Source organism: Ursus arctos, unplaced genomic scaffold, assembly GCF_023065955.2.
Source record: "Ursus arctos isolate Adak ecotype North America unplaced genomic scaffold, UrsArc2.0 scaffold_13, whole genome shotgun sequence".
NCBI classification, from domain to species: domain Eukaryota; kingdom Metazoa; phylum Chordata; class Mammalia; order Carnivora; family Ursidae; genus Ursus; species Ursus arctos.
In genome coordinates this window covers 26,800,198-27,376,913 of record NW_026622797.1, presented here as the reverse complement: position 1 = coordinate 27,376,913, position 576,716 = coordinate 26,800,198, and the positions used below count along the sequence as shown (strand labels likewise).

At 40.0% G+C, this 576,716-nt stretch overlaps 5 protein-coding genes and 2 long non-coding RNA genes across 26 annotated transcripts; 2 read left to right on the top strand and 5 right to left on the bottom strand.

The window, feature by feature from the left end:
• Positions 1-9,499: 9,499 nt before the first annotated feature.
• On the bottom strand, positions 9,500-28,051 carry MTFR2 (mitochondrial fission regulator 2). Of its 2 annotated transcripts, none has more exons than XM_026504871.4 (7): positions 21,707-28,051; positions 20,920-21,036; positions 16,682-16,786; positions 15,871-15,983; positions 15,030-15,265; positions 13,835-14,192; positions 9,500-9,897 (listed from the first exon to the last, which is right to left on the bottom strand). In XM_026504871.4, exons 2-7 carry the CDS (start codon positions 20,980-20,982, stop codon positions 9,690-9,692), a joined length of 1,083 nt encoding a protein of 360 aa, XP_026360656.1. In that variant the 5' UTR covers positions 20,983-21,036; positions 21,707-28,051; the 3' UTR covers positions 9,500-9,689. The 2 variants fall into 2 exon arrangements, with proteins under 2 accessions (XP_026360656.1, XP_057167007.1); XM_057311024.1 differs by lacking the exon at positions 21,707-28,051 and adding an exon at positions 21,575-21,689.
• Positions 28,052-29,741: 1,690 nt separating this feature from the next.
• BCLAF1 (BCL2 associated transcription factor 1) lies at positions 29,742-59,721 on the bottom strand. 10 transcript variants are annotated; one of them, XM_026504873.4, is made up of 13 exons: positions 58,909-59,721; positions 52,173-52,276; positions 50,514-50,627; positions 48,856-49,767; positions 46,985-47,650; positions 46,663-46,832; positions 44,257-44,362; positions 43,121-43,205; positions 40,517-40,692; positions 39,207-39,387; positions 37,987-38,133; positions 32,487-32,699; positions 29,742-32,341 (listed from the first exon to the last, which is right to left on the bottom strand). In XM_026504873.4, exons 3-13 carry the CDS (start codon positions 50,615-50,617, stop codon positions 32,336-32,338), a joined length of 2,766 nt encoding a protein of 921 aa, XP_026360658.1. In that variant the 5' UTR covers positions 50,618-50,627; positions 52,173-52,276; positions 58,909-59,721; the 3' UTR covers positions 29,742-32,335. The 10 variants fall into 10 exon arrangements, 9 of the variants coding, with proteins under 9 accessions (XP_026360658.1, XP_026360659.1, XP_048082031.1 ...); XM_026504874.4 differs by having other exon boundaries at positions 48,856-49,761; positions 58,909-59,048; XM_048226074.2 differs by having other exon boundaries at positions 48,856-49,761; positions 52,173-52,233; positions 58,909-59,048.
• A 40,833-nt stretch (positions 59,722-100,554) lies between these two features.
• Positions 100,555-264,091, bottom strand: MAP7 (microtubule associated protein 7). 10 transcript variants are annotated; one of them, XM_048226102.2, is made up of 18 exons: positions 263,824-264,091; positions 164,068-164,166; positions 156,761-156,838; positions 142,748-142,911; positions 141,816-141,933; positions 138,056-138,166; positions 132,658-132,771; positions 127,731-127,858; positions 121,689-121,804; positions 121,061-121,344; positions 118,892-119,120; positions 117,542-117,737; positions 117,260-117,361; positions 116,835-116,885; positions 116,681-116,738; positions 113,970-114,072; positions 105,711-105,934; positions 100,555-103,962 (listed from the first exon to the last, which is right to left on the bottom strand). In XM_048226102.2, exons 1-18 carry the CDS (start codon positions 263,888-263,890, stop codon positions 103,952-103,954), a joined length of 2,253 nt encoding a protein of 750 aa, XP_048082059.1. In that variant the 5' UTR covers positions 263,891-264,091; the 3' UTR covers positions 100,555-103,951. The 10 variants fall into 10 exon arrangements, with proteins under 10 accessions (XP_048082059.1, XP_048082053.1, XP_048082056.1 ...); XM_048226096.2 differs by lacking the exon at positions 263,824-264,091 and adding an exon at positions 242,314-250,991; XM_048226099.2 differs by lacking the exon at positions 263,824-264,091 and adding an exon at positions 241,569-241,996.
• LOC123001359 (uncharacterized) lies at positions 263,754-270,649 on the top strand. Its single transcript, XR_006410168.2, has 3 exons — positions 263,754-263,984; positions 269,204-269,293; positions 270,566-270,649. It is a non-coding gene; the product is annotated as an uncharacterized LOC123001359 (long non-coding RNA).
• On the bottom strand, positions 269,866-460,496 carry MAP3K5 (mitogen-activated protein kinase kinase kinase 5). Its single transcript, XM_026504878.4, has 30 exons — positions 459,589-460,496; positions 401,764-401,903; positions 390,449-390,472; positions 384,855-385,048; positions 383,929-384,097; positions 382,651-382,757; positions 379,394-379,564; positions 360,570-360,682; positions 354,590-354,749; positions 351,844-351,997; positions 345,988-346,095; positions 339,794-339,843; positions 337,245-337,340; positions 334,216-334,297; positions 321,532-321,665; positions 315,481-315,608; positions 314,261-314,397; positions 313,203-313,308; positions 308,253-308,410; positions 305,301-305,478; positions 304,531-304,551; positions 297,559-297,736; positions 297,300-297,468; positions 291,689-291,874; positions 288,754-288,859; positions 279,455-279,698; positions 273,999-274,111; positions 273,153-273,265; positions 271,380-271,456; positions 269,866-270,701 (listed from the first exon to the last, which is right to left on the bottom strand). The coding sequence occupies exons 1-30, from the start codon at positions 460,010-460,012 to the stop codon at positions 270,641-270,643; spliced, it is 4,101 nt and encodes a 1,366-aa protein (XP_026360663.1). The 5' UTR covers positions 460,013-460,496; the 3' UTR covers positions 269,866-270,640.
• Positions 460,497-487,296: 26,800 nt separating this feature from the next.
• LOC130543531 (uncharacterized) lies at positions 487,297-491,378 on the bottom strand. The gene is made up of 2 exons (XR_008958935.1): positions 491,009-491,378; positions 487,297-489,364 (listed from the first exon to the last, which is right to left on the bottom strand). It is a non-coding gene; the product is annotated as an uncharacterized LOC130543531 (long non-coding RNA).
• Positions 491,379-491,465: 87 nt separating this feature from the next.
• Positions 491,466-574,789, top strand: PEX7 (peroxisomal biogenesis factor 7). Its single transcript, XM_026504883.4, has 10 exons — positions 491,466-491,595; positions 493,132-493,189; positions 494,623-494,773; positions 508,171-508,248; positions 508,615-508,723; positions 522,329-522,435; positions 524,090-524,203; positions 525,710-525,765; positions 551,297-551,396; positions 574,296-574,789. Exons 1-10 carry the CDS (start codon positions 491,466-491,468, stop codon positions 574,362-574,364), a joined length of 972 nt encoding a protein of 323 aa, XP_026360668.2. The 3' UTR covers positions 574,365-574,789.
• The last annotated feature ends 1,927 nt before the right edge of the window (positions 574,790-576,716 follow it).

Below are 576,716 nucleotides of genomic sequence, written 5' to 3'. Positions count from 1 at the left end.
GCCCAGACTCTTTCTTGTCCCAGCTTCTCCCTGTCACGTCTGGACCAAGGAGAAGGGGATGAACAATTATGACGGAATGCACAGGAGCCTGTTTTAATATGCTTTGCTAAAACTCGAGACCTGAAGTCAGCTTGAAAGTGGCAAAAGCTGGAATTCTTACAAAATAAAGCTTGCACTGAAAACGGTGAAGCCCGGGCTCCACCCAGCATGTCGTAGGTGAAACGCTCAAAGACGGGCAGAACTTAACAAGACGCTGTTTCATTCACTTCCAGCGATCACCAGTGTCAACAATTCATGAGGTTAGGGGTTCCTGGCAGCAGGCACGTGCCACTAAAGGAAAAGAAATTAGCATGTGTGATATTTTACCTTCTGTCTACTTTTTTGTTTTTAAGATTTTATTTATTTGTCAGAGAGAGAGAGAGGAGAGCACAAGCAGGGGGAGCGGCTGGCAGAGGGAGAAGCAGGCTCCCTGCTGAGCAACTAGCCCGATGCGGGACTCGATCCCGGGACTCTGGGATCATGACCTGAGCCGAAGGCAGACGCTTAACAGACTCAGCCACCCAGGCGTCCCAGCCATCTACTTTTTTAATGACTAAATTTGGTCATAATATTCAGTTCGAGTAGAAAATAGCTGACAGGTCTAGAGGTCCCGTGGATATCATAAAGAAATAGAGGAAAACCAGTGTATTTATGATGCAAATACTTCAGTAGTTTTTGTCAAAACTAACCTGCCTTTGACCTAAATAGAAAAGACTATTTTTATCTTCCTCTAAAATTTTACTCTATCATCTGTTAAAACTAAGTCTTAAAACCTTGGACCCAGGCCCCTGACCAGACACCACCAATCATAAAACATATTGATGATTATAAAGTCCTATGACTAATTTACTGACACTTCTACCAGAAATTCTGTTTAAAAAGAGTATTGTCCTTCCGAATGTCGTCCTGAGTAACACCCAGTGTAGCCATTGCTCAAAATACGCTCGGAACCAGCCTTTGGGAAATGTTTTAGAGCCGGTCCACAATCCTGGCAAGAGAAAGGCTCGCATTGCTTGAAAGTCGCACCCCATTTGTGACCCATTGTGATGTCACCCAGCTTGGTCACCCACTCCTTCATCAGATTTGGCACTTGTGTGGCTATTTCCAGAAATCAATTTCATCCTTAAAGGAGAAATAGTTACTCTCGCTGAAGTAGTTTTCCAAAGACTCGGAGCCAAGTCTTGGGCAGGCTGATCCGTGACACACGCTGAGACAGAAGGCACAGGAAGGGAGAAAAATCCGGACTGGGTGGAGAGACCTGCTCACCGGAGCCCGTGGTGCGGCCAGGAGGAGTCAGCAGGCCCCCAAGACGGGTGGTCCTGTGAGAGCCGAAGGCCCCCCGCCATTCCGCGGGTGGTTCGGGCAGTCAGTGGTTTCAGCCCGACCTCTCTGGCCAAGGAGGCCTGGCCTTACAAAAATCTTCCCCTGCAAACATGGGCCACACAGACTGAGAGCAACAGCCCTTGGCTTCAGCAGCCCTGGTGTAAGTCCCAGCTCGGGAACCTCCTAGCTCTGAATTTGAGCTGTTAGCTTGCATGATTTTTCATACTTTGGGATAAAGTCTGTTACTAAATAATAGGTGTAGTTTTAATGAAATAAATTGACATCGAGTCTAAATATAAGTAAATAAATAAATTGACATCAAGCGTAACTTCTCTCATGTTTGTCAGGGGAGGACCCGGAGCGTGAAAGTTACTCCTGCACGCGCTGGGTTCGATCCCGGGCCTTGCACTGGTAGCCGCTGAGCTTAGACAAGCTACTGGGGTTCCATCCGCTCTGCTCTGTTCATCCATAAAATGAAGACAAAAAGATCTCTCTTGAATGCTGTGATTGAATGAGACGGCCTATGTACTTAGCCTCGACGCATCAAAGTGCCCGCTGATTAATGTCACAAAATAACATAACAAAGCGCTATGATCATTGTTTGTATGTAGGAGGAAATGAATAACACCCAGGTTCTACCCTCGAGTTGTTCAAAAGAGCCCAGTGGAGCTGGGAGCAGCAGACCGAGAAGCAATGACAGCTACAATAAAACTAGCAGCAAAGAGAAGTGCCCGGCTCCGTGTGAACCGAAGTGGGACATACTGGAGGGGTCGGGTGGGTGGGGGAAGGAGAGTCAGAAAAGGCTCTTTAAACTGTGTCTTGAAGGGTGAGTACAACTCCCACGTGGTGGAAAGAGAAAATGCCAAGGTACAGAATTATGCCAGCGCAGCGCTCTGGGGACCAGAAGTTGCCTGGTGCTTCTGGAAGTCAGATGAGGTGGTGGTGATATCCGTTGGCAAGGGCTGGCTTAGCAGTCAAAAACTGAGACTCTGTCTGGAAAACAGTGTGGAGGTCCCTTAAAAAGTTAAAAATTGAGCTATCCTATGACCCAGCCATTGCACTACTGGGTATTTACCCCAAAGATACAGACGTAGTGAAGAGAAGGGCCATATGCACCCCAATGTTCATAGCAGCATTGTCCACAATAGCTAAATCGTGGAAGGAACCGAGATGCCCTTCAACAGATGACTGGATTAAGAAGTTGTGGTCCATATATACAATGGAATATTACTCAGCTATCAGAAAGAACGAGTTCTCAACATTTGCTGCAACATGGACGGCACTGGAGGAGATAATGCTAAGTGAAATAAGTCAAGCAGAGAAAGACAATTATCATACGATTTCTCTCATCTATGGAACATAAGAACTAGGAAGATCGGTAGGGGAAGAAAGGGATAAAGAAAGGGGGGGTAATCAGAAGGGGGAATAAAGCATGAGAGACTATGGACTATGAGAAACAAACTGGGCTTCAGAGGGGGAGGGGGTAGGGGAATGGGATGGACCGGTGATGGGTAGTAAGGAGGGCACGTATTGCGTGGTGCACTGGGTGTTATACACAACTAATGAATCATCGAACTTTACATCAGAAACCAGGGATGTACTGTATGGTGACTAAAATAATATAATAAAAAAAAACATTGAAAAAAAAAAAGAACTGAGACTCTGGAACCCCAAGTTTGAATCCCGACTTAGCAGCTTGCTAGCAGTCCGACCTTGGGTAAGGTCCTTTACCTCCCTCCTCTTCGGTTTCCCCATCTGTAAGAAGGGACTATGACTTAATACGTGTAAGATGCCGAGTGCAGCACTAGCACAAATTAAGTTTTCAACGAGTTTAGCTACCGTGATTACCATCATTATTGACCCGAGTCAGGCAGCAGGATGGCGGAAGGCAGAAAACCTGGTCTGGCTTCCCGGGAAGAAGAATTAGCAGGAGCAGACACAGCACAGTCCCCCTAGCCAGCAGCTGGTAGGGCAAGGCTGAAAACCCGCCCTAGCCAGACAGGGCCACCCCACTCCAGAGGGGATCCTCCTGGGCCACACCCTAAACTCCATGCCCTGGTAGCTGGATCTGAAATCACTAATAACCCTCCCAGGATTAGCTTTTGACACAGCTTATCTCAATTGCAAGAGGATGTAGGACTAACCCAGGAGGGAGGGAAAAAGAAGACAGAACCATCTTTTAAACAATTACAATATTTGCACATGGTAGTTATGGCATACCTAATAAAAATTCCACCCCGTTAATATACCAATCTTTACTGGAATAAAAGCCAAAACTGTAATCCTGTTATTTATATAAGCCTTGGGCTTTTCCCTAGTAGTGAAACAAATAACTGAATTCAAACTGGAGAAATGACGAGACTCTCACTGCAATCTTTACCTTTACAATTAAGCAATGTTATCTTCTGCTTTTATCATTGAATTTTATAGAATATTTATTATTTGTTGGAAAAAGTTGAATTAGCCTGATGATATAAGCAATCTCAAATCTATCAAAGACATGGACATTTAGAATTCAGCACATCCTTTAAAGAAATCTGCTTTTGCAAGTAATACTAAATCTAACTTCGTTTTGTCTGTAACTTTAAAATTTTGATATCCAAATGTGGTGATAGCAGTTTTAACGTCAGCCTGCGTGCTCGCCGATGTTATGCTGCTCTCTTGTGGTGAATATGGAGAACTGCAGCCAGAAGGATTTTTCCTCTGAGATTCTGGTGGCATTATCCTGTCTGACTTTACCTATCCTTGTACGAGATGCCTTAAATACTTTCTGGAATAAGGCAAAACCTAAATAAATAACTAAACATATTTATAATACGGGTAGTGTTGCCTAGAGGTTAAAAACATGTGAAAACCATCTGCTTGGGTTCAAACACCCGCTCTGCCACTTACGGGCTGTGCAAACTGTGGAGGGTTACTTAGACTCCACACCTGGTTCCTCATCTGCAAAATGAGGATAACTAGAGTCGCCAGTGCCGTTATGAGGATTCAATGAGTCAATCTATGCAAAGCACCAAGAACAGGCGCTGATCTATGTATGGTAACTGCCACTAAAAATGAGAGCCACTGCCGTCACCGAGAAGGCACATTACAGCCCACTCCCCAGCACAGTGTAACAGAAGATCTCAGGGATCCACAGGCCACCTCCTCACTGTGTCCAACCCAAGACCACATCTCCCAGGGAAGAACATGTAGCACAGAGTACAGAAACTACGCGGCCACCAAGTCGAGCTACGATTACGTCTCTTTCCGCGGGAGCAGGCAAGTCCTAGAATGTTAATATGCACGTTGGACCTCGGGCTCGCTCCATTTAGCCTCCTCATTTTCCAGTTGAGGAGCGTGGGGCCCAGGCAGGTGATAAGACGGTTCTCCTGGCACGTTTCCAGCACTCCTCCCATCGGTGCCCCAAGCAACAAGATGGGATAACCGCCTAATGCTTCTGAGCCCTTGTCAACAGAAGTAATTTCCACGAAAAGGCCAAAGCTGTGACTGGCCAACCACAGGTTAGCCACAGAAAGGCTATCTACCCCTCCTCACCCCCGAATTTTTAAAATGCGACTCTTTCCCTTGGAAGTAAGTGTAAGGACTGGCCTGGTGGAAAGAGTCCTGGGCGAGCAGAGCCACGGGAGCCGACGGCCGTGGCAGGCGGGGCGGGTCCTGCGCCACCCTGGAACCCACGTGTCCTGCGATGGACTCAGGGCACCACTGCCATCTGTCTTAGGACTGACACGCCTCGGCGGAAAGTGCTGAAGACGGCCGCCTGCTCAAGTCCCTGCCCTCTGAGATCCCAGCATGCGGTCCATGTCGAAGTATAAAGATGCTGCCGCCTCGGATCAAGGATCAACGAAGACAACGCCGAAGGGCTCCCCAGAGTCAGCGCTCCCTTTGGGCTCTGCCGGGCGCTGGTGGAGACCCTCGCCCCTGGGCTTCCGCAACTCCTGCCTCCTCCCTCGCGGGGTCTTACCCAGAGACCACCCAGACGGACTTCCTACACAGGAGTCTCCATCCGAGTCGGCTTCCCAGAGAACCCCCCCCTTGCAACCGCAACCCTTTTCTGATACAAAAATCTTACACTTCATGCCCCTGCTCAGTGTTGTTTTTGTTTTCAGTTCGAGTCAAATCCAATTGCATACCCAACCTCTCCAGTCTGAGGGTCTGTGTTATTCATCCAGCAAAACCTGTTTAAAAATCCTTTCCCCGTTGCTATCATATAAATGGCTGCATCTCCCCCAACCTAATTCCTATTCAAATTTCATAATTAAAGCACAAATACAATCTCATTGTAAAATACCCCCTCCCTAGAAATGGTCCCATGCCACTGCTTTTGATTTGGGGCCCCAGACGTTGTGGCACGACCCAGGAAGCCTCTCCCCCTCGCTGCCTCGACACCCACCCCCGTCCTCATAGGCATGACTCAGCTAGTCAAGGTTCTGAGCTGTCACTTCTTGTGGTCTCAATTATAAAACCAACACTCGTTCATTTCCCATATTAGAATCCTTCATCAAATACCCTTGCTCAAACACCTTAGTTTATAGGGATTAACTAGCAGCCAGTTGGGAAGAATGCAACCTGGTTGAAGGCATCTGAGGAAGCCGGAGAGAGAGAATCTTGTAGGGCAAGTGGGAGAACACTGTTTCGGAGTCAGAAAATTAAGCTAGCATTTCCAGAGCTTGTAAGAAGAGAGTTTCAGCATTCATAGCACTTTGATTTTATAAATAACATTTGGTATCAGATCATGCGTGTACAGGCCCATGAAGGCCCACACGGAGTCCCTGAGCCTCAGGAGCTCCACAGTCGCCAGGGGCCTGAGCCTGGGCCCTTCGGGAGGCTTCCTGAAGAACATCAGGGCATGTGGTCACATCTCTCAGGGCACCAGAGGTCATGCTTCTAAACACAGGGGAGCCCAAGGCCAACTCAATCCCCATGCATCGTTGCGCTGAAATGAGCTTTGGGCTAGAAGGAAATTCATTCTAACGTTGAACAGAAAAGCCCCCCATAAAATCGACGTGAAGTCAAGAAACCTACTTTACTTGGCAGAGGATGGCATCTTCCAGAGCTTTCTCCTGGTTGTTAAGGAAGGATTATTCATTATACACCTATGAATAAGGAAACTATCAAACTGAAAATGCAAGACTCCCTTGTAGATTAAAAAGCAGTTATTTCAGATGGAGGAAACCTCTAATTACAAGGACAATGGAGGAGAAAAGGCTGGGGGGGGGATATACAAGTGGGACAACAGCAAGAACAGAGTTGATAAACAGATAAGAAATATCGGAAAACGACACAGAAGGAATAGCAGGCAGGTATCAACGCTAACTCTTAAACGTGCTGTGTCATTATGAATGTTTGGGGCTGCAAGTAGTGGAAAACCCAGAAGGCCTGTGTTTCTTGTTTCTCTCTCTCAAACAACAATTCCGCAGGTAGCTGTAGGGGGTATCAACCCCACAGCTCTGTGACATCAGGGTTCACATCTCTGATCTGAAGCCTGCTCTTCGTGGTCACAAGATGGCTGCTGGATGGCCAGTACTAACTGGAAGGTGGTTGGGGAGAAAAGGGTTGGAAATAAAGGTGAGCCAAGCAACCAACTCTCTAGCACAGCAAGAAAACCGTGGGCTGTTGTGAAAGGGGAAGAGTCTGGCAAAACGGGTGGGTGTTGAGTCCACTAAAATGGAACCTAAGCTCCCCAGCTGTCACCGAGGCTGAAGAATCTAGGGAACACGTAAATTTCCACATGACATTAGTATATGGGCGAAGAGGGACGAAATAACTCTTCTAACCCTATGTGTGTTTCACCTGTATTACCCCAGGTGCTCTCCCTACAGAACTCTCCAAAAAAATAAATGCGTTCAAACTTAGGAAGCAGTAAGGAGAAAACATGAATTTGATTTGCTACAAAAAATAACCAAGTTCAAAAAGCACATTTATTTACAAAAGTACAGAGTATAAATGTAAACAAGAGCAAAGAAAATAAAAGGACAGGCATTCATATTTACATAGAAGTAGGCAAACTTTATCAAGATTCTTTAAGTATTTCTACTTCTAACAATCAAAATCAATTTCTAAGAATAATTCTTGATCACCTTGGGAAGGATTTTTAGGAGACTCAATCTATATGATTCCAACTTTAACCTTTTTTTTTTTTTAAGATTTTATTTATTTGTTAGAGAGACAGAGCGAGCGCACAAGCAGGGGGAGCCGCAGGCAGAGGGAGAAGCAGGCTCCCCGCCGAGCAAGAAGCCCAATGAGGAACTCGATCCCAAGACCCCGGGATCATGACCTGAGCCGAAGGCAGACGCTTAACCAACTGAGTCAACCAGGTGTCCCCAAACTTTAACAATTCTGATAAAAAAATGATACTTTATATTCTTTGAAAATCTCTAAGTCCCTGGAGGCCAAGTAAACCAGATCACTACCAATTTTTAAAAGACTGAAAAAACTTTTTAAATTAAGAAGTCATAATTGTTTTAAGACATTGTTTTTTTAAGGGGCGTCTGGGTGGCTCAGTCGGTTAAGCGTCCGCCTTTGACTCAGGTCATGATCCCAGGGTCCTGGGATGGAGCCCCACAGTAGCCTCTGCTCAGTGGGGAGCCTGCTTCTCCCTCTCCTGCCTGCCACATTGCCTACTTGTGTTCTCTGTCAAATAAATACTTTTTAAAAAATTGTTTTTAAAAATCCAAATACACTATCATTTGCTGAGTACAATACATTGTTTAATTTTTTAATCCATTAAAATGATCCCTGTTACCCTCTATTGAGACCCTACTGCTCCCTAATGAGACACATTAAGTCGTTTACTACTTCTCTTAGGAAAATCAAAGCATGTATTCAGCTTTTAATAACACTAATGTACATGGAAAGAGAAATCCATACACCTATCATCAGTAGCCAGTTAACTAACTGCTGGATCTTCCAAGAACAGAGACAGGTGTTCTTACGTCAAGACTCTTTAGACCCCTGCACTAATATATCCCCGTGCATGTAGGTGGTTGAAGATAAAATGCTGAAGAGTGAGCAGTGTAAGACAATTCCTCATTCGTCCACCATCACTGGGAAGTGGGTCCCACGAGTGACTCTCGTAGTGACTGAAGGTTTTCAGACACCCTACAATGTTAATAAACCAAGCTCCGGTCTCTGCTCTGCCAACTCGATGTGGGGTTACTTTGGTACTCTGAGGCCCACCTCCTGAGGCGTGAGGCAGTAATACTTTTTTTTAAAGATTTTATTTATTTTACAGAGCGAGAGAGCACGAGCAGGAGGAGTGGGAGCGGGAGAAACAGACTCCCCGCTGAGCAGGGAGACCGATGCGGGACTCGATCCCAGGATCCTGGGATCATCACCTGAGCCGAAGTCAGACACTTAACCCCCTGAGCCACCCAAGCACCCCAATACTTATTTTTACATTTATCTATTTTTAGGATATTGCTTTGAAGATCAAATGAGGGAAGCAAAAGAGGACTCAAGTTAGACATTTCTACACAAATGTTAAACGTTTATTTTTAGGTACATTTTTGCTTTGATTGTAATAATTCTAAAGTAAACTATACTTTTTTGCCTTCTCAGAGTTACGAATTTCCAGAGCGGGCACGCTAACATCAGAGAGTGGGACGGCTCCTCCCGCTCTGATCCACCCCGGGAGCCACTCCATCCCGTCCTGCTGCGGCCCGGCTCCTCAGGGCTGTGCGCCTCCCGGGGACACTTCCCTCCCTCTCGCTCCTCCGGCTCCCAAGGCTTATTTACTCATATGTACAACAACCTCAAGGACACCGTGAGATGGGAAAACCACCCCCCAAAGTAATGTCTGAATTAAAGAAAAAAGACTTCCAAAAAGAAGCCATCTCAAGGGTCACGTGTTTGAAAGACAGTTAAGTGTCCTTTTAAACAGCCAAGAAGCATGGTCATTGAAGATAATTATGATCCCAGTTGCTTTTTGAAAAGCACTGTTAACATTCTATTTAACTAGATAACCCAGTCTTTATATTTGAGAAAAATATTGGAGTATTCGTTTAACTCTGGTGAGGTTGAATCTGCCACATTCTTCTCTGGTCTCGCCAAGTTTCAGACACCCCGTTCCAACGGCGGACAGCAACATCAAGTTAGCTCCTGTCAGGAGAAACCCTGACAAACTCATGCACAAGTATTTTTCAAATCAAGTGTTTTATTTCAAAAATCCTCATAGCAAGCTAAACGCTAAAAGGAACATGTGAAAGTGAACAGAAACAACAGAACCATGAGCGGTACCAGCAAACAACGGTGTGGCCCATTCCGTGCAAGTACTTGAAGAGAACCTGCAGGCAAAGATAGATCATGAACAATACACTTTAGAAAAATTAAAACATTAACTTTACGTTATTATAGCTCACTCTTGCAGTTTCTGGACTAGAAAATGGAGAAGATTCCCAAGACCTATTTTCTTTCTCAAAGGAATCATCTTCTTGGAATGCAAACTTCTGCTTAAGTGCATGGGATATTAAAGACACTGGATCCCAATGTGAATCTTGCCTTTTCCTCTTATGGATGGGTCTACCTCCAGGTGACCTATTTAAAAAAAAAAAAAAAATTTAATTAAAGCTTTGTGTAATTTAAGCTCCTAGTTGACAAAGATACCAAAAATATAAGCATAATACATTACAATCTAATTATTCTTCAAGAGATTGAAAATTTTTGCCAAAGAATAAGGAATCTGGAAGACACAGTGAATTAGGAATCAGAAAACCAAGAAACCATGTGGGTGGGGCTCCACCACAACCTTGTTTCGACCTGAGATTATCAAATGCCTTGCTGTACTGAAGATCTTTTTTTCTTAATATTCTAATTTTCCAGTGGAAAATTTAAAGAAATATTTAAGAAATTTTAAGGGGACTATCAAATTCATGAAAAGAAAGCTATTAGGCCAATTGTTCATTCAGTCTTCACTTAATGCCCACTATCATACCGGGCTCCATTTTACACTTTGAGAGTAGAGCTGTATCTTACCCCCGCGGAACATTCTGGTGACAGGAAATCATTAATGAACAAGTGAGATCACTGCAGACAGCAATGCATGTTATGAATAAAATTGAGTAGATAATGTGACAGTGACTGGGACAACAGCACCTTAGATGAGATGACCAGGAAAAGCTTTTTTTTTTTTTAATTTTTTTTTTTAAGATTTTATTTATTTGACAGAGAGGGAGCACAGGCAGGGGGAGCGGAAGGTAGAGGGAGAGGGAGAAGCAGGCTCCCCACAGAGCAGGGGGAGCCTAATGTGGGACTCGATCCCAGGACCCAGGACCATGACCCAAGCTGAAAGCAGTCACTTAACCAACTGAGCCACCCAGGCGCCTGACCAGGGAAAGCTTCTTTAAGGAGATGGCATCCTCTCTACAAATGACTTCGAGTCAGTGTTAGTGTAAACATCCAGTGGATGCATCAGGAAGCAGCTTGGCATGTGTGAGAAAAAGGAAAAATAGGCACCTGGAGCGCAGAGTGACATGGGAAGTAGGTCACGAGGGCAGAGACAGAGCAAGGGCTGGATCCTGGGGGGACTTAAGAGGCCACAGGAAGGTGTCTGGATTATATTCTAAGCACAATGGAAAACCACCAAAGGGTTTTAAGCAGGGAAGGCCAGATCGAACTTTAAGTATTATTTGTCTTTTTTGTTTTCAAAGATTATATTTTTAAGTAATCTCTACACTCAGCATGGGGATCGAACTTACAACCCCAAAATCAAGAGTCACACGCTCCACCAACTGAGCCAGCCAAATGCTGCTGGCCTTCCATTTTTAAAGGGTCACCCTGATTACTATACGGAGAAAAGACAAGGCGAGACCGCAGAGAGAGCAGTCAGGAGGCTACTGCGGAAGCCCAAGCTAGAGATGGTGGCTGAGATCGGGGGAGGCAGCTAGATCATGAGGGTATACACATGTGAGCTGTATGCTGATAGGAAGGAAATGGGAAGGAAAGGAAAAAGATGATTCTAGATGTCTGGACTGAACAGACAACTTGGTGATGAACAACTGAGTGGTGGTGTTGCCATTTACTGAGATGCAAAAGACTTGGGGCAGAACAGGTTTTCAAGGTGGAGGAAGTAGACAGGTAGGAAGGAAGAGTTCTGTTTTGGACATGTGAAGCCTGAGACACCTGTGAGACAGGCAAATGATGTCAGGCAGGCATTTCATCAAGAAGGCATGGGGTGCAGAGGAGCAAGATCAGGGATAGAAAAATAAATGTGAAGGCCATTAGCCTATCACTGGTATAGACAGCCACAGGCCTCAGTGAGAGGACCAAAGGAAACAATGTGGATACAGAGAGAAGGGGACTGAGGTCTGAGCCTTGCACATGCCAACATGTAGACACCAGGGCCAGAAGGAAGAGTAAGCAAAGGAGTAAGGAATAGGTGTGAAGTAAGAGGAAAACAAAGTGTGATTTCCTTGAAGCCCAGGGAAGAAAGTGTTCCAAGGAGGAGGGAACCACAGACCATACAAATACTACCCAAGACATCAGGGAGGAGGAACAATAAGAATTGACCATTATATTTAGCAAGAGAGTCACCAGTGACCTTGATAAAGAGCAGTTTTCAGTGGAATGATGGAAACAAAGACCATATGACAGTGGGTAGAAGGTGGCAGTGAGAAATGCAAACAAACTATTGACAACAAGAATTTATACCAGAAAGAGGAGCAGAGAAACAATAATAGCAGGGATATATGTGTTTTGAAGACAGAAAACACTCAGGTGTGAGGAGAATAAAGTAAAGAAGGAAAATCTGAGGATGTAGAAGACAGAAGGAATAATTTTAAGTAAAATCCTTGAGAAGATGAGAGAGAAGGGGAACCAGTGACCCAGGGGAGAGCCTGGATATGAACAGTGACACTTCATTCACAGTAACAAGAGAGAAGGCAGAGCACATGGATAGTGACTTTGTAAATGTAAAGATGGGGAAGTCTCATCTGATTCTGCAGTAATGTCTAATGCAAAGTTAGTTGTAGAAAAATGAGAGACGGGTGTGGAGGGGAGAGTCTACTGGTCTCCCTGCTGTGTTTCCAGTGATGGTCACAGAGGGAGTAACCATCTGACACTGACTGGGCCCAGTGATAACAGTCAGCCCTCTTGCTGGAAGAAGCGTGCCCATCCAGCCATAACATTTTTCTCTGTACCAGGTGCTACACACAAGGATCAAATCATAACCTCGTTAATAATGAAAGGGTGTAGCTTTCCCAACACTATTACATAGAAAATATACTTATTTTCTCACAAAAAATCCACATTGAGGGATTTCCAGATGAACATGGCAGATCTCTGTGCAATCCTAATAAAATGAGAGTAAAGAAATGAAAAGGATGTAATCCACAAAGACAAAGATACTAGGAGAGAGTGGGTAAGAATCACAACAAAACACTGGAAGCTGTAAAGCTGATGAAAGCAAAGATAGTGGGAGTGAGCTGCCTTCCTGAAAACAGGGACTGAGGAAAAGTCTACATACTGAATGAAACGTAAACTCAAGACTGAGTCCACAAGTGCCCAGCATAAAAATTAAAAAAGGAACTCTCCAGGGCATGGCATCATGAAATTTCTGAACGCCAGGACAAAAGAGAAGATCTTAAGTGCTTCAAGAATAAAGAAACAGGTTTCAGACATGGTGCCAGGAATGAGAATGATGTCAGCTTCTGAACAGGAACACTGGAAGCTAGAAATCAATGGAATGATGTCTACAAAATTCTGCAGAAAAATGATTTCCTGCCACTGTATACCCAGCCGAACTAGCAATGAACTGTAAGAATAAAATAGTAACATTTTCAGATATGCAAAGTCTTAAAATAATCTCCCCTTTTTATAGATCCTTTCTCAGGAAGGTATGGGAAGATAGGACACCCAGGAAATGGGTGAGGCAACACAAGAGAGAGGGTAGAGAATGCCCGTGATGATGGCCAAGGAAATCCTCAGCATGGCCACAGTGCAGCAGACTTGCAGGAACCAGAGACTGGAGCAGGACAGAGGGTGCCTACAGGGGATTTATTTTAAAAAGAAAAAGAGAAAGAAACTCAGACATTAACTGCCATAGAAAATAAAATTATTCAACAAACAAAACGTAATCATAGCATAAGAAATGGCTTACCTGTGAATGTTTACTGTTATAAGGATGTAAATTCTGATTCTGATTTAAGTAAAGACTGGATTTAATTATATTGGGAAGATGGAACAAGAGGTGTGTACGTGTTAAGAGGATAGGATGGCTGGGAGAACACACTCATGAGTTTTCACAAAGGGAAATAAAGTATCAAGAAACAGCAAAAGAAATATGTTGTTTCAAAAATACAGATAAGACATCAGAAGGAAGAGTAAAAAAAATGGAAAATGATTTTTTCTGGGAGAGGTGTTTGGAGTAAAGAGGAATAAGAGAGAAGACTTGTCTGTGTGTACTTTGATAAATATAATAAATTATTAAAACATCATTAATAGAATTTGGTTCATTTCTCAAGTTATGATAACATACCGTTCAATAGCACGAAGCTTAACCTTATTCATGTCCTTTAGAACATCCAACATGTTTGGAACATCTTTATTTTCCTGGTTTTTTGAATGACTGTAATTGGTCTTACTGTCACCTGGGTGCTGTTTTTTCATTCCATTTGCTGAATTATCTGAGTCACGCGTATTAGATTCTGGCTGTGTGAGAGGAGAACACGCAGGCTGTGGAGAAAAAAGCTGAGAGGGCAGTGGAGGAGGTAGAGGAGGGGGAGGAGGGAAAAGCAGTGAACTTGAAAACGGATCTGGCTGGGCACTCGTTTCAGCAGTCCCTGGTGACGTTCTTTGTTCCAAACCGCTAGGCTCATCACTCAAGTCAAAGAAGCCTAAAAACAAAGTAATCTTTTGAAAAATCATGCAAAATTCTCTCCAACATAACACATACCACTAATTAGAACCGAAACAGGAACAATTTCTGTAATGTTACTAAAATAATGATAGGGTGGCCAGGAAGGAGAAGCAATCCCGTCTGCTTAGTAATTTTTTTAACAGTCAAACCAAAGAATAAATTTATTTTTAATCCAATTAGGATTGTCTGTGGTAGGCCTTTAAAGGGAGGAAGGGTGAGAATGCATTTTAAAAAAATAAAAAGTGCTTTTTCAGTAATTAATATATATATTTGTAATATATATATTATAAATATACAATACTATATTCATGTTGTATATGAATTACACATGCGTGTATATAGATGTGTAGAGACACACGTATATATTACGTGTGTGCATTATTTAAAACAAGTCACATCCCTAAACATTTAGAAAGGATCCTCTGGAACACATTATTCAACCTGAATTTGGTGGAAGGACAGCAGCCATAACTTCAAGCTATAAACACATGCTCTTCTTTCAAATTAATACATCCTTCCTCATAAATTTCAATGCTTTTCCGAAGAGGCAGAAAAAGCTTCCTTGGAAAACAGGTTTTTTGATTCAAAAGCACAATCTTCAGCAGTGTAGCTGGAACCAAAGCCATCCCCCTCACCACAAACGTGTCTTCACGTACTCTCAATAAACACCACGCAGAGTAATCGCACAGCCCCGACATCCTACATTTACTGGACATCCTACATTTACAGATCGTCACTCACAGACTGCGCCTGCATCAGACAGTGATTGGGCACCGCCCGGTCGGGCTGAACCGAAACCCGGCGCGTGACTCACCCGCATGCGCACTGGTTCTCGGTTCCCGCCTTCCCACGATTGCAGCAATCTGGGTGCGGAGAAAAGTCAGCTCCTCTTCAAGGGCAGCTATCTTTTTAAATGCAGCTTCACCTACAGGCCCGTCACTTTTCATTCGCTTATTCTGTCGTAGAGCAGGTGACAATGGATTCCAAGCTGGTTGCAAAGAATGGAAAAATTCCATTTTCTCCTCTTCTTCAGGTTTCCACATACTATTTCTGTGGGTAGAAGGAAGAAATGGACAATGACAGTGAGAGAGAGGGAAAGGGAGAAACGGAGGGAAATTTCCCAAGAGCAATAAATTCTTTCAGTCAAAGAGGAATAAAGACACAAAAACAAAAATTAGAGTAGCTCTCTTTATCCCATGATTGTCTCTAGGATGGCTGAGGACAAGCACAACATCTTATGTAACTTTGTATTCTCAGTATTTAGAACACAACCGTTATAGGTAACCGTAAGTGGTAAGTGAATGAAGGAACAAATCTTGCTTTTAGACAGTAAAACAAAAATAATTATCCTGTAACTGTTTTTACCTATTAGGTTTAATATATATATAGTATCTAGTGTCAGAAACAGCTTTCTCCTAAAAATGGACATACTGATTCTGACGTCCTTTTAATATTACTCCTTCCTAAGCCTGCATTAAGAGAAATGGGAAATAAAAATGAGTGACACCCACTCATCCTTAATAGGAAGATATTAGTAAGACGCAGAGCGGTAGAGACAGACAAAAGGCTCAATTAGTATGATCAAATTTTAACACGTGCAAGAATTCAGATTACAGCCCCATTCCCCATTTTCCACAGTAAGTATATAAAATTACCGAAATCTGAGATAACTGGCTTCTTCATCATTTGCCACACACAAAATATCAGCAAAAGATGGAACTACAGATCCACAGTTACCAGAGTCTACAGAGTTCAACAGTGGGATCAACTAAAGGGGAAAAAAGGCAAAAAAAAAAAAAAAAAAAAGTCAGAGCTCTGTAGGGGTAGGGCACATGCATGCCCATGGAAATTACATATATTAAAAATCCAAGAGTGAAAAGGAAAAAGAATATTCAATACTAAACATGCACCTGTTAGCAAGAAACTAAACTGAGGAAAATGTTATTCTAAAGTCTAAACATGTAGCAATATTCTCTACCCTGATTAATGTCATCTATCATAAAACAGAAACTAGAAGAATAAAATAAGCTACTCAGGTGTTGCTTTGTACCTGCCCAACTTTGAATGTAATTACTTAAAGAAGTAAACACAAGGGGTGCCTGGGTGGCTCAGATGGTTAAGTGTCTGCCTTTGCTCAGGTAATGATCCCAGGTTCCTGGGATTGAGTCCCACATCTGGCTCCCTGCTCAGCGGGGAATCTGCTTCTCCCTCTGCCTCTCCCGCTGGTTGTGCACTCTCTCCCTCTCTCTCAAAGGAATAAATAAAATCGAAGGAGGGGGAGGGGGAGGGGGAGGGGGAGGAGGAGGAGAAAACAAACACAAAAACATACAAGAAATGACTTGTGTCCAGGAATAAGCTAAAGGTTTTTAGCTTGCAGGAAACGTTTCTTCTTTTGTTCTACTCTGTCTGTAGTACCTAGGATTATTTTATACATAGTACTTAAACAATGCCTGTTGACTGACTTACCTCAAAATTAGGCCTGGGACAAGGTTCTAGAGGAAGAATTTTCCCAATAATACGAACAATACTCCGAGCTGATCCATAGTCTTTATTTTCTCTAATCTGCAAAACCTATTTATACATAGAGTGTTGTTTAAAAAGTACTCTGTTAAAGCATGTTTATATATCTCTGAAGAAAAGCAGATGTAAATGCACTAACGCTTATTTTGAAAAAGAAAATACAGAATGGCATATTCAAAGTATTTTCTTCAAAGAATTAAACTTTATTCATATTTGTCTTAAAAAAAAAAAGAAAAAAAGGGGAAAAAAAGGATGCAAGTTAACCTATATAATATTCCAGGAAGAAAGGTCTTTTAAGAAAGCACCACAAATTCATGTTTGCTCTATTTCTGATAATGGCAAAATACCTTTGGGAACTTTATTCAGAAAAACTGCCTCCCCTTCTCCCAGCTAAACATATCTTTTGGCCCAATCAAAAATTGACACTTCCAGTTTCTCAAGCATGGGGCAGTACAGAGTAAACTCATCTAATTCCCTTTAAAGGTGAGATCCTCTTTAGAGGAATAAATTAATCCTCTTTAGGGGAATAATCAGGAACTAGACAATTTAAGAATTCTTTACTTATAGTGCAACATATCTGCTAGAAGTCAGTTCTTAAAAAGATGTTAGAAATGAAATGTGCTACTGTAATTCCAATACCACCTTGTCTTTTGGCTTGGGCTTTCCAGACTAGTATAAATTATTCACACAGGAACCTCCCGAGAAACATGACATAACATTTCTGCTCTTGGCAGAGATTTCAACACAAAGAAAGCACTTTCTCTCTTTAAAAAGCATTAGAACTTGGACTTTTCATTTTTCCTCAGATCCCAAAGCAAGGACAAAGTTTATTACAAGCAACAGATACAGGCAGCATCCTGTCAGCATCTTCTTGGAAATATCCAATAAGCAAATGGATATTCAGTTCTAGAACTCAGGAAAAAAAACATCTGGGATTTAGATGGATTTGGGAATCACCAACAGACAGAATACATGATAGGTACAAATCGAAGCCATTTGACTAGTTGAGAGAAACTGGGGCTAGAGAGGAAGATCCAGAAGCCATTGGCGCACAGAATGCCAGTCCTCTGCTTTTTTTAAGTAGTAAGGGTTCTGTATGTATCCGATTACATCCAAACACCTGAGTCTAAGATTAAATAGTGATTCCATCAACTAGCCTCAGAATCTTCCATTATTTCTGCCAATTCAGTCTCCATAACATCCTCCATGAATTCTGTATTCATTCTCCACTCACCCTTAAAGGTCCTCTGCCACTTGGCCCTGTTCTATCTGTCCAACTAAATTACCCACTTGCTATTCATTACCAAGGACACAAGCTCTTTTGGGTTAAGCGATTTTCCTCATCGTCTCAAAAACAAGCCAATATTATCCTAACTGCCAAACACTTACCCATGCGCCCAGAGGACCTGGCTCTAACTCGAGCCCCGTTTTTACCTGTCTTCTAATGCCAGATTCACATTCCTCTACAAATTTGATTCTCTCTGCTCTCAGGAGCTTCCTAGGTTCTGAATTCCTAAACTAGTTCCAAGAAGTACCATACAATAGGACACTTAACTACATATAACTTTGTTTCATTTGCAGTTTTCTGTTTGCTCCATTAGATTATAAAGTCTTTGCAGGTAAAGATTGCTTTTCAATCCTACAGGGTAGTAGTAGTTCTTAATCATAGGTATACTACAATCACCTCGGGAGGTGCTTTCCAAAAGAAATAAAACACAAACCACATATATAAAATAAATTTTCTAGTAGCTACATCTGAAAAGGTAGAAAGAGGTGAAATTAATTTTCTTAATATATTTTATCTAACTCAATATGTATATATTATCATTTCAACATGTAATCAATATTTTTTAAATAATGGCATTATTTTACATTCTTCTTTTCACACTAAGTCTTCAATCCATTGTATATGTCACACCTACGATAGATTTCAATTCAGATATTTCAACTACTTGATGACGACATCTGGCCAGTGGTTACCATATTGACTAGCACAGCCTAGAGTATACAGGACCTATTAACCTAGAATTCCCCCAGCCTGAGCAGTTATATTTAAAGTGTTCTATAGCCCACTCATATGCACACCCTTCCTAAGAACCACAGGGTTGGAGGTTTTGCTACGGTGAGGGCTACTCATTGCACATAAATAGCCACCCAAATGTTGGTTAACTTGGATGGTACCTTCATGTCTTACCCTGCAAGTTCCATCCTGACAAATGTCTGTTCTTCTCTCTCATCCCTTCATTGCCATTGACCATCTTCACCATTCTGATGCTTTCCCTTCCTTCTTCTATTCCTGATCCAACACCCTCATTCTGACTTTACTGATGTGACTTTCCTATCAAGCAGAGAATTTCAACTGTTTCAGTGATATGCTCATTACCAATCAAAAACTCTTCATCCTTTTTATGTGTTCTCAGATTACTAATGGATAAACTACCCCAACTACTCTTAGCTGGAGAAGAGAAATTACAAAACAACAATATTTAGAAAGACTACAAATCCATGCTGACTTCAGCTGGGTATTCTGCACAGGTATTCTGCAACCCCTTCAGAACATGTTTTGTTTTCTACTGTATTGCCCAAAGCAATCACCAATCTCTGAAATCTCCAATGCCACCATTTCTATTACCTGCCAGTGGCCCTGACTTTGCTCTTAACTGAGAAAACTGAGAACTCCAAGGTGACATACCTCAATTTTCATTTCTCTCCATTCAAAACCTCTCCACCATTTCTCACTTTTATCCTACTGGACTGTCCATCTTCTTTCCAAGGCTTATTTATTTATATTCCTTGTCCAACTACCTTCTCTAGGGCACTGCTCACTCACTCACTATTTCACTTGGATCTTAAATATTTTCCTGTCTATGAGGTTCTTCCCCAATGCTTGCAAACATGAAGTTATCTCTAACACTGGAAAGAAAACAAAATTTCAACTTGATGTTCACTCTTGATCTCTTTTCACAAACTTTTCAAAAGAAGGTGCTGATGCCACCTTCATTCCTCGGTCATTCTTCAAAAGACAAGGCAGCTGCCACTCTCCACCTACAGAAATCCCTAAAAGCATCAATAATCTAATGATAAGCAAATCTTCAACTATTACTCAAGTTATCTTTGATCCCACTATTTCTGAAATTCGAAATGCATCAGTAACATCCAGTATCATCTTCCATTATGTCAAAGTCCATGAATTCAAATATCAAAAGAATGCAGATAACCTCTTTTTCCTACATTCTAGAACCATTTATCTGACGATCTGCAGGTTATTTGTATTTATATAATCCAACAGCATCAGGCTCACCTGATCTCCCTACTCAAACTAGTTCTTCATACTGATTTGCCCATTTATAATAATATTTATAATATAATTGCTTTTTTATAATTTATAACCACTCCTCAACTTACTTTTGTTTAAAATCTTGAAAGTATCCTTGACTGTTATTCTCCTCTAATTCACAACAAATAGCAATGATTTTCCCATTCTGTAAACCCAACTATTCTTTCTTATATTCAATCTTGTATTAGTCTGTATGTTTCTTATTCCTTGTATTATATTTTAAGCATCATGAATACAAGAACCATGTATTGCTACTCTGTATCACCTGCAGCACCAAGCATATTGTCTTAGATGTAGTAATGCTCCCTAAGTAGAGAAAATTGGATTTGCTTATAATTCTCAGACTTAAGTCATCCTCTCTCGAGATTTTTGCTGAATTTGTTGAGCTATAACTTGCATTATATATCCAAACACCAAACTTAAATTACCTTAAATAAAACCACTAGCTAATCAAAAATATGCTTTATCTATGAAGGTCATATCCATATTTTGCTGCATTTGCACCTTTTGCTGGCATTTGACCTATCCGGTAAATAGGTTCCTAATAATCTTACCTTCTTTTTTTTTTTTTTTTTTAAAGTAAACTCTACCTCCAACGTGGAGATCAGACTCACAACCCAGAGATCAAAAGTCGCATGCTCTACCAACTGAGCCAGCAGGTGCCCCCAATCTTATCCCCTTTTTAACTCAAAATACCAAAGGTATACTATTGCAAATTCACCTTCGTTACACCTGAAAATAAGTAACAATTTCGCCTTAAATTAAATGTTTGCATAACAACCATTTTCAAAATAAGACCCAACAACAAATACAACATGTTCATTCAAATCCATTTAAAGACATTTACCTGGTCAATGGGAACACCAAAATATTCCAGCATTTCTCTTAAGATATTCAATATGAGTGACATTGATGAAACAAATACATAAGCGAATTCAAGGAAACATTATCAGTTTCTTGATACCTTCAGGAAAAATAATTTAGAAAATATTACTCTTGACAAAAAAAAACACACAAAAACAAACAAACAAAAAAAAACAACAAAAAACAAAAACCGAATGCCCCAAAGTATTAAGTAACCTGGAGGAATCCTTTCGTTTCACATTACACCATCAACTAATTTCTTTTGGCCAGCAGTATTTTGAAGGAAGTCAAAGAGAAAGAGAGGAATGGAGAAGTGGGGATGGGCTGATAAAGGAAACTTCAATTTATCAGTTAAATTGCATTAAAAGTTCATAGGATGTTTAAGACTTCATTAATAAGTATCAACCAACAATGGATTGGACACTTGGCAGGAAAGCCTTTAGGTCAGTTGCGATAGCGAAGTCTCTGCTCTCCTGAAAGCAGTGGGCTGAGGAGATGAATGAGTTCAGCTCACCCTTGAAAGAAAGTAGGTAGAGGGCCGACTCGAGGCTTAAACAAATGAACAGCAGGTCTATCTCACAAACGAACCGGGGTACCATCCATCCTCCCCGCTCATTTCAAAGATAAGGAATACAAACCCCAGATACACGACGTGACTTAGTCACCCAACTAGTGAGTAACAGGCCGAGACTGGCGCCCCGTCGTATCACTCGCTTTGGTCGCAAGCCTCCTCAGAGGCTCTCCTAACCCAGCATGGTCGCCTTGCTCACCCTCCTCTGAAGTCGCGCCTCAGAGCCACCACCGGAACTTCAAGCTGCCTCGAATCCTCAGTCTGCGAAGCTCGTAGTGCACACGTCCTGGTACAGGAGCGCTCGGTTTGCACGCCACAAACAGTAACGACGCCCCCCACCGACCCGGGACTGGGCACTGGAACCCCCTCGCTCAGCCCGGGTACCTCCACAGGAGGCACAACCCCCAACACGCCTCTCCCACCCACCCTGCGGCTCGCCCCCAGGACTGTCGCAACTTCCGCGTTCCTGGACGAAAATCAAACTCCGCGGGCCAAGCCCGTGAACGATCTCATTGGACAAGGCTGAAGACTGCTGCTTGTGATTGGCTGCGGAATGACGTCAGGTTAGTTACGGTTATTTGCACCGGCAACTGGGATTTTTCCTGGGGCTTCTTCTAGAGGGCGGGCCTTCCGCGAGGCAGCCAATAGAAGTCTACAGACAGCTGCCGGGCGGAGCGGGTTCGCGTGGGGATGGTGACGCACGTGCAGGACGTGTCTTTAGGTTCCTCCAGCTAAACTACCGGTGTCTACAGCGGAGCGTTTTGGAGCCATTATGGGTTTTGAGCCAGGCCTGCGATCCAAAGTTCGTGCCAGTTCGCAGAGAAAGTGTGTCGTCCCCTACACCCAAAACTTAAGTGGGGCCGCTCCCCCAAGTACTCATGCCGTGAAATCGCTATTTGTTGTTTAACCATTTCATTCAGCGAACATCTATTAATATGCTTATGGGACTAGCAGAAGCTTAAACACAGTCCTCGAGGGATGTGTAGCTTTGCAGTGCTTTCACTAACCAAACGCTTCTGGTTAGCTAGGCTACCAGATACCGGCCGGATGTTAACCTGGCCTAGCCGAGAATGCTTGAGGACTAAGTCATATCAGGCTATATACCCCAGTTTTTTAAAAATTCTGATCTAGGATTACTGGCTTCATAAGAGACGACAGCTTCCTTTTTTTCGTATTTCAGGGAAGGATGCACTGGAGTGACATGACAAGGTGAATTGTGCCCGCTGCTGACTTACATTTAAAAATAATAATAATAAGGGCATTTTTAAACTAATTTCTTTATGGCCCACATTTATTCAATACTGAAAGTCTGTCAATGTGCCAGGTACTATTCCAAGCATGGGGAACACAATAATGGGCAAGACCGGTAAGGTCTCCCTGCTGGAGACTACGTTCTAGTGGAGTTTTGGGTTTTTTTAATAGCCTCTCTCCCCACTCTTTTCTTTATAGCACTTACCACACCATGTACATTTTTGCTCCCCCTATCGCCAAGCTAGAATGTAAACTCCAGAACAGGTACTTTGTTTTGACCCATGCAGTTTCTGTAGTGCTTTAGAAGAGTGCCTAGTATATGAGGGGCGCGAGTCCGACTCTGTCAGTGGAGTACGCAACTCTTCATCTCATGAGGGGTCATGAGTTCGGGCTCCGCCTTGGGCGTAGAACTTACTTTAAAAAAAATAAAATAAAAAAGCACTTAGCGTGCCTAGTATATACAATAGGCAATCAATACTTGAATAAAATAACTGGATATGGGATGAGAGGAAACTGACAACAGAAATGACTTGTAACTAAGTAACTGGCTATCTCAACAGTCCAAACTAGATACCGATGAAAGTAAAGGCAGGAGAGGGCTGCTGGACAATGTAGAAGGCGGCAAATAGATCAACAACCCTGCATGCGATCAGTAAGTCACAATTTTCTCAAGTTCCTAGTCTTTTCCTTTCGTGGATCTTGTAACCTCTTCCCTTTCCAGTGTGATATCAAACAGCACCTAACAGGGTGAGTACACCACTTCCCTTGAAAACATTAGAATAGTTACCAGCACTAGAGCTGCCTCCACCCTTCACTATTGATAGAGCTTCACATTCAATTCTGATTGAGGTAGCAACATGGGCCCATGTCAAATGCTACACCCTCCATGAATGCTTTGCTGACAACTTAACCCTCACGTTCTTCAGAGATCTTTCTCCATTTTATGTTTACTAAGCATTCATACATACTACATCTTGATAACCTTTAGTGAGATTTGACATTAATATTTTCCACTTGCTCACATTTACATGAAATTATTTCCTTGGCCATTTAAAAGGACACAGGACTCAGGAAAGCTTAAACTTTACAGTTATCTTTTCTGTTGTTTTTGAGTAATGTTCAGAAATATGGTGGTGTGATTTGTAAGATTTTCCTGGTTGAGTTCCCTTCCCCCAGTTTGACCCAAGCCCTCTCTATTGCCTCTACCCTATTCAACGATTCCACTTGAGTACTTTCTCCTCAGTATGGGAGTCCTGTCCTTAAAAGGGGGTTTTGTCTTGACAGGTCTGGTTTGAGAGTTCATTGGGGTAAACCGCTCCAGTCTCTCCAATCCTTACTGTGCATACCTTGCATTCACAAGGGAGAGGACAAAAAGTCCAAGTTTCAGTTGACTAATTTGAGATTCTGCTTTTCTCAAGTCTTTCAGAAGCTACCTCAATTCTTCCTTCTATTCACACAGAAACCAGTACCAGGCAGGTTGGTGGTTTTCCCCATCTGCTATTTGGAGGTTCATTACCTAGTTTAATTGAAAATGCTATTCATAGGTATTTGGTTTTGCCATCCAAATGTATTTTTCCATTTTCCTGACTACTAATACACTATAGTTAATCATCATGCTATGTTCTGGATCCCCAACACCAAGAATTTTTTATTCATCTTTACACCCAATGCCAGGCATACTTTTTCACTGAATAAACGAAAGGAGAGAGGCCAAGGGCTGGTTTGGACCAAGACTAGAAAGATGTGTGTACTCAATCTTGCCAACTGCCTAGCAGAACCCCATTAGCCTGTGTCACAAGTTTAAGTTTCTGGTGATAGGTGAATTCAAATTACTATAATTATCTTAAGTAGTGGGACAGAATACAAGTTAACATTCTATCAAAGGAGGAAATAGCCTCTCCAACCTTAACCATAGGGTCTCATGAAAATGTGATCTCCAGATTGGGATGCACCCACCCAGAAAATTCATTTAAATATCGCATTTCAAAAAGAAAAATACTTAGGCCCTTTTCCCTTCTGTTCTGCCTGTGATTGAAGCCTTTCAGGGGTAGTACCAAAGCAGTACATTTAAACCAACCAGTGCTATTTAAAAGATTACACACCTTTTAAAATTAAACCTTTACATTTATTCAAAAATTTTAAATATTTGAGCAATTAAGACCAAGATTTTCCTTGATATTAAAATATTTCAAATTAAACTCTGCTGAAAATCTCATTTTGTCTTGGACAATTAAAATAGTTAAAACAGTTAAGACCTGCTAACTGTATTTCAACGTCTACTATGTATCAATACTACAGTAATATCTGTACACTATAAATTGCTATTTACTTGTAGTGATATATTAAAATTATAAAATCTAAATATTTATAGTCCTAAAAGCAGGATTTCTTTTTATCTGAACCCTTAAATAATTTCATTAAAAGAAAATCTAAGTTATGCTTAGTACTTGAATCCAAAGGTCTTATGTGTCTACAACTACTGATTCTATTTTGAACAAAAATAGTCTACTACAGCTAGACCTCTCTAAAAGCATAAAGGTGAACTGCTGCTTGATTTTTCTGGTTCCATTTTTTTTAGAAGATTCATAGGACTTCATAGATTCTGTAACCTGTTTCCTGATACAATCATATGTTCTCAAGTAGATATGCCTTGACTCTTGTCAATCACTTAAAAAGAGCTGGTTAAAACCTAGAACACAGGAAAAAATAGTTAAAGGATGCCCTTCCAGTCTTATTCTGCTTCTGGATCACCCAGTCAGTCAGCTATACACCAGTGCAACGGTTTGCATTTAGCCCTTTTCAATTTTTACCAATTATCAACTCATAATTTTCAATACTGTCATGGCCCCAAGTAATAGGAATAAAAATAGTCTACATCATAAAAATTCCAAGTGACTGATTTGGATGATCTTACAGCTAACAAGTTATTTGCCATCCAAAGATTTAACATATATAAAGAGTATGGCGTCAGTCTTAAAAACCAATCTAAGCTCATTCCTATCAGAACACTGAAAAAATGTAGCAACATGCAGTATTTCCTTTTAATTATCACTGGTAACTTCAGCTGATAAGATACAATTTAATAAAGCAAGCACCTGAGAGTAAAAGGGAACTCTTAATCTTGAATTACGTAATCTAGAACACTAGGGAAAAAGTTTAGGTTCAGGCAGCACAGCATTCCTGACAAAGAGATCCAGATTCTCTGTACTTCTTTAAACAGAAAACTGGCTTTTCACAAGCTAGCTGCTCTACTTGTCAGGGCACCTGGGCTGCTCATTTGGTTAAGGTTAAGCATCTAACTCTTGATTTCGGCTCAGGTCATGATCTCAGGGGTCCTGAGATTGAGTCTGGTAAGGGGCTCCATGCTGGGGGGGGGGGCGCGGGGGGGGGGTCCTGCATGAAATTCTCTCTCCCTCTACCCCTCCCCCGCTCATACACACGCACGCACACTCAATCTCTCTCAAATAAAACAAATTAAAAAAAAAAAAAAAACCTAGGGGCGCCTGGGTGGCTCAGTCATTAAGTGTCTGCCTTCGGCTCAGGGAGTGATCCCAGGGTCCTGGGATCAAGCCCCGCATCGGGCTCCCTGCTCCGCTGAGAGCCTACATCTTCCCCTCCCACTCCTCCTGCTTGTGTTCCCTCTCTCACTGGCTGTCTCTCTGTCAAATAAATAAATAAAATCTTAAAAAAAAAAAAAAACCTAGCTGTCAAATATTAGCTCATTGAGTCAATAACAGTCTATGTACCCTATATGGTTCTGGTTCTGTCCTCTAAATATGGAACATGTTAAAATGAGGCAGGACAAAGTAATATAAAATGTCCTTCCTGGTCATACGGAATTTGAATTTGACTCTATTTCCTTTTTTAAGGGAAAACCCTTTAAATACTTGAGGACTGCTATCAAGGACCCACCCCAGTCATCATTACTCTATACTACAGTAAACATACCTTCTCCATCAAGAACCCATCTCAGTTACCATTCCTCTACAGTAAACATTCCTTTTCCAATTTATTCACATGACACTATTTCAAACCTCAAGCTCCTGGTTCCTCTTCCTTTAAACATATTGTTTACTCTTAAAAACATGATACTCCAAAACAATACACAAGAGTGACATGAACCATGTATAAAAAGATTAATGATCTAACTCCTCTATTCACTACAATCTGAAATCTCTTCTATTCAGCACATTTTAAGGCAGCTTAGACTGTATTAGGTTTTAGTGACAGCCATAAAACAAATTGGCTAATACCAGTCAAACCTCTATACATACACAATTATATCATGCTTTCACTATACATTCAAGGAGCATTTATTTCATACCTATACTATGTATGGCATACACAATGCACAATGCTCAAAACGAAACACATATATTCTGGGAAAGGAAGACATTTAAATGGAATGAGTTGCTAGCCTAAAAGAATGTGCTACATTCAATGAGTACAAAAAAAGAATTTGGAATTTTTGCCAGCGTGTAAGATTTTAAGATAGGTAAGTGAACAACAGTGGGTAAGGCACAAAGGCAAAAAACCAGCTCACATTGTTCATCTTGCCTAACAGTTTAGGCAAGGGGAAGACACTGAAGGGTTTCAACTTAAAAATGACATTAATTTTAAAACTGGAAAACATCCCTTTAGATGACAACAGATGAAATTTAAGGGTCAAGAGTCCAAATTAGATGTCTACTGCAGCAGCTGAGCTATCTTTACCACAATATTATACGGGTTAAAAGTAGACAACACTTTGATTTTGAAATATGAGTATTATCACCAAATGTATGCATAGACTATAACCATATACCGACATTAACCAATTAAATTTGGTATTTTATTATAACTTTCTTTTCATGCTTACATTTGGTGATGATATTCAGTTTCTTCCAAAAAATTCAAAGTGTACTTAACATTCCCCTCAAGGCAGCTTTAGATGTACCCTAATAAAAAATTTGTAAGTTTTCCCTTTTTGGTACATTATTATGACCTTCCATAGTCAACGGCCAGATAAGGTAGCAAATAAACAACTATTCTGGAAGATGAGAATAGTATTCTTTTTCTGCGGCTTTACACATTCCATGAAATTCACCAATTACGATGACAGTACCAAGAAGAGAAGTCCTTCCAAGTCACCTAATTTTAAGGTGTACTTAATTATCATCTACTTTTACTAAAAGGAGTGCTCATCGAGAAGTCGAGCAGCCCCAAGACATTACTAAGAAAAATCTGATTCTGATTCTTAGGAGACCAACCCTCTTCTACTTGCAAGAATCAAGATTATCTTCCACATTTTTTTTTTTTAAAGATTTTATTTATTTGACAGAGAGAGAGAGAAACAGTGAGAGAAGGAACACAAGCAGGGGGAGTGGGAGAGGAAGAAGCAGGCTCCCAGCAGAGCAGGGAGCCCAATGCGGGGCTCAATCCCAGGACCCTGAGATTAGGCCCTAAACTGAAGGCAGACGCTTAATGACCGAGCCACCTAGGCGCCCCTATCTCCGCATTTTAAGAGTGCAGGAAATCAGTTCACTGTGGCAAAACAGCTAAAATGTCTGTAGGAAAAATATTTTTCTTATGCAGAGATCATTACAAATAAGGCACATTATTTGAGATTCTTAGTAGTGAAGCACCATCCTAATGCCTGTGTTCTTTTTTTAACCAGTGGGATCCATTTTTAAAGGCTAAAGTTAAGAGGTAACATACCAATATAAAAGAGAACTAGAAGACTTAATTAAATGTACAACTTTGGCTTCATTTGCATAGTTGACACACACTAATCATTACTGAATATCTGAGAAACCTAAGGAGAACAGCTTATCAATCTACACAATCGCTAAGGCTCTTGAGGAAGACAATGGATTACAACTAATTTCCATATATTCCTGGATTCTAAGAAACTGAGTAATCTTGTTGACTTAAAACTCATTAACATGGGCTCCTAATTTTTAGTACCTACATCAATGAACTGAACAATTAGAAATTAGACCCTTGACATTCAGACTTAACAATGGTTTCAATAATATTTGATAACCCTTAATGTATGGTAAATAATATTTTAAAATTTTGTTAAAGGATATATCAAGATCTACTGCTCAGAAACTAAGTCCAGTCAAACACAATCCCATGACAATAAATTTTATTTCTCCAATTGCCTTCCCTACTTAGCAACTTCATAAATTGAAACAGGTCTCTGTACTTCTCTAAATGTGAAATAACATGGTTCCATATGAAACAAATACTCCCAAAGGGATTCCAGTTGAAACCCAAAAAGAAAAAGGAAAAAAACCATGTAAACTTTAGAGCAAAAAGAGTTAAAGGTCCCTAATAAATAAGCATACTTATAATGTAGGAAACAGGTATATAACATTAAAACTACCCAGTATAATACGTTAAGCATCCACACAAAGCTCTTATTTGTCTAACAAAGTTTTAAAGGGATAATTTGTCATTTTATTAGGCAAAATATAACTGCTTTAGGACACAAATTTCTGTGAAATCCTTTTGTTTGAAGTTGACAGAATGGTCCACTTTATATTTCAAATAATTTCTAAGAGGGGCACAGTAAGAATTATACCAGACCCTACTCAAAATGAACAAGCCTAACAAAACAAAATCCAACCTCTTTAATGACTACTACAGTTTTTAAAACGAAGAGAAGTAATGCTGATTCTTTGTAGTATTATGGCTAACAAGTTCCTGTATTACCACAAGAACTAGAAGACTAGACCAGAAATCTGGAATTCCTGAATCCTTAATAATAGAATTATCCACTATAAAATTTCCCCATTTTTCCCAGGGAAAACAAAAAAACAGTAAATGGGGTTTGAGAAGTTTTCTAAAGTATTTATCAGCCCCCCAAAAGCCACAACATACCAGTAATTTTACCAACAGAGGAGGTGGTATTCTAAACTCTATAATAGGCCATAGAAATCAGTTGTATAGAACAGACACAGAAATAGTCTCAAAATCAGGTAAACAAACAACGGCTATTACCACTTATGACATTTTATTGGCATATGACAATTTACAAGGGTCCCTGTTGCAATATACATCACACTGAGTAAGAATCGTTTAGCCATCTACATTCATTCGTATTGGGTAGTATTTTTACTCAAATTATAATTTAATTCCCAACACTTGATTTTAACTGTGACAAAAGGGAACAAATAGTAATTCCTTAAAGTTGGATGCAACTGGAAAAACATATTTTGCTATTTTATATTAAAATTCCTAAGATGTTGAAAGGTATACACACCTAGGACTGAGTCATGGCCTTCTTAAACAGCTTTCTTAATCCTTCCTGGAAATATCCTTTGGTTCACTTTTATTTTCCTTCTCTAGGCAAAGGAAGTCTGTTAATGCAGGTATCAGAGTTATTATTTTTCTGGCATTTGTTAACAAAATTCCTTACCAAGAGGAACCATTCAGCTTTACGATATGTTGTGAAGTGTAGAGTTAAATTGTGGCTTTAAAAAACACAACATAGGCTTTCATATGCTTGGCTCTGAAAAAGGTAACATCCACAATGGCATCCTACTGCAGAGTTCTATCATGCTTCCCACTAAATTCTTGTATAATCCTTTCCTCAATTTTGTTTAATAGAATAAAAGTAACCAAATCATTTATCTATTTGGATTAAAGCAATGCATTTGCACTTAAAGTATAACTTGCTGATAGGACTTAGGGAGCTTTACTCCCACTCCCTATTAAATAATTTCTCAGCAAATTCCCGTTCTCCTATTGTCTTAAGTGGAAAAACAAAACTGCACATTTACAGTCATGCACAGAGATTCAGTATCTAACCAAATAATTGTTAAAATAAAAGCTAAATTATCTGTATAAAATAAAATGGTTGTGAAAATTCTCCTGTGTTGAAGATTAAATCCATGTTGCTTTAGCATATAATTAAGTATCATTCTGACTAGGAGAATATTAGCTGTGTCCTGATTAATGCAATACAAACTTGCTTTGACAGTATTTCCTCTGCTCTGTTAACAATTTCAGAAAAGACAAAATAGGAGAATCATGCAATACTAAAGATCCCAGGGCCATACACATCACATATATTGAGTTTTGTTCTCGTATTTTTCCCTCTTACAATTCTTAGCAAATGCCCCTGGCTGCAATCAAGGTGCTAGGAGCACTGCAAATCATCAAGTGAGGATGAAAGATCCATGTACTTAAGATCTCTGAAAGTTTACACTAACAGAATAAGCATTACTAGTGCAAACATATACAGATAATTTGGTTGCTGAATTAACAAATGAAATTTGACTATCAATGAGCAGACAATACAAACTTAACACTGAAATTTACTATTTCCGATTTTCATCTTAAGAGCGATCAGCATAAACATACAGGTTATTCACATCTGAAAGATTATCTACCTGAAGAATAGAACCCTTGGGAAGAAAAAGAAAAAGCCATTTTATAAACTGCAACTGAAATAGGGAAAAAAGTAAAACCAAGTTAGACCAATGTTGCAACAAACTTCCTGTCAAAACTTTTTATTGAAAAACAAGTTACTTAAAATACTACTAATGAACAAATGTTTTGGTTTGCCTATTTTTCCTTACGGTTAGACTACAAACTAATGTTTCAGCTATCCAGAAGCTCAAATAAATATGTAAGATATGAAATCAGGTACATCCTTCTAATGTATCAAGTTATTCTGCAGGATAATCCTCTTCCATACCAAGACCGGGATTACAGGTTTTGTTCTGTTTTACTTTTTTAAGGTAATACATTTGGTAGGAATGGACTTTTTATTTGTATTGTTACAGACCAGCTCCTCTCTCAAAAAGATTAACTGATACCTAAGACCATGACTCAAACTTTCAAATTAGAAGAGAAAGAGAACATTGAATTTTGAGCCCAGAAAGTAAAGGATCCTAAGAATAGTTTTTATAGGCCACTGCTTGCTTTCAGTTTAAAAAACAAAAAAAATCTCATACTTTTGGATCTTTTAATAGCTTGTACTTTTTAGCTATTGGTAAAGCTTTTTTTTTTTATTTTCTCTTAAACATCTGCTGACATGTTAAACTAACTTAGTTTACCAAAGTAAAAACCTTTTCTGTGGTACACCTCAAAAATTAGTCACCCTACAATGTAGTGTGTTTGAATTAAGGAGAATGTTAAACAGATGTATACAGTTAAAATAATTAGTGTGGTCTCTATAAACAACTTCTGTTCAGGGATTTGTATGTAGAGCTAACGTTTACTTCAGAATAAACATTAACAAACAGGGAAGGAAGAGAATCAGAACTTTCACAGAGCTGTACTTGACCATATCTTATAGACAAAGCGAATTACAATGCATGTAACAAAAACAGTAAAAGTATTTTTTAAAAGTTGATAGTTACAAATATGGTACGTAACAATTTTCTACTTTATTTCAGTACAATTTTCAACATACAGTCTACTATTTTTCAAGATATTTGAAGACTTAAAACAAAATCTCTATTGACTACTTGCAAACAGTAAAATTTAAGTAAAATGCTTACATTCTTATTTGAAAACAAAAATCAGGTAAAAAATGGTGGGTGCAAGTTCTGCTCTCTGTTGCAATCTCACTCCAGATTTACTATTCCTAAAATAAGAGAGAGAGAGAGAGAGAAGATTAGCAAAAATGTGGAGAGTGAAAATGATCCATAATAATCACTGTCCCTCAAAACGAAATAATTAATTAGCCCACCAAACCGTGTCAGAATCACTAACAAGCTGAAATTTTCTACCTTTTCTTCTTTGCGTCTGTCCTTCTTTTCTTCATTATTTTCCATGGTCTCTTCTTCATCTTCAACAATCCCGTCCCCTTGGTATTTGTCATGAGTCCATTTTGGACTGCTACCTGATTTTTTGAAGTTAAAGCGCCCTCTGCCACGTTGAAAAGTACCACGACCTCTTCCTCTTTTGGCCCAATAATCCACACCATCATCTCTGTCATCATGCTACAGAGAGGTTAAAAACAATCATCACTAAAATGTCTTTCTTATAAGGAAAATGATCACATCCCCTATGCTTAAGTCATGGTATAAATCTTCTGAAGACTAGGGTATGTAAGATTGGTAATGTTCTAAAACACATTAAACCAAAGCCAGTAACACTGAAGTTTTCGGCAAAAATATTTTCCATTGTGAAAGCAAATAATTACTGCTTTATAACCCAAGCATTGAGAGCTGTCAGATTTTTTGGAGAATTTCAACTGCTAAATTACTGCCAACTTCCAAAATTTTGACTTTTTTGCATTCCATTATTTCAATCTAAGTCCACTGGCTAACATACTATATGTAAATGAGATAAAATAACCAATAATGTCCCCCAAAAATTACCAGTCATAAAACATTAAAAAGTCATAAAAATATCATTACAACACTATAAAATCTGTTAAATAAAATAAGTGGTATGAATTACACTTTACATATAGGAATAGATTTTAAAATCTTACTGAGATTTAAAACTCGATGTACATTACACATCAATCTTCTAAGCTAGAGAATTTCACATGCCAATTCATGACCACATGGTCCCTAGAATAATACCTCAACTTGAATCTTCTTTACCAACATGAAGTACTATAGCTTTTTATTACTTTTAGCTATTATTTTAACCTTAATTTCTCATTAACTATATCCAAATACAGATATTCCCCAAATTATAAATTATTCCATTAATTTAAACAATCTGCAAACTTGAAAAGCACTTTATTTTGTGGATGAGTATTACAAAATACAAAAACAAAAAGCCGAAGTTCTTCTGTAATGTAATTTAATTAATTGCTGCCCAACTCAAACTCTCAAGTCTGTCACTTTTAAAAAATGGAAAGTAGAGCAAAATAATGCCCCTTAATGAAACAACAGGTATAATGCAAACAATGTGCATAACCTATGGAATACTTGACCAACTGTCCAAAAGTCACGAAAACTTTTTCATAAGTATTATGTGATACAAGCACCTTTTCCAAAACACAATTCATGTAATACAGATCACCCTCACGGCATGAACTGCAAAGCTCAGTTACGTAAATAACACACCACGCAGAAGAGCAGTTACCAATTTCCAATAATCTATCTTTACCAAACCGATGAAAAGTGACTAGCTCGAGACGTGTAGGACTCCATAAAGAATGAATTTAGGAATGTCAGAAGTGTAGATTTCAGAATATCAGGAAGTTCAACAGAAACCTGAAATAAAGTATTTTAAAATACTCTGCCACTCAAAATCATAGCCACACAACTACATAATTTCAGGCTCTCTTTTGGTATTAGCACAAACAACTCTACAGTCTGTTTCTGGTGTTTACACAGTATTCTATCCATTTGTGGGAAGAAGCAAACAGGTTTTGGAGTCAGAGACATGGGTTTAAATCTAAACAGAGGCTGTGTGACTTTACTTCCTCATTTTAAAAATGGGAGACAGCCGTGAAAGAACACAGATGATCTGTAACAAGCGTCCAGCCGAGGGCATGACAAGCAAGCACTCTAACAGTGGTAATAACAATTTTTACTAAGGTAAGACACTGTTCTGAGCACTTTCCATGTATTTACTTATCTAATTCTCAAAGAACCCTATAAAATACTGTTACTAATCCCACTTCAGATATAAAGAAACTGAGGCACTGCGTTACTTGCCCAAGGCCACAAAACTAATCCTTTCCACTACTCCCTAGGCCCATCACCCAGAGAATTCATTTCCTAGGTATCTTGGTGGCAGTAAGTGATTACCATATAAGACAGCTAATAACAACATTCTCATGCTAAGTGAACTCTTAACCCTCAAGTTCTAACTTCCAAGATTTTAGTCCTACTACAATTTTTAAAAATTACTTCACATGATAAAGGGTCAGATAAGTGAGATATTTACAATGCACAAAACACATAAACAAAAAAGGCCATATTAGAACAAGACCTGGGGGCCTCTGGGCAGCTCAGTCTGTTAAGCGTCTAACTCTTGATTTTGGCTCAAGTCATGATCTCAGAGTCCTGAGACAGAGCCCTGCATCTGGCTCTGCGCTCAGCAGGGAAGTCTGATCAAGATTCTCTCTCCTGCTCCCTCTGCCCCTTGCCGCTCGGCGTGCCCTCTCTCTCAAATAATCTTAAAAAAAAAAAAAAAAAAAAAAAAACAAGACCTTCTGAATCCTCTCATCTTTTCTCAACAAAATGATCAAGTTTCAAAAATTGATCAAACCTCCTACCCTGAGGCCCCTTCCACACCAGGGATTTTTCTCTTCCTCAGAAGACAACATCAACACTGAGAGTCTGTCCACTTCCATACTTTCCCTACTTGATCCAACTCTTCACATACTCACCCCCCCTCCATAGAATTTCAGGTTCTAAGATAGACTATCCTTCCTAGAGTACTTATTATTGGAAACATTACCATATCTTTGCATAAATCAGAGATTAGAGATGAGAAAAGAATGCAACAAATGTTACTATTACTCAATATTGGAGAGAGAATGGTAGGGTGCTTTCAGAACCTGGCTCTCAGGCCCAAGGCATGGGTTCAAATCCACAGCCCTGTTCTACTAGGCATGTAACCTTGGTCAAGTGCTCAACCTCTGTACCCCATTGTTTTTCATCTGTAAAAGTGGAATAAAGGACTCATCTCAAAATGATTTTTTATAAGCATGAAATAAGTTTATGTATGTAAGACACTTAGAAAGGCGCCTACCTAGGACAATACATATGCTCAATAAATCTTACGTTGTTATTATTACTACTAAATATTAATGCTTCAGTACCAAAGTTCCATATTTGATTGAAATTATTCTGAAAGAACCTCAGGGAACATCTGTAAGTTTTCAACCTCATCTCTTCTGAATATTTTTGTTTATATTTCTATTCTTAGCAGTAGCAGTGTATAAAATATCTTTGCAAAAGCAAAATCTTTCAAATTTAAATATCCACGTAAAAACCAAAGCTGTTATTTTTCAATGGTTCATTAATTAAGAACCAAAATAATTAACTGTGGGAATAGATTTATAAGAAATATATTAACATTTTAATTTTCACTAGAAGTGAACATTAGTTTCTGTCAAATGCATGTTTTATATAGAAATGCAGGTTTTTAAATATAGCCCAGAACAGCAACATGTAAAATGTTACTGCTACTTGTAAGATGCTAAATTCTTAAAATAACACATTCTTCCTCTCATCAGTAAAACTACCACCTAAATGCCAAACTAAAATGATACATCCTAATTTAAGATAGAAATTACAACACCAGATTCTGAAAGAATGCCAGAGAAAAACAAAGGTCTGGCCTAAATTAAGTATTTGTAAAACATTCAAAGTATTAAATAATTAGCATCCACTTGTTCACCTCTCATTTCCCTCTTAACTTTCTGACCTTTAACATTTGGTTTCCTCTTCTAGCATTTTTTTTTTAAATGAACAGTGTGGCAATTTTACTATCACTCACTCCTCACCCCACCTTTGACAGGGTGGCCTTTTAATCTCTTCCAACTGAGCGATCTGGCTTTGGCTCCTAAATTTTTTTCTCTCTATAGACCCGCCTTAGCAACAACCCATTGCACTCTGCATTTAATTTCTCCCAGGCACTTCGAGAACAGAACTTAATTTTCTCCTCAAACTGGATTCTTTCCCCTGTATTCCCGATCTTAGAGAGATCCCTTCATCTCACTACCAACCCCCAACTACATACAGGGTCCCTGAACAAGTCCTCATAAATGTTACTCAACTTTTCTAATATCTAAGCCTTTAGTTCGACACTCAGTAACTCTCAGATCTGTCTGTACAACCATGGTTTTTCTAAACTCTGGTTAAAATCCAAATTTATTAAGATATTATGGCCTTTCACAACTTGGCTTCTGCTTTTTCTTAATTTTACTAAACTTACACTAACCATCTAGCCATAGAGTTCTATCTCAAAATGTTTCACTCCTGCAATTTGCAGTACACCTGCCTATCTTTTAAACTCAAGATTCAAGCCCACTTCCTCTAAGAAGGCTCTCCTCAGCACTCTCTCCTTGGAAATAATCCTCCATTTCCTGCTTTGGAGGAAATTCACCGCATGTATTTAGAACATTTGTTTCTAAATTTGTTCCAGCCAAGAATTGAAATCATTATTTACTTTTGCATTCATAGTACCTAGTATAAACAGCAGTCTGTGAATATATAAATTCTTAAATCAAAAAGGAGATCAATCTTTTAAGCTTTCCTATAACTAAATATAATGCCTTTCCCTGTCCACATGGTCAACTCACACAATTCAAACAAGCTTAAATTTCCCCTCAGAGGAGCATGTATTGAGTAAATATTATGTATAATAACTCTAAAAATTTTTTCAGACCTTGGTCATTAAAGTACTCAAGAGAGTCAAATAGAAATTAATTTTTGATTGCCATTCTTCAAACAATATAGATCTACTTCAGCATATAGCTCTCTCCTCTCACTTAGCAGACAGGTTATGGGCATTCAGCGGTATTCATAAAAAGCCAAATAAAAGACACGATTCCATTAATCTAATATTATTTTCCTCCTTGCTTCTGCAAAACAACTAATCTTCAGAACTAGTCTCTGAAACAGACTTCTCTGAAAAGCTATGATAAAAGTAAGTATTTCTGCAAAGAGTTTTGGTATTTTCTAAATTATCTATAATGCTGGACCCTTTTCTCCCATGTCAAACTGCAGAAAATTTCCATCATTACCTAGAAACTCTTTCAGGACCCACCACCTCTAGTTCCATCCCTTAGAAAACTACTTCAAGAAGGAATTGTATCACAAGCACATTAGTGTACCTAGCAACTTTTCCACATGTAATTTTATCTTCCTTTTATTCCAATGGAAGTAAACAGCCTCCCTGAGATTCTTAATTATGTGTACTGTGAAAGAATTCTTCTCTTTGTCTTTCATTTAAACAGACAGCTGTGATGATGAAAGGTAAATCTTAATGAGAAGTTTCTATAACAGTCATCGTCTTATAGACAGATATGAAGCATATGTTAATGTTCTTCTCTGAATGTGGCTACTATCAAATCAGGTACATTTTTAATTTACCCTGATCAGACTATAGGTGCTATCAATGAAGTATAAACAGGACCAAAGGGACCCACGTTTTCCAAACTTCAAATCATCTGGGTCATGAATTTTTAAAAGGTTGCCTGCATTATGGTGAAAACTTCTCATAGTAGTGGATATCTGTACTCAAATGTATTCACCCAGTATGCTTTGAAAATTAATGCAAACCAAATAAACACAGATTTCTAACACCCACCAAGAAGTACTTCTTGCTCTTTGGGGTATATTCTGGATCCCATTCCTCTTCCTTCGGTCTCTTTTGAAAAGTAGTATTTGAGTTGTTTGGACCAGTATTTGTCCCAGCAAAAACTCCTCTGGCTCTTCCTCTGCCTCTAATTCGAAACTGATTAACATTAACAAAGTTGTTTAGTAATGCAATCAAAAGGTATTTAGTTACATGCAAACTCTAATTTTACTGCAGTAACAAAAAACATATTCCCTAATTTCCTTCCTAAATCTCAATTTCATAGCCACTGAGGACAGAAAGGGTGGCTATTTTATATTATAGGCAAAAAAAATTCTGCCTACTGACAGTTGAAAAGGTTAAGAAATGCAGTCAATCTAAGTATTAGCATAGTGACTGCACTTTCATGGCCTGAAATATTTTTAAATAAAAAAGTTAGTTCTTTTCCCTTTTACTAGCCAAAAGAGTTGTCTAATTCTTTGAATTATCACAGGAGTCCCAAGTGTTCAACTACACCTATCACAATATAAGCAAAGCTCTTCTCTTTCCTAAATGATCTAATTAATGAACCCTACTAATAATTGACTGGATACTTGCTTACAGTGGCAATCTGAATATAGAACTTGAAGAGTCAAGAAGATGCACTACTATGAAGTCATTAAATTAATAATTACAACAATTTTATGCAAATATGGGGATACCGTGTATGCTATGTAGAATAAAAAGAAAAATTATATGATTTCTATGATTACACGCATACAAGCAAGGACTAGAAGGCAAAATAGGCAAAATAAAAATAGTTGTAATACAGAGATTAGGGTTTTTTTTTAATGTTTTAAGGTATCTTAAGCTAAGTGATTAAAGAACTGGATCTCAAATCAGTAACTTTACTTGACTCTTGGGTCTTTATGCACTATGTACAGATATTCATTCCAAAGTTTAAAAAAGCATCTAGTTTATATATACATATGAATTTTTTTTAAATTAGACAAAAACACTTATTTTTTACTCTGTATGCAAAGAAAGCATCATCCCAGCTCCAGTCCCTCCTCCCAACCTTTAAATGGTGTATCTTAATGAAGATGTATCAAATAGTATTTCACTTTTCAAGACTAATTCTTGACTGTTAAGAGTAATGACTCAGGACAATGTCTAAATCATGTATTTTTAACTTTCCTTATGCACAGTGCTCTAAAGTCCTACCAACAATCAAAGGTATTTCTACTACTTACAAAGGTTCCTCGTGGTCGGCTAACTCCTCCAAAGCTTGAGTATTCTTTCAGTTCATGGTGAGTTTTAAATTCTTCTTCTCTTTCCTTCTTACTCTCCTTTTCTTCTCGAGAACTGGGAGAAGAAGGTGATGCTGAAGAGGATGAAGATCGAGAATGATCTTGCTCTCTACTTTTATGTTTACTGCAAAATAAACAAAGAAAACAAAAAAATATGTGCTACTTTAAAAAAGATAAAAGACCCTGTTGAATCTTATAATAAAAGGGATATTTTTCAAGTCAAAAAAAAAAAAAAAACTATCCCCTATTAAAATTATTACATAACTAAAATGATTGGGTGCTAAACTTTGACACAGTCTGTTTCCATTCTCCTTCAGTTATTTTTTTTTTTTTTACATAACTACTAAAAAACATGCTATGGCCTGCCAGTTAAAAACTAGCAGTCTGAAAACTTCAAGAATAAGGTTCAGTTCTTCAATATTTTTAACTTTTTTGTTGTTATTTTAAGGAAAGGAAAAGAAGAGTAGGAAAAAGTAAGAATGTTCTTAAGGCCAAGTTTCAAAATGACTGCAGTTTGTACACCCTGGGTTAGAACAGTTGGTATGGTCTGGGCCATAACTCCATGATAGAAATTAAAAGCATATGACATACAAATACCAGTCATAAATTAAAAAAACACGAGTAAAATCCACCATTTACCTAATGAATAGCAAGAAAACGATTATCTATGATACTGAGTATTCCTACTATGTATTTGACTCTATGATGATCAATTTTATATGGTTCTAATGCAACACCCGAAAAGGTCATACCTGCGATAACTCTTACCACTGCTAACAGTATCCATGGAAACATTACTTTGAAAGATAAATACACATTGCTATTTTATAAAAACTAGTCCTTCCTCCCCCCATCTCTCCCATGTTAAACCACTAGGTATCAGTTTAAAATTCTTGTACTCTGGGTGTTATGAGTTGAAAAAGTGCGGAATCAAGCATAACGAACCAAAGTTCTTACACAAACTGTTTCTAGAAATGCACTGCATTGAAGTCCAACCTCCTGATGTAGCCTGGATAATAGGACACATTAATTTGTCATTTTTTTTTTCAGTGTTAGCTTGCTATTCCAAAGTTTTTGTCCTCATCCACCATAAGCCGTGTAAAAGACAAATACATTTTTGCTGTAAAACAAATAATTTTAATTGTTTAAATTTAAACATTCGATTACACAGTCAAAATTGAAAGCAATTAAGCTGACAATTATTAAAGGCTAATTAGAAGCTAAAACCTAACTCACACAGTTTTAACAATTACCTGTCATCTTTGTAAGATTTGTATTCCTTGTAATCTTTTGGAGTTTTTTCCTGCTTTCTCGATCCACTGGATTCCCTGGAGCCCTTGGAATCCCCCCGTTCTTTACTTCTTTCTTTTCTCCGACGATCAATGTCATGCCGAAGATCAGCAGAATCACACCTTAATTTTTTATCTCCCTATAAAAAGACAAATGTAAAATACAGATTTCAGGAGAGAGATAAGAAAAAAATAATATATATATATATATATATAGCCAAATTTTATGCCAGTTCCTAAACTGGCATTTTAGTATCAGAACAGAGTGGACCATAACATACTACTTCCACACTTAGTTTTAGTTTTTGTTAAAAAAATATGCTTGGTTGTTTTGACTAAACATTTGTATACACAGTGCAACGGGACTGGGGAAGTTATGAAAAGCTGATTATCTTGAAAATGTCATAGGTTTTAGGTTTTTGTTCAAAGCAATCCATAAAAATCTCTGTACAGTAGAATGACAATTATTTTTCCACTCAGCACATCCTCACTGTCATCACTCATCCTTTTCATAGGGTTTTTTTTTAAATAGTTGAACAATGATAGAGGTTATACTCTATCTGTAGTTGTGCTATATAGCCTTCTACCTACAAAGTTGAGGGATCCTAAAGTAATGGTTCTCATTATTTAAGCCTCATTATCATCAAACTCTTCCCAACAAATTGACCAACCCAATAAAAACCACTTCAAAAGGAAGAATTGTGTAATTTCCATAACATGCAAGTGGAGTATGATTAATAAAACCAAATAAGGTTGAATAAGGGTAGAAACAAAGCCAGAAAGAGATTATTCCCAATCCTGTACTCAGTATTTTGGGCCATATACTGCCCTTTCTCAATTCAGGTATTGCAACGGACATTAGTTTAACTGGGTCACAATTCACCTCCTTCTTGTTCCATTGCTTTTTCAAATACTATATAATTTAGGAAGATGGAAAGAGGCATCTAGGAATGAAGAAAAATTATACATCAGTAAGATGCTAAGCAATGTGGACATCCTTGCTAGTATTCAACAATAAGAAGTACTTACTCTGGGAAATCTAGCTATGATATTCATAAGCATTCATAAAACTGAAAGTATAAATATATCTCCAAATGATTATCAACTACTCACCTATTTGCTCCCTGGGTAACAAAGGAAGTCTAATCAAGAGCAAAAACCTTCCTTATTCACTTAGGTATTCCAAGCCCACAAGTAACAAGATAATTTAAGTAAAACTACTTTATAAACTCCAAAACTATACACACATTAAATAATAACACATATTTATTAATTATTCATTCAGATTAGAAGACGAAGGATAAAAAGCAATGTCATATCCTCTTGTCCATCAATAAGTAATCACTATTTTCTCTCCTCCAGATGAAAATCTGGTGAATAATGAGGAAAGAAACAAGATACTCACTCTGTCAGAGCACAAGGATAGACTAAATTGTTGGCAAAACAAAATTAACCAATATGGAACCCAAGATATTGAAAGTAAAAGCCAAGATTAGTATGCAACTTTCAGAATCAGTTTTTCCAAGATCAGTATGCCCCATACAAAGCGACCACTTTCTTTTGAGCTCTAAATTTCGTATCTGGTAAGTTAATAGGATGCCCTATTAAAATATTTGTATAATACAACTATTAATAACAGCTTCTGGTAATGAAAGCGCCAATGTTTTCATAACAGCTCAACTATTTAACTCTGCAAAGCACATGTAGTCTCTTTTTTCTGATTAGAAAACCAAATGTCCAAGAGGCTAATTATTTTCCAAGTTATCACAGAGATAATACTTGGCTACAGCCAAAATTGGAACCAAGCAGCATTTCCAAGTCCCCAACCTTTCCATTACAATGGACAGTTGCTCCTTTTCTACTTGTTCCTACATTTCTGCTAGACCCGTATGGCCTGCCATATGGACTAGCCTACCTAGAAAACACCAATTTCAAATCATCAGAATGTATCACAGTCCCCCCTTACAAAAACATTCTATTCTCACAGACCTCCCTCCCCCAACATTCACAGGTTCTTCGCTCAAGTTTTAAAAACATTTTTCCCCAACCCACAAAAATTCCAATAGTGACAGTTTTTATTCCAAATGTTCATTTGTAAATCAGTTCTTAGAATGCTTATTTCTTAGTCCAGATCAAAAATGACCAGTAGCATGGGGATTTCTTGTTCTTGCTGTGAAAAACCTAGAAATATTAATTTCAGCATACATAAATCAAGGGATATTTATTCTGGCTCATCTATTTCACCTCAAAACTTCATAGGAAAACCCTGCCATAATTTGTTTTTATAATTTTCCTTTACCTACCACTTGATTCTTCACCCTTTACTTAGAACAAATTTCTTCCTTTCATTACCATTTTTAAAAATTACTTTGGTTTTACTTAGATACATAGTATACTGTCAGCTTAATTTCTTTTAAGGAAGGAACACTATATACACTACCATAAATGCATTTATTTACAAGTTAAAAATAGACGATCTCTGCAAACATTTTGTCTACACAAACTATACTTAATATATATCATTAAGTTAAACTTAACATTAAAAAAAAACGTCCATTCAAAACATACCTTTTGATTTTCTTCTTTAAAAACTCTCTCTTCCCCTGCTAAACGAGTATGCTTCCTCAGGGCACTTGGAGAGATGTCAATTCTCCTTAATGTAAAATAAAATCTATTTGTAGTCACATTAACTTTATGGTTCAAAAGATTCCTCAGAACTGTCCATTTGAATAAAGGAAATAACTAGACAGTTATTTCTCTCCCAGATAAACTTTATCATTATAAGATTATTAATCTAATTCCAAATAAACAATTAATAGACTATAGCCATTGAAAAGTGCTTCAGATATTTTTACACAGAAAAAAGTCTAACCTTTTTAAACAAACTTAACTGTAAAAAAAACCCATGTTTTGATTAAATTGAATATTATCATCCTAAGTGTCAACTATCATACAGTTATACTTCCATATCTTCAATGAACACATGAATAGGGTTATTTGTTCTCAAATATCTCCAATATTTTGACATCATCAGTGATCATTAGTTTTATGCTGTGCCTTTCCTTGCCTTTTTTAAGCTAGCGTCTGTTGCAACTTCTCAGAGCTTCTTCAGCAGTCACCACCAAAACCCTACCTACTATGTACAAAGCACTAGATACTTTATAACCAATACTAACTGTCACCACTACTCTGCAAAAGAGGCATTATTGTCCTTATTTGGTAGATGGAAAAAACGACTGTTCAGAGATTAACTAACTTGTTCATCACAATGCAATGAAGTTATAGAACCAGGATGTGAACATAATTGCCTACTTTAAACATTCATGCTCTTCTTATGAAAAACAGTTCTACCTGTTACCAAGCATTTTTACTTTACAAACTTACTGGAAGTAAATTAAATAAAGGGCTAATCTAGGCATCCAACTTCCTCCCAAAAAACAAATGTGGTATTTATTGAATTCCTTACTGCGGAGTGATTAAGACTATTTTAAGTTCTAAAAACCTGTTTAAACCAAGTGAACTAAAAATTAAAAAGAAACAGTAAATTACAAACTTTTCAAGGCTGGAAATATACTTACTCAAGGTATAAATCAGAAATAAAACCAAAGTTCATTTTATATCATGATTGCATAGTTCCATTATATTGTTTAAACAGTTTGTTTCTATCAAAACATTTTTATATGATCATTCAACACTGCACATACCTGTGTATCTCAGGGCTCTTTTGCCTGGTACTATGTTCTTCGGTGGCTTTCTGATACGAAGTGAACCTCTCGTTTAGGGTCACTGCAGCTGATTTGAAGTACTGCTCTGTTGATTTAGGAGAAATACTGCCCAATTAGTTACCTTTACTTCAAAAGAGATTTTCATTTGTGACAGAAGGGCATTTGGCAGGTGGAAAGAAAATAAAAATACTCAAGAAACCTAGCAGAAGAGAATCAAGTGTTACAAAGAGCTCCTACTCTGTCCCTTTTAACTTTTTGTACCTCAACAGGTAACTGATACAAAGTTCCACAGAGGGCCCTGTCAATACTACATATAATCCAAGAAAAACAGATTAAAACTGAGAATCTCTAACTCAATTTCAATAATGCACTACTTCCTCAAACAGAACAAAAAGGAACAGTAAGTGAATGTCCTTATACCTTGCCAATATGAACCAATGAAGTTACTTCATGTAATCATTTGCAGAAAACAAAATAGTAAAATAACTACACAGTTGGGTTTTAGTACACTAATAAAATTATTTCATCAAGGACTATGTTGACAACAAAAAAAATGGATTTAAGAAAAAACTGAATAGTACAATTTCAATTCAAAAAGTATTCTTCAAATCAATTAACACTAATTATTCCAAAAATCTGGCATCTTGGCAAACCTGACAGCATATTTGCTATTGTTCTCATCCTTCTCTTAAATTTTAAAATTAGTGATTATCAATACCAGTTTTTAAACCATTCAAGAGACGCTGTAAATGTAAAATAGAAAGACGTATAAAGTCATGAAATGTTACATTACGAAGCAAGCTATCTGCTTAACAGGTCAACATACATCTGTGTCAACTTACCGCCCAATATCCAGCACATGTCTCATAACCAATCATTAAAACTTGAAACGGCCACTACAAGGGTAGTGCCTCAATCATAATTCCATGAAACCCAGGAATTTGAGCTAGCAACTCAGTTTTTATGCCATTTTTGCCAGGAAGACAGAAGATTCAACTTTGCCTGTATCTTTCAACAGCTATTTTACTTTGAAACATGGATTTTGCCATTTCAAAACATATTCCAGGACCTAGTTACAATGAAAAAGAAAACATCACTGGGCATTTTCAGCTCTAAATTAAGAAAGAGCTGTTCAGATCGGTTGCACAATACCAATAATGAAACATAACTACAGATCTTTAAAAAAAAAAAAAAAGAAAATGAAAAATAAAAAGAAAAATTTTATCAAAACCTGATCTCAAAATTCAGCAATAAATTGTAAAATGTGGAGACAGGTCAAAAAAAGGTAAAAAAAGAAAAAATGTTAATGTTTCATATTTTATGTACCACCATAATATGGTCATAAACTGGCTCACAAACCTAGTTATAGCCAAATAACGAAACTCTTGTTACCATGTTTAAATACAATCAAAAAGAAATTCATTAACTATTCAGTTTTGAAACAACTGCATGAAGAATTTGCTAGTGACAAGTTTCAGCTATTACAATGAGTTTTCTCACATAAAAAGACAAACGTTTTTTAAAAAATGGCTTTTAAGACCAACAACCATGTAGCTTCCTGGGTTAAGAACCTATTTCACAGTAAGTTGCCTTTTAAACATAGAAAGAAAATAACAAAAACAAAACCACCTAACTGCCCAAAAAGTCATACCCTAAAACCTTTGAAAATTATTAGTAACTTTGAATTATATACTGGTGAAAAGTGAACATCATTACTTTAACTGAAATGAACACCCTTATCACCATCAGGACTTAAAGAAATACAACTATCATCCCAATTAGTGACTATTCATAAAAGCACCACTCATCCAACACATTTTTAAATTTCTTAAACTTTTTTTCCCTTAAAAAATTCCAATAAATTCTTTTCCAGTTTATCATTTAAAAAAGCTAAGTATTACAACAAATTAAGTAACAAAGATATAGACAGAAAATACTGTTTTTCTGCTGGTTTCAGGTTTCTTTAAAAATTGAAAAGGAAGTCTTAATAACATTCAGTAACAATACGGCCTCACTTTATTATAAATCTATGCAAGAGCACATTATAAATCATATGCATGCAATGAAAAATCATCTGTAAGCATTTTGCCCTTCAAGTACAATGACACATTTCAAAAAGACTTCCCATTAAATAAATCTTTATCAGTTTTATCATGATATAGATTTTTTAGAGTGTGTTTCAAGTCTACTTGGTATTTCAATCACTTTTTATTAAATATCTCCATGGGTCTTAATGCTAGCAAGACTGATCGCTCTTCCATGAAACTATTTTTCCAAATTTCTAATGGTGTCCATGTAAACTTGCTAGCCCTAGAGTATATTTATTAAAGCCTAACTGTTCATTTTAATTTGCAGGAAATATTTAATTCATAACAGTAAACATACCTTTAACATGATGAACCAAGGACACAATGTGTTGAATAAAAGACTCTGAAGTGCTTTTGCTGGCCTGTGGCAACTTAATGTGGTCAAAGATGGATCGGAATTCTTGTTCCTTCTTGACAGAATGGACAAGGGTACTAGCAAGTAGCCTGTCTTTAGTCAAGGAAGCAGGTCTGCAGCATATCGGTAACAAACACACACATAACAAACAAAATATACCATTGGTTTGAATACGAAATGGGAGTATGTTCAGAAAATAAGATAATTAATTAGAATATTAAATAAATCACCACAGATTATTTCTTGGGCATCAACGTGGAATTACCTGTTAGAATCATCAAGAGGAACAGGTGCCATTTTGAGTTTGACTTCAGGACGATGAGAATCACTGGCTATCATTTTGATCCTAAGTGGGCTCTCCTCTCTGAAGGTGGACTTTTCTCGTGCATCCAGATTCTTGTGTAGAGGGGGACTGTAATCAAAGAGGTCTTTGAGCTTTTCAGACTTTACCTGCTCAGGTGACTGAGTTTCTTTCTTTACTGTTATTCTCTCAGAACTTTTGTCGTCTTCCTTGTGCTTATCCTTTGCAGTGCTAGGCCTTTCCACTACGTAGCCAGTCTCTTTAAGTTTATAGTTTTTTTCTTCTCTAAATCCATCACTTTCTCTATTGCCTTTCAGTGAAACTTTGGACTTGTACTTGGGTCCTTCCTCCTCAGTATTCCGATGAGATGTAGTAGTAAAATTTTTACCCTGATCTGCAAGGACTGACTTCCTGAACTGTCTATAATCCTCTGTCTCCTCTGTGTCATCCCCTTCTGAATCATTAAACTTTTGTTTTCCAGACTCTTTATCACTAAAGTAATCTAGGGCTTCCTGATCTTCCCATTCTCCCTCTGCCCTCCCTTTCTCTGATCCTTTCTCCTTTGGAGCCTCTTTATCCCTGGTATTACCCCTATCAAGCAGGAATACTCTAGACTCTTCATCTGTGAACCTGTGAATAAGCAGAGAAGAGGATGGTAACTCTGGATTGCATTCACTGTGGATCACTTGCATACTTATATGTGTTGCCCAATACCACAGGACCAGTAATAAAGAGAAAAAAACCTTACTGAAAAGTGCTTTCCTCAGATTCCACTTTTAAAAAACATTTTAAAAGCATTCATACAGCACTTACATACTGAGTTTTTAAATAAATTTACATATTAGACCTCCTAAAGTTTAAAAAGTAAAACCTTTCTCAAAAACCTGTTCTAGTCATAGACCACAATTCTGCACTAGCAAATCCAATTATCCAGAACTTCTGTAACATGCAACAAGGTTTAATATTTGAGGCTAAATACCACTAATAAACAGTATACTTATCAGAATTCTACTTCTAATTATACTCAAAATTTCAGACTATAACACTTATCTACCAAAAGAAATGAGTTCACAAAAGTCAACTTAGTTAGTATTAGTTAATACTCTAATTGAATCACAAAATATCTCAAATATACTTTGCTGCAGAAAATGATTCTTGGCAATACTAAGTAGAAACTGTATCAGTTCAACATGAAATTTAATTCTAGTTTGTACAGCACTATCCCATAAATAGCCTGCCTGTTCTATTTTCTCACTTAGAGTCAATCAAACTACATTAGCAACCAATTTTCATGGAGTCTTTTTAGCTACTCTTTAGCAACGCTTGAAATCAGAATTTAAACAAAGTCTGTTTCAAATGTTACTAGAATAAGAAATACCACCATCTTTTCTATAGTCACATAGTTTTATTAAGAATTGGCAGCTGCATGTATTAATAGCACACAAGAACATGTACTATAACTACATTTATAGAAGTTACATTATAATGAAAAAAAAACAAAATAAGCCTTCAATGCTCAAATAGAATTCATCTCTGTAAGATCTTACACGTTAACCATCAGTTATGCCTTACGCTACTCAGTTTCTTGTTTACATTCTAATTCTGAACTGACTGAAAATGAATAAAATTAAAAAAAGAAATATAAATTAGCTTCTATTAAAATACTTAATTTCCAAAGTTAACCAGATGTAGCATAAACAACTTGGAATTTTAAAGAAGTTGTTGAGTAAAAACAGCTGACTATACATCATGCTGCAATTTTAAGTCTTATATATCCAAACAGAATTCAAAGAACAAAAGTATTAATATTATAATCTAAATACTTTAATGCTTACCTTTTTAAGAATTTTCCTGTCTTTGCAGTTTCCTGATCTCCACCATCAGGATAAAATGAAGAACGTCCCCTAGCCTCATCTCTTGGAGCATTCTGTGGTGTGATTGTCTTTGCAGGGCTTCTTCGTGAAGGGATATGATGAATTGGACTATTCTGAGAAGGACTGTACCGACTAGATCCATTTCCAACAGAACCAGACCCAGACCTTTCAGGACTATGCTGAATGGAATGTGAATGCTGAGAGGGGGTGTTTTTTGCAGAGTGGACTGTACTGAGCATGGGGGCATCAGAGCAAGATGAACTCTGACTAGGTGGTGTAGCAATCGGTGAAGGACTATGAGGTGATCTGGGACTATTATCGTAAGCTGAAAGGCCAGGCCAAATATCACCAGATGTGGCTGATGATTTGTTAAACTCATCAATAGATTCAGATGGGTCATGTTCAAATGTATCTTTCGGCTCCTCCTGTGATTTACTTTTCAAAGGACTCTCTTCTTGGGGCTCCCCTTCAGCTTTTTTGGTTTGTTTTTCCTGAGACCCTCGTCTTTTAGAGACAGGAGATTTGCTATATGGGGATGAAGAACGAGAAGAGGATGATCTTGGAGACCGAGAAGATCTATATGACCGGCGAGATCTGCTTCGGGATCTTTGAGAAGAAACGGATCTTCTTTTTGGACTCCTGGAACGTGAACGACCTCGTCTAGGACTCCTAGAGTGTCTTCTATTCCAGACAGGTCTATAACCACCTCGATGATATCTACCTCCTCCTCCTTGATAATACCCTCTGCCCCTTCCTCTGTACCCATAAGGTCGTCTCATTCCTCTATTATTTCTGTAATCTCGGCGATAATCTCTAGAATAAATACGATCTCTACTACGAGATCTTGAGTATGTCCTGGAACGAGACCTAGAACTAAAAATGAAATAAATATCAATGAAAGAAAAAGAAACTATTCCATTCTACCATTCTAAACACTTATGGTTGAATTTAACATGTCAATAGTCAAAACCAAAGATGTGCATTTGAAAAACAAAACCTCTCATTTATACAAAAGTAAAGCTCAGTTTTTAATGAATAAAGTCTCACTTCTAAGAATAATATTGAGAGAATAAAAGGCCTTAGGAATGAAGCTACAGAAAACAGGAAAATATCCAACAGCAGGACATACTAACAAATTACAATAAAGTTATACAGGCACTTAAAATAATAGAGTAAAAGAATGTTTAATGGCATAGAAGAATATTCATCAATCAAATACTACTAGCTAAATGCATAAAATACTGAGACATCGACTCAGAAACAATGAGAAACTATGAAATAATACACAAAGATGGCTTACAGTCAAATAATTCTCACGTTATCCAATTTAACTCTAAACATTACAAATTCAAAGAAATTCACCATACATGCACAGTGTAAGAATCTGAGATCTGAAGTCACGCTAACTGAAACCAAACCTAAGCACTGCCATTTACTGGCTTGCAATTTGAACAGTTCTCAATCTCTCCAACTCTAAAACAAAGGTAAGAACAGATCCACTTCACAGGGTTGAGAATAAAATATATTAATGAGTTCAGCATTGTGTCTAAACATAGTAAGCACTCCATGAATATTAGCTGATTATCATTATTAAAAGAATTAAAAACACAGTAATTCACCTGTATCTCTTCTTTCTAGAATGTGATCTTGATCTTGATCGAGAACTAGACTGTGATCTAGACTTTGATCTTGAAGAATGTGATCTAGAATTGGAGCGACCCATTTCTTTTCTCCTAGTCAATAAGAGACCAAAAAAGTAAAAACTCATTATTCAATTAAAGAAGTTTCACATTCTTATTTATCTTCAAAGATCAACTAAATTTTACAAGACGTAAGCTTCTTAAAGGATATTACTCATCACCCTTTTCAAATGGATACTAAGACAATTATCCCTATTTATCTTCACCTGCATGACAGGTACTGTATATTGTAGATAGAAGATTTCTATGGACTGCAGAACCACCTATGTGCCTCAATTCAAAAAGGAAGCAGCTGCAGAAGCCAGAAAGAGCAATACAAAACTATAGCAGCATGTTAGATATTACTCCATGCCCATTACAAATGCCTACCTGTCCTGCAAAAGAGATACATAATATCAGAGTAGTAACAGCAGATAAGGAACCCAAAACAAAGAAAATACAAGTGCCATAATACTAAAAAAATAATAAACCTAGCAGACTGTCATCCTAAATGCTTTATGACCTTAAAATGGGACTAACCCCTCCATGTATATAATACTGCATGATTACCGATAAAAATGGACTTATGTGACAATGCTAGTTCACCCTGTAGCCTTCTGGTAAGTAGATGAAAAAGGATAAAAGATAAACTAGAAAGACTGCTGGAAGAAAGATACTGGAAGTAAAAGAAAAAGAAAAGTTGGGCACCAATATTCAAACTTTTCTAAACATTACTAAAATCTAGTGCAATAATTAAAACTTCACTGGGTACAGAAATAACAGGACTAAATAATTTAGAAGATCTACTCTTCCCAAAATTGAACGTATATATATGCCTCCCAAGTTTATTTCTGCTGTAACTATTTCCAAATTTCCACTTATTACCAAAATAATTGTTTCCATAAAAATGGACTCACTAAACTTCTTATAGCCTGCAATTGTCATATGAACAATTTCTCCTACAACCAAATATTTTTGAAGGCATTTATTTTACCTATGTAGGCACTGCTCAGTATTATGAAAATGGTATTTAAAAGCACTAAGATGGAGCTGAATTACAAAAGAAGCAACATAATGTCTGCACATACTTCATCAAAAACCATAAATGACAAATTCAAGGATTCAGATATTTCAAAATAAAACAGAACTATCTTAAAGACAAATATTAGTTCTATCTTCTCATAAATAAGAAATACATAAAAGACAGTATCTTCCTCGGAGTTGTAGTGAAGACGAAATAAGTTGATATATGTAATACGAACTTTAATTACCTTAACACCAATGCAAGGGTGTTAAAAATTAAGTTATAGAATTCTTCTTACATGCATAAGAGAGAAGGACTTACTGGCCTGAGTCTAAGTTGATGTGTTTTTAAGAATGGAAAAAGACACACAACAGAGAAGAAGGAGAGATAAAGAGAATCTTTTTCCTAAAACTTTTAAAATCTGGCTTACTTCATACAAGCCACCAAAATGAAACAAAACCAAACAAAAAAAGCTTCAGACCGCATCATTTTTAATCATTCAGATTCATGAATTAAGTAGTTGCATTTTCTTAAATAAACCAAAACTGAAAACTAGAAAAATGAATGCTATTTACCTTGGGTTTTATGCAGGATTAAACAGTCAAGTGAAGTCTTTGAGATCCTGTAAAGTTCTTCCTGGAGAAAATGATCCGAGAAATTAAACTCTATATTCAAACTCCTAGCAAAGAAAAAAAAATATATGAGTTTGATTTATGGTAAATTAAACACCCACTGTTCACAACAATGAATTATACTGGCACTGAAATAAACTCTTAATAAAATCACTAATGATTTCAGGGAAAAGGAAACTCATTTAAGAAATAATCTTTTACCCATAAAAGCTTAAGGAATTTTTTTTGTTTTAATCAGAATGCAGAACTGCACCATGAAACTGACAGCATTTTTCCTTTTTAATTTAAATTCTTGAATTCTTATTTTAGTAATCTGAGCTTTAGAGAACAGAAGCTATACTGCTATCCTATCAGAAAATTTCAAAGTGGCTAATAATGCCAAATATGGTATTCTTGGAATATCAAAACATGTCATCTATCAGTAGTTAGTATTCATAATGCTAGAATTATAACTTACCTAAAGTATGCGTTTATTTTTAATGCTTTGGTACTTATCTTATTCTTTATTCTCTCTTGGCCACTTCCCTTCTACAATTTAGTTTCATCTGAAACTGGTTTTTAAAATTCTTATTAACAGCTATCACAAAAATTCTAAGCTCTGTGTGCCTAAAAGCATTTTGATACACGTACAGACATTACGATAAAACAGGCGATAAATGAAACAAGTATCTAATGAAAGGCAATACTCTTCCTAAGCTAATTTACCATTACTATGCAAGTAAATTTAAATTTTGTGCAATGTACTAAGCAACTGTCAACACTGAACAGGTCAGCCTTGTAAGTAACATTCAGTGATCGATCACCAATTATGTGCAAAGGATAGTCAAAAACTACTAGGGGAGCAGAAACTAAAGAATAGAAGTTAATACATGCCTAACCTCAAGGAATTCACAGACCAGTTTAAATGAAAAAAATACACATAAATATTAAAATCTGTGACTCTTACCAAAAATCCAATAAAAAATACAATTGGAAATACAAAGGGAAAGAAATGTTAAGATTACATTGGTAAATCAAGAACACTGTCCCCTATATGCCCATGACCCTGCACTTGGGGAGATTAAGAGATCTGAGGTTCAAACGAGGAAAAATAGGAACTAATAATTAAGGGAAAAATACTAAAATAAAAAATAAAAACAAAAGACCATAGATACAGAAACAAAAGGATTTCTAAAGTGCATGCATGTTTAGTTTTAAAAATACCAAATCCCCCCAAGGGGGGCAGAAAGAAACTAATCTTCTAAACTGACGTGTTGTTATGAAACTTTGTTTTGGACCTAGAAGTCCAATACTACTGATTCACTGCCGGAAGTGATACAAGGCTCATTTAAGCTAACACCTCCCCTAAACAATTCTAAAAGGCTAATTTTAATTTCCACATATCTAAAGAAAAACCAACTGCCAAATCCCTCTTTACTCCAAATCACCAAAAAAATATATGCTAGAAATAACAAAGGGAGGAGGGGCTATAGGCTGTTATACTAGCAGATACACATTCTTGTTCACAATCTATAAATATGGCTAAGTATCCATAAAAAGAACTCCCAAGATCATATGTGAAGTATGATACATAATATATTTAACATTATTTAATAATATATAATGTTTAATACAAAATACATTTAACACTTAATAACATTAATATTTAATATAGTTAGCACAAAGACTATAATCAGCTCAGCTAGTATTTTTTAAATGAAAGTCTGTGTAAAAAGCACTATGCTAAGTTTTATGGGAACCAGGACTATGGAAGAGGCGCCTGCTCTCCAAAAGCCAACTAAAGAGGAACAGAAATCAACAATTCATAGCCAAAAACATCTGAATATCAACCATGTGCTAAGAACTGTGCTATGTGACTTTAAATAAAATCATCTCATTTAATCCTCAATCTCATAAACTACAAGTTAACCCATCTCTCAAATGAAGAGAATTCTAAGTTTCCAGAATTCATCTGAATTTAAGAGGTGCCAATTACATACCAGGCACTATTATTCTAGCACTGGAAATACTGTACTTCAAGTGAGAGATTAAGTTTCCTACTCTCCTGGAGCTTATGTTAAAGGGAGGGAAAGAGAGAGGGGGAAAAAAACCCACAAGATGATGTATTAAGACATGGAAGACTACAAAGGTGGGTCCTTGGGCCCTCTTTAAGAAGGTAACATTAAAGCTAAAAACAAGGTACATTGCAAAGTTACACAGGAGGAGGAACATTCTAGGCAGAAGACACAAACTTGGCAAATTCAGGACAGAAGAGACCACTAAGAAAAGTAGAGGCACTCTGATCGTGGAGAGGGTGTGAGATAAGGTGGAAGAGGGAGGAATGGACCAGATCAAATTGTATCTAGAAAGCAGGCCAGACTAAAGAGTTGATTTTATTCTCACTGCAATGGGAAGGCTCTACAATCAGGGGAAGTCACACCATCAGATTTACATTTTAAAATGGCTGCTGTGAACAGCATGGACAGTATGGAGAGGAGAACAGGAGATAAATTAGAAGACTGAAATTCAATGTGATGGTTACCTAGAAAAGGTAGTAGCAATAAAGCTGGATAAAAGAGGCAAAGTCAGAATCTGGTGTGGAAGTGCAGTCAACAGTACTCGTTCATAGGTTGTTAGTGTGGAGCAGAGAGAATGGGGGAAATTCAATGGAGTTCCTAAATTCTCAGTTTGGGGCTCAAGCATCTGGGAGATTTGCAAGTTTGGGAAAGTAAACAAGAGATTTCTTTGCCTTTTTAGGTTGCCCATGGTCACAGAGTGTAAATGGTTAATCCAGAATTTGACCCAGATCTCCTGATTCCAAGTCCTGCACTCTCCAATTCCCTGACAGGTGCTTGATGTGGCCATAACCTATATATAGAATTCAAAATGCCAAATCAATCTTCCCTTTATTACAACCAAGATTACTTACTAACAGACTGTAAGAAGAGAGAGGGAATAAATCGCTTTATGTATTTTTATCCAATTTTATCCAATTGATTCACCAACCAGTGAGAAACCAAGGGAATAAATCAGGCTTTATTTATAAATAAAGTTCTTAAATACCTTAAGAAAATATATCTTTGGCAGCAGCTCTTTCTGCCCACAGGTCCTGTCTCCGTACTTAATAAACCACCAAAAAAAAAAGTCTATCTTTTATGCAGTAATACATTATGATCAGCTAGTACACAAGTGAAAAGAGCAGACAACAGAGTTCAACAAAATACTCAAGCTGAAGCCCCCCAAAATGGGTTCTTTAGATTACCTTATCAAGCATATTTGAGCCAAGTTTTCATTTTAGCAGATTCAGAGAGTTTGGCTTCCAGATTTCTATAAGCAAATTACTATTCACATCTTTAATAATCCTAAAAATAATATCCTAAGACTATTATTACAATAGACTAGGTTCAAAATCCTGACTTGACCATTAACTAGATGCTCAACACTGGAAAAGTTACCTTAATCTCTTTCAGCTTCAATTTCCACAGGTATAAAATAGGGCTACCAATAATGGTACTTACAGGTTTAAAGTTACATGAACATGAATGTAAACAGCGTAACATTTTGCACAAGGTATACATTCAAGCATCAGCTATCATTACTGGTAACCGGTTTGTGACAGTTTTTCCTGCAGGTTATCTAATTTTGCTTCAAATGATTCTTGTAAGAATATTCTTAGTATTTTTGATGTAACATTAATGAACACTATAAATGCATAATAAAATGACTGGAATTTTGCTTTATATACGCCAAGAAGAGGCGCCTGGGTGGCTCAGGCGGTTGAGCATCTGCCTTCTGCTCAGGTCAGGACCCCAGAGTCCTGGGAATGGAGCCCCAAGGCAGGCTCTGCGCTCAGCAGAAAGTCTGCTTTCCCCTCTCCCTTTGCCCCTCCCCCTGCTCAGACTCCCTCTCTCATTCACTCTCTCTCAAATAAATTTTCAAAAAAATCTTTAAAAATAAAAAAAATACTCCCCTCAAAAAGTAAATAAATAATATTAAAATCGGTAAATGCTGACAATTACTAAACATAGATGATGGAGCATGCAAGCTCACCATTTTCTCTACTTTTGTGCTTGAAAATTTCCGTAATTAAAAGCTTTTGAGGGGCGCCTGGGTGGCGCAGTCCTTAAGCGTCAGCCTTCGGCTCAGGGCATGATTCCGCCATTCTGGGATCGAGCCCCACATCAGGCTCCTCCCCTAGGAGCCTGCTTCTTCCTTTCCCGCTCCCCCTGCTTGTGTTCCCTCTCTCACTGGCTGTCTATCAAATAAATAAATAAAATCTTAAATAAAATAAAATAAAATAAAATAAAATAAAATAAAAGCTTCTGAAAAATAACCGGTTTAGTCACAAATTTCTAGTTCTTTGTCCAGCTTCTCGTCATCCTACTTTAAAACAAAACAAAACAAAACCAGCACGGGACTGAGAAAAAAGCCTTGCATTCTAGACCAGGCTGTGCCACTCCCTGGTTCATGTGGCCTTAAGTAAGTCTTCTACCTTTTTGGTCTCTACCTAAGTGGAGAAATACTGGATCAAGTCTGAAAACTCCACAAAATATTACACAAATGTAGACTAGAATTATTACTACCTTAATGTTTGTAGGTTATTACTTTTCAGTCCTGGAGTCAAAACATTAGTGCTTAAGTTTGAGATAACACTAATGACCACTGTCTGTCTAAGAAGCTGGATGTGAAAAAGGAACAAATTCATAACCTAAAAGTATAATGTAAACATTTATACTTACTACCCAGAAATATACTGGGCTTCTTGATTCCCTTATCTATGTCTTTGTTGATTAATAAATCATCGTAAATTACACAGAATTCAGCTAGCGTTCAACTAAAAATTTTGAATGTAGTTTCTGGAAACTCCCAATCCAAAGTTCTACGGAGAACTGAAAAGACTTTCTCCATTTCTACAAGTCTTCTCATCACACAGTTAAATCTAATACAGGTAGTTGAATTCAATAAATATATCTAAACCTGAGTCTATCAAGTGGTTTTTAGAGATCGGTCTCTGAGTCCTAAAATACTACTGTTCTTACAAGAAAATAAAAATCTCATATGCTACCATTTATTTGAATGAAGGGGGATTCCAATGTTTACCACAATGTTACAGTGAAAACATGGTATCCTTAAAACAAGATGGCTATGAGCCATCGGTACACAAACTCTGGGTTGTTCACTATGAGTTATTTTAGACACACAATCCTTCTCACAGAATTACTTATCCTGAATTGGCTAGAATCACATAAAAATGCAAATAAACTTGTAGCGGTTTTTCCTACGTAAAGATCCTCAAAGATTCTCTACTGTCTAAACAGTAGCCCAACCATTCCAACTAGAGTCCAACTGGAATGAGAATTTACATGAGGATTAAGGAATTCTGGTTTCCTTTTTAATATCGAAGATAAAAAGTGCTGCTGCAAAAAGATAGGTCTGAAGTAACTAATCTCTTTATGTCCGTTTTGGTCACATCTGCCTTCAACTTTAGTCTTAATTTTTTCAACCTAAAACGCTAAGAAAGAAAGAACGAAAGAACGAAAGAACGAACGAACGAACGAACGAAAAAGAAAGAAAGAAAGAAAGAAAGAAAGAAAGAAAGAAAGAAGGAAGAAAGAAAGAGATTGACATAGAAGTAGTTGCCAGTACTGCTGCTTGATTCTGATAACGTGAAGAAAGCCAAATTACGGACTTAAAGTGGGGACAAAGTCCCTAACCTTGACTCACCACTCCCACCCAATTACCCCAACTGTCTACCTATCATGGTTGCAACATTTCTGACTCGACATGAAGATCTGAATCACTTGCCAAAAGGATGTGGCTTCGCTTGTACTACTGGAAGACTGGCTTTTGGGCCCGGGGTGAGGGGGCAAGGGCGGGGGGGGACCAACAGGGCCACGCTTCCATCCATCAGCTAAGGCCGGCTCCCCGAGCAAGGAAACAGTAACTAGGCACCAACTCTTAGAGTCGAGTGCACACGTTCGCTTCAAAACAGAGTGGGTTGCCAGGGGGATCCGAGATTAACCTCGGAGAACACTGTCCCACGACACCGAGGGCCGGAGGCGGATACCCGCGTCAGTAACGAGAGACAGCAGAACACGTTCTTAACAGAACAAAAAACGAGGCGTAAACCGATGGATAGCGTAAAGCCGGGAAAAAGGAATTTCAAGCCGACGCAAAAACGGGTCAACCTACCCAACGCACTTTGCTGCAGATCAGTTGTTTTATCAAAGCCCCAAAGCCTGGAAGAAAGGTGGCGCCTCAGCCAATGAGAAGCGAACACAAGCAGCACCTCCAGCGGTCTCAGGAGCCGTAGGCGGAGAAAGGAGGAAGCGCGCGTGCGCCGGGCGAGCTTTCAGTCGGGCGCGCGCAAGGGTCCGGGCCGAGGAAATGGGGGAAGGGTTGAAGAGGGAGATATGCGCACGCGCACGGAAAGGCCGCGCGGTCTCTGGGTTTCGAGCCAGGTTCGTAACCGCGCGCGCGCGCACCGTTCTCGCTACTCACCCCACCCCCCCACCTTTTCGACCTGTAGTGCCCCAAAACCTGAGGGGATCTGACAGAGAAACGCATAAATAACGGCGAAACGTCTCCTGGGTCCTCCTGTAGCCGTCAACCCGTCACTACCCACAAAAGATTCAACAATATTCACTCGTCCTCGGTATTTACTACCCTTTGAGTGATTTGAATGCAGTATGAGGCCTACCTGAAACGCCGAAAGCACCGTTCCCGGGACTTATCTCCGTTGTAACTACACAGCGGCCATTTCCCGACTCAAGAACGGCAGGAAAACCATAGAGGTATCTTCGACGCGCTAGCTCGTCTCCGTCACTTCCGATTTGGGGCGTGGCCGCCAGTGCCGCTAAATATCTGGGCTAGCCCCGCCCACCCTTCCGCCCTAAACCGGCTCCCTAGCTATTAAGATGTTGCCTGAGGCTTTCTGGGAAGTCTCGTGGCTGGTCTCGCGCGACGATGTGGCGGCTCCGCCTTCCGGCCTGGAGCTGCCGCCTTGGCGGTGGTGACGGTAGACGGTGGGCGGGGTGTTTTGTTAGGCCGTGAGGTCTTCTGGCCACACGGTGCAATTCGCGGGAGTCTCTACCTCGCTTTGAAGGTACCCTCTGGACCTCTCTGTCAGCCCCGCTTTTTGCTTGTTCGGTCTAGTCTTTCTGTGGCGCTGACTCAGACCAAAAGCAAAAAGCCAGTCTCACGCCGAGGAAAAGACAGAGAGGCTAGAGGGCTGTTCGCACACCGAGTCTCCCTTTGCCAGCAAGCGCAGAGTTTGTTCTCGGACGCCTTAACTGGAAACTTGGAAGTGTCGCCTTCGCTTTGTTGTAAAATGTGCCAAATGCACTTCGATAGTAGGAAAATGGCCACGAGCTAAGTCCCCTTCCGGAGTGCCGTCAGATAAACTCTGCTACCCCTAACGGAGTTAGCACCCCCGTGGTCTGAGCGGCTTAGGCTGCCCTGGTTTGCATCAGAGGCTGGAGCTTCTGTCCTCCCGACGCTGCTAAAGCGTTACCACTTAGGCACCGCGGAATGTTGGCATAGGTATAAAAATAATGCAGAGCACGAAGCATAACGATCATTTGTGCCGGCCGAGAAACAGCCCAATATAGCTTGGTCTGCCAGAGATGTGAGTCAGATTATAAATAGGCAAGCCGCGTTGATTTGGACAGAATTTCACGTAGAAGCCATAGCGCATTTTCTATTAATACTTGTCTGGGCTGCACTTTCCTCCTTAGGCCCTAAAACCGTTATTACTTTGATGTTTAGGGACATAAACTACCTTAAAGGATTTCAAAGTTATAATTAGCAACCAGTCTTGTGTCAGTTAAATCCAGTGTTGGGCCTTAGTTCTGAATTTAACACTGTGCTTGGGGCATTATGTCCTCACAAGCCGATTTACCAGCTCAACTAGAAAAAAATAACCTCATTTTCATGGGATAAATTCTCATTTTTCTTTCCCTGTAAGGCCTGCCCCTAAACCCCACCACCACCACCATCCAAATGTGGAAAAAGTAATCTTTGGCCCATCTGATGCCTGATAAGTCCCAAGCTTTTAGTAGGTGCTCAGTATTTGTTGAATGGGTGAACTATATTAAAAAAACCTAATCATTGATAGCTCGATATAATTCTATTCTGCATGTATGGGGGGTGGAAAGTTGTTGAAAGATTGATCTAATCAGAGGTATGACATGATCAATTTGAAAAAGATCTTTTAAGTTCCTATGTGAGAAATGGTTGACACTGGGCAAGAGATCAGTTAGGATGTTGTTTTAGTAGTTTAAGTGCAGTAATGATAATCATGGTGAGAAAAGGAAAAATTGTAAATATATTTTAGAAATGGGATTGATAGGGGCGCCTGGGTGGCACAGCGGTTAAGCGTCTGCCTTCGGCTCAGGGCGTGATCCCGGCGTTATGGGATCGAGCCCCACATCAGGCTCCTCTGCTATGAGCCTGCTTCTTCCTCTCCCACTCCCCCTGCTTGTGTTCCCTCTCTCGTTGGCTGTCTCTATCTCTGTCTAATAAATAAATAAAATCTTTAAAAAAAAAAAAAAAAAAAAGAAATGGGATTGATAGGTCTTCCTGATGGATTGCATTAGGAGTTTAGAGAAAAGGAGAAAATAGTGTTGCTACCTACCTTGTGGCCTTGATTAACTGGGTGGATTTTGGTACCGTTATAATAACTGGGAAGATTGGAGACAAGGATAGGAAAGGGAAGAATGAACAGGTTGGGAAATGGCAAGGAAATCATGGATTCCATTTTTTTAAATATTTTCTTTATTTTAGAGATCAGGGTGAGGGGCAGAGGGAGAAGGAAAGGGAGAGAATCTCAAGCAGACTCCAGGCAAAGCCCAACGCAGGGCTGGATCTCACGACCCTGAGAGCATGATCTGAGTGAAACCAAGAAGTCAGACGCTTAACTGACTGAGCCACCCAAGCACCCCATTTTTAATATGTTAGGTTTGAGATGTGTGTGAAACATGGAAGTAGAGAGGCAAGGTATGAAGTTGAACATGTGGGTTTGCAGTTCAAAGGAGTGTTCTGGCTTAGAGATAAAGTATAAAGATGATACTTAAAATCACAGGATAAAAGACATAGAGAGGCAAGAGATGACCTGGGACTGAACCTTAAAGAATTCCAACATTTAGAGATTTGTTAAAAGAGGAGGAGGAGCCAATAAAGGAGACTGAGAAGAAACAGCCAGTGATGGGGCAACTGGATGGTGCAGTCAGTTGAGTGACCAACTCTTGGTTTCAGCTCAGGTCGTGATCTCAGGGTCGTGGAATCGGGCTCTGGGGTTCTCTCTGCCTCTCCCACTTGTTTTCTCTCTCTCTCTCTCTCTCAAATAAATCATTTAAAAATAAAGAATAACTGGTGAAATAAGAAATAAGTGAAATCAAGTGTATTGGTTATCTGTTGCTGCATAACAAATTACCCCAACATTTATTTTTTCACAGTGTCTGTGGGTCAGTAATCTGGGAGGGGTCATCCAGATGGTTCTAGCTTAAGGTCTCTTATGAGGTTGCAGTCAATCGGCCAGCTGAGACTGCAGTCATCTGAAGTCTGTGGATTCACTCCAAGATCATTCAGGGTTGTTGGCAGGAGACCTCAGTTCCTCATCACATGGACTTCTCCATAGGATGCCTGAGTGTCCCCTTACATAGTAGCTGGCTTGTCACAGCCCCACACCCACACCCAGAGTAAATGATCCAAGAAAGCGCAAGCCCAGGACGGAAGCTGCAGTCTTTTATAACCTAATCTCAGAAGTCACACACCATCACTCTGCTGTATTTCACACAGACCAACCCCTGATACAGTGTGGAAGGAGACTACACAAGGGTGTGAATACCAGGAGGTGGAGATCATTGGAGACCATCTTGGAGGCTGACTGCCACACCAAGAGAGACAAGTGTTTCAAGTGTGTGAGGTCAAAAAAGACAAAACGACAAAATATGCTTATGTGCAGTTTTGCCTACAGGAAGCAGTAAGAGAATGCGGTAACTATACCTGCCTGAACTGAGCCTGGTAGGAATACGGACACATACAAGCACCTCAAACACCTACCAGCTACTTCAGTTCACACTCATCTACTTCTCATGTTACAACTGTCCACTTGATTTTAGAAACTCTCCTTCTACCATTTCATAACTAACAACTCACAAGCCTCCTGACATCCATTTCCATAAGTAAACTTAAGGCATTTTTAAGATAAAATACTATATTAATCATAGTGTTTATGTATTTCTTAGCCATCTCTGCTACCATTTTTGTTAGGTTCCTTTTTTTTTTCATGTGTAACGATTAAGTTCTTGAGTATCACACCCTAATCCTATTTTTCCATAAACCCTGTGGTTTTTATTGTGTGATTTTCCATAGCACAGTGATTTTTATGAACACATATATGGCATTAGAACAAAACTGTATAACATTCAGTATATAGTCCTAATTTTAACAGGAAGGAAATTGAAGCTTGGAGAGATAAGAGTATTTTGCCAAAAATCACATGGCTGTTAAGTGAGGAATTCAGATTTTATCAGAGATCCATCTGCCTCCAAAAACCACCTTGCTTCCACGGCAGTATTTACCCACATGAACAGTTAAAATAGGAGAAGGAAAGGAAAAATGAAATAAGATGAAAATAGAGAGGGAGGCAAACCATAAGAGATGCTGAACAAACAGGGTTGCTGGAGGGGAGGAGGAAGGGGGAAGGGATAATTGGGTGATGGGCATAAAGGAGGGCATTTGATGTAATGATCACTGGGTGTTAAATGCAACTGATGAATCCCTAAATTCCATCCCTGAAACTAATAATGCAGTATATGTTAACTAAATGGAATTTAAATAAAGAATTTTAAAAAAATAAAATAGAGATAATATTAGATCAACCTCACCTCAAGTATTGTTTCTATTTTATGCAACTTGATTGATAGTTCCCATGTGTCCTATTCTAGGTAATAGAATACATATTCTAACGTATGTACATATATATGTCTATTTCTTTATCTGAATAGTTCTCTATTACCCATAAATAAACAAATTTAGAAATTTCATAGTCTCCAAGCAGTGATTAAGTGGTCTTATTAGATGAATGATCCATGATATAATTTTACTTGGTATGTATTAAGTATTAATGTATTCTTTCATTTCAAATTTCCTTTTTCATATATTTGATTAAGGCACAAGATAAGTAATAATATTACCAATTCTCCCTGCCTACGTGCTTTCTCAGCAAAGACAGTGTTGGGGATTATCAGTCTAGATCTTACCTGAGCCGCTCATTGCATATACCACAAAACTACTTAAATTATGGAAGGCTAAGTAGTTCCAAGATCTGGGCCACAAACAGTGTGTTGCATAAGGATAAGTGTGCAATGAAAATCTGGCGGAGGGCTTCAGGTCAGTATATTTATTAGTGTTGTAAGAAAAGACATTAGGGGACAGGTAACAAAATGGGCAGATTAAATGGTCTACTCACTGGTCCGAGAGGACCATTTGATATGATATCCTCATTCAAGCCTAGACAGCTCAAGGGTAGATTTAGGTGCACATTAACTGAAAGCTCAATGTTTAAAGGGTTAGAAAAGTAAGGCATTAAGTGTATCTACAATAGCATGAGAGGTATGGGAGAGAAAGGAGAATTAAATAATCTCTCTGAGAGGCTGGCTCAGTTATAAACATATGAATTACCTGCGTGGAAAGCATATGCCTGTCAGCTTTCCAGAGATATACCATTGTGTTAATGTTAAAAAAAAATGATTGAATTTTGAAAAGTAGATAAATTCAGCTGGATGAACTGTGATGTCATATTTCAGTCTGTTAATCAGCACATTTTTCATCAAGATAGGTCATAAATGATTGGTACCACAACTGAACCTTCTGTGCACCCCCAAACATTTGGTTGTGCTGTTTATAGAAATGCCTGACTCTGGCCTCATGAAACTGAAAGGATTTAAAGAACAAATGTATGGGACGAGAATAAATCATAGTCTAGGCTTTAAGGTTACTGGGAGTCCTGAGATAAAGCCAGGTCATGAGCAAAATTCTAGCCATCTTTGCAAATGGCTTGTGCCTTCCAGCATAAGTTATATGATCTTATACAGGATCATACTAATTTTACCTTGAATCTTTTTTTTTTTAAGATTTTATTTATTTATTTGACAGAGAGAGAGACAGTCAGCGAGAGAGGGAACACAAGCAGGGAGAGTGGGAGAGGAAGAAACAGGTTCCCAGCAGAGGAGCCCGATGCAGGGCTTGATCCCAGAATGCTGGGATCACACCCTGAGCCGAAGGCAGACGCTTAAAGACTGAGCCACCCAGGTGCCCCATACCTTGAATCTATTTACCTTGAATATTCTACAAGCATTATTAGAGAAACCCAAGAGTTTTACTTTCCATCCTTCAGCCATTTGTAAAGAAAACTGCATTCGAATTTTCTTTTACAATGAACTAGTGAAAAATTTTGTAATGAAAGTATACATCTACAATCACTTGTAACTGATTTCGATCCAGCATGGAATTTTTCTTTTTCTTTTTTTTCATGGATGAGGCCTTCCCTTAACTACCTTATCTTATTTTTAATATTATAAGTCTCATATTCAGCATGTCTTGTTTACCCTAGAAACAAAATATTATGCTTTGTTCTATAAAAAAATTGTTTATAGCATTTTCATCAAATCTAAAAAGCCAGTTGTAAGATGCACTATTATTTTAGTACCAGTAAGAGAGAAAAAAATCCTGCGCATTAATAGTGTTCATCAATTATTATATACATCTCAGTTTCAGAGTCATTAAAATATGCAAAAATATGCATCATAAAAGTAATGTAATATGGTATTTGATTATATCATAAAGTTAAATTTTTAGTGTCCATACAACTATAGCAATTACCAATAAAACATACTCATAACAAATTTGTCATGAGTTTACTTCAATTATATTATTATATATTTCTTTGATTTAGAACAAATTTTCCATGTAAGTTAAAATATAAAGAACGTTCAAATGAATTCATAATTCTTTATTAAATGATATCTAAAGAAGAAAACATGTGAAAAGAGCCAAGGAAAAACAACATGAACTGTGGAAACAAAGCCATAACTCTATATTAAAATAGAGTAAACAGGGGTGCCTGGGTGGCTCAGTTGGTTAAAGCATCTGCCTTCAGCTCAGGTCATGATCTCAGGGTCCTGGGCTGGAGCCCCACATCAGGCTCCCTGCTCTGCAGGGAGCCTGCTTCTCCCTCTTCCTCTGCCCCTCCCACACACTCATGTGCACGGGCGTGCGCTCGCGCACGCGCGCGCGCGCGCTCTCTCTCTCTCTCTCTCAAGTAAATAAATAAAATCTTAAAAAAGAAAATAGAGTAACCAGAAATCAACTCATTCTATACCCTGGAACTGGTTAAGAAGTAAAACAAACAAACAAAAACCAAAAAAAAAAAAAAACAAACAAACCCCAAACAAACAAAAATCAGAGGGTAAAAAAGCTACAAAATTAAGAAAACTTCTCCTATTGAAATGACTAAAAAGAGGGAGGGACAGATAGGGAGAGGAAGAGAGAGAGGGAGAGAAAAACTCTTAAGCCAAAGATACAATTGGGGGAGTTACTTAAAAATATTTGAAGAAATCTGGCTAGGTAGCTAGCTTTCTTTGCTTCTCTGGAAAAGTGAAAATGGGTCGATTTGAATAGCAAATAGAATTATTCTTGGCATTAAGGATCGGGGAGGGGTTGGGGGAAATGGAAGTATATGGAAATGATTTCTATTAAATATCTACTATGTGCCATATACTGTGGTAATGATTTTGTTGAATATTCACAAACAATGCTCAAAGAAATGTATTAACACTTCATTGTTTTTATGAGGAAAATGATTTTTTTCAGGATTGAAAAATTCACCCAACAGCTAACAAATCAAAGAGCCAGGGTTTTATTTTTGTTGTTTTTAGATTTTATTTTTTTGTCAGAGAGAGAGTGAGCACAAGCGGGGGGAGTGGCAGGCAGACAGAGAAGCAAGCTCCCCGCTGAACAAGGGAGCCCAATGCGGACTTGATCCCCAGACCCTGGGATCATGACCAGAGCCAAAGGCAGACGCCTAACCTACTGAGCCACCCAGGCGTCCCAAGAGCCAGGATTTTACCTTTAAGTTTCACTCAAAGTTTCAATCAAAGTCTATGTCCATTCTACTACTTTTTGGCTGAGAATTTGCAGCCTTGGAGTGGGGGATTATAAACTCCATCATTGTGTATATGTTTGAGATTAGGTCAAAAACACTTTTGGGGAATATTTTGTGAGCAATTATGCTTGGAAGCAGTCCAAATGGATGCCTTCCAAATTACTAAGAAGCGCTAACCTTTCAGAAAACTACCCTGTCAATTCTCCCTATATTTGAGTAGTTTAGGAGAAAGATGGGTTGAGCCCAAAGGCCTGGATTTTTCCCTTGTTAAATATCACTTGATCATTTATCATTTTGTTTGAAAATGGCCTGTCTTTGAAAGGAAGGTCAGTATTTGTGAATATTTTTTTTCTTTTTTTAATTTATTTAACAGAGAGACAGCCAGTGAGAGAGGGAACACAAGCAGGGGGAGTGGGAGAGGAAGAAGCAGGCTCCCAGCAGAGGAGCCTGATGTGGGGCTTGATCCCAGAACACTGGGATCACGCCCTGAGCTGAAGGCAGATGCTTAACGACTGAGCCACCCAGGTGCCCCAGTATTTGTGAATGTTTAGATAGGGGCTTTCATCATGTTTGTTTAGCCCTGTCCTCTACAACATCAACATCCTGACCAATAAACTGGAGCAATGATAGGAGTCTAGTTCTAAAATGGCAAAGGTTTTATGGCTGCTCAGTCCTAGCTTTTCAGGAAAACAATCACTAAATTTCAGAGCAGAAATAACATAGGCTTTGTCCCTGTGAAAATTACAAAGAAAGAAAATACAACAAAAACAAAGCTTCTTTGGAAAACTTTAAGAAGACAAGGTTGCCTCTTTTATCTGTTAATCCTAGTAAGAATTGCTAAAAAAAAAAAAAAATCCTAAAAAAAAAAATCTCATTAAAAAAATTATGTGTATTTGTATGGAAATAGACGAGAAGAATAAACCTCAAAATGATACAGTATTTCCACTTGGATGGCCACATTATAGGCTATTTTTAAATTTTCCCTTTGCTTTTCTGGGTTTAATAAAATTTCTATAATAAGCTTTACTTTTATAATAAAAAAACTTTAAAATTTCGATTACTTAATTTTATTTGAACTGTGGAAGAACTTGAGGAGTTAAGAACTAGGAAAAGTTGTTTTTTGTATGTGGTTCTTATAAATCAGGTGTTACTAAATCATGTTCTTTGATAAACCTAATTCTAAATTACTGTGAGGAGGATATTTGCTTCCAGAAAGAATTTTTTAGTTTGTTTCTTTTTTTCATTTTACCTGGTTGCCCTACAGTCTTCTGTTTTGCTTCATGAAACTTCTCTTGAGCAATGAAGGGAAATACTGCAATTCAGTGAGAAAACAATGTTATGTTAAATTGCTTCCATTTAAAAGGAACTTTTAAGGGCACCTGGGTGGCTCTGTCAGTTAAGCGATTGATTTTTTTTTTTTTTTAAGATTTTATTTATTTATTTGACAGAGAGACAGCCAGTGAGAGAGGGAACACAAGCAGGGGGAGTGGGAGAGGAAGAAGCAGGCTCATAGCAGAAGAGCCTGATGTGGGGCTCGATCCCATAATGCCGGGATCACGCCCTGAGCCGAAGGCAGACGCTTAACCGCTGTGCCACCCAGGCGCCCCTAAGTGATTGATTCTTGATTTTAGCTCAGGTCATAATCTCAGGGTGGTAAGATTGAGCCTTGCACGGAGGACTACACTGGGCTTCCTGCTCAGCGGGGAGTCTGCTCAAGATTCTCTTTCTCCCTCCCCCTCTGCCCCTTCCCCCCAAAAATAAATAAATAAATCTTTGAAAAAGAACTTATGTATTGAATTCCAACCAACCATGACAGATAGGCCTAAAAATGGCTTGATCTTTTGCAAGACAATTATTTTCAAAATACATTTTGTCAGAGTGGAATCTGGCTAGTTAGGTTAAAAGTTAACACCACCAGCTCGTTTTTAAATTCTATTTTAGAAAAGATTGTAAAATCATGGACCTGACTTTGTTTTTCTAGTGTCCGTGCCATTATTTTTTTTATGTCTGTGACAAAAAAAAAAAAAAAAGGAGTTTAATACTGTACTGTAGCTAGGCTAATTTCTGCCAACACAAACCCATCCAGTAGCTTTGCCTAGACACAGAATGTCGAGGGAGATATTTCAGGGAGATTTCAGGGAGATATTTCTGGCAATGGCATATGAGATGATCTGTTGCCCCCACACTGAGATGCTCATTGTTTGAAAACAAGTCCATTAACATGCTTAAAAACCATTCAGGAGCAGGAGCCATACAAATATTTATCATTATTGGTCATTTGCAATTTATTCATAGGGATCCAGCTGGTAACCATCTGGTGTATAAAACAGAAAACTGAAGGGAAAAGATGAAGTAAAAGTCACTGAAAAATATAATTTAGTCTCCATATGTCTTTAATACATATTAAGTTAGTGAGTTAGCGGTTAGTGGAATAAGATGGATGCTCTATGATAGCAGAAATCTGTATGGAATTTCACACAAAGGTAAGTTGAAATTTTTACTCAAAAGTATATGTTAAAGGCCAAAATGAAGAAAGTAACGATAGCATAATTGATAAATGGATTAGGGAGTAGAGGCGAGGCTGTAGGAACAAATGACTCTCAATAGTGGCTCACGTGCAGCAGAAGCTTCTCCCTCAACATTTTAAGGCAATAATGACAGGTTAGTAGACATTTCCTTGAGCAGTGATTCGGGGTCCTAAGCTATGTTGTGGCTCCTTCATTCATTGGGCCCATGGATTGAATTCAAGGGTCCATAACTCTGCAAAGGATCCATGAGTAGAATTCAGAGCTGTCAATATACTTGTCTGGGGAAAATGACATCCCTTTCAACTCTGAACCAGAATTTATCATTTCCTTTAGTTAAGAATGTAGGCAAAACCCACAGAATAGCAGTACTTGTGACTTTGTAGCAAATAGAAATCACAGATACTTTTTTGTTATCAAGCTTCCAAATGATTGCATTCCTGGCTGTCACCTTGAATGTAGCCTTCTGAGACACTCTGAGCCAGCACCACCCAGCTGAGCTGCTTCTGACCCACGGAAACCAGGAGATAATGTATGTTTTAGGAGTTAAGTTTTGGGGTAATTTGTTCCGTAGCAGTAGATCACTAATATACCTGCATGTTATCATATCACTAATTTTATAAATATTCTGATAACTGGATTCAGTATAATTTATTTCCTTTTTAATTCTAGTATTTTGGGGCCCCTGGGTGCCTCGGTCATTAAGCATCCGCCTTCAGCTCAGGTCATGATCCCAGGGTCCTGGGATGGAGCCCCATGTTGGGCTCCCTGCTCAGCGGGGAGCCTGCTTCTCCCTCTCCCACTCCCCTTGCTTGGGTTCCCTCTCTAGCTGTCTCTCTCTCTGTCAAGTAAATAAATAAAATCTTTTTAAAAACCCCAAAAAACAAAAAACAAACCAAAAAAGTGTATATCCTTTCATAATAATAATAATAATTCTAGTATTTTGCTGTATGTATTTTTAAAGTATTCTTGATGCAATGGTGGCTGGGAAATGTAGCTCTTGGTACATTTGCTAGCCATTGTTCCGTATAAGAGGAGGATATATTTTAATAGTGTCAGAGCAAATGGCCAAATATTAAGAAAAGCAATGAAAATGATATCTGCTAGAATGAAATCTTAAAGCTAATTTGAAAAATAAACACAGAAATGAAAGAGGCAGATGGTAATGACATAAACCGTATTCTGTGAATTGATTTTTATTCCAAGTGATAAGACATCTATAGATCTGAAGATGTAGGGACCTAATTTGAGTCCAGCATTTAGATCAGAAAATCAGAAGTGAAATTTTTCTTTAGTTGTCTTTAAGAATAAATTTTGTCAGGTTGTGAACACAGAATCTTAATTTTTCTAAAGTAAAGAATGGAATAGAATCATTGGTGTTCATTTATTCATTCAGTAAGCATTTGCTGGGAGCCTGCTATGTAACAGAGACTGTAGTAAGTACCGGGGGAAATGAGATTGCCAAAAGTAAGACCTCTGCTCCTAGAGCTCATGATGAGGGAAGTGGCTTAGCCAACTAAATCTACAGTGTTCTCTGCTGAGTACTGTGGCATACCTAACCACAGGGTACTAACGGCAGAACAATTCGCAATCACTTTTTTTTTTTTTAATTTCAACATGCCTTGAGCTAAAACATGATATTAAGTTGGAATGTCAGGCTCCAGTTGCTAAATAGGGAAGATTTCTTCGGGCTCATTTATGGAGCCCCTCCCAGGATCCCTGAATCCACAAAGTAAAGCTATCCCTCAGCATTCACAGAAAGGTTTCAAAAAAATTCCAGTCCTCTGCTATGGGGGAAATGGCAAGAAAGAATTCTTAGAAGTCCACCATAAGGTCCCACACATGTAGTATCATGCGAAAAATTAGTTATCCTGTCTATGTTCCCTCCAACATTTCCAAGCCAATCGGTGACTAATGACTCCCGGAGAAAAATCAGGACACGGGAAAACTGGGCTGCCAAGAGCTCGTCAGTTGTCTTATTTAAGATGAGGCAAGCCTCTTTTTTCCTTGAACTGTGTCAGCCCCGTGGCTTGATGAGCAGGGAAACAGTGCAAGCTGCCTCGCAGTCCCATTTGAACCTAAGGCTGCACATTCCAACGCAGACAATAATCTATATGACCATCCATCACAAGCAGAGGCCCTGCTGGAAGTTTCTTTGCAAAACAGCACCTCTCTCCCTGCTACACTCTCCTTCTGAACACCTGTCACTTTGTTATTTCCCCCTCAGCACCTTGGGGTTTCTAGCACCACATCTATTCTCCCTAGTTCGCCAGCAGGATTATGCAAGAATTCGGTTTTATAATGTTGGATATTCATTCATCATTCAACAAATATTTATTGGTAAATTGTTCCTTGGGTGAAATAATGAAGTATACACTTTTCTTTTTTTTTTTTTTTTTAAGATTTTATTTATTTATTTGACAGAGTTAGAGACAGCCAGCGAGAGAGGGAACACAAGCAGGGGGAGTGGGAGAGGAAGAAGCAGACTCCCAGCGGAGGAGCCTGATGTGGGGCTCGATCCCAGAACGCCGGGATCACGCCCTAAACCGAAGGCAGACGCTTAATGACTGAGCCACCCAGGCGCCCCATGAAGTATTCACTTCTAACAAGTAAATGATAGGAAATCAATTGTCTTGTTGAGCACAAGTAACTTCACATCCAGAAACTTCTAAAATCTGTATTTCACTGAAACATCACTCTTTGTCATTGCATGTATCAGAAAAAATAAGGGAGTGAGTGATTATCCCAGTTCTATTTAAAGAAACATTTAATTTTAAAGAGCTCTTCAGAAGGATCTGACTGGCGCTTAGGAAGATACTAATCCTGGCATTTGGCCCGTTGACAGTTTTTTGCCTCTGTGATAGGTAATCCATACCCGTGGCTTGATGCCGTGGTTCTCAAGCCCCGTGTCAACACACTGATGAGTTGCATTCGGTTGTACAGCATTTTGAATGCTACTTTTTTTTTAATTACCCATGTTGTGATATGAGCAGAGATACCCCTTCGTCCTCCTCTACCAGAGAAGTATGTCACCCCATTCATCCCAGGTGACTCTAATAGAGCAAATGGTTCTGGGACCACAAGCAGCAGCCTCACCTTATCTTAGACATGCAAATTCTCAAGTCCCACCACACAACTATGGAATCAGAAACTCTGGGATGAGGCCCAGCAACCCACGGTTTAACAAACCCTCCAGGTGGTTGTAATGTACACTCAAATTTGAGAACCATTGTGATAGACCCATTCCCAGTTGATCAAATGGTCCTTGTCTTGTAAATAAGCTCAGGAAAGAATCAAATGTTCCTTAACACAAAAGGCTAGCATTATTATTTCATGGATAGAATGAAAGTCATGTTAATAGGAGGAACATAATGAGTCTGGACAATGGGGGAAGCAGAGGCAGTTGTATGTGCCCCTAAGTAACTTGAGGCAGGGAGGGAGGATTGGCTGCAGCCCTCACTGGTGTAAAGGTTGGACTGAAATCTGAGCCCGTGCTATCTGCCCCCTGCAACATCTCCATGGGACCACAGCTCTTCCCTCTTTTCTTCAGAGTCAAACAGAAAGAGGGAAGCCACTCTCAGCATCTATCAAGGTTTACAGTCAATGGCATAAGACGAAATCTATTCTAGAAAGTTCTCCAGTAAGGACAGGCAGAGGAAGGGTGTGAGTACACCAGATAGCAGAGAGCAGAGCTTGAGAAGGAGTTATGAGCAAGGGTGGGGTGGGAGTGGGGACAGGCGTTGGCAGTAAAAGGCTTCTGAAGCAAATCAGGAATCCCTCAAAGACCTGAGGGATTTTTAAACTATCTGTATAGTTAAAGTCACAGATCCCAGTTCCTTCTAATTTAATCACTTTAGGAATGATTTTACAGTAGAAACAAGCTGCTTAGAGTGCCTTTATAGTTCATCGTAAGAAGACAGCTGAGATGGTGCTCCATCTGGGAAGACAGCTCCACTCTCTGATCACAGGAAGGGCTCTCTCACTTTCACGCTCCAAGCTGAAAATTCAGCAGCTCATGACCCAAAGGGCCAGTAGACTGTTGCCCCTGACTGACCATTGTGACCAGCAATGTCTCTTTGTTTTCTGTGAAGGAAATTGAATAAATGAGCACTACCCCAATGTCTTTGTGCAGCTGACTACTCACTAGTCCTGTCGTCTCGGGGCTCAGCCTCTCCCTCCACAGAGAGCAGCATGCTTCAAAACCCAGTGACTGCCCAACATGGGCCTGGGTATGTTATTCTTGTCAGATCAGGCTTACTTAGGACTAGAATAAAGTGAAAGATAATGGCAATTCCAGAAAAGATAATATTCATACAGAAGGCCAATTATAGGCTAGATGTTGCCTTAAACCAGAGGTGGGCAAGCTGCGGTTCATAGGCCAAATTGAAACCTCATCCTACAACAGCAGAGTTGAATAGTTGCAATAAAGAATGTATGGCCCACGTTAGGCCTAAAATATCTACTATCTAGCCCTTTCCAGAAAGAATTTGCTGATTGTGCCTTAGACTCAACTCTAACTCTTGGGTCTTGGAAGACACCAAAGGCCTCTAGTCTTGAGGCTACTCTGTCAATTCAAGAACCTTAGTTATGTTTACTGCTGTCACCCACTCGTTGATACCTGCATTTTTACCAAAATAGGATAGCTCCTCTCCTTGCTTATTTTGCTCTTTTCTTTGCTTCTCTTCAAAATTACATTTGATGTTCACTTTCCAAAAGAATGGCTTGTTCTCCTTTGCCTCTTTCCAACGGTGGCTTTGCCTTCTCTTTGGCAGCTTTCCCCCCCATCAATTGCTGGTCTCTTACTATGCATACTAAGGCCTCATCTTGGTGTCCGTCTCTGGATAACTCACTCATTTTCCTCATCCCCAGCCACTGACAATTAAAATATTATTTAAAGCAGTGGTCTATGGCACCCACCAGCCACAGTATAGATCTGAACATCCTCCAGTCCTCGACTGAAATCAAGGCTGTGGATCAGCCTACTTGACAGGCCCATGAGCATGACCGTATACATGTGTGCCCAAACACACATTTACATGTAGTCTGCTTTCTTTTTCTTTGAGACCAAGCTTTTCCAGTCAATGTCTGCCTTATCACTCCACATATTTTAGGGCTTAAATTCTTCCTAGTTAGAAAATGCCAGAAGCTCCAAAAACTTGTCAGAAAATACAGGATTATAGCCATTTATTTCCTCTATTATGGATGTGTGGGCCAGTAGGGTAAGTAAATAGGCTTCATACCTCCTGTGTGTTTCTCATGTACCTTTTTGATGTTCAAACTGTGTATTAGATACTCAAACTATTTGACATAATTTTTAAGAGTGCATGCCTTTTTAGAATGACCCTTTGTAGAGACAACATGGTATGATGATGTTGTAGAAAATTCCAGATCATTGCTTTCCTAGAGGATTTCAGATCCAGGAGAACTATTTCTATACTTTCTTTGGTTTATGCAATAGGCCTCTAGCTATCCACCAAATGTGAAAATACTTTACACTTTACTAAAATTTAGTATGAAGAGATTCTTCAGAGGCCATTTTTGCCTCTAGTCAAATTCTTGCTAAGTAAAGTCATTATGAAATGGCAGATTCATTCATCCTTTCTACATCAAGATCTGTAGTACAAAAAGAAAATCTATATCATATTGATGATATAAGAAAATGTCCATTTGCTTAGGAAATGCATTCTAAAAGACTTAGGGATAAAGAAGGAGGATATCTGCAACACACTCTCATATGGATAGAATAGCAGCAGTGTCCAAGAGAAATATAATTTTAGCATGTAACTAATATTGTAAAAGTATCAATGAAAGATTTTATATTCTTTTTTTCACACTAAGTCTTTGAAATCCAGTATATATTTTACACTTACAGCACATCTCAATTTGGGAGCTAAATTTTTGCTGGAAATACTCAGTCTGTATTTAGATGTCATAAAATTAACATCTTGAAAAAGTAGATTCTCATAACCAAGTTGTTCCTAACATAAAATTTTCTCCGATAACTGAATCAATTAGCACTTTTAAAATTTACATTTAAATCAAAGTAAATTAAAAATTCAGTTCCTCGGTGACACTTGCCATATTTTAAGTGCTCAGTAGTCTGAAGTGGCTAGCACAAAATAAGAAAGAGAAAATGATCAACTCAATGTAACAGTTGTAAAATGTTAAGAGTTGTTGAATCCGGAAGATTTAAAAGTCCTTTGTAGAATCCATTCAACTCTACTGTCACTTAGGACTTATTCCAAAATTAAAAAAAAAAAAAAAATTTTATCCACTATAAAATGATGGATTTGCCCCCAAAACAAAACAAATACGTTCAATCAAGATGTTTGAAAGTAAACTGTATGGGCTATTTTACGAATAGAATTTTAGAAGCAGTTCTTTTCTTTTTGGTCCAAATTATAAAGTCATTCTTAACACCTGAAGTCCTAGGCACCATGCAAAAGGTTTCATGCAGACTCTGTGTATTTATCAAGACACCTTTTATTGCAGGTAACAGAAAAACAATTAAAACTAGCCTAAATAGAAAGGCAATTTGTTGGCTCACATATCTGGGGATACTTGGTTATTTCACAGGACTGAAGAGAAATCTCCAAGAACACATATTCAGTACCACGGGACTTGATCTTTGTCTGTGTACTTTCCATTTCTGTATGTTGTCATTCTGCAGATAGGCTGCCTCTGAGACGTGGGGAAGATGACTGTTGACAACCCCAGATTCATAACTTGGCAGCTTAGCAAAGCAGCTGCTGCTTCTTCCCAAGTTTAGATATTAATCCCAGGGAAAGATTCTGATTGGCCCAAATTAGGTCACATGCCTACTCTATGGACAAATTAATGTGACAACTGTGATTGACCAGGCTGAAGTCACATGCCCACCTCTATGGTTTCTAGGTAAGGAAGATAGTATATTTAGCTAAATTGAAATTGAGATGCTCACAGAGTCATCTTCAGCAGCTCCTATGATCTCATTCCAGAACATGCCTCCGTATTCTGCCCATTCCTATGTCCTCAGTTTAATGGTGTTTGTCTCAGCAGAGAAAGAAAATAGAGCATAATAGTGTATAGTGTTAACTCTACAGCCAGGGTTCTAAGGTTTCAGTTCATGCTCCATCACTTAATCACGGTGTGATCTCGAGCAAGCGACTTAAACTTTTGAAGCTCCCATGTCCTCATCTATAAAATGGGGAACATAACACTACTCTAAAGAGCTAGAAGTACATTAACTCATTCAGTTCTCACAATTAACACAATGAAGAAAAAGAAGAGAGAATTTGAGTAGCCAATTCAAACTAATGTCATTGCTGGGGAAATTCTGACTGTCTAGCCATGGTGACACATCTACCCCCTGGGAAGGGGAACTTAGGACATGACACCTCTGTCAGGTCCACGTGGAATGAGAGAGGAAGTCTACCAAATGAAGAGTGGAGGTGGGAAATCATGCTGGGAAGACAAAAGCCAGACTCCTGTTCTCTGTAACGCTGCCAACAGCTGAGAGAAAAATACTAAGAAGGGGGTTCTGCCTTTATCAGTCAAGTGTGGGCCAAGGAGTTTAGATTAACCATTCCACTAATGACAACTAAAATACAGGACGAATACCTTTTTATTTCCTTTTGTTGAAGGCACTGAAGAAGTAAGATAAAGAAGGACTATTAGGCCAAGATCTGGAGAAGATGATGGGCAAGGAAATTAGCCAGGCATTGTTACCTGAATAATTTTACCTGGGGGCATTTTTGGATTCTGAAGGAGGTGGTTAAGACGCCATGAAGTGCTTTTGACGGCCTCTCAGAGAAAGTGATTCGATTCAAGAGCTCTCGTGGAAGGATGGGCCTTACTTTGGGTTGGGAACACAAAGGGCTTCACCAAGGACTAAGCATAAGTCAGAAGTAGATTGGCCCTGGGTCTGCAGCTCAGCTTCAGGCATGCCATCCTCTTATTTAATGAAGGAACCAGCCATAATGCTAGCTGTCCGAGTATTCCAGGGTCTGGTCCCCCAAGACTCTTGATAGAAGCAAACATAAATCTTCTGGCAAGGAAGATAGCCTCCTAAGTCTCAGATTGTTTTTGCCAACAATTTTATAAATATAGTGTCTGACATTCAATCTCAAACAGCTAGGCACATGAGAAACAAAACAGCAGAAGAAAGCCAGTAAGAGAGAGAGAGAAAGCTTGAAGTGTTCTGGATACGGAAGTTATTGTGCAGATATTTTATATTTCTCTCAGTCAAGGTGATAAAAGGCAAAATTGAAAGTTTGGGCAGAGAATTGGAATCAATTCTAAGAAATGGAAATTCGAGAACTGGAAACACAATCCATTGCTCCCACCATATAAACTACAAAATTATTGTTCTTCATGCCCACCAGAAAGAGAAGGTCCTAAGAAAACCTAATGAGTTCAAACAAAAAAGTGGAAGCCCCTCCTAGAAGAGGGCAGGACAGTTCAGGGGAGGAGGAAGCTTCCACAGACACAGGCAAGGAGAAAACAACTGAACTTACAATGAAAATTTAGACTGCCTGTGGGATGACTTGGTCATGAAAAAGACTGAGGCCCAAATGGGAGAGCTGAGAGGTACCCTGAGGTACAGGTCCATGGATGGGGCCTGTTGAAATCTGAAGGCAAGACAAGAGAATAATAGAAGTCCACAGGAACTCTGGTCCTTGCATTGCACGTCAGGTGTCATTTACAGCTGGGGGGAGAGTAGCAGCTATGAGAGAGACCCCTTCCCACTGAGGTACAAATGTCGGGCCTGTTGAAGAGCAGAGATGAACTCCTCAAGCACACAGATCTCAAATATACTAAAGAAAATGTTTTGGGACACCTGGGTGGCTCAGTTGGTTAAGCGTCTGCCTTTGGCTCAGGTCTTGATCTCAGGGTCCTGGGATCGAGCCCCACGTCTGACTCCTTGCTCAGCAGGGAGCCTGCTTCTCCCTCTGCCGCTCTCCCTGCTTGTGCTCTCTCTCTCTCAAATAAATAAATAAAACCTTTTTTTAAAAAAAGAGAATGTTTTGATTCAACCCTTGAATAATGCGAAGCTTGTGGTGAACCGAATCTATCTAAAATAACAACAAAGCCCAGGCCCAGCTCAACTGCAGACCAGATTGCTTCAACCTCCTATACTAATGTTCTGACAGAGAAGGAGATGTGCCCTTTTCTGGGTATAAAGTTTATTCATTTCAGTCTCTTCAATTTTTATACAGGTTCCATCCTGCTTTTAACCCAAAATTATGAGACATGCAAGAAAGGGGGATGCAAGGTATGGCCAAGATGTTGGAATTATCAGATAGAGACTTTAAAAGAACTGTGGTACACATGTTAATGGATCTAGTGGGATAAATGGACAACATGACTAAACAGGTGGAACATTTTAGCAGACACATGGAAACTATAACAAAGAGTCAAAGGAAGATACTAGAAATGAAAAATACAGGATCCGAGATGAAGAATACTTTGGTGGGCTTATCAGCAGACTGAACAGAGCAGAGGAAGGAATCAGTAAGATTGAAGACAAGTCAATAGAAATTACAGTAAAACACACCAAAAAAAATGAAAGTGAGAAAAAGAACAGAGTACTATTTTTTAATATTTTGAGAACACCCTCCCCCATACTGCTTTCCACAGTGGCTGCACCAGTTTGCATTCCCATCAACAGTGCACGAGGGTTCCTTTTTCTCCACATCCTTGTCAACACTTGCTGTTTTCTTGTGTTTTGATTTTCGCCATTCTGACAGGTGTGAGGGATATCTCATTGTGGTTTAGTTTTGCATTCCCCTGATGATGAGTTATATTGAGCATTTTTTCATATGTCTTTTGGTCATCTGTAAATCCTTTTTGGAGAAATGTCTCTTCATGTCTTCTACCCATTTTTAATTGGATTATTTGTTCTTTTGCTGTTAAGCTATACAAGTTCTTTATATATTTTGGGTTCTAACCCTTTATTAGATATGTCATTTGCAAATATCTTCTCCTATTCAGTAGGCTGTCTTTTGTTGATTGTTTCCTTTGCTGTGTAGAAGATTTTAATTTTGATGTAGTCCCAATAGTTTGTTTTTGCTTTTGTTTCTCTTGCCTCCAGAGACATAGCTAGAAAGATGTTGCTGCAGCCAATGTCGGAGAAATTACTGCCTATGCTCTTTTCTACAATTTTTGTGGTTTCAGCTCTCACATTTAGATTCTTAATCCATTTTGAGTTTATTTTTGTGTATCGTATAAGAAAGTAGTTCTGTTTCATTTTTTTTCATGTAGCTGTCCCGTGTTCCCAACACCATTTATTGAAGAGACTGTCCTTTTCACATTGCATATTCTGGCCTCCTTTGTCAAAGATTAATTGACCACAAAAGCGTGGGTTTATTTCTGGGCTCTCTATTCTATTCTATTGATCTATGTGTCTATTTTTGTGCCAGTACCATACTGTTTGGGTTATTATAGCTTTGTAGTATATCTTGAAATCTGGGATTGTGATACCTCCAGTTTTGTTTTTCAAGGTTGCTTTGGCTATTCAGGGTCTTTTGTGGTTCCATACAAATTTTAGGATTATTTGTTCTAGTTCTCAGAAAAATACTGTTGGTGTTTTGATAGGGATTGGATTAAACCTGTAGATTGCTTTTGGATAGTATGGACATTTTAACAATATTTGTTCTTCCAATCCCTGAGCATGGAATATCTTTCCATTTTTTGTGCCATCTTCAAGTTCTTTCATCAGTGTTCCATAGTTTTAAGATTACAGGTTTTTCAACCTCCTTGGTTAAGTTTATTCCTAGGTGTTTTATTGTTTTTTTTGTGCAATTATAAATGGGATTGTTTTCTTAATTTCTCTTTCTGCTACTTCATTATTAGTATATAGAAATACAGCAGATTTCTATATATTGATTTTGTATCCTGCGACTTTACTGAATTCATTTATCAGGTCTAGTAGTTTTCTAGTGCAGTCTTTAGGGTTTTATATATATAGTATCACATCATCTACAAATAGTGAAGGTTTTGCTTCTTCCTTACCAATCTGGAGCCTTCTATTTCTTTTCCTTACCTGATTGTTGTAGCTAGGACTTCCGGTACTATGTTGAATAAAAGTGGTAAGAGTGCAATCTTTGTTCCTAATCTTAAGGGAGAAGCTTGCAGTTTTTTCGCTATTGAATATGATGTTATCTGTGGGGTTTTTTTATACATAGCCTTTTTTATGTTGAGGTTTGTTCTCTCTAAACCTACTGTTGAGGGTTTTTTTTTTATCATGAATGGATGTTGTACTTTATTAAATGCTTTTTCTGATCTGTCTATTGTTTTTATAGTTTCTATTTCATTTATTTTTGCTCTAATCTTTATTATTGCCTTCCTTCCACTGATTTGGGGTTTTGTTTGTTCTTCTCTTTCCAGCTTCTCTAGGTGTAAGGTTAGGTTGTTTGTTAGAGATTTTTCTTGCTCCTTGCGGTAGTTAATGATCACTATTTTATCTTTTTTTATGAATCTTTTTTTTATCCTAATATCTTTCATTCAAGTCTTTTTCTCCTCACTTAAAGAAATTTTATATTAAGTATATTAGACCTTTAACTATGATATGTATTGCAAATATTTTGTCCCAGCTTACCAGCCTGACTTTGATTATTATTATGGTATTTTTGTCATGAAAATGGTTTTGATTTTTATGTAATCAAATGTGTCAGCTTTTCTTTTGCTGCAATCTGGACTTTCAGTCGTAGTTAGAAAGTCTTTCTTCTCACCCAGGATAAAGATAATTTCACTCAAGTTTTCCTCCAGTACATGTATGCTTTCATTTTTCACATTTAGGTCACTGATCCATTTGGAGTTTATTCCTATATATGGTATGAAGTAAAAATCTAATTTTATTTTCTTCCAAATGGCCAACCAGTTGTCCTAGCACCATTTATTAAAATCCATCTTGGTCCCAGTAACTTGAAATGCCACCTGTATTATATATTAAGGTTTCATTTGAACTTGGATCTATTTCTAGATTTTTTCTACTTCTACTGTTTCTATTCTATTCTATTCTATTCTATTCTATTCTATTCTATTCACAGGTATTCCTGTATATTCATGTACTAGTACTACAGTTTTAATTCTAGAATCTTTATAATATGTTTTTGATATGGAGGGCTAGGGGGCTACTCCCTTCTCATAAATGTTTTTATTTTAGTATTTCTCTGACTGTTCTTATATGGTTTTCCATATGAAGTTAAGTATCAACTTGCTTAGCTTCATGAAAATGCTAGAATTTATTGGCAGAAGGACTGAGTTAAATTTATAAAGAAGTTTAGGGAGAACTGACATCTTTATGATGGTGAGTTATCCTATCCAAATAAGAGAGATGTCCTTTTATAAAAATTAGTTTGGTCTCTTTAAGGAGAGTTTTAAAGTTTTTCTCATATAGATTTGTACACTTATGGTTAAATGTATGCCTATCATTTCATCTTTGTTGTAATTGTAATTAGGATTTTTCTCTGTCATTATATCTCTAGTTGGTTACTGTTTGCATATATAAATGCTATTGATTTCCATAGGCTAACTTTATACCCTACTGGTCTATTTAATCGTCTGAGTTAATTTTATCATTTATTCTCCAGGGTTTTCCAGGTCTACCATTATATCATCTACAAATAGCTAACAAACATTCTTGTGGAAATTGTCAGGTTAATTACAAAATCTATATGAAAATGCAGTAAACTTAGAAAAGCCAAAACCAAAAGGGAAATAAATGTAGTGGACTTACACTACCTGATTTCAGCTGTGTCTGCAAACCCCAGTAAGTATGATATTGTGGCCTCGGTGTGAGGCTAGACAAAGAAATGAAACAAAAGAGACAGCCTAGAAATGGACCCATACAAATATGGTCAAATGATTTGCAACAAAGTTACCAAGATGACTAAATGAAGAAAAGAAAGTCTTTCTGAATAAATACTGCCAAACAAGTGGACACACATTTGGAAAAAAACTTACCTTGATTAGGATTACTTCCTGACCTTTCCTGAACTTGGGCAGTCTTAGTTCTATGATCTGAGGGAAAAAAACGAAACATGCTGTAGGTCCACAACTCCTGATCTGTGGTTCCAAAATCCAAAATCGAAAACCACACGTTTCTTTCCAAACCTTTTGGTGCCAAAATCCAACCCAACCTAATTTACGTGGCCACAAACCGGATCTGAAGGGACCTGAGGCTCCTTACGTAGCCTGTATGGCATTTACCACCGTCACATACTGAGCTGCAGGTGAACGTATTTATTTGATTACAGGTCGTTACCCAGCCTCTGCTGATTGTGCTCCATACTACATAGGATATACGTTACTTTACCAAAATCCAAAATGTTCTGAATTCATACATACCTAGAATGAGATCATCCATATAAAGCGCTTTCTTATCTTGTTTGGCACAGAGTTAAGTTCTCAGTATATGTTCCCCACCCCTCCTCCTCCTCCTGCTGCTGCTACAACCATCACCACTGCCATTATTATTATCGCTGTTATAAATTGTAAGAGTAGCTGAAAAGCTGATTCGACACAAAAAGAATTCATCGAAATAACTAATAAGAACAATAAAGGCTGAAGGGAGTGGTTCGGCGTCCGTAAGTGAGTCCAGTTTCTTTGGCACCCCAGGGGAGTGGCCTTTGGTGCCCGAAAGGAAGACAAGAGCCCTTGAGGAAACACTCCTCCATTTCCCAGCTGGAGATTCTCCCTGCACTGCTCATTTTATTTTTTTATTTTATTTTATTTTATTTTATTTTATTTTATTTTATTTTATTTATTGCACTGCTCATTTTAGAGAATCTGAAGGGATTATAAGAGGTGGCTGGTTCCCTGATAGAGTACAATCAAGAAAAGATTGTTACCATGGAAAAAGCATTTACTTTTCGGGGAAAGAGGGAAAAGGGGGAGAGAAATAAGTACAAGAGAAATAAACACCAGAGAAACAATAGGGAAGGGAAAGAAAAAAGAGAGCACCCCAAAGAACAGTTCTTTTCCAGAAATTGCTTCTTTTTCTTGAGCCAAGGCTAAGAGTGAGTCATGGTCAATGATGATAATTAGGGAACTTTAAGGGCCAATGAAAAACTTTAAGAGAAAATAAACCATAACAAAAGCTGCTCTAATTACTCTCTCAGAACACTAACAAAAGTTGGTGGCTTGTATTTTGCAGAGTTTAGTGAACTAACTAAACCAGTTAGCCATAGTATGATGACAATGGTGTTTTAAAGGGATGTCTGAGAGTAGGTGCGAGGGAGATAAAATCTCTTTGTTCTGAGTAATCAGGGCCCTGATAAAGGAATCCTCCAGGCTCAGGACAGATGGTGTGAGACAGAAATAGGGGAGACACAGGGTGGAGGATCAGAGAAGAAAAGATCCAGACCACCAGGAATGGGTCAGTTGTTTTCTTTAGGGCTCAGAGCTTTCACCAGTTCCTTCTTCTGAGACCCACTGTACAGACTTTGCGCTTGGTCGTTAGGGACTAAAAGTTTGTGTCCTCCCTCTCCCCCCAGATTCACATATTGAAGCTCAAACCCTCAATCTGATAGTATCTGGAGGCGCCTTTGTGAGATAATTAGGGTTAGATGAGGTCATGAGAATGAGGCCTATGATGCAATGAGTAAGGAAGAGAGCTCTCACCAGGAACCAAATTGCTGGCCACCTTGGACTTCTCAGCCTCCGAAACTGTGGGAAGAGAGATTTGCAGCCCTTTAAGCCATCCACCCTACGGGCATCTTGTTATAGCAGCCGGAGCAGACCGAGACAGCGCGTAGCAATGCACTCACGTCTGTTTACTCATTCCAGGATGTGGGACCAGTCTTTTCAAATGAATTCTATTGTCATCAGTCCAACACCAAAGACCCCTCCTGGTATTTTTATACTTACATGGATTGAGGGACCCCTGAGTATTCTAGCCCAGTGAGAGCAAACCAGGGACGCAGCACTCCTTACACGATGCTGCTTTAATGAGGATTATTTCTGCCTGGGAGCACTACAAATTAAACAAGTGAATGAGGATAAAATAGCTACAGATAGGCCGACTTCTCTACAATTCAAATTAGTTATAGGTGTTGGAAGGCCGGAATCCAAGGAGGCTGAAATCTTCTTAGCGGCTCGCTGCCTCCACCTTCTGGAAATTTGGAGACATAGCAGGGCTGTTGGTTGGGTATTTTTTTCCTTAGTTATTCCTTATCATCACTCTTACTACTGAAAATTAATATTGGGACAAAAATAACCAAAATCTTACCATGTCAAGGTCTTGTTGTTTGAAAACTTTAAAAAATTCCACATTCTTTTTATGTCATTTTTTTTTATCTAGGAAAACAGACAATTGGCTATATAGAGTCTTCCTGCTCACACAGCTTGTCCAGTTCAGATTTTTTTCTTATTATTAAGTGAGCTTTATGCCCAACGGGGGCTTGAACTCATGACCCTGAGATCAAGAGTCACATGCTACACCGACTGAGCCAGCCAGGCGCCCCAGAATAGATATTTTATGATCAATAGTCCATTTCTAGCTGAAGATCAAGTCAAAAAGCACCTTCTTTCCTACACTTACACAGGACTTTTGCTATCATAGATCTTTACAATATTTTATCTTCCAGATATTTTAAAATATTTTTATTTTCCTGATATTTTCAAATATTTTCCAGATATTTAAAAAATAATGTACCATCCAATCATGATAAAAGCTTTAGTAGGCAGTAAGAGAGAACTTCCTTTATGTGATAAAGTCTTTTTACAAAAAGCCTACAGCAAACACCATTCTTAAGTGTGACACGTTGAAAGTTTTTGCTTTGAGTCCAGAACCAAGCAGAGGCTGCCTCCTACCACTAATCCCATTCCACCTTGTACTGGAGGTCTTAGCCAATGCGTATGGCGAGAAAAAGGACAGAAAGTCATATGTATTGGGACGGAATAAATAAAAGGTGTTCTTCATAGATGATATGATTATATACATATGACAAAAATTAAGTTACAGATAAATTATTAAACTAGTAATAGAGTTTACTGAGAGTGCTCATACAAAATAAATTTTGAAAAATCAGTTGTATATCTATTTATCAGCAACTAATGGTTGGAAAATAAAATCTTAAAAAAAGAAACCATTTGAAGTATTTCCAGAAGATGAGATAATATAAATAGATTGGTTCTCTCCAAATTTACCTCCAGATTCAATGCAAACTCAAACAAAAATCCTACAGATTTTTGAAATGAAATTGGTTCTGAAGTTTCTATGGAAATGCAAAGGTCTGAGATCCATTTGATGAAGGATAAAGGAGGACTCACTTCACCTGAATATTGTTATATCAAGTGGTTTTGGCTCAAGGACGGACAAACCAGCCACGGGATACAATAGAGAAACAGACATCAAGAGATGAAATGGACATTTGGTTTAGGACGAAAGTGGGCATTGCAGAGGAGTCGCTAGAGGGCAGCTTATCCACGAATAGTCCTGGGGCAGCTGGTTGTCTAGAAGAGAAAATATTAAAGTAGATGGCTAACAAAAAGGAGTTCCCAGTGTAAGGCTGTTGTGGACTGAATGTTTGTGTCCCACTCCAAAATCATATGTTGAAGCCCTAAACCCCCAATGTGATGGTATTTGGGGGGGGGGGTCGGGAGAGGTAATTGGGTATAGATGAAGTCATGAGAGTAGGGTCCCCATGATGGGATTAGTGTGTCCAGAGCTCTTGTGTTCTCTCTGCCATGTGAGGACACAGCAAAAAGATGGCCATTTGCAAGCCAGGAAGAGGGCTCCCATCAAGAATGGAATGCCAGCACCTTGATCTTGGACTTCTCAGCCTTTGGAATTGTGAGAAATCAATATCTGTTGTTTAAGCCATCCCAGTCTTGGTTTCTTGTTGTAGAGGCCTGAGCTGACTCAGACAAAGAACTTCTTGAGAAAGATAAGGAAATAATGATTTTTAAAGACCATGTTGGATATCTTCATGACATCAGTGTTGGGGGAGTTTTTAAAATAGGACATACAAAAGAAAACCCATAAAGGAATAGATTGATAACTCTTAATTAAAATTAAGAACTTTTGTTCATCAAAAGATCCCATGAAGAGGGTGAAAACGCACGTCTAAATTGGGAGAAGGCATTTGCACAAGTGAAAACAAATTGCATGCAGACTATATTAAGAATTCCTACCAATCAATAAGAAAAAGACGAAACCCAAAGGAAAAATGAGCCATCTCCAAATGGACAATAAAAATGGAAAAAGTGCTCAACCTCATTAATAATCCATGGAATGCAATGGGATACCACTGGGCTGGATAACGTTGGAAAGTCTAACAAGACCAATTTGGAGTGGGAATGTGGAGTAATTCAAGCTCTCATCACTGTCGGTTAGAGTGTAAATTGGTACATTTATCTTAGAAAACAACTTGGCATCATCAGCTAAATTTGAACATTTGCATTCCTGCCATCAAGCGACACTATTCCAGATATACACAATGCGCACCCCAAAACATGCGTTCAAGACTGTGTGTAGCGGCAATATTTTAAAAAATCCAAACTGGAAACAACACTAATATCCACCAAGAGCAGAAACAATATGTATAGACTGTGGCATATTCATATAGTGGAATGCAAAAAGAAAGAAAATGTGGAATCTTAAAAATGTAATGTTGGTCAAAGGAAACCAGACATAAAAGAATACACACGTATTATTCCATTTACATTTGCTGTAAAAAGACAGCAAAACACAGTGTAGTGTTTAGGTATGCTTAGGTTAAAAGCAAAAAGAGAGCAAAACAAGTGATTATATTCAAATAAGAATAATAGTGACTTTTGAGGAGGAAGGAATTTGTGTTTTGGAAAGAGCATGCAGAGGTTTTGGGGGTTCTGGTAAGTTTCCCTCTGACCTGGGAGATACATGGGTGTTAGTTTTCAAATAAGTTTTTAAGCTGTAGTTTATATTTTATCTATGTTTCTGCATGTGTGTTATATGTCACGATACAAAAATCCCAGGCAAGACCATCAGGTATGCACGCTTTGCCCACGCTAATGATCTTTGCAAAACACTCCCCCAAATTCAGACACCGTATCTCCAGGCTGGTACAACAGCTTCTGTCTTCCGTTTCTTGCCCTGATACAGTAATAGTGGGGGCAGTAATAATAGCCGCTAACATTTATTCTAAGCCCTATTGTTTGCTCTCCACGTTTTATTTCATGTAGACCTTATTCGCCCTCAGAGGTAGGTACTCCTATTATGCCCATTTTGCGAATGAGGATACAGGGAAAGAGAAGTTAGCAGACAGCTCATGAGGGGCCCAGTCAGAATCCAAATGCAAAGATAGAACTCCAGATCCTGCACTTTTAATTATGACGTGATAGCATCAGCTCTTCTGTTGCGCCAACATCCCACAGGATGCTTAGCCTCGCCAGTATAATTCTAGGTTTGGAGATCTCCTAGACTGGCAGCATTAAGGACAGAGACGGCTCTGAGGTCATGCTGCTGAGCTGCTTCGGCCCCATTCAGATCTGAGCTACTGGTCCAGATGGAGTGATATCTGCTAGTGAGAATTAAAAGCAAGAGGTCTTTTCAGGTCCTAATAAGATTGTTCCCTGGCCAGCACCGAACAAACCATTTAGAGTCTGTAAGCCTTACATTTAAGTCTTTAGTGAACAAAAGCTTGGATTTTCTTTTGCGGTGAAATATACTGTATCTTTATCACTCCATAATGAGGCTCACTCTCTTTGTGGATTTTTTAAAATTGCTTTGCCGTGAATTCTGCAAGTGTTTACAGTTGGGCTAGATGTCATGCCCTTCTATCTCTAAAATAAGATTTAACATCTGCGTTAATTAAAAATACTGTTTTTAGTTAGCCTGCAGAAAATCTTAACCCGATATTCATTTATGAGAAGGTATTTAAATGGAGGGATAAATAGTAGGTAAATGGTACAATGCCAGAAAATCACAATCAATAAATGTTAACTACATGGTATAAAGAAGTTTAATAAAATTTGAGGCAGAAGAGGAAGAAGGAAGAGAAAAAGAAGGAAGAGGAAGGGGAGCAGGAAGGAAGAAAAGAAGAAGAAGAAAAGATGATGGTAGGGTTATAGAGACAAGGGAAGAACACAGATTCTTCATTTGAAATAACCCTCAGAAAGCACGACGTATTCCAAGTGACAAGCCCCCTCACGGAATTGTGAGAAATATTGGACTGCCTTTGGCACTGTGGAGTCTTATTAATGACTAGAATGAAACTGTGCCTATTTAAAAGTCTTGTGGGTCCCCTGAATAGTACAGATCTGGTCTTTGAAAACACCCATTTACATAGCACATAATTGGGAATAGCCAGTATTTACCTGATGTAATTGTGGAGGCTTGGTTCTTTTCATTCAGGCTGTTTCATTCATTCAAATTTCATTCATTAAAGCTTGAATAACACATTTAGCCAATTTCTATTCTTTCTTTTTCATTCTGCCCTTTGTTACGCATTTCCTGAGAGGATAAATCCCAGTGTAGGAGGTGCCATGATGACAAGGGCATACGGTACTTAATAAAGACGATACGCCGTGTTCGGAAAATGCCCAGTGTTGAAGTGAAGGTTAGAAAGGATTTCTTTGCTGGCTCTTTCCTTTAGTCCCATTTTCTGTGGCCTTGAATAGGTAATCCTTGGGCTTGGAGGGAGGTATAGAAGGAGGTATTGGCTAGAGGGGAATGCAGGGCAGGGAACTGGTGGGTGCCAATATTTTCCAGAATTGCTCCGTCAGCCTGCCATGAGGAGACTTACTTGTGGAGCTGCAATGTTAAAGTATCATTAAGTCAGTGGAACTTTCTAGTACAAGTTAGGTTCCTCGCCCTGATGGAAGAGGAGTGAAGTTTTGCTTCATTCGTATTGTGTGTCAGGCACTTTATCATATTAGAAGAAAGCCTTTTCATTCTATTCCCTTTAAACATCCCTGGCTTTAAGGTTTAGAAGAAACGTTTTCCCTCCTTACTTGCCGTGTTTCTTATACTCTGGATGCCTAAGTAGAACAGCTGAGTGACATCATGGAGTAGTGGAAAAAGAGTAATGTTTCAAATGAGACATACCCAGGTTCCAGTCCTGCCTCTGGATTTACCAAATGTGAGACTTGGACAGATTTCCTTAATTTTTTTTTCAAGATTTATTTTTATTTATTTGAGAGAGAGAGTGTGAGCAGGGGGAGGGAGAGAGGGAATCCTCAAGCAGACTCCCTGCTGCACACAGAGCCCAACATGGGGCTCGATCCCAGGACCCTGAGACCATGACCTGAGCTGAAATCAAGAGCCGGATGCTTACCCGAGCCACCCAGGTGCCCCAATAGGTTCCTTAATTTCTGCAGAGTCCGGTTTCTGTATCTGTGAGATGGGAAATGGCTCTTCTATTGCTCGTCTTGCAGGAGTGTTGTGAGGACACAGTGAGAACTGCAAATGAACAGCTCAAGAGTCTGGCTTGTGGTGGGCACAGCATTTAACATGTAGAAGCTATGATTATTTTTTATTTTCCTGCTTAATATATTAATCTATGAGGTGAGGACTAAACTTTGATTCTCACTTCCTTTCCAATGTTAAGGTAATTTATCTCATTGGCAAGGCAAAGAAGGGTAGGTAGGAACCTCAATCGAAGATTCATTCATATCGTCTTTGGGGGCACCTGGGTGGCTCAGTCGGTTTGGCATCCAACTCTTGATTTCGGTTCAGGTCATGACCTCAAGGTTGTGAGATCAAGTCCTGTGTTGGGCTCAGTGCTGAGTGTGGAGCCTGCTTGAGATTCTCTCTCTCTCCTTCCCTCTGCTCCTCGCTGCCCACTCCCCACCCCTGCTCATGTGCGCACGTCTCGCTCTGTCTCAAAAAACGTCTTTGGAGACTTAGGAGGACAAGCGGGAAAAAAAAAAGAAAGACAGAAAAAAGGGGAACTAGAGAGCAGAATGAGGACAGGAATGAGTTCTCCTTAGTTTTTTCTTCTTCTTTTTCTTTTTTTCAAGATAATTCCATTTAACTTTTATTTAACATTTTCATTAGGTTTTGCCTTTGAATACTAATGTTCTTAGCTATTTTCCACTCAATCATTTTTCATACACTGAGTATTGATCCTTTGAAGGACAGCAATTTATTTTTTGACCTAAATCCGCCCCCCCATACCTATCTTGAGAAACAAGGAAGAAACAAGTGCCAGAACGGTCAAATGAGAAACCCCATTTGAAAGAAAACATGAGACAGCATTTGATGGCACATTCAATCACAACATTTTATCTGAAGGTGATTTCTGTTTTCAAGAATCCCTGTTGTTTGCGGGGAATGGAATATATCTCAGAGCTAGAATGGCAGCATCAATGTTTTAATTAGCAAGCGCCCAGACTGAGTGTGGAGTGTCTAATTAGACCCCCTGGGTATCAGTGATGTCTACCGATTGACAGATGGTTCCTAGCCCTGAGAGACAAGCTTTGCTGCTCGCCCACAAACAGTCGGTCGTCACAGAGGTTTCTTTTTCTCCCTGAGAATGTTTGCAAACGGAGAAGTATTTTACTGAGTCCGTATCTCCTTACAAAACCCATCCCACCAAGAGTTTCTAGTGAAAAATGAGAAAGGGAGAGAGAATGGGAAAGAAATGGAGCGAGTCTGCAGGCAGGGCTGGTCTCTCCTTGGGTCCCTCCAAGCGCTCTAGGTCATGTCCCCTGGGCACTTGGAATTCCAGATAAATCAAGGGGCTGTGTCTCCATGGGAACAGCTTGGCAAGAACAAAATGGGGACTAAAGTTCATCTTTATAGCTCAGAACTGTTGATTGTACGTGCTGGCTTTACGCATTAGGTTATCTCAGGGCTGTAGTGAGTACAGGAGTGTGAGTCCCATGGGTGCCCTAGTTTCCAAATCCTTTCTTTCCTTTTCCTTCCCAACCCGTCCCTCAAATATCAAGCACAAATAGCTGGAGTTATTAGCTGTAGAGTTTATTTGTACAACCCTCCCTGGGCTGTGTTTGGTGGATGGAACACAGGCTTTGGAGCCAAGGTGACAGGGATTTGAATCCTGGCTCTGGCACCCACCTCAATTTCTTCATCTCTAAAATGGGAATAATGATTCTTCTGTCAGCCACCGGGAGGGTTCAGAATAATGTACATGAAGTCCCCAGCCTGGCACAGAGTAGGCCCCTCACAAGCGATCACTATTATTTACGTTATTGCTGACCTTCTGCTCACTTAAATGGTTCTTGTCAAATTCTGATTAACAGGAAAAGAAAGTAGGGATAAGGAACAGAAGGAAAAAAGTATACTCTTCAGCGGAGTTCAATGTTATCAGCAGAGCTTGTATCTCAAATTAGAAGAAAATGTTTTATAATTAAACATCTGGATTCTTCATGCCTAAGAAGCATAAGTAAATGGTCCTGTTTTCCAGGGATTACTGCCTCGATGTAGGTTTTAAAAGCATCTTATGTTGCCTGGGTTTCTCTATTATACTGTTCTATCCAGGCTGTCAGACGGGCCGATTTCATCAGCCCCGAGAGCCAAAGACACCGAAGATACACACACCCACATACAAAAGCCTCTGGCAACAAAGCCTATTTGTTTTGTCATGGCAACCCTTGTCACTTCCAGCTGGAGAGTGAGTGATGATGTCATTATCGAGAGAGGACTGGGGAGCAGGCTGGCAACCCCGTCCGAGCTGTAGGATTACAGAGAATTATGCTTCAGAGTCAGCCGATCATGATACAGAGAGAAGCCATCAGCACAAGGCGCTTAGGATTTCCATAAACAGACATACGCCGTCTTTGACAAGGAAAGAACTGAGTTTGAGAATTTGACATTAAGAGCAAAATCCCTATGTCTGTGATTTTAAGAGAGAGTCATGAAGCTCCTTCAGTTTGCCAGCAAGCTGGTGGCTGGTGTTTGGTGAAACTATTAAGTGGCTTTAAACCTTGGGGACTGAACACGACGTGGTCTGGTCAGAGATCTGCTGGCTAGAGAAGGGGACGAAGTGGGGGCGACCTTGTGGACAGATTGCCCATGAGAGGCCCTGACAGCCAGAACCAGGAGGGAGAGCTCCTGCAGCTGATGACAGAATCTGTGTTCTGAGCTCCTTGGAAGAGCAAAAAGGGGTGCTAGGAGGACACATCCCAGTACAGCAGGCATACACAGGGACTGTTGCCAACAACCCAGGATGTGTGGTCCCTGCATGTCAATTGAGGATGCAGGATGCCTGGGTGGCTCAGTTGGTTAAGTATCTGCCTTTGGCTCAGGTCATGATCCCAGGGTCCTGGGATCGAGTTCCGCATTGGGGTCCCTGCTCCGCGGGGAGGCTGCTTCTCCCTTTGCCTCTGCTTCTCTCTCTCTCTGTCTCTCATGAATAAATAAATAAAATCTTTAAAAAATCAATCAATCAATCAATCAATCAATCAAGGATGCAGCCTGGTTCCTTCACACGCAAGCGACTCTGCTGTCTTTGTTCTAGAAGTACTGCCCTCCAGCAAACACGGCTGAGAGGGAGATTGGTGGCCTACACACAAGTCAAGAGAGAATGCCAGGCTGGGGGGCTAGATGTCACATCAAACACACTAGCCCTGGTCGAGGCTTCACATACATGAGCACAGCCAGGGAGAGGTGTTTCCCCACTCGTCTGACAGTCAGCTGGGACCCCACTAGACCAGCGGAATCAGTTTCCAGAAAAAAGACTGGGAATGTGTCTTAACAGAATCTGAGCGCTAAAAAAGGGGCAGTCGTCATCTGGGGCAATTTTGTCTTTTTACAAACTATGTCGCAGACGGGTTGTTAGCCTGAGCTGTGCACGAAGCGGAATTCACAGCCTGCCCCTGGTCCGTAACAGTGGGGAGCCCTTGGGTGAGGTGCCTCGGCCCCCTGAGCTGCGGGGCTTTGCTGAGAGGATGGCGTCATGTATGGAAAGTACGCCTTGGGGGGGGTAGAAGTTCCTGCTACTGTCTGACTTCCTCGAGGTGGGAGCGCTGGTGGTTTACAACACAGCCGTGAGCTGACTCCTTAAACTAGGTCATAATGGTCAGGATACTTTCTGTGCTAATGGCAGGCAGAAGGAAACAGAGACCACGCCAATCTTGTGCACATACAGTTTTTAAACTTTTTATCTTGGAATAGTTTCAAATTTTAGGAAAATTACAGGAATAACACAAAGAACATCACATACACTTGCATACAGATTCCCCAGTTGTTTTTATATTTGCCTCACATTGGCTTGGTCTCTCTCTCTCTCTCTCTTTCTCCACACACGCACACACGCACACACATTATATCTATTATATGTACATTCTGTGTATTTTCCCTCTAAGCTAGGAGCACGGTAACAGTGCCTATTACCCTTTAGTACTTCAGTATCTAGTTCCTAACAAGAGTACCCTCCTACCTAATGAGAGGACAATCTGGAAATTAACATTGATATATTACTTCCAATTACTTCTCAGGTCCCCCACCATTTATTTTGCTTATTGTTCCAATGTTGTCTTCTATAGACAAAGGAGGCAATCCAGGAGTATATGTTGTATTTATTCTGATGTTATCTTTCTAGGCTCCTTCCATCTGGAAATGTTCGTCTTTCCTTATCTTTCACGGCCTTAGCATTTTTGAAGAGTACATGCTTGCTACTTTGTAAAATGCTCTTTATATGGGGATTGTTGGGTGTTTTATCACTGTTAATTTCAGGGGATGCATTTTCGCCAGGAATACAAATATACCAAGTTTTCTCAGTGGAACATCACCTGGATTTATCTCATGACTAGGACTAGTGCTGTTAGTGTTTATCATTTGAGTTAATATATTTGCCAGGTTCCTCTACTTTAAAGTTAGTATTTTATACTTTTTAAATCAAATATTAGGTGCTTTGTGGGAAAATACTTTAAGACTCCATCCATGCTGTACCTCGTCAGTTTTCCCTCATTTGTGGCATTCATTGCTCGTTATTGCCCGAATCAATTGCAAAATGGTGGCTTTAAAATTCCATACTCTTTCTCATTTATTACCTGAAATTCAACTGTAAGTTAGAGCTTAGAGGCAAACTCAAGCAACACGCAGACGAACGCTCAGAGGCAAGGCGCCTCTCTGTTGGTTTCCTTTCATCCCGGCCGGCGTGACGCTCAGATTAAGCGAGCTTTGAAGGAAGGAGGCAGCCGTGTCCGAACGTTCGATCCTCCTGAGGCAAAAGGGGCTGCAGTGGCGTGCGGCTGCCAGAGCCAGCCGAAGACGGACGAGAAAGAGTTTGTAGAAAGTTTCCTAACTGAAATTTGGAGACTGAATGTGGACTGGAAAAAAAAAAAAAAAAAAAAAAGAACGTGGGATGTTTTAAGCCCAGATGACTGGACTGGTGGTAGGATAAAAGATAGGGGTGTCCAAAGGTGGAGCTGGTGTTGGGGAGCACAACAGGGTTAATTTGAGGTCAGTGGAGCGTGAAGTGCCAGCAGGGTGTAGGACTTGTCTCCTCTGACAGTTGGGGGGGCCAATGGCACCAGCTCAGGAGGGAGGTCAAGGCTGGAAATGAAGGTTGTGATTCGTCTTCCCTGGAGTAGGCAATGGATGCGGGTAAGATCGCAGTTGGAGCCAGTTTTGGAGAAAGATGGGTGAGGACAAAATCATCGTGAGTGAGGAGGGGTCCTGGGAAGAGAAGAAAGACCCACCGAAGAGGGAGGGGTTGGGGCTCCGGAGGACCAGGTCCGGGGCAGAGCGCAGAAGCTGGGGAGGATACTGTGCACCGACTTGCTCAACATCAGATCCACCCAGAGTCTAGAATGTCCTTCCATACCGTACCATCTGGAAGGCTGAAAACGACATTCCCCTGATTTCCTTTCAGCTAAGGGTCTGGATGTGATTTGGGTTTTGAGAATCAGGTGCATTTGAATGAGACTTGAAAGCACTTCCGGCTGCTTCCGCTGTTCTGCTGGCAACTGTCACGGAATTGTCCCATTTCCCCCGCGGTGTTCAGCAGCCAGGCGCTAGCTTCATGAGGGGCAAGAGGCCAAGATCTGGGAATCCATGTTCTGCTTGTGGCGCTCCAGCACGAAGTTCCGTTGTGGTGGCTCCTGATCTCTGGATCACAGCTAAGGCAAAAAATAGGTCCCTGAAGTCAGTGGTTCCAGGGACAGCTTCCTGATTGCCCATCTTCCTGATGCAGGGGAGCGAGCATCTCTCCCCGTGGGTCATATCTGCTGTGACTGGGAGTCATTTCTGAAGGCCGAGGCTGGAGCACGCTCTTCCAGTCTTTCCAACAATTTAGAAAGTATTTAAATCCCCCTCAGCTGAAAATACTGTGGTATTTTCTCTTTTCTGAAACTGAAAAGTACAAAATCCAATGGAGAAAGGATATACAAGAAGAAAGGGCGAGGGGCGCCTGGGTGGCTCATTCGGTGAAGCATCTGCCTTTCGCTCAGTTCATGATCCCAGCACCCTGGGATCGAGCCCCACAGCACGTCAACTCCCTGCTCAGCGGGGAACCTGCCTCTCCTTCTACCTGCTGCTCCCCCTGCTTGCTCTCTCTCTGTCAAATAAAAAAATGAAATCTTAAAAAAACGAATAAAGGGCTAATCAGAATCACTATATTGTACCCCTGAAAACTAAGGTAACACTGTATGCTTGTTATACTAGAATTAAAACAATTTTTTAAAAAAAGAATAAAGGGCTAATCAATAATTCAAAAGCTGCCAAAAAGTTAGGATGAGGATTTCATTCATCCATCCATCCATTTCGAGTCATTAGAAACAGTTATCACTGAGTCCGTAATGTGTACTGGGTCCATGCTGGACATTTGGGAATACTGTACAAAGATGAATAAAACATAGTCTCTCCCTTCAAGCGTTCGGTCTAGTAGGGGAGCGAATCGTGAACATCAATGGAATAAATTGCAGCAAGCACACCAATGGAGACAGATTCAGGGAGCCAGCATGAGAAAGAAGGAAGGGCGCTGAACTTGGAATGAGACTCTGGAAAGAAAGTAGGCTTTTTTTTTTTTTTAAGGTTGCAAAATGGGCATTTTTATTTAAATTCAATTAGCTAACATATAGTACACCAGTTTTTGATGTAGTGCTCACTGATTCATGAGTTGCGTATAACACCCATGCTCATCACATCACGTGCCCTCCTTAATGCCCATCACCCAGTTACCCCATCCCCCCACCCACCTCCCCTCATGCAGCCCTCAGTTTGTTTCCCAGAGTCAAGAGTCTCTCATGGTTTGTCTCCTTCTCTGATTTCTTCCCAGTTTTCCCTCCCTTCCCCTATGGTCCTCTGTGCTACTCCTTATGTCCCATATATGATTGAAACCATATGACAATTGTCTTTCTCTGATTGACTTACTTCACGTAGCATAATCCCCTCCAGTTCCCTCCATGTCAATGCAAATGGTAGGTATTCATCCAGAAAGTAGGCTTCTTGAAGGAAGGACACAAGTGGAATATTGAAGGATGAGCCTGTTTTTAGCTAATAAATACCCAGTGCTTACTCTGGGTTGAGCATAGTGCTAAGATCTGTACATTCGAGATCACGTGTAATCCTCCAAACATCTATAGGAGGTACAGGGTATTATCAGCATTTTACAAATAAGGACACTGAAGTTAAGATCTGATTCCAAGTTATCTGAAGGGCATTCTTTCAGGTCATTCCAAGCAGAGGGAACAGCATGAGCAAAGGCAAAGGTGAGAAATTCTAGCCAATACCTGAAAGTAGGGCCCATCTCCCAGCCTCTGTGGCAGGGTAGGCATCCAACTTCAGTAAAAGCTGGTTAATAAACCCAGATGGGTTTCATGTGGACCAACATCCCCCATCCAGTTTTTTGTTAATTTTTCACTTCCCTAACTCTGAACGCCTGCTTAGCCCCCTCCCTATTCCCTCGTTCTCCTTTTTTTTCTCTTCTCTTCTCTTCTCTTCTCTTCTCTTCTCTTCTCTTCTCTCCTCTCCTCTCCTCTCCTCTCCTCTCCTCTCCTCTCCTCTCCTCTCCTCTCCCCTCCCCTCCCCTCCCCTCCCCTCCCCTCCCCTCCCCTCCCCTCCTCTCTCTTCTCTTTTTTCTTTAAAGGAAGGCAGAGTGTCACATGCAGAATTTTGTTTGGATGTGTCTGGAGTCGTGGAAGCTTGACTACCCTACGTTGTCCTACAAATGGACCTTGAGAGCTTGTTTGCAGGTTCTGTCAGGGGACTGCAGTGACTCATATACCCTTGACCAGAGAACGGTCCTCCTTTATTGGGAAGGTCATCCTCTTAGACCAAGTACACAGCTTCGGGAGGGACACACATGGAGCGGTGAGGGAAGAACAGGACACCCACCTAGCCAGCCAGCTCAGCCAAATCAACCCTGGCGATCGATGGGGTGACAGATGTCACAGCCAGATCACCCTCACAAGCCACCTTATTCTCCTTTTAAAATGCCCAGTCACCTCTGCATGAAGTTGGGTGCACTCTACCTGGGTTTCCCCCCCATTACAGCAGTATATTCCTGATGAAAATCTGTCCTTACTACTCTAGTGTCTGGCTTTATCTTTGACATAAGTTCTTGCAGGCCACTTTGGACAGAGTGACCTCTTTGTCTCAGGGTGACTTTTGTAGTTTCTGCGAGGTCTGGGATTTTGAGTCCATTATTGTTGAGAGCCTGCACCAAGTGCCAAAGAAGCCATTATGGGCAACTTGTAGCCTGGCGGATGGCGTCACCACAGAGCGGACACAGCCAGAGCAGAGACCCGCAGGCAGCAGCCACGTAGCCCGACAGCGGGAGCATTCGGAACAGCCCCTTAATTTGGACAGCTGGCTTCCTTCTGTAATTGGGGCTGAGTCAAGAACAGGTGGCTTGGCTACGAGAAGCAGGCTTTCTAGGCTGAGTGAAGTGCAAACGTATCTGGGTACGCTCCTAGCCTAGAAGAGACCTGAAGGAAATATGAATTTTTCTGGACTGATTCAGAGGGTTAAGAGGGTGGCATCACTCATGATTTGCAGGAAACCTGGAAGTCAACATAGCAATGGTGAGGACTTTAGGGTAGAATACCCTTTTCATCTCTAGTACATTTCTATTTTTTAAACCATGCTAGGTTTGCATTTCATTCTTTCCTGTTGACAACAAGAGCAACAGATTATTTTTCCATCAGAAAATGTTTTTGGCCCAGTACTTCCTCTAGCTCCACTCCTAATACATTACCTTAGTATCCAATAGGAGACTCCGTATGGGATACTTTATGTATAAGGCAGACAACTGGGGGGTCATTGTGTTTATAATAGTGCCCCAAATTAAAGTTCTAAAAAATTTGTCGGCTAAAAAAATACTGTTTTGAAACGATCTGCTATGTTCTTTTGTAACTAAAATTTCTTTGAGCGTAAAATAAGCATTTTGATATAAAAATTGCAAAATGCAGAGACCATCTGAACACATTTGATGACTCTTACGTGCATATTTATGTAACATTTTAATAGCTTTCCCATTTCTGTACAAAGCACATGCTTATTTCATTACCTGTTTGTATGTCCTAACCACTTCCACTTGGTTCCTATAAAAGTCTCTGAAAGAAAATCCCTCCCTGACTAGCAATTTGTGTAAGTAGTAGCAGCAAGTTTTAAAAGTACTTGATAATATGGAGTTTTGCATGTTTTAGAGAGGTTGTCTATTAGATTTTTTAAAAGGATTCTTGCAGATCATGCACAAATTCAGTGCTCCAGCTCCCCCAGAACTTGGCAGTCACAGCACAGACCGTGCTGCGGGGCGTGGGAGAGGCTTAGAGGACTGTGAAGAAGACCAGGGTGTTCAGAACATGTCGAGCCAACACTAAAAAGAATCTGGGACCTAAGTGCGAAGGTGAGGAAACAGAATTCAACAGCTGGGAACCACCAGCCTGAACAGAAACAGTCAGGATAATAGAAATGTTTGGGCGATCATGGATGATCAGAGGCCTGGTCCCACCCAGAAATTAAAGCACATTAATTGTTAATTTATATATGGTTAGAACTGAATTATGCCAAGAATATTTTTCACTGACTGGTGTGACAAAATGAGAATGAGAACACGAGTGGGTTTTCCAAGTTGTGTTTATCCATTTGTTTGTGAACAAGAGCTGTGTTTTTACTTTCTAGGAGATAAAATGGTGTTTTTAAAAATCATACTAATAGACCTTAACATAATCTTAGTTTTGGTTTCCCTAGAAGCAGACTCTATAGCACGGAGGGAGAAGATGTAGTTTATCTGGTGGTAAAGGGAACCCCTCGAAGGGAATGGAGGAAGGAGACAAGGAAGGAAAGACAACCAAAGAATGGAGTGTTATCAAGCCGGCTGCCATGTAACAGCTTAATCCAGTCAGGAAAAGGTATCTACCTTTTCCCAGAGAGTTTCCTCAGATGTGTGGCCTCACAGCGTGGGCCACTGAGAAGGGCTTGACAGTGGTTTTCTTTTTACTGTTCTTACCCTGGCAAAATTGATGATGGCAGTCACTGATGTCAGTTCCCCACTTACCTACCTTTTCCAACCCTCCCCCAATTAAACCCAAACATCCAAAAGCCTGGGACACTGACATTCCAGCTGGGGAGCCTATCAGTCGGCAACATCAGTCACAGCACAGGGCAGGTGCAGCTCAGCGTGAAGAGGCAAATTCCTGTGAACCACCCTGAGGAGGAAGGATGACTCCAGCATGAGCCACAGAACACACCAAGGGATGCCCTTTCTGACCTCCAAATTCTTACCTTCCCAAGCCACCTCTTCTCTGACATGTTTTGGCCAGGCAGCCCCACTTGGGGAGGAAGGAGTCGTTAGATAAGGTCTGAACATGAGTTGCTTGGCTCTCAAGCTCCCCGCACGGCTCTACGAACTTCCTGCTGCTCCAGTCTCCGCAAGCAGCTCCTGAGGGTTGTCCAGCGTTGACAGAAGCTTCCGGAGGAACATTAAATCATCCCCCGCTCTGCAGCCAACAAGACCACTGTCACTGTGTCAGAGGATGTCAAGAAGTGCCTCCGTATATACAAGAATATGAAGCAACAATATAATTCGTGTTAGAAAGAAAACATTGTGGGAAGGGCAGAGGGAGGAAGGAAAATTATGAAATTAAATAGTAATTGGCAATAGCTCAGAAAAGATCAGAAACTCTAAACTTGTTATACCGTTCTAGACAGACAAATCCTCATCTATTTAGCTTGCGTGGTATAATACTTAGAACAGGCAAGTTATTAAAAAAACACAGTGGCATTCAAGTCCACTGTAAGAAAAAGTGAAGTTTCCCACCTTCTGGGGCAGGGTCCTGCCTACGAGGATTTCAGACTAAAGCCTGAAAAACTCTTAACATCTACTGGACAATTACTATGTGTCAGAAACTTACATTTACTCTCAATCCAACCTTGATAACTACGAAGACAACCCAATGAGATGGGCACTATTCTCCCACATACGGATGAAGCAATCCAGACCCGGAGCACACAGGGAACTTACCAAGCCTCATGCAGCCCATCAGTGCAGACCTGGTGTTCAGACCTATTCTAACACCAGGCACTGGCTCTTCCCCATTCCTCTATTGCTTCCAACATGAGGTCCCATCTCCTAACCTTCTCCTTTCAGTCTTCCCTAAGGTGTTAGCCAGTAATTCAAAGGTAGTCATCAGTACTACTTCTTTCATGTATATTTTTAAACAGGAATCAAAATGTTTTTCTCTTTTGAATGTTACCAATCTTGGCACTAATTACTAAAAGTACTTTTGACCTCTAAAATTTTACTCAAGCAACATAAAACTCCAAGTGATAGTCACCAAGGAAACAGTTACTAACGAGATGTTTTATTTGTAACAACATACAATTGCACTTTCTGTTCACATGCTGGTTCTTTCCCCTCTCTTCTTGCAAGGTCTTTGGAGCTTCTCCCCCAAACTAATGAGGTGTCAAAGGATGTGACAAAATGACAATCTCGAGTACTTCTGAGCGGGCTTAGGTGTCTGCCAAGTGAAAGCAGGAGTTTGGTGGGGCCATGAAATTTCTTCGAAGGACATCTTTAAAAGTTTTTTAATTGTTTTGTAACTTGATCCAATAGCCGTTTCATCATGCCTTTTCATGTTCTATGCACAGTCGGATGTAGGCCAGTAGTCAAATAAGTTCCATCTGTCAAGAAAATCAAGAGGCACCTGGGTGGCTCAGATGGTGAAGTGGAGGACTTTGGCTCAGATCGTGATCTCAGGGTCCTGGGATCGAGCCCCATGTCTAGCTCTGTGCTTAGCGGGGAGTTTGGCTTGTCCTTCTGCCCCTCCCCCCAACTTGTGATCTAATAAAATCTTTAAAAAATGTAAAAGATGGGAGAATTTATTGGTGTCTGTTATATTTTAATATGCAATAATTTACTCCAAAATGCTTTAGTATCAACTTTGTGATGTCCATGTCCATGTTTAGTTTTACCCTGGGGCTAGGTCAGATAGCATTTGAAGGACTCCAGTTGGTGGCTGGGTGCTTTAAATATTGTCATCTAAATCTATGCCAGTGTTAATCAGCATAAGGGAGGTTAGTAGTTTTTCATTAGTGGATGGAACTTGAAAGGTAAGTGGTTGCCTAGAAAGACATTTAGAGGCAAAATACATGAAACGAGGTATAAGAATATGGCAGACTCTGCAAGTTCAAGACTTGATTAGTACTTCAGATCTAGAGCTGTTTTCTCCTGCGTCATCTTCCCCCACACACTTAAGATTGCATTGCCTGTTTCAATCAGGTTAGTTAATTCTGCCTTCAGAGTATCACTGCTTCCGCTTTACTGTGAATCTTTTGGCTGAGGTGTTCATGGGATTATGAGCAGAGAACTTACCCAAGCCTTCCAAAGGCCCTGCTTGTTAATAAACATTGTTCATGGGAGAGAACTCTGTTTTAGATTTGCTTTTAGGGTAATATGCCACCAGGCAATGAGGTTAGGCAAGAGGAGACATAGGGCCTTACCCCTTCCAGTAAAAGCAGGCCACTCTCTACCAAAGGAACTTGTGATTGGTGACTACATTGGCCTAGACAGTCTACAATGGTCTGAAAAAAACCCTAAACACCCATCCACCCTCAATTCCATGCTGAGGGTCATAGCTGATCCCTGAACACTGCCCTTGATGGAGGGCATCTACTAATGATCGGGGGTGAATACTGACGTTTAAGGGCTGGAGAAAGCAATCAAGCCATTATAAAGGTCCAGGTCATCCTCTGGTAATGCTGTTTTTGAAATATAGTTCATTTCATGGGTGCCTGGGTGGCTCAGTCGGTTAAGCGTCTGCCTTTGGCTCAGGTCACAATCCCAGGGTCCTGGGATCAAGCCCTGCGTCCCGCTCCCTGTGCAGCAGGGAGTCTGCTTCTCCCACTTCCTCTGCCCCTCTCCCTGATTGTGTTCTCTCTTGCTCTCTCAAATAAATAAAATCTTAAAAAAATATAGTTAATTTTATATTACTTTTAATTAAAACTTGATTACTTAGAAGGCTTTCAGTTTGTTAATGATTGCTCAAATTTAAAAATATAAATTTAGAAACCAGGAAAACCTGGCCAAAATAGAACTATTGCTCTAAATTTTAAATAAACCTATATTCCCATTCAGAGGAAGCTGAGGAAATGTCACTGAGATTGAATGAACGGCAATTTGAAAACTCAAGACTCAATCCGAGTAAAGTCGTAACATATGAGAAACCTAAAAGTAAAACTATCAAATACATTTTATTTGGTGTTTCGTGCTAGGTTGACTTAAACAAATAAAACAACTTTATTGAACAGATTTTTTCTTTTTTAATATGACTACGTGTACATGGACAACTGAGAACAGGGAAAATCCCCAAATTAATGTTTTCACAAATTACAGCTGTTACGATAGCTTGGCTTGTAATAAATGAATAGTTTCTCATTCAATATAGATTAACCAATCCCTCTTTAATAAAGCCAACATATTATACTGCTAGAGGTTTACCTTTCCAAACACTCTACACCAAAAAAAAAAAAAAAAAAAGTGGTCCTCCAGAGTCCCCTCTCCTTCAATATTTAGTTATTAGTTTATAAAATGGTCATATAAAATTGAATTATATTAGCAAATGAAAGTGCGAGTTTGCACAGCTAAGCTCAGCAGCAAAAGTGAAGAGTGAAAAGTCAGAGCTGATGGGTGCCACGCAGGAGGAGGAGGTTTGTGAAGGAATCTTGCACAGTGCTCCGTGTGCCAAACAGTCAACATTCCATCAGGTTTTCTTTGCTCTTAAACGAGCAAAACCAAATTCTTTTTTTATTTAAAGAAATAGTAAATCTTTACTCCCCTCCCCCCCACATAATTTGTGATCAGGTAAGGCAATGGTAAGTCCCACCATCACTGGGGACAGCAGCAATGTACAGACATCAGAAATAGCCCTGAATCATCACGAACATTCTCTCATGGAACATAAGGAATGCATCTAATAAATCAAAGTTTGCAATGTTGTCATGTTGTTCTAATTTATTTGATTAGTTTATCTGGAAAAACTTTATAAATACATTATTTAAGAGGAGTCTATTTTCTTGCTCTGAAAAAATAATGTTTCTTTTTCACATTTTAAAACTGTTTAGTATGCTTTTGCAGAAAGAGACGCAAGAATGTGACAGCTGGGTTTGCAGAATGTCCATGTACAAATTGCATTTACAAGAACCTGGTAATCTGCCTATAGTTTGCTTCTACAAATAGAACTCTTTGCAGTAATATTTAAACAGCCTTAATTTAAACAACTCTCCTATTCACTCTACTTGTAGAGCAAAGAGGTACTTATTTTTCAAGTATTATATTGTAAAAGGTAAATTTTTTGTGCCAATTTTATGTTAGCTTTTAAAGACCAAAATATTTATGTGAAAAATCATGCCTAGTCAGCCCATTTTTTTTTTAATAGCCAAATGCTCTCATCTTTTAGAGAATGCAGAAAAATATTGATTTGCTAAGAAGGAGCATACTGGAAAAAGCCGTTTTAAAGTACTGAAGAATAAGGAACATTTTTTTTTCTCTATTGGCAAAAACTATTAGAAATCTATCCAGTCTGTTGTCTTTAGCTGGTTTTAATAAAGTCTTTTCAAAATGATGGTCAAGAAATCTTTAGAAAACTGGAGGAGGGGGATGCTCCTTTTATAGCATGGAAGGAATTCCATTAATTGTAGAAATTCTTTTTAAATTTCTGCTTTGGTTCTTCAGAAGAAATGCTCATATAACTTCTATATCAGGAGACAGAAAAAAGCACAGGTTAATATTTATCTAAAATTTTATTTCAAGAATACTATGGTAATATCTTAACATTTCTAAAACTTTACCATGCTTTTCTATACATTGTCTCATATAATAGGTGATTTCATCAAAATCTTATAAAGAATTCTACCTCCAGCAGGAAAAGACATGTCCTTTTCTTTACTGCAACTTAGGCTGTATCATTTACTTTTCTAAACGACATACATCAGTTGTACTCTCCTTTGATGTTAGAGACTTACGTTCATTGGTCTTGTATCCTCAGCACCTGATGCTTCAGGCTCCAAACATATGGCTAAATAAATGTTTGCTGAAAAACAGTCATGACCCCAAAAGAACTCTTACACCACTTAAGATCACAGACAATTGACTCTGTTCCTACAGAAGTTACAGAAGGATAGGAACAGTGAGACTGGACTGACAGATAAATTCAAAGGTGAGTTAAGGTCTGGTATGTGATGCAGAAGGTCATCTGGGTGTCCCTTGCCCCTGTGAATCTGCGACATGACGAGGTAGGGAACTGCAACAGGAGTGTTTCCACTGACATACAAGTAATCAGATTATTTCCAGAGTCTTAAGAATTAGAATGTCAGACCTGGGACGGGCTGTTTAGCTTCCTTTTATAATCTAGAGAAGTACACTGTAAAGTGGAGTTAGACTCTCAAGGTCAGTATGTTAGAGACGGAAAAAAGGCTAGCTTCATTTGGACAGGTGCTTCAACACTGGCTTTTCCAGCCAGTTAAAGTGGAAAATAGGAGTTACAAGTCCACAGATGGAAATCTGAAAGACAAAACAACTTGACCACAAATAATTCTGCATGAACTCCATTTAAACATGCTGAATTTAGCCAGCTCTGCTCATAATAGTATAAAGAGATGCTGGTCGATACATGAAAGTGATCTGCTGGGAAGAGAAACTTGACAGAATGCAGATGTTTGAGAAGAGCCGGAGCTGGGATTATTCCACCTATTTCTGAGACTGATGAGATTGTGTTGTTGAGCTGCTGTGACCCTTGAGTTGGCAAATTTGGTGCTGCTCCTTATTTCTCTGGGCCACACAAAGCTATGGTTCTTTTTGCACAAAGACTGCATGTCAAGGGTGAGTCCCAGAGACAGTATGAGAGAGTCACTGGTTGTTTCAACAACAGCCAACAGTCACTCAACAAAGGACAGACCACCACTGGGCTCATATGCTCCTAGTTCTGAATACTGGTCCCATTACCTAAATTCTAACTATCTTATTACATTTAAGAAGGATAATAGTGTATCATCTAAGCTGCTAAACCTGAACAAGAGAAAAATGGGAGAACATGATGGCAGTCTTCATATATCTGAAGAGCTGGGAAAGATGGAACAAACACCAGGGGGCAGAACTAGGCCTGAGGGTCCCCACGTTATGGTGAGGCATTAAGTGCTTGTCTTTTGTGAAGCATGTTCTGACAGTGAGTGTTTCTGGGCAGTAAGGACTGCTCTGTGAGAAGAAGGTGATGGACACCCAGTGGGTGATGCAGACTGGATTCGTACACCTAGTTGGGGGAACAGGAGGGGCCCTAGAATTTGCCCAATTCAACTCAAAATTCAGTTTCTAAGATCCTTATACAATCTTTTCCGTGTGGTCCCTAGAAGAACAAAGCTGCCCCAGCCACACTGCACAAGGTTCATTCCCTCATGCAGTGTCACATATTTGTGATGGTTACGTAGGGAGCTTGAGGCAAGCTTACCTGCTGTCTGTTGTGTTTGAACACCATCTACCGGAGGCAGGGGCCCAAGTGTCCCTTCATCATCAAAGGCCAGAATGGGATTCAAAGGAATTTCTGGGCTCTCACTGTTGGCGACATCTAATCTGGATGGTTTAGATCCAATGGGTAAGTTTATAATTTCCTCAAAATTTTCATTCTGAACAGATACTCCATTTTCACTTGGTTGTTTTTCCAAATCGGGAGTACTAAGGAATTTGAAAAATCAAAATTGAAAGGAGTTAGCGCTAAAACTGAAAAAAAAATTTTTTTAAAACCACCAAAAACTATTTTGTAATAAATCATTTTAGAATCAAATGTTAACACTGATTGCATCATTCACAAAAATGGTGAATTTTGACATATTTGCAATTTTACACTTATTTTTTAAAATATGTTTTTGTTATAAAAAATTTATCAAATGGAACAATTAATCAGTTAGAATAGATCATTATTTTCAACACACATTTAACAATTTCTACTGCAAGCATTTTCACACGCCTTTGTTTGATAAACAGTAGCCCTTATTAGGTCCCTTTACTTCAACAAAGATGAGGGGATTGAAATTCGGGGTGTGGAGGATAATCTGTAGAGTCACAGAACGACTGAGACACAGTCCAAACTGAATGCATGATCTCCTGATCTCTGGTCCTGTGTTCTGTTTGTTATGCCATTTTGTACAGTACCTGCCTATTCAAAATGCTAGCCCTTCCTGGGTGCCTCTGGCTTCCTAAAACATGTGCATAATTTTATAGGTATATTGTTTAAGACCAACTTTATCTTTCCCCCTTAAATCTGCCTCTGACCTCACCTTGCTTCTCATTAATTCATGCTCAATATCTTGGATTTATTTTTGAGGTACATTTTATTGGCCACAGATCCTTCATCTTCTACCTACAGTTTCTGTTAGGTTTTTCCCTCTCTTTAGAAGCTCCATAAGCAAATTGAAAGCCTTACATATGTTCATTATTATGCTTTACAATGCAGTAGAAACAATGCCTGTACGAATGAATGCTAGATTGTTCACTTTATCTGTGTGCAGCAGTAAACATGTATTTGCAAACTTCATATTTTGCTCAGTGCTCAGCTCATGTATCAAAAAAAACCCTATTTGACAGAATTCCAGAGTTAAAATTTTCAAACGGAAAAGACTAACCATATGAAGCAAAAACTGTGAAGGTCTTAACTCCTAATACATACTGATCATCAATTGAATGTTTATAGGAAGGTCTATGAAAGAGGCTAGAGATTAGAAAAATCAGGTCTGTAGTAGAATGCCAACTGCTTGAACTTTAGCAAATAATCTTTTTCAGTCTTCTTCCCAAATGGTAACATAAAGCTAATGTACATCCAATTTTTCCATTGCTTTTTATTTTGAGGAATCTGCTTTTTTACGCTGTTGAGAAAATAGTTTACCTAATTCGCAAGAAATAATGATTTTTGGAACACATTCCAAAGCATTTCTGATTTAGATATTTTGGTATATTTTTGTTAATTAAAACTTCTTGGGTGCCTGGGTGGCTCAGTCAGTTAAGCGTCTGCCTTCAGCTCAGGTCATGATCCCAGGGTCCTGGGATTGAGCCCCACTGTCAGGCTCTCTCTGCTCAGCGGGGAGCCTGCTTCTCCTCTCCCTCTGCCTGACACTCTGCCTGCTTCTGCTCTCTCTCTCTCTCTCTCTAACAAATAAATAAAATCTTTAAACTTTTCTTCTAGAAAAAAAAAATCTGTCCTAAGCATCTCACAAGGTATTGCAGAGTACCTTGAAAGTATTATTTGTAAAAGTCCGTGAAAAATAACATAAAAACAGCATACAGACTCAGCATGATGGTTGTTTTTTGCTATTTCACCAAGGAAGCCTGGCATCACAGTAGCGATGCAGGAGCACATGTGTGAGCACGCCTGACACCCACTGTTCTAAGTGCTTGAACCAGCTACCCACCCATCCTCTTTTTTTTTTTTAAAGATTTTATTTGAGAGAGAGAGAGAGAGAGAGATCACGCGCAGTGGAGAGGGGTACAGGGAGAAGCAGACTCCCGGCTGAAAGCAGGGAGCCCGATAAGGGGTTGGAGCAGAAGGCAGGCGCTTAACCGACTGAGCCACCCAGGTGTCCCCCATCCTCCTGGTTCCTTCCCAACCCCGATGGGCCTTCTGCAACCAGGGAAATGGTTTTGGTTCTCATCCCCAAGTGATTTTCAGTAGAAGTTTTGGCAGAAGGTAAAGAATAGGAATGCATCTCCAAGCACCGTTCCTCGGCCATCTCAACTGCCATCACCTTCCAGGCTTGCATGTGCTAACAAGTTTTAATGGCTATACCGACCCAGACTTGAGTCAACAGTTGACTTCATTTTCTCCTCCCACTCCTACCTGACCTCTCCACCCATTCTTACTTGTTAGCAATTAGAGGGATAATTGTGCTGTATGCTTTGGATGGCCAATTATTAAAGGTTCAGAAGACACTGTGACCAGCAGAAACTATAAAACTGAAACTGAACTGGGATTAGGGAATATGCGTCTGTGTGTCCTCTCAGAGTAAGATCATCAGCTTTTGAAGTCCTTTTCTTTGGCTATACTCAGGCGGCTGAAGCTGGATGCAAGTGTCTTGAAAACTGTGTACCTGGCTTGCTAACATCCACCTAGGGGAACACCTGGCTGGCTCAGTGGGAAGAGCATGCGACTCTTGAGCTCAGGATCATGAGTTCGAGCCCCACGTTGAGTGTAGAGATTACTTAAAAAATAAAATGAAAAATCAAATAAAATCTGCCTGGGAAAGGAGCTGGGGCCATGGTGGGAATGCGACAGTCCATACGGCTTACTATAGCCAGGACTTTATTCTTTCTTGATGTTTATTATCATGGTATAGCAAGTACCTTTACTGTTATTTAAATTTTTTTTATTTTTTTTTGCAAGTAACTTTAAAATTAAAAGTGATACATCTCTTTCTGTTTGAATGGTAGGGGCTTGGGAATGTTATTTCTCCTTTAAGGCAAACTAAAAACAATGATAAACTTCTAAGATTTGAAGGAAAACCACTAGATCAAAAACTAGAATTACTACATATCCCTTAACAGTGAGGGATCTTAGCCTGGGGCTAAGAACAGGCATGAAATGTCTTCTGGGTATTAGCAGGGTAGGAAAGTAGCCCATGAGAAGTTTTTAGCTTCTCGAACAGATTCTCTGCTGTGGTGGAAGAATATATCAGAATGACCTGAGAAACTTAAAATAATGTCTTCCCTCCTCCACACCCCATACACACTTGTACTCACACATTCATCTGTTTCCCGTTTCTTTTTTTTTTTTTTTTAAAGTTTTTATTTATTTATTCGACAGAGATAGAGACAGCCAGCGAGAGAGGGAACACAAGCAGGGGGAGTTGGAGAGGAAGAAGCAGGCTCATAGTGGAGGAGCCTGATGTGGGGCTCGATCCCATAACGCCGGGATCACGCCCTGAGCCGAAGGCAGACGCTTAACCGCTGTGCCACCCAGGCGCCCCTCCCTGTTTCATTTCAAAGCAAGTTTTTTATCCACAGATAAACACTTTCCTCCATTCTATGGGCTCCCCACTCTACAAATACTCGTTCTCAAGAACCCAAAATGGTTGCCAGAGTAAGAAATCATCCTGCCCAGGCTCATATATACCTTTGCACCTGTAAAAGCTGGTGAGACTTTTGGTAACTTCAACCCTCTTCAGTCTACCTACTGTCAGTGGGGAGCCTGTTGGGCAAGGACAATTGCTTTCAGGCTTTAAAAGCATTGCACACTGAAGGCTGAGAACACTAGAAACCACAGGGGCCAGAAAGGTCACTCAGGCCCGACAAGGCTGAAGTCAGGTTCAGGGTGTTCCTGCTGTGGGGTTTCTCTGCACCAGGAACTGCTGCTAGTGCTCGCTGCTAGAAAATACTAGGAGGACGCTATCACCCTGGGGTGTTGCCAGGCAGTTTGCTGACATATCCCCCGGGGTGGGTGGGGGGAGAATGTCACCCAGTTCACAGCACTCATTTATTTTTCTTGAAGAGAAGGTAAACCAATGTATTAGGTAGCTGAGGCATTAGGAAAAGCCCACTTCTCCGATTCTGAACTAAAAGTATTCATTCTTTGGAGTGGTATTTTCTAGCGAAAACAAACCCTGCTATGTGCTTACAGCATTCGCTGTGGTGGATTTCCACAGGGGATCACCCATCTCACGTTCTTCAGAAGGGACCCTGGGGATCTCCAATCAGTGACTTAACTCCCAGTGAGCAGGCTGGAGGGATCTATGCTCTACTGTGGGTGAGCAGTAGGGTATTCAATGAACATGTGAACTGATTGAGGATTATGGAATGCTTCATTAACCGTAACACACTGAGGTGAAAAACGATGACTTGGTGATTTCAAGGTTGACCTGAAACTGGGGGTAAAAGAGAACACCCACGGATGCCATTTATTTGTAACTTTAAAAATCTTTAACAGGGTTCCAGAAGTGAAACTGGTTAAAAATGTGAGTCCCCACTGAAGCAAAGGGAATGTGAACAGGAAGCTGTGCTAGGGGAGGGTATGAAAGGTTAGTATGGGCAGGTCTTTCTCCAGGTGGAGAGTATGGGTGGCAGATAGCCTCAGGGCTCCGTGCTAACAGCACTGTTATAATAACCTGGAAGACATGTAGGAGGAAAAATGGAAGTATCCAGATAATGATTAATCTGGAAAATGAAAGTCCTTGAGGATAACAGGAAAAAATCATTAAAATATAAGCAATGTGAAGGGCAGTGGGTTTAGAGAACCACTGTAAGCTGAACCAGCGTCAGAAGATGAAGAGCTATCAGTGACTACGGATGTAAGAGACCCTGCAATCAACGGAAACCGGATCCACGTGACAGGGATTCCTTATGTTTTCATGGTTAAAGAAAAGGTAAAAAAATGCAGGGCAGGAGAAGACGGGATATCAGATACAACATAAAAGCACTTTCCTACAACATTACACTGCAGCTACACCAGCGTGCTTTGTCTTCTGGACACTGTACAAGGATAAAGATAAATAACATCTAACGTTTGCCTAGTACAACACAGTTTTCAGAGCTCCTTCACAGACATATTTCATTGGACCCTCCGGTACCTTGGAGTAAAGACCTCTTCATGTCCAGACGACAAAACTAAATCTTACTTAAGTAGGTTAATCACAGAGTCGCTGAATTTCTCAGAGATAAAACTAGGAATCCAGCCTGCGACTTTTGGTTCTTAAAGCTCTTCTTCCTCAACCCCATGCTCCTGCTGAAGAATCTTTAGAAAATAGGACTAAAATGACAAAGTGCTAGAGAAGGAGCCTTTTTAAAGGTAAGGTAAACCTGTCCGGGTTGGAGGTTGTTTCTTTTTTTTGGCCTCTCAACTACAAATTCATCCTTCAATCTTGCTCTGAAACCGGATGTAGGCCCTTCAGATAATTTCCCTTTGCCCGCTGGCACAATCTTTAAGCTTCGTCATTTAAGGCTGCTGGAGAGACACTGCACAAGGAAGATTCTGCTTCCTGGTCTGGTTGTGCTTGCTCCGCGGGCTCCTGCAGCACACCCTCGTGGCAGTCCCAGTGTCTGGCTCCTGCTGTGCGTGAGGTTGCCTCGGCACCCAGCCCCTGCCACAGGAGGGGCTGCCCCCAGCACCTCTCCAGGGCCAACTTGTGGTAGATAGAGTGCCTCTATCTCTACTGAGACACCTCCCAGCGAACAGCTTTCCTAAGCATTGTAGAGGATAGATATCTGGCAAGTTCCACCAAGTTTCTTTCATAAAAGAACCTCTCCACCATCCAGTGGGTCACAGCCAGACCCTATCCAACAAGGTGTGGATGGAAGCCTGGGGAAGAGCACTTTGGTTGGGTATGGCTCAGGGATGTGGATGCTCCTTAGACCTGCTAATCCTGTATTCTTGAGTTCTCTTTACTTCTTACTAGCCACCTGTTGTTAGTGGCTAGTAATGGTTAATTATTCTCGATGTTAAACTTTCCTATTCAAATTAATTTGCCTGGTTTCTCTTCCCTGACTGAACCCTGACTGACAGACTAAGCACAGAAGGAATACTCGCTTTGTAAGATGAAAGCAAAAAGAGAATAGAAACAAAATCTATAAAATTACAAAAGGTATGGAAATTGTGAGAAAGGATTTATTCCCTAAAACCTAGTTTCTGACAACCACGGGTCCTAACTTTGAAACTGCAAATAGGCAGTTGTAAGAAAAAGAAAAAGCACTTCTTTTTGTTACTAAAGAGATGATGCTAAGTGGAGGTACACACTGTTTCAAGACTGGTGTGGATAAATTCAAGGAAGATAAATTTAGAAATAATTGAGGAGGGTTTTTTAAGCTACATAGCATAAACTGTGTATCATGCAATGGGGAACAAATTTAACAGCACATTATGCATTCCCTAGAGGCCAGGGTCATTCAGAGATGGATTATGTTTCTCAAAATGGGATCCAATTGTCTATATGAACTTTTACAAATTTATGTTTTCAATCTGATAAAAATTAAAAAAAAAACTCCAATAGAATAGTCTGATCATCTACATGGCTGACTATCATAAAGCTGAGCTTTACCACATGACTTAATGCTTCATTATACATTAGTATTTCAGAGCATAGTGTACCAGCTTATGTGGCAAGGGCTGATGACAAATGAACGAGGTTGAACTGGGTATGCAAGTATTGTGTCAGTGCCAAATAAAAGCCAAGTGACCTCACAGTCCACTGTATGAAAAGAGATTTGAGGTTTGAAGGCAGTTTAAACAGAGAAAAGCAATAGGTGAAATAAATGATCAGAAATAGAATTTTACTATCTTATTTTACATAGTAAAATTATGTGTCAGGTAATGATTAATTACTTGATGATTTTACCACTGAAAAAAGTCAGCTAATGTAAACTAATGTTATTGATCAGATAAAATTATCAGTGGCTTAATAAACCTGGTCCTTATAATAACGGAGTTCTCTCTGTGATACTTTTTATTCTTTCATGAAAGTCTCCTTTTTTTGAAGTCAGTGAATTGAACATCATAAATTATAGCAGTTGGGGATAAATATTTTATTTGAAAATCAAACTAACTAAAAGCATAAAATATCACTTAATATATATCTTAGGTAATGATGACAATAAATTTATTTAACATGGCTGAAAGCTTGGTTGACAGCTAATAAGCTCTATCTCAGGAAAATTCTTTTCTTTGGTATTACGGTGGGAAAAATAAAAGATTTTACTGTCCTAGAAAGATATCAATGGATGTCTTATAACATATGCACATCTTAGAAGGACTTATCTTTGCATTGCTGTCAGTATTTTAAAACGTGCAGTATGTGTTTTTAGATTAAGAAAAAAATTAACTTGAGGACCTTTAATTCTCTGATGGCAGCAAACACTGGCATTAGAGACAGGAAAACTCATGAAAGAATTAAGTAAATAAAAAAAAGTCATAGCTGAAATTTTTTAACAGTATTACAAATATTTCTAAAAGTTCTCTATGACTGGATTTTTAGGCACAGGCTAGAATGACCCTGATTTTTTATTTTTGAGAGTATTCTTATGATGCTGTCAAAATAAACACCAAAGAAGAGAAAGGAAATCTTTTTTCAACCCACACTTCTTTCTTCACTGTTGTTAGCAACTGTTTGTTTCTTCAATAAGAAGCCCTACTACCAATATAACAAATACTGGCATCCAAATTATTTTACTGTCGAACAAACCTGTGACACATGAGAATATTATGGTGAAAATATGCCATTAAAGGGTGTGAATATAGTCCAGATCACGTTAAATATATATAAATAAATGCTTCCCTCTAATTTTCTTTAATAGGCACACACAAACCTAACCATCATATTTAAAGACTCAAGAAAATGATATTTTCCCTTTCTCTGACTACAGAATTACTAGCTCTACCAAAAATTAATGAACCCAAATGAAAATAAATCTTATGTTAAAACTTTGAAATTCTGGGATGCCTGGGTGGCTCAGTCGTTAAGCGTCTGCCTTCGGCCCAGGGCATAATTCCAGGGTTCTGGGATTGAGCCCCACATCGGGCTCCCTGCTCTGCTGGGAGGCTGCTTCTTCCTCTCCCACTCCCCCTGCCTGTGTTCCCTCTCTCACTGGCTGTGTCTCTCTCTGCCAAATAAAGAAATAAAATCTTTAAAAAAAAATAAATAAAACTTTGAAATTCTGTCAGGCCTAAGAAGTTCTGGTGGGATTAGTGCTTTGCTCTCATGTGTATCAGTAAAAAGGGCTCAGTTGTTTCACTCACCTCTCCACAGTCACTGTTGATTGGTGTGAGGTAACCGCATGTGGGCTGGCCACTGGTTCTCCATTTCCTGGAGAGTTTGTCATACACGGAAGTGCAGATATCACTGGACACAGCAAAGAAGATGGGACAAACAGTTACTACTACTGTAGTATCAAACCTAAACCCCAGGAGCCAGAATGCCTAGATTTATGTCCTGGCTCTGCTTACTTACCAGCTGTGTGACCTTGGGCAGGCCACCAACTCTCTGTGTCTCAGTTTCCTCATGAATAAGAATACCTACACCTCACAGACTATGGTGAGAATTAAATGTATTAACATATGCAAAGTACTCAGAACAGTGCCCAGCACAATGTAAGCGTGGAAATCAATGTTGCACTAAACTGACTTTGAACAAAAAGTATGTAATGTTGAAACCAAAGCAACTGATGAAGATAGCAGTAAGCTGACTTGATCAGTGAGTATCTTCTAAAGGATTCAGAGCAAATCCTCATGAACTAGCTTAAGTGATAAAAAATAATTTTGAAACTCAGTTTAGTTCTAGTCACACTTAGAATGATAGGGATTTCATGAATGGAAGGCCAGTGAATTGTTCTTTACTAAGCCACCTCTCATTTAATGCTCAATGCTGTAGTCCAGCTGAAGCCAATGATATTGACAACAGAGTCCAAAATATAAGCAAGGGTTACTTAAAGTCTTGTAAACCTTCATATAGGTCAGAGTTTCAGGGAAATTTGTGGCAGTTTACGGTTTCAGCTTGACTTGAGAGAATAACTGAAATAGAATTCCAAGGAAGTGTTATTTCATAGCCTGGCACAAATTCAGTAAAGCTGCCAGAGGTCCAGAAATTCTGATAACTGAAGAAGTGATTAATAACTTTTTTAAAGGGGTCAAAATTCACAAAGCTGGTAACAGGCAGCCTTGGGAGATTTCTGATAGGTCTGTAAGCTCACCTGTCTGCCTGCCCTAGAATTCTCTTTGGAGCACTGGCAGTGCCATTCAGCCCTCAACACACATGGATGGGGATGGGGAAAAGAATATTTGTTAGACAGATAATCCCTCAGGCCTCTTTTTAGCAGCAGTAACTTAAACCAGATTTATTATGAGTGTTGATAAACACAGATATGATGACTGACAAGTTGTATCTTCCCTCGTGCTTCTGCTGATTCTCAGGTTGAGGCACAAAGAATATTGAAGAATTGATAGGGGAACAACCAGGAATGGAAAAGACGGAAAAACCAACCAAAAAACAAGGAATTTGGCCATGCACTAACTACAGCATCAGCCCCTCAAAAAACTCCATCTTGGTGCAATTTACATCCTAAAATGCTCATTCTGAAAACTCATGGGGGGTTGTGCCTACATAAAGTCTCCACAAATTACAACATTTGTGGAGACAACCTGTTAAAAATGCAATGGCTTTAATAGGCAGCCATTATGGTTACTCTCCGAGCAAATATAATTAGGGCATCTTGAAAAAAATATGAAAAGTTCACTAAGAAGGAATCATGACATAGAGAAACTAGGATAGCCTCTGTTGAAATATAACCAAATTCCAAGATACCAACATATTACTTTTGAAAACCTCTAGAGTTTACAGAAATTTTTTTCACATAAATCATTTCATCTTTAGCCTTACAAGAAAAAAACGGCAAAGGAAAGGGAGGTATGTCTGGTGTTTTCTTGTCATAGATGTTGCAGGTGGAGAAAAGAGGAAGAGTGCGTGATGAGCTATCTACCAACCACCTGTATGTACAATCATGAAGACCACATGGGATCACAGAAGAATCATAAGCTTGGACTCCAGCTGTATGAGCTGGGCCTGCCACTCTACTGAAGTACTCCTCGGGGGAAGGGACCTGGCCTGGACTGCTCACAGTGAATCCCAGCACCTGCAACAAGGTCTGGCACATGACAGTCTCTGAAAATGCTTGCTGACTTCAAGATAAAGCACTTCTACCTCATAAGGCTGCAGCAGAAATTAAAGAAGAAAATGTATGCAGGAGGTACCTGACACAAAGAGACCATCTAATAAATATTATTGAATTTGGGTACTAATACACTAAGGTAAATTTTATTTCAATCAAATTTTGTCTAAAATCACCAAGAAATTACTTATCTCTGTCCGAAGTCTATAGGTATCAACAACTTTCTAATGAAATTTCAATTGATTTCTAATTTTAACTCTATTCTGAACTCAGGAGTTAAAAAGGTATAAATTTTTTTGTGAGAACTGCCATAAATACAAGTTATCAAAATGTGTAAGTTTAGAGTCCTTGAGAGCAAATACAAATACACACTACTTTAGTAGACAATAAATGATAAATGAAATTTAATTTTATAACACAAAGAAAAGTCTTCTAATCATGTGTGTATATATATTCCTATGTGTGTCTCTCTCTAGGCATGTATCCGTATACATACAGATATATACAAATATATATCCACATTTATAGACATTTGTAATGTAACATGATTAAAAATACTAAGCACACTACTAGAGAATAAACAAATGTGAAAAAACATCTGCCAGAAATGTAAGACTTTTACATAAGAGGAAAATCTCTGGACTAGACGACACACACCTAAGCTTCTGTAAGTCAATGAGTAGCCCGCCTCCCCTCCCCGCAATCAATCAACGAATATCTTGATCTCTAGAGAGTCAATCCAAAAATCCTATATTTGAACTTATTTGAATTCACTGAAGTAAATACCTGTTCCTCCAGTGAGAGCTCCCTTGGTTATATCTCCATTTCTCTGATCAACAGTTTTCTACAAAAAAGATTTTTTTTTTAAATATTAAAGTTACAACTGAAAGTAGAGAAAAAAACTCCATTAAGAATAGTTTAAAAAGGGCCACCTCAGTACCTTATCTGTAGCTTCTGTTCGCCTGGTTCTTTTCATAATCTCCTCCAGTCGCTACAAGAAAGGGAGAATGGAGCAAAGGGGTCAGACGCGGAAGGAGAGCCTGGCCCATTTCCCCGACTAAGCAGATGGGTCAGGCAAACACGTGTGTTACTGTGGGCAATTGTAACACCCCCTGCCATCTTAATCCGCATTATTCTGCGAAGCCACACGGGTCGGAAGGAACTGTCTGCGGTGACGTCCGCACTATGAAGACGGATTTCTCCGGACGAGGTGATTAACACTGAGAGTCACTTCAGTGTATCTGGAGTGGGCAGAACGCATTCGCTTCCTGCGAGCGGTGAGCTAGTCTCTTGCTCTCGGGGCTTCAAGTCTGGGGAAGAATGGGAACCATGAGCACCGCAGGCTTCTGTTTTAGACAAAATCACCTTTTTTCTTTCCAGGCGCTCCTGCTCTTCTCTCTGGAAATGCTTCTCTCGCTCCTGCCGAACCCTCTCGGCTTCCTCACGAAGGCGAGCTTCTTCTTCCTTCTGGAAACAAGAATGGGGCCTGTGCTTCCGGCCGACAGGGCGCGGAGGCGCAGGCGCGAGGGCCCACGGGGCAGGTGCCGGATGCGAGCGCGCACACGCACGCGCACACACGAGGCGCGGGGACACCTCCCCCGCCCCTGTGCCGGACTCTGGCCCTGGCCCCGGCCGGCGGGCCCCTACCTGCTTCTGTGCGCGCTCCTGGTCCTCGCGCTTGCGCCGCTCCCGCTCCTCGCGCTCGCACCGCTCCCGCTCCTCCGCCTGTCGCCGCAGCTGCTCTTCCCTCTCCCGGGCCTGCTCGGCCTCCAGCCGGCGAGATTCCTCCTCGCGCCGCGCCCGCTCCTCCGCCACCTTCTGCGCCAGCTCCTCTCTCTTTTGTCTGGAAAAAGACACAAAGCAGAGATACACCAGGGGAGCGCTCCTGGAAGAGAGGCTGGAGTTTGTGGTTGCGGCCTGGGCAGTCTGTTCGGAGGCTGCCAGGCGCTCAGCACGGGTTCGGGGACAAAATGAGAAGCCACCTTCTATTCTTGCTCCTCATTTTCCCAGGCTCACGTTGCCTCGTGGTAAACAGAAAGAAAATGCAAACCACTAATATTTTGAGGAGAGCTTGTTTTGTGCAAGGATGTGCAATTTAGCTATCTTTAAAGGCTGAGACTAGTTTTATCCGATAATGGGACATTTTAGTAATGAATTTGAACACCTATCCCCCTCCTCCCCCGGAAATCTTTGTAAATTAATAAAGGTTACAATGTTCTGTTATAGGGCAGGAGGAAGACAGACCCTGCAAGCTCCCTGCTGTGATCAAGTGTAGGGTATGTCCAAGGTTGCTGCCTAGCACTGGGGCTGCGATCCTCCCCCAAGATGTAGTTCTGCTTGTCTGAAGAAAACTGTCCTTGACCTTGGTTTTATTAGCCCCAGGACGAGGCCAACTAAGCCAACAGTCCCTAGCACCCTGCCTAGCAGGCAATGATAGGGCACTTAACTGTCTCACCCAGCTACTCCCCGAGAGTTCTATCTGGAAGAAAACGCAAGGTTTTACCATGCGGCTTTAAAATAATTATTAGAAAGATAATGAGGAAGTATGGAGATTAGAAATATATTCAATAAAAAAAAAATCAGACTGTAAAACTGTATCTCTACTGTGGTTAGAATTATGCAAACAGGCGTGTGTGTGTGTGTGTGTGTGTGTGTGTGTGTATGTGTGTATACATATCTATGTATGTATATAAACCCCTACACTGTTCAGAGACTAGAAAGGATTACCCAAAATCCACTTTTCCAATTACTGAAAACTGTTAAGATTATGGATAGATTTTTTTCTTTCTTTAAACCTTTCTCCATCAATGTTGTTGTACTGTCATTAGAGTAAGAAAATGTGACTTCAGAAAATGACTTAGTGGTCAGAGGCATGATTTTGAAGCAACTAGTTCATTCACTTTCATCACTACTACCACCTCTTGTCTCTCAGACTGGAGACTTAATCCAAGATATCCCTAGGATGTCCCTGCTCATTGAGCAATGTCAGTGCTTTACCTTTCCAGCTCTTCCCTCTCCCTTTTCTCCCTTTCCTCCTTCTCTCTCTGCTCTCGGGCCAGCCGCCTCTTCTCAGCTAGCAGCCTCGTGGCCTCTTCTGGGTCGGTAGTGCCTGCAGAGGTCTTGGGAGAAGCGGCAGCAGTCACAGTGGATGGCGAGGCTGGGGCTGGGGCTGGGATCGGCGATGGAGCGGGGGCCGAAGCTGGGGCTGGGGCTGCGGCTGAAGCAGCTGTACAAACAGGTACAAGGAGAAAACCAACTGGAAACAAAACCCAAAGAACAAAACAAAAACTAGCATTCCCCACACCCCAGGCCTAGAATTCATCATTATAAAAGAAAAGGGAATGTTTATTACTGTGTGTTCTCACGGTTTCACTGTATTCTATTTGTTACCAAGCAACAGATAACAAAAAGGTGCATGTGTAAGTGAGACATCCAACCAAGCTGACACTCTGTCACCAAGTCTTATTTTTATACAAGTTAATCAGTTAACAACATATATCAAATGTGTACTTAGTATAGAGTCTCACGTTAGGTTCTGTGGGAAGTTATACTCTAAGCAAAAAGCAAATGAGATCTTCCATTTGCCTTTTATTACATTAAAAAAATTCCTCCTCTTTGGTGACTATTCATTACTAGCAGACCAGAGCCTTTCCATGACCATCCTCGGCATCCCTGCCATGAGCCCAGATTCAGGCTGGGACGATGACACCGGAAGAAGATGAAATCCCTTTTTGTCTACCCGGAGCTGTCTCTAGGTCTGAGATGGGAGGAGCCAAGGGCCTCTTTAGGAGCCGGCACTCGTGTTACCCCTTTGGACCTCCACTGTCCCTCCTGATGCCAAGATGCAAGATGGCAGTACAAGTCCTCTGACCATATCCACATTCAGGAAATGGCCTAGAGAGCCACTCTATGTAGCCAGGGGTCCCACATAGACACTCCACTGGGAGGTGTGACCACTGGTATTCTAGACCCTCCTTTCAAGATTAATGCATTTTTCTTTGCCCTCAGGATACTTTTTGGCCTTTCTCTTCTCTCTCTTTCCATGCAAACAAATATTGGACCCTTCTACTGTCTAACAACACTGTCCCTACCCCCATCTTCAAATTACGTCTTAAGGAGAAAACTTTTGAATGAAGACAATTTTCAACAAAAAATATTGAATTCCTAGTTCCAGGTGATTCTAAACTTCTAAACAGCATGTGGTTTAGCCTGGCAGAGATGAGATCCACTGGGTCTTTTGAAATGAATTCCGACCTCCATCAAGCACCATATGTTAGCCAGTGGTCCTTAAAATCCCCTATGCCCAGGATAACTGGCCATTCTACATTTCATCTGACAATCCTGCACAGGAATTGAGTGATGAGCTTAGTGTCTTTCACAGTCCCTGGATCCACCACGTACTCGGATTCAGTAGGTCTAAGATAGGGCCAGGGCTGTGTACTTTGAAACATTATAGGAGTGGTGAATTAGAACTATTTCCATAAACGGTTTGAAGATCTTCACTCTAACAGGGCGAGACTACTCCCCTTCATTTGTGTACGAGTTGAACGTAGTCACTTGCTTCTATGAATATGAAGAATTCTAGAATATGAAGAAATTGTGACTTCTGTATGACTCCTGAGACGCGGCATAAAAGCTGTGGATTCCTCGTGAGGCTCTCTCTCAGATCACACTCTCTGGGGAAAGCCAGGAAGCAAGTCCAGCAGATAGACTGGGAGGAGATCAAGCAACCCTATGGAGAGGTTCATGTACCACGAAATGGAGCTCAGCCATGTGTGTGTATCATTTTCCAACAACCCAGCTAAGCCGCTTCCAAACTCCTGACCCAAGAATCTGTGTGATAGAATAACTGTTGTTGTAAGCTGCAAAGTTTTAGGTTGATTTGTTATACGGCAACGGATAACTAGTATAAGCAATCCTGATGCAGGTTCTCTGAACGGCACATTTTGTGAAAAATTAGACTCAGTCAATAAAAGGAATCATAAATCATACCTGAATTAATACGCTGTGTCTCCAACAACAGGCTTTTGATTGGATGTTTCTTTCTTTATACGTAAGAAACTCGCACGTAGGAAAAGTTCCCCAAATTAACCTTGGAGTAAAATTTCCAAGTCCCCCAAGAAGAGCAAGCAACCCACACTTCATCACAAGGCAGCTGAATCTTACCAGGAGCAGCCTCAGGCTCGGCAGGTGTCCCCTGTTCAACTGTGGCTTCTTCTACCTTCACTAAAGGCGTTCTGCCCTTAAGTGATGGCTCATTGGCAGTGTTCTGGGGTTCCCGCTCGGGGTCTTTCCTCTCAGGTTCCACTCTGACTTCTCTCTTGACAGGGCGGATGTTGCCAGGGGATGGGGGCCGGACCTGAGCAGGGGCAGCTTTGCCCGATCCGGGAGGCAAGGAGGAGGTTGGTCTGGGTGTGCCAGGCAGATGAGGGAAGGATTTGGATGGAAGCCTGGGCAACACACAGGGGAAAGAGAACGGGAGCCATCAGAGCAGACTTGCCAGACCCTTCCTTTCCCCACTCCTCTACCATGTCATAGTCCTAGAATGCCAGCACCAGTAAGGAAAAGAAATGAAAATACTGAGCTGGCATATTTGTTTTTTATGTGGCAACCACAGAAATATTCACTTTAGAGACTCATTCCCACTTCCTTTTTCCTTTCCTACAAGGAAAAATGTTATTCCCTAAGTCAATGTCAAACAGAGTGGAGAGAATAAATAGTTTGCTTTCAGAGAACAGAGGCTACAAATTCTTCAACATGGGATAACCCAGCCAACCTCTTAAATTTCACTTACCAAAGTCGGGAGGGAGCTGGTGATCTTGCTTTGGGATGAGATGGAGACAGCGCCCTCCGAATGCCAGATGTGGGGTAGAACGGTAGGTTTTCTCTCTCCCTCTCTCTTTTATAGCCCTAAGTTCGGAGAAACACATTAATTAGATTTTGCTATGAGAGGGACAGTCCCATTCACAGTATTCAATAGCAGAGCTGTAACCCATTGAGTGACTTTTTGGAAAATTTCCAGCCTTTGTCATTTATATCCATTCTACTCCACAAAAAGCCCTTGTTAGCTCAAACCTGAACCTTACAACTGAATTAACACCATCTGACACTGAATAAAGTTCTGGATGTCTGGAGTTACACTTGTTAAAGAAGAGTACACTTATACTCTTTGAAAGCACCTATACTTACTTTGTGTCTATAACCACCTGGGGCAAAATCTCTCATTGTTTTGTTTAATCCACACAAATACCAAAATAAAAGTCACTTCTATTCTCTTCAGCATTTTTTTTTCTACGTTAGAACATACCACACTCAGCGTTTTTTTTTGTTTTTGTTTTTTTAATTTATGTTTCCGGGGCACCTGGGTGGTTCAGTCAGTTGAGCGTCTGCCTTCGGCTCAGGTCATGATCTCAGGGTCCTGGGATCAAGCCCCGTGTCCAGCTCCCTGCTCGGCGGGGAGTCTGCTTCTCCCTCTGCCGCTCCCCCTGCTCGTGCTCTCTCTCTCTCAAATAAATAAAATCTTAAAGAAATAAATTTATGTGTCTGCTGCATCAGACGTTAATTCATTTTTTCCCTTTATACTGACACTGTATAAATAATTCCCTTCTCACCTAATGGCCTCTTGCTCTTGAAGGAAAAGTCAGGTTCAAGGTGAAGAATTTTAGCTATCTTTAATCTTCTTTAAAGATAAAATTGAAATGGCAGAGTGGGTCAAAACATCATTCCTTTTCTAACTGCATACTAGAAATTCCGCCAGAGGCGATACCTTGTCTAAGTCAAAATGAGCAAAGGGAAACCCAGAAGTGTTTGGTAATTTATAGTCAACCAAGACAAAAAGACAGAAACAACAACAACAACAACACGCACAGAGCAAGAAAGACTCATTCTAAGTATCTAAAACTCGCCAACCATGTCCTGGAATGGGACTGGCTACTTGCTGGAAGGACCGTGTGAGCACCTGTCAGGACTTTACTCTGTGCGACCCTTGCAGGAAAGCAGACTGTGACAGTCCAAAGGAAGGGACAGAACATTATGTATTTTACCTAGCCGCAGGGCCAAGAAGCTGGCAGTGTACCCTTTTTCTCTCCTTTCTGCCTGGTGCAAGCATCAACTCCCCTCTTCCTTCCTTTCCCCCTCTTGTTCCCCTTCAGTGTCCCTTCTAATTGCTTCTCTCCACTTTCCTTTGTAGTGTCCTAGTTGATGGACTGGGCTAGGGTGGGGGGAGAACATGAGTATCAAATAATACTCAGTGTCTTCCTGGAATTTCTAAATAAAACAAAGACTGGGGCAGGAAAGAGCTTTACAAGATGTATACCAGCTCTATATCACTTGTGGCTGCATGACCAGCCTTTGCCCCCATTTCTGGTCCCGGAAGGTGGGAGGTGGGGCCTCAGAATGCAGCTGCTGTCCTTGGGTAGCAGAAGTGGCAGCTAGCACAGGGGACCCTTTTAGCTGCTATACTGGGTGGCAGTGATGTCTCTGGCTTACCAGTGCCAGAGCAGAAGGCCCAGGGCTCTTCCCAAGGGAAGCTGGTGTTAAGCACCTCAAGTAGTTTTTTTTCCCCCCTTTCCTCAAAACATTTTAATTTGGCTGAAGTCGAATTAAGGAGAGATCTGGGTGAGAAAATAAATCAGGCAGGGTAATTTGTGATGCCGAGGAAACGGATGAATTTCATCATCTGTGTCTTGATAAGACAGGCACTGAGGGAAAGAACCTACAAAAGAACTGTATCATCCTTCTTTGTGGATTAAAAAAAAAAGTTAAAGTGCCATTGAGCCAATTCTTCCTTTCCTAAAACTGCTCTCCCTTTAATCATCTTAAAGGGGTAGGGAAACAAGCAAAAAGAGAGGTTTAGAAAAATGTTCAGTACTTGAGACGACATCCTCAGGCAGGTAGGTGGTTTAACCCTCTTAGGATCTTTTAGATGCTTTCTCACTAGTCTTGTCACCCCATCACCTACTTGGGTACCACACATGTACAGGCATTCCTCCCCCTCCCCGTGTTAACAGCCAGTGGTCTCTTCAATAATCTCTCCCATTGACATTTCCCACCAGGTTAATGTGGAACATACACAGCAAGGTGCACATGTCAGCGGACATTGTACCACCAGGACAAAGACTTTTGTTTTACAATTAGACTTCGGTTTAGAGTACAAATAACGTTCAAGAGAGACAATATAGACTGATACTCCAAGGCCCTGCTGTCCAAGAGAACATTCTGTGATGATATAAATGTTCTATATCTGTGCTGTCCAATAAGCTAGCCACTAGACACATTTGGCTATCTGAGTTTAGACCTAAATGAATCAAAACTAAATAAAATTGAAAAGAAAGTTATGAAAACATTTCTATTTATAACAGCATCAAAAAGAACTAAATCCTTAGGAATAAACTTAACCAAGAAGGCAGAAGACTTATACACTGAAAACTAAAAGACATTGCTAAAAAAGTACACAAGCGGGAAGACACTGTGTTCACAGACTAAAAGACTTATTGTTGAAATGTCAATACTACCCAAAAGGATCTACAGAGTCAAAGCAACCTCTATCAAAATCCAAGGTCATATTTTGCAGAAATAGAAAAAATCTATCCCAAATTCGTATGGAACTTCAAGGGACCCTGAAGAGACAAAACAATCTTGAAAACAAAGACCAAAGTCGGAGGTCTCCCACTTCTTGATTTCAAAACATATTACAAAGCTACAGTAATCAAAACAGTGTGGTACTGACATAAAGAGAGACATGGAGACCAATGGAGTCAAGAGACTGGAAATAAACCCCCATGTACATGGTCAAAGGATCCTCAATAAGGGTGCCAAGACCACTCAATGGGGAAAAAGTCTCTTCAACAAATGGTGCTGGGAAAACTGGATATCCACCTGCCAAAGAATGTAGCTGGACCTGACACCATATACAAAAACTAACTTGAAATGAATTAAAGACATAAATATAACACTTAAAACTATAAAATTCCTACAAAACACAAGGGAAGCTTCATGACACTGGATCTGGTAATGAAGGATTTTTTTTGGATACGACACCAAAAGCACAGGCAACAAAAGCAAAAACAGACAAATGGGACTGCATCAAACTTAAAAACTCCTGTGCATCAAAGGATACAATCAACAGAATAAGAAAGTAAACTACAGAATAAGAGAAATACTTGCAAATCATATATCTGATAAGAGATTAATATCCAGAATATGTAATATCTAGAATATGGACATATCCTACACTCAACACAAAAATTAAAATTAAAGATTAAATAAATTAAAGAATAAGATTAAAAAATGAGCAAAGGACTTGAATAGATATTTCTCCAAAAGAGATATGTGAATGGCCAACAAACATATAAAAAGATGTTCAACATCACTGATCATTAGAAAAATGCAAATCAAAATCGCAGTGAGACAGCACCTCACACCATTAGGATGGTCACTATAAGACAAACAAACACCCAGAAAATAACAAATGTTGGTGAAGATGTGGAAGAAGTGGAACCCCTCTATACTGTTGGTGGAAATGTAAGTAAAATGGTGCATTTGCTATGGAAAACAGTATGGCAGTTCTTCAAAATATTAGAAATAGAATCAATACAAAATCCAGCAATCCCACTTCTGGGTATATACCCCATAGCACTGAAGGCAGGATATTGAAGAGATATTTGCTACCCACGTATACAGTGTATACAGCAGGGCGATTCACAGTGCTGTTCATATTGAAGAGGCAGAAGCAACTCAAATGTCCACCAGCAGATGAATGGATTAACAAAATGTGGTATACGTGTACATGTGTGTGTTCCTGAGTCTACACACGCATACATACGTACAATGCATTTAGCCTTAAAGAGGACGGAAATCCTGTCACATGCTACAACATGAACAGACAGACCTTAAGGACATTATGCAAAGTGAAATAAACCAGTCGCAAAAGGACAAATGCCGTGTGATTCCATTTATATGACGTGTCTAAAGTAGTTAAATTCAAAGAAATAAAGTAAAATGGTGGGTTGCTAGGGGCTGGGAGAGGAGGAAATGAGGAGTGGTTGTTCAGTGGGGATAGTTTCAGTTTTGCAAGATTTAATATATGTTCTGGGGATAGCCTGTACAACAAACAATGTGAGTGTATGTAACACTACTGAAATGTACACTTAAAAATAGTTAAGTGGTAAATTTTGTTACATTTTCTTTACTATAGTTAAACATTTTTAAAAAGGAAACTAAATTTAAAATTCTGATTGTCATTCTCACTAGCTGCTTTTTCTTTTTTTTTCTTTTTTTTCTACTAGCCACTTTTCAAGTGCTCCATGACCACAGGTCACTGGTGGCTCAACTGAATGCCACAGGGCAGCTTTGGGGTATGAAAGACTTGTAAGTCACTTCCAGAAATAGGTATTTATGTAAATATTTGGTAAAGAGGTGAAAAGATGACCAATAAATCAAATACAGGAAGACAAAGCCCTCAAAAAAAAAAAAATTAAAATGGGTGAGAAAAGTGGAGCTTCTGAATCATGTGATGACAAATCCCTCTCTTTAATCTGTTGGCCAAGGGTCAGCTCTCATCCTTCCCTCCTGGCGTGTTCGGTTGTGTTTTTATTCATAGCAAGATGCTTTTCCTTTGCTAAGTGCTACTCTCTCTCCAGTAAGTCCCCAACCTTTGGGGGCAAAGCTGTTCTGACTAACCACTGCTTTTTATCCACAGCTAGGCTCTCCGAAGCACCAATGTGCTAATGATGAACCTCGACCCAGACATCAAAGGTAGTTTCACCTCCAAGCTTCACTGGCAAGACCTCCCTGCAGGGCTGGAGGTCTGACTCAATCAGGAATTAAACACTGATTCCTGAAAGCCTGGGGCTTGGAAGAAAACTGCTTGTAGGCAAAGCCATCAAGCTCTCACAACCCTCAAATTATTTTCAAACATCTAAGCAAAATCCTTTTAAGTCTCCATCAACTTTATTAATCTCAACCACTCTGGGAAGTTAAGATTAAAAAAAAAATTGTTCGGCCTTTCATTAAACAGGTCATGGTATTCCCATGGGAGAGAGGCAATGCCATCTGGTTGACTGGGGAGTCCTTTAAGAGGAAGTAAAATGACTGAAGACCACAAGACAGTATCTACTTCTTTCAATGGATACTAAATAACACACAGTTTGAGGAAGAATGATTCTTAAAGACACACAAGTTACCTCATTGCATTTACGGCATGAAATTAATTATAGGTGAAAACTCATGTGAGCTCAGCACCTTGCCAGTAATTACAAGTACAAATTATATTCTTCACTTGCAAAATTTGAGTCTATAACACAGCCCAATTGCCTTTCAAGAATTCGTTACCTAGCAAATCACTAGTGTTTTCAAAATACTTTGTTACTGTATTGTAAGATTTGGGCCTTGACAGGGATTAGCTAAGCAGACAAAAATTCTTTATTTTGCTTTTCGGTGAACCACTTTTAGAGTTCAGCCAGCTCCTGGACATGGTTTAACAAAATGCAGAGGCAGCCACTCAGGCCCACACCCCCCTTCTGGGGCTTTCTGACTTGCAAACCTGAAAAAGTGTGCTGGCATAGCCTTTATTCGCACGAGGGCTCCCATATGTTATTTCAGCTACACACACACACACACACACACACACACACACAAACTGAAATGAAGGATGGTTTTCATCCTCAAATTCACATTTTTAGGGGGAGCCCAACTCCCGAGTGGAGAGGAAGTGTGGGGACTCTACTGCCCAGGTGTGGGCACCTCCCACTCTGACATCCACACGGCACCTGGGGCTGGTGTTCACTCTGCAAAGAAACAGCACAGACTCTCCTGGCTGTTCCCAACGGCTACTCACCGCGGGGCAGTGGACTGTCCTCCTTCGCGCGGAGCCCTCCGGCGGTGTTACCAAGAATTTTGGTCGATCCGTCAGATTTCTAGAGTGTGCAGCTTTGTAGGGCATGGTGTTGATGGGGCTGCAAGATGCTGAACGAGGACAAATGGGGATAACTAGGGTGTAGGTGATTGTTTTACACACAAGAGTGCCAGGGGAGCAGTTGAAGGAAAGCCAAAAGTGGGTTCAGGAAAAGGAGCAAAGCAGAGATAGAGAGAAAAGTAGGGAGAAGAAGTTATTACCTAAAGGTGTCCAGAACCATCATATTCAACTCTCCTCACAGTCCTATCAGTTTACAGTGTGTCCAAAAAGAAGCCACGTCCAAGTGAAAAATCTAGACTATTTAAGTTATTTGGCTATTTAAATAGTGATTAAAGATACAGATGTACCCTAATAATTAAGGAAAGCAATGGGCTTGTATTCCTATGAACTGATGGTTCTGGTAAAACACTAGATTAGTGACAGATCATTTTTGTATAAGGACTGTTTATAATCAGATTTTTCCTTTTTAGCTTTAAGCTGGAACAAAAGGTGGAGAGACAGAAAGTAAGCAAGCAGGCAAGATAGACTCCAACTATTTCAGGGGTAAAGTTCAACAGCCAGTGGAAAAAAGCAACGGCAGGTTTACAAGTTAAACAACCAAGTCATACTACGTGTTAAGACTTGTTACAAGGGTAACTAATAATTTCCAGAAACAAATTCTGTAGATGTTTTGTCCATTTAAAGCCAAATCAGATGCATGGCTTCTGGGTTTTCCCAAAAGCCAAGGCATCTGATGGTTTAGAACAAGCAGCAGAAGGTATAGGGATATGGGATGTAATCATTTCAAATGGTGAACAGAACATACATATGTCAGAACTGCCAAAAATAAAGTTGAATTGTGACTTTTACTGTTTTACTCAGGTTGGGATTTTTTTTTTTTTAATCGCAGTTTCTGACTATTCACCTTCACAGGAACTCCGTCATTAATCAGGTGATTCTGAACAAAAAATGGGTTTAAGGAAGTTCACATAACACTACATAGGTGTCAAAAGTGTGCGTACTAAGGTTCCAAGGTTCCTTTTCAGATTTCAGCCCGAAATCTTGTTCTCCAGCAAAAAAAGAAGACAAACATCACTCCTGAGGAGAATACTATGTGATTGGATTATGTTATAAGATGACCTTACCCACCTATAGCCATTGTAGCAAACTTTTTAAAAAGACCATTACTTCAGCTAAGTATAATAGTATTTATTAATAAATTAAAAATTCAAAAGTTCAAAAGACAAATTAGGAATTTTGGAATTAGAGAATTAAAAAATGTTTGTCATTTTGGTTTAATCTACAGACAGAAAGTTGATCAGATTGCTGCTCATTTATTCACATGCTCTCTTATTAAACGATTTGCAGTATTTTCCGGTCATTGCTAAATGGTCAAGGCAATGGGAATGGACTGGAAATTGCATTCTCTTTTCCAGTCCTCTGAAAACAACTCTATTGCTTCAGGAAAAACTAAAACACTTTGCATTCCCCCTTGGTCCTCCTTTAAAGAATACGTGTATCTTAACTTGGGAGTTGACATAAAACTTTGCTTCAGACCTTATTGGTGAAGGAAGATTGCTTTTTTTTGTGAGAAAGGAGAAAGAACCTAACCTAGTCTCATTTGGCTTCTTGTGATCACAGGGGAAACTACTTGAAAATAACCTTTTCCAAGAGCCATAGCAAAGCCTCTGCATTTCCCAGACACGGAAGAGTTCAATAATGCAACACTCTTCCAAGCCAATCAAATGCATTTGAAGAATAACATCCTGGCACAGGGCACTTCTGTGGGATTAATAACCAGGAGAGGTGCAGGCTGCCCAGGGCACAGCCAGAGGCCATTTACCTTGCTCCAGAATCAAGAAACACTAGACCACAAGCCCTGCTTTGAGGCCAGGGTCTGACAGGAAAAAGGAAACACAGAAATAGGAGTTCATCTTCCTCCAGTGAAAAATAATTTTGGGGGTATCTAGGGAACATTTCCTGAGATGATCATGGGTGTACACCAATCTCATCACGCCTCTGGTTCATTCTTTATTACAGTGCTGAGGTAATATTAAGCAAAGGAAAAAATATCCTTAAATCTATCTAGTGTAGTTTGTACAAAAATCCTCAAACTTAATTGTTCAAGGAACATCGTCTGGCTAAAACACACACTGTGAATTCTTTCAAAGGACATTGTTTCATGGAATTGGTGGTTGTTGTTCTGAACAGCAACTACTGAAAAACCTGAAAACTTTAAATCATTTATTGGAATTATCTTGCCCTTCTGAAGAAAAGAGTAAGTGCAGTAATACAGCTATTTTTATTTTCCCAGAGTGCTCTTGGTATCCCAAAGTAGTTTCATTAAACATGAAAACTCTCCTATGGAGTGTCCAGTAGAAAGTCTTCTGTAATATCTCTACTTCCTTCCACTCTTGGTAGCAAGTGGGCATTAATTTAATTTATTCAAGATCTTCTAAATGAACCATGTGAAAAGGTGCAGAGAAAAAATAATGCAGTGCAAGTAGCTGGAGTAGAGCACAGAGAATAAAAAACTTATAAAGTAAAATAATAATATTAATAACATTTATTGAGGGCCTACTATATGTGGGTACTACTCTAAACATTTTATATGTATCAACTCTTTTAACCCTGAGCTGTGATAATCACATATATTTTAGATGTATTTTAAAAAATGGGTGCAGAGAAGTCAACCCAAAGCAGTCGCCACAAATGAGAGGTAGGAGACTCCTGCAAATTTCAAGGGCTCTTTTTGCTCGTTCTAGGAGTTTGCATCACCAAACACCCCAGGGGTAAGGATGGCTGTTTCGATCTGCTCTTGTAATCCTGGCTCTGGATGCAGATCACCCTCTCGCCAATGGCCACCGGATAGAAGATGAACTCAAGAGACAACCGTAAAATGGAAAGACAAGGAAGAATAGTCATGGAGAGCAGATGGAAAAAGGAGAAGTGATGAATACAGTGTTTTTGACAAGATAGACGTAAGGGATGTTTACGTAGATAATTTCAAATGGAAAAAAAATTAAAACAACAGTTTTGGTTCATTAAATAGAAGCTGTATCAATGCAATAATAAGGTAACAATGATCTGAGGAATGTATTAATAAGAGCGGCAACTCAAGTAAAGGTGTACGCACTGCTTCACAGTGAAATAAATTACAGAAATGTATTCATTTGTGAAATGGAGAATGGAAAAGTTGCAAAGTAGAGAACAGCCAGTTAGCAGGTGAAAAGCACCCTGATCGAGTAGAACAGTGAAGAGGGAATGTGGGAAGACGGGCTGGCAGAGTGGGTGGAGAATGAGTGAAAGATGTCGTAAAGGACCAGAGGAGGAGCAAAAAGAATTGACACAAGTTAGCAGTGACAGAAACAGCAAAGACAGACACTTTTTCAGCTGCAAGGCAGTCATTCAGTATGAAACAACATACGGGGTGGAGATGCCAAAGCATGAGGGCCCTAGACTATTTAGCTCCTACGAAACAGGACTGAAAGCAATGTTTCAGTTTCTTCAATTAGCTGGACATATGGAAAACCTTTCATGACTTGTGTAAGAGTATGACATTCCCAGACAGGAAATAAACTCTCTTGAAATAAGTTGTACTTTCTCCCCTGGAAAAATCTCAGAGGCGATGTGACAGCTGATAGGAGAGTTCCTTCACAGGAAACACAGAACACAGTGGTCCAGCTAATTGAATGCACAATTGTCCACAGAGCACGTCACCCCAGGCGCCGAGGATGGGGGGGGGAAGCACGTTTAAGACCCAATCCACCAGTCAGAATTCTAAGTGGCTCTGGGATAAGTCACTCATTATCACCGCACTTGGTTTCCACAAGCAGGTGGGGTAGGAATGTCTGCACTTGCTTTTTCGACTGCCTCCTGGGGGTATTGTGAGAATTAGGGCTGTTATTAGCTCACTGGGCACCAGAGATGAAAAAAAAAATCATAAAACCACCAAGAATTATTTGCAAAGAGGGCTAATGAACATGAAGAGACTTGCAGAGGCCAAGCATTTCTAAAGGGAACTTTACAAAGAGGCTGTGTAATTTCCCAAGTGCCAAAGACAAGGCCTGCTAGCCTGGTTACAGAGATAGACCAATCGTGCCCAGAGATATTTGGGAAAAACCAAATCAACTCACCATGAAAGAGACGTTGCCAAAAGCTGAGTATGTATCTTTCTTTCCAGCTAGATATAGGCTCTCCACTAACTTCTCATTAAACTAATTGGCTCATTCAGGCATGCTTTGCATTTCAAAAATGTAGAGGAGTTATAACTAATTATAATAACTAGTACTTGGCACATGCTCCATATTTTCAAAGTACGTAACAAAGAAGAAGACTGTAATTAGCCTTCTCCACAGCTCTTAGAGATTTGAGAGGGTACTAATTCCTAGATTACATACAAAAGCCTTGCGCAGGCAGAAGTAGCTAGCCCACAGCCACATTGTGAAACTCTTGCTTAAATCGACCTGGGCTTTGATTTTAGTCTCAAGTCCATCTATTAGTATTAAATATTAAATCATGTCTGCCTCTGATGGTCTGCTCAGATGCAGGGGCAGAGAGAAAGGCGGGGCAGGGGCAGGTTTTTCTGGTGACGTTACAAACACGCAGAAGCCTCTGAAGCCGTCTGATCCCAGGGAGGGGTGTCCTTTGTCTGCCTGGCATCTGGTGTCCAGATAAGATGCGAAGAGGAAACAGTACCAGGAGCGTGAAACCAACACCAACAGACATTTCCAAAGCCACTGCACCCAGGGAGAGAGAAGCGAACACACTGGGGAAGCCCGAGACGTGATTAGATGGACCGGGGTGGCTCCGGTGTGCTTCAAAAGGAGGACTTTACCTCGCCAAGAAAGTTGCACCTTGACGGTTTTACCTGTATCTCCAGACAAGGCCGCTGTGCTTTTACTTCTGGCCAGGAACGAATGTGTGGGCGTCAGCAGTCTGTTAACAACGCTGCTCTCCCATGGGCTGAGCTGCAGGCGGCGAGCTAGACGTCACCACATAAGCAAGATGTTAGAGGAATTCTCTCCAGGGGGGCAAGGGGGGGGGCAAGAGCATCATACTGATTGCTTCCATATGCCAGGTCTTCAAGAGACGAGGCTCTCCAGGGAGGACAGCTGGCATAGGGTCTGGGAGACGGGAACTCTGCCCAAAGGAGGAGCTGGTCCGTAATGTTGCCTTTCTTCAAAATGTTAAGTTTGTGATGGGCTCTACGTCAGTTTTATGGATGCAGATTTTGCCTAGCACCCTCCTTTAGGAGTGAACGGGTAACAGAACAGAAATACCAGGTCACCCTCGGGTTTGGCATGTAGGCGTACGTATCTGCCCCCATCAGGATGGGCAGTGGACTAATGGCACACACTTCAGCCAAAGGGCTTCCTAAGTATCTTGAATCATCAACTCCAACACAGGCTTTGGCAGCTTAACGCAAGACTGCATTTCTGTATGAATGAAGGCAGAAAGGGTCTCCATTACATTTTGCTATGTCCATGAACTGCTACTTCGTCAATTGGGGGAAAAGTAGATCTAATAAAAGGAAAGAGGGCTCATGCAAAGCTGTCTGGGATTTCCTTTTGACTTTTCCACTCAGCAAGCCGGGTTCTTTCAGGTCCCTGTTTGGCCACAACATAAACATTTTGGTGGAGGATAAGGATAAAGCTGAAGCAAGATGAAATTAAACGGGAAAACCAAAATCCAATATAAACTTAATGTGACAAATTACTAGTGGGTGTGTGAAGACTCCAAAAATTAATTTAGAATAATGCAATGAATATAGTACCAAACTGTACTGGGGCTTGGTGGCAAGACCACTGTTAGGAAATTCATGCTAATTATAAATTAATGACTTTGCTTATATTATTAGCTTCCAGTTGTGGCCCACGAAAATATAGAAGCTACTTTCCAAAAATATCAGGGAAGAAGCTTGCAAAATCCTACAAATATAAAGTAAGGTAACCATACATCTCTATTTTAGGCACACTCCCAAGTCACTGATAAAAGTCTTTAAAAACTGTCTAAACCTGACAAGGCCAGTTCTGTTCTGTACCATAAACAGCAGGTGCAAATCCTCTTGCCTCTGGAGTGACTGTTCTTTCAATAATTTTTTATATGTTGTATTTTAAAGCAATGACATTTAAATTCTAAAAAATTAGTTTTAGTTAACAGAAGTTATCTGATGTTAAATGTTGGTATAGGAAATATCTGCTTCTATTTGAAAGGAACTACCAACCTCCAGTAAGTACCTTAATTACCTGACTTTATTTTTAAGAAAGTGGTTATTTTGATCAAGGCTGCAGTGAATTTAAGAATTAGTGAATTATTTATTACATTTTCTGTTATTAGGAGAGTCTTCACAGTTAAATCAAATCTTATCTGACAGACAAATGAAAGGATTATACAAATACATATACGTTGTATATTTACAATTATATATATAATAGAGTAACAGTCACACGGTAGAGCACACAATGGAACAAGGGCAGACATGACTATAACATGGCAGTGCATGTGTGAGCAGCAGCAATGGAACTGAATGTAAACTACAAATAGAATATAGTCACACAGGAAAACCAATGAGGAAGAGTGAGGAGGATGAAACGAAAATCTTCAGCAAAACTATATTTTTTCAAGTAGATGAGAAGGGGAAGAAGAGAGGCATGCTTCCTTTCCTTGACAAACTCTGCGGGATGACTGGCTCCCACCTGCAGAGATGGTTTACCATTGAGAAGACATGTGTTTTTTTTCCCCCTGGATTAAGAAGTTCATTAACTTTATTTCTGTGAGTCTTCAAAGCATCAAACAAAGAATTTGCCTCAAATGAAGAGTCAAAACCCTCTTTGACTTGTGTTTAAAGCAAATCCAAAGAGATTGGTTTTATAGATCTGACAGTGCGCATGAAAGATTTTGCCAGAAGGAACACGTTTCCACTTCTGCATTCATTACTGTGCCCTGAACAGACAGAGAGAGAGAGAGAGATCTCTTTCATAAGATAACTTTTTAGTAAAGGTTAGCACAGGAGAGTTAGTTTATTGGTTTTTTTTTCTTTCTCCCAACTAGAGGGGCCTGATTTTAAGATGACAAGCTTCTGAAGGAAGAGACACTAATTCTCGTAGAACAATTTTTAGTATTGATCCTACTTAAGCACTTAAAAATGCGATATCGACAACTCCTGTGACAGACCATCTGGAGCAGGGGAGGCACACGAACATTATAGGTATTTGTACCACCACGTTCTTCCATAAGCAGGAAACCGCTGTTCAGTTTCAGATGGGTGCCACGCAAAAGTCAGGCGAGTGTTGCCAGGTCCTGACAGTTCATGGGAAGTAGGAAACCCAAATGTTATAGGAGCTATTCCATTTTTAGAATGATGGCAGTGAATTCAAATTAAAAAAGAACAAAACCCCTGCTCTGGTCAAACAGGACCTGCCTGTGGGCAGGATGCAGCTCCGGATCTATACTGTGCCCTGTGACCTAGATCCCAGGGGAAATGTATGGACTAAGTTTAAGCAAACAGGAGGCAATTTCATTTCCTGTTTTTGAAACTCCTTATCCTTCCTTGAGAAAAATCTGGTTAAGTAGGTATCTTAAGAATATTAAGAAACACACATTTTTAATGCAAAACTTTCCAGTGGCAAAATTCTATCTCAGCAATTATAAAAATCTTTGGTAATCAGAGGTTTCCTTTAACTCAGGTCATTTTTTCAGTCTATGTGACACGATATTCAAGAGTGATAATCAAAATATTTAAAAACAAGTAGGGCACAGGCACAGGACTAATGGATGTCACGCATCAGCTCTGGAGGACCTGGGGAAGCACAGCTTGGGGAAGTGGATCTTTACCAACTGGTATGGAAATATTTCAGTATTTTTAATAACCAGGAGAGCATTCCAGCTGAATGTCAACCTTGATAGCATCAGAGCCTCAATTTAATATCAGCTTGAGGGCCTGTGCTATAGGGCTGAGAAAGCTCAGACAATCTAGTAAATGGTGTACACCCTTTAATAGATTTGTCTGTAAAAGCCTCTAATTTAATAATTTGGTAAGAATGCTTCCTAATTTAATAAAGCATAACCAACTTTTAAAAATAGCAGAAAAAAAGAGTAGAAAAGAAAATTAACGAAATTACTTAAATTTATAAATTAGAGAAGTTCAAATTCAGAAGAATTTTTATTCTCATTAAAAGGCCTAGCCCCCTCACTGCCCTACTGAAAGTTTTGTCTAACTTAAAAAAAAAAAATGCTTCCTGGACCATATGGGAACTCCTGGATGAACTGAATCTTCTTCCCTGGCCAAACTTGACCTTGCCTATTAGACCCAGGAACTGATGGTTCACAGTTCTTTTGACAATGGGGAGAGAAGCAGAACTCCCAAATTTAGTGCTCTCCCTCTGATCCTATTAGTCCAGCTTAGGATTTGATTTGATAGGCTCCATGATTCAAGGGGTAGTTTACTGGACCTGGCTGTTGAACTTCCCTTGATCCCTAACCTCACTCAAAGGAAGAACGCATACAGTCAGGGTTGATCTAAGGAAGGACATCCATGAAGGCAAGAACTGAAGATGCCATGTAGCAACAACACAGGCGAGGAGCTGGTGATCTCTCTGCTAGATCCTCTTCTCCAACAATTAGTTTGCAGGGTATTAAATTGGGTCTTTCACCTCTGTCCATCATCTCTGGACCTCTGTTACCCCAACTGGAACAGAGGAGCCATCCAATAAAACGTTCCCAGTTCTAAGATTCTATTAAGAATATCCAATCAGATACGATCGTGCAGAATCTGTTAAACAATCCTGTCGCTAGTTGATAAATCATTGTCATCCCATAGAAGGGTGGTAGGCTATTGTTCGGTTTATTGCCCATCTACCCTAATTTCAGCTGTGGAACTGCAGGAGGCAGTAGGTAAGATCTGACTTCAAAGTACCGTAAAATCCCAATTGTAGTTTGTCTTAGACATAGGTTCAACAGAAATATGAAATTAAAGTGCTAAGTGAGCAAATCCAAAGAAAAGATGAGTGGACAACTGTAAGAACCACACTCATATGCTATATTTTATACTAAGGGAAGGGATTTGAAAATAAAGGCTATTTATGAAAGGAATGGTAATTCATAATACTTTTCTCTAACATATAAAAGGCCCCTAATTTGACTACAAGTCTAATTTCGATGATTTAGGCAAATTAGTTAAAAAAAAAAAAAAAGGAATGGTTTAGGTTAAAAGGCAAGAATAGGAAATTGTTCAACATTTACTGCTTTAAGAGATTAGTTATTAGTCATAAAATAACATCAACACGTATAATATTGTACATTACAATGACACAACTTTTACACAATACAAAATATATGAATACACATACACACATACAGAACACACACACGTTGCACTTTTTAAAGACTAGAAACACGGAACGTTTCCCAGTTTCTAACAAAGCATTCAAAATAGCCACAATTTGTTACTTTTAAAGAGTATGTGTTTTTATATTGCACAATAAGTCTTTGGCTTTCTAATTAAAATCATTTTAAGTTCTGTAAAACCGTAGCGTATCTTAAAAACTTGATTTTTCCTTCTATGAAATATAAATACGTAAAGTTAATTTTATAAATAACTCAACATTCATGTACTGTAAATCCATGGGACGAATAAAACTCAAAATTCAAATAAAACATTAATTGGAGGACTATGATTATTAAAAGTCGTAGGAGGCTTCAATGATGATATTCTTGAAGTTAGGCCAAATCCCTTAAGAGCAAAATGAATGGACACCAAAAACCACTCACACACACACACAAGTAATGCAGTAAGCAAGGTTTCGTTAAATGAGAAATCAAAAGAGCAAAATGAAATCTACCAACATGAATCGTTTAAGATTTTTTAGAAAGTCAAAGCTTGGAATTCCCAAAGTACAGATGAAAAGTCAAAGACAACATGATTGAAGTAAAATAAATGTTCATAACAAAGATTAGTTGCATGTTGGTGGATAAGTGGGTGATTTCTGGAGCTGTAAACTCATTTACTAAAAAGTTGAGAAGCACCGCTTTCATCTGCTAAATGCAACCATTCAGCCAAGTTCTAAAATGAGCAAGGTTCTTGTCGCAAGGGAAATGCTGCTCAGCCGTTTATTGCTTTTTTACTCTGAAGTTTTGTTCTTCCTATTTAAGAAACGTAGGGAAAGCAACTTCAGATGCTTATTTTTATAGCTGTAAACATCCAGAAAAAAAAAAAAAGCATTAAGTAAGTAACAGAACACTTTTTTTTGTTTTCCTTTTGACTGTACCTCTATCTGGAGAATTTAGTAAAGTTGCAGATGAAGAGGAGAGCCGCTTGCTAATGACGGGATCAACATGTTTCGAAAGATTCATGGTGGAAACTGACCGCCTGTCTGGATCTAAAACAAATGGAGATAATGCTAATTGACAGCCGGCATGCAGGATTGCAATTTCCTAGTTCACTGACGGAAGGAAAAACTAGGATTGGATGCTTTCAGCTCTATTACTAGATCTTACATAATAGCACAGTTTTCTAAGTGGACATCTTAAAGGTAACTTAAAGGTTAGAAATAAAATTCATTTTTCTTGTAGCATAAAATAAATATTTAGCACACCAGTTTGTCAGCCAGGGAAATTCAAGCATATTAATACAACGGACAGACGAGGACCAAAGGCAGGCCAGTGGAGGGCAACTAAAATAATGGGGCAGACCACACAGCAGAGAGGTGATTGTAAAAGTCGATGCCCTTAGAATTTCCCCAACTAGGAACAAGGGGGTAGTAATGGGGCTGGTGAAATAGAATCCAAACACTAGGAAAAAAGAAAAAAAGAAAAAGAACACTACCTTTTTTTGTAGAGTCATTTTACCCAGGGCACTAAAGTTTATTAGAGAAAAACAGATTAAAAAGAAAGAAGAAATACTCTAGGTGTGGAATGGATGGCCACTGTAGAATTTCCTTTTTAAAAGACTATGAATAACCACACCTCTGTGCCTGTAACATCAAGTTTAGGGTGGTTTACAAATGTAGAATCAGCCCACAAACTTGCCCAACAAAATATAAAGAAAATCAGAATTCTCTAAGTTAATTAATAATACTCTTGATCCTGTAGGTGAGTAACTTCAGAGTAATTCTTAAAGTTCAGCGAGAAGATGAAAGGCAAAAATCAACTCTGCTTTCTTGCTGTCTGTATCATGGAACCAAGCTGTAACCAGGCTCAGTAGAATAGATCATGTTCCCTGAATAAAACGGCATAGAAAAAAAGTCTAAAAACCTCATTATATTTATTTAGGAGGGCAAGTAGATGTGTTGACCTATGACGGTCAAGTTAAAAGGGTCTTGCCATATTTTGTTTCCTATTGTCAGCCTCTTCTAAAACTAAAAACAAAAAATAATCCTTGTGGTAGATGCCGTTAGAACCCAGTTCCCATTGGTCTAAGTGACATTGGTCGTCAAAAATTTTACAGTAAACGTCCCTCCACAGAATAACCATTTTGGCCATTATTTACAGCGTATGGGGGACAGACAAGTCTTCTACCAGCATCCGACATTCCTCTCTCTACCGGGAGGCATTTGTATGGTTGAAGCAACTCAATTATAAAACAAACAAACCCAGACATGAAGTTTGTGACATCAATTAACCCTTAACTGATAGGCTCTTGGGGCAATCCTGAAGATTGAGGATAAAATATCAAAAGGAACATCTTAATGATGAAATGTAAGGTCCAGGGACACAAGGAAGGATAACAAAAGCCATTTCTGGGTGACCGATAGCAATACATTTTCTGGTACTGTTTTTATATGGTAAACTTTAGTCGGGGCACATCGTGTCTCCACGCAGGCCTACTCCGCACGGTGAGAATGATGGAGGTATAACATGTATTGATTTTATTACTTAATATAATAAGACCGTTTTTAATCATTTCTTTTTCTCACCGAACAAAATACAAATTCACGAAAGGATTTAGGAAGGTCCCTTTAAAACATTTACAACCCGGGGCTAGTTGATGTGTGAGTGGTAGGGCGACACACTGATTTAATCTGGATTAAATTTAATTTGTAAGATCTGTTTTTTGATCAGCAAACACTGACTGAGTGCCCATCCTGAGTGAGGCATTGTTATAAAGGAGTAAGACCAGGTCGCTGCTCTTCAGATCACAGCAGATCATTGTGACCTTTGAGAATTTTGGCAAATTCCAGTTATTTTCCAACTTCTCTTTTTTTTTAAAAGATTTTATTTATTTATTCGACAGAGATAGAGACAGCCAGCGAGAGAGGGAACACAAGCAGGGGGAGTGGGAGAGAAAGAAGCAGGCTCATAGCGGAAGAGCCTGATGTGGGGCTCGATCCCATAACGCCGGGATCACGCCCTGAGCCGAAGGCAGATGCTTAACCGCTGTGCCACCCAGGCGCCCCTCAACTTCTCTATGTTTGTATAGCAGCAATTTTCTCTAATTCACAGCCCTTATAAAAATGGATATTATTCCAGAGCTAACAAATACAGCACTAGCTTCTCTTGCTCTGAGTGGCAGAAATAAAGGCCATATACTAAACTCAGAGTGTGGAAGCAAGAAAAGTAAGGTTATAAAAATATATACCATGATAGCTTTTCCTGTATGGAATTATATGTAAAACTGCCCCTAGAGTAAAATAGCACATAAATGAGCCTTATGATTACAGATTTGACATGTGTCCCACCAAGTACCACTGGGTCACTAAGAGGCAAGGGAAAAACAAAAACAGTGCATTCAAATATGGTTTAACATCACAGGAAAGTAAGTTGTGATAATATGCTTTCAGAATTTTTAAAATAAAGGGGTTCTATTGGATACACTGAATGTTAGGAATAAAAGAATAGAGCAAACAAAAATGCATGTTTTTTTAGATTCAAACTAAGAGCAGAAACAGCAGTACTGACAGGGGTGGGGATGGGATGGGGCAGGGGAGCCCAAACTGGAGGTACTTTGATCCCAGGTAACTTATTAACTAAAAAAACACTTTTTAAAGGTTTTATCCAAAACGATCACTTAAAGAGAAAGTGAACACATCACATGTCATTGCATTATTTCAACACCTTCAAGTCACCGGAGCTGTATCATCACACTTAAGAAACACTGTGCCATATCCCAGATCTAGGTCTAGGCAATAGGATATTAAGCATGCATTATGACTAAGGTGGTGATGGTTCAGCTATTGATGGACGGGCCCTAGGTGGGAGGTGCTAGCTACAGGCCAGGCAATCAGCAACCACAGGGATGTCTGTACCAGCTTTTCTAGTACCACCAAGAGTTGTGAGGTGGTGGTCCAGGCCTGCTAAATCGAGAAAGGTGAATGATGATTCAACAAAACCACCTGGGGACAGAATGTAAGACAATGATTTTTCAAAGTAAATAATAATAATAATTACAAAAACGTCATTAGACTCACACAGATGAAAAAGAACTGACACACTATATAAAATTCAAGGCATATTGAATTTACAGTACAAAAATAAAGCCTCTCACTATGTCCAAATTTCAGTAGGATTTCACGTCCATTCGAGAACGAGGGAATGGCTGAGACATTCACTGGCTCTAGTTTCAGAACCTGCGCTTTGTCCTGCGGAGCGTTAATGCTGCACACGCTTTACGGTCTGAATACGCAAGCTCCTAGTATCGATTCTGATCGGTCAATACTGCTATGATTCTTCCAGAAAAGATGATAAAATCGGTTAGCTTATTCCATTATCTGGAAATCCTAATGCAAATGATTACTTAAAATAATGTAGCGTGCAAACTGCACGTTTACTTAGAAACATCGCATAGATTTCTATCTCTCCGAGGAACGGTGTAACAAAAGAGAAAAGCAGCCTGTGTTAAGGGAGAGAACCTTATCTTCTTACCTCCATCACCCTCTTATCCTCAAACAGTAGGAGCATCATTTAATTATAGTTTAATTATTCCAGCATGATTTTCATTTTAGAAACACAGGCTTAGAAAAAAGCAGCAGCTGCCCTTTTGCTGTCCAGGAAGAAAGTAGTGATTTTCAAAAGCGGTCCCTGTTTGTTTACCTGCACTGTGGATGCTGGGGCTCCCATGGAGAGGGCCTCCCCATGACCACCGGTTGTGCTTCTGCTTTGGCTTCTGGCTCCTTTCCATTGTCCGTCGTACAACAGCTTCATGGCGTTCCTTAAATGGAACAGAGGGGCGGGTGATTAGTTTCAACCTGGTTGTTTGAGGCTTCTTCAACTTAAGGCAGAACGGAGTAAAGGCACTACTGAGATTTTTACCACTATTAGTACTCCTACTTCCTAACATTTACACCTTATCTCAGGGTAGGAGTAACATCAGCCTGGAGGGTTACTGAAATCATCAGGTCCCAGTTGATAAAGCCCCTGGCAAACAACGGGTACTTAAATAAGGAACCCTTGTTATTACTACCAGGAGCGTGGTGCTTTTATCAACTCACGTAAGCATGGTGCCGCAGGTCTTAGCTTGAGCAGATGCTAAAGAAATGTGGTACCGAAGCTTGGAATTTAGAATCTGAGCAGGTGGGTAATCCTGACTCCGTGACTTACTGAGCTGTGACTTACTCATTCTGAGTCTACATGGTCATTTTTGCAGAAACTGATATAGAAAGACTCAAGGGTTGAGTAAAGATTAAATGAGACCATCTATGTGAAAATGTTTGTAAGCAGCAAAGCCCAGAGAAACCCAATTCCTTGGAGTCATCTTGATACTTGCACACAGATGAACGGAACAGAAGTTACAGCTCTAGACCAGAGATCTTGGGTTTTCAAGTTTTTAAGGGAAGTAACTAACAGTCACACCATTTGCTACCTGCCCACCCTACCGCATCCTCCCTAGAAGCTGCGGCGATCTATAAAACTGATTACTTGACGTTGCTAGGCATCCCAGCACCTTAATGGAAGGTTTCACGGTAAATGCGCGGCATTTCTGAAGTAGACAAACCTCCCATTTACTGCCCTGGGCGGCCTCTTACTTTGTCCTCCTCCAGCCTCTGCCTCCGCTTTTCCTCCACGGCAGCCCTCCTCCGCTCCTCCTTCAGCCTCTGTTCTTCTAGTTTCTTCTTCCGCTCTTCCAGGTGCTTTTCATAGTGCAGCCGGGCTCGCTCTTCCCGTTCTAACCAGATTATTTCTCTTGCAGCTTCAGGAGGAAAAACAAGGGAAATCAAACACAGGCAGGTTCAGAAGTTGAACAGGTACTGGGGCGCCTGGATGGCCCAGTTGAGTAACGTGGACTCTTGATGCTGGCTCAGGGATGATCTCAGGGTCCTGAGATGGAGCCCGCCCCCGGGGTTCTGCCCTGGGCGTGGAGCCTATTTAAGATTCTCCTTCTACCTCTGCCCCACCCCACCCTGCTTGCGTGCTCCCTCTCTCACTCTGAAAAAACGAAAAACAAGAAAATTTGCATAGGTAGTACCATATGAATGGCCCACGATGAACAAATATGGGTTCTTTGGTTTTGTATTTACCAAGACTGGCCTTTGCTTTCCTTTAATTTTGAGAAAAATGTACCACTGTTAATTTATAGCATAATTTTAATGTGCTAACAATGAAGTTTAAGAAGATGCCCTGAATTCTACTCTTTGGGAATGCCTACAGTCCTCTAGGTTGGTGTGAAATCCTGACGTGATGCCCTCAACACCAAGAGTACCATTAGCCTCTCAAAAAATGGGATATCCTTCGTATCAAAAGCCTGTGGCTACAGTTGTTTCAACATAGCACTAGTTCTCTGAAAGTATTAAAAGAATTTGGGAGAAAATCCCCCGAATGGATAGCTGATGAAAGATATACTAAATGCCTTACAGATTTATCACGAGTCAGCTAAGAGACATGAGACTAACGCAGCAGCTCTAGTGTCTGAAGAGCTCACACTCTGGTTAGATAAATCTGATTATTATTATCACAGGCGGAATGAAAATACACAATCCAGAAAATATTGTTCCGGGATGGAGTGCTTCTTTTCTCCTTTACACATACATGGTTCTTCCTCATTTTAGGGGAATACATACCCCACAAAATCTTTTTTTTTTTTTTTTAGTACAATGCTTCCTTGACCTGTGATAACTAAACAGATCTTTAAAATGAGCTCTGAACACTGTTGGCAAAAATGTCCAAACAAAATTTAGAGCATAAACCCTGAGGATAATACATGGCATATAAGTTAAAATGTTATTTTTTTAAGAGAAAAAAAATCAAAATTCAGAACATTTCAATTTCCTCTAAATGTTTACTATTAAAGATTCTGCATTTCTGCTACCATTAAACCTTTCCAAAGCTGTTCATTTGAGGAGACAAATCCACTGAAAGCAATCCGAATTGACTTTACTTGTGTGAAAAGACAAGGACAATCCAAGATGAGTTTGTCTTGTGACATCACTCTTGTGACTTGTGGTGGCAGAGAGAACTGGGTTCTCCCAGCAGCTCTGTCAGTTACGGGTAGTGAAACCTTAAGACACACTCATTCAAATTTCAGTGTTCTCTTGCCTAAAAGACATGGAAATTGATTTTCAAGATTTCTTCCAAGTTTAAAAGCCCATGGCTCTAAAGAAATTTTCAGGCCCAAGTTGAAAATTTAAGTAAAAGCACACAGTAAGTGCTCAATAAATATTTGCTGACTCAGTGAATAAATAAAAACACTATGAGAATACACACTGAAAATAGGGGAACATAATTCTAACATGTTTTAAAGGTGAATTTACTGTGATCACACACCCTGTGCACGTAATATCTTTTGTTTTTCCCACGTGGGAATACCTTACCAACAAGCTTTCAATGATACTACACATTTTAGTTCATTTAAAAAGGTGGATTTATAGTGACAGACTTTTGTCAAAGCTTAAACAGTACAAAATATTAAAAGGCAAAATAAAGGTCTTCCTCTAGCCCCAGACCCTCATGTATTCCACTTTTACCTTTTGTACAAATGTAAAAAAAAAAAAAAAAAAAAAAAGTAAAAACCCATAAACACTGTAGCATAGTACACCTTTTGCTCTGCATCTTGCTTTTTTCACTGAAAATATATCTTAGAGATCTTGGCATATCAACACATAAAACACGACTCCAACAACCTTCTTAATGGCTACATAGTATTCCATTTTCTACATACCTTATTTTATATAACCAGATACTTGTTGATAGATTATCTAAGTTTCCAGTATTTTATCAGTTCAGAGCTGGGGTGACATTGTCCTATCATAACCTCTGTAGATATGTGAATATATCCATGTGGAAGTAGAATTGCTGAATCAAAGGGAATATACACTTAAAATTTTGATAGCTATTGTCATACTAATCCTCTGTGGAGGTCACACCAATTTATACTCCCACTGACAATGGATGAGGATCACAGGCAGAAAAAACAAATGGATTTGTACCCTGAAACCTGGAAACAGGCAGTATGATAATATCTACTCCTTAATGCTTAACTTTCTAACTACATAGTCTTTGACTTTTATACTGCACATTGAGGAAAACTTCAGATTCTTTGAGGACACTTAGGAATGTAATATTTTCTTTTCCGGTAATATATCCCAGGAGCCAAAAGACAAAATAAGAAAAAAAAATGTTTATGGAATATTAAGCAAAAAATTTTTAACTGGTAAGGTAAATTTGTAAAATTAGAGTTCATGAGTTCACAGATTAATTTTCCTTAAATAATGTTTTTCATCAGACTACTTCCTTGCTCATGAATATTTGTGATTTTCTCATTAAACTGAAACTCTGCTGATTTCTGAAGTCCCCCCTAAACTTGTCTTTAATAGCCTTCCATGGCCTTACTCTGCATTGCTCTCCAAAACAGCCTCTTAACTCTAATTAGGCCTATTTCCTTACTGCCCCTCCCCAACAACCCATGCTTCTTCCATCTCTTTGCTCCTGTGGTTGCAATGTTGAGAAAGTGGCCATCATTGTTTATCCAAACTGATCCATCCTTTAAGGCAGTGGTCTTACACTATATTTCAGAATCATATTGGGAGGTGTGTATGGGGGAGAGAATACTAGTTAAAATGCAAATTCCTGGGCTCTAACCCTCATATTCAGATTTACCAATTTGAGGATGGGGCCCAGGAATGTGAATTTTGAACAAATCTAGGTGACTCTGGGAGGTCTCAAGTGGTCTATTGATGGCATTTGGAGGAACACTGCCCTCAAGGTCTTCAGGAGCTTTGACTCTTCTGTTGGGGGGGAGGGCGGGTAAGTCAATGCTGCTCTTATGACATGTACCACAAACTTCAGCATTTCTTCTATTCTGATTTCCAGGGAACAAAGGTTTTCATTGCTCTCCCTCCTTCCCCCCACTCACCATCGTGCTTTTCATAACTAGAACATATTCAAGGGTCTTAATAATTACTTCCTGATTCACTGGGAACTACTTCCTGATTCATTCACCCAAAATTGTGTGGTCTTGGGCAAGTTCCTTAACCTCCCAATGCCTCACTTGGTCAGGGTAAATCATGGATAAATACAGGACCTTCCTCATGGATTCACTGTGAGGAATAAAATAATTACGCTTAACATAGTTTTAGAACCATTGGCTGCACCTATTAAACATTTCAGTAAATATTAGCTATTATTGCCAAATTTGTCTTCATTGCCATCATTGTGATGGAATGACGTGCCATCATTTCAATTCAGAAAATTAAAGGTAGTTCTTAAGGTTGTGCTATAAATCACAACAGGGCTAGATGTTTTAATAATAATAATAATAAATTTTACCTCAAATAATCTTTTAAAAGAATAATATTTCTTTACCCATCAAACTCTACTTGAGTTCTAAGGCAATTTTCTACCAGGAAGTAGAGATCCTATTGCAGTGCCTTTGAGCAAACAAAGGTGACACAGCAAACAACAGTTCTCATGTGATTGCAGAGTATGCTGGCAACTGCCAGGATTATTACCCAGTGCAGATCCTGGATCACGTCCTCTTTTAAGCTGAAGGATAATACATAAAATATTTCAATTATTTAATAAGAACTGAAAGTTAGAAGGGCGCCTGGGTGGCTCAGATGGTTGGGTGTCTGCCTTCAGCTCAGGTCATGATCTCCAGGTCCTGGGGTCTTGCCCCATTTCAGGCTCCTAGCTCAGCAGGGAGTCTGTTTCTTCCTCTCCCTCTGCCTCTCCCCCTGCTTGTATTCTGTCTCTCTCTCTCTCTCCCTCAAATAAATAAACCCTAAAAAAAAAAAAAAAAAAAAAGAACTGAAAGTTAGTTTATTCTAAGAGGTTTAGTTATTTAAAATATTCCCTATGGACGACAGGTAATGTCAAAGTCTCGTATTTTCTCATTCAGAAATAAGAGTTTTGAACACAAGAAAAGAATCAACAACTGCTACGGACTGAACTGTGTCCCCCCCCCCCACCCCCCCAACCCCTAAATTCATATGTTGAAGCCTTAATGTTCAGTGTGACTGTATTGGGAAACAGGGCCTTTAGGAGGTAATCATGTTTAAATGAAGTCAAAAGGCTGAGGCCCTAATCCAAAAGGCTTAGTGTCCTTATCAAAAGAGACACCAGAGAGCTCACGTTCCCTTTCTTCACGCTCAGAGGAAAGACCATATGAGAATTAAACACACATCTGCAAGCCAGGAAAGAGGTCTCACCAGAAAGTGAGCCCTGCCAGAACCTTGATCTTGGACTTTACAGCATCCAGAATGATGGGAAAAGAAATCTCTGTTGTTTAACACGCCCAGTTGATGGTATTTTGTTATGGCAGTCCAAGCAGACTAATACAACAGTTTGTTCCTACGTAAATCATTAATAATCACTCATTTCATAGAGGCAGCTCTATAAAAGGAGAGCATGTCCAGAAAAAGAATCATAATGAATACTATTAACCTTTATTCTTGTGAAGTTTTAAAGTTTCCCTGGACTCTAGGATCATAATATAAAACAAAATGAAAACCCACTGTAGCCCCTGAAATAGTGGGCATTAATAAATCAATCCCATCCCTGAGCTGCTGTCACCACGATTATACTTTAATGACACCAACAGCATGTCAGTGCCATGCAAAGGGGACACTGTAACAGTATGACAGTGCCACACAAAGGAGAAACCCACTATCAATTTGGACTCCATTTAGAAAGACACAGTGACTCTTGTACTAAAAGGAATTAAAAATGAAAGGCAAGGTTCCTGGGCTTCACAGGAACAAGAGTCCACTCCTAGGCCTGCCACTTACCATTTACGAGCCACTGAGCAAGGAAGGGACTTCTGTGGTCTCGCATCCTCAAACTGCATGGCGCCATCTTCCTGACAGGGTCTAGGTGGGCTCCCGGTAACATGGAGTGCTTAGTACAGTGCCATGTACACAGTAGGAACTCAGTAAATGTAGGTAATTATCAGGAGTGAATCTTGATGACAATCAGACCAGCTCCTGCCCTACTGCCACAGAAAGGATGCAGCTAATGGGGAGAACCAAGGTAGGACAGCATACCCCTGGGCTGGGTGACTCCCCGTCCCAGTCATAATCAGCAATCTAGTGCCCAGCCTGGTCCTTCTGAGCAGGCTTACATCGGTGTGAGTGCACGTGTCACTACTACGTGACGGAAAGAAAAATGGGACATGCAGAGAGTAGAGCAATGTTATCACGTCACCTCTGAAACACACAGAAGGGCTGTCTCAGTTTCATATGAATACACGGACGGATACGAATCAGTTACGGGTAATACTGGGCAACAGCATTGCCAGTAATATCCTGAAGAATCAGAAAATGACAAATGCTAAATATCTGAGTTCAGGATTTGGTTCTGCTACTAATTTTGGGTGACCCTGGGAAAATGAGCCAACCTGTCCACCCTCTAAATTAGAGGGTATGTACAAAACGATCTCCAGGATCTTTTCCAATCAACTTCCAGGACTCGATTTCTTGTTTCTACCTTTGAGGAGGTGTGTGGAATTACAATTAGGTTTCTTTTTGTTTTGATTTTGACTGTTAACATTTTATCTTTATGCTTTATCTCAACAATTATTGAGATTACCTGCATTTCCAGTTTTAAAGTAAATCTTTTTTTTTTTTTTAAAGATTTTATTTATTTATTCGACAGAGATAGAGACAGCCAGCGAGAGAGGGAACACAAGCAGGGGGAGTGGGAGAGGAAGAAGCAGGCTCATAGCAGAGGAGCCTGATGTGGGGCTCGATCCCATAACGCCGGGATCACGCCCTGAGCCGAAGGCAGACGCTTAACCGCTGTGCCACCCAGGCGCCCCTAAAGTAAATCTGACAAGCGAGCTAAAGAGTTAAAGGATTGTGTGACCTCCAATCCAAGTGACTTGCATTAGGCCTTAGTGTTAATTCCAAGCTTTCTCAACTAGTCATTTAAATTTCTTCCACTCACCTCTCGTTGGACTAGTATCCTGGAGAACTGCCTGGTAACAACAGTGACCTTGCAGGATGCCCGCCACACTGTCTCCTGCTCCTGAGGAGCCTTCCTACTCTGCCTTCTTCCCTGCACACAGTAGATGGCCATATGGGATTGAGGGGCTGGGATAGCAGTTTATACCTTGGAGGACCAAGAGCCTTCCCCATACATGAGCTGAAGGACTTTTGATAAAAGAAAGCGATACTATCCAGGACTCCTGTCTTCAGGGCCAGGCTTAAAGGAGTGCTCAGCCTCTGCAAAAGTAAATGGAGTTTTGCTAAAGCATACAAATCAATGGTGGTCCTTGGAATCTTTTAGTTATTACCTCAACCCTAATCCGCTTTTACTTCTTAAAAAACACTGCTATCCTCCTCACCTGGCTGCTTACTGAGCCCTGCCTTGCCCTGCCCTGCTGGACCTGGAAACACAAACACCCCCCTCCCTTTCTCCCCCAACTCGGAAACATTAGGCTTCCCCAATCCCAGGCATCTGAGTCAGTATCTGTGGCATCACGTGGCTGGCCATCCTCATCTTTTCACCACCATCGCCATGGTGAGATGTCTTCAGTTCTCACTTCGTGCTGACACCAAGTGATTTGCAGGCATTATCTTCACAGCCACTCAATGAGGTAGACACTGCTATTAAACTTACTTTATTATGAGAAGTATGAGACACAGAGAAGTGACGTAACCTGCCTGATGTCTCACAATAAGTCAGTGGTGGAACTGGAATTTAAACTCTGGACTGTCTGCCTCAGAAGCCAACAATGAGCCATTATGTTGAAGGACACGATTTGCAACACCTCCCAGAGACTGAACTGCTGCTCTAGACTGGGACAAGTTGGTCATCCGATGTGAAGACCCTGATCGTCATGTCACTCTAATCCTTCGTCATCATCTGTTTACAAGACCCCTTACTTTTCAGATTTTAAGACCTTTTCATCTTCAGCCTCAAAGGCAAAGTCAATTTGAGAGAAAGAAATAATGGCTGTTTAGTCACAATGATTCATTCATTTTATGGTAAAGCTTCAGCCTCTGAGTTACCAAATCCATCCCGCAACAAGCATTTACTCTTGCCAGTCCTGAGCTTGACTCATGATATAGCTGCTGTGCTATGCGCTAATGTCCATATCCCTCCCGCTACCATCTATTCAGATCCCTTCGCTGTTCAGAGCCTGCCTGACAGCCTTAAGGGCTTTTGTACTCTATGTTCATTAAGTGACAACTTCAGCAGCCCAGATGCCAAGGTTAACCACAGATCTGTCAAACCTTTACCCAGTAGCAATTTGGTTTAGAAAGACTGCTTTCCCAAAGCTCATATTTTTTTGTGGATAGTCTTGTTAAAACCAACAACTGTGCTAATTGAATAATGTGAAATGTGAAATCAAGGGCCGCTTCACTTATGACTTTAATCGGTACAGCATTATTGGTTGTTTACTAATTAGTCCTAATACCCCATCAACATTTTTGAGATGAACACTCAAGCCAGGCTGAAACGATCATTTATCTCTTGACCACACTCTGATCAACAATGCTGTCCCTGTGTTGACAACACACCACAATTAAGGAGAGTTAAAAAAGAAAAAAAAAGGCAAAGTAAAAAAAAGCTATGACTAGAAGGGTGAAGAAGTCTGGTAAAATTATCTACAGAAAGAAACTCAAATATAAGTTAATTGATGTTTGAAGATCAAAATCTTTTTTATATCTTGGTGATTTCTAACACAGTGTAACAGATCTCTTGTACAAATTTGAACTTAGCTACAAAACCCCTATGAATAAACTGAAGGATAGATTTTATAAACTCCAATTTTTCTTCACGAGCTATATGAATCAATCACACAATTCTCTGATAATCTTTCATGATGTCACAGGACCCCAGAAAGCCCCAGTTGGGAATGTGACTCTATTCATGCCACTACTTTAAACTTAATCTGTACCACTTTAAAAAAGGGGAACTTTGTATCTCCCCAAGTGCAGAAGACTATTCACCAGCTAAACATTCCTTATTCTCTTGAATTTGTCAACATACTGTAGGACTATCAGTTTTATAACATATATGAAAATCTAACAGTTTTGAGTCACAACTATTGTATAGATGACCTTTGTATCCTTGTTCCTCTGAGATAATGGTTAAGAATAAGAATCCAAGACTTGTTTCACTTAACTATTACAAGGGCAGGTATTATCTGATAATTTGGTAATGTCTTAACAAATTCACAGTACACCTGCTGCATTCATCTTTAATCACATTAATATGCACAGACTATTTATTTATTTATTTTAAGCTGGTCCCTATCTTTATTTTTTTATAATAATTTTTATTATGTTATGTTAGTCACCATACAGTACATCCCTAGTTTTTGATGTAGTGTTCCATGATTCATTATTTGCATATAACACCCAGTGCTCCATGTAATATGTGCCCTCCTTAATACCCACCACCGGCCTATCCCAGTCCCCCACCTCCCTACCCTCTGAAGCCTTCAGTTTGCTTCCCAGAGTCCATGAAGGGGGTAAACAGAAGGGGGAATGAACCATGAGAGATGATGGGCTTACTACTCATTTACTGTTCAGCAACAATGGTTAGACACCAACCATCGTGCCAGGCACTATTAATAGGTACTGAGCTACAGAAATGACAAAATGACACAAGTACTCTCTATTGTGGAGCTTATATCCCAATGGGGCAGACAGATAATAAACAAGTAAAAATACACACACGCTTGGATATTGAGTAATATCAAAGACATATTAAAGACATGCTTAAATAAGCTCCACTGAAAGAAAATCCATCTATTCCATCCTTCTACGTAATCTCAGTTCCTTCCTTAAACTAGCTTATCACAATGTAAAAATAAAATAAATGCCATTCTAGAAAACAAATTACATTAACAATTATGGCAGGCCCACACAATAAAAAGTACAACCATGGTGTTAATTTGCTACTAAATGTGATAATGCAATGTAGAAGGTTGTTCGGCCCATGATTATTATTAATATTTCATCAAAGACCTCAGAGTTAAGGAAAATCTGCAAATATTTACTACATGTCTGCTTAATAATTAGTACCATGCCATGTATTGGGATACAAAGAATTAGAAAATTATAATCAGCCACACCCTTTAGAAGTTTAAAATAAATGCAACCAGGAAGTTATATAAAATCCAACTAGGAAAAGTTCAGGAGAGCATACAACAGCATTAGAATGCGAGCTAAGATATGATGTTACGCGAAGTAGACTGTAGACTAAGAAAACGATCAAACTTCCACAAGGGGAAAGGTCACGAAGACTAGGAAGGACTTCAAAAAGAGGGAGTGGCGCTAACTGCAACACAGCTGGAGAAATGCAGTACATCTCTGAGATAGTTCTGGTGAGTAAGACCTGAATTGATGAAGGCCTGGACGAGGATGATAGCATAAGCAGCAAATTTAAGGGCATGGACCTAAGAGTTATTTTGAAGATAGCGTCAGCAACTCCTATGACTAACTGGACTGAGGGACAGAGAGAATGTGGCAACTTCCATCTACCTACTAGGCTAGAGGTGGCTGAATCTCCAGCTTGAGGACCAGGCTCAGTCCAACCCACCACTGGTAACTTCAAGTGGCCCAAGAGGCCAGGGCGGAGACTAGTCAGTGCCCAGCATGGGACACCAAGGAAGAGAAAAAGATGTTTTATAATGCAAAAGAGCCAACAGCTAAGACCGATAGTCAGAAAGATGGCAGTCCTCTAACAACAGTATGAGTACCAAAAATAGCTGAAAGAAATTCTTTCTTGGGGCCAGAAAAATATTGGTACAATTGATTGGGCCACAAATATTACCCAGAGGAGTCGGTTTTGGAATGAGAATGAAGAGCAAGTCAGTCGTACAGAAGCTGACTTTTAGATAATGGGGAAGCATCAACTGCCTTATGAGCAAATGAACATGTGGAAGCCACGTCATCAAAAAAGGAGAGTAGAAACCAATGAGAACAAATGAATTTCTTTTTTCCCTTAGGAAAAAATAAAATTAAAGCCTGGAAGAGAGATGGTGAAAAAGATACAGAAGTCAAGAGAAGGGAGTTTGAAGGAATGGCCTGAAGAGAATCAGATGGAATAGAGTGGTTAGGGAGATTCCTTCACGTATAAAGCTTTTTTTTTTTTTTTAAAGATTTTATTTTATTTATTTATTCGACAGAGATAGAGACAGCCAGCGAGAGAGGGAACACAAGCAGGGGGAGTGGGAGAGGAAGAAGCAGGCTCATAGCGGAGGAGCCCGACGAGGGGCTCGACCCCACAACGCCGGGATCACGCCCTGAGCCGAAGGCAGACGCCTAACCGCTGTGCCACCCAGGCGCCCCACGTATAAAGCTTTTAGGGCAGAAAAATAAAGCTTTCAGAGTACATGTGCTCAACCAAATAGAACAGTCCCAAACATGAAGAATTATGCCTGGTTTTATGTGATAAATTGAAGGATAATGTAGAAAGAACAAGCCACATGATTTCATCCTACCATAAAAGCATTAAAGCATGACTCAGAGATTTAACCCACAGAAAGTTATTAATAGGCCCTCTCTGTTTACAAATAGCACAAACATGACATGCCACCCAAAACAAAAAGAACTTTATTCTCCCTCTCTACCTTGCTTTTTCAAAACTGCGGATTAAAACAAAAATTTTTAAATGATTTCAATGTCAAGTTCAACCTACATCCAACAGTGAATAATCAATCTCAATGGCCTATCATTTAAAACTTTGCTTTGTTGGAATTTATGGAATGTATTCCAATTTTTTTTTTTAACTTGAAAAGCTTAAAGTTTGAAAGCCTGGTAACAGTTGGTATTACCAACTGTTTTTGTTTTTAAAAAAGCACAGTCCAGAGATCTGTTATTAAGTGACAGCCCCTCACCCCTTCTTTTAAAAATATTCCACTGCTATTATAGTTTTTCCAAAGCACAGCTTCAGGTGTGCCCTTTGATTTTTTACTAAAAGATTTTTTTTTTTTTTAAGAAATCACCTTTATATACTGTAAGGCACAATTTAAGTTAGATGCTAGGTTTTAGAGAACACTTTTACAAATACATGTATGTGTGCTTACATGTATGTTTATTCATGTATTTATGAAGATTGGAGAGAGCCTCTCAAGATTTAGTTCCTGCCGTGATGGTTTAAGTGGAAAAAATGTGACAAAAAGACATTGCTTTAAAATTTAGAAAGAAAATGCAATTACTGTAAATAAAAAACAAAAATTAGGAGTGATGTAGTTGATTAAAACTATGATTTTTAACAACAAAAGATCGGAATTAAGGAAACCATGATATTTAACATGGCAGGGATAAGAAGAAAAACTATGTCTATTATATGCTGGCTCACCAAAACAGTCCAGTTATAACAACAGGATAATACAATCACCCGAAAATTACTTTGACCCATACAATACAATCCGCGGAGCATGATGGGTCTCTTTAGCAAACGCCTTTTCCCACCTACCCCTGCGTCACCGATCTACAGTCTCTGCGTCTTCCATGCTCCTGGCTAGCACTTCCACATCCTCCAGTGGGGAACGCCGGTGGCACGTGACACCCGCAGGCTGGTCAGGTGCTCCTACCCGTTCTTGCCAACCCGCGCGCACACCCTCTCGATACCACCTCATATTGTAATTGCTGTGGTTTTATCTCCCTCCCACCACCCTGCAGCTAGCCCTCGAAGGTTGGGTCTCAATCTCTACCTTCTGAACCTAATACCTGGCAAATACGGTTTTTGAATTTATAAATTAGTAAGTTGTGTGCTGCCCTGTGGATGGGAATTAAAATAAGGGGCTACATCTTAAGACAAAAATCGAACCACGCAACGTGCAAAGCTAGGCAAACTGCAGGAGACTCTGCAGACTCGAAGCTATAGGTCTTATAACTTTATAGCATAAGAAGTGAAATCAATTTTGTTTGACCAGCATGTTCATACATTCCACAAAAAAACAAAAGCAAAAACAAATAGTGCTTGGCTTTCAAAGACAAATGCAAACAGAAAGGTATGAGTTAATATGGAAAAGCTAATTCCCAAGGGGATTCAAATCATAAAGCAGTAGTTTCCTGATGCTCTGGGGTACTTCCACTCAAGCAGACAGGAATCCAGGCTGCAACTCTAAGAGGAGACTGGACCGCATAAGGCCTGACCCAGCTGGGTGAGGCACAGAGGGGAAAGGACTCAAGAGCTCATCCTTGGATGAATCCAAAGACAGTGCAAACACCAGCCATCCCAGCACAGTGGGCAGTTCCTTCTTTTTGCTTATCTGGAGTCTCTTTCTGCTTGGGTAGCTCTTCCTTTCCTCTGTTCTGATCTACTTGTCAAACCAAGCTGAATGAGGGTGCAGCGGGCAAAGCTCCCAGGAGGAAAATGCCTAGGCTGCCAAGTGCTTCTGGGAAAGCATAAGCCTGATGGCCACAGACAGCCCTGCCGCCAGGAACCCACCCGCCTGCAGGCCTGTCAGCGACGGGGAACTTCAAGCCTGGGCAGGAAGTCGAGGCACAGGAAGGCAGCAAGGCTCGTTCCCTTCCACCAAGTTGTTGAAATTGGTGTCAAAAAAACCTTGGCAGCAAAGGAATGGACCTCGCATGCCCATTATGGCAAATGAGAGAAAAAGGCCTGTGTTGGAAGAACTGAGTAACGTCAACAGACTTCTGAAAACCAGCTTCCGGTCAATTTCACAAATTTGGGTTTGTGGATTAGAACAATGGAAAAGACGGGGTACAGGTGCTGGGTTCTCCCACTGAAACACCAATTCTTACAAAATGCAGTGGAACTCTAGAAAAATTATGGGTCATCCACTGGGAACGTGCTGGCAAACCTCAGTCAGTCCCAGTTTTAAATCACAGAGACATTCTGGAAAACACTGAGACACGCTGACCGGACATTTCATCTTTCCAAGGTACTTCAGGAGAGTATCCTGTTTTAGCAGTTTGGCATAAACGGACATCAAAGTAAAGGAGGAGTTAGCACTAGCATCCTTGCTCGGTGTTCCGGAAGACAGTGGGGCTTTGATCTTGGCTCCCTGGTAAGGTCGTCCTCGGGACACGGCTCTCCAGGTGACAATATGGCCAATACCACAGTGGCTAACCCTTCACAAAGACCTTAGGTAGCAGAAGAAAAATCAGACCGCTCAGCACTACGTTCTGCGCTCTTCTCGGCATCATCTGGTCGCATCTGTCTATCAGTTCAGCAGCAGCATTATTTTATCACGGAAAGCAGGAAGTGCCCGAGCAGTGTATACCCTCCTGACTGTTCACATAAAACAGAACCATAAGGTTACTGTCCTTGTTTCTTTTTTTTTTTTAAGCTGTAAAATGTAACCTGAGCCACCACACCTGTCATATATACATTCTCTCCAGCGCCACTTTGAACTGTGATTACAATAAAAGAAGTGAAAATGACCCTAATCCTGGGCTGGGCTTTCCTGTTACTTAAAATTTACTGCTATGTTTCTATTACATACTAAATTCTGTTTCACACCCGTCTGTACAACTCATATAAGGGCATGCCAGAGAGCACGGTTATTATAGTGACATCCGTGCGCTCCGCGGTAAGCGTCCACTAGCCTCGAGGTGAAAAGCAACATCTCAACCACAGCGTCCCTGAAGGATGGGACGAGGGCCGGGGATGGATACCTAGCTGCTTCTCGCGCTCCTCACGTCGCTCCCGGGCCAGCCGCTGCCGGTCGTCGACCCGTAGCACGGGAGGAGGGTCTGCAAAGGAGAGAAAACACATGAGCAGAAGAGCAGATTTTCTCATAATGATATACTTTGATAAATATCTTTTCAAAGATATTTAGTAAACTTGATTAATAAAATATTACTATGTCTTACAACGATTGGTACATAGGACTATAGTTTCAGTGATATGCTTTATTAATTCAATTTTTCTGAGAATTTCCAAGCATTTTTCTCCTGTTTAAGAACATTATATGAGGCGGGGCGCCTGGGTGGAGCAGTCGTTAAGCATCTGCCTTTGGCTCAGGGCGTGATCCCAGCGTTCTGGGATCGAGCCCCACATCAGGCTCCTCCGCTGGGAGCCTGCTTCTTCCTCTCCTACTCCCGCAGCTTGTGTTCCCTCTCTCGCTGGCTGTCTGTGTGTCAAATAAATAAATAAAATCTTAAAAAAAAAAAAAAAAAAGAACATTATATGAGGGAATAGATCCTAAGAGTTCTCATCACAAGGAGAACCCCCCCCCCTCTTTCTTCTTTCCCATATGCCTATGGGATGATGGATGTGGTGACTGTGGTGATTTCACAACACAGGTAAGTCATGCTGCACGCCTTAAACTTACTGGGTACTGTTTGTCAGTTCAACAAAAATGGGAAACAAGTTCTAAAATAAAATAAAAAGACACACAGCCCCCGCCCCCCAAAACGCATGATGTAAAAACATAACTGTAGCCTTTTGACTGTTTCTATCCAGCAATATATACGATGCTTTGTGTTCCTAAGCTAGTGAACTTCGAACATTTAATGCTTTAAAAAGTCTGTTCCTCAACAGCAAACAGAATCCTAAGTGAATTTCTACTGAATAGAGGTTCACCAGTTGGATGTAAAAAGTCCAGATTTGGAGTCACACAGGCGAGAGTTCGCTTTTTGTTCTCTCTCACTTGCTACGTAAATTTGGCTGAGTTACTCACCAACTCTCTAAGTCTCAAGTTAATTAGGGCATGGGTTTCACGGATTTTTTTTTTTTTTTAAGATTTTATTTATTTATTTCAGACAGAGAGAGGGCGAGAGAGTGAGCACAAGCAAGGGGACCGGCAGGCAGAGGGAGAGGGAGAAGCAGGCTCCCTGCTGAGTAGGGAGCCTGACGTGGGGCTCGAATCCAGGACCCTAGGATCATGACCTGAGCCAAAGGCAGATGCTTAAGTGACTGAGCCACCCAGGAGCCCCCTGGGTTTTTATTTATTATCTACAAAATGAGAGTACATAGAACCAGACTCACATCACTATAAGAAGTAAATGAAATCTTGAAACGGCGTTAGTTATGGTGACCTGCACATAAGCCTCAGTTAACTCATTCAGTCACTGAACACACGCTGAACATCAACTCTGCACCAGGCATCGTTCTAGGTGCTGAAAAGAAAGCAGTTAAGAAAAAAAAATCTTTGCCCTCGTGGGGACTGCATTCTACTCAGGGAGAATTTTACGAACAGGATAAATAAGAAATACAGAATGAAAAGAGGGGGTTGGGGCATCTGGGTGGCTCAGTTGGTTAAGTGACTGACTTTGGCTCAGGTCATGACCTCAAATTCCTGGGAAGGAGCCCCGAGGGTGTTCTGTGCTCAGCGGGGAGCCTGCTTGTCCCTCTCCCTCTCCCCCTCCCTGCACGCGCTAATAAATAAATAAAATCTTCAAAAAAATGAAAAAGAGGAAAATATACTGAATGTAAGTTTGAGATAAATGCTAAGGGGACAAGAAAGCAATAAAGGGGATCGTGACATGGCAGGAAGGGGATGCTTAACATTTTAGACAGGGGCCAAGGGGGGTCTAACTGAGGTAGCTTTTATGTGTAAAACCCTGATGGAAATGACACACAGATGTGCAGATATTCCAGGAGATGGAAAGCAAGCACAAAGGCCCTGAGATTAAGAGCACCTAATGTGCTCAAGAAACGGGTAGATCTAAGAGCCTGGAATGGAGTGAGATCGTAAGCAACGGGGCCAGACACACAAGCGCCAGGGCCCGGGGCTCCCTGGTCACAGTGAGGACTCTGGATTGTACTCTGAGTGAGACACTGCTGGGGTTTTCCCAGCAGAGAGCTACACTAACAGGCTCACTCTGCTACAATATAAACAAGCAAAATAATAATGATGATGATGATGACGATGATAATTACCTTAAAATCAGGTTTATCTTCTCCTCTCTTAAACTGACATATTTTTAAGATCTCATGTTAAAAACAAACCTAGTGGGACAATATTTTAGACAGCATGTAGTGCTTCATCAGCAAATCAAAAGGCTCTCCATCCCAAAGACCTCTTAAGTCACAGAATTTGTACAACGAGGGGAAACAGAAACTGTAGACAGGCCCATCAGGAGCATGCATGAACCTGGCAGTGAGAATCACGAGTAAGACTAAGTGATGGTACTTTGTGCTTTTCCTTTCTTTTAAGGTAAGATTTTTAAAAACTGGCAAAAGGACCACTCAGCTCACACTTATTATGATAATTACTTCTCAGATTTACTGATTATTTATGAGATTTCAAATATTTTTTGTGTAAGGAAATATGGCTCCTGGCCCCAAAAGGTTTACTTCTGAAATCTGAAAATGGGCATGCTGACTCCTGCTCAGGCACCTGGTTACGGGCCACACACGGGGGTGGCTTACTGTCATTTGTTTTTGGTGAAAAGAAATGATGGCATGGCAAATGGCATTTTCAAGAAAGAACTACCAGAGAAGAAGTTCAAATGAAGTTAGAAGAGACCTGTAATGATTACTTACCATTTAATTAATATTCCTTAAACGATGAGGTTACCCATTCATAAACACTTACTTAACTCTAAAACCCCAAATCAACTTTATTTAAAAAGATGCATAAGCACATTACAGAAAGTTTCCATAGAACAGTTTAGGGGCGCCCGGGTGGCTCAGTCAGTTAAGTGTCTGACTCTTGATTTTGGCTCAGGTCACGATCTCCGGGTGGTGAGACTGAGCCCCACATCTGGCTCCGTGCACAGCATGGAGCATGCTTGACATGCTCTCTCTCCCTCTGCCCCTCTTCCCACTCACATGCTTTCTCTCTCTCTCTAAGTAAATAAATAAATATCTTAAAAAGAGTTTAGTTATTTTGAATTACATTTATAAATTCTGTCATAGACTACTGATATGAAGGATGTGACATTTCCAGCTTACTTTCAAGTACATGCCAAATTTCACGCAGAATTTTGAAAAATTCGAAAGGAAAATTTTCATAACAACATATGGACACACACACCCTCACCTATCCTCTTCTACCCAAGCCAACCCTGAGAGCCCTAAATCAGTAACTGGTATCAATAACCCAATTATGCACTATGGTAGTTGCCTTTTAGATACACAGTTGGAAAAGAGCACTGCAAGTGGTGATTTCCGTAATTTATTTCATACGAAGATTATGCTCATCACACATGCATCCTGCCTGATCATATAATATGTAAGAAACAAGGTTGCATATAGAGCTGCACAAATGTATCAGTTAATCACTATAAACAAGGCCAAGGCTTACAAGTGCCATGATTTCCACTGACCTTCTTTTGAGAGCAGTGCTAAGATGATAATCACTATTACTTTGGAATAGATTTTGAGGAAGTAAAGAATTAGGGCATGATGACTGTGATGTGCTAGACGAGTTTGATTGGTTTAGGAACCTGGCATTAGAAAATGTTGAATTGTAGGGGGAAAAAGGCATTCAGTTTTTTCTTTTTTAAAAGATTTTTAAAAATTTTATTTATTTTAGAGAGGGTGGGGGGTAGAGGGAGAGAGAATCTCAAGCAGAGTCTGTGCCAAGCACGGTAAGCCTGACGTGGGGCTCCATCTCAGGACCCTGAGATGATGACCCTGAGAGCTTGACCTGAGCAAGAATCAGACGCTCAACTGCCTGAGCCACCCAGGCGCCCCAAGGCATTCAGTTTAAATTCTGTTTCCATCCTTCTGATTACATCGAGAGAGTCACTTTGGTGCTAGAATGTCAATAATACTCATGGCTGATTAAAGATGGTGTGCATGGGGGTGGGGAGGAGCAGAGCCTTGTGGATTGTGTTCACTGCTTATTCGCAGTGCTTAGGACCACACCTGGCAGAAAGGAGAATATTCAGCAAGCATCTGTTGAACGAATGAGCAAACAATCTTCGCTCACTTTCAGAGCCTTCAAACTCCCACTAACACGCACCAATGGGGCAAATGAATGGCAATCTTGTATTTGATAACACGCTTAAAAAAAATAAATGCTAAGCAGTCACAGTTTTAATAACCAAAAACGGATAAAAATCATCTTTAAAGCTAGATTTCCAAAAAGGAAAAAACTGAATTGAATAGTTCCAAGTAAACAGTGAATTTTCTAGAATTCTTTGTCTCCCTCTCATCTCCATCCTTCACATCACTTTTCCCCGGAACAAAGTCAAGGCACAGGAAGTAAATTAACATTATGAACATTTCACATCGTTTCCCGATAGATCTTTGGTGTGAGTCCACCTGCAGCTGCAGATGCTTTCAACCTCCTGCTGGGATGACTGGGGGGGCACCCAAACTGGGGCACTTTTAAGAGCGACAGGAGGTGCTCCCGATGTTCTGTCTTCGATGACGGGCATGAACCTGGACTACAAACGAGAACTCAGTGACTCTCGAAGATAAGAACATCAACTCACAAGGACAAGGTTTTCTCAAGAGCTCACCAGGCTCTGACTTCTGTCTGAACAACTACTGTTGATACAGTAAATAACTTCATCAGGGCTTTGCATTTTACTAAGCACTTTCACTTTCGTTATCATTTCCTTCTTCACAATAGCTCTGTGAGCTGGCCAAGCATTTATTCCTCCAATGACGAGTTCTCACGCCTGTTTTCCAGATAAGAAAACGGAGGGAAAGGTCTGTGACCAAGGAAGGTGGCACAGGGAAGTGTCAGAGCTACTCTTGCTCACCCGGGCCCTACTGCACACCATGGCACCCAGGGGCTCATTCCAAGGGCGTGATGCAGCAGCCGGAGAAGGCCTGGAAGATTCCAAGGCCTGCATTCCTCTGTAACGGAAATGATTTATAAATGCTAGTGAAGTTTTTAGTGGCTCTTTTAAAAACTTGCTGTGGAGGGTGATAAAGGGATAGGAATTAAGAGGGATTTTTTCCATGAACTTAAGTTTGTGCTTTTCTCAGGTATATATAGTTCATGAAGAAAATACCAATGTTCTCATCTAATTAGGTCACACTCTGAATCATTTGGAGGCAGCTGATGGAGTCCTCAAGAGCCATCGCCCACTCTGTAGACATGGACAGATCTGTGACTTTACAAATGGTCTCTTTCAGTCTGGGTCCAAGTATTCACCACGGAGAGGACTGGTCTTTCCCAGATAACATGAGACATACTGTGCTCGCACTTATAAACCACAAGGCCTTCTATACATGTTGTAAAGATAAAATATTAACAACTTGAGTGTTATTAACATGAAAGAGATGTTCTAGAGTCTTCCAGTGAATTTTAAGTATTAGAAGGTAAAGGATGGAAAGACATTTAACTAAAATTTACTGGGTTAAAAGAGACCCCGAGAAATCATTTGGTCAGAATGCCCATATCGGGTTGAGGGCAATACTCAAAATATTCCAAAATTCAGTACCTACTTTACTTTTTTCCCCCCAAGTTCCAGAGAATGAAAATTAATAAACTGCTCTAGTCGGACATTCCCATAATTTATATCCCATAAGATTAAAAGGTTTTACTCAAGCCTAGCCCTCCAACATGAAATCTCTTCTATCATCCTCTGGAGATACTAAAGAAAACAACACAGTGGTTTTGAAAATGAGACCTTCATAGGTACCCCTGCTTATCTATATTTACAAGAAAGAAGACACATGCTGTTCGAAAGACACGATCTGAGTGGTTGTCAGAGAGCTGAGGGGTGGGGGGAACTGGCAAAGTGGGTGAGGGGAGTGCAAGGCACAGACTTCCGGTTATGGAACGAACAAGTCACAAGCATAAAAGGTACAACACAGGGAATATAGTCAAGACAAGGAAAAAACAGCGTATACCATTTAGCGAATGCTCAATTCTCACGGTAAAACAAATGAGGTTTTCATGCTGAAGGATCCGCACTTGAGTGTAAGGGACCCAAGTCCACTAGAATGAGGCCTGGGAGCACAGGGCCTTTGCTCTGCTCATCCAGGACCTGTCGTGGTCCCAGGCACAGGCCGATTACTCAGTAAGTAGTAGATGGTGGCTGAGAGGTAGGTGGCTGAACGAATGGATGCAAAGGCAAACTAAGTAGGAAATCTCAGCCTGCTAATTAAAATTCCACTGAAACTACACATCATTTTCCACTACTCGTTGCTCATGCAATGCGGTCCGTGCAATAGTACTTGTTCGTTGTTCTTCTTTTAAGCAACAAGCCAGATTTATCTGCTCTGTTAAGATCTTTTCCCACATGGAAACCCCGCCACCCCTCCCAAACTAGTATAATGGGGGGATGTTTTCTTTGAGGCTAGGAAGAGTTATTTCCATCTTTATTCTCACTGATTCACTGTTCTTGAGTGACTCCGGTCTTGGATGCTGCATGAAGTAGGCTTCCAAGGCCCTCATGGGGGGAATCAATTTACCTTTGCGTCCCTTTGCTTGTTTACCATCATACCGGACACTGGTCTCTCCCAAGGACCACACAATGGCCCTTGGATACCTGGAAGCAACTGCATTGTCTATTCAACTTGTTTATGTTTACAGGCTGCTTGCTACTTTGTATCACTGAGTGGAACAGACCATGAATCACAGGCTATTAAATGAAATTACTGTGTAGGTGTACAATCATTGCAGACAATAGAGAACAAAAACATAATTCTGTACCAGCTTTGCTATGTGTGAAGATTTCCTTAAATGGCTTTCGAAAATGTCACAAAAAAGGTATGCAATAACGCTGGGCACACAGGTACAAAAACTTGTGTCGTAGGCATCATTTCAAAAAAGCATAGGAAAATGATTACGTCTTATACACTGCTTGACAGTAAACAACGCACCCACATGCGTCATCTCACCGATTGTCAAAATGATTCGGAGAGGTAAGCAGGGCATGTGTTTGAATCTCCATTTTAAAAAGAGAAAATCAAGGCTTTAAGAGGTTCTTGGACTTAAACTCATACAAGCCAGTATGAGTTGTCTATGTTTTGGTAGCAGGACTGGAACCAAGCTCTCCTAACTTCCAGCATGCCTTAAGGCTTTAGGGATAACCTTTTTTTCTATAGCAAATGTCATGCACAGTACCTGGTTTATTTCCTGAGTGGTTGCTATTTTGTCCCGAAACAGCAGAAGGACGGCTGGAGGCAGTGGTTTTCTTATCTTGCACTTTGTAGCTTTCAGGCGCTGTACAAATGAGACAAAAGAGAAGAGACCACATTTAGTTTCTTACAATTGATTTCAGGAACATTCACCTATTCAACATTTACTGTTAACCTTTGTATCAGGTAGTAGGCCAGATTCAGCAAATAAAAAGATGAGACTTTTACAACTCTTGCCGGTTCAGTGGGAAGGACACATCCAAAACCGAAGGGCTGTGGCTCAATCGATCCTACAGCAGTAGCTTGTTCAAGGGTGGTCCCAGTTTATATATAAAGCAAGCCTGTGGAAGCATGACTGGTATCCAAAGTCTCTGATCTTAGTTCTTAGAAAGTTCCTGCATTAGGAACCCAAAATCCCAAGAACATAACCAAGTGGGTCACCAGAAAGGAGCCAGGTCATAAAATTTACTAGGATTTTGAAAAGGCCTCTGACAAAAGTTCCATAACAAAGATTATTAAAGAGACTAAGGGAAATGCATGCTAGAAAAGGAATGGAGGGCAGAAACACCAGGTAGTTCTCCGGTTATGTCAAGTACAGGATCCCATACTTTAAACATATTACTTTCTTTACCTAAATCTTTTTATTAAGATTTTATTTACTTGTCAGAGAGAGCAGGGAGCCCGATGCGGGGCTCAATCCCAGGACCCTGAGATCCTGACCTGAGCCGAAAGCAGAAGCTCAACCCACCGAGCCACCCAGATGTCCCTTTACCTGTATTACCATCAATGTATTTTCAAAGGATATTTAAAGGATGTCTGCTACTGTCAGATACTAATCACGTCAAAAACCAAGCCCATGAGTTTCCCTGCCTCCCACTCTGTGCTTAGAACCTGCTCTGCCCAGTCTTCTCCACCAACCGAGGCAAATCCACCCTTGCAGCTGATCATGCCCCAAACCCTGGACTCATCCTTCACTTCTGTCCCTCCTCATGTTCCGTCCGTTAGTAAGTTCTTTCACCTCTACCTCATGAAACATCTTACCACCTCTCCTGCTGCCTTTCTAATCATCCGCTCCCTGTGTGACTACAATATCCTCTTACTCAGTCTCTCTGATCCTCCCACCGACCACCTTTAGTCTGTTTGCATCTTAGCAACCAGAGTGATCCCCTTGAAACACAAGTCGTGTCACTCCTCCACTCAAAACTCTTCAGAAGCTCCCATCCTGCTCAGAGTAAAACCTAAGGTCTCCATCATGGCCCACAAGGTACCCCTTTCCCTCTTAATTAGTCTGTCTGGTCATCCTGACTTAGTCCATCCCAGAACTTTGCATGGATTTGAAACGTTCTCATCTCAGACACCCACGTGGATTTCACTTCCTCTGGGTCTCTGCTCAAATAAGACACTAGAGAATCCCCTTGAATTGTTTAAAATAGCACCTCCACCACTCAGCACTTTGCACTCCTTCCCGGGCTTTGTTTGCAGCCCTTGCCCCTGACAATACACATTCTCTCTCCATTAGGCTAAGGAAATTGGACATGATCTAGAAAATAGGAATTATTTGCTCAAGTTTTTGAACATGAAAAGGTGAGATAATAATTATGCTTTAAGAAGACTAAATTTAAAAACTGTTCCCAAGATGTACTAAGAAGAAATTACTAAAAAAAAATTCCCTAAATTTACCTTTGACCTCTAAATAAGGAATACACTGATTTTTTGTGGCTCTCTCTCAATCACATATAATATTAGCATGGAAAATTGTAGATAATGGGATGCCTGTGTGGCTCAGTCAGTTAAGAGTCTGACTCTTGATTTCTCAGGTCATGATCTCAGGATTGTGAGACCGAGCCCTGTGACAGGCTCTGTGCTCAGCGGGGAGTCTGCTTGAGATTCTCTCTCCCTTTCCATTTTCCCGTCCCACTCATGCTTGTGCTTGACCTCTTTCTCTAAAATAAATATTTTTTTAAAAAGAGAACAATCTTTCTCCTTATTCTGCAAGTCAATCTTATTAAAATTGCTCATAAAGAAGTTAATTGTTAAGAAACATAACAGAAGGAAGAATGTATCACATATTTGGAGTATATGATTATAATTTTCTTTTTGTTACGTAGCTACCTGTAGCACACAAGAAGGAAAGCCTTAATTAGTAAGCTATTTATAGATCTGCTACTTATTACTTTTAGTTACCTGAAAAAGAATTAGAACCATTAGTGTAGAATATATTTCAAATGTATTCATTTCTTTCTTGCCTTGGTATATGTGACATAATTTAATCTTTCTCTGGTGATTGCACATCCGCAGGGCCCCCAGGTCCTGACAACAAACATCAATCCTAACTGAACATTATGTAACAGTCCACCATGAAGGAGATTAAAAAGACTGTAACACATGTTCAATCCAAGAGACTTTTCCAAATAATCCCTGATAAAAGCTTTTTTTTTTTTTTGGCGGTTGGGGGGAGCTATAATTTATCATCTTGAAATTCAAATGTAAAAAATACACTTGAATTAAACTAGAGGTCTGGTTACTTGAATCCCAATTCATCTACGTCTGACTTCTACTGGATCTGCTCTAGCTGAACATCTATTTGCTGGCCCTCTTATCATCTGGATCTCAGGAATTCAATGCTATCCCGGAAGATCTTCTGGGTCCTACTCATAACAAGACACATTTAAAATCTTAAAATTTTTAATGCTCATGTAAAAATGACAGCTTAATTTAGCAAAGCAAACGTAATTTAAAAAATGGTCAGTCTGTTTAGCTCAAGATTATATATTGTTATAATAGTTATAAATGATAAATAACTGTTAATGTCTACCCTTTAGGTTGGACATTCACCTAAAGTTTTCAGGTTATCCTTCCACTTTTCTATCAGTCGGCTTTTCCTTCCGCCACTGTAAGAATCTTTATTTCTCCAAAAACCTCTCTGGTTAACACTATTTTGATAAGACGGAAGACATAAACTCAAACAGATCTGGGCTCAGGTGACCTTCAGAAAGTTTCTTGACCTCTCTGGGTGGGGGGGATACGGCCTCCCTCCTAGGGCTGCTGGGGAGATGGGAGGATTAATGGAGAAGATGCATGGGAAGAACCTGCCATAGAGCTTAGCACACAACAGGTGTTCAACACATCCCTTTTCTCTCTTTTGCTCTTCCACTGAGGTCCCAGACCTCCCTCAACCATGGCACTTGTGGTACTTGGCACGGTGTAGCAGTGTGTTTGGAAGCTTTGAGGAGGTTGTGTGTGCTTTGGAGTCAGCTGACCTGGCTGTGCCTTTAAACGGGGTGTGAATCCTCAGCACATCACTTTACCTGTCCATCTTAATTTTCCCATCTGTAAAGAAGGACAACACTTACTTCCAGGCTTGTGAAAATTAATGAGAGCACTGGGCCTGCTACACAGGGTTCAATAACTGGTAGAAAGCATTTTTTTTTGGCTCTCTCTTTATTCCCTACACAAATGTGGGAAACTGGGTTTCTATTTCCCCAGGGCTTTGCTCATGCAGCCCTAATGAGGAAAGGAAACCTATGTCAACTTGGTGACAGGGTCCTGGGTGCGAAGTCTGGCTCAGCTGCTGCCTTCAGAGGCTTCCAGCTCAGCTACAGTCATACCTCCTGGGGGCCCTCAGGTAGGCTGGGCTTTTGGTATGGTTTTCAGGGTACAACCTGGCTTTGGAAGAGGTAATCCTCAGTGTTTCCGGGACTTAGATGACAGTTTCAGGAAATTGAATGCCCTTCAAGTTACCATTGCATTAAGTAAATATGAGCTTTAAAAAACAAAACAAAACAAAACAAAACAACCTCAAACCCTCCATTATAATAATGGGAAATAAAATCTTATTATTTTTTTTAAACAAAGTACAGGGAATTTCACTACTTGAGAACACGATAAAAGTAATTATTTAAGATTTACAACATTTCAAAAACTGGAAATCCTAGGTAACTAGCAGACAGGACTGAATATACTATTTTTTATTTCACCATTAAAAAACACCATTTTTTAAATGACTCAGGTGACTTTCCGGTATTAATTTGAATCTCTTTCATTTTTTATAAAGAAAACTGAGTCATGTACCACGAGGCTCAGTAAGTCTTTGCTGGCTTTATGCAATCTCTATTGATCTTCCTGCTAGCTTGAAAGCTTTATTCCATTAGTGCCACATGTGAGAGTGTTTAAGACAGGAGGAAGGAGGCAGAGAAGCACCCTTGTGGTCTGCGGCTCAGTCTCTCTCTAAACCGCTCTGAAACCAAATACAGAGATGGCAGACATTTGGAGCTTTCACCTAGTAAAAATCCTGCAGCCCCAGTAAGTGCCACAAATGAGCCTCGAAAATCCACATCCTCTACAAGTCATTGCATTCCTTGCCCTGTCTTCCCATAAAGGGCACGGGTTCTCACTGCTTTGTTTCTATTTTTGGCTCTATGGTCTGGTTGCAGAGTCTCTTTCAACTGATCAGAATAATTGGTTCAACAAATGCTTAATTTAGTAAAAAAAAGCTTACTCTCCTAAGACACTTAGGATTACAATTTTAGGAACCATCCTGAGTTGAAATCTCACTGAATGATATGTGGTCTTGATGTCCACAAGGATAATGTATTTCTGTTACTAGTTTTAAAAAAGATTTATTTTAGAGAGAGAGAGAGAGAGTACGTGCACGCGCATGAGTGGGGCGAAGGGCAGAGGAAGAAGGGGAGAGAGATCTCAAGCTGACTCTGTGCTGAGTGCAACATAGGGCTCGACCTAAGACTCGGGTACAAAACCGACCGAGGTACCCAGGTGTCCCTTTCTGTCACTATTTTTAATAGAGTTTAGCCATTAGGCCCAGCTCCATACGGGTTCCTCTTTGCTATATTGTTCAGTTGGACTTGGCAGACATGCAGCTCAGCGTGCACAAATAGCTTTGGGGGAGAGTAAACTAGAAGACAGAACCATTTACTCAACAGTCTATTCCTCATTTCTTGCTGCGACGTTGAACCACAGGCAATTGCCATTTTTTTTTTCAAGATTTCACTTATTTATTTCAGAGACAGAGAGCACGGGGAAGGGCAGAGGGAGAAGCAGGCTCCCCACCGAGCAAGGAGCCTGATGTGGGACTCGATCCCACCTGGGATCATGACCTGAGCTGAAGGCAGACGCTTAACCAACTGGGCCACCCAGGCGTCCCAGCAATTGCCATTTTTGGAGTAAAAAGTGGGTGAAACATTGCAACTTCATAGGTCTCAACGTACTAGTGTCAGTTTACCTGTGCAGAAAAGACTTCACACAGCAGGCATCAGAGGGCTCTCCTTAGGAAGGCCTGGTTTTGTTCCAATAAATCTCAGCCACGAGTCTGACTCCATGCTGAGTCCTGAGTCTTCCTAGTAAATCACAGAGCCTGGGGTGGTCTTGACAGACACCCGACATACTAAACAAATCACTTGGTTGAAAAATTTGGCTGCAGAACAACTGTTATGGCAATTGAAGAATGTCATTGGTTTAAAAACGTAACAGAGAGTGATTACAGAGGAGTTTTCAGGCAATTTGTTTCACCTAAAATTTTCTACTTTATCATTCTTTTGTTGATTTACTTGACAGTTAAATTTTATTCTAAGAGAGCTGCCAGGAGTATTGTAACACCGATCTTAAAGGTTTTATCCAACCTTAGTTATGAAATTTGCATTAGAATAAGGCCATAATGCAACCTTCTCCAATGACTCTTCTGATTATTCCACAGGATGGAGAGCTTCTCAGTTTAAATTCCTCATAGTCGTATGTGAGATCAAAGGAATGACGGAACTCATGGGAGTTGGCACTAGACAAACCTGGGTTCAATTTCCTGCTTTCCCTCGGTGTTCTTCCTACTGGCATTGCTCACACAGGACCTGACTCAGGGGACACCGTGTGCTCAGTACTGGGAAGAAATATTAATGGGTCTCCTTCTACCACTTTTCCTTTCCTGAACCCTTAATTCTAGGTTACTCCTTCAAACTGTGTTTTGGAACTTCTGATTCTCCCAGTAATTTCTCTTCTGTTCAGAAAAGATGTCTCCTCTTATAGCCCGAAGCACGCTCTCTACATCAGTCATTTTCAAGTGCATTTATAAATAAGCTCTCTCAAATACAGTTTGTCTCCCACCTCTAGCGAATATATGCTCCTGTTTCTCTGTGATCACTGGAAACTATGTCAAAAGGTGAACTAACAGTCCTCACAAAGTCAGCCAACCCCGAGGCTAATCTTTTTGTTATAGTATCAATGGAACCACTATATTCCCAGGCTCAGAAATGTTAAATAATTTTTTCTTAAAAAAATTTTTTTTTAAAGATTTATTTGAGAGAGAGAGAGCAAGTACAAGAGGGAGGAGCAGAAGGAGAGGGAGATAAAAATCTCAAGCAGACTCTGTGCTCCACTAATGACCCTGGGATCATGACCTGAGTCAAGACCAAGAGTCGGACACCTAATTGACTGCGCCACCCAGGAGCCCCTAAATAATTTTTTCAATATACATTTACAGATTCTCTCACGGGCCAGCCACTGTGCTGTGCACTAAGAACACAAAGATCCAAGGATACAACATCTACTTGCAAGATGCTTGTTAACTTTTGGAGGAGACAATATGAAAACGCATGAAATTGTAGCAATGGATCAGTTTAGTTTTTTAAAAATCAACATATCATAGAGGATTGATAACCAAATAGGTGATGCAGATAGTATCATAGAGATTCAGAGGTGAGAGAAAGTGCTAAGGGGGTAGGAGGGATATAAAACTTCATTGCAAAAAGATTTTGAAGAGGTGAGAATCTGTGAAAGTGAAGAGTAAAGCAGAGAATACTTCAGGCTGGGGGATGCCATAAGCAAAACTACTTATGCAATTAAAAACAAACAAAAAAAAGATAATCAGGGCAGTGTGTAGTCGGAACAGCGGGTTGAAGAAGGTAGGCAGCTGAAAATCAGACAAACAGGCTGAGGTCAATGCCTCCTTGAATTCCAAGAGTTTGGACTTTACCCTGAAGGCAGTGGAAGTCACTGGAGTGTGTGGGACTTCTGGCGGGGGGCTACTCCAGCTTCAGCGGAAGCTGGGTAGACCCCAAGTGAAGCCTGTAACAAGCCTGCTGGAAGGATATGTAGAAAGAGCTCATCATCTTAATGAACACAATAAAAGGAAACCAGGCTAAAAACAGATATCTTAAGACTTCTGCTTTCTGTATAATTTAATAATTTTTCAGATCTTCCCATTTACCCTTGATAGGTACCAAGAGATAAGCATCTGATGCTTAAGGGAAAACAGTGACTCCAGTGACCGGGGCGAAAACTGTGCCTGTTGCCGAAGCATCACAGAACCAGAAGAGTCGTCAGTGTGGCCGTCCGTCCATAACGGAGCCGGGACGACGAGGTGGCACGACACAGGGACTTCCCTATGCCCCCAGCGTCTCCTCTGCTTCAAACCCTGCGGGCAATGGGGTCCCAGCCACCAACCCCGTGGAGCAAGGGCAGCGGGTAGGACGAGGAAACACAGAATGGAGGAAACGTGCCGGCTGGGAAACAAGTGGGGTGTTCTGAAGGTCATTCTGCAGGAGGGTCAAGGAAATAAAATGTGGGCAGGGGCTCGGTGGTGTCTTTCATCTTCCACGGATCGCCACAGGATAGGGAAGCAGCCACCTCTCTATGCAAATTTATAGGCATTGTGCCCTGGCGACATGCAACTACGGATGCTGAGAAACAGTGCGGACTCTAACCTGCCCTTCCACGCCGAATAAATCCACTCTGTGGTACGGTCTAAAATCCAGCCACGTTTAATCTGCCGTAGCAGCAGGAACGAGGAACCATTTACTCAACAGTCTATTCCTCGTTTCTTGCTGCGAAAACAAACGCGATTAAGAACATTTGATAATGCGTATCAGAGTCTCCCATTTCATCCTTATTCATTCTGAGAGAAACAATTCAAAGTTTACTCTTTGTATTTTGTGCTCTCCAGATAGAACAAAAAGTTACGACTGGGTGGCGACGACAGATTGCACTAGAGGCTTACAAGACCACGCGGAGACTTTTAAGTTTAGGGGGAGCTTATTAGCCACAATGAACAGTGACTGAGAGTCACTTTCTGATTACTTCATTTCTGCATAATAAAAAAAATGAAAAATTTATGACCGTGATAGAAAGGGACAGTCAACCAAAAGACAAAGAAATTTGTCCAATACTGAGATAATACAAACCCAACACAAAGACATTGATTTTATAAATACAATCCAGCATTGTGTACAGTTATGTGATCCATGGAACGGAATGTACCAGAAACACTATCCCTCATCTTTAGCCATAACGCGAAGGCATGAAGAATGGGACAGACACACAGAGTCATTTACTAATAGTTTATAGTCCATCAACTTCCAAAGGAAAGTTGAGGCAGGTGCGCTGACATGTCCATGTCAAAAATATTGACATAACCATAACTTTTTACCAAAAATTCCATTTTCTGTTGGTTAAATTACAGATGACAGGAATAGCACAAATATTACTTAAATAACAGCAAAAGATAATTCTGTCAAAACAGGTTACCAGAATACGTTTAAGGGATAAGGAGTGGGCTACTTGTTTGCCTCCAAAGAGCTGTAATCACAGCCATTGTTGTTTTGAGCTTAAAGAACCATAGACGCTCTCCAATTAAATGGAGCTTGAGGCATTTTGTCTTTGACACTTGGTCAGGTGCAGTTCTGAAATAATGTTCTCCTCAACCAGAGCAACCTGAGGGCAGGGCCCATTGATTTTTCACCCTTAGGATCTCCATCTTTAATGCAGAGCTCACTATCTGGCAGCTATGTGACACTGAAGAAATGCTTGAAGAAGGGAATGAGGGACGGCTGGAGGGTGGGTGGTGTGCTCTGAGCGAACTGTGGCAAAGGCCCAGAAAGAAAACGTATTCATGACAAGTAAAAAGAAAAAGTGTACATTTGCTCATTTTCTGATGGCTGTTAAGATTGTAGAGAAAAGGTGACCAAAATTGTCAGATGACCGTCATGTTCGCTCCATGTCAGGAAAAAAACCAGAAAACAGTGTAATTCTGGGATGGTTTTGACATGACATCAGGCAAGCCTCAAAATCAAATGACTGCGTTTGCAGCTATGAAATAGCAAGGTCTGCTCAGAATCACTTATAGTGAGTATCACAGGAATTAGAGCGACAGACTCCAAATACAACGGAATATTGCCTGTACTGCATGGGAAGAGGCATGAAAACATTACAGCCTTGGCTGGAAATACCAGAAAGCCTACAAAACAAGCATTTCAGCTTTGAGAGATTTGGAAACCCCAACATTTTCCCCAAAGCAATTTTATAGATTTGTTTTGGTAATCCGTTAAAGAGACAGACATCTATTTCAGCTCAAATGAAAAAAATCGTATTTTAGAAAAGCACGTGTCCCATATATTTTTTTTGTGTATAAGTGACTGGGAATCACTTCTTTAGCTGTTTTGTTTACCGATAAAAACAGCTACCTGATTCATGGTACAAACTCCTTCGGATACAGTTAGCTGACAGGAGCAAACATCACACACTTTAAATCCAACCCAAAACACTTTTATCTAAAAACAAATAAATAAAACAAGCAAAAGCCTTCCTTCAGCCAGATGGCAACATTATAAATAGAACAGAAAAGGCTGTATCTTCCACCTGCATTAATACAAACCAGATTAAAAGGCAAGCCTCTTCATCCCCACGGGTGATGGACCTTCTCGGTGATTTATCACCAGTCACAATGCTAGCTACTGTACAAATGAGCTCTGCTCCATAATATGAATAATGTTTATGACTAAGCAAAGATCAGGGCAAAATACAGAAAGGAGGGCGAAAGCCTAACCATATGAAAAGTTTTCCATCTACACTGAGAAATGGTAGATTACGGAGACGGTAGCTAATTTTCTAAGTTTCAACAGCTGGATAGGGAGTTTATCAAATTAGACCGAATTCAATTAAATTCTATGTGTAATTAAAATCAACTATTTAAATAACTTGGGGAAAAATAATTAGAACCCAACTTCATTACTCTGCTTAAAGTAACCAACTGAAAGAAGGTGCGTTTACTTTTAGCAGGATAATGATTTACTTTTAAGAAGAAAACTAAAATTGCTAATACCAATGTTTACAAAATGATTACTATAGGCCACACAACAGAAAAGCTTTCATACTTAAATGCAAAATAGAATGATTAAAGTAGAAGACGTATAGTTCTTAAATTCCCACATAAACAACAGTTTTAAATAACAGTTTTGCAAAGAAATGAGTGTCATCTTAATCTTATGAATATTAATCAACTGAGTTTAATCTCTGAAACACAACACAACACAAAGTGCAGAATAATTAACTCTTTCTCCTCTGCACAACATAACAGTAAAATACCTGACTTTAAATTTTCTTAGGCAAACTGAGAAAAATGCAATAGGAATGAGTGGTAAATAATGGAAGGTGAAGACTATTCCAATTCCTTTTGAGTTAACAAGGGAGTGTTTAACCTCAAGGTTGTTGAAAATTAGGGGCAAGCCCATCTCACCGCGTTGCCCTATGCTGCAGTCACTTTTCATCTGTGTCCTTGCTCGTTTTTGCCCTTTTGTGGGATCACCAGTCTCACCATCTCTTCAACTGTTTAAATCTGATCTATCTTTCCTTCCTTCCTACCTTCCTTCTGTCTTTTAATAGCTTTTATTTTTTCCAGAAGCTTCAGGTTCACACCAAATTGACTGGCGAGTTCAGAGGCGTTCCCACATGCCCCCACCTCCACATACACACAACCTCGCCCACAATCAGTATCCTGCACTAGAGTGGTACACTTACTTCAATCCGTGAACCTACGCAGACATATCATTATCACCCGAAGTCCACAGTTCACAACGTATCATTATCGCCCAAAGTCCACAGTTCAAAGAGCTCACTCTGAGTGCTGTTTTGGGATTTGACAAACACAGAAGGTCATGCATCCGCCATTTTAGCATGGTAGAGAGTCCAATCCATCTCTCTTGGCCCCGCTCGGGTCTCTTTCTCATGAAATCTTTTCAAGCTATTCCAACACTTTTCCTTCTCTGACTTCTACTATGCTCCCAAGTCTGCCCCACATTGCTTGGCACTTGATTTCATTCCATCTTATGTCATTTTTAGAATGTATGTTTCCGCAAGTTCCAAATACTGCTCATCTCACAGGAAGGAAGGCCAAAAAAAAAAAAAAAAAAGTGCTTTATAGTAAAAAAACAAAACAAAAACACAATTGGGGAATGCTTGCTGCAGCATTTGTCTCTTGGAAATTCATACTGGCAATTTGCATAGGCAAACTGTGTTGTTCCATGCTTGCTACCTCATAAAGGTCTATACGAGACTTCTTTTCTAACAGAACCCTGATTGTCCACAAGGCACAGCTCTGGCCAAGAAGCTGAAGACTGCAATCGTTTGGTGGGGTTTGCGGGACTGTTCCTTAAAGGGGAAACGGACTCAGGAGGCCTGGCTCCTCACCCTGCCTTTGTCTCCTGTCTTGAAGATGAGTATGATATTCAAGGTAGGGCATCTGCCTTGTAACCAGGAAGCTACCATGAGGGAAAAGCTAAGGCAGTAAGGGACACGCAGCATCTTTGAGCTGCTGTACTGTTTACTTCCATATTTCCTGTAGGTAAGAAAAAAGAAAACTCCAAATTTGCTTAAATCACTGTTGTTTTCTTATTCAGTACTCACAATTAAAAGCAATCTCTAAACTGACAGAGTTTCCACTAACCACAGAAGGAGGTCCAAACATGCACCTTAGCCTATCAAATATCTTCCAAAATCTGGTCCCAGCCTACCCTTCCGGCTTCCACGCCCCCTAGCCTGCAACACGCAACACCTCAGTCCCAGGCAGACAGCACTGAGGGCTGGAGGTGAGATCCCAGACGGGCTCTGGGGGTGGGGGAGACTCAGAAAAGGCAGAAGATTTGATGTTAAGTGGGGGGCAGGGGAGGGGGACAATAAAGGGCTACCAAGGACAATGTGTGAAGTACCTAGGAAAAAACAATGCGTGGTGGTGATTAGATGGTAAGAATATGTCCTGTGCTGTGTTTTAGATAATGCTTTTCATTCAAGGCGGTCAAAAGCAGGCTGGACACATCAAGGGATTCTGTACATACTTCCTATTTACCCCTGTCATTTGGTACATCATGAATCTTACATATTCTAATTTCTTCCAGACGCCAGAAAGCAAAACAGGTGCTGGCTCATCATATTAAAGCAGATCAGCACTTAGTTTTGAAAGCAGCACAAGAGCAAAGTCAGGAGGGGAAAAAAAAAAAAAAAAAAGCAAAGGATGCCAGATCAGGGTTTTAATATTATCATTTGTGATAGGAATCAGCTCCAAACAACTTAGAAACCAGTGGATTTCTGAAAAGAATATGAAGGGTTCCCCCAGCAAACCTGGTCATCTAGAATAGCTCTTGCTAGCACCCTAAGGCTTATATGCAACTGCTTACTCATTGCAATGGACCCACAGATTGGTCACAGTAAGACATGACCTCCTCTGTCAGCTAGTCTATAAAGGTAGCATCACAGGAGATATGAATTCCACACTTGCCTATAAAAATATCAACTGATTTAGCTTAATTTTATTTAAAAAAACCCCCACATTTATTGGGGTGCCTTGGTGGCTCAGTCGGTTAAGCAGCTGACTCTTGAGTTCAGCTCAGGTCATGACCTCAGGGTTCTGGGATCGGGCCCCGCGTCGGGCTCTGTGCTCAGCATGGAGTCTGCTTCTCCCTCTCCCTCTCCTCCTCCCCCTGCTCTCTCCTTGCTCTTCAGTAAATAAAAATAAAAATCTTGAGAAAAAAAAAATCTGTTAGCTTTTCTATACTACAGAAAGACTATGAAGACAAAAATTGCAAGGCCTATAATCCCATCACCTGGATAACCCTTTTTTTTTTTTTTAACCTTAAAAAAGAAATGTCTATCAAGGGGTTAGGAAATTCATATGGTACATAAAGCTGTAAAATAACAAGAAAAAGCCTCTTCCCCCCTATTTCTGGAAAAAAAAAGTTTCTGTGTTCACATGTATTTGCTTTCTATTTATTCAAAGCATCATCCTACTTACTCTTCGGTCCCTTTCTTTTCTCATTTGATCATTTTACCTTGCCTACTTTTCCGGCTCCTTTGTTCACCGCAGTCCATCCCACCATTTCCAACACACGCCCACAGTCGGCAGCTATCCTTGTCTCACCTGCTCTGTAACCTGAAATTCTCTGCATCGTCATCAGCGTGAGAAACCCACGCCCTGAGCGCTATTACCCTCCCTATATTAACACCAGCACCTGCCCCTTCGCCCCTGGCGCTGGTGTACTACTCTCCTGCAGTTGGAGCCTCTTTGCTTCTGCCAGTCTGGGCACCGCTGAGAAGGCAACCATTCCAAGGAAGAGGACTACCAAAACAAAACAAAACAAAAACCACCTCCAAGGTAGCTCTACTCTTCTGGGAAAAGCAGGAACGGGGTCTGCAAGGAGCCACAGTGTTAGGGCTAATCAGAGACTTAAAAATTAGGTTTCGTTCTATGTGGATACATTTACCGCTTCTTCCCCTCTCAATTTTGCAAAGCAAACCGTGTATCGGTTCAAGCGGTGGCTTCGGTCTGCTCTGATGGGAGACACTGTGGGCTGGGCTGGAATTGAATTGCTCCTCTAGCACCTTCTCTGCATAGGAAATGGAACAGTGCAGCAAAAGGGCAGAAAACAGCCTGGCCAGCCGGGGCCCCCTTCAAAGCTGGAATCACAGACTGTTGGGCCAGGGGGTGTCGAGAAGAGCAGAACGTGGGAGCTGCTGCTCCGTCTGAGCACCAGCTGGTGGGGACAGACTGGGGAGGACAGCGCTGACTCCCACCCTGGGGCTCCACTCAGACGCTGCGTGAGGCCTCACACCGTCACTGACTTTCTGCGATGTGTGCTGGTGGTCTGAAAATAAATTCAAATCTATTCAACAATTGAATAGATTGCACTCATCCTGGAGTGCAAAGAAATGTGATTAAGCCAGGCCTTTGGTTGGCTCTGAGTAACCAGAGACTCGAGCCAAGAAAAGGGACTTCGATGACAAAGCATTTCTTCAGTCCTCTGAGGGAAAGAAGAGGCGAGATTTAAAGCATGTTTTTCTGCCCACTTTTTTATTATCTTTTCACTGGACATGGCATCTTATCTGTTGAATTTCTTCAATTTGCCCTACTCAAAACGTCCCCAAACAGAGGATCTCCAATTTTGGAACCTACCAAATACCCAAATGTAGTAACTTACGAAAACAAAGCCAACGACAGGAAAGGGTGCGAGTGTGAAAGGCAAGCAGCAGTTCCCCGGGGTTCTGCAACTCTCCGAAGCACAAAGACGACTGTGTGGCAGGCGTCACATCGGGCCACACGGAAAGGCTCTTTACGGGGCTCCTGGTCATGCAGTTTATAGACTGCAACTGATATGCTTATTTTCCAATACGTATATTCATTTCAAGTATGCTACCTCCATTTCAAACAAGAGAATCCAATTACAAATGCTAAATCTGCCTAAGCTATAGGGCCTTCGGGGTCATCAAGAGCTAAGCCAAAACTAAGCTGCTAGACTGACTCCTTTCTTCTAAGTGCCTTGGGAATGCATCTTATGTGACCATGTCTTACCTGACCATCTCCGTGTGGGAGCTGGTATCTAGAACAGTTGCAGAAGCCAGAAGGGGGGGTGAGGGAGACTGAGAGGGTAAACCTGCACAGCTAGCTCCTCCCATAAGAAGGGAAAAACAAACAACAAACCCTAAGTGGAGGTGGGGAGGAAGGAGCTATTGTCAGCCAGGGTGTCCTCCTCCATATTTGTTTCACGGAGATTCTATGACAGCGTTACTGTATAATAGGTGAAATAGGTTTTGTGGGTTATCTGTTCCACATGTGGTATTTTAATAATGTGAATGTGTGTCCCAGCTTTCAACCAGCCAATTCACAAATGAACCCATATAACATCAGGAATCACTATTTTTTAAACCATTACAATAGTCCAGCAAATACGTATAAGGTAAGGGTCACAGGGGATCATGTTTTAGAGCCAGTTGAGAAAGGAAGTTCACTTAATAAACAAGCATAATTAGACATTTAGATTTTCAAAATATCTTGTCTTAGAAACAGTCATTCATATGTTTCTCAATTTAGCTCCTCTGGATATGCTATTCAATTTTCTTTAGGCAAGAATTTCTGGCAGGCAGGCTGAACTTGACTTTGTAAACAAATATTCAGTAGCAAAAATACTGTAACTACTGATGTTTAACAAAAACTGATTTTTTAAAAAGATTTATCCATTCGTTTGAGAGAGAGAGAGAGGAGGGGAGGGGCAGAGGGAAAGAGAATCCCAAACGGACTCTGCGTGGAGCACAGAGCCTGATGGGGGGCTTGATACCACCATCCCAAGACTACCACCCGAGCCAAAAATAAGAGTCAGATGCTCAACCGACTGTGCCACCCAGACGCCCCCAAACCCCACTTTTCATATGTCTGAAAGACAACCTTTTTCATCACTGAAAACACTGTGGACAAGCATTCACTCCCCTCTCTGCAGGAACAGGAAGGATGAAAAAATAGCTCATGTTGTCTCATTACTGAGAGATGTGTTTCACACAAGGAAACATTTACCTTCTCTTTCTAAAACTCACCAAACTGACTTTAGAACATCTTAATCATAAAAAAAATCACATTAAAGTAGTACATGGACCACATTAAAAATGATGATCTAGGTCTCTGCACTGAATAACCAGTTATATACGATTTTTGCTGTATTAATGTCTACCCTCTATAATAAGACATCTGCTCCGGCTGTAGGAGCATTAGTGACCCGAAGGCATAACTCCACTACACGGACAGACAGAAATAAATACGAGTGACATCACTGTGTTCTATCTTCATCATCAAGGCTGATTTTTAAGTCCTCCACCTAAATTTGTGCTGTGCTGGGCGAGACCAGGGGGGTTCAACAGGTGAACTTCTGAGAGCCCCGGGGGTAACTGACATTTCACTTGTACATCTGGTAGAATAATCTCTCTGTAGCCAAGAAAAAATGTTTTTGCAACGTGTTTACATTGTTTCAGAAACATTACTGCCTACAGCAAAAATAATGCAGAAGGTACATTCTGTTACCTAATTTTCATCAAAGAACTGCTCCCTCGCCCCATCCCTTCCTCCCTCCACTGACCCCCTGCCACTGTGCAGTCTATGTGGAGATGTTGCAGTTTCCCATCAGAATGAGACTTCCCATGATGAGAGTCCCTTCAGGCCCCCTCATATTCCTTAGAAGTTAACCTGCATAAGGTCTGGAGCCCACTCATGAGAGGCCTGTCCCAGTGATAGCTTCTCAGGACTCACTCAGCATGGACAGAGTGGTGGCTTCCCTACCTCCATCCCCAGGGCTCTTGGCAGTTTTGTTCCCAAGAGCTTAGTTAGCTGACATACTGCCCTGCGGCACAGTTCTTCCCTTGGAGTAGAGTGAGTGCCATCTCTGTGAGTAGTTCCCTAAAACTCACTGCCAGTTGCAGCCATCAGTACAGGTCCTGTCCACGCTGGGGTTATACAAACACCAATACTGATCTGATTCATACTGATCAGAGATCATTTTGCTAAGTGTGCCCGTAAGAAAAACCATCTCATCTAGATTTTTAGAATTGCAGACAGAATGCAGTCCTTTCATAGCAGTCTATGATAAAACACCTGCTAGCAACACATTTCCGTCTCTGTTGATCTGGAAATTATTCTAAACCACCTTGAAAAACCTGTTGATGCTCATTTCACTAGAAAAAAAAGTTTTTAGCCCTTTTATAAAACTCAACTTTATACAAAAAGTTTAGGCTGAATATAAAAGCTAGAAAAACTATCCTAATACTGTGCAGTGTTCAAAATGTTGATTATAAATCTTTATATTTTGGCTTTAGATTATTATAACCTTTTTAAGATTACTTGAAACCAAACCAATTCTAATAGAAATGTCCAATTTAGTCTGCGGTACTTCTACTCATTCAGCTCCTGCCCAGCCCACTCTGGATCTGCGCTCAGCTAGTATGACAGTAACAGGAAGGAGAGGTGCCCTGAGGCTAACAAACGAAATAACTCTGCAACGCCAAACACCACTGAAAACACTCATAGTTGACCCTGTAAAACAGGGGAAACACAGACTGCTCATTATAAAATCTGAGTTTCAAAAAAGGAAGTCAGGCAAAGGAAAAAATATAATATTAGTAACAATAATAAGAGCAAGAACTGTGGGGGCCATTCATCAAGCCCCATCTACATAACAAGCACTGGGCCAGAGGCTTTGCACACCAGATCTCATTCCTTGAGTCACCTTGCAAGGTAGGCAATTAGTGTCCCCATGTTATACTGAGTACACAGCAGCAGAGGTTAATGAATGGTTGGAATGGGGTATGAAGCTGGCTTGCTTTGCCTCTAGAATGTTGATGGCTGAGAGCAGGGTCAGACAGTTCACCTGCCGAAATACCTGGACAGTCACTAAGACCTGGTCCTGAGGCCTAAGAGGAGGCCAGCGGCTTCTTAATTATTATTATTTTTCTGATGAGAGAAAGAAACAAGTGACTTTGTGCTTCTGATGAACTGTCCTGGCCCTAAGGAAAATTTTCCTATCTGCTTTGTGAAAGTTCAACCATGCACGTGTAAAGGACACAAAATCACAGGAGTTTTACAATTTCACAATATTTCACAAGACTAACGACTTCTTGATAATGTCTGCTATTTTTAAAGAGAAACTGGGAGGTCTCCAAGACGACAGAAATAGAAGCCAAGACCTTCAGTGAAATGATAGAAAATAATCCACATGGGATGAAATCATGGTTCTCTTTCTTACCTCTCTCTTCCTTAGCTTAACTGACAGGCATAAAATGGATGGAAAAATAATGCGCCTGGCAATCTGATAGTAGATCCAAGTGTTTCAACCACATTCCCTGCCAAAGTTCTGGCTATAGAGTATAGCTAATATATGTAGCTCGGTCTTAAATGGTACTCATCTGTATTTTGTCAAAGGGAGACATATTTTATGTTCAATTGGACCACTGCTCAGTGTTAACACTTAAAACTATATGTGTGACGCATCAGACCTCCACGATGTACACGGGGACCTCAAGCCCCTGCTTGTTTCTATTTCCTAGGAATTAAAGGAACACAAGTCCATGGCCATCCTCTTTTTCACCTTTCAAAATGCAATACAACTGCTTTCGGACCCTCTATATTTTGCTTCCCACTAAATTCACTGGGCTGTCATAGGAAACTGCTATTTTCAAAGTTCAGAATTAAGCTAGGATTATAGTAATAACTGAGTAGACATAAGTGACTTAAACATTTTTTCCTCCAAAACAGTACAGGCCTGGAAAAGAGGAAATCTTGGTAAGACTAATAAAATGGCAAAGCTGAGAGTCTGGAGCTGACGTATAGAGGGAGTGGTGAGCTTAGCAGTCAGCTTCATGCCTGGTCTCGCTCGGGCTATGCAGGGTAATCTTGGGCTGATGGCCAGTCTAATGCTGCTAGGTTCCCTTTGGACTCCGTTTATTACAATGAGCTGCTGGTCGGGCTGGGTAGGTTAGCATGGTTGGGAGGGCAGGAACTTGAAGGCCAAAGCACGAGCCCCGTGCAGCCAGGTCAGTGCATATTCGCAGACAAGTACGATGAATAATGGGGTGTGGGGTGTGAGCTGGGGTACCTATGTAATTACTTAGCAAAATACTTAATGAGCAGGCACCGTGTCAGCCATAATAACACAAAAATAATAGTATCGAGGTTAAAGTCCCCCAAGAGATACAGACAGAGAAACAGATAATTAAAATATAATGTGGAAAGCACCACGACAGAGGGACATGAGCGATTCTATGGAAGCACAGAGAAAGGCCAGGGAGGCTTCCTGAAGTAAGGCGGCACCTGAGCTGACGCTAAAGAGTATACATGTGGATGGGGGGCATTTCTGGCCAAGGAGAAAGCACGAGAACCCAAAGCAGGAAGGCATTTATCTATTACAGAGAAAAGGAGAGAGATACATACAACAACCTATAATCATAGCAACTAGAAAACCAGTCAACTTCTTCGATAAAGATTGCACCTTTATCTCCTCAAAAACGCTTTTTTGTTACAATATAAAATTTTTTCTCACTTGTTGCAAGGAGGACACTATACATTTCATAAATGATATTTGTTGCTTCATAATTTTAGAACATGAAAAGAAAACTGTAGGCTTTACAGTAAAATAAGAATTAAGATCCAGGAATTATTAAAATGATGAACGGAGGGCTTGTGTCAAGGTAAGAAAAAAAGCCCAGTATTAAGATAAAACTATTTCATCTTAAAATTTTTTTCAAAGTCTTATGTTAATGATCATTTTGTTTTTGGATTTTTAAGTATAATAAATACTTGATATATCTTAATAGCTTATCTTTTCTTCCCCCAAGTGTATAGCATCCAAACCACTTACTCAGGGCCACCTGGGTGCCTCAGCTGGCTGAGCGTCCGACTCTTAGTTTCAGCTCAGGTCATGATCTCATGGGTCCTGGGATCAGTCCCGCCTTGGGCTCCCTGCTCAGCAGCGAGTCTACCAGAAGATTCTCTCTCTTTGCTCCTTGCGCATACGCTTTCTCTCAAATAAATAAATAAATAAATAAATCTTTAAAACCCCACTTATTTGCCACCCTATAATGTTGTACTTTTGTTGCAAAAAAAAAAAGTAGTATTCTGATTCTAGGAATAAAATAAATTCTGTAATAAAATTAAGATTAAATGATATTAAATAATTAGAGCTGTGATTCAATGCTTTTCTCACAGAATTAATGATGCTCTCGTAACTGTTTCCCTAGTAGGGCTAACAATTTTATCTTTTTGGTCATTTCACAATTAAATTTTACTATCTCTGTATATGGGAAGCTATTTCCTGACTCCTCCTGTCCCTTTTAAAGATCTGAAATACCACTGCAAATCTCAGGGAAGCCATCGATCTCTTACCTTGAAAAATGGTACCTGTAGCTTCGGAAAGTTTCCTGGCCCCCAGGGACTGATGGTCAAGCACTGGCCCCCCATTCCCTGCTGCCGCAACAGAAGATGGCTTTTAAGTAGTTGGAAGTTCCTCATTTCTTGCCGTGATTTTTTTCAATTAAAGCTAAATCTTTAAAAATGTGATCCTTAAAATAGTCCTGACAGAACAAGCTTTCAAAGCACCCCTTCATTCTCACTTGAAGGTTTGTATGATCACCTATGCACTTTTAACAGAGACGTCCAGGTCCCACCCAGACCTGCAGAACTACAGTCCTGAGGCGTAAGGCTTAGCTATGCTTGTGTATTATTATTATTACTATTACTATTATTATTATTATTATTATTATTTTTAAGATTTTATTTATTTGACAGAGAGAGACAGCCAGCGAGAGAGGGAACACAAGCAGGGGAGTGAGAGAGGGAGAAGTAGGCTCCCAGTGGAGGAGCCTGATGCAGGGCTCGATCCCAGAACGCCGGGATCACGCCCTGAGCCCAAGGCAGATGCTTAACAGACTGAGCCACCCAGGTGCCCCTGTTTGTTTATTATTTTAAAAGATTTTATTTATTTATCTTAGAAAGAGACAGAGAGCATGAGCCGAGTGGTGGGGGGGAGAGAGGCAGGGGGACAAGCTGAGCAGGGAGCTGGATGCCCAACTGCGCCACCCGGGGAACCCCATTAGCTGTGTATTTTGTTAAATAGTTCCCTAAAGGAGTCTGAGGTACATCCCTGATTTAGAGCCCATGGATTTCAGAATTTAAACTAGGATTCATCTCCCCAGGCTTAAGTGATTTTTCATGCTTCTCATTCTGGGTGTCCTGGACTCCCAGTTTAAGAGTTGGTGGGCTTCAGCCTTTCCCTCTCAGCGGCTTGCAAATCAGGATATGCGTGCTCCTGAGGGCACATGAAGGCTTTCCACAACAGGATTTCTTTTCTTCTTTTCTTTCTTTTCTTTTTCTTTTTTTTTTTTTTTTTTTAAGATTTTACTTATTTGACACAGAGAGAGACAGGGAGAAAGGGAACACAAGCATGGGGCATGGGAGAGGGAGAACAGGCTTCCCACTGAGTAAGGAGCCTGATGTGGGGCTCAATCCCAGGACCCTGCAATCACGACCTGCGCCGAAGGCAGACGCTTAATGACTGAGACACCCAGGCGCTCCACACAAAAGGATTTCAAGTTTCCTGCTTTGGATTCTGCTTTGACAAAGGTCAGGTTGGATCCTTTCTCAGAACAGTATTTTTAAGTGCATAAATTCAAATACACAGAACTACAAAAAAATACAACCATATTTAAATTACATTTAAAAGGCTATCAAGATACTAAAATGTAATGTGCTTCCTTATTAGCCCATTACATAAAATTTGGGGCAAGTCTAATAACTGCCATGATTTCAAAGCTGAGATCAATTTAAACTACCTTTTAAGATATCTGAAACAGTGATATGAAAATATCTGACTTCTACTGATGCTAACGCTACTGTAGGTTTGTTGCTCACATTTAAAGTATAGGAAATGCTCAGTTTCCAGAAGTGGTTGCTGGAAATAAAGATGCAATTATTTTCCTCATCTGAATTTATAAACTCCTGGTTATGAACCCTCATGTAAGGAAGTGTATGGACATGGAGGGCTTTAAGGGAACGAATCTCCAGATTTTTTTCCCTAAAACCCTTATCACCTGGTTTTTCACATTTCCCTTCTCCTACTACCATGAGAAAGGCACACCACTTACTCATCCTGAATGATACGTGGTTCATGGTTGGTGTAAAAACCTCTGAAGTGTCACCAAAGGAACAAGGAGAAAATGCACTCTTACTGCAAAGGAGCCCCTTGAGTGCAAGGCAAGAAAAACTGTGAGAGCAGGGCCTTGTTTTATGTAAAGGAAGGAGATCAGGATATACCATCCCCAAAGATGCCACTTTGGCGTATTGACTATTTTGAGCTGAAGGCAACTGAGAAACAGACACAGGAGGAACTCTCTGCCCACCTCCTTTCTGCCTAAAAGCATGGCATACGTTTCACCTCATGAAAGTGACAAATTTCCATTTGTAAAGGTGCCCTCCTTTTCCGGAAGAGAATGACTTACCATCAGAGACAACTTGGGTCTGCCTAACAAATCTTACTAAGTAACTCTTACCTACCATTAGTTTTTCCCACATAGTTACTTTCCCACAATGGGCCTTCCCCCTAGATGCCCAAACCTGCTTTTTTTTGTTTAGTCACTTCTCTACTACTTATCACCCCTTATTAAGACGGTATACAAGCTTCTGGGTTTAAAAAAGTCTCTTTGGGTTTTCACGTTGGTTGTGTGAAACCCCCATGCATGTAAAAATACTAAGATCGATAAAGAATCATATGCTTTTCTCCAGTTAATTTTTTTTTTGGTAGTTTAATTTGCAGGCCTCAGGAAATATACCTAAGAGGGTGGAGGAAAAGTTTTTCTACCCCTTATACAAATAAAAAGGTTTGTTTTGCCTGTCTATCTATATTGATATCATTGTCATAAAGCACAACTCAATACTTATTTGCATTAAAAAATGAGGTCAGACTTTTCGGTTACAAAATCACAAGGATGACATGGCTGATGGTTTATACTGATACTTGTGCTGATACTTTATACTTTTTATTGTTTTGTGATGAAATCTTCCAGAAACAATAAAGTTTGAGTCATTTTTGGGGACTCATTTGTCCTTTGACTCTGTGGAAAGGCAATTGTGACAAGCTAAATTACACAAACTCAACACAGGCTACTGATACTTACTCAGAATTTGTATGGCAGAGTCCATGGCAATGGGAGCCATCTTTTTATGCAATTTTCCGTGGTACGGAATAGTGATGTGGTACAGAACAGTGATGTGTTCTTTACTATGGAATAGAATAGTGATGTGTTCTCCGTTATGTTTCTTAGAAATTGGATACCATTTTTGAATAAGCTGTAAACTAGACCATTGCAGAAAAGAAAGTCAAGTATGCTTTTTTATGCAAACAACACCCTACCACATGATCTAATAATAGATTTAAACAGTGGTCCTATGGTTTAATTACTGTCAGAAAGATGGTTAAAGCTTCAGGCATCTGGCATTCCATGCATGCATTCTTCAGAGTTTTAAAAAGTTTCCTAGGCTAAAATTACATTAATCATACTACTTGGAGCTCTGATGTTGGGCTTCAATTAAAATGAATGCAAATTCAGCAAATGACCCAGCTTAAAATTATTCTTGAAGTTTGGCCCTGCCCACTGGTACTCTCTAGAGGCAAGATGTGCTGGCTAACTTTTTATGCCTATATCTCTGAATAAATGTTATTTAAAATTCCATGTGGCTTCTGTTACGCCTTTTGTATTTCTCACCAATTGAATTCAGGACACAACTCTAGGTAGAGAAATACTATAACCAAAAACAACAAAGAATCCAAAATTTATTTCCAGAGAGATTTCTTCATTTAATTTGTTTTTAAAGAACAATTTTACCCCTACCACATCATAAGTGCATATTTTTTAATGGAATGTAATTCCCACCACGGAATACTTTCACTTATCTTGCTAAAATATTAGGAATTTAATACTTCAGGATAAAATCAGTACCTTGAGTATTGAATTTTTTTTTTTTGAGAGGGGCTTTTTGAGATATACAACACCCACCCCCCCAAGTGGCTAAATCTTCTCGGAAGAGGAGAAGCTAAATAGCATAAATCAATGTCCTGTTTTTGAAGGTTACTGCAAAAGTAACAAGTAACTGCAAATGCACAGTGAAAAAACCCTTTCTATTTTTCTCAGGGGTATAATTTCAAAACATTCTGATGACATCTATTGACTGTAAAACCCGTGTACAACAACATTCAGCATATTTCAGCCCAGCTTAATAATTAATGAACATCCTATGTCATTAATTTATAATACATTGAAGCTGCTTCAGAGTTTTCAAATGCACTGCTTAAGATCCCACCCAGTGGTAACCAACTGATGGGGACAAGCCTCAAATTCCTTATTTGCATGTGTCATAATGTGCCTTCTGAAAAATACAGTCAACGTTCAAGGAGTGAGTTTAAGGATTCTGGAAGTGATCAGGCCATCTACTTACTTGCTGTAATTGGTGAGAGGCTCTTCCTTACAATTAGAATAGATATTGGAATACAGAGACTTCCTTCCATTAGCCACAAACAGGAGAAAAATTTAATGATTTGTGATTATTTTAGCCATCAGGAGTCTCACCTGCTCTTTCCTGTAAGATAAATTCTGGTGCATTTTTTTGGTTTTCTTATTCTTACGTCCATATGGAGGGCTGGATCAAAAATTTTAACTGAATAAACTTTTTTAAAAAGTGAAGAAATAGCTTCAGAGCATTTGCCCCAAACTATTTGTAATTGGTGCTTATATAAACAAAGACAGATCACTTAATTTTAAGTGTTCGCAGAGAGAAATTGTTTTTATTCCCCTGATGTTTTGGTTATCTATATATGTATGCATGTGCATTTTCTTTAAGTTTTGTGTTTGTTTTGAAACTATGAAAAATATGAACAAAATTGTTGCTTTTCAATGCTTTATCTCCAAAATTTGTGTTAGCCTCTTAGTCTCCTCCCTGCCTACCCAGGCACGAGGAGCTCCTAGGATCTTCCCAAAGTGCCAGAAACTCCAACAACAGTTACCAAGTAGGGTCTACCCAGTTCTAACTCTAAACCACAAATGCTGAGCCACACCTCACCCATCAGACTCTAGTCATCATTTGACCCATTAGCCCCATTGGAAATCAAATGTTAATTTGGGGTTAGAGGTGAAGAGCTCACAAAGATTTAAGCCTACCCAAATTATCTATTCATAATTTAAAAAATATCTTCAATTACCCTCACCCACAGGTCAACATGGAGATAAGCACCTACTTCAAGTTATGCTACCCCTTCAAACCACAGCACATGAATATTGCAACTAGTTTCACCTGTGGTTAGAACTATCCCTTTCTGGATCCTTGAACAGATATAATTCCTGATTTTTCATCTAGTATGTACCCGGAAAAGAAATATCAGACCTATGCTTCCAAATGCAGCACTGAGTAAGTAGCAAAGAGGCAGTATGAAAATGGAGTCCCCAGTACATTGGCATATTGGCTTGATTCTAGGAAAGGAATCCAGCAATATTTACTCACTGCTGTTAAAAGTCCAAAATTATCAACTCCACAATCCTACTTCTGAGTCTCTAAAGGAAATAATCTAAAACATGGAAAGCCTTACACCTAAAGGTGTCCATTAGAGGACCAGGAAGGGGAGCGGCATACGCCACTCCAAAAGGTGCCACTGTGGCATTAGGTATCATTTTGAGCCGAAGGCAGTTGAGATTCAACAGATGCAGGAAGAATTCTCGGCCTGTCCCCCAGTCCCGCCTAAAATCAGGGGCATAAACTTCCCTTGTGACAGTATCCCCCTCTCCTGTGCCAGAAAAAGAATAGTGACTCTTATCCCCAGAGACAGTCGGTCAGCACGGAGATGAGTTTGCAAAAAACAAACCTTACTACACTAGCCCTTATCTTCTCCTATCTTCTACTTCCTTGCCACTTCACAATTTATCAGCCCCTGAAGCCCCCAACCCCCTTTCCTTTGTGAAAATGGTATAAGTGCCCCAGAGTCCAAGCTCCCTTCCTTGAGTTTTACTTCCTTTCTGTGAACTCCTGTGTAGGTAAAAATAAAAACTGTGCACCTTTTCTCTGGTTAATCTGCCCTTTGTTAGTTCAATTCACAGGCCCGCAGGGACTTAACCTAAGAGAGTAAAGGAAATGTTTTTCCTCCCCAACAACCACTTGCAACTGTAAAAACTCAAAAGCAGCAATAGTCCGTGGGAGAATGTTCCTCCCATGCATTATTGTCTAACCAGTAAAAACAAAAGTACTAAAAGTAAGGCAGTACCATGCATGCTCATAATGTAACCCTTAACGAAAATAATTAAATGATACATGTGCATATTGAGGCTGAAGGGGATTATATGACAATTAACACAGCTACGTCAGAGTGATGGGATTATGGCTGGTCTTTCCTTTCTGTTTGTGCCAAACTTTCTGTAATGCTTCATTAGACTTTGATAATTTAAAATATAAAAAGAAACAAACTTAGGAAGCAGGTTTACAAAGACTGAAAAATAAACATTTTTGTTGCTAGAAATTAGTTGATCTTCCTAATTCTTCACCAAAAACCATTTTTTTCTGTGTTAAAGAGAAGGTCTGAACTTCCATTGAGTTTGTTTTTATTTTATTTTGTTTTGTTTTTTGAGAGAGACAGTGTGTACACAAGGGAGGGGGGCATATGGAGAAGGAGAGACTGTCAAGCAGGCTCCATGCCCAACACAGAGCCTGATGCTGGGTTCGATCTCACAACCCTGATATCATGACCTGAGCCAGTATCAGGAGTAGGACACTTAACCCACTGAGCCACTCAGTTGCCCCCACCAAAAATCCATTTACATATCATAGCGAGCAAAAGGAAGCGAGTCTATCCTATTGCTTTTTCATTTGCAAAACCCTCTAGGTAGGAGGGGTCCTCAGTCATGTCCCTGATTCTCAGCACAGGCATATCTCAAAGATCTTGCAGGTTCACTTCCAGACCACCACAAAGAGCCAATATCACCACAAAGCAAGTCAAATGAATGTTCTGCTTTCCCAGTACACATAAAGGTTATGTTTACACTATTGTCTACCAAGTTTGCAATGCATTATGTCTAAGAAAACAATGTACTTACTATAATTTAAAAAATATTACTTAAAAATGCTAGGTATCCTCTGAGTTTTCAGTGACTCCTACCTAATCTTTCTGCTGGTGGAGGGCTTTGCCTTGATGCTGATGGTTGTTGACTCATCAGGGTGATGGTTGAAGGCTGGGGTGGCTGCGGTAATTTCTTAAAATGAGCCAACAATAAAGTTTGCTACATCAGTTGACTCTTCTTTCCATGAACAATTTCTTGGTAGCTTGCGATGCTTTGACAGCATTTTACACACAGAACTGTCTTTCAAAATTGGAGTCAATCCTCTCAAACCCTGCTGCTGCTTTATCAACTAAGTTTACATACTATTCTAAATCCTTAGTTGTCACTTCAACAATCTTCATGGTATCTTCACGAGTAGATTTCATCTCAAGAAACCACTTTCTTTGTTCAGCCATAAGCAGCAGCTCCTCATCTGTTTGAGTTTTATCAGGACACTGCAGGAATTCCGTCCCATCTTCAGGCTCCATTTCTAACTCTAGTTCCCCTGCTCTTCCCACCACGTCTGCAGTTTCTTCCTCCACTGAAGTCCTGAACACTCATGGTCATCCATGAGGTTGGAATCAGCTTCTTCCAAACTCCTGTTAATGTCGATATTTTGGCCTCTTCCCATGGATCACAAATGTCCTTAATGGTATCTAGAATGGTGAATCCTTTCCAGAAGGTTTTCAACTGACTTTGCCCAGATCCATCAGAGGACTCACTATCTATGGCAGCTATAGCCTTATGAAATGTATTTTTTTGTCTTACGATTTTATTTACTTATTTGTCAGAGAGACAGCACAAGCAGGGGGAGCAGCAGGCAGAGGGAGAAGCAGGCTCCCTGCTGAGCAATGAGCCCGATGTGGGGCTCGATCCCAGGACCCTGGGATCATGACCTGAGTCAAAGGCGACGCTTAACCGATGGAGCCACCCAAGCGCCCCTGAAATGTATATCTTAAAATAGTAAGATGTGAAGTTCAAATGATTCCTTGATCCCTGGGCTGCAGAATGGCTGTTGTGTTAGCAACATGAAAACAATTGTTTCATCTACCCCAGGGCTCTTAGGTGACCGGCTGCGTTGTCAATGAGCAAGAATATTTTAAAAGAATTTTTTTTTTTTCTAAGCAGATCTCAACTGTAGGTTTAAAATATTCAGTAAACCATGGTAGACAGATGGGCTGTCATCCAGGCTTTGTCGTTCTATCTATGAAACATAGGCAGAGTAGATTTCGTGTAATTCTTTTTTTTTTTTTTTTTTAAGATTTTATTTATTTATTCAACAGAGACAGCCAGCGAGAGAGGGAACACAAGCAGGGGGAGTGGGAGAGGAAGAAGCAGGCTCATAGCAGAGGAGCCTGATGTGGGGCTCGATCCCATACGCCAGGATCACGCCCTGAGCTGAAGGCAGACGCTTAACCGCTGTGCCACCCAGGCGCCCCAGATTTCGTGTAATTCTTAAGGGCCCTTGCATAATCGGAATGGTAAGTGAGCACTGGCTTCAACCAAGAGTCACTAACTAGAGTCAGCCTATGTTTTGGAGCTTTGAAGCCAGGCACAGTGACTTCTCTCTAGCTAAGGAAGTCCTAGATGGCACCTTTTCCCAATAGAATGCTGTTTTGCCTACACTGAAAATCTGTTGTGTAGTATAGCCAGCTTCACGAATGCTCTGAGCCGGACCTTCTGGAGAACTTGCTGCAGCTTCCACATCAGCACTCGCTGCTTCACCCTGCACTTTTCTGTTATGCAGACGGCTTCCTCCCTTACACCTCATGAACCAAACTCTCCTGGCTTCAAACTTTCTTCTGCAGCTTCCTCACCTCTCCAGCCTTCACAGAACTGAAGAGAGTTACGGCCTTGCTCTGAATTAGGCTTGGGCTGAAGGGAATGTTGTGGCTGCTTTGATCTTCTATCCAAACCACTCAAACTTTCTCCTTATCAGCGTAAAGCAGTTTCACTTTCTTACCATTCATGTGTTCACTGGAGTAGTGCTTTTAATTACCTTTGAGAAACTTTTCCTTTACATTCACAACTTTGCTAACTGTTTGGCTTAAGAGGCCTAGCTTCTGGCCTATCTCAACATGAGATATCTCAACATGGCCCAGCTTCCAACATGCCTTCCTCACTAAGCTTAATCGCTTCTAGCTTTTGATTTAAAGTAAGAGACGTGTGATTCTTCCTTTCACTTGAACACTTAGAGGTCACTGTAGGGTTGTTCACTGGCCTAATTTCAATATGTTGTGTCTTAGGGAATAGGGGAGGCCAAGGAGAGGGAGACGGGGGAATGGCTGGTCGCAAAGCAGTCAGAATACCCCCATTTATTAAGTTCACTGTCTTGTTTGGGTGCAGTTTGTGGTGTCCCACTACAATCATAGTAACATCAAAGATCACAGATCACATAACAAATATAATAATGAAAACGTTTGAATTATTGCAAGAATTATCAAACTACAATGCAGAGACATGAAATGAGCAAATGCTGTTGGAAAAAATGGCATCGACAGACTTGATGGACGCATATACCAGCACATTTACAGTCTCCTGGGCTGTGACTTGGAGAACCCAGCCTCACCCACCGTTGTGAGCCACTGAACTCATCTTGTTGCTGTGAGGAAGCTGTGGGATTGCTGTTTTACTAGGTGTTGTGACATACAGCTTGATAAAGCAAAATCCAAGATCCAGCTCAAAATTAAGAAAAAACAAAAAAACAACAACGAACTGCTTTAAGCCTTCAGCACAACTGATTTACCAGTTCCTGAAGAACAGGGCCCTTCTCTAGAGCGGATGACTCACATCATTTCCATTTCATGTATTCTCAGGTGTGTGTATTTCTTAGGTACCCACAGCAGGATTTTACTTAACTCCATTGCTACTGGTTACGGATTTTATAATTTATATGAGAAGTCTAAGACACCAAACAAAACTGACACAATTGAGACCTACTTTAGTATAAGGGCCCCATCTTATTCCTAATACCTACCACATACCTGCAAAAATACTTTTAAAAAATACATAAATATTTAAGAATGTACTTAAGAATGCTTAAGAAATATGCCAAACTCTGTGTTTGAGAACTAAGGGTACTCTCACGTATGTACAGACAGAATTCATGTATGTTAAACAGCTTTCACTTAGTTCTTGATAATTTTTTTAATCCAACTAAAATTCTTGATTGACACACTTGTTTTTTGCCTTGACTGTAACTGTTGGCTAGTATCGATAGCACTGAATTATAAAAACATTAAACTTAAATACTTTTATGTCTAAATTATGTATTTTGATTACCAGAAAACACAAAATTAAAATATTCAAAGAATTCTTAATGTTATATAAAAATGTTAATCTTTGACAGTACTTTATAACTCTTGTGTTACAGAAAAACAGGACAACTTTGCATTGCTAATACCAGATTAAGTAAATGGAAAGCTTAAATATTAACTTTACCCTCTTGGTCTTTCATCACATGTTACTTGCTGCTCCAGCAACATTATTTTATTCTGTGATAATATACTAAGAATTCGTTTACATAGCCTAACAGATTATAATCCAGAAATGGACTGTGGCATTATCTTTTTAAATAGAATAGGTTTTCTGGAAAAGTATTTCTAATGGAGAAAGAGTCCCATATGTTAAAAACTTAACCTAAGTTTTGAAACTGGTTTATAGTTCAATTGAAATTTATTCTTGTCACCTTGAGGTTCTGATAAGAAAAGTAAATTCTATTGTCAAGACAGTATGCAAATGCTTGCAATTCAGTACTAATACTTCAGTTCAGAGAATATTCACCAGACAATGACTCAGGGAAATGCTCTGAGAAAGGGTTGGTGACTTTTTTTAATATGATGTGCATTTTATTTATTTTTTTAAAGATTAATTTTTTTATTAGAGAGAGAGAGGGAGGGAGAGAGAGATGGGGGGAGGGGCAGAGGGAGGACTGGATCTCAAGCCGACTCCCTGCTGAATGTGGAGCCTGACACGGGGCTTGATCTCACAACCCTGAGACCGTGACCTGGACTGAAATCAAGAGTTGGATGCTTAACTGATGAAGCCACCCAGGTGCCCCTATGATGTGCATTTTAGACTATACGAGGTCCATCTTGGAACTTGAACATCTTCAGGTCGTGTGACAGTATGCATTACTACCTTGATACTCTTCTTGTTGATTACAGTTTTCCCCCGACCTTTCATTCTACTTCATTTCTAGAACATATCCAGCAGATTTTTATGTCTGAACTTGAGCAACTCTGGCTGGATGACATAGGAGAGTCACTAGCGACATGCATTTCTCAAAAAGAGAATTTTTCGCTTGAAACACCCCTGCCCAAGCTTTTCCCTTGTGAACATCTGTGTGTTTTGCGATGGAGGGATAAGTTAAATCCCAGTTAACACACTTCGACATCTCAGGAGGTTTAGATGAGTGAATGACAGTATTTGGAAACTTAATTGTATTGATGTTTTTTTCAAAGGTCACTTAATCTAAATATCCCCAGACTCAGAAAAGTGAAAGTTATGGAAAATCAGAGGACCATTTTCCCTGGGAAAATTTCTAGCAGATTTTTATACAGAGTAAGAGTGGCTAACTAATATATTTTAAAAGTTTGGTACCATATGATTTAAAAGACAAATCATATCTTCAATGTCTATAAAGAATTAAAATAATAACTATAAACACAATCACTATTTATTGAACCTCTATTATGTTCCAGACTGTACTAGATGCTTTAAGCACTTTGCCTCATTCAATTTATTCCTCACAATAAGCCTGCATTTAGGTAATACTGTCTCTGCTGTACATAGACAAAAGTCAAGGCTCAAAAAAGTTAAGAAATTTGTCCAACATATATGGTTAAATCATGGGTAAAATCATCATCAGTTTGACTTTAAAATCTAGTATCTTAGCCACTATGCTACAGCATTTTCTAAATTAAAAATACAGCACTAAAACCTGTACCTTGGTCTCTTACTCTTTCGATTGTATGGGCTTCTATGAATGGGCAGAGGGGACGCCACGTAAAGGGTGCGGAGATATGTATTCAATTTTCTTACTGAGTAACCTGTATTTCATTTGATTCAAGCAATCTTATTCCATCACATTTAAATAAGTCATTACAAAAACCAGTGCTTATTAGGTATGCAACTATGTCTAATCCTAATACTTGAGTACTGTATGTAAATATGCTTTCCACTCAGAAAAGACCTCTGTAAAATAGAGTCATTAAGTACAAAATGAATTTGAAAGTGAGTTAACAGAACTGAAAATGAGTTAATGCATATATTAATAACACTGATTTTTTTTTTTTCTGGGAAACTGGGCATTAAGTAAGGCATTTTACTACTACTTTCAAGTACATATAATCCTGCAAATTAGAGATTATTCCCATTGAATAATGATACCAACACACTTATAGAATATAAATTACTTGTCTGATGTCACAGTGCTACAAGGAAAAGTCAGATCCAGTTCCAAAGACATGTCTAATATGTTACTCTGACTCCTTATTTTATAATCCTAAAATAACAAAAGCAAACCATTTATTCACACTACAATCCATCTCCTAATGGGTACTGGATCCTGACACTATATGTAACATTTCTTTCCTCGATCAAGTGTGTTTTTATTATAAAATTTGCAAATACTACCTATGAAAATGAAGATCTATAATATTTTATGAGGACAAATAATTTAGTGAATAAAGCATCTTTATTACGCTTAAGAATTAAACTGGATAAAATAGCTACGTAAAGACATTTCTAGAGAAGAAAATAAGGAGATAAAAACAACTCCAAAATGTAGTATATAAGATTCCAGTCCCTGTGCTTTTCTCTGTAAAGCCCACGTGATTCACTGTTTATATGCCACAAAAACGAAAGCATTCTGGTGAGGAGAAATTTAAGAAGAAAATACAGTCAATGCTTGATTAAAAAACTAGGAAGCCAAGAGGCAGGTAAAAGAAGTAGAACTTTTCTTTTTAAGCAGGAAAAAACAACACTTCCAAAAATACCCCTCTAAATAGGAAAGCAATCATTTCCCCAAATTCTCCTGATCTGGTCCAGATACAAATTTTAAGAGCATTTAGAAATCATCAGGGACGCCTGGCTGGCTCAGTTGGTAGAGCACACAACTTGATCTTGGGGTTGTGAGTTTGAGCCCCATGTTGGGCATAGAGATTACTTAAAAAAAATAAAAATAAAAAGTGTCAAATGTTTAAAAAAAAATCAACAATAAATTACGTACTAAAATTTTCTTTGGAGAGCAGCACAACTGTGTGTGTAGCTTGCTATGGCCTAGATCCAGCACTTTAAGGAGACGCCAGGACCTGTCAGGACTTTCATTTTGGCTTTTCCCAAAAGAGAAAAAAGGAGGAACATGGAAAATGGAGAATAACGATAGTTTGCCTATAATTTTCATAGGAGCTATTACATGGCTCCAGGACAACGAAGACAGACGTATAAATCCATCATCTATGCGACATATCAAAGCTCATTCCGTTTAATTATAAACTTGCCACTCCTTTTTCTAAAGAACATAAAAAGCAGTAAGGTGTTTTTCCCCCCAAAACAAAGCGATTAAAAAATCTTCTACTGTGTACTTTTGCCTGTTTTAAGTGTTAAAAACTGGTTTAGAGATTGCCTGATTCCTGAATTTCCTTATTCAGAGTCCTAAAACACATGCTGGGTCCAAGAACTTACGGCCGTTAGTGTCTTCCATCCTAAAAGCCTTCTTGCTTGAATAGGCTGCAACATATCCGCATGTCTCCCCTTCTTGCTTTGAGTCCCTCTGCCCGGCAAACACCAAATAATCAGTGAAGGGCCCTTTTAATCGCCCTAAGTATTCGGCCCCACGCAGCTTGAGGTACACTGGGGGTGGGGGGAGGCACGAGGGCAGTGACAACCACAACTCCCCGGCCACTGTTTTTAAACAGTAACCTTGTTCACTGAACCAAGTAAAACGTGAGAATGGCTTCAGTTCAAAAGAGCCAGTGAAGCTCAAATGGGTGTGGGCTGGGAGCAGGGGAGGCCTTCCCTGGTTGAGAAATGGTTGTTAAACATCAGTTCAAGCTCACGGATTCAGACTCAGCTGGGATCCCAACCGGGATGCGCCTAAGTGCATAATTAAAAACGTAATTGTTTACCAAAACCATCTAAGTGTTATTTTTTTTTCTTTCCAGACTCTTCAGCCTTTTGGTTTTCTGACGTATTAAAAACGACATTTAAAACCCCGAAGATGATGGCTGATTCTGTTCCCATACCAAAAGCAGCTACAAAAGGCGATCCCTTAGGATCAGTCAAGCAGAGAGACCTCTGGTCTTTTTCTCCCTTCACTGAGAACAGACATGGAGCTGTTGAAACACTGCATGAAATGAAGTCTCGCAGCTCTTCAGGAGGCTCCAAAAGACCGGCTTGCTTTAGCAAGGTTTGGGAATTCTGAGGGTCTTCCCAGAGGAGAGGAACAATCAATGAATACAGATGGCTGGAGTTTCGGAAAGGATTTCCAGATAAATTCTGGGGACTTCTACTGATCTTTTTTTTTTTTTTAAAGCCAGTGATAAATTACACCGTAAACTTTGAACTTAGCATTTCTATCATAACTTTACCTTAGGCTTATCTTTAGAATGGCTTCTGTCTAAGGGCATAGAGGGGAAACTGAGGAAAAAGGATCCTGTCAAGTCCTGGCTGGGCCCTTATACAGTTTAAACACATGTGGTATATGGGGCCCAGAAAACTTTCATAAAAACCAATTAACTTAATGAGTTTGGGCAAGCGATCGGCCCAATTTGAAGGAAGAAATATAATTTTCAAAAGAAAATAAAACCTTTTAAGCCTGAGTAGGACTTGACCCACTAAAGAAACTGGACACACAGGATTTCTAAGATGTTTGTGGGCCAAGCATCCACTGGACTTGGCAATCAACCTTTTTTAATGCCCTCAGAATAAAGACTACTTAGCAGGAGCCGGTGGAATGCTGGCTGCAGTCCAGCCCCATCCCAACATTTCCACAGCTGCCTAGGTGCCATCGTTTCCCCCAAACAGTTGCTTACATTTTCAGAAGTAGCCCGTAGAGACAACATCTCTAGTGGAAGCCTTTTCAACCCTCGTACTACTGACATTTTTGACGGGATAATCTTTGCTGTGGATAACAGAGGATGAGGAGGGAGCTTTGTAGGACATTACAGGACAGTTAGTGGCATTCTAGGACATTCTGTATGTTAACGGCACCACCACCACAAGCACCACCACCCAGAGTTAAGATGATAAAAAAAAATGCCTTCAGACATGGTCTAATGTCCCGGGGTGGGGGTGGGGCAAATTAGCTTTCGTTTAAAAAAAAAAAAAAAATCACAGCTCTAGTGGCTTCAATCAACGGTGATCTTTTCCCCTTGCGTTCCCTCCAAGCAGGGCTAGTGCAGTAGAGATGCTACACAGGGCATCTTCTGCTGTGTGTCTGTGTATTTCCCCCATGTCTCCCAAATGTTGCAGCAATTTTTGTTTTCTGTCCCCCCCCCGCCCCCCCCCCCCCAGTAGACCTTAATGCTGCTAGAGGGATATGGGATGGACATCAGAGGAATGGCAGGTCCATGCTTGCTACACTGAGACTGGAAGTCATAAACCAAGCCTTACAAACTTCTCTGGGCTCATGGCTGGTACAATGGCTGGGGTACGATTAATATTCAAATACTGCCTGCATGTCTAAAGAAGTGGAAGAATTCTCCAATTCTGCCCAATCAAAGCAACCACATTCATGAGACAGTAATAAGCACTAACCAAAGAGGTATGTTGGCTTTCAGGAATTTTTCAGGCAGGTTATTAAAATATCAACTTATTCCCCTAATTCCATGCCCATATAGTCGTTAGGGCTCTATTAATATTAAGACTGAGACCCTAAATTACCTGACAGCTCATTTAAACAGAACAAAGACAGGAACTAGGAATGTATCAAACAAAACATAATTCCTATTAGCAAATTTAAAAAACATTTCATTCCTTCCCTCAATCTATACATTCATATTTCAGACTCAAATGTAACTAGCTCAGTTATCTGTTTCCCAGTTGACGGAAGATCAGAAGCAGTTTTGAGGGGACAGGAAGTTGTCATGAGTTGTCATAGAGATCCTGACTGGATCTGCGGATGGCCTTCCAAGTCTTGACCCACAAAACCAGTCACTGACACAGCTTTAACACTTGCATTTTGACCATTCTTTGAATGCCTCAGTTTTCCTGGGATAAACTCCAGCTCCCCTGGCGTGAAAGTCCTGCTCTCCATGACCCACAGTGTCACCTGCTGCGGACCTACTTGGCAGTCTCCTCTCCAGCCTTACGGACAGCTGCGGTGAGCCGCATTTCCCTCAACTCGGGTCTCCTGGCGCCATCAATGTCGTACGCGCTGCCTCCACTCCTTGGGAGAACCTTCTCCTCCCCTCATCTCCTCCCCTTAGCCCCTTTGGTCTCTACTTTCTATCAGATCCTCAGAAATGATCCATGGTGCCTATCCCTGCCATCACAGCCACCCTCCCGCACTGTGGTCAGCTACGTCCACATCTGAGACGGATAGGGGGAAAAGACAAGGGCAACAGAAGAAAAATCTGCCTTCGGAAACGCAGATTCCTTCTGCCACGCCACAGGAAATAAAATAACTCCTTAGACTCCTGACCATCTCTTACATGCCAGAGGTTGTTCTAAGGCCCTTTACACACTGGAACTGGTCTAATCTCACAGTGGCCCTGTTATCAGGCCAATTTCACAGATGAGGACCCTCTGCTCTCCGGAAGGGAGTGACTTGTGGAACTAGACGCCTAATCCCTACACCACGGTCTACTGTAGCATCTGCACCCTGCGTAGGTGACTTCTCCCTTCCGAGCACCCAGGAAGCACGAGGCCAGTGTCGCCTGCTGATGGGAAAGGACTGGTACCACGAGGAGAGAAGGCAGGCGGCGAAGACAGGAGGTGACATTGTGTGGAGACACTGTACCACTCTTCCCCTAGGAACAACTGTTTGTAACTAACTGGTGATGCATTCATCCAGAAAAAAACAGCTGAATGCTAACGAGGGAGGAAAGAGAATAAAGGGTTTTATATGACAAGTGGCTCAAGGAGATGTGTGTGCCCCAGTGTGTGGAGCAGTGGGTACTACCCATCGGCGACGCAGCATCTCAGACTGTAACCGCAGAGTCGCTGACTGAGAAAGAGCGCTCCTAACCCCACACGCCAGAACCGCATCGATGCGGGACACTGGCCAATGGATGAAGGCACAGATGCCAATTAATACTTCAGATTTAAGGGAATGGACATCACTTTTAAAAAGTATAGTAAGTTCCAAAAAGTAATAAACACACAAATCCTGAAACATTAAAGGGAAATTAATATTTCTTTATTGTTTACATTACATGCTATACAGAGTACACTATGTATACTTAGTATAAAGTATGGTGAATATTTTGCAATGGCAAGTTGGTGAATTATCAGCTTGACAACGGAAAAGTTTAGGACGACTCTAAGAAATCCAGCCTCTTCCCTTTTATTTCCTCATTTCCCGTTCACTGACCCCCTGCTTCCCTCAGAGGCCCCCCGAAAACTGCTCTGGATCAGAGATGATGATTTACCGGTTCTTGGTCCAACCCGAGTCCCTACCATTACCCTTAAAACCGCACAGCACCTTGTCTTGACGTGGTAAAAGGTGGAAGCAGCTCATGTCCTTTAGCATTTTCTCTCTCACCAAATCTGCTAACTTGCCACCCTGCTTCCTCTTTGTTCTTTCCCGGTTTGCCTCCTTAACTTTTGACTACTCACAGGAAAAAACAGTTCTTACAAAATGGGAATTTTAAGCTGCATCAAGGATTGCATGAGAATATGAGATATCAGGTAGCTTTTCTTCCTTTATTATTATTATTTTTTTTAACAAAGCTTTATTCCATAGAATACTGTGTGACCCAGCACTGTTTTGCACTTCTTAGAAAACATCAGAAGGGTGGGTGTGTGTACATCGTAACACATCTGTAGATAAATACGGCAAGATACAGATGAAGATCCAGTTGTTCTACCAATAGTTTACAGAACATGGACAGGCTAAGCCCTCGGACTAGAAAAACACACGGTACTTACAGAGTATTCTCATTGTTTATAAGAATTTAAAATGTTTTCCTGCAAACTTTCAAATATTTTACATAAAAAAATCACGTATACTAGATTTGACGATCGCAACTATCAAAATGGTACAGTTTAAAATCTCTTGGTGTTTGGCAGAATTTAGTGTTTAATATAAAGTGCTGGGATGATGGCTATTGCTATTTTAAGAGGCAAACACTAAGAAATAGATTTTGTTTATGCTTTATAGTTCTGGAAAAGTAAAAGCAGAGATTCATTTTATAAAGGAACTTACGCTTTACTGCTGAAATTTTTAAGAGCTAAAGCCATACGGGCTCGGTCTGCATAATGAACAGCTCCAGTTCATTCAGACTGCCTGCTGCACACTGATTTTGATCATGGTGAATCTTCCTCGAAGACGTCTGAACTGCTTCAAAACCCATAGCAACTTACTTCTAATCCCAATGTCAACTGAGGAATACTAGAGTGTGTCACTTTCTCCAGATCCCCATCTTACTCTTAATTCTTGATTTTTCCATCTCCTCTGTGTTCGAAAAGTAGTTGAGTGTAGATTTGGGAGGTGATTTGTTTATTTCCAACCTTTACAATGCACCCAACATTCTGTTCTACTTTCCTTCCCCAAAGTTATCTTATTCCATTCTCTTTTTCCTTTAGACAGTCCCCAGAGGCCACAATCTTTAAGAAGCTGGAAAATCCAGGAAGATGCTTTTTTTAGCCTCCTTTTTAAAGTACCTTGGACAATGACAAGAGATTCACAGGCTGATTATTCGAGAAATTCACTCAATTCCCAAAATCCACATTCACATAACCCTGGAATCCTCTATGCTGTCCTCAAACTGCCGAAACAATTTTCCTTTCTATCTGCACTTCATAGGAATGGCCAAAACTCTACTTTTTACCAAACCAGTAAGAGAAACTTTTATTCTACACTGATACCTTTTTATTTGCCTACCCCTACAGTCATGCCACCAGCTGTAACCAGCTTTTCTGGGGCACTTGCTGTGAGGCACAGTAATTTAGGGATAATTACATGGAAGTTATTTAAATTTTTTTACGCTTGAAACAACAGTTCTTACTACACATTTAAGCAAAGTCAAGTTGTCCAGTCTGGATCACTGGGGCTGACGCTGTCAGGAAGCGTCAATTGCTTTGTTCAAGGAGAATAATTTCTGCCTACCTACTGCCTCTCCAAGTCTTTTTTTTTTTTTTTTTAATGACTTTTCAAAGGTTTACGTGTCCACTTCCATGTGAGGGATTTGTAATCAAATATTATCTGAGCTCTACATCTTTTGCTGTGAATTTCTATGATTACAATGTGTTTCAGGGGGGATTTCACGGACATGGAGGATTAATGGGAGAGCCTGACAGCTGGAGTCCTGAGTTAGAGCAGAAGATAAAGTTAAGGAACTTGACCTGGTTTCAAAAGGGACACTTATTAACTTCTTTGACCCAAAACCAATGTAATATTTCAGGTACTTACCTTCAGAATTTGGGGCTGAAATGTCTCCGCTATTTCAGGGAACTAAAATATATTGTCTACATACGGAAGAAACTCTTATACAAAACACCTTATATCTTGCACCTTAAAAAAAACACAATTTGAGGTTTCCTTTTTTGGATATCCCAGCCTATGTTATTCACTCTTTTCTCTTCCACCCACTAGCCCCAGGCATTATACTGTCCCCAGCGAGGAGCACCAGTAATGCCATAAGAAAGAGGGGGAATGGAGAGAAGTAAAAATGTCAAGTGGCTGTCCAAAGTACAAATTTTTATCTTACAACCTAATTTACATGCATGGCCAGACTGGAAGAGATTTAGGACACTGTGGCAAGTCATTAGAAAATAAGAGCATCTGAGCAGTGTGCGGTTTTTCCCTATTAAACAGAGTCGGGCTTAGCAGCCTCTGTGACACAATGGGCAAGCAGCCTCGGCTCAGCCAGCCTCACCGTTTTGTCTGCAGCCTCCAGACAGGTCTCGCCATGGCCAGTCTTTCCCCCTCAATTCCTAGGAACTGTCAGACTGGTTGCCTGAAAAACCAGCTCGAGTTGCTCATCGTTTCCCCGCTCAAACACTCACCATGTCCCCCTCTCAGTTCCTTGCCAAATGAAGGCCACCTCAAGGTGTTTGCACCTACTTCTCAAGAATTGCTTCTCAACACTCCCCCAGATAGCCCCTGTTTTTATAGAATGGCTAGATTTGGTATTCCTTTAACAGGCCTCACGATTTCCTTCCCTCTCCTTGTTTCTAGCCTTCCTGTCTTTTACTTCCACTCTTCTTTCATGGGGTTTGTCTCTTCTATCATCTGTCGAATCTTCTAAATACTTCAAGAGCCAATGAAAATGCCTTCATCCCCCATAAAATCTACCCTCATTCTCCCACACAGAAGTGCCTGTCCTTCTCCTGAGCCACAAACACGCTGATGACACTCCTCTGACAGTGTGACCACAGGAGGGGCGCGGGAGCGGATTCCTCTGTGTGCCCCGGGACAGGCTCTGTGCACAGCTGACGCTCCAGCAGCACACTAACCAGCAATGACCGGGCTTCCAGTATTGGGTCATTTTTAGCAGTCCTGGGGTGTGTGTGTGTGTATTTCAAAAGATAATCAATTAGACAAATAGTAAGTGTAGAAAATAGAAAACATAAGCAAAAACATTTGAAAGAAGCTGCATTCTCAAAATTCCAGACATAACCGCTGTACATATTTTAGCATCCATTCCCGTAGATTTTTTCAAAATATGTATATTTGGGCATAGAATACAAAAAAAGGGGATCTTCATGTAAAATTCTGGAACATGTTTTATGTTCTGGACATCTTTCCTCAACAACAACTGTGTTTCTAGAGCACCCTTAGTAATGGGCGCACAGTACTGAATTGTAGGAAAACACCATAGTCCAAGTGGCAGAGTCCCAAACTTCAGGTTGTTTCCAGTTTTTCAGTGTTGTAAACAAGACTGCCCATAGAGTTACACAAATAGTATCACTGTGTGTAGGATAAATTCCTAGAGGGAAACTTCTACATCTCTGGCTGGAAACAGAGAGAGCCCCTTTCACTGCAACCTCAGACACAGTGATGATTCACTCACTCGATCATTCCTTTCCCAAGTGCCTGCTGTGTGCCAGGCATCCTTCAAGACTCTTCCATCCAGTGGATGCAGATAATATACGAGATAACAGGTTGAGAAATAAGGTCAACATAATGTAAACGATACTGGGGGGGGGGAATGTTAGGTAGTGCGGAGGCAGGAAAGGCTTTCCTGAGGAAGTAGCAGCAGTGAAGCTTGAGTGAATCCAAAAGCCAAGAAGACAGTGTTTCAGACAGAGATGGAAGGATTAGTACGAAGGTGCAAAGGTCCTGAGGCCAGAGTAAGCAATGAGTATTAAGAGAATGAAAAAAGTCAACTGGGTGACAATGTGCTGAGAAAGAAGAAAAGCAGGGGCCTGTCATCTGTAACACAGATTTTCTATCAAAGCCAGTGAAAAGCCATTGGCCAGATACAAGTTTGAAGCAGAGGAGTGCCAGGAGATCCATCATTTTAAAAGGGCGCTCTGGCTGCTGTGCAGAGCCCGGCTGGGAGGTCATGGTACACAGTGCAGAAGTCGCCACTGATGTGGGGAGAGCAAATGGGATGTGGACCAGGAATCAGGAGGCAGATGTGATGCACTTTGGAGGTAGTGTCAACAGGGCTTGTCGACAGATTAGATGTGGGGGAGATGGAAAGGCAGAATCAAATAGGTCACTCAGGCATTGGGTTGAACACTTATTGAGACCAAGCTGACCAAGGACCAAATAGGCATGAGGAAAAGAATCAAGACTCCCCACTTGGAAGATGTAACAGAAGGTAAAGTTTGCGTCAATGTGGTAAGTAGAGGTGTGATCACACTGTTTTTCTGTATTTTACATAAACTATTCTGTGTATATTGCTTTCTATACAGCATTTTAATCTAAAATTTGAGTAATTCTACGTCAATAAAACTCTTCACAGATGTTTCAGGTATGCTTATTTTTGTCTCCTTGCACACTGAAGTTATTCCAATTCTTCACCCTATTTTTATACATAAAGCTTTAGCTGTAGATTAGATTTTAAGAGGAATTATTAGGTCAAAGGTAAGAACAGTTTGAAGCCTTTGATACTGAGCACCAAAAATAATTTCCTAAAGGTGTTACCAATTTCCAAACTCAACACAGAGGGACAGTCACTATCTAACCGCATTGCATATTCTCATTACCAGCAAACAAAAATCTTGGTATAGCATTAAGAAAGGCTGTAGACCTAAGTAGTAGTGTAATTGAACCTAAAAGGGGATTAGCATTTTTCGAGATAGTATTACCATTTAAATATGTTACCAGTAGCATTTTAGACTCTTCAACAAAAGCATTTCTATTGAAAATAGTTACACAGACTAAGAAGTCAAATGATAGCTATTACTCTCAGTCACAGTTACTTCTAAAAACAGATCAACTTCCTTGATGTGTTACTGGTCTTTAAATTTTCTTTTAAATATAATATTATATTGCATAGACCATCATATTGAAGTTTTTGGGATTTAAATAATCTGCTACGAAATTAATATGCTAGAAGTTTTTTTTTTTTTTTTTAAGATTTTATTTATTTATTTGACAGAGATAGAGACAGCCAGCGAGAGAGGGAACACAAGCAGGGGGAGTGGGAGAGGAAGAAGCAGGCTCCCAGCAGAGGAGCCTGATGTGGGGCTTGATCCGGAACGCCGGGATCACGCCCTGAGCCAAACGCAGACGCTTAACGACTGCGCTACCCAGGCGCCCCTGCTAGAAGTGTTTTAAAAAATTTTTATTTATTTTAGAGAGAATGAGAGCGCGCGTGCAAGGTGGGGGGAGGAGCAGAGGGAGAGAGACAAGCAGACTCTGTGCTCAGCACAGAGCCTGACGAGGCGCTCAATTCCACAACCCTGAGATCATGACCTGAGCTGAACCCACAAGTTGGGTGTTTAACTGACTGAGCCACCCAGGCACCCCTATGCTAGAAGTTTCAGTATCAAAAAATTATAATTAGCTACTATGAAAGGTTTAGGATAAATCTGGATTAATCTGGTATGCACTATCAAAAGGGATCTTCTTAGCTTCTGCCACTAGTACCTGTGTGATATGGAGCAAGTCATTTGCTCTCTAGAGCTGCACTGTCCAATACAGTAGTCCCCAGGCACATCTGGCTATTTAAATTTAAGTAAATTAAATCCAGTCCTCAGTCACATTAGCTACAGTTTAAGTGCTCAATAGCTTCAGGTGGCTGGCAGCTACTGTATTAGACAGCACAGAATATAATTGCTTTGTCATTGTAGATGTTCTAGGTATCTCACTGTAAAATGAGGACACTGAAGTAAGTACTTTTTAAAGTAGCTTTCTAGATCTGAATTCTAACAAATTGAGTGACTTTGAAATTTTTTAGGTACTCTTCTGATTTCCTGAAAACTTTATCATGATATCTATAAAATCTGAATTTCATAAAATCATAGAATTTCAGAAATGGAATTTTTCTTAAAAATCACCCTTTATTTATTTCCTAATTTTTAACAGGGAAGAAGCTGAAGAGGAGGACAAGTTCTTAGGACTGGTGAACAAATGAGCAAAACCAGAATCTATGATTACTGACCTACAAACTCCTACCCCAGTGTTATTTTCATGGCCTAGAGAGAAAAGGAATCAGTCACATTAAAAACAAAGTTCACTGAGTGTGTATATACAGGTTTTAGAAGCACGTGTGTGTACCTATTTCACATACCTGTTCCTTAGCTCTGCCTGCTGACAGGGTCCAAAGGCAGTGATGCCTCTGTAGTCATGAGTACAACTAGTACATAGATCTCAGATTCAAAACACCATTTCTCCACTGAAAGGAGCTGGAGCTCCTTGAAGAAATGGCTAATTCCAAGGCTGGGTCAAAGAAAGTGCAAGATGAGTTTGGAACGTCATGTTCCAGAAAGTGAGGATGTGCTCTAAGAATGGAGGAGACATGTCAAAAGGACACAAACATTGGGGCACCTGGGTGGCTCAGTCGGTTAGGCATCCAACTCTTGAGTTTGGCTCAGGTCATGATCTCAGGGTTGTGGGATCGAGCCCCATGTAGGGCTCCACTCACAGCAGGGAGTCTGCTTGAGATTCTCTCTCTCCCTCTGCCGCTTCCCCCTGCTCTTTCTAAAATGAATGAATAGAGGAAAAAGAAAAGGACACAGGTGTCAATTTGAATCTGGGACAATTTGAGCATCAAAATAAGTAATTAGAGAAAAGCGTTATAATCCATAGAATAAACTAAATATCCCTGAGTCCACACTGATATAAATACATAAGAGAGAAAAGAAAGCTCCTCCTTATAGTAGAAAGCCAACTAAGAAATGTAGAGGGTACAATAAATTAGAAAATCATCATTTGGCAACTAACATATTAACTGATGAGAATCACTGATACTGAAACTAATGAGTGAAGAACGGAATATTTACATAGTCCCATAAGATAATTAATTACATAACAAAAATTAGTACCTTGACAGTGCAGGAAGCTGGCAGGCACCACCTTCATTCACAGAGTGAGAGGATAATATCCCCAGGATTGGGACAAATCAACATGTGCCTCCTGACATGAGACACTGAGGACAAAGTGTCACTTCTGTGGCGTTCCCGTCAGACGTATATAACCTCAATCTAATCATGAGGAAACCCGTCAGGCAAACCCAGTTTGAGGGGCATCCTACAAAGTAACTGAATGCTTCAGCAACGACAACAGTACGAACTACAAAGAAAGGCTTCAAGGAGGTATTACGGAGTAAATAAGACACAACTAAATACAGTGCATGCTCTGGGATTGTCTTCTGCTATAAAGGACATCATTGGGTTGAATGGTGCCATCTGAATTACAACAGTATTGTGTAAGTGATGATTTCTTAATTTAGAGAAATGCAATATAGTTAATATAAAAGACTGCCTGTTTTTGGGAGGGAAAGAATTCAAAATAAATCTCCCAGAATGTTAACATTCAGGGAATCTGGGTGAAGGGCACATGGGAATTCTTTGTAGTTTCTTGTAACTTTCCAGCTTTTCTGTAGGTTAGACACTATATGGAAAAAACAAAACAAAACAAAACAAAAAACTAAACCAAGGCCACTGAATCCCTATTCATTATTGGTATTTAATAAAATGACTTTTGACTTTTTAATTTTTACCTGATGATTACTGATGTTGAAAATCTTTTCATGTGTCTGTTGGCCACTTATAGGTCTTTGATAAAAGGTCTATTCAGGTCCTCTATTTCTTAATTAGATTATTTGGGGTTTTTTGGTGTTGAGTTGTAGAAGGTCTTTATTTTTGATATTAACCCCTTATTGGATGTACTAGTCACAAATATCTTCTCCCATTCAGTAGGTTGTTTTTTGTTTTTTTGATGGCTTCCTTAACAGAAATACTGTATGGTTCCTGCATTCCACTACTATTTACTCAAAGAAAATGAAAACACTAATTTGAAAAGATATATGCACCCCTGTTTATTGCAACATTATTTACAATCGCCAAGATATGGAAGCAACCTAGATGTCCATCGACAGTTGAATGGATAAAGAGAATGTGTATATCCATACGATGGAATATTATTCAGCCAGAGAAAGAATGAGATCTTGCCATTTGTGACAGCACAGAGGGAACTCAAAGGTATTATGCTAAGTGAGATAAAGCAAAGACAAATAGCATATGATTTCACTTATATGTGGAATTTAAAAAAAAACAAAACGAACAAAAACCCAAAAATTGACCCATAAATACAGAGAACAAACTGGGGGTTGCTGGGGTGAGGGGAGGTCTGGGGGCTGGGCAAGATGGGTGAAGGGGAGTGGGAGGTACAGGCTTCCAGTTAGAGAATGAATAAGTCATAAGGATGAAAGGTATCGTAGAGGGAATAGTCAAAGGTATTGTTAGAGCACTGTATGGTGACAGATGACAGCCACACTTGTGGTGAACATATCGTAATGCAGAGTTGTCAAAACTAATGCAACATTGCATGTCAACTATACTTCAATAAAATAGTAAAAACGGCCAAAAGTAAATACGAAAATTGAGCAGAGGACAACTTGAGTGAAAGTAGTTGGCCCTGTGTGGCAAAGGGAAATGGAATCTGTTCTATCTGGAGCAGCAGATGAGCTCAGGGAATTTCAGGGAGCAATCTCCCCACACCATGCATCAACTGACTTCAGATTCTTATTCTCAGCTCAAGCTACACCTTGAAATACCCATCTCTAATGGCTCAGCATTTCTCTCCTAGGACCAGGGCAGACCTCGTCATTTGGTAGCTCAAACCATATTAAGAAACTGGCACTGTTGTTACACACAAAACCAAAAAGAAATAGGTTCACACTCCCCCCCCTCAAGTAAAATAAAAACTATCTAAATATTATCTTAGTAAAGAGTGAAATATCATGATTTTGAATGGAGTAAAAGCTTCTTCAGTTGGACCCTAGCATGGCTTACCTAATGTTACGATGGGCTGGGCCACTTGTAACTGAAGACAAGAACCTCGTTTCTCTCTCCCCATTTCCTTCTCTTCCACAAAAGGGTCATTCCAGTATCCTATATGTTTATTTATTTAATGCTTTCTCACCTAAATTACCAAATCTTTGATCAAATTCCTCTGCTTTCTTCACCAGTACCTTGCACAAAGAAACACGTTTCGTGTACTTGAAGAGATAGTTGTATACCTATAAATACTGAGAAATAAAGAAATTTAACCACATTAAATGTTTCTTAAGCTATGAATCATAATGATAATCTTAACTGCTTATTTAAAAGTTTACTCCGTGGCTCAGGATTTATCAAGAGGGGGCTCTGAGTGATGCTTCCCAAAAAGGAGGGTTCTGATAGTAATTACATTTAGAAAATGGTAGGAATTGTGTCTCCTCTTCTGAGGAATTGCAACACATGGAGTTATATCAAATGTTTTGAGGAATCCTATAGCTAGCAAGTAAAATTTGGGGGTAAGGGTCTCCCAAACCTACCTGACAAGGGACTTTTTTTGAGGGGTTGTATTTATTAATCTGGGACACACTTTACAAATGTCATTACAGTATAAGTTATATGACTGCAGAATTCTCTTTAAAAGACAAATGATATTGTTTTGACATGATATTTCTCATAAAATGAAAACAATGTAGCAGTAAATTCTCTTTGTCCATCAAACGTACTGGGATAAGCACACTGATCGGAAATGTAGTGGAAATCAAATTCAGAGGTCACCTGATTGTCTTAATAGAAGGTAACTAAATTTGATGACTTAATAATCAATACCACCACAGCTTTTTTTTTTAATTCTTTAAAATATGAATCCATAATGCACTTTTACAGATGGCAAAAATAGATCTTAAACTCCATTAGTAGGCTCCACAAGTCTGTTGTGGATGAACATTTTTCCCTCTCCCTAGAACCTTGTGAAACATCAAGTCCATCTAATGGACCAATTAGAGTGATAAACCGTCACAGCCCTCTCACTGCTGTGTCAAAGCCATTCTAAGAGCAAGGACGGCTGACTGCAGATGAAAACGCTCTACTGCCTGGATGTGGGAAAAACTGGGCCAGCTATCTGCTCAGGTCACTGGTCAATGGGAAATGCCCCAAAGTATACAAAAGGCTAGATGTCTCTTCGGGAAAGAAAAAAAAATCTGGAGGGGGGAAGAAAAGGGTAAAAATTGTATTCAAATCCTTCATAAAGGACTGTTTTAGGAGACAGACAAAAATCATGAACACCAGGAAAGAGGCTCCCTCCTTGGCAGTCACAAGAACAGGACAGAGGCCACCACAAAGACAAAGCCCTGGAACTGGAACAGAAGCCCCGTGGATTTGATAGCTCGAAGTCTCCGTGACAGCCCTTTCGGTCTCTAAAGAATTTGAGAGTACTTTCTTTGCTTTTTCAAATTAAATCCTCTGTACATAATTTCACTAATAGCAACCATATGGGAAGCATCTGCAGCTTTTCTCAATTCTAATTTTTCGTAGGCAGGAGAAACACGGACAAAATCGCCCCACAGTCTGTCAGGGCCACTGCAGACTGACCTAGTTAGATGCAGCAGGCTGACTGCATCTGAGCTGGCTTAATCCTGCCCCAGCTTTGAGGCTGCCGTGGGCCCTGTGCCCTGGAGCTCAGGCCTTAGGGTTTACCAGGTCTTCACAGTTTATGAGTTCATAGTTGATGGGCCACACTTGGGTTTCTGAACTGCCTACTGACACTCCCAAATCAACTCTCTGAAACAGATCTCTGAAATCAGCATTCTCAAAACAACATTTAAATGAACGACAAACTCCGTAACAATATTAAATTGCAAATGCTAAAAAAGGAGGGGAAAAAAAATCTATAACACGTAACCAGAAAAAGGTAGGCATCCTTCATTTATAGAAAGAAGATAGGGGGCGCCTGGGTGGCACAGCGGTTGGGCGTCTGCCTTCGGCTCGGGGCGTGATCCCGGTGTTGTGGGATCGAGCCCCACATCAGGCTCCTCAGGCTCCTCCGCTGGGAGCCTGCTTCTTCCTCTCCCACTCCCCCTGCTTGTGTTCCCTCTCTCACTGGCTGTCTCTATCTCTGTCGAATAAATAAATAAAATGTTAAAAAAAAAAAGAAGAAGATAAACACCTCAATAGAAAAATGTCACAACGAACCTGTAATTCACAGAAGAAAAATGCTAACAAGCAGGTGAGAAATGTGTAACATCACCAGTAACCAAAGAAATGCAAATTAGAACAATAAACCATCATTTCTTTGCCCATAAAGTTGACAGAAATTCCAAACAAGAGGATATCATAACCGCTCTAGAAGAATGTTTCTAACACCCAGTGGGAAGAAAACAGGTTTTAAAACCACATACGCAATGGTACAAGTTTGTGCATGCGCGCGCGCGCACACACACACACACACACAGTTTACAAAGGCCAGAGTAATATTTGCCAAAATGTCAACGTAGCTGTGTGCAGATGGTCAGATTACAGATGATTTAAAAACAATTTTAATCCTTCTCTGCAAAAGGGTCTCACAATATTTTTTTTTCTTTTCTTATCAGAAAAATATACATTGTATTTAAAATATTTAGGCAGTAAATAGTAAGAGATGCCTGGAGACTATTTTTGTTCCTAATCTTCTGTGTTCCAGTTGTCAGTGATAGCAGAAAAGCTGTTTTAAGTTGGACCACTAAAATGGGCCCTCACTTCATATGCAAATATGCACTGCTGAGAAGTCCGGTTAAGAGGCGTATTTATTCTGGGAGCAGGCCTCCCCCAAAAAACCTCTCGAAAAAGACAAGTCTTATGGGAAAAGGGCAGCTTATACTTTATTTACTTTCACATTATGTTCATATTGAGATAATTATAACACATTTCACAAAAAGCAAGTTTCCATAACTGATTTCGTTTTCAAAATCCCTTTTTAAAGTTTTCAGTAGCTGCTAGATAAAATTCCTGTACAAGCTTTTCCATTTTTGAAGAAAACCATATGTTGAGTATTAATTTCTCACATTTTTAGTCACTTTTTCAAGTTTGAAGATGGTGGTGACACTATTTTGGCAGTCTTTTTAGATTTTTTAATCTTTTTTGTATCATCAAATGTAGCAGAAGCAAATAATAATTCTACATTTATTTCATGGATAGCATGTGCTCAAAGAAAAGGTTATCAATAACGTGAAATGCTACTTGTTTTTAAGACAGAAAATAATAGTGTCTCTTCCAGTGAAACCACAAATATTTACTGATTCTCACTATGTGTCCTGCTAGGCATGTCTTAATTAAGGTCTTACATGCTATGAGAAATGCATTAAACACATGCATTATAGAGTTAGGGATTTTTACATTTTTTTATAAAGATTTTATTTATTTGACAGAGATAGAGACAGCCAGCGAGAGAGGGAACACAAGCAGGGGGAGTGGGAGAGGAAGAAGCAGGCTCATAGCGGAAGAGCCTGATGTGGGGCTCGATCCCATAACGCCGGGATCACGCCCTGAGCCAAAGGCAGATGCTTAACCGCTGTGCCACCCAGGCGTCCCAGGGATTTTTACATTTTAGGCATGACCTGTCCATCCCCTCAGAGACCATGCTTACCTTCACCACCCCCTCTTTCTGCAATTTTTTTTTCCAGATTTTTTTATTTTAATAGGTACAGATGCTACAATTGGTGCTAATCTCCCTGGTCAACATCAGAAGTGGTTCCAAGTTATGGCCATTTCTCTACCTTTCAAGGGTAAACTGTATTTTTTCGTGAAATTTCAGAATTCATCCCCCACCTGTGCGGGTGCGGGTCATCAGTCCCTGTTGTATTGAGAGGTAAGAAATTGTGTAAATTCACTTATGTCCTGAAAAGCAACTTATAAATCTTCAACTAGAGAAAGGTACGTTTCTTTAGGTTGCTATTAACCAGAAAATACCTGATTAACATCTGCTCTGTTATCCCCAACACTAATGATTCCATCCCTTTCCTTTCCACTCTTGCTTAAGCCTATAACCTCACTTTACCTCTTCATTTTATTTGGCAACAGTATAAGCTGGAGAATCCCTGTGTCATTCCAATACTCTGTAAAGTTAGATTCTTACCCTGAGGACCTTGATGATCCTGCAGGCAGACCCCCACGCATTCTGTTTTTCTACCATGGATGAATGTGAAATGCTTTGGGGTGAGCAATTTAAAAACTGCCAGAACACTGGGAATACAAAGGCAGGCTAGGAGTGGTGAAGGCATCCCAGCTGAACTTTTTGAGCATCCCATGGTTTTAAGATTATGAGGAAAAGAATAAACAAATGGTATGGTGGGCACAGGGAAGGAAACATCATCTGCAGAGGCATGAAAAATTTAAAGCATCAAAACCAAAGACTGTGAAGAATTTAAAGAATTTTTTTTAAAAAGAGCTATATATACTAGGATAAAGAAGCTGATTTGTGATTAAAGCACACGGTAATATTGAATCATACGTGAAATCTCAGGAATTTCACATTTATTTCAGAGTAACAGCATTTAAAATTAAATAAATGCTGCCCTCAACTAAAATGGTGTGTTCTTAACCAAATGCTAGGGGAAGTGTTGTTCTCTCTGCCAGGATCTTTCTAATCTGAAGATTTAAAATCTATTTTCTATACTATAGTTGTGCAAACCTAGTCAGAGTTGCCAAGGCAACAACACAGCCCGTTAGAAGTATGAGTACAGCAAGCGCACGACACCAAACTTGAGGAAGCATCCGTTCTCCTGCAGAGACCCGCAAGACACTTGTGAACTAGAGACGGCCAACAGGGGTATACAATTCCACTTCCATACGGAATTGTTCTCATAAGCTGGCACAAGAAAGACTCTGTGAGCTAGTGAGGAGAAAAAAATTCTCCTCTATCTAAACGCAAAGTCACAAACAGTAAAGGACGCTAGCCATTAAGTCTTCAACAATCACACACTGTAACAATTCATCTTATAGTTAATTAGGTTCTGCTTCCAAAACGGAAGTAGCACAAACAACCTGAAGAGCTAAGAACAGGAAATAACTACAAAGATTCAAGAATATCCCATGTAAACGCCCTCAAGAAGATCTTCTGACACAGCTAGATAAACTTCTAGTAACACAATGCAGGTACCGGAAATGAAAGCTCCAGGGGAAAGCCACTCCGATTATGCTTATAGCTTTTAACGATACAAGTATGTTCAATGATATCATTAAGATACAGTAGGACCTCAATTAATTGCACTTTACCTCTGTATATTCTAAAAGGCAAACACGGACAATTCCAAGAAAAATGGAAGACCCATTATAGGATTCTCACATTCTTATGCCTCATCATCCTAGTTTAAGGAATTCGGTACTCTCCTTTCTCAATAATTCCCCGGCATCCGACCACCAAAGGATCTGATGAGGGCTTCTTCCACCCTTGATTACTGAGTTGATTACAATTCAATGTTATCAAGCACCGCGTGGATTGTTTCTTGCGGATATGTGTATTTTACTTGCCTGATTAGCCAAGCAAAAGCTGCGTCCCTCAGACAGCCGACGGCAGGCACCAGCAGGCAGCATGCTCTTTCAGGGTGTGACTCTGAATGAAGCAGAAACCACTGATGTGCCTCGCTCTCCCCAGATACCTACCTGTGCTGCCTGGGAGGTGAGCTGACTTTGGAGCAGGGGCATGTTCCTATTATCACTGCTTTTAAGGACCTAGGGTCCTATCTTCTCCCACTGCAGCTCTGCCTGGCAGGCCTGCCTGCCGACTCTCACTCTCTACCCCTCTGGAGTATTCACCTTACCTCTAAGCATCCCTCCTCCCTTCTCCCCATAACCACTTCTCTTTCTGATGCATATTCTATGCTGCAAAGACTTCTGGCATTACTGTACTTAGGACCTTGTGATGTGTTTTAGCTTCATTCTCTCCTAAGTCCTAGAATCCACCTCTATCCTCCTAGGTCATCTTTGCTATTGATAATGATGTTGCTTCAAGGGAGAGGTATTACCTGTATAAATTCTCATAGACTACTGAACACGATTTTAACTGGTAATATTTTTTTTAATGAAAAGGCTTAGAAATTACAGTGTACGAGTATAAAATTTAAACCGATTTTATTCATTGTACTTAATGTTAACCTGAACAACAAAAAAAAATGATCATTTTAGTAAAAGAATAGTCAAAAATGGCAATTTCACTGAGTTCAACTTAATCCCTGACCCAAATTATGCCAATGGTTTCAAGTGCAAAGATGAGCCGTTTGTGCAAGACATAGGACAACCAGCAAGCCTCTTGTTCCTCGGACAAGGCTGCTTATGAGTAGTGACCTAGATTTCACACCCTGTGGTGCCCGAGCCCAGTCTATTAAATGGCATGGCCAAGTTGATCACGACAACTACTTCAGACCAGGGCCAGCCATTACACAACAGCACGGATGAAGGAAAAGAAGCTGGGGAGCACACTGCAGCCTTGTGTAAGTTCAGCATCGCCAAAAAGCAAGAATAAAGCTGAAGAATAAAAGCAGAGCTTTAATATCACTCTATTTACTTTCCAAAGTCATTTTTATAATAGGAAACTAAATCCTTTTAGTGGGTTATACTGAATGGAAATCCTAGATTTAAATACTGAAAAAAAAAAAACAAAACCCAAAATGCAAACACATTAAAATAACGGTCCTGATTGGCTGGCTCTCTGTCTGGTTTCACATTCTGATCTAGCAAAGATAGCAAAGAATGGCTTTAATGAGAAATAGCAGAATAATCATGCTATAAATGTATTCATTCTATACAATAATCACTACCGGGAGCTTCTACATTGTTAATGATCTGTATTCCCAATATTCAACAAAATTACTAGGGAAACTGGGGGGGGGGATCTTTTCTATCTGCTCCTCCACTTATGAGCTTATATTCTGATAGGAGACAGCTAGCACATGTAAACAAGTAGCTCTGATGCAAGACGCTGTGGAATTTATACACCATAGGCAGTAAATATAATACATGCGCAATCATTTCATTCTGTTTTTGGATCCAGTAATATGAAACATAGTAGTTCCGGGTCAGGAGTTGTTCCTAGTGTCTTTACCTAGATTACACTAAGCATTCTTGAATTTAAAGCTTATCTTCATCTTACTTAACTCCTGGAACCATGCACACCCACTCTTCTGAGGAATGAAGAAAAAAGGAAACTTTTCTGTCAAATAAGCATGGTGTGTTGCAAATTTGTACACAGGATTTTAAAGTACATGTAAATATCATCCTTGCTCTACTAGTTCTCCTTGAGAATTCGGAGAAAGGTATTTACATTTCTCTGCTGGAGTTTTTTTCATTTGAAAAATGGAGGATTCATTCTGCTTACTCAGCTGTATCAGTGGGTTGAAAAGATAGAAGATGAAAAACAGATTTAGCTCTTTTCAAAATTATAATATAAAGGGCATTATTTCCATACAAGAAGTATAAAAAAACAGCAAAAGTAATAAAAAATAAAAGTATGCATCTTAATCTTGCTAGAGGAACCTAAGAAATTTTCCTGAAAAGCAAAGAGATGAATAAGAAATGTCAAATGATGTTTTCATTCAAGTATTCTCACACAGGAGTAAAGGGAGTGGCTTACACCAAAGCCAGTTAGAGCACTATCAGATCAATTACTTCCTGTCTGCCAACTTCAAGGAAGAAGTACCACTGGAAAGTAGTGTACATACATTTACATAATTTTGTTATGTAAAATTCATGCACCTTATGTTCTAGAACCAAAAATTCTGTTAGAGATTGAAAAAAATCTTTTGAATAAAATCATGCAAAGCTGAACGCTATTATCCTTCACAGTGCTAAGAGACATCCGGAATGCAAGCTCTATCTTCCAACTTTTAAAAACAAACATTTGAACAAGGGGGCGAAGATTTTTTGATCAGTAAGACCTTCATCCTTAAAAGCCACAATGCTGCAATAATTATCTAAAAGTATTGCAAAGTTATTTCTCTGAAACATATTCAAAACCAATACTGAGAGTGTATCAGGTCTTTCTCATTGCGATTCGATTATTTTTCAAAACTCTAAGACGTGAGATCAGTGCTTTGCAACAGAAGTGTGCAGGTCCCCATCCTCTGCAACTCTGGTTCTTTGTCCCCCTGAGTGTAAGAATGGCATGAGACTCCATCTAGCATTCTACAGCATTCTATAGAAAGGCAACTAAGTTGAATCCCAGCCCCACCACCATGAGGTTATTATTTAACCTGTGAGCTTCAGATTCCTTGTCTATAAAGTGGGGATGGTATAACATACCTACCTCTCAGGTTATAACTAATTAAAATCTTTAGAGTCCTTAATGCCCTCTACTTTTTAAAAAAGATCTTATTTACTTGAGTGAGCAAGAGAGCAGAGCGAGTGAGAGAGCACGACTGGGAATGGAAGGGTGGAGGGAGAGGAAGCAGGATCCCCACTGAGCAGGGAGCCTGACGTGGGGCTCGATCCCAGGACCCTGGGATCATGACCTGAGCCGAAGGCAGACGCTTAATCATTTGAACCGTCCAGGCGCTCCATTAACGTCCTCTATTTTCATTTGTCAGATGTAAAACTTCTCCTTTTTAGAGACTGAGGGCCACGATGTTGAAGGTCACTGAAGGCAGTGTATCTTAGCACAGTAGGTAATCAACATCCACTGGGCTGAGCGGGTGCCCTCAGTCTTGCAGCCTACCTCGAAATAGACTGTTACTTAGGAGACAGAAAAGGGAAACATGAGGATTGAACACAAGAAAGGCCGCCTTTACGGGGTGTGATATGCAGGAGCTAAATTAGAATCCTGACAGATTTAGTAACAGATTTGGTGGCAGTTGTAAAACTGAGTCTTTTTTAATTATGAAAAGTGAACTGATATGCTCAGTTATTTGAGCACACATTTTACTTATATGTCTTTAGGGTAAGAGATGCGGTTTTCTGGGGAGAAATTTCTGACGAAGCACAATAGAGATATCTGCACAGAAAAACCCATTGTTAAAAAATGCTATGGTTGCACAACAATGTGACGGCACCGAATGCCAGTGAACTACACACGCAAGACAGCTAGGATGGAAAACGTTATGCTTTGTGTATTTTAGCACAATTAAAAAAAAAAAATCTTGAACAGCTACTCTCTTCTCTCTGGTAGTTTTCATGGACACAAAGGCTACAGGTAATCCGTAGGGTCCCTACATTACTGAGTCATGTTTACATGAGATAGAAGTTATGCTGACAGGAGCAAACTAGAGAAAAAGTGGTCAAGAGATAGGATGGCTTCATCCTTAACAGTGGGCCTATGAAATAAAATTTGAGGTGACTGACCACCTCATGCTGCCAAATCAGTGGACAGAATATTTGCTCAAGAGCCTCTGGATTCAGTAAGATGGAGCTCAAGACTCTCCAGACCAGGACTGCCCTAGTTTCTACAGAAACCGTGATGCAAGGTCACCACGCGCGTACACACACACACACACACCCTGAGCAAAGGGAAATGAGAGAAAGCATGACTGCTCATTTTATAAAGCTACCATCATCACTGAAGCCTCATGTACCACAGCACCAATCTGATCAAAAAACAGAGGCACTGGCCTAGCAAAAGCTCTATTTGGTCCCAGAAGTTCCGTTGACTCTTTATCATTGTTACTTATCCTCTGCACATACCCAGATCCTTCCACCCTCTCTGAATCTCTAAGACCCTAAAAATTTGAACATTCAGAGAATTCAAGATTCTTCCAAGGAGAGGAAGAAAGACATTATTTAGGTCCACTCCTTAACCTATTCCAGAAAAGTGGTTTCTAAACTGTGTCACTGCTTTCTCCAAGGAGAATGCAGGAGCTCTGAATCCTCCCGGAAAATGCATACCTTAACAATCGTATGTGGGCTGTTCCAACCGAAAGCTGAGTACTACCTTCAGTGCCAGCAAGAACCCAGCTTCTCCCTCCGTAGAAGGACAGAGCTTTCCCTAATTCCAAAGCAATTCCACGGCTGTCAGAACCCAAGGGTAAGAAGGGAGGGACTGGTTTCTGGAAGGTAGGGGTTGTAGAACCATGGGCTAAACTTCTTGTTCTAAGTAGCCCCTGGAACCTATCCGAGGGCCAGGCCCTTTCTGGTCTTGCAACCATCCCCAAGGTCAACCTTGTCATCTCCAAAATACGGTAATAGCCACCACTTACTAAGTACCTGAAATTCCCAGGAAAAATCCCCACCTTCACGTAAATTTAGGAAGTATTCTTAACCTCATGCTAGGATCAAGAAAACTGGGTTTCAGAGGTTATAGTGCATGCCGCATGTACACAGTTAAGCGAGGAGCCAAAATTCAAATCTGAATCTTTCTCAGTAGTTCCAAAGCTAGGGAAGGTTCCCATCAAATCCTAAATGAAAAATTAGAGTCTGTGGCCTAAATTCTGGCACATGGAAGGTGCTCACTAAATGTTCCCTTCTCTTGGGCAATGGCTGCCATGACTCACTCTCTCTACTGGTACCACTGGTTTTTTTCTTCCTTACAAAGCTTTTTCCCTTCCCAGCCTCTGTACTACCCTCATGTCCTGTACTGTTGGGCAGTGGGGGGCACCGACTAGGTAATATAGTGAAAACACGTTATCATGTTTTTCCTCCTATGTTTTTTCTTTTTTTTTTTTTTTTTAAGATTTTATTTATTTATTTGACAGAGACAGCCAGCGAGAGAGGGAACACAAGCAGGGGGAGTGGGAGAGGAAGAAGCAGGCTCCTAGCGGAGGAGCCTGATGTGGGGCTCGATCCCAGAACGCTGGGATCACGCCCTGAGCTGAAGGCAGACGCTTAACGACTGCGCCACCCAGGCGCCCCCCTCTTATATCTTTTCACCCTTTGTTTTTTTCACTGAGATCCCATAGGGTGAAGGATTTTATCCTTTTCTTAGGTCATGTGTCCTTTTCAGAATCTGTGCAAGCTACAGACTTTCTCTTCAAAAAAAAAAAAAAAAAAACGGACATAAGGAAATATATATATATATGGTTTCACAGATTCATGAGTATTGTGGACCCAGCAGTTTTAGGGAATCCCTCTCAAGATACTCTACTACAAAGAAAGAATTATACATTTAAATTCTGATACCCTAAAGCTAAATCCATCTGCCTTTTAGAGGAATACCCAAGAACTGGGGAGTTCATCCTAAGTATGGTGGTAGGATGGAGAGAATAAAGAGGGTTTACCTGGGAACACTGGAGTATGCCTGTTGTAGGGGTGGGGAGATGGGAAAGAGAAGTAGTTACAGGATTCATGCACTTTCTTCCCCCATTGACTTTGGTCAAAGTAGTACACATGTTGGTTCCAGAATGAAATGAAACCTGGGAGGCTGTGTATGTCACAGGGTGCTCACAAGTATCTGTATTGACATCAGTGTGTTTGTTTGTGCTAAAGAAATGGGAGGAGAATGTTTGGAGGTTGGAAGGAGAACAAAGGTAGAGTCCCGGGCATCAGTTAAGAAGGAATGAATTGATGATGGAGGAGGTGCAGAGAGATCCCATGAAGCTTCTGGTCACTTCGCTTGGGCGGTTGTACTTATAAGGCAATGTGTAGTGTGTGTGTGTGTAGTGTGTGTGTGTGTGATATATATATATATATATATAAATCTCGAGCTATTTATAGACACAAGTATACTGCATCTGAATATATGACCGACCTAGAATTTGACTGCTTTGATCAAAGAACTACATTTATTATATGAGTTAATGAAAATGCATCCAAAGAAAGAAAAGAGATGCTTGAAATCATCCAAAATGTTACCTTTGGTGTTCTAATCAGTTTAAGATTTTGCAATTTCTGGCAAATGTACCTATTAATCTTTCCATTTATTTGCACAGCCCAGTTGAAAAACCTCACTAAGCTGGCTATAATGACACAGGATGGAATTTTTGAATTACATCCTCCTAAGTACAAAGTAGAAAAAAAAACTTGCCATTCAGTACATGTTTTAAAATGTCATGTGTACGTAAGCACACTCAAATATATTCTGAGAAAAAACAGAATATATATTTGCATACAAGCCTGAACTACTTTCCCATCAGTATTCGATACAAACCACAGAGAGATGCATCTGGGGCCGGGGTGTGTGTGGGGGGGTCAGTGAACATTAGCAGCTGGGGCAGACTGTTACAGTAACAGCCCTTGGTGAGCCATGCCTGTGTCCAGGCTCCTTCACAATCTGACTTGCAGCTCCTCATGCCAGGAGGTAGGGGTTCTTTCCCTACTTCTTGAATCTGAGCTGGCCTCATGACATGCTTTGACCATGTTCTGTACATGGCAGAAGTGACCTTGTGTGACTTCCAAGGTGAGGCCAGAAGAGGCCCTGCAACTTCAGCTTTCGCTCACCTGGGATGCTTCCCTGAGATCACTATACAGGTCCAGCTGACTAGAGGATGAGAGGCTACACGGAGGGGAACCCAGGTGCCCCAGAGGACAGCCACCATAAAGTGTCAGGCAAGTGAGTGAGGCCATCAAGGACCTTCTCCCCCAATCGGCCTTCCAGCTCAACGTAGCCAAGGAGTGAGCCCAGGCAAAACCAGCAGCAGAACCACCAAGCCCACCCACAGAATCATTAGAAATAGTAAATTGCTGTTGTTTCAAGCTGTAAGTCACTGTATGTAAGTTAACTGTAAGTTAAGTGATGTAGCAGAATTTGAATGCCAGTGTTCTGTTGAGAAGCTATATTTCCTTTAGGCCTGGCCTGAAGTCTTCAGCACTTAGTCTCTTCCCTTGGACATGAAATGCCAGCTTGACTGCACGGTGATGATGTTACCCTAGAAGGTGCCGGAGAGTTCTGGGTGTGGTAAGCCACCCTCTGGGCTCGTGTAAATATATCTACTGGAGGCTCAGAAATACAGGGGCCTTCTGGGAGCGTTCCTGGACTTGCAAATCTAAGCAAAATTCACTAAAAAAATGATATAGCAAATGGAGGGTTAAAAAAAAAACACTTCAAAATATATTGCTAATTACTCAGGAACCTTACAATGAAGATACAGTCCAAAGTGGTCGTCTAAAAATAGCTTTTATTTCTAGAGAACAGCAGCAAGCAGCTAACGAGCTGGCAGACAATGAATACCTACTCTGCACAAGGAAATTTGCTGTGGGTTGTGGTGGCCATCTGGCCCCACCCCATCCCCCACAGCCACTCCAACCCTCCCTTGCTGATGTACGAGATCAGCCCTGCCCGAGTGGGCTCTGCCTGCCCCCTACCTCATGAGCCAAACAAGTTATGCCCATTCTCCTTACCACCATATTTTCAGGAGTAGTTAATACACACAGAATACTATAAAAATTAGAACACGCTAGGGGCTGAACTGTGTCCCTCCCCCCGCAAATTTGTATTTGAGGTTCTTACCCTTAGTACCTCAGAATGTCACTGTTTTTGGAGATAGGGCCTCTAAAGAGGTCTTTAAGGTAAAGTGAGGTCATTAGGGTGGGCCCTAATATTACTGGTGGGTGTCCTTATAAAGAGATTCAGGTGAAGGCTGGAGGGGAGGCCATGTGAGGACGGAGCAGATGTCTGCCTACCAGTCAAGGAGAGAGGCCTTGGAAGACATCAACCTTGTCGACAGCTGCATCTAGGACTCGTAGCCTCCAGAACCGTGAGGAAATACATTGGTTGTGTAAGCCACCCAGTGTGTGGTGTTTTGTTACGGCAGCCCCGGCAAACGAATACAGAAACGTCCGGCTGTAAGCTGCAGCAAACGCCACTGAGGTGGGTTTGTGCAAGAGGCAGGCCCTGAATAGGAAGGAAGGGCATCAATCTGATCCGAAAACGAAGCCATTAGGATAGTAGCTCCATTTCTGACTTTTTTTCTTTTTTTAAGTGCTGGTCTCCTCTTTGGGCTGGCTTAGCCCTCAAGCTGGCCTTTCCAACGGCTGGCAGCAAGACTGCCTGCGGCTCTTTGGCTCTGAGAGTCCTTCCCCCCCAGGAGGAAGCACCGAGAACCTCCTCCGGACATGTCATTTACAGGATCCCTCACTTACTAAGTATTCTAACCGGTGATGTGCCTCTCAAGGATTCCATTGAGTCACGAGAGTGCCCGAGAAGGGAATGACTATTATCATCACTGCTTTGCGGGACTTGAGAAAAGCGAGGCCCTGAGTCACGGGACTTGCCTCAAGTTACACAGCTGACAATTGTAGCAGAGCCGGAAGTGAACTCAGGGCTCTCCGACTGCCCAGCGAACTCCCTTGATCATTACATTCACCTTTCCGCACAGAGAAAGACGGAAGCAGGGGTCAAACATTTTCTATAAAAGGCCAAGCAGTAAATATTTAGGCTTTCAAGCCACAGAAGTAGGTCACACACTCTTTGTGTTTTGTTTTTACAACCGTTTAAGACATAAAAAGACAAATCAAACAAAAAAACTGTGCATATGCTCAATGCCACTGAACTGTACAGCTGATGCTTAAAATTGCAAATTTTATGTGATGTGTTTTACTGCGTAAATAAATAAATAACCCTTCTTAACTCTTGGTTCAGAAACAGCCCAGAGTCAGACCCGCCTGCAGGTTGTAGTCTGTAGTCTGCCAACCTCTGATGCATCACTGAGATATACTTCTTAGAAGAACTCGGTACCAGCCACGGGGTTCCTTGATTTAGCAAATAAACTCTAACCTTTATCAAAAAGATCTGAAAGACAATCAATGGGCGGCCATTGAAATTTACCAACAGAAAAGTTGGGGGGAGAGCAAGGTCAAGGCAGCAGAGGCCACCCCCACCCTTACGGGTTCCTCCAGTTTCTGGGAAGAAAAAGAACTTGCTCATCTACTCAGGGAAAAAAAAAGTATGACAGACTCGACCTACTTTGTGAGGAGTAGGAAAAGGGAAGATAACCTTGAGGTCATTCTGTGCACTGAACGTAAAATGTCTACCTTTGTGGTTACTGAGTTTGGTTTGCTCTGTAGAGAAAGGGGAGTGGTAGAAAAGGACAGATTCACTCCTACAGAACTGTTTTCAGGACCTACAGGTCTAGCAAGTGGTTAAAATTGGGTTGAAGCTCAAAAGATAAGACCATTCAAAGATTAAAGAATCCTCCAAAGACAGGCTCAGTTTTTTTTTTTTTTTTTTTTTATTGTAGCCTCCAGCCAAATTCCAAGTCTGGAAGCATATAGTGACCACTATAAGTCAGTGTCTTACCCAAAGAACTCTGACCGGGATCTTGCTGAGAAGGAAGGGCATGAGGTACAGCTGAAGAAACGTAAGGAAAATGACCCAAAGGGGAGGGGGGGGGAACAACAACAAAACCCCAGACACCTATATGACATGGCTAATGCTGCAAAGTACCAAAATACCAAGAGTAATCTTTAAGAGTGTGGACTCTACCGTCACAGACCTAAATTCTAATTCGGACTTTACTATTTCCTAGCTGTGTGATCCTGATCAAGTTACTTAACCTCCCTGAGTCTCAATTTTGTCATCTATGAAGAGGCTTGTAATAGTTATCTCTACTCAGCACACAGCAAATGCTCGATAAATATTGGCAATTATTATTAAAAACTTATTCTGATAAAAGTTTCAAATTCCACAGGTTTCATGGGCATCCCAGGCCAGGAAATCTATTGCTCACAATCTCTACATTGTTCCCTTCAATGGAATTTTCCTTCTCAACTCCTTCTTTATGGAACATACTGTTAATATTTGACTTTTCAGTTAATCCTAACATTTAAGTGCATTTGCAGATGTAAGGAGGATCTGTCTGGCTGTGGCCTCGAGTTGCCCCAAGTTCAGTAAAAGTCCTTTCACTGATCTTGAATCACATTGGAACTAACTCTAATTAAAATCTTTCAGGGTTTTACAGTAATGTGAGAGACACTACCTTTCCTTAAGAATAGGAATGCTGAAGGAGCAAAGTGTTGTGCTCATGGTTACACTCCCAAAGCGGCACTTCTAGCTGGCTCGCAGAGGGATCTGAATGGCCAAAAGTAAACTCCCGATTTCAACGGTTCTTAAAAAGCAGGCATTGCAAAATCTGTGATTTATTAGCAATCACATCCTCCAATCTGAAACATTTTCCTAAATTTTTGTTTTAAGAACATAAGCTCATTTTTTATACACTAGAAGAAAAACATTTTCCAGCACTATCTAGTAACACAAGCTTAAGAATATTTTGGGGGGAAAAATCTTATTAGGGTAACCACCGATAGATTTTAAAGTGGAACATCTCCTTTCCAAACCACCGGTAAGATGCACAGAAAAAAAAAAAAAAAAAGACATGGGGGAAAATACATCCAAGTGTCAACAATGATGTCTCTCAGAATGATCATTGTGATTTTTAGTCTCTCTTTTTTAAACTCCTTTTTTGGTACTCCGTACACTCAACATGGGGCTCGAACTCACAACCCCTTCACAGCCCCGAGACCAAGAGTCACATGCTCTTCCGACTGAGCCAGCCCAGCACTCTGATTTTTAGTCTCCTTTTAATAAATATTTTGTAGTTTGCAAACTTGTTAAAAATCATCACATGCTACTTATACACTGAGTAAAGAAAATAACCAAGGCAGACCTGATAAACTAAAAATTTTTCTTTATTCTTTTGTGGGTTGAAAGAGGTTACTGTATCAGACACTTAACCTTTAAGTCACACGAATTCAGAGCCAGAAGAACGGTGACTGTCAACCAATCCCTCCAAGTCTCAGTTTCCTTGCTGTAAACTCTGAAGGACGGGGAGCAAAAGGGCTCACTTGCCTTGCACTTCTGTTGTGTCACAGCAAGGGGACTGAGCGGGTGACTTGGAGCCTGACAGAGGGGTCTGAACGCTGGGCCACCTCTTCCTAGCTGTGTTATTTTGGGCTAGTCACTTCACCCCGGAACTTCAGTATTCTATCTGTGTAACGTGGAATTGAGAACTAAATGAGAACACATTGAAAAGCCCCCTGCAGGGCCTCTCACGTGGTAAATGCTCCATTCACAGCTGTGGTTCTCATTTCTACTACCAACCCAATACTACAAAGCTGGAAATGGAAATATTTTCAGATCTTTCTTCCCATTCCTCTCTCTTTAATCGTATATATCTTTTATTTTATCCCAGTTATTTATCCAAATTCTCTGCCCCAATGTATTATATACATTCCAAACCACGTACAGAACCATCAAACCCCAGGTAAGTCATAGCATGACTTAACTTTCGTTGTACTTATGCTTCCAGAGTTCAGAAAATAAACAAATCCATCATGACTTGCTCACATGCAGCTCTCAGATAAGGATCAGGAGGAAACAGTGAAGTTCCTATCACGGGTTTTCTCTTCTCTACTCACTGGCACATCAGAATGAAGGGAGGGTCAGAGCCGCTGCCTGAGGCTGCAGAATTAAGGACCCTTCCCATGAATTCAGAGCCAGCCATGGCTTCAGGGACCAGAGTCTGGCACTTGCCGAGGTGGAATCTGCCTCCCACTTCCACAGCAAGAACCAGAAAAGGTTGAAATGCCTTTTTGTGTATTTTTTCCACCAGCAGCCAAGCTAGGTTTATAGACTTCTGTTATGTAGCAAGTGTCCAAGTCTGACTTTAAGAGAAATTCATGTACATCAGGGCTTGTCAAAGAATCTACCAGAAGCCATTCTTTAAAAATCTAAACCATCCATTTACAACAGACCAGCTCGCAGCTTTGGCACCATATAGTGGCAAATGAAGACTTTCCTAAATGATGCTTTGCATGCATGCAAACACACAAACACTACAGAACTTCCCCAACTGGGCTGTCTGTACACCCCATACAAACTCATTCCGTGGCCAAATAAGTCTATGACATTCCTTTCTTGGTAATTTGTAAGAGCATATCAAATGTCCTTACAAGTCCTATAGTATAGAAAGAGATTTCCTAAACTGATCTGAGTTAGAATCACTCTTTGTTGGTACGCCCATTAACACCTTGCAGGACGAATGACCTGCAGAACACCGGCTTGGGAAACGTAACTCTGCAGCTTAAGAGGTGCAGCCCCGCGTGGCAGGGCACCGCATGGCAGGGCACCAGCAAGGAAGGTGATTCACGGAGGGAGGTGGCACCAGTGCAGGTGGCCTTGTTCGTGAACACATCAGACATCCCTTGGGAAATGCCCAAAATTTTGGGAGGGACGCTTTGTGGGAGCTAGGGGTCCTGAATCAATGAGTTGCAGCAATGACCAAGGTAATTTTGCACAAGGTATGATTATACTATGTATGGCTCTCCTCCCAGAAATTCAGATTGCACCCTTGTAATTGAGATAGATACAGAGCACGGAATACAGATTTCCACGCCTCACACCCCTGCCCCCGGCAAAGTAACTTTCTTTTTCCAGGAAAATGAGGCAACCATACAACCTATCATGACATGTGGCTGAGCTGAGGGCATAATCGAAGACTCCAGACTAGCAGTCTACAAGTCTAAGCTTCCTCTTGTTACTAAAATAGCCTCCACAATAAAAGAAAACCCACAGTCACGTATGGCTAACTCCCTACCTTTTAATTATTCATGTTAACGCCTTACATTTGTAGAGTTTATACTTTACAAATGCTAATCAGGCCCAAGGATTACATGAATAATGGAAAGCCACAAATAATTACCAAATCTGATTTTAAGCAATGTTTTCAACACATGCTCTCCCTAGAAATCTTCCCCAAACACTACCTCCCCCCTCCTCTCCACTTACATTCTTCATCCTAAAAGAAACCTTAGTAAAGTTAGTTTTGTCAGGAAGACCAACCTAATTTTCATACTTTGCTTTTCCTCTGGTAACACGAATAGTACCAGATATAGTACCTAATAGTAAGGACGGTGAATGACCAGAAGAAATACTAATAAGAGAAAAACAAAAGGCTCAGGCCCAGAAACTAGATGCACTATTTGAAAAGGGGAATCTGAAACCAGCTCTAATGCCGGGCCACTGTGTCAACGGAGAAGATAATTGCCTTCCCCTCCGTTCTGCATGGTGGTGGTACCATCTGTTTCTTCCCTCAGTGATTCCCCATACCTGCCAAGAACAATGAGCTTTAAACCAGATTATGGATGCAGCAGTTTCCCTCCCCTCCTCTAGGGGGGAAAAAACCACCCAAACAACGCTGGTGTTCCCATTATTAACAAAACAAAACAAAACAAAACAAAACACTACATTAGCTAATGTCCAATGTCGGTAATTAAAACCAAATGCCATTTCATAGCAATCCAACTGGCGAAAATCAGAGTCTTACTAAATCCAGTCTGAGTGAGGGTATGGGGAGACGTGGACCTTCATATGCTGTAGGTGGGACTATGCTGATAAAATGAGTTTGGAAAAGCAACTTGGCACACGAGAATGCACACACTACTTCTAGGAATATACCAGAGAAACCTGCATATACGTCCACGAAGAGGTGTACAGATGGTTACTGGGGCACAATCCGTAGTAGCAACAGGACTCAACGAAAAAACTAATCGTCTCTGTCCATCCATTGGAAAATATTAAGTAAACCAGGAAAGTCACACTGAAGAATTAAACTGTGGTAAAGTCCTATTATAACATTCCATGCAGCAGTTAAAACGAACTATAGTGATCGCTTTGGACTGGTATTTCAAAACTTGAGGGGAAAAGTACAAACTGGCAGCTTGATATATTAATATGATATAATTTATATGAATTTAAACACACAAATTATTTAAAGATCTCTCCATATAGTAAAAGTAAAGAAATAGACAGGAAGAGTACATGTTATCTCCCTGGGAAGAGGAAAGGAAGGGGGGATAGGGAGGGACAGAAGGAGAAAGACCATGGAAGGATACATAGGAAACTGTGATGTCAGCCATAATATTTTTTATTTATATTCCCCATAAGTATTATGCATTTTAATATACAATTTTTGGTCTAGGTCCCAGGCATATGGGTATTTTTTCAATTTTTATTTTTATTTTTTTTAAGATTTTATTTATTTGTCAGAGAGACAGAGAGTGAGAGAGTGCACAAGCAGGGGGAGTAGCAGGCAGAGGGAGAAGCAAGGAGCCCAATGTGCGACTCAGTCCCAGGACCCTGGGATCATGACCTAAGCTGAAAGCAAACGCTTAACAGACTGAACCACCTAGGTGCCCCACATACAGGGATTTATATGGTTAGCTGTTTTCTAAACTTTTTTTCTTAAAATAACGTTCAAAGTATTATAAATTATAGCCTTCTTTTAAAAGCCAAAATGAATGAAAAAAATAATGGACTGAGAAATTTATACAACCTTACAACAATGTGCAAGGTTATCAAGCCATGAAGGAGTAGCTTCCTGAATATTGACTTAAGAACACAATGAAACATTTCAAACACACTTCAGTGTCTGTATTTTTGTGTGGCCAATATAAAAGTGGCTCAGAGTACTATTACGAAAGTAATTGTCCAGGAAAATGAGTTCATTAGAAATATTTTCTATAGGTTATACAATCACTAGGCATCTGAAATTATTTTCAAGTTAAAAAAAGTTATAAGTAGGGGCTCCTGGGTGGCTCAGTCAGCTAGTGTTTGCCTTTGGCTCAGGTCATGATCTTGGGGTCCTGGGATCAAGCCCCACATCCGGCTCCCTGCTCAGTGGGGAGTCTGCTTCTCCCTCTGCCCCTCCCCTGCTCATGCTCTCTCTCTCTCAAATAAATAAATACAATCTTAAAAGAAAAAAAAAATAGAAGAAAAACAGTCTTTAATTATTGAATTCTCATAAAGCAAGTGCAACTTTCAACTGGTTTTAAAAGTCTCCTAAAATTTGGACGTCTTAGCAGCAATACTGGGTTCTTAGAACTACTAAAATTAAGCTCTCAAACTACAAAAACTTACCAAATAACATTTGGTACCACTTACACACTAGCTTTTTAGTGCCAGGCATAGTTAGGAGCATGCTTTATGTATCTTACCTGATCCTTAACCCTATGAGATAGGAGATGCTACTATCCCTGGTTTATAGATGAAGCAAGTGGGCACAGAAAGAAATATCAAGCACCGTGCCTGAGGCATAAAGCTGCAGTCAGTTTTGTGACGTCCTAGAGTCCAAGTTATTAATCCCTCCACACGTTGTCTCTAGGAGACCACAACCCTGTGCAGAGGGGAACAACCTCAATTCAACATCTACTTTCACATACAAGCCCCCATTTTAAACTTCAGAGATACTTCCGTGACACTCAGAGATACTTCTGTGCCTGCTCATTTTACTGGCCAGAAAATTTGGCCTCCCCCAGCGACCACGCTGTCAAAGACCTGTCACGTCGTTAGAAGTCCTGAGACATCACTGCGATTCTGAAAAGGACGTCTTCATCAGCATCAGGAAAAGGAGACTTGTTTTTCTCAGTCTGTTAATTTAGAGATCCAGTATATTCTGAATTTTGGCCCCAGCACATTCTGCCACCCTAACTGTCCTAAGTGATGCAGGATCCAGTGTGCTTGCTGAGGCTTCATTCAGGGACGCCTGCTCTCCTTCAGTCAACATCTTAGGAGAATGAACTTGACGTCTCCGGGCCCCGGGGGAGGCAGCAGATCATGCTAAGTGCTTCAGGCTCACTGGGGGAAATAGCCAATCACAGCCCAGGACGGTTTTATTGTTTCTGTTTTTCTTTGCTTAACTTTCACGCGAAAATGTTGCAGTAAAGTTTTAAGATAAAATAGGCTAGAGGACAACATAAACAGCTACACATCCAGCCAAAAGATTTGCTGTTACCTAGAACCATTAAAGAGTCATTAATCTTGGGGCAGGGGGATCAAATCTAGGACATTGGGAATGACTGTGACAATACTGTCGGAAGAAAGGAATTCAAGAACACCAAAAGTCCTGAACTGAAGTTTTGCTTTTTAACATGTCACCTGGAGCAGTGTGGACTCATTCTTTAACTCTGTTCTCCTGAATAGTACAGATCAGTAATTATATTAATCCCCCTCATGAAGCATCAGTAGTAGTCATGGTCCACAAGAAATTCTCAGATGGGGCGTGGAGCATTCCATTTGCTTTTCTCTTATCTATGATGTTTCACCAAAAAGCATGTCACTGGCCACATAGCCATAATCATCCCTTGACACTGGGGATTTAGTTAAATCCAGTGTCGGTGGCCAATAGTCCTTTTAAATGTTACTTTCTTCTCTACATCAAATGAAAACAGAAGTTCCTCATTCTTCTCTTACATTGCAGAGTTTTAATGAGAATAATGCTATTCAATACATCCTCATGTTCACAGCAAAGTGGCAGAAAAGTTGGATGTTAAAGTGAGGTGGAGGGGACGAGACGCAGGGTGAGTATCAGCTACCATGTGATATGATGAAAACAACCGGCCATCAGCAGAAGGGCTCATCAGATGGGGAGAGAGCGAGAAAGCTAAACAGACTGGGTGCCCGGGTGGCTCAGGTGGTCAAGCATCTGCCTTCGGCTCAGGTCATGATCCCAGGGTCCTGGGATCAAGCCCCCCGCATCACATTGGGCTCCCTGCTCAGTGGGGAGCCTTCTTCTCCCTCTTCTTGTGCTGCTCCCCCTGCTTGTGCTTTCTCTGCTCTCATTCCCGTTGTCAAATAAATAAATAAAATCTTTAAAAAAAAAAAAAAAGCAAGCAAGCAAGCGGGACAGACCCAAGCACACTTGCAGTAACACTCAGCAGCCCTAAGGAAGAAGGAAGAGGCAATGTGGGGATACTCCAAGCCTGCAAAGGACCAGGCATAGATCCAAGTGCATTGTTGAGATGGTTACCCATGACTTCCAGGCTTGGAAAGAGGACAAGTGAGCTGGAAGGGTACTAATAACTGTGAGAACAGAGGGTTCAGGAGCATAAGGGTCATGCAGAGGATGAAGGGTTCAGAAGATGTGAGTGCCTGGTGCAGGCAGGAGGTTGAACTCACATAGCTGGCGAGACCTAGCATGTTGTCCAGCATGGTACAGACACAAAAAAAATCAGTGTTTGCTGAGTCTGAAGTCTGTGGGTGCCCAGGGGAATTTCTGAGTTCATGGGACTGTAGATGGAGTGCTAGTAAGTCCCAACACAGACCTACACTACCTAAATGGAGTCGAAGTGAAGGTCACGTAGCATCAGAGTAAATGCCAAGGTCACTGCAACTTGTGGCAGTGGAGAAGATTTTGCACTTAGACTGTGAGAAAATGTCAAGTTCATTGGTGATTGGAAGTGTTGACCCAAGTGGTCAGTTTGGAGTTCCATTCATGACTCGGGCTAACATTAATATAATAAGACTCTAAACTACTAGATTAGCATTAGGGAAAGGATTCACCACTGCAGTGTCACAGAAGAATGAGAGGTAAGAGACTCAAAAAAAGAAAACATGATTCCCAAAGTCAGCCCAGGGTAAAAACCCAGAGTGCTGAGGTTTGGAATCCTAACACTGAGGTTGCCACTTTGCACCTTTATATATTGCTGACGGAAAGGTCTGTGCCAGGAACCGTCCACCCACAAAGAACCTGTTTTTCTGGACCTTGAGGAAAAAAGAAAAAGGCAGATGCGGAGATGGTATTATAAAAGAGAGACAGAAAAGGAAAATTCTCAGTGTGGCTTAATGAAGTTCGCTGGGATGGGTGGGGGTCCAGAGGGCACATGACCAGGAACATACTGGACAGCTGTCTGCAGCAGCTCCTTCCCGACCCACAGAGAAGCAGGTGGCAGTGGGAGACGCTACTGGTCACAGAGCTCTGAAAGAGTAAGTCATCGAGGATTCGTTTCTTATGTAATTTCCCCTGGACTTAGAACTTTTAGTTTATAGTCACAATAGCGAATTTCAGTTGTTCAAAGGCAGGTAAACACTTGTAATACTTTAAACATGGCTGTAATGAGTACATACCACAAACTTAAAATGGACATTTAATAGTGAGCTCCCGTAGTGCAAGGAAAGATGACGGTAGAAGGTGCTTCTGGAATGCTCTGGCACTGGAATTTGGTCCAAGTCAGTCACTGTAGAGTCTGGACACTCTCCCAGACATAAGGTCCTAACACGAAAGTAACTACAAGTCCTCTCTGCATGAGGGCTAGAGGGCAAAGGTCTGTAATACAAAAGTCACCATCCCATCACCTGGCAGGGTGATGATTGACCCAGTATCTCGAGGTGTTTGCCGGATTCAGAACACGGTCCTGGACCTTGGAATGTTCCAAGGCTTGGACAGACAGCCTCGCCTGCTGTGCTTCCTCATCTTCTCTGGCTGACAGTGTCAGTGTGTCATCTCTCATCAGTTATTGTGTAATAAATATTTAGGGAGCCTCAACCACACATGAGGCCCTGTATTAGGTGCTAGGGACACAGTGTGAATCTAATAGTCACACTCACTGCCCTCTCAGAGTTTAGTCAAGTTGGAGAGATTTTTAACACTACTCAGCAAACACAATCTACAATTTGGCTGGAGCAACAGAGGACAAGTACATGATCCTAGGAAAGCCTAGAACATGGGACCCAGCCTGATCTGGGGACACTCTTGAGGAAAGGACATTTAAACTGAAGGAGAAGTAGAAGGTGACCAGGTATAGCAAAGCAGAGGGAGGAGAACCAGCTACAGCACACACCACGTAGAGGGAAGAGCTCTACCTCAGGATACAAAGACCCACCAGCATCTACGTTTAACAACAGCAGTATGCATCCAATATGGTGCCTGCACCAAATGTTTGCAGCACTTACTGCTGACTCATGAAAGAAACAAGACCACCACAGAGAAATAAAAGTATTGAGATACAAGACAGAAACTGACCAAATTCAGGACAAGAAATCTTGGTGCTGAAAATAGCATGAGAAGAAAATACATAAAGCTGGTAGCCCCAAATCTAAGTGCCCATAACCTAAGTCCCTGACAGAAACCTGCCCACAAGCCTAGGACATTTCCATTAAGCAACACACACACACACACACACACACACACACACACAAAGGTAAAAACAGAACAAAAAACTCCACAAGTAGAAATTTTGAGCAAAAACTCCTTTTGACTGGTTTCCAAGATGGCACAGGATCATGGCTATTGTTCCCTGAAGAAGGCAGACCAGAAGTTTTCCGTTAATCCCAAGGAATAAAAGGTAAACTCCCTTAATCGTATTTGAAATAACAAGTGAGGTGCTCTGACATAATGGTAATTTATTTCCTTCACTTCACACGACACAACTACCGGGTACTGCAATGAGCAACCCACCTGGCATCTAACGTACGACGTGCATGAGTGCACACAGGACAAGGACCCGTCACACAGACCTACGGTGGACAAGAGACTAAAAAGGCCTCAGGAAAGTGGCAGGCCTCCTGGAAATTTTCACTCACAAGCTAGTTTTACAAGGTAAAAGGCAGGAGATTAGACCAGAGAAACTGTCTTATAATGGACATGTACTGGACAGAGTATGTTAATAGGAGTTACCAGAAAAGTTGCCATTTGTAGTCAAATGTCCCACTTTTTATAAATACCATTTAATGAGCCCCAAATGTTTTCCAGAGAGTGTGCTAAATGCTTATCATATCTCTAATCCTCACCTCCACCTGTGAGCGCGGTATGATTGATGTCATTTTACAGCTCAGAGCCTGAAGCTTGGAAAGGTTAAGAACTGTAACTTGCCTATTTCCACATGTAGCAAGTTTTCTATCACATCACACAGTCTCTCACCCCACAGTAATTCTGAATATCTAATAACCTTGGCAAACTTGGGTGTAGCCACTAATAGTCCATCTGGTGAAAGTTTTCCCAACATACAAACTGAGAGCCCTGATAGTAGCAGGTTCTGAATATCAATAGTTCTCTACAGGGGCTCAGAGGCAATAACTACAATCTTGTCTTTGCATTTGTATGGAGATTTTGTGCTACATTGTTTCAGAAGGGTTTCAAAAGGGGTCCACAGAGATTCCAACCTTCCAACTGGGCTCCCAAGTCACCCCTCAACAAATGCACTTGATGCTCGACCTTGTAAGTAACCCTACGAGGAGGCACCACACCAACCTCCATAATGTTATTCCCAGCGATGGTTTTAGGATGACTGGTTGCGCTGAATCCACAGACTATCTTGCTACTACTTTGTGAGGCCTGAAACTGTGAACATAATTTTCTTTGCTCAATATGCCTCAGCTCCATTCTCATTTCACACTTCACACTGGACCCAGAATGGTAAATTTTCTGGAATCTGGACAGAATCTATTAAATCTCGAATAATCATCACTGGGCAGAAAGCCTAAGAAAATGAAACTTGCATTTTATAGTCAGCAAAAATATTCATCAGTGCCCTGGTAAACACTTCAAACAAATGTCTTCTGTCCATCTGTGGTACACTTTGGGTCTTTGTTTCTAGATCTGAGGCATAATGAGGTACGACTTACCTTTTGAAGTTGACGAATCTAGAACATAAACTTAATATAGAGGGCCCAATAAATGGGCTCTTCTAAATGCTAAGAACTGAGAATTAAGATGAATTATCTCAATAAAACTTCCTTTGTTGATGTGAAGGTGTTAGTTTCTGCTCAAAACACGGTTAATGTGCCTGCAAATGACCTGATAATTTTTTAGTAACAACGAACGGAATTTAAAGTTGCCCTGTGAGGTATGCTGATGTTAGTGGAAAAGGATACTCAATTCCACTTTCTAATAAATAATATGTAAGATCTATCAGCTGGGAGATTTTCACCAAATACATGCGTTTGGTTCCTATGGTTAGCGTAGTCAATTATTTTAGCTCTACTGATTACAGCTCTTGAAACACGCACATAATTTTTAAACCTTTTAGTTTTATACAGCAAGCAAATTCCAATGCATATAGTACTACCTCACCGTATAAAAAATTTTGGTTACGTATAGGTCACATCACGTTCCCCTTGTATAGTGAGAACTGTGGTAATTCCTACTGTCACACAGAATGCCTGGGAGACAGTTCTGCTCACTCAACAGGTATTCACAGAGCATCCAATGAGTGCAAGCCATACATCAGATGTTGTGGTCCTTGTTCCTGACATCCCCTGTTGTTATTTTATATAAATGCTTTGAATAAAACATGACATTTCGGGTCTCTTCAGCAAATAAAATTTATGCCGATCAATTTGACCTTAAGATTTCCTCCTTAAGAGATCCCCAATAGGGATCTTTGATATTATTGCTCCTCTGAACTATACTTTTGCCTCACTAGCTGTACAATTCTACTCCCAGAAGTTTTTGCTTAGTCCTGAAATGGCACAAATAAAGACATGGGGAACAGACAACAGTCCAAGTCTTACAGAACAAAAGGGGAAAAAAAAAACTAAAAAAATGAGAATGATTCTAGAATGGCATTCGCACTTCTTGACATGATACTCCTTTTTGGAGAAAAAAAAAAGACTCATGACTTACAAAGAGGACATTACAATTGTTAGATCATCACCAATCCAATAGGAATATAAATGGTAAATGGTAGATCATATTTCATTTGGAAACCTTAACTGGCAGAAATTCTACCTTTAGAGTGGATAAGCCAAAAGAAAAGAAATTACTGCAGGCTCCATAAAAACACATTTTAACAAAAAGGCAGGGGGAGGGGAAAAGGGAGAAGGAGAGCAGTTTCCCAGAACTACTGTGCCCTGATTGCAAGGAGAAATTTTATTTCTTTACAATCTAATCTGCGATTTGCTAACAAAATGGGCAGAAGGCATTAACCTAGATACTAACAAAGTAGTCAGTTAATACCACCTTGTAAACATGCGCCTTCATTTTTCCACCAAAGAAAATGATGAATAGTATAATGGAAAACAACAGAACATGGTAGAATCCCTGATCACTCCTAGGTAAAGGCAATGTGTTAGAGTAATAGGATTAACCTATCAGATAACATCCAAACATCAAAGTAGTTACATTGGAAGGACAATCCTAATATGATCAACATTTCTTAGTATTCTTATGTTAGTAAGACTTCCAGAACCTGCGCAAATTATTTTTAAATGTTGAGTTAATCTCCATTCAGTAATGTTCCATGCACTCCGCAATTTCTTATACAGAACAGTAGTCTTGGCCCTTTAGAAGCTTATAGTCTAGAGAAGGGCAAGGACGTAGGTATAGATGCTTTCATTATACTCTGAGCCCTTCCCCTGATTTCAGTTTATATTCTCGCATTATTGGTACATAGTGGTCTTCCTTCAATAGAGAGATAAACACCTCTGGGAACAGAAACCATGCCAATTACCTTTGTACCACCTCCACAATGCCCCAGCAAAGTACTCTGTGCTTTTAACAAGTGTTGGTTTAGGGAGAAAAGGTCTTTTTACTTATTAATGACACTGTGCTCAGCAAAACTCACCATAAGGTAGGTCTGCCTGGAAACCTAAGCAAGGGCACTGAGTCATTGCAGTACCTAAATAAGCTCTCCTGCACCAGTCCTCAGGTCAGCATTACACTGAGGCTTGGGTTCTAGAGGTATAAGAGCAGAAGCCCAGCTCACTCCCAATTATTGTCTAAATGTTATTCGTCAATAATAGCAAGACATGTAAAATAGTTACATCCCTACTGATTACAGGGAGAGAAATTTTGCCTTCAAGAACTGAGCTAGTTGACCAGCTAACTGAACTACTGTCTCACCCCACCAGAGTCATTTTGAAGCCGCCATTGGGAGTCCAGACAGTAATCGGTATGTTCATTCCGCTGAGTCCATTAGGATGGTTACCCAAGAGTAGAGTATTTGGAAAGATGCAACTTGTCATTAACCCAGAGTAATCCTGGACAGGAGCATTTGCCTTATTGAATTTAGATAGCAAACTTCTTTATTCCTGGTAATGACAGAATAAAGATACTTAGCATGAAAACCAGGGCACAGTTGGCTGATTAGACCACAGAGCAGGCAAAAAAGAAAACAAAGCTTCTGATTGTTTATCTTAACAATAACCCATAAAAGATAATCTGCATGTCATCTTGCTATGATGCTATAACTAAGAAAATAAAAGTCCATTATATGTTGCAAACAATGATATTGGCAACCAGTGAGCAGTAAGTATAATATTCAGAGCAGGCAAGAACATTTAGGTGGAAAAGGACAACTGAAACTGTCTATAAAGCCAGGCTACTGTGCCCCCTTGCAGGGAAGGGGCCGTCTGCTCCATCAGGCCCTTCTTAATAACCACATTCATTTCAGGACCTGACCATAACTGGCACCAGAAAGCAAGTAAGGTGGGACAAAGCAGAGAGGACAAAAATTCAGATCACAGCTCTACAGAGCAGAACTGTGTTGTCTAAGAAGGTAACCACTGCCATGTGTGGCTCTTTAACTAAAAATCAATTAAAATTAAAAAATCAGTTTCCTAGTTACAGTAGCCACATTTCAAGTGCTTCCAGCTACATGTGGTTTGTGGTCATCATATTGGACAGTGGACACATACAATATTTCCATCTCTGTTCTACTGACAAGGTTAGATTTGAACGTGGACATTCCCATTGCTCTGACAGACCTGATGAGAAATTCAGAACCAAGTCAGCAGTCTTATTCATCAAGAATCATAGAGATTTCCAAGGTTGTTTATTAGACGTGTCCATAAATTAGAGACAGTTGGGGATATACAGAAAGTCTGGACATTCTTATCAACATAAGATTTCCTCCTAGTCTTTTCCTTCTTTTTCCCCTTCATACAGGGAAAAGCAGAAAAGGAAAAATGGTAGGGGGTCAGAACCTCCTTAAGTCTCTCTTATCCAAAGAGTGCTTGAATTCCCAAAAACAGATAGATTTTTGAAGCACCTACTTCCCCTACCCTTCTTTCAAGTAAAATACTAAAGGCAAATGAAAACAAACAAAACACAGGAAAAAGAGAGGAATTCAAGAAAACTACTCAGAACAAAATGGATCACTATCCTAAATTACTGCTCCAAGATGCCTAAGGGAAAAGTGCCACAAAGAACATTTCCAAAAACACACAGTAGGCCCGATTCAACAGATCCACAGTAGTTCAGAAAGTTACCGCCTCCTAAGAGGCCAAGTGATTTGCTACCAACAATTTAAAGTACTGGGTTTTCACCAAGGGCACACTCTGGTTCAATTGTCTAATTCCTGGGCAAAAACACCTACGCCAAATCACCCACATCAGCTTCCTTTCGCGGCAGCGGTAAATTCCTCAAATCATTTGGGTCTAAGAAACTAGGTCTGATAGTGAAAGTCAACTACATGACTTAGATTCTACGTATTAGAAATTCTCTGTATATGGTATTTTAAAAGTGAAGTAAAAATATACTTTTGGATTTAAAGTGGACAGTTTCAATGATATTTAAGAAAAGCAAACTCAGATCCACTCAAGAACCAGGAAAAAGAAAGCCAGTCATTTTCAGACACTGGATTCTATTCAAACACTGATTCTATCAGTGTTTGCCTACTTTGCCATGCTACTGCCCTGTACCACACCGAGGAAAATTCTCTATCTTCATGACAGAACAATTTGAATGCAAGCTAAAAATTAATCACCACATGGGAACAACAAAACTGATAATCTCTTAGCTGAAGTGACGAATAGCTTATATAGTTTGGGGAAGGGGGTTGCGAGATAAAACTTAAAATGCAAGCCTGAAAGCCCTTCTTCAAACAGGCATGATGTTGCCACCCCTGACAATTACAGCCCTGGGTGGGGGGGGGGGTGCTGTGAGACAATGCTAAAACAATGCAGGACACAGGGATTTGAGGAGCCAGGCAACCTGCTGCTCCGTTTCATCATTAGGAAAGAAATGCACAAGAATCAGACCTCTCCTTTCTGCACCCAGCACAAACCAACCTCCATAGGGAGGTTCAGTAGCAGTTACCACCAGAAGTTATAAAGCCTCATGGTCCCCCCCTTCCTGTTACCTAGCTTTGCCCCTACACTGCGCTCAATATTTATTTACCTCCTCTTCAAGCTCTCAGTATTTCAGAATAGAAAAGGCAGTAACATCTTGACTCTCTGCCCTTGGAAAGGCTGCACTCTTCGGTCACTTTAACTCATCCCCTTCCAAGGAGAAACTCTCCTTATTAAACAGAAATCACCGACATGCCTAAGCAAGGTAGGGAGATGTTCATTTAAACCTGGATAACTCCTATTTCTTCCTCCTGGTGAGGACGGTGTCATGGGTTACTGTGCAAGTGAGCATGTGAAAATTAAAGATCTCTAGGCCAAGAAAGTAGCTTGGGTCAAAAAGGCAGCTGATCTGAAACCTGCCAAATCTGTTCCCCATTTCATGCATACACAGCTCTACAGAATGCGTAAATACCACCAGCAAACTGTGCTAGGAGGTCACAAGCACGCCACACCGCATGGGTGCACACAGTTTGTAAATGTGCTACAGACAGTGTGGGAAATAGGGCTGGTTCCGGGTCCAACCAAAGGGTAGAGCTAATGCATACCTTTTGGTCTTCTGGAATTTCCATTCTTTTGCTGTTCATCTTCCTCATTAATGGTGAATAAACCAAGGGGAATTGGCCTTGCACTGGTCTTCTTCAGTCGCTCTTGTCGGATAGCTGTAGCTGATCCAGGCATACCGCGGCTACTTGTTTTTTAATTATTATTATATTAAAAATATATGCTTATGTAATTGCAGCTCCCAGGAAGCTGCTAGTTTCTAAGCGGCCGATTCATTTGAGCACTTGTAATAGATCCCCTATGGGTAAACAGTGTGCAAACAGCTGACAGATACTACCAGCCACTTGGCAACTGAGGCCCTGCAGTTCCCCCTCACCTAGCAGCAACCCCCCCACCTCCCCTCCACGCCCCCTCCCACTCACTCCCCGCAGGCATGCGGCTGGCTGGAGCTCGCTGCCTGCACACACGCTCCACACACACACACACACACACACACGCACGCACGCACGCGCACTCTCCTTCCGGAAAAGCCCCAGGAAAGGCACGCAGGGTCAGCTGCCTCCTTGCACTGCCTAACCTGTTCAGTCAGATCCCAGCTCTTCAGCGGCGGCACCTCTCCCCAGTCTTCTCCCCTGCCGCCGCACAGGAAAATACTGCGCACACGGCACAGAGGGGAAACCGCGATCTGCCGCTGTTCACAGTTGCCCTGACAACCGTGACCTGTCCTAATCCAGGAGGTGTGGGAGCGGCTGGGCGTCGGGGCCCGCGGGCTCCGGTCCGGGGACTCACCGCGGACGGCTGGGGCCAAGGGAGGAAGGCGGCCGGCGCGCTGCGCGGCTCCTTGTTCCTTTCCTCTCCACCCGGCAGCGCGGAGGACAGACAGCGCTCTGCTGCACCGGCGGCAGGGCACTCCCCGGGGACGGGGAAAGGGGCTCACGGCAAGAAGGCTTTTTCTTCTTTGGGGGACCGGGTTTTCAATCGGGACAATGTTTGCCAGTCCCTGGAAGGCGGGCATCGCTGGACCCCCATGGCTCACTCCAAACTCAGTAACACATCCCAGCCTTCCAGAAGTCCCTGCAACCCCAGAGTCTGTGTAAACACACACTGGGCCACACGTGGCATGAGGACTGGCACTGTCGTGCCCCTGCAGACCTTCCAGAGTGGGCAGGCAGGGGGAGAAAACTGTGCCTATTCTCCCAAAGACAACAGTTTGCAATACCCCTTCTGCAGGTCAAGTTGAAAGGAGAGAAACTACAATCCATCAAGGGGGAAAAATCCGCCTCACCACAACCAGGCAACTCCCCCTGCAATTCCCACTGCTCTGGGCCAGTCACTACCAGCGGTGCTGAGCAATCCTCAACACTTGACCCAGTTTTAGTTCTTTTTTGGATTGTTTTCTCCAAAGCATACAATCATGTGATTACTGTTTTCTTCTGAAATGAGCTTTCTCACTTAAGACTCTCCACTTCTAGGCTCCCTGAAATTGTATGTGAAAAAAAAAAATTAAATTTTCGGTAAGTGACACTGACAAGTGCCAAATTAAGAAAATAATTTTTGTTTTTGCCTCTTAATCAAAATCAAGTCTGCTTAGAAAGTCCAAAGCCCATTCTCCCACTCCAGACCACTCTCCTACTTTCCCCCTCAATACTTAACCTACTTACCTAAGAGAGGATCCTGAGGATTCTACCACCAGTACCCTCTCCAAATCCTTTGAATGGAAGAGTAACTGCTGACAATTCACTTAACTTTTCTCGGTGCCTTCGATTTTGCTATAAAACTGAGGTGACATCATTTACCTTATAGGATTTGGGGAAAGGATTAAATGAACATAGTGGTAGCAGGAAGAAGTACTTATAAAAAGTAAAAGCAGGTGATATGTATAAGAAGCACTATTTTTTTTTTAAGGACTCTCTATCCCCAACATGGACTCGAACTCACAACCCCAAAATCAAGAGTTGCATGTTCTTCCAACTGAGCCAGCCAGTTGTACCCCTTTTACTTTTTATAACACATCTGTTCTAAGTAGTCTATTTTTGCTTCATATTTAAGGTGTTCCCAGTTCAACTACCAACTCTATCAAGGAAGAGCTCTATTTTTTATCTACTAATATTGCCCAGGCCATCGCTGGAGATGTACTAGATGGTTGGCAAATCCACTCTGCGGAGACAAAAACAAAAGCAAAAACACCAAAACTTCAGAAATCTTTCCCTCAAAGGCTGGGGAATTTAATTAGGGCTAACATGCGTTAGATGTGTAGGTTGGGGAAATGCAGGAAATTTCTGATATTAAGTTTACTTAAATTCATGGTCATCTGTGTGATGGGTATTTGGAATTAAAAGTGAATGGGGCTGAAGTGCTGAGTGGGTCTGAGCGTCTACATCAGCATTTTACAGGCCAGGAAAACTGAGGCCCAAGAGGTGAAATTCCTTGCCCAGGTCAAATGTTAGCTGGCAGCAAGTTTAGAGGGAACATTTAGATCTCCTTCTCCCTAGTCCTGTGCTTCTCCTTATGATGACTATTTGGCCTACACAGTGTAGAATCCTAGTTCCCTCTCTCCAGCTTCTACAGCGATGGCAAGATGTGGAGAAGAAGGAAAGGGAGGATCCATGCCTCGAACATGCAAGAGCTTGTTGTTGAAGAAATAAACAGCAGAGGGGAGGGGGGTGGGGGAATGGGATAGACCGGTGATGGGTAGTAAGGAGGGCATTATTGCATGGTGCACTGGGTGTTACACGCAACTAATGAATCACCGAACTTTACATAAAAAACCAGGGATGTACCGTATGGTGACTAACATAATAAAAAAATATTATTATTAAAAAAAGAAAAAAGAAAAGTGAGGATGTAAAAAAAATTTTTTTTAAATAAAAAAAAGAAATAAACAGCAGATACAATATACTTCCATAATTCTACTTGGTGATTTTATCTGGTAATTCTATTTCTGAATTGAAGATGATTTGTTATTTCCTATTTATTTCTTTAATCAGATGACCAATAAACATAGTCCAATATTACAATACACATATTTATGAAAATCTTTTCAAATCTAGTTTGTTTCTTCTACCTTCCAGAGAATCAGGTTGCAACACACACACACACACACACACACACACACACACAGCTGAAACTACCTTTTGGCAGAAAAAATGAAAAGCTATGTCTCAAACAAATGACAAATTTCGTTCGGAAATGTTCCTTATCCAAATAAAGCTACTAGCTTCTGACCATCCCCATGAAATTTAACGGAAGTATTACTGAAAGAGGTAAAGCTAAGGAAAGAAGGATCTTCACCTTCATCTTCCAAATAAAAAAATTGAGAGGATTAATATTTTATGAAGTATCCTAGGAGGACAGTGAAACACCTAAGAGTGGCTTTTAAAAAGCAACGTGAAAGCTGAAATTCAAATGACTTCTGCAGAAGATATACATTCCTTTACTTGCAAGGATGGCCTGGATGGCTCTAAAGCTTTCGTAGGAGAAATGCAGCAGCAAAGTGAAAGCTTTGTAGCCTTTAACTTGTCCAGATAAGATGTCACAAAGGAGCCCTCCTTGAGGTCTGTGGAACGGAGATCACAGGACAGCCCCTCTGGGACTCAGAGGGCTGTAACTGAGCCCACCTCTACCACACCCAGCCAATCAATGGTTCTCCTCTTCTGTTACCTGCAGTGCAATATCCCGCAAATGACAAAGATGGCATTTTTCATGCACTAGCGTGAGCGGTCTCATGGAGAATTTTTATTTGTATCAAAATGTGAAAGTCACCAAAATGGCTGTTTTGAAAATTATGCTTAAACCATTTATTGGGGAAAGGAAAGCCTAATCAAAGGAGGCCAAAAGTCACCACCGTCCTACAACTCATGAGGCAGGGGTAGGGTCAAGAATTCCATTATCTAGGAACATCTTCAACTTTGTCAGATGCTGTGCGAGGTGCATTAGGTTACCTGTGTTAGTCATAACAGCACGGGGAGAGGAGTCATCACCTGACAGATCAGGAAACAGAGGCTCACAGAGGTTAAAGTCCCCCAGCTAGTTAAGTCACTGAGTCAGGATTAAACCAGGGCCCATCTGCTCTGAGGCTAAGATGCTTTTGTCCTGCTGCCTTGTAAATCCTGACTACAACATCGACTAGCTCCCTCCCAGTCACAGCTGTGACCAGTCACAAAGAAGCAAACAGCCCAAGATCAAATAATCATAATAAAGGGGTTTTTTTTTCCTATCCATGAAGTACACATTTAAGGCATAAATACATTTGCGATTAGTTTCCTAAATGCTCAAACCCAGTCTTTAATGGATATAGGTGTTTAACTCTTATTTAATTTCAGGAGTACTAGGCTTAACCCCTGCAGAGGCATGGGCCTCCAGTCTTCTCTCCTTTATACTCGGACCCAAAACAAAAGCAAATGTGGAAGGGGGATGGCAAGACCTTGAAGTAAAAGGAATTGTATTCTGAATTCCCGAACTCTTCCCCAGCACTAATGTTTTCAATTTGATGTGGCACGTGTGTCCTTGAATGTCACCTGCAGGTACAGTCCCCGTAGGAACTGGGGTATGTGGACTTCCAAGAGCCAATGAGGTTTTGTAACTGTTTCAATTGTTAAAATAATTGTTAAAATAATAAATGATTTTTAATGGAGACTTTGTACAAAGTTGGAAGAAATGAGACATTACCCAGTGGGAAAGGGTAGATTCTACAACTAAACCGGCTTTATATAGAGAAAAAGGTTCACAGTATAATCACAAAATACAGTCACAATCGAAAGTGAAAATGATACTACTTGTCCACTATGAATGAAACAGGCCACTAGGCTGTTGAGCAACTGCTGTCCCCACCAGTTCCCACCCCCAGCCCCACTCCCTTAGTATGCAATGAATTTACATCTGTCCTTCTACCCTGGCTGCCGGGCACCTCTGGCTGACCTCCAACTGAGGTAGGGGAATATTAAACAGAGTCAAACTAATGGTAGGGGAAGTCATGCTCGTGATCTGGACCTACCTGTCACGATGTTCTAGGAGACTAAGCCCGTGCAGGCACATGTATACACACATACACTTCAGGCTTCTGTTCACATGCATCCTACCTTAGCTTTTATTTATATGTCTGTTTTTATGTCCGAAAGACTAGGAAATAGCGTAGAGTCCATGAATGAATCTAAGACTATCCTCCTGCAAAGAGAAATCTGTGTAAGCAGTGAGAAGCATACCTAGATTTTCCCTTCTAAAAGCCTAGTGAGCTTTACAAAAACATTCTTGAAATGGAAAAGAGCCTGATTTATACTCATCAAGGACTGTAGCTGAACACAGACATTACTACTGTTGGATTGAATGGCCAGTCATTGGTAAATTACAGTTCTACACACATATAAGTTAGTTAGTTTTCAGTGGAGCCCAGAAGTTCCAAAATGCCTTTTTCTATTTCTACATTATGATTAGTATGTAGGAGATGATTAATTCTTCAAAACTACTGGACTTCAGTAATCCTTTAAATATTTAATGCATACCCCCCCAAGGTAAGCCGCAATTTATTTCTAGTAGGAGTTTTGGAAATCCACATTTTAATGCAATATTAAAAAGCAAAGAGAACCTTCATACGGTTTGAAAACACAAAGCAAGCACAGGTTGACTGTGGAATCAAACAACCCCTGGGAACAAGGGTCCCAGCTGGATCTCTGCCATCCCCATTCTTGAAGTAAGAGGGCTCCCTTACAGTTTCCTAGAATGAGACACTTCCTCATGGCTGCTTTGGCAATAAAGGCATAACATCCTGCCATCTTGCAGCATTATATAGAGCTTCCAATAAGCTGTTGGACAAAGAAATACTGCACAAAGAAAGACTGACCCTTTGAAAGGAAAATAAAAAGGCAGGTTCGCTTTGATCTTTCTTTTACCACCTTTTGTTAACAGGCAATAAGAAAAACAGTAAATACTACTCGTAGTAGCGTGCCAGCAACCAACAGGTCCGAGGTCCCTGCCGTGCCTTTTATAACATTTCCATAAATCTTTGCTGTGTGGTCAGCACTTTGCGGAGACAGCAGACTCCATTTTCCCATGTCTGCTCCACCGTAAATAAATTTTAAACCCTGAGGATTCACTTATCTGAACATAAGGTGTTTACTAAGCTTTCTTTAAAACTCTTTCCTAAACATTAGGTATCACTAGCTAAGTTGCTAATGTTATAAAATGCCACATGAAACTTGAACCCAGGAACATAGGTTAGAATGCCCTTAGGCCTCCTGTTCATTATTCCCATTGATAATACCTAATGTACATTGCATGAACTTCTGAATTCCTGGACACAAGTTAAGACAGGTACACGCCCTCTCCTCTAATAGCGACACCCTTGGGAGGTTATAAATCCAATTTTACAGATTCAAAAGGAGGTAAAGAAATCAATTGCTGGGTTCAACAGAAGAATCAGACAGATAGCCAGGGCTGTGTTTCTCAAAGTTACCTAACCCATCATTGGTCTGTGAGCCGTTAAGGGTTTAGTTTTATTTTTTGAGCCACACCATTAGAAAGGTAAGAAAACTGAGAAACTGTGGCCCCCTGTCTTCGGTTCTGGGCAATGACGTCAGAGGGGAGGCAGTGCGCAAATCATAGAACATTCTCCCACGTCACAAAGGCAGAGGGAGCCATTCAAGGGTGTTGATGATGCAAAGTGTGATCCAGACTGGCCAGTTTGGCAGAGGACGGGTTGAAAGGGAGGAGTAAGACTTACAAAGAGCAGTTGCCTAAGTACTTTGTCCAGATGGAGAAAAGCGTCTCACGTGGGGACTGTGGGGACAGAAGGCAAAGACAAGAAAATGAGAACCCACTCATGTTTGTTTTTTTAAACAGGCATGCCCTAGCAGCGTGGAAGACGTATTTCAGGGGGGTGAGCGTGGATACCGAGTTCTTGCAAAAGCCTGGATGAGTGTGGACAAGTGGGCGATGGGAAGGAAAGGTGGTATTTTTATTAAAGATTTAGAGGAGAACGAGGGCTTTACACCTGCAGATAAAACAGAGAGAAGGCTAGAATCAGGTCCAAAATCATCAACAGATCAAAAGAATGGGCTATCGCTAAAAAAAGACTTAGCAGCGATAAATATGAACCCCTCTTCTATTAAGTCCAACCGCACAGGTACAGAATGAAAACCCAGCCAAGCTTCAGGAGCTGCAAAAGAGGGTGCGTGGACAGCAAGCTCACGACACACGATCAGTGGGATGAGGCTGTGACAGTCCTAACAGTATCACAGGCGCTATCAGCGATGTCCAGCTCACTGAGTAAGGGGAAGAAGAACCTTCTCTATTTTCTGGTCCTCGGATCACATTGTCTGAACCAGACATTTCCATGGGATGATAAATTAGAGCACACTTAGAAGAGAGCAACCTAGGACTCGTCAAAATTCTAGGCTATAACAACAGGAGGATCCCTGGAAAGAAGGTACATTTTCTCTGGAGAAAATAGGGCAAGATCTGGAGAAATAAGATAACTGAACTAAAGGTTAACATGTGGAGGGATTTCTACTTTTAGCGTGGTGCTGGAAGACAGAACTAGGACCGGTGATTGGAAGTTACCAGAAGGTAACAAGCCGTGCCTTCCATCACTGAAGATGGTCATGCACAAACACGGATCTGGGATGAGGGTGTCAGGTTGGTGTTAGGGTCTCTAGAGTCTCTTCTGATCCCACAACTGACTCCATGACCTGCTGAGAATGGAAACTCCAGTTAGATGCCCAGGGGAAAACACTCTGTCAGAAAGAAAAAGCCTGAGAGAGCTTCAGAAGGCCCTTCCCCCTGTTGTCACTGTCTCCCTGTGCTTATTTACACTTCACATAGCTTCGGGTTTTTTTTTGCAGGCAGCTCTACAGTTGTATTGTTTTACTCATTCAACTGATGCCCCCCAGAGGTTTTAGACGTAAAGCTAAAATACACGAACAATGGAAGCTTCACTCAGTGTTCTGGTGACTGCAGGACCACACTCAGGATTGCTACACCTGCAGCTTGCAGACTTCCTCATTCTCACCTACTGGCAGTTTAATGGAAATCGACCATATGAAAAATTCTGGGGATAAAAATGAAGAAGACAAACGAGTTTTCCCTCAATGACACAATTTACTGTGGATGAATCACTATGGCTCTGTAACTTCAGAGAGGAGATCTAAAGGTTTGTGAGAGAAGAACAATATTAAAGAATAGTGACGCAATTCAGTTTATTACTTTATGGGCATTTTAAGGAGAGTGACGGTCTTAAGTCTTCAGGCCAGTAAAGAACTGGCCCAGTCCAGAGCAAGGTGCTTAACATTCTTTTCAGACCTTACTGAGTCTGTTCCCCAACCCCATTTCTTGTGGCTTTGGTACTCTTTCCAATTCTTTCTCCTAAAATGCTCTGAAATTAAAACTGACATCAATTAAGATATTTTAAGAGGTTTACTATCCTGTTTTTACCTTAAAAGTTAATTTAAAAGTCTCTTAAAAAGTAATTTAAATATGTTACATAATCCTGGGGCGGGGGGCGGGGACCTCTAATTTTCTTTCTGAGGGTCAGTGTGTCCAGTCAGGGTTCTCCAGAGATACAGAACCCAAAATACTACTGGACCACTACTGATACTACATACTACTATTTCTCTGGAGAAAAATATATAAATCATATAAAGAAACCTATTTAAACAAAAAAGACTTATTTTAAGGAATAATGGCAGCTGTAATCGTAGAGGCTGGGAAGTCCAAAATTTGTAAGGCAGGCAGGCCAGCAGGCTGGAAACTTAGGCAGAATTCCTTCTTCTCTGGGAAACCTCAGTTTTTGTTCTAAAGGCCTTCAATGGTTTGGATCAGGCCCCCAACATTATTGAGGGTAATCTTCTTAAAGTCAACTGACTGTAAATGTTAATCATATCTATAAAATATCTTCACAGCAATATTTAGACTGCTGTTTGACCAAATAACTGGGTGCTTGTAGACTTGCTAAAATGACAGATAAAATTAGCCATCATGGTCAGAGAGACCTCACAGAGGTTAAGACACTCCATTCCCACACTGAAATCAACACGCTGTAAAGGAAAGCATGCTACTCAAAAGTCAAAGGTCTATATGTCCATGATCATAATTTTCACTGTATAAGCTGGATACTATTTACTCAAGTCATTTCCAATATTGCAATGCTCAATATATTAATCGTATTGTATTCATACAATCGGGCTCAGGCAATCTCAGAGTAGAACTACTAAATCCTCTTACCTTCCACTAATTCTCTCTCCTTGAGAATCCAATGCAGGTCAGCATCTAAGCATTACCAAATAAATCCTTTTTATCATTATAACAACCGGTTGCCTCAACATTAAATGGTTTACAAAGTACAGATATGTTGATTAAAAAAAATTATTCCCTATTGTCATGAAGTAACCCCACTGTCTCAATCAGAAGAAACATATATAAATATGTGGATGGGGATGTCATTGAACAATACATGTTTCTCATGAGAAAATAAAGTATGTATGAAGGTTTGAGGTACTAAACTTTATTATTATTTATATTATATTATTTATTATTATTATTATATTGGTTAAATAGAACCAACTCTGACAAAAGAAAAAATGATATACAATTCCACAGCATAGTTCTGAAATCAACCTAGGGGAAGGAAGTGCCTAACAGAAAGGCAAATTATATAATCATGGTGGGTAAGTTTGAGGTTTGGTCGTTTTCACTCAGCTAAGGTCCACCCTGAAAATGATTAGCATATCCAGTGTAATTGTCAGCAACCAACTAGAAACACTGAAAGCCTTTAGCTAAATTATACAGATAAGAGATGAGTATATTTAGAATTAAATAGCAAGCCAGAAGCTTTTCAAATTTGGAACTGCTAAACAAAAAAGATTCCTAATGCACCAGTAATTGCTTTTAAAAAGACAGGAAGCATTATTTTCCAAGAAATAGACACTACTAGCAACCCAGTACATTTTTTGAGAAATATCATCCCCTTTTAGTCTTGTTTGCTCTAGAGCCAGTGAGATTTTAGTGGGCACCACACAGAAAGAAACAATAGCTCAGAAGGATGAACAGGTGGAGAAACACACTCAGGGCCCCGAACCTCATCTCCGAAACACCTTTACCTTTGATACCCCTATTCTAAGCCCCTGCCTTAAAACTTCTGTGAATTTTTTTTTATTTTTAAAGTTTATTTATTTTATTTGAGAGAGAGAGTTGGGGGAGGGACAGAGGGAGAGAATTTTCAGACTCCCCACTGAGCACAAAGCCCAACTCGACAGGGGGCTCGATCCCATGACCCATGAGATCATGACCTAAGCTGAAGCCGAGTCAGACACTCAACAGACTGAGCCACCCAGGTGCCCCAAAACTCCTGTGAATTTTGGATAGACAATTGAGGAAGGATTATAATGACAAAAGGAACCTTTTGGCAAACTTCCTAAAATACCACAATTGGACCATTTTGCCCTTTATCATCGGGAAAGTGGCTACACTTCCATTGTTAAAGGCACTAAAATCATTGACATGTTTAAAACAACAAAAACCAAAACCTGTTCCAGAGACATACAACGTTGTAGAGAAACAATCACCGTCATAATAACATTTTTTCTATCCTCTCCATTTGTTTTGGTGGAGACAGTCCTACCTGGTTCCTGTTTCCATACTGGCATGGGGGTGGGGGGGTGGGGAAGACACCTGCCCTGAAACCCTTAATACAAGAAATACCCACATCCCTTTACAACCCAGAGCCAGGCTTTATCCCACTCACCAGAAAAACACCTGGTTCTTGTGGTTTACAAACAAAAGGAGGGAAGTTTACAGAACCAAATGCTGTTTGTTTTAAGAAGAATTGCAATCCTGCAAACTGTTCCACGAACAGGTTTCCAGACAGGGACACCTACGTAGGTAGCATGTGCCCTGTAGAGCAAAATGTCATCTTTGTGCACTTCTCCACTGGGTCAGAAGGGCTCACCAGTGCCTGAGCTCCCAGTCACTGGATTTAGCAAAGCCTCCTTCTCCTCCCATCTGCCATTCTGTACTCCTCTCTTCCAAAACCTCCTTGGAGACCTTATACTCTATCGTGGGTGTACTTTGGGTACAGCTGAACCACCAAGGATTGAATCTAAAATGCCAAACTAGCGTTTCCCTGTGAGGTTCCCGGAGTATAAGATTATGGGGATTTTCTATTCAAAGGCTTTTGCCCTCTCATAGGTCTTCCAGACTAAAAAAAGCTCCATCCCCCATTTCTCTATTTTAATGCTTTCGACTGTGGAGCCATTTCTTCTACTTGTATTTTAGTTCCTGATACTCTACCTGGGACTTAACACAATGTCACTTTAACAAAGCAAATGGATATATCTTTTTATGTACACAACAAGGACATCCTCACAGGGATGGTAGGAGGTAGGAAGCCACTGTTGCCAAAGAAATTTCTGGGTTTATTCTAATGTTGCATATTTCTTATCCTTAATATTTTGTTTTTTACCGAAGAATGATATAAATCTTAGTATTTTAAGCGTGGTTTAAGGCATGTTGGTTTAATCACTTACTATAGTGTTCATTGTATCCTATACAATCCAAAGGCATTATTCAGAGCATCTAAACCCAGGACCTAACTGAGGCAGTGACATTTAAACATTTAGGAGTTAAATGTTTAAAAAGATAAAAATTGATGGGGCGCCTGGGTGGCTCAGTCGTTAAGCATCTGCCTTTGGCTCAGGGCGTGATCCCAGGGTCCTGGGATGGAGCCCCACATCAGGCTCCTCTGCTGGGAGCCTGCTTCTTCCTCTCCCACTCCCCTTGCCTGTGTTCCCTGTCTCACTGGCTGTCTCTCTCTCTGTGTCAAATAAATAAATAAATAAAATCTTTTTAAAAAAATTGAAATTACGAGTTGAACGAGAAATTTTCTTAGGGAGAAATTATCATACACCCCTTGCTCCAATACCCCGTTTAGGTCTTATAAATAAGCCTCTGCAATTTAAGAAAGTCTCTTCTAAAATTTAACACACAAAGATTTTTAATAAGAAAAACAGTTTACTGTTTTTTTTCTGTTTCAACGTATGTACTTTTAGAATTTTTAAAAAAATTAATTATAGTCGACATACAATTTTACGTTAGTTTCAGGTATATGACATAGTAATAGGACATTTATATACATCTTGACAAGTGTAGTTACCATACAACGTTATTATAATATTATTAACTACATTCCCTATGCTGTACTTTTCATCTCTACAACTTATAACTGGAAGTTTGGACCTCTTTATTTTCTTCACCTACTTCGTCCATCCCCTGTGTAAATACTTGTTTCAAGAAAGCCAAACTACAGACTTCTCCTGAAAGCCTTGTGGAAGGCAGGTTGTACATGCTTCCTAGATTTTCCTTTTAGAGAAACATATTCAATGGAGTGGCTTGTTTCTAGTCAAAATAAGTCCGGGAAGTCCATCTTTATGATTTAAAGTGCAATAATTCTGTGGCAAGTATTTTAGGAGGAAGGAGTATTTTAGGACTCAGGAGTAAGAAATACTTGTGAATACCACAGAAATGGTATTCACAGAAGTCAAGGAAGGCTGGCATGGCCTTTGACTCGGTCACAACACACGCTGAGCATCTCCCAAGTTTGCGTGCAGCAACCCTCTACTGGAGCATTTCGCGCAACATTTGACAGGTGGAAGGCACCATCCGGCGCACCGAGATGACGCTCACTCTATCTGAGCCATGCCCATGGCGACGTGATCACACAGCTGCAATCAGGTCTGAATCAGCATCCCATTCCGAGTCTCTCCTCAGACTTTACAAGTAAAAATGACAATTTGCTTGAGGAAACAATTTAGCATGCCAGGGTAAGTCCATATTTTCACAGTGATGCAGTATAAATCCTTAACGACCGCGGGGGGAGCAGAGTAATTATAACCACACTTTGTGCTGTGTCAGGCACGGTTTTAAGTCCTTTACAGGTATCGACTCACTTAATCCTCACCATAGCCCAATGAAGGTATTACCTGTATTCCGGTTTAAAAAAAAAAAAATCAAGGAAGAGCCTGGTCAAATGACTTGCCCCAAATCCCTCAAGTAGCAAGTGACAGAACTGAGAACGGAACCCAGAGTCTTCGCACAAATAGTTCAATATTATCCCTAAATTGGGTGTTCGGTTTTGAGTGCAAAATCATATGGTTTCACACGAGCTTAACTTCAGTATAACCCTGAAGGGGCAGAGGGGAAATCAAAGACCGTCTCTTCCTTAGGGATCTGTCCAATCCAGTACCCTCCACTCCCCTTTTCATTGTGGTCCCTGTATGGCTATGCAGACACCAACTGCAAGGAGGAGGGGAAAAAAAACAAAAATCAGTTCTGCCCAAGGTAAGCCCTCACTGAAAAAGTTTCATGTCACAACCGATGGCCCCGTAAAACCTCGAACACACACACACACACACACACACACAAATGCACCTCAGACACGCCTCTAGAGGTTCTGACATGTAGAGCCAGAGATGTTAAGTCAACATGATGTCCAAAGTCACGCGTGTGAATAATACTTTTAAGAAAAAGTGAAAAGAGCAGAGATTATCAGACTGAGCCCTACGTCCAGTAACATCTAATAAGGAGAATGAAGAGAGGTAAAGTAAAGAAAGATTAGGCCAAAGGGTATTAGCCTTGGTCGAGCAGTAGGATGGAAAGCGAGAATGGCGAGGAGGTCATTCTTGTGTCAAATATTTACAGGCGGACAGAAGAAACAGGAGTGGTCTCCAGAGCCAGGGCTATGACGATGAGAGGTCATGGGTCACTATGAAAGTCTCTGGGAAAAGTATATAATTTGCTATGAAAAATTTATTTACCTGAAATTGACCTTTCTTGTTTTGAGGGCAGGGAGGAAGAAGGTGGCAGAAGTGGACAGAGAGTCTGTTACCTAACCTTTTGTCTAACTGCACATATTCATACATAAAAGTGCACAGACACACCAGTGTGCACATATTTTGCATCAAGTGTCCTCATACTCATATTCACATCTACATTTCCATCACAGAACTGCTGGAGCAAAATAAGAGAGAAACGAAATAAATTCACTAGGTGGAGGGCAATGGCTGTTATGGTTTTCCAGGTGGTTACCATGAGCAGGGTACACCTGACACCTCCAAATTCAATCTACTAAGGTCGTATTGAAGAGCCATAAGTAGGAACTCAGTCTAAACTAGTCCTCAGCCTTGAATGCACATTGGAATCACTGGAGGAGTTTTAGAACATACAGCCACCTGGCTCCCCCCGCCCCCCCACCGCCCCGAGATTCTCCGATAATTGCCTGAGGTGTGGCCTGGGCATAATGAGATTGACAAGGTCCCCAGGTGATTTTAACTCACTGTTAAGATTGCTGTGGCCCAGGAACTCAATGATCATTTCAACAACATGACCTTATGCCCAAGGAATGAGCTATATTTAAGTGAACCAACCAGTGCTGTGGTTAAGGGGGTCACCGTACTAATTTAGAGCATCAACCCTGAATAGAAACCAATCCAGCTGGAATGCAGGAAGGAGGAACCAGGTCCTGTTTGGTGTGTTGGGTTCTGAGAACCAAAAGCCTGGATTAAAACCTTCACAAGCAGCCATGCATTTCTGCTGCAGTCTATGATTATGCATGTTACTGCCACCCAGCAGGCCTTGTGTTGCAGAGTGGGGACCCTGAAAGAAGGGGTCTCTTCTGGAATTTCACCCTGGAATTTAAACTATTCTAGAATATGGCTATATTCTACGTAAAACATAGTGTCAGGGATACAAAGGTTATATGTGGCAGGTTATGCCATAGTAAAGGATGGTTCCTTTTACCAGAAAGCCAACTACAAAGAGGAAGCTTTCGTAGCATTAAAAGAAAAGTCACCTAAATTTTAAGATACCAGATCTCAGTACTCTAAAATTTAAATATACATGATTTTACTAACAATGCTTGTGAAGTCCAGTTCACATATCCCAAATGCATGGCTCAACTTCCTTTCTGCTCAGTTTTGCATTCCTACATTCATCTGCAATGTTTGGTCAGGTGTGTCAATTCTCTTTAGCATTTCTCACAATTCTTTCTTTCACAACCGTTTCTGTAGGAGCTTCAAGGATGAGGAATTGTTGAATGCAGTGAATTCTTGCTGTCGAAATACATTAATCCTCAAATCAAAATTTAAAGTGGCACCTAAGAAAATCTTATAGATTCTCTAACTATTTCTCCAAGATACTAGGGAGACTAGTATTTAATGAACAGAAAAATCACCTGACGCCATTTAAACCTGTAAACTATAATTCACAGCATTGCAAAAACAGATGTTAAAGAGGCAAAAGGGCAACAACATGGATGGATATAGAAAGAATAATGCTATGCAAAATAAGTCAGAGAAAGAAATATGTCATATGATTTGACTCATACGTGGAATTTAAGAAACAAACGAACCAAGAAAAAAGAGACAAACCATAAAACAGACTTAACTATAGATGGTTACGAGAGGGGAGGTGGGTGGGTGGGTGATGGGGATTAAAGAGTACACTTACCGTGATGGCACTGAGTAATGTACAGACTTGTTGCATCATTATATAGTACAACTGAAACTAATAACACTATGCTAACTATACTGAATTTAAAATGAAAAAGGCACTGACCCGTGAAATAGCTCGATAACCTTTAAAGCTGGATTTTACATAAGAGAAAGAAGCCTAAATACCATACGCATTTAGCATAGAGAACCTTAGATCATGCTCAGTGATTAAAAGTCCAATGACTATCGAGACCTTTACAAAACTGTTAAGTACCCTTCAGTAACTGATAGCTGATACGTTAGCTGATTTGACAACATAAACTCTGCCAACAAGGAATAACCAGGACTATAAAACAAGTAATAGGACCAATATTTCCAGCTTTGTAACTGAAACAACATTCTTCCCAAATTCTGGAAAGCCATTTGTCAAGGGACTGGAAGACAGACATTAAGGCGGGAAGAGAACTTGGATTGGTAGGGGCCGTGCTGTAAATGGCACTTCCATTCACAATCAACTCCAGAATGCAGACTCCACAGGAAATCAATACTAGGGAAGAATAAAGATGGTAATATTAAAGCCAAATAAAAACTCCTCATTACAGCTCCGCTCTGGAGCAACACTATCTCCACAGCTGTTGTAAGTTCAGTCAGCATCATTTAGCATCCAGAAGGAAATTATTTTACTTTAAGGCAATTACGCTCTTTTACTCAAAGAATTTGGTGCAGCGGCTAAAAATTAAAAACAAAACTTAACAATATCAAGTGCTGGCAAGGATGCCAAGCAACTTGAACTCAGACATTGCTTGTAGGGATGCGGAACTGTGGGGTCTCTGGAAAACGGTTTAGCAGGTTCCTGTACACATATACTTTCATATGAGTCGGCGACCCCAGTCCTAGGTATCTAGCGCCATGAGATAAATGAGAAAAGCCTGTGTGTAAATGTTTACAGCAGCATTATTCATAACCGCCAAGACCTGGAAATAACCCATTGCTCCTTGATGGGTGGATGGATTAATCATCTATGGTACTTCCTCACAACAGCAAACTACTCATCAATAAGTAACTACTGATACATACGACAACACGTGAGAATCTCAAAGGCATTAGGCCAAGTGGAAAAACTCAGACTCAAAAGATTACATGGTATATGCTTCCCCTTTTATGACATTCTGGAAAAGGCAAAACTAGACACATGGCGAACAGATCAGCGGCTACCAGGGGTAGAGGGTAGGAGGAGAGCCTGACTAGAGGGGCAACACGAGGGAATTCTCTGGGGTGAGAGAACTCTAGACCAGGATTACACTGGTGGTTCCATGACTGCACTTCTGGCAAAACTCAATGATTTGCACACCCAAAATATCAGTAAATTTTTTGTACGCAAAAGTAAATTTTAAAAAGAGAAAAAATCCTCTGCCTATTTAAGGATTTGTAAGTTTTTCCTTTCACCAGCCCATTTTATGGAGAGTCTCCAAAGCCGGCTATCTTTCCAACTGCCCATCTGTTAATCACTTACAATCTGTTCATCCCCTACTCTTGCACCAACAAGTGAACTTCCTCTTCTAGGGGTGGTCAGTGACCACCCGGTAACCACAGGGATGGTTTTTCTTTCACTCTTTGAATCCTCGACCTCTTTGTCCCTCTCCCTTGGCAGTGTGCATTGCTCGATGATGCGTTTATCTTTTTGGCTTCTCCGCCTGTCTTCTTTGCTGGCTCTTCCCACTTCTATGCCCAGAATGTTGTCCCAGCCCTTTTCAGTTTTTCCTTCTAGGCTCTCCTTACTCTCCTGGTTTCAATTATTATTCCCTTATGGAATGAATCTCAGAATTCTGGCTTCTCTTTTTCTCCTTATCCCCATACTTGCTCTTGCCTATTAGGCATCTCTACCTACATGTCTCTTTTACATCATGTTTAAAACAGAAATTTTTCTATTTCTCCTACCAAAACCAGGTCCTCCTTGTGACTACTTTCATGCCATCCTTAAACCAATGAGCCAAACTCAAACCAGGAGTACAATCTTAAATGCCACTTTTTACCTGTATCGTTTGACACATACCTCTGTAGAATCTTGAATTCATCATTCCCTCCCCATTTCCAACAGCCTGCCTGCGTTTCCGTAGGAACCTCAGAGTTGGTCTGCACAACCCTGAACTCTTCCCTCTTAAATCCATCTTCTAGTCTACACGCCTACTTCAAAATGAGAACCAGCCGGGTCCATCTCCAGATTTCACTGAGCTTCAGAGGTTTGGCTGATCTGTCTGGCTCCACAATGTTCCCCATATGCTTTCACCACCCCGTGTTACCATTCTTAATGCTCCAAAAGTCAACTGAAGAGAATGATTTTCCTAGATGGAGGAACTATGTATTCAATAAAGGCACAGCTGAGGTTTTCTGCTAGACCTTGCAATCAAGCTTGCAATTTCACGGGTGCAGAATTACTAAATAAGCATGCTTTGATCAAGATATGTTATTCTCAAGAATCATCACCAGTTCGCCACTGTCCACAGAGTAACATACCAGCCTCTTAGCTTGACCGGCTACCACTCCACAATTTGGCCTCCATGTATCATGATTCCTAATTGATCTTCTAGGACTCTTTCATTTGGAGGCTCACACATGAGTCAATAGGACCAAAATTTTGCTCTTTTCCATGTTGCCCTTTTCCTCTCTTTCCTCCACCCTACTTTATATATCATTTACCCATTCTTTTAAAGTTCATGCCCTCCCTGATGACCGCAGCCAGAAGCAGCTTTTCCTTCACTGAAGTCTTCATGACCCACAATTATTTATGGGTTTTGTTTCCCTCGCTAAGTCCAAGAAGCATGTCTCTGTCAACCTTCTAGCCACCATACTGCTTAATATATGCAAGGTACGTATCTCCTGGTCAAATTATTCTAAGCAATCTTTACATCAGTATAATGAGACTTGAGTTTTAAAAAGTAATCCCTTTCAACAAATGATTATTTTTCATGCACCAGGAAGCAAAGATGTTAGAAATTTTTTTTAGAGAACATGCCAATGTAAATTAGTGTTTCATACACATGCTTAGTGATACAAAAAAATGCGTGTTCCTGAGCACAGCTGCCTGGTCTAATAATACTTTCCCTCTTAGCAAGATATAAAGTAAGAGTTAGACACAATATAATGGGGAAACAAGCTATCTAGCCACCTGAATGAAGTATTATGAACTTCAGGACTTGAATTTCAGAAGGGATACGTTTAATATCAAATTGTGGACTGAGCCCTTATCTTACAGTGTTAATTTGCAGATATCTGCAGAACCTTCAAGGCAAGTGAAACCATAAAGATCACTTAAATGCAGTGAAGGTTATAACCAAGATCACAAATAAAGCCCATATTCTTTCACCAGACAGCCTGCTGAGGCGAGAAAAGCCAGAGTCCAGGTTCTAAGTCATTTTCCCCAAAAGAGTATCACAAGAGTTCACAGATTATAGGTATTAATTTATTTCCTGCACATGAAAGTGTTGTCTCATGGATTAGTCAGATGCAGCTTTAAATGTGGTCTTAATTCAGTCGGCTTTTAAAAAGAAGTTATCAAGCTGGGAAATGAGCTGTGCGCGCTCACTTTCCACAGCTCTTGAGCACAAGCGTAAAAAAATTAAACACCGAAAGGTTGGACAGAGGCAGTTTTGTGAATATTCATCTACGTAAGGACTCAAATAACAGCCTGAAAAAGGACCTGATGTCCTCTAGTGGTGAGATCAAAAACTTGCTTCCAAGTCAATTACTTGTGAACCTTTGGTTACTGAAAAATATGTTGAAAGAACTGTTCATCCTCAAGAAAAATAAAAAAATATTACCACGAGGAATGTAGCTTGACTGCCTTTGAGTAGAAGATAAATATGTGCTGACAGAAATATGGCTTTTAAATGTTGGATTAATATAGTACCTCTCAATGTCCTTAAATGTTTCATTTTATAGGTGGTATACCCCCAATTTTCAACCCATCTTTGATACACACACATGTATAACTGTATAATTATGAATAATTACAGGTCTTATTTTCACAATCACCTGAAATTCTAACCTAAATTGTCCTAGGACCTAGAGGATATTATGCTAAGTGAAATAAGTCAGACTGAGAAAGACAGATACCGTTTAATCTTGCTCATATGTGGAATCTAAAACAAACAAATAAACAAAAAGCAGAATCAAACCTATAGAGAACAAACTGATGGTTGCCAGAGGGGAAAGGGAGTGGGAGATAAAGGCTTCCAGTTATAAATGAATAAATCACAGGAATAAAAGACACAGCACAGGGAATATAAGCCACGGTATTGTACTATGGTGACAGATGGTAGCTACACTTGCGATGAGCACAGCATAATGTACAGAGAGGGTGAATCACTGTTCTACACCTGAAACTAACGTACATTGTATGTCAACTACAAACAAACAAAATAAATTGTCTTAAAATGACACCAGTCTTTGCACAGGTACACAAAAGATTAAGAGACATTTAAGAATGGACATTACCTCATAATAACCTAATTGAAAGAAAGAAGAAAGAAAAAGAAAGTGAATACCTCAACAAATCACCTCTTGATGGTAAAAGACAGAAGTCCCTACCTCCTCCCCAAACACCCACCTGTATACAAACCTGTGATTGTTAAAAAATAATGAATTGCAGCATTTGGATGTGTATGAGGTGAAATATGTCCGTAAGAATAAAGCACTAACATTGGAGTCCTATATTCAGGTATAGATGACATGTTTTAAATACACAGAAAACTTTCTAAGTTGTTAAAATTCAAGCAGTCCTTAGTCGTTCACTCAAAATATTTCGATCTAGATTTAAAAAACACATTTTTACCTTCTATTTTTGGCACCTGCTCACATAGGTGCTTCTGAACACCAAAAACATTAATTTAGGACTAGCAAAAAAGGAAAAAGATGTGGGCCAGAAATAAGTTTTAGTTACGTCACAAGTACAACTACTCAAAAGACCATATATAACATACATCCCTTGAAAATCAAAGTTTCTAAGCAAAGGTTTGAAAGAATTTTTTACTGTGAAGGAGATGGCAGCCAGTTAAATTCCCTCTTCACAACAGAAAACATTTTACCGATAGTCACATGATTTGTGTATTGTTAGAAACACGACCAGTTCATTAGTGAACATGTTCAGACACTGAAATGCTAGTTCGTAGTTCACTTAGCTCTCAACAAGTTGTCCGTGTGCACATTCTAGAAGACAGGTTTTGTTGTTTGTTGTTTGAACATAAATTGGTGTGTATTAAGTTTCTGGAACAATGTTTTTCAGAAGCAGTCACTTAGTGGGGGATTAGGCACCAAACCATTTATATTCACAATAAGGATGCTGCCCTTCTGCTGCCCTCACTTGGAGAGGGAGCTCCCCGCCCCCTGCACCCAGCCCATCAAGTTCGATAAAGCAACTGCAAAGACATCTCCTCTTAGCCACCCCTTCCCCACCCCAAATCAAAATAATGATGGACCAACCTGTCAAACACATTGAGACAAAATAAACCACCCTGCAGGAAGTAGCCTGACTTCCAAGTAAACAAGTTCAAGACATCTTGTCAGACTTAACCTCAGGTATTTGGCTGAAGAGATTAAGTCATTAGACTTCAGGTGTCCCAACTCTTCCTAGCAGAGCGGCTACATTTCCAAAAACGGTTACAGGTTTTCCCGAACTTCCGAATTAAAATATCAAAAGGTCTTTGGGGGGGGGTGGATAGGAGAATCTGGAGGTTCTTACATTTAGGGAAACAATGGTTTCCGATTATGTGTGTAAGCAGAAAACGCATTGCAACTGGGGAGGCTGCAATTTGAATTCTTTTTAAAATAAGAAACTGCCTCACCGCCCCCATCCCTAGTGTGGGAAGGTACCAGAGACAGTTTACCGGTCAAGAATAGAAGGAATAGGAGAGAGGAGAGGATCTGCAAAACAGTTTCTCAAGAAAAAAAAACTATCACGAGGGGGGAAAATCGTCTTCATGCAAGATGAGGCTGGGAAGACAAACTTGCTGCTTGCCTTGGAGATGTGAGCCCCTGTCCCCGAAGGTTAATGCGGAGGTCGGGGGGCGGTGTCACCACCTGAGCCGACATTTCTTCCTACCTGCGGTTGGCGCATGGACTAAAAGCCTGAACTCTAAGGACCCTTTCAAGTCAACGAATCTACGAGTCCGACTATTCCGCACACGCAGCCCCACTTGCCTGCAACCAGCCCTGCACTCCCCACTCCGCGATCTCAGTGCGCCCCGGGAGAGGGTCTTAACTGCGGACACCGGGGAGGAGGAGGCCGCCGCTCACCGCGCGACCCTCGCGCCGGCACTCGCTGCGCCACCGGCGCCTGCGACCCCGGCACCCGGTTCGACCGGCGAAGGCGGGAGGGGTGCCAGAAACGGATAATCGTGTCGCTCGCACCTGGCCGAGGATTTTCCGGCTGGTTGTTTGGTTTGGGGGATACGATTTCCCCATTAAACTGAATTAGAGCCAGGTCTGCAGGTGGGAGGGGAGCGGCCGGCGTTTTCCAGTTCCTCCTCCCTCCCGCACTCGCTGGCGAGTTTCCACCTGTTGTGGGAAAGTCGAGGTGGAGCGGGAGAGGGGCGACCGGAACTGGGGCCGGCGGGCCGCGGCATTCGGACACCGCCGGCCCGGGCGGCGGACGCGCCTCGGAGGGCGGAGGGTAGGCGCGCTCCGAGCCCGGGTGCGCGGCGCGCGGGGCCGGCCGTTCCGGGCCGCGGCCGGGCGGGGGAAGGGACCGCTGGTGCCCGACGCGAGCCCACCCCTCCGGGTCGCCGCCTCCCGCCCGCGGGACCCCCGTCTGCCCCAGCCTTGCAGTCACCTGTTTCGCTCTGCAGAGCGCCGTCGCCGCCCCTGTGGCTGTCGCCGCCAGCTCCTAGCTCCGCCATGGTGCTCCGATGACGCGCCCGGAGAGCCGCTCCGCCCTCTTCCTCGGCCTCGCTCAAGCCGGCCCCCCGCCTCCAGGGCCCGCGGCCCAGACAGGTGAGCGCCTTCTGGGGAGGGCGGAGGGCGGAGGGAGGAGAGAGCGCGAGCAGGCCCGCGGGGAGCGGCTTACGAGCGACGCGCGGAGCGGCTTACGAGCGACGCGCGGGCGCGCCCCCTCGCGGGCAGGTGCGACGTGGCAGCCGCTCGGACCGACGCGGCTGGGTGATGGCTGCGAGAGCGGCGGGCGGAGCCAGGCACCTGGCCGGAGCTCCTACCCACCCCGGAGACGGCGGCGGGCTCCCCGAGGTCTGGAGGTGGGGCGACGACACTTAGTAGCGCCTGCCAGCGGGACGGGCTGAGAATCAGCCAAAGTGACGCGAGGGCATCGGGACGCTCTGTTCTCTGAACTCTGAAGTAGGCAGGTCAGGTTTGACTTCGCCAGGGCTGGAGTTCATGGTGACAGCCGCAAGAGCGTGGTGCCACGTGGAAAGCTGAAGTACACGGGCTGGTTTCCACGCTGGGTTCCGGTTTCCAGCTGCGTTCTAGGACGCCATTATCTTTTCACCAGATCTTTGTATCGGATGAGCCCCAGGGCACACAAGTTAGGGAAACTTAGGCCCGGTGCTGTGGCTTCTTACTCTTGGTTTCCGATTAGCAACTACCTTGCAACTTCTGGCTTGCTAAGGAAGACCAGGGGAAAAAGCAATAGGCAAAAAAATAAAAAATAAAAAAATAAAAAATAAATATATATATATATATCAGATTATTAGCGGAGGAGTAACCAGTTTCTGCTCTATTAGGCAAATAAACGATAAGCAACAAAATGCTGAAGGGGAAAAAAGTAGCTTGCATAAATGGAAACATAAGGAACAAAACTGACAGCGACCAGTTCCGGCTGGTTACACAGAAATGCACTCCCACAGTTTCGGTTGGCTGAACATAACCAGGAGGTTCCCAACAATTTAAAACCCTTTCAAGGACTTCAGCAGAATCTGTTGAAGGCCCAAGAGTGCCTGGGAAGTGTTGGAGTTCTTGTTCGGGTGACAATTCTCACCATCCTTGCATAAAAAAAACCCTGCCACTCGGTTCAGGAGTGAACTCTTTTTATTTGGTTTACTGGTTCACCGGCTGACTTGATAGGGGTTTTGACTAAGGGACACTGACGCCGTGGTTTGTAGTAATGGCTTCTCCCTTAGTGCCATTTCTACAGTGGGTTAGGCAAACTCATCATTTAGTTATGTGGTCTTCTCAAATTAGTCACATCACTCTTATCAGATGTCTAATCAATAAAAATAAAGTACCAGGTGGGACCAGGTGGTTGTAGACCTCAGCTTGGGTCTCAGCAAAGGCATTTTTTATTACACAAAGTCATCAGAGTTTGAGACACTTTCCTGTGAACATCGGAAGGCTTCTCCTACTTGAATTTAAAGAGTCGAACTCCGGAAGAACATTGATTTACTACCTACTTCAGTAAGCCAGTGAATTCTTTCTGGGATACATACCCCCCCCCCCCCCAAAGTCAAAACTTACTGGTGTTTGTGTGTGTCTTTTGTGGTTTGCTTTGTTTTGGGCATATGCTTATCTCTTCTTGCATTCTTCTGCTAACTTATGTTTTAGTCTATCACAAGTTACACAAAAATAAGTGCTATAAGAAACACACCAAAATCCTGCACTTACGCCCCCAATTGCTTATGTGTTTCAAACTTAATGGGGTGTCTGGAACAGGGTGAGCTGTCGCATGAAAATGCAGCGAGGGACAACATCTGTTAAATGTCACACACCACCATGTTATACCTTGTGCTGTACTTAGCACAGAGAAGCCATCTGTCTTGAGTTTCCCACACCCATCTCAAAATCTCCGAATAATCAGGGTTCCCGTTTCCAGGGGGAGGAGCTGAACCTCCTGATGCCATCAGCCCTCCCTCCTGCCTCCTTTGAAACCTCATCCCTCTTTTCTTCTAAAATGCATCTCCATTCAGGGCTCTTTGATTCTGAAAATTTCTTTCCTTGACACCCCACCCTCCCAAATCTATTGTCATACATTTTGTTCACCAAAGATAATAAATGTGCCATAGGCTTATCTTTGTTTAACCAGCTTTATTAGTCTTTCTTGCCTGTCTATAAATAAGCTTTCCAGGTCACAAAATCAAATTTACCTATTATTATTAATCGGTTGTTCTCCTGCCCTTCCTGCTATACCAGATGAAGTCTTCCTCTTGGCTTACACCACTGGCCTGGTTTTTCTCATTCCTCTGTGACCAGTCCTTTTGTCTCTTTTGCTGATTTAAATTCCTCCTTCCGCCCAAACTGTCCCGAAACCTTCCTTTTCCCAAAATTTTAGGTCACAACCTTTCTATTTCTCATAGCCCTCATTTACTGTTATCTCCATCAAGGTGACTCCTAGATCCAGAATATACCCTTGATCTCTGTCCTAACTTCCACCAGGACATTCTCAATGGTCTCTGCACATTTCTATCGGAATGCTTTGCCATTAATTCATCGTGTCTCAAACAAGCTCCCCTTCAAACCTGCCTGTTTTGAACTCTTCTCTTACTTGCATAGTTTCAACAGCTATTCTTTCCTCTCCCTTGTCACCACTGCTCAAATCATAGTTCCCAAATCTTGTCAACTCATAGTTTTAATTCCACGCTCTCAATTCCTACTGCTCTGCTCCTGGACTCATTCACATCTGAATCAGTCTCTGAACTGCTCTGTCCAAGTTCTGTTCTAATTTCCCTTCATTGGATTAATCTTCTCATACCCTACTTTACATCCACCCCTCCCTTGCTCCAAAACCTTTAAGATTCCCCATTTCTACATAATTAAATGCCAACACCACTTCCCTCCCTGACCACCCCCTCATCACACCCTGAACTCTCTCCTATCCCACTTTCCACTTTTTATTTCTAGAACTCCTATTTCTAGCCAAATATAAGTTAAAATTTTTGTATGCTCTCATATAAAAGTTGTTCACTTTCTCTAGAACATCTTGCAAATCCCCTCTTTCTGCCTTTGTTGTTGGAACGCTCTACCCTGATTGACTTCCCTGGTCCTGAGTTATTGAATTCCTTCCTTCAGATGCCTCGGTTGAGGTCTTCCTCCTCAGTGAAGCCTGTTCCACTGGCCCTCACTCCCAGCCAGCTTGTCCTCTGAAGCTCTCCACCAGTTCTGGGTTTGCATTCATCTGGCCTTTAACATAGAGTAGGTGTGATTTGTTAGTGCAAATTTGTCCCTTCAATCTGATATGAACTACTTGTTGGCAGGGACTTTGTCTTCTCTCTCTATAGGGTGTCTATAAAGTCTGAAGCCATCAATTATTTTCCTTGTTTACCAATTGCTGATGTCCTTGATGACATAATGTGCATTGCATGCCTTCTGAACTTGATAGCCATCATGCGTCTCTCCCCTGCTGCCCCATTGCCTCACACATAGTGGGCATTGCAGTGTTTAACAATAATCCCTCATTGCCAGACTGTTTTATGTAATGGCTTAGGAATGAATGAAACAAAATAGGCAATGACAGAATTTGGAGAAAGAAATCAAAACATGGTTAAGAAGAAACATTAGTTTTCCTTTCCCAGCAAATTCTGGTTCAGTTTCTCTTATGAGCCTGCCTCCACCACCCATGTGTAAACTGTTCTGTTACAAATCATCTTTCCAGGCACAGCTCTGGACCTCACTTCTCTGGAAAGCTTTTCTTGACCCTCCCACCCCTTGGTGGTCAGATGTAACTGTAGCACTTACTGTAGGTACTGTTGTGACGGTGAACTTCAGGGGGCAAGACCTGTGTCTTGTTCATGCACCACAGAATGTAGAACCCAGTAAGTATTTAACAAATACTTCTGAATGAATGATAAGAGGTAAGAGTAGCTTACATCTTACCTTAAGAGGTAAGATTGCTTACATCTACCAAGCATTGCACTAAGCATCTTACCTCATGATTTTCTTTAAATCTTACAACAACCCTATGAGAAAGGTACATGATTTCCCCCATTTCAGATGAGGAACCTGAGACTTGGAGAGGTTAATTAATTTTCCCAAGGTCAAAAGGGAAGTGATGGTTTTGCTCCTGGCTTTTGTGTCTAGACTCTTGCTACACCAAATGGAAACCATCTTACTACCACCTCTATGGAAAGGAGCTCTCTATTTCTCTGTCCAGGTGTCTCTTGGAATACGAAGGTGGGACTTGATACTGTTAAATCATCTGCAGAGCTTTTTAAAAATAGGATCTATGGGCCTTACCCCAGACCAATAAACACAGTTTCTCTAAGGTGGTGGCATCAGTATATTTTGTTTTATTTTTATTTTTTTAAAAGATTGTGTTTATTGGGGCGCCTGGGTGGCACAGAGGTTAAGCGTCTGCCTTCGGCTCAGGGCGTGATCCTGGCATTATGGGATCGAGCCCCACATCAGGCTCCTCCGCTATGAGCCTGCTTCTTCCATTCCCACTCCCCCTGCTTGTGTTCCCTCTCTCGCTGGCTGTCTCTGTCTCTGTCAAATAAATAAATAAAATGTTAAAAAAAAAAAAAAGATTGTGTTTATTTATTTGAGAGAGAGCACAAGTGGGGGGAGGGGCAGAGGGACAAGCAGACTCCCTGCTAAGCAGGGAGCCCCATGTGGGGCTTGATCCCAGGACCCTGAGATTATGAAATGAGCTGAAATCAGATGCTTAACCAACTGAGGCACCCAGGTGCCCCACATCAGTATATTTTAAAAAACATCCCGGTCATTTTAATGTGAATCTGGGTTGAGAGTCACTGGCCTAGACTGATGCCAAACACCTTCCAAGTGAAACCTTTAGCAAAACTTGGACCATAATGGAACTGCCTTCTTTTGTGACTGAGGCCCACAGTTCTGACAAAACCTAATGATGCTGGCCTGGGAATGTATTATGAACCATGCAGGGATAGAGGAACCCACAAAGCCCACAAAGATATACAGTAGGAGGAAAATCCCGAGGAAAGACCTTCCATTAAAGAATTGGTTGAAGATGGGTAGCTTGATCCTTGAACAAACTAAAAGAAGCACCTGGCCATTAGAACTGGGGAGATAAACTGTGGCTTAATTAAGAACTACCCTGTATCGGGGTGCCTGGGTGGCACAGTCAGTTAAATGATCGACTCTTGGTTTTGGCTCAGGTTGTGGTCCCCTCCTGCTCATGCTCTCTCTCTAAAATAAATAAATAAATCTTTAAAAAAAGAATTGCCCTGTGTTAGTTTGAGTGAAATGACATACCATTTAATTTACACCTCACCTCCTTCAAAATTTCCCCACAGGTTACAAGAGGCAACTATCTGTCCTTGAAATTGGGATGTAAAAATAAAAGATGCCGCTATGTTGTTGCAAGTATCAAATGAGAAAACAAGGTGAGAACTTTCTGTGCAGTCTCATGCAATACAAGATATACTGGACCTTGATTTTCACATAGAAATAAAGATGAGTCCTGTTTTTTCAAAGACTGTTATGTATGGGTCAAGTAACGATACACGAAGAGCTCTATATTATTTCTGTCTTGCAGCATAAGCAAGTTCCTCTGTATCTAAGAATTTTGTGTTCATGTCATCCAACTATCTCCGAGCTTCAGACTTCACCCTATTAACAGGGGCAGGCTTATAAACTATAGTATTCAGCTTCAAAGAAAAACATGTTCCTCAAATATGAGAGCTAAGCAATTAATGAGAGAGAAAATGCAGTGTTCTCCACTGGGATGCTACTTGCAGACCCTCTGAGATATACAGTAGTCTCACTCACGATAACTTATGGCCTTGAGAAACAACACAGGGACGTTCTTTCATGTAAATTCTTTTTTTTTTTTTCCTTCACCCTCTGTCTTACCACCCTGGTGCCCTGAGGGGCAGCTTGCAGATCAATCGTTCTGCGATTACTTGAATAGAAGCCAGATTCTATTTAATAGCAGAGCGGAAGAAACAACTAGAAATTTGACACAGTAGTTTATCTGGTTTGTCAAAACAAAATAAGAATTCTTTAGAATTTTATCGAACAGTACGTTAAGGGTCTTTTTACTTTTTAGAGTAAATATGACACAATGGATAGCTTTAGAACAAGCTAACATGACTATGATTCAGACGTGTGCAACTGGTACAGTTTAGTAGAACATACACGACTCAAATGAACATACTATGGGCCAGAAACTTAAGTTACAAAATAGAGTCAATATTACAATTAATACAGATAGGTAAGTAAAAACTGTTGCTTCTCAGATTCTGCACACTTAAAAAAAAAACCATAAACTTTACACAATAATGGAAATTATGCATTTCTACTCAGGGTATCTTACACACACACATAAGCCTAAAAAGTTACGGTCACATTTTGGTTTTGTTCCAGTGATGCACGATCACATGAAATGTTCTATCTGTTTCGTGTAAAAGAGACATTTGGCCGAAGTGCAACAGCTGCTAAGTTAAAAATATTTCCATAAAAATGTTTAGATGAAAATAATCCCAAACATCCTGATGTTTAGGATTATTTTGAGAGTCCTTACAAAGAGTCCTTATGAATTGTAGAAATAGAAGCAGTTAGGAAATTTCAGTGTATTTTGTCTTTTTTTTTTTTTCTTTTAACACAAGTAAACAAATACTGGATTTAAAGTGCAGCTTCTCTCTCCTCTCCCTTAGATTCTCCCTCCCCTGCGAAGATCAGTTCTGTCTGTTAGAATCTCCACGGAAGGCTGGAAGCAAACTGAGCGACAGTCAAGTCTGTGTGTCTCGAAAGTCGGTGATGGCCTTCCACAGTGTGCACAGCGTCCCTCCTCTGTTTAAAGACACAGGAACATAGGGGAGAGAACACCTCGTTTGAAACACTGCCCTTGATGTATACATGTGACTTCTTCACCTCTAGCTACTCTGATCAGAACACAACGATCCCAAAGTCTTATCGGTCCTCACGTATTCTTTCTATGTTTGGTCATCACCCCTCCCTGCCTTTCCTTCCCACTCCCACAGACTACCAGTTCCCAAAGCATCATTTCAGATTTTCAGCACATTTGAAACGGGTCTTTACAGAATTCTATGCGAGTCAGTTATGCATATGCTTGGCCGGCAGAGAAAACTACGATAAGAAACTGTATCACATTATACGTGGTATGTGGATGGCAAATCAGCACCTATTCTATTATTTCTAATAATTATGGTACAGTCCTGACCTAAATGAGAGCATTTGTTTAAGGCAGCTTTAAAATAACTGCATGGCCTCAGTCTACTCGATTATCAAGAAATTCTTTGAGTTGATTTGCATTTACTGACATAGATATTGGTGATAAGAGTGCCCAGTAATAGCTTGGCACAACAAACTCCGTTTACTCAGAGCCAGTGCGAACCAGAGAACGGGGCCCAGGACTGCTGAGATGGTTACAGCTGGGGAGGGGCCCGGCCAGAGCAGGAACCCAGAGCTCTTTCCATCATGAAAAAGGAACAGAAAGAAAAGTGGTACCTTAGTCTGAGGCATTTTAAATCATCACGTGTAACATAGAAGAGAACATCCTCTAGTGAATAATCCTCGGCCAAAAACTGTGGAGAAAGTAAAATATACACAAAAGTAAGATGTTTTGTACAGCTTTAATAAATAACGCTACCCATAATATAAATGTTGGCAGTAATTTAAAAATGAATCTAAAAGGAAATCTACTAAAAACATAATCTTCTGGAATTATTAGGAAAAAGTCCCCCCTCTTACAAAATAATTGCAAAGAAATACGTCCATATGACTTCCAAATGCATAAAGATTATAAGCAGCACAATTTCTGAATGGCCTTCTAATGAACAGATACAACTCATTTTGTAATTACATCTGCTGTTCATAAGATAACATTTATATATATTTTTTTACTTATTTTATTTAAAGTCAATTAGTTAACATACAATGTATCATGAGTTTCAGATGTAGAGTTCAGTAATTCATCAGTTGCATGTAACACCCAGTGCTCAGTACATCACGTGCCCTCCTTAGTGCCCATCACCCAGTGACCCCATCCCCTCCCCCGTAACGTTTATTTTTGAGAGGTTTGTTGCTGTGTAGCTTTATTTTTCTCAAGTGGATAAAAAGGTATTGTTTACACTTAATTTCTGAATTTATTTTTTCATAGCTAATAAGAGGTACTTTTAAAATAATTACGATAAAAATCAGAGACCTGAATTTAAACTGCAGCTTTAATTTTAAATTAAAAAAAAGGCAATAATTTAGTGGGCCATCAATTACTACTCCTTAATTGTGACCTGAGTCTTAGTTCGAGGAATAAATATTTCAGAGAACTTGAATGGATGCGTCATTCTCCAGAAGCTAGAGAGCCATTTAAATTTAAGTAGCAGTAACTTGTTCAATGCAGATTTCTGAGGTAACCCGAAATTTTATTTAGTAGCCCAATGGATTCAAGTAAAGAGAAAAAAAAATCTTTATTTTTAGTTGTTTAAAAAATTTAAACATAAAACTAAAGTTCATGTAATATTGTATTGGGCCCTTCCTATAAAATAATAAAAAATATAACTTCTTAGTGTGTGTATGTGTGTATACATATATGTAATCTTCAAACACAAGCGCTACAGCTGCTGATGACCAAAGTCTGGAAGGAGCTGAGGGGAATTAGGTTATTATAGATATAGAAAGTGTTCCTGACACACGTTGACTGGCTAGATCTATTTTATTAAATATCAATAAATAGCCACTGCCCAGTAGAGTCTAATAATGTTGTGAGAGAACTAAAAAGTCAAACATAAGAGAGAATTAGAAACTTTACAATTTTAGTTTTGTCTTGATTTTCCCACTCTTCCTTATTTTCAGTTCAAAAATATAAAAAATCCTTAGGGGTCCTGGACCACAGAGCTTTTGCCTACCTCATTGTCTTTGCACGTTCAGCACCCCGACCCCCAGAAAGATTTTTCCCTCCTCACCCCCCTCCCCAAATATACATACAGATGGCTTGGTTTATTCCTACCAATGCCTTTAGACTTCAGCTCATTCACCACCTTCCTGAGAACCTTCCCTAACCTCTTCCTCTCTCTGTCTCCTAACACCTGATAACCTTTCCTTCATAGAGTTTATCAGGGTATCATCCTGCTTTATCTGTGGAATTGCTTGATAACCGTCTGCCGAGCCTAGTCCGTATCCGCAGGAGGGCTCACCAGTGTATATGCCCCGTGCCTCGCACACAGTAGGCGCTCAACATTATGAAGTGAAAGAAAAGCTTGTCCCACGGACAGTTTTCTTTACCCGACTTATAGTGTCTTCATCAGCTCCCTTTTCTCTTAGCCACTCAGTAAGTTCAGACTCTTCAGTATTTGTGCCAGGAGAATCCCGGGGGCATTCAGGCAATCCAGGAATATCTAGGACAGAATTGGGGAGGGAGGGACATTCTTAGCTTCTCACAGAGGCCGTCTGAGACCCTCCCAGTCAACCGACATTTATTACTACTTTAAAAGATTTTGCTCGATCAGAAAATAATAGAAACAATCAAGATGGGTAGTATAAATGGTAATATAAGCAAACCTCTTAAAGACTACTAATAAATGGAGAGGCAGAAGCAATAATGTAATGACATTCCCACCTTATACTTTCATATCAATTCTATAGGTTCTTAGAATAAACTTGTTTCACCAAAACTGTACTGTGGGTTTTTCATGCGACAAACATGAGCATAATTAGCAGAAAACCATATAATCACATAATAATCTCTTTTTCACTATTTGCAATAATATGGGAAAAACCCCAGGATATACAGAATACAAATGCAAAAATGACCAAATATAGTATTTTATTCTAGTAATCTCATTTGAAAATTAAAAAAAATAAAGACCAAAAAAGTGTTAGAGCCCTATTTACCTCAAATAATCTCAGGAAAAGATGACCATGAATCATCTTATTTGAAATTAGGTTATATTGAAATTATAGTTTGCTGCAATTAAGAACTGGATATTTCTTAAAAGCAATTTCTGCTTGTAGTCGCCGTACAAGTGACAGATGCCAATTAAGCCATGAAATAAAACTGCCCGTTGGCTTTCTCCCCTTTTTGTGGCAGCCTGGTTTAACAGTATCACTTAAAAATTTTCTATTATTCACCTATTGGTTGGGACTTAAGCTTCAGGTGTTTAATTTCTTGGTCTTTTTCTTCAATAGCTTGATGAAGGAGTGCTTGTAATTCTTTCTCTTTCTGAACCAATTCTTCCAGTAATCTGTAAAAGAAAGGTATATTGGTTGACATGATAATAAAGCTGGAGCAGCCACAGTGACCTTCTGGATCTGGATTTTTCAAGCTATAAGGAACACAGACACCCCTGGGATCTTATTGAAATGCAGATTGTGATCCAGTAATTTTGGGAGTAGGTCTGAGATTCTGCATTCCTTTTTTAAAAATAAATAAATAAATATATAACTTCCTGATACGATGTGGGACTTGATCCCAGGACCCTGGAATCATGACCCGAGCCAAAGGCAGACGCTTAATGACTGAGCCACCCAGGGACCCCACAATTCTGCATTTCTAATGCGTTCCCCCAGGTGATACTCATATTGCTGGTCCTCAGACCCCCCATGTTGAGTAGCGAGGCTCTAGAAGGCTTGTACTTTCAGCTACCCCAACTGTCTGCCAAATCTTCAGAGATAGGGGTGTCTGGGTGGCTCAGTTGGTTAAGCGTTTGCCTTGGGCTCAGGTCATGATCCTGGGGTCCTGGGATCGAGCGCCATGTCAGGCTCCTTGCTCAGCATGGGAGTCTGCTTCTCCCTCTCCCTGCTTGTGCTCTTTCTCACTGTCTCTCAAATAAATAAATAAAATCTTAAAAAAAAATCTTCAGAGATATTTTGGGTTTTTTTGACCATAAATGGCAAATAAAGAAAGTAAAATAAAATATATATGATATTAACACAGCTACATTTTACATGTGTGATCCTTCATCAAAAAAAGTTGATTATGGATGATATAATAATCAATGCAAAGCAGAAGGGCAGTCTTTTTTTTTTTTTACTGAAAATTTGAGAAGTAAACTATAGGTGAGGTCCCCTGTAGTACTCAGTAAACGGTAATGGTTGTTGCTAGAATTGTTGAGGATGTTACTATTATTCCTCTCCCTTCTGAGGGGACTGGTGAAGTGGGTGAAAGGATAGTTGTGTTCCTGGTACAGTCAGTTCTTAGTTGGCACCTGAAGAATTCTCCAAAGAAACAAGGAGAAACTAACATCATTTATACCCGAGTTCTTATTCATGAAAGGTTCACTGTGCAACTAAGAGCCAACTGGTATCCTCCTCACCATTTCTAACACTGTTCTCTGAAAAAAGATTTCAAGTTAGGAAGGGAGATTTTTTTTAGAAAACTATCATTGGGTGACTCGGATTCAGAATTTTACGTTAAGGTACATAATTATTCATAAGATCATCAAGAGAAATTGTTGCATACCCTACAGCTCTTAGCAAACTGTATTTGTTTCATTTTCTCAGGATGGATAGATTTAACTCAGGACCGGAGTCCATTCCAAAAGTTGGTTTCTGCTTCAGTTGCCTTGTTCTGAAGGCAGCACAGGCCCAGCTGAAAGCCAGCCCTGGGCTTGAGCCACACACTTCCTGTGTTAACTTTGGTAAATCACTAAACACCTCTGGCCTGCTGTTTTCTCATCTGTGAAAAGGTAAAGGAAAACATCCCGAAAGGATGACTGTGAACGTTCAATGAGACAGCTGTGGCTAGTGTGCCAAGGACAGCGCCGGGCGTCAGGGTGGGCGATCCTGTCCCCTGCGGCAGCCTCGGGCCCAGGGCTCGGGGAGGCTCCTTCTCCTTTCCCACAGGACAGAGGTGTGAGGCCCTGAGGAGAAAGGATCGGAGTAGAGTGGGCAGCAGAAGCGGGACGAAAAGGAAGACTCTCGAGAGGCGGCCACAGAAGGTGGTTTGAGAAAGATTACTTAAAGACCAGCAAAGTAAGGGGCGCCTAACACAGCGGTTAAGCGTCTGCCTTCGGCTCAGGGCGTGATCCCGGCGTTATGGGATCGAGCCCCACATCAGGCTCCTCCGCTAGAAGCCTGCTTCTTCCTCTCCCACTCCCCCTGCTTGTGTTCCCTCTCTCGCTGGCTGTCTCTATCTGTCAAATAAATAAATAAAATCTTTAAAAAAAAAAAAAAGACCAGCAAAGTAAGCATCGGGATCGAAGGCGATGTTTATCACTCCAGCAAGAAGGGTATTCCAGGAGACCGATGTTTATCACTCCAGCAAGAAGGGTATTCCAGGAGACCGACAGCAAGCTCAGCATGAATTTGTAAGCTGGCAATTTCTTGGTCTAGGATGTATTTTTGTCTTCCTTGATGATTTACATGGATGGAATAGTGATGGCATATTCTTACTTCTTTTTTTTTTTTTTTTTGAAGAACACAGTGACTTTTTCTAGAATTTAACCTATGTGTATCTAGACTACATATTTTCTTTCTATCTTTAAAAGCCAGAACTTAACAGTGAAAGCAGAGCACTGACAGACCACTTCATCTGTCCCAAATCTAGCTCTCAAAAATTATTTATTTACCCAGCCCATCAGTTTATTTTTACTTTTCCTTCAGTTAAGAGCTTAGTTCTTCAAAATTAAGGCAATTGCCTGCCTCTCTGTTCCAGAAAAATCTGGCAAGCATCTGCCCTGAGGTCAATTTTTTAACTCAGATGGGTGGGGGTGGGTAATTCCAGAATTGGATGACAGATAAGCAGTCCGCTCTGCGTGAGTTAGGTTTTAGCTAACTCTGCATTATTGTCCCGCAGTACTGTCCCAACCACTGGTGTGAAGTGAATTATTTCCAGAACATTTTATGTAAAATACCCCCAAAATATAAGTAAAATATACATTCTAAAGCTACCATGTTATTTTCTCTATTTGGTATTATTACTGGTGATCTAATAATCAAGAGCTAGATAAACCTGATTTACCTTCATTAGTGATTATCTAAATATAAGCTTAAGATTTCTAACATGAGGGCTATAGCCTTCCTAAAAACACACTAACACTTCCTGTAAGTTTATTTTGCAGTGTATGAACTTTTTTAAAAGATTTATTCATTTTATTCTATTTTTTAATTTTTTTAAAACTTTTAAAAAAGATTTTATTTATTTATTTGACAGAGAGAGGGAGAGAGAGAGAGAGCAAGCACAAGCAGGTGGAATGGCTGGCAGAGGGAGAGGGAGAAGCAGGCTCTCTGCTGAGCAGAGAGTGGGACTCAATCCCAGGACTCTGGGATCAGGACCTGAGCAGAAGGCAGATGCTTAACCGACTGAGCCACCCAGGTGTCCCCTGTTTATTTATTGTAGAGAGAGAGAGAGAGAGGGAGAGAGAGTGGGGGGGGAGGGGCACAGGTAGAGCATCTCCAAGCCGACTCCCCTCTGCGCGCGGAGCCTGACGTGGAACTCGATCTCAGGACCCTGAGATCATGACCTCATGGTCATGAGTGGGATGCTCACTCCACTGAGTCCCCCAGGCGCCCCTGCAATGCATGAACTTCTATATATCACGCAATATTCAACTGAAAATGATACAGACAAGACCAGTCTCTCATTTCTGGTGCTTAGTACCAGAACGGAGGCAGCTGCCCTTTTTTTTACATCATGCGTGAGGTGAATGTTGTCCTTTCTCTGGGGGCGACGGGGAGGAGCTGTGGGAGATATTACTAGAAACAGGAAAAGGAGGCTCATAATCCTGTAGCTGTCACAGATGTAAGGGTAAATATGTAGAGAAAAAAACATGAATGTGGGCTGTTGTAAAAAATGCAATAACAATAAAGAAATAGGGCAAGTCGTAGCCCTCCCAACAGAGATGCGGGCAGCGGCCCTCGGCAGGGCAGCCCCTCCGGCCTGCAGATGGCGCACGCGCGGCAGACAGAGGGCGGGACAGGATGGAAAACGGGGCGACTCCAGAGGTCCAAGGAGAGAAGGGAAAGGCGGCACTCGGCAGAGGCGGGTTCTGTTGACACAAGCCAGGGTATATAGACAGAAGGTTTGAGGGCCAGAGAAACAAACACACCAGCTCATTGGTAAATAAAGTAGCTTTACTCCCTGTGTAATTCTGACCGTGGGTGGAGGAGGAGTTGGGGGTCAGACCCAAATAGTGACAAGCGAACATTCCTCCTCCAGAGATCAGAGGGGGGTATAAAAAACAACTCCATCTAAGATTGGGTGACAGAGTAAACTAAAAAATAGGACTAAAGTTAACACCTACTATAATGGATGCAGTGTCATGATTGGGGTATTGCTTGAGAAGAAGGGGAAATGAGGGACACCAAGGATTTCCACGGAAGTCTCAGAGGAGGAAAGACACAAATTCTTTCACTAAGTACTAGAGATGCCAAGTAAGAGCTGGGTTTCTGAGGACAGACTTCCAGGATGTGGAAGTCTGAAAGCCATTTCCCCTGATTCAGAAAGATTTCTCTATGCAAATCATAGATGATATGTACGGATTTACTCAATCATGCAGCCAGAATTCATGTTTCTGAATATAAGATGGGCTTTGTACTACTTGTACTAAGCTTGGTATTCAAGCTTAACTTAAAAAACTTATGACAAGAAATAAAATATGTTTTATCTTCCTGGTGAACAAGATTTTTAACTAAATATTTGAACAACTGTTGTTGATTCACCCCCCCCAAAAAAAGGTTTCACTATAAATCCAGAGTCGTAAAGTCAGTTGCTCACGTGTCAACTGTAGCCAGCACAGGAAGCTATAAATCATAGACTCAGACCTTGAACTGTGCCAATATCTGTGAAGAACAGGAAATATTTACTCTTCACTTAATAACCTGATCATGTGGATTCTATGTCACCAAATTCTCAAAGAAAAATTAAAGTCCAGATATGACAGAGCATATTCAAAATAAAATAGGATCATAAATGTGGTCAACTGATCATCCTTTCAGGGCTCTTTTTGGAAAAGCAAAGCTTTAGCACCACTAAATTTATTCTCAAGAACAGAGATCTTCCTCTTCTAAAAGAACTTGATATTCCAAATCATAGGCTTTCAAGAACATGGATTTTCTGTCTTTCAGTGTTTCTGGGATGGTACACGCTGCTCTGAGTCTATGTCCAAGACAGTTTCTGAAGTTACAACTACTTTGAAAATCTCAGTGTACTTGAGATAAAGCAGGGATAAAAGAACGGTGCTGACCAAGGCTTGAATTGGTAGAAGCGGAAAACGATTTTGTCTAAAGAGACTAAGACAAATCTCTCTTGTTTAATAAAGGAAGATTATCAAACCAAGTTACGTGAATGGGATAAAGGAATCATTTTGTATTCTCAAGATCAAACTTTAATTTTGGGGGGGGTGCGGAAAAGAGAGACGGAGAGAGAAAATCTTTAGCAGGCTCCACTCTCAATGCGGAGCCCAATGAGGGGCTTGACCTCACGACCGTGAGATCATGACCCGAGCCTAAATCAAGAGTTGGGTGCTTAACTGACTGAGCCACCCAGGTGCCCCATCTGTGGACCAAACTTTAAAATAGAGCCAACACACATGCACTTATATAAAAGTAAGGGAAAGGAACCCCACCCACATCAGAATAGGACTTACCTATTAGTTTCTATTTTCATCCTTCCAAGTTGCACATTGAGGGACCGGTGAGCATTTTGAGAATCGTGGGATACAGTAGAACTGAGTGTGCTCACCCCTGAGGTAGCCACAGCATCTTCAATGACAGCATGAGGTCTTCGGATAGTTTGGTTGGAGGGCCGTTCCTCATGGTCATCTTCTGCATCCAAGTCTTCTTGATCAGCGGTATCACTCTCAGATGCGAGGCTGAAATGGGGCCTCAGTTCTGTTAGACATAACATCAACAACAGTGTTAATAAAATAGGGCTGCTTTAATTTCTTCCGACATGAATGTCCTCTCCCCTACTATCAGTAAGATATGTATTCCAAACCGGTTTTCCAAATGTAGGGATGGATTTCTGGGCATTAATTTACAGTTTTTCTCCCAGTGAATCTGCAAAATTCACAGGATGTATTGACTCAGAATGACCTAATTCAAAACAGAAGAAAAATGGCCACACCACACAGAAGATATGTGGGGAAGGGCAGCTGGATGGCTCAGTTGGTTAAACGTCTACCTTTAGCTCAGGTTATGATCCCAGGATCCTGGGATCGAGCCCCACATCAGGTTCCCTGCTCAGCGCGGAGTCTGCTTCTCTCTCTCTGCCTCTCCCCTTGCTCGTGCTTGCTATCGATCTCTCTCAAGTAAATAAACAAAATTAAAAAAAAAAGATATGTGGGGGAAGCCTCGGTGGCTCAGTCGGTTAAGTGTCTGCCTTTGGCTCAGGTCATGATCCCAGGGTCCTGGGATCGAGTCCTGCATCAGGCTCCTTGCTCAGCAAAGAGCCTGCTTTTCCCTCTGCCTGCTGCTCCCCCTGCTTGTGCTCTCTCTCTCTGACAAAAAAAAAAAAAGGTATGTGGGGAAAATGCTAAAATCAGAAAGGCAGTTATGTAAAAACCTGTTAATATAAACATTTGTTTATACAAGTAAAATTCATTTTTTATATTATACAATATCTGGCAAGTATTAACTCACTTAGAAATGAGGAAACTGAGATATAGTGAGAGTATCTAAATAAAAGTAAATACACAGAATACTTTTTGCCTGTAACGTTCAGAGTGTAAAGGAAAGGAGGGGGTCCTGAAAATGCCACATGTGCTTATATTCACTCTAGTAAGACTGTTTTTGACTATTGGATTGATTCTTAGTGTGAGTCCTACTGTGTTGACTAATCACTGAAATTTAAAGCTCAAATGTTATAATCGCCAACTTAAATACATCGCATGACTTCATCTGCGTGTCACTTCACAACTGGGATGATATCTTCCCATAGAAAACAATACTATAAATTGTGATTATGTTCTCAAAATGGACTAGACATAGGAATTACACTCATCATCTAAGTGAAATCAGGGTAGCAGAAATACCAGATCTTCACTCCATATGCTGTGGCACACGATGAAAGCCACGGAGAGTCTCGGCTGAAGAAAAGCACATTCACGCAACATTTTGCCTCGCTATCCCGAGGGCTCACAGACTCCCTGAAGCCTGTCCAGAGAGTCCGTGAACCCACAGGTTAAGAGCCCCTGGATGGGGAGACGGCTCCAGGGGGAGTGACAGAAGACCCCATCCCACCACCCATCTAGCCACCAGGGCAAAGGAGCCCAAGGCTGACTAGTTAACAAATCCTCCAGGTAACTTTTCTTTCCTTACCTTACTGGACCTGGGTATGGTATTTTCCTCTAAATCTCTGGCTGCTGCTTCTCTTCAGATCTTTTTTTTTTTTTTAATCTACCATCAGCTCCTTAAAAGCTGGAACCTGGAATTCTACCCTTTACTTTTTTATATTTCTACTTACTCTCCATAGTTAAGTCCTTGAAATCTATCAACGTTAAGTACTTCTAGCCCTGACCCTGTGACATCCAGCACCTGCTAGATATTCTTGCTGGGCAGGAATTCCAGATTCAACCATTAAAAAAAAAAAACAACAACTCCTCATCTTGCTCATAACAAAAATCAGGGTGCCCTTCTTCAGGGGCCAGGTTTATGTAGTTCTGACTTCCTTGATCTCTCTTTGTCTATTATTTTTCTTACTTTTTACTGTAGTAAAAAAATGCATGACATAAAATTTACCACTTTCACCATTTCTAAGTACCCAGTTCAGTAGTGTTGAGTAAATTTATATCGTACTGAGCCACTCTCCAGGGCTAGTTTTAAAGTTGCAAACTTTTGTAAGTTTCATCTTGCAAAACTGAAACTCTATAGCCATGAAACACCAACTCCCCATCCCCCCCTACCCCTGGCCTTGGCACCACCATTCTACTTTCTGTTTCTGTGAGTTTGACTACTGGAGTTACCGCCTGTAAGGAGAGTTATTCAGTGTTTGTCTTTTTGAGACGGCTTATTACTTCACTTAGCATAATTTCCTGAAGATTCATCCATGCTGTAGCATGTATCAGAATTTCCTTCCTTTTTAAGGCTGAATAATATTCCCTTGCACGTATAGACCACATTTCGTTTATCATTCATCAGTGGATACTTGTGTTGGTTCCACCTCTTGGTTTATTGTAAGTAATGCTGTTATGAGTGTGGGTGTGCAAATCTCTCTTTGAGATCCTGCTTTCAATCCTTTGTTTGGATATATATCCAGAAGAGGAACTGCTGGATTGTATGATAATTGTAGTTTTAAATTTTTTGAGGAGCTATTATGCTATTTTCCATGGTGGCTGCATTGTTTGATAATCTCACCAACAGTATACCAGGGTTCTCATTTCTCCACATCCTTGTCCTTCATCTCTTAAGGTTAACCAAGCTCCACCTCTACTCTGCCTTCTACGTTATCTCTTTCCAAAATTCCATTTCCTAACTCATCTATAGTAGGAGGGTCTCAAAATCAGGTGTTTAACTTTTGCAAACCCGGAACCCAGTACACAGGTTAGGACGTATTAGCCTCTCAAGAAAAGGTTGACAGAATGGAAGACTTATACTACTAGGATGATTTGTATATAAGGGAACAAAATAATTTGTTTTTTAAAGATTTTATTTATTTGACAGAGACAGCCAGCGAGAGAGGGAACACAAGCAGGGGGAGTGGGAGAGGGAGAAGCAGGCTCCTAACGGAGAAGCCCAACGTGGGGCTCAATCCCAGAACGCTGGGATCAAGCCCTGAGCCGAAGGCAGACGCTTAACGACTGCGCTACCCAGGCGCCCCCCCAAAATAATTTTTAAAAATCTTACTTTACAAATCATTTAGGGGCACCTGGGTGGCTCAGTCAGTTAAGCATCCAACTCTTGATTTCAGCTCAGGTCATGATCTCAGGGTCCTGAGATGGAGCCCTGCACCTGGCTCTGCACCCAGCTGGGGTCTGCTTGAGATTCTCTCTCCCCCTCTTCCTTTGCCCTCCCCCTACCTCTAAAATAAATAAATAAATAAGTTTAAAAAAACAAGAAAAAATAATGTAAGAAAGTGTAATTCTAGCTTAAGTTAGAACATAAGATTAGCCTTTTAAATTTTTCTAAAATTATTCTTAAATTTCTTTTATAGTATCCAAACTGAAATTTTAAAAACAATGAAAAAGTTTTGTTGTGCTGTTGACTATCCTCTGACTTTTGGGGAAGGAAACTTTCTGATATTTATTATTCTATTTAAATATCCCCTTATATAGCCCTAACTCTGTACACTTTATCATCTTAAGTATGTATAAACGACTGAAAAAGTCTCTCAAATAATTCGAAAGAAAGTAGAAAAGTGTAAGCAAACGCAATACTTTCTTATTTTGGTCTTCCGTGGCGGCTCCCTGAGTATACATCACCAAATTCCACACTGTAAAATATGCAGTATGCCTCTGTTCTTTGTCCTCAAAGAGGTAAAAATCTAAACAGCCTAGAAGGAATATATCGAAGAGCCATGAGAGCGTGTTCAAAGATGACATGAAATTATAAGCACAGATTAATGCAGCTAAAAATATCTTAGATGATCTCAGTCATACACCTAGCTACATACATAACTCACAAGGGCATGTATTAAGAATGCTAAGAGGTTGGGGCCCCTGGGTGGCTCAGTCGGTTAGGCTGATCCCAGGTCAGGCTGTGATCCCAGGGTACTGGGATGGAGCCCCACACTGGGCTCCCTGCTCCACGGGGAGCCTGCTTCTCCCTCTGCCTGCTGCTCCCCCTTCTGCGCTCTCTCTCTCTCTCTCAAATGAATCAATAAAATCTTTAAAAAAAGAATGCTAAGAGGTAAATAAAGCACATTTGCAATAACTAAATTCAGTGGTGGTTTACTCATGGATGGATTCCTAAGCAGGATTCTGGAGGGAAATGCCTTGCTTGGTGGGGAAAGGGGCAGAGACGTTTGAGAGAAAGAAGTTCAAATGGTGGTCCTGAGCCCCCTGAGGAGAATGGAAGGCAGAACGGACTGTCAGGAGCCAAGTGTCAAGATTAAAGCAGGGACCCAGCAGCGGACTGAGGGGAGGGGAGATGGGGTGGGGGTGGTGCTGTAATGAGCAGGTGATATTTAAGCCCATGTGTGGGGATCTAGAGCTGGTGCATGTTTCCAATACAGCAAGATGGGATCAAACAATACTATTCCCACTTCCCTACCCTCAGCCACCACCCCAATTGGTTCTTTCTGCAGAGGAAAATAAGTTGACCAAGCTTCTTTAACACAGGGTATTTCTGATACCAAGGAAGATCACAATCCTTGTCAGTGCAGAGTATGACTCCTGTCTTACACTCAGATGGTACAGAACGCTGTACCATCATTTTACTGGTCATTTTACTTTAATGTGGACACCGGGTACATGAGTAGTTCAGCTGAACGGGTAATAATATCAAGTGCTTCAGCATTAAAAATTATTGTTAATGGAGTTAGTATGCCTACAGTATCAATTTTCTCTTGGCACTGACAACATGGCCTCTACGCTCAGCATTTCTCCATCTGGTCACCGGCAGCCAGACTGTAACAACAGATACTCAGTGTTGCCAATCATGGCAAGGCTGATTCCTGATGACAAGTGAGAAAAGAGCCTGAGGAAAAAAACTCTTAAGGGGCTTGCACTGTACTCTCTGTTCTGTGTGTTCTTTCGGGCAGAAAGATTGAACACTTTTTAATTTTTTACTTTTTATTTTTGAAATAATGCTATAATAACAAAAAAGTTGCAAAAATGGTACAGAGAGTTCCCTTATACCCTTCAGCAGCTTGCCCTAAACCTGACGTCCTCTACAACTGTGCCGCCAGGACCCAACCCAGGAAATTGACATTGCTATCATACCGCGAAGTAATTTACAGACCTCGTTGAATTTCACCAGGTTTCCCACTGATGCCCTTGTTTGTTGTTGTTGTTTATTTGTTTGTTTGCTTTTTAAGATTTTATTTATTTATTTGACAGAGAGAGAGAGCACAAGCAGGGGGAGTGGCAGACGGAGGAGAGGGAGAAGCAGGCTCCTGGCTGAGCAGGGAGCCCGACGTGGGGCTGGATCCAGGACCCCGGGATCATGACCCGAGCCGAAGGCAGATGCTTAACTGGCTGAGCCACCCAGCTGCCCCTGATGCCCTTATTCTGCATCAGAATCCCACACTGCAATTTGGTTATCATGTCTCCTTAGTCTCTTCCAGTCTGAGACAGTACCCAGGCATTTCTTTGTCTCCCACGACCTCCGCACTTTCAAGTACTGGTCAGTTATTTTGTACTACGACCCTCGTGTGGGGCTCACCAATGTCTTGTCATGAAGAGGTGGAGGCTATGTATTTCTGGCAAGAATAGCACAAAGGTGATGCTGTGCTCTGCTAAGTGAATCACATCAGGAGGTACAGGATGATGACGTGTCTTACTCCTAGCGACGCCGACCTGGATCATTTGGTACAGGAGGTGTCTGCCGGTTTTTTCAAAACACTGTAACGTCACTGTTTTCCCTTTGAAATTAGTAACATCTTGTGGGTAGATACTGTGTGGCCATTCAGATATCCTGTTTCTCGTTACTCTTTTGCCTACTAATTTTAACAGCCATCAATGCTTTCTGCCTGCAAGAATTATTACTGTGGTGTTTGCCTAATGGTGACTGTCTATTTCCCTCATACCTTCTACATTTGTTAACTGGAATTCTATAACAAAGACCTGGCTCTTTTCTTCCATATACTTATTTATTCAATTATTTATATCAGTATAGACTTATAGATATTTAGTTTATTCTATGTACTATAACCCAAGGCTATCATTTTATTTTATTGTTCAAATTGTTCTGGCTCAGATTTTTGGGAGCTCCTTCCAGTGGGTGTGGTCTCCAGTGTCCTTTCAAAAACCTCCATCCTTTTTGGCATCACAGGACGTTCTAGGCTCCTGTGTGTTTTTGCTGTCCCAGGCCTGGAATCAACCGTCTCTCCAGGGAGCACTGATTCCTTTATTGGAGAATGGTGTTTAGATACTAAGATCTGGATCCTCTCTGCGGACAGACCTAGGACATGTATAAACTGATGATGGCATACTTTTAAATTTGTGGTTTTCTTCAGCATGTCTTTCAAAATTTGGTAGGCTAATTGTAGTGTTTTGTTACCTAGAAGGAATTTTTATCAGGGGAAGATGAAGATAGGCATTTTTAATGTTTGTTTGAATGTTTGAGTATCTTTGAATCTCAATTATATACCAAATCTTTAGGGACATTCAGAAATTAGATGGAACTCTCAAGTGCTTGAAATCCATTCCTGTCGTTCGCACATTTCATCACCTATAGATTGGTATACAAATGCATATGGTCTTCCCCTATCCTGGGAGGAATATAAAAAATACTTTCTCCAGTAATTCTCTTCCAAATTTCTACTTTAAAAAAAAAATACTTACAAACAGTGATTTTGGTTTTCATCTGGGACTCCTAGTGGCCTCAAAGAAACCAATTTCACAGTGGAGGGACAAATAGCTTTCCTTAGCAAACCCTTTTCATGAAGAACATGCCTTGTTCCACACACAGGGTTGGGCGAAAGCAGCACTCACACCCTGCCCCCCACCCTGGGACACGCATCTGAGCAGAAGACGTGCCTCTCTGCACTTTACCCAAATTTACCAGTGCTTCAATTACAATACGATCATCAGTGTGATTTTTAAACTTCCGATTTTGGAAGAATATTAGATTTACAGAAACATTGCAAAGGTCATACAGAGAATTCCCATATACCTTCCAGTTCCCCCTAATACAGCTTAATATGACTGGTATACTCATCAAAACTAAGAAATTAACATTGCTACAATACTATTAACTAAACTACAGACTTTATTCAGATTACACAAGTTTTTCACTGCTTTTTTTTCTATTCCAGGATATAATCCATTGTATTTAGGTAATCCATTTTTAGAGAGACGTTTCAAAAAATTAGATTAACAGATCATTTATATGCTATTTAAATATTTCAGAGTATAATCCCTCTCTCCTTTGCTCATTTAGGTTGCTACGGTGTTTAACTTATGCCTATACCTATCCCTTTCACTAAGACACACCTATTCCCTTTCACACCTCCTATCTTTTGAATATATAGCCCCCGTAGGGTTCCTCACATTCAAGCTTATCCCGATGATAAATCCCCCAAATACAAGAATCTTTTAACTTCGTTAGAGCATTACATTAGGTTTACAGTAGCATTACCTTCCCTAGGTTCACATCCAACCACTAATTACGTGTTTCATTGTCTCTGTAGAATTTTTTCTCAGTTATGCAAATTTTCTACCCTCATTTGTTATAATCAGGTGAAACTCATTTACGTATTGTTCAACTAATATTTATCAGGGGTCTACTGTTTTACAGGCACTGTGTTGGACAATATGCTTTGCACGGAATAAAGCAGACAAGATTACCCTCTGGTGAGGGAAATAGCCGTGAGACAAGAAAACAAAGGTACTTTCAAATTGTGTGGCAAGCGTCACATTTCCACGACGACAGAACTAACAGTGAGCCTACTTTAGACTTTGTGGTGGGTCAGGACACGCTGAGGAGGCATCTTTTAAACTGAGACCTGAAGAATGAGAAGGAACAGGACAAGAGGGATGAGGGGTAGAGGTGTGCCCCACATAGAGGACCAACATGTTTGGGACGATTACAACTTCCTATATTTCTTTCTTACAGAAGAAGGAAATAAGTCAGTCTTCACTGAGGTTTCATATAAAGTTTGACACAGGTGCCCTCACTTTCAAATCAATCAAGGTGTTCTGAGAGAAGAGAGGGAATTCCACAACTTAGAAGGATTGGTGATGACCTGTTTGTGGTACCATCTGTAAATAACCTAAATTTTAAGATACTTCATTATCTAATCTTTTTAAATTTCTACTTCAGACTGCTTTATAATACATGTATAAATTAGTACAACATATTTCTTTTTTTTTTTTTAAGATTTTATTTATTTATTTGACAGAGAGAGCGACAGGCAGTAAGAGAGGGAACACAAGCAGGGGGAGTGGAGAGGAAGAAGCAGGCTCATATCGGAGGAGCCTGATGTGGGGCTCGATCCCATAACGCTTGGATCACGCCCTGAGCCGAAGGCAGACGCTTAACGACTGAGCCACCCAGGCGCCCCAGTACAACATATTTCTAATTTATGTATCTAAATCTGTTTATCTATCTACCTATCATCTCTACACACACACACACACACACACACATGCACTCCCACACATACAGGATGGAAGAGCTTTGCTTAAAACTTGGTATTAGTGAGTACACTATCAAAGTACTTTGGAAGTTTGCCTTAGAGTATGAATGCGTCTCTCACTCCATAAAACTCTGTTTCATCAACACTACCCCTTTTGTACCTCACTGCAAACATAGCTGGGATCTGTCTAGACCAGTGATTTCCAGACCTGGCTGTGGATCAAAATGACCTGGGAGCTCGATTAAAATCAGATTCCTGGGCTTTTTCCCAGCAGATTCTTACTCACGCAGTCTGGGATGGGGCTTGGAAAGCTATAATTTTAAAGAGCTCCTGACATCCCTCAATGCACTGGCCGGTTTGGGAACCACCAGTAAAGGAGGACACGAGAGTGTGTTTTGTGGGCACAAATATCTGTATATTGAAATGCGTATGTATTTGGGCCACCTGCATAATTTTCTCTTTCTCTCCATATCTAAATACACTCTTTAAAGACAAGGAAGCACTCTTCCTCATCCATAGTAAACATTTGGCTCGGTGTACATCGACTGTATGCACTAGATAAATATGATTTGGTGGCTTCAAAAAGATTTAAAAAAAAAAGGCTAACTTGGTCTGAAAGGCAATAAGGAGGACACCATAAATGATAGATCAACAGTAATTTAAAATATCAAACACTACATATTTGCAAAGTAATTAAACAGTTCTGACCTGGAACCAGAATGGTAATGGCTGTCTGCACCGCCTTTCGGATGATACTGTCTAAGGCAAACATCCAGTGTGGCTTGATATTATGATTCCGAAGAACTTTATTGACCTGGAGAAAGAGGGTGACATTTAGTCTATTTTAATTTTTAATTGCAAGTAACCTAGACGACACAAGCATCTGGGTGACATTCTGTCAACAAAAACAACTACAGGGTTTCTTGACCTTGAATGGCGAATATTTTTCTTTATGTTGCTGGAAAATAATGAAAAATGGCCACTTCAAATTAAAGTCTGGTGATCCCCATGTGAGCGAATCAAAGGCAGTCTGATTAAATGAAATGTTGCTTCTTTGGGACTCTTTTTTGGGTACAAGGTACCTCTGCTTTTCCTGATGTCTGCAAATTGGATGGTGGAGGTGGTAAAGGAGGAAAAAAGAATCCAAGGGGCTTAAAATAAAAATAAACACTGGTCTCTAGTGTTGTGACTCTGATGTTTAATACAACCACGTGCTTCGGCTTACTCTGGTGACGTGGAAAAGCAGGTAAGGCAGGAAAAATGAGCATGTGCGTGCTACCTGCAGATCTGCCACATCGAGTGCCTTATCTTCCTTTCCACAGTTGTTTATATCTCGGCAAACAGGAGAGGAACCTGCTAGAATATTCCAGAAAGGCTGTTCATATTGAAAGTCTGTAGTATAAGGGTATCTTTTTTTAGTGACTAATACTATTTCACACATTTAGATAGACACTGAAATAAATACATGCATTACCTTTTTTTTTTTTATTGTGGTCAAATACACATGCCATAAAATTTACCACCTTAACCACTTTTAAGCATATAGTTCAGTGGCGTTAAGTACATTCACATTGTTGTGCAGCCATCATCACCATCCATCTCTAGAACTCTTTTCATCTTGCAAAACTGAAACTCTACACCCGTTAAACAATAACTCCCCACTGCCCTCCCCTCCCAGCTCCTGGTGACCACCATTCTACTTCCCATCTCTATGAATTTGACTCCTCTAGGTCTCTCATGTAAGCGTAATCACATGGTATTTTTGTGATGGGCTTATTTCACTTAGTATAATGTGTCAGAACTTCCTTCTTCTTCAAGGGTGAATAATAACCCATTGTATGTATAAGCCATATGTGTTATCTTTTAAAAAGTAACCACTATCATAAAGACATAAGAAAAACTTACTTAAAATTTGGGTTAACTCCACTAATTGTTGGTTGACACGACCTTCCAAGAAAAGGTCTGGGCCCTGACCAGAGAATTTAGAAGACATGAGGGAGAAGGTGACCTAGCAGCACCCACGCCAAGAGCTGGAGTTCCCGTTGCTTCTCCCTGCCTTTGGTCTCTCTTCACCAAATCCCATTTTGAAGGGAGAATTCCTCGGTCTGAGGAATTCCTCATAGTAGTTGCTCCCAAAAGGAAGTGAACCATTGCTAGGCTCACACTCGTTCCAGGACATCCTTTCAGAATGAGTTTGTTCTTGTACCTTCATTTCTTAAAGGTTTGCCTGCTTATTTGGCTAATGTAGGGTACAGCATTTAGTGAACGAGAACATTTCTCTCATGAGTCACACTTTAGAAGATGGAAAAGGATCCTCTGTAACTATGCCCTGCTCTTCATCAAACAGGGTACATTCTTTGGGTTCATTTCCATCCTGGATGGTGAGGGAGCAATAGCAGGTGTGTGTGGGGTGGGGAGAAAAGAGTGACCTGGGCTCGAGACCCACGATTACAACTACACCTCTCTCAATCTGAATTCTACTGGCCAATTTGTTTTCCAGCCTCTAGGCTGGAAGCCAAATGTGTGGGCAAGTGCAAAATCACTAAATTATTTCTTTCTATTTGCAGATGGTTAGGTTTGCCTAGTTGCAGTGAAGTGTGCCTTTAGCATTTAATTATTAGTGATAGGAGCTGCCAGCTGCTTTCATCACCCATGACCTCAGTCAAGTCAGCAGTGTTGTCCCTGTCCACAGTACAGCACAAAGACCAAGGCACTTACATCGAGTTTCAGAGAACACAAGTGGCTGTTGAAGGATTATAATTTGGCTTTAAATGAGGGATCATTTGAGGCACCAAATACAATTGTCAAGACATCTATGCAGGAGAAATAAATACATTAGCAGTGAGTTAATGTGGGGAATTTAAATATCATCATGCCAAGTGCTTTCATAGTTACACCAGAGGCACTGCCAGGAACTCTCTGTCAGTCTCCCGCACCCTGCGAGGGCCTTCTAGGAGTGGCTTCAGGCTTTTCTGGTACAGAGTTCCACAGATAAGTCTCATTCACGAAGAGCACCTACGGTGCCGAACCAGGCTTTTGAAAGACTGGCTTCCACTTGGTGTTGCATAGCAACTCCATCTGAGAGGGCAGAGCCTTCAGCAGTCTCTCGTGGATTAATTTTCATTCAGTGATGAATTCATGTGTATTAAGCAAACACGTTTAACGTGTTGTATATGGAAACCAGAGAAAAAGTGGGGGAAAAAAAAAGTACTGGTTTTATTCAGCAGTGATCATGCCAGTCGGCACGGTTGCATTTTCCTCAATGACCACTAGATGGCAGTTCTCGTACAGAATTAGAACGTGCACGACTAAACAGAGTGCTGTGGCTACAGACACCAAAACAGTGACCTGCTACCTGACTTCATAAGAACAGAGGTCAGCCATGGGAGATGTTGGTTAGTTTTTGCTATTTCCCACGGAGTTCAATTTCATGGGTATCTAACTCGGGGATACACACACACATAACCACAAATCTGCTCCTTAGAAACGGAGAGGCAACCAGCTCACATGTACCTACCATCGAAAAAGAAGAGGTCATCGGAATTATTAAAGAAAGAAAAGATAACAGAACTCATGTTTTATCCTGTTTTTCCAATTTTGGTTGGGAGTTTGTGGAAAAACACTGGCAAAATGTCCTACTTACAGCATCTTGAAAACCGAAGAGCACCACCTGGACTTGGCTAATGCCGTGGCTGTCGAAGTCGAGTTCCAGCTTCAGCTTGGACAGTGTGGTGGCGATGATTTTTCGGTCTGTGGTTCTCACAAATTCTCTGAGGCTTGCGATGAGGGTGGTGATATGTTCCCATTTGAGTTTAGGTTCTTCGGCCCCCTGTGAATCAAACCTGTCAGTTGATCTGTGCTAGACATATTCCTCACGAGCCTGCCATTCCCACAGCCCCTGTTGGCAGCTGGGCTTCAAAACACCCCCACGAAAGGAAAAACACCATAGTTGAACTCTATGCCCCACCAGCCCCATCAACCACCCAAGAAATAGTCAGACTTTGGGAGGAAGGGTACCTACCCCACGTGTCGGCCAATAGCTCTGATTTACTCAGGTATACAGAGCTTTCCCCAAACAGGGACAGGAGGAGGCAGTACCTCTCAGAAATTTTAATGGGGAACTAAAGAGAGATGAGGCAATGAGCCATAAGAACTTAAGCTCAAAGTCGGCCCAGAGAGACAAGTCACAGAATAGCAGCAAGAGTACCCCTAGTTGTAAGGAAGGGAGAGCAGAAACAGTGGGGTTGAGAACGACCATCTACATGGAGAGGAGAAGGGAACGGACAGAAATAGAAAAGGCACGCCTAGGGGGCCAATAGCAACCAGAGCTGAAAACTCTTGGAACCTGAAGTAATGAGAATGACACACAAGTTTCTGCTCTGTGGGGCTCGGGTAGGCACCAGGGTTGGAATTCCTTAGGACCCCACCTCCTTCGGATACGTGAGGCTACTACCTACAACGTGCCCCCAGAACTTCAACTGCCCTTAAAGTGTCAATGCCTTTCAATCAAAAGGGGCTCACTTCAAACTCCACCCTTGAAACAATTCCTTACCCACTGATGAGGTAATTCGTTGTAAGAATGAACCAATGGACAAGTTTAGATATTAAAAATACAATACGATATTTAAACAGGTTCCCTTTCTCAAGTTGAATTCTTCTACTTTGTGTAAGGAACATGGCTTCCCTAAAGGAAACATGGTAGGGTGTTATTTATCCTCATTTAACTTTAAGAAACAAGATTTTTATTATGCTCATTTCAATCTCCTATTGTATATTTTGTTACCGCATCGTTAAAACTAAATTCTTCAATCAGGCTGTGATAATTAGAATTTTTAGGATTCTATTACAATCAGTGTACCATCAAATTCTCTCCCTCAGTATAGTTTCATCTGGGAGCTCCCTCTCCTGTTTATGTTTTCATGAGACAAGATTATATTGAAAAGCTTGAAAGCTGTCATTAAGGGAATTAAAACGAGACTGGGAACAATTATAAACTTTGTTTCTTTTCTTACCACCAACTAAATTACACCCAAAGTAAAGATTCACAGGCAATATCATAATAACATGAAAATATGTTCAAGAAGAAAAATGTGAGTTATTCAGAAATTGGAAGCTTATCTTAGTGAAAAATCAGTTACATGTTTGCCAGCCGTTGAAATAGCAAACATTTTTTTTTTGACATTAGCTTTGTTTTCACAACAGAGGAACATGTTGCTTCTGGTTTTCTGATGTGTGTGCCACTGTCCTACAAAGGAACGCTGTCTGCTCCGGGAAATGTTTTCTGTCTGGGGTAGTTCATCCACTTACATGATCGTTAACGTCTCTTCTAACTCCTGTGTTCACGTGCACTCGTGAACGTGCTTACACAGACAAGCATCTCTCGCATCTGGGAGTCTGAGTCAGCCTCCGAAGGTCGCGTTTGACAGCGCGCCTCTCTGAGCAGAGCACCACCCAGATTCCGCTGCGAAGGCGCTCTAGTCCTTGTCCTTTAAACTTCCTCAGAAATGATGAGTGAACTTCAGAAGGATGCTACAGGTCCAAAGGGCTTTTGTGGGCTGGTTTGGGGACCTGCCAACTGCATTTTTGGTCTTGTTAGAAAAGGGTAGACTTGGGTGCCAGGGTGGCTCAGTGGGTTAAGTGCCTGACTCTTGATTTCAGCTCAGGTCATGATCTCAGGGTCGTGAGATCGAGCCCCCATTAGGGGCGTGGAGCCTGATTGAGATTCTCTCTCTCTCTCCCTTCACCCCTCCCCCCTTAAAAAAGGGGGTGGGCTTAAATGTAAAGATGTGTGCAGAGATATTTAATACAGCAAAAAGAATTATTTCCATCTGGTTGTAGAAAAAAAAGAGATTCGATGACTATGATTAGCCTGCTTGATAACAACAATAGTAATAGTTAACATTTGTGAAATACTCTTAGTCTCTCGGTTGCTCATGATCTCAGATATTCCTTACAGAAACTCCATGAGGTAGACACTGGCATGTCCTTTATTTCATAGATCAGGAAATTCAGCCTCAGAGAAGTTAAGCAACTTGCCCAAATCGCACAGCCTGTTAAATGGTAAAGCCAGGCCTCGGGCAGAGGCGAGCTGAGGCTGAGCCCAGGCTCCTAACCATTGCGTTCTCTTGCCTCAGTCGGCTGGAAGAGCTGGCCATGAGCCTGCATGGGAACCCGCTCTACCACCAGGCCGCCACGTGATGTCACAGCATCCTTAGCCAGACAGTCAGAAAGGGCCCTTGCTATCACTGGATGATACGGGATTCAGCATGTGATTCTGACCCGCAGTTTCTGGTCCTCACTGGTCCCTTCACGCTGGTGCACCAAGGCATGCCCTCTGATGGCGGCTTTTAAGATTTTTTTTGTCTTTCTCCTTTTATAGAGAACATGCAGGAGTGCTGAAAAAACCAGGAAGCCACAGACAATTGAATGGGATTAGCCAATTGCGAAATGAAAGAATTTCAACACACTCATGGATGTGAAGTCTCTTGCCAGGCTCTGTGCCGACAGCTGGGACCCTGACAATCACCAAGGCAGGCCTGCCTGACAGACCTTCAAAAACCCCAAACAAGCAGATGCTTTCTGTACCGGAAGAGCATGTCCCTTGGGGTGGCTATGAGATTTAGGCAATGCCCGTGTTCTTCGTGTTTCTGACCTGAAATAGGCATCTTACATAAGCGACCACAGTTCGGAGAAGACTTCGCTCCACAGCAGCTAATGGTGATTTCCCTTCCTTCCCCCCCTTCAAGCACCAATCCCTCCCCTGTTTCAACCAGCCCTTGTCACCATCCGGGAGCTGTCACCAGAGAGGACAGTGGGGTGGTGCTTAGGAACACAGACCCTGAGCCAAATTGTCTGGGTCTAAATCCTGACTCCGCTGCTTAGGGCTGTGTGGCCTTGACAAGTTACTCAACTTCTCTGTGCCTCTGTGTCCTCATGTGCAAAACTATTACTATAGTGTTATTTCCACGAGGCTTGAGTTAATAATATGCATGAAATACTAAGATCATTGCCTGGCCCATACAAAGTGTCTGCTACTATTGCTGTATGTCGAATATGTTTGCTATTACTACTATTATTACCATAGGTTTGCTATTATTACTATGTCACAATATATGCCACTACTATTATATATTTATTAATATTTATTGTTTTTCTTCCTCCACTAGAATGCCAGCTTCCACATGATATTTCTTTTTCCCAGTTTTGTTCACTGTAATATCCACAGCACATAGACGAGTGCCTGGCATTCAGTGGATGCTTACTAAGTATTTGTTAAATGAATGTACGACCTCTAACTGCTGCCCAGGTGCTCCTTCCATCTAAATTTGGTTCCCCTTCTTATTTCACGCCATCCGATCCCTGGGCCTTGAATGACCAGAGTGAGCAGAAGGCAAGAGAGAGAGCTGACGGTTCAAGATCATTCCCGTCTCCTCCACATCTCCCCTGATTCCCGTGCTGCACCCTCAGCGCTCACCCTACCCCAGCTCAGAGCCCTGGCTGTCCCTCAGTCCAGAGCCCCCATTCCCTGAGCCTCAGATGAACTGCTCGAGGCAGCTCTCCTCTAGGACCCACGCAGGGTCTTCCCAGAAAGTGTAGGTGGTGCTCATCTCAGTTCTCCTCGTACCAGAGACCCTGCTGGCACACATGTGGCCTTTGACTCTTCCTATGGGATCAAAAGAGGAGGGCATTAGAGAGTTGCTAAGGTGACAGAATCAGCAGAGAAACTTTGTGGGTCTCTCAAGATAAAGAGACAAGAGCCAAGAGAGCGAGTCTTGCCCCATTACATCCCAGTACAGCTGAGAACAGGGAGATGGCTGGACTGAGAGACAAACTTGACCTGAGTCCTCCAGCCACACCCCTGTCGCAGCTGTTTTCCCAAGACAGAAGGTGGGAAAGAAGGCATGGTCAGGGGTGCCTGGGTGACTCAGTCATTAAAGCGTCTGCCTTTGGCCCAGGGCGTCATCCCGGGGTCCTGGGATCAAGCCCCAAATCGGGCTCCCTGATCCGCTGGAGCCTGCTTCTTCCTCTCTTACTTCCCCTGCTTATGTTCCCTCTCTCGCTGGCTGTCTCTCTCTCTGTCAAATCAATAAATAAAACCTTTAAAAAAAAAAAAAGAAGGCATGGTCAGGGAGGGCAGCCGGTGGCCACAGGAGCCAGAGCAGGCAGACAAGTCCTGGATGCCCGTGCAACTGCAAGAAAGTAACAGGTATCACGCCTGGGGCCAAGCATGTCTGCGGAGGCTGACATCCTGGAGACGTGAGCTTCCGCTCCAAACACAGGAAGCAGCACCTGAGGCCTGGAGCTGGGGGAAACCCCATTTCTACTGGCGCAGAACTGGGGAGGGGATTCTTCCTCGTTTCTGTAAGCAGAATCCTCCAACCCCAAATAGAAGCCCTGACCTCCCATGTGATCGTAGCTGGAGAAAGGGTCTCAGGAGGTAATTAAGGCTAAGTGAGATCACAACAGTGGGGCCCTAATCCAACAGGGCTAGTATTCTTGTAAGAAGAGGAAGAGACAGCCACCGGGGTGCACAGGGACAAAAGGCTGGGGGAGGACATGGCAAGAAGGTGCCGTCTGCAAGCCAAGGAGAGCGGCGTCAGGAGAAACCAAACCTGCCAACACCTTGCTCTTGGACCTTCTGCCTCCAGAACTGTGAGAAATAAATTTCCATTGTTTAAGCTTCTCAGCCGGTGGGGCTCCACTGTGGCAGCCCCAGCAAACGAATATACCAGGGAATGAGAGTCTGACTAGCTATGGTTTGTCACAGCACACACAGCCTCCCGACACACTATATACCTTAGTTATTGTGGCCCATCACCCTCTGTCCATCGGAATGTAGCCCCACAAGCACGGGGGTCCTTGTTGTGTTTGCAGTATTTCCTAAATGCTCAGAGGAGACTGGCAGGGAGCCAGCCAATACCATCGGAATTAGGAAGTCACACGGCTCAATGCGTGTGTGCTGACTGAATCAATAAACCAATAAACCAATGAAGGAAGGGTAAAAGGGGCTTGCAGGCTAGTTGGAACTCTGCCACCATGAAGGACTTGCTAGTGACTTACAAATAGTTATTTTCACAAATGCAGTTTCTACGTCAGGGATTTGCCCTTTTTCCTCTCCTGGGTGGGTCTGATTCGTCATCAAGAGGTCTATAGCTTCCTCAAGCCTCCATGTCGCCTGTGACAGTTCCAAGGGGGTTAAGACACAGGTAAGATATGTCAACTCTGGGAAATGAAGTATCCATGAGAGGTTTTACCTGAGCCAAAGATTCCATTAAGTTTCTCACAACTTTGTCTTGGTCTTCTGTCAGGATCCTGTGAAGGGTGGCCCGTCTCTCGCTGTCCTTCCTCAGCATAAAGAACCCAGAATCTTTTTCTTCAGGGGAAGGCGGAGCGCTGTGATCTTCAAAATTTTCATCTGGGATGCTGGAAGAATTTAGACAGCATAAATCGCAGGGCCCTTTACAAAAGGACACACAACACACTTCTTTCACCCAAAGTCAGTCAGGTCTTTACCCCAAGAAGAGTGTCCGTATTCCCTTTACATCTCTTTCTCCGCAGGATTTGGCTCTCGTTTTGAAAGAGAAGGGGTCCACCTTTAACTCGGTGTCAGGAGAAACTGAGCCGTACTCGCTGCTGCTGCTCGTATCCTCCACCAGGACAGGCACAGGCAAGGATATGCTTCGAAGATACTCTGCTTGTCAGAGAGGGGAGGAAATGGTCATTTATGCTTTAAAAAATGTGCACATAGTAAGCACTCACCAAAAAAGAGCAACATTAGTTGTCAAGGGTCTCGTTCCAATGGCTAGTAAAATTATGCTAAGAGGCTGGTCACGGAGCCCATGCTCCCTATATAACCCATGCAGGGGGTCGGCAGGGTAAGGGTCTCTGGGCTCTGGAAGGAGTATCTCAGTGAAACAGTGGAAGGAGCACCAGGCCCAGTGGTCCTGAGTTCCAATCCCCTCATTGCTATTGGCCACCTGTCCCACATTAGGAAGGTCATTTATGGATCTCAGTTCTCACGTCTATAAAATAAAGGATCAGGTGCGGCACCTGGGTGGCTTGGTCGGTTGAGCATCTGCCTTCAGCTCAGGTCATGATCTCAGGGTCCTGGGAATTGAGCCCCGCGTTGGGCTCCCTGCTCAGTGGGGAGTCTGTTTCTCCCTCTCCCCATGTCCCTGCTGTGCTGTCTCTCTCTCTCTCTCTCTCTCTCTCTCTCTCAAATAAATAAATATCTTTAAAAATAAAATAATTAGGTTCATATTTTTTTTAAAGATTTTATTTATTTATTTGACAGAGATAGAGACAGCCAGCGAGAGAGGGAACACAAGCAGGGGGAGTGGGAGAGAAAGAAGCAGGCTCATAGTGGAGGAGCCTGATGTGGGGCTCGATCCCAGAACGCCGGGATCACGCCCTGAGCCGAAGGCAGACGCTTAACGACTGAGCCACCCAGGTGCCCCTAGGTACATATTTTTAAAGGCATGTTCCTCACAGTTTTGAGGGTCCACCTTAGCATCCTGGGGTTGCCGTAGCTGGGGTGAGTGAGGATTCTGTGATGCTAGAACACAGGTTTCAACTCTGTTTTGTCTAACACAAATATGCTCTGTCAGTCTTATATATCAGGGTTCTGTTTAAAGATTCATATGAAAAATCTTTCTTTGCTAAACACAAATTTTGGAAATCAACAGACCACATGATGTCTTAGGTCTTTCCCAGTTTTCAGATAGCCTGATCCTGCCGAGGACATGGGCTCTTATTGTGATGGAGATTACATTGGCCCAGTAGGAGTTACCAACATATCATCAAATACTGATTTTCAAGAAAGTAATTTTTTCCAGAATCATCCTTACCGAACAAGTGTCTGTCCCCATAGTACAAAAGGCCTTACCAAAGAAGGCAGATGGAAAATTATAAAAAAGGAAATCCATGGTTGCCTAGAATCCCTCTTTTACTTAATTCCTCTTGGGCTGGGCTGTATCAACAAGGGTCCCAGGCTTAAAGACGTGGGATGGTCAGTCAGCAGTGCCCTCCTGCCTCTGCTCACGGCAACTACAGATCAGTAACGATTAACAGCAGGGGTGGAGGCAGTGGGCCATCAACGCTGAACAGACAGCTGGACATGTTTGAGAAGCACTCATCTGATTTACAAATATATGAAAGCCAAACAGACCTTCCCTTTTTTTTCTTCCTCCCCTTCCTCCAACTATCCCCGGACTCTATCCCTTATGATTCCATATACAGAGATATGTTTTATTATCTGTTATATATATACTGGGAAGAAAATATACCATATTATGAATGGTAGTTACTTCCAGAAGATGTGATTTGGGGTGATTGTGATTTTCTTTTACTTTTCCAAAATTTCCAAACCTTCTACAATAAACAAGTATTATTTTTGTAATCAGAAAAATATGTTATTAAAAATATTTTTCACAAGCAAATACTCAACAAGCATAACACCGTATTACCAAGAACTTGATTTACCTAATAACACACTTGGTGATGATCCAGAAGATTAAAAAAAAATCTCATTACATAGAAGGAAGTGACATTTCTCTGAAAATGGATTGCCCTGACCACCTATCACTGGGAAGCTTTTCCAAGCTGCCGAGTCTTAGAAAAAGATTTTTTTAGCCATATCTAGGAGCTTCCTCAATCATCAAATCTTGCAGGTAGGACATATCCTACCCCTTGGTTATATCAAAGATGTCATGCAGGACCATTCTCTTATTCTATCCCGCTTGCTCAGGTAAAGAAAGCAGGTGTTAGAGGGATACTCCACTTTGGTTTCAACTGTAGGGAGGAAGAAGAGACGTATACAGCTTCCTGGGATAGTGCATTCCTGGGGAAACCCAGTAATCGGTAACTAGAAAGTCTCCCAAGGATGAATTGGTTGACCCATCTGCTGTCATTGAATTTGCTACACTGTTGAATCACTATAAGGTAGGAACTGAGATGAAGCAAAGAAGAGCTGCTCTGGGTTTACCAATTTAACAATGCCTTAAATATATAGAGGTGTGCAAATGGCTACACTGAAAAGCTATGGCAGGGGAAAGTGCCTGCGTGCAGCATTTCCCAAATTTACTTCACCACGGAAGCCCTTTTTCCTGGGACAGCTCATGGACCGAGCATTTCATGCGCTAGGTTTCAGGAAGTGCTGCTACAGCAGAAAGCACATGAGCAACCTCTTTCTTGCTGATAACAGTCAGACTGTCTAAGAGGAGACAGGTTTGTCCAGGGACCCAAACACAGGACTGTGTTTGAGAGGTCATTTCTCGGAGCTGTCAAGATCTGTAGTGTGCTTCGTTTCACTTCGCATTTCTGGGGATAGATTGCAGAATGGATAAAAGAGCTGCTAGCCTGGCCAAAAATGGACTAAGGCATGGGAGCACGGTTTGCATTGCTATTAGGTATCAAGCCCTTAGAGCTAAATGTTGCTGGTTGAAAAAGATAAGCCAAAGAAAGTTCTCACCCTTCTGTTGGCTTGATGGAATGGCCAACATCTTCGTAAGAAAGGCTCAAGAGCCCTGCCGTGGCGCTCACTGTGGACCCCTGGGACTCAGTAAGTGTATCTTCACCAGCTTATAGAGTGGTGACCCTCTCTCCATGTATGTTCCATGCAGAAATGGAGGCATACATTGTTCACATGTCAAAGACAAGACCGTTGTTTCTTGGGACTAACTTCCATCTAGCAGGCTACAAGGTGTTTGTAGCACACGTTTCTGTACGTACGTGTGCATGTGAACACATCCGTATCTAAACAATAGAGGGAGTGAGGATTTGACTTGTCCTGAGTTTTGGCTTTTTGGTCACATTATGTGTTTTGATTACCCAGTACTGAGAAGGCCTGTGTCGTACCTGTGAATTTTAGGGTTGCTATGGATACCAACTGCCTAAAAGGAAGTCTCATGAGGTAACACTGTATATGTTTAAGGATGAAATCCAGTGCCCAGTGTCGCTAGGGCTCGTCTAGGAAAGAAAGGGACTTGCAGATATTTTGCATGCCCTGTGCGCACAGCCCTGAGTCCCTCCTCTACCCAATTTTAAGTTTAATCTTAAATTTGAATACCCTTCTCTGTTGGGCCCATGCAGTCATTCATCCAGCATATATTTACTGAATATCTACTATTTGTTGGGTAGTCCAACAGGACTTGCCGCTGGATTGAAGTGAGGGTATGAAAGGGAGGAATCAAAAATGGCCCTGAGGTTTCTGGTTTAAGAAATGAATGAATGAATGAATGAATGAATGAATGAACTACTTATATACTTAGATGAGGAGGAATACAGGCTGAAGGGAAAGTTATTTTTAGTGGGGAAAGGGTGTGATTTGAGCATTCAGTTTAAGAAATTAAGGCCAGGGGATGAGTCTGGAGCTCAGAAGAGAGGATGGAGCTGGAGACATAACCCTAGTGGTCTCCTGCCTAGAGATGGTATTTAAAGCAAAGGATGACATAATTTAGAGAGGGATGAGAAGGGAGCAGGGGACCCAGACCTTAAGAACACCAATATTTATAGGAAAAGGAGGCAGCAAAGGAGAATGACAAGGAGAAGCCATAAAGCTAGAGGAAAACAGGAGAACGGGGTGGGGTGGGGAGTTATGGAAGCCCACAGAGGAGAGGGCTAACACAAGAGAGAAGGAGTATCTGGGCCAAAAGCCACTGAGAAGATGAGTAAACTCAGAATTTGGCCAAACAGATCTCATTAGTGACCCTGAGCAGAGCAGGTTCAATGGTCAGTGACCCCAGACACCGGAGACAATGTAGGGCAGACACTAGGTTGGTGGGAAGGAAGGGGTGGGGAAGACCGGGAGACATTGCCTTTCAAGACCTAAAGCTGGGATGAGGAGCATAAAAACTGGGGTGTTAGCCAATGAGGCAGTGTGTAGTGTCAGGGGAAAGATTAGTTCATGACAGAAAACACTAGAGCATGGGTAAATGGAAGCTATTTGGAGAGGGAGAAGCTGAAGAAGTCAGGGGTGCATGGGATCCAGAAGCCAAGGGGGCGTTTGCCTTCTGTAGGAAAATGAATGCTTTCTCCTCTGTAAGGGTGGGAAGGGGAGAAAGGGGGATGATAAGGTAAGCGTGCATATTCTCGGTGGAAACGTGCTGAAATCCACTCCTGAGATTTCTAGCTTCTCAAGTTATAAAAGATTTCCAGGTAAGTGAGAAAGCATAGTGCCTTTCTGGGGAGAAACTCAGGTATAACTGTTGCCACAGAAGCAGGCTGACAGTTCCTGGGTAGCACAGAGGTCACAAGTCCCTTGATTTCAGCTCATGTACATACGGAGCCTCAAGGTGTAAGAGAGAAGCCTGGCAGGAGTTCACTCACTGGCCTGCGTGCTGATGTCTCGTCATTTTTTTTTTAAGATTTTATTTATATGTCTGAGAGAGAGGGCATGAGCAGTGGGGGAAGGGCAGAGCAAGAGGGAGAATGTGGGGCTCACTGCGGGGCTCCATCCCGGGGCTCCATCCCAGGACCCTGAGATCATGACCTGAGCTGAAGGCAGATGCTTAACCGACTGAGCCACCCAGGCATCCCCATGTCTTGTCAACTCTTAAGAAACCCTCTATTGTGGGGCTGGCCATGGAAAGTCTTGAAGAGGCTGGATGGACCTCTCTGAGGTAGGAAATGTCAAAGGTATGCTTCCAGAAGGGCGATTCTTATTGCTCTTTTGTGGGAGCTGATGGGTAAGGGTATGAATCTAAAATTCCCTAAAAATGTAGCTTTATCAGGGGTACACGGGAGTGGGGAGGGGGCACATGGCCAGTCTGTGGGCCCCAGATTGCTGGGAACTTCTGCTTAAGGGAAGGGAGATGGCTCTAATTTCAGGGAATTGGATATGTCCCTGCTATGGGAAAGGGGGGATGTTCTAAATTCTCCCCATCACTATGAGAGCTGCCTCAGATCCTAATAGCTCTTCAGGAGCACCAGAGACCGTCAAGGGTCTCCGAGGTCAGGACAATCTAGGGACAAAGCTCAGCCAGAGCAGTCTCCCAACTGTCACCCTGTCTCCTGTCTCCAATTGCCCAAATCTCAAAGGTTCTCACACTTGAGTGAGCAAAAGGTCGTCAGGTTGTTTACTTAAAAGTACAGCTTTCCAGGTTGTAGCTCTAGATTCTGGGAAGGGCCAGGAATCTTAATTTTTAACAAACAAAGTGACCCATGCAGGCAGGTCTGGGCCTGAGTCACGCCTATACCTCGAGTGCCTAGTCCCTATATTCCGAGTGCTAAGTGCATAGCAGAGGTTTAAAAAGGTTACTGAGTGTTATTAAATAAACCATTCTTCATGCAGCTCTCAGAACAATCCATCAATAGCTTCACTGTTCAATATGGTAGCTGCTAGTCACATGTGCTTATTTACATGAACATTTCAATAAAGTTAAAATTAAAATTCAGCGCCTTAGTCAAGGTAGCCCCATTTCAAGTGTTTAATAGCACATATGCTTAGTGGCTAATGGATGGGACAGTGTAGACAGAGGACATTTCTATTATCATAGAATTATAGACCCTGTGACTTTAATTCCAGATTAAAGTCTTTCCCTGGCTCTCCCCTCCTGTTTGATAATTTTCGTAGGGAGCCCTTTGGGATATGCTCCTGCTCACACTCCAGCTCCAACACTTCCCCATGTATTTGAAGCCCCCGCAGTGGTGAGCCGCCTCCCGCTCTCTTCACACACAGTGGGGTTTCACACATAGGGCATTAACTCATGCTAGGACTGACCTCTCCTGGCTTCCCACGCCCCATCCACAACTCCCTCTGTACTGTCTGGATTACACTATGGTGTAGTGGATTTTTTCCTTGTGTGTCCCCCCTACAAAAAACAACAGCTCCTTCAAGTCAGGAACTGTGTTCTTCTCATCCCTCTATATTCAGGGCCTAGCACATTTCCTGTGCGCACAGCGAATGCACAGTAAGTGTTTACTAGGTTAAAATGAATTCCTGAATTCTCTGGGTCTCTGTGTGGCCATGGGAGAGCAGTCTAGTATGGGACAAGTCCCATCTCTCGAAGGGGGAAGGAGGTCCTCCTCATCAGCACTGTCCCACTCCTCCCTGGAGGGGAAGCCGAGGGTACTGCTGAAGGTGGAGGCCTCTCCTCTGGACAGAAACTGGGTATGACCTGTAAAGAACCCGTGGGGAAGGAAGAGTCCTGCAGCTTGCATTCATTTCGGAGAGGTAAGACCAGGTTATAGTTTGTAGTCTTAATTAACGGGAGGCACAAAGTGCTCTGTAACACCTAAGAACAATCATAAATGGGATTTTAGCTGCTAATTGGGTTAGCACATCTGCTGTTGCTTTCCTAGGGAGGAGAGGGGGTTCTGAAGGAATGAGCCGGGCCAGGCTTGCAGCTGCGCACGTGCCTGGTACCCGGGAGCTTCCCATGGAGGCAAAAAAGCAGAGGATGAGGCTTTTTAACGGGGAAATCTAGAGCTTATCCCATGATGATGCACCAAACTTCAGCTCAATGGGCAATATAAAAACGAACTCACCATTTGATCCAGCTGAAAGGGCTGTGGGAAGAAGAGCAAACAGCAACGTAAGCACATGCTGGGTTTGTTGTTAAACAGAGATAACAAAAAAGTGCATGCTTGAAATGGGATCAATGTCCTTTGCAAACATTCAATCGGTCCCTCCTCATCCCAAACAAACACAAAAATGTCAACAACAAAGGGATCATTTACTTGCTTTTCCTTTCTGAAATGAGTTATGGAAATGATTGCAAGAGGCAATTTATATTTTTACACTGCTGTTTTATTTATAACTGACCATCTCTTTTCTTTTCTTTCTTTCATTTTGCAGGGAGCTAGTTATTCCGAAAGATATCCTCTAAGAGACAATATGTATTTTCCTAAAATTAAAAGGAACATATTATCTGGATGGCTTGGAAGTTTTAACAGCTCCATAATAGCTCTGTAGCCCATCAGTGGCCATTTAGAGTTTCAGCTCTAAGAGGCTATATTTCACCCTTTTACACTTTAACCCTTGTATCAGGGATGCGAGATTGCTATAGATGCTGACATACGACCTACCTACTAACCAGGTGGTGAAAGACTATTACGCACGAGGTCCTAGCATTCGTGACATTGACGGTACCGCAGCTTCCTGATACCAGAACCGTGTGTCTACGAACACTGCTAATGTTTACGCCAATTTCCAGTGATATCTATAAGTAGATTACTTTACTTCTGGAAAAGCCTTCCACCTTAAAAGCTTAGGGTTAGTGACTCTGACCCGTATCCTCTTCAATCCAACCACATACCTGAAAGCTTGGGTTGTGTCTTTTTCTTTTTGCTGGAAACTTTTAAGAACTCATCAATAAGCAAGTCGTTCGCACAGGCTCTCTTGTCAGGGTCTGGTTCGAAACACTTCAGGATGAATGCCTTGGCCTCAGCTGACATGGACTCTGGGATCTCTGGGTGGACTTTAAACATTCCCACCTAAGACACGACACAAGGTAGCTTCTGAGTGACCATCTCGTCACATGAGCTCCAGGATCGACAACTTGGTCCCCTCGCACAACAAAATCCTTCCTTGTATTCTACAAACTCATGCCTTTCCTCAAAGTGAGAGAGGATATCTTTTTTCCTCTAGGTGATGGAAAGTTTCCGGAGTGTTTCTGTAACTTTATCAGTGACACAGACCAAGCAATTATGTTACAACAGTAGACAGCACTGTGAAGTAAGAATCCAGACCTTGACATTTTAGAACATGTTAGCACACTGGCACGCAGGAAAGAGATTTTTAATTGAGACCATTGTGTTGACCATAATAGCTATGTGCCAGGAACTGTGCTTGGCTTTTTGATTTATGAATTCCACTGAATACTTCCAAAAACCCAGTGGATTAGATATTATCCCTGTTATAACAATGAAAAAAATGAATCTCAGAGGGGTGAGTGATACGTTCTAGAAAGGCAGGCCTGGGATTCAAACCTTAATTTGTTTGGCCTAAAGCTTGTGTTCTTTCCCCTATGCTGTGAGATGTGAATATTTTTCCTGTCTCAAATTGCTCATACGAAGAGATATTTTAAAATACTTTAAAATTAAACACAGAATTTTTGTAACAATTAGAATTTTCTTCTCACTGCTGCCATTCTAAAATTTTTTTCAATAATGTTTTCATGTAGTTAGTAGTGAAAATTTTCTAAGGAAATCTTTTTTGTTATTATGCAGCTTATAGAAGCATATTATTAAATAAACAATAATATTCAGTTTTTTGTAGTAATTACATAGCCTTTACTATATGCCAGACACTATTCTAAGTGTTATGTACATATTATCTCATACACCTCTCAAAAAACCCTTATTAGATAGGTACTATTTTTATACCCATTTTATAGATGAGGAAAATGCGGTATAAGAGGGTTAAGCAGGGCGCCTGGGTAGTTCAGTCAGTTAAGCGTCTGCTTTTGGCTCAGGTCATGATCCCAGGGTCCTGGGATTGAGCCCCACATCTGACTCCGTGCTTGGCGGGGAGCCTACTTCTCCCTCTCCTCTCCACTTGTGCTCTCACTCTCTCTCTCTCTTTCAAATAAATAAATAAAATTTTCTTAAAAAAAAAAAAAAAAAGAGGGTTAAGCAATTTGCCCAAAGTCATCAAAGAGTTTGACCGTGTTGGAGCCTAGATTCAAACACTATAAATCAGTGCTAGAGTCTATGTCATTTCATCTAAAGCATACTGTATAATAATCCCTGCACCTGTGGGTAATGGAGCAGCATTTCAGAGTGAAATCCTAGAGATGGGCGAAAACTTCAAACAGTGACCAAGAAGAGAAGGACACCCATTTATGTCAAGAAAGGCAGCTCTCTTAGCAGCTTTCATTGCCCGTCTGGTTTGGTTACAGTCCTCATTTCTTTATCAGCAGTATCCCATCAGATCATCTTCAGGCTGAACGGAAGCCAAGCTTTCTACACAAGCAGAAGGTATGTGACACATGGCCCCTCACGAGCGGCTATTCACAGTGGACTAAGTGCTAGAAACATGGTCAGCGACAGGGAAGGAAATCAGATTCTCATAGGAAGTCCTCTGCCTTAGAGAACAGCAGATGGTGGGCTTCTCTTCTTGGGAAACGGGTCCTCAGTTTAAACCTTTCTCCGGCTTGGCAGTGTCTCAGACAAGGACAGGTGGGGATGGCAGGGACTCAGAGCAGGTCACTGCTTTGCTCAGTGTCTGGATTCTGAGGCTGTGGACCCTGGGCTCTGTCAGCCCTATTTCCATATTTGGTGCTCCCTCTTTTGGGAGGTGGGCTGCTTCCTACTCCAAGAGAGTTACGAACGAATGGGCAAAGTAATGGGCTAGAAGAGTAGCTATAATAAGAATACAACTGGCGTCTTTAAAATAGCAACTATTGCCCACCCTTTCCTTTCTTTCTTTCTTTTTTTTTTTTTTAAGATTTTGTTTACGTATTTGAGAGAAAGCGAGAGAGAGGGAGAGAGAACACAGGGATAGTGAGAGAAAAAAGCAGACTCCCTGCTGAGCAGGAAGTCCGATGTGGGACTCGATTCCAGGACCCTGGGATCATGACCTGAGCTGATGGCAGACACTTAACCGACTGAACCACCCAGGCGTCCCTGCCCACCAATTTCTTTTTTCTTTTTTTAAAGATTTTATTTATTTATTTGACAGAGAGACAGCCAGCGAGAGAGGGAACACAAGCACGGGGAGTGGGAGAGGAAGCAGCAGGCTCCCAGCGGAGGAGCCTGATGTGGGGCTCGATCCCAGAACGCCGGGATCACTCACACCCTGAGCCGAAGGCAGACGCCTAACGACTGAGCCACCCAGGCGCCCCCCACCCATTTCTTAATGGAGCCTCCAAACTCTTATGATAAAGGAGAATATTGTTCTGATTTAATACTTAAATGAAGTAAAAATGTCTTTATATCTCCCTCCATGGAAGATTTTCAGACTGTTTCCCAAAGAGCTTAGATCGTCTTCCATGGAGTCGTGTGTTATTTATGCTGCGCTGTGAAAAGGCGGTTAGATGAGGTTACATGGGATCTCACTTTATAGCTGAAAAATATAAGGCAGGGAGAGAGCCTCGGTGCGAGGCATATGCACCAACGTTGAGCAGAGTGAATCTTCTTGACTTTAATGAGCTCTGAGAGCACATTCAATGTGCTTACCTAGGCTCCTTCCCTTTTGTCTAAAAAACTATACACCTAATAGCTTTATCGAATGGTTTTTCAGACATTTAAGACATACGAAATGTGACCTTGAACATAGCTGCTTGTGGTTCTCCCAGTTCATAAAAAGGTGGTTTCCCTGTGGCCATTTCGATGATGGTGCAGCCCAAAGACCAGATGTCCGCTGCTTTCCCGTAGCCTCGTGGTCCTTTGTCTATGATTTCCGGTGCCATATACTGAAGGGTGCCTAGGGGTAATTCAAACACACTTCCACTTGAAAACAGAGGAAACAGATGAACATCTCATGACAGCTTGAACTGTCCACATAAATAAGACAACTTTAAAAGCATGATTCAGGTCTTAATATCTCATCTTTCTAGACTTCCAGTTTTCTCTGTCGTTAATAAAAATGGAAATAGCAGTTGTTACGGTGGATTTTATCAGGGATATAAGACTAGCTCACCAATGTGATCTGGTCATGAATAGATACTTTCTCACCTCCTAGATAGTAGAGTATAAATAAGGCATCATTTTATCGGGACCTCTTAGAAACTTCTAAGAATGAGTCATGTGAGAACAACAGAGAATATATCAAGACATATTTTTTGCAATTAGTTTTCCAAATACATGAAGATTCCTATTATGTATACTTCTAATCTCTCCAGGAAAAGTCTAGGTCAATCATCCATTTTCCCTCAATCTATATTTCTCAATTTCTAAATTGAATGCTTAATTCTTCCGTTTGATTCCTATTTCTAAATCACAAAAGCATGAAGATTCTGAAAGTCATTGTTAAAAATAATGTAAATCATTTTTGGTGTCCTTTATTCTGTAAATCAAATATATATGGGTTCTGCTGTGTGCCTGTGGTCCACGGAATAAGAGGTTTAACAGATCAAAGGCAGGTCAGGAGCCATCAGTACAGACAAATCACCAGACAGAGTGAAGAAGAAGACAATGAAACACAGGAGATTTAAAAGGCTACATGGTATGAGAGAGTTGAAGAGTACGGTATGATGGAAAGAACATGAAATGGGGAGCCAAAAATGCTTGGTTCTAGCTCTAGTCTGGTATATCTCAGATAAACACTCGACTGCAGTTGTCTCAGTGACTTGAATAAGAGGCTGCTGGGTGATTCCCCCAAATCCAACAATGAGTCAGAAGTGTGAACAGGGACAGATTATTGCCACATCCCCTGCTACTGATATACTCATACAAATGATATAATCAGCAAACAGGAACTCATCCAAGATGCCATATTCAATTATTTCAAATCCTGAGGCATTTGCTAAAAGACCTACTTCAGTATTTTCTGATTCATAACCAAGCTGACAGACATTTTGATAAATACAGACACCTTTTATGAATGCCTCATGCGTGATTTATAGGTGAAACTGCTATGCACCATTCCTCTAAATTGTTCCTAGGAAACCCACCAACATAGGCTAGAAACTGGCTGCTTGTTGTTCATAAAACCAAATAAAAGTATATTATTTTTGTCAAGTATTGTCATCTTGCCAGGTTATCCTCTAGCTCTCATTATGTGACAGTAGCTTAAGTTCAAGTTCACATATGACTATACATGTCTGCTGTTGGCTTAAATCAGCAACACTACTGGAGGGAAGCATTTCACCTGGCCAAGGGTAAGGCTATAACTATACTCCTCAAATCACCTACCCTTACGACGAAAATGCTACGACTTCTCTATTTACAGATGATGAACTATAGTATCTGGGTGGGTTGTTTTTTATGATGTAAACAAAATCAAATGGTCTTCTAGAAAAAGCTTATGTAAGTCTACTACTGGTTTTTCTTGTATCTGGGTCTAAAATAGAATTGATTAGAGAATTTAAGTTGTACGAATATCTGAGGAGAAATCACAACTGATTAAAATACAGTGAACCTTAAAAATTGGACAATTCAAGTAATATCTTAACACATTATGCAATATTTTTATTCATCAGATAATATTTCAAAGGGCTCTAACTGCCAGTTGTGTTTATCTCCCATAGACCAAATGCCAAAAAACCCCCCCAGGTAGTTATGTATTCATATCTGCTCTCTTTATTCCATAATCATGACATATAAAATTTTCTATAAAGAGATTTACAGAGCCAGATAACGAAGACACAAGCCAATCTGTACATTAGCCTAAGGAAACCAAGTAAGATTACTGACTCTAAAATCCATACCTTATATAGCTTCATTCCAAAGTTTTAAACAATTACTTGAAAATAATCTCTTTTAGAGTTTCTTTGCCATTGCAATCACCCATGAAACCACTACAGCTTAGTGGCTCAAAGTGTGAACTTTGACATCCCACTTAATCTGCTCATTCATTCAGCAGATTTATATCAAGGACCTACTGTGGGCCAGGCACTTAGAATATAGCAGTGGAGTAAACAGAAATCCTGGGCTTATGGAGCCTGCGTTTTTTGCAGTGGGAGACAGACATTAAAGTAGAACATAATAAATCAGTAAATTATATAGTAGGTTAGAAAGTGATGTGTCAATGACAAAAAAAAAAAAAAAAAAAGGTAGGGAAGGGGGAGCGAGAGCGCCCAGGGAGGGCAGCCATGGTAGGCTCACTGAGATGACATCTGAGATAAAGCTTGAAGGACAGGGACTTAGCCATGCAGACAGCTGGGAGAACAGTGTTACTAGCAGAAGGAAGAGCATGTGCAAAGGCCTTGCGGCATGGCATAATGAAGGAATGCAGGAAGGCCAGTGTTTCTGGCACAGAGTGAGCAAGGCGGAAGAGTAGAAAATGAGGTCTAAGAGGTAATGGACTCCAAATCAGGTCAGAGCCTTCTTCACCATATTAGGACTTCAGCATTTGTTTGTTCTGAAAGAAACAGAAAGCCACTGAAGTCTCTGAGTAAGAGGGCTTGATTTATGTTTTAAAAGGATCACTCTGGCTGCAGTGTTAAGAGGAGAGTGTAGGAGGTAAGAGCTGAAGCAGGGAGAACAGGCTTTGGAGGCAACGCAGTTGAGGGCTGAGGGTGGCAGCCGTGGAGACAGTGAGGAGTGGTCCGATTTCGGGACACCGTCTGAAGGTAGAGCCAGTAGACTTCCTCGTGGATTGGGTTGGGGTGTGAGAAAAGAGAGGCACCATGGATCCCTCTAAGTTTTGGGAGGCCACCAACTGAGATGGAGAAGAGTGTGGGTGGAACAGGTTTGGGGAGAAGATAATTAATTCCATTTGGCATGTTAAGTCTAGTTTGAATCGTAGCTCTATTACTTACTAGCACTGTGACCTCGGGCAAGTTATTCAAACTCTTTGAACCTGAATTTCTCATCATAAATTGGGATGCTGATTCCAAAGAATTAGGGCTGATGTATGAATTTCTGTGAAATATGAAAAACACTTAACACAGTCAGATAGATAGTAAGCACTCTGTAAATGGTGGTTGATGCCGTCTTCCCTCTCACCAAATCACCAAACAGGTCAATGTCTTTCCAGTCCGTTCATTAGAGGTTGACTGAGCACCTGTGAGGCCTATAGCCATGAGCAGATCAAGGCGCACCCCTCCAAGTCCTCCTGATCAGCCCTGGAGACAGACCAGGCACATTGGTGACATGTGTCACTATGTGAGGCCAGTGTGAGAAGTGCAAACAAAGGACTCTGGGAGGACTGCTTTACTACAACTCCTTTGGGGATTAAAAAAAAATATGTCTTTAAGATTAGCAGAAGGCATTAAATTAACATCTTGCCCAAATAAAATGTCTGAAAGTAGGGATTTTCCCATCAGAAGTTACTGAGTCTTGGCAGCATCTAAAATGTCTCTTGCCAAATTGAGAGAGTATGAGGCAAGAAATGGAAAGACATTTAAAGTTACTAGTAGGTTGGAATTAATTTTATTCAAAAAAATACCTTTCAAATGTGTTCAATGCCGTGCCCTGAAATACCCATTGCTGTGAGGGTAGGAACTGGGTCTGAGGCGTTGCTGACTGAATATTCTGAGGAGAAAATTTACAAAATTTCTCTCTCTCCTTTTCCCCTCCCAGGTTACCAGAACAGACACATCAGCAATGTGGAGAGGAAGAGGGACTGGAACAAGGAAGTCAAAGCAAAGAACTAAGAGTAGATTAAAACTCCCAGTTCTATCATTTACAAACTGTTGTGACCTCTAGCTGTGACCTCTCTTCTCTCTCTCAATCTCCTCATCTGCAAAATTGAGGTCCTACCACGCACCTCACAGAATTCAGACATGGAAGATATCTGGCCATTGTGCTTTATCTTAGACCACAAAATATTCATTACCTTTTTTGGTTAAACTACTCTTTCTCTGATGGTAATAACGAGTACTTAGCACCTCATGAGAATCAGCAGAGTGGAGAGGTAAGACTTTTGAGTGGAGACCAGAATGGAAGTTCCAGATGCCCTCCTGTAACTGTGGGGCAGTCATTCATCTCGGAGCGTTGGTTTCCTCTTGTTACCTTTTTGGCAATCACTTTGTCTCCACTCCCCCAGGACTTTGTTCAGAGGTAGCGTGGTGGCTCGATTGCCTAATTTCTGAGGCAAGCTCTCTCCCCACCCCAATTCTGAATTGGTGAGTCACTTCCTCTTTCTGAATTGAAATTCTACGGGTTATTTATATTGTGAGTAGGAAATAGGCCACAGGGAGTAAACAGATTAGGAACTCATAGTTCAAATGGGAAGTGATTAAGGTATGAGTAAGAATCACAGAGAGGTTGGGCTAAAAAATGTTAAAAAAAAAAAATTCTTGTCAGGTTATAGTGCTTATAGCCAACCAGGAGAGAAGTAATGACATGAAGGGGAAAACAAATAACAAATTGAGAGTTAAAAGAAATTTTTTTTTCAGTGGCATTAAGCAGGAGATTTGAGCAAATCATAGAAATACAAGATGAGAAAAGAGCCAGATCAAATTCTGCGTAACATTTTTCAATGAGCATCAAATTACATGCACATTAATGTCTGTGAGAACCCAGACTGACTTTATCTCTCACATGAGGCTCTAATGCAGCAATTATTTCTTTAATTACATAAGATCTGTATCATCACTGCAAAAACATACCAGTAAAAGTTTCAGTACATGGGTTTATGCCAGCGAGCCTCTTTGATGTCCCGAAGTCCGAGATCTTGAGAACACCGCTATAGGTATTAATCAACACGTTGTCGCCCTAGAGAACAAAAGACTTGAGTCAAAATGTTCTTTCTTCCATTACTGTTTGTTGTTGGCTTGTAAGTCCAATAAGAAAAGCTGTCCTTAGAGCAAACAAGGACTCAATCTGTACTCTCCATTAATAGTTAACCTCGACAGTGAATTCTTGACACCATTTTTGTTTACATATTATCAATTCCCAATCTGTGACGCAGGCCACAAAGTCAAACAGGTGCCTGGTTAGAGCTTGGGGTGGCTTGTCAACTGTAGGGGCTACCTGTGTGGGATCAATTCAATTAAGATAGTCATGATCTCCTAGTCATTTCACTTTATTCTGTTTTTGCTTCTTTTCCTGGAAATATTTAGGGATATGGCAAACAAATGAGATCTGGGTTTATTGGGGGATAGCAATAGTAACTTCCTTTCCACAGTCCCTCCTTTGTCAGAAATTTATTAGTTTTGAATTTTCTCTTTTTAACGAGAATCAAATGAGTCATTTAATTTTAATTCTAACAATGAGTATATGATACTTGTAAGAAGAAGGAATCTTTTTTTCCCCCTCCTAATCATTCATCCATTGATGTAGTAAATATTTACTGAGTAGCTACTCTGGGCTGGGACACAAAGATTAAGCAGCCGTGAGCACCTCAGGAGTGGGGACCCTATCCTGTCCAAGTTTGTTCTGCTGTGCCCCTCCCCCTACAAAGCGCCTAAAGCAGTGTCGGGTGGGCAGTGGAAGCTCAGACTTTGTTGGCTGAACACGGTTGAGAGGTTTATTCCTTGAGGAGAAGAGATAAGGCATGAGTACCAGTAACTGACTTAGAGCAGAGGAGGGACTATCTTATATTTCTGCTATTTCTCAGGTTTATTTATTTACGATTCTAAATAAATATCCATAACACAGTATGACTTTTGCCAAGAAAACAGTTACCTACCAAGGAACTTGTAAACATGAATCCAGCGCATCCTACCTTTATATCCCGGTGGACTATCTGATTGTCATGGAGGTATTTTAATCCTTCAAGTATCTGCTTCGTATAAAAGCCGATGGTTTGCTCATTGTCCTTCAATGGGCCCCATTTGGAACGAAGGAGAGCAGAAAGGCTTCCTGTAAAGCAGGGAGAAACAGCGGATAAAATTTTATCAGATTCGTTCCTCCAAGCATGTTAATGGCGGAACACTAATTTAAGCTAACATGTATTGGTTATTCCTGGTGGCCCAGGAAGTAGAGTACTAGATGCTTGGGCTCTCAAATGCTCTGAAAGATGCTCATTATCTAATACAGTCAAAATGAAAGGCCACTCAGTCCCTAACTTTGATCCAAGTCACAATGACTGATACTAAAATGGCTCAGCATACTTTTATTGTCTTCTAATAAACTGCCAAGCCAATGTCACATGTCTAATTTTTTTTTAAATTTATTGAGGTGTAATTGACATACAGCATTATATTAGTTTCAGGAGTACCACATAATGATGCGGTTTTTATACACACCGCAAAATGATCACCACAGTAAGTCTAGTTAACACCTGTCACCACACATAGTTACAAAAACATTCTCTTCTTGTGACGAGAATGTTCAAGTTCTCCTCTCTTCGCAACTTTCAAGTACCCATACAGTAGTGTTAACTCTAGTCACCACACTGTACATCACACCCCCAGGACTTACTTATTTTATAACTGGAAGTTTGTACCTTTTGACCCTCTTCCCCCATTTTGCCCACACCTACCCCCCCCCCCCCCCACTTCTGGCAACTACCTATTTGTTCTCTGTTATTTATGAGCTTGGTTTTTTTGTTTCGTTGTTTGGGGTTTTTGGGGTTTTTTTACATTCTACATGGAAGTGAGATCATACAGTATTTGTCTTTCTCTGTAAAACTTATTTCACTCAGCATAATGCCCTCACAGTCCATCTGTGTTGTCGAAAATGGCAAGATGTCACTCTTTTTTAGGAATGACTAATATTCCATCGTGTATAGAACACATCATCTTTATCCATTCATCCGATGATGGACACTTAGGTCGTTTCCATATCTTGGCTCTTGTAAATAATGCTGCAATGAACATAATCTAATTTATCTTTTAACGTAGACAAATTAAGACCTGTAAACTAGTAAATCCCGTTCAATCGTGCTCCTCTTCAAGCCCTTAAAAATGTATACTTTTTTAAAGAAAGAAAAACATCTCTTACCTCCTGGGACCTGCTCCATGAAGATTTTGATGAAACCATTCTCGCTGAAAGAGCCCAGATACTGGACAATATTTTTGTGCTTTAGATGCTTATGCAATGCTATTTCTTCATGTAGGGGCTGGGAGTATCTAAAAGACATGCAAATGTTGATGAGCTAATTATGCAGCCAGATTTTAGTGTATAAATGTAAGCAATACAAATTGAAAACATCAGCTAAATATACGTCCATACATAAAGTAAAATATGACTATCTAAAGTATTTATTTCTCTAACATAAACTCTGTGAAGCTGAAGCGGTGGTAGGTAGGGTCTGAGGGGAAATGTGTCAGGCATTGATCTGAGACTACTGTATACATTAACTCATTTCTCACAACAACCCCAGGAGACGGTACTTTTAAGATGCCCATTTTACAAATGAGGAAATTGATTCACCAACAGGATAACTAACCTGCCCAAGATCTTAAAGCTAGTAAGTGACAGAGTTAAGATACTAGTCTAGGAGAACTGAACGCACCCACACAGCTCACTGTCTACATTAACATGACTTTCTACTCCACTGGCCTCATAACATAACTCTACTATTCCCGGAGACTCTTGACCTGGAAGATAAAAATTGCAAATCACTTTCATTTTCATTCCTGAACTTACTGAAAGGCCCAGCAACTCGTCTGTAGAAAACATAAAACCATTTATATCCCAAGTCTCCTTGAGCTCCTGGCAAATCCTCATCTTACTGGGTCCATCAATTCTAGTATATCATGATTTTTTTTACCCCATCCTACCCATGCCTTCATGCTGAAAGACCAGCATCAAACCGTCTGGTTTCTTTCAAAATCACATACATTGTTTTATCAGATCATACAGTGAAAGTGTTTTATATTTCTGGAACAGACAGAACAACCCTTTTGATGATTATTTGAAGTACTATAAAGCTTTTAGACTCTTAGCAATCTTGAATATTAATATTATATTATATACTTATATTAATACGATTACTGTGTAACTAACCATGGTAGGGCATCAGAGACCCAAAGCTATTCTCTAATTTTTTTTCTCTTGTACAATGGAGGTTACAGGTATGAAAGGCACTAACCACTAGACCATAAACTACAAACCTGATGCCTCATTATTTGCTTCAGTGCTAGTACAAGAAATGCTTAGATCTTATGATGGCAAATCCATGTAAACAGAATGGATTTTTTTGAATGCCAATAATAAATACTACAATTGGTTAGTACCGAATAATGCTATTTTCATGAAGCTTTTCAGGATAAGCTACAAAGCTAAAGCAATTAGGAGGTTATAGAAATTCAAATTCATTTAATTTAAACAAACTTTTATAATCTGTAAAATATTGCTCAGAATGCTTCCAACAACAACAAAAAATTAACTTGTATTTTAGATCTTTTACTCATTTTATTTTTCTTTAGAACTGCTCTAGGAACTATAAAGGTAGGTATTAAACTAAACCCCTTAACAGGATACCAATTAGAGATAACTCCATTTTGGTAACTGAGACAACATGAGAAATACAGGTCTATGGTGTTACCAGTAAGACACTTAGGTTATGATTCTCAGGACATTTGCAAGTTACTTTTTCCATGGTGTTTAAGCCACTTTATTAACGCTAGGTAATAACATTGCTCTTGATATGCATGAGATAAATTAGTAGCAAATATTGGGTCTATTCTACAGATTTAGGGCATTAAAATGACTAAATAATCCGAAGCAAGTGATTAATTCAGTTTATGATGAGCCAAAGGACTCCCACCTCCTGACCCTCTATTGAAAATCAATCATGAATATTTAAATATAAGATCGTGGAAAAGGAAATAGGCTACTCCCCTGCCCCCTCCATTATGTAACCAAAGGATAGCTTAAAAGTTACAATAATAGTCTGGTTTCAACCTAGCTAAGAATAAGAACTCTTCTCCAATATGAAATTGATTAGTAACACTCAGAAATTCTCACTAAGTGAAAGGGTGAGTGCCAATCACCAAATAAGCATGAAATTCTAATTTGTTCAAGTCAATAAGCAATGCTTATCTATGAAATTACAAGAAAATCTTATTTCTTCTCTATTAGCTGTGACAATGGAAAGAAGAAATGGTATAGATAATCAGAGTTACTTATACATATTTGGCTTTAAAAATTATTAATCCATATGTGTTTCCAAAGCACCTTCTCTGAGTCAAATGCCCACTACATCCATCCACACCAGTGGTTCCCAGCCTTAGCTGGACGTCTCACCTCCTGAAAGGATTTTTTAAAAATAATCAATGCCTACGACCTACTCCAGAATTTCGGGGGGTAAGGCCTGAGTATCAGTAATTTTTTAAAGTGCCCCTGTTGGCTCTAATATGCAGCGGGGTAGAGAATAACTATCTACATAAATAGTTCAGGTGTGTGTAGAACATTAGAGGAGGAAGCCAATTTGAGATTAACAACTACTTGGGATAGAGCGTGAATCCACCACCACTTCTCTCCTACGACTCCGATTCTCAAACAAGTGTTTTTAAAGTGTGAAGGAAACACAGAAGCAACTGTTTTTGTTGCTCTGATCCTTCACTCCAGATGGCCAAGGGTAGTAGATGCTGGGTCATGCATTATTCACATGCATCCTATTACCTTAGCAAGTGTCCTTCCTAACTGCTATCTTTTTACATGCAACATGAAAACCTCTCCGGGGCATACAGATGAAAACAACTTGTGTGCTCTCACCATAACATAAGACACTTCACTTTTGTTCTTATAGGTAACAAGGAGATGCCCAGCGCCAGCTCTTTAAGAGAAGCACTTGTCATACGAGGGTTTTCTTTTCTTTTTTTTTTTTTTTTAAAGATTTTATTTATTTATTTATTTGACAGAGATAGAGACAGCCAGCTAGAGAGGGAACACAAACAGGGGGAGTGGGAGAGGAAGAAGCAGGCTCATAGCGGAGGAGCCTGATGTGGGGCTTGATCCCAGAACTCCGGGATCACGCCCTGAGCTGAAGGCAGGCGCTTAACGACTGCGCCACCCAGGTGCCCCAGTCTTTTTTTTTTTTTTTAAAGATTTTATTTATTTATTTGACAGAGAGAGACAGCCAGCGAGAGAGGGAACACAGCAGGGGGAGTGGGAGAGGAAGAAGCAGGCTCCCAGCAGAGAAGCCTGATGCGGGGCTTGATCCCAGAACGCCGGGATCACGCCCTGAGCTGAAGGCAGACGCTTAACGACTGAGCCACCCAGGCATCCTTCAAACAACCCACATTCTGCCAAATGCGTTGCTACAGAACAGGGCCTTTGTTGGGGTTGGTGTGCTGTGTGTGTGTGCTTTGTGTGTGTGACCAATAAACTTAAGTTACAAAGGGGATTCTAAAAGTGGTTTGCTTCCAACTACCTACTTAAATTCACCTGCTGGTGGGAGGGGAAGGGATGGTGCTAAAGATGGGCAGGTTTGCTGCAGTGACTGGATAGTGATAAGCCCTTTACATTTTATATTGTTTCAAAATCTATGTATGTGTTATGTAAACTACAGGAATACTTAACAAAATGTTTAATATGACAAATTGATATATATTGCCCTAGGTATTTCATTAATAATTTCTATCATCACCTCATAAGAGAGAATTCATAAATACGTCTCACGGATTAACCAAGAGGAAACTGTGCAACAATATCACAGAAAATAAAATGAAAACCATACGTGGGGCAGACAGCAATAGCTGTTTGCCTACCTCACGTCTGTTCTTCCCTCTTTGTAGGATTTTGTTTGAGGAAACAAAGGACTAGCTAAAAAGCTACTGAGTCCCTAGCCTCCCTTGGGGTTCAGGGTGGTCACTTTTGGCGAATAGAATAGAGGTGAAAGTATGCTGGATGCTTCTGGGAAAGTTTGTTGTCTTTTTCTTCTTGCTACCTCAAATGCAGATATGGCATCTGGAGGCAAAGTGGCCATGCGGGTAAGTCACACCCTAAGGACGGAAAGGCAAACAGAGCTGGGACCTGGGACACTGGCTGCTTGGGAGGGTGTGTTTTCCAGCTTGGGGTACGTGAGGAAGGCCTGCCTGCTGGCTTAAGGTCTGAACTGAGAACGGACCGAGATGAGGCAATCCTGCTGGGTTCTCTGGAATGAGCCCCTGCGTGCCCGGGTCGGTGCGGCTGCCAGGGAGGAGCCACAGAGGGAGGCAGATGTCTGTGCTAAGGGCTCGGGGTTTCGTGCTGGTTACGATAAGGGTCCGCGGAAGGGTTTCAAGCAGCAGTGACATGATGTGATTTCCACTTCAGAGACATCTCTGTGGCTTCTCTGAGGGAGGCTGGAGTAGAAGTAGAGGAGGGAGTGAAGGCAGAGACTAGTTACCAGGCAGTTGCGGCAAGGAGCCCGTGCGAGAGACCTGAAGGCTGACGTTGGACTTGCAGCCGTGGCGATGGGCAAGACTGGGGAGACTGAGAATGTGTTACACAAGCTGAGGCAACAGTACGACTTACTGATGCAGGAGACATCGAGTGAGAGAGAGGAATCTAAAGGAATCCTAGGTTTTGGCCTGAACAGCTGATGGCTGGGAGAACCTTCACTGAGGCAGGGTCGGGTGAACACACCTGGGGGTCAAAATCCACAGTTCCGTTTTCGCCACGTTAACCTGGAAACTTCCAAGTGGAGAGGCTGGGTAGACAGACAACCCAGACAGCTCAGGGGAGTGTCCTTTCTGAAGAAAGCTGGTCTTGAGTGGACATGATCTCACGACCCTGAGATCGTGACCTGAGCTGAAACTGAGAGCCAGATGCTCAACCGAGTCACCCACACGCCCCAGTTCTGGAAGTTCCTATGGCCATATCCTTCAGCTCAGAGAGGAAGCCCTGCCCAGCCCATCGAAGGCACTCTTCATTTGGTAGTGATTTCAGTCTCTAGCATCTCTTTTGATTCTTACTTAGGATTTCCATCTCTGCTTACACTCCCTCTGTTTTCGTACACTATCTACTTTACCCGTTAGAGCCTTTAGCACATTCAAGTTGCTTTAAATTCCTGGTCTGATCATTCCAACATCCCTGCCATATCGGAGTCTGGTTCTGAGGCTTGCTCTGTCTCTTCAAGCTGTGTTTTTGCCTTTTGGTATGCTTTGTCATTTTTGTTGAAAGTCAGGCATGATGTATTAGGTAAAAGGAACTCCGGCAGGGGAAGCATTCTATAATCTTATGCTTAGGTCTCAGTCTCTTCGAGAGCCTGGGCCCCTGGGCTGGGAGCCTCACAAATGCTTTGCAGTCTCCCTCCTCCCCTGTCTCCTGCTGCCCTCAGCTGGGACAGGACGGTTATGGTGGGCAGGAGTTGGGTACTTCCTTTCCCCCAGCTGTTTAGGCTCTGATAACACTCTCCTAGGTTAGGCCCTGGTAAAAATAGTCTCTCTGAGGTCAGGCCTTCTTAGGAAGAACAGAGCTGTGGGATATTTCAAAATGGTTCCTTTCCCCCTTCCCCCTGCTGGAAGCATGGGGGGATTTTTCTTGAACATCACTGTGAGGGTCTGGTAGGGCTTCTAGAGGCAGAAGTCACAAAGATGTGCCCCCATACCCCGCCTCCCATGACTGTGTCTCCAAATTTGGGGGCAGTGGCATGGCCTGTAACTCTACTTCTCCAATGGATCCAAGAATTTTTAATTTGGTCTTAGTGTGGTCAGCTTTCCACTTGTTAAGATGCAGGGATGACTTTGAAGCTCCTTAGGAAGGAAATTACACATTGAAACCTGTGGTTCAAACCATTTCTGATCCTGCTTACTCCCCATCTATCCATTTAATAAATCAACCATTCTCTGACACAACTGAGCCCAACACACACAGGCCATTGTCTTTTCTACTCTTTAGAAGTCCTGTCCTGGTCAGCTCTGAGAGGCCGGTCCTTCCCCACCAGGGGGTTGTGCTTGAATCACTCACTGACGCAGCAACAAAACCTCAGAGAGGGCTGATTAAGACACTGGCGTTTTCAGACAGTGTCGTTCATTAGAATATCACCAAAACATTGTCTAAAATGCTACAAACAACCCAAAGGACCTTGAAAGCAGCTTTTATTAGCCACAATTACTGTACCTGCTGTCTCTCTCTGGGATTTCCTTTATAGCGATTCGGACTTGGTTGCTCAGGTCTCGGCCTGCATAGACGATCCCGTAAGTGCCTTTCCCTAAAACGACTCTGTCACCGTTCTCGTCATATTCATAGTCATACTACAAAAGGAAAACGCGGGGGACAGAAGATTAAAACGTGACTTGCATTCTACATTTTAAACATCAACTTTTTCCAAGAGCATTTCCCCTTATTTTATCAAATGGCTTTAACACACACAACAACAGGATGAAGCTCAAAGCGGTTTCTACAGCCAGAAACGGGACACTCTGAACGTAAAGCCGCTCGCGCGGTCCTGTTTTCACAATGGCTCCGAACACAGTAGCGGCGCTGTATTTAAATCCAGAGAAGTGCTTCTTCAAAAGGCCACTTGGATTCTTTTATCCACTAAATCCTATTTTTCACAGATCTAGAGATGAGTATGATTAGCAAGAATGTTTATCAATATTATATCTAATTGAGCTTTCTTCTGTTTCTCAGCTTTTTTTTTTTTTAAAGATTTTATTTATTTATTCGACAGAGATAGAGACAGCCAGCGAGAGAGGGAACACAAGCAGGGGGAGTAGGAGAGGAAGAAGCAGGCTCCCAGCGGAGGAGCCTGATGTGGGGCTCGATCCCACAACGCCGGGATCACGCCCTGAGCCGAAGGCAGACGCCCAACCACTGTGCCACCCAGGCGCCCCTGTTTCTCAGCTTTTGATACTGTCCAAGTATTTCATAATCTGCCAAGAGAATAAAGCCACTGAAAAAAAGGTTGTGGGTAAGAAGAAAAATTTTAAGGTCTTCTGCATTGACAATGCTAAAATAAGGATTTTCCCTTTACCTCCAATTCCTCAAGGCCAAAATACATTTTGAAAATGAGAAATAGTTTTGTTAGTCCATTCTATTGTTTTTTGTTTCTATATTATTTATTTCTGCTCTCATCTTTATTATTTCCTCTTTCTATTAGTGTTGGGCTTGATTTTTTTTTTTTTTTTGAGTTCCTTTAAGTGTAAGGTTAGGGTGTTTCTTTGAGATAGTCTTGTTTCTTCAGGTAGGACTGGATTGCTATAATCCTCCCTCTCAGAATAGCTTTTGTTGCATCCCAGTGATTTCAGACTGTTGTATTTTCATTTTCATTTGCCTCCATGCATTTTTTAATTTCCTCTTTGATTTCTTGGTTGACCCATACATTGTTCAATGGCATGTTATTTAGCCTCCATGTGTTTGTGTTCTTTCCAAATTTTTTCATGTGGTTGATTTCTAGTTTCATACCATTGTGGTCAGAAAAGATGCATATGATTTCAATCTTTTTTAATTTATTGAGACTTGTTTTGTGGCTTAACATGACCGATGCTGGAGAATGTTCTATGTGCACTTCAAAAAATATGTATTATGCTTTTTTGGGATGGAATGTTCTAAATCTATGTTAGGTCCATTTGGTCCAATGTCTCATGCAAAGCCACTGTTTCCTTGTTGATTTTCTGTCAAAATGGTCTATCCATTGATGTAAGTGGGGTGTTAAATTTCCCTACTATTTTTGTATTACTGTCAATTTCTTCCTTTATGTCTGTTAATAGTTGCTTTATCCATTTAGGTGCTCTCATGTTGGGTGCATAAATACTTGCAATTTTATATCCTCTTGTTGGATGGCTCCCTTTATCAACATGTAGTGTCCTTTTCTGTTTCTTGTCAGTCTTTGTTTTAGTCTATTTTGTTCGATATACCTATTGCTATCCCAGCTTTCCTTTTGCTTCAATCTGCATGGTAAATATTCTTCTATCCCCTCATTTTCAATCTGCAGGTGTCTTCAGGTCTGACGTGAGTCTCTAGTAGGCAGCACATCGATGGGTCTTGTTTTGTTATACAGTCACCCTATGTTTTTGATTGGAGCATCCATTTACATTCTAAGTAATCATTGAGGTATGTCATTACTGCCATTTTATTATTTGTTTTATGGTTGTTTTTGTAGTTCTCTGTTCCTTTCTTCTTTTGCTCTCTTCCCCTGTGGTTTGATGGCTTTCTTTAGTGATATGCTTGGATTCCTTTCTCTTTATTGTTTGTGTATCTATTGTGGGGTTTTGATTTGTGGTTGTCGTTAGGTTCATAAATAACATCTTATGCACACAGCAGTCTATATTATCCAAGAAAATAGAAGGTAATATGTGGACTTGGTATTTGGAAGACTTCCTGTTAAAAACACCTACATAAAATAAAATAGACACACTTTTTTTTTAATAGAGGGATATATATAGAGAGATAGACCATGCAAGTGGCAGGGAAAGGGCACAGGGAGAGCAGAGAGAATCTTAAGCAGGCTCCACGCTCATTGTGGAGCCTGATGCAGGGCTTGATCTCACGACCCTGAGATCATGACCTGAGCTGAAATCAAGAGTCAGGCACTTGACCAACTGAGCCACCCAGGCGTCCCAAAATAGACACATTTTAAATGCCTGGCAGGGCTTAAAAAAAGTAAAGAAGACTGCCAGGAGCTAGAAATAAAGAGAAAGAGGACCACTTGAGGGGTAATCATAATTGATGTCCCTGCAGCCCAAGGGGTGGGGATGAGGGCTGGGCTTTCAGTCTCATTAATCTTGGGCAGAAGTTGGCAAATGCTTTCTCTAAAGGGCCAGATATTGAATATGTTCAGATTTGTGGGCCATATGATCTCTGTGGCAACCACTCAACTCTGCCATTGTACCACGAAAACAGCTCAGTCAATATAAACAGATGGGCATGCTTGTGTTCCAGTAAAACTACATTTACTAAGGGTAGTGGCAGGCTGTATTTGGCCTTTGGGCTATAGTCTGTCAACCCCTTATCTGGTACTTTCGTCTTAATGCCCATAAAGGGATAGAAAACAGGACCTTGTGCCTAAGACCAGGTGAAGAGATGGACCCTTGAAATCAGGGTCCTTAAAGGACTATAATTGATGAAAGGGTAGATTAGCATAGAGCTAGCCCACTGCACAGGGAAACAAAAATAAAGCTCATCCATCTTAAACTGAGCTCTGGGTGGACAAAAACAATATTTTCTGAATACTCCGAATAATTTCCACCATAGGCTGGTACTCATGCTGGTTTAGTTCAAATTTACACTTATCATGATACGTATAATTGCTCTTCAGCCTGGAACATCCCTGGAGTACTAGCAAAAACAAAGCAAAAACATCTTAAAGAGAGACTCCCTTAAGACGGACCATGCAGGATTCTCACTCATAGTATGTCATTGAAATTGAGCTCACAACCCCAAATTTTAAAACATATAAGGAAATAATTCACCACCAGTGAGTTAGCAGATTTGACAAATATCAATTTCCCTAAACTTCATAAAGCAAAAGAAACAAAAACTTTAAAATAAGTACATTTAACATAAAGATATAAAATAAGAAATCAAAAACCAGGAGAAAAGGATAAAACATTCCAAAAAAGGCCAGGCAGATCCGAGACAGAATCAAACATAACTTCTGAAAACTGAGCCCTAAGTAGGAAAAATAAAAAAGAAATTCGCACGCAGACATGGTATTAGGAAATTACCAAATAAAAAGCAAACAAAAGATCAAAAAGGAAGCAGACATTAAAAAGGACAAATTACCTACAAAGGTAGTAATCAGATCACTCTGCAAACTCTCCAGGGTACACAGACTTGACTTGAGGGACCACTGCCAAGGAGGATGAGGAAAACGTGGTTTTGTCATTACCAGCTTCAGTTTATTTGTTTCCAACAGGTTTCCAAGCACTGAGAGAAAGCAATTAGTTGTATTCTCCTGGGGAAAACTATGCCCAGCACCAAGCCAGGACTGGGCGAGCACTGACCTCCCTACCATGGATCCTTCTCTGGCGAAGGACAAACGCCATGCTCTGGAAGGGACGCATCTTACTTTCCCATTGGCAACACTATACCTCATGAACATGAAAGAATTCTCCTGTTCTGGATGTCTAATGTAAGGCCAAAGATGGTCCTAGTCCAGAGCAGAACATCTGGCACATTTTCAGGGTGAGGGAACAGGGAGCAGGAATCATTTAGCAATTTCCTCAGACTGGAAGATAACACTAGGCTCCAGCAAAGAGGCAGGAAAAATAGTCAAAAAATTCCACCAGAAAGAGCCTAAGACTCCACACCCAATTCCAGTGGCCCAGACTTCCATATGCTGGGCCACACATGCTGGAAATCTACCAGCTAGGACCCAGGCCAGCAGGAGGTAGGCCAGGGACGAATCACCAAAGGAGCTCATCTTTGCTAGTGTGCCCTATCAGGGGCGTAGACACCTACACACTGAACCTGGTACTACCACCACATTATTATAATGCTTTATAATTTAAAAGAAAAAAAAATCAACTCTCCATAACCTATCTCATTTGATGGTCATAATAAGCCTGTGTCAGAATGGGGAAGGACTATGATTAGCTTCAATTTACAAATGATCAGAAATATCTTTTCCAGTGACACAACAATTAGACTTGTGGTTTATACCCAGCTCATGATTCCTGATTTAGTGTTCCGACCACTACCAACATTGTAGGGATAGTCTTACTTCTGTTTCCAAACACCATCATGATAAAGGTATTTCAGTGTGTCATCAATATTCATGGAACATTCATTCTCTTATCCAAACAGGTATCTGGGAGACATCTGGTGGCTATCGTAGACTCCATTCTTTCCTTTCCCTCACTCCCCATATCCAACTGATTGCCGAATGCTATCAGGTGTATCTGTTCTTGCCTCGAATCAGGCCTTCCATGCTTTTCTACCATACCAATTCTACAGACTCAACTGGCTTTCCTCTCTTGTTGCCCTGTTCCCTGATCCGCTCTCCTTAAGATGGCAGTGAATTTTCCAAAGTCCAAACTTCCAAAGTGAGCTGTCCATGTCTGTACCACTGCCTCTGCTTTTTTAAAAGGTGTTTCATTCAGCTTCTTTGTGCTGTCTCTGTGTCCAACCTTCTCTCTCATCAGTCTCCTCCAAAATCTCTCAGTGAGGTTCCCGAGACCTTTGTGCCTTTGCACATGCTGTGTTTTCTACCTCGGTAATTCTGCCTTGTCTTTCAAAACCAAGCTTTAGGAAGCTTTCCTGAACTGCCCAACTGACACTCAGGAGCTGGGTTACTTTCTGGTCTGATGTGCTTCCAAGGCTTTCCGCCCTTATTCATGCTTTCGAAACTCTTCCTTCTCTTGCTCAGTCTGCATCCCTGTCTAAACTCTGAGCTTTGTGAGAGCTACGATTTATCTTTAATTGCTCTACCCCTCGTCTTGGCAATATCTGGTTTGAAGATGCTCAGCAGTTATTTACTTAATTGATTAATCGGGATATAGAAAATTTGATGAGAAACATTTTTTTTTTTTTTTATAAACCAGGTGCCAAAACAAATCATTGAAAGTCAGCATCAGTTTATTTTTGGTTGAAAGGAGTTTTGCCACAGGGATATTTATACAGTGTGGTGAAGAATAGATAAACCTCCATGAGGCTGCCCCAGTTTTAGTTCCCCTCCGAATCCAAAGCATCAAAAGACTCTTCTTTTTTAAAAGATTACTTATTAGGTATGGCAGTCAATTCCTGTTGAACAAAGTGGTCACCATAAATATCAAAAGGACTTTTAATAAGACTAAAGTGATTGGAAGCCATTCCAGGGAGTAACTGCTGCTTAGTTTTTAAAATTTCTTTTCTATTCTTAACCATATAGAGATACAAATTGGAAAGGCAGGTTTGAGGAGACTGCCCTGGTCTATATGCCAAAAAAAAAAAAGTAGAACAGAGCTGGGCTACAGGCCAAGGGACGATAAGGTGTGTTAAATTGGAAACATGGAAAACGTCAGGGGTGGAGGAAAGAGCGTTTTAAAAACTAAAAAGTAAGATTACACTGCTTATATACTCTGCATTCTATTTCTATGGCAATAGGTTAGTGAATTAGGTTGTTGCTAAGGGAAACAACTGCATTGTGAAGCAATGATGGGAATACTTCTAGAATCATCCCTCTATTGTTGCCTGCCCAGAATAATCTAAGTCTGGTACTGGAAAGGGAATCAGCGTAGGAAGACAATATTGACAAGGCCAAACAACAAAGTGGTGATTCACTTAATTCCCGCACTGTCAAGGGACCTACAGTAAAACCACCACCTTCCAAAGGCCATGCAGTTCCCTCTGGTGCTTAATTACATTAGGTGAATGGTCACCTCAAAGACCTGCATGGTAGCTTTGTTAATTTTCAGTCTGTATTGCCTTCTTAGTATGTAAATGTCAAAAACATTAATAACAATTAATAGCATTAATAAAATGCTAAAAACGCTGTCGGTTCAAATATCTAGTTTGATGGATCTCTTCTCCCTTGGGCCTTTACTCAAACATCACCTTCTCAATGAGCCTTCCCTGGCTTATTGGTCTAAACTTGCATGCTCTGTTACATTGGAACTTTCTGAACCCTTCCCTTCTTAATTTTTCTCCTTAATACTGATCATTATCAAACATGCTATGTATTTTACTTATTTATGTTGTTTATTGTCAGTCTTTCACTAGAATGTAAGCTCAGTGAGGGCAGGGATTTTTCTCAATTTTTTCTCTGTTGTATCCCCAGCACCTAAAATAATGACAACCATTGGGTGCGAATAAATATTCGCTGAGTGAATTGAATTTATACCCATTAATATGGTATAAAGATGATCTTAAGCTGAACATATCTGAATCAACAGTAGCTGCATTAAAAACCTAATCTCTTTTGCTGGCTTAAGCAAAGCCTCCTGAAAATACAGCTGCCAAAAATCCCCTCTCTGGGAGGTTCAGGACCACTTGTACCTGGATGAGAAATTACATAAACAAAACCTTGCCAAAACATTCTGTGCCTTCCACATTTTTTCCTCATTTGTTTCCCTGCTATGTGCTTTTCCTTAAGGTCCTCTGAAGGACTTTTCTTAGTAGGATAAGCAAATTTAACTCTCGCTGATCAGATGCCACTCTGTGTGCTCCTGTATACACGAATAAACCTTGTCTTTTCTCTTGGTGATCTGTCTTTTGTCCGTTAATTTGCAGGCCCCCAATCACTGAACCTAGTTGACAGAAGAAAAAGTGGTTTTCTTTCCTAACAGAATGAAAGAATGAGTAACAAATCAGTACTCATACCACACAACACTGTCAGGGATACATCTTCTCAGTGCGGTAAATGTGGGGGTTGAGCTTCAGTGCAAAAATAGAAAGAGGGTGTTAAAGACAAACAAACCAGTGTGCTGATGATTCCAAATGGATTTAAATGAGTTCTGAACCACAATTCACTGTTAAGGTTTGTGAAGCACATCAGCAGAAAAGGAAATGGTGAGGTACTTTATCATTCCGCCCACGTTCGCGTCAAAGGAGAATGTTCCTTTTCTCTTGCTTGTCTCCACTTCACCCCACAAGGGGTCAACTTTCTCTTTATGTATGCTGGAAAGTAGGTATGAACCGGTTCACAGGGCCAGGTGCTATGACTGCTTCAGGTTTAAGTCGTCATGTGCCCATTTTGATGAGACAGTGAGGAACAAATGAATACAAGAGAAAGAGGGATAGAGAGGAAAAGGGAGAGCAGCGGGAGGGGAAGAGGCAGAGAAGGAGGTACGGAGAAGTACAATATATGTGCGTGTTTGGGACACGAGTGGGGACGGAGACACAGCATATTTTGTACTGAGGACCAAAAGGAGCTTGGTAATTTGTATCTGGCTTTTTTTTCCCCCCAAGGAGATACAAAAAAGAAAGAGATGAAAAGAGAATGAGTCGATAATGCCTTGGTTATGATTCGCAGCTTGATTACAGCGTTCATTCTTTCACGGACTTACCACTGACTGAACAACTTTCAAGCCAGTGTCACAGCACCTACTCTGTCCCTTCCGATCCATAGCCCTCTCCCCCAGTTTGAGATATTTTTAAACAATCCTGGCTTTATCACACACCACCTTCAAACCCTTCCAAGCCTTCTGATCTGACTGAACGACTTCCGCTTGGATGCCTCATACCATGTGAGACTATGTGATTAGAAAGGAAACAGAGCCACAGTCCTGCCCTGGGATGTTCACAGTCTGGTGCAGGCTACCAAGTTATAACGTGATGAGAAGAGCTAGGGCAGAGGAGGGGGCCGGAAATGCTAGGAGAGCAAAGTGAGAGGTGGTATTGAGAAATGACACTTGGCTTGTATCTCAAAAAATGAGGATGCAGTCACCAGGTGGGACAGAGACGAAAAAGCATGTGGAGCTGGGCATCTGCAGATCAAGCCCAGAGGCAGGAAAGCTCAGCCTTCTGGAAAATGGAAGAGTTTGGCAATCCCAGCCCACGAGGTGGAAAGGCAAGGCTATGTTCCAGCCAGAGGGTTAAGAACACTGCATCTGTGGAAACCTTCTTCTACAAAGAGTAGCATCAAAGGTTTTTAATGAGGGGAGTCACAGGATAAAATCATGTAAGAGATCTCTCTGATGATGACAGAGATGCATACTGATGGCAGGAGGGAGATGAGGCCACAGGAGGGGTGGTAAGGACCTGAGATGGGGGAATGACAGAGAGGATGAGGTGACTGGGCTGGAGGGATGTCAAGCTGTGAGGAGGGAGAGAGGCACAGACAGGGTTTCTCCCAGGAGGCAGCTGGGTAGATGCCCAAGCTGTTAGTGAAAATATGGAAGGCTGAGAGAACAAAACAGGGACCACAGTTGATATGGGTTAGAACTTTTTTTTTTTTTTAAGATTTTGATTTATTTTTTGAGAGAGAGAGAGAGACAGCAAGAGAGGGAACATAAGCAGGGGGAGCGGGAGAGGGAGAAGCAGGCTTCCCGCTGCGCAGGACCCTGGGATCATGACCTGAGGCAAAGGCAGACACTTAATGACTGAGCCACCCAGGCACCTCCATACATGTGAGAACTCTTCTGGTTAATAGCAATCAATCAGTTCAATGATTTCAATACAAATTTACCAATCTATTAAATTATTTAAGATCTGGATTCATTACCCTTACATGTCAAAATACATCCTTGAGTCAAAAAACATGGCCTTGAATCAAAAGAAGCTGTTTCTCTTTCTGTTCAAAAGCACAAAAGTTCTCTGAAAGGGGGACTGATCTATATTTGAAATAACCTTGTACAGTTTGTACTAATCTTGAAAAATTATACGAATTTGAGCTAGGAAAGCATATTTAAGGTATTCTTGCTCCACTCTCACGTGAGGAATAAAATCATTTTAGCCCAGCCAAGAGTACGAATTTTGTCCAAAGTTATAAAACTGGCCATTAGCAAAGTTCGAACTAGAATCCAAAGCTCCTGAACCCGGCACAGCGATGTCAACAGAGTCAGGTTTGATCAGCTGGAGAAGGGGGCTTGACCATGACCTGAAGGAGGCTGAATCCCTCCCACAATTGTACTGCGTCTAAGAAACCTTATGATTCGAATCAAAAAGAAAAGCAGATCTTAATATGGGCTTCAGATAAGAAGTCTCAAACATCCAGAAATCTAGGGATTAGCTTCAAATTTGTGGTTTATAGAACCATTTTGATAGTTAAAGTTTGCCAGTGTTGACAATGCCCTAAGTGAAGTGAACATTAAAGAACATTTGACCTTTCCAACATCTTACTTTTGTTGTGGGCCTAGCTTCCCACAGGCTTCAGGAGTAACTGACACACGCATTGAAACAACTTTAATTCTATCCCCAGCTGAGGTGATGATCAGAAAGCAACTGTTCTGCATAGAAATCTTAATCGCTCTGAAAAGATGGTCTCTAAGGAATCCTTGTTTACATCATCAGGAATGGGAAGTAGAGGAATTATTCGTGTGTGTGTAATTCATGGGCTGACGGTCGAGTCCACTTTGCGGTAATGAAATTAGAGAATTCACTTTAATCAAATATTTAGAACACTGATAAAATAATTTTAAATCCAGAATGTTGAAAATATCTAAGAAATGTAACCATGAAGTTATCAAAAGTTAGGCGAAAATACAAGTTCAGGCTGTCTGGTGACTCATATCCTAAAGGTGTTCTGGCTACAAAGGGACATTCAATGAGAGGGAGAGTGAAGACAGCTGTCACCATGTTCACAGCCCAGAACATCATCGCAATCCCCGTGCATTACCATCGTGCCCACAGATCACCCTCCCACGCCCCACCCAACACACAAACGCCAGCAATGTCCCTACTTGGGGTTTAATGACAAACTACCCAAAACACTTAAAGTAAGTATGTTTGACTTCACTCTATATGCCGTCCAGTCCACTGGGAATACTGTAGAAGCTATTCTGTGTCCAAGATTTTAAATTATCCTGATAGCACGCAAAGGACAGAGTGTTAGAGTGCTTTTCTAACATTAAAAGAATGGTATCCCTGCACTTACTCGAGATGGGTGAGTTACAAGCACTTTGATGGATCAGCATTACTGCATAAGCTGGTTTTTGTGAGGTCAGCACTGGCAATTAAAACCCCCAGGCTATTCCTAGGGAGAAACCGGAGCATTCCCCTCCTTATTTGGTTGGCAATTGTTCTCAGTGCTTGCAGCACTGCCCGACCACGAGGGCCCCCCCCAACACAGCCACCCATTACTGTATCCAGATCAAAGGATCTTGATTCTGTATCTTCTTGAAAGCTCTTTAAAAAGTGATCTTACTTTTTTTTTACATTATAGGAAACCAAGTCTTAGAAAAATCAGCTGGCAAAATTCATCACAAATTCTAAGGCAACAGGACCTGTGTTATGCTATGCATATGGTTAAAGTGGTTCCTGGAGTAGAGCTGAAACTGTTGATTTAATCAATTAAGAAGACCACGTTGTCTCATATGGCGGCCACAGCCTGGCTGTGCTACGTGTATTTTTGGTAAGATGGATTTAGTTTCTCAAAGAAGGGTATAAAATAAAGGACAGCTCTTACTGATTAAAAAAAGCTAGCATTTTATGATGTTGCAGAGGAACTTTATGGATTTTCCAGTCCACCCACTTCATCATTTTATATTTACTAATAAAACTATTTCATTTTCATTGTCTTTGCTACCCTTTACCTTGGTCGTTGCTGTATATCAAGTGACTAACTTTAAACCAAACAAAAACAGAGATAATGAGGTCTAGTCAAGGAGCCCTGATGTAGGAGCCAAGAGATCTAATTCCTAACAAAATCACTTGAATAAGAAAATACGAAATTATAAAATATAAAACACATACAAATAAGTATTGTCTACCACTCCTATAGACCACAAGCTAATGCACGGGGAAACATTTTTTCCCCCCAAATTAGGTCCTATCATCTTTTTATAAGTTTAATGAAAGGGCCTTAGGCTTCTGTAGGAACATCAAAGCTATACAACTGCTAGATAATTATAGAACTTAACTCTAGACAGAGTTAACACTTGGTTACTATATTTAAATTCTCCTTCAACTGCTACCCTACGACTTCAATGTTTTTATAAAAATTCTCGTATGTGGGATGACATTAATAAACAAGGACACCAGTCAGGCTGCTGTTCTAGCTTCTGCAATTTCATTAGAACTGACATTAGAAATGACATTTTCAGTATTGCTTGGATTCTGAATTTTGTCCCAACACTGGGAAGGCCTTGGAGAAGAAGCTGGCCTACTGTCATGCCTGGAGGAGTGTCAACTTTCTGAAGATGTTCAAGCACGGGGTTCGGTACTCTTGGGACATCCTCGCAGCGATGGAAGTCTATTTATCACAGAGGAGCCATGACAGAGAAAATGGACACGATTAGGAATAGGTGTCTGCAGTGTCCTGTGTCCATGAGGCAGAAGTCAGAGGACTGGGGTTGAGAGGAAAAGTATTTCAGGTGGTTGTTATTACCTCCTCTCTTTATTCCATTAATCTTCCATTGGTCCAGGTCCTTTGTGTAGCATACAAGGAAAGGCCACGGCCAGTCGTGCCATTCAGAATTTTCACTGAATTTTGCTTGTTTGAATTGCACATATCTCAGAGGAGGATGAAAAATGTGAGGGCACTGTGGCCTGTGCATGGAGACATCCTCCCAGATAAAGCACAGTTACTCACTATCAGGTAAGCAAAATATAAAAACTCAGCATTCCCAAATAAGAGTTCTCCAATGTTTGCTTTCTAGCTTTTCAAAAAAATATTTATTAATTTTTTTTAGAGAGAGAGAGAGAGCGCGCGGGTGCCTTGTGAGCAGGGGGAGGGGCAGAAGGAGTGGGAGACAAGCAGACTCCCCGCTGAGCGGGGAGCTGGACATGGGGCTCTATCCCAGGACCCGGAGATCATGACCTGAGCCAAAATCAAGAGTTGGATGCTCACTTTTAGCTCTAAAAGGTGCCCCCTTTTAGCCCTTTGTTAACAAGAAATTCCAGAAGTTGCCTTCAGCATTAAGGGAAAGCTCACAGACTCTAGCTCCTCACCCTTCACCACCACTTACATGTCCCCCCACCCCCGTCATGCATCCCCCAGTAAGACTTTAAATAGTTCATTTTTTAAAAAGCCACAGAGAAGGGGCACCTGGGTTGCTCAGTCAGTTAAGTGTCTGCCTTTGGCTCGGGTCATGATCTCAGGGTCCTGGGATCAAGCCCTGCATTGGGCTTCCTGCTCAGTAGTGACTCTGCTTCTCCCTCTGCCCCTCCCCCTACTCATGCTCTCCCTCTCTCAAATAAATAAATAAAATCTTAAAACAAAAAACAAAAAACAAAAAACCACAGAGAAACTCTGTAAAATGACCATGCAACCAGAGTCATTACCTCTAGGGAGTCACTTTCACAATCACCTTCCTCCGTGCTTCTCCCCTTCTCTTCAGTGATGGTGTTCACCATCTCAAAAAACCTACAATGAGAGTTGGTATGTGGTCACTCATAATATATCCGATAGTAAATATAAGCAAGTATGTTCTAATATGACTTCAGAGCAAAACATGGGAGCTGACTTTCTAAAAAGCCAGGCAATAAGCAAACTATCAGTATCAGCAAGAAAAATATGATTTTTCAAAAAGAAAAACACAGGTTGCTAGGATTGTTCAACCTAATGCCTCACTTCAAATAATAGTAATGTAATATATTATAGAATCAGAATGATGAAACTAGACAAAGTCATAGGAATGTGAAGACTGTGGACTTGAATATCAGGCCAAGACTGTTAGTATTTGTGTGATTTGGGGCAAGCTCCTCCACCTCTCTGAGCCTCACCCCTTCATTACAAGATAGGGACCGTGGAAGTATCTAACTTAAAGGTTGTTAGGAAGATGACTTGATGTAACACTTGTAAAGTGCTTACCAGGGTGCACTCATCAAAATGAGCTATTATCATCTTGCTGATGGTCATATTATTATTTAAAATGGGAATTAACAAAAATACCCATATTCTGGAACAGTGTCTCTAAATTCTGAGGTGACTATTTGATACAGCGTTGGCCACTACAACATTTGATCTCAGCTATTAAATACTTTGCCTTTAATATCACAAATATGGTGTTCCATAAACACAATCTGCAAAACACTGATATGAATTAGGAACAGCTGGCTTGTATGTTTGTGAAAGATGCCACCTCTTTTTTGGTGACATTTTCTGCAGGAAGTCTTCTTGTAAAGTTTTTTTTTTTTTTTTTTTCCTCTGTAGACCCTTTCAGAGCCAAGAAAAATAGTACCAGCAGGAAACAGATCTGCTCCCTGTAACACGAGGTGTGTCTAGTCCATTCAGAAGGGATGCTTACAGTTCACAGACTTAAAGCATGGTGGGCACTATGAATAGGGGCTGATGATCTCACAGGCAGGTCACACTCTATATTGCCAGCCCAAGGGAAGAGCAGGTTATGTGGGATAAGAAATATCTACCTTCCACAACTCAGAACCTTTCTTTCTATCTCTGTACCTCTTTTTAATCTACCCATCCCTCCATCCATCCATCTATCCACCATCCATCCATCCAACAAATACTCGTCGAGTGTCTACTAGGATCAAAAACTATTCTGGCCGTTGGGACCGTGACAAGGAACAAATGACAAAGCCCATTTAGGAGTTTGGAACCTATCTACGGAGTTTGCATATGGTGCCTACTTCCCCACTCCTCCTTTCTCTGTACACATTTCTTGGAGGTCATTGACAAGAAAAAAAAGTTCCTCAGCCTGATCAGAGTAACAATATGCTCTGATGAAGATTAAATATCCTGATGAGTTAGAGACAAAGGCAAATTCAACCAAGAGGAAGAATAAAGTGAAAGACCTGAAAAAAATTCTGACTTTAAAGACAGACTTTAAGATCTGGGGTAAAGACTTCTATCAGCTATTCACACTGAGTTTTTCAACATGAACATCTCTAAGCAGAATATAATACAGTGGGAGGGGAACACAGTGTAATTTTTTTGGAGCCCAGATTCTAGAGTCACATGTACTTGGTCCAAATCCTAGATGTTCATTTTTTGGCTATACATGATTTTTTTTTTTAAAGATTTATTTATTTATTTATTTGACAGAGATAGAGACAGCCAGCCAGAGAGGGAACACAAGCAGGGGGAGTGGGAGAGGAAGAAGCAGGCTCATAGTGGAGGAGCCTGACGTGGGGCTCGATCCCGGAACGCCGGGATCACGCCCTGAGCCGAAGGCAGACGCTTTAACCGCTGTGCCACCCAGGCGCCCCGGCTATACATGATTTTAAGCTCATTGAACTAAGACTCTTTTTCTTTTTTTTTTAAAGTCTTCTCAATGAAGATGTTAATATTAGCTACCTAACAGTTTTTATTTGAAGATTAAAACTGATATTAGATTTGGGGTAAGCACTCTATAAATCTTGGCTATCATTATCATAGAAACAAATCAGTAGCCTTGAGAATTTAAGTAGAAAAATAGACCATACGTGTGCTAGGAATTATTTATTTCCAAATCTTTTTACTACATATTTTACAAGAATAAAGATAAAACTATAGCCATATAGTTCTATAGCCAACTACAGAATTACGGATTTACAAACCTTTTTTTTTGGTACCAAGATAAAAATAACTGACTGTCTACTGTAACTATATATTAGTCATTTACCATGGGGTCAAATAGTGATTATTTGAGTAAGAACAACCCTCAGGAAAATTTCAAATCCAAGCTGGCTTTAACTCGCACTTTGGTTTCTAAACTGTTACTCACTTGCCTAGGTCCCCACAGTCAGTCGCTATGTCCTACGGGAACATGAAGTACTTAATTATCAGCCCAAGAGAAATATACCCAGGGAGGCTAACACAGACATACAGTGCAGTCCACAGATTTTTGGACTATCCTTTATGGGTGTAGATGAGATCACTGGCTCTTAACTTGAGCTGAACCCCCACCAGAAAATCCAACATAATTAGTCAGGGGTAGGGCCCCGTCCCTTGTTAAAATGCACAGTTGATTCTAATAGGAACCCGAGTTAAGAGCCACTATTGCAGAAAATGGTGAGATCGTTCAAAGAATTCAAGAACGAAAATTTTAGTAATCATCTGTTGTAATTAGTGAACACTTTAAAAATGAGACATAACAGTTGGCCATTAACTGGCAGGTCTTGGTTAATGTTTTGTCTGTGGAAAAATAAATTATGACTAAGAAAAAGCTTGGTTTATTAAAGGGAGCCCTCTCTCCCATTCTCTGATTGTTAAACATACCCCATAATTATAAACGATTAGGCCAAATGAAATATTTATATAACCACATAGCCATGAATTCCTTACAGGCGCTACATGTTCACTCATTAATTAAAAATAATGATCAGGTAAGAACAGTATTTTTTACACCTAAACAATGACGAATACGTACTTTTTACAATGCAGTTCTGTACAGAAATAGATTTGGAAATCGTCAGAATTATGAAGCACATAAAGAAAACAGCATCGTTCTTCAAATTTAGAAATACTGAAACAAACAAAAAGAACTATTCAGGGAAATATCAATATTTCTATGAATGTGCAGTACAAAATAAATCCTTTTTCTATCCAATCCCCATTATGATATCAATGTTGTTTATAACAAAACGATATAAATAGCACTTGCAATAGTGATGTCCCCCATACCCCAACACTAAAATTACTTAAGAATCTGAGAACTGTCCTCCTACTCGTATCTGCAGATAGGGTCGCTCTGGGGGGCTGTAAGCACACCTCCGCTATGTATCCCTCCAACCGAGCACGGGACATTGTCCTGCCTCCTACAGCACCACACTGCATGGAGGGAGGAAAGGCAGACGTATCAACTGGCTAACTGAGCTCCGTGATTCTGGTTCTCTGGCATCTGTAGAACAATGACATGTTTCCCAAGCTAGAAAGGCAAGTGTGGAGGCAGTAAAAGCACCTCATCGGTTGTAGAGATTTCAGAGGTGTGAAGAAATGTGGAACAGCACTTGGTTCTGACTCAGCAAGTGATTTTATAGCAACTGAAATAATTTTGAGTCTACCATTCAGGCCATGCTGTTTTATGCCAAAGGTTAGCAAATATTTCCTGTAATGGGCCAGAGAGTAAATATTTCAAGCTTTGCAGGCCAAACTCCTCAGTCTGGCTGTTGGAGCCGCCTTAGACAATACACCAATGAATGAACACGGCTGAGTTCCAATAAAACTTTATTTACAAAAACAGGCAGTGGGCCATATTTGGCCTGTGGACTGTAGTTTGCCAATCCTTATTTTCTACCTTTGCATCTGCTGTTCCTTCAGTTGGGAAGGCACATCATTTTCTACTTTTTAAAGAAATTCTATTCATCATTCAAGGCCCAGCTTAGATCCTACCCTCTCCCTTCCCTACTTCTACTTTAAACAGAAAGACTTTCTCTTGCACCTCTGTTCCTCAAACATGTATCTGTCATTGTTCATCTCACTGTCCTCTCAATACTGACTGTATTGTCATTAGTTGTTAAACATTCTGCTGATGGGTTGTGAGCTCTTTGAGAGTGGGAGTTCATGTCTTAGTCCTTGCTGTATTTTTAGCAGAACAGGACTCAACATTTGACACACAGCTGGTGCTCAATTAATGCCCACTGACTGAGCTGAGCAAGTTCTGAAGGGATACAAGACAAACTGCTGACTTAGCTGGATTTCTTCTTCTGTAGTTATCTCTTTATAAAGGAGGAAGCCAAGAAAAGTTAGCTCTCTTTGAAGTCACACGCCAGAGCTTAAGTTTCTCAACATACAAACCAGCAGTAAGCCACATGGAAGCATTGTACGTATATGATATAAGTCACAACGAAGGTTTATGTAGTGATGCCATACTTAATTTAAACAATTCATTGGAAAGTAGATATGATAAGGTGAATTTGCATTACCATACTTTCCTAAATTGTTTAAAAATGCAACAATAAATAACAATTGCCTTGCTAATGACTGGTTTTAAAAATTAAATATTAAGAGAGTAAAACTTTATTTGAGAATGCATGGGTTGGAAAGATTATCTAATGAGTCAGTCCATTATCTTGCTTGTTTCTCTGCAGATCATTCATGAGGTAACAGGTGGTTTTACCAGGCAAACTCCAATTATCAGTGACTCAGACGGCTCTACCAGTTCATGCTCCAACAAAACCAATTACTATTAGGCCAAAAGCAACAGGGTCTTGTGTAACCGGCCTGCAGAAATCTGTTTTTTTCTCATTTCTATTATGCGGAGATAAATGGCAGTAAACACAAGTAATTTGGTTTGAAATTTCCAAGAGTTGGTTTAGCCTGAGCTTCTATAGAACAAGTATTTAAATGTTTAACCAGTGGCTCTCGGTTCTGGAAAAAATCTCATTTCTAAATCCCAGGAAATGGCATTTCCTGAGCTACTGGCATTATGATGGCAATGTCAGAATGGAACCAAACTGAAGTGAGTCATTATATTCTCAAGAACACTTCATTAACAGCAACCTGAGGAAAAGTTTTTTTAAAAAATGAATTCCCTCTAGTCTCATTAATAGTTACATTAACTATAGGATGCAATCTGATCGATGGCATGTGGTTTTTTTGGTTCCACCTAACAAGAGATTAGTTCCTGGCATATCAAAAGACTAGATAACCATCCTATCACATAAACCAACAGCTCAACCAAGCTAGAAAGGACCTGAAAAGCTCACTTTTATCTACACCTTGATTCTGGTCCACAGTCCACATTTACTCCTCCTTCTCCATATTTTAGGTGACAAGCACGGAGTCAGTTCAACTAACAGTCAAAGTTTTGTTACAGATGTCTTCATAATGGAGATAGAAAAGAAGATTGAGCGTTTTCATCAATAGAAGGGTTCTTGAAGTTCTTGGCATTTTTAAATCCTGACTAAAAGTTCTATTCTCTTCTAAGTAAATAAAAAAAAAAAAAGAAAAAGAAAAAAAAGTACCGAGGAAACTTACCTCACTCCCCTGACAGAAGAAGCACTAAAATTCCACTCATGTATACCTTTCTAGAACACAGGGGAAGAACAACAAGAACAACAAACATTGAGTCATCCGAATAAAAAGAACATAATTCTGTTTTATTATTTTAAAATAATATACACAGAGTAATTTTTCCTAGTGCATAATTCTTCATGAACCAATTATCTGGATGGAAATTGTAATTCATTTCCAAGCCACAAGGGTGATGTTTATATTGCTTAATAATTTCTGTACTTCAATAAAACAGCTTCCAAGAGAATCTAGGAGAATTAGTCTCATTAAATTCTAAAACTTGATCTGTAGCAAATTAACCTAATAACTGTTGTGCCTTAATTTTTTAAATAAAAAACCCAGTGATCAAGGTAATTCAATTATTATAGCTGAGTAATATTTCTTTTCTGAGAAAGAAAAACATTAATTTGAATAAAGTCCCTGCAAGGTTTTACGGATGATTAATTCTGAATTATCCTTAGTTAAATTTTAAAATTGAAATGGTGGTTCTACTTCTCCAGAGAATAATACAGCAGGTATGTCTGTATGTAACTACATGCAAATAGTGTCTGTCAGAGCTACAATGTCTTGTGACCTAATTTCTGCAAAATTCAATACACTAATAAAGTTTAAACATAAAAAATTTGGTTGTCATAATAAACATGGGTGATTGCAAGGCCAAGATGAAAAAAAATGTGGACATTTATTTTTTGAGTTTATTACTAAAGCTAAGTTTAAATTAGTATTAAATTCATGTCTTTAAATTAAATAAATTACAAGATGGATCACATTCCCTATAAAAATAGGTCTGGTAACAATACAGAATTGACGCCATAAATATTTTAATAGAAATAAAGTAACTGATACACGTCAAGTTCAGCAAGTGCTATACAATAGTCCATTCAGATTGCCAATTCAACTTTATAAATGGGAAACAACCAGGAAAACAAGCTCTTACCCACCCACTTAAAATACTGCCAGGAGCTTGAGGTCTTGGCTGGGCTTGTGAAATGGGTAAGGAAGCCTGTGGCTCTGAGGTAGACCAGAACTCTCCTTTTGGCTGAAGCAAATCAAAAAGCCACAATTTATATCCACAGCACCTAGTTCTTTGCTAGGACCATGCAACTTAAAATAAAAATAGATCCTCCCAAGCCCAAAGGAGATGTACTAAAAAACTAGTTTCAATGCACACCAGTCAGGTCACGGGTATGTAACCTGAATTAACACAGAGCGAATGTTGTGCATGCAGCCCAGGAAAGGAAGGGACGGTGGAAAGGTGCTCCTGGAATGTGGCTCTCTTCACCAGAGTACAGAGGGAGTTAAATTAAAATAGCACCCTGCAGCTTCAGCTGGTAATTTGGAAAGTTGTTTCTAAATCCTGTTGGCCTCGGGTGACCTTCTAAATACATGTGACCCAGGAGCTGCAGCTGTTACCTGCACACTACTTGCCTACAGTGAAGCCTTATCCTCAGAGCCCGCAACTTAGCTGCTCTCCAAGGCAGCGTCCAGCAGCAGGAGGTGACGGTTGAAGGCAGAGCTAATGGGGCGGTTAGGCAAACCTGCACCTGAACAGGACAACTGGTGAACACCCACAAGACAGCACTGGTAAAATCTATCTCCTATCAGCCTGTTCTGGGAACAGCCAGGGAGGGATTTCCCAGCTTGACCGGGCTGGTTTTGTAGGAAAGGAGAACAGCATTTCCAGAATGTTAGGTTCCTGAAAGGTTGCAAATGCTCCCAGTGAATGTTCCATCTTAGTGGTGTGAACCCGGGGGCCTGCGATGGAGTGATCTGGAATAAGGAGGCCCATCTCCCCAGCTCCCTTGCTACTGGGACTCACCACATGGAGGCGCTAGTGAGCTACAGAGCCAACAGGTGCGGTAAAAAGTTCCTGGGGCCTGTATGGGGAAAGGGATTGCCAGAGGCAGAGCTGGAATCCTTAGCCTCAACAAGCCCCAAACCGACACTCAAGCTAATTTAGTCAGCACAAGCACCATATTGCAGGAGCTAGTTAGTCTCCGATCCTCCGCCCCAGTCCCTAGAGTAGGGACTAGGGGTTAATACTGAGCTAAAGTGGCGGGAGTTATACATTGGCAGACACTGTCCGTTCCCTAGACAACGGACACGCTCTTCCTTCTTTGCTAAGGAAAACTGAATTTTGTTCGGGTTCAGGAGGCAATATTTAGGGATGGGGGATACTGATTGGTCTGCATCGGGGAGGTAAGGCCATTCGCCTTGCTAGTGATTGGTTTAGGAGTGAACACATGATGTAATTTATGCGACAAAGGAGAGGGCCTGACCCTTTTCCTTTGCATGCTGTGTGGGAACTGCTGCTTAGCGCTGCTACTTAAGACAAGGAGAGAAAAACCAAGAGCATACAGAGAATTCTAATACTGTTCAACCACTGAAATACCCCCAGAATGATCCCCTGCCCTCAGAAGTTCTTGTTATGTGAGATAACATTTCCTTACCATTTAAGCCACTTTTAGCTGGGAGTTTTGTAGCTAAAAGCATCCTTGATGGGTGAGACTAGCTTATCATCAAAATCTAGAATCTGACGTAAACATAGTCCCCTCCTAAATTTCCTGGGTCTTTGCCGAGTGGCCATGGCTGGAGCTGGTATGAGGTCAGCGCCTCATATTCCACTGGGACCCTGCTGCCCCCTACCTTTCCCTGAGAGACCACCAGACAGGACAGGAGTGCTCAGACTCCAAAAAAGGAAGGATTCTAAATAACAACCATTTAAAATATCTTAGAACTAAGGTTTCTCTTCCTCAATCTAAGTTTTTCTTTCCTGTGCACAGGCGGACTTTTATCAAGTACTAACTTGACTTTAAACAGCAACCATCCATTGAACAAAGGGAGGACTGTTAAAAGATTAGGATTTCAATTTATTTTGTCCTTGACTTAGAGTAACTCCCTAATAAGAGTCCCTGGACTCTTAGGAATTGGTATAATGATCTTAAAGTTTTGACAGTTAAAATATAAAGTGTATACTAGCTCATGCAACTGTTCATTCCACATTTTAAGATGAAAATTTTGAGAAGGAGTGAGAAATGAAATAAACATAATAAATGAAAAGCAACATTCTCTGTTCTATTCTTAGAAAAAAATTTAAAACATTCTATGACAGGAGCGCCTGGGTGGCTCAGTCAGTCGAGCCTCTGACTCTTGATTTCGGCTCAGGTCCTGGTCTCAGGGTTGGGTTGTGAGATGGAACCCTGTGGGCTCAGAGCTCAGTGGGGAGTCTGCTTGGGATTCTCTCTCTCTCTCTTGCCCTTTGCTACCCCCCCAACCCCCATTCCACATGTTGTCTCTCAAAAATAAAATCTTAAAAAAAAAAATTCTACGACAAAAAGAATCCATTTCTTGTTTAACATCAGATCTACACCCCTGCTATTTATCTGTTATTTAATTATAGTTATTACAGTTCTTTTAAACTAACATAATATTAGCAGAGTTATCTTATTTTTATTGCTTGTCCTCCTTCCAGCGGTATCACTTCTATTTCAAACAGCAGAGACAAGACCATGGTAATGAACATGCTATGGATAGGACTAGGATTTGCAAAGAAACTGACGTAACATTCAAAACGGAAACTGATTTAAGAAAGCTTAAATTTTTGAACAAGGAGAATTTTTAGCACAGTGGGGACAATACAAATGTAATTCTTCTTGATCAAAAGATGGCAAAAGTGGAAATTGGACAACTCACAAACCAAATCTATAACCCTTCTTAATGCACTCTTTTACATCTTTGTTTATTTCTCAGCATAATATAAAAAAATGTCTCTACAATCGTCACAAAACATGAGAGAGTCAATACAAGGCTAACTTTATTCAACAAAGAACTTCCAGACAACTAGCTGGAAATAGGACTCATTTTCCAAAAATCTCTGGCTTACTTTCTGTTCTTTTTCTGTCTTCTGGCTGTCCACTCATTCTCCTGGCCCTGCTAATTGCTAATTCCTTTAGCCCCACTCTGTTTCCAAGTGTCCTTGGATAACCTTGCTCTTTCCAATCAAGCCTTTGAAAATCTCCTCTCCCAGATAATGTTCATGTTTCCTAACCTCTTAGATTTTATAGTTTCCACTGGATGATTACTTCTGCTTGTGAGAACATATATACATATTCTTTAAAATAATGTAAACGAAACACTGTGTACTTTAAAACAATGTGAACAACATGCATATAGTTACATTAGTTATTCTTGATTTTATCTCTAGACAACTCCATCTGGAGTTATGCCATCACGACCGCTACAGATCGGGGGCTCCAAGCACCCCCTTCTCGTGTTTGATTAATTTGCTAGAGTGGCTCATAGAACTCGGGAAAACATTTTGCTTACTAGATTACTGGTTTATTACAAAAGGATATGACTCAGGAAACAGCCAGATGGATGAGATGCTGGGGCAAGGTATGGAGAAAGGCATAAGAGCTTCCATGACCTCTCCATGGCTGCCGTTCTCTCCAAATCTCCACTTGTTCACCCACCTGGAAGCTCTTTAACCCCGTCCCTTTTGGGTTTTTATGGGGGCTTCATGACATAAGTATGACTGATTAAACCCACTGACCACTGAAGTTTGATTCAACTTCTCTCCTCTCCCCTCCCCAGAGGTTAAGGGGTGGGACTGAAAGTTCTAACCCTCTAATCCCATAGTTAGTTCTCTTGGCAACCAGGCCACATCCTTAGGTGGGTCCAAAAGTCACCTTATTAACATAACAAAAAACCGCTTTTATGGCTTTGAGCTCTTAGGAAATTCTAAGGGCTTTAGGAAATCTGTGCCAGAAATGCATGAAGACCAAATATTTATTTCTTACTGTCAATCACAGTATCACAACCTACTATAACACCAACACCCCCCAAATGATTGCTACTATGTCATCTAAAGAGCCAAGCCAGGTTAAGTTCCAGGGTTTCAACGTTAGGGCTCAGCTCATATGTGAATCGCCATAATTTTATTATTGTTGTTAAAATATAGTAAGCATTTATTACATGCCAGACTCTGGGCAATATACCCTACTTACAATATTCCATTTAATTTTAACAACCCTTTGAGGCGGGTATTATTATTACCCCATTCTACAGGTGAGGACACTGCAATGTAGAGAAGCCAGGCTGCCAAGGCCAGAGATGGGATCTGAACTCAAGACTGTTGACTCTAAGGCATTTTTAAAAACTGACATTGATATTTTTAAAAAATTGCAAACTTGTGCCTCCAAATGTACTTCCTAATTCCCCCTTTCTGCCGTATTTTCCCCTTTGATATACTTCCATATTGTATTTATTTATTGCCTGAGTAGACAGCCTGAATTTGGCTTATTTTGCACACATCTGTTTCCCTAGTGCCTAACACAGTGCCTGGGAGTGCCTGTCACAGAGGAAGTGCTCCATAAATATTTGTTGAGTTGTTAAGGATGATTGTTAAGGAAAATTATAAGGGTATCTTGGAAAACAATTACCAAAAACACCACAAAACTACTTTGCCACAAGACTTCTCTCATTTCTGTGGTTGATCCTATGGGCTGGAATCAGGTCTTGCAATTTTTCTACTTTTAAAAAATAGTAGGATTTATACATGCATTAAAACTGATCAAATCCAGAAGTGGAAAGGGTTATCCAAATGACTGCTATGAGGGGAAATGAGAGCATTGAAGACCCCTCTGCACACCAGGGCGCGCGGCCTGCTGATGTTGTGCCAGCCCACGGAGCCAGGGGCTAATCTAAAATTGAGCAGCTGCTCAGATAACTAAACAGTGTCATGAAACGATAAGTATAATCGTACTCGGGAAAGACTAGAGTGGTCTTATTCTGATAGGCTTCCTAGAATTAAGATATGCATCTTTTAAGTCATATATTTTAAGTCTCAGTTCTCCAACACATAATTTATAGCATGAATTTACAAGACAGAGAAATCTTCTCATTTTAAGCATACTTTGGCTGGTCATGCCATCTACAATAAAAATCCGAATAAGTTTAGTTATAATTTACTAAATGAGTGAAATTCATAACCCAATTTTAGCAAATTTTATATTACAGGATGTATTTATGCCAAGATAAATACACAGCTAAGCTATTTCTTCTTAAGTAATGCAGGTATTTGTTGGAATACATAAATGCAGGAAGGGAGTAAAGTCCTTCATTATTAACGCTCTTGTCTTAGTAACTACACAATTTACCTTGTCATCAGGAAGCACGTGCCAAATAGATATCGTCTTTTCCTCAACTTCATTGTTGATAGACAAATACGAAGGCTGATAGATTTTGGTGGGCTCTAATATTAATACCTTGAAAACATTAGGCAAAGAAACAAGTATTAGTGACTTCAGATTTAAGCCATTTAGAGCTGTTACAAGGACACTGAACTGATGTGGGAGATGATCAGATGAGGCTCTGGGTCCACAGCTGTAGTAAAACCATTTTAACTCCTAATTGTTGCCTTCCCTATGAGTCCTTTGAGCATTTTATGGTATTATACAATTATCCTAAGTTCCAGGAATACATCATCTTTTTTGCTAAAGAAATTAGAAATAAAATTTTGAAGTCCATATATTGGTTTGGCTATCCCCAGGGAATCTAATGATATATTTCTAAGGTCTTTTATTTTATCTTCCTGTAAGTGTAAAATCTATTTCTATAAATATAAATGTGTCCGAAAAAGGCAGAAATGTGGTAAAGCAAGTAATTCTGTACATAGAAAAGATTCCATATTGAGAGCATCACATACTATTTTCGATTTTCTCCTGCCACACCTTATCATCAAGATGTGGTAGTATGGTTTTTATACCTATGTAAATGGACTGAGAAATGCTTTTGGTTATTATTGAATGAGTTTTTTTATATAAGCCAAAGGAATGGACATAGCTGTATGAAATAATAAAAATGCTTTGTACTGCCTTGAAGATAAACCTGGGATCTTCAATAATGATATATTTAGCCTTGTGAAAGAAAAAGAAGGAAATAAAACTTACTCCTGTTTTGGAAATGTACGAGGTGTATGTCATAAGTGAGTTGAGAATCTCTCTCAAAGAATGTAGTATATTATTACTAATATCTGATAGTAGGTGCAAATAACGATAAGATACGACACATGCACTGATTTTAAAGGTGATGCAACTATTACCTATTTATACAGATGCTTAAAAGCACACATCTAGCTCAAATTTCCAATGCAATCTTAAATAGGAACATTTAAAAAGGAAAGGAAAGCCAGTACTTAACTATCGGAGAACCTAGAAGAGTTCTTTCTACCCTACTGCTTAAAACTCAAGAAAATTGGCTTTTAGAAAGAATCTTGTATCAAGGAAGTTGACCAAATAAAAGTGGAGGAAAAACTCCTCAGAAGACCCTATCAGCACAGGATTATGGACTCACAATACAACGTACAATCTGAGTAAGAAGGCGTGTGGATTAGTCACCTGACTCTTGGCCATCCGCTGCAAACCTAGTGTACTGATTTTATGCTATATTTGTCACAGGAGTAAAATTTATTTAAATTAGGGTACAGAGAACTACAGAAAGGGGATTAGGAAAACAACATTTTCTTTACTATTGAGTATAAAAAACGTTAAGGGCTTAATTCTCAGCCAGGCTCCACTTATGAAAACAAGATAGAATAGACCACAAATAAAGCACAGTAAGAGCCCACCGGGGAACATATTCTGATTTAGGAACATACCAGGTGAATCAAGGTCCAAATTCCAATCAACAGAGAGTGAAGCGGTACTGATTAATAATGGAAATAAATTTTCAATCAAAACTTGGCAGAATCGGTGCTCTCAAATCTGAGTATCCCGGGGTTTGCGAAATGAAAATGAATAATAGGGAATAAAAGGCGGGTTTTCCAAAATAGCATCTAAGTCACTGTACCAACAAATGAGAGTATACCTGTTCCCTAATTATGTGGGTACAGAATTTAACATCAGAAAAGCAGAGCACCAGGTTACCTCCTCTCTTCTTAAATTATGTCTTTATTGTTGTCTCAAATATTTCTAACAGATTAAATCTGACCTATGTCTTCCTATGTTGAGATAGGAAATAAAAATTGGTTGTAATTATCATTGTCTAACCTCTGTCGAGCCCTTTGATCTGCCCTTGAAATGACAAAATGGGAGGAATTCCTAGCATACATTATAGAGGTCACAGAGAGACTGAGAAGAAGAGATGGAAGAGGAGGCAATTTGACAAAACCAGCTAGATACAACTCACTTGAAAGTATAAACATTCTTGCTTTTAGTTCCTAAACCTTTATATTGGTTAACATTAAAATCGACTGCTAAAAATTTTTTTAAAAATGAACGGCAAACATCTTGTATCTCAAGTGGGAAGGAAGGCGGTAAAACCTAAAACTATACAGAGTTGATATTAAATACAGGTACATGTCTCAGCTTCTAGAAGAGTCCACAAAAGCCCTACACTCCACTTCCTCTCACCTGGGATGAGGGGTTGATGCTCTCCTAACTTTTCAATGTAGGAAGGAAAGAAAATACACAGAGAAGAGAGGTGACAAAAAAGAATCAACTGAACTAAACCCAAATAATAATAAACATAAATGAGGGAACCATTCACATAATTTTGCAAAGAAACTTTTGTCTGTTTTCTTTTACCCAGGGTCACTGTTATTTTTCAGAGGAATGAGAACAGATACGGTAGTGAAATAAATGGAAACAATCAAATAAAATATTTTCTAAAATAAGTCATCTTGGTTTTAGTCAGATCCACTTTAAAAGAAGGATAATGTTATCACCCCAATCAAGACCCACTGTGGCCTTTGTAAGTGTAAGCTAAAGATGCTACTCTAAGGATGTGATGAGTTAGCGACTGACACGGCACCACAGTACTAGAAACCTGCCTTTCTCTATGTGGTGGCATATGGTGAGCAATTTCAGTGGTTGCAGGGAGAGGGTCCAGTGAGAAAGGCAGATGAGTAAAGCAGGAAGGATGGGGCTGTAATCAATGTCTAGAATGGCAGCAGATAGTTGACTTAATAGGTTGTTGCTTTTGGAGAAGGCAGTCCAATTGCCAGTCCCTTTAATTTTTCGATAGCTGAAAATCTAGATTTTCATGTGAACTCTCCTTATTTTTCAGTTGACTTTTTTATAGACTTAATTTTTCAGTTGAAATAGTCTACCTTTTTATCTCTTTTATTTTTTCTTCTATTTCCTTTAACATAGTAATGATAGTTATTTGAAGACCTTACCCAGTAACTTCGATATGTGAATCACTTCTTGGTCTGCCTCTACTGGCTATTTAAGCTCTTAGCTTAGCTGTTATCTGTCACTTTTTTTTCTTCTGCTTCTTAGAATGTCTAGTAATCTTTGATTGTGTCTGACTGACACAATGCAGAGGCTCTGAACCATATCTTTCCAGAGGTTTCCCCACCCCCACCCCCTAGTAGTCAAATTATTAGTACATCATCTTGATCCTACCAAGGCTTAGTTTTATTACAGCTTTGTTAGGGTGGGTCTTTTAGTTTTGCCTTTACTCCTAGGACATGGGCTTTCTACATCTCCTCCAAGTGCTTGGCGTGTTCACCAAGGTCTCATCATTCTGGCTAGACCCAAAGTCCGACATCTTATTCCTGCACTGTTTAAGCTCTGGGATATCTGCTCAGCTCTCAACTTTCCAAAGAATGTTCTCTACCACTTCAGGTCCTGATCTTCTAAATAGCAACAGGATTTACCTTGATAAGGATTACTTAAGCCACATAGGTTTCATCTAAAACCCTGTTTTCGTCAAATACTGGGACCAGTAGTTGTGTTTATTTACCTTGTGCTTACCCCTTGTTCATACCATCTAAGAGTTGCTGTAGGACTCAAGGGAAATACCCAGGCAGAATCCTGGGATTCATTCTTCAAGATTCTCCCTTCTCCAACACCCTGCTTCTCGTATTCCAGCTGTTCTAGGGTCCCAAACACTGCTCCCTGCCTGCTCTGCCCAGAGAGAATGCCACACCCTGGGAGGGCTCCACTTCCTTGGGATGTTGCCAGAGAAAGGCTTTAAGGAAAAAAAAAAAAAAGTAGGCAAAGGTGGGACTCACCTGAGGTTCCTCCCCACTCAGGGATCACAACCCTGTGACAATTGCTCTTCAATGTCTACAAACGGTATTTTATATATTTTGCTCAGATTTTATAGTTATTTACAGCAATATCAATACCATTTACAGCCAGCACTGAAGATCTAACTCTCCTTATTTTTTAAATGTTGGCAACAAATTCTTTTTTTAATCACCAAGTGGTCTTTTAAACACAACACTACTCATTAAGACAATCCCAATTGTACCACTTTTTCATCTGTAAGTTTAACTAAAAGTACAAATACGATAAACACACTTTTTGGGAGAGACTTTAGGAAAGCAGTCAGTCTTACATGTTGCCAGTGAGAATGTCAATTGATACAATCGCTATGGAGGGCAGCATGGCAATATCAACCACTTCCACTTCCAGGAACTGACCCTACAGATTTATGTACACATGTGCAACATGTGCAAAATGGCGTAGGTAAAATGCTGGCTCATTTTAATTTGCACTTTTTTGACCACCGAGTGAGGTTAATTAGCTTTTCATATGATTTGCCCATTTTCTTCTTCTTTTGCTTATCAATTAGTTGTTTTTTTTCTTTTTGCCTATTATGCAAATTGATAACTTCGCTACATTAGTATTAAATATTTTCTCCCTGTCTAACATTTGCCATGTTTGTGATGTTCTTTACTGAACAAAAGTTAGGATTTTTAATGAAATCAAATTGGTCAATATTTACCTTATGACTTACAGGTCCTTTTCTTGCCAAAGAAAGCCTCTCTCACCTGGAGTATATACTTATATTCTCCTAACTTCTCTCTTAATATCTTCCAGTTTTATTTTTTGACATTCACAGTATGACAGACAAGTTCATATTAAACTAATTTAAATTAGCTCAGAATAGCTAAGAGGAGTGGTTTCCTTTCATCGCCAATTTTCTAGTTGATCAAGTCAACAGTCAGCTCAACACAGACAGTTCTGTGCGGTCTTCTTTCATGACATTTGCTACCCTCGGAGCCCCAGCTGCAGGCACGCTGCCAGCTCACTCTGAGACAAGTATTTTCCTAGGCTACACATTATGTAGGCTAGAAAACAAAGTGTTTTTGGTTTGAGAGGCTTTTCAGCTGAAGATCCTGCTGGGCTCAAGGCTTCATCGGGGAGGAAGAGTAAAGAAAGCGCGTTAATGCCAGCAATGGATTGAATTAAATGGAACAGATGACCCTATAAACAAGAATTAGGGAACACGATTTTATAAAAAGAATTAGAGTTGTCACCATCTGAGTATGGAGAATCGGACTGGAGAGCTCACGCGGAGAGACTGATGGCATCACCTGACTTGGGAAGAGCTGAGTGCACCCAGTGACTTGTCAGTGATTCCTGAATTGGATGCTAAAGTGCACACTGCTTTGGGCGGTATTCTGAGAATGATCAGGATGGGAAAGGCACCAGCTGAGAAGATGAGCAATTTATTTTTAAACGTGTGTGTGTGTCTACTATACATATATCTATATCTATATCTAGCCAACATGAGCTGCAAACCGGAACTTATGAGTCATCATTTCTCATGATCTACGGCACTGTAAAAAGTGACTGGGAACGGGGAACACTCCATCCAACTCTGACCCATGTGGGTAAAGAGCAGTGGAGACGGAATAATAATCCAGGTGAATAGCAACACTTTTCACCAAAATGATGGGGCCAACATTGATGACAATGTTAACAAAACTGCAGCAGGAATGAACAGCAACCTTGTGTCTGGCCTGAAGTGATGTGTTGACTAACTGAGGCCAAGGACGAGACAATCTTTTCTTGGAAAGCACACTTTACAACTTATCGAAAGAAATCACCAAATTCCACGGCAAAAAACATAAAAATGTATCTCACTTCCCTGATGTTGAGAAGTTATTTTAAAAAAGTAACACAAGTACTGTTAGAATCGTGGTGCAAAAATGTTCTTTAAATAAAAGAAAAAAACCAGAAATGCACCTAAAGTTAAGCTAAATGAAGAGTACTCACTGGAAACCGAACTACGGTAACATCTGTCTTTGTGGCCTCGACGAGGAAATCCATCCAGAAGTCCACGAGCTCCTGTTTGGCCACAGGCTGCTCTGTAGTCAGTTTCACAAAATGCTTATATATCAAAATTGTCTCTACAATCGACTTGAGGTACCTAAAAAGGAAAAGATATAAAAACACATAATGGGCAAATTTAAATATGACGCTAATAATTATGCATTCAGATTCACCAAACATCATTCATTATTTGTTACATGTCATGTACTTTCCATACACGTTTTCTCATTTAAATCTTACAGAAATCAATAAAGTGGGCTTTAAAAAAAAAAAAGATTTATTTATTTGAGAGAGAGAGGGAGAGAGAGAGAGACAGCACGACTGGGAGGGGCAGAGGGAGAGGGAGACAGAACCTCAAGCGGACTCCACACCGAGTGCAGAGCTCGATGCCGGGCTTGATCTCAGGACCCTGAGATCACAACCTGAGCTGAAACCGAGAGTTGGCTGCTTAACTGACTATGCCACCCACAAGCCCCAATAAAGTAGGCTGCTTTATCCCCATTTTAAAGATGAGTAAACGGAGGTGTAGCGAGCTTAAATTGCTTGGACTGGATGATACATCTACTGAAAACATGCCTTTTAAAATAATGCCTATCCTCTTCAAGAGTGTGGTTAATGCACTCGTTTTAAAATATGCTTCCTCGAGAAAGCTTTTCTAAATGGAACCTTCATAAGAGATCACTACTTTGCTTTAAAGCAACTTAGCTTATACATGATACAAATATCCTCCAACCTAACAAGACAGATGGTGCCTCAAAGGAAAGAGCTAGGAAAAAATGAGGAGCAAGATAATTACACGAGATAATGGGTAGGCAGGCACTTGTGAACTATAAACATGGAAATTCACATTAAGTGAATGGAAACTTAAAGGCATGGTTTTGCAGTTGTTATTACTATTGCATAAAAGAATGTCTTCTCTGTTGTCAACAGAAGCTGGGACACCTCAAACCAGAGTTCTCCAGACCTGTGCTCCCATTCCCTTCTGTACCATCACAATGATCATTGTAAAGAAATGACAAATTAGGCTGCATGTAACACGGGCCCTGATTGGTTCATTTACTTCATTCCTTGCCGAATCCCTACTGTAGACATCCCACTGAGAGTACAGCCTTGTCCCTATGCGGCACACAGTGCTGACGAGACAGAAATGTAAAAGGTACGTAGCACGGCGATCTATGTCTTAATGGGGCTTCAACTATGCAGAAATATGATTAACAAAAGTCAGTCACTCTCAATAGGAATATGACTTAAAAATGTTAGAAGCATGAGAGACTATGGACTCTGAGAAACAAACTGAGGGCTTCGGAGGGGAGAGGGGTGGGGGAATGGGATAGGCTGGTGATGGGTAGTAAGGAGGGCACGTATTGCACGGTGCGCTGGGTGTTATACGCAACTAATGAATCATCGAACTTTACATCAGAAACCAAGGATGTACTATATGGTGACTAACATAATAAAATAAAAAATATATTTAAAAAAAAAGAAACATGAAAACAGATTTCATGAGATGAACTAATCACACACGTGTATGCAATGACACCTTTGCGCTTCTATCTGGATGCAGGAAAGGGTTTTAGGTCGGGGTCTGGTGTGTGGGCAGACGAGATTTAGGAGTGTCCCCGGATGGAGAAGAGTGCCAGAAGAGGCACGCGTCTTGAAGCCTCTGTCTGGATCGTTCTGTGTGACTGGAGAGCCACGTAACTGGGGGTGTGTGACAAGATCTGAGGCTGGAGTGACTAAAGACAAACATTGTTCACCAAGCCAAGGAGGTAGACTTTATTCCCTAGGCTGTGAAGAGCCATTAAACTCCATTAATGTAAGGATTTTGGTGGCGGGAAGGGTTAGACATGAATTTTAGAAAGATCACTATGGGTGTGACACACGGGGGTGGGGGGGCTGCTGATGAGAGGACCTGAGTGTGCCGAAAGCCTTTGTGGAGACATGGGGACCTACCGTGGGAAGCATTTCCTCAAGTGGTTCCTCTGATGGAAAGAAGTCAGTGGCCCAGGCCCTGAGCCAACCTGAGCCTTTCTTGATACCATGGTAAACCTTTTAAAGCCTTTACAACTAGTAATCATTACTGTGATGCATAATAAAATCAGCACTGTTTTCCAAAATAGTCCTAAATGCACTCCTAAATGCTTTCATCTCTTCAATTACCACATACATAAGGATGAGACTTGGGGGCACTCCAAGAACAATTTGAAATTAGAAAAACACACACATACAAGAAATATTGAAAGGTATGAATAAGCTTTAAGCATAAAGAAATGAAAATCAAGCATAAGAATCCCCAAACTGAAACTGGATCATAAAGAGAACAAAGGTTGTGTGTTTGGGGCAGAAATGTGGGAGGCTGACACAGAAATCTGTGAATCTACCAATTCGATGCGCAGGTGTCAAATTTGGCCTCCTGTGGGTATCACTGGCCAACCTGGCCTAGTGGGTTGGTCAGTGTCATGAAAAGGCTAAGCCAAAGGGAGCAGACATCACCTACATCCAGTCATCAGAACCTATATTCAACACACTTTATTTATGAATATCAGTTTTTCCTCTAAATTCTGCATTTCATTCTGTAAGCAAAGAAAATCATCTAATTGTCAGTTCAACAAATATAAAAATTTGGAAATAAGTGAGAAGGGTTGTTTATTCAAAGTACTTGTTCACACACATAACAGTTTACTATTACCATGCCGGTGTTTTCAGTTTAAAAAGCTTTTCCGATGCTTGGATGACTCTCATGTGGTCATTGGCCAGGACACTGGCACCCAGAAAAAATCCGACTTCCCAGTAGCTCTGGAGTTTTTCTAAGTTTCCCTTTTTACCAAGGAGGCTACTCAGCTTCACTCCTAGAAGATCATCAGGAAATACAATGTTACAAACACACAGCACCCAGGCCAACCAGTTTTTTATTAAAAACCAAAGTTAAGTTTTCATTCCTCCTTCCAGATTCAAATAGCTTTAAGTTTCAATTATAAAAGGGGCTTACATTAATTCTGAAAAAAAAAGTCCCTTTAATTTGAAGATCCAAAGATAATTGCCACTGTCACTTTGATGTACATCATTCCAGAATTTTAATGTATGCTTGCACTGCATATGCATAAATCAAAAGGTGATAATATCTTGTTATGTAACCACCTTGCATCCCTTGTAATGTCATGGATTCTTTAGTTACTTGAAAGAGAAATATGCTACCCTATCACTCAGTAGCAGTATAAAAGTATACAGTATATATATTCTGCATGAGTAAAATGCTACAATATTTAATAATTTTATATGCAAAAACATGTATACACTTATAAAGTTAAAGAAGTAAGCAAACGGACAGACAACACTGTCTTGATTACTGCTGCTTTGTAACAAGACTTGAAAGTTAGGTAATGTAAATCCTTCAACTTTGTTCTTCTTCAACATTGTTTTGATTCTTCCCAGTGTTTTGAATTTCATTACAAATTTTTGTCTCTACTCTGCCTTGTATGATTTTTGCATTTGTAACCCTTCATTTGCTTAAAGAGAATATATCCTTGTAGAATTGTTAAGTGCCACTAGCATTCGCAACATTAAAGTATCAGGAAAATTACCTGAGATTTGAGACCAAGGTTAAAAGGTGGGACATGTCATCTCAACATCTCACAAAGGCATCAGGCCACACTTGAGGACGCTCTAGGGAAAGTGTAGCAAGTTCATCTCACTGTTTACTATTTATTAAAGATCTCAGGCTTAGAGAAGTCTACTTGTTAACTTGCATGTTTTTGTTTAGTAGAGATGCAAATAGTTTTTGTCTAGTAAAACAGATAATCCCTAAGATTTATAACCTACTGGGCCTGAACTAGTTTTGTTTTGTTTTTTTCAAATCAAACTCAGAAATGTTATCCTAACATTTCTTTGCTAAATTATCTATGAATACCTTAGGTTCTAAAATGCACTTTGAAGTAGACATATCCTCTTACTGTTTTCCATATTAACAGAGTTAAACAAAAAAAGAGAGTGCACAGAAGCAGGAAAGAGGGAGAGGGAGAGAGAGAGAATCCCAAGCAGACTCCCAGCTAAGTGTGGAGTCTGATACGGGGCTCGATCTCAAAGCCCTAAGATCACGAGCTGAGCTGAAATTAAGAGTCAGACACTCAACCGACTGAGCCACCAAGGCACCCCTAAAAATCTTTTACAATGTTCTATATTTCCTGAGTTTGCAAAATTATACTTTAACAAAACAAAATAATCTTTAAAAAACTTTACGCTACTTTTTATGATATAATCCACTTAAGCTCTGAGTATTTCAAGAAAAGTCCATTTGGGAATCCTTCACATTTTGTGGTAAGTTAGAAAGAGAATGGCTTTGCCCCCTGAAAATTTCATAAGATGAAAAAATACACCCAGGTATGCAACAATGTCCACGATCTCCTATCTGAGTATAATAAAAAATTCAATGAATACAAAGGAAAGAAGAAAGTGCAGAGGGAAAATGAGATACTAAAAAATGGGTGTTTCTACTAACTTCATTTGAAAATGAGCCCTTTTTATTGTCTCATGCTCTCAGAACAATGAACCAAGGACTGATCTAGCAGCAACTCACGTCAAACGTTTAAATAGGGACTATGAAAATGTGTGATCGTAAAATTACAATAACAGTTTTAAAATACAATGTCAGGTTTATTCTTGCATACCCGAAGTTCATATTATGAGGGTGACATTTAGCTTTGACCTTGGCATGAATTTGTCACATTTTTGTATTGTTTGACTTATTTTTATAGCCACTGCGATTCCTATTAGCTGGATATTAGATCTTAAAATTTGGGTTAAACATTTTCAGCGAGACTTTTTTACAGGACATGCTGCTTACTCCATGCTCATCGTATGAAGAGGTACTGTTGGGCCATCTCACTCTGAGGGATGCCGGCTGGGTCACTGAGAGCCAACTCCCTGGAGGGCATATATAGAATGGACTGTATGGGCACATTAGTGACTTTGTGACTAACAAGCAATCTGTGTGGGAGCTCTGATATCAGGTAAATACGGTAAAGTGAAATTAAAAAAAATTTTTTTCATTTAATGATTTAAGTTCTAATTGATGATCCTTGCCGGAATCGTTATTTCAGCATCACTATCATTGTCAGCCTTATCATTCTACTTCATTAACTAGAATTCTTTTGAAGAGAATATTCTCTTTTGGAATAATACATTTGGTGTGTGGCATACTTTAAGAAGAGCTTCTACCGCATCAGCCAGATGAGCTATAATAATTCTTAAAAAAGAAGGGAAGGTACCTAATTTCTTCCTTATAATTTCCAATTATCTAAGAAATCGGTCACCTCCATACAGGACAAATGACTTATTCTGTGGTTGGTGATGGATTTTGTTTTTGTTTTGATTTCCTTTTTAGAATTATCATTATAGAATCATGGCCTTTCATATTCAGTAATACAGATTTCATTTTTATTGCTCCCTGAAAATGAGATTCAAATAGTGGTTTGTCTCAATTCCAAGCACAATGTTCTTTTATTACATCATCATTATTGTTGGAGACCAAAACCTATAATTCTGACTCTCGGCATAAAATGTGTCATAGTTGAAAAAGTCCGCAAAAGATGGGAAAATCATCTGTTATTTAGCTAACGTCTGAATATTAATTTTAAGTCTTGTGAAGCTGAAAATAGGAAGAACATGTAAGATGTGGTTCTGTGTTTTCAAATTCTAGTTCTGAGTAGTCTAAACATCAATGATTATTCAAAAACTGGGAAAGTGAAACATAGATCATGAAACAGTCTTAACCTCAAACAAGCACACAACTAGAATTGAGAGTCTTGGGGCAGTAGGTTAGCAGAGTTAAGAATCAGGTCTTACCTTAGCGATCTTAAACTTACGATGATATGTTTAGATGCTTCAGATTTAGTGGTTATATTTTGGTATCTTAACTTTTATTTCTTTTTATTTTTTCTAAGATTTTATTTAATTATTTGAGAGAGAGAGAGAGAGAGCATGCACAGAGGGAAAGTGAGAGGGAGAAGCAGACTCCCCACTGAGCAGGGAGACGGACATAGGGCTCAATCCCAGGACCCTAAGATCATGACCCGAGCCAAAGGCAGACACCTAACTGACCCAGGCCCCCCAAGGTTCTTAATTTTTAATTGCTTACCTTTTATAAATAGATCAAAATTTCAAAATGCATCTAAGGAAGGGATTTCATTTAAAAAAAGTCTGATTACTAAAGGGAACTCAGTAATTCAGGCTAATTTGTACATTTGTAGGGGGCCAAGAGAAGGAATAGAAGAAGATATAAATCAGTGAGAAATTTGATTAGAGCATTTAAAAATGCTTTTAAAAAGTATATCTTTAAAATATGCAAAACGTGTTATTAATCTTATTTTTATTACATACTATAAATATTATATTAGACAATTTAGTCAATCTGTTTTTCTTTGAAAACCTTTTAATTCTACTTTACCATAACAAAATTAACTTTGGGTCAGCCTATGGTGATGAGCATAATTTATCATAGACTCTAAAGTAGCGAGGTTTAATTACATTTTAGTTACGAAGGACCCATAATTTGGAGTGTATGTCACAGTATTTTAGAAACCTAAAATTTGATTCTTGAAGTAGTTAAAAAGTCATTGTCAAGTCACATTTTAAGTCTGTATATGTTTTGCACTTTCCAAAATTAAAAATTCTATTTTATATGTTTCCAAATGCTTGCTTAACATATATTATGAATGAGTTCTTCTTGGGAAAAAAATTAGGTATGTTTTCTTTACAAAGTTATATTAATCATAGTTCCTTAAACCTCAGAGCGCTGACCACTCTTCTTTTCCCTCAGCTTTATTACAATATACACTTGATATATGACATTGTGTAAGTTTAAGGTGTAAAATGTGTTTCTTCGACACCTACACATGTTGCAAAATGGTTACCACCATGGTGTTAGCTAACACTTCCATCACATCACATAATTATCATTTCTATTTTGCAATGAGATCTACTCTCTTAGCAGAGTGCTGATCATTTTAATCTATATTTAACTTAAAAATGAGAATTTAGAGTAGGGACATTTTCAAGCCACGGTGTTATTGCTCTATCAACACATGCAAATCAGTGTCAATTCCTGTAATGATCTGGAGGCTTCAATAAAACTTTACCTTAAGTTCAAGAACACAGCAGTACAAATTATTTTTAGATCACTGGTACTTAAAGAGTTTTGGCTGATGTAGAGTTTGAAAATCAACCTTAGATACAAATTTTTTTTATACTCATAATTCCTGAGTACAAGTTGCCATGTGTTTTCTCTTCATTTACCAACTGAAAAAATTATTTCAAATTAAGCTTTGTGCACTGAATATCAGTGCAATCTACCAGCAACAAGTATTTTTTTTAAAGATTTTATTTATTTATTTATTTGACAGAGATAGAGACAGCCAGCGAGAGAGGGAACACAAGCAGGGGGAGTGGGAGAGGAAGAAGCAGGCTCATAGTGGAGGAGCCTGATGTGGGGCTTGATCCCATAACGCCGGGATCACGCCCTGAGCTGAAGGCAGACGCTTAACCGCTGTGCCACCCAGGCGCCCCAGCAACAAGTATTTTATCATTCCTTCAGGCTGGGCCCTTTCAAAAACTTATTTAATACTCAAACTTTGCTCTCAAGGATTTTCCAGAACATTACACATGGCTATTTTATAAGCCCTTCCCCAATAATGTAAAAAAAAAGTCCAGGACTCATTTTTCTTGAAGGAAACTTAAACAGAAACAGTCTCTAGTTAAAAATCTTTAAAGGAAAAGGTTCTTCTACAATTCATAGATTCACCAAGATCAATTTTTTTCCTCTATGAAAAATACGGCATAATATTTCTAGGTCTGTAGTAATGACTCCTACAAGAGTTGGAAAGATTCTCTGGAAGAGAATGCTTAGAAACTGAGAGAGCAAAATCTCAGTACCATAGACAGTTTCCAGTACACAGAACTTTTAAAAATGTTATTAAAGCCAGAAGGAAAAAAAATCACACAAAATTTATTCACTAAGATGCAGTAAATCTTCAAATTCCAAAGAAGGGTGAGCAGGTGAGACAATCTCGACAGATAAAAGGGACGAAAGCACATTCTATCAATGGCTACAATTCAGAGATGGTCTCTGAGGAGACCAGTCACTGCCAACACTGCCATCTGCTTGACCTGCTGTTCTGGGGGCTCTGGGAGGCCCCACCTCCCACACCACTGAAATCACAGTGCTTGAAGGTGTGTAAGAGAATCAGAAATAGAAGATATCAGAGGTCTTTTCTTCATCTTCTCCTACTTCTTCCTCACCTTCTCCTTCTCCTTCTTCCCTCCTCCTCCTCCTCTAAATCTAAAATAGGAAATGTTCCTGATGTTCCGAACACTACCTTATTTGGGAAATTGGGACTGAATGCAGAGCCCGTATTTTCAATATTAGTTTGCACTGGAACAATAAATATTAACCAGGGTGTTTTTAGAAACAGGCAAAATAAACTAAAAGCCAAATTACATCCCAATATCAGGATTCTGCACAATAGTATGAAACACTAAACAAGGAGATACAGTAAGAGAAATTCTATAGAAGTAGTCATAAAAAGCAAAGGGTCTATCTATCGGTGATTCTTTTTCTTTGTACCAAGTTGGGTCCAGTTTCTCGATTTCCATGTAAAATATCAAGCTACAATTACCAACTTTCCGGAGCTCAAACGAAGACTCAAACTGATGTCCAGCCGCCAGGAGAAGGACTGCGTAATTAATTCCTGACTGTAGTGATGGCTCAGATTCAAATGCCTTTTTGAACCTATTAAAAAAAACAAATGTACAAGTTTACTTCCTCAATCATGAAACTCTGCGTGTGCAATAGCTTCTGTTTGCATAACTCCAATGCCTGAACAAGCAAAAATATTCCACTGGCCTTCACCCCAGAATGTAGTGTGCTGTGCTATTAGGATTTAATGCTTAAGTAACTGCCTTTCCTCGCCCTCGGCTCCACTGCATTTCCCTGCTTAGCTCACCTTTATCACGGTGGCCTCTGTCTTTTAAAAAAAATCCTCTTTTCAACAATTTCTCAGAAATGTGACTGTGCGTGTGTGTACACATGTGTAAGCAGTGGTAATTAAAAAATAAGAACCCTGTACCTATCTTTAAAAGTGGTTTCTAAAAAGCCTTAAAAAGGGGCGCCTGGGTAGCGCAATCGTTAAAGCGTCTGCCTTCGGCTCAGGGCGTGATCCCGGCGTTATGGGATCGAGCCCCACATCAGGCTCCTCCGCTGGGAGCCTGCTTCTTCCTCTCCCACTCCCCCTGCTGTGTTCCCTCTCTCGCTGGCTGTCTCTCTGTCACATAAATATAAATAAAATCTTAAAAAAATAATAAAATAAAAAGCCTTAAAAATACACAAAGCAACGAGGGGACCATCTAGGTAACACACTGAAACAATGAGTTTCATAAGAGTGATGCAGAAATGAAATAAAGAATGTCAATTGCACTAAGAAATAAAGAAAGCAGAGACGGTGCCTGTGCATACTAATTTTGGCTCAAAGAGAATAGAACCCTTTTCTGAATATGCATGAAACTAAACATCAACTTTTGAAAAACACTTCAACATTTGAAAAGACTTCAGTGTTTGCACATCCACTGTATTTTCAAAGTAATACTTCTTAGATTCTGTCCAAGGATTTCCTCACACACATCATTTAACAGACAACAATATTCAATATTATTACGTTTGGGAGGATGAAGAAAAAAAAATTAAAATAAACACCCTGGTGACCATTAGAAATTGCTTGAGACAAACATGAAAAATGAAATCTTTATTTTAAAAAATCAAATTAAGGAAAATTTAAGCACTACATACTGAATGAATGACCATTTGATGATACCAAAAAAAGGTATATAGAAAAAAATACATTACAATTCCAAGATAAAGGCTTTCCCATCTAAATCATTAACTGTTAAAATAAAAGATAAGAATAGCAGAAGTGGTGGCAGGCGTAGCAGTGTGCATTACAGTATACTCTTGGCTTTTATACATGCTTGGAATTCTCCATAACTTAAAATGATAAGTTAAACTTCAAAAGGAAAGAAAAAGTACATTTTTCTGGATATTAAGGATCATGTGACCTTTTTAAGGATCTTACTTTTTTTTAACGCACAATAGTCACTTTTAATGCACGATAGTCAGGGATTTTTTTTTTAAGATTTATTTATTTATTAGAGAGAGAGAGAACACGTGTGCACGTGTGAGTTGGGAGAGGGGCAGAGGAAGAGAATCTCAAGCAGACTCCGAGCCAAGCACAGAGCCCGATGCAGCACTTTATTCCACCACCTGTGAGATCATGACCTGAGTCAAAACCAAGAGTCAGGGGCACCTGGGTGGCTCAGTCGGTTAAGCGTCTGCCTTCAGCTCAAGTCATGATCTCAGGGTCCTTGGGACTTAGCCCCACGTCAGGCTCCCTGCTCCACAGCGAGCGTGCTTCTCCCTCTCCTTCTTGCTTGTGCTCTCTGTCGCTATCTCTGTCTCTCGCTCTCAAATAAATAAATAAATTCTTTAAAAAAACAAAACCAAAAACAAACCAAGAGTCAGACACTTAACCCACTGAGCCACCCAGGTACCCTGGGTCTTACTTTTAATAAAGAACAAATATCTCTGAATGAAACAAAAATCAAGTAAGTATTAAATCTTAACTAGTTGGCTCAAATAGTTATGGAGATGGAGGAAGAATAGAAAATTTTCAAGTGCGTCATTTCTTGGTGATCAAAAAGCATTTTTATCTCTCCAGAAGTATAGGCGTTTCCCAATTCCAAGATGGAAAAAACATGTGCCCAAACTACTGATATTCAAAACTAGTCAGATAAAGGAAAGATGTGATTTTTAAATCTTAGACTCATGTGAGTCTCAAAGGTTTTTGTGTTTGTTCAGAGGCAAGTAGAAGGTCCCAATAAAAAGAATATGGAAGAAGAAAGAAGTTCTATACTTTCTTTTCTACCTGTCATATCAAGATATGCAATATTTTCGACAAATAAATTCTTTCATTTCTCCTGAAACCAAAGAACATGGAATTTCTCTTAAAGATGTTAAAGGAAAAATGTAAAAAGCAAGACATGCTCAAATCAATCAATGAAAATTGACTAAGGGCTTCCTATGTGCCAAAACCAACCAAAATGAAAAGTTTGGCTTATGTCTGTTTTTATGTTACTATAAACAATAAAAATTTTTATGTTTTTAACCAAAATACAAATACCAATAAAATTAATAATTTATATTTTTCTAGGATTCATAGGACTTCACGACAATGACTTTGGTATTGAGGATAAAGTCTTAACATTTTCTGGATTCTCTTGGAGATTAAGATAACACGTAGGTGTGTTACAAGAGAAATAAAATCCTGTCATATATTATTAATCTACCACCCACAGGAATTAATTCTCACACACTGTCAAAGTAAATTAGAAGAGTATTTCTTGGCTGAAATTTGCCTGTATATATCAAAATTGTAAAATTTTTAAAAATTATGCATAGCTGTTGACATAACAATTACACATCTATGAATTTATACTAAGGAAAAGCATCAAATATGTAATCAAAAATTCAGTTGCAAGGATACTTGTTATAAGTTGAAAAAGCACTCTAAATTTCCAACAATATTATAAAGTGTGATATGGAATAAAATGTATTCCAAATGTTTGAAAGCTATATACCATTTAAATTATAGAAGAATATTCAATGCCTGGGGGAAGAATTTCAAAGTAGATGTCGTCTATTTAGAAGCCATCACTTTTGCTATGCCAACTATGGGGAAAAGGATACATAATAAAAAACATATTTTTATAGACACTGGAGATCTATGGAAACAACAATTAAAAACATCATTGAAATGAAACTTCAGAGAGGAAAGTGCCCTTCCAAGATGAGCTGAATTGTTTTGTCTTCTGTAGGGGCGTTTGCGCATTCTGACCACAAGACGAGGCTTGGGCTTGGCATAGGCAGAGAAACTTCCTATCTGAAACTCTACCACGGAAAAGAGAAATTAGTAGATTTTCTGATAGTTGCATGGGTTGGCATGATGGAATGAAACCTGGAGGAGACTCAAACATATAGCCAGTTTTCTCCACAGGACATTTGTTGAATGCTGGGTTGTGTAGGAGGCTGGGAGATGAGGTAGGGCTGGGATGGCAGAGTGAAATCTCCTCAAGCCTGGCAGGACTTAGAAGTAAAGTGCCATTAGTGAGAGGAGCCTGCAACAAATATATGACAGTCTCCTCCTTAAAAAAATTACCAAGTTTTAGAGCTGTACGAAATGAAAGAACAAAGAGTCAAACTCAAAACTTCAAAGGGCAGATACAGATCACCGACAGTACTTAGGGATAAGGAGATAGAGACCTGCTTCACTCTCAATCAAAAGCTGAGACAAAATCAAGACAGATTGGGTCAACTAAAACTGAAACCCAGACCAACTCAATTCAATTGCATTTTTCTATAAAGATTTATTGATTTATTTGAAGGGGGAGGGGCAGAGGGCAAGGGAGAAAAAATCTTTTTTTTTTTTTTAAAGATGTTATGTATTCATTTGAGCGACAGAGACAGAGAGAGCACACAGCAGGGGGAGAGGCAGAGGAAAAGGGAGAAGCAGACTCCCCGCTGAGCCGGGAGCCAGATGTGGGGCTCCACTCCAGGACCCAGAGATCATGACCTCAGCTGAAGGCAGATGCTGAACCACCTGAGCCACCCAGGCGCTCCAGGGGAGAAAGAATCTTAAGCAGACTCTGTGCTGAGTGCAGAACCCCATGTAGGCTCAATCTAAGGACCCTGAGATCATGTCCTGAGCCAAAACCAAGAGTCAGATGCTTAACTAACTGTGCTACCCAGGAACCCCAACTCAATTGCATTTTTTGAAGTCATCAGCTTCTTATCCTATCTGGCTAACAAAGGAAAGTGAGAACTTTCTGTGAGAGAAAAGAAACCATCTTCAGTCTTAAAAATTCTGAAATACAAAATGTATGGGATATAATAACTATGAGACATGCAAAAAGTCAGAAAAATGTAACTAATAAACAACAGAGCAAAAACAGACAACAGAGTAAAAACAGACAACAGCAGCTGACTCAGAGATAACTCAGATGTTGGAGTTTATAAACAAAGAGTTTAAACTAATTATTACAAATATGATAAAAATCAAGAAAAAGATGGACAAAAGGGATAAAAAGATAAACAATTTCAATAGAGGGTTGAAATCTTAAAAAAAGAATCTTTGTGTGGGTTTAGTAGCAGACTAGACAGAGCAAAAGACAGATTTGGTGAAACGAACAGGTCAATACAAAGTATCTAAATGGAAGCAGAGAGAAAGAAAGGGGGAAAACACAACAAAGCATGAGACATATGGGACATAGTTAAATTGTCTAACATATGTATTATTGTAACTCCAGAAAGAAGAGAGAGAGAATAGAGAACACAAAAAATATCCGAAGACATAATGGCCAAAAATATTCCTAAACCGTTGAAAACATTAACGCACAGATTCAGGAAGCTCAGCAAACTTCAAGTAGGATAAAATGAAATAATCACAGTCTAAATGCTGAAACCAAAGACACAGAAAAATTTAAAATCAGCCAGAGTGAAAAAGATACATTACCTATAAAGGAACAATAAAACTGATAGCTGACTTAGCAATACAAACTATGGAAGCCAAAAGAAACACAATGACATTTTCAGAGTGACAAAAAGAAAAAAGAAAAAGTATAAGAAAGATGTCTTCAAACAAGCAAAACTTGGGAGGATTAACTGCCAGCATATCCACACTACAAAAAATACTAAAAGTACTTCTTCAGACTAAAGAAAAATAATTCCAGTTGAAGCACTGAACTGCAGAAAGAAAGAACATCAGAAACAGTAAATAGGTGACTGTACATAAAAACTATTAACATTTTAAAAACTGTTGAATATTTAATTTTTTAAAACATTTTATTTATTTATTTGACAGAGAGAGAGACAACCAGCGAGAGAGGGAACACAAGCAGAGGGAGTGGGAGAGGAAGAAGCAGGCTCCCAGTGGAGGAGCCTGACTTGGGGCTCGATCCCAGAACGCTGGGATCATGCCCTGAGCCGAAGACAGACGCTTAATGACTAAGCCACCCAGGCGCCCCAAAAACTGTTGAATATTTAAACTTCACTAAGTTTCTTTCCTTGTTCAGGAGGTGGTAAAGTACAAATTTAAGGTGGACTATAAAAATCAAGGATGTAGATGGCAATCTCTAGGGAACTACCAAACTAATAATATAAAAAGTATTAGTAAAGGGCTAATAAAGGATAAAATAAAACACTAAATTAATAGAAAATAAGGGGGGAATGGAAGACTAAAAGAAAAAAGAATAATGAAACAAATAGAAAATAAACAGCAAGATGGTAAACATAACTGCAAATATCAGTTATCACAATAAATATAAATGACCCAAACATTATGAATAAAAGAGATTTGTCAAGTGAGATTGAACAACAGCAAAGAAAGAAAGAAAGAAAGAAAGAAAGAAAGAAAGAAAGAAAAAGAAAGAAGGAATTTCAATTATGTACATTTAAGAGACATGCTTTAAATATAAGGACAGAGTTAAGTTGAAAGTAAAATGATGCATAAAGATGTATCGTTCAAATATTAACCAAAAGAAGTTTTTTGTGATTATATATTAATATCAGACAAAACTAACTTTAAGGCAAAAGTTATTACAAGACATAGGAGGGACATTTCATAATAATAAAAGGGTAAATTCAATGAAAAAATTTATAATCCTAAACATAACTATTAACATGGCTTCAAAGCATATAAAAGCAAAAATTGCCAGGAACTAAAAATTAGACAAATTTACATTCATAGCTGGAGATTTTAAAAACTTCTCTCAGTGATGATCAAACAAGAAGACAAAAAATATCAATGAGGATATGGAAAATTTGAATAACAAAATTAATCAAGTTAATCTAACTGACTTACGTGGAACACTACACCCGACGATGGTGTACCATATCCTGGGCCATAAGGCACTTACCAACAAATTTCAAAGAACTGAAATAATGCAGAGTGTGTTCTCTTGACACAAGAGAATTAAACTAGAGAACAAGGAAGAAATGTATGTTCGGACACTGGGCAACTTTCTTCCTAATAACCCAGGGATCAAAAAGAAATCATGCTGAAAATGAAAAGACATTTGAGCTGAACTATATTGAAAGTTCAATATATCAAAATTTCTGGGATGCAGAATAATTTATACCTTTAAATGCCTATGTTGGATAAAAAGCAAGGTTGAAAAATCAATGCTGTAAGCTCCCATCTAGAAAAATTACAGCATAGTATCCCCAAAGTAGAAGGAAAGATATAATAAACGAGTGAGCAGAAATGAATGAAATAAAAAGTTCAATAAAAAAAATTGGCAGTGCCAAAGGTTGGTTCTATGAGAAGATAAATAAAATTATAAACTCCAAGGCAAACTGCTCATCAGACAACGAGAGAGAGAGAATATAAATTATTGTTACGCTACACTATCAGGAATAAAAAGGAGGTCATTAGTATAGGTCTTATTAGCATTGAAAAGAAAGTAAAAGGAGGGGTGCTCGGCTGGCTGGCTTACTTGGGAGAGCATGTGACTCTTCATCTCAGGGTTGTGAGTCCAATCTCTGGGTGCAGAGATTATTTAAAAATAAAATATATTTAAAATTTTTTTTAATTTTTAAAATATTTTTTATTTTTCTAAAGATTTATTTATTTCAGAGCATGAGTCCACGCATGCACGTGAGTGAGAGAGAGAGAGAGAGCAAGCATAAGCAGGGGGATGGGCAGAGAGGGAGCCCAATGCAAGGCTCAATCCCAAGACCCTGGGATAATGACCTGAGCCCAAGGCACAGGCTTAACTGACTGAGCCACCCAGGTGCCCCCAAAATAAAATCTTTAAAAGTAAAAAGATATTCAGAGTAACTTTATGCCAATAAATATGGCAAGTTAGGTAAAATGGAAAATTTTCTTGAAAACCACATAGTAACATGATTTAAGGAAAAAAATGGAAACTTTGTATAATTCTATATCTATTACAGAATTTATAACAATCTGAAATTACTTTTTATTCTATCATCTATCTCCCCCCCTAGAGTGTAAGTTCCATGAGAGCAAGTTCCAAGACTGACAAGGACCTTGTCAGTCTTGTTGGCCACGGAGTCTCCGATGCCTGAATCATCAGGATGCCTGACACGTTGCAGGTGAATATGAAATACTTGTTGAATGAAGAAAGTCTGAATCCACTTCTTACCAAGAACCAGGGTGAGACAAGTGATAAATACAGTGGTTCATAGAAGACTCAGATAATCTATTCACTGTCTTCAGTAGTCTAACCCTTGACTTTGATAAAAACCATATGACCATAAGCCACACCCTTAGATCACATTAAATTATGCATTGCATATCACCTTCACCACATTACATTTTAAAGTTGTTGAAATTTACTATTTAATAAAAATATCAAGGATATGGTTTGTATAGCTTTCACTGTTGTCTATTGAGCATCTTATAAGAGAAATTCCTTTAATTTATTGCTAGAGAGCACACAGTTGTTTCTGAAGAATAGCATATGATTCTTTTTTCATGCTCTACTGAAATGCCTATTGGCTTGGAGGTCAGTTATACCAAGCACGTTGATCCTTATTATGGGCATATTTGTATTCTCTAGTTCCTTGATGCTAATTTTCCAAACATAGTTTATCATTTCATTGGTTTTTTTTTAAGACTCAAACTTGATAAATTATTGTTAAAATGCCGATGCTAAAATAACATTAAAATATAGATGTTAACATATAGATGTTAAAAGAATGAAACTATCCATTTTAGCTGAAGGTGATGTATCAGTCATTTTAGGGTAAATGTATCACAATATCAAACACTTGCAAATCCCAGTAGCTAGCAATACCTGTTCATGCTACATTTCTATGTTGGTTGGCTCAGCTTTGCATCACATTGTTTCCTTCTGGGACTCAGACTGAAGGAGCAGTTTTCTCCAGAAAATGACCAAGGAAAAATACACACAGCACAACCACAACACAACTTTTAAAGCTTCTGCTCAAAATGAGCATCAGTCAAGACACACACCCAAACTGGTGTCATTGGTGGGATCGATTGCCTTCCTATGAACAGGGATAGTACATTTCTAACAATAATATGACATAGCACAGATGATGTTCTCCACCCAAGAGAACTGTGATTAATACCAAATAGTAACAATACCAAACAGACACACCTGTAATAGCTGCCCCTCATTACTGAGCACCTATTAGGTACATTGCATTAGAAGCTTCAAGCATAATATTTCTAATTCTGACAATTCTTTACTAAGGCAGAGAGGGTTCTCTCAAGGTTACTGATCAGGACACTAAAGACTGGACATATTAAGTCATGCACATTAGAAGTGGTAGAGTAGGAACTTGACCCAATTCTGCTCAATTCCAAACCTGAGCTCTCTTCTTGGTATCACCCTGCCTATCCTTTGGTGTATGTTCAAAAAAAATTTTTTTAGTCCTTTTTAATTACTTTCTGGGTTTTTTGTTTTGTTTTGTTTTGTTTTGTTTTATTTTGTTTTTTTAGTAAAAGGGAGTTGGGTGAAACTGGAAAAATTATGAGAAATAAAAGCAGGAAGTACTGCTTTTATATCAAGGATAAAGTTTATATTCTATATACAACAGAAACAGGTATTGATACATTCTTGGAAAGAATGGTGTTTGTCACAAAATATATTTGATTGATCTTATTAGAGACTAATATTTTTAATAGACTGATATGGCAATACTGCTGAATGAGCCCATAAAAATGCCCCAAAGAAGTTTTATGTTGTTGAAAACTTGACCATTTAACTAGCAAGAGGATAAATGAATGTGAACGTTAGTCCTTACATTAAGAAATCTATAAACAATGATTAATAGTGTAAAACTACCTATAAAGATAGAGAAATAAAATGGCTAGAGGTGAGTAAGCTAAATTAAAGATGACTTCATGAAATAAAGAAATCTTAAGGATGAAGCCAGATATTCACATCTTGAGAGGATTCTAGTGACTACATTTGAGTAACTGTATGAAGTTATGTCCACTATTGTTGATTTTTTTCCTATTTTAATACTAAATGTTTACTGGAAAAAGTAAATACTTTGCATTCTTCAATTCATTATTACATTGAAAAGATGCAAACTTCTTAGTCAAGCTTCCAAAGCAATGGATTTTTGTTCAAGGCTGCTAAGCTTATTATTAGCAACTGTATTTATCACCTGATTGCAAACTAGCTCTAAAAGAGGCAAGTACTTGATTATGAAGTGAGTGATGAAGTCTTTATAACAAAGACAGTTCATTTTTTGCATCTGCACTGAGATGTTCAACAAAGTCAAGAATAAAGGAAATATTCTTGAGTTGATTATTTCTAGCTAAAGAGCATCTACTTTCTATCAAAGAAGAAACTGAGCTCAAGTCAAGTTCTCTCAATTTAGCTGTCATTTTTCCTGCTTTGTGATAGAACAGCTGTGATTCTTTCTGGGAGACATAAAAGTAATTAAATTAGAATTTCATGGGGCTTTGCATCTCTAGGGATATTTCTTAAATTATCACTCATAAAATAACTCTCAGACAAAGCAGGACAGCATAAGAAGAAAACTAGTGCCAAATCACTCTGCTAATTTGGTCTGTAGATGGGGGGGGGAATCCTCTCTTCATTTCAAACTACTTATTTGTATATGATGCTTATTATAACAGAAAAGTCAGGAAGAAAATAAAATAACCCCAAATTCTAACTATCTTCTTCCAGTACATTTGCTCTTCATAGACTTTTTTTTTTAAAGAGAATCATGTTATTTTTATAATCTGTTTTTAAATTTTGATTGGATATCATGATGCATGTTACTACCAAATATTTTTTTTTAAAACCACCATTTTCTCCTGAGTATAAACCCAAAAGAACTGAAAGCAGGAAACTCAGATATTTGTACACCAATGTTCATAGCAGCATTATTCACAATGGCCCAAAAGGTGAAAACAAGACAGATGTCCATCAACGGATGAATGGATAAATATAATATGGTGTATACATAAAATAGAGTATTATTCAGGCTTAAAAAAGAAAATTTTGACACATGTTACAACATGGATGGACCTTGAGAACATTATGGTAAGGGAAACAAGCCACTTGCAAAGAAGTCAAATGCCATATGATTCCAACTATATGAAATACCTAGAGTAGTCACATTCATAGAGGTGACTGCCAGGGGCTGGGAAGAGGGGAAAATTGGGAGTCGTCTAATGGGTATAGAGTTTGAGTCCTGTAAGATGAGAAGTGCTGTGGATGGAGAGTGGTGATGGTTGCACAGCACTGAGAATGTACTTAATGCCACTGAACTATACACTTCAAACAGTTAAAATGCTAAGTTTTATGGCACCTATATTTTTACCACCAAAGCCCAAACCCACAATTTTGAATGAATGATATTTTATCATATGGGGAGGTTATCCTTCATTTAGTATTTTCCCCAAATGTTGGACATTTAGGTTTCTTCCAATTTTTTGTTACCATAAAATTCAACATAGTAAACAATGTTGCAAATACATCTTTGCTTCCATATCTGCTGTTTCTTTAGGATAGTTTCCAAAGGACATATCTGGACTTAAGAACATGAATTATTTCAAGGCTCTTGATGCATAATGCCAAATTGCTTTCCAGAAAGGTCTTACCAATTCACTTTCCTAAGAGCAGTGCAGGAGAGAGGCCTTTCCATTGCATTCATGCCAAAATAAAGTATTCTCATCTCTTTTCATCTTTGCCAATTGATAACAATGAGAAAACACAGCTTGGAATTTTAACATGTTCTTATTCGATTGCTCTTGAGAGTGAACAGTTTTCATATGTTTATGACCAGTCTAAACTTAGCCTTCCAATAACTGCCAATTCTCTCAAATTAAAATGTAAAACCCATATTCTAAGGAGGCTGGGAAGATGGGAGGAGACACATTTGGGAAAGTTCTGAAGGGCAGGTAAAAGTGGGGTCAGGGATTTAAACCTGCTCTTTAAGGATGTGAAGAACAGTAAAGATTTAGGAGGAAGGGAGTGACAGCAAAATATGGAGAAAACCTAAACCTTTGCTAAAAAGAGAATAAGCATATTGTGGTTATCTATTCAATACCATGGCTTCACTAAGGAGAATCTCCAGGTGCAGAGAACTGTATCCACATAGTCGAAAAACTCCATAAACGACTGTGATGTTCAGCCAGGCTTGGAAACAATCCTTTTAATTCACCGAGTGAAATCACTCCTATGCTTCCATGTTCTCCTTCCTCTTTAGCATAATGCTTGGCAAACATCTATTTTTCTCACTCAACCCTCTGACAACAGAGTTACCCAAAGCAAGCCTTAGTTGCTCTCCTTAGGTGCTCACTACTTGTTAGTTGCAATTAGGAACCGCCACAGTGACATCCTGAATATTACCATTCCTGGATTCCAACTTGGTCAGGCTATCACAGAGCTTCATCCAAACTATCATTTGCTGGGGGTGACATTAAAGCAAGGTCAAGGCATGCAACCAATTGACCAGGGTGCTTGTTTATAAAACAACTGTGGGCACACGGTATGCTCTACCCAGATCTCCAGGTCATCTGTTTGTCCCTTAGGAGCCATCTACATCTGGACATCAATGAGCTAGGGGCCATGCTGAGTTACTATGAACTCTTCAGGCTTTGAGTTAAAAAAAAAAAAAAAATCTAAATGTGGAAACTCACCTAACAGACACAATGAAGGACTGACCAAAAATGGTGTCAGTGGAATGATGGTGAGATAAAACTCTGGGGGGCACAGAGGGTAGTGGAAATGGAGATAACACAGAGAAAGATATCTTGAAGCCAAGGAAAAGAAAAAAGGGCTAATCTGGCAAATGGAAAATAGGCATTGGCCTCTATTTGCATGTCGATTGGCCTGTTACATAACTCTCCCAAAGTAAAGCCAACCCCATTAATAATGTAAAAACTAAGTAGTTATTAGGCACACATTGCTGTTTGAATAGCACTGTCACTGACGTAAAAGAAAATTAGTTGATAAGGCAAAGCTGTCTGTCCTTTCGCAAGTTACTATGGAAAAACGAACATATTAATGCTAAAAACCAGCTTAATGCTTTCAATTTCCTGGGTATAGATCTTTTTTGGCATTACAACAGGAGAGACATAATTACACGAATACTGTACAGGCACCTAATTTCCTTTCAAAGTTCTGAAAATGACTTCATCTCTCCCTTTAAGAATGAGAATACCATCACGTCGAAAACCAAATATGATTTCAAACATGATTGGCCTATCCCACATGACCCCACAACAGCTCTCGTATGTGAAATTAAGTATACAAACTCTGTAATTTTTCCCTCACCAGCTAAATGTTCAGCTAGACGCAGAAAGAAGAGAAAGAAACCCCTTAAGAATATTTTAGGAAAAGGGAAACTTAATCCAGTTAGTGTTCATGTTGAATGTGGATAAACATAACAATACATAAAGAAATACAAAATATTTTCACATATTCTACACTAAAGCTATAGCACTAGGTACCTGCTAAATTCCAGGACTTTAATATACTTTGCTTCTTTTAATTCTCACGACAGAGCATTTATTCCTCCTAAAACAATAAGTCTAAGCCAGTTGGAGTTGTGACAATCCTGTCCTCCTTCCCAGTGATCTGTGTAGTGTTGGGCTGACGACAGAATACTGGAAGTGTAAAGAAAAGTAAGGGAAGTCTGGGGTAGGTTTTTATGAGTGTGCTTTCCCAATCGTAAGAATTGGTATAGACCTTGGTGTAGCCAAACTGGGAATGACCATGGCCACTTAGCAACCCTAAGAAAGCCAGCCCGAGGGCAGAGCCATCCACAGCAATAATGAGAGAATAGACCCCGGCTGACATTTCTAAGCTGCTGACTCAACCTGCTCCAGACCCAGCCTCACTTCTAGACTTCAATACACTGTCTGATTGTTGAAGCCTATCGGAGTAAGGTATTTTGCTACTTATCAGATGCTAAGAGCATTCTAATTCCTGTAGGTAAGTATTATTCTTATTTTTTAAGTAAGAAAATGGAATTTTCTAAAGGTTATCTTGCCTAAGATCACACTGTTTCCAAGTGTTGACTCAATATTTATCTCACATCAGCCTCCCAAAAGTCCTCTTCCACAAAACAGTATAGACATTCCCGGAAATGTCTGTTCCTGGAAATTCCAGGAAAGAGAGCCTAGGATGTAGTAAAAACAACACTGAATCTGAACAATTAGATTTGCTATTTTATTAATAATAGGACATCAAAAAATTCACTTAAGTTCTTTGAGTTTTCAACGGCCTTGCTTGTAAAATGGGAGAAGGAATGTCAGCCTTGCTTTCTTCATAGGTGCTTAAGTCTGCAACAGTTAACAGCACATACAGAAACCTTGTGTCAACTCTAAAGTTTAAGAGATTGATAATTATTTCCACTGATTGAACAAATACTGCACATAACAAAATGTTCTAAGGAAGCCACTCTGCACGTGAATTCAGCACGACTATTTCGTGGTTACTTCTTTGTTAGATTAGGTTAACAAAGGAATCGTGGAGATAACCTTCGCAATGAATTTTCCATGGTTCTCCAAGTCACGGTACATAGTATTTATTTCCTTGGGCCATTCTAGTTAAGTCTGTCACTTCAGAAACTCTGTGGCCTCTTTTTAGGACGTGAGTCTAGGCTTTGGGGTCATAATATTTCCTGCATCGAAACCCAGCGTCACCGTCTCACCTTGTGTGATACCCTCTCGCAGCCCCAAACATCTCTCACCAGAGCCTGAGACAGACACCATTACTGCTTTCTCTAACTCAGATTTAACTTCAGGTTGAACAGCCATGCTAAAAAGCAACAACCTCTTCATGACTAAAAGCTAAACTCAGTTTAATTATGTAAAGGTCAAAAAGGCGTTTTTCCTACCTTAAGCTGGATTATAGAAATTTAAGTACAGAAAAAATAGCATTATTTTAGCCAGCCTCAAGAGCTTCAATGGACAAAAATAACGAAGGAAATGACAATGAGAAACATCAAATGTCAGAGAACTAGGCTTTTTTTAATACTTAAATCAGCAGGATGTGTTCATTCAAACCACTCGGCCTCTGTCCCAGATAAGATTCAACAACCAAAGTTTGTTCTAACAGAAGAGAAAAAAAAAAAATATTCTAACAACGTATCACAATTCTGCAAACTTAAAAAAAAAATCTAAACCATAAACTTTTTTCTTATTTCCTATTTTTGTATTCTGAACCCCCAGGAAAAGCTCTCAGAAAACAGACATGCCCAGGCGTAAAACGGTGCCTTGCCACAGTACCTGCCCCAGGCCCGACGCTGAGAGGAGTGCAACACTTTCTCCCTCTACTTGGAGCAGAACCCTGAACTCATCAAAGGTGTTAAAATGGGGAACTGCAAGAAAGAGCTCGATGAGCCACTGGAACCACAGCTGCTTGGGGCTCTTTCACTATTGAGTGAAAGTTCCTATCCTTAAATTTTCCGTGGTCAGTACATCACTATCTCTGCAAGCCAACAAAAAATGATTCAGGCCATGGAAAATGTCCAGGGAAAGAGGCCTGAGGGACTGACTACCTGCCATGACATAGCTCTCCTTGGCCTTGCACCAGCATTTGACAAGTGAAAAGTCAGGGAGATGATGGCTCAGACAAAGCCAGTGGAAACATCCCTTTGGGACCCATGACTCAGGACATACACAATCCTGGGTACATCTGGCAGAATGTCTCATAACCTCAGGGACACCCTCTTGTGTCAGCACCTTGACAATGTGCTTTTCACTTCTCACCTCCAACAGAAAGGGAGGTTAGGGATGATGCCAACACACCAACATGAATGAGTGTGTTTGCAGCATTGTGGGAGCTGGATCAAAACATTAAGAAATACTGAAGAAGCTTGTAAGTGTGAGGGCGTGAAAAAAAAAACCCTATTTAAAAAGGGGGGGGACTTCGTAGCAACCCTCAGGACAAACCGATGTATGGCTATACATGACAATAATGGCAGGTTATGGATAGGTAATCTACAATAAAAGTGACATTCTTTTAATACCAAGTAAGTGACGCAAGATCAACTCCTAGGCACCCTACCATTAAAAGGCTTTGATCTCTAACAGCCTTCCCTGTTCTTACTAGAAAATTAATGGACAGCTTAAAATGAAATCATCAGAATTCTGACATCTTCATTTTGACCTGAAGACCTTGAACACAAAGCTTTTTTGAGAGGCAGTTAATAGTTCTCAGGTAGAGGGAATGATAAAAAAGGAGCCAGAATCTGGAAGTGTAGTGAGTTAAAACAAAAACACAACTAGAAAAAACTCTGTTCCGTAACTGAACTTTATGTGACCTTGAAAGCTCTCATGAGTCTGTTTGATTTTCAAATAGGGAAATGCTTGATTTCATTCCGGTACACGATGCACGCTAACTTCATAGGAGATGTTTTTGAATTCGCTGACCATGAAAATTGGGCTTTTGAAGATTACCTATGCATTTCATTATCACTGCCATATCAAAGCATTTATACTGGCACAATGCTTCCAAACATCAGCTTCTAACTCTCCTACAACTAAGAGTTTTCTTGAAGTGTAAATCTGGTACAAGGAAGACTGCATAGTTACACTCACCTCTTTTGTAACAGCAGGAAAAAAAAAACTTGGTTAAGAGAAACTGTAAAACTTTCTGGATTACACTAAAAATTTGTAATACAAATTTGAAAGTCCAAACCAAAACTTTCCATGAGGATCCAGGAAATCACTGTCCCCAAGTTTACCTCCCTGGTTATAACCCTTTAGCCCAATTTCAGTCCCTGGTTCACCTGCTAAAATAATATAAGATTTTGCAAAGTTAAGATTTCTGTGTCACAACTTAAAAAATTTTATGGCTATCACTGAGGAACTCCTGAGGTAAGCCAACCCCCTTTAATGTATATATTTTAAATTAGAGAATAGTTTAGGAATATTAGGAAATACAGAAAAATAATATAAGCAACACTCCCACATACCCACCACTCACCTTAAGAAATGAAATGTTTTAAATATTCTTGCAGCTGCATGTGAATCACTCCCTTCTACTCCTTCATCCCTACTGGTAACCATTATACTGAACTGAGAATTTATTATGTGTTTTCATGCATCTATACCTTTACTAGGTGTGTATGATTGCTTTTAAAGTTTCCATAAATGATATTGTACTCCATGTATCTCTCTGCCATTTGCTGATTTTGCTCAACTTTTTTTAAAGATTTTTTTTTTTTTTGCATGTCAAATGTTTTATACAGAGGAACTTCAAGAATTTCTCTAGAGTATATAAGTTGGAGTAGATCCGCTGGATAGGATAGGCTAGCTATCAACTTTCCTTGATCATAACAAAATCTTTAGGTGGTCATAAAACTTTCTGCCACAACCAGGAGAGACTCCCTTTCCTCTAACATCCTTGCCAACAATTGATATTGTCACACTTAACTACTTCTTTATAAATCTAGTAAGTTTCTAAAGGTGTGCTAGACATTTTGGATGATATGTTGTTGAGTTTGCATTCTGTTATACTCCTCTTAAGAGTATTCAGTCTTGTTATTTTTTTTTTTAAGATTGTATTTATTTGACAGAGAGAGAGACAGCCAGCAAGAGAAGGAACACAAGCAGGGGGAGTGGGAGAGGAAGAAGCAGGCTCCCAGCGGAGGAGGGAGCCCGATGCGGGGCTCGATCCCAGGACCCCAGGATTAGGCCCTGAGCCGAAGGCAGACGCTTAATGACTGAGCCACCCAGGCGCCCCTGGTCTTGTTCTAACAGGCAAAGAATTGTTGGTGGTTTACCTTGATCATGCGTGGGCTTGGTTTTAGGTTTTATTAGGGTGGCTCTGACTCAGATTTGCTCTTAATTTTTAGTGCACTTCCTTAGCCTTGGGATGTAGTTTTTTATTCCTATGCCACAGCCCTTCTGGAGTTGCAGCGGGAAGCTTGGATTGTTCACGAAGCCCCTCTGACTTCAGGTTCAAATTCCAAAGTCTGTCTCTCCTACACGGGGCAGCTGCTGAAATTTCTGTTCTGCTCTCTAAGACTTCTAGCTACTATTTTCCACCTGGGCTCCTAGGGTAAAACTCGCACATGTCAGAAGTCAGCTGAGAATTGAACAGTTTATATACAGATTTTGGGGCTCTCTCTCTGTGGCTCCTTCATGGAGGGGGTATCTCACTCAATTTCTAGGCACTCTGGCAGCCTCAAAATGACCCCTCTGACCATTAAGACCCTAGTTTTTTTCTTGAGTTCTACCCATCCTGTGCTCTGCAGATCAGGGAATGCCCCCAAGGGAAAACCCATTTAGATGTGGATCTTACCCAGTGTGGTACCCTTCATCCAAGAATCAAAACCTCTCCAGTTTCTGACTACGGTTAGTCACTTTCCAGTGCTTTCAAACTGTTTTCCTTCTTAAGTGTTTTTTCAAAGTTTATAATTATTATAATTGGCAGGAGTAGCAGTGCAACAGAACCCACCCTGCCATTTCCGAAGGGCAGAACCTTGATGAACAGAAGCAAATCTTGATGCACTCTCATTTCCCAATCTTTTCTTTCTATAATTCATGGTATTTTTAAGCCTTGTTTAAGAAATTCTTTCCTATCCTAAGGTCAGCGTGTATATTTTATTTTAAAAGTTTTTTTTTCTAAAGTATTTAAAAAATATTTTGGCCTTTTCATCCACTTGGATTTCATTTCTTATGCATGCCTTAGAGTAGAAATCCAATTTCATTTTATTTTTATGAGCAGATGAACAAATTTTCCCAGTCCCATTCCTGAAGAGTCCACCCTTTCCACTCTGATTCATGAAGTGCACTGTCATAAATCTAGTCTCATAAATATCTCAGTCTGTTCCAGGATCTCTTTTCTGTTCCAGTGTTTGTCTATGCCTACACTCATACTGCAATATCTTAATTATTATATCTTTATAGTAGGTCTTGTTATCTGGTAGAACAAGTCCTTCCACTTTATTCTCCAAGATTGCTTTGCCGTTTCTTGGCCCTTTGTTTATTCAAATAAATTTTAGAATCAATTTGTCATGTCACATGAAAACCCTGTTGGGGAAAATTAACATCTTTAAAATATTAAGTCTTCTCATCTACAAATTTGGCATATTTGTTCATACATTCTAGTATTCTTTCATGTCTTTCCATCAACTTTTATAAATTCTCTACAAAATGATATTTTTCTTACTATATTCTAGATTATATTTTAAAATCTCTTTTTAAAATGCTACTTTCTCAAATTATCTTTACATCCAACTTACCCCAATTTACTCTGCCATATCAAATGAATTTCATCAAAATTGTTTACTGATGCTATAAACTCTAAGATTTACTTCGTAAAACACAATCTAAAGGATAACAATAATTTAACACTCCCATTTGCAAACCATTTTTTTCATGTCATGGATTTATCAAGTAGGCATCTTATCCGATATACTTACCAAGAAGCTCCATGGTCTCGACTCTCAGTGTCCAGGAAATTAGAGTCCAAAAACATGTCTTTGTAGATTCGACCAACGAGGCAATACATATCTGAAGCAACCTGCCCTTCACTTTGCACCAGCGGGATCATAACATCAAGAGCTTTTGCTCTATCTCCAGGGAGATTTCTCCTACGGTAGGGGAAGAAAAAATATCATTTTTTCAATATAGATTACAGAAGCAATGTAGGCCTTTTTAAAACGCTACTTGATATATTGAGTCACATTAGTGAGGTTTGGCAGGATAAAGACAACCATAAGACTTTGAGAGTCCCCTGTAAAGCTCTGTCCTAAGCCTTTTTGTCTTTTCATCCTATCGCATGTCTACTGGATTTAACAAGGATCACTTCTGAACCACCTTCCTGATGACGGTGATAGATTTGCATCTACCCATCTATATAGTCCTTCTAATTTCGTAGTCCATAGGTTCATGGTTCATAGGTTCAAGGGCATGGAGCACAATTAGAAATGCAGTCTGTGGCCTTAAATGGGGAAGTCAACCAATCCAGATGAGGACCAAACCCTGACTTTAGGTTTCAATGGCTTTTGCTCCTAAACACTGTACAAACTTATTCACAGACATGACCAACAATCCAACTTTAACCCAAGAGTTGCCTAATGTCCATGTGTGACCAGTTGATGATCTAAGGAAGATGCTTTATATAGGTCATTCAAAAATAGCAAGTATGTGTATTTCATTCTCAAAACCCGATAAAAATTCTCTTAAAGGGAAGCCTGGGTGGCTCAGTTGATTACAAGTGTCTGCCTTCGGCTCAGGTTGTGATCCCAGGGTCCTGGCATCAAGTCCCAAATCAGGCTCCTTGCTCAGCAGGGAGCCTGCTTCTCCCTCTGCCTGCCGCTCCCTCTGCTTGTGCTCTCCCCCTCACGTGCATGTGCTCTCTCCCTCCCTCTCCGACAAATAAATAAATAAAATCTTTAAAAAAAATTCTCTTAAAAATGATTTCTTGGACCTTAAGAACATTATGCTAAGTGAAAGAAGCCAGTCACAAGAGATTACACATAATATGATCCATTTATATGACATGTCCAGAATAGGCAAATCTAGAGACCAAAAGTAGATTAGTGGTTGCCTAGGTATGGGAGATTCGGGGGGCAAAGGGAGAGTGATTGCTAATGGGTTTCCTTTTAGAGAGATGAAAATGTTATATTTATTGTGTTGATGGTCATACAATTCTGTTACTATATTAAAAACCATTAAATTGTGTACCTTAAATGGGTGAATTGTATGATTTATGAATTATATTTCAATAAAGCTGCTACAAAAAGCTATTTCTCTTCTCCACTATGACTTTAAATACATCTAACTATGAAATTCTTTTTTTCACTTTGTCCTAAATACCTTGAGTTTATAATAACTCTTCATACAAACTCATCATATTGTATTTTAGAAAAGGTAAAGATAAAACACAGATAAAGAAAAATATAAGAGGCTCTATGGACTTTCATTTTTCATTTCAAAAAAGAACATATTCCATTCCATCTTTCAAGAAAGATTTATTTGAGAGCCAGTTGGAGCTGGTAATCTCTGGAGGTCTCATCTCATTCTGTCAAATCTAAAGAAAAAGATGTTTAATAAATGGGGAAATGAAATACACTTTCATTCTACACTTATTGATAAAGTTAGCAAGTCCTACAGTTTGGGTGGTTAAAGAAGGAATGAAACAATCTCTGGTTAAATAGCATGCTGACTTTTTTCTTTGCAGGCAGAGGCAGGAGAACCTAGTGATGAAGAAAACTGACATCAGTATCAGATAGATCGGGATTTGAGCCTCAGTTTTATGACTTGCTAACTATGGGCCTTAAAGAAAAGGTATTCAATCTCTCCAAGCTTCGGCTTCCTCATCTGTAAAATAATCAAGCCTGAAGTGACACACGGCAAGGGATCCAGAGACATGATGTCTCTCCCTTTCTCTTCCACTCATTTTCTTCAGCTGTAGTGACGACATATAGATTCAACTTGCCATCATGGAAGAGGGCAGCACAACTAACGAGCTTTGGACAGCTCAGTGCTTTGGGCCTCTCCGTGGCCAGAGCATGGCTGGCCTCCTTGGTAACCCTGGGTAGGACGCGGCACTGAGGTATGTGCCATGATGCGGACAGAAGGCCCAGAGGCAGGACTGGAAGGAGCAGCCTCCATGCTGGTCTTAGCAGATTCATGCATACATGCCCTAAAATGTGGCCAATGGAGTTCTGATCATAATTAGATATATTCAGAGCAGTAAAAATGAAAATATTCTCTGGTTAGGAATATGTTCACCTAGACATAACTACCCTTACCCTACTTGGTAAATTTTTCTTAAAGATTTATTTATTTATGGGAGAGAGAGAGAGTCGGGGCAGAGGGGAAGGGGCAGAGGGAGAGAGAGTCTTAAGCAGATTCTGTGCTCAGCACAGAGCCTGATGCCGGGCTTGATCCCATGACCCCTAGATCATGACTCTAGCAGAAACCAAGAGTCAGACACTTAATGAACTAAGCCACCCAGGGGCCCCCCTACTTTATAAATTTTTAAGTAAATAACCATTTGGGGTTGAGCTTATTTGCCTAAAAATAACATCATATTCGTGCAATGTAAAAAATTTCTAAACAAGTATAAACAGAAAATACAAATTCAGACATAGAAAAAAAGAATTTTAAGAATTTAAGGAATAGCACGGAGGACATTAGGGGAAGGAAGGGAAAACTGAAGGGGGGCAATCAGAGGGGGAAACGAACCATGAGAGACTAGGGACTCCAGGAAACAAACTGAGGGTTTCAGAGGGGCGGGGGTGGGGGGGATTGGGTAGCTGGGTGATGGGTATTAAGGAGGGCACGTGTTGTAATAAGCACTGGGTGTTATACCAAATTATTATACCAAATCATTATTATAGCAAATAATGAATCCCTGAACACTACATCAAAAACTAATGTACTGTATGACTAACAAAACATAATAAAAACTAAATTAAAACAAAACAAAACGAAACAAAAAAAGAATTTAAATATACAAACTGTAAGGGTTTTTTTTTTTACCTGACAAAAAAAATAAAAAACCAGAATGTATATGCTTCCTATATTTCATATGGTTGAAGTAGAAATATTAATATTACATTCTAGTAGGGAGTGGTTGCAATGGTATGGCAAAAACATACCCTAGGAAGAAAATGCAGGTTACAAAACAGTATGTAAGCATACTGCGGACAGAACTTTTTCTTCTTACCTATTCAGTGCAAATGCATAATGAAACTTCACATGGTGATGGGAAGCCAGATCAAAGGTTGGCAGCTTTTCTAATGTCTCTACCAGCTTCACAATAGAATCATAGTCCTTTCAAACAAGAGGAGAATAACAGAGTTAAACCACTAGGAGAAAGTTCTGACAATGAGATGACTTTTGACAACCAGATATCTGAATCTGTGAAGGGTGTTAAAAAGAGAACTAGGATCCATGGAATACTTTGGAGAATCCAGAACCAAAAAGAAATGGTTTTTTCTTAAATAAGAAATTTGGATTATATAGATAAAAGCCTTAAAATACAGAGTTACCACAACTCACCCCCAAACAGTAAACCGTCTAGCATGATAATACTCTATTGTCTAACTATGGGTGGTTCACTTCTCCATGGAGCCAGATTCCTGGCACACAGTGTCCTATCAATCACTTTCAAAGAAATGATTTTCAAAATATCAAGGACATGGAGCAAATGACTGAACTTCAGTTTTAAGTAACAAGATGATGTCATTCCAAGCTCCCCTAGTCTTGGGATCTGAAGTACCACACCTTCACATGTATGTCAGTTTCTGTTGTTCTCATGAAGATTTACTTGGGCCTGAAAGGCTGGATGGAAATAAGAAACTAGAAGTCATTTATATTTTACTATGTAAAACTCTAACAGCAAATTCCCAACTCAGAGAGGATTTCATTCTATTTACCATATTTAAAAAAATTTAAGACATGTCAATAAAATTAAATGGCACATTGCTGTGTTTTACATGATATATTTTTAAAGTTATTTTTATAATTAATCAGTTGCATATTTCTTGCTCCTGGCTCGTCAGATCTAGCTCTATCAATTCAAACAACAGAATTCCAAGGAGTAAGAGCTACGTCCAGAAAGCACCCCCCCCCCGCCCCACATTTCTGCTATTTGCCACAACAAAACTTTCACTTATTGGCTGACAGGTGTGTCTGAGGCTAACGAAATAGTATAGATTACCCACAGGTCAGCTATGCACACAGTTTTTTCCTTTTCTTCTTCTGGAGGAAAAAGTGAGACCTTTACCATACAAGTACTTCATTACACAAATCACAGATGGCTAACTCATCGGAGTCTTTTCCATCCATCATAAATTCTCAGGATGGAGAGCTTAGAAAAGTCAATAAAAAATTACACATAGTGACATGAATGACCGCTCAGCTAACTGAAATCTGATGCCCACCCTCCCTTATTCCTCCAACACGCTACCTGATGAAGAATTTCCTTTAAGCATCTTCTCACCTGGATGTCTCTGTAGGAAAGTAAGAGGTTTATGACAATATCTGCTGTCAAGACTTCAATATTATCTACTCGTTGCCGAATTCTTGCCAATTCAGCTGCCAATTCTTTACCAGTGTATAAATTTCGAGCTTTCCTGATATCATTGAGTATAGATTCCCGGAAATACTGGCTGGTAGGAAAACACATTTCAAAGAATTAATACTAGAAAGGATTTCAATGAAAAGCAATGACTGTATAAGGAAACGAATGATATCTGCAGCATTTGTAACTTTCAATTCACAGGATGCATAGAATGAACACCCCATACATCTTGCATTATTAAGAAATTTGGGAGTCCTACGTATATGTATGTAACACTCTGCTTTGTTTTAGGAAGACTTAGGTAAAGATACTGCATCTTAATGAATTTTCCAAGAACCTGCCACATACCACTTGAAATGCCAAAACTTTTTCATTTTACTGTTTTGAGTAGAAATTGTTCCAAATAAATCAGGTGTGCCTATGATTTGAACATAATATAGCCCTCACTTTATGACTCAGCGTCATCATGTTTTACCATAAATGGTTGTTCTTAACTAAAATATAATACTGCCATCAGCAATTTTGGCGAAATTCTTGCTCTTACAGTGAAAGTCTGTGGACATTTATTCTGACACTGTTTCTGTACTTTGAATACATATTTTCTATCCCTACCATTACTATAATGTCGTTAGCAGTCTTTTTTTTTCCTTTCTGATCTCAAGTTGTTCTCTTGTGAATACAGTGAACTATGTGCCATCTCTTTTATCTACTGAGAAGATGTCATACTTTTATTTTCCTGGTCCTTGGCTGTGTGCTAGATCTAAGAAACATCCGACAAGATGCACAAATAAAGGAAGTAGAAGAGCACTCCATTATCATCATCAAATGGCATTACTCAACTTTACCTGGAACTTGCTTGCGCCACCTTCAGAAGCTGAATGAAACGGTCCACAAGAGGTAAGCAAATGGGTCCAAGAAGCAGCTCGAAGTTCGGTTGCATGAGCTCCGTCAACCCCTTCATGAAGCTGCTATCACAGCAGTAGACCTTGTTATGTGGAGTGACCATGTAAGGGACGAATGTGTAGTTCCCAGTGCACATCTGCGGAAAGAGGAGGCGCCAGGAGGGGTGGGGGGTGAGCTCGCCTGAGACTCCACACTAACGAAATCCCAAGTCTTACTGCACTGAGTCTGGGCCATTTTAAGTACTCACGCTGAAGGTGAAGCGAAAGAGAAAAAACCTCATTTCTTATTTATGACCTATGAAAGTGGAAATGTCCTCCAATTTCTTTAATTGCTTACTGCAAACAATTAGGACTTACAGATGATGCAAAAAAAAAAAAAACAAAAAAACCCACTATGGCACAGCTTCTATTAGTCAATTAAATATTTATTCACCATCTCTCGTGGCTAAGGCATTATGATATATGCATGCTGCAGGAAAAACAGAGTAGTTTAAAACACAGCCTTCAGCCTTCGGGGAATTTAAAATTTAATCACAGAGACACAGCCTAAATACATGACAAGAATAAGAGCTAATGTTTAAGGGCTCTGCACCTGACCGGCTGTGCTATGAGTGAGCCCGGAACAAAGCTGCTCCCTCCAGGCTGCTCTGTCACGGTCACGGCTCCATCAGCCTCCTAGTTACTAAAACTAGAGACTCAGAAGTTTTCCTTGATGCTGCCATTCCTTCACCACCCATATCCTATCAAAATCCGGTCTATCCTGCCTCCAAAATAGATCTCCTATTTGTCCATTTCCCTCCATCTTCTCTGCCGGCGTGGAAGACCAGGCCACCAACATACCCAGCCTGAGCCCCTGTCACTGGCCTTTAGTTGGTCTCCCTGCTTCCACTTTCACCCCCAATCTATTCTCAACCCAGCTGTCAACGCGATCTTTTTTTTTCTTCTGATTTCAAGTTTTTATTTAAATTCTAGTTAGTTAACCTACATGGCAAAATTGGTTTCAGGTGTAGAAGGTAGTGATTCACCACTTACAGTGACCTTTCAACAACCTCTATCAGATGCTTGCCTCAGCTGAACAAGGCCCCCTCCCTTGCTCTTGCGATGAAGGTAAGACACATCCCGGTGGCCTACAAGGGACTGACGCCTCAAATCCTGCTTCTCGCTCTGGCCTCAGCCCACCCCACTCTCCACTCACTCATCCTGGCCAATGATGCCAGGTGAGGGAACACTAGTGCAAGCAAAAATTGAGCTGGAAAGAAGAAAGGGGAAATTGGACCAGACACCCCTGAGTCAGTCTGACTGGGTCTTAGAGCTCAGGGAAGGGACATGGATGCAAAGCTCAGGATTTTAAACCATATGTTCTGGGCGCTGGGAATCATGGAAGCATTCAGAGCAGGAAAGAAAACATAATCACAGTCTTAAATGGGGCTACCTAAAAAAAGTGGTATCATTAGCAAAAATTCAGAAAGCAGAAGCAGACTTCATTATTGATGAACATATGACAGTTGAGGGCACTTGTTATATTTCAGGTAATAAATCACAAATAGAACCCGACTTCCAGTTAATATATGAGAGGAACGTCAAGAGGTTGAAACCTGAGTTGGGGTGGGAATCATAAAATGGTCACTACTAAAAAGGCTGAGATGTAAGGAGGGGCAGGACACCAAAAGTCAGAATGTCCAGAAGAGAACTGGAAATACGCGACTGGAACATAAAAGAGTTTCCAATTAAAGCGCAGACCTGGGAAGCATTTGGTGTGGTTCAATCGAAGGAAACACGAGAGACGTCTAAGAGAAAAACCATAGAGAGAGAGAAAAAAAAAAGGCAGAGGGCTGACAAGTAAAATGAGATATGTGGGAAACCCTATCACTGTTCTAGGGAGCACAGCGAGCCCAGATTATCGGACCCTAGCCATATCAGCATTATGGGAAACAATTACATCACTTCTCTTCCCCTTAGAACTAAACCAATGAGAGCAAACATTGACTCACACTTGCCATGTGCCAAGAACGAATGGTCATACGTTCCCAATGACCCACCGAAGAAGGTACTGTTGTCTCTTTTTTTTTTTTCAAAGATTTTATTTATTTATTTGAGAGAGAGAGAGCATGAGCAGGGGGAGGGGCAGAGGCAGAGGGAGAAGCAGACTCCCCGCTGAGCAGGGAGTACTACTGTCTCTGTTTTAGAGGTGAGGATTCAGATAAGGCTCAGATAAGGTCATGCAGCTGGTCTGTGATGTGTTTGGGACTCCAGCCCAGGGACTCTTCTCTAGAGGGTATGCCATTATCGTGAGAGGGGTCAGCACCCTCCCAAGTGGCCTCTACATGCGGACAGACCAACACTTCACCTCAGGTCACTTTCGTGAAATCCTGCCTGAGCCAAGCTACTGCCTCATACCAAACAGACAAGAAGTGATAAATGCCTTTGCGGCCAGACTGAATTATGTATGAACATATTCTTTGAAGCACTTGTTGTATGTCAAGTACATGAAATTGTTCCTTTCTGAAGTTCGCCTTCATGGAACAATAATTTGGAAGACTAATTAGGAAGAGGAAAAACAAACCTATCCTGCTTATATCCAAGATCCTATAGCATGTCTGCCAATTGAATCCTTTTACCTGACCCATCGCCTGAGCAGAAAAGAAAGGCAAGTGTACCAAGAGGTTGCTTCCCAAAGCTTCTAGAGCTTTGACTATGAGCGGGTTATAAAAGAGCAACAGAATCAAATACTCCTCTTAGAGAAGTACTATAACTCAAAATCCAAAAAGAAAGTGCTCTGAATATGCCACGTGAAAAGTTAGAACAAACAGATGAAAAGCCAATAAACCAGAAAAGCACTATTAGTGTTTCGAATAGTATTCTGCTGCTGCTGGATAAAGTTCTGTATCCTCAGAAGCCTTAATACCATGTGTCATTGTGTCTAAGACACGAAAGAGGAGATGTAACTACTGAAATACTTGGCATCGGGAAATAATGTGTCTGTGTAAAACTAATTCTGGGAGAGAGAGCTCTCAGATGTCTGGGTGCGTAGCAGCACCGGAGGGGGAAAGAGAGAAAAATGAGAGTCGTGCAAACAGCAGAGAAAAATGGATTCCTGCAACCGTCTCCTTTAAACCCCATGGAATAAAGCTTCAAAGTCCTCACAGAAAATGACCAACATGCTACGGTCTTCCTAAGTTCCTGGCCTCACTGCACTTTTTGGAGTCTCTTCTCTATGTTTCTAAGGCAATAAATACATTTTTTTGCCAATTCCTCGTTTTGGGGGAAGCAAAGGGGAGGGTGATGAAACTTCAGGAGTCACATGAGTGCTCCCAGGCCTGAGCTAAGACCCCCGTGAGCGTGCGGTGGGGGGAAAGTGTGAAGGCTGCTTGTGACACTTTTTTTTTTTTTAAAATATACCAACTGCTGAGAAAAGCACTTTTTGTCATAATGATGAAAACTAATAATATGGGACTATTTATTTCCCAGGTTGGCTCACCTATACCTCAGGAATCTTATTACTGCAATTTCTGTTTACAGATTGCTGTTGCACCCATAGTTTGAAATAACTGATAATCTAAAGCAAATTAAAAAAAGAAAACACTGTGTGATCAAGAACAGACACCCTGGGCATAACAACTGCCTTATTAATAAGTACTGGTTCTAAAACATTTAAATCTTCTTAAAAAAGAAAGGCCACATCTCCTTAAATTTCAAAACAATGAGATGTGCTCATAAAATAACAGCAGCGATCTCTCTGGCCCACGCCTGTGTTCATGGCTAGAAAACCCTGCAGTTCAAAAACCTAGTCCTATTCTATGATCTTCAGTTAAAAAAAATAATGCTGATTCTGTTTTTCAATTTTTAAAAGCTACATAAAGGTGAACATAAGTGTGTGTGTGTGTGTGTGTAAAATAAATTAAGTTTCTGGGAAGAGAGGCGTTTTGCATTCAAACATATTGAAATATCTGCTCAAAATTGTCAACTTTTGATAAGGACACCCCGTCCCTGAGACCCAGCAGCTTACTCAAGCCAATAGGTGACCTGTTCGTCATGTGCAATATTCGGAAACCTTATAACCCTGCTTCTCCACACGTCCGACCCGTCAGCGGGCACGATCAGCTCTTTCCGCCAAGTTTCCGGTTAAGGCCACCTCCTCTCAAAGACCTTCTGTGACCAGTTGGTATACGGTCACCCACTCTTGAGCACGTTGCCTTGCGTGAATTTTCTAATTTGTGTCTTTGCTGATTTGTGTACCGACCTTCTCCCCAAACTAGACTCTGGCACGAGTCATTTGCTGTCGCCCAGAGCAGCTATGAGTCTGGCTGCCTCCATCTTCAACCTCTACAGTGAATCCCTGGGGCCCCAAGCCCAAAGCCTGGCACACAATACATGTTCAATCAGTATCTGTTTAATAAAACTGTTACAAGAAATAGATGCCTGAAGCAGTAATTGCTCATTTCCTGTAGAGATGTGAGGAATAGAAGCACATAATGACAACTTTATTTAGGTAGCAACGAGTCTCTGACTTGGTACAATCTTCACCATAAGTATTAAACTTCGTGATCTAAGGAAAAACTACAATTGTATTTTAATCTTATCATCTTAAATCAAATCAGGTGTCGATCTTTATGTAGGATATTACTGTCACTGTTAGTTGCAAAGATACATTCGTTTTCCAAATGAAAAATACAACCACTAGCATAAGAAGGCCGATTCCCTTAGATATTAAATTGTGTAATTTTTCTTCATGCATTTTTAAAATTTGAAATTTATTTTTATCACTTTTTAACTTTTGTTTAATATTGCGTGGAAGGTAAGAATTCTGTGGTGTGGTCTCAAAGGCAGACTACTAGACTTAGGAACTTAAATCAATCTGTACAGATAAACAGATGATAGACATACATGTACCTGTATATGTATGTGTACATATGTGTGTATTTGTACCTGTAATTTGTGTTATATAGATATAGATATCTACATATGTATATATAAACATAAACACACACATGCATATATGCAGTGTGTGTATATATGCTGCCTATGTGCCACTCAGAATTACACAAAATTGGATATACTACGGAAACATTTTTATCCAAAACATAAGTATATATTCAAAAAACAGGGATCAGTGTCATCTTCCACTATTGTAAAGTTTCGCTTTTAAAGAAATGTTTTGATAAAATAACCATATTTATATTGATACATCAGAAACTCTAAGGGGAGGGGGTGTGCCTGAGTGGCTCAGTCCTTAAGCATCTGCCTTCAGCTCGGGGCGTGATCCCAGGGTCCTGGGATTGAGCCCCCAATCAGGCTCCCTGCTCCACTGGGAGCCTGCTTCTTCCTCTCCCACTCCCCCTGCTTGTGTTCCCTCTCTCACTGGCTGTCTCTCTCTCTGTCAAATAAATAAAAATCTTTAAAAAAATTAAAAAGAAAAAAAAACTCTGAAGAGGGAAAACAGAGAAGTTTATAATTTGTGGAGATAAAAAAAGGCCAGAGATTAGCTGATGGAACAGAAAAGATAAAACATTTCTGGAAGAATTAAGGGAAATACTCACAGTATTCTTCTGGCAAATGATTTCCTGAAAAATGAGAAAAGGAAAAAAAAAAAGCAGAAGTTAATACAATTTAATTCAATAATTAATTTAACTATTTGATGTAGGAACATGTATATTAACAATTTTATTGGCAATTAGAAATTTCAGGGAGTATACCATAAATTCCTGTATCGGAAAAATTTATAATCTGACGGAAATGAGAGAACATAAAGGCATTCTCAATGGTTTAAAGGAAACAGTACATTGTATGGTGACCAACATAACATAATTTTAAAAAATCAAGGAAACAGTACAACCATATAAAATCCAAAAACCTAATAATCTAAAAATCATTCTTGCAGACTATGTACACACAGAATTATCAGCCACGATCTTTTTAGGAAAAGGCTAAAAGGAGTCCAGTTTTCCTATGTACAACATCACTCACACTCTGGGAGAGGACCATGCTGTCTCCTAGGCAAATCCACACATATGTAAGATCATCTGACAATAAACAGTCACAAATATAATTTACATATTGTTCAATAAAAAGTGGAATGTGAGAAATACACTGAAGGCAGCTTCCCTTTCTTCTAGGTCGTGAGGAGTGAGATCGTGCAAATAACGTAGCTATCCTGTGTCAGGTGCATAAAAAGCTCTTGATAAAGCTAGCTGTCATTATCATTATTTCTGGATGTTTGAATAAGTAGAGGCATAGAAGAGACAATGTGGAAAAGCCTATGGCATAAAGGCTTCACTGAGGTTGGGGAATCATGATTTAGAAAGAGAAATGGGACAGAATTTTGGAAATGATGGCATGTATGTTGTCATGGAAACAGGGAATGTGAGGCTTTTGTGACGCCTCAAGGGTGGGTCCATCTGGCTAAGAAGAAGAGCCAGATCTGGTGAGGTAAGGAAAGAGCAGAGGAGCGGTTCAAAGTCCAGCCAACTGGCCATCATTCTTCATCCCAAGATCAACACGGGGGCAAAGGGGAACTGACACGGTCTTTGGCTTAGAGCAGTATGTAGGATTTTTGAGTGTTTAAGGATAACAGAAGAGTAAATAAAAAGCTATAGAGGAAGGAATGGTGCTGGGTAATTTTGAAAGCCATAATAATATATACAAAATAGTACAAGGGGCCCTTCAGTACTTCACAAAAGGAAAAAAAAAAGAACACGTACACATTTAGAAAGAAACATTACATGCCTGGGTCCACATGCATGTATGTACACATATGCTAAGTCAAAAGAGTAATACTGCAGCAAGGCCTCGCGTTTCCGAGAGAAAGAGGACGTTACTAAGAAGTAAGGAAGTCTGGGAAGATCAGCAGAGAAGGTGGAGCTCAAGATAAGCCAAGGAGGACAGACTCCTTCCAAAGGCAAAGCAGGAAGGTGGATATCCAAGTTAGAGGATCAGAAACACCAAAGGCCCCTTCAGGGAACAACACACATTATCATCAGGGGCTAGAGAAGACAGTTCATTTAGGGAAGTATAAAGGAGAGGGTTAAAGAGGTATATGAAAAAGATCTTGAATTTAATCATTAGACTAAGAAGAAAGTTCATTTTGGCATGTACCAATAATTTTAGAAAGTTATTTGGGGCCTTACTGGCGAGGGCCCTGAATGCCAAAATACTTTGTTTTGTGAGCAGTTGGCAGTCAAAATGTTTTTTAAGGTGAGCAATATACATAAAGAAGTATCAGCACACATTGGGACAATGTAATAGCAAAGGCTGGGAACACCCTCAATGTCTATCAGCTAGAAACTGGTTGAGTAAACCATGGTATGTCTGTTCAATGGAATACAAATGCAGCTGAACAAAGAACGTGGAAGTTCTTTATGCAGCGATATGGAAAGATCTCCAAGATATACTGCTAAGTGAAAAAAAGAAAAGTAAAGAATGGTTCCTAACCTATGCTCCTACTTATGTATCAAAGGGAGAAAAAGAAAATGTTCATTCATAAAATCTCTCTAGAGGAAGATACAAGAATCTAGTAATAGTGGTTCCCAGTGGAGGGGGAGCTGGCTGGGTGGGGGCCAAAGATGAGAGAATGACTTTTCACTAGATATCCTTTTGCACTTTTAAATGTTTTTATCAGGGGAACGTGTTACCCAAGAAAGACAAATATATAAAAGGTAAATCTTGTTAAAGTTTAAAAAAAATACTAATTCGATGGTAGTATTTAGCATCGGAGGGAAAAGAGCATTTAGGTGGCACTGCAAAAGTACAGGGACGTCAAAATAAGGGCTTGGACGATAGTGGTGCACAGGGGACAGAAATCATGAGACGGATGAGTGACATTGCGGAGGAAGATTCAAAGTGGCTTTTCCACAGGTGTTTCATAGGTAGTTAGTGCATCTCTCTTTCTCCACCCCCTTCCCCTGCGTGCTATCTCTCTCTCTCTCTCTCTCTCTCACACACACACACACACACAATCATTCATGAAAAAATAACTTACAAAAAGGCTGGATAATCACAACGCCAGGAACACAGTATGCAGAATTTTCCAAACTTGATTTATGGAGCATCTCTTCAGAGAAGCAAACCACAGTCTTTCAGACACTGCTCTCTTGTAATAGTTAACACCCCCCACCCCTGCCTCCCTCTAAGTAACAAGGGAATGCCCTTCTCTTCTTCCTCTACCACACAATATCCCCTGTGCATTGCATAAGACGTCTGTGCTTTGTGAAGGTGCCTTCAATGACACCCATCTTCCCAAAAGAAATAGATGATGTCCTTATTTCTGCCACCATTACCCCCATACAGACCTCTATGACAGCAACACATGTACCGATTGCAAACATGTCATCACATGACTCTCCCATTCCACATCATGAGCAACACAGATGTTTTATTCATCTTCATACCCCACTGGTTGCCTAGTAAATCAAATGGCATACAGTAGGTGCTCAATAAAAGCATGAAGACATGAATAAGTTAATGAAAGTATAAAATACTGGCCTATGAATCACTGTAGAATTGTGTAAGTCCTGGCTCTGCTCCTGACTAGCCATCTGTCATTTCTCCTCTCTCTAATGTAACACACTAAGAGTTGGGTTGAGTGATTGCCTGTCTCTTCCAACTCTGTGTTCTAGCATTTGCTTTTGGTTAAAGGCCTATCATAATGAGCACTGTCCTTGTACCACAGGAAGGAGAGATGCCTTCATGCCCAGCACAGGAGCTCCCCTACCAGCATCTGTCTCTTGGTGCACCGGGCGCAGAAATGGAGGTAGTAATTAAGGGAGCAGCGAGGAACACTGAGCAGGCTCAAGGCTCCCTCTGCTTGGCACTATAGAAAATAAGCTGCTGCTGGCTTACAACCAACATGCTACATCTTCCTGAAGCATGGCTTGTTGGGATAACAAGCCTCTGACATGTCTTCTTTGCTTTCATTTCATTTTGCAATATAACAGATTTGGAAACAGTATTAAAATCATCCCACGAAAAATCTCCCCATGAAATATGAAGTGTGTGTGAGAGCTCTGCTGAACCAGAGACAGGACAGAGTGCCATGATTTACAAATCAATGGTCTGTTATCAAGTAAGCAAGACGCTTATGGGAAGGTCTACAGGCAGCACTTCCTATTAAACGGGCGCGGGTTTATTGCTTCCGGTTCACTACTAAGTTGTTAAACTACTTTATAGGGTCATATTTTCAAATGATTTTTTCCCCTAACATTTACGGAGTGTGTAATTTATACTACTAAGTTAGCTGCTATTTAGAAGTACTGAAAAGAACCCAATAAAAATTCACCGTTAAACTAAAAAAATCATAGGATCTACTGAATTCTTATTAACTATTGCTTATGTTTTGTAGAAGCTAAATGAATATAAGTTATTCTCTTGAAGGAGACAGAGTTTACTCACAGTTTATGATGTAACCTTACATGACACATCCACTCTGAAGAAAAAAGGGCAATTTGTGCATTTCAACTCATACAACTCATACAAATAAACAGCAGACAAGACCTCATAAGGTATCTACCTACCCAGGCAGACTAGTGAATGTTAATGTGTATGAAACCCACTGAAGGAGAAAAAAAGGAGGAAGGGGAATCAATTTAAGACACAACTGCTGCATTTCACATCATTGCATAAAACTTCATCTAAAGTGCCTCAAAGTAAGACAAGAAAATAAACTTCAGTTCCTTCCCAGTGAAATGTTTTGAGGATGCATTACCTCACCGCAGCTTCAAACTTGTCTGAAGTCTTTAGGGGCCTTCTGGTCAGCGCACCCCCTGCCTGTACCGAAAAACCGAAAAATGTTTTTTCCCCCCATTCTCCAGTACCCTTCGATAACCAAAGAGGGAAGAAGACAAAAGAGACAATCTAATCTAGCTCTCTTTGCGAGGGAAGACAAAGACCACTTTTGATAGCTATTTGGGACAATATAACTTCGAAGGGGTCATTTTCAGGATAAATAAATGGAGTATCTCCAAAATTGGAAAGTGTTTGTGCCTAGAATTTAGGTAATTACAGCCAGGGGAAGGAAGTGGGAACAGCTGGTGTGGGGTTGCCAAGTTAAATTGATTCAGGGTGGGAGAAGCAGAACTAGCAAGCAGGATCTCCGTTTCCTGAAGGAAAAGGAGCAGGCTGGGAGTTCCCGGCTGGGAAAGAATGTGGCCCCCAGCTGGTGACCTTCTGGGTCCTCCCTTCTAGTCCCTCTTCCTGTCCAAGGGGAACTGGGCAAGTTTTCCACCAAAGTTGGGTAAAAGAGGAATATTTCTTATGCTCCCCAGCTCCATTCTCTTACCTAACTTCAAAACAAGACTAGGAAATATTAGAAGGGCTGTTGTGAACACCCTGGGCCTCACTGAGGAGGCGGGACTCATCCTTACTCACGAGCCAGCTTAGGAAGAAGACTCCAACACAGGTGTCACAGAACCAGCCCGTGTTTAAAGTTAGGAAACGCATATACTTGTGCTTACACATTATGCTTGTATAAAAGCTCAAGATAAAAAAAACAACAAAAAAACCCAAAAAACAAACAACAACAACAACAACAACAAACCCTTCAATAATCTAACAAGAATCCAGAGAATTATAATTTTACAGGACATATGAAATCAGCATGCAGACTTAGAAGTACACGCTATGACAAGTCAGACAATATGGGGTTTGCCCTTCTCTGACACCATGTCCCTCTAAGTCACTGTATCTCTCTGGGTTTATTTCTTATCAGTAAAGAAAGTATCTTTTATCTGCCTAATCTATGTAGTAAGTACCTAATTTGTCTATCTCCTTGGATTATTTTTAAAGAACAATTGAAATAGGCTTATGAAAGTACTTTAAGCATTTTAAAGACATACACAGTATAAGTATTAATATTATCAAGGCAAACAACCCCAATTTGGTTCCTATTTTACCAGATCTAGAGACACTGTATACCTGTATTGTTTTGTGATCAGGGGTGAGAACATCTAATTGGACCAGATTATTCAAATGCAGTTATTTCTTAAAAAAAAAAAAAAAAAATCAGCATTTGAAACACCATCACTAAAAGAGCCCGTTAAGAATCATCAATTTTTAACAGTATGGCAGTTCCTCAAAAAATTAAAAATAGAATTACCATATGATCCAGCAATTTCACTTCTGGATTGAGAGAATTGAAAGCAGGCTCTCAAAGAGATATTTGTTCACCCATGCCCCTAGCAGCGTTATTCACAATAGCCAAAAGGAAGAAGTAACCTAAATGTCAATCAGTAAGTGAATGGATAAAACAAAATGGTATATGCATACAATGGAATATTATTTAGCCTTAAAAAGGAAGGAAATTTGGATACATGCTATACCATGGGTGAAACTTGAGAACTATCATAGTTGTTCATTCAAACAGTTCTGTGGTCCTTATGATGCCTTATCTGCAGGTGCAGAGAGACCCAATCTCCTTTAGAACTTATTGTGAAAAATTGGATATTAAGTCTGTTTTTCTGATATTTATTCAATTCCATTTAAAGCAAATTAGGATCGTTATGAAAAGAGTAGTGATGTCCTTGTTGTCAATTTCAGTGATTGTGCCAGTTTCTAGTAAATTGCTGAGGCCATGAGGATAATTTTTGGTACAATTACCTTGAAAGAGCAAGAAGGAATACTTCTCTACACACAAGATAGGTGTCTGAAAGCCTCCTGACTCCCACCCAAAGGGGCAAGGTTTGCCTGAATTCTGTTCCCTTTTGTTCATTATAAATAAATGATCCTTCTGTGCAAGTTGATCTCTGTGGCACACCAATCCATCACCCAATTTAGGTCCTTGTAGAATGCATCCTTGAAATTTTTACTGAAATTTATGTGGAAAATGTGATTTACTGTACAGCTTTCGGTTCACTACTAAATTGTTAAACTACAGAGTCATATTTTCCAATGATTTTTTTCCTAACATTTACTGATTGTGTAATTTATACTACTAAGTTAGCTATTTAGAAGTACTGAAAAGAATCCAATAAAAATTCACTTAAACTAAAAAAAAATATCAGAAACCATTGGTAAGATACAAATGTTGATTTCATACACAATTCGAATTAAAACGAAATTCCTCATAGTAATTAACTTTGACAAGGGAGGTAAAACTTTAAGAAGAGGAACTGGGGATGTAAGAGGGGAAAAATTGATGGGTTTAAGAACACTATAGAATCTGACTAGATTCACCAGATACAAGTGGTGTTACAAATGCTGGTTTGTGTACCTAAGATTTCATGCTAGTCAGATCGCAATCTAGAAAATACTAGATGCACTGAGGCAGAGTAAGAGTTTCCACCATCACATAAATGTGTGATATACTCAGGGAGATAGGGAAGGAGTAAGCATGTAGATAGATTGCTGCAGAGAACAGTCTATTAAGGAAAATCCCATCTGTAAAATAACTCTTCAAGCAATGATTACCGAGAAAAATACAACTAAATTTCTTAAAAAGGGAATAATCTCACATAATCATTACTTTTCAGCACAAGCTCTGTCACCACTAACTGATATGCATATCAATCTCTAAGATATATTTATTCTGTAGTAGATAAAATGGGAATAAAGCCCATCTTGGTGCAGAAAGATCCAAATGCATCTGAGCCTTTTTAATCACAGTTAGAACACTAGGAAAAAGGGGCGCCTGGGTGGCACAGTCGTTAAGCGTTTGCCTTTGGCTCAGGGTGTGATCCCAGGGTCCTGGGAGCAAGCCCTACATCAGGCTCCCTGCCCCACTGGGAGCCTGCTTCTTCCTCTCCCACTCCCCCTGCTTGTGTTCCCTCTCTCGCTGGCTGTCTCTCTCTCTGTCAAATAAATAAATAAAATCTTAAAAAAAAAAAACACTAGGAAAAAGAAATTAAAAACGATTTGGGGATTCAAATGCCCAAAGTATGTGTAAATTATCCTGACAGACATAGGAAATAACAAACGATCGCAGACTTCTTCCTTAAAAAAAGAATTAATTGTGAAATATTTCAATTATATAAAAAGTATAGAAATGATCACACACCCATGTATATACCACCTTGACTCAGAAATCTAATATTACAGGTAAACTTGAAGACTCTTGTCTCCCCCCAACCCCCCGCCGGTTCTATTCTACACCTATCCCCCAAGGTGGTAACTATTCTGAATTTGACGTTTGTGATTCCCATGCATACGTCAATCCTCTATAACACAAATAGGAATAAAAGCACCGTCTTGCATGTGATTAGATTTTGTATGGATGGTATCATACTGCAAACATGCTTCTGTAATTCGTTTTTGCTCTCAACACTGTTTTTGAGATATATTGATAGTGACACTTAAAGCTCTAGTTAACTCATTTTAAGTGCTCTATAATGTTCCACTAAATGACTATACCAGAAGGTATTTGTTCATTCTCTTGTTGATAGGTATTTACCAATTCCTTTGGGGGGGGGGTTATTACAAACAATGTTAATATAACATTCTTGATTAGATCTTCTTCTGCATGCCAGAGACTCTCCTCGCAGTACACATCCAGAGACAGAGCTGCTGAGGGTTGGTGCCCTGCTCATCTGACAATATTAGGTGTTGCCAAATTGCTCTTTGGAAGTACTGCCAATATCCCCTCCCACCAGCAATGCCTGTTTCCCACTCTCCACAGCCTCGTCATGGGCATTTTAACTGTTGACTATCTGATGGTGTGCCATGCTATTTCCTTGTTTTGTTTTGCTTTGTTTTCATAAGCAGCATTGTCTAAAGTGAGTGGGGAGTGGCCTAAAAGGAAGAAAGGGAGCTGAAGAAGGGAAAAGGGGGAAGAATCTCAGGAACCAGAGCTGCAAGCTGTTGTTAAACAGGAATTTCTGATGATAGTAGAAATGGCTCATTAAAATAATTTCCACACTCTACACAACAGCCGTTCACTTCCCTCAAGTCCTTTCTGATGTCAGATGCATTCTGTGTGTCTGCCTCACAGCTCATTGGTCAGTAGTGTCTAGACTTAACTCTCCCATTTACTGAGGGACCCAAGTGGAAGTCTGATCATTTCTGTAATGCATGAAGTTAATCTGAAAAAAACTGTTTCTGCCATTTCTTATTTTCAAGGAAATATAAGTCTTAGCATAGAGTCCCATTCACAGGCACCTAAGAAGTTGTCATGATATTTATTTAAAGAAAACTGTGAAAATGTTGTTGTTAACACGCTAAGGGGAATAATATCAACTTCTCTTTCTCAATGCGCATGATCTTTTTTTTTTTAATTAATATTTAAAAAAAATTAAACATTTCATTCTTCTAAGATAGTACTTGTGATTTCGAACGGACACAAATCTTATTGCGAGTATGTGATTTAATTAGATTCTCAATATCCTTTCATACGAAAACTCAGACATGGCTTTCAGGTACTTTATGGTTCCTATCAATTATTTTTTAGGAGCTTAAACTTTGAAGTTTTTTCCTATGATTTTGTCCAGAGAATTTGCTGCCAATGAGAAACTGCTCTCTTCAACAAAGAGCAGCAGATGAAATTAAACTGATACAGCCGTACTTTCTAGATGTCCAAAGAATCAACCTAAGGGAAGCTAGCTATGTGACAAGAATAGCATTCTCATTCTGTCTTTGCCCTATGAAAACAGGGAGATGCTCTGTTTTAATTTTATTAGGCTAATGTATACAGAATATCTTACGTATAATAACTCCTGTTCTGCCTTATTTCACAACAATTTTCTTTTCTATTGGTAGAAGGCAGGGATTACACCTATAATGAACTGCAAGAGAAATTAATAAAATTAAACACACACACACACACACACACATTTTTTTCAATAGCAGAGGACCAGAAAAATTTCTAGGGCTCAGGGGAAATTGTTAGACTGAAAAATATACTTTCTATTCCAGAGACCTTTGTCCTCTGCAACAAGACACTTATTTGGGCTAGGAACAAGCTTAAAAAAAAAAAAAAAAAAAAAAAAGGCCAAAGCTGAAGTTAATGGAAGGAGGGAAAGAAAAGAAAGGATGAGTATTGCATGGAACAACTCTGGGGGGGCAGACATAGTTGATGGGTTTTCTAAATGAACACACCGAGCAGGGAAAGTCGGATATCCTTCTAACTAGAAGAAATTGCAATAAAGTTTAGTGGTTCAGAGGGTGGGCTTTGGAGTCAGGCAGACCTAGGCTTTACTTTACTAGCTATATCACCTACGGAAAATGATTAAATTTATTTGAGCCTTAGTTTGCAGTTCTATAAAATAGTGATATAATAGGACATAATATACCCCACAGGGATGTTCTTAGAATTAAATGTGAAAATGTTTGTGGGGAAAGCACAGAGGAAGTGTTCAGTTACAAGCAGCTATTATATACTAGATAAATGAGTATATTTAAGCTGGACTAGCCTTTTTAAAGAACTACTGTATTCACATACCAGTAACACTTCTAAACAAAGGCTGGCAAAAAGCAATTAAATAAATGGGTGTATTTATGCCATACAAATTTCTGATACGATTAGCTTCAACCCTTTCTCTCAAATATAATTTTAATTCAGTTTTTAAAAATTTCCCCAGGAAAGAATAGTCAGAAATGAAATCACCAGATACCAGCAGGGCAAGAATAAAAAGAGGGTAGAGTGAAAAATGTCTAACACAACACTGCTTGCTTAGAATTCTTAATGTAAAGAAAAGAGTACAATAAAAAGAATAAATAAAATTACCTCATTCCTTTATCACTGCTAATACATGTTGTAAGTAGTAGCAAATAAAAATGTTTAATTAGAATACAACGTCACAAAACTTTATGATGCATCACTTAAAGTGGTAAATCCAAGGTAAAATACAGTAGGGGCGGCTTAAAGAACTGCCCCAGGTTAAAAAAACAGATTGAGACAGAGTAGGCAAATATCCTGGGACAATTTCAGAGTATTCTGGAAAGGGATAGCCTATCAATGCCCATTTACTGCCTGGCATGCAGTAAATGTATTTGCTAAACGTAATTATAGATTTCTCAGAAAAAGCCATATAAGCTTTAGATACTCAGATAAAAACAAAATGTTACTTTTTTTTTGGCATGGTCATGGAGTTAGAGATCTTCATATAACCATTACTAAGCCATTAGATATATGCCTCTGGGTTTGAGGGCTCCACGTCCCAAGGTTGGCTTTGATTTGAAAACTGGAAGATATAGATGAGAAAAAGCCACATAAAGCTAGCTGGAAGTTTCACAAAGGAAATGGATGGCATCAGGTTCAGCATGAGTTTCACTGAACTGTTAGATGCTTTTCAAAGAATCACACAATGATTGCACTGCCAAAGCATTTTAGACAATCTTTCTGGACGGAAGAAATACCTTCATATCATTATGTTCCTATCCTGGAGAGAATGACATGGGGCATGCTGAGTTTTGTAGACAAATATAGTAGGTTCTTATTTCCCCTTTCCCTAAGTTATCATGTTATTGAAATCATTTCCCAATGAAGAGGATGGCAGTTTGCTGATGATATTCGGAGAGAGAATGTCTATTCAGAGTCCTTTTAGTAGGAGACAGATTTCCAGTTGAAGACAGGTGTGCCCAATGAAACCCCCAATAGTGACACAGCTCGGGGCCTCACCATACTCTCTGCAACTTCCAGGTCTTTCTCCGGTGGGCAGCGTGCTCGGGAGACTTCCTAGTAACACAGTCTCCTCAGCGGCAATTCGAACTGCAGCTCAGAACTCAAAACTAAAGTTTTCCTACCTGTGTATCATCAAATTTCTACATTGAATTCTAGATAAACCTCACAACGCCACTGTAATTGTTGGCTAACTACTGGACTGGGAAAAACAAGCTTTCATAAACGTAAGCCCCTTGCACTGCTTTGGATGGCAGAGAGACTGGTGTCTCTCGAACTCCGGTAGCTAGAGTATTTAGTAAACAGGTCAGGTACCTTCAGTGACTGCAGAGAGTCTGAATTATTATCACAGTAGAGGATGATGTTGTTGGCCATGCTGAAACTTTCTCTCACTCCGAGGTGGTAAAACAAGGATGGCTGGCGGAAGGCATCGCTCATCTCCACCACAGCAATATCTGCAAACAGAAAACAGAGTCCCCCAAAAGATGACACCTAAATAATGCCCAGTAAGCACATTTTGGTTGCAATGACTTAGTATTCAAAGAGGAAATGAGGAAACAATAGGGATTTTCCCTCCTCACTTACCACTGAATTTTGAATTTGCAGCTCTACCCGGAAGTGGTTTTAGAAAATGTAGCAAACCTGCATTTTTTTTAAACATGAAGGGGATCATATCATTACTGGAAACTTAAGCAAAGTCTGCAATGGTGGGATGCTGGGGCTAATGCTCTCTGTTAAATTCCAACATTAAAACAAGTTAACTAAGTTTCCAGAAACAGATCCATGGGAAGCTGCAATAAGCAATAAACATAAAATGATATTGTAAAAAAGCAAATAGAGGGGCATCTGGGTGGCTCAGTCAGTTAAGTGGCCGACTTTTGATTTCAGCTCAAGTCATGATCTCAGGATCGAGAGATGGAGCCCCCAAACTCAGCATGGAGTCTGCTGAAGATTCTCTCTCTCCCTCTGCCCCTCCACCCCCAAATAAATAAATAAATATTAGAAAATAAAAATAAAAAAGGAAATAGGTAAGATTATGAATTAATCCAGGGCTGCATTTTATAACTAATCAATTAATTATTATTAATATCCAGCAAGTCACTAGCAAGTGACTCAAGAAAAAAAGAAAGCAAAGGTATAGAAAATTATGACTGAGAAGGAAAATATAACCACAGATAAAAATTTACCAAAGCTCAGAGATGACTAACACCAAGGTAGTATAAACCTGATACCAATATTTGACTCTAATGTCAAAAAAATGAAATATAGGTTAGTCTCAAACTCAATTCATACATGGACAAAAAAATAAAAGAAAAATGAAAAAAAGTGTACCAAGCATTACACTATAAGGAAACTAGATCATGAGTTTAAAATTTATTTGGGAATGCAGGGACAGCTCAATGGGAAAAAAAAAAAAAAATCATCCACATCTCCACAGATGCCCCAAGTCCTTTAATTAAAATTAAAAACCCATTTCTTATTAAAAATGATTGCAAAATAAAAATAGAAGAGCACTCCTTTAACATAAAAAATAATATATATTCTGGGGCACCTAGGTGGATCAGTCAGTTGAGCACCTGACTCCTGATTTTGGGTTCAGGTCATGATCTCAGGGTTGTGAGATTCAGGCCCATGCCAGGCTCCGGCTGGGTGTGGAGCCTGCTTGGGATTCTCTCTCTCTCCCTCTGCCCTTCCACCCCCCTGCTCTCTCTCAGTCTCTCTCTAAAAAAATAAAATAAAATAAAATAATATACATATATATTCACAGCAACTGCCAAATTTGTGTTTATAAGTATTCCATGTAAATCAGGAAAAAGACAAGGCAGCCAATTATTCCTACTACTAGTTGGCTTTCTGAAAATCCCAGATAATGCAATAAGATTTCACAAAGTAAGGAGATGTAACACTATAAAATAAAATACACAATTGCCATTACTTGCAGATGTTTTGGTTGTCAACCAAGAAACCCCAGTAGAATCAACTAAATAACTATTATAAGCAATAATATAATTTAATAAGGTGTTGAGAGGCAAAGTTATCATGAAAACGAAGAGCTCCCTTTGTAATCATAATAAGTGTCTGGAAAATATAATAGCAAAACAATTCCAATCACAATTACAATGAAAATGTTAACATACCTTATGACAAATTTAACAGACGATGTTAATTTGTTAAACATATTTGCAATATGTGACAGATGAAAGGTTACTATCACTATAAATCATCTTATTGGTCAGTTCAGAACAAATAAGCAACCTTAAAGACATTACAATAGAAAATTAGGCTATGGACATGGGCAGGCAAATTCACAAAAGAATAACTAAAATGGTAAATATACAAAGAAACTCTATACCTCACTACTAATAAATGCACATTAAGCAAACTCTAAAGTGCCAATTTTTTTTGTCTAACAAGTAGTCAAAAATATTAAAGAATGCCCAATGGAGGTGCAGAGAAATGACACTCCGACATGCCAAGGAGAATGTTGAACTTCCCAGGAGACCTCAATCCTTCAAGTTATGCACACTTGAAGACCCAATAGCTCCATTCCTAAGAATTTACCCTAAGAAAATTCCCATAAATGTGGCAGGTTTACTTCTAAGTATGTCAACTGAAAGTTTTTTTTACAATAAAAATGGAAAATACCTAAATATCCATTAATAGGAAAATGGTTAGATAGGTAGGTTGGCAGATAGGTACACAGATGAGATTCAAATAATGGTTTATTATGCATCATTGAGAACTATATTGTTGACTATGTACACCTGAAACTAACATAACACTGTATGTTAACTACGCTGGAATTAAAATAATTAAAAAAAGAAAACTATATGGTAGAAGAATATTTATCAATGGAGGTAAACTCCAGGTATATTTAGTAAAAAAAAATTAAGATATAATACATTATAACATATGTATTCTATATGAATATATATATGTGAATGAAGAAATGTCTGGAAGGTTGTACACCAAAATGTAAACCATGATAACAGCTGTGTAATGGGATTGTGCATTATGTTTTCTTCCTTATTCCATATATATATATATATATATTTTTTTTACAATTTCTCTTATGAACATTGATTTCCTTCCTTATTCCATATATGTGTGTGTGTATATATCTTTTTTTTTTTTTTTACAATTTCTTATGCACATTGATTACTTTTATAGTTTAGGAACCCACCCAAATAAAAGAAAAACAACACTAAACACCCGAGTGACTGACTGTAAAACCAAACTGCAACACAAAAAAAATAATGCAGACTCTCGTGAAGCTGTTAGATGCATCTGGCCTTGTCTAATGAACGTGAGATTGGAATTCACATTCTGTGAAGGAGACATAAATCAGATCAAACAGAGGCTGAAGACACAGAGGATTTAGTGAGGTTATGAAAGAGCCAGTCAGGTCAAAGGAGCTTCAAACGATTTTTTCCCCCCAAGGCTAAAATGACTTACGGGCTCTATAATACACATAAACAGTTTTCTTTTGGGGTCCTTAACATTTCTACATCAAAAATCAACACATGAGAAACTGAGTCATTGCATCCCACCTACACGCCCCATCTGCGTCCCGCGCCCACGCTGCTTCCTCCTCCCACAGACGCCAGCCACTCGCCGTCAGTCACAGCTCTTGAAAATCAAGAGACAGCGTAAAATGGGGCCGAAAGAAACCAAACGAAACAGTAGTTGACAAAAAATAAATGACAGCCATGCAAAGAAAAATACTAGCTAAGTTAGAGTCATCACAACAAGAGGGGAAACAGGTGATTTCCAGAGAATGGGCTCCTGGGATTTGACCCTAAAATTAATAAAGGCACAGCAGACGGTGCTCGGAGTAAGAGAGAAACTAGACATTCAAAATAAACGTTACAAGCAAAATAAGGCACATTCATCAGGGCTGAACGTCTAGGCAGGAAAAGAGCTCCATTTTTGGATGCTGTGTAGAACATTAAAAATGCTTGTCTGTATAATTTGAAAATACTGAATACAGTAGGACAACTCAGAAAAAGACGGACTTTTTTCCACTTCAGGTTCAGATGACTGATGGGTTCTAACAGATTTATATTCTTTTCTAAATGTATTTTTTAATTTCCATGGAGTAAAATGTCCTCTTCTGTCTTCTCTGGTGAAGTGATCGAAGTCTGGGCCTCATTTCTTAAATTGTTGAATCCGTTTTCTTGTTGTCGAGGTTTGTGGGTTCTTTGTATTACCTAGATATTTCTCCTTTGTCAAATAATGGGATTTGCAAATACTTTCTCCAGGTTTGTGACTTGTCTTTCCAATCTGCTAACAGTATTTTTAGAAGAAGTTTCTAACTTTAAGTCCAATGTACCAGCTTTTTCTTTTATGATTGTGCCTTAAGGTGTGGTATCTTAAAAAAACCTTTGCCTAACCCAAGGTCACAAAAGTTGTCTCCCATGTTTTCTTCTAGAAGTTTTATAGCTTTATTTTTCACATTTTGGTCTATGATCCATGTTAAATTAATTTTTGTAAATGATGTGGGGTGTAGGTCAAGTTTCATATTTGTTGTAAACACTCTCCTCTCTCCGTTGAATTGCCTTTGCTTCTTTGTCAAACACCAATTGGCTACATTTGTGTGGGTCTGTTGTTGGGTTATTCTGTTCCATTGATCTATGTGTCTATCTTTTGACAACACTACAGTTTTGATAATTGTGGCTTTATGGCAGGTATTGAAATTAAGCACTGTGCGTCTTCCAACTCTATTCTTCTGCTTTCAAAAGTGTTTAGTTCTATTTGCTTTCCTGTATAAGTTTTAGAATCATTGATAGCTGACAGCTATCAGTTGATAGCTACAAAAAAAAAAAATCCTCCTGGGATTTTGACTGATATTGTGTATTAAATCTATAGATCATTTTGGGGAGAACTGACATCTTCATGTATTGAGTCTTTCCATCCATGAATATAGTATATCTCTCCATTTATTTAGGTCTTCTTTGATTCTTTCCTCAGTATTTTATAATTTTCAATACACAGTTTCTGCATGTATTTTGTTAAATTTATACCTAAGTGTTTCATTTTTTTTGATGCCCTCGTAGATGGTATTCTTTCAAATTTCAAATCCCAGTTGTTCATTGCTAGTATGTAAAAATACAGTTGATTTTGGTATATTGACCTTGTATCCTGAGACTTTGCTAAGCTCATTTATTTGTTTCAGAAGCTTTTTTAAATTTGCACATGTTCTGGGATTTTCTACATGAGCAATCATGTCATTTGAAACTAGAAATGGTTTTATTTCTTCCTTTCTAATCCGTATGTCTTTTATGGTTTGGGGTTTTTGTTTTTGTCGTGTGTCTTGTTTTACCTGGTTATACTGGGCTGGGCTTCCAGTAACACAGCATTTTTAAAATAAGAACATTTCATTATTTAACAAAAATATCATCTTTTCATGGCTACCTCCTGACTCTGATGACTAGCTTCTCAAAAGTAGTAAAATAAACAGGTGAAAATTATCTTCCTTGTGAAATGATCTTAAATCATGTCTCAGATGCAAAAAAAAATGAGGTAATTATAATAAACAACCTGATACTCCACAATTCTTGAAACTCAGTCATATGAGTTACACTTTATCCACTTTATTTCACAAACATGTATTTAGTAATTACGATGTGCCAGGAACTATATGTTTATCAAATATTAACTCGATCTTCAGAATACTCCTTTGTGGTAGATAATATTATTATTTCAGGGAATGTATAAATAATCTGTCCAAAATCAGCTAGGAAGTAGTGGCACCACTTCTATCCCTTGAAGGATTTGACCCCAAGCAATCTAGCTGGAGAGGCCATCTTCTTAATTCTTCACTGAGCCACACCCTATACTTACAGGATATGGAGGTTCTCAAGATCACAGCATAAATTTAGAGGTGCAAAAAAGATTTGGGGACCAAAGCATATTTTTCTGTCATGTATTTGGTGACCAAATGAACTTAATAATTTTCTGATTGAGTTTTTATGGTAATATTGTGAGTAAAACTGCTCCACTTAAAAACTGAAGACTAAGTCTATTTAAAAATATAGACAAAGGTACAAAAATCTCTTACATTTTTACCTAAGGTATTGTTTTCTTTCCTTTCTTGCAACTGGGCTAATGTTAAATGGAGCACAAAATTAGGTTTACCAGGGGTTTATTAAAGCATAATAAATTTTTAGGGCAATAACATAAAACTGTTGTGCCTAATTGCATTTTGGTCATTAAATGGTGGTGGTTCATGGTCTGTTTCTTTTTTTTTAATTTAATTTTTCCTTTATAATACCATATCTGTTAGTTAAATATCTCATATGAGCTTCTGTTGCTTGTAAAAAACAGAGTTGAAGCAGAACATTAATGTTCAGCTACTTTTTATCTATTCAATGTTTTCCTTAGGCATTAGATCACTGATGACAAAGCAAGAGCCCAGTAGTGGTTTGGCTTGTACTACCGTCTACAAAGTACTCCAAAATTCCATTATCAGTGGAAACTACCCAAGTTATCACACAGACCTAGCCATTCGGTCAGGACAGGTTAATCCCCCCAGATGACCCACTAGTGCCAATTAAATTCTACAAATGTCCTGAGCACTTGTTATATAAAAAGTTTTGTTATTTGCTGTTATGAAAGTTAAAAGAAAAAATTAAGTGGATATGGTTTTTGCCAAGTCTTGTGGGACAGAAACATGAGTTGGCAAATACCAACATAGGGCAGAATGTAGCCAGCACTGGGGATGTACAGAGCGTGACACTCAGGACAGAGAGACCAGCCCTGGTGGAAGGGATGATGGAAGCAGACTGGAAGAGGCATCAGCAGGCAGTGGAGTTGGAGTGGAGCACCTCACATTGCAGACAAAAAACAAAAGCCCTGTATATCAAAGGCACTGTAGGAAAAGGAAAGGGGCAAGGTACCTGGGGCTTGGTCAGAGCAATGAAGCAAACCTCAGCAGGAAACTGAGTCAGTTCCCAATGGAGTTCTGAATGGGTGAACCAATAGAGATCCCCTGAAGAGCAGACACTAACCCCCAAATGCTTATCCCGTCTTAGATTCTTAAGGGAAGTATATCTTGCATTTCATTGATTTTTTTTTAAAGATTTTATTTATTTATTCAACAGAGATAGAGACAGCCAGCGAGAGAGGGAACACAAGCAGGGGGAGTGGGAGAGGAAGAAGCAGGCTCATAGCGGAGGAGCCTGATGTGGGGCTCGATCCCAGAACGCCGGGACCATGCCCTGAGCCGAAGGCAGACGCCTAACCGCTGTGCCACCCAGGCGCCCCTCATTGATTTTTTTTTTTAAGATTTTTTCTTTACTTACTAGAGAGAGAGAAAGAGAATGAGCATGGGGAAGAGCAGAGGGAGAAGCAGACTCCCCACTGAGCAGGGAGCCCGACATGGGGTTCAATCCCAGGACCCTGAGATCATGACCTGAGCTGAAGGCAGACGCTTAACTGACTGAGTCACCCAGGCGCCCCCTCCATTGATTTTTTTACATTATGAATAAATAAGGGCTAATTACAATGAAACTACTGTATATAAATTACTAAAATGTTACTCATGACCTAGTAGTGCCCTGGTAGAGTCTCCAAAAGACTCGGATTCAGTTTACTAAAATTTGGCAGATATGCAATGCTGGGGAATTGCAAAGCTCCTATTGCAGAGCTAAAATTGTTGTGATTTTCATGAAGGACAGAAGAATAATCTACCATCATTGTCTTGAATTAATCATGGTTTAGCAATTCCTGCTATGAATTACTACTCATGTACTTCATCAGTATTTTATTTTCCTGTACGTCAGTTAACCCTATCATGTTAATGATACAAATTTGTGTCAACAGTAAACATTTTGGCCCATAATTTCCTCATCACTAAACTCCATTAAATGTATGCATAATGATTCAAACATGAATCATTCTTATATTGCTAAAACATACATAATGTCCCCACCCCAGCCTAATTTACTTGTTTAATGCTTGTTTATTACACAGAGGTGTTGATTTTTTTTTTTTTTAACCTAGAAAGTGAGGACTGGGAGATAGGTGATCAGAGGTGATCAACCTCCAGAACTTGGCTTTTAAAAATGTTGAGAGCCATGGCACCTATAAAAGGAAGGAAGGAGAAAAAGGGAGAAGCCTAGAGAAAGAAGAGACAAAAGAAAAGAAAAAGGGAGAAGTAGTGAGAGGAGAGGAGGGGGAAGCAGAACCAAACAAGATTGGTATTACAAAAACTAAAGTCCCCTTGCCCAGACAGCAGCCGCATGAATCCAGTTCACAGTGCTCCAGCTTCAGAGAATGTGAGGGGCAAATGAGCACATATCCACAGAAGGCACACATCCCAGAGCGGCCCAGAACCACAGCTCTCTGCCAGGAAGAGATCCAGCCTCAGAAAAGCACACCCTGGAAGTGAAAGGCTGGAAGGGGAATCTTCTCCCTCTCCAGGGGCCTTGAGAGGAGTGATGAACATGCAAATGACAGACAAGCCGCTTCAGGACTTCCAGGGCTTGAATCCTAATTACATTTCTGGATGGATGACCTTGGAAAAGACCTCACTTCACTGAGCTTTGGTTTCCTCAACTGTAAATGGAGAATAATCACAGGTATTTACAATACAAAGCTGTTATTAGGATTACATGTGCACTAGGCACAGCAAACTCTCAATATACGGTTATTACAAGGAGCTGTTAAGAAATATTAATGGGGGGGGGGCAGCTGGATGGCTCAGTCGGTTAAGCGTTTGCCTTTGGCTCAGGTCATGCATGATTCCAGAGTCCTGGGATCGAGCCCCATGTCAAGCTCCCTGCTAGTAGGGAGTCTGCTTCTCTCTTTGCCCTTCCCCCTACTCATGCTCACACATATACATACATACTCTCTCTCTCAAAGAAAGAAAGAAAAGAAACAAATGTTAAAAGGAAGCCCTTTGAACAATTTAATATAAACATATTATTGAAGACAGTGCTAAAATGTAATATTCCCAATGAAGCCTCGTATGAATAATTACTCATAGAAATGAGTTTGAAGTCAAATTATGAAAACACACAAAGCCCACATAAAGAATATTGAATTGATTCTATAATCAATAGTGATCCATCCATATCTATGAGTTTTGAGAAGGGGTGTGGCAGGGTCAAAGTTTGGGAAAGGTAAACCTAGATTTTGTGGAAGGATGATAGACAAAACAGACTGGAAGCTGGGAGATTAGTGAGGAGTCATTTAAAGGACAATGTGCCCCTAAACTAAGATAGAGAAAACATGGCAAAGAGTTCAAGAGGCTTTAGGGATTTGTTGCATGCAGGATACAGAAAGAATGAAAGGTGATTCTATTTCAAACTTGAATGGTTAACAATTATGGCTTGCCATTAACACAAGTGGCACAAGAAAAAATACTTTTTTTGATAGGAACTTGAGTTTGGATTGAGACACATTAAACGTGTGTGTGTGTGTGTGTGTGTGTGTGTGTGTGTGTGTGTGTGTATCTGACAGCTGTCATTTTGAATCTCAGCAGAGATCAGAATCAGACAGTGAAGAGTCATGGTGATGTAACAGTTGAAGTAGCAGATGCAGATGCAGATGAGATTGACAACTTAGACAACACAGAGAAAAATGGAAAGGCATCTACGATTCAGGAAATTCCTTCCTCATCATATACCCAAAAGAAACACAGCTCACCAAAATACATGTAATAAATGTTCATAACAGCACTATTTGCAAACCATCAATAGTAGAAGAAATAAAGTATGCTCTACAGAGACAATGGATACCATACAGCAGTGGGAATTAAAAAATCTATGACGACCTGTGACAACATGAATGAATCTCACAGACTGTTCTGAGAACCTGGATACAAAAGAGTAGATATTTTATGATTCTGTTTATACAAGGTTCAAAATTTGGTATTAAAAGTCGAAACAGCAGATTCTTTGGTGGAGGACAGTGGCTGAAAGGGGACTCAGGGAGGTCTTCGGGAGAGCTGCTAAGGTTCTGCCTCTTGATCTGGGTGCTGGCGGTTCAGGCATGTTCACTTTGTGAAAATCAATGCATCTCTGGTTAATAATTTTGCCAAGAGTGTTAAAAGAGGACTGTATTTAGTTTCCTGTAGCCACTATAACAAAGTCCCCTAAAGTTGGTCCCTTAAACAACACAAAGTTACTGTTTCACGGTTTTAGAGGCTCAACGATGTCCCCAAATCAAGTGTCAGCAGGGCCAGGGCTGTGTTACCTGCAGAGGGTCTAGAGCAGGATCTATTCCTTGCCTCTTCCACGATCTAGCAGTTTGGGGCATTCCTTGGCTTGTTATATGTGTGCCTGTGGTGTCCAACTGCCCTCTGCCTCTCTCTTAGAAAGATACTTCTGATGGCAGTTACGGCCCATCTCAGTAATTCAAGATCATGCCATTATCAAGAACGTAATCATGTCTGCAAAGACCCTTTTTCCAAATAAGGTAGCATTCACCGGTCTCAGGGTTTTGGCATAGACATTGGAGCATAGGGGTAAGGATCGTTTTTCAGCCTACCTCGAGGATTTAGAAGGTGAATACAGCAGAACAAAAGGTGTTGAATTTGAGGTGAGGGAATGGAGTTAGGGAGTACAGACAAGTCTCCAGAAGAGGAAGAGAAAGGAAGAGGATTAATATTTACTAAGATTCACAGTAGAGATTTTTACATTCAATACGGAAACCAAGAGATCAGACAATATTTACTGGGGTAAGAAAGATCTAAAGGCTTTTAGTTATAAGGTGGAGGACCTGAACAATAGTAGAAAGAGGAAAATTTTAAAGGGGTGGGTAGCTGCTAATGGAAATACTCTCTATATTCTCAGATAAGACAGACAGGTTTGGATTTAAGTTGGGGAGAAAAGTCAACCTTGGAAAAGAGAAGGGATCCTTGACGGACAAGAAGAAGGGAGGTAATGAAAGGCAAAGGCCAAGAAATAATGAAGTAAAAGGAAAAATAATGCGATCCTTCCATTTAGGTGGTGACTCTGCGCAACAGAGCTGGGGTGCTGGCGGCCGACAGAAAGCCTGCGTCCTGTGGATGTCACTGGAAACATGCCTGAAGGCAGCACCACCTCTGCTCAGGGAAGTTGTGATCCCATTTCTTTTGTTCTTTTTCTTTTTTACATTCAACTAGCGACCATATAGTACATCATTAGTTTTTGATGTAGTGATGTGTGGGCACTGGGCGTTATATGAAACTAATGAACCATTTCTTTTTTAAAAGGAATTTATGGGGGCGCCTGGGTGGCACAGCGGTTAAGCGTCTGCCTTCGGCTCAGGGCGGTGATCCCGGCGTTCTGGGATCGAGCCCCACGTCAGGCTCCTCTGCTATGAGCCTGCTTCTTCCTCTCCCACTCCCCCTGCTGTGTTCCCTCTCTCGCTGGCTGTCTCTCTCTCTGTCAAATAAATAAATAAAATCTTTAAAAAAAAAAGGAATTTATGTCAGCATTTCTATCGCTTGTGATAGTAAGAATGCTAACTACTACAGCCACAGAAGCAAGGTGTGGAACAAGCCTTAAAAGAACCAAAAACTATTTTTTTCCCCTCACGTCTATAGGCCTAAGATGAAAATAAAGGAGCATATGATGAAAAGAGGGAAGACAGAGAATAGATTTCAGTTTTATTCTGCATACGGGCCATAGACAAGTCTTACCTAGATATTAAAATTTCAGTATCACCAAGGAATATTCTTGACCACAAGGAAGACTGGGGTAATAAAGAATCCTTCTCTCCTATTCTTAAAGAATTCCCAGCACACAGCACTTGGATGGTGGTTTAGGAAATGTTATTAAGAGAGCCCTGTAAAAATGCTCTAACGAGATTCAGTCTTCAAGTGAATCCTTCCTATCAGCGCACAAGGAAAGCAGATAAATCACAATTTGGGTCTTTGGTGCACAGCAAGTGCTTTATAAAGTGATCCTTCCTCGACTGTGGGCATAGCAGTTCTCAACATCACTCTGCTTATAAAAGAAATAGAAGCAGGCCCTACGTCAAAAAGTGTTATTCTCTTTCCAAGTTAAAATAGGGTCCAGTTTATAATGTAATGGTAGTAACAACAGACCTGGTCAATGATCTATAAAGAGTAGGGAATATAAGAAAAGTATAAGTCAAAATTCACTCTCAGGTTTATGATGTGACAGGGCCACGCTGCACATTATAAGCAGAAATAGGATATGAAGTGGCTTCGATGGTAAAAATTTCTTTATCCCCATTGAAAAATATTTTTCTCTCTGAAATTATTACATTTCCTAAAGGTATACTGGGTTGAAGAGTCTATAGTCATAAATTTAGATCTCTATAAACTCATTTTCTGTAACAAATTTCAATAAGTAATCAATCGATTTCCATCAGATGCTGAAAAAGCTATTGCTAAAATTTTGAACAGGCTCTTTAAGAGAATATTATAGCTTTTACTGTGGTTAAGGTGCATGACATTTTGGAGGAGAGGGGTCTCTCATTTTTAATTTTAATCAGATCAGCAACACTGTCTTCATTCCTGCTTCAGTGAAGTTCCCAAGCACACAGCATAGCCCTTTGTATCAGAATCTTACACAAGAGTCCTCCTGGCCAATTGGAACCAATAATCTGCCTCTTTTAATTGGCATTTATATGAAGTTGTGGAAGATTGTTGCAAGAGTTGATTTGTGATAATTTTTGAAAAGAATCTGATTGTGCCTCACAGATGTGCGTCCTGAGTGACGTATTATTTCTAATTTATACATTTATACGTTTTCCACACAGAGACAGCAGCAAGTGGCCTCGGAACGCTGGGAACATGATCGCACGGTGTTCTCTGGCAAAAACGGCCATAAACCATGGCCATTTCCTTCATGTTTGGGGTTGTTCTGAGATTTTTCACAATCTAGGCAAAGAGCTGCAGTGTATGTGTGTTATAGCTACATAAACAGTGATAGTTACTAAAACAGTGTAGCACAGGGATACAATCAACAAAATTCAGATTATGGAAAAGTCTACAGGAAAAATGACCAGATTTCAGGGAGTGGGAGAGTGAGAAAGAAGGAGAAAGGAGATAGTAAAGACTTTAGGATTACCATGTATATACCTTATTTGGATTCTGACTAAAACAAACTTAAAAAAAAATCATGACATTCATGAGACAATTTGACAACTGACAAGATTTTTGATGATATGAAAGAAATTACTTTAAGTGTGATAAGAGACTGTGGCAGGAACCCTTATGGTTTAGAGATTTAACAAAGTGAACTGCTGGGCGCCTGGGTGGTTCAGTCAGTTAAGCGTCTGCCTTTGGCTCAGGTTATGATCCCAGGGTTCTGGGATCGAGTCCTGCATCGGGCTCCCTGCTCAGGGGGGACCCTGCTGCTGCGCTCCCCCGCCCCCGCTCATGATCTTGCTCTCTCAAATAAATAAAATAAAATCTTTTGAAAAAACAACTAAAATTTTAAAAAATTAAAAAATGAACTGTTCATGTACAGTGCCACGCAATAGATATATTCTTTATCAAAGAGTGTTACTCCTCACATAATAAGCAATTTCCTTGCAAGCAATAAACACTGAACTTGTTCCTGCTGCAGGAAGGATCTAGGTAGTAAAGGGAAAGAAACCCAGCTCGCACACTACTTGTTTGGCAGAAAATAGTTACTCCCTAGTGAGCAGGCCAGTTTGAAAAGGTTTTTTTCCTTCCTGCATTGACGGCTGTCATCCCTTGTACTCAAAAACCCAACTGGATCTAAGAAGCCTGGGTGAGTGCCCAGAATCCTGTGCTCCAGGATTCTTAGGGTCAAGAAGCGGAGACCTGTGCGTCAGAACTCATCAACATCTCCAAAAGATGTCTGCTTTTCCGATCGTTGTGCTCCCTCACAGTTACTTTCAACACCTAATAAATAATCAGCATCTAGTCAAAATGTGAACTGTTCGTGTGCAGATTTCTACATCTTCTTCGAGGGGATCTGTAATTCTGTTCACACAGCAGATGTGTAAATATGACTCTGCCAGGAATGATTTCCCTCCACGGCTTACATGTTGACATTGCCTTGGAGTTCAACAATTCATTTTGGGGGTTTTCAAGCTTCCTTCTTGAGGCTGACCTACCAGAGAGAGTGAGTAAATTAAAACGATTCATTGTTAAAGAATCCTTTTACTGCTGAGTTAGGTGGCTGACCTTAACTGGCTATAATGGAATAGTCTGGGTCCTTTTTTTTTTTTCCTTTCAATTAAAATTAAATGTCAGGAGTTCGCTTAACTCTCTAGGAAAGTGAAGGTTTGTTTAAATGTGACAGATTAACGTGAGTATAAAAACGTCACTTAAAACGGGAGCTGTCAGTACACCTCAAAGGCCAGTGGCACACTGAGATGAAGACAGGGAAGAACAGACCCCTCAGGAGCCCTCCAATGGCGAAAATGGGACACGCAGCTCCACAGACAGGGCAAAGAGCAGAGAGAACGGATATGGCAGCAGCTCCCCCTGCCCCTCCACGTATTCCCCACTAAGTTAGGCCCTCCTTAGAGCCTTTCAACAGCCTCTTATCACACCACACTGGAGGCTTGGGTTTCTTAACCTTGCTTCAGTACCAGTCATCAGGCATTCTGGAAATGCTTCCTTGGCTCTCACATTTGTTTAACAAGCATTTAGTATCTGTTCTGTACAAGGTACTGTGAAGGGGTCAAAGAAATCAGCACCAACCCCACCGTGAGCTTATATTCTCTAAGTGCCTGTGAGCTGCAGAAGTCCAAGGTCAAATGAAATATACGTAAATGTTCGAGGGGGGCACAGAACAAGGAGTTGTTAATTCTGATGGGGGTCTCAGAGAAGGCCCTGCAGGGGCAAGAGCTTCAAAGGAAGCCTTGAGAAATGGCCATCTTTCAGGCCACAGACTGGGAAGGAAGGGCATTTCTGGCTGCCCGACATTGCATAATATAGGAGTTTCTCTCCGCCAGAAAAATTGCTCCATCACCTAAGAATGGACATGTGTACAATCTCCCTGTGAGTGAGGAAAGGCTTATCACTCTGTCTATCCAGGCTTCCTGTAGGAAGTTTACAAGCAGTGAAATAAATTGCACAATCATTTCTTTGGAACGCTTTTCAGTAAAAACATTTTTCTTACTTGGAAGGGAGAGATGTCATTTTGCTTGTACCTTCACACATTCTAAACTGCATTACTAAACACACCCCTTTCCCTTAGGTCCTGCTGGGCTGCCCCGTCACTATCTCCCCTACTCCTGGGTCCCAGGGAAGTTTCAGCTCCCGTCACTAGCTCCTCTCAGAAGCCTACAGCTAAGGGTATGTTGGTCTGTTCACTAGAAGCCAGGAGGTGCCTAATGGCTGAACAGAAGACCCTGGTGAGGAGGCATTTGATGGGAAGGAGACAGTTTTTACTTCACATTGCTGAAGCAGGAGAGACAAACAGAAATATCAGCCTCCAGGAGCGATAATAAAATACAGTGCGTCTGCTTGGGTAGAGCAGTGAGAACTGATTAGCTGCTGGGGCCTCCCTGGCAAAGTGACGGGATCTGTAGAAGGTACAAAAATAAAGGGAGATCGAAATCAATGTGGCCCAACTGTAGTCAGTACAAATAGCCGGGTGTTCCTCCCAGCATGTAGGTTGCGACTGGCTGGAGTCAGGCCGCCCAGCGCTGTATTTCGGCTGTGCAGCAAGCATTTCTGGGGACCCAGGGCCTGAAGCCCCGCTTCCCCTGGCCCATTTCTGTCAAATGACAATCATAATAGTCCCTGTCGCAAAAAGGATTGAACAACGAGCCCTTAATAAATATTAGCCATCACTAGAGAGTGGGCCATGGATTGGAAGGTACCCTTATACCTTATTTCCACCAGAGAACTGTCAATAATTTTGAGATAGGTTTCTGTACTTTTCTGGTTTAGTAACCAGGAGATATGAAACCCATACGATGAGTTTCACTCTTCTCAACAGACCCTTCCACTGAAGAGCATCTTCGAGACAATCCTTAGGCCATACAGAAACAACCCACATCTAGAGTTACTCTTTTGGTGTTTGAAGGGGACAGATAAGAGTAAATAACTGCAGCCCCTCCCTCAGAAGGTGCTAGAAGAGCCAGCTCAACATACATCCTGGTTTGCTTCTAGTCCCAGATTCCGCCTACTGCCCCACTGTCATTTCTAGTCGAGACCCCTTCACTCTGTCACCAGAATAACAGGGCGGGCAGTCCTCTGGCACCTTCTATGGGGCACTGGCAGCAAGGGGCCTGCAGCTGCCAAAAATCTCAGTAAGAATCCCCCTCTGCTGCTCGGCCCTGGGGCTTTCACCAGATGAAGACTTCAGCCCTCGACATTCCTCAAATTGCTTTCAGACACAGAGCTGCTTTTTCCAAATATCCCAGGCGAGGGTAATGAGGGAAATTTTACAAATGGCATGGAGTAGAATCAGACAGTGTCTGCACTCTAGTCCCTTGCTCCTTCCAGCAAAATGCATTTCTTTTTTTGCTGGGATTTTTCACCTTTTCTATGGTCATTTTCTGTGTGTGTATGTACGCGTTTCCCTCTTTTTTACCTTGCCCCTCCTTTACCTTCAACCCCTTTTTTGGAATCTATATCTTCCTCCAAAGGCTTGCTTGTCCTCTGTGTTTCTGCTGTTTACTCACCATTTCTTACTGAAAATACCCATGCCAGGGTCAAGTTTCTTTCAGACATCAACAAGCCAGAGCTGGTTTTGCAGCAGACCACGTGTCTCCTGAGTCTTGGACTAAAAGTCCGGAATGCTCTTTGGAACCGGTTGAAACCAGGCAGCCAACTCTAAAAGATTATATTCTCCCCAGCCACTGTTCCTCCCCTGTGATTTCTTTAGGAGCAAGACTGAGGAGTGCCTGGGTGGCTCAGTTGACGGAGCATCTGCCCTCAGCTCCGGTCCTGATCCTGGAGTCCTGGGTCTCCCTGCCCTGCGGGGAGTCTGCTTCTCCCTCCCCCTCCCCCTGCTCCTTCACTCTCTCCCTCACGCTCTCTCTTAAATAAACAAAATCTTAAAAAAAAAAAAAAAAGCATGACTGAGACCAAAAAAACCACAAACAAACAAACACACAGAAAAATCACCTGAAATTCCATCATCCATAATCTCACCACTACGAACCCAGATGCTATTTTTACAATTCCTGAATCCATTTTTATGTTAGCTTGCTTTTAGGAAATGTGTTACGCAAATCATTTTCTTAAACTGCCCAGACTTGTGAGAAGGAGCTTGAGTGCTGCAGAAAGGAGCAATTTTTTGCCATTTATTTAGATCTTATCACTCTGAAAAAGAGCCACATTTTTTACTTTTCTTAGAAATAAGAGTTAAATCGGGGCCCCTGAGTGGCTCAGTTAAGTGTCTGCCTTTGGCTCAGGTCATGATCTCTGGGTCCTGGGACTGAGTCCCGCATGGGCTTCCTGCTCAGCAGGGAGTCTGCCTCTCCCTTTGTCTCTCCTTCTGCCCCTCCCCACTGTTCATTGTCTCTCTCTCTCTCTCAAATAAATAAATAGAATCTAGGGGCGCCTCGGTGGCACAGCAATTAAGCGTCTGCCTTCGGCTCAGGGCGTGATCCCGGCGTTATGGGATCGAGCCCCACATCAGAATCTTCCGCTATGAGCCTGCTTCTTCCTCTCCCACTCCCCCTGCTTGTGTTCCCTCTCTCGCTGGCTGTCTCTATCTCTGTTGAATAAATAAATAAAATCTTTAAAAAAAAAAACTAGAATCTTAAAAAAAAGAAATAAGAGTTAAATTAAAATGGTGACTTTTTCACTCCTAGAACTGCTATTTACTTTTTCATGTTGAATTCCCATCACATGATTTCTCATCACACCTCATTTTAACACATACACTTGCTTTTCTATAAATAAGGCAGTCTTGGTTAAAGCTAAATGGATGATCAACATGAACCCAGCAACATCACCTTCTTTACTCAATTTATGAAACCGTAAGACTACATTCAGGTTAGTGATTTCAATGTTGTCAAATCTAAAAAAAAAAAACAGTGTATCTATCCTTCAGTATCAATGCAGTAAATTATTATACAAATTTAAATGATCTTTTATTAAAATTTATCTCCTGGAGATACTAAGCATTTTGGTTTATTTCCTTCTAAGCTTTTCCCTATACAATTATCACATATACACACACTTACATGCATGCACACACCTATATGGTATGGGGGCAAAACTGCAATTATTCTATATATAATGTTCTAATCATAACCACTTCTAATTGCTAACTTTACATCTGGGGAAGCCTGAATATCATGTTCACAATTTGCTGCCGAATCAAGATACTAGAAGTCTGTGCTCAACATTCACAAAACCCCTACAGCTATAGCTAACATCATACTTAGTGGTGACAAACAAACAGCTTTCCTGCTAAGATCAGAAACAGAGCAAAAATGTTCCCTCTTCATCACTCCCTTCAACATCGTAGTAGAAGTCCTAACTAACATAATAAGAAAAGGAAATAACAGGTATACTGATTGGGAAGGAAGAAATAAAATTGTCTTTGTTTGCGGATAACATGTCTACATAGAAAACCTGAAAGAATCAACAAAACAATTCTTAGAACTTACACGTGGTGATAGAAAGGTTATAGGATTCGAGGTCAACATACAAACATCAATTGCTTTCCTATATGCCAGCAGTGAACAAGTGGAATTTAAAATTAGAAACACATTACCATTTACATTAGGATCCCCAAAATGAAACACTTATGTATAAATACAACAAAATGTGTACAAGATCTATATGAGGAAAATTATAAAGCTGATGAAAGTCAAAGAAGTAAATAGAGAGACAGTCCATGTTCATGAATAGGAAGACTCACTATTGTCAAGATATCAGTTCTTTTTAACTTGACCTATAGATTTAATGGAATCCCATTTAAAATCCTGGAAAGTTATTTTGTGGAGAAAAAGTGACTACAAAGTTTGTATGGAGAGGCAAAAAGACCAAGAATAGCCAACACAATATTGAAGAAGAACAAAGTTGGAGGTCTGACAATGCCCAACTTTAAGACCTCCTATAACACTACAGCAACCAAGACAATGTGATATTGGTGAAAGAACAAACAGACTGATGGAACAGAATGGAAGACCCACAAACAGACCCACAAAAATACAGTCAACTGATCTTTGACAAAGGAGCAAAGGCAATACAATACAACGATAGCCTTTTCACCAAACAGTGCTGGAACAATTGCACATTCACATGCAAAAAAATGAATCTAGATATAGACCTTATGCCTTTCACAAAAACTAACTCAAAATGGATCATAGACCTAAATGTAAAATGCAACACTATAAAACTACTAGAAGAGAATATAGGAGTAAATCTGGATGACCTTGGATATGGCAATGACTTTTTAGATATAACACCAAAGGCACGATCCATAAAAGAAGTAATTGAGAAGCTAGACTTCATTAAAATTAAAAACTTCTGCTCTGTGAAAGACACCATTAAGAGAATGAGAAGATGAGCCACAGACTGGGAGAAAATATTTGTAAAAGGCATACCTGATAAAGGACTGTTACCCAAAATACACAAAAAATGCAAACTCAAAAATGAGGCTATACACAGCCAGTCTAAAAAATGGGCAAAAAATCCAAACAGGCACTTCACCAAAGAAGATAAATAGATGGCCAGTAAGCATATGAGAAGATGCTTAACATCATATGTCATTAGGGAATTGCACACGCTAACAGTTAGATACCACTGCATACCCATTAAAATGGCTAAAATTCAAAATACTGAAAACACCAAATGCTGGTGAGGAGCAGAGCATATATGTTGGTGAGCATATATGTTGCATATATGCAGAGCATATATGTTGCAGAGCAACAATAACTCTCATTCACTGCTTGTGTTAATGCAAACGGGTACAGCAACTTTGGAAGAAGTTTGGCAGCTTCATAGAAAACAAAAAATACTCTTACCCTATGATCCAGCAATCACGCTCCCTGGTATTTACCCAAAGGACCTGCAAACTTATGTCTACACAAAAACCTGTACACACAGTCTACAGCAACTTTATTCGTAATTGCCCAAACTTGGAAGCAGCCGAGATGTTTTCAGCAGGTAAATGGATAAATAAACTGTGATACCCCCAGACAATGGAGTACTATTCAGCACTAAAAAGAAATGAGCTAGCAGGCCACAAGTAGACATGCAGGGACCTTACATGCATATTACTAGTGAAAGAAGCCAATTTGAAAAAAGCTGCATACTGTATGATTCCAGCTATATGACAAAATTACAGAGACAGTAAACAGATCAGTGGTTGCTAGGAGTTGGGAGGAGAGGGATGAATAGGCAGAGCACAGTGGATTTCTGGAGCACCGAAAATACTTTGCATGCTACTATAATTGTGGATACCTGTCATTATATTTTCTCAAAACCCTCAGAATGTACCTTATCAAGATTGAGTCCTAACGTTAACTACGGATTTTGAGTGATGATGCGTCAGCGTAGCTTCATCAATGGAACACACATTCCACTCTGGTAGGCGATTCTGATTACAGGGGAGGCTGTGCTGGGTGGTACCAGGGGGCATACAGGACATCTCCGTACCTCCTCTATTTTGCCATGAACCTAAAACTGCTCTAAAAACTAAAAGTCTATTAAAGAAAAAAAAAAAAAAGAATCCTGGATGTTCCTCCCCCCAAAAAGGCCGTGTTCATAATGTCAGAGTTTATAAAGAGGGTCCTGTGGCAGAAGCCACAGCGCTCGCCTTGACATCCTGAGACTGCGCCGGAAGAAGGAGCCAGTCCATGCCACCACAGTTTGGAACTTGGCAGCGCCTCTCTGGGAGCAGAAAACAGATCCCTTCAATCCCATCTGCCCCAGTGTGCACGGCAATCCACACCCTGCACAGCGCTCACCAAGCCCACACCTGGAGCCTTGCTGGCTGAAGTACAGCTCCCGGGTCTAGCCACTGAAAGGATGATTCACAGCCTTGGCTACAGGCTGTAATCACCTAGGAGTTCCTAAAACACACCGATCCTGCAAATTCATTGAAAGATCCTGATTTACTGGGGAGGGGGTGTGGTGTGGGCATTAGGATGTTTAGAATCAGGTGATTCTCATTTTCAATAGGGCTGAGAATCGCTAATTTGGCAGCTGATTTAAAGATGCTCACTCATTCACCAACCCTGCAACTTGTCCAGAAGCAAAGCACAGACTGCTTCTTTCAGCATTTTGACCCATTATTGTGCTCCTTACACATTTTGGCAAGAAACATTAATTTGCATAATAATGGAAATAAATGGCTCTTATAATGAAGACCAGTGTAAGCAGTGTTTGGACGGAACCCAAGTTTTCCTGTTCAGAATGCTGACAGGGCAGCAGCTGCCATACACTTGGCGGTTGTTAAATATTTTTATTTTTGAGCAATTTAATTGGAGCTTTTGCATCTGTTATGTATGCTGTTTAGAAAAGTTTCTTTAAATTGGTGAATAGTGACTCCTTTTCCTTTTTCCTATAGCAAATTATTTAAAAAAAGGACTCACCACAGTTAGTTACAATCCTGTATTTCACCAACACACACACACACACACACACACACACACACACACACACTTGGAGGAAGAAAACTGGTTTCCTTGTGTTTTCAACTTCCCACGCTCAACTCATGAACATACTTTTCAATAATTGAAATAACACTTACATGGCCAAAAAAGGAGGTTTTATCCAGGCACACAGAGTTAAATGAAAGGCCAGCCAGCTCTCTGTGAGCGGTGTAGGGAGAAAGGGAGGGTGCCGGGAATTCTCCCCCTGCATGGTTCCCCCCGCCCCTTCATCTCTGATCTGGGAGTACAGAGATGCGCTGACTCCCAGAATACCTACAATACTGTCCACGAAAATCACAACACCCTATTCACAAGGAGGACTTTTTTTTTTTTTTAAGATTTTATTTATTTATTTGACAGAGATAGAGACAGCCAGCGAGAGAGGGTACACAAGCAGGGGGAGTGGGAGAGGAAGAAGCAGGCTCACAGCGGAGGAGCCTGATGTGGGGCTCGATCCCACAACGCAGGGATCATGCCCCGAGCCGAAGGCAGACGCCCAACCGCTGTGCCACCCAGGCGCCCCCACAAGGAGGACTTTGAAGATAAAAATCCCTTCATTCATGAGCTTGGCTCTTGCTAAGGTCTCAGTTTTCCTGCAGGTGTTTCTGCATGTTTCTATTGCTTCTTTGCTCCATGCTTTCCAGCTACACGCAGAGAAAAAGAGCACACACACCTGAGAAAGAGGTCAAATCTGTGTGTGCTGTTTTGCAATGATATTTTCAATAAAGGCATGTGTAATCTGTCCTTTTTTATAGGAGGTTATTTAATCTAGGTAATTTCAAGGACAGTCCAGTGATTTCTTAGGCAGATTCCAAGTTAATAACTTAAAATTGGGTTGATCTCTAAAGCTTCTTCTTGCTAAACCTGGGTTGATTCTGGGTAGTCTGCTTGTGGGACATGAGTCTGTAATGCATCACGCCAGCTGCTATGGGGAGCACAGCCTGAATGCAGAGTCGGGTAGAAGCACAGAAACAGATTGGGTGGTAACTGCACAGGCCCAGGTATGAGATGATGATGTTTCAGCTGGGAGGTAGTGTAATGATGGGAAGGTATAAATAGGTTCTAGACACATTTTGGAGGATCATCAGCCCCTTAAATTTATTCAGGATCTAAATTCTCTTTTTTCTCTCCAAAATATAGTAAGTAAAAAAACAAACAAAAAAAATACATGCAGAAAAGTAAAGGATGCTATCATTTACTGTAAAAGACCTGCATACCTTGCTTATGCATTAAAGAATTTCTCTAAAGGATACCAGAGAAGTGAATATCATTGGCTGAGTCTAGAGAGAATAATCAGGTGGTAGTAAGACAAGTGTAGGAGGGTGACTCCTCACTGTGTATACTTTTGTAACTTTTAAACTTTCGATCTTATATTATTACCTATTCAAAAAATAAAAAAAAATTTAGAAAAGGAAAATAATAGTGAAATGTCCCAAAAAGCTTCCTCTTGTACACATTTTCTACACATCTGCTAAAGCTCAACTGGTATCCCAATAAAATACAATAAAATTTAGATTTAGATTTAGTATCTAAATTCTTGACTTCCCCAATTGAACAAGTATCTTCCAAGGTAAATACAGCACATTTATATTCTTAGGTCTATATTATAACAAAACCACGTATAAGGGAATCAAATGTGAAAATACAAAATTCTCGGTGGGCTGAAAAATACAAATATGTTCATTTATAGGTCTGTGAAAAATGATACACACAGGAGAAGATAATGTAAACTGTAAAAAGGTATCTGACTGTGAGCTGTTACAACATTAATTGCAATGTAATTAGAAGTTGGGAGTTCCCAAAGACTATTCCCTGAAGATATTGGCCCAATGGTCTCCTTAGAATAAAATGGCCAGTGAAGCCCTGAACATCACAGGAAGAATACTAGATATAAAATTGAAAGAGGTACACATTCTGCTAACTAACCTAATAGAAAGGTATGGCCCATTCATACAGAGAAAACCATATAGGGTTCTAGTACCCAAGAATGGGAGACAAAAATCTACATATAATCACTTTTAAGAGAGAAAAAAAAACCAGAAGAAATAATTGAAGAATGCACAATAATACTTTCTCTTTTGCAACAACAAGAAAAAATGAAGATGAGAAGAACTGGCGGAAATCACTTCATTCTCTGTCTCCGCAGCACCTTTCAGTACTCCTGGAGGCTTTGGCTGAGTACCCCCACGCTCCAAGGATAGTTAACTTGCTAGGTACAGTTGGAAGAACTACGCTCCATTGGTAGAATATCCAAATTATTTTTAAAAATCCTCCTCTATTTAAGTGCAAAATATGTCTCTCCTTAACTTGTAGTCATTCACTGTCTCTACTTCTGCTTTCTTAAAGCTCCACTAAAACATAAAAAAAAAAAATTTTTTTTTTAAATTTCTCTTCCTCCAAAAGCCCTCAAACATTTAAGAACAACAATCTTGGCTTCCCTGACATTTCTTCTCCAGGTTATACATCCCTAGTCCCTTCATATGGCAACAGGAGTTCCAATTCTACTCACATGCTTGCTCTCCGGATATACTCTGGTCAAGTACAGTGAGGGAATGACCAATAAAAGGGTTTTCTGCGGTGAAATGAGGTAGAACTGCTTTTCAAAGTGTAACCCCCAGTGGACTGATTGACCATCAAGATGGACGTTCTGAAAATGCATGACAAAGGCTGAGAAGTGGTGAATGTGTTTGGCTGTTCATAGGTCATTAGTGTCTTTCTTAAGACTAGCAGGTTAAAAGCAATGAATTGGGGAGTAGTAAGTGGGAGTTTGTGAAGGAAAAGTAATGAGTGCAGACCAGAGCTCTCAAATTTAGTTTGTACACGAATCACCAGGGAATCTTGTAAAACAGATTTTGATTCAGTTGTGGAGGGAGGGAGTGATGAGACTCTGCCTTTCCCACAAGCACCCCCATGACGCCCACACTGTTGCTACAGGGACCACATTTTGAAGCACAGCCCTACTGTAAGCCCATACACAGGGTAAAAGGAGTGTTTTAAGCCCACAATGAAACAAACTTTAGCCAGCATGGCACATACCGCTATATTAAAAAAATAAAACAGAACAGGTCTATCAAATATACGGTGGCTTTTTTTTGGACAATCGCATCTATTACCATGGTCTAAGAGAGAGATTTCAAAATGCCAAGTTTCTGAAAGAAGCACATTTCCACTTTCTGTCCCAGAGGGAGAAATCCCCCAAAAAACCCATATTCCTTGAAGCATGTGTGGAGTTGCGAGCACCTACACGTTGGTGAAGTGTGTGCGATGCTAATCCATTTCACAGCCTTACCCAGCGGCCTCTCGCCTGCCTTTCGGCACCAGGCCTGACTATCTTAGCTGATAAGCTTCCTGAAGTGCATTGGGACAAAGGAGTCACTTGGAAAAATGTTAGTATTTACCGCTAAATATCCACACCTGGACCCTGTAACTATCCATCATGAATCCCAAGTATTGTTAATTTATGTGCATTCATTCACACAAATGTTTACTTAGAAAAAGCTAAAGCTGAAAATTTTCCTTGAAAAAAAAAGAAGTAGGGTGGGATTCTTTATAAAACATGCAAAGAAAAGGTATAGGGCAAACAAAATCTGAGAAAATATATAAAAGACAGGATATCAACATTTTTTTTTTAAGAATGAAGGTGAAGTTAAATTAGAGAATTTAACACTTGGCATACAGCAATAAAAGAAAAACTTCAGGTTAAGAATTAAAAGTTGAAGGCAGATTTAAGGACGTTAAAAGTTGAAGTAGGTATTTGTAGAAACTGTGGTCAAGGGGCACCGGGTGGCTCAGTCAGTTAAGCATCCAACTCTTGATTTCGGCTCAGGTTGGATCTCAGGGTTGTAATCTCAGGGTCCTGATCTCAGGGTTGTGGGATTGAGCCCTGGTATCGGGCTCCCTGCTCAACGTGGCGCCTACTTGTCCCTCTCTCTCTGTTCCTTCCCACCTGCTTGCATTCCTTCTCTCTCTCTCTCTCTCTCAAACAAATAAATAAACTCTTTAAAACAAAAACAAAAACAAAACTGTGGTCAAAAATGAGGGAACTACTTTCAAGGAAAGGGTGCAGAATACTTTAAAACAGCTTTAAATAGATCAATACCAATTAAGGCTCTTGGACGCCTATATATATATACATACTTACAATCAAGGAGGAAAGATTCAGCCGATGGAAGAAGTTTTACTTAATAGCTTCCATATACAGTTACAGTCAAATTAGTGATCTTAGGAAATAAAAGTAGAACAATAAAGCGAACCATACAATATGGTTGAAACATTATAGAATTTTAAAATTGACTTAATTATGGGGGCCCCATTAAGGTACATGTTAAGGTTGCCAGCAAAAATATCATGACACCTGGTTGGCAGGTGATACTCTCTAATGTGAATCTCAACTTCGGGGTCTCAGGACCATTGTCATACAGCTAGACAACCCTCTTCAGCACCTACCAATGCTCGCTCATCTTCCAAAAGGCTGAGCTTAAACATGACCTTCTATTAGACCTGCCCACAGCACAAAGTCTGGTTTTCAATTACCATGAATTTAGAACCTGTCAGTTGTGTATCAATCTTGCCCAAGTGACAGGGTGAAGAACGCTGGAAGTCAGGGGCCAAGGAAGAAGGAGGCTCACAGAGGGCCCCGGGGCAGGCTGTGCTCCGCAGCACCCATCCATCTGGTGTTTAGGGAGCTGCCCAGTACCGCTCTCGATGGGCAACTGTGTTGGTAAACCACCTACTGATGCTCCTTTCAAATTCATCCTCTTCCTACCATAAACACGCAAACGGCCAGTCAATATACGAACATGCCTGCCCCAACGTACTCATCGAAACAGAAAGTAGAGACAAAATACAGTTCCCTTCTCTCCATACCCTACTGATGGAGGAAAGTTGCAGCCCGCTCTATTTGCAGCTTTTCATTAGCCAATACAGAACGGGTCTGAAACATTCCCTACGGACCTCTGCAACACAGTAAGTGTGCCAGTTAGGTGTTGCAAGAACTTCAGAAAGTGATGAAGGCACTGAACTGTTAAGAGTTCATGATGCATTTAAGTATTTTTGTTGTTACAAACAACTTGTCAAATTACTTCTTCAACATGATCACGTGTCATCTTTAGATAGATTTAGAATATATTGCTCTTACAAGGTATTTCAGAATCTAGATTTTTTTTTAAAAAAAGGCTTCTTTTCTCCAATTTATCTTTGGTTTCAATTGATGGGTAAAAAAAAAAAAGTCTTGAGCTTGTCAAAATCTGTCATTCTCACACATTTCATTTTCTCACTCTTTCTAAAGAAGGCAGTTCAAAGTCATATTCCTGCAGTGGGTTTACACAATTTTCCTCTGCTTCTAAGGAGCAACCGCCAGATGCAAAACTTTCCACTAGTTTTCTTACTTAGTATTTCAGGGAAGTTAAAAGTGCAGGATTTTCTGACATCACTTTTCAACTTTGCTTCTCAGAAGAACCGAACGGAGAATTTGCTCCTCTCTTTAGGGACTCTTGTTCAGTCCAATCCTCTCATGACTTCTAGCCCCAGTGAGTGCATTTCATTCTTTTTGCTTTTCCCCCTTCTTTCCCACCGCTGTAGTCCTTCCAGAGCAACACTCCTTTGCTCTAAGTCAAGAGCTGTGCAAAAAATCTGCTCATCCTCTTTGCTTCTCCTTGGGCCCGGGCTGCTCTCTCGGCTTCTGATTTTACCACCTTCATTTCGCCTTAGGTCACCAGAACACCTGTCATCCCGAATCTTCCCACACGCTAGGTGTTTATTTGGGGATTACAGCAGTATCTTCCTAAAGTTTAAATCACAGATTAGTAAGAGGAACTGAATCCCACATTGCATTACGATAGCCCATGGGAATTTGTGAGAGGTGGAGTTTACCAGCATTAAAGAAACACGACAGCAAACACTAATAGAATGTTAAATATAGTTATGAGGACTTTGGCCAAATATAGTCATGATTTTCACAAAGGGACATACTGGTAGATAAAGACCTGCTTGTTTCATCCTTCCATCCATGAACATAAAAACACCCAAATGCCTCTAATGTAGAAATCGGCTGGCAGTCGCAGCCGACAGGGGCTGGATTAAACCCATCTTCCCCACTCCACTCAACAATCGGTTGTTTTATGAAGTTTAAAAACGTGACCTTGGCCTAGAAAGGTCATGAGCACTGCTCGGGAAGAAGACAGCATGTTGCTGTTTCTTGTTTTTTGGCACCGAGAATTATTTCCCAACCCAGGCTGCTCAAGAAGGGATGTGGTTATACAGAAAGTAGATTTCGGCTTGCATTCTTGTAATCCCACCCACCAAACATGTGAAATCTCAAAAACACACTGACTTAAAAGAAAAAAGCTAAGCCACTCCTACTTTCAGAAGGTTACCACCCTAGAAATAGAGGTGAACCTTTAGTTCGGTTATGCCTTGACTGGAATCCCAATGATCATGGCAAACACTTGGGCTCTAGCTAAATTTATGAAAACAACTCTAGTATGATCTTAGAGTCATGTTCATTTAATTTTACTTCGTCTTTTCCAATAAGTTTTGTTCCTTCAAAGAAAGATTTTTACATGCATTCCCTTCCTCCATCCCTCCCCTCTTCTCCCCTTCCCTCTCTCCCTCATTCATTCAAGTATTCCCCAATTATTTAGCACCTGTCATGTTCCAGGCTTAGTTCTAGGCCCTGGTGCTACTCAGATGGTTAAGCCATGATCTGTGTTTTCGAAGATTTACATTCTAGGGCGGGGGGGGGGGGAGGGGAGCAGAGAAAGCAGTAAGATGAGAGAGACCAGCTCTTCCTGAGGATAAGAGATAGGGAGGTGTGAGGCTGGGAGACTCATGGGTACATGGGCCACACAGGACATTTCAGCTGTGTTCTGAAGTATGATTTCACCCAAGGAAGAAGAGGAAGGGCACTCTAGACAGAGGAAATCATGCACAGACATAGGGCTGTAAAAGGAGAGAGGGTCAGGGTGACTGCAACAGTGACTGGAGGCAAGGGAAGTAGAGGTCAAGCCGGGGCTCAAGGATCTAGGGTCCAGTCCCAATGTAGGGTTCTGAAAAGTCAGCTCTGCTTTCTCTGCCTTGAACATGCCCCTCCCAGGGCTCGGAGTAGTTCCTTCACATCATTCAGGCTCTGTTTCAACACCACCTCCTCATAATTCTCTCTGCTCCCCGGCTCTAGCCCACCCCTCCCCTATGACGTCTTATTTTTAATTCATGGTGCTTATCCTAACAGGGAGTCAGTATTTGTTTATTTGTCTGCCTGTTTATTGAGTGACATTCTTCTAAGACACACTGCACAACCAACAGATGCTATGCAAAAGAATGTCTACATGTTAAGTATTTTTTCTGATTGTGGGAGGGCCTGTATTTAAATAAATCTGAGTCATCAACCCATTAAAAAACAACGATAGAGGCTTTCATTGCTTTTTTTTTTTCCCTGTAAACACCGAATTCCCCACCTTCTCTTCCCATGAAACCGTATGAACCCAGTGTTAAGCAGCAACAGAGCTTACGCTGGGCACATGGGTCACTATCCAGTCAGTGAAAACATCCCAGGTACAGCATGCAGGATGGTAAGGACAGGGCAGGGCTCCTTCTTGGCCTCCAGAGGTTACCAATTATAGAAAGGAAAATTCTGGGGGCGCCTGGGTGGCGCAGTCATTAAGCATCTGCCTTCGGCTCAGGGCGTGATCCCAGCGTTCTGGGATCGAGCCCCACATCAGGCTCCTCCGCTATAAGCCTGCTTCTTCCTCTCCCACTCCACCTGCTTGTGTTCCCTCTCTCGCTGGCTGTCTCTGTCAAATAAATAAATAAAATCTTTAAAAAAAAAAAAAGAAAGGAAAATTCTGTGGCAACAAGTGAATATCACTGCAGATTTATTTCCCCCCTTGAATCTAGAAGTATTTAAAATCATTTTGAAAAAAATAAAATCATTTTGATAATCTTGGTAAAATACTATTAACAAGCAAGACACTGTATTCAATGATGATATAGTAAATTACCTGAACATTCATTATTCTTAGGTTACAGGAAAAAGTACCACTGAATGCATCTTCAGTCTTCCACAAATATTCTATTAGGTTTTGTTTACGCATCTGTGCGTTTGCAGGTAGACGGGACAGAGCAGGGTTGCTGGAGCGGGCTCTGAAGTAAAGGGAGAACGTGGCCCAGGGGAGGTGCAGGGGAGTTTTAGGCAGGTGGAACTGAAGAAGCAGAAGCAGAGATGAAGGGAAGAGGACAGTGCTTATCAGGAGCAGCAGGGAGACCCACGTGATGGAAGAGAACAGGATAGAAGATTCAGTTTGATCTCAGCGCTCCACTGCCCCATGCTTAATCTGCAGAAAATGAGGAGCCACTGAAGTTATTTCCTCAGCAGAGGATTATGTCCAGGGGAAGGCTTCAGGAAGACTATCCAGGTACCAGCCTGGAGGGGGAGCAAGTTGACAAGTGGAGAAACTTCCAGAAAGGTCTTCAACGGCACAGGAAAGAAAGACAGATAATGCAGTGCGTATATTCCTGAGGTCCACTTATAAGACCAGGAATTCTCGGGATGTTGCGAAAACCATTATTCCATTCATTCATTTCCTCATGCCAGAAATCTGAGGGTTATCCTCAGAATCTCCCTTTCCTCCTCAGTCTACCTAGTCACGAGGTCCTGCCAATTCTACTTTCTGATGAGTCAATTTACTTCTTCCATCTGTATTGCCCATCTGGCCTCCTAATGCACTCTTATGCACTCCATTAGCCACAAGATATTCATGTTGAGCCTTTAAAAAATGCTAGGCTGATAATGGCATTCTCTTGCATAGAAAAACCTTTAATGGCTAAGGAAAAGCTTCAAACTCCTCACTTTAGTCTCTTACGCCCTGCTTAACTCTGCTCCTGCCTCCTTCACCAGCCTCATCAAGCTCCTCTCCGCCCTGGCTTCCTCTTAGAGCCTCATGCACAGCTCTGCTCTTTCCTCTCTCAAAGCCTCCACATGAGAAATGCCTGTTCCCTGGATTCTCCGACTAGGGCAGCCCCCCTCTCATAGCCCTTTATACTTTCTTTGGAGCACTTGTAATAACTGAAAAGACATTTCTTAATGATTGTCTCCTTGGATAAACCCTCCCATCTCCCACTCCCACCCCAAGGCTGAGACCGCATGGTTTACTATATCCACAGAGGCTAGGATTAAGCACTCATTAGATGAATGGATGAATAAGGAGCAAAGAATCAAAGATGATACCAATGTTTCCCATCTAGTGACCGAAAAGAAAATACCACCACTGATACGCAAAGGGACATGGGTTTCAGAAGGAAGATGAGGACATTAAATTTGAGGCTGAAATAGATATTCATTCAGTGGATTTTTGGATACCTAGAAATGAAGCTAAGGAGGGAAGAATGGGCTGGAAATAAATGGAGCTTAGACAATGAGCTCCTTAAGGGTACTACCCATGGGGTACCCATATGCTGTAGACTGAATGTTTGTGTTGCCCCTAAATTCATATGTTGAAACCTAACCCTCATTGAGAATAGTATTTGGAGATGGGGACTTTGGGGGGTGATTAGGTCACAAGGATGGAGCCCACATGAATGGAATTAGAACCCTCACAAAAGAGACCTCAAAAAGCTCCCTCACCCCTTCCACCATGTGAGGACATGGCAAGCAAACGGCCATCCTTGAACCACGAAGCAGGCTCCCACCAGACACCAAAGCTTCTGCACCTTGATCACGGACCATGGACTTCCCAGCCACCAGAATTGTAATAAATGTTTGTGTTTAAGATACCCAGTCCTTGGTGTTCTGTGATAGCAGCCAGAACTGACTAAGGTACCATCATTTTATCCCAGGTAACTAACATAATGAGAGAACAGTACTTCAAGGTAAAGGGAGTTGTCAGCCCTAAGCACTTTCCTGTTAAGGTGAATGAAAACCAAAGGCCATTTTATTTGATGCTTGAAGTCCCTGCTTATTCATCAGAAGACAGTTTCTATCAAGTGACAGGGGAAAAGACAACTGTAAGAGTTAGGTGAAGAACATGAGTGAGAGAACAAAGACTACTTTTTCAAGAATTTTATCAGAGACACGTCAACTCAAGGGAGCTGATGGTCCAGGACATGGATAAGATTTCCCTTTCCTCTTCCACCATGTCAGAAGAGTTACCTCAAGCCTCCTCCAAAAGACTCTTTCTTAAGTGTATACATGGGCTTTCTCTTCAGATCCATTCTAGGCCTTGAAGCAAAGCTCCCTGCAGTTTCTCTAGCACCTATGTGGTCTTCCTTTGAATCAGTGTTAGGACCAGAGGACACTCAGATCTCAGTGCTGCAGCAGAAACTGGTAGGAAGGCTCTTTGACTTGCCCTAGTTCTAGACCATTCAAGCTACCTGGCCCAGAGAAGGGGCTCTTTGAGGGCTCCAGCCTGGCTCACCAGAGTTTTCTACTAGGGTCTGGGATCAGAGCCCCATCTAATAATCAAGAGATGCCTTGCCTTATTTCATTTCCTGACTACATACCTACCTCTGGGACGTCTCAAGGAAGTAAGTTCCAGGGCAGGATTGTGGTATTCCTTAGGAACACAGCCAAATACAATTATAACAGAATCTCAGTTTCAACACAACTTACAGGAAGAAACAGAGTCAGGGTGGGTGTGCAGAGAACTAAGTTCAAGGAGGCTGTTTTAATATTGGGAAGCAAGAATTTATACAAGACCTGTCTATCTAGTCAGCACCACAGATTTGTGCAATGTTCATATGTTAACTATTAACATGATTCCCTTTTGCCTATTAATTAAAACTTCATTAGACATATTAATCAGAGAACTCATGTCATAGATCATCTTTTCATACCTTGAAATATCTGAATATACTTTAGATATGAAATCGAGAATGTAAAAATGAAACCATCTGAAGTAGTAAAGTAATAATAATGAATACTGCAGAAAAGTATTACAACTAAAGTAACAGTAAAGTAATAGTCTCTGTATTGATAATTGAAGCCTATTTTAATACAGGTGCCAATGTAAGACTTCTATTTTAAGTATTCAATTTTAGTACATTAGGTCCTTTCGTAATTTAGGAGCAAATACTATTTGATAGTTACATATTCTGCAATTGAGTGTCATTATGTCACACTAAAATTTAAATAATTAATAATTTTAAATTATAATAAAATTTAAATAAAATAAAATGTAATTTAATTTTAAATAAAATTTAATTACAAAAAATGTAAATAATTTAATAATCTCCCTACATTTTAAAAGTAAGTTTCTTTGCCCCTGAAAAGTTTATTCTTGCATAACATTGGAAAGCCCTACAAAAAAATCATTACAGAAGGAAGCCTTGCAATTTTTCAGTCATTTTTATTATTTTAATTTATCTTAATTTTTATCATTCATGCTGTTCCCATTATGTTTCTAAGAAGTCATAACTTTACATTTCATGAAAACTGAACCAAAATGGAAATTGTCTGATTTTATTCTGCATTTATAGCTGAGACATGCTTCCAGGATTCTAAGTTCCTAATAGCAATAGTACCTTTTTGCTTTCCATTTGAAAAACTATGGGCTCTGCCCATCCTCCCAATTATTTTCAATTGGCATAGCACGTAATTTTCGTAGTCCAGAGCCTTAGATTTTAGAAGCACCATTTTTTACCCCTCCCTTACCCAAGCTTTAGAAAAGTCAATAAAGTACACACTAGCAGGAAGCAATCGGCAAATTCGTAAATTAAGGATTTGTTTACAGTTCAATAATGTATAAAGAATCGATCACTAGGCTTAAGTATATTCTTCTGCCTTGATTAAAACTGTTCACCCTGGGGCGCCTGGGTGGCGCAGTCGTTAAGCGTCTGCCTTCGGCTCAGGGCGTGATCCCGGAGTTCTGGGATCGAGCCCCACATCAGGCTCCTTTGCTAGGAGCCTGCTTCTTCCTCTCCCACTCCCCCTGCTTGTGTTCCCTCTCTCGCTGGCTGTCTCTGTCAAATAAATAAATAAAATCTTTAAAAAAAACAAAAAAACTGTTCATCCTTTTGAGGAAAAAAACAGTGTTATGAGTTTCTGCCCATCTTACATTCACAGTGGGAATCTTGTTCTTACCTATGTTTCTATGAAGTAAGTACAGCCTTTTGAAAATAAACTGTTCTCGACACAGCCTTATTTACTTGTTCATTCTATAAATATTGAACAGGTATTCTACGGGAGGCATTAGGCTGAACAATAGGGACAAAGATGAATAAGAAGTTGGTTCCTGAATGTGCCATATTTTCCACTGCTGAAAATAGGCAGGAATCAGTATCAAGAGTCCATACTGTAACTTAAGAATAACATAGTCCTGAATAGATCTTTCAAGAAGAAATTTCTTAGAGTAGCCTTTAACTAAAACTATACTTAAAGTAGAAGTTTGGAACATACCAAAACTATCGCTATACAAACTATCCCCTATTTTCCAAGAACAGGTTCCACCTACTATTATCATGGGGAAAGTCTGCAGAACTTTGGAAGGGAAGTAAAAATAAGCTAAAATAATATTTTTTGCACGTGTTTTAAATTTTGGAGGCAGGGAATGAGTTTTTTAAAATCTTCAGCTAATGTTTTATATATCTGAAAGTGCCAAACAAATACAGTTCTTGCCTAACTTTTGAGCCTGTTGGGAGGGAAACCAAGGCAAGTAGGACAGAATGCACGTGGAACTACTCAACTGGTCCTCTGTCATCTGGTGGGAAAGCAAGACAGTTATTTAAAAAGCTTCGCCAGTTGGGATACTTCAATTGCCATACAATGGCACAAACATGCAAACTCAGGCCTAAACAGCAAAGCAGAGTCAGCAGCCAATAATATATAAGACTGTCACCAGACTAATTTTTCCCCCCAAACCATAAAAGACTTAAACACAGCGAAGGCTAGTAAATCTTACACCAAATTTCAAGGCACGTGTCACTTTACATATTGATTAGCTTTCCTTTTTAGCCAGGAGAACAAAAGGCGAAAGATTTTCTGAATGAAGCTCTGACATGAGGTTTTGCTTGTGAAAATGATCAAATCATCAACGCACGCGAGTTGGAGGAGAGAAGGTGCACAGAGCTGACCTAGAAGATGCAAAGAAATTCCCCAGGAAGTGTGAGAAGTGAATTCCAGGCAGGAAGCAGGAAGGAGCTTAGAAGAATCAGTCCATTTTCCCAAATCCTTGGGTCCTGCAACTACCATCACAGTAAAAGTACAGAACTTACAAGGGGAAAATGGGAAAACAAACGTAGAATGACATTTACACACAACAATGGAGAGATCCCCGAGCTTGATTTATTGGGGAAACAGGGGTCTGGGTCCAATCACAGGGCTTGTGAGGTGGGTACCACAGGCTGACTTTGCATGCTGCGCTAACAAGTTGAGTTTTCTCCTTGTTGGTTGGAAATCTGTGCTGATTAGAAAGTCATTTCTTAGCAACCACTCAGCACAAAGGAGAAGTGATGGAAAAGGAGGTAAGAAAGGTGTGCCGCCAAATGGCCCTCTTGAGAGCAAAGGCAGATACAATGAATGCTTTGCGGGAAGACTGGCTCAGTTGGCAGCAATGCAACTTAAAGATTAATAGGATGTCTTCATTCTCCAATAAAATGTTAGAACAGGAAACAAAAGAATTTAAAAATTAACTTTTGCCTCTTTAAATTTAAAATCCATGATCTTTAATGATAGTCACACAAATAGTTTTTGTTTCCAATTTTAGCAGGCAACACCACTGTCAGTTTGCAACAAAGGACAAAAATAAGAAAGAAAAATCTATACTGATGGTCCAGCCAGAGAAAAGTTAGAAGAAAGAAACAGAGCAGTAAGTAGAGACGGGAGTGGGTATGAGAATAAGCAAACAGAACAACAGAGCTCCTGACTGCGCGTTTAAAGCTGGAAACTTTTTGTTTGCCAAGTAGAAGAACCAATGCTTTTTCCAAATATAAACAGTACATTTGATGGGACACCCAGCCAAGAACTGTCTGCTGATGTTTGCACATGACTCTCAGGTGTTCTCTGGGCAAAGTTTAGGGAGAGAAGTTGGCTCACATTCCTCATTGGTTCAGCCATCCACGGACAGTACCAGAAATAAGACAGAGTGTGTGCGGGTAAGGTGGGAGGAGGGCTTAGATTAGGAAAAATACAAAAAGAAGAGTAAACTTCCCACTGGAGCTTCTAAAGCCAAGTAGAATTAAATGGGGGGGGTGGGAACCAAGGGGGAGTTATACAAGAGAAAGTACCTCCTGTACTCTGTCTTTCTCTCTCTGGAAACTTGAATGCTGGCTGCAAACCTCTCTAGGGATAGGCAGGTTGCCTGCAGATTAAACCAGTCCATGAACCACATGCTCATATTTTCACTTGGCCCCCAGAGAGGCCACTGCCCCTCCCCCCTCCCAGACTCCTGAGGTCTCCTGGCAAACTGCCATTGCTACCGCCTGGCCGGCTCTGTGGACCGACTCCTCACTGCTTCAGCCTCCACACAGCTGGAGGGAAAAAATGTCAAAATTCCTGTCCATTCCCAGGGCTGCGATGGAGTAGTGAGTCTTGGCTGCATGTTAATCTGCTTTTAAAAAGGCAACAATCTCCACTTCCCTGCATAACTAGCTCGTGAAGACGAAGTCTTTGATGTCTAAACAAGATTTTCACAAAATTGTTCATTGCCTTCTCCGCTTCGAGCACCAGCCAGGGCAAACGTCTAGCTGTCCTATCTCTGTTTAACCATCTAATTCCAAAGGGCCCCAATGTGTGGGGAAACAGGTCCGCTTTCAAACTGATGGTCTTCTGGTAGACAGCAAAAAGTGTCAGGACAGGACTTTGACAGTAAATTTCTATCAGCCCTATCTGTGGAAATGGAAAATTTAGAGGGGAAAAAACTTTTTCCATGTGAAGTGTATTTTTGCTGAATCTATTCAGGTACCTTCCATTTTGAGTTTTGTTTCTTTCTCAAAATCTAATGATTTTCCTCAGGGCCCAGGCCTCAGTTTCTCTCCATGACTTAGCTATGAGATGGGAGCAAAGCAGGCAAAGAACTACTGACCCATATTCGTTACCCGTCTGTATGCACTTGCCTACTTCTTCCCCCATGAGTTCTCCACCTCCCCTCAAGTCTAAGCTGGCACCTGGACTGCTTTGATCAATAGAATGGTGCAAACGTAATAGTCTGAGGATTTTGAAAGCAAATACATGAGAACTGAGAGCTTTCACTTCAGTCTTCTTGGAACTCTTACGCACAGACGTTCTCTCTCAGAATGCAAACACCCTGTGAGAAGTCCAACCTGGCCATGTGCGGAGGCCACAGGAGAAGAACTGAGGCTCCCACAGATAGCCCACACCAACATCCGCTGATGGGATGGAACCTTCCTGGACATTCCAAACCGGTCCAGAGCCTGGATGACTGCAGACCCAACCAATTTCACAAGAAATGGAAGAACCACGCAGCTGAATCTGGTCGAGCCCCTGAGTTGCAAGAGACAGTAAGTAACGTGGCTGTTTCAAGCCTCTGCATTTTGTAGAGTTAGTTACACAGCAACAGGGAAATGAAACACGGACGTCTCAAAATAGCAAGTCAATACTATGACTATATAAATGTAGGCCAAGCACCTACTGTGTGCCTGCTCCTTTCAGATTTATTTTCTCAGTGAATCCTCAAAACCGTGGGAAAATTCAGTCTTTCTCATTGCAGAGAGGAGACGTGAGGCAGGACTGAAACACAAAGTAAGCCTCCCGACTCTAAAGCATGTGTTCTCCCCTCCACAGCTCAGAAGCTGAGCCGTGTGGACTCTGCGGGGTCACCCCTCAGCTCTCTGCAGATCTGTCTCTGTGGGGCCCCACTCTTGCCACCCACCTGCTTCCAGGATCGCGTGCTTCTATCATCCTGCCACCAGATACCCAGGCAGTGGGAGCTTCTAGAGCTGGGAGAAGAGCATGGATTTAGGAAGTGGCAGGGCCGAGACTCAAAACACAAGGTCTGTCGGAGCCACAGTCCATATGTTGAACATCACAACATACGGCTTCCCTTCCTTCCCTAGGAAGACGTGATTTTGTTTTTCTGGTTCTCTGATCAGTGGAGAGCTGATTGGTGTCCCAATGTGAACACGTTCAGAATCTCCATATTCCAAGACACGATCCCTTTCCTGCAGAGCCATCCTGGTTGCACCGCCGGTCACGAGGTGGGCAAGAATCTATCTGGTCCAGCACAGAACCACAGAAGCTGCAGGTGAGGCCAGGAGCCAAGTCTGGCCCCACCCCCAGCTCCCCACACTGCACAGTGAGAGCCCTCGGAGCCTGGCTGCCTGAACATCTCACCTGCCAATCCATACCCACTGTTCTGCGTGATAGGTTTCTGAGTCTAAGCACTAGTTTACCTTTCAGAACAAGGCCAAGTCCTAACTTGGCAAAGAACTGCCCATAAGGAGGACCTCTGGGATCACTTCACAATTTAAAAACAAAAATAGCTGAGCACCACAGATCTCATCGCAAAGCGGGTCACTGTGCTGACTTTCCACACCTGCTTTCCCTCAACTCATCTGTGGTTGGGGACAGACTGGTAAGTTATCTGGGGGGGGGGGATTGATTCATTTCCTTCATCATTAGACACAGCAGCCAACAACTGGGTTTTAGGGCATGAGGTTGTAGGAGATCTGGCTCAACAAAACTGGACAGGTCAGAATTTGTGGTAGGGGATAGAGGTCGTTAAAATATCTGTAGAGGGAAGAGCAAGTCAATGTGATGATCCAAGTAAGGGTAACATTTCCGAGGCTTCAAAGCAAATCGAGACCATATCAGAAAATTTAAATCTATAATAAACTCCATTTCCTCATTAAATATCTTAACACCGAGATGTTGAATCGGCAAAACAACAGAGTGCTGAACCACACTCGCCCTGGAAATATTTACAGACCGGGCCTACTTTCAGAAAGAGCTTCCACAGCTACGTATGCTACAGGCAAATTAACTTTCCAGTAAAATATTTTTTCTTATAAAATTCAGATTTTCTATGTTTTGTATAGGAAACCAAATCACAAGGGACAAGTTTATCACCATAATAACCCTTTCAAGAAATATTTTGACTTTTCATATTTAAATATTTAAGTTTTAGGGAATAAGCAGACAAAGGTAAGTAGTGATTCTCATTTATTCTGAAGTGAGATTCTGCTAACATTGATAATTTTGGTACGTGTCAAACCCAGTATAAGGAAGGAAGAAAGGAAGTAAGGGAGGAAGGAAAAGAAGAAAGAGGGAAAGAAAGGAAGGGAGGGATGGAAGGAGGAAGTGAAATCTACCCACTCCTAAGTGTGATAAATGACAGTAAATGTCCAAAACCTGAAAACTGAACTACCGAGCAGTTCAGTAGCCAAAAAATAAGAAGCAAAAGTTGAGGCCAGTTGTCGTGAAAGCCAAGAAATGCAAAAGAAACAGAAGCAAAAAATTTTAATGAGAGCAAAGAATATCGGGGGACGATTAAAAGTAGGAAGAAGAGGGGCACCTGGGTGGCTCAGTCAGTTAAGCGTCTGCCTTCGGCTCAGGTCATGATCCTGGGGTCTTGCGATGGAGCCCCGCATCGGGTTCCTTGCTCAGCAAGGAGCCTGCTTCTCCCTCTGCCTGCTTCTGCCTGTCACTCCCCCTGCTTGTGCTCATTCTCTCTTTCCGGCAAATAAATAAATAAAATCTTAAAAAAAAAAATAGGAAGAAAACCCAAGTGTCTTTTTTGCAGCAATTACAAGCCTACAATTCGTATGGAAATACAAGGTAAGCAAAACAGCCAAAGCAGTCTTTAAAAAGAACAAAGTTGGAGGTCTCATGTCTCCTTTACTTCCTTTCCAAAACGTAATACAAAGTTGAAGTAATCAAGACTACGTGGTCCTGGCATAAGGATAAACATATAGATCAATGGAACAGAACTGAGAAATAAACTCACACACTTACAGTTAATTGATTTTTGACAAAAGTGCCAAAGAAAACTCAGTAGTGAAAGAAGGAATGGTCTTTTCAGCAAACGGTGCTGAGACAACTGGGCATCCATATGCAAAAGAATTGAAGATGGACCCCTGCCTCACATGATACATAAAAATCAACTCAAAATGGATCAATGTCCTATATTCCAAGAGTGAAAACTATAAAACTCTTAGAAGAAAGCATGGTGTAAATCTTCATGACCTCCCCATTGGGCAGTGGTTTCTTATATAAGACATCAAAAGTATAAGCAACCAGAGAAAACATAAATAAGGTGGATTTCATCAGAATTAAAACTGTTTGCATTTTGAAGGACACTAGCAAACCAGCAAAGAAAAAAAAAAGCAAAAACCAAAAAACTCACCATATAGAAGGAATATTTACAAATCAGATATCTAATAAGGGACTTATATGCAGAATATGTAAAGAACTATTACAACTCAACAATAAAAGAAAAATTTTAAATGGGCAAAAGATCTTAATACATAGCTCTCCAAAAAATATATGCAAATGGCCAATAAGCCCATGAAAAGACGCTCAACATCATTAGTCATTGGGGAAATGCAAATGAAAACCAAAACAACGTACCACTTCATACCCACTAGGATATCTAGAATCAAAAAGACAGGGGCGCCTGGGTAGCACAGTCGTTAAGCGTCTGCCTTCGGCTCAGGGTGTGATCCCGGCATTCCAGGATCGAGTCCCACATCGGGCTCCTCCGCTGGGAGCCTGCTGCTTCCTCTCCCACTCCCCCTGCTTGTGTTCCCTCTCTCGCTGGCTGTCTCTCTGTCACATAAATAAATAAAATCTTAAAAAAAAAAAAAGACAATAACAAGCATTAGTAAGGATGTGGATAAATGGAGGCCTCATTCATTATTGGTGGTACCGGAACATGGTGCACACACTTTAGAAAATGAGTTAGTGGTTCCTCAAAACCACGTGAATCAGCAATTCCACTCCTAGGTATTATAATCAAGAGAATGGAAAACATGTATCTACCCCAAACCACGTATATCGTAGCTTTATTCACAATAGCCCCAAAGCAGAAACAATCCAAACGCCCAGCAACTGATAAATGGGTAAACCAAATGTGTTCTATACCCATAGAATGAAACAGTATTCAGCCAGAAAAACAGGAATGAAGGATTGACACTTGTTACAACATGAATGTCACTTGAAAACATTATGCCAGGTGAAAGAAGCCAGTCACAAAATGCCACGTATTGTATGATTCTTCTTAGATGAAATACGGAGCATAGGCAAATTCAGAGAGAGAAAGCAGACTAGTAGTTGCTAAGACAGAGAATGTGGGAGTGACTACGGTGACTAATGGGTACAGGGTTTATATGTGAGGTTGCTGAAAACGTTCTGGAATTAAATATGAGTGATGGTCGCACACTTGGTAAATCTACTAAAAACAGAATGAATACACTTTAACAGGGTAAATTTTATGATATGTGAGTTACATCTCAATTTTTAAAAAGTGATGTAAAAAAACAGAGATTAGTATCCAGAAGTGGGATGGGGTAAGAGTAAACAGAAAAACAAATAGTGAGGAGATGGAAGAGTAAGATGCACACTTGACTACTCTGTGGGCGGAGCCCATGTCACAGCCTTTCTGCCCCCAGTGCCTGGCCCAGGATGTAGACCTGACCAATGTTTACTGACAGAAGGAGGGAGGGAGGAAAGAAGGGAGGGTAGGAGGGGGAAAGCAGGTTTGGAGTATGTAGCTACTACATACTTAAGTAGTTCCTAAGCATACCACCGCAATACACTAAAAAAAGTAACCAAATGGCTGTTATTAAGCTTGCCTCTTTCTTCAAGGGAAGGGGAGGCCATGTGGGGCTATCTCTGCCCCCCTTGCCAAAGAAATGGGCTGGCTGCATTAGGTAAAAGAAACAGCTCAGGGACATCTGGGTGGCTCAGCCGCTTAAGCATCTGCCTTCGGCTCAGGTCATGATCCCAGGGTCCTGAGATCCAGGGCCGGGTCAGGCTCCTCGGGCTCCTTGCTTGGCCAGGAGCCTGCTTCTCCCACTGCCTGCAGTTCTCCCTGCTCGTGCTCTCTCTCCCTTTCTCTCTCTCTCTGACAAATAAATAAATAAATAAATAAATCTCTTAAAAAAAGGAAAAAAAGCTCAGCTCCTCTCACAGAATTATATTACAGCTTAACAGTTCAGTACAATAACTGATGTTTATAATAGCAACTCCGAGCAAAGTATAAAAGGTCAAATTATCTTCAGTATAATTCTTAATTAAGAGCAAGGGAGAAGATCATTTATGAAAATAACTGCGGTAGGGACACCTGGGTGGCTCAATCCATTAAATCCAAGTCTTGATTTCGGCTCAGGTCATGGTCTCGGAGTCCTGCTGAGCAGGAAGTCTGCTTGAGATTCTCCTTCTCCCTCTCTGTCTGCCCCCACACCCAGCACGCTCTCTCTCTCTCTCAAATGAATAAATCTTAAAAAAAATTACTGATGTAGTTCAGACCATGCCATGAACAAATATTAAGTGATATTTAAAGAAACATTATGGTTGTCAATTTCACTTAGCTCACGCGTTGTTTCCTTTTATCAATCACAGTACACTGAACTACAGATACATTACTTCTCCTACATCATGAAACAAAATAAATTCAAGATGGAGAAAGGAGTCAAGTGTAACAAGAAAGTCTATTAAACTTTCTATATCCAAATGAATAATTCTCAGATCTATGTATGAAGCAAGAATCTGCATTTAAAAGCAAGAGCACAATTTGCAAATGATAAGTTTTAACTAATAAAAAGAACTGGGTAAAGAATTAAAATGCTATAATTAAGCCTCAAACTAAGGAAATAAGGTCAAATATTTGGAAAAATATTCTTTAATTTTTTTTAATTTGAATATAGTTGACACACAATGTTACATTAGTTTCAGGTGTAGAACATAGTGAATCAACTTCTAAGTTATGCTCTGCTCACCACAAATGTTGCTACCATCTGTCACCACACAATGCTAATTCCTAATATGTATACAATTCATGATTATTTTAAAGGAATCGAGAGCAGATTTCTGGTTTTGAAAACTGAGTGCCATGTAATGAGATGTTACGGAGAGGAGACCAGTTTCTCTAGGGAAACGAGTTGGAGGTACCTGTGTGACAGCAGGTGTGCAAGTACAGCGGACGGTTAAGCCTACAGCTTTGCAGGGGGTGAGAGGTAGGGCCTGGGCTAAAAAGACAAACTCAGGAGACATCTGACACCAAAAAAGGCCATTTTTGTTCATTCCACAAGAACGAAGGAAAGAAACCTAGCTGGTCTGCTGCTAGAAAATCATATAATTAACCTTTCTACCCTAATCTTTGTATTATTATATTTACCCTTATTATTACTATGATCAAAGAAGATTCTGTACTATCTCAACAACTCAATATTTAAAAATAGATTTTCTCCAGAAATGCTCTTTTAGAAAATTCAAGTTTCACCTCAAGAACTGATTTTCAAGATAGGTTATGAAAGGTTTGGCTCTGTAATGGTCTCCTATTATAAAAAAGGGGGCGGGAAGACCTTGGTCCTTAAAGTCATCCTTGAATATACGAAAGTTTTCTAAGCAAATGTGTCCCTTCCCTCTCCCACTTCAGTAAGTGTGGCACTTAGGACTCTCTCTGAAAGAGGGGTGTCATCAGGAACATCACTCAATGCTGTGTTTCCCTCTGTGTGCAGGATGAATAAAAGATAAGGCCCAAGGGAGGTGATTTCAAGTTAAGCCAGTAAAACAGTAACTAATCAGATAAGATATTTTTGAGGCGGAAGGAGCTTCTTTGGGAACGGACAATGAGCACAAATGAATGCACACGTATGGGAGCGAGAGTAACCTCAGATGAACCCAGGGTTTGTTCTAGTGACCTATTCAGAGCAGTCCTCCTCTTGGGAGTGGTCTGGAACCCACGGTGAGGAAAGCATAAAAAAGAAGTGAGTTGTTTTGTTTTGTTTTTTGGTTTTTTTTTTTACAAGTGTTTCCACTGGAAGTTTACAAAGTGAGATGGCGCTCAGCAAAAAGGTCTCCTTTAAGAAAGGAATCATTTGTACTTCTAAGTGGCCAGTGTTACAAGCAATGAAGTGTTTCAAGTGGCTGACAAAACAATAAAAGCATTGTTGGTCCCAGTTCTTATTCTTTAGTTTCAAAAGCCCGTGAAATCTGGCCACTGGAGACAGATGAGAGACTCCCCTAGCCTGACCTCACCATTGGCTTAGGAACACCTTCACTTCCTGAACAAGTCCTACCCTTCTGTACACTGACTTCAACCAGTAAAGAACCCCTAATGTAAGCGCTGTCACTGTGAATTCAAATTGGCCTAAGTGACAGAATAAGGAGAAGCAAGTCTATTTTCAGCTAATTCCAACCAGCCGGAAAACACGGACCTTTACAGAAGGCCACGCTCCGAAAGTTTTTTCTGGAAGAAAGGGGTTTGGAATTCGTATTCCACGTTCTCACACAAGTGATGATGATGAATATCTGAGAGCACAGAGGCTTCCTCAGGGCGGCCTGTCTCTGAGGCAGGGATATCTGTAGCAGGACCAGGTCAGGTGCCTTCTTCTGGGAGCAGGACTACCTTCTCTTTCTGCTTCTCTGACCAACACATTTCTTCAAATAATACTCTCCATTATGTGCCTCCCGTTTCTTGAAATTGCTCTGACAAAAGTTATCAGGGGCCTTCTAATCACCTGGGTCAGTTATTTTTCTGAAGCAGTTTGCTTTACTGACCTGAAGACCCTCTTTAGGCCACTTTCCGGGAGCTCCCTCTCCTTTTCTCTCTGTCTCTCCCTCTTGGAACTCTCCCCAATATGTTGCCTGACCTCCTGACCAATTCTCTTTCTCAGTAGTTGATGCCTTCTTCTGTCCATCTTTAATGGTTGTGGGGTTTTTTGTTCCATAATAGGCTCTCTTTTTGTTCTACCTCTTTCTTAGGGGAAGACTTACTTTCTCCTGTAATTTAAAATGCCTGGCACATAATAAGTGGTTTCACGGTTCCCTTCAGACCTGATTCAAATGTCACCTCCTGTCCAAAGCCTTGGCCAGCCTCTTCCACACTCCCTTCCTCTCCCAGAAGAATCCTGTCATTTGTGTTCTCGAAGCACATCATATAAGCCTCCGGTATCATGATCAGCACAACCTACTCTATGGTGATAGGCTGGTCTCCTGCACTAGACTGTGAGTTCCCCAAGGGAAGAACTGATTTCACTGAATTCTGTTCTATGGTGGCATTAAGTGTGATCAAACACACATCTACCGGTCAAGCACAGATACAGAGCTGGGGGATGTCAGGACCCATAAAAGGTGATCTTTGCCATTTAGGAGCTTAACTCACACTTAAGCAGAAAAGGCGGACATCAAAACCAATTAGTAAACACCAGGAGGGGAAAGTGCAATCTACCTTAGTTCAGCCCATCAATATGTATCAAGTGCCTATTACGCGCCAAGGACGATGTTAGGTACTAGAGATACAGGATAAACAAGACAGACAAGGAAAAGAGATGTGGAATTACATTTTAACAATCCCTGAAAAATCCTGGAACTGCTTCTACATCAGATCTTTTTAATGAAGGATTTCTCATTATCCTACAACATTGGACTTGACTTTTTCAGCTGTTCCTTCTTAGTCATTTCACATACGATGCAAGATTTATGGAGCAATACCCTTTTTTATCAAGTATGCATTGGATACTGCTGCATCTTAAAGCAGATCGGGTTTTATTTAATAGCTTTTAAGAGATTATTTTAGGAGATAATAGGCGCTACTGACGTAAACATACAAAAAAATCTATGCAGATCTTAATGGGAGAATAACAAATAGAAAGATAATAGTTCCATGATTATTCTTAGCTTAAATGAATAAGAATGTTAAGCTTAAACTCATAAATAACCAAGCAATATTCTGGATGCAGGAAGCAATTTCCCTAGTGACCACATATCAGGTACACATTTTGGCCTTGAAGTTGGGCAATACTTCCTTCTATTGCTAAAGGGGAAATTACAAGTCTTGAAAAGGTAATTCTCATAGACTAGCCATAAAAGCATCAGAAGCTTCTAAGCCAGTCCAAATCTTAAATTGAGCTTCGAGCATTTAGATCAGGTAACCGAAAACTGAAAGCAGATTAAGGCCTTGGACTCTCCAATCATAGCCTATTTCTCCTTTAATGCTCTCAGAAAATCTTCTCAAATTAAGTGTGGCTTATCCTCCAGCACAGCCGTCTGTTTAGGTAACCTGTTCTTATTCCCCTGAGAAATAAACCAAGGAGAACAACAACAACAACAAAAAAGTGGAATTTGAAAATACAAAAATCATGGCTGCTTCATATATCTGCCTCTGCAAACTTATTCCAATATATCTAATGATATATTTTTGAGAGGAAAGCCCAAGTCTATTACATAGCAGTGGTCTAAGAAAACCAAGGCATGACAACATATAAATATCACAGCACAATTTTGCTTCAAAATTCCCAAACAGGGTCACAACACAGTGGCAACAGCTTTTGTGTGAACAACTCTCTTGCTTCTGGAACCACCTGAGGATGGCGTCTGGCCCTTCCTGGCCTTCCCCAGTTTAAAAATACATGGAAATAAATCATGAGAATGAGCTATGAGACTGGATAATCAAAAGATTATCCATCAAGAAGACTTTGCACTATATATTCAACAAGATGAAACCTGCTTCTTTACTAATATCTGACAAAATGCAGAGTTCTGAGCTCCAGGCAGCTTTGGAAAGTGTGAGGCTGTGCTTTCCCATTACTTACTTACATTTCACCGAACAGTGAAAACATGGGTCAACGCTGGAGGCAAATCAGGGAGACAGAGCATTATCTTAATTCTAGTTCTAAGTGTGTAAGAGATTTGGCTGAAGTAGAAGAGCGTCACTCTTACGATGACAAGGTTTTGCCCTCTCAAAGATTTCATAAATGGGCACAAACGAGCCATAGGTAATGACGATTATAAACATAGTCATAAAACTCCAGGAAGGTTACTTAAGCTCAGTCACTTACAAATTCTTGTTGGGAGTTGTCTGCCTTTTTCCTCCCTTAATGTTGCCTTCAACAAAAGAATCAAGAACAGAAGGATCCTGTCTGAACTTTTAAACTTCCCATAAACCCGTTCCCTAGCCCTGTCATTAAGGAACCCTGATGAATATTTATATGTTAACAGCTTTTAAATGCTCCCGCAATTTGTCTTCTTAATTGATGTATCTTTGCATCTAATTCATTTCTTCAAAAGAATCCTAAAAAGTGAACATCGTGAACATACTATGTTTATGAGTTTTTGTCACTTGTATCTCAGTGTGACACAAATTAATCCAAGTTAACACTTAGCACCATGCCACTCATTTGAATACATGTTAAACGGACTAGTAAACACCAACAAAATATTCCTGGAAATTAAATGTTAAGTTAAAAGCATAAATTAATGCAAAGATTTCACCATGCTGACAACCCTTAATTTCAGACTTTGGAAACAATGCAGATCTCCTGGTTGACATTCTAATAAACACAGCAGTATCAGTCCTTGGGTAACCCACTCATGTGTCATATTCAATGATTAAATTAATTTTCTGCACTACTGATTTTATAAAGGAAGAGTCGAAGGTTTTGTTAAAAGTCTAAGCTAGCATTTCCTTTCCAATTTTATTTCAGATTTACCAACTGCCAAGTGTACTTTAAGCACATAAAATATTGGCAGCACTAAGTTGCTTGGCAAGGAAGGTCAAGCCAACTATTCTTGTCATAACTCACGCGTAAGCTACCACATTGTTCTCTAATTTCACGAGGTCAAGCCAAGCAACTTGTACCCCGACCATGCTTTGCAACTAATAATACACACATGCGTATACATAAAGTGTTAAAGCTAGACTCCCTACCTCTATTGATTGTCTACAAACCTTTTCTTAACTCTGATTGTATATAAACAGTAAGCACTGGGCCAATGTATCTGGGAAACTGTCCAGGAGTTCCTTTTGAAAAACTAAAATCCTACTGCCCAGTCCTAAATAGCTGAATTTTCACTCAATCAACCAAAACTAGATTCCCAAGACCCAATTCCTAAAAATCTTGGAATTGTTGTCTTGGTAGAACTAGCATATTATCAACTGTATGAATGCGACTTGCAAATAATTAGAAATGGTACATAAAGTATTAATTCAAAAATATTGTTTAGGACCTTCAAAGGTAGCCCAGATTTCAACCTTAGTCATTTTGTATGTATACCGTAATACAGATAGAGTTCTGCATCAACAGTGTACCCAATACAGATCTCCTTTTATCATCTAAATGAATTTTGTTTGTTTTTCTCATTCTGGCCCAGCCATTCAATAACTTGGCATTCAGGTTGACTATTTTCTGTCAACCAAGCACCATATATGCCAGGCATCATCAACAAGCAAGTAATACAATTTTATTATCAACTATAGGCCTAAAGAATATGAAGCTGAAATTATGCTTTTGGCATATTTCAATTACTTAAAACAGACTACATTTTTTTCACAAAATGAAAAGACTAATACAAGGAGAATTTAAATAAAGATCAAATTCCACTACTGGAAAAACAACATATAAGAAAAAAGGCTCCAAGTCTCAGGTGATAAGTCAGCTCGCTTCCATAAGAGTCAGTATAAAAAAATTCTTCTTCATTATAGAATTCTAATACTCCCTTAGAATTCAATTTAATGAGATTTGATCAATATTTATAAAAGATCTTTAAGGTGTTTAATAAAATCTGGGAATTTACTTAAATAATTTTCAGTATGATACCGATTTCATATCAAAATAAAGTAGGGAACCTAACTCACAGTTTATAATGGTGTAAGATTTTTATTTTCAATGCATTCCCACACGAATTTTAGTAAATAAACATTGTTCTCTAGTTCATTGAACATTACTGTTCAATGAAATCACCCACATTATGAAGTCCTCAAAAATATCCACTTGGATTTTTCACTTATTTACCACTTAGAGCACCACTGTGCACCTGGTAAGCTCCCAATAATTATTTATTAAATTGTTGAATTCAGTGGGTAGACTGTAAGATCATAAAAGGCAGAAATTGTATTCTTTTAACCTAATTTTGTGCAGACCTTAGAAAGAAATCTTGCAGATTTTAAGTGATTACTGATGAGAAGACTGTAATCATGGGATTAATAATAATTTAAATGCTTTCAAATAGTTTATTTCTGAGGGACAGGAGAGCAGAGTTATAAATGAATAGACTCTGAAATCAGTCTCAGGTTCAAAACTTGGCTCTGCCCCTTAGTGGCATGTGACACTGGGTAAGTTGATAATCCTTTCAGGGTCTCAGTTTCCCCATATATAAAATTGATCCCCTGATGCTACTTGCCTCATAAAGCTGTTATAGAGATGGGAAATGATCAGGGATGTAGTGATTGGCACAGCACCCAGTACACGGTAATGCATGATGTCATTCGGGTATGACGACTTAAATTACAAGACCAGAGTAAGATATTTGGCATGTGGAATTTTACAGCCATTTGCCAGCCCTCTAAAATATTATAAGGACTGTCTGTCCTCCAAAAACTAAACCTATCTGGAGCAGTCTGGATTACTGAAGTTCCCACGGGTAATGATGGTGATTTCCTAATAGAAGAAGGAAACTGGATTTGCAGACACTGCAGACATCACACTGGTGTATTTCCAACTTGGTTCTGGCCACAGGGTTTGTACCTCTTATCACATCCCAAACCTAGGTGCCCAATACCCTAATATCTAATTTTTACATGTTTCCTGACTTGAAACAACTATGATTAGGAGCCCTGCTTTAAAAGGGGGATTCGGGGACTTTCTCAGGGCACTCACTGTTTCAGACAGCAGAGCAGCTGAGAAAAGAAAACAACAGACCCCTCTAAATCAGGTTGGGTAAGGGTACTTGAGGAAACCACAGGCATAGAGCCTGCCAAGAACGACCAGCCTTCTGTGAAGAGATTGTAGAAGATTTGGAAATGGGTAAAAGAGAATACAGGGTATCCTTTCAGTGAGGGACTGGCTTTGTGCAGCACATCCTGTCTGCACTAACTGATTTTAAAAAGATGTGCACCTCTGATTTGTCCTGCGAGGCATAAGTCCATTTTACAAGGCTATTGGGATAAACATTACATTGCACAGAACCAATAGCAACGCATATAATTCTTGTCCCCAGCAATACAAGTGGTTATTGTTCGGTAGACATACAACTGATTTCCATCCCGTAGAAAACATGACTCCAACATTCACACTCACAGATTTGCCTTCCAGAACATTAGTCAGTGTCATATCTATCAGCAAATTCATTTCAGCATTCCTGACTGTATGTGTGTCTAAAATCTGCTCTTCAAATTCTCCCTTAACTGATTAGATCTTAAAAAGATCTAATATCTTACTGGTTTTCTCATTAAATAATGGGTTAATTAAATATCAGACATATATTTGCTGAAAGCTCTGATTTCAGATTTTTGAAAATTACAATTTAGCGCTTCTGATAAAGGAAGCATTTTTCCCAGGAAGGGAAATTGTTGTGGTAGAAAGGGGCTTTTAGTTTTGTCCAGACCGATTTATTTCTCTAAAGAGGGACAGAGAAGTGAAACACATGTCAAAATGTTTAACAGCTACTGTATTTAGGTAGTGAGTGAATGAGTGTCGTAAACTATTTATGTACTTTCTTTATGACTGAAATGTTTCATAGCTTCATTTTTAGAAGTATTTTTTTTACTTACTATTACAGGTTTATTATAAAGGATACAAATGAAAAGCCAGATAACAAGGTACAGAAGTATTTTTAGAAAGAACCATTTGGGCGGGAAAGAGCGGGAGTACAGGTGGCTCCTCCTGACTTCTTCCTTACCATCTTTTTCCCACGGAAACTAATACACGTGATAAGCTTCTGTTCTCCTGCAGACTTGTGCCTGCTTCTCTTCCGTGATTCTTCAGCACATCCATCATAGTAAGAGGCACATTAAAGGCAACTGATAAATGTTCATGGAATTGAATTACTGAGAATATCTGCTCTAACATTAGAGGAAAGTGACTCAGACTCAGGAGGCCGAATTTCTCAGGGAACCAGGGAAAGAAACTCTCCCCAGGCTATGTTGTAAATCCAGCGCTCGGGTTCCCTCGAGAGAAAGGCTTGTTTTGGTCTACACTTGGCAAGTCCCTCTGACGAACCATGTCCAGAAAAGAGCCTAACATTTACCTGGAGGAAGCCCAGTTGATAGTTCCAGCCCAAGCGACTGGCAACCAGGACTCGGCCCAGGCTGTAAGTTCCCTCTTTGGCACTGATAAAGAAATGTCAAAGGCAGCTTTCTGATGGCTTATGTTACACGATTATTAACAAGAAGTTACTGAAATTTGTTAGCAAGAGGAGTCCAGGGGGTACATCTCACTCCCATGACTCTAATAATCCTACCACCATGGACCAAGATGTTAGCACAGATACTCTTCGATAGCAAATGTGTTTGGAAATCAGCTCTCCACTGCAGGAGAAAAGTGTGGCACAGTGGAAAAACCACCTCAATTTGGAAGTCAGAAGACCTGAGATTGACTCCTACTTAACCACATGATTGATTCTGGCCAAATCACAGACCCTCTCCATGGCCCCTGTGCATGAGGAATCACCCTGCTTCTGTTGGCTGCCTTGGCTATCAGCTGATATTTGTCACAATCAACATATTAGAAAAATTAAATGTGACACGAAGAAGTACTTGACATACAATAGTCTGTGTTGACTCCTTCTCCCGGGATGATTTTTACATAAGAAATAGGGGTAACCAAGATTTTTAAAGGAGAATGAATTCTTTGGCTTAGGCAGATACTTGGTTTGACATGATTTGGAGTCAATGAACACATGGCCTGAAGTTCATGGACATTCACTAGGGTAGCCCTTCCCCATCTTTCTTAAGAGCTCTTAGAAGCAACTAAAAGTGTTGGAGAATACTGATATAATTGGTCACAACCATTTTAAGAGACTTGCTATACAAAGGAATATAACTTCCTGTATGATTCATATACCAAAGGCAACTGCTTTCCTCATTGTTGATTACCTACTATAATAGAAAATGTTTGCTTGTAATGGAATGTTTACTGTTCCTTGTGCAACCTGTGGCATTTAAGTTACACAGTTCTGCTCGGCTGTGATTTTCAGTAGAAGATGCTGTTAACATTTAAATGTTCTCTCCTCCTTTCTGTCTCCCCTAAGAAAATTACCAAGATGTAGCCTAGATTATGTATGTCTTAGTTTTTGTTTTCTTTTAGAAAAAAAAAAAAAAACCACTACAAAATAAAACTCACATAAGAAGCAAGTACTCACTTAAAAATTTTTTTGGAATAATTAGGTAAGACCTTAAAAATCAGCCTTGTCTCAAACCCTTCCTCCTCCAATGATCTGGCACATCTTTTGATCAGTTTCTTTAACCGACATCTCTAGCCAGAGAGAAAAGCTAATATATTAAAGCAACTAAGGAAACCAATGTATTAGAATCACCAGTGGATTTTTTTTAATTTATAATTTTGCTTTGCTTTCCTCTTTTGTGTTTATATGCCGCTAATAAAGTTAGCTAATTTAATTTTGCTCCCTGAAAATAATGGTATCTTTCTTAAATACAGCCAGTTTTCCTCACTTACCTATATCCAAATTATGGGACGGTGAGGCTGTTTTCAAGACGCACCCTTCTCAAGGTTGTGGGTTCTGGGTTTCTTCCCGCAATCCACAGAGCTGTTGGTTCCTGCAACACTGCCCACCCCGCCTCATTTACCACATTCTCAACTTTCATCTTGCCCCACGCAGAGCGGGGTGGTGTCTGAAGAGACCATTTGGGGCAACTGCTTGGAAATCAGACACAGCTGGTACCTGTTGGTGGAGATCTGCACCTTCATTGGGCTTTACACTTGTTAATCCCCCATTGCTCCATAAAGAAGCTGTGAACCAATTTCATCCTGCAAACCAGAAACAGGAACTGAATGGGTCTCTAACAAGGCCTCTGAAACAGGAAGCAGGGGACAGTCCCTGTAGCCACCAGAGGGGAACTGACCTGTAGCAGAAAGCTCCCAGAAGGCTGGCACCAGCCAAGGCCACAAGTGTGCACTTACAATTAGGCTTCGCCAGGAGGTGGAACCCACTCGAACTACCAACTGATGGATGTCGCAAGCTGACCAGAGGTGACCAAGTTGATTAAAGAAATCAGGATCCCAAGAATCTGGAAAGCGGGGCAGTCATGACAATCTGCAGTTGACAATCTGGGGTAAGAAGTGGGTGCTCTAAAAACAAATTTATTTGTATGCTTTGGAATTTTCTTTTAAGTTTTACTTTTTTCCAATTTTCTAGTAAAGCTCTTTTTGGAAAATTATAATTTTGCTTCGATTGGCCAGTTATCAAAACAAACAAACAAACCAACCCCAAGAGGAAGCCCAGTGCTCTGCATTTACAGGGGTAGGCGGCAACGGCCCCAATGGTGTGCCAGCAAAAAGTTAAAGGCCCAGAGAACAACCATGTGTGAGACACCATTGGGATTTTTCTAAATACCTTCTTAATCAGTGTTTTTCCTTGAGTTTGTCTCTGTTTACTCTTTGGATAATTTTGCTAAGGTTAATTGTGCAAAGAAGTAGCAATGAAAGATATGAAGGGACTACAAAGTGGTTTACATCAGAGGTTCTCAACACATTGCTCCATTGCTCTGTTGATCGGTAAGATAAAGTTTTCACTCATCCTTAGTGAAAAGGGATAACAGAATAAGACAAAGTTTTCCCGTATATTTACTATATACAAAGAGCTATTCTTTATTCCAATGTTATGCCTTCCCTACTGAATGTAAAAATGGCTTTTCTTTTTAAGAGATCATGGCAGGAGGTGGCTGGTTGTTGAGTTCTCTTTCTCTATTCAGCATCCTTATTTGGAAAAATGAAAGGTTGACAAACACATGTCAGTCTTCCTTTTTTTTTTTAACTGGTCCATAGGAACCACTATTTAAGAAATACGGACTTCACCCTCTCCTTCAAAGTATATGAGACAATATATACAAAAGCTTCCCTGGATTTAAAAGCAGAAAACACAGAAGTGGGCTGGAAAACGTTCAAGAACTTGTCAGTCTGGGATAGACAGGAGACAAAGGCTGTGTTTGTTTTGCCTTTTATCAAATAAGATTGGAAGTCCCAAGGAGCTATGCTGGGAGTCAGTGGAACCAAAGAAAGCTCAGATGCTCTCCAGTGACAAGGCCTACGTAGGTGCCTTTCATCCCAAGCCCAAGCAAAGCAGGAACATAACAGAGATGAGATGATAAAAGCTAAATTCTTACCATTTCAACCACTATGTGTTTCCTTCCTGTTACCCACTCTTGCTACGGTGTGAAGGGCTGAGGACCAGGCTGCGATCTGCAGGGGGCCTGGCTTGGAGAAAGAGCCCGGTGCATGTCATGGCTGGGAGGGTAGGGGAAGCAGGCAGCCCATCTAATCCCGTGCCCACCAAGAGTGAAGTGGCCTTGAGCAAAGCAATGTCCCTGGCTCTTACATCAACAGGAAGTGGAGGGTCATAAACAGAAAGTTAGGAGGGGAGAATGCTGAAAGAGGTGAAAGTGTCAATGGATCCCCAGCCAGCATCACTTCCTCCAGGTCCAGTCACCAAGTACTGAGCACTGAACATCATGAAGTACTGAGCACTGGGCATCACCCAGTACCCAGCACTGAGCATCACCAAGCACCCTTCCTCTCCCCTGCCCAGCCTCCTGCTTCCCCCTGCAGCCTTCCCGTCCTTCCTGTGTCCCTTACCTCACATCACCTCCTGTCATCCTCACCCACCCAAAGTGATGCTCCTACATCTGGCCAGATGTTACCAGAAACTAGATGAAAGCAGAAGTTAGGGATTCGAACATAAGGAGAGACATGTTCAAAGCCCCCGTTTTCGGTCTTAGGAACACAACGTTCCTGAATGTTTAAAGTGGTGAGGGGCTTCCGTACTTCAAGTACCCGGAGTTAACAAGGCTTCTCACAGGCTAGTCTCAGGATCTCACCATCATCTATCTATAATGCTGCTTCTGAAGAAAAGTATACTCCTGGTTCCAAGCAGCGACCTTAAGTCATTTCACCTGAATGAATGAACATAATCTCTTTACGGTTCAGTTTCCTTATAAGTAAAATGCGGGGGGGAGGGGAGGACGATAAACCTAGATGTTCATCATAAAGAGCTGTGTTTTTCTAAGACGCTGCCAGTTGGATCTGTCTACCTGAACGGAGCAGCTCCGTATCACTAATGTCTGTATCAATGACATTTCTTTGCATTTGTACAAATTTACTGCCTACAACACAAGGGGCTGGGAAAGCATGTTGTTAGCTTGCCATTTGCCATCTCTGAGCGATAGTCTTACACATGTAAACATGATGCATTTTCACAAAAGCTTTGATAGAACATTAGTTTCCTCTCAGAACAGAAATGAGAGAGTGACAAGTGTAGTCAAAGAACAAACTAGATTACAGTTAAACAATAATCAAACAGGGAAGACCTTTAACTGCAATCTATTCTTTAAAAAGGCTCCAGGACACACAGGGGAAGCTGGTAAAAATGGAACCAAGCTTTAAGTTCTTGTGCATTCCAATAAACTGAGCTATTCCAAGTAGTCCTTGCTCACCTGTCCACCCCAGTTCAGCTGTCACCTCTGAACCCATCCTACCCCCAGTCTGATTCTAGAATCTGTTTCCGAGGATCCCAGGCATTCTGTATGGACCTTCATGGAGGCCACACCTCAGCCAGGCTTTATATGTGCCCTACCTACTAACCCCGAACTCTTTGAGGGGCCAAGAACATGAGATAAAAAAGCAGTTCATTCACCTCTAGGGAAGGAAATAATTCATTTTGTACTCATGTAATTTTAAAGTACAGAATTTGAGAGCTGGAGAGAATTTCAGAGACCAATTATTCCAACCTTTCTCTCTCTTCTGAGATTTGAAATGACTTGCTCCAAATTAGACAAGAACCAACGACCAGAAGAATCCAGATCTTGACACTCTTATTCTGATGCTCTGTCCCAGCATACCATGCTGCCCTACCTTTGCAAACTCACAGGATTAAATGAGGGAGACTTAGAAATTTAGTTCAGTTTCACCCTCCACTTCAGCCCCTGGTCAAGTTTATAGGCCTTTGGAAGAGATGATGGACTTTGCTCACAATGACCTGGTTCAGAGCAGAGCCAGGGTGAAAACTCAGCTCTAACTTGTGGGACAATATTCTTCCCAGTGTATCATAGTGATTCAACCTCCCTGTGGAAGGAGCAAATGCAGAACAAAAGACAGCATGGCCCAGGGGCCAAAAGTCTCGCCAGGCCTGTTTTTGTACATCTTGCAAGCTAAGCATGGTCTTCTAAATTTTTAAAAGGTTGAAAAATATTCGGAAGAATTTGAAATGCAAATTTCAGTGTCCATGAATAAAGTTTTATTGGAATACAGCCAAAGCCCCTTGTTTAGGGACTTTTGTGGCTGCTGTCCTAACAACTGCAGAGTTGACGAGCTGTGAGAGGGACCTCCTGCAAAGTCTAAAATATTTACCATCTGGCCCTTCCCAGAAAAATCTATCCCTGGTGGAGGAGGAGTAAGCGCTCTCTCAGAAATTAGGAAAAAGAAAGTTCTACTGCCTTCAAACTCAGGAGCCTTCAGTGGAAAAAAACAAAGGATCTGGACAAAACTCATACCACCTTCACTCGGTCATATCTTCATGCTGAATGACAGGGCTCAGAGTTCACATCACGCGCATAAGCAGGGGCTAAACTGGGGACTGCTCGGGTTGGATGAAGCAGTCGATGGAACAGAGCTGGCTCTGAAACACAGGTCTTCCCAGAGCGTGCTCCCCACTATTCCACGCTGCACCTGAATGGCTCACGAGGCCCCTGCCAGCTCTCCTCACATGATTCCAAGATAGAGAGCTTCCCTGGACTCAGAGTCAATCAGCCCCGCTGAATGGAGGAAGCAAGGGCAAAGATGACCTTTTAGGGTCAGCCACCTGGAGCGGAACCCTGCATCGACCAGTTACTACCTATAAGTCCAGGCCAGTTGTGGAGCCCTTGGGTTTCTCATCTAAGAAGAGTTAAGTACTTCCATCACAGGCTTGTTTGGGGGATTAAAGATACAGTTCAAATGTCAGTTCCCTTGTCATCTTCCTCTCTCCCTTTCCCACAGACAGTTATGTGAAGAATAAACAGTAAGTGAGCCTTTTTAGGAAACTTTCTTTCAAATTAGCTTAGGGTTTAAGTTTTTTTTTTAATAGAGTCCTATAAAAAATACGGAATCTATCAGAGCAATAAAAATAGGCTCAGTATTTGCTTGAGTGCTTTCCTCACATATCTTTCAGTTCTTTGAAGCTTCTTCCAAATTATAATCCAAAAATAAGAGTGCTATAATTTTTAGAAAAGTTACGTTTATGCAATTTTTATAGCAAGCCACACAAAAAACTAAGCTGTAATATATCATACTCATATTCAGTTATGAAGACCAAGACTGTAAAAAATACCAGCACCCAGAAAGCCCTAGTTTATTTAGTCTGGCTTCTTTAACATGAAGTTCTTCTTGTTCTTAAAATATTCAGCTTTGGCTGAATTCCAAAGCTGACATAAGCCTACTTCAGGTGTTTTGAAGAGACTGAAGAGAATCAGAACTGAAAGCAAGACTGGAATATAAAACCTTTTATATGATCACAAATGCAAGAACCTTATTGTTTGAAACGACCATTAAATTAAAATTTCCACCCACACTGACAAAAATAAATATGTACATATTCTCATATTTGGTTGTACAGGGTACTAAAGGTTAATTTCAATAGCATGTTATTATTCCTAACATTGGCGAACAGAGAGCTAATTGCATCAGTCACTAGCACTGCAATGACACTTTCTGAAATCTGTGATAGGTTGAAAAGATACATTTTTATGGATTATGCTGGCAATCACTTTAAATAGCCAAAATAATCTTAGTTATTAAAAGAGCAAATAGCATTTTAAACAATGTTAAATTATGTACTTTCCAGCCTATCACGATATATGGGGTAATAAAAAACAGACCCTGGTTCTCCCACCAAAATCCTTACAGAGATACCACATAAGTCTAGTGCAAGCGACAAGGTTATTGCTTCTGGAGGTAATTAGTTGGAAGTTCAAAATGGCAAGGCTAGGACATCCAAGCCATTAAACATGTTCAAGTAAAATGACTTGGGAAGATCACGACACAGCATGCAAATTCGTATAGATCTACTCTGCGAGCAGCGGGCTGCGTGGTTCCTGTACTCCCAAAACTACACAGAGAAAAAAATGAGAGAGTCGTCTAAAACAGTCACAGGTTATACAGAAGGAAAATATGGGCCAAACCTAACAGAAGAGAAACCAAGACACCAAATGGACAAAGGCTGTTTGGGGCACTATCTCACACTGCTGAAGCGCTGAAAAGTTCTTTATGAGGACCACACGGGCCCATGGCTCCAGCGCGGGCCGGTGGGTACGAGTCAGTCTAGCACAGATACACATAGGATCTTGCACCAGCACCCACTTTCCCAGGAGCAGCGAGCGCCAGGAGCAGTCACGCAGCGCCGCTCGCTGCCCCTAAGGTGGGGCAAGAAGTAAATAAGTAGGAAGCACGCTTGCTGCCGAGAAAAACATTCCCCCGCCCTGCGGCGGCCAGGGAAAACGTGGCCCGTGACCGTGGAGGATAGGGAAGGGGTTGCACACGCACCTGCATTGTAAAAGCGGTCCAGCACCGTGGTTTCCCCAAAGTCCAGTTTACCAAAATGCAGGGTCTCCAGGGTGGCGCCCACCGTCTCGCACGCCTCCCGCAGGCTCTGCAGGGCCTCGCTCTCTGCCACCACCAGCTGCCCCTGGCTTGCTTCGTTGATCACATATGCCACCGTGGTCCGTCGGCCGCCTCCGCTACTAGAGTTGCCCCGGCACCGGGTGGCGCTGCTCCCAGAGGTAGCAGCGGCACAACCGGTGCCAGGGGCGGCGGCAGTCTCCACGTTCCAGAAGCTGCCCGGCGGCGGCGGCGGTAGCTGGCTCTCCTCGTCCTCGGCCGCCACCGCCGCTCCTCCTCTCCGGCAGCTGCCGCCCTCCGCGAAGGGTGGCACCGAGAAAGTGATGCCCTCGCCCGCTTCGGCGCTCATCTCTCCCGGCCGGGCTACGGCGGCGGCGGGGTCCCCAGCCCAGCCGCACCGTCTGGCCAGCCACAGCTCCGGGCTGCTCCGCGCGCGCCGGGCTAAGCAGCTGCCATCGCGCGTTGCGCCCTCCGCGCCGCGCCGCCGCCTCCTCTCCGGCGCCCTCTCCCCCGAAGGGACGCCGCTGCCCGGCGGCGGCTCGCCCCTCCTCGGCGCCTCCGTGGCCGCGCCGCTCGTCCGAGGCAGGGTGTAGAGTACAAGGGGTGGGGACGCCAGGTTGAGCGGGAAGGGACAGCGCTTCCTTCTCTTGGCCCGCAGACAAGTCTGCTCGCAAACCTGCGCCGCCGTGCAGCTCAAGGGCGCCGCGCTCGGGGTGCGGTGCGCCCTGGCCACCCGGAGCGCGGCCCCGGCTCCTTCCGTGCCGGGCGCTGGGAGAGGTCGGGGAGGGTGTCCGCTGGGTGGGGAGCTACCTGGCCAGCACCTCTCCGGCGGGCAGGCTCCTCAGGCTGCGTCCCGGAACAGCAGCAGCCGCAGCCGAAAAGACCCGCCTCCCTCCTCGGCGGCAGCTCCCCTTCATCTGCTCTATTTCCTCCTCCTCCTCCCTTGGCCTCGTTTCTCGCCCGAGCGCGCCGCGGCCGCTTCGTCCCAGCGCCAGCCTCGCCGCTGGAGTCTCGCCGCTTCTCGCAACCGCTCGCGCTGGGGGCCACCGGCTTCTGCCGCCCACTCTTCGCGGCCCCGAGAGTCAGGGCCCACCCCGGGGGAGGGCCCTGCTGGGAAGCTCCGGCCGGGACGAAACCGGCCGCGCCGCGGCTCACGGACCTCGGCCGGGCCCCGAGCGCGGCGCGGGGCCGGGGTTCTCCGCCGTCACCCACCGGGCTCCCACCTAAGAAGACCCGGAGTCAGCCAAAGCCCGGAGCGCAGGCGACGGCAGCTTGGCGAAAAAAAAAAAAAAAAAAGTCTCTCTTGAGAACGCTCGGGGCTTGGGAGCTATCCGGGAGGCTTTTGCAGCGGTTCCCGCGGCCAGGGCGCCCCCCTCCGGCGCCTGCCGGGCTTGCCCTGCGCGCCGTCTGGTACAGAGCGGCGTCGATGCTCGGGCGCAGACCGGGAGGCCCGCGTTGCGCCAAGCGGGAGGATTTCCACTAGCACCTCGCACCCAGGGCCTAAACTGGATGGCGATCGATTCCCCACAGTGGCGCTCCGGGAGTGGCTGGCATAATTCATCAGGTCGGCCTCTGCTACTTTCCATTTAAAAAATTCCAGTGGTTACGTTAACATTAATGAGTAAATTGATTAATTCCAACTTCTGAACGACTTAGCATTCTTATTTAGGTTCTTATAAAGTCCTCCACCCCCTCCACGCGCCATATGCTTTCTGGAGACAGAATAATGGGTCTATACTCCACTCCGCAGATGAAAGGAGGAAATTCAGTGACATTCTATTTTTTTAAATTGCACCACGGCGGGGGAGGGGGGAGGATACCTGGATTGCTTAAGAGCGATGAAAAGGAAGAGATCTACTTCTTTGGGGAGCGAAAACATGTGTAAGTTCTCACAGAACTTCTGCAAAATGCTCTAATTGTTGGAAAAACCTGTGAAAATTGCAGCGAAATAAAGTAACTGCTTTGGACTTCCCATCCCGGAGATGGGAACCGAGATTAATGAGTTCTGTGAATAAAGTAGAATAATGCAAATTATTAATGCAAATTCAAGTTTAGAAGAAAAGGAAGGATAAAACAGTTGAGTAGTAGAGTTAAAAGAAGGAAGGAAACAATAGTGAGGAAAAACACCTAGCAGCTATACAACCATAACCTCAACGAAGCAAGTGACATTAGCTTTTTCTAAAGGTTTGTAAAATGATAGAAGTAAATTTATAGCAAGGGAATTATATATCAACTGAGCTCTATATGATCTCCACCCACTTTAGGACTTGATCTCATTAGGAAAGTAGATATTTAGTGAATCAGCTATCATACTGGAGCAAAATATTAACAGGCTCCTTATAGATATACACCTTTAATTATTTCCAACAACTTGTGAAACCTACAAACTCCTATGGCAGTAGATAATCCTCCACCCCATCCTGGCCCTAAACAATATGTGCTGGAAATTCATTAGGCCCATGTCCGGAAAACTAAGATGCCTAAATTCTCAAATTGCACTTTGCTACACAAATAAGATCTCAGATTATACATAAACCTATTTTCTAAAACTCATACCTTTTTGATCATTTAGTCTTTGACCCCTTCCAGATCTTTTCAGAGCCATTTTTCATACATGCAATTTTTATTTTTGTTTACTTTGCTTTGTTTCACTTTGAATTGATGTAATGACTTTAAAGATCACCCAAACCCCCAGTGCAATGATATGACGGCTTCTAGTTGGTGCTAAGGCTCTCTCACCGCCTAAATGGCGTGGTTTAGCTAATTAAACTTACATGCCATGTATTAGATTGAACCATATGAAATTTCCATTTTTATAGCTGACAACATTCAAATATGCCTAAATTCAGATGGTTCAGCTTACAATTCAGATGTGGGGCCTGTGTGGAAGCAGAGAGGACAGGTGGGATACTGAGACCCAGCTTGCTCTTAGCTTGCCAAGCCTGGTTCAGGGTGTCCTGGAGGAATGAAAACCTTTTTCTAATTGGATTACTTAGAAGTTGTGCTTTTGCAATTTGTCTGTAAAGAAGGAGCACATTTTCCAATCCAAAAGGACATCTAATATGGTAGTGGTGAATGGGGAAAAATCATTGTCTATTTGGAGTAAGATTTGTTCTTGAAAAGGCAAAATGGTGAATTTGAAGCCTGAAATGGACAAGCATCTCCTAGCTAGCTAGCTTTTGTTTTAAGTGGTAAGTTTGCCTTCCTTTGTATCCTCAGATAAGATAAATGGGAATACAATATACTTTTAATTCCATAAAGTGTTTAAGGCTACAGATAAAATAACATAATGTTTTGTATGTAATAATGTAAATATGATTTCAAATTATCAGAAATCAATAAGGAAGCCACTAAAGAAGTAGCAAGCACCTGGGATGAATTAATAATTTAATTATTTCTAAATTTAGCTCTGTGTGTTTTGGCTGCCAAAATAAAAAGAAAATACATAAGAGTACAATATTCATATATTCATATGAATGTATATGAATATGCATATATTCATATGAGGAGTCAAGTCTTGTCCTGGCATGGAATTCTATAAAGACTTTATTATAGACTTTATTATAGAATCTGATATAGAGTACATTAAGCAATACAATAGAATTGAATATGGATTTGTAAAAAATTATATATGTTCTTCAGATTTATATTTAATATTTTTAGACGCCAAGAACATAATCTTAAATATTAATTCAGTGAAAGCATTTCAGAGGAATCTGATATAATATAAATCAGATGGAATACTTTCTGGTTATATTACCTTAATAAATTATGAGGAATTAAGGGTATTATGTAATTCACTGTAAGGTCGTAACTTAGTATTCTGCATCAAGGAAAGAAGGAACCTAAGGAAATCGGTAACATATTGCTCAGATCCTATCATAAATAGCAGGCTTCCCTAGAAGCCTTTGACAAGAATTTAATCACAGTCAGTGAATGATAGAAGTATAATATCATAAAGATTCTATGACCTCTTTACACTTTTAAAGGGCATGGCAGCAAAACGGAAGTCTACTGGTCAGAATCATGTTCTCTCTGAGTCTATTCCTCTTCCACTTAGAAATACTTGGGTCACCTTCAAGAACACCTACAGGTATTGTAAAGAATTTTCCTAATGACGAGCTAGAGAAATACAAGGGAGAGATTTTTGCTTCTGCTTATGACAGATTAGGTAATTCCTTCTCACTGAATGAGCCTAAGAATGCTGGACCAACTTCAAAATTTAAAATAAAGGCATTAAAGCACTAATGAGATAATGAGGAACTACCTGGGCAGATTTTGGAAGAGAGGCCAGGGATCTGGAGGGTGTTTTCACGGTTGGGGCTGCTTTGGGCCTGACAGATTTTGAGAGTCTGAATTAGGCAGCCGAAAGGCCAAACTACATTTTTGACAACACCTGGAAGGACAAAAGCAAGGATGATGTACTCAAAAAACTAGGAGTAAAATAAAAGTAAAATGACTCTTACATGGACAGTACCCTGTCCCCAGGTGTCCCAGTAACCCAGGAAAAAAGTCTCAAACCCTGAAATTGGTTTAAGGTAATCTCAACATTCAACAAACAAAAGTCACTCCAGAGGAAGATAACATCATCCTGGACCGTGAATTATTTCTACAAATATAAGATCTGTGCATACAGGCCAACATTGGAATGCAAGGTAGAATGGTAGAGGAGGAGAAGAATAGGAACCAAATCCTGACTTCAGCATCTGTTCCTGAGTTCTCGCTTTCAGATCCACTCTCCATTCATATCCCCCTAGTCTCTGCCTTGGGAGGCTAATCTGTATGAATTAAATCAATGGGCTTCCTTGCTTTCTGTTTATCAATTGGGATTGACCAATGGTGAGGCCGGGTAGGGGATCTGAGGGAGGAAGGGGATTGGGACTTTATGAGTCGCTTCAGGCTGGCTATGCTCTTCAACAGGAAGTCACTGTTTTTCTCAAGGGGCAGATCCTACAGGATCCACTTTCCCACAGGGCTTCATAACTGTCCCTCATCTTGTCCTCCGATACCTAGAAATGATGATAACTCTGAAGCCATTAGCCCCAAGTTTCAGCACAGTCCTTTGAAGCCTCCTTTATACTTCTCCCACACCTTTGTAATTAGTCTTTTTGCAAATAAACCCACCTCAAATTATCTTGTTTCCTATTGACTCTGATAACTACTAATGAGCTTTTAGAAATTAGAAAACTAGTTTAACCTCTTTGGGTCTGTTTCCTCACCCATAAAATAAAGTGTTGAATTAGATTAAATTGAAAATCCTTTGAAGCTCTAATGTGCTGTGTTTAAATATTCAGTTGAAATACCAGTTCTTATACTAAATTGAAATGTGTAAAGAACTAAAATATCACTGGGTAACAAAATAGGACATGGGGGAACTTTCTCTTTATAGAAATATTCTAGCGAATATACATAAAAAAGTCTGAGGTAGTTAGAATATCACCATTTTGCAACTTTTAATGAATTTAGATCCAGATATGGATCATCAATAGCCACTAACATCACTCAGAGAGAGAGAACCAACATGTGCTTCCTGAAGGGAAAACACACCACCACTTACAAGCTAGTCTTACCAAAACCAGTGGCCTTGAATCTCATCAGAGTCCTAGAATCCAAGGCTGAAATTCCACAACTAATTCCCAGAAATAGAGAGGACCAAAACAGGTTAAAATAGTCTGGGAATGCAACTTGTAGAATCAAAACTGTGGGAAACTCTGCAAGATGAATGGCTCATTTTTCTTACGCAAGTAAGTTACTACCACTGTAACTGACGCTAAGTTCATTGTATAGTAATAACATGGTCAAATGTGTCTTAGGGACCTTTCCAGTTGAAACAATAAGTGCCCAGCACCACGCTGACTGCTTTATGTGCATATCTGCAGTCTCCCATCTGGATGAGGAGCCCAGAGGAAAAAAGTTACCCAGTGTCAGACAAGGAGTGAGTAACGAAACCAGGGTTTCCATCCAGAGCCTATGCTATTCTCCACGGCTCCTTATCGCAAAGCAGGGATAAGATCATCACTTCAGAAAATACCAAACAGCTTGCTTTTCTTTTTGCTCTGGTGTGAAGATGTGTGACCATTTCATTTCACAGCTGCATAAAGTTTAAAAGAAGGGCAGTGAGAAGCTGAAGCAGTCTATTTGACAAATTTGGAATTAAAATATCATGCCAAAAGACCATTCCTACTTGTGGTTCTGGAAGTTGTGTCTAGTCGTTGTGTTTGCAAGCTCTTTCATCAGAAGCCAGGGAAACAGAAGTCCTGGGCAACAGTCCGAGACTGAAGTCGACAGGGGTGGATGCTCTTTGTGTTGATATTTACACTATCACCACCACCATTACCACTTACTACTTTAAAATTACTCTTATTACTACTACTAGAGTGCATGTTTGATGTGGTGGTTAAAAAACAAGTTTGGAAACCAAGGCTGAGGCCAGATTTTGAAGCATCTTGATGAAAGATAAATTTAACTTCATCCCCTAAGAAAAAGAGGCATTCAAGGATTTTGAGCAGAGGAGTAATACGATCCAATCTATATTTTAGAAAGAAAACTCTCACTGATGTCGACATCTGGGCCTGCAGCTAAACACAAAAGGAAGTTGAGAAGCTTCTACAATATTCCAACCCTAGACTAGGGAAGGAGCAGTGATCTTGATGCATTTCATGTCTCCTCTAGTGGGAGTGATTTTTGGTGGAATCTTTGATAGGCTTCTTCTAAAAGTGTACTTGTCAACTTTTTCGTTTCTTTTTATGTCCTAGGAAGTCAGGGCAATTTTAAGATAAATTGTTCTCTCCACATTTTGTGAAAGGAAGACCAAAGCCTCCTCCATTTAAAATCGCCCCATGCTGCCCCTGATCCACCCATGTACCTACCATCTCCTGTCAGTCTTGGCTTCTTCTCCCCCCTCCCAAATTTGACTAAAATTCTTACTATTAAAGACATCCCTTTAATTTAAATAAACAACTCATGAAAAATATGTACACAGAGCCACAGTAAGAGTTTTTGTGTAAGCAACAAAACCCAGCTCCGACCACCAAAACTAAAAAAGAAACAAAACAAAAGCAAAAAAAAACCAAAAAACCCACATTTTTTTGCAAAGATATTAGGGCTCAAGACATCAAAGCAAGCCTGGGGCCCAGGCTCAAAAATACAAAAACCAAGAGCCCTCAAAGGCCAGGAGCTACAGCCAAAATCATTCCACAGGAACCGTACCTGTGACTTTGTCACAGCTTTTTTTTTTTTTTTTAACATTACAGTTGTGAAAGATGTAAGTCCTCTAAAATTAATAGTGCTGGTTCATGAATAAATAAATCAATGAGACAGAATAGAACATCTGAAATAGATTCAATTACATATGAAAATTTAGTATAAGATAAAAACAGCCTTTTAGATGATTGCAAAAGAAGGACTTTAAAAAGTCATGTTGGAATAACTGCAAAGCCATATGGAAAAGATAAAATTGGATTCATTCCCCACACCATACACCAAGAAAAATTCCAAATGGCAATGAGATTTAATTATAAAAAATGAAGATATATGAGTACTTAGTAAATATATGGGTACATTCTTTTCAACCTAGGAGCAAGAAAAACTTTCATGACTCAAAATCCAAAAGCAAGAAAGGAAAAAATAGATAAACTTGATAACATAGAAATAAAAAATCTTTACATCAGAAAAGATATCATAGGCAAACTAGACAGACAAATAACAAACTGAGAAAAATATCTACAACTGATTCACAGCTCATAAAATGAATTTCTAAAAATAGAGAAGAGATTTAAAAAAAAACAAAACCTATAGAAAATGAGTTATAGGAAGCCATAGGCGATTCATAAAGATGGAAGTATAGGTGTCTTTTACTCATATAAAAAGATGCTTAATGAGAAATAATTCGTAATGAGAAATGCAAATTAAAATTACACTAGCATTCCACTTTTCACCTAATATGCTGGCAAAAATCCAGAAGTTTGACAACACACTCTATAAGAAAATGGGCATTCGTTCATTTCTGGTAGGATTAAAAAAATGATAAAATACCTGCAAAGGAAAATTTGTCAATATCTAGCAAAATTATATATGCACTTACCCTTTGACCCAGCAATCCCACTTCTAAAAATGTTTTTCAAATATACATTGGTAAAATTGTGAAAGATATTTTTACAAGGTTGATCATTTCGGTACTATTTACAATAGCAAAAAAAATAAAAAAAATAAAAATCACCCATGTGTTCACATTTATCTAGAACTGGTTTAATAAACTCTGATATATCCACTAAATAGAGTACTTACCATGCAGCCATAAAAAGGAATGTTTACTATTCTATCCATAACCATTTTTTTTTCCTAGTTTTCTAGTGATTTACACTGAGAGGATAATTCTAGGTCCTATTTCTCTTTTATGGCTGGAATCAGAGATCCAGGTAACTTTTTTTTTTTAAGTAACATGTTACATTTACACTTTCTTAATAAAATGGTAACACACTATATACAACTTTCTACTCCTTGTATTTTCAGATACCAGACAACAGGCAGTACCTGCTGCGAACCTTGAAAGAAGATAAATAAATGAGATGATTCTTCTGTCAGGAGGGAATTTCTGGATAGTGGTGCAGGGAAAGAAAACTCCAACAGAAGCCAGATATCTTTGGTTGAAGATAAAAAATTTCAATTTGGGGAGGCTAAGGCCGTTAGAATGTGAAGATACAGAGTATCCAAGAGGAGGAAGCTATGCAGAGAAAAAATTCCAGAAATCTGCACAGAAGATCTTCAAGTCTTTGATACCAGACTGCACCTACATAGAATAAAACCTCGTAGGGCCAGGCAACAACATCCTCTGAGGAAAGAGTAGAGTATCAGAGAACTCTAACATCACACAGAACTGAGAATAATTTGGGTTTTCCCCAGACACAGCGAGAGAACTCACCGAGTAATGGAGTATTTAGAAGAGATTCCAGGAGATCCACAACAGCGAAGTGAGCTAGATTATCTCTAGTGTAAAGGCCATTTAGGCCTGCCTTGAATGAGCTTAGAAACAAGAAAGTTCACCCATAAATAAGTAACTGCTTGCCAGAAGAAATCAGATACCCTTTAAAGAAATATAACAAAAATACAGCATTCAATAAAGTAAACCACAAAACACTTCCCATCCTATCAAAACTTACCAGACAAACAAAGAAGGGAGAAAAATGGGACTTTTTAACAAGTACAAAAATCAGTTGTAGAAACAGACCCAGAAATGACAGAGATGATGCAATTAGTAGACGAAAACATTATAACAGATATTATAAATATTCACAAATTTTCAAGAATGCAAAAGAACACAGACTGTAATGAGAAAAGAAATGGAAGATGTAACGAAGAACCAAATGGCATTTCTGGATGTGAAAAATATAGTTTATTTATTTTAGAGGGAGAGAGAGAGAGAACACGGGTAGGAGGGGCAGAGGGAGAGGGAGAGAGAATCTCAAGCAGGCTCCACGCCCAGTGCAGAGCCCCACATGGGGTGCGATCTTACAACCCTGAGATCATGACCAAATCAAGATTTGGATGCTTAACTGACAGAGCTACCCAGGTGCCGCAAAAATACAGTAGTTTAAATTAAAGTTTACTTGGATGGGATTAATAGCAAATTAGACACTACAGAAGAATTGACCAATGAACCTGACATAATAGAAACACACAGAAAAAACACTGAAAAAAAAATGAGAGAGCCTAGTGATCTGTGGGATAGTATCAAGTGATCTAAAATACGTGTGATTTGAGTCTCAGAAAAGTGAAAGGAGATTCTTCAAGTGTAAGCTGTTAAATTTACTTTGCTCCCTTTCCTCAGCTACAAGTTCTTCTTCTTTAAAAAGATAAACATTTCCCCCATCAACTTTATATCATGTTATGTATCATTATTATATTTAAAGTGGATACCTGTATGAATTCAAATGATTCTCCCAGTTAATAAATATCTTGACCCAATATCAGTTATAGTCTTTCATTTTCCAATGGGATGATCAAAGATAGTCTTAGTATCTTGGAATTCCATATGAATAGCAAAGATTGATACATATAAACACAGGCTCCCCTTGAGATTGTCTGAAATCCTCTTTTGATGTATGGGCCAAAATGTCAGACTTATTTCTCCTTTATTATAATCATAAATATCACCAATTTCTAATATAGGATTCCAATTTATAAGAGACCGTTGAATAAATACAAGTATTTATTGTCTTAATGGCTTGAAAACTAAAATCTCCAAAAGCCAACCAAGAAAATGTTTAAAAATCACATTTTATCTGGACAATATCAATTAATTAAATTGATTACTGGCCAATTTTTTAATATTTTAATTCCAGTGTAGTTAACACGTATTATAATAATGCTATATTAGTTTCATATGTACAATAGAGTGATTCAACAGTTCCATACATTACTCAATGCTCATCATGAAAAGTGTACTCTTAATCTTCACCTATTTCACCTATCTTCCCACCCACCTCCACTCTGATAGCCATCAGTTTATTCTCTATAGTAAAGAGTCTATTTTTTGCTTTGTCTCTTTCTTCTTTGTTTGTTTTGTTTCTTAAATTCCACATAGTAGTGAAATCGTATGGTATTTGCCTTTCTCTGACTGACTTATTTCACTTAGCACAATACTCTCTAGAGCCACCCATGTCATTGCAAATAGAAAGATTTCACTCTTTTTATGGTTGAGTAATATTCTATTGTGTATATATACCACAACTTCTTTATCTATTTACCTATCAGTGGGCACTAGGACTGTTTCCATAGTTTCACTATTGTAAATAATGTTACAATAAACATAGGGGTGCATATATCTTTTCAAATTAGTGTTGTCATTTTTGTTAGATGAATACTCAGTAGTGGAATTACTGGATCATATGGTAGTTATATTTTTAATTTTTTGAGGGACCTCCATACTGTTTTCCACAGAATGTGGAAACTGCACCAGTTTGCGTTCCCACTGACGTGCGTGAGCACTCCTTTTTCTCCACATCCTTGCCAGCACTTGTTATTTTCTATGTTTTTGATTTTAGCCATTCTGAAAGGTATGAGCTGATACCTCATTGTGTTTCTAATTTGCATTTCCCTGATGATTAGTGATTTTGAGAATCTGTTTATGTGTCCATTGGCCATGTGATGGTTAATTTTATGTGTCAACTTGGTTAGACTATATTACCCAGTTTGTGCAAACCCTAGTCTAGATGTTGCTGTGAAGGCATTTTGTAGAATGACTAACATTTACTACAACTGACTTGAAGTAAAGTGGATTACCCTCATAGTGTGTGGGGGTCTCATCCAAACAGTTGAAGGCTTTAAGAGCAAAGATTGAGGTTTCCTAGAAAAGAAATTCTGCCTCAAGACTGTAACAGAGAAATCCTCTCTGAGTTTCTATCTTGCCTATGTATTTTGTTTTTTTTTTATTTTTTTTTAATTTTTATTTATTTATTTATTTTTAAAGATTTTATTTATTTATTCGACAGAGATAGAGACAGCCAGCGAGAGAGGGAACACAAGCAGAGGGAGTGGGAGAGGAAGAAGCAGGCTCATAGCAGAGGAGCCTGATGTGGGGCTCGATCCCATAACGCCAGGATCACGCCCTGAGCCCAAGGCAGATGCTTAACCTCTGTGCCATCCAGGCGCCCCTTGCCTATGTATTTTGGATTTGCCAGCCCCTACAATCCCATGAGCCAGTTCTTTAAAATTTCTCTCTGACTCTTGCTCTCTCTGTCTCTCTGTGTGTCTCTCTGTCTCCTTCTCTGTCCCCCCCCACACATACACACACACCCTGACTGATCTAATCACTAATAAAAAAAATGTGTCAAATGCTAAACGTTTCAACTTTACACAGAATTCCACAGCAGAAACTTCTCTGTAGGTTCTGGAATTTTTCAGTTTTCCTAACTCATGCTAGAACTAATTCACAAAATGTACAAGTGTTTACACACTTCAGGCACAATACATTTCATTTGAAACCCTATGCTTTCATTACATTTACATAAGTCTAACTATTTAATTTTGGAACACCACTCTAAATTTGTGCATGCAATCAAACATGCCATATCCCAGTTCCCAATTTGGTATTCATTAGTAACTGTACTTATCAGTACTAAGAAAACCAGTAAATCTATATTCTTTAAAAATTAAGATAAAAAATTAAATCTCCCAGATTCATTGTAGAATATTTTATCCTTTTAGATATTTCTTTTTTTCAAGATTTTATTTATTTATTTGACAGAGAGAGAGAGAGCAAGTGAGCACAAGCAGGGGGAGCAGCAGGCAGTAGGAGAAGCAGGCTTCCCGCTGAGCAAGGAGCCTGACGTGGAACTCCACCTCAGGACCCTGGGATTATAACCTGAGCCAAAGGCAAATGCTTAACTGACTGAGCCACCCAGGTGTCCCTCCTTTTAGATATTTAAAGTCCTTTTTAAAGATTTTTATTTATTTATTCAGAGACAGAGGGAGCAAGAGAGCACGAGCAGAGGAGAGGGGCAGAAAGAGAGGGAGAAGCCAACTCCACACTGAGCAGAAGTGAGATTCAGGGCTCGATCGCAGGACCCCTGAAATCATGACCTGAAACGAAGGCAGACGTTTAACCAACTGAGCCACCCAGGCGCCCCTATTCTTTTAGATATTATATAATAAAAAATATTATTTAAAAAAACAAAAAAATATGTTTAATACAAAATGCCCAAATTTGGAATGTTTTTAAGAGCCTCAAAATTTGTAAATCATTCTTCTACCCAAGAAGAAGGGAGATGATTGCTTTATCTCCATTTGCGTAGTTCTGGAACCACACTGCATCTAGATTGGGGGACTGTGGGAAGCTCAGCCTTGCTCTTAAACCCACACCTGCCAAGTGAGAGGCAGAAAGACCAGAAGTTGGTTATGAGGAAGGAAGGAAGGAAGGAAGGAAGGAAGGAAGGAAGGAAGGAAGGAAGGAATGTTGGACAGACAGAATCAATGACTGCAGGGCTTTAAAGTTATCATTTGGAGACTGAAAGGCATTACCTAGTCTAAACTGCTTTTGCATGAATTCCATTGCATTATTCCCATCAGTTCTTCCTCCATCATTAGCTTTGTGACACTAAGAATGCTTTGTAAGTACTCAAGCATCATAGTCACATGAGAAAGACTACGTCCTTGCAACCTGATGCTCATAGCAGCATTATCAACAATAGCCAAGCTATGGAGAGAGCCCAGATGTCCATCAACTGACGAATGGATAAAGAGGATGTGAGATACACACACACACACACACACACACACACACAAAGGAATACGATTTAGCCATCAAAAAGAATGAAATCTTGCCATTTGCAACAACATGGATGGAGCTAGAGTGTATTATGCTAAGTGAAATAACTCAGTCAGAGAAAGACAAATACCATATGATCTCACTCATATGTGGCATTTAAGAAAGAAGAGATGAACATAGGAGAAGGGGGAAAAGAAAAAAAGGAGAGAGGGAAAAAAACCATAGAAGACTCTTAACGATAGAGAGCAAACTGAGGTTTGATGGAGGGAAGGGGGATGGGCTAGATGGGTGATGGACATCTAGGCGGGCTGGATGGATTAAGGAGGATGCTTGTTATGATGAGAACTGGGTGTTGTATGTAAGTGATGAATCACTGGATTCTGCTCCAGAAACCAATATTGTACTGTATGTTAACTATCTAAAATTAAAAATTAAAAAAAAGAAAGAATATGTCTTTACCAACAGTCCTGCAAACCCAGCATGAAGGGCATTAAATAAGAAATAGTTGTTGGCAATAATTGGAAAATAAAAACATTCCACGTTTATTCCCAAATGAGACATCTTTATCACCAATCATGGCCGTTTATAACCAAAGGCAGAAATTACAGTGCTGTCACACATGTGTGAACATGATGCTGATTGCGTCACTTCCTCGTGTCTGTGTAGTTCTGCCAGATGAGTCCCTCTTACCTCTTGTACTGAGCCAAGGCACGCAGTTTCAGGAGAGAAGAGCCCTGCAAATAACGTGCTTTCCATTGTGTTAATCACTTCGATTCCTCCTGTTACTACAAATTTGTAGGGGAAAAGAGATTAACCCGGAAATGTAGGGTTCTTCTATCACACATCTTCTGTGTCCTCTACAAGTGCATCTTTGTTGTGCTGTTAGGGTAGAGGAAAGGTTTTCAGCATGTTTAAAATCGTTTTTAAGAAGTGGGTGTTTTCTATTTACATGAATATTTAGTTAGACTTGCAGAGGAAATATTTTTGTTAACGTTTCCCAAAAGTTTGTTACATACTCTAAAGCCATATTAATTTTTACTTGGACTCTATCGTTGATCAACCACGTCTCTGCTCATTTATTATTTCTACTATGCACCTATTAAGTTTAGAGTGGTTTAATGGGAATATGGTATGCATTCCTCTAAAAATAAGGCGTTTAACAATTATCATTAATGAACATTATTAGCCCCCATGTACTAGTGACCCTGACTCATTCTAAGAATAAGTCATACTCGAGAAAGGATAAATGAACTAACTGAAAAAAATAAACAACTTTGTCACATTAAGCAATGTATTTCCAATGACATTTTACTTTTGTATTTAATAATTATTAAATTTTATTAAATGTTTATATAATTTTGATCAACAACACTAACCATAATACTAGTACTACAAGTACTACCAATAAATGATAATGCATCCTAGGAAAAAAATAATTCCTAAAGCCATATGGTTATAGGAATTTTGTTAATTAAAATTTCAGTTTATATACATAATTTTCTTTGTGATGTATGATAAGGAAATCAATAAAGTAATTCCAAGCATAAACATATTACATTAAAATAAAATTCAGGGGAAAATAGAATGGAATTATGAGTTCAAGGACAAAATGAAATGATAAATTTTCTAACAAAGATGACCTTGTTTAAACATTTTTTAAAAAGTGATAAAGGTAGTAAAAAGATAGTCAGCCTCTACAAGACGGCCCCCAGTGATCCCTTCCCCCTGGTATTCATGCCCTGTGTCATTCCATCCCCTTGAGGATAAGCTTGACCTAATGACTTGCTTCTAACAAAGAGAATACAGGAGACAGGATGGGACGCAGCTTCCAAGAGTACGTTACAAAAAGACTGTGATTTCCATCTTGCTCATTTTCTTTTGTGCCCCATATCTCTCCCTCTCTCTCTCCCTTTCTCTCTCTCTCTCTCTCTCCCCCTCGCGCGCGCACGTGCGCACATACACACACACACACACACACACACACACACACACACACACCTGCACACATGCATCATATTGTGAACTGCCTTACGGAGAACCCCGGTGACAAGGAACTGAGGAAGGACTGTTGCCATTGGCCAGCAGAGAACCAGACCCTCACTCCAACAGTCCGCAAGGAACTGAATCTTGCCAACAAGATACATCTACCCATTTGTCCAATTTATCCAATACATAATCAAGGAGCTGTGAGTACATTTACAGCATCACAGAATTATTAGTCCTGCCCAAGAGCTAAAAGTATACAAATAGATGTCACACTGTCCTCATCACAAAAGTAAAAAGCATGAAACTTAGGTCTAATTCTAAGACTCTGATTCCATAAGCCTGTGCAGTTCAGCTCTGTCTTTCCAGAAAACAAGGAAAATTATTAAATGCATTTTATACTGTGTTCAGATTATATCACTCACAGATTCTTGTTTCTCCTTCTACATAGAAGCATAGAAATATAGTAATCCCCTAGTAGATATATATCCTAGACCAAACACAAACACTTTAGTGAAGATTCAAAAACATCTTTTGTGCCAAAAAATATATATCATAAAATTTACCATTTTAATCATTTTTAAGTGTACAGCTCAGTGGCATTAAGTACATTCACGCTGTTGTGCAACCATCTGCGTACAACCGTCCATCTCTAGAGCCGTTTATCTTCCCAAACTGAAACTCTGCAGTCACTAAGCGCTAACTCCCCATTGCCACCTCTCCACAGCCCGCTGATGACCACCATTTCTACCTTCTGTTTCTATACATTTGACGACTCTAGGTAATTCATATGAGTAGAATCATATATTATTTGTCCTTTTTTGACTGGCTTACTTCACTTAGTTTATGCTTCATGTTGTAGCATGTGTTAGAATTTCCTTCCTATTTAAGGCTGAATAGCATTCCATTACATGTATATACCTCATTTTGGTGATCTGTCGATAAACACAGGATTGTTTCCACCTTTCGTCTACTGTGAATAAAGCTGCTATGAACATGGGTGTACGAATATCTGTTTGAGTCCCTGTTTTCAATTCTTTTGGGTATATACCCAGAGTTGGAATTTCTGGATCATATGGTAATTCTGTGTTTAATTTTTTAAAGAACTGCTATCCCATTTCCACATCAGCTGCCCCATTTTAGATTCCTACAAGATTCTAAAACCTTTAGCAGCAAAGTCTAACTAAAATAAATGATGAATGATATAAATGAATGAGGTAAACAATTGGCCCACAATTACTGACTCTCAGAGCTTGAAGGACCCTTAAATGCATCAGTCGAAATCTCCATCATGTATTTGAAGATGATGCTTGAAGTATTTGAGTGATGATTATATTACCCTCTGGCAAACATTGTTTAAAGGCTTACTATGTGCCCAGCACAATACTGTGCAAAACTAAAAACAAAACAAAACAAAACAAAACAACAACAAAACCCACTCACCCTTTCTGGAATTCTTTCCCTTAACTACCATATGCAGCATTAAACAGAGCAACCTATCCATTTACCTAGGATAATGATTCACCTGGAGGGAAAGACCATGTATTTCAATTATTTTACTTCTTGTCTATCTCCATGGGAAAGATAAACTAGTTTCAAAATGATGTGAGTTGGTATTTGCAATTTGAGTCTTTATAAGGTCACCATAGCAGTTACAAAAACAAAAATTATATTTTTAAGTACATAATTATAGCTCCCTAGCCATGCCCGCCTACATTATTTTAGTTAAATGTTCTTCCACAGCATTGGCCAAGTTTAGATGTTATACAACTCTGAGGTCTAATCAATGTTTAGATGAAAACCGTTTCTCGGTTGAGAAAAAACAAGTACCCCCAAATGCTGTTGAGGACAGGTAGTAGACAAGCATATTATAACAAGAAAGGGAGTCCTTTCTAAGTGCTGCTAATGCTGTAAGAGCCCTAAGCTCATGGAAATAGTCTTTCTGCAGGGCTTTGACTGCCCTCGTGTCTTCCCTCTTCTTTAAGATTTCTACTCAAAGTCACAATAAGGAAATATTACTCAGCCCTACAAAAGGAAGGACATCCTGTGATTTGTGACACTACACTAAGTGAAATAAACCAGACACAGAAAGACAAATACCACATGATCTTGCTTACGTGTAGAATCTAAAATAGTTGAACTCACAGAGGCAGAGTAGAATGGTAGCTGCCAGGGGCTGAGGTGGGGAAACGGAGGAAATATTGGTCAAAGGATACAAGGTTTCAATTATACAAGATGAATAAGTTCTGCAGATCTAATGTACAGCATGATGACTGGTAGTTAACAATATTGTATTATATACTTGAAACTGACTAAGAGGGTAGAATTTAAGTGTTTTCACCACACACATACACACACACTCCAAAGGTAACTATATAAGGTGATGGGTATGTTAAGTTTGATTGTATTTATCATTTCACAATATATACATATATCAAAGCATGTATAAATGTATGCAACTTCTGCTTATCAGTTATACCCCAATAGAGCTGAAGAAAAGACTCATGCATAAGGTCTGAATGACAGACAGCAACTCTAAGCCTTAGTCCTCTTGGCAGTGCAGAACCTCGAAGATCAACCCGTTTAAAACCTATAAACTTTTTCAAAGACTTTTCTTTCATGAACTCAAAAAATGTCATGATTTCATAAGTGGTCAATCAGAAATTAATATCGACATCAGAGAACCAGTTTGTAACCATATAATTGGTAATCACCTTGCATCCCTATAATTTCAGCCTAAAAACAAAACTAGAATTTCAGGCTGGCTTATGCCGCAGAATTATAAATGTATAATTCTTGTTTGGCTTTGGAAATATTTGGAACACTTTATCTAACCTTGTTATAGACTTCAAGCCCTCCTAGCTAGAAATGATTGATGTAATGGAAACTTCCATTTTACATAGGAGGAAAAAAAGTCTAGGGAAAGTATAGAACTAAGAACTAAAGGGCAAATTGAGATTAAAATTCAGTATTCTTTGTCATAGAGCCTACTTGCATTTAAGAGAAGAATCCTCAAGTAATCATGTAGAAAATTCACAGGGAATAAATTTCTAGTACTGGAATTTCAGGCAGTCCTTAAATCAACTTCCATCGACACTTCTAGCAAACTTGGACTGCACTTGAGAAGTGCAGGTATGGGGAGGTGTATGGGAAAAGAGAAGGGGAGAAATAGGAGAAGATAAGAAATATTTCATGTTTCCTATTCCACTTCTCCAATTCAAACTCATGTTGGCAACATTTATGAAAGGTTTATTATGTACTGAGCATTCTTTAAGGTGTTGGGAGACAAAGCAAATTAGACCCGGATTTTACTTCAAGAGGCCCCAAATCCAGTATTAGAATGTGGTTTATTTATTTATATACTTAATCATTCATATTCTAGAAAAGCTTGCTGGTGGGATGAAATATTTTACAACTTTATAGTCTTGTATTGCAAGGTAAGGAGTGGCTAATATCTCAGAACCCTTCAGAATTTTTTCCGTGGTCAGCATCACCATAAACAGTTTACCCCAGCTGGAACCAGCCTCTGTCCTTCCCAGAGAGACCACACTATTTTTAGCTTAGGTTGGAAAAATCTTCCTGTGCCACTCTTTGCCAAGGTTCCAGCTGCTTTTTATTTGCTAATCTCTGTTTAGCATTGCAAAAACTCCAGAATTTTCTCAGCTTACCCTTTGCAGTATTACAAAACATACAGTGAGACTTTAGGTTTGTATTATGTGGCATTCATTCAACAATAATATTTCTTGAATGGCTATTTCAGGCCCCTTGGATATACCAGTGAACATAACAGGCAAAGATTCCTGCCCTTATGGAACATATACTCCAGTTAGTAGATATATAAAAATCTAAAATTATTGAAGCTCAAAAAAGATATACATTTTTCTCTCCTGTAAAATAAGTCCAGATTTAGCTGGTTTTGGACTTCGTTGGTGGCTCCACTGTCACCCAAGATCAAACTCCTTCACTATTTCTCCTTTCTTATCCCTATCTCATGGGTTCTATCGTCATGGTCACCTCATGATTCGAAAATGGCTGTTGTAATCCAACCATCACGCCCATATTTCAGGCAGCAGGAAAGAGAGGAATTCCTGATTGCTAGTCAGCTGTTTTAAAATAGCTTTCCTAGAATCTTCATCCAATTATGTCCACTTGGAGAAAGGATATCCATCAGGGAGGCTGGAAACTGTAGCTTTAAAGCTGGGCACATATATGTAACCATTAATGTAGGGGTTTTAGTACCACGGAAGAAGGAGAAAATGGATATTGGATAAGCAGCAGTCTTAGTCACAGATATCTTTTTTTTTTTTTTAAGATTTTATTTATTTATTCGACAGAGATAGAGACAGCCAGCGAGAGAGGGAACACAAGCAGGGGGAGTGGGAGAGGAAGAAGCAGGCTCATAGCTGAGGAGCCTGATGTGGGGCTCGATCCCATAACGCCGGGATCACACCCTGAGCCGAAGGCAGATGCTTAACCGCTGTGCCACCCAGGTGCCCCTTAGTCACAGATATCTTAATCTTCAATATGATGTGTGTGTATCTATATATAAGTGGATGATGATAGATAGATGATAGATTTATAAGGAGAAATTTTAAAGCATGACATGGGGAATTATCACATGTATGTAGTACTTTTGGGGTTGTTGCAAATGCTTTTTAAAAACTCGTATCTATAACCCTAATTTTAAATATTAAATTTCTACCCATCTATAAATTTTTAGAGTGCTGATTATCTCAGCTAGACAGTTATTGTTTACAGAGTGCAAGTTCTGAATAAAATTATTGAGTAAAATGCACTATTCCTGGTTCTCAAGATAATCTGCAAATTCCTTAACGTCTTTATAATTGAAATCAAAAAGATTTCTACTGATCTCCTAAATAAGAGAAGAACAAAAAAACCCCTTCTCTGTGGGGTCCTGTTTTGGGAAGATAGTGGGTGTCCCTAAATCCTTGACCCCTTGGTGGTATGGCAGGGCGTGAGACTGCAGTCAGCTGTCCCCCGCTCCTCTTTGCCACGCCCAGAAGCCCCGGGAATGGACAAGACGTGCGGCCCTAAAGCAGCAGGTATAATGGCAAGAGCCCTGGGCACCCGGTTAAACGCAGTTCCGGTCAGTTGTGAGGAGCTGACTTCCTTTCTTTTGGCCTCAGTTTGCTAATTTGTAAAATGAAGGTGATTAAAATTGACCATCACAGCAGGCATTTCACTGCTGGAGTAATCACTAACTTCTTGAAAGTTTCCGAATTTGTACTGTCTGTGTGTTTTGGTTTTGAGTCTTGTTTTTTTTTTGTCTTAGAAACAATTTTGATTGAAGACAGGCATATATATCAACACGGCAACAGCACGTTTTCTAGTTGTCCTGACAAAGAAGAAATTCCTTCAGTAGTGTATTAGTCAACTCAGGCTGCCATAACAAAATACCTATGATGGGGCGGCTCCAACAGCAGACATTTGTTTTCTCATAGTTGTGGTAGCTGGAAGTCCAAGAAGCAGGTGCCAGTAAATTCCTTCTGGGAGAGGTCTCTTTTTGGCTCGGAGACAGTCACCTTCTTGCTGCACCCTCACATGGCCTTTCCTCTGTGTATGCACCAGAAAGAGAGAGAGCTCTGGTGTCTCTTCCTCTTCTTATAAGGACTCCAATTGAATTGGATTAGGGCCCCACCTTTATGACTTCGTTTAAACTTAATTACCTCCCTCAAGGCTCTGTCTCCAAATACAGGTTGAGGCTTCAACACATACATTCGGGGAGGGAAGAACACGATTCAGACTACATATCACGAATAGTAACAGGAAGCGCAGCGTTCTACAATCATGTCTTGATCATTGTGGCGACATCGTTGATAAGCTACATATGCTATACGTCAGTTTAAAGTCTCTAATAGCTCCCTCATTTGGGACCTAACTTATTCAAAGTGTATCGCCTAGCTGACAATAAGACTGGATAATTGCTCCATGCTCTTTCATTTTCCTTATTTAACTGCCTGAGAGAGAAAAGACTAGCTTCCTTTCAAAGGGTACACATTTAGTTTAACACTCACTCTTCAGTATCTATTTCTTGAGAACATAAGTCTATTAGAAACAACAGAGACAATTATAATTAATAATGACAATAAAAACACACTTTTGTTTTTCTATTTTAGTCATTTAATCAGTTTTTTTCAATAAGCCAACAGAGAAAGAAATCTAAATTCATTGAGCACTTACTCTGTGCCTGGCATAATACTAGGCCCTCTGCATAATTTGCTCAGTAAATCCTCACAACAGCCCTGAAGACTATTATTATATCCACTTACAGAGAAGGAAATGAAAGTAAAGTAACTTGCCCATAGTTGTACTCATAGTTGGTAACGAAGCCTGGATTTCAATCCCGATCTACTTAGTTCCAAAGCCTGTTCTCAGCAATATTATTTTGGGTAAAGCTGAATATACGTAATTTCAAGTAGATTAAGAATCCTCTGTATCATTAAAAAGCTTGAGACAGAACTATGTGTGGATATGGAATGATCTCCAAGATACACTGTGGAGCTTTTTAACTGATAGTTGTATATGGTATAAATCTAAAAGGTTAAAATACACACACACACACACACACACACACACACACACACACACTGACTAGTAAGTCTTGATTGTATATTGTGTCTTGGTGTCTCCATTTTTCTTCCCGGTGGCAACCACTATTACCAGTCTCCTTGCATTTCTTTCTAGAGATATTCTATGAATTTAAGACCAGGACATATACGCATATTTTGAAAACACAAATGGTGGCTAATTCTAAGCATTGTTCTGCACTTTGCTTTTTTTCAGTTCACAATATATTCTCTCTGAGGTGGGGAAGTGAAAAATTAAAAGGTCTGGAGTGAGAAGGAGACCTACTTCTCACTGTGTGCTCTGAATAATTTTTAGCCATGTGCGTGTGTTAATTTTTTTCAACTATAAACCATACATGCAAGAAAACTTCTGCATATTCTTAGTCTTTGGATGAAGATCTTATAAACAAGTGGTAAGATTTTAAAGAAAACCAATTCGAGGTCCTTTTATTTCTCTTTTAATTTTGTGGCACCATTATCTTTCTTCTTCTTGACGAGTGTGATTTTCAGCAACGTTTACTTTCTGAATTCAGCTTTGGATTGTGATGCTACCTGAACTCACTACTAAAAGAAAATGTTACTGTTGTCAGTGAAATAGTGAATCCAGGTTTTGGGATAAAGCCTGGCCACCCCCTGGTGGTCTTAGTTTGAATAAAAAAAAAAAAAAAAACCCTTCAACTATAATCACCTTTCTTTATAGGAAGTCTCAGAGTGCTAATATTAAGAGATAAAAAGGATCAGAATCCATCATACTTATTTTGCAGTTGAGAAAATAGAGTACCAAAAGGTAAAGCAATGTGCCTCAAAACACAAAGCAGAGTCCCGACATTCAGTCCATTGCTTTCTCCATTAAAAAATGCCTTAATAATAATTATCTTATAAATATCTTATTCACTGAATTTGTTACAAAAAGGATATGCACTTGGGGCGCCTGGGTGGCTCAATCAGTTAAGGGTCTGCCTTTGGCTCAGGTCATGATCCCAGGGTCCTGGGATCAAGCCCCGAGTCAGGCTCCCTGCTCAGTGGAAAGTCTAGTTCTCCCTCTTCCTTTGCTGCTCCCCCTGCTTGTCCTTTCTCTCCCCTCTGCCTCTCTGTCAAATAAATAAATAAAATCTTAAAAAAAAAAAAAAAAAAAAAAGGATATGCTGTGTATCGTGCTCAAAACGGGGGAAAATAAGAAAAGCAATTAAAATTCTCACAAACTATATTAGATGCAAGTTCTTTTCAAATTTGGAAGTTAAGTTTCAGCTTTAGTTAGAATCTCTGAAAGAAGTCAAATGAAGCTTTAGACATGAGTTAGAATTTCTGGAAGAAGTCAACCTTAAGGGGAAATTTGAAAGAGGACGGAGAGTTGGTTTGTGGGATAAGAAGGTAAAGATTTTTCCTGCGTAGGGGGCAGCATTAAAGAACACCCAGAAAAGTCAGTGGGTGTAGGGAACAAAAGAATCTTTCAGAAGAAATCCGTAGGCAATCCATGTTAGTGAGATGGGGGAGGGGAAGTTTCATTTTCCTTTTTAGCTTCTTGAAAGTTTTCTCTTTGCAGGGTAGTGGAGAATAAAACCAAATTCTAACACTTCTCAATTTACTTAAGAACATTAATTGCCCTTTAGGTTTGTTTTTAATGCACCAGACTTTTTAAAAATTAAGACTATTTTTTTAAGAGCAGTTTTAGGTTTGCAGAGAAATTGAGGGGAAGGTACAGAGATTTCCCATATATCCTCTGTCCTCACACATGCATAGCCTCCCCATTACCACCGTCCCCCACCAGAGTGATACATTTGTTACAATTGGTAGACCTACATTGACACATGGTTATCACCCAAAGTTCATAGCTTATGTTAGGATTCACTCTTGGTGTTGTACATTCTATGGGTTTAGACAAATGTATAAATGACATGTGTCCATCATTATGGTATCATACAGAATATTTTCACTGCCCTAAAAATCCTCTGTGCTCTGCCTGTTCACCTCTCCCAACTCCCGCCATCCCCCCCACCGCCAGGCAACCCCAGGCAAACTGTTCTTTTTACTGTCTCATAATTTTGCCTTTTCCAGAATGTCATATAGTTGAAATCACACAGTATGTAGCCTTTTCAGACTGGCCTCTGTCACTTGGTAACATGCATTTAAGCTTCCTTCATGTCTTTTCATGGTTTGATAGCTCATTTCTTTTCAGTGCTGAATTATATTCCATTGTTTGGATGTTCCACAGTGTATTTATCCATTCCCCTACTGAAGGACAACTTGCTTCCATGTTCCAGCAGTTACGAATAAAGCTGCTAGAAACATCCATGTGCAGGTTTTTGTGTGAACATAAGTTTTCAACTCCTGTGGGTAAATCCCAAGAAGCAGAATTGCTGCATCCTATGGTAAGGGTATGTTTGATTTTGTAAGAAATCACCAACCTGTCTTCCAAAGTGGCTGTGCCATTTGTATTCCCACCGGCAATGAGTGGGAGTCCCTGTTGTTATTCCATAGATTCTCACCATCTTTTGGGGTGTTGGTGTTCCAGATTTTGGCCATCTTCATAGCTATGTAGTAATACCCCGTTCTCCTAAAACAATTATCTCAGTCATGTGGCTTCTAGATCCCTCATTGGTCTACTGGCCCTTTTTAGGAAGCTCTATTTATGAGGAAACTGAGACTCAGAGATGAATAATTAGCTGAAAATCATACAGTCAACACCATCAGAGCTGAAATTTCTATTCATCATTATTTACAACGAATTGAGTCACAATGTAGTGACTTCTGTTTTACTGTGAATAAAAGAAAGAAAGAAAGAAAGAAAGAAAGAAAGAAAGAAAGAAAGGAAGAGAGAAAGAAAGAAAAAGAGAAAAAAAAGAAAAAGAAAGGAAAGAAAAATAGAGACTCAAACCACACAATAGCAAGTACAAAGACCCTGGGGCTGGAGGCTGGGGTGTTTGAGGAACGAAGAAATAAAGAAAAGAAAAGAAAAGAAAAGAAAAGAAAAGAAAAGAAAAGAAAAGAAAAGAAAAGAAAAGAAAAAATACTGTGATCTCAGGGACTCTGAGAAGAATGCCAGATGACTTCTAAGATTTCATCTGTCAGATGATAGCATGCCTGCCTTTTTGACCAAAGGGATTGGACAGGTTTAAGGAAACCAGTAATATTTTTATTTCTTAGTTAATAAAAATGAAATGATTACTTTTCTTAGAGGGGAGGGGCAGAAGGAGAGGGAGAGAGAGAATCTCAAGCAGGCTCCATGCCCAGCGTGTGAGCCCGACGAGAGGCTTGATCTTACCACCTTGAGATCATACCTGAGCTAAAATCAACAGTTGGACGCTTACCTGACTGAGCCACCCAGGGCCCCTGAAATGATAGCTTTTGAAGAATATGCTATCTTCCAGAGCTAAGAAATCCGAGGCACACAATGAGCATGCTAGACTTTTAATGTCTGAAGCTCAGATTTAAGATGATCACACACATTCCTTGTATACTTGGCAAAGTGTTTCTCTGTCTAAACTTCTTTTTCTTAAGGATTTATAAACAACATACACAGTCCAGAGAAATAGCTTGGTACTGTACTATGTTTCTCCAAAAGTGAAATGTATGTAGTGACTGAGGTCTATGCTAATTATAAACTGTAAGATTTATGAATTGCCGGAGTAAACCTTACCCAGAATCCTGGAAACGAATGATCCTGTTTTGACTGATTTCTCCCTGAGGTCAGTTCTAGGTCGCCATAGTCAGAGTCTTCATGCCGCTGAGTCATGATGGGAATTATAGTTGACCTGGATTTCCCCATTGACGTTTCCACTCGATTAGCTCTGAAATATAAAGTGTATGAGTTCTGGTTCATTCTAGACTTAAGTAGCAGGAAACTTCTGCTTTTCTTCTCAAACTTACTCCCTCAAATTTATAAAGTCAGAAGTCCCAACAGAATCACAAAACAGATGTTTCTGGCATATGATTCACCGACAGGGACTCTGCAGGCACCTGTATAGGAAGTTTTCACAGGCTCCCACGTACAACTTAACAAATTAGAGCCATTCCTCCTAATGCAAACGAATTGGACAGGAACAATCTGAATTAGTAAAATCTTTAGTCATATACTTAAGATGACCTTTCAATTATAATAATTTTAAGCTTACAGAAATATTACAATAGTAATACATAAAATTCCCATCTATCTTTTACCCATATTCCCAAATTCTTAACATTATTACCATGTTTGTTTATGATTCTATTTGTGCTTGTCCATATTCCTTGTTTTTTTCTGAACCATTTGAAGGGTTATCCTTTTATAATTCCCTTTATCTCTCATTACCTCCTAAGTATTTCCTAAAAATAGGGGCATTTTCGTACATAACCACAGTATAGTCATCAAACTTGATGAGACACTTAAATTGATGAGATATTTTTATCTAATCGACCATTCATATGTTTTCAATTATCCCAATAAGGTGTGTGTGACAGACAGCAACTCTCTGCCTTAGTCCACTTGGCCTTGGTAAACTACTGGTGCAAAACCAGAGAACAAGTGTAAGCACCTTGCATCCATATAATTTCAGCCTAAAAACAAACCAAAAGAGTTCGAGCTTTAAACTGGCCTCTGCTGCAGATTAATCAATGTGCAGTTCCACTTTGGCTTTTGAAATATTTAGAATACTTATCTCACCCTGTTGGAGTTTTCAAGGTGTCCTAGCTAGAAATGATTGACGTAGCCGAAACTCTTCCACTTTTGAAAACTCTAGGGACAGTATAGAACTGAGAAGTAAAGGGCAAATTGAGATCAAAACCCAGCATTCTCGGTGTTCTTTGTTGTGTGGCCTATTTGCATTTAAAAGAGGAATCTTCAAGTAGTCAATTAAAAAATTCACAGGGAATAATTTCTAGCCCTGGAATTTCACGCAGTCCTTAACAAGCAGAGAATCAGATCAGTGGTTGCAGAGGGGCTGGGGGAGGGGGACAGAGATAGGGGCAGGTTTGATTAGGAAGGAGCACGAGGGAACTTTTCTGGGATGATGGAAATGTTCTGTGTCTTGATAGGGGTGTCAGTCCCATGGGTATATGCACTTGTCAAACTGATTGAACTCTACAGTTCAGGTCTTCTCTATATAAGCCTTTAGTATTGTGGTGGTAAGGTGTGGGGGCCGGGGAAGCATTCTCTATTCCTATGATTAGGTCTTGGTCTTTTAGTGAGCCTTGCTTGTGCATCCGTAGTGTGAATTTCCCAAGTGTTCCTCAGTTGTTTTTTTCTCTGTTAAGGTAGGACAGGATGTCTAGAATGGGCTGGAGTTGGCTGTTTCCCTTCCTTCAGGTCACTTAGGCTCTGGTTAACTAGTTTTCTCTGAGGACAGGCCTTGTTCAGAACAGAGTGTTCTAGGCATATTCTAAAATGGTTCCCCCCACCTCAACTGCCCCACCCCCCTCCAGAAGCAGGAGGTGATTTTTTTCTGATATTTACTGTGGGAACCTGGTTGGCCTCATGGAAGCAACTCTCACAATATTTTGGGTCCCCCTCTATGATGGGGTCTCCTTAGAGATTTTAACTCTCAGACTTCTCTGTGCTGAGCCTCCAGTAATTTATGAATTCTAGTTTGTGTTTTCCCACATAGGCCCTGGTTCCGTGGTAGTCTCCACTACTGAGTCGTGGCTCTGGTAAGCCATGACTCACTGCATTCACCTGTCTGTCTCTCCACTCTGGAGGGCAGAGGTTTGCTATGTGTCCTCCCATCAAAGATCCAAGAAGAGTTGTTAATTTTCGGCTTTACTTGTTGTAAGGACAGAGTAGTGACTTCTAATCTCCTTACATACAAAATCAGAAACCAGAAGTTCAGGCTTTTAAAAACAAAACAAAACAAAAAACAACTTTTTATTTTAAATTATTACAAATTTACAGAAAGGTTGGAAAAAATAATTCAAAGTAATCCTGTTTAAGCTCCATGCAGATTCCCAAATATGAACATTTTATCACCTTTGCTTTCTCTATCTAGCCATCTAAGTACCCACTTTTCTAATTTTTAAGCCCTTGAGACATAGTATATACTTCCTAGAAACAAGAACACAGTCTTACATAAACACAGTACAGTGACCAGAATCAAGAATTTAGTATTGGTATAAAACTATTAACTAATCCACAGACTGTGGATTGTTTTCAATTTCTGCCAATTGTCCTCTATTGTCCTTTACAGCAAAAGAAAAACATCTTTCTGGTCCGGGATCTAATCCAGGATCGTCCGTTGCTTTAGCTGCAATGTCTCTTTAGTGTGCTTTAATAGGCAACAAATCTTCAGTCTTTCCTTGTCTTTCATTACTTTGATATTTTTGAAGAGTACAGGCCAGTTATTTTGCAGGATGTCAGTGAGTTTGAGTTTGTCTGATGTTTCCTCATGATATGCATTCCTCAGGTTGTGCAGTTTTGGTAGAAACATCACAGAAGTGATGTTGTGTTCTTCCCAGTGCATCACGTCAGGAGGCACATGATGTTGGTTTGTGCCATTACTGGTGATGTTGGATCACTTGGCCAAGGTGGAGTTTGCTAGGTGTCTTCATTGTAAAGTTACCAAATTTCCTTTTTTAACCAATAAGAATCTAGTAGGGAGATACTTTGAGATTATGTAAATATCCTGTTTCTCTTTATACTTCCTCCCACTATAACATCTATTGATGATTCTTGCCTAGAACAATTATTACTATGGTGATTGCCAAATGATTACCTTGTGATTTTTATCATTTCTTCTACCTTTATTAATAGGAAATCTACTGTAAAGAAAAACTGCCTCCTCTCCCATTATTCTTACGAGTACGATCTCTTAGATTCTTATTTTATTCAGTAGGTTATGATCTATAATAAGCAATATTTTAACTGGCCCATATATGCCCAGGAAAAGCCCCCTCCAGCGGGTTCCTGTAACTTTCCCACAGTCTTTATAATCTTCCCGTGCACTTCCTTACTTTCTGGCAGAGGAAGGTTTTCCAGGCCCTACCATTCTGTTAACATCTTTAATGAAATTAAAACTTAAGCTTATAGGTATTTATTTAATTCCAACTAATGTTGAAGACTTCACTGTGTTTAAAACACTAAATAAGATGGTCACACTTGGTGCTTCTTCCCCAAACATTTTCATGTGAAGTGACTACTCCTAGAAGGAAAGTTTGGGGACTGGCTTATTAATTTCCTTTTTGTTTGCAGGTGTAGACACTCATGGCTGACTAGCTGTCTGGGTCTCTGGTCTTTCTCCGTGACTGTGAGATTAAAGAATGTGAGCACCCCCACTCTATGTTTATTTGGTTGGGATGATGTAGTTTAAATTGGAATTTAAGTAGTCTGTGTCTGGTAAAGTAAGTGACTGCAGCCTCCATGTTGACACCTATTTAGGAGCTCACAAGCCATTTTGTGCCACTTTCAAAAAACGTAGCATATGGGAGATGAGAGTGAAGAGATCAACTACCTTGGGATCTTAGGTTCACACAAGTGCAAACGACATGAAAATGATGAAACATATGCACTAGAGGATATGTGTTGTGTGCAATCCCTCCTAATTCGAGCTGTATTCTTGAACAAACTGATTAATTAACTAATAGGATCCATCTGTGTGTCTTCCCGTATCCTTCCCTATCTCCTCTTCCTCTCCAAGTCTGACATATGCATGTTTCCCCCCAGGGTCTATTTTTGGCCCTTTTCTCTTTTCATAGAGATCTTTTCCTGAGTGAGGACAATTCTTTCCATGACTTATTTATTTTCTACATGCAAACAAACTTATGCCTTAGTCTCTGGAATGTCCAATAGTCCATAAGCAATTCACATTCAATGTATTAAAATTGGAGCTCATTTTCTTTCCATACCTGTTTCTCCTCCCATGGTCCTTATTTCAGTGAAGAGTCCTTGTATCGACCTGGGCACCTAAGTCAGAAATTTGGGAATCATTTTGACTCTTCCCTGTTCCTTGCATATCATTTACTATAAGTTATTGCCTTAAAATCTCATTGACTCTACTTTTCACTTCCATTACCATAATCTTTTGCTTGGACAAATGCTAAAGTCCTTTAACTGGCCTCCCCACCTCTGATCTCTCTCCTCCCAATTAGTGTTGCCAGAAGATCTTTTATTATTTTTTTATTAAACTTTTTGAGATTATTTTAGATTCACTTGCAGTTATAAGGAATAGCATAGTGAGCTCCCATATACCCTTCACTCACTTTCCTTCAATGGTAACATACTGCAAAACTACAGTATAATACTACAACCATGGTATGAACATTGATAGTCAATATACAGAACTTCTTTACCACCCAAAGAAGTCCTCATGTTACTCTTTTATAGCTAACCATTTACACTCATCTGTAACCCCTGAAAACCACTAATCTGTTCTCCATTTCTATAATGTTGTCATTTCAAGAATGTTATATAAATGAAATAATACAGTACGGAAGCTTTTGGGGTTGACATTTGTTACTTAGAGTAATAGCCTGGAAATTTATCCAGGAAACTTTTTGATACAGAAGATCTTTTAGAAGGAACATTTAATTTATCACATTGGAAAACTCTGATGGCTCCCCATTGTTTAAATTACAGTAGAAACTCAATTCCATTGGTATAGCACACAAGACTCTTCATGATCCAGCTGCAGTACAACACTCTAGTCTCTTCACCCAATAGTCTTCACCATACGCCTTCTATCTGGCCAGGCTGAGTCCTGGCAGCTACAATCTCCTATGGATCGTGCCTTTTTTTTTTTTACATCTCTTGGGTTGCTCATGTTATTCCTGATCCTACAATGACCTCCATCTCCTTGTCTATTTAAAGAAAACCTCACCATTTACTCATCACAAACATTACCTTCTTTCTGAAATCTTTCCTCCCATCTCCTATCCTCCAGCACTGACAACTTCCTTTTAAAAATACCTGTATCTATTTCTAATAGCACCTACAGTACCTTGTTCACACTTATTTGTTGACAAGTTAGACAATCTCTTGAGGGCATGGACTACATCTTATTGCTTTTAAATCTCAAGTACCGAAAACTGTACTTGGTGTATAGTTAAGCTGACCACACGGTTTGTGCCGGTTTACCTGGCTTCATTATTAACTGCACTCTCTTTCACTCTCAAAAGTGTCATATTTGGGGGCGCCTGGGTGGCACAGCAGTTAAGCATCTGCCTTTGGCTCAGGGCCTGATCCCGGCGTTATGGGATCGAGCCCCACATCAGGCTCCTCCGCTATGAGCCTGCTTCTTCCTCTCCCACTCCCCCTGCTTGTGTTCCCCCTCTCGCTGGCTGTCTCTATCTCTGTCAAATAAATAAATAAAATCTTTAAAAAAAAAGTGTCATATTTGACAAATAAGTTATATATAGTCACCTTCTGCATAGTACATGCTTGGTAAATGTTCGAATGAATGGATGAGCTTCAATTTTCCTTCCTTAGCCCCGCATATGAGCACTAGTTACTATATAATATACGTAGTGAGAATTTTTTAAAAGTTAATAGCTTATGATATCTTTTTTCCTAAGCTTCACTCCCGCATGATTTAATATTGTTTCAAGTTACCTTGGGCAACACAGCACTCAGTTGCCTTTTTGCTCGCTGCATGGTTTCAGAGTTGCTGTGGCTTGTCGTATTTTGTAATCGTCAGAAACACTTCCTGATGCCAGTCTTCCAAAATCTCAATGAATTGACAAAAACCAAAAAAATCCCGTAGTGAAGGCTGATATGCAAAAACAGAAGTTGTTAGAATCATCACCTAACCCTAGAATCACTGCCTCGCCGTGTGGAACTCAGGATAGGTGGCGCAAATCGCCTTGTTTTGCCCCAAACAAAAATGGACTCCGTCGGAGTCAAGGCCCTTTCCTTTGCGGACCAACCGAAATCTAGCATTCAGGGCTCCGGTTTCCTCACTTCCGCCTCGTCTTCCTGGGTCTCTATCTTGAAGAGTCGGAACGGTCCGCTTCCGAGTCGAACTGCTGTGGCGGCGCCAGGGCGGCGAGGCCCGGAGGCGGCGGGCGGGATGAGCGGGGCGCGCTGCGGAGCGGTGCGGACGCTGCGGGTGCCGGGCCGCCACGGCTACGCGGCCGAGTTCTCCCCGTATCTGCCGGGCCGGCTGGCCTGCGCCACAGCCCAGCACTACGGCATCGCGGGTGAGGCCGCGCCGCCGGGGCGGGGGCGGGTTCCCGTGGAGCCCCAGTTTTGCCCTGCGGTCGGAAGGCACTTCCGACAGTAGACAGTGCCACAAATGAACACCAGGGGGAGCCTAGGAACGGGCCAGTTCCCGCTTCCTCCTTTGTCCAGTGTGGGGAGTGGGTCTGGAGACCAAGTCAATGGTGTTTTCCAGTTAATGTGTGGAAGTAGCACGTGGGAGGTGCCTACTGGCTTGTGTCCTTATGCCTTAGCGCACAGACTCCGTCGCCACCTGACCTCCTACCCCCACCTCCAGGCACACGCCACCTGCAGGGAGCCGGCTTAGCGGTTGTTGACCCCTCCTGCCAGTACTTGGAAGGCGACGGTCTGCAGGGTCACTCCCCAGTATCTGCTAACGGGTCCCCTATCCCCACAGTCTGCATCCAGGCTGTCCGTCGTAAGAAGGATGGCCCTCAGCGGACGCTTGGAGTCTCCCAACAATTGATCCAAGTTCTGCCCCCACTTTTGTTGTCTCAAGAGGAATACACAGGTTTCCCAGTAGTTGTTGGAGGTTCAAGATCATTGTCTCTTTTCAAGGACTAAATTGAAAGGCAGGGTTGCATTCGTAAATTTTCAACTTTTAATTTGTATCCTAGCTGTTATTTACGCACTGCAGCTCTGTGAAATAAGTCAGTGCATGATATCAGCTTTTGGTAGTCGTTTTTCTGGTCCTATAGCCGAAAAAAAAAAAAAAAAAAAAGATGTGATTTCTAAAACTCAGAGGGCGAGAAATATTTACTTATGTTTTCACCACTTAGCTCTTTCTGCTTGCATTTGCACATTCAGATTAACAATACTTGCCCACTAGTTAGTTTGAAACTCATGAGTTTGCTATTTTAAATTAAATCCTTTGTAAAAACTTACAAGAGTTGGTGTTTAAAAAAAAAAATCAGTCGTGTTTAAATAGAATGTTTTTCCTCCCTCAGTCCATATAACAAGTACAACTTTTAAAATATGCTTGTCCCTTAGTAAAATAATTCGTTTTTAGTAGATAACTGATAGGTTGTAGTCAGCACTTTACCACCTAGTATGGGGGACGTTTCAGCAGGTATTTTGTTTTAAACTCCTATGTTGAATGTATTTTAAGTTTATTGGTGAGGCAGTGTAATGAAGTAGAAGGAGCAGAGTTTTGGGGGTCTGTAGGCCAAAGGTTTCTCACGTGTAAATAGGGATGATGACACCTACATGGGGGTTTATGTGCCTTGCACCCTGCCTGGCCACAGAATATGAATTCAAATATCTCTCCCCTCTGTTAGAGCTGTGTCTGGATCCCAAACGTACGTGAGATAAGTTTAATATTTCATGGTCGAGGTGCAATATAGAAAGACAGAAATGGAGAGCCCAATCCTGATCATTTTGTATACATGTTCTCAATAACTTTAGGGAGGAATTTGCGGTAGTAAAATTAGGTACTCGGTGCTCAGTCCACTTGGACCTTAGATGCTCCCCTGGCAAGTTAACAGCATGACCACGATTTATTTATTTATTTTCCTTAGGCTGTGGGACCCTTCTAATATTGGATCAAAATGAATCTGGGCTTAGACTTTTTAGAAGGTAAGGTGGCTCTAATGATTAAACTTACATGCCTTCTCTGTTGCTATTAAAGCCTTGATATAATTAGATTTTGAATCTTTTTGATGAGTAAGAGGTTTTTAATTTTTAAATTTGCAGTAGAAAAGAAAGTGCAGCATTTGCATGGTATAGAACATTTTTGCCAGTAAGTTGTGATTATATCATTTTTCTTCTAAAGGCCTTGTCTGTTAGTGTCCAGTTATAAACTATAAAGCTTAAACATAAAAAAAAATGTAAAATGGTGAGTATACTGTGGGACGTTTCTAACTTTGCTGTCTTTTTCACATAGTTTAGTTTTACTCATTCAGGAGCTGATTATCCGTTTCATGAATTACCTAGCACTTCTTGCCCTTTCTTCTTTCTGTGACTGTCTTGACTGTTGAACTTATTAACACTCCCATTAGGGTTAGTCAATGTCAGAGAAAGGAAAGGAAATCCTGTCAGAAGATAACTACTTGCTCCCAGGTCAGGTCAAAGTTTTATGTGGAAAGTTGAAATCACTGGTCTAAATTCCCAGGTGTGGCAGCACGCCCTCATGTAAATCGTGCCAAATTTCTAGATGGGAGGTCTAATTTTTTTTTTTTTTAAGATTTTTATTTATTTTTGTGACAGAGAGACAGCCAGCGAGAGAGGGAACACAGCAGGGGAGTGGGAGAGGAAGAAGCAGGCCCATAGCCGAAGAGCCTGATGTGGGACTCAATCCCGGTACGCCGGGATCACGCCCTGAGCCGAAGGCAGACGCTTAAGGACTGCGCTACCCCGGCGCCCCGGGAGGCCTAATTTTAATCTAGCTCTGCAGTTTTCTGCCATATATATGTCCTGGGCTGTGCTTTTCTTTTTCTTTTTAATGTAGTTTTTAAAGAGTTTATTTACTTTTGCAAGAGAGAGAGTGAGAGAAAGAGTGAGCATGAGCAGGGGGGAGGGACATAGGGAGAAGCAGACTCCCCACTGAGCCAGGAGCCTGATAAGGGACTCCATCCCAGACCCTGGGATCATGACCTGAGCAGAAGGCAGACGCTTAGCCAACTGAGCCACCCAGGTGCCCTGGGCTGTTCTTTTCACCTCCCTGAACGCATTTCTGCATCTGTCATAGTGCTTGCTCTACTTCTCTTCCATAGTCCCGAAGACTGTGTGAGATACTGTGTGTTCCAGGGGAGGGGCGTGGGGGGATGGGGGAGCCCGGGGATGGGTATCAAGGAGGGCATGTGTTGTGATGAGCACTGGGTGTTGTACGCAATGAATCATGGAACACTACATCAAAAACTAATGATGTACTGTACGGTGACTAGCCTCACATAATAAAAAAAAAAGCCAAAAAAATGTGTGATAAACTTGAAGAAAAGCTGTAAAATTATGATTGTTATTTTATGTTCGGCTGTGTAACCGGGTGTTCTGTTTCGCTTTTCCTGTCGTAGCTTTGATTGGAACGATGGTTTGTTTGACGTGACCTGGAGTGAGAACAATGAACACGTCCTGGTCACTTGTAGTGGCGATGGCTCGCTGCAGCTCTGGGACACGGCCAAGGCGGTGGGGCCCCTGCAGGTCTACAAGGAGCACACTCAGGAGGTAGGAAGGCAGTCTTCCCGAGCCGATTGTTTTTTCTTTGGATGAAATCCATTCCAGGATGGAAACATGGGAATAAGAAGTTTAAGCACTGGTATTTCTTATCCATGTTAGATGTCGTTTGTTATTTGATTATTGAAACATAAAGTACATCTTGGCCCGAGGAGCTAGGGAAGAAGCAAAGGTCAGGGTTCTCATTAGTCCGTGAGAACGCCACCAGTAGTAAAAGTATGCTGTGGCACCGTTTCCTCCAGAGAGGCCCCACACTTTCTTCCCGCTGGAGGCTATGCCTGCCCTGCGACTGCCTGAGGATAGAGGTGGGCAGACTTTTCACAGAGACTTCACAAGATTGCCTCTAGGCTTCAGCAAGATTCCTGAGGATTTTCAGAATATATTGGAGCAGGAGCATGAAATACTCACGAGGACACAGAGCTTACTGAAGAAATTTGAAATCTAAAGCCAGTTCGTATGTGTAGCTTCTGTGTGTATATATATATGGGTAGCCTAGAAAATAGTTTGGTTTTCGATCATATAAAACTACAATATGTATTTTTAATGAACGTGATGGTAAAACAATCCCTTTCAGTGTTTTACCTTAAATGTTTAAGAAGTTTCCTAAAGGTAGCAGTAGATCCTTCAAGAGAAAACTTGCACGTTTACATTCAAACTTGTGTCTGCCACAGGGTCAGGCCCATAGAAGGCCTCCAGTGAATGTTTATTAGATGCAAGAATGTTAGTCTTTTGTGATAAAAAGATGAGTCGTGTGAGGATTCCGGAAATCACTGTATAGCTATAGCTATTAAAATTCAATATCTCTAAGATTGTGACTGAAAATAATGGAAAATTTTAGTTCCTCTATTTTATGGTGAAGCCTCTCTGAATAAATGTACTTATAAATGATCATGTTTTCATAGAATCACTGAAGACAACGTTGGTAAAGGAGAAACTTTAGTTTCACAATGTTCAATGCAAGGATCCCCACAGAGCAGCATGTCCAAAATTTGGACATTTTTGTGGTACCTTCATGATTTTTGTTTTTTCTAATACCACTTATAGTTAACTTAGTTTTTTTTTTTTTTTTTGCCTTAATGTTTTTCCTCTCAAAAGGTTTTTTCTTTTTTTTTTTAATCTTTAATGCTTTGTATTGTCTTATAAATTCTAGGACTATAACCAACAAGTCATAAAATAATATATCTAGTTATATTAAATGGGCCATATTGATTTAATATATTTTTTTAAATCACACTCACATTATTATTTCACTTATCCTAAAACAGTTATATTTGGGAAGCCATGGAATTGATGACTAACTTAGAATGTACATTTATTGGTTTTCAATATATGTTAAAATAAATATGTAATGATGAAATAAAATGCATGCACCAGTTAAAACCATCTCTTGTACAACCAGTGGTGTGTGTACTACTCTCTGGGAAATACTGCCCTAGAATGTTCCTGATGATGGTCACTCAGCCTTTACTTCATCTCAGCGAAAGTGGATCTCACTATCTCATGAGATAACTTATTCGACTTTAGATCGCTCTAATGGTTAGAAAATTGCTATCTTAAGCCCAGATCTACCTTTTATCAACCAACTGTTGTTTCAAATGCCTTTCTCTGAAGTGATGAGAATGAGTCCAGTCCCCGTTTTCCAGGGAACCCTTGAAACTAACCACCATGACCACTTTTAGTCTTTTCTCTTCCAGACTGTGCATCTGTAATTCCTTCAGCCTGTCTTCAGATTACATGGTCTCTCTATCTTTTACTCTCTTGGTAAATTCCTTTGCATATTCCCCTTTTTCATGGTCGTCTTTGACATTGCGTACGTTATTTATTCTAGAAATGTGATGATCAGTGCTGAACTTTTTAAGACTTTGCCACCATAATCTTGAGCCTCTGGTTCTAATAATATTACCTAACATGGCTGGCTGTCCATTTTCCTCGGCCATGTCATAGTATTGGGTTACTTTGAATCCACTGGTAAGGCACCTCGATCTCTGCTATCTGAACTGCTGTGAAACCAGGTTTATATCATTCTATAATTATATAACTGGGTTTTTTTGAGCTGAAGACATCTTTGTGGGTTTTTTTTCTTTCAGGCTACTTTTTCCCCTTAATTTCTTTTCAAATGCAATTTTTGATAAGCGCTTGTATCAGTGAGGATGCCTTGGCGGTTAGTATAATAGAGAATACAAATAAAAGTAGATTCAACAATCAGAGTTTCTTATCTCACATAACCAAGTATATGGAGGTGGACTGGGTGCTGGCTTGGTTATTCAGGGCTTGACAATGCCATCAAATACCCAAGTTGTCCTTGCCTTTCCACTCTGTTATCCTCAGTGAGTATTCTTTTCTTCTTATGCTGCTTCTGGTTCCAACTATCATCTTATCACCTTTCAAGGTCAAAGGGCAAAAAAAGTGAATGTCCCTGTCTTGGGACTCTTTTGAGGAAAAGCTTCCTCAAAGCTATTACAGCAGAACCTCTTCACATCCCCATAGCTAGAAGATGATGCCCGGTCCTAACCATGTCACTTATGAGGGAGACAAGCCACCATTCCTGCCTTCACCTAAACCAGATTTGGCCCTGGGATGAGGAAGGGACGGAGCTTTTTCCCTGAAGGAAAAATTAGGGTTCTGCAAGCAAGGAAGAAAGGGGGATTGGCTCTGCTACAACATACTTGTCTTTCTCACAGTTGTTTGTAAAAATCAAAGTATGCCAGCAGGGTGATGAATAGAGAACTCATAAAGGCCATCCTCTGTGAGATTGTGAAGAGAGAGAATTTCTGGTGATCAACGTAAGTCTCAGTATTATAATACCAAATATTTGGCATTTTCTTCATTGAAGAAATACAGCATGTATTCAAAACATGTCTCTTATACCAAATACTCAGAAACACTTAAAAGGATTTAAGGGCAAGTGAGAGTTTTGAGGAGCTAATAAATATTTGTTGAATTAATTAGTAAGTGAACGAGCATAGCTGATTGCCTCTTATTATTTTTTTCCCACCAGCATGTTCAAGAATACCAAACAATGGGTCGTTTTTTCCCATAGGTAATAGTATAGAATAAGGATGAGTAGCCTGGTTTCAATCAACTTTGGGTTGAATCCTGGCTCTGTAACTTACCAGCTGTGGGACCTTGGGCAAGTTGCTTATTTTTCCTAAAACTTAGTTTCTTCATTTGCAAACTGCGGATAATAGTAGTCTATGTCATACGGTTGTTGTAAATATTTAGAACAGAGCCAACACTAAATAAATATGAGCTCTTATTACTATATATTATTATATCTTATTATACTAGGGTTAGAAAGATACGGACAAGTTAGGAATCCTGCACTTACCCATTTCATCACCTGATAACTGAGCAATGTCCAACAATCAGTTTTCAGATAATCAGATGAGAAGTTGCTGAAGTGAAGAGGAGAAATCCAAGACCTAGATATATTTTAGGCCTGAGGAATGAAGGGCTTGGTGAAATGGAAAGAAAGAAAAACATGGACATTATCTGTGTGCATGGCTTCTAAACTTAGCATCAAAGCAAGAATCCGATTCTTCTCTCCATTGTTTAACTGGTGTCTGCAGAGACCATTATGTCTTTTGAGCCCATTAAATGCCTGTAGCTTAGCCTGCTGCTGAATATATAATAGGAGTGGAAGAATAGGAAAATTTAAAAAAGATCCAGCAAGAAGGGGAATAGAGGGTGAACTGAGAATTTTGTTTCTGTACTTCATGACTTACAACATGGTGCTACCGGGAGTGAGTTAGGAGTGACTTTCAAGGTGACACAGACTCAATTTAATGCTTACGTCAATATCTAGTTTCCCGTATGCCTATTACAGTTTTTAAAAAGTAGTTAACATTTGTCTTCATTGACAAATAGTAACCTTATCAATTTGCTGAATTAAAAAAAAAGATTTGATCCATTTAAAGTTTTTGGTTATGAAAACTTATCTTTGAATAGTATGCAACTATTAGTATCTCATTGTAGAAAGAATGTATTTAACTATACATTTTGTAGTAAAGATGTGCCATGTGGTTAAGACCTTACTTACTTTAAAAAATCAATTATTTACTCCTATGATAACGATAGAAGCTGAAAAGTTTATAATGATGAATGCCCATAAAAATATTAATGAGAATGACAGTGAGTCATACATTTAACACCAGTTTGTTCCCTTTAGAAATTGCATTTATGTTTAACTGCACAACAGACTTCTCAGCTAAAGAGATCTGTCTCTTTCCTTTGTCCCTTCCTCCCTTCTTCCTCTCTTCCTTTCTTCCAGGACACAATTGAACTTGATTTATTTCCTTGTGAGTGTTTGGTCATGCTCAGCCATTCATTCTGGAGTAGGTTACTGCAGTAAGATTTTTATTACAATTTAAAATAAGTGTAAAACTTTCCCCTAAAATTGTGATTATGAAGAAAAATTGTTTCCAATTATGTGTCAGTTGAGTCTTTCTGGATTTTACTACGAATAGGATGTGATATCTTTCATCACTTTTCAATCCTTATGTTTTTAAACCATTCACTTTCTTTTTTTTTCTTACTTTGTTTAGTATTTTAAAGTTTTAACTTGTATTTAAAAAGCTAGATCTGGGGGGCACCTGGATGACTCAGTCAGTTGAGTGTCTGACTCTTGGTTTTGGCTCAGGTCATGATCTCAGGGTCGTGAGATCAAGCCCTGCATGGGGCTCTGTGCTGGAGGTGGAGCCTGCTTAAGATTCTCTCGCTCCCTCTCCCTCTCGCCCCCATTCGCACGCTCTTAAAAAAAGATTCTCTCTCTCCCCCACACTCCACCACTCGCACTCTGTCTTTCTCTCTCTCTTTCTCAGAAAAAAAAAAAAAAAGAAAAAGAAGGAGCTAGTTCTGTCCTTACTGGTAGCACATGTTATGTGCCAGGCATATGCTAGTCATTGAAGATGCAAATATGAATAAGACACAGGTGCTGATTTCTGGTAGTAGTTCTGGGACATGTGAGCAAACCATTTAATACAAGGCGGTCATATTGAAAAAAGTGTGTAGAAGGTACAGAGAGGGCACAGAAGAGATGCCATTTGAGCTGCGTCTTGGACAATTCGTAGGAATTCACTGGCAGCCCAAAGGGAAGAGGGCATTTCTGATAGAGAAAAGCATCTGCACAGGTGCAGATCTATGAAAGAACATGACATGTTCAGGAACTCATAGGTCCTTTGGTGTGACTGGAGCCTAGAGTGTATGTGTTGGATTCTAACATACTAGAATCACCTAAAGACCTTTTAAAAATCTTCATACCCAGGTCCCAATGTCTGGGGTTGGAGCCAAGCATTATTTAGATTCCCAGATGATTTCAATGTGCAGCAATGTTTGGAAGCCACTGCTTTAACTTAATAAGCATTCCGTTCTAATGACCTTCTTATGTATATTATCTAATATTTCGAGGGTTGTAGATTCAAAATGTCGATTTTAACAAATATTTAATAAAAGGTGTGATTTGATTTGCCTTGCAAAGGGGTAACTCAAAGCTTTAAAAATTTTTTTTAAAGAAGAGGAAGTGATAGTTTTAAATAGATGGAAACTGTAATGGAATATTTCTGGGTCGAGAATGACTTTCATGCATGACTACTGCCACTATATCTGTAGTCTCTCTGTCATATACTCATCGTGGGTCTCAAACACTGTGCTTGTCTCCAAAGCAAGTTGGTGAGTGAATCATATCTAGAAGTTAGAACCCCATGGCTTCTACTTTAGATCTAGTAGGAAACATATGTAGGACAATGATACGGTCTTTTATTTGATAATTTTAAATCATATGAAGCTAGAAATTCTTTTTTTTTTTTTAAAGATTTTATTTATTTTTATTTGACAGAGACAGCCAGCGAGAGAGGGAACACAAGCAAGGGGAGTGGGAGAGGAAGAAGCAGGCTTATAACAGAGGAGCCTGATGTGGGGCTCGATCCTGCGGGGATCACGCCCTGAGCCGAAGGCAGACACTTAACCGCTGTGCCACCCAGGCGCCCCTAGAAATTCTTTTTAGTTTAGCTACAATCTGATATCAAATGAAGTTATCCTATGGAATTATTGGCAGAGCTATTTAAATACATTTAGAATTTACGTTTTATGTGAGACGGGGAGGAATTTTATATATATTTTACACATACATGTATATATGTGTGTATATATATTTATATGTATATATATGTATATTTATAGTTATCTCTGTATATATTTCAAAAATGAACAGTGGAAAGATAATCCAAAAGCTAATGAAAGTGGTTACCTTTAAAGGGGGTGGGGAAGAAGTCAGGGGAGAGGGGACAAGGATGGACAATTTCTTCAATATAATTTGTATTACACTTTTGACCTTGTAACAATTGAAATATTTTACAAAATTAAAAATCACGGTTTAGTTAAAAAGGAAAAAAGCAATTGTTAAAAATTGAAAACAAACAGAAACAGATTAATCTAGTGGTATATCAAATTGGCATCATAACCAGGTATTGAAAATAATTATTTTCTAGTGACTTTAAAAATACAGTGTTGTGATTGTCCATAACCTAATGAGATATGTCTGATAAAAAGAATTGCAAAAGAATTTTAAACTGCAAAATACTGAAAGATCAGTATTGTTATTTTGAAACTCTCATAGAAAGACATCATATGGTTTCACTCATGTGTGGAATATAAGAAACAGTGTAGAGGATCATAGGGGAAGGGAGGGGAAACTTAATGGGAAGTAATCTTAGAGGGACAAACCATGAAAGACTCTTTAAGAAACAAACTGAGGGCTGCTGGAGGGGAGGTGGGTGGGGGGTTGGGGTAATTGTGTGATGGGCATTAAGAAGAGCATGACATGATGGATGAGCAGTGGGTGTTTTATGCAGCTGATGAATTATAGAACTCTACATCTGAAACTAATGATGTACTATATGTTGGCTGATTGAACTTAAATTAAAAAAAGAAACTCATATTATATTGTAGATTAAAGCATAGCAGTAATTATGTTATCAGAAACCAAACATTTTTATGCAAGAGGAAAGTGATGAGAATGAAGAAGTTAAAAAGAGACATTTAATTTTAAAATTGAATGAGAAATGTCTATACAGACTCATGATTAATTTTTCTCTGTTTAAAAAAGTATATATGCCCTCGTTCTTTGGACTATGAAGACTGAAAAGCAGTGACAATTCAGTCCCAGTAAATATCCCTAATTTGGAGATGACTGCCTCTAAAAACCATTTCCCACGAAAAGGAATTGGGATCTTTGGAGAAATAGTTGATTCCAGGACTGAGGGGAAACATACAAGATGAATCCAAGACATCTTCTTGTGTCAGAAAACTATGAAAGGCCACTGAGATCACATCAAAAGTTTAGAAGAGACAATGTATAGAGAGACCATACACTTAGATGTATATTTCCACCCATTACATGGGGTTGTAATCATTAAGAAACAACAACTGGTCACTACCCAAGATTAGGAGGACAGTGGACTCACTTTGAAAATTGATAAGATAAAGAACCAAGGCACTTATCCTGCCTTTCCTGTATGAATTTTATTGTGGAATAATTGGATACTTGATGTGGAAAATTTCTCATAACAGAATTCTGGCTAATAAATGCAGAAGCAATAGCTTAATTAGAAAGTCACCATTGAATATCCCCAAATAAAGTAATGACTGTAGGCAAAGGTTATCCATGGATGTTAAAACATTAATATTGATACATCTCCTGAATTGTTTTAGGATCACTAAAAGTGGGTCAATCAGCAGTTATACACCTAATAAAATAGGAAGCTAAAAGAAAGATTGAACTGCATGTAATCAAGCCTCTAGACCTAACTCCCAACTTAAAGGAATGGGAAGGGTAGAGAGAAATGGTAACACCACGAAGATAGCTAAATACAGAGTGTAGAAGATGCTACAGGACCATTAGCTTTGTGTCTTCACCAATTATAAATGTCATGGGAAGGGTGGGTGGGAAAAGCAACGTGGGAGAGGAGGACTTTCCTAGATTAGACCTAAGAGACATAACAACTAAGTGTAAAATACGGATTTTGTTTTGTTTCCAGTTCAAATAAACCAACTGTAAAAAGACATTTTTGAGACAGTCTGGAAAATAAGAATGTAGACTGAGTTTTGGATGACATTAAGGAACTGTTGTTCATCTTTTTAGGTGAAGATAGCCTTGTGCTTCTATAAGAAAAAAAAATCCTTATCTGCTTAATTATTTATGAGTGAAGTGGTCTGATGTTAAAATACTCCAGCAGTCAGTCAGTTGGTAACAGGACAGATGAAACAAGGTGGCAAATGTTGATAATTATGGAACGTATGTGATAGATACCTAGGGATTTATTACGATATTTTTTCTTCTATGTGCATTTCAAAATTTCTATAACAATAAATTTAAAAAACTTGTTTCACATTAAAAGAAATATGTAGCCTTTTCTAATCGCTCAGTAATTAAAAGTCAGTGTCCCTTTACTCTGTATTGATACAGATAAGTATGAACATTCTGGACATAGTTTTTATTTGATGATTTTTAATTAAATAGACCAACTTAAAAAGGGCAATGCTATACAGTAGATTAAAAACGAGCTCTTTGGGAATTGGTTTCAGTAATAAAATTTGAGGTTCAGATTTCATAAAGCAGCACAAAATATTGTTCAGGGTTATTTTTTTTTTCCTTTTTACAGTTTCTCAATTAATTTTCTTCACCACTGCCAAGGGTAATTACATAAGATAGGCCTTTAGAGGACCCTGCTTTTATAGCATATCTGTGTACCCCTCTTCCTTTTTATCCTTAATCTGACCATTGAGCCATGTCCACTGTTTGAGTGGGGCATGAAGGGGGGCACTGGGAATAGGGAAAGGGTGGAAGACTAGACTGATGTGAGGTGTGCTCTTCATTCAGATTTGTTTCTCTGTCCCTTCAACCATTCCAGAAACTTTGATTCACCTACTGTGTGTAAGGGACTGTGTGAGGCCTAGCAGGGAGGATGAACAAGTCAGGCATGGTCCTTGCCCTGCTGGAGTCCTAGCCCTCTCTAGGGAAGGAGGCTTGAGCTGCTGTTATCTCCTTGATGATGTGATAAGTGCTAGAATGTATGGAGTGCTACAAGAGGAAAGGATCTTGTCTGGGGAAGGGACCAGGAAGGCATCCTTATGTCTGCAGGGAGAGTAGGAATTAACTATTCAGGTGGAGAGGCCAGAGGAATAGGGTTAGAGGCAAACGCGGGGGGACTGAGCCTGCATGCCTGGAATAGTTAGTGTCTTGGCTGTTAAGCTAAATTCAGTGGAAGGACATTGAAGATTTTTAAAAATTTGCCATGAAATATTTCATGCGTATAAAATATATGTAAGCTATAAAAATGTATAATGAATGCTTGCATATTCATCATCTGACATAAGAAATAAAACATTCCCTTTGCTGTTGGAGCCCCCACTTACAGATGCTATTTTTCTTCTATCTACTTTTTTTTCTGATTCTATCATTCTCCCTCCTTTTGTCTTTACTCCCTTCTTCCCAGGAGTAACCACTAATTCTGAATTTCTATTTCTGTTTTCTTTGCTTTTCTTTTTAGCTTTACTGCATCTGTATGCATCCCTAAACCGGTTATTCATAGTCTTGCATGATTTTGACCTTTGCGTAATAAGCAGCAGCATGGATAATTCTCAATGTTGAGTGAAGATGGTAAGTTGCCCGAGACCCATAGTATGAAACCGTCGAAGGGCTTTCTACAGGGGAATGATGTGTGTTTTTATGCAGTGCAGATCATGGGTTAGAGGTGAGCAAGGATGGGGGGGAGGGCAGTTGAAGGATGCTGCCTGCAGTCTAGGTGGTAGCTAGCATAGGCTTGATGGCTCTAGCCTCTTAAGAGAAATTATATACCAACTTGTAACCATGGTCCTTTGGGATCTTGTCCCTCCTGTTTGACCTTTCTGTTCTTCAAATGTGACAAGCCTGTTTCCTGCTTAAGGGTCTTTCCCTGTTCTGTCAAAGCCTTTCCTCTCAAACCTGCAGAGTTCTGTGTTTGCTGTGCTCAGGTCTCTGCTGAGAGAGGTCTTCCCTGCCCACTGTATCAGGAAGTGACTCCTTCCCTCTGTCATTGTTTCCCAGTCTCCTTCCTTGGTTTTGTTTTGCTTCGTAGCTTTTCTTTAAAATCACAATATGAAATTATTTATGTATAGCCTGGCTATGATCCTTAAGGGTGGGGACATTATCGGTCTTGTCTAACAAACCCCTCTTTCCCTTGTGCCTTGTATATAGTAGGTGCTTAATAAATGCTTGTTAAATGAACTAGTGAGGTAACTTGAAGTTGGAATAATGGAATCTATTCATCCTTTTTTGACTGTCTCCCAAACATCTCTCTGGCTGTAAACTTTTTTCAGAGCCTGAGGTCAATGCCCAAACTCTGTTCCCACTTGACTATCTTGCTGTCACTTCAAAGTCAGTATGTCTAAAATTACACATTATCTTCTTTCCTCCAGTCTTCCCATTTTGTGAATGCCTCCACCACCAGCAGTCCCCAGGCACAAAACCTTGGTGTTATCCTGCAGTGTTCTCTAGTCCTAATCCCTTGGGTGCTATCTATGCCCTTGTATGTCTTTGGGGGAGTTTCTGATCACTGTTTTCACTTCTGCTTTCTGCTGTTGACATTTTAGCTAGGCCTCAAGGCCCTGCTTGGATCCACTCTTCTGGGCATCAAGCTGAATTTTCCATCCCAGCACCCATTTTGTACTTGTCTATAGTTTGTTTGTTTTTTTTTTTAAACAATATCCTAGCTTGTACTGTTACTTACCCATATCCTAAATTGTAAACACAATCAAACACATAAAATATTTATTGAGTTGCCTTTATTTCCTTCTCTGTTGTCCCATTTTTAACCTCACCATGTGCGTCCTGTCCTTAGTTTTGTCCTAGAGTCCCACTGCTTGCACCTTGCTGTGGGACTGATAATAGAGCTGGCAGCAACACCGCCATCAGCATAGTCCTCTTACCTCCTATCTTTTGTTCTCACTAGGGCTGGGTTCTCTCTGAGCCTGTGGGGGCTCTCGCAGTTTTAAAAGGTGAGAAGTCATAAGGTATCAAATCCTGCACCGCGCCGGACATGTGTAGAGGCAGTGGAATCTGAGATGTTGGTCTTAGTTTTTAGTTATATTTGTTCAGTTATCTTCTGACATGAAAACAGTAGCTCTTTATAACTACTTGTTGGTACAGATTGCGAAGATAAATTTAATCAGATAAATTATTTTAACTCCCATGTATTGAGTGCTTATTATATTGCAGTGAGCATAGACATACAAGATGGTTTTGCTCACATGGTGGATCTTCCAGAATCTAGCAGGTATTTAACACAAATTGTAGTAAGATATGGTAAATGTTAAATTATAAGTAGGTACAAGATGCTGTTGGAATGCACGGAAGGAAGCATTTCAGTCATCGAGGGTTTTGTTGAGGGGAGGCTCGCTTCATAAAGGGTGTACGGCGCCAAGTCTTGACAGATGAACAGGAGTTCACTAAGTTGACAGGGGCTTTAAGTTCTCGGATATGGATAATTCATGAAAACAAGATGGAATCAATCTGGGCTCTAATGAAGGGTGATACCAGTGAATCGCCAATGAAGGGCAGGCCTTTATTTCCTTAATATTGCAGCCCAAGGTCATTCGAATCCAACAGTGCCCTCAAGTAGCATGATGTAGAGACAGCCTCGTGTAGCGATTAAGGGTGGGCTCTTCAGTGAGGCTACTGAGGTTCAGAATTCAGCTCTGCAACTTACTAGCTATAGGAATTTGGATAGTTTATTTAAACTTTTTGGGTCTTAGCACAGTATCTACTTCATAGAAGTGAAGATTAATGAGATAAAATATGTAAAATGCTTAGGACGGTATCTAGCACACAGTAGGTGCTCAATAGAAGTTTGCTATTATGATTATTTTTGACTGTTCATATCAGCCTAGAGCAAGAGTTGGCGAACTACTACTCATGAGACAGGCCCAACCTAGTGTGCTCTCTGATTTGTGAATAAAGTTTTATTGGAATACAGCTATGCCTACCTATCAAGTATCACCTGTGGCTACTTTTGTGCTCTCCCAGGCCAACATACAGATCAAATGGCCCATAAAGCCCCAAATTATTGCTCTTTACAGAAGAAATTTGCCATGCCCTAGCCTAGAGGATAAAATCAAACTCTTTAGCTCTCAAGATCTTCAATGGCTACTTCAAGGCTTTCTTTTTCCATCCACAACTAAGAAATGGCCATAGCAGCTCTTTGGTTTTTGCTGCCCCTTCTGTAAGAGCTGCTCTCTGTTGCTGGATTGTGGTTTCTTCAGCGTTCCAACTGATCGTCTCTCTTCTGCATTAATATGGACAGCAGTAGGCCAGGACTAGGACGGAGTAGGTGAGTCACTCACCTTACGTACATGATTAAGGAGGACCCCAAAAATTCAGTAGTCAAATAATGTCTTCATACAGTATTTTTAAAAATCCCAATTCAAAAAAATCTGTGATGAGAAAAATATCAAAGTTTTAAACAAAGACAGGATCAGTATTACTGATATTTTTCAAACTGAGACTCCAGCATGGCTAGCCATAGTACACAGTATAAGAGAGCAGAGAACAGGTAACCTGTACTTAAGCTACAGCAAACTGCAGACACCACTGCTTCCTACATAAATATGGTAGCTAGAATTTTTAAGATTCAGAAGACTCTGCTGGCTGGTCACATGTAGTGATGTATACTCAGGTCCATGTCAGGAATACTTTAATGTAATAAAGAATAATTATGCACATATTTTGTGGAATTTAGCTTACAGTAGTGATGTGTATATAATTTGTTGTATAAAATGACAAAATAAAAAAGATTTCCGTAAGTTTTCAAATGGTTCATTTGAAATGGTTCACAGAAAGCAGTAAAGCATAGATTAGAATAGCAGCATTGGATAACTAAAGCTGTTTACCAAGAGCTCTGAAAGGATTACCTGGTTCCTATAAGCTTTTTCTAAGAAAGGCCAGATAGGGATATTAATTGAATTTTAATGCTTTCTGATAAACACTGACCTGGCAAGCGTTTTTAGACGACTAACTTTCTAATCTGCTTTGACATTTCTACAGGGTGCTGCAAACAGTGATTTGTTGGTAGGTTAAAAATATATATGATTTGTTTTAGTGAAGGAGGTTTGGAAATCATCTGTAGCATTCTATTAAAATAGAATGGAATCTTATCTGTAAGGAATATGTCTGGAGGAATGGACAAAATGACCTTTCCATTTCTCAGGCACCATGTTGAGATTTGTAGGACTTTATTTGATGTTTCAATGAAGTGAATTAGTTGTTCTAACTGGCTATCACTGTTATAAAGAAATAAAATATAATATTGAACTGAATGCTCTTTTGCTTTCTAAATGACACATTAAAATGTTTTTAGGTCTATAGTGTTGATTGGAGCCAAACGAGAGGTGAACAGCTTGTGGTGTCTGGCTCATGGGATCAGACTGTCAAACTGGTATGTCAGCGTTACTGTATTTAAAACCAAATATTCTCTTCATTGAATTTTTTTCTTTTCTAGAACATACTTCTATATCTTTTCAGTTACACAGCTAATTTTCTTTTCAAAGAACTGTATTAAAGCATTTATTAGAATTTAAACATTTTTTATCTTTGGCTGTAAACTAACAATTAGCTCAGCATTGATTATTTTGGCCCCTTAAATACCATTTTGCTTTATATGAAAATAGACTTTAAAGAATCCTTGAGATATGTCTATTACATGTATATATATAAATACATATGTAGTGTATTATATATATTATATATATAAATAGACATTTGAATTTACTTTTAAGTAATTGTTCTATTCATTTGTTTGTAGTGGGATCCAACTGTTGGAAAGTCTCTGTGCACCTTTAGAGGCCATGAAAGTGTCATTTATAGCACAATCTGGTCTCCCCACATCCCTGGTTGTTTTGCCTCGGCCTCAGGTAAATAATTCGGTATTTACCAAAAAAGCCTTACTTGTAGTGTGTGGTAGCTTTGCTTTCCCCAATAGGTGGCGCTGTGTACTTGCAATTTGGAGGGAAAAAGAGACCACAGTTCTATTCTTTGTGCTCTTTAGATGGTTTCATTCTTTATCAACCTCTAGATAAGAATTAGCCAGGCCTGGACTACTTTTCAACTATAAATGAACAAATATGGTTTGTCTTAGGCATACCATAACTGGTGATAAATCTTCCAAAATTGGGAGCCGTCCTAGTTCTTTTTATTAGCCACTGAGCTCCTTCGCTTAGATGGCATTATCCTTTGTTTATCAGAATAAAGGTGGCTAAGTCTGAGTAACAGTTACGAGCATGTGTAACGTGCTAATTAATGACAAATATTTGTGATGAATGACAAAGTAAAATTATCACTCTGTATTTTTTGTTTTTGTAACTTTCAAAAAAAAAAAAAAATTTGTAAAGAAAAAACCCAAAATGGTATCCTACATAATCCCTATTCTAGACTTACCATATGCATAGTGAGGAAATTCAAACAGCACAGAAACACGCCAAATAAAAAGTAAGTCCTTATCCCTCCCCCTCCGTAGAACCACGGTTAACTTTTTCTTGTATTCCTCCATAAAAATGAGAATAAGATATTCTCATTCTAGAATATATGGTAAAAAATGAAAAATGTTTGGGGCACCTGGGTGGCTTGGTTGACTAAGCATCTGCCTTCAGCTCAGGTCATGATCTTGGGGTTCTGGGATTGAGCCCCTCAGTCGGACTCCCTGCTCAGTGGGGAGTCTTCTTCTCTTTCTCCCTTTGCTCCCCTCCCCTTCTCTTGCTCTCTCTCTCAAATAAATAAATAAAATGTTTAAAAAAATGAAAAATGTTTATGGGTAATATTCCTGAGGAAAAAGTTAAATGTCTTTAAGGGCTGAATTTGCTTAGCGATGTTAGGTTTTATATGCTTATGGCTATAAAGTTTTTGTTGTTGTTGAAATTATACAGGAAAATAATTTTATAATTGTGAATCAGAAAATCTCCCATCCCAAATTCATTTTCCCCACTGAAAACATTATTATAAAAATAAAACAGCTTTTGATTGTAGAGATTTCTTAGTAGCCTTAGTCCAGTATTATAGTTGATTTGAGTGAATCATACCATCATTCAGAAGGAGTTCTTAGACTCTAGTTTTAAATAAACTTGATGGAAAAGAATATTCACCAATTATATTTTATGAATTATACATATGAATTTTTATTTTATACTTAAACTTATGGAATTGAAACAAATTTAAGGTAGAAAAAGAGGTACACCATGTTTCTTTTATTTGATCTACCACCAATACACATTTGGCTAAAAAATTTTCTGAATACTATTTCTTTCCTAAAATCTCTGCTACTTTAATATACATTGCTTCATTTTTATTTTAGATTATTTGTGTAATGTATGAGTGCCATTAAAGCTGTAAAAAGTGTAGGAATGAAACAAAGGTGAACAACTAATTGGCATAGGCAAGGCAGGGTTGCTCTGCTAGGCTGCCTTCTTGAGTCACTTTGACCCTGCCTCTGTGAACAAGTGGCGGGAAGGGTAAACCAATGTCTCAGAGTATTCCAATGTGAGGATTTATTAAATAACATCATTTGGGGAATATATACATAAATATAATCTGTATGACACTAATGACTTTCAAAAGTGTTTATTATAGAGCAGCAACACCTTATAGACTAATCAGAACAATAACAACAACCTTCCTGGTCTAGATGGTGTCAGTTAATTCTGATAGTGAATATCTGATAATGTTAAGGTAATAGTTATTTTAAGATTTGGACCTTGAAATGATAAATAAATGCACCTCCTTAATCTTTTAACTGTTTTGCAATTTGATGAGTAAAAAATGGTTCCTAATTTTGTTTTGATTTGCATATTGGATTATTAGGGATAGTGAATATTTTTTATATGTCCGTTGACCACTACAGTTTTTCCTTTGTGAGTCTCATGTTCATGTTTTTGGCTCACTTTTCTACTGAGAGCTGTTTGTTGTTTTTCTGTATTGATGTATGAGCTCTTTTTTTGTATTTAGGAATTAGTCTTCTATATCTTACATATATTTTCCCAATTTTTTGTTTGTCTTTTAACTATTTATTTTATATTATTCTATTTTATTTTATGTTGTATATATATTTTTTACTGTGTATATGCATTTAAGTTTTTGGTAGTCAAAACTATCAATTTTTTACTTGATAGGTTTTTGGCTTTCATTTAGGATGAATAAGGACTTGGCTCAATGAAAAGTGGGAGGCCTTGCATGGCACAGAAAGAGAGACCGTTCTAGGCAGAGAGAATAGGGGTCCAAAAGTAAGAACTTGGTGCATTTGAGGTACTGAGAGAAGGCCAGGGAGACCACTGCTTAAGAGGAAAAGATAGTAGAAATGAGATTGGACAGTAGAGAGGCGCCCAGATCACACCTTATGGACTGGATTCAAGATTTTGGATTTTATCCTATGGACACGGGCAAGGCACTAAAGAGGTTTAAGCAAAAGAGTGATATGATTAGGCTTGCATTTAAAAAAAATTCCTTCTGGGGGCGCCTGGGTGGCACAGCGGTTAAGCGTCTGCCTTCGGCTCAGGGCGTGATCCCAGCGTGATCCCGGCGTTATGGGATCGAGCCCCACATCAGGCTCCTCCGCTATGAGCCTGCTTCTTCCTCTCCCACTCCCCCTGCTTGTGTTCCCTCTCTCGCTGGCTGTCTCTCTCTCTGTCGAATAAATAAATAAAATCTTAAAAAAAAAAAAATTCCTTCTGGCTGTGTGTAGAGAATAGCTGGGAGAGGAGCAGGCGTGAATGCAGGAAGATTAACCGAGGGAGACGGAGGCGTGGATAAGGATGGCGGCAGAAATTCGGCTGACTTGAGTGGTATTTAGAGATGATTTTATAAGATGTACAAGAGGGTGAAGAGAGAAGAATGAGTAAAGAGTAACTCCTAGATTCCTGACAAGGATAAGTCCGTGGGTGGGAATGTCATAACTGAGGTAAGAAATGTGTTTGAAAGAGAAGATCTTGAGTTTTGTTTTAGAGCACACGGAGCTCATGGGACACACGGGGTTGTCGATGAGTAGGCTGATTTTGGAGCTGAGACATCTAGCCTCGTGAATAAATTGTGTCATTGGCTCATAAATGGTAAGTAAAGCCATTGCAGTCAATCGGAGCCCCCGGGAAAGACTAATAAATAGAAGAAACCTTAGACTAGAGCATAGGTTGACAAACGACTGCCCTCAGATCAAACTGACCCACTGACAGGGCTTGTGAACAGAGTTTTCGTGCAACACAGCCGTGCGAATCCTTTCACGGAACGTCTGTCTGCAGCTGCTTTGGTGCCATAACGGCAGAGGGGAGTAGCTGTGGCAGAGGTGAAAGGCCGTTGAAGCCAAAAATACTTACTGCTGGGCCCTTCACAGGAAATGTTTGCTGCCGCTTTGTATAAAGAGTCTCGAGGGGAGATAAAGCGGTGGAAGCTCTTTCATGCAGTTTGGTGGTTTAGGGGAGGAGAGAAGAAAATAGCTAGGGAAGGAGGTAGAGTGTGTCTACTGTTGTCTCCTCATGTGATTACCCAGCATCCCCAAATAGGTGATCAGTAGGATGGTTGGTCCTTCCTTGCTGCTGAACTGTATCAATGCCCTGAGCTGTTGAGTGGCTTCCATAATAAATGTAACATCACAGAAATCCTTTCCTTTTGTTTATTATTTTTTTATTCTAAAAATTTTGAATGACCAAATGTCCCTCAATTCTAAAGTATTATTAGGTTGAAGTCACTCAGAACGGGAAATCTTCAGGTATACTGCGTACAGACAAATAACGCCCATTAGATTAAGCAATTTCTTAGATTTTAAGATAATAGCAAATAATAGTAAATTCTATGTATAGAGGTTCAGTTAAGTAAAAAAATGTTTAGTGATTAAAATGAACAGCCTGATTTTCTACAATGAAGAACAGTATACTTACAAGATTATTGCCTTTATTTTAAATTTCTAAGTTGTCTGAGTCACAGTGTTTTGTCCACAGTCTGAGTTAAATCTTTCCCGAGATAGCAAATGTTTTGGGATGGAACCAGTAGGATATATTTCCTTGGCACATTTCCTTTTCCAAGCCTAAAATTCTTCTTTGAGTTTTTAAAGTTTTCTGTGGCACATCTAATTGTAAGCCCGGGTGTGTATTAAGTAAGTGATAGCAGTATTGGTATGCTTGTTCTAATCAACTAACCCTTTAGCCTGCCTATATAACTTGAGTTAGTCATCTTTATGCTTTTAATTTAGTGCAAATGCTAATGAGTTTCATGCTGATAGTGAATCACATCTGTAAGATGACCACAGTTCAGCATAATGATTATAATTTTACTGTAGGTGAAAAGCCCTAATACAGAGAGTATTAGTACAAGTTCAATTAAAGTTCTTTTAAAGATGTGAATTAGATTGACATCGGCATCATTTTCTTTGAGTAGGAAAGCCCTTTGGCCTTATATCCTACAGTTTCAAAGGAGTCATCTCAAACCCTGGATGGAATTAGTGGTATAAAATAGATTTGTCTTCAAAATGAATTGAAACATACTTCCCTTCTGGTGAAGCAGTGAAGACATGTCTGGTGGGAACTCTAATTGGCAACATTCATAATAAACTGAAATTAATAATGAGTATAATTTTACATATTTGGAAAAGTATTAATAAGTAAAACGCCTTGAACTACTGATAGATTTTTTAAAAATTCCTTTACCTTACTATTGTATGTAATTTTATTAATGTATATTATTATTATTTAAGGTTCTAAAGTTATCTTCATTTGTTTTTAATCATTGCTCTTTTTATGACCATGACCAGATATAAAATCTGATGGTGACAAAATCTTGAACTAATACACCTGCATTTATTTAACTGTCAGGTGAAATTGTGTATATTAGCCTTTTATTTGGGCTGAGTCACTCACTCCTCTTCCTTTTACACTGGCCTTTTGTGTAGCATGGTATACGTAATATTGAGTCTGGATGTTGCTTATAGAATATTCAGTGTATGAGACTGAATAGCAGGAAAAGACTTATTGTGTGGAGAGTTAGCAATATAATCACAAAACTTAACTATCTACACATTGTAAATAGGTTAATATTTAAAGAGTCTTTTATCATCACAATGTCCATTTGGTTTAATAGAAAAAATATATTATCTGTTTAATGACATCACCTTCGTGTGTTCTATTAGAAATAAATATAATTAGTGGTCACATCAGCCAGGATTTCTTTGGTTGAAAGTCGAAGAAATTCTGAACCAAACCACCTTAAGTAAGAAGGTAATTTATTCGCTCACATGGTTGAAATGTCCAAAATTACATTTGGCTTTATACACATGGCTGGACGTAGGGCTTAGAGGATGTTCTTGCCATCTCTTCTGTATCACTGGAGTTGGTTTTGTATCAGGCACCATGTGAAAGTAAGATGGCAGCAGCTCCAGCCCCTGCGTCTTTTCTGGTTTCCGTCCAGTAGGAAAAAAGTGTGAGACTCCCTCTCAGACATCTAGGAAAGTTCCATTTTCTCTCATCTGATGGTCCACGTGAATGTTTCTAAACTGATCACTGTGCCTAGGAGAGGGGGATGTAATATACTGATTGGCGTGGGTCCAGCTTAGCTCTTGCAGTTGGAAATGGGAAATGAGAGAGAGGGTAGATAGTCCAACTCATACACCAAGAATGGAAAGAGTGAATAGTGATTAGGTGGAAGTGGCTGGATATATTCTTTTTTATTATTATTATTATTATATTATGTTAGTCACCATACAGTACATCCCTGGTTTCTGATGTAAAGTTCGATGATTCATTAGTTGCGTATAACACCCAGTGCACCATGCAATACGTGCCCTCCTTACTACCCATCACCAGTCTATCCCATTCCCCCACCCCCCTCTCCTCTGAAGCCCTCAGTTTGATATATTCTACGGGGCTGATATTCACTAGATTGTATGCACATCCAACACTTAAACCAAAGGGATTTCATGAAAACTAAGCTCTGGACCTGTGAGCTATAAAATGTTTCATTTTTAAAAATTGAATAAAAGAAAGCCTTTTTTCTGCCAGCTTTTATGATTTTAGAAACTCATTGGAAGGTTTATTTATTAAGCATTTGCCATTTTCCGGAAATAGTCCTTAGTAATGATTTTCAAATAGTAGCCTCCTTAATAAAGTTGAAAAGATTTAAAATTTTTTCTTCCACTCTACAAGAGGAGGGTTTGTGGAACAGTAAAAGAGGGGGCACGCTCTGAAGCTCTCACTGTGCCTTTGCCATTTCAAATGAGATGAGAAAATTTTCTTACCAAGCTATGTACAATGTATTAGGAGGCTAATGAACTTCTTTGCATATTTTCTTTACTTGTTTTCATACATTTTCTATCGGGCACGTGTATTCTTTTACCTAGCTGAGTGCCTTACACAAGCAAACACTAAAATATTTTTTATTACTGCTATATAAGATATGGGGGGTAACCATCTTATTAGAGTTTTAAAAATACATCTAAGGTAAATTTTGGTTGTTGAGAGGGACATTGACAGTGGGTCAGTCAGATATTAAGTGAATGGCCACTGTTTTCTGAAAGATACATTGAAAGGCACTGAAGATACATTGAAGAAGAAAACGGATGGGGTTCCTGTCTTCTTAGACCTGCAATCCAGTGGAAGAGAGAGATCCTAAGGAAGAAAACTAGCAATGGATAATGCTAAGGAGTGTGAGGTTCTTTGGAGAGGTAACATAGTAAGTACAGTGGTTAGGAACATGGGCTTGAGCCGGACTGTCTGAGACGAAATCCTTCTTTCACCACTATTACCTGACCTCAGGCCATGCTGCTTCACCTCTGTCTCTTCATTCTTCACTTGAAAACAATGGTGACGGTGATACTTACATCATGGAGTTTTGAGGAAGATTAAGTGAGTTAATGTGTGCAAAAGGCTGAGGACAGTACCTGGCACAGAGTTAGGGCTCTATAAATGTTGCCTTCTATGATTAACATGTGTGCTCGGAATTCTGTGGAAACACAGCTAAGGACCCTTGAGCTCATCAAACTTGGGTGGTCAGGGAAGCGGGTCGTCTACTCCGAGGAAACAGTGTTCACGCCGTTACCTACGAACAACTAAGACTTAAGTGATGAGAGCTGGAAAGCAAAGGAATGGGAGGTGGCATATTTGAAGAGCATCTGAATGACCGTGGCATGTGTTTGTGTTGTAAGAATTACCAGTGCTCATCTGAGGAACTTGCTCCGGGTAGAATCTGGAATGCTTGGTTGTGTAATAGCATACGAGGCCAGTGATCCTGAAACCTGGCTGGCCATTGCAGTTGTTGGGGGAGCTTTAAAAACAACAACAACAACAGGATTCTGGGCTCCATCTTAGTCCTCCTGAAGGCACATTTTTTAATCACCCCAGCTGAATTTGGTGATTAGCCTCATTTGGAAAGCACTGTTCTACTCTATGGCATAGCTTTGTTTGACAAGCCAAACTAATAGTTTATTTCTGTTGGTATAATGGAAGCTGCATGTTTAATATTCATCTCTTTTTTAAAAACCCACAGAATGGTTTCAGTGCTGAATTCAGAGAGGAAGTGGTTTCTGTAGTTTGAGAATGCCTTAGTTGTTTTTTTTCCCTCAGTTTTGTTTGGGTTATATTATGGTCTTCATCAATTTTCTTACTTTATCTTCTTGCTTACAGACAGAGCTTTTTATAAAACTATAATCTTTGCATAAGAAATCTCAACTGTAAATTTCATGGTTGTGGGACCCAAAGTTGTAAAATATTTGTCTTTACAAATATTACAAATGGCGGAAGCTTACATGTTAGGCAGTCAAGATGTACTTTTATGTCTAGTCCTGTGCCGCACATATGGTTAATTATGCCGCTCAACTGCTTATAGCAGTTTATATTTTAAGATATGTGAGAATATAGCATTGAAGTCATTCTAAGAATTGAATCACCTTCAAAATTAGATGGTATTTGCAAATCTAGAACTAAATTTGTTACCACTGGCTAAGTTAGGACAGGCCAAAAAGGGGGGAGTTTTTAGGGATTTAGATCTAGATTTACCTTCCAAAGCATTCTAAGGTTCTCTAAGGACATTGCATTTTGTCTAGTTCATGAAAGTTGTTAGTAAGACAGAATTCATATTTCTAAATTACATGAGATAGAAGGGAAGAATATTTAAGCTCATTACATAAAGAACATTAATATGAAGTAAACTTTCTTTTGAACCATGAAAACTAAGTTACTGCTATTACAGTCTCCATATAATTGCATAAGTCATAGCCATGCCTGAATGAATGAGTCCGGTAGTTAAAAAACAATCTTCATTCACTCTGAGAAAAAATTTATATTACATTTGATAAGCATCTGGCATTTCAATTCAGTTCAATTATTTGGGCCCAATATGCATCCTTTTGCTGCTTAGCTCTTCCAGAGTCAGATTCAACATTGACACTCATTCTCCTTACTCGCTGTCCTCTTACCTGCTGCGGCTTGAAGTAGACATAGTAGCAGCCAACATTTCCTATTCCATGCTCTGTACGGAGACTCACTGGTTCAGCTGCCAGTGGCAAGCCTGCCACTGATAAGAGAAGCTAGTAATTCAGGTGGGCCCATGGCGCTGTCACAGGGCCCTGGTGAACGTCTGGCTGGCAATGAAAGGCCAGTTGTCTGGAAAATGCAATTATAAAAAAAAAAAACCAACATAAATACAGATATCCCGGTGGCTAAGAGTTGAGTGAGTCATGGCACCATTGGGCCAGAAGCTGGCTCTCCAACCTGGAAAACAAAGTGAGAACGATGAAGTGCCAAATGTGTGCAACAGAAGCGACTGTCAAGTAAATGGAATTCTTAGCTCCTTAGAGCAGTTCCCTCCTTTTTTGTGTCTTTTAAGTTAACTGTAAGAAGGGACAACCTAGGCCATGGTTTTTCTGTGTGTGTGACTGTTGCTTGAATATGTTGGTAAGGAACCAAAATATTGTCCCAGAGAAATGTGGAGTGGCCACCCACCCAGTCTTTGTTTTGGTATTTTGCTTAATCTTTTTATCCTATATAAATATATATGTAATATAAAATAAATATATACAGACATATATATATTTTATTTAAATTCAATTTAGTTAACATATAGTATATTATTAGTTTCCGAGGTAGAACTTAGTGATTCATCAGCTCATTATGTCAACTGCCGTCCTTAATGCCCATCACCCAGTTACCCCATTCCCCCACCCACCTCCCCTCCAACAACCCTCAATTTGTTTCCTAGAGTTTAGAGTCTCTTATGGTTTGCCTCCCTGTTTTCATCTTATTTTATTTTTCCTTCCCTTTCCCATGTTCTTCTGTTTTGTTTCTTAAATTCCACATATGAGTGAAGTCATGTGGTATTTTTCTTTCTCTATTTCACTTAGCATAATACCCTCTAGTTCCATTCATGTCGTTGCAAATGGCAAGATTTCATTCTTTTTGATAGCTGATATATATATTTTGATATATATATACATACCACATCTTCTTTATCCATTTATCTGTTGATGGACATCTGGGCTCTTTCCATAGTTTGGCTATTGTGGACGTTGTTGCTATAAACATTGGGGTGCATGTGCCCCTTCGAATCACTATGTTTTAATCCTTTCGATAAATACCTACTAGTGCAATTGCTTAATCTTTTAGTGAAGTATAGTACACATATGGAACAGTGCATAATCTTAAGTGTACAATGCAAGTAATTTTCACAATGAGCACATCTGTGTACCAGCAGCCAGATCAAGAAACAACATTCTGAGAGGCTTCCCCTACCCCACTCCAGGGTGACCACTGTCCTGCCTTCTAATAGCATAAATTAATTTTGCCTGTTTTTATACTTCTGTGTCAGGTTTCTTTTGTTCAACATTATATTTTGTGAGACTTATCAGTAATGTTGCTAGAATAACAGTTACTTCTTCATGGCCTAGTCCATAGTCATTGTAATGTTTTGACACTCTAAGCCATTCACATACTCATAAGATGTAATTACTAGGATGAACACAGCACATTCAACTTTAAACAGTGCTTTAGTTGCCACTATAGCAGACTTTATAGCTTCAGACCTGATATTAAATATAACTTTTTGAAAACTGGTATACCTCATTTAGGTATTTCCTATGTTTTAATGGAAGCCTTGTGCTAAATCAAATGTTTTTCTCTTAGGCTAGGCTTTTTACAGACTGAAGCTTTAGGGGAATTTCATTCACTCCCTCCATGATGGAAAGGGGTCTCCTTTACCTACGGGTGATAGACTTTGAACTGTCTTAGGTTTTTGAGGAATTTATTGAAAAATAGCCCCAAGAAAGGGAAGGGATGCTTGAACAGCCCAGGACACATTTTCTGTCTTTAGTCTAGACTTTTCTCTGCTTGCTGACTTCATTCTGCAAGCTGGCTTTCCCCAAACAGTGAGACATGTGGCCACCAGCAGCTCCTCAGTGTTATAATCTGTTAATCCTAAAAGAGGGACTGATACTATTTTTTCAGTTATAGTTAAAAAAAAAAAAAACACCCAAAACAAACAACCCAGGTACCTACCTTTAACCTGCCAGCTGTGATCAGGACAGGAAATAAGATAATATGACTGGCCTTGCTTGGACCTGCCCCTGAGTGGTCAGCTGTGTTGAGCCATAGATCCTTCTAGAGTCACATGGTGAGAAAGGATGCTTTTCCTGTAAGAAGTGTACTGTTGGGCAGACCAAACACTAGACATCCACACCACCCTGCTTTATACTCTGAAGGCTAGAGAAAGCCTAAAGATCATTTTATCAAAGCTATTTAGAATTTTGAAACAAATTCTACTGACAGGTGGCTAGACATTGACTATAATTTGGGCCCCTGGAGTTATTTGAAGATCTAGTCAATACTAATTCTGAGCAGTTTCCACTTGGCACTTTCAAATTCCTCATTTCCTCCCGTCCCTACCATATTTAGCTAGATCCAAAAATGTTAGTTACTCTCTTCTATCAGAGTGATTTTCAACTTCTTTTAAAGTAGGAAGGTGGGAAGAGGGTTGGGGGATGGGCAAAATGGGTGAAGGGGAGTGGGACATGCAGGTCTTCCAATTATGGAATGAATGAGTCACAGGAATGAAAGGCAGAGCATAGGGAATATAGTCAATGATACTGTAATAGTGTTGCGTGGTGACAGATGGGAGCTACATTTGTGGGGAGCACAGCATAATGTACAGAGACGCTGAATCATTATGTTGTACACCTGAAACTAATGTAACATTAAGTGTCAACTGTACTCAAATTTTTAAAAAAGTAAGAAGATAGTATTTTTAAACAAAAAAAATATAAATCCCACACATAAAGAGATAGTACATATATATGGATCCATAAACATGTAATGAAAGTATTACAAAAACACAGACTAAAGGGATGCCAAATTCATGATTGTGGTGTCCTCTGGGCAAGGAAGATGGGGAATGGGATTGGAAATATAGTAGAGGTTTCAATTTTATTCGTTTTATTACTTTTATTTCTGAGATAACTGTGGGGCAAAAATGACAATGTCGTGTGTGTGTGTATGTGGGGTTTTTCCTCTCAATTTATTGAAAAAAGCATGTAAATAAAAAGAATTCCTCAAGAGTCAGCCAACATTGGCTGTCTGGCAGGTCTCCTCTAGCAACATGAGGAAGTGAGCACAGTGTCGTTATGGAGCACGCCGGCTGGGGCGCCCGCCTGCCTGGGCTCTTGTCCCAGATCCTGACTCCATGGCTTGCTATCTTGAGGGCCTTATTTCATCTCCACGAGCTTCAGTTTCCCTATTTGTCAACTACCACAAAAATTACTTCTTATATTATCAAAATTTCTACCTCACTTGTTACGTTTTTAAAAAGTTAATACATACAAAATGTTTAGACCACCATCTGCCATAAAATAAGCACTCAATAAATATTGGCCATTATTCATGGTATTATTAATAGGGGTGGGAATGACTTCTAATCATGGGTATGCTTTCTTATTTTATTTTTAAATACATTATCTCATTTAAACTTGATAAGGTAATATTTTATCACAGGTAAGGAAACTGAGAATCAGGTAAGTTAAGTAACTTGATTAAACATCAACAGGGACCAAATGATTGAGCTAGATTAGGACTAAGCTCCGGACCACCAGAGTCCCCATTCGTAACCTCTACATTTCATTACCACCAACAATATAATGCTTATCTTTCTTAAACAACTTCCAAAGAAATCAGAAAAAAAAAACATTATCTAAAATTGCTAAATGTAGCTACACGATGATATGATTTAGAATTGGGAATGGGGGAAAATATATGTAAGTAAGCAAAGGATAATTTAAAATTTTAGTGTTATTATATACCATATATTAAAGTATCTGCTTTGTGCTAGAGACCATGCTAAGTGCCAGCAACCTTATTACACTAAATTCTGGTACAACCCTGCATGTAGGCATTCTGTGGTGTTTTGTTTGTTTTTTTTTAAGAAATGAGGAATCAGTCTCAGAGATACATAACTTGTGCAGGTCACACAGCTACTATGGAATTCCAGACCCTGACTGCCATCACGCCATCAACCATGTTCTTCCATCAAGCTGTACCAGCTTTCTCTCAGCATCACTGACTATTTATAATTTACTGGTGATGTGTATATATATATATATATATATATATATATATATATATATATATATATATGTATATAACTCCTGAGTTTTATTCATTTGGTCATTTTGTTGTCTCCTTATAATTTACAAAAATGGAAGGCAAACAGCATATAAAACATTTAATCAGGGGTAACTTTGTGAAAGTAAGCAATGGAAACTATTTTTGTAATAATGCAAAATATAATCCCTAAATTTTTCAACTCTTTTTTTCCAAGGAGAAAAATATGCCTCTGGCTGGCCTATTAAAGTGTAGTAAATATAAATGCAAAGATTAAAAATTCTCTACTTTGTCTTGGTAGACTACCCAAGTTTAACAGTAAAATTGTTAGCATTTTGTTTCTTATAAACTGTGCTGGTGGGTTATTTGCTAGAAACCGAGGATTTTCAGGGCCTTTTCCTGTCCTGAAGAGAAATGGCGCTATGTGTGTCTGTATCTTGTCACCATGCGTGTTGTTGTTTCAGTGTGAAATTCAGATTTTCCTGCATTGAGTAGATCTAAAAACATTGTCATGACACATTACTTTTTGTAGTTCATCACTTTTAGTAGTTCCTGTGCATTCTAGTAAAAAACAATATATGTGGTGGTCAGTTAAGCATCCGATTCTTGGTTTTGGCTCAGGTTGTGATCTCAGGGTCATGAGATCGAGCCCCTACATTGGGCTTCGGGCTCACTGTGGAGTCTACTTGAGCTTCTCTCTCCCTCTCCCTCTGCCCCTTCCACTCGTGTGCTTTCTCTCTTTATCTAAATCTTAAAAAAAAAAAAAACCAATATATGTATGCATATGATATAGAGATGGTAAAATCCTAACAGTAAAATAGTGTATTTTCCCTGAATTTCTCATCATGAGTATATGTCACTGAGCATCCAAATGGTGTGATGGAGGGTGATCAAGTCTTCATCTCTCATCAGGTGATCAGACTCTGAGAATCTGGGATGTGAAGTCAACAGGAGTCAGAATTGTGGTTCCAGCACATCATGCAGAAATTTTGAGCTGTGACTGGTGTAAATACAATGAGGTACCCTGTCTGGATCTGTCCCTTGCTGCTGAGCCCTTCCCATTGTTGAAATGTTTGCGATTTTATCTTCTGTTCCTTAATGTGGACCTTGGTAGTGTTTATGGACCATTAAGTTAAATTCAGTCCCTTTCAGTTCTAATTGATGATTGTGAGTGACCTGTATTAGCATTAATTGGATTTAAGTGCACATAAAACAGGCAGAGTAAGAAGTAGAAATTCTCAAAGTTCAACAGTGCAGCCTTACTTGCTTATTTGGGAAGCTGCTTTACAATTTATGTAACTTTTTTTTCTTTATTGCTCTTAACCCCACCAATTTGTATCATCTGCTTTCATTTCTTGTTCACTTTGCTGGTTGGGCTGCTGAACTATTTGTAACTTGATTTTTAGTTTGACAGTCCACCAGTTTTTAACATTTTGTTTCATCTTCCCATATAAGCCTAACCAAACTTCATGCTTCTGTAAGATAATAGTGTCTATTTGTACCTTTTTGCAAAGCTTCAGTTAACCACATGAGCATATGAATTCAGAATAGAAATGGATTAAACATGTGTTGATATACTGTTTATGTACCTGAAGTGGTCTTTTGATTGGGACTGACAGTTAAAACATATGCCTTGTTTCTTCTCAGTTTTCAATTAATTAAAGGAAGTTAAGAGAGCATTGTACTGGCAGAGTTCTTTGGAAAGAAATAAAATGGATTAAAAGAAAATAGAGTACATATTCAATAATAGTACTTGAGCTAAATAACAATTCCAGGCAGATAACTGCTGTTCAACTCTCTGTCATCATAAATGAGTTTTCCATATAGAAAATGAGTTGTGGACTATATTTTTCACTTTTGGGAATTCACAAAAAGATGCTGACACATGGTTGAGAGTTGTTAAAATTGGTTTTGTTTTAAATTATTTTTTAAAAAGATTTTATTTATTTATTTGACAGAGAGAGACAGTCAGCGAGAGAGGGAACACAAGCAGGGGAGTGGGAGAGGAAGAAGCAGGCTCATAGCTGAAGAGCCCGATGTGGGACTTGATCCCAGAACGCTGGAATCACGCCCTGAGCCAAAGGCAGATGCTTAACGACTGTGCCACCCAGGCGCCCCAGTTTTTGTTTTAAATTATTGAAATTTTTCCTCAAATGAGCTTACACCGAAACCCAGAACATTCAGACAATGAATTACTGCTCTGGTTGGCAAGGACGGGGCTGACTGTGGACCCAGCACTTGGCCTGTTCAGCCAGGAACTGTGGGTTCACCGAGGGCTCTAGATAGAGAGATTTGTAAAACCTGACCAGATAGGAGAGACTCACCACCATTTGCAGAAGTTCTCAAATAGGATTAGATATTGTATTAAGACATGGCCCATGAGAGTGGGGAACAATGATTGAATTAAATTTAGAAAAAATGTAAAAAATCAAATTTGTACCCTTTTGTTTCCCCCCATATTCCTCGGTTAACAGGCCTCTTGCTGTTTAACCCCTGGTAAAGCCTCACAATACACTGAAGAGAAAGGTGGGCTTATTTGTCAGGCATAATTTTTATTCCCGTATGTACTTACTGGTACTACTACGGGTTGATTGGAGAACCCACAGTGCCATTTGAGACTGTGCCTTGTTCTGATGTGTGCACTGCTCACTTTTCTCCGAATCGTTTTTGCAGAACTTGCTGGTGACCGGGGCAGTGGATTGTAGTTTGAGAGGCTGGGACTTGAGGAATGTACGGCAGCCAGTGTTCGAACTTCTTGGTCACACCTATGCTGTTAGGAGAGTGAAAGTAAGTGTTTATCTTTTCTTTTTATATGTAGAGTATAAATACAAACATAACCAATGAAGTGTATAGAAAACTGTTTAGGGGTTGGGGTTATGGATTCTTTTTATGCATATTTCTGTTCGCCAATTGATGATGAACAATGAAAGCTAAAATTAGGTAAAATATTTGAATAATAATTGAATGAATTGGGACAATGTAGCCAATCAGTGCTTAAGGTTAAATAGAAAAGTTTTTTCATTTTGTCCTTTCCATTCTACTACTATTCCTTTTTATATGTTTTTAACTATGATAATTTACTTTCGGTATTCTTCATAATTTCCCACTCAATGGAAGGTCTCTTGGTTGAAACTACAGAGAGGTTTCTTTACTCTAACATGGTAATAAATATGAATGTTCCCAAACATTTGGGGTATAGAAAATTTTCCACTCTGCCAACAACAGACGATGAGATGAAGATAACTTTTTGCTCCCACTCCTGAGAAATGTGCCTGGTTCTAAGGTGACTTACATAAGCTTCCCAGCTTTTATTGGTGGGTTTTGCTAAGTCACTGTGGAAAACATCTTTTCAATCCCCCAATTTCATTCTTTGTTTTGTTATACTAAGGGTAAAGAAGTACTTTATTCATCTTTTAAATAAGATATTGGGTTATTCCTATTTCAGAAATTCTAAATCTTCAATTAGATTAATATTTTAAATTTTACTGGTTGCAACTCAGCATATGAGACCCAGTGCCATGTTGTTGTTTTAATGGCACACAGGTTGTAGTAGTTGAAAAATAGTTTCAATATTTGTTTCACAGAATGAAATTGGGTAATTTACTGAAAGTATTTTGCAAACTATAAAGCATATTTGAATGTAGTTATATTTATGTATATAACCATTAAAATACTGGGAAGAAAAAAACCTAAAGAAATATAATTACAAAGGGCAGCCTATTAAAGTATGTTGATTACTTATCTAAAAGATATTTGTCTTTAAATTTGCAGTTTTTGTTCTTGATATCCTTTACATTGTTGTGATATACAGATAATGTAAAAATTCTTTTAAAGATGTTTTTATTTAACAATTAAATGATGACTTGATACTTGTGTATATAGCAATCATAATATGTATTCATAAAATGGGTAAATTATATAATTACATATTGTACAATCATATACTTAAATTCCTTATATTGTAGGAGTCATTTTTGGATAGCCATTATGAAATTGTATTTAATTTTTCCAGAATGGCAACCCTTTGGGAATATTTTATTCTAAGTAAGTGCTAAAAAGCTTGAGGAATGACTTTTCTTTGGTGAATGTTAAAGTAAATGTATTTCCTGCAGCTGATACTTAAAAGGCCAGAAGATTTTTGCCTTAAATTAAAGCATATAAGGTTTGGGGAGAAGTAATTTTAAGCAACAGTCTTGATTAAACTTTATTGTAGCACTCATGGGAATGACCTTATGAAGTAACATGTTATAATTACAGCTAACTTAGAAAAGTTTTTTTTTTTTTTTTTTGTAGTTTTCACCATTTCATGCTTCCGTTCTGGCCTCTTGCTCCTATGATTTCACTGTAAGGTACGGTAGTTTTTGATAAGTTTCATTGTGAAATACCGAATAGCATTCTTTCAACTTTTATGAAAAATAGTTATTGTACTAATATGAAAATAATCTGAGCTCGGCACATTTGAATATTTGCCACTAGGATTCATATTATATTTTTATGATCTTGGCATATACGTAAATTCTTTGCTATTTAAAGATAGCCTGGCTATTCTGTTTAAAAGCCTTTTTTCCTGATAGCTATTCCTATACTGACACCTTTCCACACAATAGGCTGCATAGCCAGTATTTTTTAAGTTTAGATTTTAGAAATTGTGAAATTCCATTTTTTCGGGTGTAATTATATGAATCTTAAGGCTTAGATTGTTATAGTTGAAAAAACCAGCAAGGGTGTTATTATGTTTGCGAATGTATATAGATGAGTGTGTATATGTGTGTGCACATCCACATCTATGTATGAATATATACGTGTGTGTATGTGTGTCTCTATCCATACATCCCAGTTCCAATCCCACACTACACAAGGTTTATTCTGGTTTTTTTTCCTCCTTTTCCAGATTTGTAACTCCTAATTCCCATTATCCACAATATATTGACTTACTTGCAAACCCTAGAATGCTCAGAAAGTAATTTTAGAATTGCAAAGCCATGCCTCTCTGAAACGGAATCATACTAATTAGAGTTCACATTTGTTTAGGGCTTTTTTCCCCTAGTCCAAATACTGTGTTTAAAGGTTATTTGGGTTAATTCTGCTCCCCTCCATCAGTGTGGCTGTGTCATTCATTGGAAACACAGTTCGATTCATTTGCTTCTGTTTGTATTCAATTTTCCCGTATCCTTATTGATTTTGTCTGTTTCTCTGAGCAGACAAAACAGTAACATGGTTCCAAAGTCAAGATGTATGTAAAGTTATATTCAGAAAAATTTATTTCCTCTATTCTTTCCAACCCATTCTATAGGGTCCCACATCCTATAATAATCGATATTGCTCAGATAAGTAGACAATGCCTATTTTCTTATTTCCCCCTTTTTTATACAAAATGGAGTGCTCTGGGTACTCTTCAGTTTTGCTTTTTTTCACATAAAATACATCCAGGAAATCACTGTATGTCAGTTCATAGAGATCTTCTCATTCTTATAATACTGCGTTATGTGGATGTACTATCGTTTATTCAACTACTCTCCTATGTATGGGAATTTAGCTTGTTCTCAGATATTTTGTAAATAAACAATGCACAGTGAATAATACCTTGTATGTATGTGCACATTATTAGAAGATTAACTTCAGAGTATATTCCTAGAAGTGAGATTGCTGAATTAAAATGTAAGCATACATATAGTTGTGTTAGATATCACCAAATTCCCCCCAAAAGGAATATATCAATTTTCATTCTAAGAAGCAGTGTTTGAGAATGCCTGTTTCTCTACCGATCTAAAGATCATTGATTCTTTAGGGTTTTCCAAGTACATGATCAAAGCATCTGCCAGGAAAGACGGTTATGTATCTTCAGTTCCAACTCTGATGCCTCCGATTGATTTATCTAATTGCATTTGCAGATACCTCTCTTAAAGTGCTAAATAGTGTTATAATGTCTAATTCTGTATTTATGAAAGTGCCTTTTACATTTCCCTGTTAAAAGTAAGGTGTTGGCTCTAAGTCAAAGTATAGTTGACCTTCAAACACCTGGGGTTAGGGGTACTGACCCCTGCATAACTTTTGACTCCCCTAAAACCTAACAGCCTGCTGTTGACCAGAAGCCTTACCTATAACTAATGTAAACAATTGATTAACACCCATTTTGCATGCTGTGTGTATCATATACTGTATTCTTACAATAAGGTAAGCTAGAGAAAAGAAAATGTTATTAAGAAAATCATAAGGAAGAGAAAATACATTTACAATACTGTATGTATATTTATTGAAAAACAAATTCCATGTAAGTGGACCCACACAGTTCAAACTTGTGTTGCTCAAGGGTCAGATATATATATGTTTGTTTGTCGTGCTAAGGAAATGTGCATCAACTCTTGATTTCTTGAATCTTTTTAAAGTCAGAAATGGATTTTAAGTTTTGTCAAAGGCTTTTTCAGCATCTGTGGAGATGATCATGATTTTTCTTCTTAGAGCTATTAAGGAATTATTGTAATGGATCGAACCAGCCTTGCCTTCCTGGACTAAATCCCTCTTGATCTTTGTGTATTATTTTCTTATGTAGTGTTGAATTTGGTCTGCTATTAGTTTATTTAGAGCTTTTGCATTAGTATTCAAAGGTGATATTGGTCTACAGCTTGCTCTTTCTTTCTTTCTTTCTTTCTTTCTTTCTTTCATGCGTCAGTGTTTTACTTGTTTCATAAAAAAGAATTAAGAAGTTTTCCTAGTTTTCAAAGCTCCGGAACAACTTGTACAACATCGAGGCTATTTGGTCCTTGAAGCCTCGGTTGAGTTCCCCTGTGAAACCACCTAGGTATGGTTCTTTTTGTGGAGTGCTTTCTTGATAACTTTATTTCTTGTATGGAAAATTGGTCTATTTAAACTTTTTATCTCTATTGGGATCAGTTTTGGAAATTGTCCTTAGCTTATAGATTTTCACATTTATTTGTTACAGATGTCTGTAAAGTAGTGTCATGACTTTTTAATTTCTCCTGTTTCAACGGTTATTTCACTCTTATTTCTGATTTTGTATGTTTGTGATTTCTTCTGTAAGTTATTTAATGGTATATATACTTTGTTATTTTTCTTCAGCAAACAAGATTTTGGTTTATTAATTAGAATGACCGTTTTTCTATTCATCACCTCATTAATTTCTACTTTTATCTTTATTATTTCCTTCTTGTTACTTTCTTCTGGCTTACCTTGTTCTTTTTCAACTTTTGAGCTGGGAATTTATTTTTATTCTTTCATTTTGTTAATAAACTGTTTAAGGCTATGAATTTTCTTCTAGTTTCTGTTTCAGTTCTCACCCATAAATTCTGATATATTATGTTTTCATTATCATTTTATTTATTTATTTTTAATTTTTTATTATGCTGTTCACCATACAGTACATCATTAGGTTTTGATGTAATGTTCCATGATTCATTGTTTGCGTATAACACCCAGTGCTCCATGCAATACATACAGTCCTTAATACCCATCACTGGCCTAGCCCAATCCTCCATCCTCCTCCCCTCTGAAACCCTCAGTTTGTTTTGAAAAGATTTGTAACTTCTATCTGTATTTCCCCTTTCTTTCAAGGGTTGTTAAGTAGGAAGTTATTTAATTTCCAGATGAAAGTGCTTTTTAATTTTTAGAAGTTCATTAAAAGTTTCTAGTTTTATTGCATTGTAATTAGAGAATACAGTTCTTAGTCATTCCATTTTATAGAACATATTGATTTTTGGGGGGACCTGATAAATGATCAGCTTTTGTGAGTGTTTCATAAGCAATTGAGAAGAGGGTATATTCTGTATGATCATGCTGTGAAGTCCAATATGTGACATAAGCTCTACTGATTGTTGTTTAGATGTTCTGTATCCTATTTTATTTTTTGACCACTTAATCTCTTTTGTACCAAGAGTGGAATGTTAAAACTATTATCAGTGGGCTTCTATCTGTGTCTCCTTGCAACTCTTGTCGTTTTGATTTCATAAAGGTAGATAGTGTAGTGTGTTGTTTGGTGCATAGGTATTTATAACAGCCATATAGTGAATTGAGACTTTTAGCATCAAAGAGATTCCTTCTTTGTCACAGTTGATCTTTTTAGCTTTAGCTGGGCTTTGTCTCTTAACCTGTGTCACTGTCCCTGCTTTCAGATTGTTTCCACTTTCCGGGTACATCTTTTCCTATACCTTCAGTTTTAGCTTTTTTGAAACATTTTGTTTCTGATATGTCTTTTGTATAGAGCATATATTTGGGTCTTGCTAGGTGAACTAAATAAAAAGTCTTTGTATTGTAATAGTCAAGTTTAACCTATCTATATTTCTTGATAAAAACATGTTTGGTATCAAGTCTGTCGTATCATTTTATGTGGCGACTATTATGTATATTAAGTTACATTTGCTGTTTCTGTATATGATGTAAATTTGGTTGTGTTTTGAAGGTTTATTTTGTTCTTTTATTTAAATTTTTGTAATATTTAGGTATTAAGTTTTTGCTTGTATTAGTGGTTGCGTTTGGTATTTTAAATTTTTTAATGCCTTTATTCCCATTTAAAAAAAATGTAACCATTGCTGACTCGTGAGTTTTTAATGGTATTTCAACACCTACCTACTACATATACGACAAGCAGTGAACTTACTCTATTTCCTTTTTTCCCCACCTTTCCTTTCTCCATCAAATGTTGAGTGATTTTATTTATACTTTGTCAGACCTCGCAACATTTAACAAATTATTTTTCCACTGTTTTCACCTTTGTTTTAGTCTTAGATATACAACTAAATATATCAAATATTCATTATTAATCTTTTTGCTGGAATTTCCCCATCATGTCTCTTAGTTTGGTGAAGTTTATCTTCTAGTAGATTCCTTAAGAAGAGCTGATGGGTTCAGAATTCTCAGGAGCTCTTGCACATTTAAAACTGTTTCTCTATAGCCTTGTCCTTAAAGTGTAGCTTCTCTGAATAGAAATGCTTCAATTTCCCCTACCGATCTTCCTAGTTCCATAGATGAGAGAAATCATATGATAATTGTCTTTCTCTGCTTGACTTATTTCACTTAGCATTATCGGTAGGGGAAGAAAGGGATAAAGAAAGGGGGGGGTAATCAGAAGGGAGAATGAAGCATGAGAGACTATGGACTATGAGAAACAAACTGAGGGCCTCAGAGGGGAGGGGGGTGGGGGAATGGGATAGACTGGTGATGGGTAGTAAGGAGGGCACGTATTGCATGGTGCACTGGGTGTTATACGCAACTAATGAATCATTGAACTTTACATCAGAAGCCAGGGATGTACTGTATTGTGACTAACATAATATAATTAAAAACATTAAAATAAAAATAAATAGATAAATAAATAAATCTACAATATCAAAAAAATAAAATAAATTTTATAAACCTTAAAAAAAAAAGAAATGCTTCGATTTACATTTCTGGAGTTTTTTGAAAATGCTACCTCATTTTTGCCTCCTTTTCTGTCTTGTTTTTGGAATTCCAATGCCAGTCTGATTCTTATGTCCTCATAAGTTTTTTGATCTTTTTTCCTGGGGACCCTGATTGTTGCAGTTCAGTTTTCCCTGGTACAGACTGAAGTGTCCAGTTAGGCTTGTGGCTGGAACATGGGAGATAGCTCGTTGTGGTTCTGTTTTTATTTTTCTTTTTTAGCTGTAATTAAATTTCAGGTGTGTTGGAGGCCTGAGTTTTGTGTAGGGCTTTTGTTTGTTTTGTTTTGTTTTTTGAGGGGTGAAGAGAGAGTGAGCTCACACACATGAGCTGGGGTAGAGGGAGGGTGTCTCGAGCAGGCTCCATGCCCAGCATGGAGCCCGTTGTGGGGCTTGATCTTGCAAGCCAAAGATTATGACCTCAGCTGAAATCAAGAGTTGGATGTTTAACGGACTGAGCCACCCAGGAGCCCCAAGTTTTGTGTAGTTTTATTTGTTCTTCTTATTCTGTATTAGTTTTTTGTGAAGATGCCCTTAGAGTTTTGGATTTGCATGGCTTCCCTGCCTCAACTACCCAGAATTCCTCTCTCCTTTACTTCTGAGTCAGTAGTTGATATGGTAGAAGCTGTATAACTTTGTTTCTGTGGAATATACTGTGGAATAGAATAATTTACAACAATGCCTTGAGAGAAATTACATGCCCTAACTTTTTTTTTAATCCAATACAAGCATGCAGATAAACTGGGAAACATAATCACACTGAGGCTTCCAGCTATCAATTAAAAGGGTGCCATAACAGTTTTTTTTTAATAGTCTGTATAAAATAGTAAGGAGTGATTATAGAACTTCTGGCATTAGAGCCAAAGAATGGCAACATGGCAGACAGGAAGAAAACTTGGCCATCCACCCCAAACTTCTTCAAACTGGAATTGTGGAGATAGATTATTGGCTGAAGGTTTGGGCTGTAAATATGGATTTGAAGACCATTAACTTACTGACAGTTCAGTCCATAAGAATGACTAAGTTTAGAGAAAGAAGAACAAAAAGCAGGAGAGAATTAATGTTGGAAGAAAGAAGGGACAAGCCCACTTAAAACAGGAGAGCATGCAGTATGCCGCAGAAACTTCAGGAGAGGATTTCAACCAGATGTGAATGGCCAGTGATGTGAGATCCTTTGGATGGACTGAGCAGGATAAAGAGTAGAACTTTCAGTTTTCTCTCTTTATATAGTGTCACTTGTGGGCTCAAAAGGGATTTGTGGATATAGAATCTAGTCCTTGGATTTCAAAGACCTTTCTGGTGTTTGAAACTGATCACTGGAGACTTTACCAAATGAGATGGGGCATTAATCTTTTGATCTCATTTTTAGTGTCCCTAACAATTTTAATTGGGTCTTTCTGGTTTCGAGGTATTATTAAGGGGCATATTAAATCCATTTCTGTCCTGTTTCTAATTAAAGGGAAAAACCTAGTGACCTACGTACACTTTATTTTCAGAACTGTTATCATGATCTTAACCCTACTGGCCGTTCCCCGTTTTATCTATATACTTAAGTATCCTTGAAGACCCAGTTGAGAAATGCCTTATCTTTATAGATGTAAATTTGAGTCAGAAATATTTGTTAAGACTGAACTTTTGAATGTGATACTGCTCCAAAATCGTGTAGGTAGCTAAACATGCTCAAAAATCATCACAATTTAAGGCTCACAGTCTTACTCTTCTATTTCTAAGAATTAGGTTTTGCTTCTTTCCTGATCCCTGAGCAAGTCTGGAGATTAGGGGATAGATGTTTAGTGCTTCTGGGGAGAGGATTGGTTTCGGTGACATGCTGCAAGATCAAAAGTGTCATAGCTGTAATTGTAAGCATTTGGAAAAAGTGAAATTATAATGAAATAATAGGAGATCCTTAACATATAACTAAAAAAGACATTTAATGCACAGTTTTCCTATATAACTCAGAGTCCAGGTTTTCATATGTAGGGTGGAATTAATAATATCTCTCCTCAAAAATTGATTATAAGAATTACAGAAGAGGTCATACTGGAAATTACTGTGCTAATTTTTCACTGTTCCAACCTTTGTTTCTCTTCTCAAGACACCTCACCAACCTTATTCACTCAAGGCCTTATATATCTCTTTAAAAGGGGGGGGGGGCTCCTGGGTGGTTCAGTCAGTTAAGTGTCTGCCTTTGGCTCAGGTCATGATCCCAGGGTTCTGGGATTGAGCCCCATGTTGGGCTCCCTGCTCAGTGGGGAGCCTGCTTCTCCCTCTCCTCCCTGCTCCTGTTCTCCCTCACTATCTCTGTCTGTCTCTCAAATAAATAAAATCTTTGAAAATAATAATAATAACTGTGGAGCTCAAGCACAAATTATCTCAATTTTCACTGCAAGCCTGCGGATTGATCTAAATCCGTACCTATCCATTTCTCTGCTACCATTGGATATGAGGGCTCTTAACCCCATACGCTCTTGTTTTCAGAACTGTGAAATCACCCCTTCTCCCTCCTTTATCATTGTTCTCCAATTCCCTACTGACTTCCCCCTTAGCCTGTAATTTATTCCTTTTTCCGCTATCTTCTTTTAACTTCTCTCTTACATTTCTCTTTCCTTCCCAACCAAACTTTTAGCATCCCCTAAGCTTCCGTTCACCAGGGCCATTTTAAGGTCTTCATGGGAATATTATCCCTAGTCAAGCCTGAAGCCTAGAATTCTTTTGTTTTTTCCCTGCAAAATTGGTAATCATTTTCTCAGTATGGAGTAAAAAACTTAAACCAAATTCCATCACAGGCAGTATGTAGAAGCAGCATCCTCTTTTTTCCAGAAATGGAATTTTAATTTTAACACACGTTACAGCTACTTTACTGTACTGCCTTTTTACTAAATGTAACTGGAGGTTAATAATTGTGTATTTCAATATAGCACCACCAAAGACTTTATGAGAAGGAAAGTAGAAAAAGAAAACAAAATCATTTTTTAAAATTTCTTTTTTAATATATGTACTGTATTTTGTAATTCACAAAACATGCTGAGAATACGACTTTAACTATAGTAATGCCTTGTGTGAGTTTAGTTTTCATTATTTGTGTGTAGTGACCATGCATTGGAAAGGTCAGAAAAGAAATGTTTTTAGTAGATTTTTTCCCCATGTGATATGAGTTCAATTTATCCTCTGAAGAATTTTAAATCTCATTGGTTTGATGATATTTTTAGTGCCAGAAAACTCATTTTAATAAAAAGAAAAAGATTTAAGACAAAAGACCAGCAATAACCTGTTTAATTTTCAGCACTGATAATTATACAGGTATTACCTCTAGATTTTGGGCGGCTAGTTTTTGTAACATAAGCTCTTCAAAGATAAGTTTTCATTTACTTGTCCATTTTTATATCTTGTGTAGTTTTTAAGCCTTTAAAATTTCATTTTAAAATAGTTCATCTTGTGCACATGTCAAAACTGATGATGTGATGGATGTTTTAGTATTATAAAATTCAGGTTTCATATTTTTGTTTTATGTGGATATATTATCATATCTAATAGAAAAAGCTTTAAGTCCTTTACCTGTATAGTAGCTCATTATGTTTCACTGAATAAATAATAAAAATCTAAAAATTAATATGTAAATAGCATTTGAAATTAATGTGTTTAGATTAAACAAAAGCTCCAACCTTATAAAAAATATCAGAACTCCCTTTAGCTGATGGGGAATATACTCTATAAAAATATACATCAGTTCTGGGGCACCTGGGTGGCTCAGTCGGTTAAGTGTCTGCCTTCAGCTCAGGTCATGATCCCAGGGCCCTGGGATCAAGCCCCTCATTGGTCTCCCTGCTCAGCGGGGAGTCTGCTTCTCCCTCTCCCTCTGCCTGCCACTCCCCCTGCTTGTGCTCACTCTCTCATCAAATAATAAATAAAATCTTAAAAAAAAATTACACATCGGTTCTTTCTAAACTTCACTCAAGATGGTACTAAATCTAAAATATTTCACAGTGATTTATTTCCTTTCTTCTGTGAATGTTGTCAGCATAGATTGTAGCACACCATCTTCTTCCCATGTACTCTCCATTAGGTTACTTCTTTTTCGGCCGAGGCATGTTTGCTATGCCAACCATGCATGAGCATGATTTGAGTTCTGAGTGCTTGTTTTGGTTTCATACTAAGTGGATTGTTTTGTAAACACAGTTGGAAATCAGCAGATCCAGTATGTATGGCAGCCAAACAAAGGTAAAAGCTGTTAAAATTAGGTTTTTTTTTCATTAGAAAAAGCAACATTTTTCCAGGTGTAGCAAATACTTCTCAGGTATTTAAAGATATAACTTTCATAAAACTGATAAAACTAATATGATAAATTTAAACTCAGAGTAATACTTTTTCACCTTATGATACTTCTATAAATATTCTAACCTTCCAAACATTCTTTGTCGTTGGTCTTGGGTAGTAATATACCAAACTGCAGTGGGGGTTTTTTTGACTTATAGAATTTTTGGCAAGAAAAATAGGGAGTTTTAATTCCAGTGTTTTCAAACTGTGCTCATCTAAGCTTGTGTGATGTGAAACTCGCTCTGCTTATACCAGCAACGTTAATGTTTCCTACTCAACTGTTAAGCTACTTTGGTTACAAAATGGTAGGGCTATACTCTGCTTTAAAATTCAGGCATTTTTATAGAATGCCTGTTATCTGACAGCCCTTGTAATAGACAGTTCTGAATATCTTGCTGACGAAATGATAAAAGTAAAGACCTGGAAAGAAGTAGAAACACACTTCAGGGAGTCCTGAGCCTGTCATTTGTGTTGGGATTAGTGGGAGTAGCAGAGACTTGTAGTCACAAATACAGATTTGGGGTTGTGGGAAATACAAGTTGAATGGACTAATTGTGGGGTGGCACATTCCTGGGTAACATAGGAGTTAGGACCACGGACTACGGAGCCAGGCCTCCTTTTACTATCTGTATAAACTTGAACACAGTATTTGAAAACAGCATGCTCAGTGTCCTCTTCTGTAAAATGGAGACAATGATGGTACCTACCACACCGGCTTGCTGTGAGGACGAGACGAGTAATATCCACAAATGCTGCACGTAGCAGGGGCCGTGTAAGTCTTTGTCACTTATTACACTGCCAGGATGGATGGTGACAGAAGACCATCTCTTTGGGTTTGAGGCCCATTTCAGCTCCCGTCTTCAAGGGTGAGATAACAATTTGTATTGTATGGCCACAAAAGCAGGCAGCCTCAACCTGGCCTTTTGTTGTCTCCTCTGCCTCCTGGGAGTTCATTTTCTTGGTGACAGTGTGCAACTTTTTATCAACATGTTCTCCAGTACATAACTTTTAAATTTAGTTTTAGTTCAGAGCTCTTAAAGTGTTTTTTTATTTAAATTCAATTTATACTATAAAAGTATAGTATTTTTTTATTTAAATTCAATTAGCTAACGTAGATCATTAGTTTCAGATGTAGGGTTCAGTGATTCATCAGTTGCGTATAACACCCAGTGCTCATCACATCACGTGCCCCCTTAATGCCCATCACCCAGTTACCCATCCCCTCACCCACCTCCCCTTCTGCAGCCCTCAGCTTGTTTCCTAGAGTCAAGGGTCTCTCATGGTTTGTCTCCCTCTCTGATTTCTTCCCATTCAGTTTTCCCTCCCTTCCCCTATGATTCTCTGCACTATTCTTATATTACACATGTGAGTGAAACCATATGATAATTATCTTTCTCTGACTGACTTATTTCACTTAGCATAATACCCTCCAGTTCCATCCATGTCAATATAAATGGTAGGTATTCATCCTTTCTGATGGTTGAGAATAATTCCATTGTATATATGAACCACATCTTCTCTATCCATTCATCTGTTGAAGGACATCTTGTCTCCTTCCACAGTTTGGCTATTGTGGACATTGCTGCTATGAACATTGGGGTGCAGTTGTGCCCCTTCGTTTCACTACATCTTTGGGGTAAACACCTAGTAGTGCAATTGTTGGGTCATAGGGTAGCTCTATTTTTAACTTCTTGAGGAACCTCCATACTGTTTTCCAGAGTGGCGGTACCAGCCTGCATTCCCACCGACAGTGTAAGAGGGTTCCCCGTTCTCCACATCCTTGCCAACATTTGTTGTTTCCTGTCTTGTTAATTTTAGCCATTCTAACTGGTGTAAGGTGGTATCTCATTGTGGCTTTGATTCTAGTATTTTTATCAGTGCTTTTCTTGCTTATAAGACCAGATAATAACACCATTTTAATTTATTAACAGTTTATTATTCAACATAATTCCATAAGGGCTGACCAGAAAAATGTTTAACAACTGGCTCTCTAGGCAGGTGGGGGTAACCTGATTTGTATGTTTGAAGTAAGAGTTCAGTGGTATAAGTCCTCCTATCACGGCCGATATCAAGCTGCCCCCGTGACCTGATGTCCGTAGTAAGCACAGGGTTGGGAAGTTGTGCTCAGCCAGCTCTCGCAAACCAGAATGAGCTGGCTCCAGCACTCCACTGGGGCTGGCCTAGACCTACGTGATTGTGATCTTAATAATTACTGATTTTAAAAGGCTTCTGTAATTATAATATGTGTTTATGTGTGCATTTTCGTTGGAAAATGTCTGGAAAGTTATATACCAGATAAACTTTATGTAAGCATTCTTTACCTCCTCTCCTTTCAGTGGTTTTTACCCCCTTCGAAGAACATTTTTGTCCATTTATTTATATGGAGGCAAAAGGACCTAAGGCTTACTGTGTATGTTTCCCTGGTTATAGTTACTCTTTAAATTAAATCTGCAGTATTCTTTGTGGGGGCATATTTGGTTTTGTGGCAGTGCCAGCACACACCTTGGCATTGAGTGGGCAGGTGCTGGGCGTAGGGTCCTGGAATGGCCAAGACAGACCACGCAGTTAGCAATTGACTCCCCTTCCTCCAGGATCAGTAGCGCCCTACCCAGTGGATTTCAGGCAGTGGGAATATTAAGCGAAATAGGTCCAAATAAAGAGTCTTCATTATGCCTCAAATTCTTCCATATCAATATCTGTTCTTATATTTAACTTATTATTTTTTTCCAAATTTTTATTTAAATTCTAGTTAGTTAACATACAGCGTAGTATTGTTTTCAGGAGTAGAATTTAGTGTTTCATTGCTTACATATAACACCCAGTGCTCACAATGATACAACTTCTTATTTTTGATTAGCTATGTCTAGTTTATAAAGTATGTTAATATACAATATTTTCCTTTCATTCACACAACGCTACCTTGGGCATGTACTCATTTTATCCAGAAGGCAGTTGACTCTGGGAGGTAGAAGGGTAGGCCGTTATCACACAAGTGGCAAGTAATGGAGCCAAACTTGAACCTAGATCTTTTATTTTCAAATCTGGTGCTTTTTATATTACTCAATACCTGAACACTTCTAGTAAGCGCAGGCCTTTATGTATTTCCAAATAGTATAATTTCCCCCTGTTATGTTAAACGTTATCTCCTTAGGGATTAAATTGCCAAAATACAGTATTGCCTATAATATCTATAATCATTTCAGGATTGAGGTATTCTGCATAAGTGAGTTTTGACAATGATGGACGTGTAAAAGGTTATGTGCCATACTTTTATCTTAACAATTATGGATTTAAATACCTTTCAGCATTAGGATGTATGTGTATATAAATACTATACCTGTGAGTGTATATAGATACACATGTAAGTGTATATACACATAAACATATATGTATGTATACACATTTTTATTGAAAAGTGTTTGGAAAGATATAACTAGAATTTAAAGATTACTGATGGCTGGGATTTGAGATATCTTAACACAAATTTTTTTAACTTCTTTAATTGGCGTATAACTTAGGTATGTATACAATCTTAAAGCTCTTTTTAAAAAAGTCTAACCTCTGGCCAAGGCTGACAGTGGGTAAGTTATTGAACTGTCTGTGTATTGTAGAACTGTCCTGAGACACTGTGGCCCCAGAAAGTTTTACTTTCTAGTTTCTTTTCCTTTGCCTTTCGTATGTTTCTCTATGCTTCTTCACTTCCAGGTGACATGTTATTCTGCTTTTGTACGTACTATTTTTAATCTGCTCACTTAATAAAATTCATAGACTTAAAAATAGCCATTTTTCATGTACACTCACTTTTCTGGATTTTTTTTTTTTTTTTTTTTGGTTCTCCATTTTGGGATGTTGTTCTTCTCAAAAGTCGGATTCCTAAATAAGTGCACTATTACTATGGTAAATACATAGCAGATGATCTGTCACTAAGTGAACTATACTCAATAAGTATATGTTATTGAAGTATGTTTCAGTCCCAAGTTACAAATAGGATACATTCCTGACCAGACAATATAGTTTAACTTCAATTTATATAATTTTAAGGTTTTATTGGGAGAGATTAGAGTAGACAATCTAGGACCAAGGCTTCATGACTATTTCATTGAGAAAGAATATTTGAGTGCAAGATATGATAGAATTGCTAACTTTTCTAAATATCTACTCATAAATTATAATTTAATAAAATTCTACATTAATAAGTAGGTGAGAAAGTAGTACTAAGTGGGGGTAGGAGGTTATCTAGAAGCTGTACTGTCCCTCCCCATTCTTTGGTCTCTGGAGACATATAGGAAAGTTCTGTGGGTTCAAAATCCCCTGTGTGGTGGGATAAGCATATGCTCTTCTGAGTCCATTAGACTTGTTGAAAGGCCATTTCCTCCATTTACTAGCTGTGAAATATAGGAAATGATACTTTGCAGGGATGTTCAGAAGATTAAATGAAGCTGTAAACACCTTTGGCACATAATAAGTGCTCAAAGAAAATAGCAGATATTTTAAATGAGAATAGTTATAATAAGTTTTCTATTTTAAAATGTAAGTACTGTAGGGAGAGTTAAGGTATTCATCATTCATGCCTTACCTAGCATTACTTTAATAAGATAATTATGGTGCTTAAACTGTGGAGGAGCTTTGTGAATGGGAATTCTTGTTACATTGTCAAGAGGAGGTGGGGGAAGCATACCTTGTGAATTTGGTGCAGTATGACCCAGAACAGAGTATACTTGTACACATAGACAAAGATGAATGTACGTGAATCATTTTCTTCAAATCCATAACCACATGACCACTTCTACTTCAATTCAACCTATATGTTTCTCTAAATGTTTACATATTATCTATACATTTGTTTTAAAATTATTGCTTAGCGAGGCAGCAGGATACAATAGAAAAAGAGATATAGTTTAAAATCCTGAATTTACCGTCACTAGCTGTTGTTATATTTAATCTCTTATAAAGTCACTTGACCTCCCTGAGCCATTGTTTCCTCAGTCATAAAATATATTATTATGAGATTTAAATATCAGTGTATGCAAAGCTGTCCCCATAGTGGCTGGCCCATATCAAGCACTCAACAAATTTTAGTTTCTTCTCTTTTTCATCCACATATATATTCCTCAAACTTTGTACTTAGTACTGTGTCACTGTGAATATATGCTCTTATATTTCAGATCAGAATTGTTAAAAAAGAAGCAGAATCACAAAAAGACACTCAATTAGGACTCCTGCAATTTATTTTTAAGTGGTTCAGCAAAAATATTATTTTAAGTATGTATTTGTAGAGAAAGATAAAGCAAATGTAAAACTTTAATAATTGGTGAACATAGACAATATATGCGTGTTCATTATATTCTTTGAATTTTTCTCTGGGTTGGTGATTTTAAAAATAACAACATTTGAGGAAAAAGTAAGCTATATTTGCTCATATAAAATAAGACACTGAAAATGTTTCTTACTAATACCTTACTAATATAAATGTGATATTCAATGATACTGTTAATTGTAAAATAAGATAAATAGCTTTATTATGTTGCGTAAGCAGAAAAATGGTCTTTAACTGTAGTAAATTTAGAATCTTAACAAAGCAGCAGACACAGAAATACTTTTTATCTTTGTCGCATTTACTCTCATGGGATTTTCCTTTATATAGTAAGTGTCTTAACTTTGGTATGGTTGATGGGCTTTTTTGATCCTTATGTTTATTAGCACAGAGATTTCCTCAGGCAGATACTTCTCTTTCCTCCCCTTCCCCATAAAAAAAGGTCAGCCAAAGTAAACAGATAGTATAGCTGAATATGTACTCTGTCTTGCAAACCTTTTCTTTCAACTTTACCTAGTCCCCCTTACCCACAAAAAAAAAGGTCAGTCAAAGTAAATAGGTAAGAAATGTGGCTGAATGTGAGCTCAGATGTAGTTTCAAATGATCATTTTACCTCATCTTTTCAGACAGCTGTTCTTAATTCCTCTGCATTTGTTAATCAAACCACAAGAAGAATTATGTGGCTAATGATATGACACTAACTGTTAACGTTTGAGTAACTGTGATTGAACCCTGAAAATGATCGAAGAGTGGTTTCATGTTGTGTGCCTCTCAGATATCTTAGATGTGTCTTTGTAACTCTATCACAGGTTTTGCTTTGTGGCAAAGGTTCACTGAACTTCACCACTGATATTAGGAGAGCATCTTAATGTTGTGTCTTTTAAGAATGAGATTATTTGCATTCACATATTTAATCTGCTTAACTCTGATAAGGCTATTTTAATACTGACTATATTTTGTGTTAATAAAGTACATTATCTGATTACAGGCTATAAGTGTCTGTTTCATTGTTTTGTCCCTAGTACCTGGCACCCTGGTACGTGTAAATACTAAATAAACGTTTTAGATGTAAGTGAATTTAAATTACATGAAAAGTTATATTACCCTTGGCTCACTCTGAATGTAACAACCTACAACAATTGTATTTTAATATGGCTTTCCCTTTAATTATGTTTGAAGTAGTCATTAATCAAACTGAATTTAAACTGGAAAGTCCTGTTGGGATAAGAAAGTGATATTTTTCCAGGATAAAACTTGCTGTTCTATTCATTTAAGTCAGGACTGACTAGATCACAAAATTTTGCTACTTAACAAATTTCGAACCATTGTATTGGTATCCTGATTGTCAACTAAATTTACAGATAGATATTTTTTGGGTTTTTTTTTCTGCAATCAATTGTCATATGCAATTTACTAATAAATTTCCTTGAACTTCATATAACTAATAGTTAAGGTATTTGTCTGTATGAAGCAATAAATCCCAAGTTTGTTGATAGATTGATGTTTTTAAATGTCCCAAAGAATTTTTCCATTTGACTTGTTTAAATTAGAAAAGTCTTGTGTTAATTATTGTCATATTGGAAAGCTCTTTTGATGAAGTGAAGCATAATTTTGCAAGTTAAATGCCAGGTGAAAAATGAAAGTAATTTCCTATAAAATGAAACAATGTACATTAATTAGAAAGGAATGTGTAAGACTTTTGATTTTAAATACCTTGATTTGTAACTGCACAACATTTTCAGAACTATTTAGTGCTAACATTTTTCATTAAGAACCAAACCAAATCCGTGTGTAATTCATAACCTAATGCCAGCACATGAAGAAATACATAGATCTAAAAGGAGTGAGGAATGTTAAGTCATAGCTTAATGCAGTGTCAGTCACTGCTTTGAACTTTGAATTGTGTTGATTAGCAGAAAATTTCTGGAGTTTGTCAGTTAATTTGCATTATAATTTTTAAGAACTTCTGTGGTTGCAGTATGAATAGGCAACTGAGTGGCTTTTGTTGCATATATGTATATTTTCTAATGTAGATAATGTTTGCCTCATCTTCCATGGTAGGAAGCCAAAAGATAATATGTGAAAATGAAAATAATGAATTCCATGAGCATATTATTTGGAAATATAGCGGAAATAAGTACAGTGTATCAAAAGGAACAGCAAAAAGAATGGAAAGCGATGACCTCTGAGGTGAAGGGCAGAGGGGACTATGCAGGAAGCTGCTGTTCTTTGTTATAAGCCTTGTAGAATTAGTGGACTCTAATCTGTGCAATTACTGTTTTTAAGAAAAAGGTAATTGAGCAGAAAACCTCAGTGTTCCCCCCACCTTGTTTGCACACATAGTGAGCCTGTTTATTTAGATCAACTGGGTAGTACCCGCCAGCTGTTACTACTTTGTTCTGTCCCCTAAGAACTCAAGGAAAAGTAATTCACCCTCGAGGGGCGCCTGGGTGGCTCAGTCGGTTAAGCCTCTGCCTTCGGTGGGAATCAGGCTCTCTGCTCAGTGGGGAGTCTGCTTCTCCCTTTCACTCCCCCTCTGTGCTCTCCCTCCCTCTGTCTCTCAAATAAATAAAATCTTAAAAAAAAAAATTACCCTTGAAGTCTGCCCCAAAGCCCCAATCTGGAATGTGGTAACACTAAATATTCTAACATTGAATCTTAGAGATTTGAACTAATAGAGTGAACCGTACGGAGAATAAACACCAATAATGAGCAATCTGTTTGCATCTTCAAATTCAGCAGCCTCGCTTAGTTTTGCTGTGCGGGCGTGTGTGTGTCTGCATTGTGTGCAGACTTGTGTGGAAAGCGGAACCGTCTTGAGCTAGCTTACATAGAAAGGGAGAGACCTGACTCAGGATCTGGGATCCCTCCGAGCACCAGGACAGGAGTGCCCCAGGGGCCAGGGAGGTAGTGCAACTGCTTGACTCAAGTGCCTGCTCTCATTTCTCCTCTTTCTGCACTGATTTTTTTCTTTTTTCTTGTTTCCTTAAGCTTTCATGTCCAGTCACCAGAAAAGAAGCAGAATTATTTGGTCTGCTCCATGTGTTTTTTTTTTTCTCCCACATGTGTCAGTGTCTGCTTCTCTCCTTCACCCCCTCACTATATCCGTCCTCCACTGATAAGAGAGTTGTTCAATAAAAGAGATCCTTGTAAGCTGTGTAGACATTCCACAACCTGGCAGCCTGAGTGGGTTTATTCACAAATGCTTAGCTGCAGAGATGAGGACATTAAGAATTTCAGAGACATATGGCTGGTAAAGGACCGGAGCAGGCAAGCAGCCGCTGTCAGTTTAGTCTTTCAACGTTAGGCGCCAGGTTCTCCTGCGGCCTCATCCAGTCACACTGTGGTCTGTGCTTCTATGAAATAACCTTTTGCCACATTTTGGGAGGTAGTTAACCTGGGTAGCCACATTTTGGTGCCCTTTACAATTCAGTTGAACATAGACTATTCTCATCCCTGAGTTACTGATACTATTTCATGTCGGATAGAGTTCTTCCCAGTTTGTTTCTTTTTTAAGATGTTGTTTGAAACTTGACCGCAAAATTATTTCATGATCCTCCAGTTCGTACCAGTGAACAGTAAACAAAGTCTCTAAGAGTTGTGGTTTTTTTTCTTTCTTTTATCTCCTCTTGTTGAGATGTGGCATTCTTCAGAAAATCATCCTGTATCCCCGTGGATTGCAACCATGTATACACTCAGAGCAAGCCTTCCATCAGCTAATGGTTTTCTTTAATTTGTCAAAGTACGCTAGGCTTTGTGGTATATGGCTCCTGGGCTTAATGTTTGTTGTGATGAAGTGGAGTAAGTCCCTCTAAAGTACTGATCTAATTAAAGTTTTAACTGAAATATTAAAATGCATTTATTTTGGTAGAGAATCTTAATTCTAGAATTTTGGATTTAACCTTGAAAGTTTGTGAATATGGTTTCTGGATTTTTGTGAATGAGTCGTTCTAAAAGTTCTTTGAAAATTGTTCAGTAGTTCTTTGAAATTAATCATATTTTTTCATTTAGCAGACAGTATTTTTCAGTTTTAAGCTTTATTTTGGTCATTACCAGTTATGAAAATAAACAACTCTCCAACCTAGTCATGCAAACAAATGAGCCTTAGTGCTCAGTAAATATTCTTTAGTTAATGAAAGAAAGTTTAGCTCTTTACAGGATTGTTTTGCTAGTCTGTAATTTCTATGTTTTAATCCCCTCCAAAAGCAATACAGACAATAAAATAATAAGCCCATGATTTATTCTGTGTGTTCTGCTCAGGAGGATTTCACCTCAAAAAGATGGGGATCTGTGAGGTTACAGAAAGAGCTGATCAGTTGAGTGATTCAAAAGTCAGGAAGGGACAGCAAGTTAGATGGGAGATCCAGTAGGTGCATGTAAAAAATATTAGAAGAAAGGGAAATTTCTGAACTCCTTGCCATAGGCGTTCAGATTTATTCTAGCTTGTAATTTTCTTAGGGTATTGGTTTTGAATGTAAGCTGGCAGACCAATGGAGTGTTGGCATGGGCTTTGGCTAATAGAATTTTCTATGTAGTTGAGGAGTATGGGGGAAGCCTGACTTAGTCCAGGGCCATTTGAACTTTCAGGGTGTTAATCAGAACTACCTGAAGAGCCCCAGGCCACCTATATTCCAGATTCCTTGGCCTGGCCCAGAAAAAAAAGCAAATGGCAGCAGCTTTCAGTAGAGAAAGTACTGGACATGGTGCCAGTAGAGTCTGTACATTGGGGCTGCCATTTATTAGCTATGTCATGATGGATTGTTTCATCTCTAAAGCAAATTCTTGAGCCTCACTCCACACCTTCTAAATCTGTTTTTCACAAGCACTTCAGGCAATTCTGATGCAAAGTTAAGTTCGAGAACCTGCTGGTCTAGATCAGTGATTCTCAATTAATGGGTAATATCTGCCACCCTACCCCCCACCCCTACCCCCTCAAGAAGCTCAACCTTGGCATTACATTACAATCACCTGGAGAATGTTTGAACCTCCCAATGCCCATGACATACATCAGCCCAATTAAATCAGAATTTCTAGGGCTAGCATTCACACATCAGTTTTTTTAAAGTTTCTCAGTTGATTGCATTTAGTCAAGGTTGAGAACCACTACCCCCTACTGGCTTTTTCCCTTGCCTCCCCTTCTGCCTAATGCTTGCTATCACTGTTGTTTCCGATGGGAATTTATCAAATCTGTATCTGTTGAAGTGCTGCTTCAAGATGGTAATTCCCAGACCTAGCTGGTTAAGCATCACCATTTCCTGAGAAGGGATTTTTGGATTCCATACAAATCTATTCAATTGAAATTTTCAGAAAAAATTCCTCGGCAAAGCAGAGGAATGAGTCTCTGATCCATCATTTGGGAACCATACCTATAGGTGATTTAAAGTTACTTTATTTGTGAGGTTGGCCTTTGTTATATATCTCGTCCTTAATATTCACATTTATTTTTTGTTCATTCATTCAAGAAACATTATTCGGGTGTCCATGTGTCAGATACTTTTATGCATGCTAGAGATACAAAGAACAATAGGAGACTGTCCCTGAATTCAAGGAGTTTAGTGCCTTTTAGAGGAAAAAAAAAATGAATAAATAACTGAATACATGGAAGTATTGTAAGTACTAGGATAGAAGCCAGAAACAGGAATCATTCTTTATTTTTTTCCTGTTCCATTAATCGTTGTTGTTTCTTCTGTCCTATTAATTCTTCTGCCTATACATGTATCTAATCCATTAACCTTTTTTCATCGTCACTGTCACCATCTTAAATCCAAGCTGATATTTTCTCTTTTTGGACCTGTACTACATGGGGTCATACTATGTGGGAACTCTACTTGTTCAGAAGTTCTCCAGATTTAAACTACTATAACATTTAAAAGTCTACTAAGACATTTTTTTTAAAGAATATAAAGCTGAGTATATAAATCTCCTTCAGTTTTGGGTTTTTTTTTTTTTAAGATTTTAGTTATTTGACACAGGGAGAGAGAGAGAGAGTGCGAGCACAAGCAGGGGGAGTGGCAGGCAGAGGGAGAGAGAGAAGCAGACTCTCCACTGAGCAGGGAGCCCGACATGGGGCTCAATCCCAGGACCCTAGTATCATGACCTGAGAGGAAGGCAGACACTTAACCAACTGAGCCACCCAGGCACCTGTCTCCTTCATTTTTTTGATTTGTTTCCTTTGGTTTTGTTTTTTATACTTAAGAGAAAATCCCAAATTCCTCACATGGGCTAAAAGACCTGTGTGATGTGAGCCTTTCTGCTCCCTACTGACAAGGGGCCAGCTGCTCTCTACCTGGCTATCTCATCAACCTTCAGATTTCAGCTTGGTGTCAATTCCTCAGGATTTCATTCTTCTTTTTAAAAAATATCTATTTGAGAGAGACAGAAAGCGGGAGCAAAGCGGAGCAGAAAGAGAATCTCAAGCAGGCTCTGCACTGAGCACAGAGCCCAACACAGGGCTTGATCTCAGGACCCTGAGATCATGACCTGAGCCAAAACCAAGAGTTAGCTACTCAACCAACTAAGCCACCCAAGCACGCCAGAATGTCATTCTTAGACCGTCTCGCATAGTCTTTGGGGCACTTGTCAGTTGCAGTGATAGTTATGTTTCTGTGGTCTTTTAAAGAATGTCAGTCTATCCCGCCATATCTCTCTTACTTCTGGCACCCAGCACAGTACCTGGCACATCCGAGGACTCACAAATTGTTGAATGACCAAGTAATTAGGCAACAAGAAAACAAGCTGTTGTGACATTTTTTGCTCATCACTCTAGAGAACACTCGCCTGAAGCAGTGCAAACGGAATTATGATTGTGCAATTTGCTTAGAATTTTAAAAACACAACTAAAATTAATGTGACTAAAATAATTAAAATTCAGCTTGACTAAAATTAATGTGCATATGAGGCATGGAAAAGGAGCCAACATTTTTTCCCATCTTTTCTTTTTGTAGTTAGGAAAGACTCACAGAGAATCCTGGACCAACTCTTAAGAACAGGAAAGGAAAAAGAAGAATTTTGAAAAATATTATCAATGTTACTCTGAATTCATATGTTAGCTAAATTTCAGAAGTTAGTATAGGGATTTCAAATTACATTTTAATAAAGTAAAAAAAAATTTCAGCTTAATTTTTGAAGTAGTTTGGATGTTTTATTTAACACAGTGCTACATACTTGCTTTAGTAAAGAAGTGTGGAATCAGAAGGCAAAAAGGAACTCAAACAAGACTTTGTACTGTGATGAATTTTTCTCTCTCTCCATCTCCAATTTAAATGAAAAATGTTCCTACAGTTCTGTAATATTTTTAATCATTGGAAGCCTGTCCAGTATATTTACTTCCCATGAGAGAGCTTAAATAGTCGGTGATTTCATCAGCAAAGAGACAAAAAGGCACCAAGTCGTATATGTGCTGGACCAAAGCAAACATTGCCCCTAACAGTAACATGCCTTATTTGACCACTTAATGATATATGGAGCCTAACTTTTCCCAATAAAAGGAGCCTCTTTTACTTGTGTGATAGGCACATGAAGGCCCTAAGATACATAGAACTTATGGGACCTTTGATTCCAGAAGATCACAAGAAGAGACCTTGCCCACCACCTTACTTGCAAATACGAGAAAATGTGGAGAAACGCCCACCTCCTCCTTACTGCTCGCCCCTTCCTGGTGGAACTGAAATGGAGAAATTTGGAACAGTTCTGGAATTGTCCCCATCGAACTGTTCACAGTGGTTGCCATTGGAGAGTGGGAATGAGGAAAAAACATATATTTCTTTTGTTATTAAAAAAAGCCATTAGCGATGAAAAAATGAATTACAGTGTATAGACGCCTTGCTTAGTGCTTGGTTTTCTCAACTGAGCTTGTGCCATGTACTGTCTTTAACTTGATATTTTTGTGAAGATATTTTAGCTTACTGAAAATTATTCTTAAATTATAAATATTAGTATTAATCTTGCTGATTTTTCTGGCTCCTGATCCCCTCGAGGTCTACGAAATCGAAGCTCCAGCCCTCCCTGTTCAGCAGACCCTCTCGAGGCAAAAGCTGGCTGATGGTCGATGTGGTGCTCTGAGCTTCTGGCTTCCTTTTGACCTGAGTGCTCCTCACGGATGCTTTTATGAAATTTTTGTGGTGGTGTTTGTTTTTGTGTTATTATCTAGGATTTTTTTTTTTTCAGTAAGAATGTTGTTCTAGACACCTAGTCAACCATTCTGCTGGAAATGAACCTCTCATAATTTTTGTACTATCATATGCATAATAGGCATAATTCGTGTATTACATAATTTCCATCAGAGCCGTGAACTGATGTAATAAGCCAGTAGCATTTTATGACATTCGTTAGACTAACCCTCCCTTCACCAAATAGTATCCTTAGAGTTGTAGCATGCATCTTGTTTGATGAGGGTTTTGCACATCATTTTTCCCAGGTTAAAGTTAGGATGAGTATGACTCTGGTGTGGAACTATATGGCATCTTGACTCCCTGTTAAGCTATGTATTAGAGCAAATTCAGCTTTACTTTTTTTTTTTTAAGTTTTACTTATTTGTGTCATCTCTATACCCAATGTGGGGCTTGAACTCATGACCCAGAGATCAAGAGTCACTCACTCTACGGACTTAGCCAACCAGGCGCCCCCAGCTTGGCTTTTTGAGTAGAATTTCAGCCCTCCTGCATGAGTGACTTCCCTTACCATATTTTAAAGCTAAAGTTGGATGTTTTCACCCATGCATTCTTACCGGGCATCCTAATTTTCATAAGGCCCACCTGTTTTGTCTGTAAGTGCTACCTTTTCCTTAACTAGCTCAGAACAACAAAATAATAACAAAAACTGCATCCCAGGAACTGGTCTGGAGGGTACAAATGAATCCTTTTGCTTTTTATTATCCTTAAAAAGTTCTGCTGAAATTCACAAACAAATTTTTATGGTTGGTCTAAAGACAGATGCTCATCCATTCTATTGAAATAGAATCTAAATCCCAAATGAAGTCAGAAAGCTGAATACCTAGATTAAATTGACCTTCCCATAGAATGATTCTACTACCCTGTCCTTTGGGGTGATACCATTGATTCATGAGTAGCAGCCTATGAAGTAATATCTCTGTGTTTCCTTCAGAGATGTTGAGGATGCTCTTTATTTTTGTTTATCATCTCGTTGTAGGTTCAAATTTACTTTCCTATCCTTTTTCTTTAACTCATTTTTCAGCCATATTAAAACCATTTTGAAAACGATTTTTAAAACCATTTTGAATATTTTTTGGAACATAGTGGGTATATACAAAATCATTTGATTACTGTTTCAAATAATGCAAATCAGTAAATAACCATGTTCTAGAAACGAAATTACATGATGACTTATTTACTTTTGCTTATATAAACATTATCAAAATCTAGAAAATTAGATTTCAGTACAGTATCTGTCTCTAGACCCAAAGGAACAAATATGCAAAGACAGTGGAGGCCACTATGATGATTTCTGAGAAGGACTGCAGCCTGTTCCCTCATTTGTTTGAACAGGAAATTTTCAAAAGTAAAATCACTCTCCTTAAATATTTTGTAGATTTCAGTAATCTGATAAATGAGCTATTTATTCATTGTCTCTCTGGTACCCACACAGTGGTTTATCCATAGCAACAATCCTTTTCAAACTTAATAAGACCAACCCTGTATTTATTAGGGAAATAATACCACCAGGTTGAACAAACTATGACTGTTGGTTCTGTGTATTTACTCTCTTTCAGAGAGATCTGCTAAACCTTCAGTGTGTTCCATGTTGCAGATCATTAGGGAGGCTGAATTGGAGTATGACTCTATGATCCTGAATGTGCCATTTTTATGGAGTGTTTAGAGTCAAATAAGAAAGATGATGAGCAAATAAAGCTTTAGAAATAAAGTACTATTTTGTATGTTGAAAAAAGGGCCAAGTTCCTATCTGTATAGTAGAAATCAGAGGCATATTATGGTAAATATTGCCACTCCCAGTCTATAGAGGATAAATAGAATACTTAATATTGGCCCAGGAAAACACATTTCAGTTTCTTGACTCTAGAAATTACACTGATGTGGAATCTATAAGAAAGGCTGTGCCTCAAAAAAAAAAAAAAAAAGAAAAGAAAAAGATTTTCAGAATTAACGAGATTTTCATAAGAGAAGAGATTCTTTTTAAAGAATTTGAATTGTTGTTGAAATGTAAATTAAACCTAAGATCTTTTCATATCAGTTGTTGAGAAATGAAGTATTTAAAAATCACAAAATGTTAGAGTTTGTGTGATCCAATATCCTTATTTTACAGTCATGAATGCTTTTAGAAATTGCTACAGTATCTCTCATCTTAAATGTCCTTGTGCAATATAAAAAATTTTTTTCAAACTAAAACTTGTTAAGCTTCTATCCTACAAGGTATACTAGTGGGAATAATCTTTTACAAGGGTAGATTAATAATTTTGTTTTTTTTTTTAAAGATTTTATTTATTTATTTGACAGAGACAGAGACAGCCAGTGAGAGAGGGAACACAAGCAGGGGGAGTGGGAGAGGAAGAAGCAGGCTCCCAGCAGAGGAGCCTGATGTGGGGCTCGATCCCACAACACCAGGATCACGCCCTGAGCCAAAGGCAGAGGCTTAACTGCTGTGCCACCCAGGCGCCCCAATAATTTTGTTTTTTTTATGTAATAGAATGGAGTACATATTTTTCTGTATTAGATTTTTTTTTTATGTAGGTCAGTAGGGGCTCTGTATTTATGAATTGGTTGAAGCTATCTTGCTAAAGACCCTGCTATGGTAAATATCTGTTTTCTCTTAGGTCCGTTTTTGGGTAGTGTTAGCGCTTAAATGATTTCTTTCTGTTTATATTCACAGATTCTGGAACTTTTCAAAACCTGACCCTCTTCTTGAAACAGTGGAACATCATACGGAGTTTACTTGTGGTTTAGATTTAAGTCTTCAGAGTCCTACTCAGGTAATGGGTGCGATCTCCTCATGTTTTTCTTAGCATGTGGTTTGCAACTAGCCCTCTGCAGGGCGTGTGCTGCTGTCTGGACCAGACTTTTGCCTTTAGGGCAGAACAAAGTACATTTACTTAATTAACTTCATCTCTTTTGTTATATAAACTTGAGCGTTTGAGTAGACCTCTCCCAGTAGAAGGGGTGACAGGAGAAAAATGGAATGGGGATGGCTTGTCCTCAAAGGTCGGTGAGAGTCAAAAGTGTGGTTCTGGATTCAGCTGTCTCACTGAACGGTTGAGATGATGGGTAGGTCATTCTCCTCTCAGGACTGTCACCATCCTCTCTACATCGCGTGTCAAAAGAGAGGCTTCCAGTGGGGAACCCGGTAGAGTAGAATGGCTGTTTTAATTAAACTTAAGGGGTGCCTGGGTGGCTCAGTTGGTTAAGCATGGACTCTTGATTTTGTCTCAGGTCATGAACTCAGGGTCATGGGATCAAGCCCGTGTGAGGCTCTGCGCTCAGTGGGGAGTCGGCTCCTCTCCCTCGGCCCCTCCCCCATTCATGCACGTACTTGCACTCTTTCTCTAACAATAAATCTTAAAAAAAATTAATAAACTTCATATTTTCCCCCTTTTGTTCTCTTGAGAACTTGACAGTCAATATTTTGGACTTTAAATATTCTTCAGGGTTTTTTTTTATGCTGTTTCAGTTTTGGAAATTATAAACTCAGGTCAGAAACACCACAGTATGTTGAATGATTAGACACTTTATAACACAGACTATGTGAGAACACCAGCATAGTCATGCCACAAAATAATATGTGGAAATTCTAGAGTGTGACTAAGAAACTATATTTTTATGATGAATTTTAGAACTTGGAACAAAAGCAAATTCCATTTCTCATTACTGTATTCTTAAGTTTAAATGGATACTTGTTTTTTTAATTTTACGAACTTAAGACAATTCTCATTATAAAATATTCTCAAAAAATAAATACATAAAATACTCTTATTAGACATTAGAATATTCTCATTAACATTAGAATAATTGTTTTTAAATGATTTATGGCATCTGAGAAGAAACTGAAATAGTGATGGGCGAAATAGCATTATTTTTCACGTAAATACAGTGTGCTTCGGAAGAACTAGTTCCTTTTCTGAGAAATACATTTACTGTAGATGATTTTTAATAAAATAATCATACCTGTTTGCTGTCCTATTTAAAAAAAGTTGCAACGTACCTGTTGAAATGTGGCAGTGCCAAAGGACCCTAAGTAAATATTTTCCTTCTCATATAGTTCTGTTAACCTGCACTTTATGCGTCCCAAACTGTGGCCTCCTCAGTGTACATTGGTCCTGGCAGGTCCTTGCCCAGAGCGCCAAGTGTTTTCTATATCCTCTGCACATAGACCACCTTATTAAAAGGAACTTTGGTTTCAGAGGATTTATTAATCATATTTATTAATCATTTTGTATTAATCATATTTTAATCTCTTAAATAACAAGAGATTTTATCACATGGTCATATATATATATATATATTTTATAGTCTGGTGACTGCCACCCATCTCTTCCAGTTGAATAACCAAATTCCAATTGTACTAAAGAAATAATTGCTATTGAGAGCAAATAGGAATGGAGAAGCAGGAGTCTTTGAGCTCTAAAAAAGCATCAAGTTCAATGGCATAATATACAGTTCAATTGTACAAGGAATCTCCACTGAGTTAACGCATAGTGGGACAGAATCTTGGGATTAGGAGGGACCTTAAAAATAAGACCACTCTCTCTCATCATTTACTCTTTCCACAGATATTTTCATATTTGGACGTGTACTAAGTACTGGGGATGCAGTGAGCAATGAAAGTAAACATGGGCCCTGGCTTCATAAAGCATTTAGTCTACCATTGTATTAATTAATCTCACAAATGAATGTGACAGACAGCTGTGACAAGCCTATGAAGGAGACGTACTTTGTTCCTCAAAGGTTCATAATTAGGGTAGATATTTGATCTTTATAAAACATCTGTAAGGAAGTGAGGCTCATCTGAGATCTGATGAATGAGTAAGTGTTAACTGGTGAAGAGACAAAGGAATATCATAAATAGGCAAAAGTAATAGTATATCACAGGCCCTGGGATGGAAGGGAGCATGGCTAGTACTTGAGAATGAAAGAAATTGTTTCTTCTTTATTTATGGTGTATTATTCAACATTAGAATTTAAGAAAATATGTTTGTTTACTTGTCATATTTTTAAAAATTGAGTGTTGGGATTCTCAACTAAATTTTACATTTCTCCCCCATTCTTCAAGGTTTGTCAACTTTGCTTTATATAATTTTTGCTATGTAGGTAAAAATGACCTACATTTTTCATATGTAGGTCATACAAATGAAATATGAGAGTTTTTTTAGTTAATGTATCTTTATTATTAATGTATTTTTAATCTTTTGAAAGTATTATTTCAGAGTTATCTATTTTTCTGTTTCTTTTAATGCTCTTTGACACTGCTTCTCTCTTTTATTTGGTCACATTTATTGAGTATCAACTACAGCTGTGTAGGATAGGTAATTACAGTGTACTGTGATAAATGCTAAAACAGAGGGAAGCAAATGATGTTTTAGGAAAATATGCATTCATTCATATTTCCAGGTGCCTACTGAAGGCTAGGCATTGTTCTAGGCACTAAGAATAGACCAGTGAACAAAGCAGACTAGGTTCCTGCTGTCATGGAGCTTACATATATAGGAGAAATCAAATAATAAACCAAAAGATGATTTCATATAGTAATAAATTCTATTCAGAATTGGAGCATTTGATAGAGAATGATGGGGTACTTTTGCTTAAATGGTCTGGGAAAGACTCTAAGAAAAGTGAAATGTGAGCTGATAGCTGAATAATGAAATGAAGCCAGCCATCCAAAAATCTAAGGGAAGAGTGTTTTTCACAGAGGAAACAACAGTCAAGTCCTTGGAGTGATAAAGGGTTTGTTATTAATAAGGGACAGGAAGAAGGCCAGCGTGGCTGGAGCCTACTGAATGAGGGGAAAAGTGATAGGAACTAGGCAGGGGCCAAATTGTAGAGGGACCTGTAGACCATACTGTGTTTGATTTTCTTTGTAATTGCCATTGGAGATTGAAAAGCAGAAGAATGATAGAAATTGATTTGTGGATTTTCTTTATTGAGCTATAATTGACATTTTAGGTATATAACATAATGATTTGACTTTTGTATTGCAAAATATCTATTGCAATACAATACAATACAAAATATTGTATGCAAAAATATTTATTGCAAAATAATCACCACAATAAATCTAGTTAACATCTGTCATCACACAGTTATTAAAAAAACATTTTTCTTGTGATGAGGACTTTTAACATCTCTCTTCGAAACTTTCAAATATATAATCAGTATTAACTATTGTCATCATGCTGTACCATTCTATATCCCCAGGACTTATTTATTTTATAACTGGCAGTTAGTACCTTTTGACCCCTTTCATCCATTTCTTCCACTCCTTACCCCTCACCTCTGGTAACCACCAATCTGTTCTCTATATCTTTGAGCTTGGTTGCTTTGTTTTTTGGTTTTGGGGTCTTTTAAGATTCCATATGTAAGTGAAATCATATGGTATTTCTTTCTCTGTCTGATTTATCTTAACATAATATTATCACAAATGGCAAGATTTCATTCTTTTTTATAGCTTAATTTTATTGTGTGTGTGTGTGTGTATATATATATATATGTGTGTGTGTGTGTATATACATATACACATACATACATACCCCTACCATATTTTCTTTATCCATTTATTCATTGATGGACACTTAGTTGTTTTCATATGGTGGCTATTGTAAATAATGCTGCAGTGAACATAGGGGTACATATATCTTTTGAAATTAGTATTTTCATTCTCTTTGGTTACATACCAAGAAGTAAAATTGCTGGATTATGTGGTAGGTCTATTTTTAATTTTTTAAGGAACTTCCATACTGTTTTCTATAGCAGCTACACCAATGTACGTTCCCACCAATAGTTTATTAGAGTTCCCTTTTCTCCACGTAATTGCCAACACTTATTATTTCTTGTCTTTTTGATGATTGCCATTCTAACAGGTGTGGGGTGATATCTAATTGTGGTTTTGATTTGCATTTCCCTGGTGATTAGTAATGTTGAGTATTTTTCACGTTAGCCGTCTGTATTTCTTCTTCGGAAAAATGTCTGTTCAGAGCTTCTGCCTATTTTTTAATTGGATTGTGTGTGTTTTTGCTTTTGAGTTGTATGAATTCATTATATATTTTGGATATTAGCCCCTTATCTATGATTTGCAAATATTTTCTCCCATTCAGCCTTTTCATTTTGTTGATTATTTCCTTTAATGTACAGAAGCTTTTTAGTTTGACGTAATTCCCCTTGTCATTGCTTTTGGAGTCAGATCCAAAAACTTGTTTCCAGGACACATGTCAAGGAGCTTACTACCTATGTTTTCTTCTTGGAGTGTTATGGTTTCAAATCTTACATTCAAGTCTTTAATCCATGTTGAGTTAATTTTTATATATAGGATAAGATAGTGATCCAGTTTCATTGTTTTACATGTGGCTGTCCAGTGATTTGTGCTTTTAAAAGATCAATCTGGAGGCACCTGGATGACTCAGTTGGTTAAGCATCCAACTCGTGATCTCAGGTCAGGTCTTGATCTCAGTGTTGTGAGTTCAAGCCCTACGTTGGGCTCCATGCTAGACATGGAGCCTACTTGAAAAAAAAAAAATCATTCTGTGTGTGTGGCAGAATAGAGGACAGGCAAGATTGTAAGCTGGGAGGGCAGCTTAGAGTCTCTTGAAGTAATGCAGGCCAAAGATAATGGTGACTTAAGGGACACCTGTGTGGCTCAGTCAGTTAAGTGTCTGCCTTTGGCTCAGGTCACGATCCCAGGGTCTTGGGATCAAGACCACGGGGCCCCTGCTCAGTGGGGAGCCTGCTTCTCCTTCTCCCTCTGCCACTTCCCCTACTTGTGCTCTTTCTCTCTCTCTCTCAAATAAATAAATAAAATCTTAAAAAAAAAGATAATGGTGACTTAAAATCTAAGAGCTATATTATATTCATAATATATTAGATTGAGCCGTAGAAAATTACTGGAAATTTCACATGGTTTACTTCAGAGATAGTGAGTAGGGTTTGCTGATGGGCTAGAAATAGACTGTGAGAGAAACAGAAAAATCAATGATTACTCCTAAGATTTGGACCTAGACACCAAGGTGGGCAATGGTTTAATTTACTGAGATGGGGAAGAGGAGATGATTTGGGATAGGGAACAATCAAGGGTTATGTTGGAGAGGTCTCCTGTTAGACATTCAAATGGAGACACTAGGTAAACAGATTTAGGCTTATCCACCTCAGGGAAGAGTTTGGGGCAACAGAAACAAATTCAGGAGTTTTTGGCATGCAAATGATTTTAAAAGTCTCGGGGCAGATTAAAATTATCTAGAGAGTATATAAATGAAGAAGAGGCCCAGAAGAATCTCTAGGAGTCTGAAAGGAGAGAATCCGGCCAAGTGGATTGAGAAGGAATGGTCGGTGAGGTGAAAGACTAACTACAAAAGTATAGCATCTTTGAAGTTCAAGGAAGAAAGTGGTTCAAGAATGGGGACATTCCCATGTACTGCTGGTGACATGTAAAATGTTGCAGTCACTTTGGAAAAGTTTGACAGTTTCTTAAAAAGTTAAATGTAAATTTACCATACATCTCAGCACTTACACTCTTGGATATCTAACCAAAAGAAGTGAAAATATAGCTCTCCACTAAGACTTGTACGTGAACGTTCATAGCCAGAAAGTGAGAGCAATCCTACTGTCAATCAGCTGCTGAATGGATAAACAAAATGTTATATCTCAATACAGTGGAATACTATTCAGGAATAAGAGGGAACAGTTTGATACATGCTACAACGTGGATGAATTTCCACAGCATTATGCTAAGAAACTAGACACGAAGATTGTATAATATATAATTTCATTTATATAAAATGTCCACAAAAGGCAAGTCTATAGAGATAGAAAGGAGATTAGTGGTTATCTGGGGTAGGGGATGAAGATGGGGATTGTTTACAGACGGATCTTTTGGGAGTGATAGAAATGTTCTAAAACTGGAGTAGGGTGATAGTGGAACAGCCCTGTAAAGATCCTAAAAATCATTGAATTGTACACTTAAAATGGGTGAATTTTATGGTATTTAAATTACATCTCAGTGAAGATGTTTTTTAAAAAAAGGAATGGACATTCTAATTTTCCCTAAGATGTGAAAAGATGAAAAAGCATTACTTCCACTGTAAAAATAAGAGAAAGTCAGATAAACTACAAAATCAGACTTTCTGTGAACTCATCGGAAAGCTGAGGTAGCAGGGCAAACAAGTAGCCGCAAATCTAAGGAAGACAGAGGCCTCCTTCCAAGGAGAGATGGGACACCAGCACTGTTTTACTTTTGGTAGAGCATAGGCAGAAGACCCAGCTGCTCTACAAATGGTATCTAGTGGAAAAGGTGGACAATAGGTGTGAACAGATGAGGGATTTCAGCTGAGAAATAAAAATATAAGAAAGAGTCAAAAAATAGTAATTTTTTGAAAGTACAGTATCAGAGATGCAGTTCTTCAATATGCCCATCAGAAGACTCATCAGTGAATTGAGAGATCAGTCACTAGAAACTACCAAGCTGAAACAATAGAGGAAAACAAGAATGAGGGAAATAAAAGAGAACAGAGCATCTAGCATCTGTGGGATAATATCAGGTGTTCTTACATATATGTAATCGGAGTCCTGAAGAAGAAAAGAGCAAATAGGGAAGATGAAATATTTTAAAGAGATTTTTCCAAAATAATGAAAGTCAAATCACAGGTTTGAGAATCCTAGGGAACCCTAAACAGGATTTAAACAAACAAGACAACACATCAAGGCATACCCATATTCAAACAGCTAAAAACCAGAAGTAAAGAGAAAATATTAAAAGCAGACAAAAGAAAGAAACATTATACCCAGAAGCATCTAGATAAGAATTACAGAAGACTCCTTATCAGAAACTATGCAAGCCACCAGACAGAGGAATGTCTTTTTAAAGTACGAAGTGAAGAATATAAAGAGGAAATAGAGGGGGGTCCTTCATGGCTTAGTTGATTAAGCATCTGCCTTTGGCTCTGGTCACGATCCTGGGGTCGAACCCTGTGCCAGGCTCCCTGCTCAGCAGGGAGTCTGCTTCTCCCTCTTTCTCTGCCGCCCCACTGCTTGTGCTCTCTCACAGGCTCTGCTCTCTTTCTTTCAAATAAATAAATTAAATCATTCAAAAAAAAAAAAGAGGAAATAAGGAAACTTCAGACAGACAAAAGCTGAGAGCATATCTGACAAGAAATGTCAGAAGAAATATACCCAGACCAAAATGAAAAGAAAGAGGCAGACAGAGGGAGGAAGGGAGAAAGGGAAGGAGGTAGGAAGGAAGGAGAAAGAAGGGGAGGGAAGGAAAGAAAGAAGAAAAATATAAAATAACTGGAAATGGCAAAAATGAAGTAAATATACAAGACATTTTTAAATTTTATCACTCTGAAAATTTTTGCCTAAAGCAAAAATAGTATTGTATGCAATATATTTGCATATAGTATATTATAGAGTTCATAGTATATGCAAAAGTAAAATAAATGACAATAATGAAATGAGGGAAGAATTGAAAGTACACTGTTATGAAGTTATTACTATATGTGAAGTGATATAGTATTTGGAAGTAGATTGTGATAGATTCAAGATGTTTATTGTAAACCCTATGTTAACATCTAAGAAGTTTTAGAAAAAGAGCTATAACTATTAAGCCAATCATGAAGATAGTTATAAAAAATAACTACCTCAACATAATAAAACTTGTATAGAACAAACCTACAGCCAACATCATACCCAGTGGTGAAAAACTGAAAGCTTTTCCTCTAAGATCAGGAATAAGACAAGGTGCTTGCTTTCACCATTTCTATTAAACATAGTATTGGAAGTTTTAGAGCAGTCAGTCAAGAAAAAGAAAGGCATCTAAATTGGAAAAAAAGAAGTAAAGTTAATCTCTCTTTGCCAAGGACACGATCTTATATGTGGAAGTCTTTGAATCAAACTATTTCAACAATTATATTAAATATAAATGGTCTAGGAGTGTCTGGCTGGCTCAGTTGATATAGCATGCAACTCTTGGTCTTAGGGTCATGAATTCAAGCCCCATGTTGGGTATAGAGCTTGCTAAAGAAAAGAGAGAAGAGAAAGAAAGAAAGAAAGAAAAGGAAAGAAATGAAAGGGAAAGGGAAAGGAAAGGAAAAATGTAAATGGTCTAAACATCTAAATTAAAAGACAGATTAAATATGGTAGATATGTGAGAGACTTTGAGAAATGCACTTGGTCCAGCCTTCCTGACTTTGTAACCTATTGGATTTGGGATTCGAAGAAGAAGCTTTTCTAACTCCCAAGATCTAGGATCTTGTTACTTTCTGTATAATATTTTCAGTGACGAGTTTGTCTTTTCTTCTCCCTAAAATTTATCTTTAAAAATTTCTTCTTCTTTTTTCCTTTTTTTTTTTTTTTAAGATTTTTCTTTATTTGAGAGAGAGCAAGCGAACACAGGGAGTAGGGGCAGAGGGCAAGGGAGAAGCAGACCCCCACCCCCACCCCCTGGCTGAGCAGGGAGCCTGATATGGGGCTCCATCCCAGGATCCAGGGATCATGACCTGAGGTAAAGACAGACGGTTAACTGACTGAACCACCCAGGTGCCCCTCTTCTTCTTTTTATCAAACTAAGATGATGACCTCAACCACTATTTTTCTTTACATATCTAGCATGAATACATTTTAACACAAACATTTGTATTGTTTATAGTATTAATTTATGTTTTTGCCAAGTAGCATTAAACTCCCTTGTAGGGAGATACAGGAGATCAAGTTCTTGATGTATGTCCCTATTTTTCTCTCACTTATTTTATCTCAGTTATCTATTGCTAACAAGCTCTCCCACAACTTAATGGCTTAAACATCAGTTTTTCATTGCTTACAATTCTGTGAGTCAGCAATTTGGGCTGGGCTCAGCCAAGCAGTTCTGTTGTTCTCACTTGGGGTCCTTCATGTGACTCCAGTCATTGGGTAACTTAACTAGAGCTGGGTGGTCTAAGAAGGCCTCACACACATGTTTAAGGTGCATTGCTGGTTGTCGTCCTGAGTGCTGTGTCTCCAGATGAGCCCAGGCTTCTTTACTTAGCCGTTGTAGGTTTCCAACAGGGCAAGAGTAAAAGCTGCCAGGCATCTCCAGGACTAGACTTAGAAGTTCACACAGCAGTCCATCTGTTGCAAAGCAAGTCATGAGGCCAGCTCAGATTCAAAGAGTAAGAAAAATAGACTCCACTTCTTGATGGGAGTAGCTACAAAGAATTTGTAACCATTTAATATCTATCACATTAACCTTTTGTTGGTAGAGTTGGTAGTTTACGTTATTTTTGACATATTTATCCTTTATTCTCACAATATGTGGTTAAGTTTACTGACTGCATATTAATGCATATGTTTTGTTCATATTTTATTCTCTTTGTTCATATTTTATTCTCTTAGGAAGTATCTTCCTCTCACCTTTGAGAAAGTACCTTTCCATCTGTTTTCAAAAACTTGTTGTCTCTTGTGATCTTAACAGCTGTTGGACTTTGCTGACATTACTTTAGGTCTTTGTGTCTTAATATATTCTCTGTCTTAAAAGAGATTTATCTGAGTTCTTATACTTATAATTCCTCTTTCTTTTTAGCTTCTTCTTTCTTGGAGATCTGAAAAATGAGGTCCAAAAGCATTCTTATATTATACCTCCTTTCTTCTTGGCGAACGTAAGATCTTGTCTTTAAAAGTTAAAAACTTGACAAATAAGTATCTAGGGTCATTCTTTGAGGATAATTGCTGAGAAATGCTCTATCCCCTCTCTTGTTAACCAGGCTAAAGTTACCTTTCAGTTCAGAAAATTTTTCTTTGATTTTTTCCCTCTGATCATGATTTGTACAGCCCTGGCATTTTCTCTTTTTTCTCTTATCCTTATTATTTCTAAATTGGATACCCTTTTTCTGTTTTTAGGCGTATGATTCTGGACCTGTAATATACCCATTTGTATAATTGGGATTTTCTGTATTAATATATTTTTAGAATTCCTGACTTTGTGCTCCGTAGTATCAACTCTGCTCCTTTGAATACTCATTGATATTTAGTTTAGTATTTATAATCTGAATATAGGTTTACATATTGTTACACATGCCTTTTGGGAGACAGTTATTTCTCTTTTTAATCTCTTTTAAAGTAGACTTTATTCATTCCGAAATAGAATCTCTATATGTTTAATAAAGTTAATCTTTTTTCTCATAATGAAATTGGGAAATTACAGTCAGAAGAGAAAAGATTACCCATGGTCCTGCCGCTTTAGAAAGAATCTCTGTTATACCATATTAATATGTTTGTTTTCAGTCTTTCTTTTTAGACATTTTTATTTGAAGTATAACATCCTTGTTGGAAAATGCACATATTTTAAGTGAACAGCTTAATAAGTTATCAAGAAATGACTGCACCTGAGTAACCAGCATTCAGGTTAATATATATAACCCTACCAGAATCCCAGAAAGTTCTCTTCTGCTTCCTTCCACATCTTGCCCCCCATCCTTCCCAAAAGTAACTACTCTTCCAGTCGTTCCCCATATGTATGCATGTTTTTCATAGTTGTGGTTATATTACATATATAAATCCATCTTCTGGGACTCCTAAAATTCTTGGTAAATATAATCTTTAATGAGCGAATATCCTAGACTATCCATGATAGGAACATGTATGCACTTTATAACGATTTTTTTAAAAAAGGGCAAAAGAAATTTCGTATATTTTTATTTTGTTTCAGTGGAAGATGCTTAGATTTGGCTCTGATTTAAACTAGTTCCATAGATGTGTTTTTAAAAGTGTCTTTGACTTTGTTGACATTTTAGTAAAAAATAATAATAAGCAATTCAATTCAATTCATTCAACTGAGGTTAAGCCCAAAAAGGTCACATATTTTGAAGCATTATGTTGTATACCTAAAACTAATGTAATGTTATGTGTTAGTTAATCTCAATTAAAAAAAATAAATTTGTAAAGAAATTTTTAAAAATTAGGTGTCATTTAAAAATTCAGCTCAGGGGCGCCTGGGTGGCTCAGTCGTTAAGCGTCTGCCTTCGGCTCAGGGCGTGATCCCAGCGTTATGGGATCGAGCCCCACATCAGGCTCCTCTGCTGGGAGCCTGCTTCTTCCTCTCCTACTCCCCCTGCTTGTGTTCCCTCTCTCACTGGCTGTCTCTTTCTGTCAAATAAATAAATAAATAAATAAAATCTTTAAAAAATAATAATAAAATAAAAAATAAAAAAATTTTTTTCAGCTCATATTTTTATTGAGATCTCTGTTCCCACAATCTCAGATACCAGCTTTACAAGTTGATAGTGGATAAACATATTTTGTGATTCTCAGTATGAAGTTGGAAAATTCAGTTTTAAAAGAAGACCAGCATTATTGGTAGTTAAGATAACTAAATCTGTACCACCTTTTATCTGAAGTGATAATTTTTGCATCTGTCACAGACTAGCTTAGGAGTTGAAAAGAACATGTGCCAGAAGCATCCAGTGTGTTTCCTCTTCGATGCTTTCAGAATTGTGTGATTTCTAGCTGAAAATTATATAACAAGGGCCTGTTTTCCCCTAGCTGTAAAACATTCCTCGGCCCAGCTTGGTAGGACCTTGGTGCATCCCTAAGGTGGATGTGTTAACCTTTGTCTACCACCTACTGTGCTTCATGGACAACCCTTGCAGTGAGAGCTTCCAGAATGACTGACATCTTTGTCTCTGCTGCCTCGGCTCCCAATCCTGAATCACCCACTTTCTCACTCATTGTCATTGCTTCTGAGAAACCAAGCAAAAATGCTGACTTAGCACACTACAAATTATTTTTTCACAAAAATTTCATCTGGGCTCTTGGTCCTACTCTACTTACATTTGAAGTCATTTTGATTTTCTAGCCCATTCTCCATAACATCTTTTCTCAGCCTCCCACAGTATCATTAACACTCTGGACACGTGACCTTACTTGCTACTTAATTGTAAAAATAGATAAGAATGAATATCTTCTTCCAGCTCTGTCACCTCACAATATTTTATGTTCGATCTCTGTTTCTCCCCTTTCCAGTGGATTCCTGATTTTCTCACTGGCTTCTCCATACAGGTCTTTGCTTCCTCGATGTACACTGTGCTTTTAGATCTTCAGTCAGTTCTGTTCTCTATTTTCAAAACTCACTTGACCTCACTGTCCTATTTTCATACCAGTAAAATTGGCTTTTCTTCCATTATTAGACATCAAGAATTAGTAGGTTTACCTGTTGCTTTTACTCTCTCAAAATCAGCATTCTCTTTTTATGCCCTTGTATCTGTCTCCCTTTCATCATTCAATTGAAGTTAAGCCCAAAAAGGTTGCCAGGAAACCCGTGAAAACCAAGTTAGCATTTTTCCCAGACTTCCTTCTTCTTTAGCTATATGATTTAGATTTGTTTAAAGAACAAATCTTCTCATCCTATTGCTTTAATGCTAACTGTACTAACCTCATCTTCTTTACCACTTTGCCAAATGTCTTCATCTCCAGGTTCTTCCTTACCATCCTTAAAAAGTAGACATCCTTTAATGTCCAATTCATTTAATTATATGCTAGTAATGCATGCCCCATTTATCCAGTTGCATTTACTGTGTGGTTGCAATAGATGTCTTACCTTTCCTCTGATATTCCTAACTGTACAATTGATTGCATGATGGACCAGACCTGAGAAGTCATTCTAGTTTTCTTGTCTCCCTAAATTTAAGTGGGTCGCAAGTTTATAAATTGCTCCTCACCTATATTTCTGAAATCTGGACCATTCCCTTCGAGCTCCACTGCCTTAGGTAATTTATTGTATCTCTGCCATGGTTGCTGCGGTAATCTCCTAACTGGTCTCCAAGCTCTTTGCATCATTCCACCAATTCTCAGCGCTGCTCCTGGGGAGAGCTTTCCATAATACAAATCTGATTTTGTTAGTCCTTGACCTGAAATATATCAGTGGCTTCATTGAAGGTCGAAACAAGATGAGAATTACCATCTTCACTATAATAGTCAACATGGTTCCAAAAGGTGTAGCCAATTAGTAATAGAAAAAAACAAAATGGGATATAAATATCTTTAAAAGGTAGAAATATTGACAAAGGTATTCATATCAACTCCATATGATTGTCAGTGTTATATTCCAGAACATCAACTTTAAACCTATTAAAAATTATGAGTTCAATAAGATCAGTAAAAATAAATGTGCAAAAATGAATATCATGTAGATGTCAGTAATCAAGTTAGAAAATAAAATGGGAAAAATTACATTTGCGTGGCAGCAACTGTGTGTGCATGTGTGTGCATTTGTGTGTAATATGCAGAGGAAAGATAGTTTTTGATATGCAGGATTCTAGATAAAGAAATTATGTATCTTTAATAAGGGACTTTTTAAAGATTAATTTATTTGAGAGAGAGAGAGAACAAGCAGGAGGGGCAGAGTGAGAGGGAGAGAATCCCTAGCAGACTTCCCACTGAGCAGGGAGCCCGAGGTGGGACTCAATCCCAGGACCCCAAGATCACAACCTGAGCCAAAATCAAGAGTCAGATGCTTAACTGACTGAGCCACTCAGGTGCCCCAAGTCTCAATTTTTAATGTTGCTTCTAAGATTCACTATAATCTGCATTGCTTTCTAATCTTATTTCCCACCATCCCATGTAATTTTGTTATTTGTCATCTCCATGTGTTTGCCCCTGTTTCCCCCACTCTTCCCCATTTCTGCCTGCACGAAAGATTTCTGCCTTTCAGAGTCCAGTACAAGTTCTTCTCTTCCTTCTCTCCTTTTTTTTTTTTTTCAGTAAATATTTGAGCATCAGCTCTGTGTCAGGAGATACATAGATTAATGCTAATTACCTGATAGATATGTACTAAATAAATATTGAATAAATGAGTGAATGAATGAATGAAAAGGATTTTTTTTAGTATATCAGTCCTCTCTTTCCTTACTTTTACCTAAACTCCATAATCATTAACATAATAACCCATGTTCTTCTCTGTAGTCACTTCCTCCTGTAAGTTGGTTGAATGAGTAAAACCTGTTCTTTTTTTCTTAATTACTGGTTTAATTTTTTTTAAGATTTTATTTATTTGAGACAGAGAGCGAGTGTGCATGAGCAGAGTGAAGGGCAGAGGGAGAAGCAGACTCCCCGCTAAGTGGGAAGCCCGATGTAGGGCTCAATCCCAGGACTCCGGGATCATGACCTGAGCTGAAGGCAGATGCTTAACTGATTGAGCCAACCAGGCGCCCCAAACCTGTTCTTTCTTTAGCCCATAATTTAATACACTGCAACATAATAACTGGGCTGCTTTTTCCAAATTTAGAGTTGACTATTAGGGATTTCTTTCATTCTCTCTTCATCCTTCTGCCCGTTCCTCTTGTTCATTTTTACTAAAAAGGCCATGTGTCACACAGATAATTACAGTAAATTGAGCAAGTTTCTCAAGGGCAAAAGCAATTGTCCACAAAATTGAGAGTGATATGAAATTTCTATTCTGTTTTTCAAGAAGCCTTCATTATATGCTTTAAAGAATTGACATGGCGAGAAATTCGTATTTCTAATTAGTGTGCTTTTTCTTAAAACTTAGGAATATTTGTTTTGCTATTAAAAGTGGAAATAAAATAACTAAAAATTGAACTTATATGGAGTTTTATCCTATTGGTTATTGTTCACTACCTAGAACATAGAAGATTTTAAAAATAATGAAGAAGATTCTGTCTTCAAGTGTTACATTAAGTAAAGAAATATAACATTTTGACAAACCATTTTTCCTATAATGTTGGTTACTTTAATTCTGAGTTTTAATGAAAAGATTTGCATTTTGATATGAGATTAAAGGAAATTCAGAGAGCATAGGGATGACAGGTACTACAGTGGAGGCTTGCAGGGTAAGGAATAAATTTTCCACGCGCATATCCTTGCGCAGAAGAGGTAGATCCTGGAGGCTTCTACCCTGTGGTCTCCGCATGCACACTCACCGTCGGGGGAGAGGGTCAAACAAGATAGGCCTTGGCAGTCAGCCCTGGAGAAACCCTAGACGGGAGTCAGACACGAGTCAGAAAAAAGCCTGTCTCCAAAGATTAAGAGTTTCATGTGAGGAGTTACAATGCAGTTTAGTTGTTTTAAAGCTAGAACTTTTAGGTCTTCATTTATTCTTATTTATTCCACTGCCTAGAACACTTGCCTTCTCTCCGTTGTGTCCCCACCCCACAAACAATAGCAACACCACATGCTGTCTGGCCGAGGCGTCCTTCTCCTGTAAGCCACAGCCTGGACGATGTTTCTTCCTGAATGTATCCACTTTCCTCACATCTCGTTATAGTGACCGTTCCTTCTCCTGCAGCTCTTCTCCTGCACCCTGTAACTCTTCTATCATAGTCCAGATTTCTCTGCATTTTAGGTGTCTGTTTATCCATCTCTTTGCCGGACTCCAGATCTGTGGGTCAGAGACCAGGACCATCTTGTTAACTGTAGTGTCCTCAGCATGCTTCTGACAGAGGACATGCTCAATAAATATTTGTTAAATAAATGGATGAATATAAATGTGTATGTATATATATGAATTATGTTTTAGATAGCTTTGTATTGTGGAGGAATACCAGACTAAGAGCTCTTGGGAAATAAAAGAAGGCTCCCTGTGAAATCTCTTTAAATAACATTCATGACGCTCAAAAATCCCATATATTCCCCATTCCTGTACAACTTGTTGCCTTCACCTAGATCTCTGACCTCACACCAGGCTAGGTGCTCCTTACCATGGGTGAGGCTCTACTCCAGAAAATCTGTGGAGGAGGAAAACCACTGCTCATACATGGGAATCACTCACTCACTCATTCATTCATTCATTCATTCAAACAGTATTTACTAAAGGTTTACTATACAAAACATAGGAATACAGATTTGACCGAGATATATAATTGCTGAAAATCATATTCAGGTTTAATTATACAAAAATGTTTACATCCATATGTGCATGTGGTTAGAGAACAGAAACCGTATTACCCAGCATGCTCTCATTTTCTCCCTAGTTACCATAAAGCACAAGCCTAATTTATTCTGCAAGTGTTGTAATGTGCTCAGCTCTGATGCCTGAAAGCTTTTGTTCCATTTGTTCCCTTTAGAACAGACATTTTTCCCTTGAATCTGTATTTATTTTATTTGGCCCTGTGCATTAATCTATAAACCACTTAAGCCTATTTAGAACTCAGCAGGGTGGAAATATCAAATAAAAAAATAAATCAACCTATTGGTTTTAACCATAGCTTACGTGATTAATAAAATTGTCTTATGTGTTTTAAGTAGAAGTTCTGGATACTGCCTCATGTAGAACAGGATCGGGAAGCTACATGAACTTTGGGGGTAGGAGTGCTCAGGTGGAGCTAGTGTTGTTCTTTAAAGATTGTTCAGTCATGTTTTTTTCTCCTTAGTCCTCCTCCCAATTCACTATCTTCCTACCACATATCAGCCTACTAGATTTGAAACTTCGATTTCAAATTAATGTGAAAATATGGCACAAGATGTTTTCCATTTTATTAGTTGCAAATGAACCTCTTCTTTCTCAAGAAAGGAAGAGAATTATCCCTCAAGAATATTTGAATCCTGCTAAATTTTGGTTTCGTTCGTTCATTCATTCATTCATTCATTCATTTTTTAATGTTTGATCAACAGTAAAAAATTCCTGCACATAGGTACTACCAAAGAACTCCGGGTTTGTGCACATGACAAAGGCCAGTTAAGACAATTGATCTACATCAGAGGTTCTGTATCAGAGGTTCTCAATTCTGGCTGCATTTTAGAATGTTCCCTAGGTGGTTATGATGCTCAGCTGGGGAATGCTTGGAATTAACCTTTGGGGTCAGGGGTTGAGAAGCTGAAGAAAATGATTGAGTCTCTCTCCCCTTCCCCCACAAATGTGTATCCACACAAAGTGTTGCATCTATAGACTCTCTGAATCCCTCTGTGGACTTGATTTGAAGATCCTAGGCTGTGCGTCAGCCCTAGGTGATATCAATGAAGCTGATCCCAGGACCACACTTTGAGAACAAGTACTTTGAGGATGGAGAACCGTCTTCTGTGTTTTCACACGTCCTCCAGGTGATTCTAATGCACACTAACTCCCGAGAACCACTACCCTATAGAAATGCTTTCAGGACACTACAGTTGAATAGTATACTTTTGGCTTATTTGAGGGTTGAGATGTTTATTTTAAAAACAGCCATATGAAGAATGACTTTGTATCTCTTGTAAAACCACTCTTTTGATGCTGAATGACTTTTATAATGGAAGCATAGTATGTATTTCTCTTATAGCCAGGCAAGTGCTAGGAAAAACTTGATCTCGTCTGATGAACTGGTAAACTGATCCTGATATTTGCATTTCTTACTTTATTGTTTGCTTTTTTTTTACCTTTGCTGCCAGGAGGTATAGAGCTCAATTTCATGCCCAATTTTAGCAATTATTCTTAGCTTTTTTCCTAGTATAATTATCTGCCCAATTCCCTCCATTTCATGTTTGTTCTTTTAATGAAATGGCTTTTCTGTTACTATGTCATCTCCTATGAGGAAGCAAGGGTTATTGTATTCCACAGAAATAATGATTTCCCTGTTGAGACAAATAAGCTGTATCCTGTATGTGGCCATGTTAAAGGATAATTTTCAAAATAGGGACCATGACTCTCACACAAACGTATCATGAACGTGTATCAAAGATTTATGTAACCCCTGAAAGATTTTACAACCAGCTCAGAGGAACCAAAGAACAGACATAAACAGGCAAGCACTAAAGGCTGAAATGAATTTACCTAATAGGTGCAGAACTGGTCAATATCCACAGGGCAAGAAAATGTAATGTTTGGAATTATTTCTGAGGGAAAAGGGGAGGCATCAGTTGCGTCTCCACAGGACAACATTCATTTGCAACTTTAATGAATGAGAATCATTTGATTACTATCAGTTTTCCATAACTTTCAATGTTGTAAAATAATCCAGTCAAAGACAATGAAAGGCATAGACCCCTACAGAATGAGGTCACCCTGTGGGGCCCTAGGACAATGCCAGCATTTCACTGAAACAACACCCAGCAGTCTTTTTGCTGATTGCAGTCTTTCAGTTTTTCCTGACAGCAAGGTCATGGGCAAAGAAGTGAGTCCCTGTATGGGAGACTGAAACTGAGAAAGAGGATCTTTAGTAGATGAGAAAGGAGACACCCTATTATCTCTTCTCGTTCTCCATCCCGAGTCTGGCCTTGAAGGAGTCTCCGTAGCCAGGAGTATATTCCTGGAGATGGGACGGAAAGATGGCTTTTGTCGTGAAGAAGTATGAGAGGAGCTAGGGAAGATTCCTCACTTTGTTTGACCAGCTAAAGAATGAGTCAGTCTCATCCTGTAAAGCAGATTGTTTATTTTCATGCCATTTGCTTTACTTATCTTTCAGTCTTTTTGTTAATGCTTATTTTGAAGTCTTTTTTTTTTTTTTTTAATGTCTTTAAGCCTGGCCTCAGATGAGTAGTAGGGGCCATTAAGAGAGAGCCTTGTGTTTACTCTCAGTGACAGAATTAAGCGGGAAGCAGAGCCTCCAGAGGCCATGAGGTGGTGATGACCATCCGTGAGGACCCTGCCCACTACCACCAGGGACCACACCGCCATCTTTCCTTACCAGGAAGTCCACTGTGCCTACCTCGGGAGTCAGGCACCTCTTTGTTAGTTTAGTAAAGCGCTTTTCTTCTTACCTTATTATTATTTTTTATTACAAACTTTTTAAAAAATATTTTACTTATTTATTTGACAGAGAGAGAGACAGCCAGCAAGAGAGGGAACACAAGCAGGGGGAGCGGGAGAGGAAGAAGCAGGCTCTCAGCAGAGAAGCCCGACGTGGGGCTCGATCCCAGAACGCCGGGCCAACGGCAGACGCTTAATGACTGAGCCAACGGCAGACGCTTAATGACTGAGCCACCCAGGCGCCCCTATTACAAGCTTTTTTAAACTTGTGGCTCTAGCTGGAGTTTAGTTAATTAGTTAATGGAGAAATATTATTTGCTTTCATTTGAATCAGCTATTCATAATTATATATCATCACAGTTTGAGGTCTTTTTGATTTTACCAATTAATTAATAGATTTATGAACATTTGCTGATTCATTGGCCTTGATATTTGTTAGGCATTTAAGTTCTGAGTAAATAAGTCCTGAGTAAACAACGTATGGAAAGGTTTAGCACTTGAAAAAATACACATAGATGAGACAGGGGTAAATTAATGTAAAGATCTCTGTGTCCCATGATATAAAAACTGATAACTGCAGGATTAGGCAGATAATGATGTCAGTTTTCCTTTTACGAGGCACTTATTTCTGGTGGGCAGACTCAACAGATTTCGGTTCTGGTTCCAGCCCTGCTACTTCCGTATGAACATGAGAAAACTTTATTCTCTGCAGTCTTTATCTGCAAAATACATTCATTGAGTCATCACTATGTTATAGCAAGACATGGTCTATGCCCTCAAAGAGCCAGAGACGCACATGTCAATAAATAAGTACAGCCAAATAGCATAGGTGCTGTGAATGACTTCATAGAGGGAGTGATGCTTAACCCGATTCTTCAAAAGAGAGGTATCCTCTCCAGGCAGAACAAGGCGATGGAGAGAGGGGAAGGGAGAGAGAAGAGAGGTCACTCAGGGGAGGGGATGAGTAAAAGGACAAGAGCATGGAGGCAGGAACAAGAGGCTGGGATTGAGTGTGTGGGCCCGGTGCAATAAGAAACAAAGTAGGTGGCAACCAGATCTTGAAGAGTCTGGTGTTTATGCTTATGTCTCTACTGCTCTCTGTAGCTGGGATCGTGATCTGAAATACTGTTAGTGAGTGATAAGGAGTTAATATGTTCAGATCAATCTGAGTGGTTCTTGTACTCGTGACAGCCAGGTAATTTGACTGTCCACTAAGACTGTGAGTTCCTTTATGAAACTTGGAGCCTTTGTAACCATTAAAGGGTGGGAAATAGAGTGCAAATACCTTTAGCCAAAATCTCTCTCATGCCACTTCATCCTTCATGTCACTGTCTACATTTTTGGGGGTTTTTTTAATTGTGGAAAATTTCACACATAAAAAGTTAACGAGATAGGATAATGAACTCCTTTGCCTTCCCCAGCTTCAACAATTATCAACATTCTTGTTTTATTTATTCTTCTACTCGTGTCTTACCCGTGTTCAGTTATTATTATTATTGTCATTATTATTCTTACTATATTTAGGTATCAGTTGCATTCGTCCAAATGTACAAGTCTTAGATCTATGTTTTGACAGACAGGTGCACTGTGTAATCTACATCCTATCACAATATAGAACATTTGCATCTTCCTCCAAAATGCTCTTCTCTTTCTAGTCTCCCCCTATCCTCACCTCTACCTCCAGCTGAAAAAACAAAACAGTGCCCTATTTTTTAAGTTTTGCCTGTTTTAGAACATATATGATGGAATGTCCTGTAAATTACTCTTGTTTTTGGCTTCTTTCACACAACTTAATGTCTGTGAGATTTATTGGGTTGTCTGTTGGGTTGCTCAGCAGCACTCCATTGTAGGAATTTGCTACAATTTGTTATCTTCTTTTGTCAAGGGATATTTTAGTTGTTTTCGGTTCTGTGCTATTGTGAATTTCATTGCTGTGAACATTCGTGCTATACATTGTTTCATAATGCCGTTTTCATTTGTCTAGGATAAACCTCTAGAAGTGGAATTACTGAGTTTAAAGATAGGTATATGCTTAACTTCATAAGAAACAGCCAAGTTTCCCAAAGTGGTTGTAGCAGCAAGTGTGTGGAAGTTATAGCTGCACTGCATCCCTGGTGACATTTGATATTGTCTGCCTTTGATTTTAGCCGTTCTTATGAGTCTGTGGTGGTATCGCAATGTGGTTTTTATTTGCATTTCCCTGATGCCTAATGATGTTGAACATTTTATTTTTCATCTGCTTATTAGTCATATATCTTTTTTTGTCTGTTAGTAAAGTATTTTGCCCATTTTTAATTGGGTTGTCTTTTCATTATTGAGTTATAGTAGTTCTTTATATATATTCTGGATACACATTGTCAGATGCATTCGTTTTGGGAGCATTTTCTCCCACTCTATGTATTATGTATTTATTTTCTTAATGGTGTCTTTTGATGAGCAAAAGTTTTATTTTCAATTGCACCTAACAAATTTTTGTGGCTATTGCATTCTGTGTCCTGTCTAAAACATCTTTACTAATCTTTAGATTAAGAATATATTCTATGTTTTCTTCTCAAAGCTTTATACTTTTAGCTTTTATATTTAGGCTCATGGCCCATCCGCCTGAAATTAGTTTTTGTTTATGGTGTGAAGTTGGGGCTGAGGTTCATTTTTTTTTTCCACATGGATATCCATTTCTAGCACCATTAGTTGTAAAGACTTCCCTTCCCTGTTGAATTGTTCTGGTACGTTGGAGGGAAAGTTATTGTCCAAGTGTTGGGTCTATTCCAGAGCTCTGTGCCGTTCCTTGATCTACTTGTGTATCCTTATGCCAATATTACACTGTTTTGATTACTATAATCTTATGGTAAGTCTTGAGTTAGATAGTATCAGTACACACTTTTGCTGTTCTTTTTCAAGATTTTTTTCAGCTATTCTAGGTCCTCTGCATTTCCACATAAACTTTAAAAGTCGCCTTGTCCATTTTCATTAAAAAGCCTGCTGGGATCATGAATTCTTTATAAATTATTTGGGGGAGAATTAAATTCAGAACAATATTGAACCCCTGGACGTATTTCCTCATTTATTTAGGCCTCTTCAGTTTCTCTCGGCAGCGTTTTTGTTTTCAGTGTGGCTGTTTTGCACGTCTTTTATTGAATGGGTTACTAAGTGCTTTGTTATTTGATACAATTGATTTTATTTTTAATTTTTTTTTCTTAAAGATTTTATTCATTTATTTGACGGGGGGTGGGGGAAGAGAGCACAAGCAGGGGGAGTGGAAGAGGCAGAATCAGGCTCCCTGCTGAGCCAGGAGCCTGATGAGGGACTTGATTCCAAGACTCTGGGATCATGACCTGAGCCAAAGGCAGATCTAACTGATCGAGCCACCCGGGCGCCCCACAATTAATTTTATATATTAATCTTACACTCTGAGACATTGCTATACCCACAAACCTTTTAACACCCAGTTCCTGAGCACCATGGACTTTCCTCCCCTCATGTTTGTATGACTTTTTAGACTTGAATGTCTTTGTCGCCCATGTCTGCCCCTAAAGAGGGCCGGGGAATGCCGCAGCATTTGTGAAGTCTTCTGACACCACCCCACCTGGATTCAGATAGTCCCTCCTCTGAGAGTTTCTCTTAGAGCACTTCCCGCCGCAGGTCTTGCATGAGCCATTCCTGCCCTCTGTGAAGGCAAGAGCTGTACTCTATCTCCGTTCTGTCCCCACAATACCTAGCATGGTGTGTTGGCTCCTAGTTTAGGAGTGGGTTTTTTCAACATGTATCTTGGGACATATAGGGGATGATGTAGTCTTGGGGTGAGGTGGGGCTGAGGTGAAGTCGTGGGGAGGCAGGAAATCCTTACAGGCATTTCCATCAATTGGAAACAATCCCCAGAGTGTATCCGAAAGAGGGAAGTTAGACCTTCTTCCTATTTAAAATAATGTTTACCAGTGGGTGATCTGCTTCCACTCTCAATTACTTGAGCTTTTGCTGCCAGTCTGGAATGTTTGTAGATTACGTTTCTTCTTACTTCCTTTTTATTTTCTAGGTGGCTGATTGTGCTTGGGACGAAACAATAAAGATATATGATCCTGTTTGCCTTACTATGCCTGCTTGAGATGTACTCCCCCAGTCAGAAGCAAAGAAGACTGGCTGAGAGCTTCTTAACAGGAAATAAATGAACTATCGATAACATAGATATTATGCTTTTATGTGCTATTCAGATTTCAAATTTTAAAAATTTACCCTGGAATCATTTTGAGGCAGCTGATAAAGACTTTGGCTCACTATTTAAGCCGGGTACATAAGCCATATTTCTTAAAATCCCAAGGAATAATTGATGTTATGGTACCTCTTGTAGTGTCTCTTGAAATGTAATCTCTGTATTGTAAAATGGATTCAAATATGGGAGATCTGTAGATTATATTGATAGTGATATATTTCATTTTTAATTTTTCATTTTTGATGTAAAATATAATCACTGCTATTGGTAAAAATTAAAATAAACTGCATCTCTTGATTACTTATGAAGTTATGACATCCTAGCAAGTTTGCTTTTTCTTTTTCTTTCTTTTTTTTTTTTTTTAAATTTATTTGACAGAGATAGAGACAGCCAGCGAGAGAGGGAACACAAGCAGGGGGAGTGGGAGAGGAAGAAGCAGGCTCATAGCGGAAGAGCCCGATGTGGAGCTCGATCCCACAACGCCGGGATCACGCCCTGAGCCCAAGGCAGACGCCCAACCGCTGTGCCACCCAGGCGCCCCAAGTTTGCTTTTTCTAATACAGTATATATATATGAATACATACTATATATAGTATAGAGGTATCTGTGGTTCAGTAACAGGGCTCTAATAGAGATTTGATTTATTCAGCAGTATTTATTGAGCACCTCCTATGTTCTTGACACACAGACTGAATGAGGTGGTCTCAAGGACTCGTGGCATGTTTAAGAACATGGAATGCTCTGAGTTAAAAGCTTACATGTTTTTTACATCTATTCAAATCTTTTAAGATGTCATAATCTTGACTCTATATTTCTCTCTTTCTACTTCTCTGCTATCAATTAAAAAAACAAACAAAACTGGTCACTTACAAAAAGTTTCTTAGGTCCTACTAAATTTCAAGCAGTTACCCTTGAAACTAGCCCTGTCATGCCATAAACCCTCCTCAGTCAGTACCTTCCTAAATCTCCTTGAAAAATCTCTAAGTGCAGATGACCTGTAAAAAAAAAAAAAAAAAGGGAAAAGGGAAAAATTGGCAAAACAAACAACTTTGCATAACATTTATATTTTTTATATACTATTAAAATAAAATATAAATGGCAAAAATTGTCATTAAATTTTTAACAAGTTTTTGAGAATTTTAAAGAGCAAAATATATTTGTAGTAACAACAAAAATTAAAATATATGTATATTGTCTAATTTATATATTTATATTACATATTTGTTTACTTGTCCCAGAAAAAAAAATTGACAGCTTACAACATACAAGAACAAGTCCACGTAATAGAACAAAAGGAGCATAAATTGAAGCCGTGAGTGGGGCTTGAATATCTATGCCTCAAAGTCCTAGTTGCTCCTGGTGGCATAAATGCCTGGTTGAGTACACAATTAAGTGCCCAAGAGCTAGCGGCAAGGACTTTGTCCTAGTCCCAGGCATGGCCCTCGTACCGTACCTGGTGCATAGAAGGTGCTCACGAAATATTTGTTACATGAATGAATGTACTCAGGGAACAGCACAACTTTTTTTAGTTCTTAGACCAATCAGTACAAATTGTTTTGGGAAGGCCCCATAAAGAGGGCACTGCTTTCTTAACATGAGTATAATGTCAGGATCAGGCGGTCAGACACATCCTTAGGGCTGTCTCTATAATAAGGCTCATGGAGCTGTTTCTCGGTTCCCTCCAGAACCAGAGACATCACACCCAGCACAGTTCAGTAAAAGCAGGTTCACAGTGGGGGTCTCTCTATCAGCTGGATTTATCATAGACCTTTAAAAAGACCTCACCAGCTCACATTTACAATGAAATGAAATTACTTCTTTTCCTTTGAGAATGCGAGAGATTTTATTAAAATAATCTATCATGTATCTTTTGAAACACATACTTGTGATTTAGAAACTAACATCTCTCTTGATTTCCCCCCCTCGATTTTGAGGTTGGGACAGAGGTCTGGAACACTAACTCCCTAATACTTAGGTTCTTGGAGTGCCTCAATATAAAAGAGTGTGGGTGAATGTTTATCCAGTGGGTTCCCTGGAGCTAGGATTGAAAAACTAGAAGGCAAGGTGCTGGATTCTCTCCCTGAAGAGAATTCCCAAGATTTTCAAATTCTTGGTAGTTGACAAGCCAAGCAGCCTCTGGACAGCATGTGTCTCTTGTCCAGTGAGCTCTTAGCTTTCATCCTGCCTGCCTCTCCAACTTCTTCTGTGATCTGGGCACAGTGTGAGATGATTTCTGTATGTTATTGC

What these genes read in the sequence shown, in the direction of transcription:
- MTFR2 (XM_026504871.4), bottom strand. Translation starts at nt 20,982, where the DNA reads ATGTCACTCATATTGAATATCTTAAGAGAAATGCTGGAATATTTTGGT. An exon ending in GAGAACCAGTGCGCATGCGG is followed by an intron (nt 14,193 to 15,029) that starts GTGAGTCACGCG and finishes CTTTGTTTTTAG; the next exon opens with GCTTCTTTGACTTGAGTGAT. An exon ending in AAGCTTCGTGCTATTGAACG is followed by an intron (nt 9,898 to 13,834) that starts GTATGTTATCAT and finishes TTTTTTAAATAG; the next exon opens with GTCACCTGGAGGTAGACCCA.
- MAP3K5 (XM_026504878.4), bottom strand. Translation starts at nt 460,012, where the DNA reads ATGAGCGCCGAAGCGGGCGAGGGCATCACTTTCTCGGTGCCACCCTTC. An exon ending in TTACCGTAGTTCGGTTTCCA is followed by an intron (nt 346,096 to 351,843) that starts GTGAGTACTCTT and finishes AATGTTTTCAAG; the next exon opens with GTATTAATATTAGAGCCCAC. An exon ending in ATGAAGACACTATAAGTCGG is followed by an intron (nt 271,457 to 273,152) that starts GTAAAGAAAACT and finishes CTTTCTCCACAG; the next exon opens with TTTTTGGCCGAGGATTATTC.
- MAP7 (XM_048226096.2), bottom strand. Translation starts at nt 242,539, where the DNA reads ATGCCCGCCTTCCAGGGACTGGCAAACATTGTCCCGATTGAAAACCCG. An exon ending in GGCCTTGTCTGGAGATACAG is followed by an intron (nt 127,859 to 132,657) that starts GTAAAACCGTCA and finishes GTCCTCGTTCAG; the next exon opens with CATCTTGCAGCCCCATCAAC. An exon ending in AGCGCCTGGAAAGAAAAAAG is followed by an intron (nt 116,886 to 117,259) that starts GTGATTTTGTCT and finishes CCTTTCTTGTAG; the next exon opens with CGACTGGAGGAGATTATGAA.
- PEX7 (XM_026504883.4), top strand. Translation starts at nt 491,466, where the DNA reads ATGAGCGGGGCGCGCTGCGGAGCGGTGCGGACGCTGCGGGTGCCGGGC. An exon ending in TCCTATGATTTCACTGTAAG is followed by an intron (nt 525,766 to 551,296) that starts GTACGGTAGTTT and finishes TTATATTCACAG; the next exon opens with ATTCTGGAACTTTTCAAAAC. An exon ending in GTCTTCAGAGTCCTACTCAG is followed by an intron (nt 551,397 to 574,295) that starts GTAATGGGTGCG and finishes TTTATTTTCTAG; the next exon opens with GTGGCTGATTGTGCTTGGGA.
- BCLAF1 (XM_026504873.4), bottom strand. Translation starts at nt 50,617, where the DNA reads ATGGGTCGCTCCAATTCTAGATCACATTCTTCAAGATCAAAGTCTAGA. An exon ending in AAGAGCCCTGAGATACACAG is followed by an intron (nt 43,206 to 44,256) that starts GTATGTGCAGTG and finishes TTTTACATTAAG; the next exon opens with GAGAATTGACATCTCTCCAA. An exon ending in AAATCTTACAAAGATGACAG is followed by an intron (nt 39,388 to 40,516) that starts GTAATTGTTAAA and finishes TTTATTTTGCAG; the next exon opens with TAAACATAAAAGTAGAGAGC.